Genomic DNA, 549,391 nt, shown 5'->3' with positions numbered 1-549,391 from the left:
ATGATGCTGGCCTTTGAGCCTTCAAAAAGTGTGATACGATGAAGGTTTGTTGTTTAAGCCAGGCTGTTGGGTGGTATTTGTTGTAGCAGCTCTGGCAAACTAAGACACTGCCCCCAGGTTAGGTGCCTCCCCCTGGGCCTGTCGGCTGGGGTGGGGGATTCCTGTGGTTCTAAATCCAGATGTCCTGCTCCCGAATAAGCTTCTTCAGGCAGAGCTGGCCCCCTCCAAAGGCCGTGCTGGCTGGGGCAGGGCCAGGGGCCGAGTTGCCTGACAGGCGCAGGAAGCCGTCTCCCCCTAAAGGGGACAAGCTCCGTGGGGGACTTTGGAAGCCCCATGCCTGTGTGGTGTTGGGCAAACTCCTGATTTGAAGGGCTTGGGACATCCTTGAAGGCGGTAGATGCCAGTCACTTTAGAGATGGGGAAACAGAGGCACAGAGAGGTTAAGTAATTTGCAAAGGGCGACTCAGCTTGGAGGAGGCAAAGCAAGGATTTGAACCCAACCAGTCTGGCACCGAAGGCACCACTCAGTTGTCTACTGTCTCCTGGTGTGTGGGGAGGCCAGTGCATACTGGAGAATGTTCTTCCCTCACTTAGGGAGAACTAAGTGATTCCTGCCTGGGGGAGGTTGGAAAGGGGGCATCTTGGCACAGAGGGCATTTGTGCATGTTTTTCTTTTCTAACGGCAAACTAAACCAGGGTCAGATTTGTGTCAGAGCATCTGTATCCAAAGGGAGGTGGGAAGCCTCTTCCAGAACCTTCCCTGTCCCCCTCAGGTGCTGCTTGGCCCCTCCCACTGGCCAGAGGGAAGGGAGTGCCCCTTGGCCTGGGACCACCTCAGCTTGTCCTCTGGGGTGGAGGAGGACCCCCTGGCACGAGGCTCCCCACTCCTGAACAAAAGCAGTATTCTGTTAGCCTGGGACATTGGGGTGGTTGGGGGGCTGCTGGGTGGGCAGCCAGGGGGGTCTCCTGCCATGTGCAGGTCCCGTGGGGACAGTGGTTCCTGCCATCCTTCACACCGGCAGATCCCCACGAGTCATGTGTTCTCGGGGTGCCCCCTGCAAGCAGTGGGGACGGCAGCTACAAACAAGGGCCTCCCCTGCCTGGCACCTGCCCCCCACTGCGCACTGATCCCCCCAAACCTCTCTGCCACCAAGAAGAAAAGGGCCCATGGGGCCATGACATGTCCTCCTGGATGGTGACCTGGACTCCAGCCCGCGGCTCCCCACTCCCTAGTGACCCTGCCTGCTCCACTTACCAGGTCAAACCAAACACACGCAGTGGACAATCCCAACCCAGAACTTAGCAGACTGAGGGAAGATGTGACAGAGTAGCCAGGCTGGAATCTCAGCAACCTGGCTGGAAGCTGGGGGCAGCTTCCCGGGGGTCAACGTGGGCTGGGGGTTGCCAGGAGATTGGTGGCATCTGCCCGGGGTGGTGCCCCTGGAGGCCACAATGAAGCATCTCCATTTCTGGGGCCACCTTTCCCTACCTTGGCATTTTGGTCCATCCTCATTACATGCAAACTCCATATCCATGGATTCTCCTACTCACTAGCAGTGATTTGTAACCCCTGAATCAGTACTGGCAGTTGTTTGCAGACATGCACGGAGTGGTGAAAAATCTGTGTCAAGTGCACTTTTCATGGCAGATTTAGTACCAGGTTTTTTTTTAGTTTTTTTTGTGCTTTTTGCTGGTGACTTCAGTATACAAAATGGCCCCAAGTGTAGTGCTGAAGTGCTGTCTAGTGTTCTAAGCTTGAGAAGGCTCTGATTGGGTAAGCTTCCTTCAGGAATAAGTTATAGAGCTGTTGGCCATGAGTTCAATGTCAACGAATCAACAATATATATATTATGTGTGGCATAATTTTATTCTTGGCCTGGTGGCTTAGTCTCTTTCTCTCCCTCCCTCGCCATTTTGGCACATCCGGTTCTTCTAGACCTCTGAATTACAAGCCTCACCGGCGACTAGTGATGATGCAGTCTTGTCTCTTTAACCCTATTGGCCTTCTCCTTAGTCCTCCACCTGCCCAACATCCACTGCTACAAGTACACTCAGGAACAGCATCTCTATGGTCACAGTCACTCATCCGTCCTCCCTGTGTGATTGGCTACCCTCCCCTGGAGGCCACGCCCTAACTCCGCCTCTCCTCAAACTGTATATAATCCAGGGCTCGTCAAGCCTCGTGGTCTTTAGCTACTGGCAGCCCTGGCATAAGTGTCTACCAACAATAAAGCTACCTCGCTTCATGCCTTAATTGACTCGGCCTCCAGTCCTTTAGACCCGCAGCGAGGTCTCCTGCGCGCGCCCCTTGGACCCAGACCCCCGGCTCGAGCCCCTTTTCTGCGTGTGGCAGTGTCGTCTAGCAAGCAGTGAGAAGCTGAGGAGTAGAGGGTCCCCGATAGTTTAGCGGTTGGGCCAAACCGCATTATGCAAGCCATCTTTAAACAGAATACAAAAAATCACGGTTATGCATTGCTCCACTGATGAAAATGTGACCAGAGGCTCACAGCAACCTAACCCTGTGTTTCCCCCAGGAGCAGTATTTCCACCTTCACTAATTCAGTGTTTGCAGGACTTTGTAGGACCCTACATGAATAATGAAAATCACCTACACTTTGGTCTTTTCAGCAGGAGTTGGAAAGGAGGGAGTTGGTTATATGGTGGGCTCTGGCTGGCATCAGGCATCTGTCTCTCTCCACGCCCTGGCACTGAAACCCTGTACAGGCATCATGCCAGTAAAGCCACTTCAAGATCTCTGTCTGTCAAACCCATTGGTCAGTCCCTAGTTCTTACTCAACTCTGCCTCCTGCCACGTCCTGAGGCTTCCTTGGCCTCTCTCCTTCCTGACTCACTGGCCATCCTTGGCTCTGCTGCTGACATGCCTCTGGTTTTCCTCTGACTTCTCTGGACTCCTGCTCAGTGCTCTTTTCTGCCACCTCTTCTGGCTCCTTCAAAACTGACACCCCAGCTTACATCTTTCCTCAGGTTGGGACCCCATGTGTGAGTCTTGTCTTGGATATTATATTATTCTGCCCCTAGAGACGTGAGGTGTAGTGGACATAGGGGACCACACAGAAATAAAAAGGATCATAAGAATATGCTGTTAACAGTGAATTAGATAACCTAGATGAAATGCACAAATTCCTAAAGGCACAAAAACTACCCACATTAAGTCAAGAAGAAATAGAAAGTCCCAATAGAGCAATTATAAGTAATTCAATCCATCATCAAAATCTCCCAACAAAGAAAAGCCCAGGACCAGATGGTTTCACTGGTGAATTTTTCCAGACATTCCAAGAATTAACACCAATCCTGCTCAAACTCTTCCAAAAATTTTAAGAAGGAGGAACACTTCCTATGCTGGTTTGAAGTTATTGTGTACCACAGAAAAGCCATGTTCTTTAACCCTGATTCAGTATTTCCTGGTGGGATCCTTTGATTAAGTTGTTTCCAGAGAGATGTGACCCACCCAGATATAGATTGGACCTTTTGATTAAATGGTTCCCATAGAGATGTATCTCTACCCATTCCAGGTGGGGTTGCTTGCTGGAGCCCTTTAAAAGGGAATCATTTTGGAATAAACTTTAGAGCTCACATAGCCAGAGACTTTAGAGATGCAGAAGGAAAATGCCCCAGGGAAGCCTCATGAAATGAGAAGCCAGAAGAGAAAGATAGCAGATGGCACCATGTATCCATCCAGGTGACAGAGGTGTCCAGAAACCAAAGACCCCAGCAGATGCCAACCACGTGCCTTCCCAACTGTCAGAGGTATTCCAGACGGCATCAGTCTTTCTTGAGTGAAGTTAACCTCTTACTGGTGCCTTAATTTGGACTCTTCGTGGCCTTAGAACTATAAATTTGCAACTTAATAAATTCCCTTTTTAAAACCATTCTGTTTCTGGTATATTGCATTTGTCAGCTTAACAAATTTAAACACATCCTAATTCATTCTGTGAGGCTAGCAGTGTTCTAAAAACAAAGCCAGTTAAAGATACCACAAGAAACTAAAATTATAAACCAATATCCCCTATGAATATAGATGCAAGAACAAAATAATATCAAACTGAATCCAACAGCACATTAAAGGAATTATACACTGCAATCAAGTGGGATTTATCCCAGGAACGCAAGGGTGGTTCAATCAGTTAATGTCATAAGCCACATTAATAGAATGAAGTGGGAAAAAAGCCCACATGATCATCTTAATTGACACAATGAATGCACTTGACAAAACCCAGCACCCTTTCTTGATGAAAACACTGAGAAAACTAGGAATAGAAAAGCCCACAGCTAATACAGCATCATAGTCGGTGGTGAAAGACTGAAAATTTGCCAAGATCAAGAACAAGACAAAGATGCCTGCCGTCACCGCTGTTCTTCAAGATTGGACTGGAAATTCTTACCAGAGCAAGTAGGCAAGAAAAAGAAATAAAAGGCATCCAAATTGGAAAGGGAGAAGCAGAACTAGCCCTATTTGCAGATGAAATGATCCTATAGACAGAAAATCCTGAAAAATCCACAAGCTGCTAGAGCTAAGAAGTGAATTCAGCGAAGTGACAGGGGACGAGATCTGGTGTTTCTATATTTTAGTTATGAACAATCTGAAGAGGAAATCAAGAAAAAAATTCCACTTCATTAACCATTAGGAAAATTCAAATCAAAACCACAGTGAGATACTATTTCACACCCACTAAGTCGGCAACTATTTCAGTTTGCTAGTGTGCTGGAAGGCAATATACAAGAAATGGAATGGGTTCTATAAAGGGGATATATATTAAATTACAAGTTTACAGTTCTAAGGCCCTAAAAATGCCCAAACTAAGGCATCCAGAAAAAGATAACTTGACTCCAAGGAAAGGCTGATGTCTGTCACATGGGAAGGCATCTGAGGTCCTCGCTCCTGGTTTGTTGCTTCCAGCTTCTGATTCCAGTGGCTTTCACTCCAAATGCCTGTGGGCCCTCACTTAGCTTCTCCAGGGCAAAACTCTGGGTTTTGTCTATTAGCTTAGCATCTCCCGGGGCTGGAGATTGCTTCTCTTCACTCGTCTGTGTCCTGGCTTCAGACAGCTTCTCTAAGCATCTCTGTTGGCATTCCAGTCATCTCCAAATGTCTGCATCCATGCTTTCTCCAAAATGTTTCCTCTTTTAAAGGAATCCAGTAAATGAATTAAGACCCAATGGGTAGGGTCACATCTCCATCTAATCAAAGGTTACGCCCACAATTAGGATGTCACATCTCCATGGAAACAACCTAATCAAGGTGTTCCACCCTGCAATACTGGATTAGGATTAAAAGAACATGGCTTTTCTGGGGTATGTGACAATTTCAAACCAGCACAGCTCAAAAACAGAAAAATAATAAATGTTGGAGAGGATGTGTAGAAATGGGAACACTGTGCATTGTTGGTGAGACTACAGAACAGTGCAGCTGCTGAAGAAGATTGTTTGATGGCTCCTCAGAAAGTTAAGTATAGTGTTAGCATGTGACCCAGCAATCCCACTTCTAGGTACATGCCCAAATGTGTTGAAAGCAGGGACTCGAACAGATCATTTGCACACCAGTGTTCACAGCAGCATTATTCACAAATGCCAAAAGGTGGAGACAACTCAGGTGTCCTTCAACAGATAATGGACACCTGTGGTATAAATGCAATGGAATATTAATCAGCCATAGAAAGGAATGAAGTTCTGATAATGTGACAAAGTGGATCATGAAATAAACCAGACACAAAAGAGCAAATATTGTGTGCGTTCACTTTTGTAAAATAATTAGAATATGCAAATGCATAGAAATTAGAATATAGATTGCCAGGGGCTGGACGGGGGAGGGGAATAGGGAATTAATGCTTAATTGGTGCAGAATTTCTGTTTGGTGGTGATGGTAGCACATTATTGTGAATGTAACTAACACCATTCTATTGTATATTTGAAAGTGGTTAAAATGGGAAATTTTAGGTTGTACATAGGTTCCCAAAATAAATTTTTCAAAAAACATCATAGAGCTGTACAAAGGGTGAACCCTAATGTAGAGTATAGACTGTGCGGGTAATTGTATAACTATGTTAATATTGTTGTGATCCATTGGTTCTAACAAAGGTGCTCACTGATGCAGTGTTAATGCAAAGTGTGTTTGTTGGGTGGGTGCTCTATGAGCACTCTAAACTTTTTGCATGATTTTTGACTCTTTCACCCAAAAACTCTGTGAATAAAATTGACATACCAGCAGCTTTACCATATCATCATATATCTGTCCCATGGCTCTGAGAATCCACAGACACTTTTCCAAGCCTCCTTTTCCTGAGTCTCATCTGGAGAAGCCCAGAATTGGGCCAAAAAAATGAAGTACAAGTTGCGTAATTCCAGGCAACTGGGACCTTAAAAAGCAGCTAAAGCAGTGGCAATGGTGCTGGCTCAGAGCCCCTCTCAACACATCTTCTGTAAAGTTCCTTGTTCTGGAATTGCTTATATATGGTCATATGAGAAAACACCATTAGGTTCCAAGAACATTTTTTGGCACTGCCATCCTCCCAAGTTGAGTCAGAGTGGAACCATTTGAAGTTCATTGTCCATATCCTCAGGCTATGGAGATTTCTCCCCTGCTGCAGTCTGCAGACAATGGAAACCTGTTCCCCAGCAAGAAGTGGACAAGTAGAGCCTGGGGATTTGGCACGGCTGATCAGGCCTGGCTCCAAGCATCCTCGGTCCTGTTAACAATTTAAAGTAACAGACAGCTTTTCCTTAACTGGGCGACCCCAAACTTGCTGTTCTGCAGCTGCAGAGATACCACTGGGGTCCTTGCTGCCAAAAAAGGGCCACTATGCATGACTTTGAGAGTTGTCACCACCAACCATCATCATCATCTCCCTTGAAACTGAAATTCTCCTGCCACAGAGCTAGAAACAGAGAAATCCATTTCTTGTCATTTTGTAAACATTGTTTAGAGTATTTGTTAAAGTTGTTATTAAAATACATGTTTAGCACAGAAAATATTAAAATGTATAAAAAATTAACATCTCAGTTGATAACCAATATTAATAATCCTTTTTGTATTTTATCAATGCACTTATGTATCAGTTATAATTAGTTTATGCAGCAAATATTAGAGACCTAAAAAATAGTCACTTAAACCGGGTATGAAACTTACTTTTTTCTCACACAGAAGAAATCCAGAAGTGGAAAGTTCAGGGCTGGTATTTTGGCTTGGCAAAATAATCAGAGACCTTCTAGCCCATGGCTTTGACATCCCTGAGATTGGCACTTGCCTCCATGATCCAGTATGACTACCAGAGTTCCAGCCATCACACCTACATTCCAGGCTGCAAAAGAGGATGGGAAATGTAGTCTTTTAGGTGAATAGCAGTGGAGGCTGCCTAAAATTTGTAGTTCTCTTACTACAAGATAGGAAAGAATCAATATTGTATAGGCAACTAATGGTCTCTGTGACAATTTATATATTTTTCATTTAAAAGTTTAGTTCTTTGAAGAGTTTCAAAAATTTATTATTTGGTTCAAAATTTTTAATTTTCCTTCAAAATTAAGACTTTTGTGCATCAAAGGGACATCAGGGAAGTAAAAGGACAACCCACAATAAAAAACAAAAATTAAAAACAACAACAAAAAAGGCAACCTTTAGAATGGGAGAAAATATTTGCAAATTAAGATACCTGATAAGAGTCTAATATTCAAGGTATATAAAGAACTTTTACAATTCAACAATAAAAAAGCCAAGTAATCCAATTAAAAGTGGGCAAATGCTATATTTTGACTAATGCATTTCCTAATATAACTTTTGTGGACAGCTTAATTGAACACCGTAAGTACATGGAACCTTGAGTAGGGCACGAGATTTTTGTAGGTTTTTCCAGAGTGATGCCTTGATAAATCCCAGAAGGATTTGAACAGTGAATAAAAAAGTATTTGCAAAGTCCCCTTGGGGGAATAATGAGAAAGGGGAAAAATTCAACTTACCCAAGTGGAGAATTCTTGATATTCTCACAAGCAGTGGGGACAACCAAAGCAATAGGCTGAGCCCCCAGTCTTGGGGTTTGTTCATATGAAACTTAACCCCACAAAGGATAGGTCAAGTCTACTTAAAATTAAGCCTAAGAGTCACCCCCAAGAGAACCTCTTTTGTTGCTCAGATGTGGCCTCTCTCTCCAGCCAACACAACAAGCAATCTCACCACCCTTTCCCTGTCTACATGGGACATGACTCCCAGGGGTGTGGACCTTCCTGGCAACGTGGGACAGAAATCCTAGAATGACCTGGGACTCAGCACCAAGGAATTGAGAAAACCTTCTCAACCGAAAGGGGGAAGAGAGAAATGAGACAAAATAAAGTCTCAATGGCTGAGAGATTCCTGTAAGGTTTAGGAGGCGAAAGAGAGAAGAGGCAGACCCAAAAACCTGAGAGTGAGCAAGTTTATTCCTGCGCTCCCGGGCAGAGCTCACAGAACTCCAGGTAGGGAGTTGTGAGCTCGCCGCTGGGTCCTGGTGTGGGCAGTTTTTAAGCAAGGGTGTTAGGTTAGGGTCGTGGTTACCTTCCCTCGTTCCCCAACCTAACAATTCCAAACAGAGTTGAGAGGTTATCCTGGAGGTTATTCTTATGCATTAAATAGATACCACCCTTTTAGTTAAGGTGTAATGGAGAGGCTGGAGGGAACTGCCTGAAAGTGTAGAGCTATGTTCCAGTAGCCATGTATCTTGAAGATGATTGTATAATGAAATAGCTTTCACAATGTGACTGTGTGATTGTGAAAACCTTGTGTCTGATGCTCCTTTTATCTACCTTATAGAGAGATGAATAAAATATATGGATTAAAAATAAATAAATAATAGGAGGAACAAATGTTAAAATAAATTTAGTAGATTGAAATGCTAGTGATCAATGAAAGGGAGGGATAAGGGGTACAGTATGTATTAAGTTTTTTTTTCTGAATTGATTCAAATGTTCTAAGAAATGATCATGATGATGAATATACAACTATGTGATAACAAAAAGAATGTTCATATTGTATGTTGATTGGTTTTATTAATAAAAATTTTTTAAAAGTGGGCGAATGCTTAATGGGCACAGAGTTTCTGTTTGTGGTGATGAAAAAGTTTGATAATGGATGGTGGTGATTTGGGCACAACATTATCAATATAATTAATGCCATTGAATTGTACACATAAAAAATGCTTAAGTGGAAATTTTATGATATATATATGTTACCACTATAAAGAAAATTTTAAATCAAATTGAGCAAAAGGACTTGAAGACATTTCTCCAAAGAAGATATACCAGTGACCAATAAGCTTGTGAAAATATGTCTAACATCATCAGTCATTAGAGAAATGCAAATCGAAACCACAATGTGATGCCACTTTAAGCCCACTACAATGGCTATAATTAAAGATAACAAAAAAGAAAATAACAAGTGTTGGTGAGGAGATGGGAAAATGGGAACCCTAGTGTGTTGCTGGTGGAATGTAAAATGGTGTGGCTGCTGTAGAAAACAGTTCGGCAGTTTTCTCAAAAAGTTAAACATAGAATTGCCATATGATTCTGCAATCCCACCCCTATAGGTCTATACCCAACGGAATTGAAAGCAGGGACTCAAAAGGATGCATTATTCATAGCAGCATTATTCACAATAGCCCTAAAGTGGAAGCAATCCAATCCATTGTTGCTTGTCCATCAACAATGATAGATAAACAAAATGTGGTATATCCACACACCGGAATATTATTCAACCATCAAAAGGCTTGAAGTTCTGAGACATGCAACAACATGGCTAAACCTTGAAAACATCATACTACATGAATTAAGCCAGCCAGATCCAAAAGGACACATATTGTATGAATCCACTTATGGAAAATATCCGTAACAGCTAAATCCATTGAAACAGAAAGAAGATTGGTTGTTGTCAGGGGCTGCAGGGAAAGTAGGATGGGGACGTGCTGGTTTAAAATCGTTATGTACCCCAGAAAAGCCATGTTTTCTTTCCTAATCCAGTCTTGTGGGGGGAGACCTATTGTTTAGTGTGGAAACCTTGATTGGATTGTTTCCATGGAGATGTAACATACCCAATTGTGGGTGTGTCCTATTGATTAGATGGAGATGTGACTCTTCCCATTTAAGGTGGGTCTTGATTAGTTTACTGGAGTCCTTTAAAAGGGGAAACATTTTGGAGAAAGCTCAGAGCCGACAGAGACACAGGCATTTGAAGATACTTAGCGTGCCAACAGAGAGACCGGATGCCTAGATACAGATACTTGGAGAAGCAGAGCCTAGCAGATGTCGTCTTGTGCCTTCCCATGAGATGCTAAGCAAGCCAGAACCCAGAGTTGTGTCCCAAGGGGCTAAGTGAAGATCCCACAGAAAGCAGGAAAACACTGGCATCAGAAGCTGGAAGCTGTTTGAAACCAGAAGCCAAAGGACCAGCAGATGCCAGCCACATGCCTTCCCAGATCAGCCTTTCTTGAGTCGAGGTATCTTTTTCTGGATACCTTAGTTTGGACATTTTTATGTTCTTAGAACTGTAAACTTGTAACTTAATAAATTCTGTTTATAAAAGCTGACCCATTTCTAGTATATTGAATTTCCAGCAGCATTAACAAACTAAAATGGGGGACACTGATTGATGTTACAGGGTTTAATTTGAGGGTGACAGAAGTGTGTTGGAACCTACATAAAGGTGGTCATTGCACAACTTTGTGAAGGTACTAAAAGCCAATGGTTAATTTTATGTTGTGTGAATTCCACCTTGATAAATTTAAAAATAACAAATATAAAAAATTAAAATTTCCATAAGATAGACAGTGGAAAGTGACCCGTCCACTCACCCTTCCTGTACCCTCTTGTTTGCACACACACCCCAGTGGCCACTGCATGACTCTGGGGCATACTCTGAGTTCCTTGTGCTCTACGAGCAAATGAGAACATCACCATGCCTCCCACCTCCTTCACCCAGAGTAGCATGCAAATAGTTCTGTACCTTTTTTCTTATTCTTCTTTTCATTTAATTCTATATCTTGGAGACACATTTCTGTCAGTACTTACTGAGCGTTCTCATTCTTTGATTCTGCTGCATACTTTTCCACTGTATAGTGTTTCAGTTTGCTAAAGCTGATGAATTGCAATATGCCAGAAGACGGTTGGCTTTTACAATGGGGACTTATTAACTTACAAGTTTGCAGTTCTGAGGTCATGAAAAATGTCTCACATGAAGGCATCCACAGGACGATACTTTCTGTGAAAACAGGCTGCTGGTGAGCTTGTGTTCCTCTGTCACGTAGTCAGGCACGTGGTATTGTCTGCTGGTCCTTCTCTCCTGGGTTTCATTGCTTCAGCTTCTGTCTTCTCAGTCTGTGGCATCCTTTCTCAGTTTCTGTGAGCTTCTCTGAATTTCATCTCTCAGCTTCTGTGTGTGTTTTATCCACTTATAACGAACTCCAGTAAGAGGATTAAGACCCACCTTCAATTGGCTGGGTTACATCTCAATTGACATAACCTAACCAAAAGACGGCCCCACAATAGGTCTACACCCACAGCAATGGATTAAAGAACGTGACCTCTTCTGGGTACATACAGCTTTAAACCCTCACAATATGGGTTCTTTTAAAAGTAGGCCCCTGTGTTTAGGATGGTCATATTAGCTGTCACCCAGGTAAGAGCACTTTCTAGATTGAAAGGGGGTGTGTTCTAGTTTGCTGGCTGCCAGAATGCAATATACCAGAAATGGAATGACTTTTTAAAAGGAGAATTTAATAAGTTGCTAGTTTACAATTTGTAGGCTGTGGAAATGTCCCAAACAAAGCAAGTCTATAGAAATGTCTATTCTAAGGCATCCAGGGAAAGATACCTTGATTCAAGAAGGTCGAATTCAGGGTTTCTCTCTCAGCTGGAAAGGCACATGGTGAACATGGCGTCTTCTGCTAGCTTCCTCTCCAGCTCCCCAGGAGGTGTTTTCCTTCCTCATCTCCAAAAATCACCGGCTGGTATATGCTCTGCTTCATGGTTCTGCAGCGTTCTCTGCTCTCTCAAAAATCTCGTGGTCTTCTCTCTTGTTGTTCTCTAGCTTTTTTCCAACATGCTTCTTCTTTTAAAGGATTCCAGTAGAACCAGTCAAGACCCATCTGAAATGGCTCACCCATCCCCACCCACAATTGATTGAGTCACATCTCCATGGAGATAATATAATTAAAGTTTCCAACATACAGTACTGAATAGGGATTAGAAGAAACCATTGCTCCCACACAATGGGATTCAGATTCAAGTATGGCTTTTCTAGGGTACATAAACCTTTTCAAACTGGCAACGGGTACAAAATGGGACCTCAGGCTACACCACCCATGTTGAGTGTAGGAGAAGCTTCCAGGCTTCTGCTGCCACTACGGTGCTGTAATAATGTCCATGCGTAAAGATGGGTCCATTTGTGTAGGTTTCAGACGTGTCATTGCTGGGTCAAAAAGTGTCTATCGTTGTACTTTTGATAGAAACTGGACCAACAATCTCCCATCTTCAGCTACCTAGGAATGTCTTCCCCACTCAGCTGATAACAGACCGAATTACTAGATGAATTTTTGTACTCTGGCAGGTGAGAAGTGGTATCTGAGTTCAGTTTTAATTTGCATTTTATTATGAAAGCAGCCGAATAGGTTTTAGAATTCTATTTGTGTTCCTTCCTCGGTGAACTACCTTTTCCAGTCCTTTGCCCAAATTTCTAACTGGGTTTTCAGAAACCTTATCATGGGGCTTCTTTTGCATTAGAGCAATTACGTCCATGATTTGAGATGCAAATATTTTCCACAGGTGCCTGAGTGTCTCAGGCTTTGCTTATGGTGTTTGCATGCAGAAAATTTTTAATTGTTTATCTTTTCTTTCATGGCTTTGGAGAGAGTCTGGGCTATTAATGGAAAGAGAGAGGAGAGAAGTTGCAGAAGAGTGAGGAGAGACCCTCCTTCAGGGCCTGGGCCTCTCGGGTGGGGGTCCCCGGAGACCCGCCTCTCCTTCCCTCTCTGGCTGCTCCTGACTTGGGCCCTCTGCTTCTGACCACCTGCACCGAATTTCCTCTCCCAGTAAGCCCTCCACTCGCTCAGGTTCGGGCCACTCCAGTTCAGTGTGGCCACAGCTTAACTCGTAAAGACACCTTCAGAGCCTGCTTTGTTGGCTAGAAGTGGGTGCTCGGGTGGCGCAGTGGTTGAATGCCCGCCCTCCGTGTGGGAGACCCGGGTTCGATTCCCGGACCATGCGCCAAAAAAAAAAAATTTCTATCAACTAGAAGTAAAAACCTAAAATTGTGGAATTGTAACCCATACCAAACTCTGAAGTCTGTTTTATACCTAATTGTGGTGCTGTGCTTTGAAATTTATAGCTCTCTTGTATATATGTTATTTTTCACAAAAAAAGGAAAAGAAAAAAGTCGATTGTGATGTTAAATGCACAGTTATATGATGATATTCTGAAAAAATAAGTGCCCTATGATGTGACAAAAAATAAATAAAGACATTTTTTTCCCTAAAAAAAAAAGTCTGCTTTGCAGATGGGTTCACACCCATAGGAAAATGGATTAGGATTTGAACGCATATTTATGGGGGGGCCATGATTCAACCCCCAACACCTGTGAAAGGTCCATGTGGGTAAACTGAGGCTTACTCCACGGACTTGCACAAAGTGTCAGCATTAGAGCAGTGTCCTGACCCCACTGCTCTGTCTAGGCCAGGAGGATTTGGGGGTAGGGGACCTCTGGCCTGGCCCTTGGGGCCCCTGGGGAGAATGCCTGTCTACTCCTTTGCCCTCCTCGAAGTGACACGGAGCTGTCGGAGTTCCCCAGGGCATGGATTTGCATCGCTCACACCTGGTTTCACTCAGGGCTCGACACCCAGCCCAGATGCTCACGAACACCAGGTGCTTGCTTTCCTTTCCTCCATCTCAGATGCCAAAGCTCAAAACTGTTGCTGAAGTGTCCAGATGTTTCCATCCAGAGCCAAGGATCTGCTGACCTTCATAAAACCCACCCGAGTGTGGCCATCTCAGCCCTGCCTGCCAGCACCCACATGGAACTCGGCAAGTATGCTGGTTTGAAACTGTTGTGTACCCCAAAAAAGATATGTTCTTTAATTCTGAGTCAATGTCGTTGGGTGGGATATTTTGTTTAAGTTGTTTCCATGGAGATGTGACCCACCAATTGTGGGTGGGATCTTTTTTTTTTTAATCATTGGAAATGTTATATCTTTATACAGTTGTCTTCAAGAATCAAGGCTACAGGAACACAGCCCAACAGTTTCAGGTACTTCCCTCCAGCCACTCCAATACACCATAAACTAAAAAGGGATATCTATATAAAGTGTAAGAATAACCTCCAGGATAACCTCTCAACTCTGTTTGAAATCTCTCAGCCACTAAGACTTTATTTTGTCCCATTTCTCTCATCCCCCTTTTGGTCAAGAAGGCTTTCTAAATCCCTTGATGCTGGGTCCTGGCTCATTCCCAGAGTTCTGTCCCATGTTGCCAGGGAGATTTACACCCCTGAGAGTCATGTCCCATGTAGAAAGGAGGGCAGTGAGTTCTTCTACTGAGTTGGCTTAGAGAAAGAGGCCACATCTGAGCCAAAAAAAAGAGGTTCTCTGGGGGTGATTCTTAGGCCTAATTTTAAGTAGGCTTAGCCTATCCTTTGCAGAAATAATTTTGATAGGGGCAAACCCCAAGATCAAGGGCTCAGCCTATTGATTCGGTTGTCCCCACTGCTTATGAGAATATCAGAAAATCTCCAAATGGGGAAGTTGAATATTTTCTCCTTTCTCCCCTGTCCCCCAAGGAGACTTTGCAAATACTTCTTTATTCACTGCCCAGATTACTCCAGGATACATCAGGGCATCACACACAACCATCACAAAGTAAGAAAATCTCATGCCCTGTTCAAGATTGCATCTACTTTTGGCATTCATCTAAACTGACCACACAAGTTCGCTTAGGTAATGCACTACCCAAAATATAAATTTGCACCAAATAAACATCTCTTCCTTTGGTCTCGCACAAAAGCATCCTTTCCCGTGTATTCTGATTTACCTTAGTCCTATCCAGATCAGCTTCATTCATATCTCTACTTGAAGTGTGAGCCTGTTTTCAACTTTGTAAACAGTTCCTGTGCAGAGTACTGCTGACTTCCATAGCTTCAGAGTGCTAATTCTGAGTCTCAGGTGCCATATAAATACCCTAAATTTCTGTGAATGACAGATTAAATACAAACAGCTCAGTGTCTCAGAATGTAGAAAGAACAATCACTTCTCCTGAGTATATGTGACTGCTGGAAGCACTTCCAGTCTAGGACCCTTTGCAGGAGGCTCCAGCCTGATACCCACGATCTCGACTTCAGTTCACTGAGTTTACACGTTATAGTTAGTCCATATGAGTGAGGTATGAACTATTTGTCTTTTCCTTCCTGCCATTTCATTCAACATACTGTCCTTAGGGTTCCTTCACCTAGTTTATGCCTCACAACTTCACTGTCTTGCAGCTGCTCAGTAGTCCATTGTATGTACACACCACAGTTCCCCTTCCATTCCTCAGTCCTTGTACCCTTAGGCCACCTCCACCCATGTGAATCAGGAACACTGCTGCCATTAACACCAGCGTGCCAATGTCCGTTCATATCCCCACACTCATTTCCTCCAAGTATATACTGAGCAACAGGGTTGCAGGATCCTATAGCAAACCCACCCCAGCCTCCTGTGGAACCGCCATGCTGCTGCACTTCCCATTACCCTCCCGTCAGTGAATAGGAACATCTCTTTCTCTGCATTTTCTCTAGCACTTGCTTCTCTCTGTTCTTTTTTTTTTTTTTGGGGGGGGGGGGTGCATAGTCCAGAAATCAAAACCAGGTCTCCCGCATGGAAGGCAAGCATTCTACCACTACACCACCTGTGCACCCTCTCTGTTCATTTTTAAACAGTTTTATTCACACATCATATAATCTAACCTAAGTATATAGACATGCCTTTGCTACCATAATCTATTTGAATAGCAATGGTGACAGTGGGCATCCTTGTCTTGTTCCTGATCTTAGGGGGAAAGCTTTCAGTCTTTCCCCATTGAGAGGATGAAAAAATATATATATTTTTCATATATTCTTTTTAGCATGTTGAGGAAGTTCCCTTCTATTCCTATCCTTTGAAGTGTTTTCAACAAGAAAGGATGTTGAATTTTGTCAAATGCTTTTTCTGCATCAATTGAGATGATCCTGTGGTTTTTCTGCTTTGATTTGTTGATATGTGTATTGCATTAATTGATTTTCTTATGTTGAACCATCCTTGCATACCTGGAATAAATCCCACTTGGTCATAGTGTATAATTCTTTTAATGCGCTGCTGGATTCGATTTGCAAGTGTTTTGAAGAGGATTTCTGAATCTATGTTCATTAGAGAGATTGGTCTGTCATTTTCTTTTCTTGTAGTGTCTTTATCTGACTTTGGTATTGGGGTGATGTTTACTTTCTAGAAAGAGTCAGGCAGCCGTCCCTCTTCAATCTTCTTGAAGAGTTTGAGCAGGATTTGTGCCAATTCTTTTTTGAATCCCTGGTAGAATTCACATGTGAAACCACCTGGTCCTGGGCTTTTTTTTTTTTTTTTTTTTTTTTTCCAGATCTTCTTGGTGATTGATTCAATCTCTTTACTTGTGATTGGTTTGTTGAGGTCATCTATTTCTTCTCCAGTCGATGTTGGTTGTTCATGCCTTTCTAGGAAGTTATCCATTTCATCTTCATTATCTAGTTTATTAGCATATGGTTGCTCATAGTATCCTCTCATTGCTTCCTTTATTTCTGCAGGGTCAGTGGTTATTGTCAGGTTTTAGATGGTAGCCAACAGAGAAATCAGAGAAACTGAGTCCAAGTTTAAAAAGTTTATTGTCCTAGGGCGAGGTTCCCGGGTCTGGGTGCTCAGGGTGCAGGCCGGGGAAGTCGCATCCCCCTAGGAGTGGCGGGGTTAGATATAGGCTAGCTAGTGGGAGTGCTGACGATGCCTACGGGGCCTCCTGCGGTAGGTTAGGAGTTTCGCATGCTTTAGGGCCGGTGGCATAGCTACAGGCCGTATGCAGTGGGCATAGCTACAGGCTGTGTGCAGTGGGGGTCCTTTGTTTGTCAGGGTAGGTCCTGATTGGCTGAGTTTGAACAGCTGTATGCCCGGATGTTCACTGGTTTTAGTTCAGGTGGGGGAATTCCAGCCAGAGGCTACCAGGCCAGGCCTTACATTCCAGCCTTTTTGATACAATAGGGCATCGAAGTCTTTCTGGCTACTTCCTGCGGAGTGGGGGTGTTGTTGGGTAGGGGGTTTTAGCTGGCCGGTGCTTCGACTGGAAGGGGGGCATAGGGGTGTAACAGCATCTGATTGACTGTCACCTGAGAGAGTTCCTTGAGACGCTCTTGTAGGAACCTTAAAACAAAAGGAGCAAGCATTAACAGTAGGCAGATAACTAAAAATGGGGTGAGTATTGGAGTTAGCCACGTCAGAATAGGGGAGTTCCACCAGGAGGATGACTGGACAACAGCCTGCTTTCCTTTAAGGTCTTTTTGCAGTTTCGTCAGGATGTTGAGGTTCTCCTCTACTAAACCACTTTTGTTGATGTAGTAACAGCATTGTTCCTGCAGAAATAAACAAGTGCTGCCTTTTTCGGCTGTTAAAAGGTCAAGTGCTCTTCGGTTTTGTAGGGTTACCTGCGCCAAGGAGGTGATTTGCCTTTGAAGGGGGGCGAGGGACACCTTTGAGGCACCGATGGCTGCATTCAGTTTGTCCTCAAGGTCTGCCATGGCCGTCAAGCTATGCTAATACGCCCTCTTCTACGCCTGTGGCAGCAGCTGCAGAAGCAAGAGACAATCCTACAAGTATAGGTAGAAAAATTGCCCGCCTGCTACGAGGATTAGGGAGAAGAGACAACAGTTCTGCTTCCCCATAGAGGTTTAGCTGGGGAACTAGAGTTGCTGGGATGCAGGGTAGGGGAGAGGAGGAGTTTATGGTTTTTGTAAGGGTCCCGTTGCACCAGAAGAAGTGTGTTTCCGCATGGAATGTCTTTTCCACCGTGATAGTTGTGTTACATGTGAAGTTTGATTGTGCTGCAATATAACAAATGCTGAAGCTAGAAGAGTGGCTTTTGAGCAGAGGGACTTGAAAGGAGTGAAATTGCTGGTCGTGCCCATTCTGTGTGCTGGTATTGAGGGCCTCTGGTAATGGGGCAGCTACCCAGAGAGGCTTTTCAAGGGAGGCGCAAATGAAGCAGGTAGAGGCATTAAAAATGTGAGTGGTATTGAGAGTGCTTGTAATTAAGCACAGAAAATTTTTCCAGGTGAAGGGGTTTCGGGGTTTTGCAGATTGCAAGATTTGCTGGACCTGGGTTTCGCCTTGCTGGATTTTATTTTTGATTTCCAGCAGAGTGTCTACTGGCTCGGCAGTTATAGGGCAATAGCTTCGGACTATGAGCCATTTTCCCTGTGGGCAATGATCTTTATAGACCACTGCTGCTTCGCCCTTTTCCCATCTGGGATTCCATGGGTCTGCTATTCTTAATTCCAGGGATCGGTTGGGGTGGCGGGTTAGTGAGCAATCCGGGTTTGGCAGCAGTACCGGCCCCCCATACTGGCTACCCCGGTAGCATCTGCTACCTGTCCAGGGTTAGGTTATTTTGCAGGAATAGTAAGGACACCCTCCATATGTTTCCGGCCTCCTGCAGCAGTAGCCATGTTGCTGCTTATAAAGGAAGCATACCGCAAGTGCGTTTTTTTGTTCCCCGATCGAGGCGGCTTTTACCCTGATTAATGATAATAGAAATAGGCTTTTGACACCCTTCTACTGGACAAGTAGCTTGGGCAATAATTTGAGAGTGTTCTGCGGATCCTGCGACCCAAATTTCTTTTATGGTGAACTTCCAGGCATACACCTGCATGTCGGGTCGGTGGGGCTTAGGGATGGTGAAGAGGAGAAGAGTGAGGAGAAGAATTGTGTGGGAGCCCATGATGGCGTGTGAGGCGAATTTGGGTGGGGGATAGCGCAGTGGCCTTCCACTGTTCTGATGAGGTCGGTGGACAAAGCTTAAGACGAGACAGATGGATCCACGCGCTATGTCCCAAGAGTTTTGCTGCCGTAGGGGTGGTTAGTACGACTATATATGGGCCTGACCACCTAGGTTGTAAAGATTGCGGCTTTAATTCTTGGAGTAGGGCGCTGTCACCTGGCCGTAAAGTTTTGCTGGGCAGATGTGTAGAATTACCTGTTATAACCGGTAGGGCTTGGTCCGCATGCTCTCGGAGCAATTCCCTTAGTAGGGAGAGATAAGGTAGGTACGTTGGTAGGGGAGGTGGATTAGTAGGGAGGTTGGGGAGAAGAAACGGCCTACCGTACAGGAGTTCAAATGGGCTGAGGCCTGCGGGCTCCCGTGGGGCGGCACAAATGCGAGTTAGCGCCAAGGGAAGTTTGGGCCAGGAAAGTTTTATCTCAACCGCTAGTTTGGTTAGGTGGGTTTTGGTGATCCCGTGTGCCCACTCTACCTTTCCCGACGATTGTGGGTGGTAGGGGATGTGGAGTTTCCACACGATTCCCAGCAACCACGTTACGTGCTGAACGATGCAAGAGATGAAAGCTGGCCCGTTGTTGGAATGGATGGTGTTGGGTAGACCAAACCATGGAATAATTTCCTGGAGTAGAAGGGAAGCAGCTGTTTCCACAGTCTCCTTGGTGGTGGGGAAGACTTCGATCCAACCTGAGAAGGTATCCACAAAGGTTAAGAGATAGCGGAATTTTTTTTTTTACATGGGTAGGCACCGGGAATTGAACCCAGGTCCTCTGGCATGGCAAGCAAGTATTCTTGCCTGCTGAGCCACTGTGGCCCGCCCGGTAGTGGAATTTTTTGTGAGTGGACATGTGGGTGAAGTCTAGCTGCCAGTCTTGTCCAGGGAGGTGGCCCCGTAACTGGTGAGTGGGTAGCCCTGGTCGGAGGGCACCTTGGGATGTAGTTTTAGAGCAGGTAAGACAGGTTTTGTGTGCCCTCCTAATAGCCTGTAGTAGAAGGGGGGAGGAAAAGAGTGGATAGAGAAAGCGGTGAAGTGCCTTTGGCCTGATCCTCCATTACTGGTGGATTTCAGTAATGGAGGTAGTAGTTGAAGCTGAGGGATAGCAATCTTTCCCTGGAGGAGGATCCACCCTTCCTGTGTTATAGTGCCTCTCCTTTTTAATAGGTTTTCTTTTTCAGATTCAGTGTAGTGCAGTTGTGTTTTTGTTTGTAGGAAGAGTATAGTAGAAGTTTGGGAGGGTGAGGTAGTAAGAGACTTGGCTATTGCATCAGCTTTAGCATTACCCCTTGATACTGGGGAGGTTTGTGCCTGATGTCCTCAGGAATGAATAATTGCCGCTGCTGCTGGGAGTTGCAGCGCTGCGAGCAAATCTCAGATTTGGCTAGCATTTATTATGGGAGATCCTCGTGGTGAGAAAGCCTCGTTCTTTCCATATAGGTGAGTGACAGTGTGCAATAAGGAAGGCATATTTTGAGTCTGTGTAAATGTTTACCTTTTTCCCTTTTGAGAGGGTAAGGGCATGGGTGAGTGCAGTCAGTTCTGCTTTCTGTGAGGTATATCCTATGGGGAGTTTTTTGGCCTCTATTATTGCAGAGTCCGTAACAATAGCGTAGGCAGCTATTCGTTGTCCCTTGGCTATGATGTTGGCACTGCTGTCTATATACAAGGTAAGGTCCGGATGGGGCAGAGGCTGATGTGAAATATGTGTGTATGATTTGGCTAGGCTGTCTAACACTTCTACGCAGGAGTGGATAGGAGGGGATGCCATAGGCAGGTCCGGGAAGAGGGTAGCTGGATTAAGTCGTGGTGAGGTTAAAAGGCTGATGGCTGGGTGTTCTATGAAGAGGAGGTGAAATGTTTGGATGCGTGAGGGTCCTAGGTATTCTAAGGATTTGTGTGTAAGCAGATCAGCTAGGTGATGAGGCGAGAGGACAGAGATTGGTTGGCCAAGGGTGAGTTTAAGTGCTTCTTTTGTAAGGTCTGCAGCTGCCGCAAGTGTGCATAGACATGGGTGTCATCCCCTAACCGTGGCATCTAGTTGTTTGGACAAGTAGGCTGGGGCTTTGGTCCTAGGGGCTGTGCTAAGACCCCAATAGCTATTCCCTGTTTTTTGGTTGTAAAGAAGTGAAAGGGGCGTTGGGGGTTTGGTAGAGACAATGGTGGAGCCGCCATTAATGCCACAACCAGAGAGCCGAATGCTTTCCGGACAACGGTTGGTTGAGAGGGCGGCCCGGTCGGCGTCTCCCTTGCTGCAGCATAAAGGGGCTTGGCTAGGAGCACAAAGCTGGGGACCCATTGACGGGAGAATCCCACAAATCTGAGGAGGGATCGGATTTCATTAGTTGCAGTGGGTGGTTGCAGAGCCATAATGGCTTCGCGACGGTTGACAGTGATTTGCTTGGTGGTAGGAGTTATTGTTAGTCCTAGGTAAGAGACTGAGGCTTGGCTTATTTGGGCTTTGGCAGGAGAAACCCGATACCCTTTATGCCTAAAAAGTTTAGGAGGGTAGCCGTTTGTTGCTGAGAGTGGGATAGGGAGGGGCTGCAAAGGAGGAGGTCATCCACATATTGCAAGAGAGCACTCGGTTGAAGTTTGCAGCTGAGTAAATCAGATTTTTTATGTTATTTTCACATTTCTTTGAACATCCTGAATTAGTTGTTTAACTCCTGTGTCTCATTTGAAGTGTTGGTTTTTTCCTTTGGCTGGGCTATATCGTTGATTTTCCTAGTATGACTCATTATTTTTTGCTGGTGCCTAGGCATTTGATTTCCTTAATTAGTTTATTCTGGGGGCTGTTTTTACTTTTTACCTAGGGTTTTCTTGCTGAATGGCTTTGTTCTGTATCTGTTCTTTGGCATTCAGTTCAACTTATTCTAGACTTGTAGCACAAATTCTGTTTAATGGATCAGAAATTTTTACTTTTTGTTTTTCTGTTTCTTGCCCTGTTTATGTGGAGCCTTTTGTTTTTCTTTTCTTTTCTTTTCTTTTTTTTTTTTTTTTTTTTTGAGGAGAAGGGTCTCCTCAGATATTATAGAACACAGTCAGATTTTTCTCAGGCCAGACAGGCCCATGTCTCAGGAAGAAAGAGTCAGCAGCATCAGTTTTCTCTGAGGGTGAGACCCAACAGGTTATCAGACTTTGCGATGAAGCCTGTAGACTCTGTGCTTCTCCTATCCTACCCAGCATGTGGCACGCGTCTGCCCATGGCTTCTAGTTGGAACCTTTGGCATAGGTGGTTTGCATGGAGATGTGTCTCCACCCATTCAAGGTAGGTCACTTGCTGGGGTCCTTTAAGAGAGAACCATTTTGGGACAGGCTTCAGAGCTGACACAGGCAGAGATGTTTAGAAATGAAGAAAGAAAATACCCCTGGGGAAGCTGTTGGAAATGTGAAGCCAAAGACCTCAGCAGATGCCAGCCATGTGCCTTCCCAGGTGACAGAGGTGTGCTGTACCCATCGGTCTTTCTTGAGTCAAAGTATCTTTACCTGGATGCCTTAGTTTGGACATTTTTATGGCCCTAGAACTGTAAACTTGTACCTTAATAAACTCCTTTTATAAAAGCCAACCCATTTCTGGTATATTGCATTCTGGCAGCCTTAACAAACCAAAACAGCAAATTAATCTAAGCTCATGGGGAAGAGTGGAGCTCTTTTTGAAATTTTGAAATTTTGAAAAAATTTTGAAAAAAAGAAAGGCAAGAGGTTGTGGCCAGCCAGGTAGCAAGACAAACCACCGAGCTGTGGCACTTTTACAAAGTGTGTACCAGTGATGGAATAGAGAAGGAGATACATGTGTGAATCAGAATAGAGTCCAGAAATCCAGAGGTATGCGTGGGAACTTAGTATGTGCCACAGAAGGCATTTCTCACCCATAAGGAGAGGATTAGCACTCAACATGGGGGGCTGGGAGCTTTGCTACTGTGTGGGGGAAGAAAGTAAGTTCAAATCTTACACTCTGAGGCTGTCATAAAACCTGACGCCAGCAATGGGAAGGGGTGGGCTGATGCATTTAACCACATAAAAATTAAAAACTTCTGTATGACAAAAGACACCAAAAACAAATTAAAAGATTAAAAGCAGACTGGGGGAAATCAAACAGGAGGAAAAAGAAAAACTAGGGGTACAAAAAAGGACCAGAAGAAAAAGGAAAACAGAAAAACTGGGGGAAACACTGACTTAAAGAAAAAGAAAAATTGACTGGAACAAAACAGTTCTCATAAATAGCAGGCAATATACAATATCCACTACATAATAACTTATAGGCAAAAAAACTCCTAAAACCGGATAAAAGAAAGACAAAAAAAAAGAATCAAAAGATGGATAAATAGGTAATTCTCAGAAATTTTCTGAGGCAATTCTCAGGAAAAAAAAAACAGATTACTAGTAAAAATGAAAAGCTTAACATCTCTAAAAATGAAAAAAAAAAAGTGTAAAACAAAGCAACCACAACGTATCTTTTTTACTTATCAGATTAGAAGAAATAAAATATATTGATAACATCCCTTTTTTGCAAAGATATGTAGATGTGAACTCTCTTGTGTTATCGGTAAAGGAATAAATGAGTAGAATCCTTCTGGAGAGTGATGTGATATTTATTAAAATGTTAAACATGTAAATCTTTTGACATGACATTCATGTTTCTGGAAATGTACCCATGGAAATATTGATGGTGTTTCAGGAAGAGCTAGGTACAAGAATGTATAATGGGAATGAGCCAGCAATTTCCATTATTTTCAAATGTAGGCAACTACACGAAAGAATGAACTACAAATAAGATATGATGTCCATAAGATATTGTTGTTAGAAACAAAAGATTCTTAGTAGTATGGCTCTAATGTCTATTTTGTTTGTTTGTTTGTTAAATCTCTAAATATGTATACATACATATCCAGGGAGCGAGATGGCCCTTCTGGGAGCTGGGGCTATGGAGCCTCAGCCCATCCTTCTCTTCCACAAGGTTCCACCTGGACAGGCCAGAAGTGGCTTCAACATTTGTGTCTCTCAAAATCCCGTAAGATGCTTTACTTCAGGTACCAGAGAACATGAGCACAATGGCTTGTACCACAGGGATGTTTATAACACGAAGAAGGATTCTTGGGAGATGGTTCAGTTGTTCCAAGATGTGATCAGGGGCACAGACTTTTTCTGTCTTCCCCTGTCACCTTCAATAGGTTGGTGTCACTCAGCTTTGCCACCTCATGGTTGCAAAATGGCTGCCATAGCTCTAGGGATCAGGTTTTCACATAGCATTGTCCAAGGCAGGAAGGGAAGGAGGAAGGAAAAGCTTCCTTTCCAAAATCCACCAAGTACCTCACCTTCCATCCCGTTGGCCCATCCCTTAGACCAATTATTGACAAAGGGAAAGGGGTGGTCTGATTGGCTTAGAGCCGTCAGGATTTGTTCTCTGGGGTGGACCTGTCACAGGAGCTCCCTTAGCGGCAAAGGGAGGGGGGGCTTGCTATGGGGTGCCAGAGAGCAGCCAGTGCTTGCCGCGAGCTCCTGATTCTTGGCAGTGACAGCACTGAGCACCAGGCCTGAGGTAATGCTCCACATTTCTCATGGGGACAGTGAAGCAGAGCTCTAAATGTGGAATGAACAACTCAAATATGTGGTGAAGAGCTGATTAATGGATTATAACATTTCCCCGTGGTTCCTTCCGCCGCCTTGGAAATTGTGCTTCCTATTGCAAAACGCCCTGGTGAAAAATGACATTTCCCACGTGAGGTCTCTGAAATTCACAACGGAAACAAGCAGGTCCTTTCAAAGAAAGTTGCTGTAGACGTCTCCAGAGAGAGACCCAGTGGCAATTCACTTGCAGCTGATGCTTTGGAGGAGAATAGCGGCAGCCTCCTAGATAAGCGGTTGAGGGGACGGGAGAGAGAACAGGCTGCCCGCCAGGGGCCTGAGTGCTGATCCTGATGTGGTCACTGAGGCCGTGCTCATCTGTCCCCCACGAAGAACAGCTGGGTGGCAGGTGTGCACCCGGCCACACCCAGAGCAGAATTCAGCACACACTCCAGGCACTGCAGGGAGTGGGGAGGGGAGCAGGTGACATCAGGTGTCCCGATTCCATTTCTGGGCTGTCTCCCCCTGGGCTGGCCTTGCGGACCTCTTGCTTCCACTGCGCCTGTTGGAGCCCCGGGTAATGCCCTGGGGTAAGTCTTTGCTCATTTTAAACAATGTTATCGTGATAACATGTTGATGATGTAATATTTCTCATAACAACCATCTATAAGTGTATAATTCACTTATAGAATTATAATGACAGTCATTACGGTCATCCTTGTGGCACCATCACCAAAACTTTTTCATCCCCCCACATAGAAACTCTGCATCTGTTAAGCAGGAACTCTCCTTCCTCCTCCACCTCCCCAACCCCTGCTCACTTCTAATCCATCTTCTATCTCTGTAAATTTGTTTATTCTAGATATTTCATATAAGTGAGATCATATGGTATTTGTCCTTTGGCGTCTGGTTTATTTCACTCTATACAATGTCTCCAAAGTTCAGCCATCTTGGCACATGTGTTGGAACTTCATTCATTAACAGCTGAATAATATTCCATTATGTGGACAGATTGCATTTTGTTTATCCATTTTTCTGTGCAAGGAGACGTGGGCTGCTTCCTCCTTTGGGCTCTGAGAATAATGATGCAAGCATCTGTCTGAGTCCCTGTTTTCAAATCTTTGGGGTTTCTATCTAGTTGTGGGATTGCCGGGTCATATGATAACTCTGACTAACTTTATGAAGAGCTGCCAAACTGATTTCCACAGCAGCTGCACCATTTTACACCCCCACCAGGAATGTACAAAGGTGATAATTTCTCCACGTCATCCTCAATACTTGCGATTTTCTGCTCTTTAAAGAATTACTGTTATAGTCACCCTAGCAGGTATGAAGTCGCTGCCCATTTTGGTTTTTATTTGCATTTCCTTAATGACTAATGTTATTCAGCAGTTTTTCATGGGCTTTTGGCCATTTGTGCATCTTTGGAGAAATGTCTATTCAAATTTTCACTCATTTTTAAATTGTTGAGTTGTTCTTCATATATACTTTATATCAGACCCTTATCAGATGTGTGACTTGTGGACATTTTCTCCCATCCTATGATCCTGTGGGTTGACTTTTTGCGTTCTTTTTTTTACAGTTTTTAGTTGTGTCTTTATTTACTTTAGTTCATTAAAAGCATACTTGTCTTCAAGAGCCTATAAATAAAGCGACAATCCATTAATATGGGTTAGAAATCGCTCCTCTCAGCATGGTATCTTTTCTTTTTTAAAGCAGTATTATAAGAATCTTATTGATCACACAGCAGTTACAAGAATGTCAGATATAATGATATACACAATCTGAACAAGACAGGCTGATTGAGAATTTACATCGTGTGGTACAAAATATACAGAGTCGGAGTTAGTAGTGTAGACAGACGCAATGTGGACCATTAGCAGTGTAAACAGACCTGCTGCACAGACATCTGAGCTGACGGATCTGGGATTGTTCTGGGACACACCCGCAAAAACACTTCCTGGTAAAACTCCATGCAAATATAAGGGGGCCTCAAGTCACCTATGCTAGGTACAAGATGGAAGATGTTTAATTCTTGACATTAGTATTTGTAAAGAGCTATGGTCTCCTTCTCTGCATTTTCTTCACAACTGACACGCATTTAAGAGTGGGAGAATTCTGATGGTGATTTCCCCTAATAGTGCTCTTACAAAATGTGAGAAAAATCTAACAGCCTATTTTAGTTGCGCATTTAACAGATAACATGAATCATCTATAACTTTAAGCCAAAAGGTGAAGGGTGTACATCTTCATTTTAATGCTTGACTTTTAGTTTCTACCACTGTCCAAATGAAAGCAATACAATTCTTGCTTATTTACCAAAGCGGGTACTAGTTTTAAGTTCTCAGAGGAAATCCAAAATAAAAAATGCTGCTCCCTTTTTCGCGCAGCCTTTTTAGAAGACAGGCCAAAATTCTGAGTCAAGATGTCTATAAAGCTATGTTGTTTTTCTCCAAGTAACTATCCAGAGAACGAACCAAAGACGCAGCAGCTTAATGTTTCCTAACACTGGAGGAGACCTGACGCGGGATATGCCTTTGTGGGAACCAGAGACGTAGATGGGGTGGTCTGTATGCACCCCCACGCACCTGCTTTGCCCCAGCCATTGTTGGGGGGGGATGCTGACAAGCTGTGCTGAAAGGTCTTCCCAGGAGGTCTCCCCAGCTGCATGGACAGCCCTCCATAGAAAGGCCGCAGGCTCGGCACCTAACGAGATGACAGCACCTCTCAGGGCCTTTGAGTTACTGCTCGAATTGCAAGTTCCTGTTGGGGTAAAAAAAAAAAAAGTGCATTAAAATAACTCAAAGGTCTCTTTTAATGGCAACTTAAAATGTAAAGTATTTTCGTTCTAAACTTGTAAAATTTGAAAACGACATGCTCTACGTTAAATAATAAGAGTTTTCCAGAACTGAATGTGCTTGTTTGGAGCTCAGTTTTTCTGCTTGGAATACAAAAACAGCTTCCTACGACCCCTGGGTGGAAACAAGGCTGTTTTGGTGAACTGTGGTTAAATGACTGATCAACCTCAGTTGGTAACATACACCCCACCCCCTTTTATTGCCTTGGTGTAAGGGTTTAAAAAATTCTAGAATAGATGCTTCTGCCAGGCTTACACCAACAATTTCATCCCAAATGTCTATGCTGACAGGCATAGACCATATACAGGAAGCCATCTCCATCCTTCTCCCTCTCGTAGACTTTGGAGATGGGCGTGCAGACGCCCACCATGCTGTGTCCATTCACTTGGTTGGCATTCGGCAGCAGGTGCCATCTAATTATTTTGATTAGTTCACTCATGTTTCCGTGATCTAGTACGAGGCACTTGGTCTTATCTAGGACAGGAAGCTGCTTCTCACCTTTGCGTCTTTCTTTTATCACTGGAATTTTGGTAGTGTGCTGGTTTGAAAAGGTTTATGTACCCTAGAAAAGCCATGTTTTAATCCTAATCAGCCTTGTGGGAGCAACGGATATTCTAATCCCTATTCAGTACTGTATGTTTGAAACTTTAATTAGATCATCCCCCTGGAGATGTGAATCAATCAAGAGTCATTGTTAAACTGGATTAGGTGGAGATTATCTCCACCCATTCCAGGTGGGTCTTGATTAGTTTACTGGAATCCTATAAAAGAGAAAACATTTTGGAGAATGGGGGAGATTCTGAGAGAGCAGAACAACATAACCATGAGAATTACAGAGTCCACCAGCCAGCGACCTTTGGAGATGAAGAAGGAAAATGCCTCCTGGGGAGCTTCATGAAGCTGGAAGCCAGGAGAGAAAGGTAGCAGATGACACCGTGTTCACCACGTGTCCTTCCAGCTGAAAGAGAAGCCCTGACTGTTCACCATGTGCCTTCTCGCTTGAGAGATAAACCCTGAACCTCATCAGCTTTCTTGAACCAAGGTATCTTTCCCTGAATGCCTTAGATTGGACATTTCTATAGACTTGTTTTACTTGGGACATTTTCTCGGTCTTAGAACTATAAACTAGCAATTGATTAAATTCCCCTTTTAAAAAGCCATTCTGCTTCTGGCATATTGCATTCCGGCAGCTAGCAAATTTAGAACAGATTTGATGCTGCTCTTGGATAAGTCAGATATCTTCCACTCTTTGTTCGAAGGTGTGGCGCTGCTTGAGGCTCTTCTCAGTTGGCATGGTGGGGCAGGGGGTGGCGTCACAGCAATTTTGAGGGGCCCGCCAGCAACAGAGTTTCTGGTTTTGGTGACAGCCACTTCCTTTGTGTCTTCTCAGCCCTACAGCCGGGTCAGGTGACAGTGCTGTGTCACAGAGTGGCGGGGCTAACAGGTAGCCAAGGCTGCTGCCATGTTGGGTGTGGTAGAGCCCGAGCGTGTACTCTTTTTGCATTCTTGATAATGTCCTTTGATGCACAAAAACTTTTAATTTTTATGAAGTCCAATGCATCTAGTTTTTTACTGCTTTTTGAAACTTTTCATGTTATATCTAAGAAACCATTGACTTCTGGGAAGATGGCAGAATAGGATAGGCTGAGTTCACTACTGCTCTGTGGAACAATGGGAGAAGGGACAGAAAAATGACTGGGACTGTAGTCCCATCGTGCAAATGAGCAGAGAAGGTCTCCTACATTATATAGCTTCTCCTGAATAAGTGGAGAAATTGAGATGGAGAGAATGGGCTAGGTGAGCTCAGGCATGACCCCACTGAAGGCAAAGGGCAGCCTGTAGGGAAGTGTGGGTCTGAAGGAGCAGACCATCCTCCACCCCAGTCTACCCTCACAGCTAGCTTGGGAGACCTTCCCACACAGCTCCACAGCCAGGAGTTCCCATGAGGAACCCAGAAGCAGACCCAGCTGCCCATTGTGACCAGCTGCCCACCATGCACTGGAACCAGCTACTCCTGTGGGCTGGGACCAGCCACCAAGCATTTCTGGGCTGGCTGTGGGCAGGAGCAGCTGAAATACCCAGCCCCACAGCCCAAGGTCATCCCACGTGGGAACCTGGGGGCCCAAGACCCACTGGGCCCATAGGTGGAGTCCTGCTGAGGTGGGCACTGCTCAACCTCCAGCCCAGGGTTGGCGGCCCTGGCAAACATCACATTGGGTCTCTATTCTGTTCAGATGGCCTCAAGTTGGGGAAAGGCAGGCCTGCAAGGAAGAGGTGGCTCAAGAATGTCCATCTGTTGGGAAGCCTCAAGTAGAATTGCATCCCCTCCCTGAGATCCGATGAGCCTTAGTTTGGTAGGGAATTACTGGCAAACCAAGTGCAACAGGGAACCTCCAACACAAACCTAAGCAAATACAAAACCTTAGAGGAGTGAAGGAAACCAACTTGCAAAGCAACCTTATAAATATAATCAAATTCCCCAAACATAAAAGGAAATTACAAAGCATTCAAGCAGACATGGCCTAGCCAAATGACCAAATTAAAACACCAGAGGGGACTCAGAATTTGGATGTTGTTCATAATGACATAAAGGATATTAAGAAGACACCAGAATTTGGATCCATAGCAGTTGGGGTTGGAGGCTGTCTGGGTCCCTAGACACAAAATTCCTGCCTCGCTTTCTGGGCCAGGGTTGAAATTGGGATGGGATGAGGCAGTTGTCTATAAACTCTAGTGTAAATAGAGCACCACCCCTTCCTCATCTTTTCTTCTCCCTGTCTCCCTGTTTATTTTGTTCTACATCGGTTGTATTTTTAAATTTTGGGCTTCCCCTTTTGGGTATGGCCGCTCAAAGGTGGAGTACCAGAGCCTGACTGAGGGAGGAAGAAAAGCAGAAAGGTGACATTTCTCTCATTCACCTCCTTTGTTTTTAATAATATTGGCTAGCTGTACAGACAGCCTACATGTTGTAAATAAAGCGGAATGGGCTCTTTAAAAAAAAAAAAAAAGACACCAGACGACCATAAAGAAGAATTTGAAAGAATTAATAGAAAAATAGTAGGCCTCACTGAGATCAGAGATACTGTAGACCAAATTAAAAATGTGCTAGAGTACACAATAGCAGATTTGAACATGCAAAAGAAAAAATAAGTGAACTAGAAGAAAGGACAATTGAACTTGAGTGCACAAAAGAGCAAATGGCAAGAAAGATGGAAGAGCTGGAACAGGATTTCAGGGAAATGATTGACCACATGAAAAGCACAAATACAAGAATCATCAGTGTCCCACATGGAAAAGAGAAGAGTAAAGGTCTAGGAGAGTTAGTTGAAGAGATGATGGTGGGAAACTTCCCAATTCTTATAAAAGACATAAATATGCAAATCAAAGAATCCCAAAGAACTCCAAGACACATACTTACCAAATTGTCAAATGTTGAAGAGAAGCAGAAATTCCTGAAAACAGAAAGAGAAAAGTGAATCATTACATACAAGGGAAACTACAGAAGATTGAGTTTGGACTACTCAATAGGCACATGGAGGCGAGAAGGCAGTGATATAATATATTTAAGATCCTGAACAAGAAAGACTTCCAGCCAAGAATTCTTTATACAGCCACGTTGTACTTTAAACTTAAGGGGGGAGATTAAATCTTCTCAGACAAACAAAGGCTAAGAGAATTTGTCAACAAGAGATCTACCCTACAACAAATACTAAAAAGTTCAGTTGGTTTAAAAAAAAAAAAAAAAGACAGAAGAGGGAGGTCTGGAGAAGGGTGCAGAACTGAAGAGTATCAGTAAAGGTAACTTAAAGGATAAAAAGAGAAAGAGGAAAGAGAATATGTAGATCTGACAAATAAAAATTGAAGGAGAAGATGGTAGACTCAAGAACTGCTCTTACATTAATAAATATAAATGTTAATGGACTAAACTCACCATTAAAAGATATAGATTGGCAGAATGGATTGAAAAACATGATCCATCTATATGCAGCTTACAAGAGATTCATCTTAGACCCAAGGACACAAATAGATTGAAAGTAAAAGGATGGGAAAAGATCTTCTATGCAAACTGTAACTAAAAGGAAACAAGTGTAGTTATACTAATATCAGACAAAATAGACCTTAAATGTAAAGATGTCATTATAGACAGGGAAGGACACTACATATTAATAAAAGAGACAATTCATCAAGAAGAAATAGCAATCATAAATGTTTATGCTCCCAATCAAGGAGCTCCAAAGTACATGAGACAAACATCAGCAAAACTGTAGGGAGCAATAGATGATTAAACACTAATAGTGGGAGACTTCAATGCACCACTGTCCTCTATAGATAGAACAACCAGACAGAGAATCAACAGGAAATAGAGAACTTAAACAATTTGATAAATGAATTAGACTTAACAGAAATATATAGATCATTATACCCCAAAACACCAGTATATATATTCTTCTCTAGTGCTCATGGAAATGTTCCAAGATAGATCATATGCTGGGACACAAAACAGGTCTCTATGAATTTAATAACATTGAAATTATTCAAAGCACTTTTTCTGACCACAACGGAATGAAACTGGAAATTAATAACCACCAAAGAAACAGAACTTTCACAAATACATGGAGATTAAACAACAGTCTGAAATAATCCGTGGGTCAAAGAAGAAATTGCTGGAGAAACAAACTGAAGAACAACTGCAACAACAAAAAACAATAGAAAAATTAACAAAACTAAAAGTTGGTTGTTTGAGAAAATCCAGCTATAACAGTCTCTGTGACAATGTGGGACATGACTCCCAGGGATGAACCTAGCCCTGGCATTGTGAAATTGACAATGGTTTCTGGACGAAAAGGGGGAAAAGAAATGCAACAAAATAAGGTATCAGTGGCTAAGCAAGTTCTAATGGAATCAAGGGGTTATTCTGCAGGCTACTCTTATGCAAGCTTAAGCTAGATATTGCTGATTGCCACAGTTTGCCAAACCCCAACCAACATCATTCCTGAACACCCAAGGCTCTATCTGAGATTCTGGAAAAACTTCATGCACCAAGTTTACTTTGTAGAAACCTAAAACCTTAAAATGGTTCCTAGGCCAGATAAGTCCTGAAGCCCAGAGGGGCCAGCCTCTCCAGAACATCTGCTATTCCATCCTCCTATCCTATGTTGTTGACACCCCTTTTCAACATGAAAAAGTTAGAATGGTCACAACCCAAATATCACTAAAGACTGGATGCAGGAGCAAAGGAGGATGAGTTATAACAGACAAGTTAGAATTTAACAAATCAGTGTGATTGCTGAATCATTATATTGATATTTCTTTTTATTCTCCAGTGTCTTGGAGCAGCTAGAAGGAGAAACCTGAAATTTTAGAAGTATAACACATTCCAAACTTTGAAATCTCTTCTATAGCTATTTGTTAAAATAGTACTCTAAAATCTATTGCTTTTTTTGTATATATGTCATATCGCATGATAAAAATATTTTCAAAAAAGAAAGCATTGTCTAGCCCATGGCTATAATTTATACCTGTATTTTCTTCTAGAATTTTATGGTTTTAGTTCTTAATTTTAGTTTTTTGATCCAGTTTGAGTTAATTTTTTTAGTTCTTTGCTCTAGTTTGAGTAAATGGTGTGAGGTAGGGGTCTAACTTTATTCTTTTGAATGTGGATATGTAGGTGTTTGTTTTAGTTTGTAAGCTGCCAGAATGCAATATACTAGAAACAGAAAGACTTTTAAATGGGAATTTATTAAGTTGCAAATTTCCAGTTATTAGGCTATAAAAATGTCCAAACTAAGACATCCAGGGGAACATACCTTGATTCAAGAAAGGTAAATGGGTCTGGGACACTTCTGTCAGCTGGAAAGGCACATGATTGGCATCTGCTGGGGTCTCTGGCTTCTGGACCCATCTCTCAGCTGGGAGGTCACATGGCAATATCTGCTAGCTTTCCTTCCTCATTTCATAAGTTTTATTCAGTGGTTTCCCTAGGGGTGTTTTCCTTATGAATCTCCAAAGGTCTCTGGCTGTGTGGGCTCCATTGGCTCTTTCCAAAATGGTTCCCTCTTCAAGGGCTCCAGTAAGCAACCCCACCTTGAATAGGTGGAGACACGTCTCTATGGAAACAATCACAATTCAATGGGTCACATCTCCATGGAAACAATAAAAAAGATCCCACCCAGCAATACCGAACGAAGATTAAAGAATTTGGCTTTTTTTTTTTTTTTTTTTTTTTTTTTAAGTACACAACAGTTTCAAACCGTCAGTGTCCCAACACCATTTGTTGTTTTATCCTCATTGAGTGGTCTTGGGACAGTTGTGGAATATCAATTGACCACAAATGCCATAAATGTAAGGTTTTTTTCCCAGGACTCTCAATTCAATATCCTCAATCTGTATGTCTATCATTATGCTGATAACTCACTGTTTGTTTACTATAGTTTGCAGTAAGTTTTGAAATTGGGAAATGTGAGTGCTCTAATTTTGTTCTTCTCTTTTCGGTCGTGTTTTGGTATTCTGGATCCCTTGGATTTTAGTATGAACTTTAGGATCAGCTTGTCAATTTCTGTAAAGAAACCAATGGGAATTTTGAAAGAGATTGCTTGAATCTGTAGATCAATTTGGGGAGAATCCAATCTTAACAATTTTAAGTCTTCCAATCCATGAATGTGGGATGTCTTTACATTTATTTAGGTCTTTTTAAATCTCCTTCAATGATATATTTTTTAATTGTTTTTTTAAACTTTTTTAATTGTAATAATATAACATATATACAAAGCAAAGAAATAAAAAGGCAATAGTTTTCAAAGTACTCTTCAAAAAGTGGTTACAGGATAGAACCCAGAGTTTGCCATGGACTACCATACGAGCCTCTCATATTTTTCCTTCTAGCTACTCCAGAATATAGGAGGCTAGAGGGCTTAAATACTTTTTTTTCCATTGACTTTTTTTATTTATTAATTTAAAAAATTAAGAACAAACAAAAACATTAACATATAATTCCATTCTACATATATTAAATACTTTTTTATCATCACAATCAACTTTTTTTCCTTCTTTTTTTTGTGAACAATAGCATATATATTAAAATGCTATAAATTTCCAAGCACAGCACCACAATCAGTTGTAGAACACATTTCAGGCTTTGACATGGGTTACATTTCACAATTTTAGGTTTTTACTTCTAGCTGCTCTAAAATACTGGAGACTAAAAGAGATACTAATTTAATTATTCAACATTCATATTCATTTGTTAAGTCCTATTTTCCACTTATCATTCCACCATCACCTTTGATCTTTCCATACCTCTCATTGGGGTTGTTTGGGCTATAGGGAGATGGAACTATCTGATGTTCTGGAGAGGCTGGGCCCTCTAGGTTTCAGGACTTATCTGGTCCAGGGACCCATTTGGAGGTTGTAGGTTTCTGGAAAGTTACTCTAGCACCTGGAACCCTTGTGTGATAATATATATTGCCCTAGGTGTTCTTCAGGATTGGCTGGAATGGTCCTGGTTGGGGGTTGGCAGGTTATGATAGGTAGCACGGTCTACCTGAAGCTTGTGTACGAGCAACCTCCAGAGTAGTCTCTCGACTCTATTTGAACTCTCTCTGCCACTGATACTTTATTAATTACACTTCTTTTCCCCCATTTGTTCAGGATGGAATTGTTGATCCCACAGTGCCAGGTCTGGATTCCTCCTTGGGAGTCATCTCCCACGTCACCAGGAAGACTTTCACCCCTGGATGTCATGTCCCACATAGGGGGGAGGGCAATGATTTCACTTGCAGAGTTAGGCTTAGAGAGACTGAGGCCACATCTGGGCAACAACAGAGGTCCTCCAGAAGTAACTCTTAGGCATGCCTGTAGGTAGTCTAAGCTTCTCTGCTACCTACATAAGCTACACAAGAGTAAGCCTCATGATCGAGGGCATGGCCTATTGATTTGTGTATCCCTCAAGTTTGACACATTATCAGGGGATTCCCTGATGGTAAGGTTTAATAGTTCCATAGTCTTTCTCCCCTTCCTCAGGAGACTTTACCAATACTTTTTGATTATCTGCTTAATATACTGTAGGATGTTTCCAGGCATTGCAATAATCTATACAGGATTAAAGGACCTCTTTCTTATTCTGTGCTCCCTGTGTTTCAGTTGTTCAAATGAGCTATACAGATCGATTGAATTAGATTATGCACTACAGAAAATTTCAGTTCCAGAACAAATAAACCTTTTTTCCTTTGGTCTCATAGAGTATGTGTAGTTCTAAAATATAGACACTGTCTTCCTTACCCCTATATTCTGAATTACTTTAACCCCAACCTGTTCAGCTTTGTTCTTATCTCTAAATATCAGGTTATATATATATAAAACAGCCTCTCAAAATCCAGAAATAACAATCACCACTCCTGACTTAATGTGTCTGCTCTAAAAGCTTACAATCTAGGCCCCTGTTTTCTTATAAGCATTTTCTAAAGGTGACCATACCCTTGTTGGTTTTTGTTTCTGGCTTATTTTGTTTCACCAAATGTCCCGATGTTCATTCACATCATTGCATGCCTCACGACATTGTTCCTTTTTGTAGCAGCACAGCCTTCATTCGTAAGTATACACCATCGTTCGCCAGTCTATTTCTCCATTGTCAGCGCATCTTTCAGCCACCTGCATTCATCAGGCATCGTGTAGAAGGCCTAAAGTCCACAGTCCATCAACATTCTCAATTTTAGATAATTTCATTGTTCAAATAGGAAATCTAAACCTCCTCTTAACTCTTGTCCCTCCCCTCATTATTTACCTCTGCCATTTCTGTGGTAGCTGAGGGTCCTTTTGAACACAGCTTATAGCATGCAATAGCAGTTTTCCCTCCTGTACCCTGGACTTAAGCACTCTTTATACAAGAATCATATCTTTGAAGTAATTCTTACAAGAACTATTCATATTTCTAGTGTGAGTCAGTGGAACACGTAGGTTTATACAACCCCTTTCACTCTTATTCATCTTCAATATGGTAATATTACTTCTAGACCCACTAGAGAATCACCTTCACTCTTATCTATTCCCTTACATTGGAGTTCAAACTCATTAACTAACGGTTCACCTACCTCTAGCTTCTCTGTATCTCTAAGTCCCCTATATTCTGTATTATAAGTCTCTGATTATACCTTTATGCTGGTCATAAAAGTGGAATCATACAGTATCTGTCTTTTTGCCTCCGGCTAGTTTTGCTCAGCATTATGTTCTTAAGGCTCATCCATCTTGTCATGTGCTTCAGGACATCATTTTCTCTTACTGCTGCATAATATTCCATCATATGTATATACCACATTCTGTTGATCCACTCATCTGTTGATGGGCATATCTGTTGGTTTGTTTCCATCTTTTGGCGATTGTGAATAATGCTGTTATGAACATTGGTGTGCAAATGTCTGTTTGTGTCACTGCTTTCATCTCTTCTGGGTACATAACAAGTAGTGCTATTGCTGGGTCATAGGGCAACTCGATATTTAGTTTCCTAAGGAACTGCCAAACAGTCTTCCATAGTGGCTGAACCATTATACATTCCCACCAGTAGTTCATAAGCATCCCAGTCTCTCTACATCCTTTCCAACAATTATCGTTTCCTGTTTGTTTAATAGTACCGTTCTCATAGGTGTGAGGTGGTATCTCATTGTAGTCTTGATCTGCATCTCCCTAATAGCCAGTGAAAATGAGCATCTCCTTGTGTGCTTTTGAGCCATCTTGTATTTGCTCTTTAGAAAAATGGCTATTCATATCTTTAGCCCATTTTATAATTGGATTGTTCGTTCTTTTGTTGTGGAGTTGTATGATTTCTTTGTATATACCGGAAATCAAACCTTTGTCTGATATGTGATGTTCTAGTTTGCTAGCTGTTGGAATGTAATATTCCGGAAACAGAATGGCTTTTAAAAACGGGAAAAGTTGCTAGTTCTAAGGCCAGGAAAATGTCCCAATCACAACAAGTCATAGAAATGTCCAATCAAAGGCATCCAGGGAAGGATACCTTGGTTCAGGAAGGCCGATGAAGTTCAGGGTTTCTCTCTCATCTGGAAAGGCACATGGCGAACACAGTCAGGGCACATGGTGAACATGGCGTCATCTGCTAGCTTCTTCTCCTGGCTTCCTGTTTCATGAAGCTCCCCGGGAAGAATTTTCCTTCTTCATCTCCAAAGGTCGCTGGCTGGGGGACTCTGCTTCTCATAGCTATGTTGTTCTGCTCTCTCTGAATCTCCCATTCTCCAAAGTGTTTCTTCTTTTACAGGACTCCAGAAACTTCTCAAGACCCACCCAAATGGGTGGAGACATGTCGTCACCTAATCCAGTTTAATAACCACTCTTGACTAAATCACATCATCCAGGGAGATGATCTGATTACAGTTTCAAACATACAGTATTGAATAGGGATTATTCTACCTTTATGAAATGGAATTTTGATTAAAACATGGGGCTTTTCTAGGGGACACACATCATTTCAAACCAGCACATGTGATTTCCAAATATTTTCTCCCATTAAGTTGATTTCCTCTTCACCTTTTTGACAGTCTTTTGAGGTGCAGAAGCACTTCAATGATATTTTGTATTTACTCTACAACTCTTGTACTTTTCTGGTTAAATTTATTCCTTAACATTTTATTCTTTTTTGTTGCTATTGAAAATGGAACTATTTTCTTAATTTCATTTTAGGATTGGTCATCGCTATTATATGAATACGCAATTGATTTTTGCATATTGATCTTATATCCTGTATCCTTGTTGAACTTGCTTATTAGTTCTAATGCTTTTTTTTTTGTGATCCCTTAGAGTTTTCTATATACAAGAGGTAAATTGATACATTATTACCTCATTTTTGCAATCTGGTTGCCTTTTCTTTCTTTTTTATTATTTCTCCCACTCTCTGGCTATAGCCTCCAGTACAATGTTGAATAGGAGTGGTAAGAGAAGCGTCCTTTTCTTCTTCATGCCTTTAGAGGGAAAATTTTCCATTTTTATCAGATTGTACAAGTTTCCTTCCATTTCTAGTTTGTTAATTGTTGCTATCATGAAAGGGTGTTAGATTTGGCAATGATTTTTCGGGTGTCTATTGAGATAATCATGTGATTTTTTATTTTAATCTATTAATATCATGTATTACATTGATTTTCGTATGACAAACCAAACTTGTATTCCTGGATAAATCCCTCTTGGTTATGGTGTATAATCCTTGTTCTGTGTTGCTGGATTCGTTTATGGGTTGAGGATTTTCACATCTTTATTTATAATGAATATCGGTCTGTAGTTTTCCTTTCTTGTGATGTCTTTGTCTGATGCTGGTATCAGGGTAATATTATCCTCATAGAATGAATAGGGAAGTGTATGTTTCTCTTGTATGTTTTTCAAGCATTTGTGAAAGATTAGTGTTCCTTTGTCCTTAAACATTTGGTATAATTCACCAATAAAGCCATATGGACTTAGGTTTCCTTTCTGAGTAGTTTTTAATTATTATTATACTTCAATCTCTTTGCCTTTTATAGGTCTACTAATATTTTCTACTACTTTTTGAGGCAGTTTTGGTACTTTGTATGTTTCAACAAGTTTTTCCATTACAACTAGATTGTCTAATGTGTTGGCGTACAATTGTTCATTGGGAGTCTTTCATACTTCTTTTTATTTCCATAATGTCAGTTGCAATGTTCTCTTTTTCACTTCTGATTTTGGTAATTTTAGTCTCCTTTCTCTTTTTCTTGGTCAGTATAGCAAATGGTTTGTCGATTTTGTTGATCTTTTTAAAGAACCTACTGTTGGTTTCATTGAATTTCTCTATTGTTTTTAATATTCTCTATTTCACTTATTTACATTTAGATCTTTATTCTTTCCTTTCTCTACTTGCTTTAGGTTTCATTAGCTCTTATGTTTCCAGTGTCTTAAGGTAGAATGTGAGGTTATTGGTTCGAGTTTTTTTTTTTAATTAATTAATTTTTTATTTATGATACATAACCACATACAAGCACAAACATTATTATCATATGCTCATTTCGTTCATGTTATATAATCAATAACTCACAATGTCATCATCATGATCATTTCTTAGAACATCTGCATCAATTCAGAAAAAGCAATAAAAAGAAAACAGAAAAAAATGCATGCATACCATACCCCTTACCCCTCCCCTTCACCAGCATTTCAATCTACTAAATTTATTTTAACATTTGTTCCCCCTATTATTTATTTATTTTTAATCCATATGTTTTACTTGTCCATCGATAAGGTAGACAAAAGGAGCATCAGACACAAGGCTCTCACAACCACACAGTCACACTGCGACAGCCATCAGTCATCTTCAAGAAACATGGCCACTGGAGCACAGCTCCACATTTTCAAGCAGTTCCTCCAGCCTCTCCAGTACACCTTAACTAAACAGGTGATATCTATTTAATGTGTAAGAATAACCTTCAAGATAATCTCTTGACTCTGGAATCTCTCAGCCACTGACACTTTATTTTGTCTCATTTCTCTCTCCCCCCTTTTGTTTGAGAGGATTTTCTCAATCCCTTGATGCTGAGTCTCAGCTTATTCTAGGATTTCTGCCACATGTTGCCAGGAAGGTCCACACCCCTGGGAGTCATGTCCCATGTAGACAGGGGGAGGGTGGTGAGTTGCTTGTTGTGTTGGCTGAGAGAGAGAGGCCACATCTGAGCAACAGAAGAGGTTCTCTTGGGGGTGACTCTTAGGCCTCATTTTAAGTAGACTTGACCTATCCTTTGTGGGGTTAAGTTTCATAAGAGCAACCCCCCAAATTGGAGGCTCAGCCTATTACTTTGGCTGTCCCCACTGCCTGTGAGAATAGCAAGAATTCTCCACTTGGGCGGGCCACGGTGGCTCAGCAGGTAAGAGTGCTTGCCTGCCATGCCCGAGGACCCGGGTTTGATTCCCGGTGCCTGCCCATGTTAAAAAAAAAAAAGAATTCTCCACTTGGGGAAGTTGAATTTTCCCCCTTTCTCATCATTCCCCCTAGGGGACTCTGCAAATACTTCCCTATTCACTGCTCAGATTGCTCTGGGATTTATCTGGGCATCACTGAGTTCTTTTTTTTTTTTTTTTTTTTTTTTTAAAGGAAAGACAGAGAGAAGGAAGGAAGGATAGAAGGAAGGAAGGAAGGAAGAAAGGGAAACATTTTTAAACATTTTCTTGTTTTATTGTATTCTGTTTCTCCGTTTTTGTTACATGGGCTGGGGCCGGGAATCGAACCGAGGTCCTCCGGCATAGCAGGCAAGCACTTTGCCCGCTGAGCCACCGCGGCCCGCCCCACTGAGTTCTTTTTTAACTGGGATATTTATAAGTATAAATTTCCCTTAAGCAGTGCTTTAACTATATCCAATAACATTGTTGTCTTCTGTTTTCATTTTCATTCATCTCAAAGTGTTTTTGATTTCCTTGATAATTTCCTTTTGATCCTTTGGTTATTTAGGATTGTGTTGTTTAATTCCTACATGTTTCTGATTTTCCCAAATTTCCTCCTGTTATTAATTTCTAATTTCATTTGTTGTGTTTAGAGAACATACTTTGTATGATGTCAGGCCTTTTAAATTCGTTGAGCCTAGTTTCATGACCTTATATATCATCTAACCTGGAGAATGTCCTGTGTGCACTTCAGAAGAATGTGTATTCTACTCTTGTTGGGTGGAGTAGTCTATGGATGCCTGTTAGGTCTAGTTGAATTTATAGTGTTGTTCAAGTATTTTATTTCCTTGCTGATTTTTTGCTTAGTGTGCTGTCTATCGTTGAGGTATCCAACTATTATTGATGAATTGTTCATTTCTCCTTTCAATTCTGACGAGTTTTGCTTCATGTATCATGTGGGTCTGTTTTAAGATACGTATGTGTTTATAATTGTTACATCTTCAGGGATTGACTTTAATCATTATAAAATATCCTATTTGTCTCTAGTAACAATTTTTGTCTTAAAGTCTATTTTCTCTAATATTAATATAGGCACTCCATCTCTGTTTTGTTACTACTTGTATGACATATCCTTCTTCCATTCTTTTACTTTCACCTTATTTGTGTCTTTGTATCTAAAGCATGTCTAGACAGTATATGGTTGGATCACGCATTTTTATTCATTCTGCCCATTTCTGTCTTCTAATTGGAGTGCTTAATCCATTTACATTTAATGTAATCACTGTGAGAAGGCAGGATTTATGACTGCCATTTTACTGTTTGTTTTCTGTGTGTTTTAGGTCTTTTTTTTTAAGCAGATAGAAAATTTGTTGAATGCACATTTGAGAAGGCATGTGGCACTCTCACAAGAAAAGAAAGATGAAAGATGAGAGACAATGGGCAATTGGGGACCACTTGCTTTTATATAGATTAGCTTTACTTACTCCCCCTCCCCCTTCACTGTTTGGAGGTTTCTCTCCAAAACCTTCTGGCGGTACCTTGGTGGGTGGGTTGGTTGGTTCCACATTTCTCCATCAATGACTCACTTAGGAGGAAGTCGTTTGACTCCAGGTGGGTCAGCTACCACCAGGTGTTTCCTGTAAGTGGGTAGCTCCAGGCAGGTTGTCTGCCCAGGACACAGGCCCTCTTGATCTTGTCTAACCATCCTTGCTTGCTCAGGGGCTCCTTCACATTTTTTTTCTCTCCCTTCTCTCCCTGTTCTAGCTAGCCTCCAAGTCCCCCTCAGAGAATTCTTGCCCCTTAAGCTTAAAGGTTGCCGAGAGATGAGGGCCCTGATTGTTTCTGTGGCTGCTTCCTGCTTGTCAGAGGATGTAAGCCCTGCCTAATGGCGCATACAACTTTCTGGCTATTTTATTAAGTTGAGAGGGGAGGTGTCCACAGGAGCAGTTAGAAGAGCTGAAATTCTTTCCATTAGCCTTGGTTTGCTGTGAAAGGCTTCTGGTCTAGAAGAAATAACCTTCTTATTGATGAGAAGTTTAGAAATGCAAGGGCCAATTAAAAGCAATAGGAGGTTAGAAGTGAGTGGGCTTAGGAGAGGCATTTGCTAAATGAGACTGGGGAAGAGGAAGGAAATGACCGTCTTTCACTTTTAAAAGTGAAGTTTAGCTGGACAGGTCATTTTTGCTTAACTGGGACTAGCAGGGTGCGTGTGCTAAGTTAAGGGGCTTATGTCTTTTTTTTCTCTCTCTTCCTCCATTATTCTCCTCTTTTTGTTAAATAAATATTTTCTAGTGTCTCATTTAATTCCTTTTTTTTTATTATTGGGTTATTTTCTTGGTGGTGTCTTTGGAATTACGATTATTAGCTTAATTTAGGACAGTCTAGTCTGGATTAATACCAACTTAATTGTAATAGTATACAAAACTTTGCTCCCTTGTAGTTTCATTCCCTCCACCTTCATTTTCACTCTTATTATAATGAAAATTACATCTTTATATATTGTGTGCACACTGACACAGATTTATGAATATTACTTTATGAAATTTTCTTTTAAATCAGACAGAAAAAAAAGAGTTACAAGCAACAGTATATTTATACTGTTTTTCATATTTACCTATGTAGTTACCTTCACTAATGTTCTTTATTTCTTGATGTGGACTTGAGTTAATGTCTATTATTTTTTCGTTTTAGCCTGAAGAATTCCTTTTAGGATTACTGATAGGGAAGGTCTGCTAGTAATGAATTTTTGGTTCTGGGATGTCTTAATTTCTCCCTCATTTTTGAAGGATTGTTTTGTTGTATATAGAATTCTTGGCTGACAGTCATTTGCTTTCAACACTTTGACTCTGTCGTCCCACTGACTTCTGGCCTCCATGATTTCCGATGAGAAGTCAGATGTTAATCCTACTGAGGGTTCCTTACACGTGATGAGTCACTTTCTCTTTATTTTGGTTTGCTAAAGCTGCTGGAATGCAACATACCAGAAATGGATTGACTTTTTCAATGCGAATTTATTAGGTTACAAATTTATAGTGCTGAGGCCATGAAAATGTCCAAATTAAAGCATCAGAAGGAAGATACCTTCTCTGAGGGGAGGCTGCTGGCATCTAGGTGTCATTTGTCACATGGGAAGGCACAGGGCTATGTCTGCTGGCCCTTTACTCCAAAATGTCTCTGGGCTTCTGTGGGTGCTTGCTTGTTTCTCCCAGGGCATTTCTGTCTAAACTCTCTCCAGGGCTCTCTTAAAGGACTCCAGTAAAGGGTTAAGACCCATCTTGAATTGGATGGGTCACACCTCCATGGAAACAACCTAATCAAAAGCCCTCACCCACAACAGGTCTGTCTCCACAAGAATGGATTAAGAGAACATGGTCTTGGGACTTCCAGGAAGACAAAGGATTAGGATAGGCCAAGTTCACCCTCACTCCAAGGAACAGCTAGAGGAGGGATGGGAAGGCGACTGGGATGGCGATTCCATGGGGGCAAGTGACCTGGGAGGGTTTTCTACGCCACGTAGATGCAGAGAACCAGAGACTATCCGGCTGGTGCAAAGAGCCTAATGCGCCCCTTGCCAAACAGAGGCCCAGAGCCTTCAGGTGTGCAGGGACAGGGAGGCAGGACGAGGAAGTAAGCCAAGCCGCGTTTCCCCAACACCCCCCACTCAGATGCATTGCACCCCCCACCATGACCTGCGCCCCACACACCCGAGCGCCCCCTTCCCCCCCCCCACAAGCATCCCACCTGCCCCCGTACCCACAAAGGTATGACTCTTGTACAGCGAGTTAATAATTTCAGGGTACAGGGGGAAAAGTACTATTGTGTGCTATGGGCTGTGTTTAACAGGAAGATATCAACAGGACCACAGTAACACCAGGGGTAAATAATGGGGGGGAAGGACAAGAGTTGAGGGGAGGTTTTTGTTTGGTGAGGGTGTGCTTTTCAGTTGTTTTTCTCTTGGGAGCAATGAAAATTGTCTAAAATTTAGAGTGCTGATGATTATACCACTAAGTGACGCTAACGTGAGACATGGACTGTTGACTTTGGACATTACACACGATGCCCAATGGATGGAGGTGGCGAAGGATGCACTGACTGAGAAGGAGAATGGTGAGCCATGGTGTATCCATATGGTCAAATACTGTGCTGCCACAGGAAGTAATGAAGTCGTGAGGCATGTGACGTTGTGAATGAACCTGGGAGACATCCTGTGATGCAAAATAAGCCAGTAACAAGGGAGAAAATATTGTATGGTCTCAGTGAGAAAATACTTAAAAGAAAATTGGGGCCTAAATTGTAAACTCTTATAGCAGACGCATTTAGTCCAGAGGGGTAATTGTTATTTCCAGATTTTGAGAGGCTGTGTTATATACGTATAACCTGGCATTTCCCTGGAATTTTGGGTACCTGTGTGACATCTAAGACTCAGAGTAGGAGTCCCACAGGTCTGAAGGTCAGCATTGCCTCATACAATAACTGTTAAAGAAATTGAAAAAGATGTCAGGCTTCAATTAGAGATAAGAATGAAGCTGATCAGGTCAGGACTAAAGTAAATCAGAATACAGAGGTAAGTAGGATATTGTCTGTGTTTTGGAACTTCACCTACTCTATGAGACCAAAGGAAGAGAGGTTTATTTTGTTCAAATCCTAAATTTTCTGTAGCACATAAGCAAACTCAACCTGTCTGGATACATCATTTAAACAACCCAAACACATGGAGCCCAGAATGGGAAAGAGGGCTGGTAATTCTGTATAGTGTAATGTGATGCCCGGATACATCCCAGAGTATGCTGAGCAGATAATTAAAAAGTATTGGCAGGTGGTGTGACAGTGGCTCAGTGGTAGAATTCTCTCCTGCCATGCCGGAGACCGGGTTTGATTCCTGGTGCCTGGTCATGCAAAAAAATAAATAAATAAAATAAAATAAAATAAAAATAGTATTGGCGAAGTCTCTTGAGGGGTGGGAGAAAAAATACAGAACTATGAAACTGTACCACTGGGGAAACCCCTGATACTGTGTCAAACATTAGGGTTTCCCAAGTCAATAGGCCAAGGCCTTGATCTTGAGACTTGTTTTTTTTTTTAATTTTTTTTAAATACCAAAAACACCAAGCAAACACAAACATTCCTATTTTGATCATTCCGTTCTACATATATAATCGGTAATTCACAATATCATCACATAGTTGCATATTCATCATCATAATCATTTCTTGGAACATTTGCATCTATTCAGAAAAAGAAATAAAAAGAAAACAGAAAAAAATTCATACATACCATACCCCTTACCCCTCCCTTTCATTGATCACTAGCATTTCAAACTAAATTTATTTTAATATTTGTTCCCCCCATTATTTATTCTTATTCCATATGTTTTCCTCATCTGTTGATAAGGTAGATAAAAGAGCATCAGACACAAGGTTTTCACAATCACAGTCACATTGTGAAAGCTATATCATTATACAATCATCTTCAAGAAACATGGCTACTGGAACACAGCTCCACATTTTCAGGCAGTTCCCTCCAGCCTCTCCATTACATCTTGACTAACAAAGTGGTATCTATTTAATGCCTGAATAGATTAAAGAATAACCTCCAGGATAACCTCTCAACTCTGTTTGGAATCTCTCAGCTATTGACACTTTATTTTGTCTCATTTCGCTTCCACCTTTTGGTCAAGAAAGTTTTCTCAATCCCTTGATGCTGAGTCTCAACTCATTCTAGGGGTTTTCTCAATCCCTTGATGCTGAGTCTTGAGGCTTGATCTTATGAAGCTTATTTCTGTAGCAGAGAAGCTAAACCTACCTATAGGTATGGCTAAGAGCGACTTCCACATTTTGTTGTTCAGATGTGGCCTCTCTCTCACTCTAAGCCCAACTCTGCAAATAAAAGTCATTGCCCTCCTCCCACCATGGGACCTGACATCCAGAGGTCAGGAGATATAACTCCCAGCGATGAGCCTGGCTCTGGCACTATAGGATCAACAATGCCTTCCTGACCAAAAGGGGGAAGAGAATTGCAATAAATAAGTTATGAGTGGCTGAGAGAGTTTAAATAGAGTCAAGAGGCTACTCTGGAGGCTACTCTTATGCAAGCCTCAGCTAGATATTGCTATTTACCATGGTTTCCCAAACCCCGATCAAAACCGTTCCTGCCAACCTAAAGAATACCTAGGGCTCTATCTGAGATTCTACAAAGGTTCCATGCACTAAGATACTTTCCTGAAACCTACAACCTCCAGATGGGTTTCTAGGCCAGATACGTTCTAAAACCTAGAGTGGCAGTCTCTCCAGAACATCAACTAGTTCCAATCCTCCTATATTATCAACAGCCCCTACAACATGAAAAAGTTAGATAGGTGTAGCCCAAATACCCCTAAAGATTGAGAGAAAATCAGAAGAGAAGGTGGAGTCATAACAGAGAAGATAGAATTTAACAAAGAGTATGACTACTGGATCATTATGCTGATATTTCTTTTAGTCTCCAGTATTTTGGAGCAGCCAGAAGGAAATTCCTAAAATTATGGAATTGTAACCCACACCAGACTCTGAAATCTGCTCTATAACTAATTGTTGTGGTGTGCTTTGAAATTTATTGCTTTTTTGTATATATATTATTTTTTCATAATAAAAATAAAAATTAAGAACATGGTTTTTTCTGAGGTACATAACAGATTCAAATCAGCACACTCCTCCTGATTTCAAGACCCTCTCTTTTTCTCTGTCTTCAATATTTTGTGTGTCTAGATGTGGTCTCTTTGAGTTTTCCCCCTTGAAGATCATTGAGCTTCCTGGATGTGTCGATGAATGTTTTTCATCAAATTTGGGATATTTCGGCTATTATTTCTTCAAAAGAAATTTCTTTTCCCTTCCTTTTTAGGACTCTCATTACGCATATGTTTGTTCACTCTATAGTGTCTCTGAGACTCTGTTCATTTTTCTTTATTTTTTTCTTTTTGTTTTTTAGCCTGGATAATGTCAACGGACATATTTTCAAGTTCACTGATTCTTTGTTTTGCTGGTTAAAATATGCTGTTGAACCTCTCTAGTAAATCTTTCATTTCAGTTATTGTATTGTTCAGCTTCAGAATTTCTATTTGTTTTTCATAATTTCTATCTCTTTATTGATAGTCTCTATTTGATGAGCTATCATTCTCAGGCTTTCCTTTAATTTTTAGACATAGTTTTCTTTAGTTCTTTGAATATTTCCTTTAGTCATTTGAACATTAAATTGCTGATTTAAAGTCTTTATCTACTAAATCCAACATTGGTTTTCCATTGACTGCTTTTCCCCCCATCTATGGACTATGTTTTCCTTCTTATACGCATGTCTCAGAATTTTTTGTTGAAAACTTGGCATTTAAAATAATATAATGTGGCCACTCTGGAAATTGGATTGTCCCCACTCCACAGATTTCACTGTCGCTGTTTGGTGCTGCTGCTGTGTGTTTGTTCAGTGGATTTCCTGGACTAATTCCATACTGTCTGCATTCTTGTCACGTGGTACCACTGAAGTCTGCTCATTTAGGGTGATTGTCAGCTAACGATTGGACTGAGATTTCCTTACATGTCCTGAACCCTTTGCAGAAGGCTGGGATGTGAGTGTTGGAGCCTTAGCCTTCATTTCCTGCTTGTACAGAGCCTGCAGTCAGCCAGGGTGAGGGATGATGGTCTTTCCAGGTCTGAACAGCCTTGAACACGTACAGAGGATTCCCGATGCCCCAGGATGTATCTTACCTCAAAGGTCTATGGACACCTCATTTCTACTTTTTCTTTTTAATCTTTTGGTCACCCTCTTGTTGGCCCCACTCAGGCAGTTGCAATATTAACTTTTACCCCCAACAAACACACATATGCATCCATCTCTTCACTGCCAACTTCACAAACTTTTATCACTTTTTTTTTTCACTAAATCTATGCTCAGTGTTTGCATCAGTTTCTCAGTAAGGGCAACATTGGCGGTTTGGTTGGACGGTGCTGCATCGTGCAGGACATTTAACATTTCTGGTTCCTGCCCATTAAGGGCCAATTGGGGCCATACAAAACTGGGAACCAAAAACATACCTGTATAATTCTAAGCACGCTTTTGGGCTTAGGGGGCGGAATTGCTTTGGTTAAGAGCCTCTACTTGACACTATTCTAACTGTATAATTGTATCTACACTGTGTATCAGTTTCCTATGGCTGCTGTAACAAAATAGCACAAACTTAGTGGCTTATAACAACAGAAACTGATTCCCCCCACCCCCCTCCCATCCTGGAGGTTAGATGTCTGCACTCAAGGTGCCAGCAGGGTCAGGTTGCCTCTGAAGGCTCTGGGGGAGGGTCCTTCCTGGCCTCTGGTGGCCAGTACCCCTGGGTGCTGCTCGTAGCTGCATAACTCTTGTCTCTGCCTCCATCTTGCATTAAACACCTCTGCTTTGCCACTGTAATGACACCAGCCATATTGAGATTAGGGGCCCTCTAATCCAGTATGACCTCGTCTTGACGAATTCCATCTGCAAAGACCCTCTTTCCTATTAAGAGCACATTCATCAGTACCAGTAGTTAGAAGTTCAACATATCTTTTTGTTGTTGTTCAACCCGCAACACACAGACACAGGATGCACTGTGATTGCATCTTCTTCCTTGTTCACATTTCTGCTTCTCCTAGAGTTACTAATTGCCTCCTTTGTTTGCTTAGTTTCCAAATCACCTTTCACTGATTATTTGCTAAATTCTCCAAGTGGATATAAAATTTCTCTCAATAATGTCAAACATAGCAGATAATAGTTCTTTCTGCTCCTTCTTGGAGGCATTTCTCCCATAGCCTGCTGGTCTCCGGCTCCAGTCTAAACTGAGAGCATCACCCTGGGGCCTCCCTTTGCCATTACCCTGGGCGTTTTACTAAAATATTGTAAATTGGCAAATCTAAGTTATCCTCATTGCCTAGTGGAGTGGGGGGTGGGGGGACCGGGTGTGGTCATGATGGTTGAGAGAAGAAAGAAGCTGTGTCTGCCCTGCACGCCTGATGGCAGAGTAGATAAATTTGTGACATTGCTTCCGACATAAGTAGAATGAACTGTTCTTAAGGTGTGCTTTTATACTGATCATATGACTTGACCCTTATTTTAACTCTTATTCCCATTTCACATTGGAGGAAGTAAAGGGGGAGGTAAAGGGGGGAAATGGGTAAGTTGAAATGCTGTGGCTCAATGAGAGGGAGGGATAAACGGTATGGGACGTATGACCTCTGTTTTTTTTTTTTCTGGAGTGATGCAAATGTTCCAAAAATTATCATGGTGAGGAATCTACAACCATGGGATGATATCGTGTGCCTCTGATTATATAATATGGTTGCACTGTACGTGTGTGGATATTTCACAATAAAAATATATTTTTTTCAATAATAAAAATGATGAAACCTTAGGAGGAAAAAAAGAAAGTGTGTGGGTCTTTGATGACGTCTCTGAGTGTTGCATCTCCTCTGGGGACACCGGATGCCACGTGGATTCAGCTCTGGCAGCTGAGCCAAGACGGGGCAACTGAGCGATGGAAAGATGTGCCCCAGCTGCTTAGAAGAGGCTCCCAGAAGGCCGATTGGTTCACAGAATGTGCCCTTCCACTCTGACCAGGTACAGACCCACTCAGGCTCTAATCCTAACTTATCCAAATGCTCCCTTCACTGCAGTTGTTTGCCGGAAGTCTGGATTCTACAGGCGGATCCTAGAGATGAGTCCTGCTGCCCCTTTGTAGCCCCATCTAAGAGCAGGTCCTGCCACCCCATCTTATCTGTCAGGAAACGATGGCCTAGGGAGGTTAACCTGCTGGAGAGCTGGGACTCAAACCGGGACTCTGGTCCCGAGATCCCGGCTCGCTTCCCTGCACTCCAGCTGCTTCCAAAACTGAACCCCACGGCTCCCTCCCTACTCCGTCTTTTCTTCCCGTGTTCCTGAACCAGAATGGCCTGTTTCTGTCACTGTCACCCCAACGCACCCAGAGAATCCAGTCCAGATCCTCGCCTGAGCCTTGTACAGGGGTTTAGCGGACTCTGGATAACTCAATTCGCTTCTCCTAAACTTAGTGCAGTGAGGAGTGTGGTCGTGGGGGCCACATAGCAACCGGGCTGGGTGGGGGTGGGGGCGGGGAACAAGGCTGCTGGAGGGGGTGTCCAGACGGGGCACCAGTTATGTGGAACTTGGGAGGGGACAGAGAAAGGGCTTAAAGCGCTACTCATGGGTTCGGGGAAGGGGTCGTGAAGGGGTCGTGAAGGAGGCTGGGCTCCGGAGAGAGGAAACGGCCCTTGCAGGCACAGAAAATGCTGGACGGAGCCCAGGCCCCAAAATTTTAATATAATAAATCAATTTTTTTCACTATTGCAATAACAAAACTATGTGAAAAATACAGAAAGAAAAAAAATCCCCTATGCTAACCTACTAGTCGGCTGATATATCTACTGTGAATATTTTGGAGAACTATTACCCTATTTCTTAGGTAGAGGTTTTTGTCCACGTCTCCTGGAGGCTGAGCATTTTGTTTGTTTTGTTGCGGTTTATTAGAGATATAATTCACATGCCATACCATTCCCTCATTTAAAGTGTACAACTCAATGGACTTCAGCATATTCACAGAGCTGTAAAACCATCACCACATTTAGAATATTTTCATCACCCCCAAAAGAAATCCTGTGCCCTTTAGCAGCTCACCACCCCCACACCACACCCCATGTTTATTTGCAAGCATCTTCTCGTTTTGCTTGACAATCTTTTTTTTTTTTTTTTTTTTTTACTTAAAACTTTTTATTTTGGGATGCTTTTCAACATACAGGACAGTTACAAAAATAATACAAACTCCATACAGAGAATTCTAATATAACCCTAACTCCCCAGAAACCCAGATGCACCAATTTTAACATTTTACCGTGTTTGCCCTATCATTGTAGCTATCTATCCCTCGGTGTATCCATCCATCCATCCATCCATCCATCCATCCATCCATCCATCCATCCATCCTCCATCTTCCAGTCTTCTTAACCATCCTGTCTGGTGACTCTAGCAAAGGTTTTGGGGTGGGGGGTGGCTGCCAGGCGTGTTCTAGAATGATGACGATGGCCAGAACTGCAAAGGTTTGTCGGGGCCCACCCGGGGGCAGACGGCGGTGAGGTGGGCCGTGACCCTGCGAGTGGAGAGAAGTAGCGCCTTGGTTGCGGGACCAGCAGTCCCGCGGATGATTTGGCTGTGGGGAAGGATGGGGCAAGTGCCAGCAGCTTCCCCGGGTGGGTGAGGGTGGGCGGTGAGGACAATACTTGAGACCCACAAAGAGGAGGCCGCACAGGTTGGCCGGGGAGAGGGTTCCAAGATAAACCTGATTTGGGACTCGCTGGATTCGAGAGGCTGCGGGATTCGGTTCGCCAAGGTCTGCCCCTCAGGGGCACTTTCGGACTGGGCTTGGGAGTCAAGGGTGCAGAGGCGGCCTTGGGACTTGGGGAGCCACGAGCTCATCGGGGTGATCATAGAGGTGGGCGCGGCCCTTGGTCTCACGGGGGTGGACGGCGGAACTGAAGGGCCTGGAGTATGTCTTAAGGTGGGGATGGAGCTGGCTGGTGCAGCTGCGGCGAGTGGCCTGCAGGGCGGAGGAGCGCACCGGGGCGCGGCCGCGTGGAGACGCAGCAGCCCTGGGGCCCCCTCGCCGAGGGCAGCGGCGGCCTGAGGGGCAGCCCAGGTGGGCACGTGGGGTCCTCGGGGGCCCGCGAGTTCGGGTTCCCTCCTCAGTGCGCGGCTCCTCGGATGCCGGCGGAATCCGGTCCCGCCCGCAAGGTGCGCTCTGCCTGCCCGCTGGGCTCGCGGTGGGGCCCTCCCGAGGGGCTTCGGGTCCTCGACCCGCCCTCCGGCGGCGGAGGAGCTTCGGCGGGGCGCGCTCTTGGCCAAGGGGTCCCCGGGGGACGAGCGCGCGACCTCGGGCAGGGCGCGTCCCGCCCCCGCAATCGCCCGGGCTCCGCCCTGGCCGGATCTAGCACGACCGCCCGTGACACTGATGTCAAGAGGGACAGCTGTCAGAGCCGTCGCCGCAGGGAGACCTCGGGGCTCGACGGGCGCGCTCCGCCCCGCGCGGCCAGCACCCGGGTGAACACCCGGCGAGCGACCTCGGCTTAAGGGAAGGGGCGGCGCTGCGCGGGGACTGGAGACGTCCGGGCGCGCCGGCCCCGCGGCCCCGCCCCACGCGCGACGCCCCGCCCCCAGCCCCGGCCCCGTGCGCGTGGTGCTGGAGAGCCAGACGCAGCTGGTGGACGCGCGGTCGGCGCGCTCCGGCTCTGCCCGGCGGGGCCCCGGCCGCCGACACCCCGGGCCCGGGCGGCCATGAAACTGGACCCGCTGTACGTGGCTCTGGAGCTGACCATCGCCGCGCTGTCGGTGGCGGGCAATGTGCTGGTGTGCGCCGCGGTGGGCACGTCGAACGCGCTGCAGACACCCACCAACTACTTCCTGGTGTCCCTGGCGGCGGCCGACGTGGCCGTGGGGCTGTTCGCCATCCCCTTTGCCATCACCATCAGCCTGGGCTTTTGCACTGACTTCCACAGCTGCCTCTTTCTCGCCTGCTTCGTGCTCGTGCTCACGCAGAGCTCCATCTTCAGCCTCCTGGCCGTGGCCGTCGACAGGTACCTGGCCATCCGCGTCCCGCTCAGGTGAGGCTCGCGGCGCTCCGGCCCCGGGCCGTGTCGGAGCCCCCACTGTCCCCCCCCCCCCCCAGGGGCCACCCTCCTCCTCGCCTCGTTTCCTGCCCGGGAGGCGCCGGCCACCCGCAGAGACACGTGCGCCCCGGCCGCCCAGACCCTCGCGGGGGGGCCCCCAGGGTTGGACCCTCGCAGCCTCTGCGCCCCCGGAGCGTCCCGAGATGTGCGCGTCCTTCCTAGAGGGACGATTCTAGGGGTTCCGGGGAGCGCAGTGCCGGGGAAATCCCGCGGAAAGGGTCCCCCCACCCCCAGCGGCGGTGAAAGCACTGGCGCCCGGAGGTTTGGGGCTCACATCCTCACCCCTGCGGGAAAGCTGGCCCCCCACCCCCCCACGCCCCCACCCCCCCACCCCATTCTGCAGGGCTGCGGGCCGGGAGCGGGGCCTGGGATCCAGAGGGCGACTGGACACGACCCTGTGAAAGCTGGGGTCCGGGAGGGCGGGGAGGGCCGGCCCAGGACTGCTGTGGTCCCTGGGAGCGGGCTCGGCTGGGTCAGAATGGACACGCTGCAGCAGCAGATGGTACCGGGCTGCTGGCCAGAGGGGCACAGGTGGTGGGGCTCTGCCTGTTAACTTTTGGGTGAACTTTGGGGAAACTTGTCCCTGTGTGCTTAATGATGACTCCACATGCTCTTCCTCTTGGCCCTGAATCCATGGAGCCTTGGAGCTCCCTATCGCTGTATAGCCTTGTTTATCTCTTCAACCGGTGGTGATCCTGTCTGGGCCCAGGCTGGCTGCCTCCACTGCCCTATCCGAGCAAGCTGGGAAGTGCCCTCAAGATTTTACAAACTGAACAACTGACCCATCCCACGTGAGGAAGTGTAGATTCAGGGAATGAGGCCAGCCAGCCTGGGCTCAGAGCCTCTTGGTAGCTGACAAGTTCACGGTCTGAGCATGCAATTCAGGAAATTTAAGGATTCCTGAGAAAGTGTTTACTCTCTTTAGTGCAGGTATTTCTGAATTGAGTGAGCTTGGGATCTCTTTGGGTTTGGAGCTGAGGCAGGGAAACTGAGTCATAGGATTAGGAGGGAAGGAACTTATTTATTGAGTGTCAACTGTGTTCTGGGCCCTTATGTTAATCCTTTAACTCTTGTCATTGTGGAGGGTTGGAAGTGTTACTGCGTGTTGTAGACGACGCTCAGGGAAATACAACCTGGCTGAGGTTGGTACACCTGATTGAGTATCAGAGGCCGGACTCAAATTCAAACTGGCACCGCATTCCCACCGCGCTGGGCACGCTGTCTTGCGGGGCTGGGTGTGGCACCAGTGTCTGGAAAATGGGCAGCCAGGCTGCAGTTTATTTATGGAAGAAGATCCTGCCTGCAGGCAGCTGGTGGCTGTGGGAATGGACTGGGAGAGTGCTCTCAGAAGCCAGACATGTGGAGCTGGTCCCAGTGGGTCAGTCCCTGGGTCGCGGAGGCACGGGAGCCGCCTGGTGTGGGCCGACCCCGTGCTGCCACTGCCCTTGTCCTGGACCACAGGGTGCGCCATGCATCCCCACAAGCGAGACAAGTATGGGGATTTGGGGTTTCTGCCCCGCAAGCGAGACAAGTGTGGGAATTTGGGGTTTCTGCCCTGCAAGCGAGACAAATGTGGGGATTTGGGATTTCCCAGGCCCCTGGCAGCATGGCACGCTTCTCTCTTCTTGTGAGTCCCCAACCTGCCTCTTGGTTGTCACGTTCGTTGCCTCCTCGACGACCTTTGGGACTTTCTGCAGTGCAGCCGGGCAGTCCCCAGCCTCCAGCCCGAGGGGCCCACGTGGCGGAAGCCCCTTGACCTTGCCCCAAGCAGAGACACGGCGAGACCCCAGCCCCATCCCCCACTCCTGGGGGGTGGGTGGAAGAATCCGCGGAGCCGCCCTAGAGCAGGAAGTTTCACAGAAGCACAAATCTGTTAGTTCTTGTCTGGGCTCGGCTGGGCGGGGTCTGAGGGAGTGGGCGTGGGTGTGGGGAGGGGGGAGCCCCCAATTTCTGCTTTGCATTCGCTGAGGGCTGGAGAGAGAGGGCAGAGGTGTGGGGGGGGGGGTGGGAAACAGCCCCGAGGCTGCCCCTGTTCGCCCTCCTGGCCCAAGCACGAAGGCAGCCCCAAACCCCGTCCGTGGGCCGCTGTGGGCACCTGCCTGCCCCTCGCTTGTGGGCAGGAGAGCTGTCCCTGGGTTCTGTTGGCCTGGGCTTGGGGCGGGTCTTGCTTCCCGCCCTGCTTTCAGCAGTTCCACCTCTCTACCTGGGAGCTGGCTGAAAATGCAGATTACAGGGCCCCTTGGAGCCCCATGAGTCACATGTCTGGGGTGAGGCCAGGAGGAATTGCAGTAGCTGTAACTTTAACCTGGGGTTCTGGGCCTGCCAGAGTCTGAGAACAAAGTCGGGGGGCTCTGAGGCTCCCCATGTGGGCTGGTGCCAAAGGGGCCGGGAGCTCTGACTTATCTCAGAGCCCCTCCTCGGGGTCATGGAACTCCAGACATCTGGAAAGTCAGAAATCCCCGCCCCAGGAGGGCCCTAGGGGGCTGCTTGGCCTCGAAGCAGCGAGGTTCCAGGCCGCAGAGTCCTTGTCCGTGGCTCCGCCCACATCACCTGGAAGTCATTTTGCCCCCCATCCAGGGGCAGGACCTGCTGTCCCCAGCTGGGGGCGTGGCTCAAGGCCTCAGAGGCTGCTGCCCCCCCGTGACGCTGTGCAGGACAGGGGTCCGGAGGCGACACAGGCACCCAGGGTGACCTCTCTGGCCCATCTTGAGAAAGGGGAGTGTCTGCTCACCTGGGGAATGGCCACTTCCTTTCAGAGTAAGGGTGGTTGTCCCACAGGTGCAAACCCACTGCTTCTAGTTCATGTCCACGGATGGGTCCTGAAACCTGCTCAGGGCAGGTGACACCCTGTTCCCAGAAGTGCGGAGGGCGTGGGCAGAGTCGTAGGGGAGGGAGGCCCCGGGGCCCCCGCGGCATTTGGCACGCAGGTTCCTGGGCTGTCAGGGTGCCATCTGCAAATGCGTGTGTATGCGTGTACGTGTGCATGTATGTATGCCAGCATGCCTAGCACGAGCAGCTCTCAGCCCCTGGCTGCTCCTGGCTCTCCTTTCACCCTTAGGCCATTTCCACAGGAGCGCTTCTCCCCAAACTAGCCCTGTTCCCCAGCTGGGCTCGGGATGACTGTGTGACCCGCTCTGTCTGGGAGTCTTTACTCCCCTGCCCCGTGGACTCCATTTCCCCAGAGCTGGCCTTTGGTGATGGAGTACCCAAGCTGGGGCCTTGAGCATCTGCTAGTGCTGAGAGCCAGCCAGGTTCCAGGGAATGTTTGCTTCGCTGGATTCGCCGACAGTGTGGAGGGGGCGGGCTTGCCTGACCTGTCCCCAAGCCTTGGAACCCCCTCATTTTCTCCTCTGTGCCCCGGGAGTCCCGCCTGTGAGCGGGTATTGCAGGCTTCTTAGCAAGCCTCCGCCTCGGTGCTGCGTGGCCTCCTCTTAGCTGACTGCAGTGTAGAGGTGGCATTTGGCCGAGTCACTGCAGGAACGTGGGATTCTGCGGGTTGTTTTCTTTTTAACAATTGAGCTGAATTCCCACATCTGAAGATCCACCAGTGCACGCACGCACCAGTGTTTTGAAATCAGGCTTGGAAAATTTTCAGCTCTGAGTCCAGCCTCCCCTGGCCTTTCCAGGGACCCCCTCCTTGGGTTCTCCCGTCTCTCTTCTTCATCGACATTACTTTTCCCTTCTGGATCATTCCCATGGCAGCATTTGAATGGTGGGCCCCAAAGATAGGCCTGTTTTTGTGCCCTTATTTGGCCAAAGAGTGTTGATTCCCTAATATGGGTCTTGAGAGGAGGAGCTTGTCCCCGGCTTTTGGGGTTGGCCCTAAATGCAGTCACATGGCTCCTTATAAGCCGCACGGAGGAGAAAACCCGGAGAGGACAGAGGTCGACGAGAGTGATGCGGCCACAAGCCAAGGTCACTGGCCACCCGCAGCTGGGCAAGGCTGGGAGGGCTCCCCGCCCCCTGGAGCCACTGGAGGGAGCGCGGCCGGGCTGGCCCCTGGACTTTGGACATCTGGCTTCAGGGTCTCCAAGAGAGCACAGGGGTAGTGTTTGAAGCCACCCAGCGTGTGGTGCTCTGTGACAGCAGCTGCAGAGAACAGATACGTGCAAGCGTCCACAAGCTGCTTTACTGTCTCCCATCCTAAGTCAGCTCCCCCCCCCCACCCCCGAGGGCTTGTGGCCTCCTTGCTCCGTAAACTTCAGCAAGTCATCGAGTCTCACCGGCTCCCCAGGAGTGCAGTGGTCACTTCCTGGCCCCTCCTCGTCCACGTCCTTGCAGCAGCTCTTGATCAGGCCCTGCTGGGCCACTGTGGAGCCTCCCACCCCGTCCCTTCCTGCACCCCCATCACCATTCTCCAGCTGCTGCCAGAAGGTTTGCACGTTCCCTGGTCGAAAGCTCCCCACTGGCACCCGGGTAAAACCCCAGGGCCTGACCCGGCCCCAGGCCCAGCCTGCTCTAGCCTCTGCCCCTGCAGCGGCTTGCTCCAGGCCTGGCTCTGCCCCTCCCCTGGTCCTTGCACCCACGTCCCCCCAGCCAAAGAGGCTCCCCGCCACCACCGTACTTGTTTGTCACCAGCGGTGGTCGCCGCGCTCATTTCTTCCCTCGGTTGTGGTCTGTCCCCGCCCAAGACTCGGCACTGGGCCTGGCGGAAGGTTGGGACCCCACATTCTGATGAGTGCATGAGTGACTGGGCCCAAAGAGGGCACGTCAAGGTCAGGGAAAAAGCTGGGACAGTTGTGGGAGAGCTTTGTTGAAAAAAAAAAAAACACTGGGGAAGGAGAGGGTCTAAGATGGCAGATCCAGAGTAAGGGGTTGAGTCACTGGAGAAATGATGTCAGAAGAAAGGACGTGGCAGTCCATCTTAAGGGATAAAAGAGGGAAACGCTACCTGCTAGAAGGATCAATCATAGGTCTGAGGCAGGACAGGGCAAAGAGGTGCTCAGAGAAGCACAGGTGGCTGCCAAGAGGTGGTGTCCGGGGCAGGCTTGTGGGCGGCAGGCACTGGCCCAAAGGAAGGTGCCATACATGCCAGGGGCTCTCAGGACAGGGTCCTGGGCGGTCCTGTCACCTCCATAAGAGGTGCCGGGGCTGGGGGGCAGGGGGTGTTTGCTGGCGCCCTCTGCCGCGTGGCCCCCAGCCCCCTCGCTGGGCCTCGGCCTTACCTGGGTCTCTCCCTGAGTGTGTGTGGCCCCTGCTGGCCAGCCAGACCCTCCACTCTGTCTGCTCTCCAGCTCGAACGAGGGTAATCCCAGCTGGAGGCCACCTGAAGGCCTGTCCCCTCTCGGGGGGCACAGGTGGGCCCCGACTGGAGTGGAGCTGGGGACCCCCGGGGTTTAGATGGGGGAGGGTCACGGGCACAGCAGCGGCTCTGCTTAGGCTCCCCTGGGGCTTGTCTGGGGCGCTGCTCCAGAGGGCTTGGGGGCCTTGCGTCTCCCCCTGGGCCCAGCAGGGGCTGGGCGTGGAGAGGTGGGCCTGGCGCTGGGACGTTTAGAATTGCAGCAGCATCTGTGCACCTTCCAGGCCTCATCTCACTGCCTCCACAGATGGGGAAACTGAGGCTCGGAGGGGTGGGATTAGCCTGGGGTCCCGCCGGGCAGTTGGCAGGTACCTGTCTCCCCAAGGCTCCGTCACCATCCTGGCCGCTCGTGGGGAACGGCCTCCTGGTGGGTGGGGAAGGGGGACGCCAGCAAGCTGTGCCTGGAGCCCTTTACACATCTCATGGCATCAGGGAGGCCCTCTCTGGAAAGTGAGGCAGTTGGCCTGGCCGGGCCACGTGAGGTGTTGTGGGATTTCACCCCATCCCCAGGAGGGGACCAGGGCCCATCCTGTCCCCACGCTTCATTCTCATCGTTGACCTTCCAGACCTGGGCTTTGGATGGGGTACGTTCCCCGAGGCCATGCACGCGGCACCCTGGCTCTCCTGTGGTGGTCAGAGGCAGGCGACACTGGACACACAGCCAGGGACAGACGGACCTCGGGCATAGAACAGAGAATTAGAAGTTGAGATCAGGCTGCCCCGGGGGCTCCGAGGACAGCCCCCTAACTCACCCGGGCCGCGGAGGGAAGGGTGTGGTTTTGCTAGATCAGTGCTTGTGTTTTATATACTTTTTTTATTGCAGTGACAAGTAAACATGTCCCATTTCACCACGCCCAAGCATGCCATTCATAGGTGTCACTCCCATCCCCGCCACCATCCAGTGCCAGGACTTTTCTCTCCACTCCCCACCCCCGAACAGAAACCCTGACCCCATCAAGCCGTGACAGCTGCCCCCATCCCCACCCTGCAGCACCCCCCACCCTACTTTTGATCCCTGTGACTTGGCATGTTCTAGATTCTTCACAGAAGTGGAACCAGAACCAGGCCTGGCTCCTCTCACGCGCTGTGACGCCTGAGATCTCGTCCATGCCCTGCGCCTCATCCCCTCTCATGGCTGCATGAAGCTGGGGCCTTCTGGGTGCGGATGAGTGGGCGAGAGGACGGAGCCCATGCATGGTGCAGAGGGGCGGCTCCGCAGGTCGGGCACCACGCACCCTAGGAGCGACACAGGTTGGGGAGGGCCGAGGGCAGTTGGAGGGCAGGCAGCTCGTGGAGGGCCGGCCCAGGAGAGGGGGCTTTGTCCCGACAGCACTGCTGAGCCCATGAGGGACGGAATTTGAGTTCAGAGTCACCCAGCGGGCACAGAGGTGACAATTCAAGGGCACAGAGAGAGAGTGGCAGTCTCCCCTCCCTGGCCCTTCCCCACCCCCTCCATTGCGGCTGGAAGTCCTTCCCAGACCGCCCGCAGCCCCTCTGCTGTCACCCTTGAGCAGGGTCTGTGGCCGCCCCTCCCCCCCCAGCAGCGGCCCGCTCCCCCGCCAGCATTTGCTATCTCCAGATGTTTTTTCCTGCTGCTCTCCTCCAGCTTCCCTTTCTAATTCCGTCCACTGTAGACAGTGTCTGTTCACCGACACAGCGAGGACAAGTCTGTCCCTTCCCTCCTGCCTTGGCTCTCCTCCCTCCCCTTCCTGCTTTCCATGAGCTGTAGCTTGTTCCTATGTGCACCTAATCGAATCTTCACTTTTAAAGCCGTCCTTCCTGCTGGCCGTAGAGAAATGGAAACCGTTATGAAAGGGGCACCGGGGGAGGGAGTCACACCCCCTACCGTCTCCACCAGCTGGGTTCCAGTTTGCCTGTCGCAGGCATCGCCACTTCTTGTGGTTTCTTCTACCGAATTCCATGTTGTACCCGTCTTGTCGTACTGCCCCTTTGACAAAGGGAAGGTCTATAATGTTTGTGTTTTGCTCTGTGACTATAATAAAATGTCCTAAACTCTGTAGGGGGTTTCTGCAAACTGGGGCCCAGCATCTCGTGTTTTGCTCAGGTGCATCGGCTCCCCTGGGCCCCCAGCAGTGTGGCTGGCACGGGGCTGGCGGAGGAGGCGATGCACGTCTGCCACACAGCTCACGGCGCCACGCTCGGCTCACCCCAGAGGGGGTTGGATTCTACTTGGAGATGCTGTCGACCGTTCACAACGGGCCACATCTTAGTTTACTCGTTGTTTGTGTCATGAATTACCCATCTGGAAATGAAAAAGCTGAAAGAAGAAACACACCTTCCCATGTCCTTACGGTCATCTGGCATCTTAAACCTCCTCACTGCTGAGTGTCCTTCTAACATGACTTCTCTGTTAGTCCTGGTTCTCCAGAGAAACAACCCAAAGGAGGAATGTCCTAGTTTGCAACTGCCGGAGTGCGATATACCAGAAACGGAATGGTTTTTAGAAAGGGGAATTTATTAAGTTGCAAGTTTACAGTTCTAAGGCTGCGAAAATGTCCAAGTTAAAGCAAGTCTATAAAAATGTCCATTCTAAGGCATCCAGGGAAAGATACTTTGGTTCAAGAAGGCCGATGAAGCTCAGGGTTTCTCTCTCAACAAGAAAGGTACATGGTGAACATGGCGACATCTGCTAGCTTTCTCTCTAGGCTTCTTGTTTCGGGAAGCTCCTTCAGGGGCCTTTTCCTTCTTCATCTCCAAAGGTCTCTGGCCACATGGCTCTAAAGCATTTTTCAAAATGGTTCCCTCTTAAAGGGCTCCAGTAAGCAACCCCACCTTGAATGGTTGGAGATGCATCTCCATGGAAACCATCTAATCAAAAGTGACCATCCACAATTGGGTGGGTCACATCTCTGTGAAAGCAATCAAAAAGCTCCCACCCAGCAATATTGAATGAGGATTTTAAGAACTTGGCTTTTCTGGGGTACATAACACATTCAAACCAGCACAAGGAGAGAGAAATATATATATATATATATATATGTATATATATATATATATACATATCTAATATATATATGTAAATATCACTATTTATATATCTATAAATATTAAGATATGCATATGTATGTAAATATTAAGATATCGTTATAGGAATTGGCAAATGTGAATTCAGTAGGGTAGTTTATAAGCTGGAAACTCTGATGAAGGTGAAATTGGAAGTTAAATTCCCCAAGAGAGGCAGGTTGGTTGAAGTGGAGGCAGGAAATTCTTTCTGATTTCTGAAATCCTTAGTTCCGGTTTTAAGAACTCCAGCTGATTAGATGAGGACCTCCCCTCATTGCTGATTGTAGATGCAATCAGCTGTAGAGGTAATCAACTGACTGTGGATGCCCATCTCTCTATGAAATATCCTCACAGTAACCATCAAGCCAGTGGTTACTTGACTACATAACTGGACACTACAGCACAGTGAAGTTGACACATGAAACTGACCATCACACCGTCTCAGTGGGTTGCACAACTGTTTGGTTACGATTTCTTTTCATTGCGCTCTTGGGATTGTCCTGCCATTTCTTGCATTCCGTGTTTTCCTCTCAGTGGGATTCCATTTTTGCTTGTGTGTTTGTGTACACATATTTAAGTAAATTTTTCAGGGCAGGTACGTGGGAAGTAAACTTTCTGGGCATGATACATCAAAATGTTTGTATTTCCCACACTTGATTGGTAGTTTGACCAGATGTGGTTCAAAATCATTTTCCCTTGGAAGTTTGAAGACACTGTACTAACTCCCATGGTAGCTCAGGAAGTCTGATGTGTATATGTTTCTTATTTCTTTGTAATTTGGATTTCCTTTCGGAAAGCTTTAGGGGTTTTTAGGAAACTCAAGAGGTTGAGTCTAAATATTGGCTTTTTATTTTACTTTTTCATTGAGCGTGGCACTAGAATGCTAGCTTTTTTCCTTTGGAAGACTTATGGCTTCAGATTTTAAATTTTAAAAAATTATAAAATAGTAATTTCTCGTGATTATTTCCTTCCTCTCCATTTTTTCTGTTCTTTCCTTCTAGGATTCTTAATAGACGGATTCTTCCCTCCTAAGCTGATCTTTGGTGCTTGAATTTTCTCTGTCCCAGTACTTTCTTTTTATTCTCCTCTGGGCAAGTTCCCTGACTTTCCCCTGACTAGTTCCTCTATTCTTTTTTTCCATATGGGCATTCTTATTTACTTTAAATTTTTATTGAGGTAGCATAACACAAACGACAGAGTTGACGTTTGTAGTTTTAATTTAAGAAAACATTCCTTTAACCACTAATGCATTCACATGGCTGAGCGTGGTCTTGATGAGAAACCTGCGTCCTGGCGGGGAAACGCTCCCTGGGCCCCGGCTTTCCGTGTGGGGAGCTGCAGCTGGTGGCGGCACTGTGAGGGGAAAAGATGCAACTGAGTTGTATTTTTGAAGTGGTTAAAATGGGAAATTTTAGGTTGTGTCTAAGTTACCAGAATACAACTCAAGAAATGGAGAAGGTCAGACTTCCACCCCCAGTAGCTCTCCAAGCTTTTCCTGGGTGGGTGGTAAATGCCACAGCTCTGTGGGGGGTGGGGGGCGGTGGGGACTGGGGGGTGGTAAAGACAGTGCCCCCCCCCCCCCATGAGTCCTGTGATTTCGGTTTCTCCTCCTGACCCCGCCCTGGAACCTGCTGTCGGCGGGATGAGAGGTTTCACGGCCTGGTGACCCCTCTTTCCCATCTGCGACTCCTCTCTGGCTTCTGGTTTTTAGAGACTCATCAACGTCTCTGTTTGCCGATGCCCCCTCCACTTCCGTTCTGACGATGGCCATGCCTTTATTTCCTCTTATGTGTCTGTATCATCAGTCATTTACACTTGATGGCAGGAGGACTGGAAATTCCATGCAGCCTGGGGGGCCCAGGCAGGATTTTCATCTGGCCTTTGCTGGGCCTGTGCTTAGGTTTGCATTTTAAAACAGTTGCTCCGTAAGGAGCAGGGAGCATGGGTTGGAGGGAGAAGGTGATGTGTGTGTGGGGGGGGGGCCGGCGTGGCCAGGGCAGAGGCAGTGGAGGGGAGGCAGGGTCTAGAGACTGCTGAGCCTTGGACACAGATTTGGCACCAGGTAGCTTGATGTCTCAAGGTAGCCAAGGGGTCCGGTGGGGTTTGGAGCTAGGTCGAGCTGCAGAGCCAACCAAGAGACCAAAACGGGAAAGGGTCAATCCTGAGACCCAAACCTGGAGCCCCACTTGGTGAGCAGGGCCTTGAGATGTGGCTGGGGGCAGGGCCGGGTGCTCTAGAACTTTCCGGCATGAGGCCGGCTGTGTCCAACCAGCTCCACATGGACTGGTGAGCTTGGTGTGCGTGTGGCTGGGAGACAGGGGTGGGAGGGAGGTCAAGTTTACAGGACTTGGCAGCAGGTTGGATGAGCGGCCAGGATGACTCCCAGGTTTCTGGGCAGCTGGGTGTTACCATCCAAAGATGGGGGTGCTTCCAGAAAGCGTTGGCCCTGTTGAGTTCCGGGGGCCTGTGGGCCTGGTGCTCGGGGAGTTTGGGGCTGGTCGGTGCACCCACCAGGGCTCCTGCCCCAGCTCCTCCTGCCCCCCTTCCTGGGACCCCGCCCTCCCAGGCTCCCTTCGTGCCCCCGTGTCCGTGTGTCCAGACTTCACATCCCTCCCAGCCTCCCCCTCTGGCTTGCAGCCCGGCCCTCGCCGGCCCCAGCCTCCGCACACCTCCCACGGCAGCTCCGTGTGCCACACCCCAGTGTCCAAGGCTAGTGTCGACACCGCCCACTTGGCCACCCACTCCCGACTCCCTCACGTCTTCGGCTGCTCCGCCTTGGTCTGTTTTATGGGCGCATTCTCCTCTCCTGGGCTGGCTGCCCGCGCCACGTCCAGCCCCGAGGCCTCAGTCTCTTCCTGTACACTGATGCCCCCAGCCTGCGTCTGACTCGGCATTTGCACTGGACGTCCCCAGTATCTCCACAACAAGGCTCTTCGCTCCGTGTCCTGCCCTCCCCATACCTGCTCCTGTGCGGGGGACGCTTGGGCTTGGGCAGGGGGGACGCCATCCTTGCTGCTCAGGCCACACCCCGTGGGTCATTCTAAGCCCCCACCTGTCTCCCTCAGATCCCAGACCAGGTCCTGCCAGTTGTGCTTCTTAAACGTCCCCCGTCAATCGCTTCTCCTTGGCCCCAGCCCCTCTTCTGCCGCGTGCCAGGATGGATGCCAGTGTCCTCTCTGGGCATGTCTGGATATGCATTTTTAGGAAATAGCTGCAGGCTTCCTAAATGAAACCCGATGGTGCCTCCTTCCTTCCTGTTTCCTGGGGCCTTAGGGTAAGTCCCAAACCTTTCACTTGCCTGGTCAGGGGGCCCCTGTCCCCCTCCAACTCGTCCTGTCCTTCTCTCCCCTTTGTGTCCTCCAACTTGGTTTCTTGGGACACCCCCCTCACCTCCGGTTCCTGGAACTTAACTGAGCTCAGGCCTGTGCATATGCTCTGCCCTCCCCTCACTGGGAAACATTCCCCTCCATCTCTGAACCTCGCCATCTTTCACTGTGACCTTTAAATGACACCTCCTCCAGGAGGCACCCAGGATTCCTTTGCAGCTCTCTGCGTCCTCCTGGAATGTTTTCTTAATTATTCATTATTGAGTGTCTGCCTTCCCTTCTCCATTTCTAGAAGCAGGGCTCATCTCTTCTGCTCTCTCATCCCCAGAACCTCATCCAGCCACTGGCTGGGGATGGATGTATGAGTTGGTAGAGTGTGTATGTGTGAGTGTGTGTGTTTATGCGCATGTGAACAGAGGCGTGTGTGGGTGTCTGTGCACACGTGTCGGTGCCTGTTTTGTACCAGGGTGAATGAATGCATGGGCTTGTTGCCTAGACAGAGAGCGGGCAGCCCACATGTAGGGTGTCATCAGGATAAAGTAGAAGGGGGAGCCCCAAGGAAGCCGAGGAGTCACTGAAGGGGCAGGAGAAAAACAAGACTGGCTTCACCAAACCAACAGGGAAATTTCTGCAGGGAATGATGGATGGGCTGCTTATAGAGGGACTAAATTTGGAGCGGTAGAGAGGAATGAAATATCTCCCAAATTTGGCCTTTTGCCGAAGTCATTAGTAACTTTTTTTTAACAGCTGGGACTTTTCTAAAATTACAAAGCAAGTGCAGTATGCCTTATGTGAGCGTATTTATATATTTCGTTTGACTAATCTAATGCTGTCTGTGGTTTCAGAAAGAATGAGTCATTTTGAAGCGGTATGTTTTTCTCACAACTTGGTAAGATGCCACACTGCTGTATGAATGCCCACCCGCCCTTCGTATAGTCATGAGTTGTTAGTCTTTTGCTGCCTTTGCTTTTGTGCTCCCTTATATAGTGTGTGCGTGCACATGCAAAAAAGCAACATGGTACAGTATATAGCCAGGTGACCCCGTTATCCCAGTAACATGCAGTATAGCCCCACCCCACCCCCCCAGTTCCGGTCCAGTGAAGGGTAACGCTTGCATTTAGGTATGTCTTTTCATCCTTATTTCTCTTATACTCTGCAGCAGTCTCTCAGCTTTTTTTCCCCCGTTGTCTTCCAAGACCTGAGCAGTTTTGAGGATTCCAGGCTCCTTGTTGGCCAGAGCGCCCCTTGATTTGGGTTGGGTCGTGTCCTTGCGATTGGGTTCAGGTACCCTGCCTCCAGAAGTGGCTGTGCGTCCTCCTCAGTGCAACCCATCAGAGGGCGCATGGTGTCCCTCGTCCCCAAGCTGGTGGGGTCAGGTTCCCGCTTTGTTAAGGCTTTGCCTGCCGGGATGCTCTGCCGTGACCCTGTGCTCTCCCTGGGATCTCCCCTGAACCAGTGGCCACCTCGGAGACTGTCAAATGGTGCTTCCCTTTCTCTTTCATTCCTTCTGCATTCATCAGCTGGCATTCTTCTGTAAAGAGGAGCTTTACCGTCTCCCTTTTAGTATCAGTTTGGACCCCCCAGAATTTAATTTTCATTCAGGTGTGTTAAATCCACTCATGTTATGCATTGTGATACTTAAATTGTCTCAACTATGGCCCCTTAAAGTAGACTCCCGTGTCTTCTCCAGTGTTCCCATCAACTTGGGGGGTACTTTCGTACTTCCTGGCACAAGAGGAGTTCCAGGCTCCCAGTTTCCTTTCTGTGCTCCACCTTGGAAGTCAGGCATTTCTCCAAGGAGCCTTGGTTCCTCTTGGTGGAGGATAGTCTTTGGAGACCAAGATTTGGGGTTAGGTGTGCTCACATGTGTCATTTCTTCTAGGAGGGATTGCTGTGAACAGGGCTAAGACACATTTTTAAAACACAGTCATGAGTGGGACGAGCTCCTGCTCACACCAGACTGCCATCTTAGGATGAGAATGAGCGTGTTATGGAAGCAAATTGCCATTCAGCAACTCTCATTGTCATAAACGGTTCAGACAAGAATCATCAATAGATGCTAAGACCTGCGGGCGCAAGTTTGATGCGGAGCAAGATATTTACAAAGACCCAAAGTACCTGGCCCAGGACCCTTCTTAATTATGAAGGGACAAGGGGCTGCTTGACAGGGGAGAACCCAGCAAACGCCCCGTCAGCCAGGGACCGGGGTTAAGGCTATCAGAAGAGGGACAGACGGACCTCAGGTGCTGCCCCCATGTCCCCTTGCAGCTTCTTCTTGTGTGCGTGGAGGTTGATGCTTTGACATGCATTTTCCCAGATGAGGCAGCATTTTAACCCCAGCTCTGGGAGAGCCCTTCTTGGGGCAGAGGACAGTGTTTTTTCTCTCCCCAAGTCTGCTGGCAGGGGCCACATATCTCCTGGGGAGGTCATGGCTGGAGCCTGGCCACCTTGGGCTGCCTCTGGTCCCCCCTTATGTGAGACTCACCAAAACCCAGCCCCTCAGTGGCTAAGAGAGTTCAAATAGAGTCAAGAGGTTATTCTGGAGGTTGCTCTTATACAAACTTCAGCCAGATAATGCAAATTGCCACGTCAAGCCTCAACCAACAGATTCCCGAAAACCCAAAAGAATACCCTGGGCTCAAAGATTCGATAGGATTTTACTTGGGAAGTTTATTTTTTCAGAAACTTCAAGTCTCCAGACGGCTCCTGTGCCAGAGAAGCCCTGAAACCCAGAGGTCCTTACCAGGCTCTCCAGAAACAGCAGCTAGTTTCTCTAGCTCTACGCCATGAGGTTGACACCCCTTTTCAGCACAGAGAAGTTAGAAAGGTCACTGCCCAGATAACCCTGAAGAGTGAGAGAGTGAGCACATGCGAGGGAGGAGGTGGAATTGAGAAGTTAAGATTGAACAAATGATTGTCGACTGACTCATAGATATTCCTTTTTAGCTCCTAGTGTATTAGAATAGCCAGGAGGAAATAAACCTGAAATTGTTGCACTGTAACCCAGTGGCCTTGATCTTGGTAATGATTGTCTAACTATAGAGTTTTCATCCTGTGACTGTGTGGTTGTCAAAACCTTGTGACTGACAGGTGCGTGGAAAGATGAGTAATAAAGACATGCATAAGAAAATAGGTTGGGGATATGGGGAAAAAATAATTCTATGTAAACTATGGATAGTAGTTAATAGTACTTTAATCATCTTTCATAAATTGTAGCAAATGTAACTACAGTTAGAAAAAAGAGAATTACAAAAAAAAGTGCTGTCATCAATTGTAACATTTTCCTCACCAGTGCCAGTGTTGGTGGCAGGGTAGGGTATGGGAATCCTGTATTTTATGCATGATGGTTCTACAAACCCGCAACTTCTTTAGTAAAAAATTTTTAAGTTAAAACAAATTTAAAAAACCCAGCCCCCTGGGGGGGCCCTGGTCCTGGACCACAGCCACCTGCCGGGTGAGCGGGTGGGGCTGCTGCCAGCTCTTTGCTGCTACCCGCACGCCTCATCCACTGCCCCGGGAGACAGGGAAGGACTCCTGGCATCTCCCCAGCTGTCTGCAGCCCTGCTGGTGGGCTCCACGCAGGCCCAGTGGGGCCCCTGTGAGAGTTCAGATGTGCCTGAACCTGGTTGCATGGACACGAGGCCCTCTGTGGCAACACTTACTTTGGCTCCCTGGGAAATATGAAAAACTGGCAAGCTACTCATCCGCAAAATGTCCCGTCTTAGACAGACAGCCTCTTGCTATCTCTAGGCTGAAGCTCAAGCCGGATTCACACACCCCATTCCTTGCTTCGGGGAGAGCTGGCAAGTGGGAGTTGAACATGTGTATGCGATTCAAAAGGCAGCATTCTGTTCCCTTCTTGTAAATTCAGGATTCCATTCACCATGTGTGCACCAGGCATGGTGGAAGGTGCAGTCTGCTCAGCAGCCCAGCGTGCAGTGGGAGGGGACGGAGCACATCGTGATGGAGCAGGTGGGTGGCGGGGGTGCTGGGGGGGCCCAGGGGGACCCAGGGTGCCCTTTCCTCAGGACACACGGTTCTGCTCCCACGTGACTGCTCTGCTGCGACTTCGTTCACGGGTGAGCGGTGACGAGGGGAGTGAGGCTGGTGTAGTGCAGACCCGGTTTTGGTGGTGTATGATTTCTCCTAGGCAGAGGAAGCTGGATGAGTGGAAGTAGAATTAGAGTCCCCAGCAGGAAAGGAAAAGTCCCTGCTGGACTGCTATGCAGCAGGAGCCCTTCTGGCTGAACATGGAGGAAAATGCACACGGTACCCACATGGGACGCCCTCCGGAGACGCTGCACCCAGCCTTATGGGGCGGGCTCCTTTGCACCCCCATCCCTGCCCAACTCGGTAGCAGCCCCTTGGCTGAGAACCCCGCTTTCATCTGCACTGTCTTGGCTCTCATAAGCCTGGTGCTGATGCAGGTTTTGCCAGGATTTCCATTCTACTTTTTTGGTGTATTTTTTAATATCCACGGTAGCAGCCCATGGCCTCACTCAGCTGCCTGCCTGGGTGGTCCGAGTTCTTTGGGTGGTGTTCTATTTACAAAATGTTGTAGGTTTTGAAGCCTCTGTCCCTCATCTCATTTTTTATATAAGAAAACAGGGTTTTCTTTGTGTATAGTTTTAGAGAATGTGGGGTTTTCTAAGAATAAATATGTTGCTCTATAGCAGAAATGTCTGTATTTACAAAGGAATGAAATTCGGAGCTAGATGGTATATAACAGAAGGAAAGAAAATTCTTCAAAACAATAAATTTAAGACACAGTGACAGATGTCGGCGTGTATTTATAAAGTGCTTTTGTACCCATTTTATCTCTGGTAAGTCCCAGCAGCACAGCGTGGAGGTGGGTTCCCCAGCCACTGTTGTCCCCGTCTTTTGATGGGGAGCTCAGGCTTCTCCAGCTCAGTGTCATTGTCAGGGTACTTCTTTGGGAATCTGCTAACGAGCAGCACCTAAAGTGCTGGGAATTCTGGTTTCTAAGGCTGAGGAATGGCCTGGTTTGAGCTGAGGGCAGCAGAGCCAGCAGGAGGGAGGGGAGACCTTCCCCCCACCCCCCACCCCCCACCCCCCGCCGCCCGAAACTGGGTCAGCACTTGTTCGGCAGCACTTGGCGATTCTCCTTGTTATATAACCTCAGCGTCCACACTGTTCCCTTTTGATGATCCCCTTCATGTGACAGTTTTTCGATCGGTTTCCTTAGCTAATGAGCCCCTTATATGGATAATGGGCGGATTGGCGCACGGCTGCAGAGATGGCGGTGGGGCACAGCCGCCTCCCGGAGATGGGCTTTCCCAGAGCGTTCCCTTTGTGTGGGCCTGCAGTTGCTGGCGTTGTTCTTGCCTCATTGGAAAGAATAAAGCAGCCTGTGTTTTCTTTATTCATTTCTGGATGGCCTGCTGTTTGCCTCTCCTACACTTGGGGCAGAGCTCCTTTTCCTCAGTCTTGCTGCTGTGCACAGGGCCCTCCACCGTGGAGCACAGGGGCCAGCCCTGGGCCGTGGGTGTCCAAAGGCGTGGCCCCGGCCCATGCTGTGGACACGTGCGCATACGCAGAAGAGATGATGTTCGGACGGCCGTTGGTGCAGGGGGGCAAGGCCTGGTGCACGCCAGCCCAGGGTGGGGCCCAGAAGGGAGCCGTATCTGGGGCAAGGCTAGGGACATGAGTAGGAAGTGGGAGCTCAGAGGACAGGGTGGGGATTACCACAGACTTCTCGAGAGGTCAGATTCCAGCGTCCTGCTCAGTCCAGTGACATGTGCCTGCTTTGCACAGCATCCTGACGGTCACCAGCCTCTGCCTGACTCCTTCCAGGGCTCAGGGGCCTGTCTCGTGGAGACCACCGGTTCTGCCATTACAGAGCTCCCTCCAGCACCGAGTGCTTTGTCTTTGGAGCTTAAATCTTTTTCCCACAGTGGCCATGCCCTGGGTTCTCGTGTGTCCTCCCATAGGGCAGAGCGCAAGCACATTCGTGGCCCTTTATATTTTATTTTTTTTTTTTAGAGAGAGGGAGGAAGGGAAGGAAAGACAGAGAAGGAAGGAAGGATGGAAGGAAGGAAGGGAGGAAGAAAGGGAAACATCTTTAAACATTTTCTTATTTTTTATTATATTTTGTTTGTTTGTTTGTTTGTTTTTACATGGGCTGGGGCCGGGAATCGAACCGAGGTCCTCCGGCATGGCAGGCAAGCACTCTTGCCCGCTGAGCCACCGCGGCCCGCCCTCGTGGCCCTTTAAAGACAGCCTAGCCAGAGGGTAGCAGAGACCACTTCCTTTAAGCCTCCGAGTCCCACATGGCAGACCACGGAGGTGGGGCGAGCCCCCTGCAACCATCGAGCAGCTTTAGCAAGGGCGCCTGTGTTTGGGTGACCAGGCAGAGGGGGGATCTTTGAGGTGAGCCCCAAAGCACAGTAGATCCCTGAGCACTTGGGCAACAACAGCTCTGGGCTGAGTCAAGAGTCTGAGCTTTGGTTTGTCTTGTCTGCCGTTGAGCAGCATGGAGCAAGCCATTCAGTCTCACTTGAGCCTCTGTTTGCAAATGTGTAAGCTGGGGAGCAGTTCAGGTCTCACAGGGCGCGGTGTGACCGAGATGTGAAGGGCACTTTGCACCATGGCCCTGGAGAGATTGTGCTCAGGATGGAAACCCTGGGCACCGAGGTTCCCAACGGCAGGGGGAGGGGAGTCTGCAGGCACTTGGTTGTCACCCAGGAGCTGGTGCTGGTCCCATGGTCAAAGGCTGACAGCAGAGGAATCGATATGCTGGTCAGGGGGGAATTAGGAAGGAAAACCTGCTTTAGATGGAGAGATGGACTGTCTTAGGTTCCCAGCTGCTAAAACAAATACTATGTGAGTTGGCTTAAAGAACAAGAGTTTATTGGCTCACGGTTTTGAGGCCAGAAGAAGTCCAAAATGGAGATGTCAGCAAGGCAATACTCTTTCCCCAGAAGACTGTGGCATTCTGGGGCTGGCCGCTGGAGATCCTGGATCCTTGGCTTTTCTTCACACGGCAGTACACGTGGCGGTGTTTTTTACTTCTTCTTCTGGGTGCTCCCTGGGGCTTCTCTTGGGAGGGGGCACCCCGCCACAGTGTAGACAATAACAAGTCCAAACTGGGGTTTACAGTTCAGTCTACCACATCGATGCTGAACTCATCTTTTCCAGCTTTAAAGTTTCAAGGACCATTGGCATGTTAAGGAGGAAAATGGAAACACGGTTGTGTATTTCAGGTTTTGCCAAGTATTTCAGGCCCTTGGGAAATAATTCAGTTAATTTGCAACCTCACAATGCTCTATGCTCCCCTCTCCCACCCCAACGCTGTGTTCTCTAGAGGTGCCATCACCATCACCAAATCCTACGTCCTCAGCCTCTTTGAATGTTCCTACCATGCTCTGGCCATCACCAGGACCGCCTCTCCCTTGAGGACATTACTTCCCCTGCAGCATTATTCCAATGGCACCCTGGTCCTAAGTTTGGGACGTGGGCTGGTGCTCTTTCTCTTGGTTCTTCTCCACTCTCCCATCCAGAGAATTATCCCTCTCACTCCTCAAAAGACATTTGGACTTCTCATTGTCCAAACACCCCTCCCCACACCCCACCTGCTGCCACCACTGGCTTCCTGGTGGGACCCCCCCACCCTGTCATTTGTGGTGACTGCTGTGCCCCACAGCTGGCGCATTTCACACCCAGGTCTCAGTTCTGTTTCACTTCCTCAGCCTTCCTGGGCCTCCCATGCCCAGGGTCCCAGCCTGTTCCTTGTCATCCCCAAAAGCTGCACCACCCTCAAAACCACAAAGGCCATCCCCACGACATTTCTCTAGCAAGCTCTGTTTTCCACTCACTGAGACACTCCTCAAGCAAGTAGCTTCCTCCCCTCTCAGCAGATGACTTTCTTCATACTTTTCTGAGGTGGTAGCAGCTCTCAAAGAGAAAGCTGCCCCATCTGCTCTCCACCCAACCTAATCCTCGCTGCAGTTGTCCTGCTCTCCTTCCTTGGGGCACCGCTGAGGAAGTGTCCCTGCTTTGACAAAGCTCAGTTGCTCCCCAAGTGCCCTCGACCACATCCTCCAGGCTCTTCAGATCCTGAGTCCCTCTAACAGTCCCTCCTTTTTTCTTTCTCTGCTGAACATTTCCATCAGTGTGCTGCCATTCACTGTTCTCTTGATCTTAATCTCCTTGCAACCCAATTCTTCCCTTGATCCTTTTACAGAAAATTGGTAAAAATCAACAACTAAGGAACATCCTTGATTCATCTTCCTATATCGTATCCATCTTCAAGACCTGTTAGTTCTACCTCCAAAGTATATCTCTATTTGCGTTATCTTTGCCATCACCCTAGTCCAAGTCAATATTTTCTTTTGAATTAACTATGGAAAGTTTCCAAACTCTCTGCTTCTCTTACTGCTCCCATAAAATTCAGTCTCCACACAGAGGCTAAGTAAGCTTTATAAAACATAGGTCAGTGTCATTTCCTTATTTAAAAGCCTTCAGTGCCTTCACTTCGCACTTTGAATAAAATCCAGATTCCATCCCATGGTCCTAGGAGCTGGCTCCGGCCTCTTCTTAGATTCATTCATACTTCCTGTAGCTTCCTTAAAGAAGCAAAATTCCTTCCTGTCTGAAAGCTTTAGTCCAAGCTGCTTCCTGCCTGGAATGCTCTTTTGTTTGCTTGTGAATTTTGACTCCTCAACCTTTAGGTTTCTGCTGAAAACAGACCTTCCCTGATATCAAATATCACTGCATCCTATTTGTTGTGATATGGCTGAATTTATACCAGTTTGTAATTATATATTTGCTTGTTTACTTGTTTGTTTTCTGTCTCCTCCGTAAGTTTAAATGCCGTGAGGGCTGTGATGATGTTTCTATTGCCTAGCAAAAAGAAGAGGTCTTTGAATGAAGCAATAAACCGAAAGGGAAGAGAAACTGGTTTTCCTCATCCAAGACATTTGGCATAAAAGTCTTTTTTTCTTTTTACTGTTTTGATTGATAAATCTTCAGACACATAAATTCCATACATGGTGCACTATCAGTGGCTCACAGTATCATCACATAGTTGTATATTCATTGCCATGATCATTTTTTAGAACATTTGCATCACTCCAGAAGAATAAATAAAAAGCAAAAAGAAAAAGCTCATACATACCATACCCTTCACCCCTACCTCTTATTGACCACTAGTATTTCTGTCTACCAAGTATATTTTACCCTTTGTGGTAACCCTCCCATTATTTATTTATTTTTATGCATATTTTTTTTTTTACTCATCTGTCCATACCCTGGATCAAAGGAGCCTCAGACACAAGGTTTTCACAATCCCCCAGTCACACTGTAAAAAATTATATCTTTATACAGTTGTCTTCAAGAATCAAGGCTACTAGAACACAATTCAAAAGTTTCAGGTACTTCCCTCCAGCCTCTCCAATATACCATGAACTAAAAAGGATATCTACATGATGCATAAAAATAACCTCCAGATAACCTCTCAATTCTGTTTGAAATCTCTCAGCCACTGAAACTTTGTCTCATTTCTCTCTTCCTTTCGTCAAGAGGACTTTCTTGATGTGGGGTCCCAGCTCATCCCAGGATTTCTGTCCCACCTTGCGAGGGAGATTTACACCCATGGAGTCATGTCCCACATAGGGGGAAGGGCAGTGAGTTCCCCTGCCATGTCAGCTTAGAGAGAGAGAGGCCACATCTGAGCTACAAAAGAGGTTTTCTGGGGGTGACTCTTAGGCATAATTTTAAGTAGACTTAGCTTCTCTTTTGTAGGAACAAGTTTCATAGGGGCAAATCCCAAGATCGAGGGCTCCACCTATTGATTTGGTTGTCCCCATTGCTTGTGAGAATGTCAGAAATTCTCCAAATGGGGAAGTTGAATATTTCCTCCTTTCTCCCTAGTCCCCCAAGGGGACCCTGCAAATACTTCTTTATTCACTGCCCAAATTACTCCAGGATATATGGGGGCATCACACTAATGTGGACAAATCAACAAAATCTCACACCCTATTCAAGATTCCGTATACTTATGGTGTTCAATTAAATTGAGCACACAAGTTAAATTAGGAAATGCACTACCCAAAATACTAATTTTGCACCAAATAAACATCTCTCCCTTTGGTTTCATACAACAGTTAAAGTTTTAAAATATGGATGATATCATCCTTTACCCTGTATTCTGATTTACCTTAGTTCTTACCAGATCCGCTTCCTTCATATCTCTACTTGAAGTCTGATCACTTTTTCAACTTTTTAAACAGTTCCTGTATGGGGTACTGCTGACTTTCATAGTTTCAGAGCTCTGTCTGAGTCTCAGGTGTCACATAAGTACCCGAAGTTTCAGGGAATGACCAGGTTATAAACAAACAGCTCAGTATCTCAGAATTTAGAAATAACAAGTACAATTCCTGAATATATGTGACTGCTGTAAGAATTTAAGGACCCTGTACAATAGGCCCCAACCTGATGACCCATGCTTTCGACGTCAGTTCACCGAGTTTTATATTATAGTTGGTTCATACGATTGAGATACAGTCCTTAAGATTCGTACACCTAGCTCATGCCTCACAATTTCATTCCTTCTTGAGGCTGGTCAGTAGTCCATTGTATGTATACACCATAGTCCCCCTTACATTCCTTAGTCATTATACCCTTAGGCCACCTCCATCCGTTACACTGAACACTGCTACCATAAACACCAGTGTGAACATGTCCATTCCTGTCCCCACACTCAGTTCCTCCAGGTAATTACGGAGCAAAAGGGTTTCAGGATCATATGGCAACCCCACCCCTAGCCTCCTGAGGAACTACCACACTGCCCTCCAAGGGACTCCCCCTCTCAGTTTCCCTACCGATAATGAATAGGTACATCTCTTCCTTTGCATCTTCTCCGGTGCTTGTTCCTCTCTGTTCACTTTTAAACAGTTTTATTCACACCTCATACAGTCCAACCTAAATGTATAGACGTGCCTTTATAAGTCATTTTTCACATGTGCAGGATCCAACAGTTTTGATGTAGGTGGATACTGGTTGTTTTGCACTCTGGTGGGAAGCCACACAGCATAAGTTCTCCATGACGGGTGCTCTGTGTCTAATATTGCTTTAAGAAAAATAAGTGAAATAAGAGGCAGCATGAAGTGGTGCAAGGAGCACAGGCCTGAGCGTCTAGACCTTACGTCTGACCTTTATTTCTTGAATTGTCTTTGTTCAACTCAAAGCATTTGTATCTGAGTTTCCTCATTTGTGAAATGAGAGGCTAACTATAAAGGCTACAGGTATCAAATGACATGACTAATTATGCTTACACCATCAAGACATTTACTTATCTCTAATGACAATAATATGGTGCCATGGTGGTTTTAGGGTTAGCCTAGTGGCTCAGAGACGTCAGCAAGGTCTTGGGCTCTGTCCTTCCTTCTGCTTTGCCATCCTTGTGTTTTGTTTGTCTTCAAGCCTGTCTTTCATGGCCACCAGATGGCTGCTGCAACTCTGGGTCAGCGTCATGGCCCCCCAGGAGAGCATCAAAAGCAGGAAGGGGTTTATACTCCAGGGTTTGGTTTCGGCACCAAAAAAAAAAAAAGGCAGGAGGGGATGGGGTGCGGGGAATGCTTTCCTGAGGTGTCGCTCTCCAGCAGTAGACTTCATTTTATGTCTCATTGGCTAGAACTGCCTCATGGAGACCCCAGACCAATGTCTTTCAAAAGAGAAGGGAAGTTCATCCCCCAGGGCTAGGCTGTATTCGCCTGCCTGAATACAGGTGAGCTGGGGAACATCAGAGGAGGAGTAGGGGCTGGGCTGTCAAGTATGCTGTCTCCTAGATTTTAAAATCCTGGGATGCTGAGTGCTTGGCCTTTAGGAGGCTGCCTCATGACCCTGCAGGGACTAACTGCATTCTTCACATCTCTAGTGAGGCAATAACATTTTTCAAGGAAAGGATTTACATTCCTGAATGAGGAGGGGAGCAGAAAGAGTTTGGAAAGAGATAGATCATTGACCAAGACAAATTCAGTGAGCAACTGAGCCCAGCAGGTCTTCTGTAGTAAAGGGCCCGCTATTGTGGTGCCTGTTGCTGAGTTGCCCCGATGGGGAGCAGGAAAATTTAGGGATCCCTATACATTATGGGGCGAGAGCTCAGTTAACTTCCTCGGCATCAGGTGTTACCTAATGTGGACTCTTGCTTTAAAGCAAATCAATAAATAAGATTACAGATTATGAATTTATTAGTAATGGCTGTATTTTTATTAAGAACCTACTGTGTGCCAGGCAGGTCCATAGCTAGGTTGTAAGGTTATCCACACTAGTCCTTACGAGGTGTCACCATTCTAGTGGAGGGGAAACACATGTAGGCAGAGAGACGGGCTCTATGGTAGGAGTGTTTCTGGAGCCAGAGTACAGGAGTGGGCACCTTTGCCTGAGAGGTGGTCAGCACAGGTGACCCTCAAAAGAGACAGTGGGCCTTGCCTGATGTCGAGGACGGCCTGAGCAGAAGGGAGCCGTTGGTCATGAATGGCAGTCAGCGGCATGTGGGACTGAGGCGGGGAAGGCTGGGTGGGCCGGTGAGAAGTTCGGGCTTTATCCTACAAAGGACATTGCCATTTTCTACAAACAAGTCTGAGGTAACACCTATTCACATTACTTCCCAACTCCCCCTCCCACCCCTGCCCCGAGAGATTTTATTTCATTTACTTAACGTAATAAATTGAAAATATATTATGGACCTGTTATTAACACATCTGTATATTCTACAGCGAAGTGTCTAAAATGTGTATTATGGTGTGTAATGATTTTAAATAAGATTTAATGGTTCAAAAAATTACTGAAAAGGTATCTGCTTAATATTTGCTAAGTTATTTCCCAGTTTTTATCAACTGTTGCTAGCATTTCCCTACAGTTAGGGGTGTTGCCCAAATGTTCTTCTACTGCAGTTTACACAGGTATTCAGGACAGTTCTGCCCAGAGTCTGACGCAAACTTCTGGTGTTACTTGCTGGGACCAGAAGGCTCCTCGCCCAGAGTGACAGAGCTGGGCTGTTGAACTCAGAGACTCCAGTCCTCACTTCCTTTAGACCTTTGTTCACATGTCACCATCAAGGAAGCCTTCTCTGGTCAGCCGCCTCAGAGCTGCAGGCATTGCAGTCCTGATCTTCCTTACTCCACTTCTTTCATACCACACTTATCTCCCTCTAACATCCTGTATAATTTACTAACTCATGTTTGTTGTTTGCTGTTGCCTGTCTCCTCCCTCCCCCACTAGAACAGAAGTCCCTTAAAAGCAGAGACTTCTTTTATGTGCTTGGCTCACTGATGTAGATCAACCTTCTAGAACAGTGCCTTATGAATGCTCAGACTCAAAGGTCAGTAGCTAGGAAATTAGAAAGCAATCCTTTAAGACTTACCCCACCTGTTCTCATTTCATCATCATTTGCCACCAGATAGGTGTGTTACTAAGTCAAGAATGAAAATCACATTGAGTTTTATAGTAAAGCTGCTCATAACTTGCCAGCATGTCTTTAGTGTTGGGGGTGAAGGTCCATGGTGTCACTGGAGGTTAAAAAGCTTCCGAGGTTAAAAGTGAAACACCACAGCACAAAAACAGAGGTGGGTCTTGGACTTCGGTGGCAAGGTTTTGTTAACTGACCAAAACACATCATGTTCTTTTGAACAGGTATAAGAGTTTGGTCACTGGAACCCGGGCGAGAAGTGTCATTGCCGTTCTCTGGGTCCTTGCCTTTGGCATCGGATTGACTCCGTTCTTGGGGTGGAACAGCAGAGACAGTGCCAAGAACTGCACAGAGCCCCGGGAGGGAACCACCAATGGAAGCTTCTGCCTTGTGACGTGTCTCTTTGAGAATGTGGTCCCCATGAGCTACATGGTATATTTCAACTTCTTTGGGTGTGTCCTACCCCCGCTGCTCATAATGCTGGTGATCTACATCAAGATCTTCATGGTGGCCTGCAAGCAGCTGCAGCGCTCAGAGCTGATGGACCACTCAAGGACCACCCTTCAGCGGGAGATCCATGCAGCCAAATCCTTGGCCATGATCGTGGGAATCTTTGCTCTGTGCTGGTTACCAGTACATGCCATAAACTGTTTCACTCTTTTTCAGCCAGCTCAAGCTAAGGGAAAGCCCATATGGGCAATGAACGTGGCCATTCTTCTGTCACATGCCAACTCGGTGGTCAATCCCATTGTCTATGCCTACCGGAACCCAGACTTCCGCTATACTTTTCACAAAATCATCTCCAGGTATGTTCTCTGCCAGACAGATGTCCTCAAGAGTGGGAATGGGCAGGGAGGCGCGCAGCCTGCTCTTGACCTATGACCTAGGCTCTGGCCTTTTTGAGGAAAAGGTACAAACTCACAAAAGACAAAGGGGCACGACATGAGTGGCTGATTCTCATTGTTATGGACATATGGGCTGCTTTCTCTGCGTGCTTCCCTACCTAGCTAATATGTACATGTAATTCGCAGGCTCCAAGGGTTGACAAATTTATTTTTGTGGCATTTATGGTTCTACTTGGCTGCTCTTACTATGTGGATAATGCTGATAGTTTCAATGGATTCTGAAAGGCAGGGTTTTGTTTGTTAAGAATCTGCTTCTTATCATAGGAAATGACTGAAGCCATTTTACTGTGAAACATCGTGAACTATGATAATGAAAATATCTTTAACTTACAGGCAATGGAAAAATGAGTTGGATATACTAAACATGTATACTTGTTCCTAGGAAGGCTACCAGGAAAATTAAAAGTATAATTCTTCAATCAAGAAACTGCTGTTAATTTAGAGAAATGATATTCTCATAATTCTTAAAGTAGAATATTATCAGATAACAATTTTGAGTTCCCTTCTTTTCCTTATACTGGAAACTTACTCTAGATGAAGAAGCTGGAGAAATGGGATACTTCCTTCTGCTAGATTCTGTTTTTCCCTTCTACAGCTAGGTAGTTGTTTTTTTTTCCACCCCACGTTTGACCAAGTTGTTTAGAACCCAAAGTAAAAATTTTACTAAGTAAAATAATATAACTGTTTGCGTATATAAGGTGAAATAAAAAGAAAACTTTTCAAAAACAAGCTTAGGGTGTTGCATTGGCTCATCATACTGAGCTATATCTACCCTCTAGCCTTTACCCTGACAGCTGCCTAAGAAAATAAGTGTATACCCAGCCCAAGTTTCCAAGTATTAGAAAAGTCTTGGTAGGTTTTATTTGCCACACTTTGGTGTAACAAAAGGCTCTGCTGACCACAGAACACCATGACACCTGTAGCCCTGAACTTTGGGCATAGCATTCCTTCACTAGGGGTGCAGAGGTTGTGGGTTCCTAGACTACAAAGACATTTATTTTGTTTGCTTGTCCACTACTTCAGGTCCCTTAGTTAGTATCCCTGCAAGAACACTGAAGGCCTGTTAACCCCTCCAGAGAAAGGAATTTCCTGTCCTTCTAGGATCCCATTCTGGCTTTACCTAGTAAGAAATTCTTGTCTTATGCTGAATCTGTCTCCCATTTAGAACAAGGACCCTCCTTTGGGTCCAATTAGGTCCCATTTCTCTCCCTTGAAACAATCCTCCTGGTATCTTTTTGCCCTTTCTTCTTGAGACTGAAAATTGTTAGCTGTGTCTTTAGCTCCCCTCCAGGACATGAGTCCAAGATCCTCTCATCATCTGACCTGTTACAAAGCTCAGGGCAGAACTAGCACCTCCCTTCTTTGCGTTACTACCTAATAAAACTGCCTTACTTAAGTGTTGTTTCTGCACCAACACCACATGAAGCTTACTGACCATTTTCATATTTGTTCCGTTTAGCCACCTGTTTCTGCTCTGTATTTTACTGCTGCAGAGTAATCTTCTAACCGAAGGAAAAGAACTTATACTTCATTGGTTTACCTATCTACTTTTGCCTACTGTTCCAACTTTTAAAATTACTTGTATTTCAATCACTTAAGCATTTCACTAATTGTGGACATGACGCAGTATTAGGTTTTGAGTCTACAATCCCTGATTCCATCCAGGGAAATTCATTATACAAAGGGTTCAGAGGCTGTTTCAGACTGTCCATGAGACGTGTACAAAGCTTGTAACCATACACACATCCTGCGTCCCACCCTTCCTGCAGGAGCCCCTGGAAGAGCCACTTCACATCTCTTCCATGTGAACGTGGAACAGCTTAAAATGTGTTTCTGGATGGGACTTCTATTTTGACCAACAGGGATGCTTAATCTGTATCTTTATGTTTCTTGTTCCTCCTCAGTCAGTAATATTTCAGTCAGTTGCTTGTCAGAGACGCTCAGCTTCTGGCAGGTCCCCATAACCTGACTAAGATAAACTGCCAAGAGATGCTTGCACTGGAATAGAAAACAATACACACCCATTAGAAATAGGCAGAGCCAGGGTTGTCCAGACTCACTAAGACCTCTCACTACCAGCACATTTAGAGAAAGAACTGGAGCATAATGATTCTGGATTCTGGGCCTTTAACTCGCTGCCGAAAAACTGCAGATAAAGAAAATGAGACAGATGTGTTCTCTTTAGAATTCAGGGGGTACTAAAGACTTATTCTACTTGCTGCTTTGGGAGATGGTTTAGATCCAGTTGGCACAGGGTGTAAAACCCAAGGTGAAAACCAAGACAGGCCCCTCATTTTAGTCCTCATTATGTTTGTTTTTTTTTCCTTTAGAAAGCTGTTAATAGCAACGTCTAGTGTTTACTGAGGCACTGTGCTGCTAAGTGCATTTGAGAAATTATTTCATTTAAATCTGACAGCTCCCTTATAAGAATAAGTATTATCCCCACTTAACTGCGTGCTCAGAGTCCACTCCCTTAACCACTATATTGTACTTCCCGTGTACATGTATATGGGGGTGGGGGGCAAAACTTTGGGGACACAATAAGGATGACTGTTGAATCCTAGCATCATGGGACAAAGTTTAACATTTTGAAGGGGACTCCATTTTACAGAAGAAAAATTTATGGTATGTCAGCTATGAATATCACCTCTTGTACAATGGGTACCTGACTTGAGACCAAATTCCTGAGCAGTTTTCTAATTTTAAGATGCTAACAGTGTAAAGAAGGATGAAGAATGGAGTGGATGCCGTAATTTTCTTCTTTGGTAGGAGTTAAAAAATAGCTACCTATTCTCTGGAGGGCAGTGTTTTTCCGTTTTGGAATAAGGAGTTGTGTGAGCCTGCCCTGTTCCTGCTTAATGCTCTGGACTCCTAGGAAACTGGCAAAGGCATCAATATGTTCTCTTGTCCATGCAAAAGTCAAGTGTCACCAAAAGCCAGGCTCAGGTAGTGGGGAGACACCATCTCATGGCTAGTGTTGGCGATCTGCAGAGCTGCCAACATACACTTTAGTTCCTATTTCTATTGGGTTATCTATGTATGCAGTGCCCACATTCAGGGTTACCCTACTGTCCTCTCCAAAGCTTCATCCATGGCCTTTTAAATAAAAAAAGCAGAAAAATGATTCAGTTCTAAAAAGTGTCATTGCATCTTGGGAGGCAAACTCAGGACAATAAGCTCTTTGTTTCAGTATGTAGTAAATTCCCATTTTGTGTAACTGTTCAAGCCCACAGTAAGGACTGACAGCGTCTCCTAACATGATCACAGTGGAAAAGCCCCCCATCCTCACCAGTAGGTTTTCACTCTTCCGCAGCACTGAGAAGGCAAAAGCAGGACATGAACAATAATGGCAAGAGGCCAAGCATGTGTATGTTTTACCAGAACTTCCAAGTACCTAGAAAAGAAAGGACAAGGGATTAGGCTTTAAAAGATGTGCTGGAAAACCACTTCCTTCCCTTGAATTTATCTATTTGATGACTCAGAGTTGCTCTGCAAATTGGACTGGGAAGAACTGCAGTAATGTTTTTCACAAAAGGGGAAACTTATCTTCTCCATGTGAGGACTCTTCCCTCCTTATTTCCCATACTGTGGACCTGAGGACTTCATACAAGAGAACTGAAGAGTTTCAGGTCAAACCATCTACCCAAACCATCTTGATCCTATGCTTAATGATTCATACGGCCCATGCCTTGGGCTGTCAATGCTCATAAAAATGAACTGGAGGGAAGTTTCTTTGATCTTCATTTTATTTCAGTGCTTCTTAATTTTTGGTATTTCACAGCACATTTGTACATTTCCTAAAATTTCTATTCCACACCTCAAGAGTGTGAAATCAAGTAAAGATTGAGTGGAGGGTCAAAAGAACGTGGGACCAAACTCTTGAGAAGCATTTGAAAGTGGGGAGGAAACAAAGAACCTTGCAAAAGGGGTGACTCAGAGGCATTGGATGGAGGTCTCAAAAAAAGAGGCAAATCCAGATCTGCCTATTTATCCAGCAGGATGGAAGCAGGGCCACAGATACAGAGAGTGGGTAGGGTGGGTAATAGCCCAGACCAAACAAACAGATTTGGCGGCAATCAAAAGGGACAATAAGGAGAGTTAGAGGAAAATTATGACATGTCTATAGTGTTACAGTGTGATTAGACAAACTTCTTGGAGAAATCACTTGTTTAGTCTCTACCACTAAGATGCCAAAGACTTTGTTTCATGCCTAGAGTTAATTTTCAAACCAGAAGTGTAAGATTATTAGATTATTAGTAGTATCTAAGGGAAATAGAAACATCCTGTGGGTTATTTTACGATGAACTGCTTGTTAGGAATTTGCCACAGGGTCTTCAAATTAATTTCAGGCTCTAAGATGACAATCTAAATGAAAAAGCCCAGACTTGTTTCCTGAAATTACAATATCAGCATTCCTTTCTTTTCTCCACGACAAAGACTAAGCAACAGGTAAGGCTATAACCAAAGAAAAAAATAGCAGATTTTGCTTATGTTTGTAGGATGTTCAATGATTTATATGATAATGCCATGTCAGAACAATTACCAAGTCAGTAAAACTTCTTAGGGATTGCTTGGGCCAATTACTGGGTAAGAAGAGGACTACTGTATCCATTAAAGATTTAGCCTCATTACAACTTAAATATTGAGAAACACCAACATGTTGCATATTTCCTTTCTTGAGGTACCCACATGTTGTAAACCTATCACCTAATCCACTCAGTGTCCACTGGGGAATTTCCCTAGTGTTTGGAAAACGTAAACCAAAGGGAAAGCATTGAAGCAGAGTGTTTTCCACTTAATCCTAGAAGAAAACCCACCAACACTCAGCAGTGTCATGAATAATTCTTAGGTCCCCAACTACTACTAATGAATAAAACTTTAGAGTTCTTCTTCCTGAAGTTATCCCCTATGTCTCTTCTTTGTAGATATAAATTTAGGCAGATATAAACTTCTGGGATTATACACTGACTTGAATTGACTCTTTCTTATTTTAAGTCCCCAATCCATCAGAACGTTCCCTGGACTATGCTGAATAAATGCTGGGTGACTCTGGATTAGGGAGAAGACTATAGAGGGTTCCTTGCCTCATCCTTTCAAGGGTTGGCTAAGACTCAAAGTAAAACATTCAACCACCTGAGGTAGTAAATACTGCTGTACAGAGATGGTAAACTTTTAATTTACCTTTTCCATATCCAGTGATGGATAACCAATGAACCCAAAACTCAGGCAAAAATATTTAGAACTGGAAACTGACCTTAAGGATCATCTCCTTCAACGTCTTCACCCTTCAATGGAAAAATGACCTCCTTTTACAGGAACTGCTCCTAGTTCTCCTACTCATGGTTTGGAATGTTTATCCCCAGAGGGAAGAGAGCTTTAGAAAAGGAAACATGCAGGAAAGAAGATACTCAGACCCATGACTGGCCTTAAGTGACCCCCACTTAGAGAAAGTCTGCTCTCATTTCAGTTAGGTTCTAAGGCGGGTGACCCACCTAGACGCCCACCAGTCATGGTACGGGCCAGGCCTCCCAGGATCCTTCATAGTAGTAAATTGTATTATTGTCCCCTGTGTTTGGTGCCTCTCTCTGCAAAAGGATTATACATTCTTGCCCTGTTAAATATGGGCTGGCTATGTGACCTACTTTAGCAAGTAAAATGTAAACTGAACAGAAACACTAAAAATTGGTGTGTACTATGAACTCTTCTTTTTGCCACAAGATTCACAATGTTGCAGACAGGATTTGCTCTATCACTTGGGATCCCTGATTAGAAACAAAGCTGCAACTGATTTGTGATGGAGAGAGAGCATGAATGAGATAAAAAATTTTATTTTTGTAAGCCTATGAGATTTGGGGTTCATTATTACCACTGTAACCTAACTCTATTGACTGATGCATTCTACTTCCTAAGTGAACCAAAAAGTTTATAAAAAGCAACTCACGTGACAGCAACATAATGGTGATGAAGAATAAAGTACACATTACATCTGGAGGACGTTAAAAATTTTAGAAGACTGATTTATATATAAGGATAATTAGTTGGGTATCAAGACAGTGTCTAACTCAACTTTTCATAAGCCAGATTCTCATAACTATACAATGAAACCAGTAAGGTCAATATAAAGGTAGATAAGATTTCTATAGCCTCATTTAATTCGGAGTCCGAGCTGACTACCACAATTCTAGGAAGCTAAGACTTTGATGACTAATAAAACAATGTAATATAATACAGGATGTGAATGATAAAAACTAAAGTCATTGACCCCTGGGAGGAACAAAAAGTCAACAATAATAAAAATATTTCAAGCAAAATCTTTAAGATGTTAACTAATAATAAGATCACAGAACTAGAGGACAGGACAGTTAGAGTCTGCTTGTTCAGGTCAAATGTTATGCTGATACTGGAACTAAGACAAAAAATCTGAAACTAAAAGACATGGGAAAAACTGTCTTTTTTAGAAAAAGCTAGGGTATTTTAGCTATATAAAACCTAAAAATAAAAATTCCAGGAAAGAAAAATAGAAACACCTCCTCAGGCACAAACAGTATCACTGAGTGGTTCTTTTGATCCATGAGTTTACCATCAGGAAATTATTCTGCTAGGCAGCCTTTTTCGAATAAGTCAATACCACTCCAGAGTTTTCAGTATGGCATTCAAAACTAATTAGCCATTTTCCTTAACAAAGAAACTTATGATGATTTTGCTCAGGTCGATGAAGTTTTTAACAATGTGGAATGGCAAGTTAATTCACTAGGCAAAGGCACTTATTCACCCATGAAAGCTTGGCTCAAATCACTCACCCACAAGAATTAATTGATGTGGTCTCTCATTAAGGGTTAATTAACATGGCTTCAGCTCTTCAAAGTTCATCATAAATAAATCAGGATTCAAACATTTTGAAAATATTCCCTCTTCCTGATCTCCAGCAAAGCCTGTATTACATACAAGAGCTGACAGCTTCTTTTTCACTCTGTCCAGGCCACAAAAAATTTTGGAGACCCCTGCTATTATTTTCATTTCATGCATAAGCTTCTCCTTCCCTTAATCTTACCTGCACTCATATAGGTAAACTGGGAGCAAAGGTGTAGAGATTGGTTCACTGTATATGTAGTTTGTATTCAAATCTCATAAGACAGCCAGGCAGTATGATAAAGCAGCTACAAATCCAAGCTGCCAGATGTGACTACTACTTTAGTTTCCTGAAAAATTGATATTTTGCTGGGTTTTTGGCAAGAATCAATAACAATACACAGAAGGATTTTAGAGTCTGAAAAGAGGCAGTTATTTCACAAACCTACCTACTGAAAGCTCCCAGAGGGCAAAACTAAGGAGCAAGCAGATTGCCTGCTTTGAGCACAGCGTGACCCTTAGTAAATACTTCTCGACAATGTGAAACATCATCTCCATTAAGTGAACCTGAGCTTGTGGAAGGACCTCAAAGTGCATTCTGGCTTTTGTTTGTGAGCAAGTGATAACAAACAAGGTGAAGATGTCAGTAATTTATAGGGGAAAAGTGCTTCCATCATCAAACAGGAAAGCATGAACGGACTATACTCCATTATACCTGAGAAAAGAGACTCTCCACAGATATCTTATTTTGGGTAAAATTAATGGGTCATATTTATCTTATTTTTGGTTATTAAAGGGATGATTTTACTAAGTTGGATCAAATGTTTTCCAACTGTCCAGGAAATACTTAAAGCTGGTCACCTGCTTCTACAGAGATTCAGGAAAACACAAACTGTCCTGAGGAGTTTCTGTTGTGATCATCCCCCCTCTCCACTTCTACCTGGTAGAGGCACCTCCCACTGGGAGAGGAGATTAAGGTGATAGACTGCCGGTCAGCGAGGTCCAAGGCCTGGATGGCTGAGGAGCCAAAGACAAACTTTAGCCTGGGAAACAGAAAGGCTTCAGGTTAGATGGCCTGACTCAGTCACCTCACTGACTTAACCCACACAATTGCCATCCTCAGCATTTTAAGAAAATTTCTTTTTAATTTGAAAAATCAAACCAGTAATACAGCAAAAATCCCTGTACTCATCTCCCAGAATTAATATGAACATTTTCTTAAAATAAAAGTATTACAGATAAAGCCCCCTTACACTTCCTACTTCCCATTCTTTTTCCTAACCTCTCTTCACACTGAGGCAACTACTATCATGCATTTGTTGGTTTTCTTCCTGTTAATGTTTTTATATTTTATTATACAGGGTATATATGTGTATGTATATATATATTTGTATATATACAGTATTATAAGTTTTAAAACATAGAAGGTGTGTTGTAGGCTTCTTTTTATAACTTTTCCCACGCAACATATTTTTAAAAATGATGCATGTTGATATATAAATTTATTTTTAACTGCTGAATAAAATTCCATTTTATGTATGTACTGTATTTTATTTTTTAAGTACCTCATTGGTGGGCATTCTGATTGTTTCCATTTTACACTATTATAAATACTCAGTCATCCCTGTACATGTCTCTTGGTGCACATGTGTGAAAATTCTTCTTGGTAATATAACTAAAAGTATAATTGCTGGCTCTTAGGATATGTGCATTTCTCAACTTATTAAGGTGTTGCCAAATGGCCTTCCCACTACCACTGTACACTCCTGCCGGCACTGTATGAGAGCTTTAGTTTCCCCACATCATCACCAACACCAGTATTGTCAGACTTTTAAATGTTTCACCATCTGATGGGTATTAAATTAGTACTTTTTTGGATTAGTAATAAGATTATCCAGCTGTTAAAGGATAGATCAGAAAAAAATTGATATGTATGAACATTTTTATGACATTATGTTAGGTAATAAAGGTTGGGGACAAAATTATATATTCAGAAATTCTCAGTCAAATTTAAAAATTGTGTTAAAACAAATCTACAATTACCTGAAAATAAAAAGTTAAAAAAAAAAGTCAACAACCCAAAACATTAACAATGATTATCACCAGGTAGTATGATTATTGATACTGTTTATATTTTTCATGTTCCCAAAACATTTATTTTTACAATGTGTGATGGACTGCATTGTGTGCCCCAGTTTGGGCATTTCCTTGGTCTTGGTCTGCCCTGTGGTTTGTGTGGACCCAGTGTAAACTAAATCTCTTTAAGACTTTACTTCAATTAAGGTGTAGCCCAACTGAATCGGATTAAAGTAATCTGGATTACTGGAGTCCTTTATGAACAGAGTGAAAGTCAGACAAGGGAGAAGCCACGGGGAGCAGCCAGGAGCTGGACTTCAATAGAACCCAGAGAAGAAAGGAGAAGTTGCTATGGACAGAAAAGCCAAGGAACTCCAGAAACTGCCAACCAGTTAGAAGATACCAATCTGACCAGGGAGAAAGCAAGCCTTCTAGCCTCTGAAATCGTGACCAATGAATTCCTGTTGTTAAACCAACCCATTATATGGTATTTGTTGTAGTAGCTAGGAGACTAAAACACAATGAGTATGATTTACTTTTTTTTTCGTTTACCTTTATAAACGAGAAAATAAAATGCTGAGTTGAATTAGAACTGAGAAGTCAATGCTAATTTAAAGAACCCACATGATTTGACACAGAATAAGAAGAGAAAGTACTAAAGCTTCATAATTAAAAATTCAACTTCATTTTCCAACAAGGTAGTCTCATATATAATATACTACTGGGGAAAAGGAAAGAGCTTTATTTACTTTTTTTTTTTTTTTACATGGAACATGAAAATTTAAACTATGAAAAAAAGGAGTAAAAAATTTGGAAAAACAAAAATAAATAAAATTTGGTGATAACTTTATCATTCAGATATAATCACAGTTAAAATATGGCTCTAAGAAGAATTACTTCAACCTGTGCTAACCACTTTCTAACATACTGTGAATGTCTTGAATGCATTAAAAAAGTTTTTATATCATTGTTAATGGCTACACATTTTACTGTAAAACTAAATCACATTGTATTTTCCCCAAACTCTACTTCTGGATAAATTATTTCCAGGTTTTGTTTTGTTTTGCTACTATAAACAATATTGGGATGAACATGCTCACTGCAAACTCTTTTGGATGTCCATGATTCCTTCCTTGGGATACATTCTTCTAAGTGGGATTTCTGGGACAAAGAATACGCGTGCCTTCTGCTAAGCTACCTTCTACTTTACACTCCCACCAACTTAACCCTTTCCCATATTCTTGCCAATGTCTGGAATTATCTTTTGTTTGTTGCCAGTTTTATAGATGAAAAGTTATCTTATTTTAACTTATATATTTTTTGACCACCGGTAAGATTTATCCTTTTATTCAAAGTTTTTGAAAATGTATATCTTTTTATTATTTGTGCATTTTGTTCTTAAAGTAGCATTCCATTTTTTTCTAATAATATATAATCCTTGTAAAAAAAACTTAAATAGGGAAAAGGTTAGCACTCTTTCCTCAATTCCACCTCTCTTATTCCCTCCCCCTAAGATAAAAACTAATATTGGTTGACGTATATCCTTCTGGACTTTAAGTATAAGCATGTATATGCAATTAAATGTTTCTTATTCCTGGGGAGCTTTCAGTTTTTGTTGCTATTGAGAATGTAATTATATTTTTTGAACTTTGTACCATAAAGGAAAATAATTTTTAACTTCTGTATTTCTTTTCTTTTTTATAACTTGTCAGTACTGTATTCTTTTGGGTTTTTAATATTATATTTATATCATCTGCAAATAATAGCTCTGCTTCCTTGCAGATAGGTATACTTCTGAATTCTTTTTCATGTGCTAGTGTATTAGCTAAATTCTAGAACAATGTTAAACAAGAGTGGCAAATAGGACAAGATGAGAATCCTTATACTGTTAAATATAGTGTTGGCTATTCGAGACAGATTTTAACAATCATGTCAAGAAAGTATTGTTTCTAGTTTAGCAAGAATATTTTTAAAAAGAGTTGATGTTGAAAAGATTTGGCTCTTAAAACCCATGAATGGGAAACAAAAATAAAAAAGAAAAAAGAAAACACATGAATAGTTAAAAAGGAAACTCAAACACAACAGAATATATACTTACAATAATAGATGCTCATCAGGAACTGCAAAAGTGGAATGGAAAAAAGTTAGCCATGTTAAACCAATGACCATAGACATACAAATCTGAAAGGAACCATAACCAAAAAGATTTCTGTGTAAGATGGTGAACTGAACCTATGCATCTGCATTTCACTCCTTCCCCAAACCCCAATAAAACAATAATAAAAGAATTTTAATTTTTATTTGGGAGCATGGGTCAGGAATTGAACCTGAGTCTCCTGCATGGCAGGCAAGCATTCTATGACTGAACCACCTGTGTACCCAAGAAAAGGATTTTTTAAATGCATAAGCTCCCAAGGATGAGAAGGAATGGATAGCAAACAACAGTGAAGATAGTTGAAAGCTGAAAGAAGAGTGGAAAATAATTTACCAGGCTTGAGAAAATGGAATTAAGCTGGCAGTGGGGAGAGCCGAAAACCAACCTGACTTACACTCCAGAATCCTCTGCCGCACAGCTCTCCCCTCTCCCCTGCCCCTCATAAATCCTCAGAAAATGGTAGCACCAGATAGCTCTGGAAGAGAGAAAGAGGGGCTCAGGAGGAGTTAAATTAAGGAAGTCTCTTTGAACGTATGTTTAAGAAGCCATCAGATTCCAGATTTCAGTTCCCCTCCCTAGCCCTAGGTGACTGCCCCTTCCTCACCGGCAGAAGACTAGGTTTATTTCTGGGGATTAAAACACCAGACACCCCACAGCTGAGGCCAGTATCACAGAGAAAGCTGGATCTCCCCTCCAACATGGCTCCCTAACAGACAATCAGGCCTTCACCCTCTATGCAGGGAAGACTCTTCCCTGGGGAATCTGACCAGTCCGAGAGGAGTGGCATTGGACTGGCTTTCCCAACTAAATAGTCCAGAGAGATCCACTATGGTGAAGTTTACACTCTACAAGGTCCATTCACCCATTCAGAACTACCCATAAATATTTTAGTTTTCCAGTCTTAAATATGATCAGATAACCAATGATTACCAGAAATTAAAGGAAAAAAAAAGAGGGCAAAACAAAGCTAATTAGAGGAAAAACCACAGCAAAAAAAATTTCAAGCAGTGATTATTATCATCATCGGAATCAATGCCACCATGAAACAGGCACAAGATACAATATAAAAGGAATCCCTGGGGGAAAAAGAACTGTACACACACACACACACACACACACACACAAAGAACTGTACATTTTTATAAGGTAACAGAAACAAAAAGTTCAATAGAAAACTTGGAAGTTGAAGGAATTCCCCAGAAAGTAGAGAAAATAAAATGAGGTAATACAGGAGAGATGGTAGGTAAATCAGAGGGATAACATAGGACATCCAGTAACTGAATATCCCAAATGCCAGAAAGAACAAAGAAAACAGGACATAATTTAAGAAGATTTTTCCAGAATTGTAGGACTAAAATTTCTAGTTTGATAGGTCCCACTGAGTGCCCACACACTGGAGTGAAAAACCAAAACAAAAAAATCTCACACTAATGAACATTATCATGAAGATTCAGAACACTCAGTACAAAGAGATGATTCAAACTTCAAAGAAAACATTGGTCACATAAAAATCAGGAATCAAAATGACTTCAGATTTCTCAAAAGCAATACTGGGACCTAGAAGGCAGGAGAATAAAGCTTTCAGATGTCTCAAGAAATAGTTTCAACATATAGAAATAGTTCCAACATGTAACTCCATACCTAAGAGCCTATCAATTAGTGTGAGGGTAGAAAAAAGACTTTTTCAGACATGCAAGGTCTCAAAAAGTAAATCTCATGCACTCTGCCTTAGGAAGCTACTGGAGTGTGCGCTCCCAAAATAAAGGAGTAAACCAAGAAGAAAAATTCAGGATACAGTAAACATATAGCCCAGCATAGGTAAAGGCAATTTTATCTCAGGAGAAAGCTAGGAGATCAGCCAGTCTACATTTGAGCAAGTCAGAAGGTCTAGGAGAGCAGGAAAATGAAACTGATAAAACATCTGATTCACCTGAACACCTTGAGTGGCTATTTAAAGCACTAGTCAAGAGTTTGAGATTGGGCCACGGTGGCTCAGCAGGCAAGAATGCTTGCCTGCCATGCCAGAGGACCTGGGTTCAATTCCCGGTGCCTGCCTATGTTAAAAAAAAAAAAAGAGATTGAGTTAGGGCTAAATACGTAGAAAACAAAGCAAGACAATTATGACTCCAGGGAAAACAAAATTATGCAGGAGGGGAAAAGTAATCATAGATTCCTTCCTATATGGCTCAGCTGTGACTAGTTTGTACATTGTCACATAACTCGCAACTTAGAAATTTTAATTTCATTTTTTTAGATCATTGAAGGATGAGGGTTAGGGAAGGTGCATGTCTGTCTATCTAGAACAAAAATTCTGAAATAGCAAAAACCCTTCTACTGAAAGTAAACGTGACTTTGGAGGGTGCAAGGGTGGTTCAGTGGGAGAGTTCTGGCCTGCCATGTGGGAGACCCGGGTTTGATTCCCCGCCCATGCACTCCCCCCCCTTAAAAAAACAAACAAAAAACCCAAACTAACAAAAACTCAACAAATGGTGCTGCAATAACGGGATACTCACATGGAAAAAGAATGACATGTGACCCCCGGCCATACCACATACAAAAAAGAAAAAATAAAGTGAATCAGGGGCAGAGGGTCCCTGCGCCCGAACCATCAAGACTGTCAGCGTCAGGTCTGATCCTTCAGGACCCAGAGCGGGCTCTGCAAAGCCTGTGCAAACCATTAGCCTTCCACCCCCAGGCCACAGAGCCTGAACCTGCAGAACCACCACGCTGACAACAGGTTTTCTCCTCATCCTCAGGCCACAGAGCCTGAACCTGCAGAACCACCACGCTGACAACAGGTTTTCTCCTCATCCTCAGGCCACAGAGCCTGAACCTGCAGAACCACCACGCTGACAACAGGTTTTCTCTTCATCCTCAGGCCACAGAGCCTGAACCTGCAGAACCACCACGCTGACTACAGGTTTTCTCCTCATCCTCAGGCCACAGAGCCTGAACCTGCAGAACCACCACGCTGACAACAGGTTTTCTCCTCATCCTCAGGCCACAGAGCCTGAACCTGCAGAACCACCACGCTGACAACAGGTTTTCTCCTCATCCTCAGGCCACAGAGCCTGAACCTGCAGAACCACCACGCTGACAACAGGTTTTCTCCTCATCCTCAGGCCACAGAGCCTGAACCTGCAGAACCACCACGCTGACTACAGGTTTTCTCTTCATCCTCAGGCCACAGAGCCTGAACCTGCAGAACCACCACGCTGACTACAGGTTTTCTCCTCACCCTCTCTGGAACCACAGCGCGACTACAGGACCCGACTAGCCTCATCCTGCAAGCACGGATCCTTGTCTGCGTTAGTTTTGACTGATCAGAGAAGACAAAAGTTGGCTCACTCTTCTCCCTCCCTGGAAAACGGAACGCAGCTAGTTACTGGCCCTCTCAAACAGCAGTACTAGATGAAAAGCCGCCGAGTGGCCGCTGGCGGGCTCCACCCACTGGGACCCGGGGCGTGGCCATCCTTCCTCCGCTCAGTCCCGAGCCCCCACCCCGCAGGCCGCCAACCCCTCCGGCGGCAAGCACAGCCCCAGAGCATTCTCTGCTGGTCAGAGGGGAAAAGGTCCTTTCACGAGGCCCACATCTAGCCCCAGGGTTAGCACCCCTTAAGGACTTATTTCCTGAACAAAGGGTATGAGGATTCATTTTAAAGTTTAAACCAGAATTCGTTGGGGAAGGCCCTTCGCACGGAGTCTCCAGCGACCGCACTAGTCCGTAAATGTGAAAACACTGAATTTTACTCGCCCCCATTTTTTTTCCTTTTTTCGTCTTTTTTTTTTTGTTTGTTTTTTAGCAAACGGGGCTGGGGACAGTCCGCGGGTAGGCGGGCGAGGGGCGCAACCGCGGAGCCCCGAGCCCAGCGCCCCGCAGGCCCGACCCCTGCCCTCGCCCCCCGCGGCCGTGCCCGTACTTCGCGCGCTCTCCCGCACCGCCGCGGCCATCTCGCTCAGGAGCTCCTCCGCGACACCCGACAGCACGGCCATGGCACCACAGACAGCCTTTCCGCGCTCCTCAGGCGTCCAGCGGCCGCCACGGCCCGGACGTCCGCCGCGGGGTGGGGCGAAGCGGGGGCGCCACATACGTCATCGCGCACGCGACCTATCTGGCGTGCTCTGGGCGCTGGGGGCGCTGGGGGCGCGGCGTCGGGGAGTCGAGCCGGGCCTGCAGTGCGCAGAGGACGCGGCGGGAGTATGTACCGCGCGCTGAGCCGGCGTCTGGGTTCGGGCCTCCTGCGGGCGGCGGGGCTGCGGTGCCGGGGCTGCTCGGCGCTCCTGTCTCCGGCACCCGCAGGGGGCCCGCGGCCCGGGGTAGAGGCGCTGCCACCCGGAGTCGCGCCTCTGGGACCGGGCTCGGGCCTGCTACCGCTGCTGGCAGGTAAGGGGCACGGGCCGGGCGGGGAGCGTCGCGGGGCGGGCGGGGAGCGTCGCGGGCCGGGCCTGTGACCTCCGGGCACTCCCCGCAGCGCTCGCCTGGTTCTCGAGGCCCACTGCGGACGAGGAGCGGGAGGAGGAGCAGTCGGGAGCGGGCGGGGCCGCGGACCAGGCCGCGGCGGACGAGACGGAGGCCGAGATCGTCCAGTTGCTGAAGCGAGCCAAGGTGAGGCGGCGCCGGGCCCTACCGGGCCAGCGCAGTAGCCGTGCGGAGCCGAGGCCTGCCGGCCTTGAGTTTTTCCAACTTAGCGTAGAGTAGAAGGAGGCTGCAAGAGTAAAAGTGCCCAGAACTGCCATCAGAGGGGGTGTGAATCCATCCGGCCTTGTCAGACGCCAATGCCTGCAAGGAAACGGCTGCAGTCTCAGGTGCGCCTGGACATAACACCACAGGCTTCGTTCTCTTATCCAGACGGTAAATCGGGAATGTTTTGTGATATCTCTCAGTTAAGTGATAAAGAATGTTGCAATGCGTAGCTTCCTGAAAATACAGTTTAGGGCAATTTGTTTCTCTTCTTTCTAAACTCTTCCTTTTCTCCACATCCTTTTCTGTTTTTTTTTTTTTTTTTTTCCTCCGTAGAGTATCTCTTCTCTTCCTTTGGGCCAAATACTTCTTCATGCCAAAAACATCCAGATTGACATTTCCTGACTGCAGTGTGCTATTTGCATGACATCTCCACTTTGAGTGAGGCAAAAGTACTTGTCAGACTTTACATGCTTGAAACGAAATTCTTGATCTTAAATGCGACCCAACCCATTCCTTCACTGTCTTCTCTTTACTACCATCTACCCTGTTTCACAGCCTAGAAACCTTAAAGTCATTCTTAAAGCTTGTGGTCCTTCACCACTGTCCCTTACAGTCCAGCAACAAATCCTGTTGCCACCATTTCCAAAGTAACTTCTTAAACTTTGCCCCCTTTTCTTATATCTCTTGACCCACAGCAAGCTTTCACTATCACAGCCTCCCATCCAGTGGTCTTAACTGCCTGCTTGCCCCCTATAATCTGTTCTCCATACAGCAGCCAGAGTGATTTTTTTTAATGTATATCAATCATAACACCTTCTTGTACAAAAATTTTTGACTTCCCACTGTATTTATGGTAAAATATAAAGTCTGCATTATCTAACCCAGCCTTCCTTGCCTATCCATTTGGCAGTAATCCTCTGGATCACTGTCCTTCCTCCACACCCATCTCACTTGTTCTGAAGAACTAACCTCTTGAGCCTGTAGAGTGTTCACTCATTCCCCATCATGTTAGGGACCTTCCCTCCACTCCCTTATTTGTCTGACTCATGTTTATCTGTCTTACCTTGGTTTAAAAGTCACTTCTGTTTAGAGGAGACTCCTTATCACTGCATTCCATAGCTTTTCTTCATAGCTCTTGTTGTAATTATGCTTCCTGATCCTTCAGGCCCACGTCCAGCCTGCAGGAATGGAAAAAAGGAGGAGAGAGGCAAGTAGATAAGATTTCAAAATTGCCCACCTTCTGCCTGCATCTGTTGGCCAATGCTTTGTCATAGTGTCACACTCAGCTGTAAAGGAGGCAGACCTCATGTCACCATTGTAGACATAGTCCGTAGTGCGTAGTAGAAATTCAGGCAGTACTTGTGAATGAGTAGCTGCTGACTCTGCACTGAGATGTTACAGTGAACGTCTGCTTCTGTCTGGTAGCACTTGCATCCATTTTCTTTGTTTCACTTTCTGTCATTTTTTTTTTTTATCTTTTCTTTCCAGTTGAGTATCATGAAAGATGAACCTGAAGAGGCCGAGCGGATTTTGCATGACGCTCTTCGTCTTGCCTATCAGAGCAATAACAAGGCCGCCATCACCTACACTTGTGATTTGGTAACTCTTGTAACCCATCAGAGCCACTGGGGTTTGATAGCGCTCCTGTTTTTTATTCTTTGCCTTCACGATGTCATAATGCTCTGTTTGTTTTTTTTTTTAACTTTTTTAAAATGTATAGTGAAACATATATGCAAAGCAAAGAAATAAAAAAAGCAGTAGTATTCAAAGCACTCTTCAACAAGTGGTTACAGGACAGTACCTAGAGTTTGTCATGGGCTACCATACGATTCTCTCATCTAATGCTCTTTTAAAAAAAAAAAGCTAAGTTTTCTTTTGATTTCGATTTTGATTACCTTTTGGTGTCACTTTTAAGAAGTCTCTATAGCAGAACAAAAGGTAGCAAGATATCATTAAATTAGCATTTGTTTCTTTGGTGATGAGTGGACCTAGACAAACCTGTTATTTTCTTTTCAGATGGCCAACTTAGCATTTATACAAGGTCAGCTTGAAAATGTAAGTAAAATCACTATAATAATTTTGAATTTATGAAGGGCAAGTCTCAAAGGAACTGTGTCAGTAAGGGTGCAGGCTAACGTGCTGTAAGAAAGAGATACCAAAATATAGTGACTCAAACAAGGTATAATTTTCTTTCATGCGTCAGTCTGGAAGTAGGCTGATGGCAAAAGGCAGGTAGGTTCCTCTGCTCCATGAAGTAGTCCAGAAGCTCAGGGTCCTTTCCTTCATTTGCTTGGGTGGCTTATCTCCAGCCTTTAGGAAGGAAGAAAGAGAAAATGGAAGGCAAGCAGCTCATTTATAAAATATGATTGAAAAAGTACTTGCATCCCTCTACCTGCATTCATTGGCCAAAACATCATCATGCCACTACATTTACCTATGAGGGAGGCTTGGCAAAAAAAAAAGGGAATTATTTAACTGAAAACATGGAGAGAAGAATGAATATTAGGGGACAGTTTGCGGTCTCTGCCACAGTGGATTTGGATGAGAAGCTAGTTTCTGAAGTTAGTTTCTATCCCAGAGTAGTTTAAGGGGTAGAGAGGTTGTGGTAATCTGGTATTTTAGTCTTTGGTCCCATTACAGGGGTATTTCTCTTTTTGTGTGTATTTGTATGAGTGCATATGTGTGTGTGTTTTGTAAGGAATGATGCATCAGATTGATATTTAGAATCTAGAGTCATATAAATAGTGGGGTCCCAGTAAAAGGAAAACCTTTTCCTTGTGCTTTTAGGCGGAAAAACTATTTAAAGCAACAATGAGTTACCTGCTTGGAGGGGGCATGAAGCAGGTAAGGATAGTGCCTAGAATTGGCCCCTAACTGAAGCAATTTTCAAAATATTCTTGTTTTCTGATCTCTTTCCCCCACCATGTGCTTTGGCCAAGAAAGTAGATTCCCTCTTCCCTCAGGACCTATATAAAAATGACAATTTTTCACTAATAAAAATTTGTTGAACTGAGACTCATATGTAGATCAGTTACCTTGAAAGAGTAAAGATTATGGTTTTGAGGCCAAAATTTTACTTGTCATGAATTTCCTTCATTTCTCTTTCTCTCAACAGGAAGACAATGCAATTATTGAAATCTCCCTGAAGCTGGCCAGTATCTATGCTGCTCAGAATAGGTAAGTGTAGGTAGAATCTAGGCGCTCCAGGGAGTAGGGCTGTGGACAGAATAACTTTTGCTCTAGGATGTTACAGAATCTTCAGTTACCAAAAAAAATTGGATGTCAAACTCAAAGTATTTCTTCTCTCATCTTTGAGATCTGGCGGTGTTTCTGGTTTTGTCCCTGTGATTTTCATTATCCTGCTGAGTGAGGCTGCACTGCAGAAAAACTGATCACTTTTCTGCTCTTGCTTGAACTGATAAAGGAGGTTAGGATAACTTCCGCTTAGCTCTTCTTAGAAGAGCAGGGAGCAATGTAACATCCTCCAGGAATAATATACTTTGAAGAAACCATTATGCTTATATAAGTGTTAGCAAACCAAGAAATTGGATACGGGAGGCTTGGCAAAAAAAAAAAAAAAAAGGGAATTATTTAACTGAAAACATGAAAACAGTTAAAGGGCGATACAGTTAGCCCAGAAGTGTCTCAGTGGCTAATTCAGTAAAGAGTGTTTTTAAAGCAGATAGAGAAGATTAAAGGTAGCTAGGTTTTTAGGATAGGAAACTATCAGAAGGGATGCCTTTGAGTAAGTTGGTTAGGAAATAGGCACTAATTTTAAAATAGCAAATGAGTCTAAGTTCTAATAAAGAAGGAAAAAGTCCTGTTCACCAGCTATTTTAGTTCAGAGCAGGACCTGCTTAATCTTCCTGCATTTCAGTTGGATACTTGGTAGGCTAGAGCTTCTGGGTGCCTTTGACTTCAAGACCCAATCTGCAGCTGGGCTCAGTCTCCCTTGGAGGAATAATCTGCAGTACTAGATGCTGATTGGGTTTGAATTTCTAGATACCCAAAACTTAACACTGGAGAATAAGACAAATTTGCAGTTAGTTTTATGGGGGTGATAGCTTGTGTAGTAGCTACTAATAATTGGCTTCTAAGTTATTCTGTGCTGTACTCAAAAGTGTGTCTTCATTTTGTTTTATTTAGAGAAGAAGCATGAGGCCAGGAAAGACATGGCCAGATCCTGAGGCTTAGAAAGGCTGATTTTAGTTGGAGGGGAGTTGTTTATAAATAGGCTTCTTGCTCTGCCTTGGACCTTCTTGTGGGTAGCCTCCCCTGGCTCCAGGTGCTGACTGGATAGGGTCCTTCCCGCTGAGGTTCAGGTCTGGGCAACCTCTGCTCTCCTTCTAACAGCAGAGTAGAACAGTGGGGTCAGCAGTTCCTGCCTGGCAAGGCACTAGAGAAGAGAAGGTGAGCTTTGTCGTGCTGCTTTTTATTAAGAACCAAGAGCAAAACTGGAAGAGCAGGAACCACGACTGAACTTCTGGGTGGAAAAATACTTTTCTGTCATGTTCCTCAGCCTCTCTTTATAGAGATGTCACCCAGCAGATGGCTGTTCCTCTGTCCAGATCCAGGCTGCCTGCTTGGGTTTCCTCTCCAGTTAAATGAAGGCCCAAGGCTACGCAGTTGGGCCAGATGCCTTGTAGGGTTGTAAGTAGGAGCGCCATTTCTGTAAAACAAACTTTCATCAAAGACCTACAGCTTGTAAGAAGTATAAAGTTAATAAACCTCTCTGGAAGTTGCTTGAAGTCATAGTTCATGTAGGTAGTATTACTTTGAATAGGGATCTGCTTTCACAGATGAAGAAACTGACTCACTTCTTCTGATTATGACCGTTATTAAAGTTATGGCAGTATTCCTCGCTTTTTATGTCTTAAGTTACATCAAATGGGTGACTTAAAAAAAAAACTTTTGAGAGATGGTAGATGGATACCCCTGAGGGACTTTTAAAAATTCCCTCTTCCCTTCTTACACTTTCTATACTGACATGCTCAAACCCAAGCTGGCAGAATGAGGTTGAGGAAGGGGTTTGTGAAAAGGTGAACAGCCGATTACTGATCTTTGCTTTACAGACCGGAATTTGCTCTCGCTGGCTATGAATTCTGCATTTCAACTCTAGAGGAAAAAATAGAAAGAGAAAAGGAATTAGCAGAAGACATTCTATCAGGTATGGAAACCTGACTCTTTGGACATTGCCTTTTCTGTACCAAGAACCTCACTGCTGCACTGAGAATGGGAAAGGGATCACCTGGGGGAGGAAAGGTTATCCGGAGGGTCCCAGCAGAGGGTTCAGGATAAGTTTTGTATAAACAACTTGACCATTGTTTTGTGTTTTTTAAAGACCCTTCACTGACATGCATATAATTTATCTTTTAACTTTTTTTTGTATGTTGTATGGTGGGGGTCACATTTCATTCCTCTTCCGTGTGGCTATCCTGTTTTTGCAGCACCATTTGTTGAATTTTTTTTGTGGGGGGTGTGCATGGGCCAGGAATCAAACCCTGGTCCTTGGCGTGGCTGGCAAGAATTCTACCACTGAACTACCCTTGCACCCCGTATCTGTTAACTTTTATTTAAATGTAACCTCTGGAAAATTGGGCAGCAGAAAAGGAAGAGTATTCTGTTATCTTAGTTCGGCTACCATTGAAAAAGCTAATTAATTGCCTTTTGGTTCCAGACATACACCAAGTTAAGAAAGAAGCTTATCCTTTGCAATTCACCTGCGTCATTAAGGGAGAGCCTAAAGAATTCTCCTGGGAACAGAATGGAATGGGCAGGAAGCTCTCCCTCATTTGGGTTTCTCAGTTTGGTGTGAAGTATTAGGCATTTTTGAATTTGATAGTCACTTACCTCTTTGTTTCACATTCTGGATATTAGACCCTTATCGGATATATGACTTGTAACTGTTTTATCCCATTCTGTCGTGTATCTTTTCATGTTCTTGTTAGCATCAATAGATGCATAAAATTTTTTTATTTTAATGAAACCCAATTTACCTGCATTTTCTTTGTTTGCTTGGGCTTTTGGTGTCAACTCTAAAAAACAGTTGCCTAATTCAAGGTCATGGAGATTTAGATCTGTTTCTAAGAGATTTTATAGTTCTAGCTTCTTACATTTAGGCCTCTGGTCCATTTTAAGTTAATTTTTATATGTGATGTGAGGCATATGGGTCCAACTTGATTCTTTCTGCATGTGGAAATCCAGTTTTCCTAGCATTATTTATTAAAGATATTGTTCTTCCCCCATCGAGAGTTCTTGGCACTTGATGAAATCAGTTGACTATAGGTGTGTGGGTTCATTTTCTTCCATTGATCTCTATTTCCACCCTTATGGAGTACCACACCATCATAATTTCTTGTCCAGACTCCTGTAGTACTCTACTCACAGGTGTTCTGGCTTCCCTTTGCTCCCACTTACCATCTGGTATCCACACAGCAGACAGAGTGATCTTTTAAGAATGTAGTCAGCTTGCATCACCTTTGGATCGGCTCAGAGGCCCTTGTGAGCCTGTGAGGCCTACATGATCTGGTGCTCCCTGCCTCTTTGCCATCTCACTGCTGCTCTCTGTTCATTCCACTCTCACCATCCTGGCCATCCTCTTGCTGTTCCCTCTCCCTGGTCTTTGTCTCGTGTCGTTCCCTGGCTAGGTCCCTTTTCTTCCTTCAGGTGTCTGCTCAGATACCTCTTCCTGAGTGAGGCCTACTCTTACTGAGGTAGTCTTCCCCTCCCACCCCAGTGTCTCCCTAGCAAGTCTTCACTCTTCTTTAGTGCACTTGAAAGTAGGGGGTGTGTGTTATTGCCTGTGTGTGTTGCCACTGAAAGTATTGTTTTGTTCACATGTTTATAGTATTTTGTCTTCCCTGTAAAGAAGGATAGAGACTTCATCTGTTTTGTTCATGATAAATCTTTAATATCTAGAACAGTACCTGGCACATGGTGGAGTATCAGTAATATTTGTTGAGTGAAAGATCAAAAGACCCAACAAAGACCAGTGGACAAATACAGTTTCAGTGCAATGTGGAAGTGCTTTGCAGAGACTGACAAAAGGTATAAAAAGTCTAGCCATCAGCATGTCACTTCTGAACTATCCATACCCTTGCTGTCTTTTATCTTTCCTTTGTAGTGTTGGCCATAGACATTTTCTTAATATATCTTTTCTGTCTCCCAAAGTAATATAAGGGCTCTGAAGAAAATTTGAAAAGTTTTAAGAAGAAAATGAAAATCATCCATAATCATATTACTTAAAAAGAGCTGCTGTTTATTTTTTGGTGTTTTTCTTTCTTCTTTTTTTTTGTTCACCTATATTATATACATTTTATGAAACAAGCTAGGCAAGTTAGGGATCATACTGTATATACTACTGTGTAATCTGATTTTCTAAAACAAATTAGTAATATAAACATTTTTATATTTTACTGGTTGGTAAAAAGCTGTTAAATTATTTTTAACTTCTTTTTTCCGAGAAGAAAGAGATTCCCACTCAGTTTTCCATGAAACAAATCCATTATCAAATACCTTTGCTTTTTATTGTCAAGACTAACTATTCAGTGAGTATGTTGCTTCATATTATCACATAAAAACTTGGTCTAGGGTAGTTTCCCATGTTGTAGTTTTATATGTAATTACTGTGGAAATGCCCATAAAAAATTAAGGGAAAATAGCAAGTTATAATGAAAACATAACTTGGAAGAAGCTAAGTTTCTACAATACATATTTAAATATAGGAATAGAACAAGGATTGAATTATATATACCAAAACATAAATGTCAAATAGTATTACTAGACTTCATTTAAAAATAGCATTTCCTTGCCACAGCCCTTCCTTCACCCCCAGTCCCGCTTCTTGTATCTGTCATTTTCAACTTAGCCAGTTTCTTCTGGAATTTACCTTCACATTTCCAAATAATACATAAAATTCCTCTTTCTTGATCATTTTTAGAGTCTATTCATGTACTGTTAGGGAAAAGTGAAAATTTAGCACATTTTTTTCTTGGGTCTACGTTATTATGAATATATAAATATTGTCAGCTGCTGAGTTAAGTAACATGATTATGTAATTACTTTTTATATAAAGCTTTCTGTTTTCTCTGGAATTAGTAGTTAAGTAGTGTTTATTTTTATGTATGTGTGTATTTCACAGACCTTTCTCTCATCCCTTATACCTGCTTTGTTCACTTGCCCAGAGTTCCTGGGGTTCTAGGGTGCAGACTGGCCTGCTTCTCATTGGTCGATCAGCATTCAGTCTTCATCTTCCTCCAAGTGTTTTGCCAGTTACCACTTTTCTCTCTGCTTTTCATCCTCCAAAGTTTTTGACACCCCACCCCACCCCCAATGCTGCTTTACTTCTCTTACCCTTTTAAGTTCATTCCTTACTCAGCTTTAATTTCAGAGCTGGTCTGGGAGGGAGTGTGTCAACCTGGGACAGTAAACCTGCATTGGAGTCCAGTCTTCTGTCACTGGGTATCAGGAGAGTGTCCAGGTCTGTTTCTTTAGAATAGAGTCTTAGCACTGAAATTTCCCAGGTAAAGGTAGCACATTTTATGGTTACTGATAATTATTGCCAAATTGACCTTGGAGGGAATGTGTCAATTTACATTTTTGTGGCTTTGTTATTTATTTACTTTGTGACTTTGGTCAAATTGATTAATGCAATCGGGGTTGAGAGTAGTACCCTGTCTCAAAGGATTGTTAAACAGGATTAAATAAGTTCAAATATATAAAGCACTTGTACAGAGTAGTTGCTCAGAAAGCAGTAGCTCTTAATATTTCTTATTATTAAGATGATAAGGCAATGCCCCTCTTCTCCCCAAAGCTCACGAGTGACTTTTGTCACTTTGACGATATGGTGTTGATGTTTTCACTAGCATTTTTTTGATGAGCAGTGAGGTTGGCCATTTATTGGTACTTGTTTGGAAAGGATATTAACCCTTTATTGCTGTTGGTTTTTTCTTTGCCCTTGTTCGTGAGTGTTTTGTTTTTGTCTTTAAGGAAAAAGGCCATTCACACAAAAGAATGTGAAACTAACATTTTTATACTTTAAAGACTTATGAGTACAGCAGCCAGTAGCCAAGCTTTAACATCACCTTTTAAACCCTGTGTGTGTGTGTGTGTGTGTGTGCCTGGCCTTAAGAAGGATCCCATTCTCCTCTCTGCCCCAGGACCCCACTCTCCTGAAACTTGTCTTTATCATTCATTGATTTTCTTTAGTTTTATTTTCTTATCCCTTAAAAACATACTATTTAGTTTTTGCATTAAAAATTTTTAGGCGATGTGCTGTCGCCTCTCTAACGTCACCAGGCGGCCGCCGGAGCCTGTATTTCCCAGAGCTGCAATGAGTAAGCGGGACCAAGTGTCTTAAGTACCGCCCGCCGAGCCGACGTTTCTGGCTCGCTTCAAGGAAAGGGTCGGCTATAGGGAAGGGCCCACCGTTGAGAACAAGAGAGTCCAGCCTCAACTCTCAGATGAAGATGGTGATCACAGCGACAGAGAAGATGAACAGCCTCAAGTGGTGGTTTTAAAAAAGGAAGACTATCAGCTGAAGAAGTCATGAAAATTAAAGCAGAGATAAAGGCTACCAAAGCAGATGAAGAACCAGCTCAAGCTGATGGAAGAATCATGTATCGAAAACCAGTCAAACGTCCCTCAGATGAAAAATATTCAGGTTTAACAGCAAGCTCAAAAAAGAAGATGACAAATGAAGATCAAATAATTAAAAAGGACTTAGTTAAAAAGAACTCACAAAAGCAAATCAAAAACAGTAGCCTCCTTTCTTTTGATAATGAAGATGAAAATGAATAAGCCTACACATTTTGGGCTTAGTCTCCCATGATGGTATATGGTGTATTTTTTTAATAACTTTTTTCCCTTATTTTAAAGATAATACAAGTTTATTATAGAAGATTTAGAAAAGACAGAAAAAGTTTAATAAGATAAAAACTATGTCCAACAGTCAGTGCCCCTCTGACTTCAAATGCCAACCATGTAAAAGTTAACTACCATAAACATTTTGTTATTTCTCGTGTGGGTGAACCTATGTAAAGTATATATTTTTTAAACAAACAAAAAAAAAATTTTTATAGAAGAACCACACAGTGTGGTATATAGTTTACGGCATTTTTATGACTTACATGGGCATGAGTTTAATCTTTTTGCATTAGATCTGAATTCATTTATGTTTATTTCTTTTGCTTTTATTAATTTTTAATAATTATTGAGTAGCTATTCTGTGCCAGACATTGTTCTAGGATTTGTACAGAGGCAAGTAAGTCAAAAGTACATGCTTAGATGAAGCTTAATGCATAGATTTTTTTTTACCTTGAAACCAGATATTCACCCGTTTTTCCTTCTAATTTTCTTTTCTTTAAATTTCAAAATAGTTTTAACATTTAACTTTGTACTACATTTGGAATTCATTTTGGTGTGAAGTCTCTAACTCCTTTTTTTTTTTTTAACATTTTTTATTGTAAAATATATACGCAAAAAGTGATAAATTTCAGAGTACGTTTTAACAAGTAGTTTAAGAATAAATTTCTAAATATGGTATGGGTTACAGTTGAACCATTTCAGGTTTTCCTTCTAGAGGTTCTAATACACTGGAGACAAAAAAAAAATCCATGTAGTGATTCAGCAGTCATACTCGTTTGTTAAATTCTGTCTTCTCTGTTATAACTCCTCCTTCTGCCTCGATCCTTCTCTCAATCTTTGGAGCTATTTGGACTATGCCCATTCTAACTTTTTCATGTTGGAAAGGCTGTTGATAATATGGGTTGGGGGATGAAACTAGTTGATGCTCTTGGAGAGACTGGTAACTCTGGGTTTAAGGGCTTATCTGGCCTAATAGCCATCTGGAGGTTATGGGTTTCTGAAAAATAAACTTAGTGAATGAAACTTCGAAAGAGTCTCAGATAGAGCCCTGGCTATTCTTTAGGCTTTATAGGAATACTGTTGGTTGAAACTTGGCACAGTATGGCAATTAGGAATATCTAGATGAAGCTTGCATAAGAGTAACCTTCAGAATAGCCTCTCATTTCTATTTGAAATCTCATAGCCAATGATACCTGTTCTAGTTTGCTAGCTGCCGAAATGCAACACACCAGAGATGGATTGGCTTTTAATAAAAGGGGATTTATTTTGTTGGTTCTTCAGAGGAAAGGCAGCTAACTTTCCACTGAGGTTCTTTCTTACGTGGAAGGCACAGGATGGTCTCTTCTGGTCTTCTCTCCAGGCCCCTGGGTTCTGACAACTTTTCCCGGGGTGACTTCTTTCTGCATCTCCAAAGGCCTGGGCTGAGCTGCGAGTGCTGAGATGAGGAATGCGGAGCTACATTGCGTTCTCTCATTTAAGCACCAGCCAATTAAGTCATATGTCACTCATTGCAGCAGACACACCTCCTAGCCGACTGCAGATGTAATTGGCAACAGATGAGGTTCATGTACCATTGGCTTATGTCCGCAGCAACAAGAATAGGTATGCTCACCTGGCCAAGTTGACAACTGAATCTAACTAACACAATACCTTATTTTATTACATTTCTTTTCCCCTTTTGGTCAGGAAGGCATTGTCGATCCCACAGTGCCAGGGCCAGGCACATCCCTGGGAGTCATGTGCATGTTGCCAGGGAGACTTACATCCTGGATGTCGTGTTCCATGTAGTAATGATTTTACTTGCAGAGTTGAGCTTAGAGACAGACAAACCACATCTGAGCAGCAGAAGAGGTTCTCTGATAGTAACTCTTAGGCATTATTTTAGGTAGGCTTAGTTCTCTATTACAGATACACACTTCATAAGAGCAAGGCTCAAGATGAAGGGTGTAGCTTATTAACTGGGGAGTCCCTAATGTTTGAGAGAGTTTCAGGAATTTCTGAAGTGGAAAAATTTAATAATTACATATTTTTCTCCAGTCCCTCAAGGGACTTTGCCCATACTTTTTTTTTTTTTTTGACGTGGGCAGCCACTGGGAATAGAACCTGGGTTTCTGCATGGCAGGTGAGAATTCTGTCACTGAGCCACCGTTGCACCGCCCTGCCAATACTTTTTAATTATCTGTCCAACATACTCTGGAATATATCTGGGTATTACATTAAGCTATGTAGAACTGCAGGACCTTGCTCCCAATTCTAGACTCCATTGTTTAGGTTGTTTAAACTGGCCAGACAGGTTAGGTTAGATTGTATGTTACAGAAACTAAGTTTTGGACAAAATAAACCTCTCTTCCTTTGGTCTCATACATTAGGTAAAGTCTAAAGCATGGACGCTGTCATCCTTTACCCTATTTTCTGATTTACCTTAGTCCCAACCAGATCAGCTTTGCCTTTACTTGTAGTTGAAATCTGATCTGTTTTTTGGCTTCATTAACAGTTCCTATCTGTGACCATGCTGACTTTCAGAGCTGTAGGACTCCAGCTCTCAGTCTTAGGTGTCACACAGGTGCCCGGAGTTCCAGGAAAATACCAGCTTACACACATATAGCACAGCATCTCAGAATTTAGAAATAGCATTTAAAGCTCAGGAATAAATGTGACAGCTATAAGAGCTTACAATCAGGCTCCAAGTTTCTTTTTAAGTATTTTCTGAAAGAGACCATACAATATTGATCCTTTTGTTTCTGGCTTATTTTGTGCAACATGATGTCCTCGTGGTTTATTCACCTTGTTGCTTTCCTCAGGACTTTGTCCCTTTGTGTAGCCACATGATATTCCATCATAGGTATACGCCACAGTTTGCCCTTCTCCTTCTCAGTTAATGTACCCTTCAGCCACCTCCATCCATTGGCTATCAAGATTAATGTCGCCATAAACATCAATGTGAAAATGTCTATTCGAGTCCCTGCTTTCATTTCTTTCGAGTATATTCCCAGTAATGGGATTACCTACTCATGTGGTAACCCTATATTTAGCTTCCTGTGGATCCACCTCATTATCTTCCGGAGGGGCTGCACCAGTCTGCTGCCCTACCACCACCCTACCATATATTCTCTAACACTTGAGTCTTTGTATTGGTTTATTTTGAATCTGCAGATTTTGAGATATAATTCATATGCCATATATTCTTTTTTAAAAATTTTTTTAAATTTATTAATTGAAAATTAACAACAAACTAACAAAAATATCAACATATCATTCCATTCTATATATACAATCAGCAATTCCCAATATCATCACATAGCTGCATAGTCATCATTTCTTAGAACATTTGCATCGATTTAGAAAAAGAAATAAAAAGACAACAGAAAAAGAAATAAAAGGACAACAGGAAAAAAAAAAAGATTATACATACCATACCCCTTACCCCTCGCTTTCATTGATTACTAGCATTTCAAACTAAATTTATTTTAACATTTTTCCCCCTATTATTTATTTTTATTCCATATGTTCTACTCGTCTGTTGATATGGTAGATAAAAGGAGCATCAGACACAAGGTTTTCACAATCACAGAGTCACACTGTGAAAGCTATATCATTGTTCAGTCGTCATCAAGAAACATGGCTACTGGAACACAGCTCTACATTTTCATGCAGTTCCCTCCAGCCTCTCCACTACATCTTGAACAACAGGGTGATATCTACTTAATGTGTAAGAATAACCTCCAGGATAACCTCTTGACTGATTGGAATCTCTCAGCCATTGACACTTTGTCTCATTTCACTCTTCCCCCCTTTGGTCGAGAAGGTTCTCTCAATCCCTTCATGTTAATTCTCAGCTCATTCTAGGGTTTTTCTCAGTCCCTTGATGCTGAGTCTCCGCTCACTCCAGGATCTTTGTCCCACATTGCCAGGCAGGTCCATACCCCTGGGAGTCATGTCCCACGCAGAGAGGGGAAGGGTGGTGAGACTGCTCGTCGTGTTGGCTTGAAAGAGGGCGACATCTGAGCAACAAAAGAGGCTTTCTTGGGGGTGACTCTTAGGCCTAGATTTTAAGTAGACTTGACCTATCCTTTGTGGGGTTAAGTTTCATATGAACAAATCTCAAAACTGGGGGCTCAGCCTGTAACTTTGGTTCTTCACACTGCTTGTGAGAATATCAAGAATTCAACTTGGGGAAGTTGAATTTCTCCCCGTTCTCACCATTCCCCGAAGGGGACTTTGCAAATACTTTTCCACTCACTGATCGAATCACTCTGGGATTCATCAGGACATCACTCTGGACAAACCAACAAAATCTCATGTCCTGCCTGAGATTCCAAATACTTATGGCATTGAATCAAACTATCTACATGAATTATATTAGGAAATGCACTAGTCAAAATATAAATTTTGTAACAAATAAACATTTTTTGCTTTAGTCCCACACATAAGGTGACATTTTAAAATATTAATTACCATCTGTTTTCAGCACCCTGCAATAATGACAATCCTTTGTTCTTCCTCATGCAGAAACATTTTAAAAATTTGTACATTGTACATTTTACTATTATTGTACACTCTAGGCATTCCTAGATTATACCATCTCAATCTTTAACATCTTTCTTTCTGATTTCATTTATGTCCCCAGCCCTCCTCCCTCTATCATTCTCACATGCAGCTTCATTCAGTATTTTAACATAATTATATTACAGTTAGGTAATATTGTGCTGTCCATTTCTGAGTTTTTGTATCCAGTTCTGTTGCACAGTCTGTATCCCTTCAGCTCTAATCACCCAATATCTCACCCTATTTCTGTCTCCTGATGGTTTCTGTTATCAACGAAATATTCCAAGTTTATTCACTAATGTCAGTTCATATCAGTGAGACCATACAGTATTTGTCCTTTAGTTTTTGGCTAGTCTCACTCAGCATAATGTTCTCAAGGTCCATCCATGTTGTTACATACTTCAAAAGTTTATTCTGTCTTAGAGCTGCATAATATTCCATCGTATGTATATACCACAGTTTGTTTAGCCACTCGTCTGTTGATGGATATTTTGGCTGTTTCCATCTCTTTGCAATTGTAAATAATGCTGCTATAAACATTAGTGTGCAAATGTCCGTTTGTGTCTTTGCCCTTATGTCCTCTGAGTAGACACCTAGCAATGGTATTGCTGGGTCATATGGCAATTCTATATTAAGCTTTTTGAGGAACCGCCAAACTGCCTTCCACAGTGGTTGCACCATTTGGCATTCCCACCAACAGTGTAATAAGTGTGCTTCTTTCTCCACATTGTCTCCAGCACTTGTCATTTTCTGTTTTGTTGATAATGGCCATTCTGGTGGGTGTGAGATGATATCTCATTGTGGATTTGATTTGCATTTCTCTAATGGCCAGGGACGTTGAGCATCTCTTCATGTGCCTTTTGGCCATTTGTATTTCCTCTTCTGAGAAGTGTCTGTTCAAGTCTTTTTCCCATTTTGTAATTGGATTGGCTGTCTTTTGTTGTTGAGTTGAAGAATCTCTTTATAAATTCTGGATACTAGACCTTTATCTGATATGTCGTTTCCAAATATTGTCTCCCATTGTGTAGGCTGTCTTTTTACTTTCTTGATGAAGTTCTTTGATGCACAAAAGTGTTTAATTTTGAGGAGCTCCCATTTCTTTCTTTCTTTCTTCAGTGTTCTTGCTTTAGGTGTAAGGTCTATAAAACTGCCTCTAATTATAAAATTTATAAGATATCTCCCTACATTTTCCTCTGTTTTATGGTCTTAGACCTGATGTTTAGATCTTTGATCCATTTTGAGTTAACTTTTGTATAGGGTGTGAGATATGGGTCCTCTTTCATTCTTTTGCATATGAATATCCAGTTCTCTAGGCACCATTTATTGAAGAGACTGTTCTTTTCCAGGTGAGTTGGCTTGACTGCCTTATCAAAAATCAAATATCCATAGATGAGAGGGTCTATATCTGAACACTCTGTTGGATTCCATTGGTCAATATATCTATCTGTATGCCAATACCATGCTGTTTTGACCACTGTGGCTTCATAATATGCCGTAAAGTCAGGCAGCGTGAGACCTCCAGCTTCGTTTTTTTTCCTCAAGATGTTTTTAGCAATTTGGGGCACTCTGCCCTTCCAGATAAATTTGCTTATTGTTTTTTCTATTTCTGAAAAGTAAGTTGTTGGGATTTTGATTGGTATTGAGTTAAATCTGTAAACCAATTTAGGGAGAATTGACATCTTAACTATATTTAGTCTTCCAGTCCATGAACATGGTATGCCCTTCCATTTGTTTAGGTCTTCTGTGATTTCTTTTACAGTTTCTTCTAGTTTTCTTTGTATAGGTCTTTTGTCTCTTTAGTTAAATTTATTCCTAAGTATTTTATTCTTTTACTTGCAGTTGTAAATGGAATTCATTTCTTGATTTCCCTCTCAGATTGTTCATTGTTCATTGTTCAAAAATCAGTATAGAAACACTACAGATTTTTGAATGTTGATCTTGTAACCTGCCACTTTGCTGTACTTGTTTATTAGCTCTAGTAGTTTTGCTGTGGATTTTTCAGGGTTTTCGACATATGGTATCATATCATCTGCAAACAGTGATAGTTTTACTTCTTCCTTTCCAGTTTTGATGGCTTGTATTTCTTTTTCTTGTCTTATTGCTCTGGCTAGAACTACCAACACAATGTTGGATAACAGTGGTGATAGTGGACATCCTTGTCTTGTTCCTGATCTTAGGGGGAAAGTTTTCAGTTTTTCCCCATTGAGGATGATATTAGCTGTGGGTTTCTCATATATTCCCTTTATCATTTTAAGGAAGTTCCCTTGTATTCCTATCCTTGGAAGTGTTTTCAACAGGAAAGGATGTTGAATTTTGTCAAATACCTTCTCTGCATCAATTGAGATGATCATGTGATTTTTCTGCTTTGATTTGTTGATATGGTGTATTACATTAATTGATTTTCTTATGTTGAACCATCCTTGTATACCTGGGATGAATCCTACTTGGTCATGATGTATAATTCTTTTAATGTGTTGCTGGATTCGATTTGCTAGAATTTTGTTGAGGATTTTTGCATCTATATTCATTAGAGAGATTGATCTGTAGTTTTCTTTTTTTGTAATATCTTTACCTGGTTTTGGTATGAGGATGATGTTGGCTTCATAGAATGAATTAGGTAGCTTTCCCTCCACTTCGATTTTTTTGAAGAGTTTGAGTAGGATTGGTACTAATTCTTTCTGGAATGGTTGGTAGAATTCGCATGTGAAGCCGTCTTTTCTTTTTCTTGGACTTTTCTTTTTAGGAAGCTTTTGAATGACTGATTCAATTTCTTTACTTGTGATTGGTTTGTTGAGGTCATCTATTTCTTCTTGAGTCAAAGTTGGTTGTTCATGCCTTTCTAAGAAGTTGTCCATTTCATCTACATTGTTGTATTTATTAGCATAAAGTTGTTCATAGTATCTGTTATTACCTCCTTTATTTCTGTGGGGTCAGTGGTTATGTCCCCTCTTCCATTTCTGATCTTATTTATTTGCATCCTTTCTCTTCTTTTTGTCAATCTTGCTAAGGGTCCATCAGTCTTATTGATTTTCTCAATTGTTTTCATGTTCTCAATTTCATTTATTTCTGCTCTAATCTTTTGTTATTTCTTTCTTTTTGCTTGCTTTGGGGTTAGTTTGCTGTTCGTTCTCCAGTTCTTCCAAGTGTACAGTTAATTCCTGTATTTTTGCCCTTTCTTCTTTTTGATATAGGCATTTAGGGCAATAAATTTCCCTCTTAGCACTGCCTTTGCTGCATCCCATAAGTTTTGATATGTTATGTTTTCATTTTCATTTGCCTCGAGATATTTACTGATTTCTCTTGTAATTTCTTCCTTGACCCACTGGTTGCTTAAGTGTGTGTTGTTGAGCCTCCACATATTTGTGAATTTTCTGGTGCTCTGCCTATTATTGATTTCCAACTTCATTCCTTTATGATCTGAGGAAGTGTTGTGTATGATTTCAGTCTTTTTGAATATGTTGAGACTTGCTTTGTGACCCAGCATATGGTCTATCCTTGAGAATGATCCATGAGCATTTGAGAAAAAGGTGTATCCTGCTGTTGTGGGGTGTAACGTCCTATAAATGTCTGTTAAGTCTAGCTCATTTATTGTAATATTCAAATTCTCAGTTTCTTTATTGATCCTCTGTCTAGATATTCTGTACATTGATGAGAGTGGTGAATTGAAGTCTCCAACTATTATGGTAGATGTGTCTATTTCCCTTTTCAGTGTTTGCAGTATTTGCCTCATGTAATTTGGGGCATTCTGGTTCGGTGCATAAATATTTATGATTGTTATGTCTTCATGTTGAGTTGTTCCTTTTATTAGTACATAGTATCCTTCTTTGTCTCTTTTAACTTTTTTTTTTGCATTCGAAGTCTAATTTATTGGATATTAGTATAGCTACTCCTGCTCTTTTCTGTTTGTTATTTGTATGAAGTATCTTTTCCCAACCTTTCACTTTCAACCTGTGTTTATCTTTGGGTCTAAGATGTGTTTTCTATAGACAGCATATAGAAGGAGCCTGTTTTTTAATCCATTCTGCCAGTCTCTGTCTTTTGATTGGGAAGTTCAGTCCATTGACGTTTAGTGTTATTACTATACAGGTAGTACTTTCTTCTACCATTTTGCCTTTTGTATTTTATATGTCATATCTAATTTTCCTTCTTTCTACACTCTTCTCCACACCTCTCTCTTCTGTCTTTTTGTATCTGTCTCTAGTGCTCCCTTTAGTATTCTTGCAGAGCTGGTCTCTTGGTCACAAATTCTCTTAGTGACCTTTTGTCTGAAAATGTTTTAATTTCTCCCTCATTTTTGAAGAACAATTTTGCTGGATATAGAATTCTTGGTTGGCAGTTTTTCTCTTTTAGTAATTTAAATATATCATCCCACTGTCTTCTAGCCTCCATGGTTTCTGCTGAGAAATCTACACATAGTCTTATTGGGTTTCCCTTGTATGTGATGTATTGCTTTTCTCTTGCTGCTTTCAAGATCCTCTCTTTCTCTTTGACCTCTGACATTCTGACTAGTAAGTGTCTTGGAGAATGCCTACTTGGATCTATTCTCTTTGGGGTGCGCTGTACTTCTTGGATCTGTAATTTTAGGTCTTTTGTAAGAGTTGGGAAATTTTCAGTGATAATTTCTTCCATTAGTTTTTCTCCTCCTTTTCCCTTCTCTTCTCCTTCCGGGATACCCACAACACGTATATTTGTGCACTTCATATTATCATTCAGTTTCCTGAGTCCCTGCTCATATTTTTCCATTTTTTTCCCCAATAGTTTCTTTTTGTTGTCGGATTTCAGATGTTCCATCCTCCAGTTCAGAAATCCTATGTTCTGTCTCTTGAATTCAAATCTACCATTGTAGGTTTCCATTGTTTTTTTCATCTCTTCTACTGTATCTTTCATTCCCATAAGTTCTGTGATTTGTTTTTTCAGACTTTCAGTTTCTTCTTTTTGTTCATTCCTTGCCTTCTTCATATCCTCCCTCAATTCATTGATTTGGTTTTTGATGAGATTTTCCATGTCTGTTCGTATATTCTGAATTAATTGTTTCAGCTCTTGTATCTCATTTGAACTATTGGTTTGTTCCTCTGACTGGGCCATATCTTCAATTTTCCTGGTGTGATTTGTTATTTTTTGCTGGCATCTAAACATTTGATTACCTTAATTAGTTTATTCTGGAGATTGCTTTCACTTCTCTTACCTAGGGTTTTCTTGCTAGATGAGTTTGTTGTCTATCTGTTCTTTGACCTTCAGTTCAGCTTTTTCCGGACCTCTAGCTTAGGTTTTGTTTAACAGAGGATAATTTTTCAGTTCTTGTTTTCTTGTTTCTTGCCTTGCTTGTATAGTGCCTTTTCCCTCCCCACCTTTAGGAGGGTCTCTGTAGGTATTATAGACTCCAGCCGGGTTTTCTGGACTAAACTGGCCTCCTATCAGGGGAAAGGAGTCACCTGCGTCAGTTTTCCCTGAGGGTGAGACCCAGCAGGTTAAAAAACTTTCCTGTGAAATCTCTGGGCTCTGTTTTGGTTATCCTACCCAGTATGTGGCGTGTCTGCCTGCGGGTCATACCAGCAAAAGATGTATGGCACCTTTAAGTTTGGAAGGCCTCTCCCTGCTGGGGGCGTAGTGGAGACAGAGGAGAGCTTGTAGGCTGGTTTTAATGGCTTCGAATTGCCAAGCCCTGGGGTCTGAATTCCTTGATGGAGGAATTCCACCTGAGTTGGGCTTCACCCCTCCCCTGGGGAAGGCACAGGCGGGAAACAGCCCTGAAAGCAGTCCTTTTCTGCCTATGCCTGGGGCAGTTGCAGCCTGAGAAGTCCTGCTGCTGAATCCAGAGGCTGCCAAGTCTCCGTAGAAACACAGTCACTAAAACCTCAGTTTCCTCCCCTTTCCTCTTTCTCTGTGAGCCCAACGAGTGACCTCCGCCTTGACCAGGTTTAGAGTCTCTTTCCTTTCCCTCTGGGAAGCCACCTGTGGGGGAGGAGTGCTGGACACCAGCCGCCGCGGCTTGGAGAACTCATGGTTCTGGGGAGGCTCGCAGCCGGTCTAGCTGGTCCAGACAGGGGTACGCTGTGTGTCCGGTCACTGACGTGGCTCTGGGAGCTGTTCTGTACTGTTTCTGGTTATTTAGTATTTGTTCTGGAGGACGAACTAAAACGCGCACATTGCTAAGCTGCCATCTTGGCCCCTCCTCTCATATGGCATATATTTTGTCCAAAATCATCAGTGTTTCACAGTATCCTCACTTAGTTGTATAATCGTTATCACTTCAATTTTAGACAATTTTCATTGCTCCAGAGAGAAAAATAACAGACATACCGACACCAAAGAGAAAATCCAAAATTCCCCTTAACCGTTGTCCTCCCGTTCCCTTCAGTTATTTACTGCTAGTGTTAAATACAGAGCATAGCCTACAATAGGTAGTTTTCCCCACACACAAGTGTCATACCTTTGAAGTAATTCATGCCAGAATTTATTTATATTTGTACTGCTAATTGGTGAAGTGCATGGCTCTAAACAGCCCCTTTCAGTCATAGCCACCATCAATATGGTGCTATTACTCATAAACCCACTAATGAACTCCTGTCGCCTCTATCTACTCCCATACTTTTGAATTCAGTCTTGGAAAGTAGTCTGTACATATTAGGTAACCATTCCCCCTTCTCTAGCTCCTGTCTATCTCTAGGTCCCCTATATTCTCCAGTTTAAAACTCTGAGTTTACATGCCCGAGGAGCTTCATATTAGTGAAATTATACTCTATCTATCCTTTTGTGTCTGGCTTATTTGCTCAGCATTATGTCCTCAAGTTTCATCCATGTCAGTACCACATTTCTTCTCACTGCTCCATAATATTCCATCTGAAGTATATACCACTTTTATTTATCCACTCTTGTTGATGGACACTTGCTTCCATCTTTTTTACAATTGCACATAATGCTACTATGAACATCAGTGTGCAAATGTCTGTTTGTGGTACTGCTTTCTGCTATTCTGGGTATATACTGATTAGCGGTATTGCTGGGTTGTAGGGCAACTTAATATTTAGTTTTCTGAGATACTGCCAAAATGTCTTCCACAGTGAATGTACCATTGTACATTACCACCAGCAGTGCATAAGTGTTCCAATTTCTCTGCATCCTCTGCAATATTTGTAGTTTCTTGCTTGTTTAATGGCAGTCATTCTTAGAGATGTGAGAGATGATATCGCATTAAGGTTTAAATTTACATTTCCCTTATAGCTGATGAAGATGAACATCTTTTATGTACTTTTTAGCCATTTGTACTTTCTCTTTGGAAGAATGTCTATTCATATCTTTTGCCAATTTTATAATTGGGTTGTTTGTTCTTCTCCTGTTGAGTTGTATGATTTCTTTGTATGTACTGGATAGTAAACCTTCAGATATATGGTTTCCAAATATTTTCAAAAAGGCTGCCTCTTCACCTTTTTGACAGTCATTTGAGATATTTGATTTTGAGGAATGCCCATTTATCTGTTTGATATTTTGTTGTTTGTGCTTTTGGTGTAAGGTCTAAAAGCTTCTCCTATTACTAGGTCTTGTAGATGTTTCCCTGTATTTTCTTCTAGAAGTTTTATGGTACTGGCTGTTCCACTTTGAGTTAATTTTTGATTAGGGTTTGAGGTAGGTGTCCTCTTCATTCCTTTGGCTGTGGCTATCCAGCTGTGGATATCCAGTTCTCCCATCCCCATTTATTGAAAAAACTGTTCTGTCCCAGTTAAGTGGATTTGGGGGCCTTCTTGAAGATCAGTTGGCTGTTGATTTGGTGGTCTATTTCTGTACTCTCAGTTCAATTTCATTGATCAGTATGTCGCTTTGTGCCAGTACTATGCTGTTTTGACCACTGTGGCTTTATAATAAGCTTTAAAAGCAGGAAGTGGCAATCTTCCCACTTTGTTCTTCTTTTTTTGGAATATTTTTGGCTATTCGTGGTCTCTTTCCCTTCCGAATAAATTTGATAACTAGCTTTTCCAAAGTCATGAAAGTAGGTTTTTGGAATTTTGATTAGTATTGTGTTGAATCTGTAGATCAATTTGGGTAGAATTGACATCTTAATGATATTTAACCTTCGTATCCATGAGCATGGAATATCTTTTCCTCTGTTTAGCTCTTTGATTCTTTCAGCAATGTTATATAGTTTTCTGTGAACAAGTCCTTTACATCCTGGTTAGGCTCATTTCTGTATACTTGATTCTTTTAGTTGCTGTGTTGAATGGAATTTTTTCCTTCATCGTCTCCTCAGTTAGGTCATTACTTGTGTATAGAAACATTACTTATTTATGCACATTAATCTTACATCCCACCACTGCTGAATTTGTTTATTAACTCACACAGCTTTCTCATAGATGTCTCAGGATTTTCAAGTACAGGATCATGTCACCTGCAAATAATGAAAGTTTTACTGCTTCCTTTCCTATTTGGATACTTTTTTTTTTGATTGATTGCTCTGACTAGAAATTCTGGCACAATGTTGAGGACTAGTGGTGACAGCGGGCATCCTTGTCTTCTTTCCGGTCTTAGGGGAAATGCCTACAATCTCTCACCATTAAGTATGATGCTGGCATTTAGGTTCTTCATTTTGCCCTTTATGATATTGAGGAAGTTTCCTTTGATTCTTACCGTTTGAAGTAGTCTTATCAGAAAAGGATGCTGAATTTTTTTGAATACTTTTTCAGCATTAATCAAGATGATCATGTGATAGAACAGATTTCATGGTTTGGTATGGATTACAGTCACAGAATTTTAGGTTTTTAGTTCTGGCTGGTCTAGGACAGTGGAGACTAAAAGATTCAGGACAATTTGCAAGTATTTTCTTGAGGCTTTTTGCATCTATATTCATTAAGGAGATTAGCCTGTAGTTTTCCTTTCTTGTAGCATTGTTATCCAGTTTGTTTTTTGATACTAGAGTGATGTTCACTTCATAACATTAGTTAGATAGTATTTCTCGTTCATCAATTTTTTGAAAAGTTTGAGTAAAATTGGTGTTAATTCTTTTTGGAACATTTGATAAAATTCCACTGTGAAGCCATGTAGCCCCAGGCTTTTGTCTGTTGGAAGATATTTGTTGACTGCTTGAATCTCTTTACTTGTGATTGGTTTGTTGAGATCTTCTGTTTCTTCTCAAGTCAGTGTAGGTTGTATGTTTTTAGGAATTTGTCCATTTCATCTAAGTTGTCTAGTTTGTTGGGATATAGTTGTTCATAATATACTCTTACGATTTTTAAAATATCTTCAATGTTTTAAAGTACATGGTAACCACCCCTCTCTCATTCTTAGTTTTATTTCATCCACTCTGTTTTTTTCTTTGTCAGCCTAGTCAGGAGTCTATCAATTTTATTGATTTTCTCAAAGAATCAACTTTTGGTTTTATTGATTCTTTCTATTATTATTATTATTATTATTATTATTATTATTATTACATGGGCAGGCACTGGGAATCGAACCCTGGTCTCCTGCATGGCAGGCAAGAACTCTGTCTGTTGAGACACCATGGCCTGCCCTATTATTATTTTTTATCTCTAGTTAATTTGTTTCTGCTTAGTCTTTTCTCTTTCTCTTCTATTTGCTTTGGGGTTAGTTTGCTGTTCTTTCTCTAATTCTTCCAGGTGAGCTAGTCCTTGATTTTTGCTCTTTCTTCTTTTTAAATATAGGCATTCAGGGCAATACATTTTCATCTCAGCACTGCCTGCCTTTGCCACATCTCATAAGTTCTAATTTGTTGTATTCTCATTTTCATATATCTTTAGATACTTACTGATTATTTTTGGAATTTCTTCTTTGATCCACTGATTGTTTAAGAGTGTGTTATTTATTTATTTGTTTCTTTATTTTTGTATGCTGTATGGTGGGGGTCACATTTCATTCTTTTTCCATGTGAGTATCCCATTATTGTAGCACTATTTGTTCATTTTGTTTTTCTTTTTTCTTTTGGGTTGAGGGAAGTACACGGCTGGGAATTGAACCTGGATCTCCCAGATTGCAGGTGAGAATTCTACCACTGAACTACCCTCGCATCTCAAGAATGTGTTATTTAATCTCCATGTATTTGTGAAAGTTGCGTTTATCGATTTTCAGTTTCATTGCATTGTGGTCAGAGAAAGTGCTTTGAATAATTTCAGTCTTTTAAAATCTGTCAAGACCTGTTTTGTGCCTCAGCACATGCTCTATCATGGAGAATGTGAGCACTTGAGAAGAATGTATAGCCTCGTATTTTGTGGTGTAACGGTCTATATGTCTGTTAGGTCTAGTTCATTTATCGCATTGTTTAGGTTCTCTGTTGATCTCTGTCTGGCTGTTCTGTCTATACAGGAGAGTGGTGTACTGAGGTCTCCCAATATTATTGTTGAGACACCTGTAGCTCCTTTCAGTTTTGCCTATGTTTTTGCCTTATACACTTTGGAGTTCCATGATTGGGAGCATAAACATTTATGACTGTTATTTCTTCTTGATGAATTGTCCCATTTATTGACCTTAGTGTACTTCCTTGTCTCTGATGACGTTTTTGTATTTAAAGTCTATCTGTCTGATATTAGTGTAGCTACTCCTGCTTTCTTTTGGTTACAGCTTGTATAGAATATCTTTTTCCATCCTTTCACGTTCAATCTATTTGTATCCTTAGGTTTAAGATGAGTCTGTTGTGAACAGCATAAGATAGATCATATTTTTAAATCCATTCAGCCAATCTGTATTGTTTAATTGGTGAGTTTAGTCCATTAACAAAGTTATTGCTGTAAAGGCAGATCTTGAAACTACCGTCTTATCCTTTGGTTCTTACTGGTCACATCTGTCTATGTTTTAACATCTTTCTCTTTTTATCCTTTGAATTACTCTTACTAATGCTCTTCAATTCTGTCCCCTCCTTCAGACCTCTCTCTCCTGTCTTTATTATTTTAGCTAACAGAACTCCATTTCATATTTTTTGCGGTGTTTGTCTCTTGTTAAGAAATTCTCTAAGCATTTGTTTGTGAAAATGTTAATCACTCCCTCACTTTTTTTAATTTTTAAAAATATGTTTATTGCGATATGTTCATGTACATACAGTCCATCCGAAGTGTGCAGTGGGTCACAATATCATCACATGGTTGTGTATTTATCACCTTGGTCATTTTTAGGACATTTGCATCACTCCAGAAAAAGAAAGAAAAGGGGCAAAGAAAAATTTCATATATCCCATAGTCCTTACCCCTCCTGAAATACCACTGGTATTTCAATCTACCCAATTTTTTTTTTTTACCTCTTGTCCCTCTCCACCCCTATTTTTTATTTATTTTTGTCCTTATTTTTTTTTACCTATCTGTCCATACCCTGGATAAAGGGAGCTTCAGACTCAAGGTTTTCAGATCTGAATATTCTTTTCCCTCTTTCTCTTTTTATCCTTTAAGTTACCCTTATTGTTATTTTTCAGTTTTGTGTCCTCCAGACCTCTTCTCCTGTCTTTTTTTTTTTTTTTTCAGTCAACAGTACTCCTTTAGTATTGTTGGTAGGACCAGTCTCTTGTTGACAAATTCTCTCAGCATTTTCTGTGAAAATTTTAATCACTCCCTTACTTTTGAAAGACAGTTTTGCTGGATAAAAATTTCTTGCCTGGAAATTTTTCTCTTTCTGTGTCTTAAATATACCATACCAATACCTTCTCATCTCATAGTGCGTCCTGTTGAGTAGTTCAAATTTAATCGTATGTGGCTTTCCTTTTATGTAGTGAATCCCTTTTCTCTTGCCGCTTTCAGGACTTTCTGCTCCTATTCAGCATTTGGCAGTTTGATTAGTATATATCTTGGAGTGGGTCTATTTGGATTTATTCTGTTTGGAGTTTGTTGCCTTCTTTGATTTGCATATTTATGTCTTTTATAAGGGTTAAGAAGTTTTCCCCAATTATGTCCTGAGATAATCTTCCTAGCACTTTACTTTACTCATCTCCTTCTGGGACACCAATGATTCTTATTTTTGTGCACTTTATATTGTCCGTCATCTCCCTGAGATCCAATTCAGAATTTTCCATCTTTTTCGCCCTTTGTTCCTTGCACGTTCAAATTCAGTTGTCCTATCCTTTAGTTCATTTATTCTTCTGCCTCTTAAAATCTTCTGTTGTGTATCTCTAGTTTACCTTTTATTTCATCTACAGTATCTTTCATTTCTGTAACATGCTATTTTTCTATTTTTTCACATTCTTCTTTAGGTCCTTCTACTCCTCTCTGTCTTTAGCCAACCCATTGAACTTATTTAGGAGATTTCCATGGATATCTTTGAATAGTTGTTTCCAATTCTGTGTCTCCTCTGATATTTTAATTTGGCCGTTTGTCTGGGCCTTATTTTCTTGCATCTTCATGTGCTTTGTGAATTTTCTGCTGCCTTCGAGGCATTTGATGATGAGGTTATTTTGGAAATTGATTTCCCTCGCTTGTCTAAGATTTTGTTGTTGCTTGAGTTTGTGTTGAAGGTCTTCTTTTGCACTTGGTTTGTCAGTAATTCCCCACAAAACCAAGGCCAGGACAGGAGGTGCAACTCTAACTGGAGAAGCATTGAAAGCCAGGGCGCAAGACAGTTGACTAGGCTGCACTTGGTGCTCCTGGCTACTGCCTCCCCTCAGGCCTGCCTCCCCAACCCTGGCCAGGACCAGGCAGTTGCAAAGCCAGTCAAGACCACAGGTCTTTGTGCACTGAGAGCTGCCAACCCTGGGGCTGAGATGTGGGTGCTTTGCACCTTGGTGGAGAATCTGCTTGTGGTCATCATGTGTTTGGTGGTCCCCAGGCTCTCATTTGGACTGACCTTGGGCCCTGGGACTGAGTATTTCGACTACCCTTGCCCTCAGCCTGTCCCGGAGTGCCTGGGGTACAATATGGCTTGCCTCTGTGTCCCCACCTCTCTGCCCATGCAAGGCTCAGCTCTCTGTACCCCCTCCTGAGGAGAGGTCCCCCAGTCTCAGCCAAAGCCAGGTGCCCACAGCAGCCTGCCTCAGGGGTAGGGAGTAGGTACTGTGCCCCTGCAGCAAGATCTCTGTGCATAGGTAAACCAAGTCTGCAGGATTTCGGGTTCCCCACAGGGCTAAGAGGAAAGGTTTCTCAAGCTGATGCAGTGTAAGGAGTGCGAGAGCGCCGAGCTGTTTCAACTTCGCCTCTGGCCTGTGCATTGCAGCCCGCCTCAAGTGTAGGTAAATGCACCCCTTCCTCTCAGTCATAATTTCTCTTCTTTCTCATCCAGGTCCTCCCTATACAATGTAGAAGTCCCTCTCAGGTCACTCATTCCCTGGAACCTCTGTCTTGGTTGTTTTTCTGTCACTTTTCTAGTTGCTCATGGAGGAGCGGTGAACTCAGCCTATCTACCATCTTCCTGGAAGCTAGATTCGGTAACTACTTTTTTTTTTTACATAAGCAAACAAACAATACTACATATATATATATATATTTATTGCAATATCTTCATGCAACATCCAGTCCATCCAAAATATACAATCAGTGTCTCACAGTATCATCACATAGTTGTGTATTCATCATCATGATCAGTTTTAGAACATTTGCATCACTCCAGAAAATGAAATAAAAAGACAAAAGAAAAAAACCATACATTCCTCCCTTTCATTGACTGCTATTGTTGCAATCTACCCAATTTTCTTTTTTACTTCTTACACTCCCCCCATTATTTATTTATTGTCCTTATTTTTTTACTCATCTGTCCATACTCTGCATAAAGGCAGCATCAGATACAAGGCTTTCACAATCAACCAGTCATATTGTAAATGCTATAAAGCTATACAATAGTCTTCAAGAATCGAGGCTACTGGCACACCAGCTCAACAGTTTTAGGTACTTCCCTCTAGCCACTACAATACACCATAAACTAAAAAGGGATATCTATATCTTGTAGAAGAATAACCTCCAGGATAAGCTGTTGACTCTGTTTGAAATCTCTCAGCCACTGAGACTTTATTTTTATCTCATTTTTCTCTTCTTCCTTTTGGTCAAGAAGGCTTCCTCAATCCTATAATGACAGGTCCCAGCTCATCACAAGATTTTTCTCCCACGTAGCCAGGGAGATTTACACCCATGGGAGTCATGTCCACATACAGGGGAGGGCAATGTGTTCACCTGGCAGTTGGCTTAGAGAAAGAGGCCACAACTGAGCAATAAAAGAGATTCTCTGGGGGTGACTTGAATAATTATAAGTAGGCTTAGCCTATTCTTTGCAGGAATAAGTTTCATAGGGGCAAACCCCAAGATCGAGGGCTCAACCTGTTGAATTGGTTGTCCCCACTGCTTGCAAGAATATCAGTAATTCCCCAGATGGGAAAGTTGAATATTACCTCCTTTCTCCCTGGTCCCCAAAGGGGACTTTGCAAATACATCTTTTTTTTTTTTTTTTTAACGTGGGCAGGCACCAGGAATCGAACCCGGGTCCTCTGGCATGGCAGGCAAGCCTTCTTGCCTGCTGAGCCACCGTGGCCTGCCCTGCAAATACATTTTTATTCTCTGCCCAAATTATCTGGACATCCCACAAACCTGTACAAACCAACAAGGTCTCACTCTGTATTCAGGATTCCATGTAATTATGGTGTTTGAATAAACTGACCATACAGGTTAAATTAGATATAATACACTACCAAAAAAATATAAATGTTATACCAAATAAACATCTCTTACTTTGTTCTCACACAGACGTTGACGTTTTAAAATAGTATCCTTTATCATGTATTTTTTATTTGCCTTAGTCCTGTCCAGATCAGCTTCATTCATATCTCTAGTCGAAGTCTGATCATTTTTCAGCTTTTTAAACAGTTACTGTATGGGGTAGTGCTGTCTTAGCTTCAGAGCTCTAACTCTGAGTCTTGGGTCCTACAAATACCCGAAGTTCCAGGGAATGACCAGGTTATACACAGATAACATCTCAGAATTTTGAAATAACAGTTACAATTCAGGAATAGATAGGACTGCTGTAAGAACTTACATTCTAGGACCTTTTACAGTAGGCCCTAACTTGATAACCCATGCTCTCAGCTTCAGGTCTTTGATTTTGTACATTAGATTTAGTCCATATGAGTGAGGCATGTGTTCTAATTTGCTGGCTACTGGAATGTAACACACCAGAGATGGATTGGCTTTTAATAAAAAGGGATGTATTTCATTAGTTCTTCAGAGGAAAGGCAGCTAACTTTCAACTGAGGTCCTTTCTTACGGAGGAAGACACAGGATGGTCTATGCTGGCCTTCTTTCCAGGCCTCTGGGTTCCAGCAACTTCCCCCGGGGTGATTTCTTTCTGCATCTCCAAAGGCCTGGGCTGAGCTGCATGGGCTGAGATGAGGTATGTTGAGCTGCTTGGGCTATGCTACATTGAGCTCTCTCATTTAAGCACCAGCCAATTAAGTCAAACATCATTCATTACAGCAGGCATGCCTCCTAGCCGACTGCAGATGTAATCAGAGACAGATGAGGTTCATGTACCATTGGCTCATGGCCACAGCAACAGAACTAGGTGCCTTCACCTGGCCAAGTTGACAACTGAATCTAACTACCACAGCATGATGATATTTGTCTTTTTTTTTTCTAACACTTCAGTCAATGTTCTTTCTGTCCTTGAGGTTCATTCACCTAGTTGCCTCACAACTTCATCCTTTTTGCAGCTGCTCAGTGATCTTACTGTATGTGTATACCACAGTTCCCCTGTCCATTCTTCAGTTGTCACACCCTTGTGCCACATCCATCCATTGCACATTGAGAATACTGCTGCCATAATAGCAGTGTGCAGATGTCCATTCATGTCCCCACTTTCAGTTCCTCTAAGTATATACCTTGTAATGGGATTGCAGGATAATATGCAACTCCATCTCTAGCTTCCTGTGGAACCACCACACTGGCCTCCAGAGGGGCTGCACCACTCTGAGTCCCTGCCAGCAGTGAATAGGTACATTTTCTCTTAGTACTTATTTCTCCCTGTTCATTTTTAAACAGTTCTATTCACATGTTATACAATCCAACCTAGGTAAAAAATCCATGGTTCCTGGTATAATCGCATAGCCATCCCTTTACCATCACAATCAATATGAGAACATTTCCGTTTTTAGGGCAAAGAATCCCAAACCCCTCACTCATATCCCCTGCTTGTTGACGTTTAGTTTTGGCGTACTGCCTTTGTTACATTCAGTGGAAGCATATTACAGTGTTACTGTTAATTATAGACCCTAGCTTGCCTTGATTGTATTTTTTTTCTGATAACCATCCAGTTTTTAACACCTTGCAATGTCGACACTCGTTTTCCCTCATGCAAAAACATCTTTATATTTGTACATTTAATCACTGTAATTGTCTAGTCTAGGCATTCCTAAGTTATCTCAGTCTTTATCCTCTCTTTCCTTTTGGTGTCATACATTCTCCCAGTCCTTCTCCCTCAACCATACTCACACTCATCTTTGTTCAGTATACTTATATTTTGTGCTACCATCAGATAGTATTGCGCTACCCATTTCTGAATCTTTACAATCAATCCTGTTGCACATTCCATACTCCTTGAACAAATACCTAATCTCTAACCTCTTTCTATCTCATAAGTTGTTCTTAGTATAACTCTCAAAGTTCACTCATTAAAGTTAATTCATATTCGAGAGACCATACAGTATTGTCCTTTTGGCTCATTTCACTCAGCATAATGTCTTCAAGGTTCATCCCCATTGTTACATGCTTTATGACTTTATTTTGTCTTACAGCTGCGACATAATGCATCACATGTATATATCACATCTTGATTAGCCACTTGTCCATTGATGGACATCTGGGCTCTTTCCTTCTTTTGGGAATCGTAAATAATGCTGCTATAAACATTGGTTTGCAAGTGTCTACTTGTGTCCTTGCTTTCTCTTCCTCTGAATACCTAGTTTAATGGGATTGCTGGATCACATGGCAGTTTATACTTACCTTCCTGAGGAACTGCCAAACTGTCTTCATAGCGGTTGCACCATTCTGCATTCTCACCAACAGTGAATAAAGTGTGCTTCTCCTTCCACATCCTCTCTAGCACTTGTCATTTTCTGTTTTTGTTTTTTTTTTTTGTAATGGCCATTCTAGTGGGTGTGAGATGATACCTTATTGTGGTTTTGATATGCATTTACCCAATAGCCAGTGAAGTTGAGCATCTTTTCATGTGCCTTTAGTCATTTGTATTTCCTCTTCTGAAAAATGTCTGTTATGTCTTTTGCCTATTTTTTGATTGGGTTGTTTGGCTTTTTGTTGTTGAGTTGTAGAATCTCTTTATGTATTCTGGATATTAAACCCTTACCTGATATATATGGCTTCCAAATATTGTCTCCCATTGCGTAAGCTGCCTTTTTACTTTATTGACAAATTTCTTTGATGCACAAAAATGTTTAATTTTGAGGAGATCACATTTATTTATGTCTTTTTTCATTGCTTGTGTTGTGGGTGTAAGAAAAACATTGCTATCACAAGGTTATAAGATATTTCCCTTTATTTTTTTTCTGAAAGTTTTATGGTCTTAGCTCTAATGTTTAGTCTTTGAACCATTTTGAGTTGATTTTTGTATAGGATCTGAGATATGTGTCCTCTTTCGTTCTTTTGTATATGGATATCCAGTTTTCCAAACACCATTTATTGACGAGTTGGCTCTGTCCCATTTGGGTTGCTTGACTGCCTTATCAAAGATGAATTGTCTCTAAATATGAGGGTCTATTTCTGAACACTCAGTTCAATTCCATTGGCCAGTATATCTATCTTTATGTGAGTTCCATGCTGTTTGGACCACTGTAGTTTTGTAATATGCTTTAAAGTCAGGTAGTGTGAGGCTTCCTGCTTCATTTTTCTTTTTCAAGATATTTTTAGCTATTTGGGACACCCTGCCCTTCCAAATAAATTTGGTTATTAGTTTTTCTATTTCTTAAGTTAAGTTATTGGGTTTTAATTGGTATTGCATTGAAGCTATAAGTCAGTTTGGGTAGGATTGACATCTTAACTACATTTAGTGTTCCAATCCATGAACATAGTATGCCCATCCATGACTTCTTTCAGCAATTTCTTACAGTTTTCTGTGTATAGGTCTTGTGTCCTTGGTTAAATTATTTCTAAATATTTGATTCTTTTGACTGCTGTTGTAAATGGAATTTTTATCTTGATTTACTCCTCAGATTGCTCATTACTAGTGTTGAGGAACACTACTGCTTTTTGGGTGCTGATCTTATACCCTACCACTTTGCTGTAATAAATGAGTACAGCTATAGTAGGTTTGCTATAGATTTCTCAGGACTTTTGACCTGTAGTATCATGTCATCTGCAAACAGTGACAGTTTTATTTCTATTTTTCCAGTTTAGATACCTTTTATTTCTTTTTCTGATCTAATTGCTCTGGCTAGAATTTCCAGCACAGTGTTGAATAACAAAGGTGACAGTGGGCATTCTTGTCTTGTTCCTGATCTTAGAGGGAAAACTCATCTTTCCCCATTGAATATGATTTGAGCTGTGGGTTTTTTTTTTGGAACCCTTTTAAAGCTTTATTAGGGTATAATTGGCATGCAATAAATTGCACCTTTTTAAATATGAACTTTTATACATTTTGACATGTATAAACCCATTGAAACCATAATGATAGTCCTGGAAATAAACATATTCACTTTTATTTACCTTGTGCCTTTTCCTCAGCCTTCCAGGCCAACGTTGATTAACCTTCATTTACAGTAGATTAGTGTGTCTTTTCCAGAATTTTATATTATTGGAATCATAAATTATTAACCTCTCCTTTTTTCTGGTTTTTCTCATGCTATATAATTACTTGGAGATTCATCAGTGATACTTTCAAGTAGTTCATTCTTTTTATTGCTGAGTAGTATTCTGTTCTGTGAATCTACCACTATTTAATTATCCATTTACCTGTTCGTGGATATTTGAGTTATTTATAGATTTTGGATTTGACAAAGTGGCTATGAATATTTGCGTACCATTCTTTACTAACATATGTCTCATATCTCTTGTGTCGATAGCTCAGAGTGCAGTTCCTGAGTCACAGGGTAGGTGATTAAAATTTTAAGAACCTGCCAAACTGTGATTCAAATTGATTGTTCCCTTTTGCGTTGTCACCAGCAGCATAACTGTAATGACACCTCACTGCGGTTTTTTTTCCCTAACATTTTTTTATTAATTTTTAAATTTCTTTTAAAATGCCAAACAACACCAAATGCAAACATTCTTAACTTTTGATCATTCCGTTCTACATATATAATCAGTAATTCACAATATCATCACATAGTTGCATATTCATCATCATGATCATTTCTTGGAACGATTACATCTATTCAGAAAAAGAAATAAAAAGAAAACATAAAAAAATTCATACATACCATACCCCCCACCCCTCCCCCTCACCGATCACCAGCATTTCAATCTAAATTTATTTTAACATTTGTTCCCCCTTTTATTCATCCTTATTCCATATGTTTTACTCGTCTGTTGATAGGACAGATAAAAGGAGCATCAGACACAAGGTTTTCACAATCACACAGTCACATGGTGAAAGCTATATCATTATACAGTCATCTTCAAGAAACATGGCTACTGGAACACATGAGCTGTAGGTTTTTAATATATTCCCTGTATCATGTTGAGTAAGTACCCTTCTGTTCCTATCTTTGAAGTGTTTTCATCAAGAAAGGAAGTTGAATTTTGTCATATGCCTTTTCTGCATCGATCAAGATGATTATGTGGTTTTTTTGCTTTCATTAATTGATGTGGTATATTAATTAATTGATTTTCTTATGTTGAGCCAGCCTTGCATAGCTGGAGTAAATCCCACTTGATCATGGTATATATATATATATTTTTTAATATGCTGCTGGATTCAATTTGCAAGAATTTTGTTGAGGATTTTGCCTCTGTATTCATTAAAGAGCTTGGTCTGTAACTTTCTTGTTATATCTTTATCTGGCTTTGGTTTTAGGGTGATGTTGGCTTCATAGAATGAGTTAGGTAGCTTTCCCTTCTCTAATCTTTTTGAAGAGTTTGAACAGGATTGGTACTAATTCTTTCTTGAATGCCTGGTAGAATTCATATGTGAAACCATCTGGTCCTGGATTTGGGGAGCTTCTTGATGACTGATCAATCTCTTGTGACTGATTTGTTGAAATCATCTTATTCTTCTCAAGTCAGTGTTGGTTGTTCATGCTTTTCTAGGAAGTTGCCCATTTCATCTCTGTTGTCTAGTTTATTAGCATATAGTTAGTTGATCATAGTATTGTTTCATTACCTCCTTTATTTCTGCAGGGTCAGTGGTTGTGTCCCTCCCATTTCTGATTTTATTTATTAACATCTTGTCTCTCTCTTTTTTTTTTTGGTCAGCCTAGCTAAGGGTCCATTGATTTTATTGACTTTTTCAAAATACCAGCTTCTGGTTTAGTTGATTTTCTCTATAGTTTTCATATTCTCGATTTCATTTATTTCTGCTCTAATCTTCGTTATTTCTCTCCTTTTGTTTGCTTTGTGGTTAGTTTGCTGTTCTTTTTCTAGTGAACAGTTAATTCTTTGATTTTTGCTCTTTCTTATTTTTTAATATAGGCATAAATTTAGGGCAATAAATTTCTCTCTCAGCACCACCTTTGCTGCATCCATAAATTTTGATCTGTTGTGTTTTCGTTTTCATTTACCTTGAGATATTTACTGATTTCTCTTGTAATTTTGTCCTTGACCTATTGGTTGTTTAAGAGGGTGTTGTTTAACCTCCATATATTTGTGAATTTTCTGGTACTCTGCCTGTTATTGATTTCCAATTTCATTTCATTATGATCTGAGAAAGTGTTTGTAAAATTTCAGTTTTATATTTTTGTGATTCAGAATATGATCTGTCCTTGAGCATATCCATCAGCACTTGAGAAAAATGTGTATCCTGCTGTTATTGGGTGTAATGTTCTGTAAATATCTGTTAAGCCTAGTTTATTTATTGTATTATTCAAAATCTCTTGTTTCCTTATTGATCTTCTGTCTGACTGTTCTGTCTGTTGATAAGGGTGGTGAATGGAAGTTTCCAACTATTATTGTCAAGGTGTCTTCTTTTCCCTTCAGTGTTGTCATTGTTTGCCTCATATATTTTGGGGCACTCTGGCTCGATGTTTAAATATTTATGATTTTTATGTATTCTTGATGAATTGTTCCTTTTATTAATACATAGTGTCCTTTTTTGTCTCTTAAGTGTTTTACATTATAAGTCTAATTTGTCAGATATTAGTATAGCTTTCCCATTCTTTTCTGGTTGTTTTTTGCATGAGATGTCTTTTTCTAACCTTTTATTCTGTTTTGTCCTTCAGTCTAAAGTGAGTCTCTTGTAGACAGCCTGTAGATGGTCCTAGTTTAAATCCGTTCTGCCATTCTGTATCTTTTGATTGGGGCATTGTCATGGTCAGGTTCATGTATCAACTTGGCCAAGTGGTGGTACCTGTTTGTCTGGTTGGGTAAGTGCTGGCCTGTCTTTTGCTATGAGAACATTTCATAGAATTAAATCATGATCATGTCGGCTCCATCCACAGCAGATTGCATTTGTAATCAGCCAAGGGGAGTGTCTTCTTTAATGAGTGATGCTTAATCTAATCACTGGAAACCTTTAAGGAGGATTCAGAAGAGACAGGCTCTCTTCCTGCTTTGGCCAGCAAGCCTCTCCTGTGGAGTTCGTCTATGCCCTCCATCAGAATTGTTGGCTTCACAGCCTGCCCTGTGGATTTTGGACTCTATGTTCCCACGGTTACATGAGACACTTTTATAAATTTTATATTTACAAATATTTCCTGTTGATTCGGTTTCTCTAGAGAACCCTAATACAGGAGTTTATTCAACTAACATTTAATTTTATTATTGTAAAGGTAATACTTACACCAATTTCCAGTTTGTCTTTTGGGTTTTATATGTTGTTCTAGTTTGCAAGCTGCTGGAATGCAATATACCAGAAATAGAATGGCTGTTAAAAAGGAATTTATTAAGTTGTAAGTTTATAGTTCTAAGGCTGTGAAAATGTCCAAATTAAAGCAAGGCTATAGAAATGTCCAATATATGGCATCCAGGGAAAGAAATCTTGGTTCAAGAAGGCCGATGACATTCAGGGTTTCTCTCTCAGCTGGAAAGGCACATGGTAAATATGGCAGTGTCTGCTAGGTTTTTCTCCAGGCATCTCTTTTCATGAAGCTCTCACAGGGACATTTTCCTTCTTCATCTCCAAAGGTCTCTCACTGCCTGGGCCTTGTGGCTCTAAAGCTTTTCCAAAATAGTTCCCTCTCAGAGGGCTGTAGTAAGCAACCCCACCTTGAATGGATGGAGACACACCTCCATGGAAACCGTCTGATCAAAATTTATCACCCACAATTGGGTGGGTCAGATCTCCATGGGAACAATCAAAAAGCTCCCACTGAACAATATTGAATGACGATTAGAGAACTTGGCTTTTCTGTCGTACACAGCAGATTGAGACCAGCACATATGTTGTATCTAATTTTTTTCTCTTTTTACCTTTATTGATAGTCTTCTACACTCTTCTCCAGACCTTTCTCTCCTGTCTTTTCCTATCTGCCTATAGTGGTCCCTTTAGTATTTCTTATAGAACTGGTCTCTTAGTCACAAACTCTCCCAATGACTGTTTGTCTGAAAACAGTTTTTCCTTCGTTTTTGAAGGACAGTTTCTGGATATAGAATACTTAGTTGGCAGTTTTCCTTTTTCAGAATCTTGAATGTATTATACCACTACCTTCTCACCTCCATGGTTTCTCCTGAGAAATCCAAACGTAGTCTTATTGAGCTACCCTTGTATGTGATGGATTGCTTTTCTTTTGCCGCTTTCAGAATTGTCTCTGTGTTTGACATTTAACAGTCTGATTAGTAATTGTCTTGCAGTAGGTCTATTTGGCTCTTTTCTGTTTGGGTTCGCTTTGCTTCTTTGATCTGTAATGTTATGTCTTTCATAAGAGATGGGAAATTTTCAGTGATTATTTCCTCCATCAGTCTTTGTTACTTTCCCTTGTCTTCTCCTTTCGGGACACCCATAACATGTATATTGTGCATTTCATGTTGTCATTTAATTCCTTGAGATCCTGCTCATATTTTCCCATTCTTTTCCCTATCTTTGTTTTGTGTTGGATTTCAGGTGTCCTGTCCTATAGTTCACTAATCCTTGCTTCTGCCTTTTCACATCTGCTGTTGTTGGTCTCTTTTTTTGGTCTTATGCTATGCCTTTCATTCTCATAAGTTCAGCCATTTGCTTTTTCAGTCTTTTGAGTTCTTTATGTTTGCCCAGTGTTGTCTTTATATCCCTCATCTCTTTTGCCATATTATCTCTCATCTCGTTGATTTGATTTTTGATGTGAGTTTGCTTATCTGTTTTAACATCCTGAGTGGTGTGTTTCAACTCCTGTATCTCATTTCAGATGCTGTTTTGTCCTTTTGATTGGGACATATATTTGATCTTCCTATTATAATTCATAATTTTTTTGCTGGTGTCTAGGCATTGGATTTCCTTAATTAGTTTATTCTGGAGGTTGTTTTTACTCTTTTATCTAGGATTTTTTTGCTGGATGATTTTGTTCTTTATTTGTTCTTTGGCATTTAGTTCAATGTATTCTAGATCTCTAGCCTAGCTTCTCTTTAACTGATTGGAATTTTTTAGCTCTTCTTTTTCTGATTCTTACCCTCCTTGTATGGAACTGTTTTTTGAGTAAGGTCTCTTCAAATATGATCAACCCCAGTCAGGTTTTCCCAGACCAGACAGGCCCATGTCTCAGGAAGAGAGTCACCAACATCAGTTTTCCCAGCAGGTTGACAGACTTTCCTGTGAAGCATCTAGACTCTGCTTTTCCTGTCCTGCCTAGCATGTGGCAGTTGTCTGCCCATGGCTTCCCACCAGCGTAAAGTCATGTGGTACCTTTAACTTCAGCAGACTCTCCCTGCCAGGGGTATCGTTGGTACAGAGGTTGAAGTAGAAGGTGGGTTTAGGTTGCTTCTGTTTTCCAGCCCCTGGGGTCTGAATTTCCTGAAGGAGGGCCACCACTTGAGCTGGGCCCTGTCCCCCTTTTCTTGGGAAAGATGCACCCTTTAGGGGATTGTCCCCATTCACCTGACTGGTTACTTTGTCTCTCAGACTTGCCTTAATTTTGCTCTTCAGTGGGGCAGTCCTGAAGCCTGAGAGTGCTGGCAGTTCAGTCTAATGAGCTGTTAAGAAGTAAAGGTAAAAAAGACTTTTCTAAGCCAGACCCCAGCTTCCTGGGTTTGCCAGTGAAGAGTTGGAGGCTCTTTGTGTCCCCGGAGTCTTTTCTTGGGACCCAGCCCTTTTCTGGTATTTTATACTGTCCAACACAAAATGCTTCTTTTATTTTTCCATCGGCCCTGCCCCCTCTCTTCCAGGGCCAAAATTCCCTATTTATTTAGTGCTTATGCCAGCTTTATCTGTGCTTGGGACCAATTTTCAGCCATCCGAATTTGTTAATTCCACAATTGCAGGTTGGTTCAGCTGACTTCCTTGCTCCTAGTAGGATCTATTTCTTTTTCCCTTGGGACTAGCCTGCAGTGTCCATGGAGGAGGGCTGGCCTCCATGACTTGGGGGACTTACCGTTCTGTGTGGGATCTCAGCTGTTCCACCCATTTCGGACTGGTATAGATGTGTGTCTGGTCACTGATGTCCTCCCAACAGTTGTTCTGTACAATTCTGGGCTCTTTACAAACTGCCTTGGAAGAGAACTTAAATTCTATACTTCACTACACCACCATCTTGCCTTAGTGTAATCCCAGTAGCTACTTTTTTTTTAGGGGGTGGTGCGTGGTCTGGGAATCAAACCCAGGTCTATCACTGAACCACCCAGTAACTAATTTTTAAAAGATGATGTTAGGGTACATGGGTGGTTCAGTGGTAGAATGCTTGCCTTCCATGTGGGAGACTGGGTTTGATTCCTGGACCATGTACCCCCCAAAAAGATAATGTATTCCTCATTACATACTAACTAGTTTATGTATGAGTTTCTTTTGGGATTTTCCATTCTGATTTATTCACCCTTGAGTTATATACATTGTTTTAATTCTGCAGGTTTAGAAGACATTTTAGAGTTTGGGGATATAGATCCTCACTTACGCTTCTTTGCAAATTTTCTTTCCATTTTGTTTTCACCTAATTTTCACCTGAATTTTAGGATACTTTATCAGATTTCCAAGGTGCTTCAAGTCTGGATGATTAGATTTGCATCATGTTTGTAAATTAGTTTGTAGAGATTGTCATCTAAATAAATAAGGATGTATTTGACTGCAAGTAGCAGAAAATTTCAAGTCAAATTAGGTTAAACAGTAAGAATACTTCACTGGTGTGAACTGGCAGTCCAGTGGTAGGAAGCAGGTGGTTGCATCAGTTGATTTGCAGCTCATTGCAATCACTAAGGATCAGGTTCTCTTCATCCCTCCTCACTTTCATTCTCCTCTTGCTTCCCTTGTGGTTGCAAAATGACTATAGTAATTCCCAGGAATCACATCAAGAGGAAAAGTAGACTTTTTTTCGATTTTTCCTAGGTGTTCTAGTTTGCTAGTTGCCGAAATGCGATACACCAGAAATGGAATGGCTTTCTAACAGGGAAGGCCATGAAAATGTCCCAGTTAAAGCAAGTATATAGAAATGTCCAATCTAAGGCATCTAGGGAAAGATACCTTGATTCAAGAAGGCCGATGAAGATCAGGGTTTCTCTCTCATCTGATCTGGAAAGGCATGTGACGAACACAGCTTTATCTGCTAGCTTCCTCTCCAGGCCTCTTGCTTCATGAAGCTCCCCAGCAGTGTTCGCCTTCATCTCCAAAGGTCACTGGCTAGTGGACTGTGTGGTTCTCTTGTCATTCTGTCGTGGTTCTGCGGCGCGCTCTCCTCGTTCTCAAAAAAGGCACTCTCTCCAAAATGTCTCTTCTTTTATAAGATCCCAGCAAACTAACCAAGACCCATGACCCACACGTCTCCATCTAATCAAGTTTAATACCTATAATTGATCGAATCACATCTCTGTGGAGATAACCCAGTCGGGTTTCCAATATAATACTGAATAGGGATTAGAAGAAATGGTTGCTTCCCCAGGACTGATTAGGATTAAAACATGGCTTTTGGGGGGAACATAAATCCTTTCAAACCCACACATTAGGATTAAGGTAGTTTTTCCTTAAAGTCCCCAAGTAGACGTATCTTTACTTCTTATTGTGTCACATGCATTCCTAAGCCTGTCCTTGGCAAGAGAAATGGGATTTCTGTAATTGGCTAAAACTGATCAGAATCTATTCCTAATTAAGGGTGAGGAGCACTCTGATGGAGTCAGGTGAGGAGAGTGGATTCTGTTAAATTTTCTGTTGGTTAGTGCTGATATATGGGAAAATGCTTTGTTTTGCACATTTATTTTATTATTGGCCACTTCACTGGAGTCTTTGCTTTTCAGTTGATAGTCACAGTATTTCTACATAGATGATTATAATTCTGTGACATCAGAATTATTTCCTTTCAGATAGCTCCATCCCTTCCCTTCCTTTTTGATTCACTGGCTGTAAAATTCAGAACAATATTAAATAATAGTATGGTAATAGATGACCGTCTTGTATTTGATTTGGCATCAAATTGTATGAATTTATTTATTCTGTATCTTATTCAAACCACACCTACCCCTAGTAGATTAATCGTACAATATGCTATTGGATAATATTTAATGCTGATTTTTTTTGGGGGGTGCATGGTCTGGGAATCGCACCTGGGTCTCCCACATGGAAGGCGAGCATTCTACCACTGAACCACCTGTGCACCCTTAATGCTGATATTTTATTTAGATATTTTGCATTTTGTTTTATGTCAGAGCCATAATTTTATTTTATTTCATGTGCTTATTAGCCAACCCAGGGTTGTGATAAAATTTCATGTGCTTATTAGCCAACCCAGGGTTGTGATAAAATAATGAGTTGGGGTGCTTTCTGTATTTTCTGTTCTGAGATAGAAATAAAGTTTCTGTTCCTTGAGAGTTATGGAATCTATGAAACTGTATGGACCACATCTGTTTTTCTCCTTTCTTGATTATTCATGCATTTAGGTTTCTTCTATCATCTTGATTTAATTTCAATACTAGAACAATGTCAAGCACACAGTAAGTGTTAATATATAGCTGTTGAATAAATGAGTGCATGGGTGAAAATTTTGGAAACCTGTATTTTCCTAGAAGAATCTTTCTTATGGGGTTAAATTTTTAAAGTACAGTATACAGATCTGAGATCATCTTCCCTTTCCAGTTACTTAGGGATTTATTCCCTCCCTTTATATGAGTAAGGGATTTTTTTCATTGGTTTGTTCCTGTTTTCCTTGAAATAAAGGTTTTGTTCATTTTCAGTGATGTATTTTTAGTGGCATAATATTTGGTTTAAGTGCTTTAAGTCTGGAATCCTGGCTCTGCCACTTAAAGGAAAATTACATCATTTCTTTATTCTCAGTTTGCTCATCTGTAAAATGAGCTTAGTGGTAGAACATACCTCATAGAATTCTTCTGAGAATTAGATCTTTGTCTGGGGCATGCCTGGTACATGCCTTCTTCACTTGGGCACTTTTTTTTTTTTTTAATTTTGTTGGTCTTTTCAACAGAACCAACTTTAGGTTTCATTAATTTTCTCTATTTTTTCTTCCATTTATTTCCATTCAAATATTTGTTTTCCTCTTTGTGCTTGCTTTGGGTTTTCTTTGGTCCCTTTTTTCTCATTTCTTAAGGTAGAAGGTTATTCACTGATTTAAGATCTTTCAATTCCTTGTGATTTTTTCTTTGGCCCTTTGTATTTTTATAGTATTGATTAATTTATATATATTTGTGAATTTCCCAAATTTCTTTCTGAAATATATTAAGCCTTGTTTATGGCTTATCGTGGAGGACATTGCATGTGGACTTGGACCGAGTGAGTGTTCTGCTGTTGTGTGGTGGAGTGCATGTCTGTTAGGTCTCGTGTGTGTCTTTGCTGATTTTGTCTAGTTCTCTTTTTGTTTTGTGATCATTTTTCTCTATACAGATTTCTTGCACTGTTTAAACAGTCCCAGATATATGTTGTCATTGTGAGCTGTCCCTTCATCAGAAAAGTCACTCTTTTCATGCGTTAAATTTTACAGTTTTACATTGTTTATTGTCTTTTTTTTTTTTTTATGGGCAGTCACCAGGAATTGAACCTGGGTCCTCCAGCATGGCAGGCAAGCATTCTTGCCTGCTGAGCCACCGTGGCCTGCCCTATTGTCTTTTTTTTTTTAACTCTTAAAAATTTTGGAGTCATTTTGCTTTCAGTTTATCTTTTATAGAATACTGTGGTTGAATTTTATTTTTTTATTTTTTTACATGGGCGGACACCAGGAATCGAACCTAGGTCTCCAGCATGGCAGGTAAGAACTCTGTCACTGGGCGGGCCACGGTGGCTCAGCAGGTAAGAGTGCTTGCCTGCCATCCTGCCATGCCCGAGGACCCATGTTTGATTCCTGGTGCCTGCCCATGTAAAAAAAAAAGAGAAAGAACTCTGTCACTGAGCCATGGTTGCCTGCCCTGTGGTTGAATTTTTTAACCTAACCTGAGTATCATTGTCTTTTTTTTTTTTTGCATGGTCAGGCACCAGGAAATGAATCATTGTCTTTTGATAGAGAATCTTAACCTATTTTAAATTGGTATACAAAGTGATGCATGGTTTATAAGTTTTGCAGTTTAATTGATGTTCTCATTTTCAGTCCTTCCTATAGGGACTCTCCCTTTAGCATTCCATAATAATATGGAAGGAAAGTGTACATACTGTTTTCAGTTCTGTTAGTGGTAACTTAAAATATCATAAAGACATATTTGACTCATTAGATAAAAAACTTTTATTTTGGGCTTCTTTTGTAAGATAAGATGAGTATAATTTAATGTTCTCCTGCCTTTCTTTTTTCCCCTGTTCCCGCTTGTTTTATCTCTATGATCTGAAATTTTTGATCTAGTGAAATTTATTGCTACTGAGTTGTGAAGCCCGCTCTTTGCCTTCTTTTGCAGGTAATCTGTTTTCTTCTGTCTGTATGCTTGTAGGAGTCAGGAATTACATCAACATAAAGTTTATGAATTTTGCCTGATCAATGGTGAACTTTCATTTTGTAGGTCCAGTTCTCTTGAGTTTCTGTATTGTATCTTTCCTTACTGTTTCTGCCCCACTTGCCCTGGTATTTTATTCAGGAATGTCATTTACCTGTATGTTGGCTCTTCTTTGTCCTTCATATTTATCCTTGTTGAATTTTTGGCTAAACTTTCTTCCACAATGGCCGCACCATTTTACATTCACACCGACAATTTAAAAAGGTTGCTAATTTTCCATGTCCTCACCAATACTTGCTATTTTGTTTTTAATAACCATTCTTATGGTTGTGGGGCAGTCTCTCGTGGTTTTGATTTACCTTACCCTAATAGATAATAAATATTGAGCATCTTATCCTGTGCTTATTGGCCATTCATGTATCTTTTCTGGAGAAATTCTATTCATATTTTTTACCCATTTGTAAACTGGGTTGTTTGTGTTTTTGTTGATGAGTTCTTTATATATCCTGAATATTAAATCCTTATCAGATATATGGCTTCCAAATGTTTTCTCCCATTGTGTTTGTCTTTTCACTTTCACTTTCTTGGTAATGTCCTTTAATTTTGATGAAGGACCACTTATTTTTTCCTTTTGTTGCTTATGTTTTTGGTGTATAGACTAAATCCATTGCCTAATGGAAGATCTGGGAGATATTTCTCTGTCTTTTCTTCTAGGGGTTTTGAAGTTTTTGCCCTTATTATTTAGGTCAGTGATCCATTTTGAGTTAGTTTTTGTAAATGATGTGAGGTAGGTCTGCTTTCATTCTTTTGCATGTGGAAATCCAGTTTTACATGGACCATTTGCTGAAGAGATTATTCTTTCTTCATTGAGTGGACTTGGTATACTTGTCAAAAATCAATTGGTTATAGATGTGTGGCTTTATTTCTCTACTTTTACATTCCATTGGTTTTTATGTCTGTCCTTGTGCCAGTGCCAGATTGTTTTGATTATCGTAGATTTCTAGTAAGCTTTGAAATTGGAAAATATGAATCCTCCAATTTTGATCTTTTCTCTCAAGATGTTTTTGACTATTTGGGGTTTTTATGTTTGGTTTGTTTGCTTTGTTTCTTTAAGATTTCAAGCATAAGAGAGTTTTAAACTTGTATGTCTTCCACTTAGCATTGTCAAATTTCTGGTCTTACCATATTTGCTAAATTTTTTTGTTGTTATTTTGAAGTTACTTTATGTTTTTAAATGTAAACCCCTGTACCTCTGCCCAGGTTCAAGTGCTACCCTGAACTTGGTCCTGGTCTTTCCCATTCCTGTGCCTGTTTGTTGTGCATGTCTGCGTCAGTGAATATGGAGTAGGGTTATTATGTCCTTAAGCTTTGTATGAATAGTATCATGCTGTACTTTTGTTTCTGCGGTTTTCCGTTTGAGCCCAGCGTTATGATTTTGAGGGACTTTTTCCCCTTGCACAGAGGTCCTCTTTGCTTGCCAAGTTGTGTGCCTAGTGGGATTCATCAGTCCACTGGGGCTGGAGGTAAGGTTGAGCCTCTTTTCCATTCCCACAAGGAATGATACAACTAGAACCTCACGTGCAGCTCTGGGAGAGTGTATCCTATCATGTGTATCACAGTTTTGTTGAGGGACATGAGTTGTTCCATGGGTTTCACTGTGGAAAATAATGCCTCATTGAATATTCTTGGGCCTTTCTGTTTGTGCTCACATCTAAGACATTCCCTTAGGTATGAACCTAGGAGTGGGATTGTTGAATGAATATATCTAACATATGTTAGATATTGCCTAATTGCTTATCGAAGTGGGTTTAACAGTTTACATTCTTGCCAGCAGTATACCAGAGTTCTCTTTTATTTTTAGATGATCTGTCGGATGGGTGTGAAATGGAATCTTATTCTGGCATCAATGTTTGTTTCCCTGATTACCAGTGAGATAGAACTTCTTTTCATGTGTTTATTGGCCATTCAGATTTCTTCCTCTGAAATTGTCTCATCAAATTGTTTGCTTTTATTTTTGAGGGGTTGCATTTCTTCTTAATGAGCGTTATGTATTTGGACATGTTACATTTGGTGGGTTACATGTCTCTTTTTCATTTGTCTTTTCACATAATGGTGTTTCATATATGGATATTAAAATTTGAATGTAATAGAATCTTTCAATAGTTTCCTTTATAGTTTGGGCTTTTTGTGTCTTATTTAATAAAATCCTTCACTATTCTATGGTTAGAAAGATATTCTCTTCCAAATATTTGACTTTTCACAAAATACATTACTCCTAAATTCTGGCTTTTGGTATTTCCTATTCTCAAACTTAGCTTTGCATTTATTTATTTATTTATTTATTTATTTTGTTTTGTTCTTTTTAAAATTTTTTTTTCATTTTTTTATTAATTAAAAAAAATTAACTAACACAACATTTAGAAATCATTCCATTCTACATATGCAATCAGTAATTCTTAATATCATCACATAGGTGTATGGTCATCATTTCTTAAGCTCAGATGCAGCTTCATTCAGTGTTTTAACATAATTACATTACAATTAGGTAGTATTGTGCTGACCTTTTTTTTTTTTTTTTTTTTTTTAGAAATCATACCATTCTACATATGCAATCAGTAATTCTTAACATCATCACATAGATGCATGATCATCGTTTCTTAGTACATTTGCATCGGTTTAGAAGAACTAGCTATATAACCGAAACAGATATAGAATGTTAATATAGAGAAAAAAAAATAAAAGTAATAATAGTAAGAACAAAACAAAACAAAACAGAACAAAAACCTATAGCTCGGTGTAGCTTCATTCAGTGTTTTAACATGATTACTTTACAATTAGGTATTATTGTGCTGTCCATTTTTGAGTTTTTGTATCTAGTCCTATTGCACAGTCTGTATCCCATCAGCTCCAATTACCCATTATCTTACCCTGTTTCTAACTCCTGCTGAACTCTGTTACCAATGACATATTCCAAGTTTATTCTCAAGTGTCGATTCACATCATTGGGACCATACAGTATTTGTCTTTTAGTTTTTGGCTAGACTCACTCAGCATAATGTTCTCTAGGTCCATCCATGTTATTACATGCTTCATAAGTTTATCCTGCCTTAAAGCTGCATAATATTCCATCGTATGTATATACCACAGTTTGTTTAGCCACTCGTCTGTTGATGGACATTTTGGCTGTTTCTATCTCTTTGCAATTGTAAATAACGCTGCTATAAACATTGGTGTGCAAATGTCCGTTTGAGTTTTTGCCCTTAATTCCTTTGAGTAGATTCCCAGCAATGGTATTGCTGGGTCATATGGCATTCTCTATTCAGCTTTTTGAGGAACCGCCAAACTGCCTTCCACAGTGGTTGCACCATTTGACATTCCCACCAACAGTGGATAAGTGTGCCTCTTTCTCCGCATCCTCTCCAGCACTTGTCATTTTCTGTTTTGTTGATAATGGCCATTCTGGTGGGTGTGAGATGATATCTCATTGTGGATTTGATTTGCATTTCTCTAATGGCCAGGGACATTGAGCATCTCTTCATGTGCCTTTTGGCCATTTGTATTTCCTCCTCTGAGAGGTGTCTATTCAAGTCTTTTTCCCACTTTGTAATTGGGTTGGCTGTCTTTTTGTTGTTGAGTTGAACAATCTCATTATAAATTCTGGATACTAGACCTTTATCTGATATGTCGTTTCCAAATATTGATTCCCATTGTGTAGGCTGTCTTTCTACTTTCTTGATGAAGTTCTTTGATGCACAAAAGTGTTTAATTTTGAGGAGTTCCCATTTATTTATTTCCTTCTTCAGTGCTCTTGCTTTAGGTTTAAGGTCCATAAAACCGCCTCCAATTTTAAGATTCATAAGATATCTCCCTACATTTTCCTCTAACTGTTTTATGGTCTTAGACCTAATGTTTAGATCTTTGATCCATTTTGAGTTAACTTTTGTGTAGGGTGTGAGATATGGGTCTTCTTTCATTCTTTTGCATATGGATATCCAGTTCTCTAGGCACCATTTATTGAAGAGACTGTTCTGTCCCAGGTGAGTTGGCTTGACTGCCTTATCAAAGATCAAATGTCCATAGATGAGAGGGTCTATATCTGAGCACTCTATTCGATTCCATTGGTCAATATATCTATCTTTATGCCAATACCATGCTGTTTTGACCACTGTGGCTTCATAATATGCCTTACAGTCCGGCAGCATGAGACCTACAGCTTCGTTTTTTTTCCTCAAGATGTTTTTAGCAATTCGGGGCACCCTGCCCTTCCAGATAAATTTGCTTATTGGTTTTTCTATTTCTGAAAAATAAGTTGTTGGGATTTTGATTGGTATTGCATTGAATCTGTAAATCAATTTAGGTAGGATTGACATCTTAACTATAGTCTTCCAATCCATGAACACGGTATGCCCTTCCATCTATTTAGGTCTTCTGTGATTTCTTTTAACAGTTTTTTGTAGTTTTCTTTATATATGTTTTTTGTCTCTTTAGTTAAATTTATTCCTAGGTATTTCATTCTTTTAGTTGCAATTGTAAATGGGATTCGTTTCTTGATTTCCCCCTCAGCTTGTTCATTACTAGTGTATAGAAATGCTACAGATTTTTGAATGTTGATCTTGTAACCTGCTACTTTGCTGTACTCATTTATTAGCTGTAGTAGTTTTGTTGTGGATTTTTCCGGGTTTTCGATGTATAGTATCATATCGTCTGCAAACAGTGATAGTTTTACTTCTTCCTTTCCAATTTTGATGCCTTGTATTTCTTTTTCTTGTCTAATTGCTCTGGCTAGAACCTCCAACACAATGTTGAATAATAGTGGTGATAGTGGACATCCTTGTCTTGTTCCTGATCTTAGGGGGAAAGTTTTCAATTATTCCCCATTGAGGATGATATTAGCTGTGGGTTTTTCATATATTCCCTCTATCATTTTAAGGAAGTTCCCTTGTATTCCTATCTTTTGAAGTGTTTTCAACAGGAAAGGATGTTGAATCTTGTCACATGCCTTCTCTGCATCAATTGAGATGATCATGTGATTTTTCTGCTTTGATTTGTTGATATGGTGTATTACATTAATTGATTTTCTTATGTTGAACCATCCTTGCATACCTGGGATGAATCCTACTTGGTCATGATGTATAATTCTTTTAATGTGTTGTTGGATACGATTTGCTAGAATTTTATTGAGGATTTTTGCATCTATATTCATTAGAGAGATTGGCCTGTAGTTTTCTTTTTTTGTAATATCTTTGCCTGGTTTTGGTATGAGGGTGATGTTGTCTTCATAGAATGAATTAGGTAGTTTTCCCTCCACTTCAATTTTTTTGAAGAGTTTGAGGAGAGTTGGTACTAATTCTTTCTGGAATGTTTGATAGAATTCACATGTGAAGCCGTCTGGTCCTGGACTTTTCTTTTTAGGAAGCTTTTGAATGACTAATTCAATTTCTTTACTTGTGATTGGTTTGTTGAGGTCATCTATTTCTTCTTGAGTCAAAGTTGGTTGTTCGTGTCTTTCCAGGAACCCGTCCATTTCCTCTAAATTGTTGTATTTATTAGCGTAAAGTTGTTCATAGTATCCTGTTATTACCTCCTTTATTTCTGTGAGGTCAGTATTTATGTCTCCTCTTCCATTTCTGATCTTATTTATTTGCATCCTCTCTCTTCTTCTTTTTGTCAATCTTGCTAAGTGCCCATCAATCTTACTGATTTTCTCATAGAACCAACTTCTGGCCTTATTGATTTTCTCTATTGTTTTCATGTTTTCAATTTCATTTATTTCTGCTCTAATCTTTGTTATTTGTTTCCTTTTGCTTGCTTTGGGATTAGTTTGCTGTTCTTTCGCTAGTTCTTCCAAGTGGACAGTTAACTCCTGAATTTTTGCCTTTTCTTCTTTTCTGATATAGGCATTTAGGGCAATAAATTTCCCTCTTAGCACTGCCTTTGTTGCGTCCCATAAGTTTTGGTATGTTGTGTTTTCATTTTCATTCATCTCGAGGTATTTGCTAATTTCTCTTGCAATTTCTTCTTTGACCCACTCGTTGTTTAAGAGTGTGTTGTTGAGCCTCCACGTATTTGTGAATTTTCTGGCCCTCCGCCTATTATTGATTTCCAACTTCATTCCTTTATGATCCGAGGAAGTGTTGTGTATGATTTCAATCTTTTTAAATTTGTTAAGACTTGCTTTGTGACCCAGCATACGGTCTATCTTTGAGAATGATCCATGAGCACTTGAGAAAAAGGTGTATCCTGCTGTTGTGGGATGTAATGTCCTATAAATGTCTGTTAAGTCTAGCTCATTTATAGTAATATTCAGATTCTCTATTTCTTTATTGATCCTCTGTCTAGATGTTCTGTCCATTGATGAGAGTGGTGAATTGAAGTCTCCAACTATTATGGTATATGAGTCTATTTCCCTTTTCAGTGTTTGCAGTGTATTCCTCATGTATTTTGGGGCATTCTGGTTCGGTGCGTAAATATTTATGATTGTTATGTCTTCTTGTTTAATTGTTCCTTTTATTAGTAGATAGTGTCCTTCTTTGTCTCTTTTAACTGTTTTACATTTGAAGTCTAACTTGTTGGATATTAGTATAGCCACTCCTGCTCTTTTCTGGTTCTTATTTGCATGAAATATCTTTTCCCAACCTTTCACTTTCAACCTATGTTTATCTTTGGGTCTAAGATGTGTTTCGTGTAGACAGCATATAGAAGGATCCTGTTTTTTAATCATCACAATCAACTTATGTTTCTTTTTTTTTTGTGAAAAATAACATATATACAAAAAACAGTAAATTTTAAAGCACATTGCAAAAATTAGTTGTAGAACAGATTTCAGAGTTTTGTGTAGGTTACAGTTCCACAATTTCAGGTTTTTACTTAGCTGCTTTAAGATACTGGAGACTAAAAGAAATAATATAATGTTTTAGCAATTATACTCATTTGTTAAACTCTTCATTTTCTGTATAACTCCATCACCTTTGATATTTCTCCCACTGTTTAGGAGTATTTGGGCTATTCCCATTCTAGCTTTTCATGTTGGAAGAGGCTATCGATAATATGAGATAGGGGGGATGGAACTAGCTGATGTTCTGGAGAGGCTAGGCCCTTTAGGTTTCAGGACTTTTCTGGTCCAGAGACCCACCTGTAGGTTTAGGTTTCTGGAAAGTTACCTTAGTGCAAGGAACCTTTGTAGAATCTTTTATAACATCTTTGGTGTTCTTTAGGATTGCAGGAATGTTTTTTTTTGGTTGGGGTTTGGTATGTTATGGTAGGTAGCAATGTCTAACTGAAGTGTACTTAAAAGTGCCCTCTCAGCCACTGATTCTTTATTTGCTAGACTTCTTTTCTGCCTTTTGATCAGGATGGCATTGTTGATCCCACGATGCCAGGGCCAGGCTCATCCCTGGGAGTCATCTCCTGTGCTGCCAGGGAGACTTTCATCCCTGGATGTCATGTTTCAGGTAGTGGGGAGGGCAGTAGATTCACTTGCAGAGTTGGTCTTAGAGGCCACATCTGAGCAATGAAAGAGTCCTCTGGAAGTAGCTCTTAGCCATGCCTACAGGCAGGCTAAACTTCTCCATTACCTACACAAGCCTCAAGATCAAGGGCTTGGCCTGTTGATTTGGGTGTCCCTAATATTTGACACAGTAATCAGAGTACGTGGATTTTTGTAACTGTACCAATGCCTTTCTCCAACCCTTCTTTTGTGCATTTAGTTTATTTCCAATATTGTATTGTTACAAATTATATATATTCTTAATACAAATGACTTATTTCTGGGACTTCTGTTTATACTTGGAGGTTTACAGATTCATCTCATTTTTATTTTTAAGTATGCCTTTTGTCATTATAGAATCATTTATCTCACAATACCACAAGTACTGCTTGATTTTATAAATCTTTGCTCAGCCTTTTAAGAGTGCTTATAGTTATTTTTTATGTAATATTTCAGTATTTTAGTGGAGAAATACAGTTTCTCCCTAGGAAGTATTTAGTTGCCAAGATCTTATGTTTTGCTTTTTTTATATTTTTATAAGGGTTAATAATTTAGATATAATTTTTAACTTATAAAAGTATGGGAGTCTGTTTAAAACTCTATACCTAATTCAATCAAAAATGATTTTCTGTCTCTTTATGTATAACTTAAGCAAAGGTAAATAAGTATAGATTTCTTTTTAAGGAAGAAAAGTTTCATTGATTTTTTTCATTTTCATCCTTTGATATTTTTCCAACGGCTATTCTCACCCACCACAACTATATTATTTAAATTATGTTTTCAATAATTGGTCATATTGTTTTGTAGTAACAGTTGAACTTTTGCATGCTATTTATAAACTCTGAAGCTTTGAAGCTATGGAAAGGTATTTATATATGAATGATAACTTTGTGTTAAATAAATGTAACTGAACATCTTCAGTCGGGTGTCTCACTCCATAAACCCATGTGAGGTTGCCCCCATCTCTAAGTCCTTTATGTGAACTTTTACTGCGGGCTGTTGTTTGCAGAATTTCCTTTTCATTTAGCTCCTTACCATTTCTACTTTATTTGTATTGTCTTTCAGAAGTGTACCATTCTTCAAAATGGGTTAACTGTTATTTAAATATGGCCTGTGATTTTCTGTTGCAGGATTCTGTGTGTTGTTTTGCTTTTCTTCCCATCATAAAACTTTTTTCCTGGCCTTGGACATGCTGCTGCTAACTCATTCTTTGCATTATTTCATCTGCTGATTATTATTAGTCTGAAACCAAGACAATATTCCGTGTAACAATGGACATGTATATGATTTTTACCTTACTTAAAATGTGGAAAAAGTGGCGCAGGCAGTGTGACTTGATGCTCCCTTGCCAGCCCTTGTGTTTGATGAGCATCCTCGGTGACATGGACTGGTCAGTGGGGCCTCCATCCTTGACATCTCTTGTGGGTTTTGATGAGTCTCTGCTTCACTTCCCCTGCTTACTTTCCGTATGCTAACATTGCTCTTATTTTCTTCCTAGAGGAAGAGAAAGCCAATACCCTTCTCCTCCTGGGCATGTGCTTGGACACTTATGCCCGCTACCTTCTCTTCTCCAAGAGGCCTTCACAGGCACAGAAGATGTATGAAAAAGCTTTACAAATTTCTGAAGAAATACAAGGAGAAAGACACCCACAGGTAAGGAAGGAAAACATACAAGAAGGGACTGTAAAAACAAAGTTTAAAATGTATGAGTGTGAACCACCACACTAATTGGGAACTGATTATCAGCAAGTGGTCTTGGTTGTGCCCTTCTTCTCCTCATGCCCCAGTGTACTCATTTTCTTACTACCTCCCCTTGCCTCCCCCACCTCTACACTTGTTTCAAAAAGGATTTGAGGGCTCATTGGGTTACTGAACCTGGTCAGAACATTTCCCAGGAGTCATGGGTTTACACAGAGAGCAGTAGCTTCTTTAAAAGGCAGGTCTAAGCAGGCTGCCGTGTGCTTCTGGAGCTTCAGAGGAGGCAGCACAGGGTTTCTGAGTGGGGTCTGCGGACCTTCATTTGAGCCTCAGGAGGAACAGCTTAATTCATGAAGGTCCTGCCCCTTACCTACCCTCACTGGCCCACAGTTAAAATGCAGGTAGGCAGGAGTTTGGGTTGGGGAGGAGGTGGCAGTGGGGAGACTGCATTAAAAAAATTAAAAACCATCGATGTGTTATAGAATATATGCACAATATGTAAAACTTTGTAACAGAACACTAAATATGTTGAATTGAAATAATCTGTCTTTCCTCTATGTTCTGGAGGGGTGCAGAATATATCACTTTGCTTGGTACCCTCCAACATAGGACACATTTTTTAACTGAACTGAACATGTCCTAAAGCTGAGGAAGATGGGCCGGGCAAGTATTTTGATTTGCTTAATCTGTCAGAATGCAGTGTACCAGAAATAGGTTGGCTTTTAAAATGGTAATTTATTAACATTATGAGTTTACAGTTCTAAAGCCATAAAAATGTCCAAACTACGGCATTCATGAAAACATAATGTGACTCAAGAAAGGCTGATGGATCTGGAACGCCTCTGTCAGCTGGAAGATAGGTGGTCCCAAATTGCTTCCCTGAGAGTGTTTTGTTTCTGCATGTCCGAACATCTTTGTGCCAGCTCCGAAGCAGCTTTTCTCCAAGCATCTGAGCTTCCTCAAAAATGTTTCCCATTGTAAAGGACTCTAGTAGATTAATCAAGGTCCACCTTAAATGGGTAGTTACATCTCCATCTAACCAGAAGGCCGCAACCACAATTAAGTGGGCCAGTCTCCATGGAAGCACCCTAAACAGTAGGTCTGGCCCCACAAGATTGGATCAGGATTAAAACATGGTTTTTCTGGGGTACTTAATTGTTTCACACTGGCACAGCGAGTAATAGGTTTTGGAAGAAAAGGGAACTTGAGCTATGAATTAACTCCAGAAAGGGACTTAGGACTAAATATAGAGCATCCCTTTAACGTAGTATCATTAAGGAATCAAATCGTAAAAAGACAAGCATGGAATTGAAATCAACAAATACTAGAATCACAGGCCATAGCTTTAAAGGAGTTAGAAGGTATGAAAGTCTGACCCTTTTAGTACTAAAATTAAAAAAAAAAAAGCCAAACTTAATGGGACTCTTCCGAAAATTAAGTAATATATTTCTTCTTCTTGATGAGTTCCAGAGCCACCAATAGGAATTATAACCAAGTGAGACTACAGAGGTAAATCAGGCTGCTTCTTGAGATGGCTAAACCTAAAGTGGGATCATATTTACCTTCCTTTTGCTGTTACTTCTCATTTAGTGTCTCTAATTTGTTAGTTGGATAAATAAATACTATTCACCCTCTTTCTTAATTTCTAGATTTACGCTATTTCCCAGATGGTTGAGCCACTCTGTCCACTGTTCAATGTGGACATAAACGCACACAGTTGCTTAGTGGCTGGTACCCTTACCTTTTGAGGAATGCTAGGAAAGATGAAGCCTGAAGTATAGCATCAGTTTATCAAACTCCAAATTCATGTTTAATCCATCTGGATGTGGACTTTAAAGAAAGAGCTCTTGGTATTTTTTTCACCTGTAGACCATCGTGCTGATGAGTGACCTGGCCACAGCCCTGGATGCCCAGGGCCACGTGGATGAGGCCTGTGCTCACGTGCAGAGGGCGTTGGACCTGGCAAGGCAGACACAGCATCCCGAGCTCCACATGGTACTCAGCAATTTAGCTACAATTTTGATGCACAGAGGTAGGTGACCAAATAACTTGACTGACTTGATGTAGGGAAGGATGTTGACTATATTTCTGAATCTATGAAATGGTGTTTAAGGAGGGTCAGGGGCGATGAGAAAACTCCCGAATGGAGACTGCTGAGTCAGGGCAGAGAAGGGAGGTAGGGGTGTGTTAGGTGGAGGTCGCCTGTGCTTGGTTCACGTAATTTCTAGTCCTGCACTAGTCTGAACAACACTGATCTAGAGAAAGACTTTGCAAGGACAGTACCTTATTTCTATTGCACTTGACAATTTCTAAACATTTTCAAATTTTAAATGCATTTTTCACATGTGCCTGTGAAGCAGGCAGGGTGGGGAATAGCAAGCTGACAGACCTTTCTCCTACTTCAGAGCCTCATCTGTATTTTTCAGAAACCAAGCATGGCAGGTCTCTAACACATGCACCCCCATTAGTGAAGGCCCCGTGGCCTACTGGGAAGGCCATGACTCATACTCCCCCAGCACTGGGTTGGAGCACTACACCTGGGCCAGGTTATAGCCTCTCGGAGCCAGCTTCATTTATGTGTAAATGGGGATGAAAGGAGGCAGTACCAGAGTGTCCCTTCATAAGCATGCAGTAAATTAGACTTGACTGTCATTAGAGTTTTCTGTTCAGAATTATTTTGATAGGATTTTCTTCTTCTTTTTCTCTGGGCCATTTTAGAACGATATGCACAAGCAAGAGAGATCTTCCTGGAAGCACTGAAGCAAGCAAAGCTGAAAGGAGATGAGGTTTCTATACAGCATATCAGGGAAGAGTTGGCTGAGCTGTCAAAAAAAAAAGTAGACCTTTGATTTAATTTTATGTGAGAAATGCATTTTTGTTTTAAAAGGAGTATTTCCAGTAACCCAGAGGAACAGCTATTATGCCACTGACTTAAAGTCCTCTGTCTATAACATTGACATTTCCTCACCTTGTCCTTGGTGAAGTACATGTTGTATAGATTTGGCTTTTCTTTTTTAAGGAGAACCACTTTCACCCTCTGACCCCAACTGACGTTCACCTCTAATGACAGACGTGAGCGGTGCTTTCAGTTGTTAACGTCTGGCTGAATGCAGTCCATGCTGGTCTACATGTGGCTAGATTCAGCTGGGCCGGCAGCCTTCCTCTGGGCGCAGGGCTATCTGTGGGGACATGGTCCCGCTTGGCATTTCTACCGTACAATTTTGATCCATTGATTTGCTGCCCTCTCTTCTCTTTATCTCAATATCTGGCAGACCAGAGCTACCTGTCTCATGGCAAAGGGGGATTATGGTGAGTTGTTTTTCTTGTAATCTACTTTTTTCACTTATGAAGCCAGATTGGGATTTTACTATGCATAAAGGAAGAAAAGTGTTATCTTTATTTGCCTCCATCATAAAGTTTTAAAGTACAAATTAGGCCTTGAAAATATAGCACCATATGATTATTGTTTAAAATGAACTGTATGTTTTTGTATGTATCTAGTTTTAACAGTTATAAAAAAAAGGAAGAAAAGGAATGATTTAATCTCACTTTTCATTGCTATCTGAGCAATTCACCTTCCCTTGCAATTTAAGTCACACAGTACGGGATCACCTGGGAGTTCTTAGAGACACACGTGTCCAGGCTGCACCCAAATCGTCCAACTTGGGGCAGCCCCTGCAGGAATAATATTTAGAAGCTCTCCAGTAATGTTGTATGCCACCAGTGTAGTGGAGGGGCCACTGACTGGATTCTAGGCCAGGCTTTTTGGTTTGGGGTCTTAAAATCCTTGTCTGTAAAGTGGAGAGTGATTTGAGAGTCTCTCTTAACCATGGGAGGAAGTATTTGATCTTATGACTTTAAATGAATAGATTGCTATTCAAATTAGCTTTATCACACTGCCTCAAAATAGATATTCTTACCTCAGCAGTCTTGCAAATAGCCATTTACCTAGGAAAAAGATAGATTCCAGGATCACTAAGGAGCTGTTGGGGTTGAGTGGACTGAGATACTGATATTTTTTGTATATAGTGGAAGAATTCTTTCATAATAAACTAGAGACTGTACAATAATATCGTATGTATTCAGTAATCTTTGAGTTTCTCATGAAAATTATTAAAAATTTAGTAAAAAATAAAATACTAGAAACTCTTAAGGTCCAAATCCTAGAGATTAGACTAAAAGTAGTATTTTGAAGATATAAGTTTCTTCCCACTTTCTAAACCCATAGCTATTCTTTACCTATTGCGCTAATCCCTTTAATCAAGTCTAACTCAGGTTCTTTTAATAGCAATCAGATTGAGTTTGAGTACAACCCAGTCTTCATGTATTGATGACTTGAAAAATTAATGTCAATCACTTCTTACCTGTAGTGAGAATGAACTTTGCGTTTTCATAATGGTGGCTGCTTTGTTGGGATTGCTTCACATTAGATTTTTCACTTCAGGTTTGAAAATTAAAAGGGTTTTTTGTTCCTTGTCAGTGATTGAGCTCATGATCCTGGTCCTGGAAAAACTGTTAACGATTTTTAGGAAGACAGCCTCTTACTGTGGGTGTTCATTATAGTTCATTTGCACTGTTGTAAAACAAGGCAGGCAGCAAAACAAAAGGAGAACTGAGCCCCTTTACAAATCCAGAAATGACTTGTTAAGGTTTACATTTTTGAACTGTTTTATGTCACAGGTGTTTTCCACTGCATAAATATTTTAAAAATAGAATCACTCAACATACCAAATGAAAACAGCATAGAATTTCTGATCATAAACTGAAATATGTGCTGAGACAATGCTTCTGCAAACCTTCTGGGTGCTAAAATAATGAGTAACAATGCAGGTTCAGAACACTGACACCTCAGTGCGCAAAGAATATCATGCCTTGGCTTACAGCTAACTTCATCATTCCCAAGTGCTGTGCTGTGCTTGCTGCTTACATCAGGATAAGGCTGGCCTCTACCCTGCCGAGATGGTTTACTCCATAGGTAAGCCTTATGAGAATTCTGTCCTTCGGTTATTTTGAACTAAGAAATGATAATGGATTTCATCTCTTGTTCTGAAGTCTCTTCTCAGGTAACAGCAGATGAACTAATACACAGTAACAGATTGTGATAAATGAAGGAGGAAGGGTTGGAGATAGCAGCTCTCCCTGAGGCCAAGTAGAACTGGAAAAGTAACAAGTTGGGCTCTGATCTGACAAGTTCTCAAAAACTATTTTAACTGGGAATAGTTTAGGATCCTCAAGGTTATAGAAAAGTACATTGTAATCTCTTCTGCGACATTGCCAGTGCCTGAAAAAAATACATAAGCTGAAACTGTCAAGAACTAGAACCTTTAGTCATTGGTTTTCATCAGTGTTGACATAAGCATGTGCGTTTATTTATTTATAATGAAGTGACACCAGCGTGCCAAGCAGCAGGAGCTTTGGCTCTTAGCACCTAACCTGAAGCTTATTCTGAGGATCTCAAAGGACAAGAGAAGCTTAATGACAAGAGTAAAGGCTTTAACTTCAGACAAGCTTATGTCCTATCTTTGCTAGTTAATTATATAGGTGAAGTACTGAATCCATCTCCTCAACCATAAAGTATGAGGATCCCAAGAATGCATGTGAAACATTCATTACAAAGGAGGCAGTCAATGGTTAATCATAGAGCAGATTTCTTTAGAGGCTTGTTTAGGTCGACTTAAATCTCTGTAAAGTGCTACTTTTTACCATCCTGAGAGACTTCTTATTTCTTCCTTTTTAAATTCTCATTGGCAGTCTCTCAAAACCATTAGTATTTATATGCTAGGGACGGATAATTTGCTATATTTTAGATTGCATGGAAAAATGTCCAAAAATTAAGCAAGCAAATCTTAATGACAGAGCAAACCAACCCTGTAGTGGCATAATTAGTTTAAAATTTGGTCTACATTTCCTGTACTTTTGAGAAACAGCAAAACGAAAACGTTCATCGATAAGCTCTTGCTCACAGGGAATCAGAGTGATACATTCTGGTGCAGAAATGGGAAGAGGGCCCCCTTGGTCATCCTGAGTTGTTCAGGATGTATCACAGAACATTGTCTAAAAAGTAGTGGAATTCTTTATCAGTCTGTCTGTTGTACATTTCAAACTCGTTAGAGCTATGAGTTTTTTGCACCAGGAACCTTAAATAATCTGCTGTAGCTATGGACAGGGTAGTTGTCAAATTTATTCAAAACAAAGCTTTGTGGGCTGCATCAGATGCAGGAGAAAAGGAATACTTAGGGGCATGGTTAAATTACCAGTGTGCATAACAGTGAGGTATGCCTCAAATGAGCCTTTAGAACTTTAAAAACGGAACTATAACACCCATGCAGTAATATTTTTTCAGTGCTACTAATTAAAAAAAAAATTAAAGTCTGCACTGGAAATTTACAATATGGCAGTTATGCTTCTCCTAACTTTTGACCCTAATATATTCATGTACAGATTTTATGACAGGGTCTGTGTTAAAAACCCAAACATTTCACAAGATTTTAAACACCACTGGGAAATTGAATTTAGAGGAAACAAAATCAGAGAAAAGTACAATGCCCGTGACAGCCAACATTATGTAGCTAGGCTGTATGAGGTTGTTTAGAAGGCAAGGGTTAAAAAGATTTTTAAAAATTACCCCCCCAAGTGGATGCGCTGATTTGAACTTAAGTACACCAGATACTACAGCAAGGGGAAACACTGCAAAAAAAGGTAATCTATTTACAGAAGAATGATTTAAAGACATTATGGTTTTCTTTACAAACAGACGTAAGAACAGGAATTGTCCACTTTTTAAAAACTCTACATATTTATCTTCAGCATTTCAACCCTCCACTATTATTATAATTCACTGAATTGCCTGCTTCAAATGCAGTTTTTTTTTTCTTTCTCCATTTGACTCCCCAAATAAAATTCCATCATTTCTTCATCATCTGGGGCCCTGGCTCTCCTGGAAGGTCTCTGGGCACAAGTCATGGGAGTGTAAGTTTTTGATCTGCAATTAAAGATAAAACCAAGAACTGGAGATCCTTTCCCTTGGTACCCTGTCCCACCCCAAGGTTTATTCTCCATCCTATTCAGTCATCACTGGTCATTCTCTGTCCAGTTCACTCATCGCTGTCTGACAGCGTTTCGTACTGTGCGGAGAGCAGTGGGGCAGGTTCACGCTCCCAGATCCTGTTCTGTTGGTGAGTGGCTGCTTGGTTCACAGAGGAGGGCGCACATGCGATTGACGATGGTGGTGTACTGCTGAGCATCCGCATAGTCAGAGGGTTGTAGGGAAACTGAGTTGAGCCTAACAAAAGAAAAATTAGGTTTTCATTGTCATTAGCATAGTTGTTGAGTTTCCTCTTATCCAAGTTTTGCAGGGCAGAGTAGGACAGTATCATTCTACCCAAGAGGAAAGATGATGCTAAGCGAGTAGGCCCAGTACAGCACAAAAAGGCTGAGGTCTCACTGCCTGGGTGATGACCTGAGTAAGCTTGTAGGCGCTGGGGTGAGGGGTGCGAAGCCCAGAGGCTGAGCTCTGTCTGGTTACACCAAGAATTTAGCTTCTTGGATCTTTAAAGGGAATTTTCAGAGGACAAGCACCAGGAATTTCAGCAGGTCAAGGGGGCTACATATGGTTCTGCTGGATCTCACTAGGAAGACTGAGAAGTGAGATGTGTGAACCTATTAACTTCTAGATCCTTTAATTCTCCCCCAAAAGCCTATAACTTAGAAACTCACTGCTCCAGTAGCAGAAAATAAAAACAAGATGTTACCACTTGATCAAGTAATTAGTCTCATGAGTGGTCTAGTAATAACCCGTCCTTCTCTGTAGAGATTTCAGAACCACCCTGGGTCCAGGTTGGAGGTCTTCCAGTAATACACAAGCATCTTTACACATGGCATGAGAATTTTATAAACCAAAAGCCTTAAGTTATACTGCCATAATATTCATATAAAATTTATACGTTTTAAGGTGGAGGGCAAATGTCAGGTTTTTTTTCGCTGATGTATGTCTGTAACCCTTAAGAAAGGAATGGCTTAGATAATTCTCTGAAACCCTGAAATCCACTGAGTTTTATTTTTTTAATAAAAGAAACTCTGTTCTTTTATAAACTACCGTAATTATACATATTTTACAAATAGGCACAAATTACTGTTAAAGCATTAATATCCCAGAATACTGCTTTCATAGTGAGCCTACAAAGATCACTGAAGAACTCTTCCTATTTTTGACTTTGATTTCTCTTAAGAACCTTCTCTAAAATGTTCCTAGGAAAGGCTAAAGGTAAGGCTGCTTTGGTGGTGGCACTTAACACTAAGACAGAGTTCATGAAAGACCCGAAACTAGACCTGTTTGCTTTGCAAATAATTACACATGCTGCTGACAAAGTACAGAGGTGAGAGGGATGGCCGAAAGGTTGCATCCTTTACATTTCTGAGATTATATGCCTTCAATTTCTATTCTGGACAGTGAAATCTAGTAACAGTAATAAAAATGGAATATTTTGAAACTAAGATTCAGATCTGAGAAAAGTAATAGCCCAGGCACAGCTCCCAGTGCTGCAGACCTCACGCTCCCCACCTGTGGAGGACGGCCTGTCTTCCCAGGCCCACCCTGGCGTCTGCCGGTGGTAATCCCCTTCCGAATGTACAGAGGAGACGGAGGAGGGCCGTTCTGTTCCTAAATAGCTTTGCCCAGGGATAGGAGATTTAGATTTCCTGCTGTTTGACTTGCTCACCAGCTTTTGTTTGCAAACTCCTCCTAGAAGTGAAATTCAAGTTAAATTATTAATTATTGATAAACAGTAAGTTCTCAACTTAAAAACATATTAACACAATTTATCTATAAACCTACAACTTCTAATCACAAACAGAACAAAACACAAAACTACCAAATATAACCATGCTAAGTGAAGCAAGCAGAAAGGTAACATGAGGAATGCAGATCCTAGTACCCAATGAAATAAATTATTTAAAAGAAAGCTAGACTTTTCACTTTTAGCAACCAAAGAAAAAATGTTACATCCTCATGCTATAAACTTTAAAAATTTAACTAAGGAACTGAAATTTCTGGACTATCAAAACTTTCCCTGGCCTTAGGACACAGGAAAGAAAGGCAACCTGACCAAACCCGAAATCCTTACCACCTACCTTTTCCCTCCTCCCTGAAATTTAGAGGAAAGCAAACAGGAGTTAATATACCACCTGAAGAAATAAATATATCAAAGAAAGACAACCACAGAATAAAGGCCCTTCCTGCCACTAGGCCCTCAGCAGAGGCTTGGCAGACTTGGGTGGGTGTTTCTATTTCTCAAGGTTCTGTTTAGTTGGTGAACTTGGCAGAAGCTCATAGGAAGCAGGACACCAATGCCTGGACTATGGAACCAAACATTAAAAAGATGTCAGAAGAGATCAGAAACCATGTTACCTGCAAACTTTCTCTTGGGCCTCAGGAGAAAGTTCACCCTGACCAAATCTTTACAGGTACAGGAAAAAAGATGGCAACTTCTAGACCACAAACAGGAAAGAGAAGAAATGCAGATCTCCAATGAAAAAGAAAGAAAATATAACAGAAAAATCAGGGGTAGAGGTGCGCCATATACTAGGAAAGAACTCCAAAAGAATTAAAACCAGTTTACAAAAGAAGCTCAAAGAACAGATCCAAAAAGGAAGATGAAAAAGGATACAAGGCTTAGGAAACAAATTATATACCAAACTTCAGCAATAAAGAGCAAAGCAGAACCAGCAAGGATTGGAATAGACATAACTGGGAGCGAAATAACTAGCATGGTAAGAAAATGGGAGAAAAAGTCACAGTAAAGGAACTGGGAAAAGACCCAGTGACTGAAGTAATTAAAAGGTAACAGACATGAGGACAGAGACTATTATGAAAATTGGTGCTTCTAAAATAGCCCAAGTAAAGAAAAATAATCCAGAGGAGCATTCAGTAGATTTCCCTGAAGGTAGAAATAAACCTGTGAATGCAAAGGCCCTCCTGGGATTAGGAAAATGGCATTCCTTCCAGCAGATAAAGTGTCACCCATAAAAAAGGTGGGTGGGGGTGGACTTGGCCTCATTTCTTATACAACAACCTATTAATGCCAGGAAAAGAATGGAAGTGTCCACAGGTGTTCTGAGGTATGTATGAATTGGAATATAATAGCCTGCTCATCTGTCAACTCTTAAATAGAAAGGCAACACGGAGACATTCTCGAACATGAAAGAACTCGGGGAACTCCATGTCACACATACTTCAGGAAAAAGTGAATTATAAAATACACACACACACTTAAGATCAGTAAGAACTGGATGGTAAGGGCAGAAAGATTTTCCCATCTTTCTTAATCATAAAAGTGAGACCTTTAGCTTAATAACAGGAAAACAAACCTCAACTAAAACGAAATATTTGCCTGACCTTCAGGTAATTTAAGCACAAGAGATATTAATAAATGATTAAGGAAAAAATACAGAAAACATTAGAAGGTCAGATCTTCCTTCTTGACTTCTGTTTGTGGTATAATATCTGGGCAAGTTAAACATCGAGTCACTAAAACCTTAGAGGCAACTGAGCACGTAAGGACACACATGCAGTCTCTCAGTGAAGCATCAGAACCTGGGAACAGCAGCCAAAGGGCACTAAAGGGAAAGCTTTACCTGAAGTGGGTGAGGGGTCCCCTTCCTCTCTGCGTGTCTCCCCACTGGACACAACGGAGGTGCTGGCCCCAGGCAGCAGTCCCACGGGCTGGGCCAGGACAACACCATGCTCCTCAACTTTGTCGTCAAAGCTTCCCATGAGAGCCTTCCTGATAATGTCTTCTAGACCGAGATTACTGGCAGGGTCAGCATAAGAATGACCTCTAGAGCTAACTGAGCCTGAAAGAAACAGCCAAAAGCATCCCTGTTCACGTCAGCAGATTGAGAAACAGAAACGAACAGATGCGAGGCAGCCCCCATGCCCACTGAACCCATGTAGCAGCTGGGGGAGCAACTCAAGGACCTGGGGCTTCTCTCCTGCATCCAGTCACCCACTGGGGTGGAAGTTATCCATCAACAGTTTTCTTTCCAGTTCCCTAGTTCCTGTGCTGTTCTGGGATGGTTTTTATGTTTTGCCAGTTCTTTATTCAATAAGTAATTACTGGATCTTTATCCACTTTCTGTTACTACTGACTAGCTCCCTCTGACCAGATGCTATGCATGTGGAGGGCAGAGACAATACACTGTCTTCATTCCTACAGGAACGGCCCCCTCGCATGTGCTTAGCACTCAGGAAGGACTGGCTGGGTTGATGCTATCACACCAGTTTCTTACTGCAAAGGATGCACTTTGAATCTCACCTGAGGTAGTGACTGCTGGCAGATTAAAGATCTCAGTTCCAGGCTGAGCAGCTGCTGTATTTAAACAAATATCCAAGTTAATTGAGATATGGTAATTATATACACTAAATAAAGTCTCAAAAACAAACAAAAAAACAACCCCTATAGTAAAACTATCTTCTTATTTTCTATGCTGTGAGCCTTTATTTTCTATCCCTAAATGAAGATAAATGGGAAGATTAAAAAAAAAAAAGGAATTAAATGGAGTGAGGTAGAAAATCAAAACAGGAATAATATAGCCCAGAGGAGGAAAAAAGATTGCCTTATACTGCTGAGAAAAGAAATAAGAAACTGCTTGCCCTCAGAATAGGAATCCAGGCTTGGAGAAAAAGAAACCTAGAGCTCGAAGATGACCCTGCAAGGACAAGCAAATTTGAGGCGGCCTGAGGTGAGACCAGAGGGGTAACCTGGTGACTGGTCTGACCTTGACTGTGCGCTTTCCTTCCAGGGGTCACTGGGAGCACTGCTTATGTTCCCAGGACATTGCCTGGAGGAGACCCAGAGTTCTGCTTTTTGATCTTCTCTTTCCCGTTAATGCAATGTGAAAGCCATACTCAGTAACGCTAGAAGACAGCCTGGACGACTTGGAGACATAGATGGTGCTTTTATTGCTTCTTCAAACTTGATGTTGAACATTGGAAAGAGAAAGAGGACTATAAGAAGCAAATGGATGGTTACACAAGTGATATCCCAGAAAAGAACTGAAGTTTTTGGATGAGATGGCTGAAGGATGGATTCTTCTCTAGGCATGAGATCAGGGAGGCAGGAGAAAGATCTTTAGGAAGAACCATAAAACAATGGCTCCTTACCTATACAGGCCAGGTAACACTCATGGGATTAAGCTGAACCTGAAATAACACTGAGTAATAAGTTCAACCTTGTAGTCCAGAGTTTTTGGAAGAGGACCCATTCATTCATTTTTACAAATATTTCTTGGGCAGTTACTTGGTTGACTCATGAAAAAATTAATTTTCTATTGATCAAAAATTAATGCAATTTCATAGAGTTCAACACTTCATTAAAATGCACTCCCCCTTCCTTTACATGTGGAACTTACAAGTTCAGTGTGGTGCTTTTTTGGGTACTTGATAAAGATGCAAATTCCTAGAGGCCTAGGGTCCTACAATTCACATATTTAACAAGCACCCCAGGTGGTTTAAAGTTAGAGGACCCTTGGTTTTAGGACAAATGGCAAACTAACCACAGTTACCCACTGGTGAGGGGAAGGAACTGCTGTCCAAGCAGCAGACTTGACTGGAGGAGGTAATTACCCTCAGGCTGTGAAGGGCAGGGTAGGGACTGCCAACAAAGGGATCAGGAAAACCATTCATGGGGATGGAAAGAGGAGGAGCAGACTGTTTAAATTTTTTGAGAGGCAGTGGGAGTTTAGATATTTAAGAAACCGATAAGACAACCAGAGAGAAAAAGTTCAGGAGTGTTTATCATTAAAGTGAGTTTAAATGCTCCCAGTAGAGTATAGTATATGACTCTGTGAAAAGACTTTGAAAAGGGTGGAGAAGAAAACCAACATTCAAAGGCCAAGCAAAGCAAGACCGTCTTTAATAAGAAATGGCCAAAGAAATAGGGGGAAAAAACAGGAGAAAGTTACATATGAAAGCCAAGAAAAGAGTATTCCAGAAAAGGGAAGTGGTCCACTGTGTCAAAGGGTGCAAAGAGATGTAGTAAAATAGGCCTGACAGTGTTTGGTGTTGTAAAGACCAAGTCATTGATGTGCCTGGGGGAGCACTGACTCACGAGATGCTGTGTTCCCTAAAGCTAGCTTCCTTGAGTTCTGATGGCTTTGATTTCTCCAACCCTGTCCCCAGAGTCTAAATGTGCCCTGGGGCCCCATCCCACTGATTCTTTAATATTCACCTCCCCACACACACACACAATCACAAGGAGTCCTTGCAGTAAAAAGAATCGTAGAAACAAAAGCAATTTTTTAATACCTGCCCGAAGACACTAATAAAATATTATTAAAGTTAGGTACTTGTTTCATTATACATTTCAGAAGTTGAGACTAGCTATCATACCAAAAGCTTGCAACCCAGGACCCTGCTCAACTAATGATTGTGAATCAGTGGATGAGACAGCTGCTTGTCCAAAGACAAGGCTCACATCAGATAGAAAAAATCTGCATAATGGACTGCTTCAAATCACACTAGGCATTTCTTTGCACTGAATGGGCAAAACAAAGACTAAAGAGGTAGAACAATTCTTTACACCTGGCTGTGCCTTGACAAACTCATTTCAGCTTTCTTTTTGTGAATGTGAGACTGAGAGCACCATGTTTTTGTTGTTGATATCTGAGAATCTGATAATTAACCGGCAAAACAGCTACTTGGAGACTGGAGAGAAAAAAGGGATCTTTGATAGCAATTATGGCCAGTATTCTAAAAAAACTTGTCTTTTAGATGACTTGTTGCCACTTAAAGAAAATCTAGTAATTAAGTGCTTGGATAAATTCACAAAACAGTAGGTAACACTGAGTTCATCCTTTCATCTCTTGGGTTTTAAACATTTATTAATCACAAAGTATCGCAGATCCAACCACATTCCTCTGGCACAAACAGTGCATAGCCCACAATTTCATTTTCTTTGACAGGGTGGGGAGACCAGCACAGATACTGGTTTGCTCAGAGTCTGCACGGAATCCCACAAGGCATTCCACAAGGGTTCTGTCGCTAGGTCTACTTCATGTCCCGATGGGGACACCTGGGGGAAGGTGTGAGCGAGTGTGCTGAGTGACAGGGCTGGGAGGGCTTGGGCACATCGGATTCCCCAGAGCGTCCTGCTGCTGTCCCCAGGGCTCCGGCTGGCCGTGCTCTGGGCAGAGACTCTGGATCTGGAAGGCCAGTCCATTACTAGTTAGGTAACTTGAGCCAGTTATGAAACCTGAGTCTCAGTTTCCTCAGCTGCAAAATGGAGACGATGATCATATAATAACCTGTAGGCTGCGTCATCAAATAGTTTATATACGTATGTGCTTAGAACAGTGGCCAGGCACATGGTAATTGCTAGGTCAGCATTTGCTGCTACTGTTGGGTTCTTTTTTAGAAAGTGAATCTGTCACATCTGCGAGTGAGTGGTGAATGACTGAGGTGAGATCCATGAAGACACTGGTAGGGTCTTTAAAGGAGGTAGAATGAGCAGGCACAGGAAGCAGCAAGGGAGAGGTGTGGCTGAAGGGCAGCATGTCCAAAAGAGACCCTGGCGCCCACATTTGTCCCACACGCATTGTAACTTGGTGTGGTGTTGTGTGGGTGTCCAAAAAACTAATACCATCTTAATGATGATGAATTAACGAGAGGGAAATGGTTGTACAACACAAATCTATTTTGCATTACTCAGAACCAACTGAAAAGCTAAATTAAATGCTTTTGATGGAGAGCAACTCGGATAGTAGAGGGACTCGGTACCAAGACTTGAATAACCAATGAAAACTGGGGGGTGTTTGGAGACGAGTCTTGAAGGACAAGACTGTCATCTTCCAGTATCTGAAGAGATGTCACGAGGGTGAAATAGAAGGGTTTTAGATGGCCCAAATGGTTAAAACGAAGACCAGTGGGTAAAAAAAAAAAACCATCGAGAGCAAATGCAGCCCCATGTAAGAAAAACTCTGAATGCATTTATTCAAAGATAAAATGGACAACTTCATTAGGCAGCCAGTTCCTGCTCCCTAAGTCCTCAGTGCTGGCAGACGTTTGAGAGGGAACCAGAGGATCAGAGGCAGTTGGACAGTTGCCTCAGAAAAGCTTTCAAATGCCAGGGTCACAGGAAAGGCAACACTGGGAATAGCATTATTAATGTATATTTTACTGGGGGTGAAAGAAATCCCACTTACCCATATCAGAGTCACCTCCACCAGAGGAGTTCAACTTACGAAAAATCTCTTGCTTCTTTGATTTAACCATGGGGGAAGTGTTCTCAAGCTTGGTGAAGAAGGAAGGCAAGTAGCTCATACTCGCTGGTGAACGGGAATCATTCCTGTTAGGAAGACAGTTATGTCCATTACCCACGTGTCCATGTGGCCTTAGAGACATCTATAGAGGAGACATGTCTGCTGAGCACTTGCTAGCCTACAGGGGTCACAGCCCTCAGGTACAGCCTGTGGCCACAAGCCGGTTAGTGCACACTTAAGGGCACAGTCAAACATTTTAGTTCTCACAGATGAAATCATAAAATTAGGGTTGTAATGGGAACAATCTAGAACAGGAATTCTCAGCAAACAAGGAATGAGCAGCAAATAAGTGTGAATGGGAAATCTTGGAAACAGCTTATCATGATAGTCAATAGTGTTCTCTCTCCAAAAGTGAATTTTCCTCATTTCATAGCAATATCAAATATCAATTTGGTTGCCTATGACTACCTATACCTACATGCCTACACAGTAATGAATTTACTGTACACTGTAGGAAATGCAATAACCATTTGGAGTAAGATCTTGATTTAAAACTAGACTGTCCCTCCTACCACTGTTATCATGGGCAGGTCACATATCCTACCTCTGAGCCTCCAGGAAGGGTGCCCCACCGGGGGCAACAGTGTAGGTGGGACAGATGGAGGGCTGGGGGATGATGGCCAGCTTGGTATGAATGGAGAGTAAAGGGTGAGGATGAAGAGCAAGAGGAGGAGTTGCTGAGCAGCACGAGGCTGACTATGAAGGAACTCGAAGGCTTGGGTTGGGGTAAGCAGTAGGGAAACTGTTAAAACAGATGAGCCTGGGAGCAAAATCCTTCCCTCCCCACTTAACATGGGCAGCACTCAAATCAGAAGGTGGGCAGGAATTAAAACCAACAAGTCTAATGAATGCTTTTTCCCGGAACTAATCTAAAAATAATTTTTTTCCATTAAACTCTAGTAGCAGGGTGGTGCGATGGTGGCTCAACAGGCAGAATTCTCAGGAGGACCCAGGTTTGTTTCCTGGTGCCTGCCAATGCAAAAAAAAAAATCTAGTAACATTGGATCATTAGGAAAACAGTGACTAAATGATACCCCTGAGAGTCCTATCCTGATATGAAAGCAAGGAGAAAACAAAGGCATAAGTGTAAGGGGAGTTCTAAGGCACAGAACACCTACACACCCCGTCACCTGGAGTGGGTGGCTAGGAAGCACCCTTGCCTCCTCACCTCTGCTCCACGGCCTCGGCTCCTCTCTGGGACAGCAGCAGCACACTGTCCTGCTTCTCATGCACAACTGCAACCTGGGGCGGGGAGATGGGCTCGTAGGGCTCGGAAGAGATGTGGCTCCTCTCGGGGGATTTTCCAGGCCTAATATTTTAACACATAAAATATTAAATTGTGATTCTGGGCTTACCCTACACAGACACTGATTAACTCATTGCTTCAGTCAGGAGAAGGCCACAGAAATTGCAAATTTATGTCAGAAAAAAGTTGCCTCGGGTATTCATTATATGCCTGTTTATGAGAAAGGGGTGCAGGGGCTATCACGACCCTTGACCATGTTCACTCGCTCACTCACTAGCAGGGCCTCTGCCCTGAGGCACAGAAATGCCCTTCCACCCGGACTCTCTTTCTACCTGTGCCCATTCACCTGGGCGATCCCTCAAGGGTTTTCCTACTTATTTGTAGTCTTGACTTCTTGGATCTTTTCCCCAGTAAGTGAAAGACAGAGGGGAGGACTGAGTCAATACAGGCACCAGTTATTAAATAATTGCAGGGCTGAGCAGTTCCCTGACGTGAAATGTTTTTCTTCTGGATACGATGTTGGTAAGGATAATGTGAAATAAATACACTGTTCAGCAAAAGCAAACAAACAACACAACTGAGCTCTTACAGTAAAAGCCTGTAATGTATATACTTACAAACAAGCAAAATTAAAATTTCTTTTCACCATCAACTTTATCCAGTTCTTAGAGACAGCCATTTTTGAACATTACTCTTTTAGTTCTTTTGGTGGTTACCTCCAAAACTCTAAAGAATCTTATACTTTCTTGATTCATCAAACATGATCACCTCTTCCATGGAAGATGAACTGGCAACTTTCTCTATGTTGTTGTCTCTTTTACTTATTTTAATTTTAAATAGTATACTTAATACCTGATATGTTTTCTTTTAAAAAGTGAAGAAATCAGCACACATACCCTTCTTCTAACTCTCTTCTCTTTCCCTGATATCAAACATTTTTATAGATTTATAACATTTATGTGCTGTTCTAGAATTACAGAAAACTTTCCTCTGTTTTGCTAAACAAAGGAAGATCAATTAATGGCGTTTTACATCATCATGGATTGTATGAACATTTTAAACTCTAAATATGATGAAAGCCACTGAAAGTAACGTAATACTCCTCATTCAAACGCATACTGTAGTAGTGTAGAAATTACAAGTGAGAAGGCCAAATGGATTCTCTTTTCTTAAATGCCATCAACTGCTCAAAATTTGCTACATACTACTCATCTTCAGGAGTGAGATATGTTTGCTAGTTTTCTTTTCAAATAGTTAACATTTCTTTTTGCTGTTAGAATAAATGTGCTTTCATCTTATCCTTTAGAGAATCCAGCTTCCTGAAATGTTTGCTTCAAGAATAATTCAGTCTAGAGCTGGGTTCAGTAGAGATGAAAAATGAAACAAAACTGGTCATATGCTGATGATTACCAAAGTGGGGTGATGGGTACATGGAGGTATTTCATTTCTGTATGTGCTTAAAAATTTGCACTATAATGTTTTTGGGTCTTATTTTTTAAAGAAGATAATCCAGCTCCTTAGATATTTAATTCTACTCCTTTCTGACTCTGCTAGCATTGGGCCCCACCTCTGCCCACATTTCTTGCTCTCCTGCTGTGTGACTCGGACCACCATGATGCTGGTTCACCCATCTACTGTGTGTCTGTCAGGTATTTGTCAGAACTGCTCATTTACTGATTTCTTGGTCTTATTCTCAGCATTTAAAAAAAATTAATTATGTTTGTGCTGCTTTACTGCACTTCACCATGTGCTAGCATAGAGCATCAGGTAAGAAGACATGCTGTTTACCAGAGATCCCTGCCATGTAAAACTGGACACCTCTGTCGGCCTCACATTCCATGATTCAACATCATCTTCCTAAACATCTACTGCTGCGAACCCAACAGAGGCCACTGAAAGAGAGAAAGGACCCCTCAAGTGTCCATAAACTAGTACTGACTGACACATTCTTCATACCTCTCTTTGCAAACCCACAAACAATGAATTCAGCAAAAAGCAATCCAATTTGTAGGCAGAAACTAAGAACACCTAACAGGCTGCTGGGAGAGCCGACACAGGGGAGAGCCCCACCCTTACACCTCACAGAACATAAAGGCAAATCACATTGAGGAGTGAGAAATGAATCCCCTATCTTGTAGATATACTCAAATTGTTTTAAGGGTGGGAAATTTAAATATGGCTTGAAGTAAGGACCATACCTTCCCCTGGATTTGTCCACAAGGTTTTCTGGGGAGACCCTTGGACCTGGTCTCGGATGGTGCACAGACTGAGACTGGGATTCTGGGCTGTAGCGAGCAGAAGTTTTCGTCCTCACAGGTGTGGACACTAAAGCAGATGGCGAGTTTTGGAATGTAGAAGTGGGGGGCTGCTGGGGAGGCTGAGAGGAGACTTGATTTCTAGCAAAATCTTGTGTGATGATTTGCTATGAATGAGAAAAGAAGTGGTCAAACTTATTAAATACTTGCCAAAAAATACTGCATTAAAAAACCTCCACATTTTGGTGGTGGTTTTCTCTTTAAGTTGAAATGCACCTTTGGCACAATGAAAATGAAGAGTTAAGGAACCATGAAAGGTTCGTCAGACTTACACAGATGTGATCGGCAAGTGTGATGAGTCGATGGGTCCTGGGCACTTGGCCGATCCCCTCGGCCTGGGAGGAGGGAGGCAGCTGCTGCTGGGGGGAGGGCGGCTCCTGCTGGGGCCGGTAGTGATGTAAGGGCCCTTCATACTGCCGGGGAGCATCGCCTACAGATAACAGAGAGACCCTTGCTCTAGGGACGCCCCTCCTTTCCCTCGTTATCAAAATTAAACAGCACTTAGAAAAACATATAAGAGGGAGGTGGCACATAGCTCTAAACACAGAATTTATGTATCTTAATTTTGAAGGAAAACTATCTATTACCTGACAGAAGTTAAAGGACTAGAATACATTATGAATTCAGAAGTGGGCAAAGTAACAATTATTTTCTATATCATTAAAATATAAACAGAAAAGTACTCAAGGGTAGTTTATAAACAGCTTTCCATTAGTGTAGTTTATAAGTGTTTGTTAAATAAAATTACCTTAAAACAAAATAAACCAAAAAAGTTATTTCTTAACTTGGTGTGGACAGATCATTAGTAGCAAAATAATAAATGCAAATATGAGACATAGTGAGGGCTAACAGAGACGTACTTTCTGCTTGGCTTGTCTTAACGACCTCAGGCTGATAGGCCTGTAGCTTCTCCTGGGGTGGTGCCGGTGAGCTGGCAGGGCTTATCACCTCAATAGCGTCGCTAGGTGTTTCATACCGGTGAGAAGATACTTTAAGAAAAGAAAAGAGTCTCGTTTGAAAACTAATCCTATGAGAAGTTACAAAAGAACAAGTTCTTTGAAGCTATTTGCATCTTTTTTTTTTTTCTGCTTAAGAATGTCTGCGGCGCTCCAGAGTCACGATAAAATGAATGGTAGCAGAAGCGCGTAGGTCTTCCTCCGCAGTGCTCCTCATCCGGGCAGGGTTTAGGGTTTCTGAAACTTTGTGGGTTCTACATCTTTACAAAAGGTGAATAAAATAAGTGGGAATAATAGAGAGTAGATTTATGATATTCTTCTGGGAGGTAGAAAGGTGGAAAGATCTCAAAAGTTAACTGATTCCAAAATCATTCTGTGGGACAGTCGGCACTCAGAAAAACTTTGAGGCTACAGAGCTGCTTCGTTATGATGATTTTAAAAGTGTACAATTAACTAATACTGTATAATGACTTTTTCAAATAGCTGGAGCACTGCTGACAAAAATGACCTCAAATATTTTTTCATCACTGTCTTACGTTGTGAAAATAATGAGAAATGGTAGGAAATGTCTGAAGGAAACCTTTGGCAGAAAGGGTGAATGGCAATCAAGCCAGAAGAATGCCCATGTCAGAGAAGCAGCAGCCGCATGGCCATCAGGCACCCTTTCAGATGCCGTTCCCAAGGATGCTCCCGTCTGCACAGCAGGGGTGCAGGCAGCCCCGCAGGTGGCCTCAGTGTTGAGGAGGGGCGAGGAGGCAGATGTTACCTCCTGCTCAGGAACCCTCTCGCTTTAGAGAGCACTCTGCATCATCTGAGAGAGCTGTCAGAGGCCCATAGGGAACGGGCCTGGAATGGACACATGTGGAGAGGTCAGGAGCGAACTCGACTGCTGGGCTCCTCTCGTTCCCACCAAACAACCCTGCCCTCCTATCCGCTCCGGGTTATGGAAATTGCAGTTATCTGGGTTCCAGGATGTGCAGGGGGACAGAAAACCCGGAATGGGATGGGTCTTCTCACTGGTGAATGGAAGTAAAGCACTATTTATGACAATTTGCTGCTTCTACATCTCCTCTTTTGCACCCACCATCCTACATCTGCTCAGTGCACCCAGTACACAACAGAAAGCCTGGTCCCAAATCATGCTGACACTGCTCTTCAAGTTTTAAGCATAGCCATGTGCTTCTCCTTCAGGGAGAGAGGCACTGAAGGGTCAAACCAAAAGTTCAGATTTAAAGAGGGCCCTACTGGGTAAGTTTAAATAGTCAGCACCTATCTCGCGAGATATCCACCCAACAAAAGATGGCCAAACACAGATACATGGACGACCCAGAAAACAGCTGGAATTTCTAGTCTCAGACCGTTTGAAAGCCCAGAGCAAAGTTTTGTTTGAGATGCAAACTGAAAAGCATTGCTCTCATGGTTTGGGAGACCCTATGTTCCAGCATCCAGTAAGCCTAGGGCTGGGTCACCCTATGTGGCGATTTCCCTCTCAAGGCCTGCGGTTACTACAGAAGTTACGACTGCTTCTGCAGCGAGTGCGCAGTGCTCTGCACGTGTGATAATCTGTTTGGTGGATTCTCCTAATCGCTGGCTAAAAGGACTCCTCCTTCCACACAACAGACCTCCAGGCTGCCCTGCCCCTCTCCCCAGAAACCTCAGCAACAGGGTGGACACTGGCTCAAGCACATAGCAGTTAGGTGAGTGAATGTCTGGAGGCAGTAAGAACTGCACAATGCGTTCTGGTGTATAATTAGATACCTTCTAATTATTTCCAACTCTACTCGATTTCACTAAAAGAGATTTACAGAGAGGTGACTACAAATACTAAATGATGGTTTAAATACCTGCTTGCTCTTTCTGGAATTCTATATAGAATCAAGGCAATAGTATTTTTAAAAACGTTAAGATGATTAGCATTGTGATGCAGATTTGTGAATTCTTATAGATCTGCAGGGCAGACTTCTTAAAGGCTAGCCAGACTTCATCAAAACCCAACTTGCAAGAAGGGTATTGTGTAAATGTCAATTACTGCTAACAGTAGGCTCATTTTTAAATAATGTCTATCTTAAATAAAGGATAACAAGAGACTTCTTCATGAGCTCTGCCTATCTATCTGTCTATTTTCTGACTTTAATTCTGAAAAGGGTACAGTTCTCTTGTAGGTACTGTATCGATGGTTTTAGACTTAGGAAACTGATTATTTCAGTAATCACAAAAAATAAGAGAAACATTTTTGCACTGCTAACCCCCCAAATCTTTCCTATTACATATCTACCAAGCATTTGGATGTTTCCATACTATAGAGTTCTACTTTATCTAAAAAAAGTAATTCTTTACTCAGATATCACACAGCAAAACCCGGATTGAGATACATACAGCTACTGGAAGAGTCTGAGCTCTGCGAGCCACGCTCCCTCGCATCCTTGTCCGAGGCAATTTGCCGGGTGATGATCACGTCTATGAAGTTAGCTGCCGTAATGGTAGTCTTCCCTCGGGTCCTTAGCTCTTCCTCATATCTGGATTTTGGAGGAGGCCCTTTATCTTTCCCAGCCTCAGAATAAACTACTGAAGAGTGGGGCTGGGGCTTGCCACTTGGAAAGGCTGAGGAAGTGTACAGACACTGAACGGACCTCTTCTCCGCCTCCAGGCTTTTCTGCTCTAGCTGCTGCTGCTCACTAACTGTCGCTGACCTGCTTCTCAAATTGTCTTCTACCCTGGCAGCTTCGTGCTTACTCTCTTTTGATTTGGAAACATCCATCTGGGGGGCAGAAGCTGCAGCATCCACAAGAGCAGCCAAGGCATCGGCAGCAGTGTTGTAGCGGGAGGCGGGCAGGCCCTGGCTGATCGAGGGACCCCCAGCGGGGAGTGGCCTGTGGATGAAATCAAACCACAACTCTGTGAGGGGGAGACCAATACTGGCAGGTGTGGTGGGCAGATGCCAATGGATACAAAATCACTAGTATACTTAAACTTCTGCCACTAGAAATTTAAAAATGTATATGAGACACTAACATGATTCGTAGCTGCGCAGATGGATCCAAAGGTGTGATGACACTGGTTCCGTTAGTTCCCTGGAAAACGCTGGGCCTCTGCTGCAAGATGGTCTCCTGAGTCCTGACGGAAGGGGAAGGGGAGCGAACATAGCCATGACTACCAGGTCTGACGGGCTGTTCTGAGCCTGCAGGGGCCAAAAAAAAGAAAAGAAGAAAGGGATAAATATAAACTGTGCCGGTCTGAAACTGTCATGTACCCCAGAAAAGCCATGTTCTTAATTTTCATCCAGTATTGCTGGGTGGGAGCCTTTTTATTGTTTCCATTTGAAATGTGACCCACCCAATTGTGGGTGGTAACTTTTGATTAGGTGGTTTCTAATGGAGATGTGTCTCAACCCATTCAAGGTGGGTCACTTACTGGAGCCCTTTAAGAGGAAACCATTTTAGAAAAAGCTCAGTGCCTACGCAGTCCACACAGCCTGAGACCTTTGGAAACGCAGAAGGAAAATGCTCCTGGGAAAGCTTTGTGAAATGAGGGGAAGCTAGCAGAGAGTTGCCATGCACCTTCCCAGCTGACAGAGAAACCCCAAACTTCATCGACCCTCTGTTTGAAGTTAAGGTATCATTCTCTGGATGCCTTTTAAAGGATATTTTCAAGGCCTTAGAACCATAAATTTGCAACTTAATAAATTCCCTTTTTAAAAGCCATTCTGTTTCTGGTATACTGCATTCTGGCAACTTATAAACTAAAACACAAACCATAAGGGAGAAGCTGGGAATGAAAAGCATCAGCATTCATGGATCATTAATTTCCTAATATTAGTAACAGAAAAAAGGAAAATGAGACACCTGATATCCCTATCCCACTTTCGGGCCTTGCTAAGAAATATATTCAAGTTTTTCAATAAAGATGCAGTAAAACCACATATTATAATAACTTGCAACAAAAACATGAGCCATCGTTTATTTGTGACATTTTGATCCTGATTCCAGAGAAACAAAAACAGCATCAACAATTAATAATATGAATCAGAGAACTTCATCTTTCAGATTAATCGTCCATCTCTTGTGTTTGTGATTTCCAAATCAACTTTCTTAAGTGTCACGATGAAAATACAAAACTGCTATGCTAGGGTTTGAGGTTGCCTCCTTCAGCCGTATTTCTTCCCACTCCACTTCCTCTCCTGCCTTCACAGGTGATTGCTTCGCTCATGAAACCCCCTCTTAGATCGCGCAGGACGCCTTCTCCCACACAACCCGACTCTGCTAATTAAACTGCCTCGATGCATGAGACATTTTGTTCACTTAACCTTTCCCATACAAAGCCACCACCTGGACTTGGGCACAACTTCTGCACCCACAAGCGTGACTTCTTAAACTTCCTCTCTGCCACTGCCTTCTCCATCTCCTTCTGACACGTGCTCTCCCTCCAACTTGCTGACTTGCTCTTGGCCCTCATACACTAATGGATTTTGCCCCCACCTATAGTCTCGCACCACCTCCAGGGCCGGCCTTTTCAGCAGCTAATCTCCCTTCTGACCACTTGCCAGCCCGAGATTACTTTCCTAGGCTATGTTCCCACGGGAGGAACTGCTGGGTCAAAAAGCACCTGGAATTTGTATACCTCCAAAATGGCCATACCTATTCATACTGTCATGGACAACATGAGCCACTGTTTATCTAGATACTTCAACATGGAATACCATCAACCTTCTCAAATGTCTCATAGAGAAAAATTGTATTTCACTGTCTTATGCCCATTTTGCTCATTACTGGGATCACAGCCTTTTAAAAATCTAGTTCCCATCAAAATTATGTATCTTTTTGCTTCTTTTAATTAAATCAATTCCCATGATTTTATGATCAGCATGTAATCAACATAATGGTGCTCCTTCCCAATTCATTAAAGTATGTCCTCCAGTCAGATTCTTAATGATCTCTATTACAGATAATAGTGTTTAAGCTTTACAACTATTGGATTATTCTAGATAAAGCCTCAGGAATGATATTACGGGGTCACAGATTAATAGCTCTGGGGCTCCTTCTATATACTGCCAGCTACAGGCATCTGTCTCTGGACCATATGATATGATGACCCCTGGGGCCTGCACCTGGTCTGCAGTTCCTCCTTCTCCCACACCCTCTCTTCTGGGTTAATGCACTCCAGCCATTATCCCCTAAGTCAGTATCTCCAAGCTCTCTCTTCCCTCCTGAGTGCCACCTCTATACAGCTGATGTGACAAATGGTTTTACTTAACTGAAAGGCAGAGAATAGGATGCCACCAATAAGAACAATGTCACAAAGACATGACAGATTAACTACAGCCAAAATAAAAGTCATTATCTCTTTGTTTTCACTAATCCTGTACAACCTTAAGTGCAGACCAATCTTATTTCTCACTTTTTCCTCCTATCTAGTTAGTATGTCCTTCTGATTCCACCTTAGCAATATTTCGTCCATTTCCAGCATTGTCCCCAGCCCTCATGTGCATGACTGCCCTCCTGGAACTGCCCAGAATGCCTTCACACTCTCACCACCTCTGTACACCGCAGAATGGAGCTCTTCACTCGTCTCACGGTCTCCTAACCCTCACTCCATCTCGCCGATATGCCTACACCTCTAGGAGTTTCTGCTCAGGCCGTGCCCAGTATCTTCGGGCCCAATTCCTTGTGCCAAATAAAAATAAGCCTGTCATCAGGAAAACTTCATTTTCCCATTTAAAATTCCTCTTTCCAACAATCTCAACTTTTGGAACACTTTAATCTGTAGTCCATTTAAGGCATGGAATTATTTTTTGTCTTATAATTTTTGTTTGTGAAACAAAATTTTCACTCCACTCCAAGACTGTAAGGTCTCTGAGGTCCAAATCTATGCCAGGTTCACCTTTGTGACCCCACAGCATTAAGTGCAGTGCCATCTCACACAAGACTGCCCAGAAATGTTGACAAGGTGAAGGAACATGGTATTTCTTCCCTCACCTGGTCGAAGGTAGAGGTCGGAGGAAACTGCAGCAATTCGTTCCCGCTCCCGCTCCTTCTCCCGCTCTCGCTCTCGCTCCCGCTCCCGCTCCCTTTCAGCACTTGCAGCTGCAGCGAGATGTGTTGGGTGTCCTGGAAAATACACACAGTTGCAGCTTGGGGACAAAAGTATCCATCTATCAAGGATGTCAGCTGACTTCTAAAATGTTTCAAAAAGCTCCAAATTTGGGATATATGAAGCTTGTTTTTTATTAAGAGTCTTGATGGCAACTGGAGACTAATGCCAGCCTTTAGGCTATTTCTAAGGTGTACAGTGTCAGGGGCACACAGGAACTATTACTAAACATGAGGTGTAAACAGCATCAGATGTAAGTAGCCAATAGGGATAACACTGTCCAAATACTTAAAATTAAAATAAAAGGCTATGCTGTAAACACTTGAGCACAGTGGTCATATCACAAAGGTGTGTGACAGTAGTCTTACCTGGGGACATGGAAGCTGAGTTGTACGGCCGGGGGGGGAAAGTAATCTGGGTACCAGGAATATAAGTGATTCTGTCCATGGGAGGTGTGCTCGTCCCCCCTGGATGAGGCACTAAAATTGTTGGAGGCATATTAGTCAGGTCAATGATTCCTGTCCAGAAGACAAAGACAGTAAAATCATGTTAAAGGACCGTGTCTGTACAGAATGAGACAAGGCTTTTTGATTTTATCCCCTCTGTAACCCAATGATAAGTAAATGCACACTCAATAAAAAGTTTAAGATCATCATTATTTGGTAGAGAATATTAAATACCGTGCCCCATCCGAGTAACCTAAAACCATGGACAGATTACAGAGACAGCAAACTGGTAGAAACACATTTCGAATACCTAGTGCACTGCTTTGGCTTAACTATTTCAGGGGTTATGAAAACACCTGTCTCAGTATATCACTGCATTCGCCTTCAAGGCTAACGGATATGGAGAGAAGGAAAAGGCTTTATTTTCTATTCATTATTCATTCAACAGATATTTATTGAGTACCCAAGAAACACTGGGTACACAGGATACAACTCTGGAATCTGAACTGCAGAGACACGCACCTCTTGTTGCTGGGTATGGGAGACCCAGCTGCTGCTCTCTAGGGGAGAGTCCTCTGGCTACATCTGGGCGCAGGTTAACTTGCATCTGCTGTGAGGTAATATAATCATTAAGGATTGTCTGTCTCGTGTTCTCCATTGCGTAAAGCTGATACTGACTTGGGTAGCCTGGAGTTGGTGAAAGCTGTCTCTGAAACAGGTAAGCAGCCGCTGATTGAGAGAATGAGAGAAAGGCATTTAATTTAGCCCCAGGTAAAATTCATTTGCTAAACATAAACCACAGAAAGAGACGGGTAAAGAACATGGACCGACTTAATGTGCACATGCAACTTTTATTGGTGGTGCTATGGGGATTAAAGTAGGATTCATTTCCGATCTTGATATACCAGCATTATGAATTTATAAGTTCTAATGTCTGAGATGTAATGGAAAAGGAGGAGGAGAAACAGTTATTAACTTTTTTACCAGAGGAACAGTAGCTAAAAAAATTCCCAAGCAGTTTTACTTTCAAGGTTTCCCATGCATCCTTAATTATATATTTAACTATAAAGCTTCCAAGAGTAGTTCTGGAAGATAATAATATTGTAGTATTGATAACTTAATACAATCAGGTGGAAATAAATCTGAAAGAACTTTGTGACAAATAGTAACTTTACTTTCCTGGGAGTAAAAATGATTAGTCTACAAGCATTTAATTAATGCATGTATTTAGAGCAGAAATCGGCAAATTTCCTCTGTAAAGTCCCAGGTGGTAAATATCTAGGCTTTGCAGGCCAGATAGTCTCCACTGCAGCTCTCAAGTGTCCTGGGAAAGCAGCCACAGCAATACATAAACAAATGGGCAAGGCTGTGTGCTAATAAAACTTTATTTACAAAAACAAGGCAACAGCAGGATCAGGCCCAAGGGCTGAAGTTTACCAACCCTTGGTTTATAGCATGACACGAAGTGCTAGAAAGGGGAAGAAGATATGATATAAAGTGGACATTAATGTCTCAATTCTCAAAAGCATTTATAACTGAGCTCAGGTTAAAAAAATGAGAAGCAAATGAAACTGCAACAAAATAAAGGCTACAATAAATACTAAATAGAAATGATAAGCATTCAATTTCGTCTGAAAACACACCTCAAACAGCAACTGACAAGTTTTCTGGAGTGTCTTCTTCCCCTCTCATCTAGAACTCCTGGCCAGGCTTGTAAAAAACCCTGTCGGGTGGCTGGTAACCTCCAACTGAGTTCTGGAAGGTCATACCCTAAGAACTAGCTAGTATCATTTGGGGCCCTCTCAAAACTTATTTTTTACAAGTGAAAAATAGTATGTCAGCACCGACACAGCTTCCAGATAAAATACAATCTGCATCTACCTTGTACAATGAAATGCAAAAATCCATTAGACATCTTAGCTTTTTAATTTGGCAAACTGGGGATTAAAAATGCTTTCTAAGGACCAAGGTGAGATGCAAGTGCTCTGTGCCCCAATTTCAGCTTGAAGTATGTTTCAAGCCAGCAGTTTCGTTCAGAGAGGAGGTGTGAGCAGAAAGTGCATATTTGAGACTGAGGGTTAGGCCGGTGCTGGCACAGGACAAGGGGATAGGGCGCAGGAGGGCGTTCTTCCCAACCTGCTGACTGGTCTGCACTGTCCTCTCTCGGTGCCCAGGGGACGCTGCATCACCCTGCCTCGCACGCACTGCTCACTCCACTCCTAGCAGAAGCATGCTGCCTTTGTTTAAACAGTGAACTGTGTTTGTTTAAAACTGTTTTTCCAGTTTACTGGTTACTGTAATAAGTAACTTAATAAAATTATCTGTAAACCGATGAAAGAACGAAAAAAGAGTCGATTCTCTGAAAATAAGCTGACTTTGGAAAGACTCAATAGAGAAGTTCAGTCAGGTGTGGACTAGACAATTTCAAAAGACCAGAAAAAATCTGTAAGGCTCCTCTGTTGAGATTGCTTTAAAGTATCTTTAAATTCTAGTTTCACTTTAAAAACCTACCTGGAAATAGTTACTGCCTTCTGAGTACAGTGTATATAAAAAAGATAATGGTACAGTTTAATTCGCAGACCTATACTGCAGGAGAAGGCCTTGACCATCGGTCAGAATGCTGATAAATGAATGCCTGTTTACACTGTGAATTAAAACGTTTAGGGGATGCCTATATCATTTAAAAATAATTCTTCCCAATAACCAACTTGTTTAATTTGCCTAACCAGTTACCATGAGATGAGAGCTTTTCATATACTTATTATTTCTAGTTTTTTAGGGTTGCTGGTTTGTGAAAGTTCACTGAGCTGTAAACTAATGATATGTGCAATTTCCTGGATCCTGCCCTTCATGGGAAGTTTAGACAGCCAGGCAGGTATGCTTTCTCTGTGCCATAAATTCACTCAACACTGCACTTACCAGGATCCAGAGCCCTGTGGAATGGCATCGCTGGGTCCAGGTGTGTGGGGAGATGGCTCCGGTAAACCTCTCCTGCAGTGCTGCCCCTGGGATGGGGCTCGAAAGGGCTGTGGCCCACCACAGGGTCCACCCCAGGCACTGGGGACTTGGCAGGAATGCTTTCCCTCTGGGTGGGTGTCAGAGTTGATTTTCTCTCATGATTGGTAGACTTGCTGGAAGAAATTGTAACTGGAAGAAAACCACCACCACAAACTCTTAAGAAAAAAGGAAACTTGCTGAGTATGGTAATATTTATTCATTTCTCAACCATTCATATCATATAATCACATAATCTGGTCTTCTGTTTCCAATAAACATTTAGCATTCAGTCTTCCAAAAAACATGCAAAGCTGAAGAACTGGCAAAAGCTTTTGAGATTTTGGGTCACAGCACCAGCATTTTACCAATTTAACATGAAGAGTTAGAATGAAACTCGGCACTCTTCTTATAAGTCCCATTATAATTAGAAATGATGTAGGTTTCTGTGGACTTCAAATGTTCTAAGTATTTTGGTTCCACATGTAGCCTCGGTTTCCTTCCTTTGCCTGCACGGCCCAGCCTCCTTGCTACCCAGCCATCACCCAGCAACACTCGCTGGTCCCTTTGCTGTGTTGCCTCTGTCCACCTGGAATGTTGCTAAAGGGTGTGACTCAGGGTCGGTACATGGCCTAACCAGAGCCTAGCATATCCAAACATTTAATCTTATTCACATTTTTTAAGTTGGAGTAAAATACACATAACATAAAACTGACCATTCTTCTGTATAAGTCAGTGGTATTCAGTACATTTGTGAGGTAGGTAACCATTACCAACACCTGAGTGTTAACACTGATAATATCAACCTGGCCTCGACCACACAAACCTGCCTGGCAAGACCAAGACCTTCACGTGGGTCTATTATGGCTCCTCCCAAGCTCCAACCTGCTTGGCCATGGATGCCCTTCCCCTCCGCAGGGCAGTTCTTCCAACACCAGAGTGCAAAGGTTTTGTACTCACACCCTACTTGTAATCCTCTCCTCCTCTCCTATCCCCTGAAACTCAACTCTGCCCCTTTACACCCCAAGCAGTGTCCAGACTTTTGCACATGATAAGCCCTCAATAAATACGTACTGCATCAAAGTTTAAAATGATAAGTAGTCACAGCCATAAGGGGCCTCAGGTCATTTCAGGGGCGACGTGGTAAAATCAATGCCTCTTACCTTACCGATGGAGCTGCCGGCAGCCTGCGCCCCAGTGGAGCGTGGGGCTGTGGTTGTGATGATGACAAGTGACCACAAGGGAACGGCTCACACCAACTAAGTCCACACTGCCCTCTGGGCACTATTCTAAGCTGTTCAAACCGTTACCTCAGTGTGTCCTCACACCAGTCCAGTGAGGGAGGTCATAAATTGCATCACTATTTTATGAATGAGGACACTAAGACACAGAGAAGTTAGGTAACTTGTCCTGGTTCACGCAGTATATGGAAGAACCCTAATTCTAGCCTCAGCAGTCTACCTCCAGAGCCTGAGCTTCAAACCACCATACACACACGGCCTCTGAAGAACAACTGTCAAAACTGGCTTCCATTCTTCCCTTTCTAAGTATAAAGCTGAAAATTCAAAGAATCCGCTTATTCAAGGGCATGAAATATTACATATTTTACCTAAAACCATGCCTCCTCTTAGCGACAGCCCTAGCCCCAGTGCAAAGCACAGCCTGCAGCTCTAGTGGTAATTCAAAGCTACCAATGCAGGATTTACTATTTGTCAAAGGTAAAGATGTGCAATAAAAATGATCAGACAAGGCAACAGCAGTAACATACCATCCGAAGCTCTATTCATCATGGGCGAGCCTCTGGACATGGTGTTCTGATAACTCACGGGGGTCCGTCGGGCACTGGGGTCCTCATAAACCCCCGGGCTCAGCTGGGCTTTGGGAGCCTCGTGTAATGCTGACCTAAGGACGGAGGGGCCGGAGCTCACCACCGACGTGTGCCGAGGACGCACTGGCTCGCCCACCTTCACGTCCTCATACTTGCCCCGTTCCACCACTTTTATATTCTCAGGCACAATTTCCAGCGGAGGCATTCCACGGGGTAGCTTACTAGGCCCCGTGATTAGAGATTTGACATTGTGTTTGATGGCAGATTGACCTGAGTTGTTGTCAAACTTTATTGGTGTACCCTAAAGAGAAAGAAGCAAACATTTCAGGGTAATTCATGCCATCTGAACATTTCTCTCTCAGGCTGTTTGGCTCTTGGTGGTAGAGGCTGCTGCACCCCTCCTTACTGTCTGTGTGCACGTCTCTATCACGACCCACAACTCTGGGTTGTGTACTTTCCCATACACACATGCCCACTATGGATACGAGAAAAACCCATGACAAAGAGTACATGAATCTTACATTTACTTCCAAGATCCCTGACATCATAGGAACGATTTACAAATATCAAATCACATTTAAAAACTGTTACATAAATATCACAGTGTGGGGGGACTGAAAGGACCATGATGCAGTTACCTGGGAGATGGAACCCTCAATCATAGGCCTTGTGCTCGGGACCACTTCCGGAGTCTTCCGGCTTTCCTGAGTTAAAACATCTTGCCGTGGAATCTCATGAATGGAGCGGCCCATTTCTTTGATGGTGGTAACGCCATCGTACGGTTTTCCTTTGGTGATGGCACCTTCAAATGCTCGGGTTGGGGGACTTTCCCGTTTGATCTGTTTGGGATATTTAAGGCCATCCTCAAAGCTTTCAGTTGTTGCTCTTGGAGTGCCTTCAAAATTAATTCAAGAAATGTGTTTACTAAGATAATGCCTTGTAATTCTGCAGCTCCGAACCAACCTTCCATTGACGAGCAGATACTCATATAAGGACTTATTAGCCATTATAATCACACAAGGGTTCTTACAAAAGAAGCTATCTTTATACTACAACATTAGGCAACTATCACACTCAAATAAGTCATGGAGTGCAGATGCAAGTTCTATAAAAACTTTACTGCTTCATATTTCAAATGTGAAGAAATTTTGAAAAGCAGGTTAATTGCAAGTGAATGTCAAACTACTCTTACTCCAGTAAGGCAGTAATGCATAAAAAGGCAAAATATGTAAAAAGTTTACCCTGCATTATGGAACCAGACAGCACAGTCCTTTCTTTGAGGTCAGAATGCGGGCTTCCCCTGGGTAGCGCTCGGCATATCAATCCTTTCAAAACAAGGAAGAGAATCAAATATTAAACATAATGCATGTATCAAAATATATTTTTGATGTAAGCTCTAGGAAGAAAAGGATGTCATTTTAAATTTGTGAAATATCCAAAAGAATACTATAGAAAAAAAAGTTGGAAGTACCCAAGATGACATTATATACTTTTGTTAAAAAAAATTTTCATTGAGAAATATCCACACATATACAGTCCAATCATATACAATCAATGGCTCACAGTTGTGTATTCTTCACCAGGATCATTTTTAGGACATTTGCATCACTCCAGAAAACGAAAGAAAAAGAAAAAGAACTCATACATCCCATATCCCTTACTCCTTCTCACTGACCACCAGATTATATGCTTCTTTATAAAAAAATTTTTAAATAGAAAATGCCTGCAGAAGGCATCTATTATAAGTCAAAAAAGGAAGAAGACCCTTTTAAAGGTAAGCCTAAAATTTCAATGCTTTTTTATCAAAGGGAGAGAAGATAAAGAGATCAGAAACAACTGCTTAAATCTGAAATATACTAGTGAGATATGGAAAACAGGAACTATAGATAAGACACAAATTGGAAAAATACATTAAGCATGTAAATAAAAAAGAGAAGTTACAAACAATGTAAGAGGTTCCACATTATAAAGTTTATAAATCTGAATCAAGATTTGAAAACAACCACCTGCATTTCACCCTAATTTGACCTCCTAGGACATTATATAGGCCATCGAGATTAAGCAGTCCTTATCCTGCTTTTAGTATGTCACTGAGATTAATATTAAATAGTTGGGGCAGGTGAAGATTTAAGGAAGTGAGTCCTTAGCTAAGTGAAGCAGTGGCTACCACTTTCTTGGCTTCACCCCTGTCACTTCGGTGCCTATCACATGACCACAGCAGGCTGGACACCTTCGGGTTCTGTCTCTCGTAATGGGCAAGGAAGGGGTAAGTCCTTCATTAGCAAAGATGAAAAAGCCACAGGGAAATCTGCCAGAAAAGTGTGGAGCTGGGATTCAAATACATGTTTCTGCTCTTTCCATTATACTACTTCATCTGCTTCACAATAAAAAAGGTCGTAGTATTCATTGTTAAACGCACTTGACTCAAAACAGGCATAAGCTACAAAGTGTATGAACATTCAAATATGAACATTCCAATAGCCACCTATGATATGATCAATTTTGTTTCATTTTTACTCTCTCCACTGCTAGGTACCAATTGATTTGTATTTAGACATAAATATAATTTAAAATTTTTGCTGATATAAATTTCAGGTAGAAATTACATAAAAGGTAAATGCAACTTAATTCAACAATGCTATCTTACTATACAAAACTACAATACCTGAAATAAGGTTCTAGAAACAAGATTTTACCTTCCAAAGGTGCTGACACAGGAGACTCCCTCATGGACATCCCCTGCTTTATATTTCCTTCCACTGACTCGTAGCTTCTTTTTAAACTGATTTCATGAGCTGTTCTTGGACTCCTAGTCCCTTCTCGGGCATTCTTAATATCTGCAGAAGTAAACAAGGATTGCTCTGACACAGCCCAAGGCCTACTTTGCACAATAAATAGATTCTTAATTTCATAGTCTATTATACAAAAACCTGAACATAAAAACTTGTCTTAACCTACAAGTTAAGATAGCTGTGTACAGGATACTGACATTCAAATATACTCACTGAGTGTCTTCTGCGTACCAGGCCTAAGCTAGGCCTTGTAAACGAAGCTAAGAAATGTGAAGCCCCTTCCCTCATAGAGCTTATCCAATTGTGGGGGATGCAGGTAAATTAATAGGCAATCCCCACACCACGTACTCAGTACACGAAAGGAGAAGCACAAAGTGCTTAGGAAAATGCTGGAAGGGAAGCCTGACACTTAAAGGTTCAGATAAGGCTGCCTAAAAAGAAGTAATGTTTAACCTGAAGGATAAAGAAGAGCTGCTTAAGTCAAATGTAAAGGGAATAAAAAGTGGTACAGGCAGGGGGATCCCAAAGTAAATCAGAGGCTTGTACACTAAAAGAACCTAAGCTCAGGAAGTGATCAGTGTGCAGAGTGGAGGCAGGAGAACAGGGGGTGGGGAAATAAAGGCAGGGGCTGAGGGAGAGAGTGGGAAGGGAATAAGCCAGAGAAAGAAGCTGGAAGCAGATCATGCAGGAGCCACTGTGCCAAGGGAGAGGGCTTGCAGTTATGTGAAGGGCAAAGGAGAGGCAAGCAGGAAAGTGGTACGACTAGTTTTGACTATGGGCATGACTGAAGGTGGGCAAATTCGCTTAGGCAGCTCCTGAGCTACTGAGATGAAAGACGATGCGGACAGACAGAAAGACAGAGAAGTCGGTGGATTCAGAGACTTCAGGAAACAGAAACCACTTGGTGACTGGTTGGATGTGGGAAGATAGAGGAGTCAAAGATGACATCCAGATTTCTGGCTTAGGCAATAAACATTAATTTCCCCCAGAAACAAAATGTAAATAACTTGTGGGGTTGCCTAGAGAAAGGTTTGGATTTATATATTAATTTTGCATGTAAAATTCAAAATTTAACAGAAATGTTAAAATAAGAAGGGAGGAGAGCAATAAGAATATCACCAAGTATTCTGCATAGGCACTGCTGCAAATGGGATCTCAAACCAGTCTGTCCTTTGGCCAATATTTATACTACATCTGGGCATAATATTATTGGGAAAATACAGCGTAATAACACATCTAAAGAAAACGTGTACATGATAGCAATAATGAAGCAGTTTCATTTATGGAGACCTGAAATTCAAGACTCCAAGACTATGAGAATTTTATCTACTCCCTAATTTTTAATTCCTAAAATAGGAGGCCCTTTAAAATAAAAGCAACTTGGTTGCACTGAGTCTTTTTCTAGGCCACACTGGCTGAGCACAGTTGACCCTTATGATGGGCTCCAGTGCATTATCACTTTTCTTCAACTGTCACTTAATTTTTCACATGAGTTTCATGAAGTAAGTACTAGTACTGACCCCATTCTACAGAAAGGAAGGTAAGTAGCTGGGGGAGCCAGGGCCTGTGCTTTGAGTGTCTTGTTACAACGCTTACTTCAGCGTGCACGTGCAGTACTTACTATCATATGATAATATGTGTCCACTTTTGCCTTCATAGATGACGTGGCCTTTGGATGCAGCATCCTCTCTGCCTTTCTCAGGACTGGTCTCCTCGATGGGCACTCTGGAGATGGGCCCCTTGCCCAGAGCCTCTGCTGGTAGGCCCGCCTGGGACAGAGCCGGGGTGCCCTGCAGCCAATCAAACAGAAGAGTCACTCAAGTTTAAAGGAAACGCCGATGCTCAGAGAAGATAAACCCACCACACTGAGAGTCAGGTCAATGCAGATCTTCAAAGAATGCTGCCCAAGCATGTGAGGGAGATCAGACATTAAGTTCTTGTAAACAAAACGAAATCCTGTACTTTCATCCTTGAACCCTGCAACACAAAATTTCTTAAAATGACTAAAATGTATGTTAGTTTAACCAGCTTTATATCTCACCTTGAGGTCTGTTAAGGTCCTCGACTCTCAAAAAAGAAGTTTGTCTTTAAGCTTAAAATCATGCAAATATAATAAAGCTTTTACAAAATCTGTAATAAAAATAAGACTTGAAAATGACAAGTGCTGGAGAGGATGCGGAGAAAGAGGCACACTTATCCACTGTTGGTGGGAATGTCAAAGGGTGCAACCACTGTGGAAGGCAGTTTGGCGGTTCCTCAAAAAGCTGAATATAGAATTGCCATACGACCCAGCAATACCATTGCTAGGTATCTACTCAAAGGACTTAAGGGCAAAGACACAAACGGACATTTGCACACCAATGTTTATAGCAGCATTATTTACAATTGCAAAGAGATGGAAACAGCCAAAATCTCCATCAACAGAAGAGTGGCTAAACAAACTGTGGTATATACATACGATGGAATATTATGCAGCTTTAAGACAAGATAAACTTATGAACCATGTAATAACATGGATGGACCTAGAGAATATTATGCTGAGTGAATCCAGCCAAAAACTAAAGGACAAATACTGTATGGTCCCACTGATGTGAACGGACATTCGAGAATAAACTTGAAATATGTCATTGGTAACAGAGTTCAGCAGGAGTTAGAAACAGGGTAAGACAATGGGTAATTGAAGCTGAAGGGATACAGACTGTGCAACAGGGCTAGATACAAAAACTCAAAAATGGACAGCACAATAATACCTAATTGTAAAGTAATCATGTTAAAACACTGAATGAAGCTGCATCTGAGCTATAGGTTTTTGTTTTGTTTTGTTTTGTTTTGTTTTGATTTTACTATTATTACTTTTATTTTTTTCTCTATATTAACATTCTATATCTTTTTCGGTTATGTTGCTAGTTCTTCTAAACCAATGCAAATGTACTAAGAAATGATGGTCATGCATCTATGTGATGATGTTAAGAATTAATGATTGCATGTGTAGAACGGTATGATCTCTAAATGTTGGGTTAATTTCTTTTTTTCCGTTACTTAAAAAAAAAAAAAAAAGAGAAGGGATAATTGGAGATGAAGGGATACAGACTGTACAACGGGACTGGATATAAAAACTCAGAAATGGACAGCACAATACTACCCAATTGTAATGCAATTATGTTAAAACACTGAATGAAGCTGCATGTGAGGTATAGGTTTTTTGTTTTTGTTTTTTTTGTTTTTTTTCTTTCTATTATTGTTTTAATTCTTATTCTGTTGTCTTTTTATTTCTTTTTCTAAATCGATGCAAATGTACTAAGAAATGATGAATATGCAACTATGTGATGTTATTAAGAATTACTGATTGTACATGTAGATTGGAATGATTTCTAATTGTTTTGTTAATTCTTTTTTTAATTAATAAAAAAAAAATAAATAAATAAGACTTGTTCTCATATGGTGATGAGAGTGGAAAAACCCCTTTCGATTACAAACAATCTGGTGGTAGGCCTTTGGTCATCAATCAAAGGACAGGAAGGACAACTGGGATGTCTCCATTTCGTGGTACCAGCTCAGTCTGCGGGCTGTCCCCCTGGTTCCCCAGCATCAGACCTTTTCTGAGCTGCCAGTGCCCTGGCTCTTTTCACCCTACCTTTAAGCAGTGACCCCTTCAAGTCACTTGATACATACAATAGTTTGTAAAAGGGAGCTGCTCAGGCTGAATCCGGAGTAGGGGGGCTAAAACCCCAAAACACCAGTGAAGAGCGTCTGAGACCCCACGCTCACAGCAGGAGCTGTGAGGAGAGCAGTACATTCACTCACTCAGTGAGTGCAGGGCTAAATCCCAATCACCTGTTTCAAAAGTGCTCATGTCACACAGACGAGCTGGTGTGAAAGTAAGGAGGGACACCCAGCCTCGCTGGGATCCAGTTCACAGTGTCTTCCCACCCAAAGTTAAGAGTATATGCCTGAAAATGAAGAAACAACAATTCTGTGTATATTCAAGTGTTAGCTTGTTCTGAAAACTGATTTCAGGGGAAAGTAAACTTTGACCAAACAAGGAAGGAGAGATCCTGAAGAATAAGTGTATAGCTTTTTAGATCACTACATGCCATATACTCTATAAATCCATACATTAAGGAGGAAATCACCTGTGTCTTTTGTTAAAATGGAGATTCTGATTTAACAGCTCTGGAGCAGGAACTGAAATCTCTGCGTTATTCTAACACGCTCTGGTGCAGGGACCACATTCACTCAGCAAGGTCCTAGGTAGGGGTTCTCACAGGGGCATGCAGCAGAATTGCCTATAGGGCTTAAGAAAAGGCAGAGAGGGCTGGGCCCACTTCCAGGGATTCAGAGTCAGAAGACTGGGGGTAGGGGTGGGGAGCTGGGGGGTGCATGACAGAACGGGACAGAGAAGAATTCATATTTCTACCAATTCCCTAAAGGATGCTGATGCTCCTGGTTGGGGGACCAGCCTTTGAGAACCACTGTCCTAGGAAGTAGGAAAAGGAACAGAACAGGAGACCCGTGACAGCCACAAGTGTAGAAAGTATGGGGTTCTCTCTACAAGGCTAAGCAAAACAGAATTTTCCTTGTCCAGGTCTACTTACAGAAAGAGGCTAAAGCACTGTTTTAACATTTTCAAACTAAAATTAGTATCTAACTGAGGAAAAGAAAGACCTTTTATTAATTGAAATTGGTCATTTAATTAGCTCCAAATTGTAAGATGGTTGATTTTTGGTGCTTCTGTCAATGTCATCCACATATCTTGATTTCCCATTATATTCTAGAAAGGCAGCCTGCATATGAGATTACAGCTTATATATATGGTATATACAGTATCTATAATGAGATTACAGATCTTCCTCTTCAAGATGGGCAAAAGCAAGCACATAATTATAATGATTTTCTCCTCAACTTCTATTAAACTGAGCACAAGGTAAAAGCTTTGCCTGGTTGATGGCGAGGGCTGGATCAAGTGGAATATGTTTCTTCTGCCAATGTGCAATGAAGTGACCTTTTCAAATGAATCACAGTATAGATAACATAGCCTGCAGTCAAAACGACCACATTTGTGTCTTCCTGCAGTGGGTTTGTGGATCTGGGGCTCATCATCACTGCCACATGGAATATGAGCAACTAACCACAAACCGTGCTGCTGGACCAGCACAAGCTTCTGTGACTTTCACACAAGTTTCTCGGTGGCAGCAGTCAGTGTGGGAGAAAGGCCCATCACCAACCTGAGTGATGGAGCCCCGGAGGGACGGGATGCTTTCCAGTGACAGCTTGCTGGCGGGGGTGCCCCGGGTTATACTTCCTTCTTGAATGGCTCCTGTAGTACCTGAATAAAAACAAAATTCTTAGCAAATTACATACCCTTACCCCTGCCAAAAACAGGAACAAAACAAAGCAAAGCCATGGGAGAAGGCTAGGAAGAGAAGGAAACAGCAGCACATACAAAAAAAGTTATTGTTTTATGGAAACATATGCTGAAATAATACTGCAGTTACTTAAGAGGCCTGCTGAAATACAGACTTTCAAGTTTTTAAACCACATTTCAATGTGGAGAGAAAGCTTACATTTAGAATTTAAAAGCTATAACTTAAATTTAAAGGCTATAACTTAAAAAGACAACCGTGAAGCCTATCACTCCCTTTATTACTGAGTACCTCTGACCAGCAGCGCACCTTACCTCGGACCACACCTTCATGCTGGGCCCTCACCAATAAACCTTCAGGTTGCGAATTGTGGCTTCGGGGAGAAAATTCTTCTTGCTTAATGTAGGGCACGGCAGCTGTGGAATAAAGCCAGAAAAACACCCAGAGTTCAAGTAGAGCGCCACCAGCCGGGATGCTGCAAATACGGAAATGTCATGGCTGTGTCTGCTCACTGACCTGACTTGGACTCCTGCTGCCGGGGCAGTCCGAGGGAGATGGACCCCACGGAGGGCTTGGCGGTTTCTTGAGCATAGGAAGCCTGACTATGAGAAGTCAAGTAAGTGCCAGGTGTTCCCTAAAAATAATTTTTAAAGACTCAAAAAACTGTCTTTTCACAAGGTCAATTATCAATGAAGTTCATATTCTTACCTATTTACAAAAATTTATTTTCTATAACATCTTACAGCCCTTCAGCTCCAAATTAAAAACAGATATTAATAAATCAAGAAGAAAGCCCTTGTCATGGATTGCTTTAAAAATACTTTTTACAGGGAGTAAGAAATGTCTTCTGAAATTATCTATAAATTACATATATTTATTATTAACAAATTACATATATAAAGCACTTAGTATACTGAAAATATGTTATTATAATATTAACAACATTTATTTTTCTTAAAAGTGCTATGGAAGAGTGACATCAGTGAAAATGAAGTGAGGATATCTGAAAAGTCTCCTCTATAAAAAAAGCAATGAGAAAACTGGCAAAAACTTTAAGAACTGACCTTTTCAAAACTCTGTAAATGATCCAAAGACTTGAAGAAATCTGGAAACATTTATTCAAGAAAAGTGGCTGAATCTGGGTTAGAAAAGCTGAGTTGTGTGGCATTTTAACTTGCCCAATTCTCACCCCGAGCTCCACAGCAACCTTGAAAACCCACAGCCCACAGTCCCGGGGAAAACCACAGCCAGGCACAGCCACAGGAAGGCAGAGAACAGGATGGAGTTCCTTAAGGGCCTCCTTTCCAGATGACTGCCATGACCTGACTGCCCTGGGGGTTCCCTGGGAGACCGCATGGGCAAGGCTGCCTTTATCTGACCTAACTTAGAACCCACATAGCATAAAAACCCTTTGGTCAGGTCTGGAGGGGGGGTGGGGGCAGTGATAACATCCCTTAAAAAACTATCAGAAGCCACTGATTAACTTCTCTGCTGCCTAAAGCAGAAGATAACAAGGTAAACAATAGCTAATCAAAAAACTTAAAAGGAAAAGCTTGGGAATAAGGGGCTTTGGAAAACTCCAACATGTTCCTGGGAATTTGGAAGGCCACTTGCATGTCTGAGAATGACCTCAGAGAGCCCTAAGCTCTCACCTTTGGCCACCCCTGAGGCTCTGCATCAGGAGGAAGTAAAGGTCAGCGCAGTTTGCCATTTATCTGGTTCAGTGTTCAGGCAGCTCCAAAAAGTAGAGAGTCCCTCAGTAAAGACTTGGAACACACTGGTTCCAGGCCTTCATATAGGTCTGTCCAATCCTTCACTGACCTTTCAAGCTAACCAAGTGGAGACCACAGTGGCCACATACAATGAAGAACACAGACTTCACAGTATTAGTTCAGAAAGGTCACTAAACAAGTAAACAACAGCAACAAAACAAACAGCAGCAACAACACACTTGGCAAGAGGAAAGAATCTGATTTCCACAGTATATTACATAAAATGTCTGGTTTTCAACCAAAAGGTACAAGACAAGCAAAGAAACAAGACCCATACACAAGAAATAAAAGCAGTACACAGAAACATCCCTGATGAATCCTAGTCATTTGACTTGCTAAACAAAGACTTCTGACTCAGCTATTTTATTTTATTTATTTATTTTGCATAGGCAGGCACTGGGAATTGAACCCAGGTCTCTGGCATGGCAGGCGAGAATTCTGCCATTGAACCACCATCGCACCATCCCTGACTCAGCTATTTTAAAATGTGCTCAAAGAATTAAAGGAAACCTTGTGCAAGAACTAAAGAAAAGCATGATAACAAAGTACTGATAATGAATATCAGTGATGAAAAAGAAATGATAAAAAAAGATTCAACTCCAGAAATTCTGGAGTTGAAGCAATAATTGAAATTAAAAATTCACTGTATGTCACATGGAGTATAATGATTGCCACATTTTCTGATCCTGGTCTCTGGAAATTTTCATACTTGGACAGATTATTATTAGCAGTCAGATAAATCAGTGTAAGAAGGAGAAGAAAATTTTACTAAAGCAATACTCAACAGGAAATCTACCATGAGGAGAAGCACTCTCACCTGTGAAATGGAGCCTCCCATTATGAAAGCTGGCTTTTCTGAAGCTGCTGTGGTTTTGGATGACGGGATGAGTGGAGGCGGCGGCCTGGTTGGCCGAGTTGTTGGAAGCCGAACCCCTTCAGGGAGATTAGTTATCACTTGATGTGGAGCGGGCTGGAGGACTTTTACAAAAGAGGGGAAAAAAAGAAAAATATTTAGAACAGTCAATTTCCTAGTTTGTAACATTCTACCTATCTCGGGCATTTCTGAATTTTCTAATCAAAAATTGAATTATAAATGAAAAATTCTATTTCACATTTTCCTTTTGCTTAATCCTGTACACATATTCAAGTCACAAATGTTATTTGTGAGGGTGAAATGTTTAACTTCCTGTTAAACCAGAGCTTTCAAACTGAGGCCCATTTTCTATTACTACTGTTTGGCATATGAAAACTTCAACCTTCAACAATCTTTTTATCCCTCTTGTTACATCTCTTTGGACCTTACAATGGAAGTGAGAAAAATGGGTGCTTCTTAGTAACAGCTGATATTACTACTCTGTAGAATGTACAGACATGACTGACAACCAAGCATATCTCTTCTTTGCATCTTAGTGTAATCTGAGAAACATTTACTGATTCTGGCTCTCAAAGAACGCTTGAATTTCTGGGGGGAGGTGGGGAGGAGGTTTGGCAGGGATTGCAAAGCTTTTACAAAATACATGTACTCTCAGAAGTAAAGCCACCAAGGTCATAGCAAAAATGTGTGAACCCAAACTTCCCAGTTACCCAGTGACTCTCAACCAAATATAACCAATGATGGAATGCAGAGCCACTGGAAAGTCATTTGAGACAGCACAGCCACATCCTGAGAGAGCAGGAGGTTCATGAGATTAAACCAACCAGTTCCAATGTCCACAGGGAGGAGGCTGGCAGCAGCCGTGAAGAGGCAGCGTTACCTGGAGGCCTTCCAGGTACAGGGCACCTATCAGGCACGCAGCAGCCCTGTGCACCCTGCACTTCCTGCTCTTGATTACAGCTGCCCTCAGCATAATGCGCGAAGGTGACTGATTTTCCTATGACAGCTAAAGTTATCAAACTAATGGAAGAACCCAAATTAAAATAGTAAGCGCAAAAGGACCAAGCCCATACCAACCAGGGGCAGGTCTACAGGTTGAAAAAATTTCATGGAGAGAAAATCCACTCAGAGAGATTAAGAAACCCTACAAATCTAAATCCTGTACATATACATCATCACTAAGACCTAATAAAATTCCCCCAAATTAAATTATGATGCATCCCCTTCAAGGACAAAGAACTTTTTCCTCTAAATAGAAGAATCAAGTGTATTTTACATGCAATAAAATCACAACAGGCAAGCCTCAGATTATCAAGAGATTATATGAATCGAGTCTGGCCTACAGGTCTGCTCTATGAGGATTTCAACTCATATAATTAGCCTTCCTAAATCCTCTGTTTAATATTCACAGAAATAAATATAATTTAGAAATAGAAGAAACCCTTACAAGGATGCAGACCAAACTGATACAAAGAAACTACACAGGCTTATAAAACAATGAATATTAGTTCCATAATGCTAATGAAAATTATTCAATATTTAAATTAACACCACATAAAGTATAAAAATACTATAAGCATTAACTGCTTTCTCGCCTCCATGGTTTTTGCTGAGAAATCCACACACAGTCCATAGTCTTACTGAGATTCCCTTGAATGTGAGGGACTGCTTTTCTCTTGCTTTCAAAATTCTACATCTTTGACATGTGACAATCTGATTAGTAAGTGTCTTGGTCTATTTGGATCTTTTTCTGTTTGGGGTATGTGGCACTTCTTGGACTTATAATTTTACGTCTTTCATAACACATGGAAAGTTTTTAGTGATCATTTCTTCATTAGTCTTTCTGCTCCTTCTCCTTTTTCTTCTCCCTTTGCAACACCCATAACACATATATTTGTGCACTTCATGTTGTCATTCAACTCCCTGAGACCCTGCTCATATTTTTCCATTCTTTTCCCTATTTTTTCTTCTATGTGTCAGATTTCAGATATCCTGTCCTCTAATTCACTGATCCTTTATTCTGCCAATACATCCCAGGGTAAACTGGGCAGAGAATAAGAAGTATTTGCAAAGTCCCTTGGGGAACAGAGGAGAAAGGAGGAAATATTTAACTTCCCCATCTGGAGAATTCCTGATATTCTCACAAGCAGCGGGGACAACCAATTCAATAAGCTGAGCCATCGATCTTGAGGTTCAACCCTATGAAACTTGTTCCTGCAAAGGAGAAGCTAAGTCTACTTTTAATTATCCCTAAGAGTCACTCCCAGAGAACTTCTTTTGTTGCTCAGATGTGGCCTCTCTCTCTAAGCCAGCATGGCAGGTGAACTCACCTCCCCCACCCCGTACATGGGACATGACTCCCAGGGTTGTAAATCTCCCTGGCAATGTGGGACAGGGCTCCTAGGATGAGCAAGGACCTGGCATCAAGGGATTGAGAAAGTCTTCTTGACCAAAAGGTGGAAGAGAGAAATGAGACAAAATAAAGTTTCAGTGGCTGAGATTTCAAATAGAGTTGAGAGGTTATCCTGGAGGTTATTCTTATATTTTATATATAGATATCCCTTTTTAGTTTATGGTGTATTGGAGTGGCTAGAGAGAAGTATCTGAAACTACATAGCTGTGTTCCAACAGCCTTGATTCTTGAAGATAATTGTATAACTATATAGCTTTTACAATGTGACGATGTGATTGTGAAAATCTTGTATCTGATGCTCCTTTTATCCAGGGTATGGACAGACGAGTAAAAAAATAAGGATAAAAAATATATAATGGGGGCCACGGTGGCTCAGCAGGCAAGAACACTTGCCTGCCATGCCAGAGGACCCGGGTTCAATTCCCGGTGCCTGCCCATGTAAAAATAAATAAATAAAATACTATAAAAAAAGAAAGGCCGGTCTGGGGAGGCATGTGGTCTGAAGGTCCTTTGGTTTCTGGTTTCACACAGCTTCCCTGGGGATATTTTAAAAAAACATATATATATATGTGTGTGTGTGTGTATATATATATATATATATATAGTGGGAGGGGAAAGGGGTAAACAAAACTGGGTAGACTAAAATAACACTAATGGCCAATGAGAGGGAGAGGGTATAGGATACATGGATTTTTTCTTTTTTCTTTTTCTGGAGTGAGTGATTCATATGTTCTAAAAGGGATCATGGTGATAAATACACACAACTATGTGATGATACTGTGAGATACTATGGATAGACTGTATATGTTGTGAAAATTTCAGAATAAAAATATTAACATGAAGGAATATAAAATGAAATTATAAAGGGCACGACAGAAATGCAAGATTTACACTAAGACAAAAAAAAGCTCACAAATAGAATTTTTTTCCCCTTTTAAATAAATAATGTGTCATCATAGAAAATTTGGAAAATCAGAAAAGCAAAGAGAAAGTATAAAAGTAAAAAATACACAAAGAAAATTAAAAATGTAACCATGACCACTTGGAGATTTGTGGCATTTTAATGTCTGCCACAAAAAAATGTCCATTCATTTTTTTAAACTTTTTTATTGTGAAATATAACATATATACAAAGACAAGAAAGAAAATAATTTTCAAAATACACTTCAACAAGCAGGTACAAAACAGATTTAAGAGTTTGTTATGCGTTAACATCTATCCATTCATTTTATTGTTCCTTTCATTTTTTCTTTACCTAACCTTATCTATTTATTCTTCTAGGTAAACCTAAATTTAAAATAATTTAGAATCCGTTCTCCCAAAGCAATGTATCACTGGGACTTTCATTAGACTTGCATTAAATTTATGAATAAATATAGGAAATGTGATGTATTTGTCTGGAGAAGCTAGTTTCTTCATATAGATCTGGTACATTCCTTGTTAAAAATTATTCCTAAGTTTTTCACTAGCAAAACATGTTTTCCTTTTTTGTGGATGTGTATTTACAACATTACTGCAGATACACAGGAAATAGGGATTTCGGCATATTATTTTTTTCTGAGAAAACTAGTTGTAATAAATTTCAGTTGCTTCAAGTGTTCTAGGTAAGTACCCTTAGCACCTCTAAAAACACTTTGTCTCCTCCCTTCTGAATGCTACACTTCTCTTTCCTTTTCTATCAAGTGGTGGGGGGCATTCCGGTCGCTGCTCCCGGGGAAGACCTCTAGCATTCCACCGTTAAGTGTGAGGTTGTGACTGGTTGCTAGTAAGGATGCATTATCATAAGGTACGAACGTTCTTCTGCTGTTGTAAGACATTCCTTAAAATCAGAAGCAACTACAGTAATATCAGCTAATATTCAGAGACACACTATGAACCAGGTGTGGTGAAGACATGAGTGATCTCTTTTAGACCTCAGAACTCAGTGACATTCTTAACCCCATTTTGCAGACGAGGAAACTGAAGCCCAGAAAAATCACACCTGATTGGCCAACCGAGGTCACGCCATCAGGGATTCCAACCAGCCATGGGGCTCCCAGCGCGGAATGCTGGACCCCAGTGCAATATCCCGTCACCAAGGACTGGGTGCTGAATCTCAGAGGCCTCTGGGGTATCCATCAAGAGGACCATGCTCTTTTTCCATCTTCAACATATTAACATAATGAATTAGATACTGTGTCCTAATATTGAGCAAACAGGTTTCAGAAATAAACCAACTTCAAAAGAAAATAACTTCCTCCTTTCTAGAGAATTTACTGTCATGTTTTATTACAAATGCAATGCCTAATGGTAATACATCATTTCCACTAAGTTTATAATTATGTAGAAAAAATCCAACAGGTAGTTCAGTGGTAGAATGCTCGCCTGCCATGTGGGAGACCAGGGAAGCTCAATTCCAGGCCCACATGCCACACTATCCCCACCCCATGCCAAAAAAAAAAAAAGATTCATAGTATTGTTAGGAAAAAAAACAAGTAAAGATGGAAATTCAGATGGTTCTAAACACAGCTATTTAAATCACCATGTACCTAGAGCTGGGAAAACAAAGAAAGAAACATGCAACGAACTAGACTCAGTTACACAGAAGCCGGACCTCTTACTTCTGCTGGATGGACTTTGTTATTCCATATCAGAAGTTCAGGTCTAACTCTATCTTTCATAGGAGTAAAGTTTGAGTTCCTTCACTGTAGGGAAAAAGGCCTCAAAATCTACCAGTAAAACAGGGGTGAACTTGTGTAAATGTTACTGGAAAGAAAAAAATTCTTCTCAAGGATTTCTTCAAGTTTTTTTCCAGATGGAAAAGCTTTAAGCTATTTAACAAGGGGCAAATCTACTATAAATATTTGCACCGTTTACGTTAAGAGAAGGTGACAATAACCAAAGAGCTGGAAAACAGGTGCTGCCTCTCAACATGTCAAAGTGAGACCCTGATGAGAAAGCCAAAAGCACAGTCCTAATCCAAGTGGACTGAACTAGACACACACATTCACAATCTTACTATTCTGAATATCCTGTAAACCGCTCCATGACATTGCATTCAAAACATTCATATCACATATCCTACATGCAAAAAATTTAGCTGCAAAAATTTAAATGTTAAGTGAAAGACTACCCTTACACCGGACACTATGGGACAGCGATAAACTCAGAAATTACTAAGTTTAATAAATTACTGGATAAATATATCAGGTGAATTTAGTTAAAACAAAACCTAACCTTGGGATAAAATACAATCAACTGTCCCTCTTTGTAGAGAGTCATCTTGAACCAAACTGTAAAATTCTGGATGCCATATTAATCAAAACTGCAATTAGAGTTTGGTTAGGACCACTGCATTACTATTAAAAATCAGGTTCTCACTCAGATCTAAACCACATGGATTAATGTGATGACCAGACAGAAATACTGTTCACAGTTTAGAGTCTCAGAATTTGGGGTCCCACCCTAGTTTCGTCACCCCAGCTCCCAAATACAATCCATTTTATCAAGCATACCTAGAAGAGACCATGAGGTTCTAAAATAACTATATATGTTATCCATGTTAACTATTGTCCCTCCTCGTAATGATCTAGCTACTACTAATTTGGCATGAGTTCAACAAGTGATACCATTTGAATACTTTTTTTTTCAAAGTTTTACTTATTCCTCACAAAACTTACCCTAAATCATTCATGAAAGACCTAGGTCCACAGGCTTTTAAATTATTTTATAATTAATCATTTTTCACTGACAGAAAATTGGAACGCTCAAAAGATGAGCCTATCTGCTTACCCCTATAGGAAAGCCTGATAATGTTACCTCCATTATGTCCCTCATTTAATTCACTGCTTCCACATGTAATTACTAAGGAGCTGTTGTGCCACTTGCAGGGAGAGGGATTAAATATTCTCTAGTTGCAATATACTAAATGCCCAAAAGCTGTCAAGGTTCCTACATTCATTCAACAAATGTTCACTGAGCATCTATTACACACCAGCTCTGGGGGATATTATTCTTGTTCACTATTTAAAAAACTGAAAAGTTGATGTTCAAAACCCTAATGTAAGACAGTCTGCATGCTATGCAACTAAAAACCCACGGATGGTGTTTAGGGAGGGATTAAGTACCACAGTTTCTGTTTTATACTAAATGGCCCCTACAATGCGTGGTGTCCTAAAGCTAACAGCTCTTATCTATATAAGGTACTGCAAAGACTCTTCTGAATCATTATAAAAAATTAAGCCATAGCCACAGAGGAATTTAATATTCTTATAGTCTAAGCCTATCCCAGCAACAAACAGCCCGCAAGGTGACTGTCAACTAGAACACACATGCCATTTCCTAACTGCCTATAGCAGGCATTAAAATTTAGTCATCCCGGCCCTTCTTTTTTCTAAAGGAACAAAAAGTGTCTCATAGAGCATGCACCAACTTAAATCTGTCCCCTGAAATAATGATGGTGATGTAAGAATAACAGGTGCCTTTGCAGGCTCCATTATGCCTCGCCTGTGCTGAGCTGTATGCCATGTAACAATACCAAATGCTTGTTCTCTCAAGTTCACAACTGCTAAGGTATACATATATAAGCACTCCCATTTCACAGAAAAGGAAAACAAAGCTGGGCAAGATCTGATAAGTGTGAAGGCTGATCCAGAGTCTAACTGGCACTGTCCACTACACAAAGCTGTCTCTCCTCACGGGACACTACTGTAGGTGAGTTGCTTGGAGAATGGGGCAATGTGGACTTACTCTGAAAGCCCAGAGGAACAGAGCATAAAGCATCGTTTTTGTGAATTCTTATACCATAAAGACAGATAACAGAAAATTCACATGAACTAGAACTCTATTTAAATCGGTCCTGCCTTCCTTTCAGAGTCAATAATATGAGCATTCCTTAATAGGATCACTGTGGTCAAGGTAAGGAATTTATCTCCTGGGGACAACTCATAATGAGCCTCAGTCCCCTTCAGTCTGCCGACCTACCTTCCCACTCCCTGTGCGGACTCTTGGAGGGACCACAGGGACTCGTAGAGCTCCTCGAGTCCACGTCTGCCTGTTCCTGCCTCTGCCGCTGTTCTTCCAGGAGCGCCGACTCATGCATGGCCTTAATGTGTCGCTGGTAGAGTGCGTAGCCGCTCACCGGGGTGCCGAGGGGCATGCTACACGGGGTACAGGAGACCTGCAGGGAGGACAGAAGCCTGAATGCCCATGGCCAACGCGGTCGCAGTCATGCTCACCATCTGTTGCAGGTGCTGCTTATTTCTGTAATATTACCAGTTGAAGTGATTTCATCATTTTTTTTCCCCTGAAACAAGTAAGGTTTATCTGTAAATTTTTTAAAAAATGCTGCTAAGGAGTCTAGCATTTCCTCTGCCAGTCTTTCATAGGTGGTTTCATCTGGAGAGCCTGAGTCACCCAAACTTCCCATTTTCCTCAAACTTATCAAATTGACGCCCTCTTTTTTGACATTCAGGATCCAGCTGAGGCAGTGGAGGTTCAAACTGGCTTGGCTGGCCATGCAGGCCTGGTCCTGGCACGGTGCTCAATTTTACCATGTTTCAAATCAGAATTATCTTCAAGAATTATTCTTTAAATTTACAATTATTCAGAATTTAACATAGTATGACCCACAAAAGTTGTGATAAGAGGAATCCAAACCAAAATACAAACACTTTCGCCAGTTCTGCCTTACAAGGAGAAGCCCCTGTGCTGGCCCTGGGTCCCGCTCTCCCTGCCCTCTCACCGGGCAATCACATCCACTTCTGTGGAGTTTAATGTCATTTATCTGTTACTGGCTATATGCATTTTTATTTCCAAGGCTTTTTCTCCCAGTTCCACATTCATATGCAAAATTGCCTACCTAACATCCTCACTTGGATATCTCAAAGGACCTCAAAATTTACACTCAAAACTGAGCTTTTAATTGTCTGAGCTCAATGCTTTTTCATGTTAGAAAATGGAATCGCAGCAGCTTAAGCCGGAATCTGCTGGGCATCTTTGACTACTCAAAATCTCCTTTCCTCCTACAACTAATTTACTGACCTATTGATCTCCTGGACAGAAGAAATTACACATTGCTTAATCAGAAAGGCAACCCCTAGCCATCCATGAAACATGGCCCCCTCTCAGGTTCCTTCTTAATGAACCCTGTTTATTTCCTTCACATTACAGACAGCACTCACCACAACTGGCAATCATATCTGTATTTACTTTCTTATTTTCAGTTTTACCCATTTCATGAAGGAAAGAACCCAGACTGTTTTATCGATACTAAACAAATAGCTCCTTTACAGCCCTGGGTTGAATAAATACATAAACACAAAAAGTCACGAGAAGAGTTAAAAAGATCTAATGCCTTTAGAATCTATTATTTAAAAACTTCACAAAAATTGTCCCTAAACCCACACAAATCTTCTTCCCTCTGTGCTTTGGCTTACATGTAAAGATGCTTTTCCTGTTTTGCTATAACGCCAAATGAACTGCTGATCCAGCCAAGAGATTATTCCCTAGGTGGAGTCTTCTTTAAGCTTCTCAATAAGAGGAAAGCTCTCCCTCCTCAGAAACACCCAGAGCATTTTTTATTCTCCTTTCTAACAGAGCATCATATTTTAACTCATTTTAAATTTTATTATGATTTATGCTATGTCTTAGTGTCTAAATTAGTCTCTGAAGTCAGAGATTGTGATATATAAATATTTTCTCCATCTTAATCTGGGTAGACAAAATAAATGTCTGACTGAATGAATGAACCAGCGAATGAACAAACAGTTAATGATTTTTGTGAGCCATAATCACAACAACTTTTACCAATTCCCTAGTGTGCTGGTTTGAAAGGATGTATGTCCCCTAGAAAAGCCATGTTTTAATCTAAATCCCATTTCATGAAGGCAGAATAATCCCTATTCAGTACTGTATGTTTGAAACTGTAATCAGATCATCTCCCTGTAGATGAGATTTAGTCAAGAGTGGTTGTTAAATTGGATTAGGTGATGACATGTCTCTACCCATTTGGGTGGGTGTTGATAAGTTTCTGGAGTCCTATAAAGGAAGAAACATTTTGGAGAATGAAAGCGATTCAGAGAGAGCAGAGCAGAACAACACAGCCACAAGAAGCAGAGTCCACCAGCCAGAGACCTTTGGACATGAAGAAGGAAAATGCCTCCCAGGGAGCTTCATGAAACAGGAAGCCAGGAGAAGAAGCTAGCAAATGATGCCATGCTCACCATGTGCCCTTCCAGATGAGAGAGAAACCCTGACTGTGTTCACCATGTGCCTTCTCACTTGAGAGAGAAATCCTGAACTTCATCAGCCTTCTTGAACCAAGGTATTTTTCACCAGATGCCTTAGACTGGACATTTCTATAGACTTGTTTAATTGGGACATTTTCTCGGCCTTGGAACTGTAAACTAGCAACTTGTTAAATTCCCCTTTTAAAAGTCATTCTGTTCCTGGTATATTGCATTCTGGCAGCTAGTAAACTAGAACACCAGGTGACACAGGAAACACACTTTTATTATCTGAAATAAATCAAGCCCTAGGACATAAATCAGTAAAACAGTGATACCCAAGACTGGAACTTGTTATCAAAGGTGAGTCAAACTTGTAGAGATTATTAAAGCAAAATTTAAATAAAACCAGACTTGGAATTGTGTGCTGAAATTAGCCATAATTTCTTTAATATGAAAAATTTAAAAGGTAATTATATATTTATTCCGCTGTTTGATGCCTACTTATTGATATGGTTACTGACAAAAGGAGGAATTATAAATAATTATAGTTGGAGTACTATATTTCTTTTGTTTTGTTTCTTATTTGGAAATGATTGTTTCACTCGATCATCACAGAAAATCCATTTGAAAAAACAACACACTTTGTTTACGTAATGAGTTCTTCCACAAAGATTCAAGATCTTCTCACTCCTTACCTCCAGATGCCCTGGTATTCCCTCGCTAAACCCCCAAACAGAACATTGTAAGAAATAACAAGGAAGAATACAAGCAGAGCAATCAATGGAGAATGATTTTCTACCTTTTAAATGTGAACTAAAATCAACTACTGATTGGGTGGGCCATGGTGGCTCAGCAGGCAGAGTTCTTGCCTGCCATGCTGGAGTACCCAGGTTTGATTCCTGGTGCCTGCCCATGCAGATTAAAAAAAAAAAAAATCAACTACTGATTAAAGAAGGTAAGAAATATGTCACTGAAGGGCTCTGCTTTCCAACTGAGAACTTACCATGGGTGGTATAACAGCAGCTCGATGCTGAAGTTGCTGCAAGTCCAGTGGATTTGGTTTTATTGGAGACGAAACCAGTATAGACCCAGTGGGATTCAGCAATGAAGGCTTTGAGTCAACAGAAAACATTCTGCAATTGAAAATTAAAAAAAAAAAGATTAATAAACCCTCATTTAAGACGGTAAACATGCAACCACCACAATTCCTTCTAAGCTTAACATGACATACACATGCACACACCTTTTTATCACAGTAACCCTCACAAGGTATTTCAACAGTAAGAAAGCGGAATCTTTAATCCTAATTTTACAGATGAAGAAACAGAAACATTAACAACCTATATTGATTTATATGCTGAAATTTATCTGAATTTAGTCGTCTAGATCTAAACAAGAAAACAGTCTAAAGAAATGTCATTATAAAATGTTAGGTACCCACCCCTCAAAAAAATGTTAGGTCCCAATTAACCACGAACATACTAATAGGGTACAAACCTGTTGCAAGATGCTTTGCTAGGATGAAAGCATATTTCAATAGGCTGCCAAAAGCTATCATTTTAAAATGGAAATTTCGCCCAAAACTTCAGGCTTCATGTTTCCCATGAAAAACAGAAAGAAGTACAACAGAGAACCAACATTCCCACATATGAGCAATGCGGTGCACTATATATCGCAGCTGCCCCTTCAAACAGGGAGAGGGATGTCACTTCTCCACAGCTCCTGCCATCCTACCTTCTGGCCACTGTACCCATTTATAATACCTGCACGACTCTAGGAAGTTCAAGATGTGAACTTGAGGAAATTATGAACTAGAGTCATGTCTCATGGGTCCAATCTATTTCCCAATCTTGTCACAGTCACTGGGGGAAGGGGAACATTCCTAAACTTATAAATTGGTAAGAAAATCAGGAACTACAAAAGAAAATAATTTATATCTGAAGGACAATGATGATAATAAACATGTAGAAAACTGAAATTGTTATTTTGGTAGTGTTTCAAAGTGAACTGGACTTTAAAACGTCATTCAGGGACTTCCGGGAAAATGGCCAAAGAGAGTAGTTCAAGTTCACCTGCACGGAAAAACGACAAAAGGGAGGGGAGAGCGACTGAGAGCAATTCAAGAATGTACCTGACCTGGAAGAGCCTTCTGTGCCACATAGAGTGGCCCTGGTTGCAGAGTCTGAGAAACTGAGAGGCAGAAAGATGGAGCCTGGCACGGAGCCCACGGATGTACACAGATAGGAATCGGGACTAGGAAGTAAGCCAGGTTGCATTTCTTGGGCGCGCTACCCTCACCAGCACAGCCCCATGACCGGCAACTCACCCCACACTCCACGTACCCAAACCCTGTCACCCGCTCCCATTCCCTGTGCTCCAGACACCCCCACCCCACCAACCCCCAATGCCCGTCCCTACCCCACACCCCCACCCCAAGTGGAGCCCAAACCCCCTCTCCTGCACACCTCCTAAGCACTACCTCCCTCTCCCTGTTCTCTGCAGGTTGTTCCTAGAGCATAAAGGCGGCGGGCACTAACCTCCATACCCAGGCCACTCAGGCTACCCATGCCTCCCTGCCCAGAGTATCACACAGCCTGACCCCACCCCGCCCCACCCCCAGCTCTGTACATCAGTTTTGGGCACTCCTAGTCCCACACATGCACACAGGTTCCCAATCACTCTGGGAACCGCACTTTACAGCACTCCTAAAACCACGCATGTGCACGGCCATCAGTCACACATCCCATCTCTGAAAAAGTGCTGACTTGTGCAGCCAGGTCACATCTGCCCCCAACAAACGAACATATAAGATGGACCTCCTGCCACAGCTTTACACGTATGTACAAAGGGCCCTGCACCCTAGGCCAGTGCACACCACGGTTATGCCACCCAGACCTGTGTACTTGCACAGCCACATCCTCCCCAGCTACTGGGCGCCCATGTTCACAAGCACCAGCGTAACATCCCCAACCTGTGCCTACATCTGCCCTGAAACAAATCAGTGCCCACCCCGTGCCCTGCTCCCTGTTGCACATCCATCCTGCAAGCACAAGGCCTTAGACTACTGAAAGAAATCAACTCCCAAAGTAAATCAGTCAAGATATTTACACATCACAGAGACAGCAGAAGACCACTAAGCAGATCACAATGCAGAGAGATACAGATACAGCCCTGCCTAATGACCAAATTAAAACACCAGAGGAGACACAGACATTAGAACAACAAATCAAAGATGTTCGTACAACTCTACTTAATAAAATAAGTGGGATGGTAAACGACATACAGGAGATCAAGACAGAGGAAGAGCACAAAGAGGAATTTGAAAGAATAAATAGAAAAACAGTGGATATCACAGAGTTTAAAGATTCTGTTGCCCAAATAAAAAACATACCAGAGACATAGAACACCAGATATGAAGACAGAAGAAAGAATAAATGATATAGATGACGGGATAATTGACTGTGAAGACTCTAAACAGCAAATAGCAAAAAAGATGGAGAAATTTAAAATGGGTCTCAGAGAAATGACAGACAAAACAAAGAGCACAAATATAAGACTCACTGGTGTCCCAGAAGGAGAAGAGATGAGTAAAGGGCAAGGGGAAGAGTAGCTGAGGGGAAATAATGGGGTAAAACTTTCCAACCCTTAGAAAAGACATAAATATACAAGTCAAAAAAAGCCCAATGAACTCCAAGAAGAATAAATCCAAATAGGCTTTTCCCAAAGCACATATTAATCAATCTGTCAAATTTTGAAGAGAGCCACCACTGTCGAGGCGCCGCTGTTCCCACAGACGCTCGCGAGCCGCTGCCCGTACTCCAAGCCTCCTCTTCCTCTCGCACGGCCTGACACGCTCGCCTCGCTTGGCTCCCTGTCCCCGCCTCCTCCTTCTATCCCTCCATTCCCGACTTTTGCGCCCCACATTGTCTCCGCCTGATTTTCTCTCCAGTTGAGGAAAAAAAATCACCATCAGCCTCAGGGAGCCCCCGCACCCTCAGAAAAACAAAACCAGACATGCTCCTGGGATGCTGTTTCTGAGACTTCCAGAGAAGATGGCGGCTTAGTAAGACGCGTGGATCTGAGTTCCTCCTCCAGAACACCTGCTAGGGGAGTAGAAACGATACAGAACAGCTCCAAGAGCCACGACAGAGATGAAAAAGACAGCGTACCCCATCCTGGAAGGGCTGACTGGCCGGGAGAATCCGCTCCGGTGAGATTGCCGAGGGGCGCAGGCTTCCCCGGGGCCGGGGCGGCAAGTGGCCGGAGTCCCTCCCTTCCTCTTTCCTGGGCAAGCTGGGAGAACTGGGCAGGCGGTCCCCTCAAGCCGCCCCCCACAACGGGCGGCCCCCCGGACTAACTGGGAGATTTGGATCGGAGATCCCCAGGCCGCGGAGAACGGTGACCGGGGTCCCTTCCAAACACGTGACTTCCCGGTCCAGCTGGGAATGGTGTACTCTCACGGGCCGCGGCGACTGGTGCCCTCCCGCCACGCATGGCGCCCCTGGCCGACTAGGAGACTCGGACGGGCACTCTCCCGGGCTGCGGCGGCCGGCGACCCTCCCCGTGTTCGGATACCCGGGCCGGCTGGCATTCTTCCAAGCCGCTTCGGCTGTCGAACCTCCCCCACGGCGAGAGCTTTCCAAAGTTAAAGGACTCACAGCACCTTTTAATGGTGGGACCCGCAGACAAACGTGTGCCACGAGCGACACCTACTGGGCAGGATAAGAAAAACAGAACACAGAGATTACACAGAAAAATCTTTCAACCTGTTGGGTCCAACACCCAGGGAAATCTGACTAAATGCCCAGAACCAACAGAAGATAACGGATCACGCTCAGAAAATTGAAAATATGGCCCAGTCAAAGGAACAAATCAATAATTCAAATGAGATACAGGAGCTGAGACAACTAATGCTGAATATACGAACAGAAATGGAAAACCTCTTCAAAAACCAAATCAATAAATTGAGGGAGGACATGAAGAAGACATGGGCTAAACAAAAAGAAGAAATAGAAAAACTGAAAAAACAAATCACAGAACTTATGGAAGTGAAGGACAAAGTAGAAAAGATGGAAAAAACAATGGATACCTACAATGATTAAGAGACAGAAGATAGAATTAGTGATTTGGAGGATGGAACATCTGAATTCCAAAATGAAACAGAAACTATAGGGAAAAGAATGGAAAAATTTGAACAGGGGATCAGGGAACTCAAGGACAATATGAACCGCACAAATATACATGTTGTGGGTGTTCCAGAAGGAGAAGAGAAGGGAAAAGGAGGAGAAAAACTAATGGAAGAAATTATCAATGAAAATTTCCCAACTCTTATGAAAGACCTAAAATTACAGATCCAAGAAGTGCAGCGCACCCCAAAGAGAATAGACCCAAATAGGCGTTCTCCAAGACACTTACTATTTAGAATGTCAGAGGTCAAAGAGAAAGAGAGGATCTTGAAAGCAGCAAGAGAAAAACAATCCATCACATACAAGGGAAACCCAATAAGACTATGTGTAGATTTCTCAGTAGAAACCATGGAAGTTAGAAGACAGTGGGATGATATATTTAAATTACTAAAAGAGAAAAACTGCCAACCAAGACTCCTATATCCAGCAAAATTGTCCTTCAAAAATGAGGGAGAAATTAAAAGATTCGCAGACAAAAAGTCACCGAGAGAATTTGTGACCAAGAGACCAGCGCTGCAAGAAATACTAAAGGGAGCACTAGAGTCAGATATGAAAAGACAGAAGAGAGAGCTATGGAAAAGAGTGTAGAAAGAAGGAAAGTCAGATATGATATATATAATACAAAAGCCAAAATGGTAGAGGAAAATATTATCCAAACAGTAATAACACTAAATGTTAATGGACTGAATTCCCCAATCAAAAGACATAGACTGGCAGAATGGATTAAAAAACAGGATCCTTCTATATGCTGTCTACAGGAAACACATCTTAAACCCAAAGATAAACATAGGTTGAAAGTGAAAGGTTGGGAAAAGATATTTTATGCAAATAACCACCAGAAAAGAGCAGGAGTAGGTATACTAATATCCAACAAGTTAGACTTCAAATGTAAAACAGTTAAAACAGACAAAGAAGGACACTATCTACTAATAAAAGGAACAATTAAACAAGAAGACATAACAATCATAAATATTTATGCACTGAACCAGAATGCCCAAAAACACGTGAGGAATACACTGCAAACACTGAAAAGGGAAATAGACACATATACCATAATAGTTGGAGACTTCGATTCACCACTCTCATCAATGGACAGAACATCTAGACAGAGGATCAATAAAGAAATAGAGGATCTGAATATTACTATAAATGAGCTAGACTTAACAGACATTTATAGGACATTACATCCAACAACAGCAGGATACACCTTTTTCTCAAGTGCTCATGGATCATTCTCAAAGATAGACCGTATGCTGGGTCACAAAGCTAGTCTTAACAAATTTAAAAACATTGAAATCATACACAACACTTTCTCGGATCATAAAGGAATGAAGTTGGAAATCAATAATAGGCGGAGTACTAGAAAATTCACAAATACGTGGAGGCTCAACAACACACTCTTAAACAACAAGTGGGTCAAAGAAGAAATTGCAAGAGAAATTAGTAAATACCTCGAGCCGAATGAAAACGAAAACACAACTTATCAAAACCTATGGGACGCAGCAAAGGCAGTGCTAAGAGGGAAATTTATTGCCCTAAATGCCTATATCAGAAAAGAAGAAAAGGCAAAAATGCAGGAATTAACTGTCCACGTGGAAGAACTGGAGAAAGAACAGCAAACTAATCCCAAAGCAAGCAAAAGGAAACAAATAACAAAGATTAGAGCAGAAATAAATGAAATTGAAAACATGAAAACAACAGAGAAAATCAATAAGACCAGAGTTGGTTCTATGAGAAAATCAATAAGATTGATGGGCCCTTAGCAAAATTGACAAAAAGAAGAAGAGAGATGACGCAAATAAATAAGATCAGAAATGGAAGAGGAGGCATAACTACTGACCTCACAGAAATAAAGGAGCTAATAACAGGATACTATGAACAACTTTACGCTAATAAATACAACAATTTAGAGGAAATGGACGGGTTCCTGGAAAGACACGAACAACCAACTTTGACTCAAGAAGAAATAGATGACCTCAACAAATCAATCACAAGTAAAGAAATTGAATCAGTCATTCAAAAGCTTCCTAAAAAGAAAAGTCCAGGACCAGACGGCTTCACATCTGAATTCTATCAAACATTCCAGAAAGAATTAATACCAACTCTCCTCAAACTCTTCAAAAAAATCGAAGTGGAGGTAAAACTACCTAATTCATTCTATGAAGCCAACATCACCCTCATACCAAAACCAGGCAAAGATATTACAAAAAAAGAAAACTACAGACCAATCTCTCTAATGAATATAGATGCAAAAATCCTCAATAAAATCCTAGCAAATCGTATCCCACAACGCATTAAAAGAATTATACATCATGACCAAGTAGGATTCATCCCAGGTATGCAAGGATGGTTCAACATAAGAAAATCAATTAATGTAACATACCATATCAACAAATCAAAGCAGAAAAATCACATGATCATCTCAATTGATGCAGAGAAGGCATGTGACAAGATTCAACATCCTTTCCTGTTGAAAACACTTCAAAAGATAGGAATACAAGGGAACTTCCTTAAAATGATAGAGGGAATATATGAAAAACCCACAGCTAATATCATCCTCAATGGGGAAAAATTGAAAACTTTCCCCCTAAGATCAGGAACAAGACAAGGATGTCCAGTATCACCACTATTATTCAACATTGTGTTGGAGGTTCTAGCCAGAGCAATTAGACAAGAAAAAGAAATACAAGGCATCAAAATTGGAAAGGAAGAAGTAAAACTATCACTGTTTGCAGATGATATGATATTATATGTTGAAAACCCGGAAAAATCCACAACAAAACTACTAGAGCTAATAAATGAGTACAGCAAAGTAGCAGGTTACAAGATCAACATTCAAAAATCTGTAGCATTTCTATACACTAGTAATGAACAAGCTGAGAGGGAAATCAAGAAACGAATCCCATTTACAATTGCAACTAAAAGAATAAAATACCTAGGAATAAATTTAACTAAAGAGACAAAAAACGTATATAAAGAAAACTACAAAAAACTGCTAAAAGAAATCACAGAAGACCTAAATAGTTGGAAGGGCATACCGTGTTCATGGATTGGAAGACTAAATATAGTTAAGATGTCAATCCTACCTAAATTGATTTACAGATTCAATGCAATACCAATCAAAATCCCAACAACTTATTTTTCAGAAATAGAAAAACCAATAAGCAAATTTATCTGGAAGGGCAGGGTGCCCCGAATTGCTAAAAACATCTTGAGGGAAAAAAACGAAGCTGGAGGTCTCGCGCTGCCCGACTTTAAGGCATATTATGAAGCCACAGTGGTCAAAACAGTATGGTATTGGCATAAAGATAGATATATCGACCAATGGAATCGAACAGTGCTCAAATATAGACCCTCTCATCTATGGACATTTGATCTTTGATAAGGCAGTCAAGCCAACTCACCTGGGACAGAACAGTCTCTTCAATAAATGGTGCCTAGAGAACTGGATATCCATATGCAAAAGAATGAAAGAGGACCCGTATCTCACACCCTATACAAAAGTTAACTCAAAATGGATCAAAGATCTAAACATTAGGTCTAAGACCATAAAACAGTTAGAGGAAAATGTAGGGAGATATCTTATGAATCTTAAAATTGGAGGCGGGTTTATGGACCTTAAACCTAAAGCAAGAGCACTGAAGAAGGAAATAAATAAATGGGAGCTCCTCAAAATTAAACACTTTTGTGCATCAAAGAACTTCATCAAGAAAGTAGAAAGACAGCCTACACAATGGGAGACAATATTTGGAAATGACATATCAGATAAAGGTCTAGTATGCAGAATTTATAAAGAGATTGTCCAACTCAACAACAAAAAGACAGCCAACCCAATTACAAAATGGGAAAAAGACTTGAACAGACACCTCTCAGAGGAGGAAATACAAATGGCCAAAAGGCACATGAAGAGATGCTCAATGTCCCTGGCCATTAGAGAAATGCAAATCAAAACCACATTGAGATATCATCTCACACCCACCAGAATGGCCATTATCAACAAAACAGAAAATGACATTGCTGGAGAGGATGCGGAGAAAGGCACACTTATCCACTGTTGGTGGGAATGTCAAATGGTGCAACCACTGTGGAAGGCAGTTTGGCGGTTCCTCAAAAAGCTGAATAGAGAATGCCATACGACCCAGCAATACCATTGCTGGGAATCTACTCAAAGGAATTAAGGGCAAAGACACAAACGGACATTTGCACACCAATGTTTATAGCAGCGTTATTTACAATTGCAAAGAGATGGAAACAGCCAAAATGTCCATCAACAGACGAGTGGCTAAACAAACTGTGGTATATACATACGATGGAATATTGTGCAGCCTTAAGACAGAATAAACTTATGAAGCATGTAATAACATGGATGGACCTAGAGAACATTATGCTGAGTGAGTCTAGCCAAAAACTAAAGGACAAATACTGCATGGTCCCACTGATGTGAACGGACATTCGAGAATAAACTTGGAATATGTCATTGGTAACAGAGTCCAGTAGGAGTTAGAAACAGGGTAAGATAATGGGTAATTGGAGCTGAAGGGATACAGACTGTGCAACAGGACTAGAATCAAAAACTCAAAAATGGACAGCACAATAATACCTAATTGTAAAGTAATCATGTTAAAGCACTGAATGAAGCTGCATCTGAGCTATAGTTGTTTTTTTTTTTGTCTGTCTGTTTGTTTGTCTTTTTTTTTGTACTATTATTATTATTTTTATTTTTTTCTCTATATTAACATTCTATATCTTTTTCTGTTGTTTTGCTAGTTCTTCTAAATCGATGCAAATGTACTAAGAAATGATGATCATGCATTTATGTGATGATGTTAAGAATTACTGATTGCATATGTAGAATGGAATGATTTCTAAATGTTGGGTTAATTTCTTTTTTTTTAATTAATAATAAAAAAAAAGAAAACCTAAAAAAAAATTATGTATTTATATGTTATGAATTCCAAACCATTGATTTATCATTACATTTTATGCATTTGCCTTTTAGATCCTGTGGGAAGTAAAAAGTGGAGTTACAAACAAAAATATATTAGTATTAAAAAAAAATTTTTTTGAAGAGAAGCAGAAAATTGTGAAAGTGGCAAGAGAAAAACAATCTACTGCATATAAGGGAAATCACCTAAGACTAAGTCTAGATAACTCAGCTAGCACCCTGGAAGCAAGAAATTAAAGCTCCTGAAAGAGAAAGATTTCCAGCCAAGAATTCTGTACCCAGTCAAGCTGTCCTTCAAAACTGAGGAGAGATTAAAATTTTCACAGACAAACAAATCCTGAAAGAATCTGTCAACAAGAGACCGCGCCTACAAGAAATACTAAAAGGAGTTCTGCCGGCTAAAAACAAAAGACAAAAAAGGGAGGTCTGGAGGAGGGCACAGAATTGAAGAGGAATCCCCTGACACCGTATTAAACTTTAGGGGGACCCAAATCAATAGGTCATGCCCTTGATCATGAAGTGTGCTCTTGTGAAGCTCATATAGGTAGCAGAGAAGCTGTTTTTTCTTTTGTTGCTTGTACTTTGGGTGTAAAGTCTAGGAAGCTACCTATTACTAGATCTTGAAGATGCTTCCATACATTTCTTCTAGAAATTTTATGATGCTCCACTTTGAGTTAATTTTTATGTAAGGTATTAGATAGTGGTCCTCTTTCATTCTTTTGGCTATTCATATGCAGTTCTCCCATGCCCATTTATTGAAAAGACTATTTTGTCATAGTTCAGAGGATTTGGGGGTCTTGTCAAAAATCAGTTTGACAGGGATTACAATGATTCTTATATTTGTGCACTTTGTTTTGTCTGTCATTTCTCTGAGATCCACTTCAAATTTTTCCAGTTTTAATATTTACTCCAGTTAAAGGATAAGACCATTAGAATAAAATTTAGTTTATTGTGAGGTCGGGGGAAAAAAAGTGATCTACATGATTGAATTTTCTGGTAAACCAATGGTTAACTAGAACCCTGTATTTTATTTCAATTCTTAATGATGGAAATCCTAGTATGTATATAAAAATCTCTTTTATCACTGAAATGCTCAATACTATTATTCCAGCATCAAATCTCATTCGAGATATGTAAGTTATAAAATGTACTATCCATGAATTAAAGTATAGAGACATTAAGACACACTCTGAAAGCTGAACTCTGAATTTAGCTATCAGTTGAGTGGCTTGTCTCATTTTTCTAAAAAGGGAAAAAAAGGGGGGGGGGGACGGCAGGGTTTGATTGGGTTGCTGGTTAAATCATGCTTTAGTCATTCATTTCTAGAATTTACACTAATCCAACATTTTCCTATGATTCTAGATTACTACATTTCTTTCAAGGACTAGGAAATGCTGAGAATATTAAATTTACTAAAGTTTTCCTAATCCAGAAAAACTATTTCCCTTTTTACTATAATTCTTACAAAAATCATAAAGATGATGTGCTTGTTATGTTCATTTATCTTTAATAACTAAAAGTACTTGTAAAATAATCTGTATTATTCTACATTTTTAAATATTCATATATTTAAAATTACAAATATAAACAATCTAAAATATCAACTGATACAAAAAAACTGCTCATTGTCATGACCATTGTGTTGTGATCGTAACGCTTTTAAACCCTTTTCAGAACACTGGTCGAGCCCTGCACCACAGCATTCCCTGCCCCCTCGATTTCTCTCAGAGCCCCTGCCTCCACCTCTGCCATCATTATGGCACATGAGAGGCATCTCAGGATTGTTTCACAAATCCATTAGCTGAAAGATCCTTTTTTTTTGGCTACTGTATAAATACATGCAACAAGTCAGATACAGAAGTTATCTATAATCCGTTTTACTTTAAAAAATAGTCTACACCAGTTTAACTGAACACCATTAAGTACATGGAACCTTGAGTAGGGCATGAGATTTTGTAGGTTTGTCAAGCAAGGTTAGTGTGATGCCCTGATAAATCCCAGAGTGATCTGAACAACAAATAAAGAAGTATTTGCAAAGTCCCCATGGGGGAATGGGGAGAAAGGGGGAAAATTCAACTTCCCCATTTGGAGAATTCCTGATATTCTCGCAAGCAGTGGGGACAACCAAATCAATAGGCTAAGCCCTCAATCTTGGAGTTTGTTCCTATGAAACTTATTCCTGCAAAAGACCGGCTAAGCCTACTTAAAATTAGGCCTAAGGGTCACCCCCAGATAACTTCTTTGGCTGCTCAGATGTGGCCTCTCTCTCAGCCAGCATGGCAAGCAAACTCACTGCCCTTCCCCTCTCTAAGTGGGATACGACTCCCAGGGATGTAAACCTCCCTGGCAATGTGGGACAGAAATCCTAGAATAAGCTGGGACTCAGCATCAAGAGATTGAGAAAACCTTCTCAACCGAAAGGGGGAAGAGAGAAATGAGACAAAATAAAGCATCAGTGGCTGAGAAATTTCAAACAGAGTAGAGAGGTTATCTTGGAGGTTATTCTTGCGCATTACATAGATATCCCTTTTTTAGTTTAAGGTGTATTAGGCAGAGGTGGGAAGAGGGAAATGCCTGAAACTGTAGAGCTGTGTTCCAGTAGCCATATTTCTTGAAAATGACTGTAATGATATAGCTTTTGCAATGTGACTGTGTGATTGTGAAAACCTTGTGTGCAACGCTCCTTTTATCTACAGTATGGGCAGATGAGTAAAAAATAAGGAAAAAAATAAATAAGAGGGGGAACAAATGTTAACCTAAGTTGAGTAGACTGAAATACTAGTGATCAATGAAAGGGAGTCTGGTAAGGGGTATAGAAAAAAAATAGGGGGAACAAAGGTTAAAATATACTGGGTAGAGGGAAATACTAGCAGTCAAAGAGAGGGAGGGGTAAGGGCTATGGTATGTGAGTTTTTTCCTTTTATTTCTTTTTCTGGAGTGATGCAAATGTTCTAAGAAATGATCATGTGATGAATATACAACTATGTAATGATAATGTGAGCCATTGATAGTACACCAAGTATGGAATGTTTGTATGTTAAGAGTGTTTGTGTTTGCATGTGGTTTTGTTAATAAAAATATTAGGAAAAAAAAAGGTCACACAATTGTTCCTGGCTATTAAACAGCCGACAAGCACCATATCCCAGTATTAAAGCGATACAGGTACGTTACTTTTTGCCTGCCAATATTTAGATAGGAGTAATCTCTGGAGCCAGTACCACCTGAGACTCATGTAACTACAAACAAGTTAAGAGACAGATGACATTTATGGCATGAGTCCCACCTCTGCCTCTCAGGCTCTCCATCCACCTCTTCATCAGCACTGCACGTGGCACTGGAATCATGGTCTGACTGGGGCTCGGGCCTTTGGACATTCATTTGCTGAGTCACAACCACATCCTCATCTCTAGGCTCCATCTTGTCACTGGCTCTCTCCATGTCTCTTTCTTTGGTATCGTCTTCAACTTTCACTGTGCTGTTTTCTGGCACCCTCGCTTCAGCATCTGGAGAGTCTGTTTTGGGGGCTGCTGGGAGTCCAGGACCAGAGCTGACTTCGCCTCTGAGCTCGGGATGGTCTACCTGCATGGGCTCTGCTGTTTCAGCCCGGGAGCTGTCACTGGCTGGGGTCTCCGCACTGTCACTTTCAGCTGGTTTGGTACTTGGGACTGCTGAGGCAGGAGAGGTGCTGGGGGCAGTTTCAGTGGTGGACTTGAGCTCAGCCACCGATTCAGGGTTTCCTCGAGAAGTAGCATTTTCAGGGCAGTCTTCACTGGGCTTGACAGCTTCAACTGGTGAAGGAGAAGGAGCACTTTCTGTATCAGAACTATTTTCAGCACCTTAAAGATAATGATATAGCATAAAAATCTGATAATGAACTCATGTCAGGTGGTGTCAGAGGCCATGCTTGAAAGTGGCTGTTTAGGATGAATTATATTCCTTATAACCTCGGTCAAGGATCAGAGCCTTTGGGAAAGCTACAGTCCTCTACAGGATGTGAAAGTGAAAGATGAAATTGTCTTGACTTTCTGAAATTCAAAGCATAAAAGCTTTTCACATCTAAAAATAACTTATATGAAATCTGGAAAAAACAAAGGAAAATATCAATACCAACCTAAACACAAACCATCCCCATAAATTGTGATGCTTCCATTTGTAACAGCCTGTTTCTATGCATGCCTTTTTACCCAAGCAAAGCTGACACTCTAGAACAATGCTGCCCAACAGGAAGATAAGGCAAGTCATTTCTGTAATTTTAACATTTCTGGTAGTTATGTTTAAAAAGTAAAAACAAGCAGGTAAGATTAATGTTAACAATGTCAGTGATTTAATCTACTGTATCTAAAATATTTACTTTTTAACATGTAATCAATATTAAAAAAACTATTAATGAAATATTTTACATTTCTTGGTACCAAATCTTCAAAATTTGGCATATATTTTACATTTCAGCACATTTCAATTTGGATTAGCCCCATTTCACGTGCTCACAGCCATATATCTAGAGGGTACTGTGGCAAAGCCCTAGAATAATAATATAAAATTTTTAATCACCCAAACAGTAACAGTAACCATTAAACAACAATTCCCCCTTCCATCCTGCCTGAAGTCCTTTGTAACATATAATCTTCTTTCTGTTCCTATGAACTCGTTTCTTGATATTTCACATAAGTGGAACCATACAATATTTCTATCTGCTTTCTCTCACTTAGAATAATGTTTCAGGGTTTCATCCACGTTATCGCATATATTCAGCAGACGATTTCTTTCTTTTTTTTTTGTATGCTGTATGATGGAGGTCAAGTTACACTCTTTTTCCATGTGACTATCCAGTTGTTGCAGCACCATCTGTTGAATTTGGGGGGGGGGGGGGGAGAAGTGATGGGCATTGAACCTGGGTCACCTACAAGGCAGGCGAGACTTCTACCACTGAACTACCCTTGTACCCCAAGTTCATTTATTTTTTTAGGGCTGAAATTTCTGTACAATGTTGTAGCTGTAAGTAATTCCACTTAAATGTGCACTGAAAAAACTTTAAATTAAACTAAACTAAAACAAAACCTATTATTTCTAAAACTTCTGAAGTCTACAGACTTTCCTAAGCTTAAAATGCAAGATAAAACAGTTCTAATTACATCCAGAGTTTAAACTTTGGCAATTTAAAAAGTAAAACAAAACAGAAAGAAAACCTGATGGGGGGGAAATATTTGCAGTGGATGGCATATATAAAACAGGAACATGAATATTATATAAAGAGCTACTAAAAGCAATAAGAAAATCCCACATCACAAGCAGTCAATTTACAAAGAAAATTCATGGAAACTTTAATAGTAATGCAAAATGAAATAAATTGGGTAACACATTTTTTTTTTGTTCAGCAAAAAAGTAAAAAATAAATTCTAAGAAAATATTTGTTTTTCCAGGAAGTTGTTACTAACTTAAAAGACAAAAAAGGATTTCATTTCTTTCAGGTTTCCTGGAAACCTGCTGGGCTTCTAAAATCATTTCACATAAAAACATACATCACATACGTAATCTGAGTTGTTGTAGCACTGGATCACCTTAGGTGGTCGGTGGTATATAAACAAATATTTGTTGACTAAAGGAATAAATTCACTGTGTTTAATTTTAAAGTTTTATGTTACCAATACATCAATACACTATTTTCTTAATGAAGCAATTCCTAAACAGCCAAATGACCGAGGGAAAACTACCTATTTTGAATAGAAGTCACAGCTAAGATTTAAGATTGGCAGATACCTTCACTGTCCTCTGGATTTTCTTCCTCGTTGGAGGCTTCAATATCTTCATCCTCTTGAGCGGACACAGTGGATGCTACACTTTCACACTGAGATACATCTCGTTCTTCACGAGGTTTTCGTGAAGTCTAAAGAAGTAAAGATTAAATAATTGATGATTTAAGTAACTAAAAGGAAATAAACTAACCATTTCCTATCTGAACTGTAAAACACAGATAGCCACATGTATTGGCCAGCAAGGCTGTGTGTTTGACATTATTATGGCAAACCTACCAACTGTTAACAATATAGGCACAAATCTCTGGGTAACTAACTGCTAAGTGGCCTTTTGTGAAGCTCAATCATATTCATTAAACTTATTAAAAGTTTTATGACAACCATTTTTGGACTACTTGTTCCATGTAGAAATAGTCCCAAATCACAAATCTCCACTGTTTTCTCCCCAAACAAATAACATGCTTCCTAAAAAAAATAACATGTGAATTGAAACGTGAGACACAAAAAATATACTGAGATGCAATAATTGCTCATAATCACACCAGCTAAAGATCCTAAGTATACCTATTCCTTTCCATTCGCTCTTTTAAAATGTATTTATATATGTACGTGTTTATGTATACTCACAACAAAATCAGAATAGTTCTATGTACCTATAAATGCTATTTTTTAACCTAACACAGTCATGAATGAACTGGAAATCAATAACACCACAGAACGTGAACTTTCACAAATATATGGAGACTAAATAACATGCTCTTAAACAACCAGTGGGTCAAAGAAGAAACTGCTAGAGAAATCAGCAACTATCTGGAGACAAATGAAAATGAGAATACAACATATCAAAACTTATGAGATGTGGCAAAGACTGTGCTGAGAGGGAAATTTATTGCCCTAAATGCCTATATTAAAAGAGAAGAGTGGTTCAGCGGTAGAATGCCCGCCTTCCATACGGGGAGACCTGGGTTCAATTCCCAGACTGTGCACCTGAAAAAAAAACAAAAGGAGCGAGCAAATCGAGGTCTGTACTGCTCACCTGGAGGAACTTGAAAAAGAAGAGCAAACTAACACCTAAACAAATAGAAGAAAAATAACAAAGGTTAAAGCAGAGTTAAAGCAATGGGAGAATAAAAGAACAATAGAAAGAATCAATAAAATCAAAAGTTGGTTCTTTGAGAAAACCCATAATATAAATAGGCAACTAGCAAGTCTGACAAAGGAAAAAAGAGAGAGGATGCAAATAAAACAAAATCAGAAATGAGAATGGGGTCGTTACCACAGAGTCTGAAGAAACAAAAAAAAATCTTAAGAGGATACTATAAACAACTATATGCCAACAAAGTAGACAACTTAGATGAAATGAACAAATTCCTGGAGACACACAAGCAAGCTACACTGACTCAAGAAGAACCAGAAGATCTCAATAAACCAATCACAAGTAAAGAGATTTAAATAGCCATCAAAAATCTTCCTACAATTCTGGGTCAGGATGGTGGCTTAACAACGTGCGCATTTTAGTTCATCCTCCAGAACAACTACTAAATAACCAGAAACAGTACAGAACAGCTCCTGGGGCCACGTCAGTGACCAGACACACAGCGTACCCCAGACTGGACCAGCTGGACCGGCTGCAAGCACCCCCCAGAACCGGGAGTTCCCAAAGCTGCGGCAGCCAGTGTCCTTCCCCCACAGGCCGCTTCCCAGAGGGGAAACGAAAGGACTTTACCAGCAGCAGAGACTGCGCACAATCAAACGCCAATTGTGGAACTAATTAACAAATTCTGACTAGTAAAAATAGGCTCCCAGCTTAGATGAACCTGATCAAAGTGGAGGTTGCTCATTTTTGCCCCAACGCCAAGGGCTGCGGCAGGACAAACAGAAAAAGGGGGAAAAAAAGAGAAGGAAACAGAGGTTTTTGTGGCTGTGTATCTACAAAAGCTTGACTGCCTTTGGATACAACGGAAGGACTTTTCAGGCTGCAACTGCCCCAGGCATAGGCAGAAGTGAGCTCTTTTGGAGGGCTTTTCTGGAGCCTGTACCTTCCCCAGGGGAGGGGTGAAGCCCCACCCAGATGGAATCCCTCCATCAAGGAATTCAGACCCAGGGCTTGGTAATTTGAACACATTAAAACCAGCCTACAACCTCTTGTCTGTCTCCACCACGTCCCCAGCAGGGAGAGTCTGCCAAAGTTAAAGGTACCGCATCATCTTATGCTGGTGGGGCCGCAGTCAGACAAGTGCCACACGCAGGCCAGGATAAGAAAAACAGAGTCCAGAGACTTCACAGGAAAGTCTTTCAACCGGCTGCGTCTCACCCTCAGGGAAAACCAACGCAGGCGACTCTTTCCTCCTGAAAGGAGGCCAGTTTGGTCTGGGAAAATCTGGCTGGGGTCTATAAAATCTAAGTAGATCCTCCTAAGTGTGGGGGGTGGAAAGGTACCACACAAGCAGGGCAAGAAACAAGAAAACAAGAACTGAAAAATTCTCCTCTGTTAAACAAAGCTTAAGCTAAAGGTCCAGATAAAGCTGAACTGAATGTCAAAGATCAGATAGACAACAAATTCATACAGCAAGATGAATTTGTACTAGATAAAAGAAGAGAAAGCAATCTCCAGAATAAACTAATTAAGGTAATTAAATGCCTAGACACGAGGAAAAAATAACAAATCACACTAGGAAAATTGAAGATATGGCCCAGTCAAAGGAACAAACCAACAATTCAAATGACATACAGGAGCTGAAACAATTAATTCAGAATGTACAAACAGACATGGAAAACCTCATCAAAAACCAAATCAATGAATTGAGGGAGAATATAAAGAAGGCAAGTAAAGAACAAAAAGAAGAAACTGAAAGTCTGAAAAAACAAATCACAGAACTTATGGGAATGAAAGACACAGTAGAAGAGATGAAAAAAACAAAGGAAACCTACAATGGTAGATTTCGAGAGACAGAACACAGGATTTCTGAACTGGAGGATGGAACATCTGAAATCCGACAAGAAAAAGAAACTATAGGAAAAAAAATGGAAAAATATGAACAGGGACTCAGGGAATTGAAAGACAATATGAAGCGCACGAATATACGTGTTGTAGGTATCCCAGAAGGAGAAGAGAAGGGAAAAGGAGGAGGAAAAACTAATGGAGGAAATTATCACTGAAAATTTCCCAACTCTTATGAAAGACTTAAAATTACAGTTCCGAGAGGTGCAGCATACCCCAAAGAGAATAGATCCAAAGAGACATACTCCAAGACATTTAATAATCGGAATGTCAGAGGTCAAAGAGAAAGAGGGCATCTTGAAAGCAGCAAGAGAAAAGCAAACCATCACATACAAGGGAAGCCCAATAAGACTATGTGCAGATCTCTCAGCAGAAACCATGGAGGCGAGAAGACAGTGGGATAATACATTTAAATTATTAAAAGAGAAAAACTGCTAACCAAGAATTCTATATCCAGCAAAACTGTCCTTCAAAAATGAGGGAGAAATTAAAACATTTTCAGACAAAAAAATCACTGAGGGAATTTGTGACCAAGAGATCAGCTCTGCAAGAAATAATATAGGGAACACTAGAGACAGATACGAAGACAGAAGAGAGAGGTGTGGAGAAGAAAGTAGAAAGGAAGACTATGAGTAAAGGTAAAAAGAAGGAAAATTAGATATGACATATAAAATCCAGAAGGCAAAATAGTAGAAGAAAGTACTACCCATGCAGTAATAACACTGAATATTAATGGATTAAACTCTCCAATCAAAAGACATAGGCTGACAGAATGGATTAAAAAACAGAACCCATCTATATGGTGTCTCTACTCAAAGGACATGAGGCCAAAGACACAAGTGGACATTTACACACCAGTGTTTATAGCAGCATTATTAACGATTACCAAGAGATGGAAACAGCCAAAATGTCCATCAACAGACAGTTGACTAAACAAATTGTGACATTTACATAAGATGGAATATTATGCAGCTGTAAGACAGAATAAAGCCATGAAGTATGTAACAACATGAATGGACCTTAAGGACATTATGCTGAGTGTGATTAGCCAGAAACAAAAGGACAAATACTGTATGATCTCACTGATATTAACTGACATTAGTGAATAAACTTGGAATATTTCCTTGGTAACAGAGACCATCAGGAGATAGAAATAGGGTAAGACATTGGGTAATTGGAGTTGAAAGGATACAGATTGTGCAACAGGACTGAATATAAAAACTCAGAAATGGACAGCACAATATTACCTAAGTGTAATACAATTATGTTAAAACACTGAATGAAGCTGCATATGAGAATGATAGAGGGAGGAGGGCTGGGGCATAAATGAAATCACAAAGAAAGATAGACGATAAAGATTGAGAGGGTGTAATCTAGGAATGCCTAGAGTGTATAATGACAGTGACTAAATGTACAAATTTAAAAAATGTTTTTGCATGAGGAAGAACAAAAGAATGTCATTACTGCAGTGTGCTGAAAATAGATGGTACTTAATATTTCAAAATGTCAACTAATGTGTGAGACGAAAGCAAAAAATGTTTATTTGGTACAAATCTATCCTTTGACTAGTGCATCTCCTAATATAACTTATGCAGATAGTTGATTGAACACCTTAAGTACATGGAACTTTGTATAGGACATGAGATTTTGTTGGTTTCTCCAGGTGATGCCCTGATGAATCCCAGAGTGATTTGATCAGTGAGTGGAAAAGTAATTGCAAACTCCCCTTCGGGGAATGGTGAGAATGGGGGAAAACTCAACTTCCCTAAGTTGAATTCTTCTTTTTTTTTTTTTTACATTTTTTTATTAATTAAAAAAAATTAACTAACACAACATTTAGAAATCATTCCATTCTACATATGCAATCAGTAATTCTTAATATCATCACATAGATGTATGATCATCGTTTCTTAGTACATATGCATCGATTTAGAAAAAGAAATAGCAAGACAATAGAAAAAGAAATAAAATGATAATATAGAGAAAAATAAAAATAAAAAATAAAAAACTATATAAGAAAAAAAATAAAAAAAAAACTATAGCTCAGATGCAGCGTCATTCAGTGTTTTAACATAATTACATTACAATTAGGTAGTATTCTGCTGTCCATTTTTTTTTTTTTTTTAGAAATCATACCATTCTACATATGCAATCAGTAATTCTTAACATCATCACATAGATGCATGATCATCGTTTCTTAGTACATTTGCATCGGTTTAGAAGAACTAGCAATACAACCGAAAAAGATATAGAATGTTAATATAGAGAAAAAAAATAAAAGTAATAATAGTAAGAAAAAACAAAACAAAACAAGCCAAAACAAAAACCTATAGCTCGGATGCAGCTTCATTCAGTGTTTTAATATGATTACTTTACAATTAGGTATTATTGTGCTGTCCATTTTTGAGTTTTTGTATCTAGTCCTGTTGCACAGTCTGTATCCCTTCAGCTCCAATTACCCATTATCTTACCCTGTTTCTAACTCCTGCTGAACTCTGTTACCAATGACATATTCCAAGTTTATTCTCGAATGTCAATTCACATCATTGGGACCATACAGCATTTGTCTTTTAGTTTTTGGCTAGACTCACTCAGCATAATGTTCTCTAGGTCCATCCATGTTATTACATGCTTCATAAGTTTATTCTGTCTTAAAGTTGCATAATATTCCATCGTATGTATATACCACAGTTTGTTTAGCCACTCGTCTGTTGATGGACATTTTGGCTGTTTCCATCTCTTTGCAATTGTAAATAACGCTGCTATAAACATTGGTGTGCAAATATCCGTTTGAGTTTTTGCCCTTAATTCCTTTGAGTAGATTCCCAGCAATGGTATTGCTGGGTCATATGGCATTCTCTATTCAGCTTTTTGAGGAACCGCCAAACTGCCTTCCACAGTGGTGGCACCATTTGACATTCCCACCAACAGTGGATAAGTGTGCCTCTTTCACCGCAACCTCTCCAGCACTTGTCATTTTCTGTTTTGTTGATAATGGCCATTCTGGTGGGTGTGAGATGATATCTCATTGTGGTTTTGATTTGCATTTCTCTAATGGCCAGGGACATTGAGCATCTCTTCATGTGCCTTTTGGCCATTTGTATTTCCTCCTCTGAGAGGTGTCTATTCAAGTCTTTTTCCCATTTTGTAATTGGGTTGGCTGTCTTTTTGTTGTTGAGTTGAACAATCACTTTATAAATTCTGGATACTAGACCTTTATCTGATATGTCGTTTCCAAATATTGATTCCCATTGTGTAGGCTGTCTTTCTACTTTCTTGATGAAGTTCTTTGATGCACAAAAGTGTTTAATTTTGAGGAGTTCCCATTTATTTATTTCCTTCTTCAGTGCTCTTGCTTTAGGTTTAAGGTCCATAAAACTGCCTCCAATTGTAAGATTCATAACATATCTCCCTACATTTTCCTCTAACTGTTTTATGGTCTTAGACCTAATGTTTAGATCTTTGATCCATTTTGAGTTAACTTTTGTGTAGGGTGTGAGATATGGGTCTTCTTTCATTCTTTTGCATATGGATATCCAGTTCTCTAGGCACCATTTATTGAAGAGACTGTTCTGTCCCAGGTGAGTTGGCTTGACTGCCTTATCAAAGATCAAATTTCCATAGATGAGAGGGTCTATATCTGAGCACTCTATTCGATTCCATTGGTCGATATATCTATCTTTATGCCAATACTATGCTGTTTTGACCACTGTGGCTTCATAATATGCCTTAAAGTCCGGCAGCGTGAGACCTACAGCTTCGTTTTTTTTCCTCAAGATGTGTTTAGCAATTCGGGGCACCCTGCCCTTCCAGATAAATTTGCTTATTGGTTTTTCTATTTCTGAAAAATAAGTTGTTGGGATTTTGATTGGTATTGCATTGAATCTGTAAATCAATTTAGGTAGGATTGACATCTTAACTATATTTAGTCTTCCAATCCATGAACACGGTATGCCCTTCCAACTATTTAGGTCTTCTGTGATTTCTTTTAGCAGTTTTTTGTAGTTTTCTTTATATAGGTTTTTTGTCTCTTTAGTTAAATTTATTCCTAGGTATTTTATTCTTTTAGTTGCAATTGTAAATGGGATTCGTTTCTTGATTTCCCCCTCAGCTTGTTCATTACTAGTGTATAGAAATGCTACAGATTTTTGAATGTTGATCTTGTAACCTGCTACTTTGCTGTACTCATTTATTAGCTCTAGTAGTTTTGTTGTGGATTTTTCCGGGTTTTCGACGTATAGTATCGTCTCTTCTGCAAACAGTGATAGTTTTACTTCTTCCTTTCCAATTTTGATGCCTTGTATTTCTTTTTCTTGTCTAATTGCTCTGGCTAGAACCTCCAACACAATGTTGAATAATAGTGGTGATAGTGGACATCCTTGTCTTGTTCCTGATCTTAGGGGGAAAATTTTCAATTTTTCCCCATTAAGGATGATATTAGCTGTGGGTTTTTCATATATTCCCTCTATCATTTTAAGGAAGTTCCCTTGTATTCGTATCTTTTGAAGTGTTTTCAACAGGAAAGGATGTTGAATCTTGTCACATGCCTTCTCTGCATCAATTGAGATGATCATGTGATTTTTCTGCTTTGATTTGTTGATATGGTATGTTACATTAATTGATTTTTTTATGTTGAACCATCCTTGCATACCTGGGATGAATCCTACTTGGTCATGATGTATAATTCTTTTAATGCGTTGTGGGATATGATTTGCTAGGATTTTATTGAGGATTTTTGCATCTATATTCATTAGAGAGATTGGTCTGTAGTTTTCTTTTTTTGTAATATCTTTGCCTGGTTTTGGTATGAGGGTGATGTTGGCTTCATAGAATGAATTAGGTAGTTTTCCCACCACTTCAATTTTTTTGAAGAGTTTGAGGAGAGTTGGTACTAATTCTTTCTGGAATGTTTGATAGAATTCACATGTGAAGCCGTCTGGTCCTGCACGTTTCTTTTTAGGAAGCATTTGAATGACTGATTCAATTTCTTTACTTGTGATTGGTTTGTTGAGGTCATCTATTTCTTCTTGAGTCAAAGTTGGTTGTTCATGTCTTTCCAGGAACCCGTCCATTTCATCTAAATTGTTGTATTAATTAGCGTAAAGTTGTTCATAGTATCCTGTTATTACCTCCTTTATTTCTGTGAGGTCAATAGTTATGTCTCCTCTTCCATTTCTGATCTTATTTATTTGCATCCTCTCTCTTCTTCTTTTTGTCAATCTTGATAAGGGCCCATCAATCTTATTGATTTTCTCATAGAACCAACTTCTGGCCTTATTGATTTTCTCTATTGTTTTCATGTTTTTAATTTCATTTATTTCTGCTCTAATCTTTGTTATTTCTTTCCTTTTGCTTGCTTTGGGATTAGTTTGCTGTTCTTTCGCCAGTTCTTCCAAGTGGACAGTTAATTCCTGCATTTTTGCCTTTTCTTCTTTTCTGATATAGGCATTTAGGGCAATAAATTTCCCTCTTAGCACTGCCTTTGCTGCGTCCCATAAGTTTTGATATGTTGTGTTTTCATTTTCATTCGCCTCGAGGTATTTGCTAATTTCTGTAGCAATTTCTTCTTTGACCCACTCGTTGTTTAGGAGTGTGTTGTTGAGCCTCCACGTATTTGTGAATTTTCTGGCCCTCCACCTATTATTGATTTCCAACTTCATTCCTTTATGATCCGAGAAAGTGTTGTGTATGATTTCAATCTTTTTAAATTTGTTAAGACTTGTTTTGTGACCCAGCATATGGTCTATCTTTGAGAATGATCCAAGAGCACTTGAGAAAAAGGTGTATCCTGCTGTTGTGGGATGTAATGTCCTATAAATGTCTGTTAAGTCTAGCTCCTTTATAGTAATATTCAGATCCTCTATTTCTTTATTGATCCTCTGTCTAGATGTTCTGTCCATTGATGAGAGTGGTGAATCGAAGTCTCCAACTATTATGGTATATGTGTCTATTTCCCTTTTCAGTGTTTGCAGTGTATTCCTCATGTATTTTGGAGCATTCTGGTTCGGTGCGTAAATATTTATGACTGTTATGTCTTCTTGTTTAATTGTTCCTTTTATTAGTAGATAGTGTCCTTCTTTGTCTCTTTTAACTGCTTTACATTTGAAGTCTAATTTGTTGGATATTAGTATAGCCACTCCTGCTCTTTTCTGGTTGTTATTTGCATGAAATATCTTTTCCCAACCTTTCACTTTCAACCTATGTTTATCTTTGGGTTTAAGATGTGTTTCCTGTAGACAGCATATAGAAGGATCCTGTTTTTTAATCCATTCTGCCAATCTATGTCTTTTGATTGAGGAATTCAGTCCATTGACAGTTAGTGTTGTTACTGTTTGGATAATATTTTCCTCTAACATTTTGCCTTTTGTATTATATATATCATATCTGATTTTCCTTCTTTCTACACTCTTCTCCATACCTCTCTCTTCTGACTTTTTGTATCTGACTCTAGTGCTCCCTTTAGTATTTCTTGCACAGCAGGTCTCTTGGTCACAAATTCTCTCGGTGACTTTTTGTCTGAGAATGTTTTAATTTCTTCCTCATTTTTGAAGGATAATTTTGCTGGATATAGGAGTCTTGGTTGGCAGTTTTTCTCTTTTAGTAATTTAAATATATCATCCCACTGTCTTCTAGCTTCCATGGTTTCTGCTGAGAAATCTACACATAGTCTTATTGGGTTTCCCTTGTATGTGATGGATTGTTTTTCTCTTGCTGCTTTCAAAATCCTCTCTTTCTCTTTGACCTCTGACATTCTAACTAGTAAGTGTCTTGGAGAACGCCTATTTGGGTCTAATCTCTTTGGGGTGCACTGCACTTCTAGGATCTGTAATTTTAGGTCTTTCATAAGAGTTGGGAAATTTTCATTGATAATTTCTTCCATTAGTTTTTCTCCTCCTTTTCCCTTCTCTTCTCCTTCTGGGACACCCACAACATGTATATTTGTGCGGTTCATATTGTCCTTGAGTTCCCTGATACCCTGTTCAAAGTTTTCCATTCTTTTCCCGATAGTTTCTGTTTCTTGTTGGAATTCAGATGTTCCATCCTCCAAATCACTAATTCTATCTTCTGTCTCTTTAAATCTATCATTGTAAGTATCCATTGTTTTTTCCATGTTTTCTACTTTATCCTTCACTTCCATAAGTTCTGTGAGTTGTTTTTTCAGTTTTTCTATTTCTTCTTTATGTTCAGCCCATGTCCCCTCATGTCCTCCCTCAATTTATCGATTTCATTTTTGAAGAGGTTTTCCGTTTCTGTTCGTATATTCAGCATTAGTTGTCTCAGCTCTTGTATCTCATTTGAACTATTGGTTTGTTCCTTTGACTGGGCCATATTCTCAATCTTCTGAGCGTGGACCGTTATCTTCTGCTGCTGGCGTCTGGGCATTTAGTCCTATTTCCCTGGGTGTCGGACCCAACAAGGTTGTAAGATTTTTCTGTGAAATCTCTGGGTTCTGTTTTTCTTATCCTGCCCAGTAGGTGGCGCTCGTGGTACACGTTTTCTCACGTGTTTGGAATGGATCCCCCCGGTCACCGATCTCCGCGGGCGGGGATTTCCGATCCAATTCTCTCCGTTGGTTCAGGGGGCCACGTGTGGTGGGGGCGTCAGCCGCCGCGGCTTGAGGGGACCCTGTGGCTGGTCGCCGGCCGCACCGGGCCCGGAGAATTCGCCACCGGACCAGGAAGTCGCCCGCGGGGGAGGGGCATCGGTCACCGGCCGCCGCGGCCTGGAGAATTCCCCACTGGACCAGGAAGCCCCCCGCAGGGGTGTCCACCGCGGCTTGGATAGCCCTCTGATCCGAGACTCTTAACCGCGGACTCGAAGCCGAGACTCGAAGCCGCCCGCAAAAAAGGGGCGCCGGCCGCCTCGGCTTGGGAAACTTGCCTCTCTGAGACTCTCAGCCGGCCCGGGAAGGAGGGAGGGAGTAGCTCCGGCTGCCACAGCTGCCGCTGCTCGGGAAATCGCGCGCCGCTCGGGGATCTCACCGCAGCCGAGTCTCGCAGTCAGACTAGCCAGTCCAGACTTGGGTACGCTGTGTGTCCATTCCCTGCCGTAGCCCCGGGAGCTGTTCTGCACTGTTTCAGTTCACCTAGTAGCTGCTTTGGAGGAGCCGCACTGCAGCTGCTGTAAATCAAAGCGCTTCCAATATTGAAACATCGATCCCACATTGGCTGCCATCTTGAGACATCCCAAGTTGAATTCTTGATATTCTCACAAGCAGTGTGGACAACCAAAGCTATACGCTGAGCCCCCAGTCTTGGGGTTTGTTCATATGAAACTTAACCCCACAGGGGATAGGTCAAGCCTACTTAATATTAAGTCTAAGAGTCACCCCCAAGAGAACCTCTTTTGTTGCTCAGATGTGGCCTCTCTCTCCAGCCAACACAGCAAGCAGACTCACCACCCTCCCCCTGTCTACGTGGGACATGACTGCCAGGGGTGTGGATCTTCCTGGCAGCGTGGGACAGAAATCCCAGAATGAGCTGAGATTCAGCATCAAGGGATTGAGAAAAACTCTAGAATGAGCTGAGACCCAGCATCAAGGGATTGAGAAAACCTTCTCAACCAAAAGGGGGTAGGATGAAATGAGACAAAGTATCAATGGCTGAGAGATTCCAAATAGAGTCAAGAGGTTATCCTGGAGGTTATTCTTATACATTAAGTAGATATCACCTTGTTATCCATGATGTAATGGAGAGGCTGAAGGGAACTGCCTGAAAATGTACAGCTGTGTTCCAGTAGCCATGTTTCTCGATGATGATTGTATAATGATACAGCTTTCACAATGTGACTGTGTGATTGTGAAAACCTTGTGTCTGATACTCCTTTTATCTACCTTGTCAATAGATAAGAGGAACATAGGAATAAAAATAAATAATAGGGGGAACAAATGTTAAAATAGATTTAGTTTGAAATGCTAGTGATCAATGAAAGGGATTAGTAAGGGGTATGGCCTATAAAATTTTTTTTTTTCTGTTTGTTATATTTTTCTGTTGTCTTTTTATTTCTTTTTCAGAATTGATGCTAATGTTCTGGGAAATGATCATGATGATGAGTATGCAACTATGTGATGATATTGTGAATTGCTGAGTGTATGTGTTAGGAATGTTTGTGTTTCTTATAATATTTTTTATTTAATAAAAAATTTAAAAAAAAAAAAGGATCTCTGCCACTGAGCCACCATGGCCCATCTGGGAAAAAAAAAAATCTTCGTACAAAGAAAAACCCAGGGCCAGATGACTTCTCAAGGGAATTTTATCAAACATTCCAAAAAGAACTAACACCAATCCTGCTCATATTTCTCCAAAAAATTGAGGAAAAAGGAACGCTACACAAGAAAATCAGTTAATGTAATAAAGCATATTAACAAATCCAAAGGATGATCATCTTGATTGATGCAGAAAAAGCAATTGACAAAATTCAAAATCCTCTTCTGATAAAAACATCTCAAAAGGGCAGACAACGGTGGCTCAGAGGCAGAATTCTTGCCTGCCACGCCAGAAACTTGGGTTCAATTCCTAGAGCCTGCCCATGCCAAAACAACAACAACAAAAAACACCTCAAAAGGTAGGAATCAAAGGTAATTTCTTCAACATGATAAAAGGCATATATGAAAAACCCATAGCCAGCATCATATTCAATGGTGAGATGCTGAAATCTTTCTCCCTAAGATCAGGAATGAGACAAAGATGTCCTTTGTCACCAGTGTTACTCAACATTGTACTAGAAGTTCCAGTAAGAGCAATCAGGCAGGACAAAGAAATAAAAGGCATCCAAATCGGAAAAGAAGAACTTTCATTATTTGCAGACGACATGATACTATACTTGGAAAATTCTGAGAAACCTACAACAAAGTTACCTGAGCTAATAAACAAATTCAGCAAGGGGGCAGGTTATAAAATGTGTAAAAGTCAGGGCTGCACGGGTAGTTCAGTGGTTAGAATGCCCACGTTCCATGTGGGAGACCTGGGTTTGATTCCCGGACCATGCACCCCCCAAAATTCAGTAATGTTTCTATATATGAGCAATGACCTAACCGAGTAGTCAATTAAGAAAAATTTCCATTCAAAATAACAACTAAAAGAATCAAGTAAAGGACACGTACACAGAGAACTACATAACATTGCTACAAGAAATCAAAGAAAACCTAACTTAGTGGAAACATGTTCCACGCTCATGGATAAGAAGGTTAAATGTAGTTAAGGTGTCAATTCTACCCACACTGATCTACAGATTCAATGCACTATCAATCAAACCTCCAAAAACCTACTTTGAAGACTTGGAAAAGCTACTTAGCAAGTTCATCTGGAAGGGAAAGAGACTCTGAATAGCTAAAAACAACCTAAAAAAGAATGAAGTGGGAGGATTAACACTGCCCGATTTTAAAACTTATTATAAAGCCACAGTGGTCAATACAGCATGGTCTGTACGCATATATCACAAAGAGAGTATTGTCCAATGGAATCAAATTGAGAGTGCAGAAACAGACCACCAAATCTATAGTAAACCGATCTTTAACAAGGCCCCCAAATCCACTGAACTGGGACAAAACAATCTTTCAATAAATGGGCATGGGAGAACTAGATATGAATACCCCAAAAGAATGAAAGAGGACCCTCTAGGTAAGCCGAGGACCTCTTCTGTTGCTCAGATGTGTCCTCCTTCTCTCTAAGCCCAACTCTGCAAGTGAAACCACTGCCTCCCCACTATGTGGTACATGACATCCAGGGATAAAAGTCTCCCTGGCAGCATGGGAGTTGACTCCCAGGGGTGAGTCTGGCCTTGGCACAGTGGGATCAACAATTCCATCCTGACCAAAAGGGGGAAAGGAAGTGTAAAAATAAGGCATCAGTGACTGAGAGAGTTCAAATAGAGTCAAGAGGCTACTCTGGAGGACACTCTTAGGCAAGCTCCAATTAGACATTGCTACCTAACACAACTTGCCAAACCCCAACCAAAACCATTCCTGCCAATCCTAAAGAATGCCCAGAGCATTATATAAGATTCTACAAAGGTTCCATGCACTGGGGTAACTTTCTAGAAACCTACACCCTCCAGATGGGTCCGTGAACCAGATAAGTCCTGAAATGCAGAGGGGCTAGCCTCTCCAAGAACATCAACCACTTCCATCCCCCTATCCCAAATTATTGACAGCCCCTTCCAACAAAAAAAAGTTAGAATGGGCATAACCCAAATACCCCTAAAGAGTAGGAGAAAGATTATAGGTGATGGCAGGGTTATACACAGAAGGCCAGGTTTAACAAATGAGTATGAGTGCTGAATCATTATATTGCTACTCCTTTTGGTCTCCAGTATCTTAGAGGAGCTAGAAGAAAAACTGAAAAATTGTGGACCTGTAACCCACACCAAACTTTAATAATCTGTTCTATAATTATCTGTTAAAACATACTTGGAAATTTATTGCTTTTTTTGTATATGTTCTATTTCACACACAAAAAAAGATAAATATATATATATATATATTTTAAAGACCCCAAAAGGGCTTTTGTTTATGAGGGTTGTTTGCCTCTACTGACATTAACTGGGCTCAAAATTAAAACCAAAAACTTAAAACATTTCTTCACTCATTTAAAAATAATAATATATCCATTACATGGTAACATAAGGGACATTTTAAATTAAAAACCTAAGTATTTCCATAACTAAAAATTTAGTGAAAAAGTGGCATTGTTTTAAATTCTCTTTAATGCCTGGCTAAAGAGAAAAAGTAGGTTCTCAAATGTTTACATTTAATCTAATCTGTGGAGATACGTTGTTCTGGTTGAAGTATATGGAAAAAAATTTGGCCTTACACAAAAATGTAACTGGGAAAAGGGTAATTTTTCCCCAATTGCGAATATCCTTCTTTGATATTACACCAAAACTAGACAGGTGGGTGCTTCTGAAATGTGGGATCTAAAACTCTGTTGATAGACCTGTTGTGCTCTGTGACACTCACACCACTTCACCTACCTTGTACTTCAAATGACTCTTTTTTCCATACACAACAGCCACTGTGACACATGAAGGGGTGATTTGGAAAACATTGCATTATTCAGATTTTCTAAATGTTGATATATTTCATTATACAATATTAAAATATCACATCTGTTATTGGTTCTCATCAGAGAAGTCTGAGTATTGGGAAGATAGCAAGCTTGTGGTGAAGGACAGACATTTTCCAAAATTCTAATTTTTGTCTGAAAGCTCAAACTTTAAAACATGGCACAAAATACTATCAGTTATTTTGTTTTTGACAGACAAGTTCACTTCTTTTATTTTCAAGAAAATATCTACCAAATACCCAAGTAAGAAAAATCATAGCTTGCATACCATTTTTTTAACTAAAAATGACAGTGATGAAAAACGCGGTTGATTTAGCTTGTAACTCAAACAACTGCAAAAGTGCTTTTCTCTGAGAGAAGACTTTGGTTTGCTGTAGAAGAACGTTAGGCATACATCCCCATTTCATCACACACAGTATCAAAAGGACATGCATTTGAAGGTTGAGATTTAATAAAATTAGTAATTGTAGCGCTTCTTCAAGGACATTGAGTGACTCGGGCATTTTTTTATATGGCTTGGAGATGGAGAAGAAATATCACTAAGCAAAGCTTGGGGACCTGCCATATCCAAGAGAAGAAACCAGCAGTTTTACCCACCACTGCTTTGACACCATCGGTACAAAAGTCAAGATGGTGGGAAAAAGCAAATAGTGTCTTAATAGTTTTAAGAAAATAATTTTGGCCTCAAAAAGGACTTTGCAGATTTTAAGAACCACTACATAAGAACTTCCTTAAAGAATTTTCAATTTTCTTATACTCTCATTTTCAATATTTGTCCCAGGGAATTTTTTTCTCTGAAAAAATTGTTTTTTTAATCTATCAATTCAACTGATTCAACACAATCCAGAGAATGTCAACATAAAATGTTTAATTCAACTCCAAAATGCTTATTTCTAAATATAGTAATTCAAGCACAGTAAATCAAAAGTATTAGATTTCCATTACTACATATAGAAACATTAAATAGAGGAATGTTTTTACAGTGAATATAGAAATACTCAACCTGTGCCAAGAAATTGGCATAGCCTTTACAGGTAAATGCAGTAAATAAAAACAGCAGGTACTAAAGAAAGTTTCTCTCAAAACTAACCTTTGATGCTCAAAAAGCTGTAAATAAAAAACAGTAAGTAAAAGATTCACCAGTCCTGATATACTCACTTTCTGTTTATGCTGCTGCAGGAGGTTGTCAAGATTGTGACGCCTTTTATAGTTAAAGTAGAAATTTTTACACTGAGCTTCACTTTTAGTTCCCACCATTTTGGCAATTGCTGCCCAGTTACGACCGTGTTCCACTAGGCCTATATTAAAAAAACAGACCAAACTTTAATTGATTGGTCACCTGACGAAGCAAACAGCAGAAAGGATAAAATTAACTTAATCATTTTGTTCAGTTCTTATTGATACATCTCATTTACATTGTGGTACCTCCACTCCCACCCCCTCCCAATTTAAAGCATGCTCATAATGGACGGTCTCAATCTTCTCCTTGCTATGGCTCTCACTGTCAGGCACCTGGTAATAGCTGAAGCACTCACAAACTGAGTAAGGACTTCAGAATTCCTGGAGACAGTATAATGATACAATGGCAATAAGGCAAATGTATATAAATAATCAACTCAAAATAAATGCATATAAATAAACTATATAAATAATTAAATATATATAATTAACTCAAGACAACTCATCACGATAAAATGCTTTATAATCAATATTCGAAGTGATTTATAATCAATATGCCTTTAACCAGTTCAAAATCTAGCAATGTCCTCAAAAAAAAGTAACCAGTTAAAAAAAACCTGGGTTGTAATCAATGCCTCATAAAAACCTATGCAGTAAGACACTTCTCTAATAAAATTATACATATATGCATACACTCTCACACACACAAGCTCAAATATATATGCAAGGAATATGGATATATAAATGCACATATTCATATCTAAAAGAGCTGTATAGATAAATTTAATAGAGGTTTATACCAAAGCAGGAATTTCCAGTATAAATTTAACCACCTATAGGAAGACATCAGTTTTTCAAGGTTAACACAAGCACCTACTTTAATAATGGTAATTGAACAATCACTTCCAAATCCTGCTTATTAATAAGCAAATATGGTGACTAACAGTTATATGTAGGTCTATTGGCCTAAGAAAGGATCACTCGGTGATACAGGCTAACCTACTTACTTCACCATGACATTTAGATGTTTAGATGAGAATAAATGTGACTCTTCTGAAAAATTATTCAAATTTAACATTTGCTAATAATGATAAATAAAAGTCAAATTGAGATAATCCAAAGACTAGATGTTTTACACTAGATTTATGCTTGGCTTATATATGATACTAAAATGTATTATGTATTAGCTACCATTTAAATAAGAAATAAAAATGAAATCTGCCACTGAAAGGTCAAACTATTTATAAAAATTTCTCTTTAGACCTACAAGATAAATAAATATTAAGCCTCCAAATGAGAATAATCTCTATCAAAATTAACCACCAACTACCTATCCTATTTGAAATTTAGTTCCATTTCAAATTATACAACATTAATAAGCAACAACAGCAAAGCACAGGCCCATTAAGTTCCAGAGTAAAACCCAGGCCACGTGGCTAGGATGGAGGCAGAGGCAGGGGGTCAACCTTTGTCTGGTGACAAAGCTCATACCTGCTGCTCTAAATCACCTGCAATTTCTTAGTGGTTTACACTCAGATGACTTTATGAAGCACAAATTGAGAAATTACAATTCTGTTCACTGTAAATTTTAAATAAAAATATAGATTTTATATCAAACTCCTTCCAAAATAATTTTGATACATATAAACAAAACTATTCTGGAAAAATGGGTACCTAATTGCTGTCTAATAAAATGACATTCAAAATAATACTGTAGAAGACAATCTTAAAACCCTCAAAAATAGGAGGTACAAGAGTAGTTCAGTGGTAGAACTCTCACTTGCCATGCAGCAGACCTGGGTTCAATTCCCAGTCCATGTACTTTCCCTAACCCCCCTCAAAAAAAAAAAAAATTCAACAACAAATGGTGCTGCAATAACGGGATAGTCACATGGCAAAAGAATGAAATGTGACCCCCACCATACAGCATACAAAACAAAACAAAACAAAAAAAACACAAAAATGTGCCTGTAGTTTACGTCTACATTTATTTACCTTTTTTTGGAAGAACTATTTTTTTAATTGAAAAATAAAAAATAGTTCCATTTCACTCATTACTAATAACTCTAAAAAATAAAAACCACCAAAGAACCTAAACTAGTCTAATTACCTTTTTTAGCAACTTCCATTTCTTCTTCTGTCCATCGAGAGGTCTCCACAGGCTCTGTGGAAACTGAAATAAAAAGAGGGAACTCAATCAGGCAGAGAAAAATAAAGTTTAATCCTTCATCCAGCACCAACCACACAACTAAAACTAGTTATCTGATAGAGTCTCTTTTGAGCATTTGGTGAAGGCAGACTAGGTAAACAGGAACTATCAGCCTCTCCCACACCAAACCAGAGGGAAAAACATTTTCTGTTGTTATGATCTTTGTCAGTATTCTTTAAAGTTCCCTCCACGTTGCTGTGTTTAATACCTTGAGCTGTTCTTTAAAAAGTTCCTCTTCCCAAAGAACAAAGGAATGTCAATATTGCAAGGTGTTGAAAATAGATGGTCATTCATATTTTAAAATTTTAACTTATGTGTGAGGCTAAAACAAAAAATGTTCATTTGGTACAAAATTTATATTTTGAATAGTGCATCTCCTAATATAACTTATATGAACAGTTTAATTGAGCACCATAAGCACATGTGTGCTGGTTTGAAAGGATATATGCCCCCTAAGAAAAGCCATGTTTTAATATAAATCCCATTTCATAAAGGTAGAATAATCTCTATTCAATACCGTATATTTGAAACTGTAATAAGATCATCTCCCTGGTTGATGTGATTTAGCCAAGAATAGTTGTTAAACTGGATTAGGGGATGACATGTCTCCACCCATTTGAGTGGGTCTTGATTGGTTTATTGGAGTCCTATAAAAGAGGAAACATTTTGGAGAATGAGAGATTCAGAGAGAGCAGAGAATGCTGCAGCACCAAGAAGCAGAGAGTCCACCAACCAGCGACCTTTGGAGATGAAGAAGGAAAATGCCTCCCAGGGAGCTTCATGAAACCAGAAGCCAGGAGAGAAAACTAGCAGATGATGCTGTATTTGCCATGTGCCCTTCCAGCCGAGAGAGGAACCCTGACCGTGTTCACCATGTGCCTTTCCAGATGAGAGAGAAACCCTGAACTTCATCGGCCTTCTTGAACCAAGGTATCTTTACCTGGATGCCTTTGATTGGACATTTCTATAGACTTGTTTTAATTGGGACATTTTCTCGGCCTTAGAACTGTAAACTAGCAACTCATTAAATTCTTCCTTTTAAAAAGCCATTCCGTTTCTGGTATATTGCATTCCAGCAGCTAGCAAACTAGAACAACATGGAACCTTAAGTAGGGCATGAGATTTTGTAGGTTTGTCCAGAGTGACCCTGATAAATTCCAGGGTGATTTGAACAGTGAATAAAAAAGTATTAGCAAAGTCCCCTTGGGGGAATGGTGAAAAAGAGGGAAAATTCAACTTCCCCATATGGAGAAGGCCTAATATTCTTGCAAGCAGTGAGGACAACAAAATCAATAGGCCAAACTCTCAACCTTGGGGTTTGTTCATACAAAACATATACCCGCAAAGGACAGGCTAAGCCTACTTAATATTAGGCCTAAGAGTCATCCCCAGAGAACCTCCTTTGTTGCTCAGATGTGGCCTATTTCTCAGTCAACACGACAAGCAAACTCATGGCCCTCTCCTTCTCTATGTGGGATATGACTCCCAGGGGTGTAAACCTCCCAGGCAACGTGGGATAGAAATCGTAGAATGAGCTGGGATTCAGCATCAAGGGATTGAGAAAACCTTCTTGACTGAAAGGGGGAAGAGAGGAATGAGACAAAATAAAGTGTCAGTGGCTGAGCGGTTCAAATAGTGTCGAGAGGTTATCCTGGAGGTTATTCTCATGCATTATACAGATATCCCTTTTTAGTTTAAGGTGTATTAGAGAGGCTGAGAGAAATGCCTGAAACTATAGAGCTGTGTTCCAGTAGACATGTTTCTTGAAGATGACTGTATAATGATAAAGTTTTCGCAAAGTCATTGTGTGACTGTGAAAACTTTGTTCTGATGCTCCTTTTGTCTACGGTATGGACAAACGAGTAAAAAATATGGATTAAAAATAAATAATAGGGGGAACAATTGTTAAAATTAATTGGGTAGAGGTAAATACTAGCAGTCAATGAGAGGGAGGGGTAAGGGGTATGCTATGCATGAGTTTTTTCTTTTTATTTCTTTTTCTGGAGTGATGTAAATATTCTGTGAAATGATAATGGTGATGAATATACAACTATGTGATTATATCGTGAGCTACTAATTGCATACCAAGTACGGAATGTTCATGAGTTAAGAATGTTCATATAATATGTTGACTGAAAAAAAGTTCCTCCTCCCCTCCTTTTCTGCACTTGGTCAAAGGAAGACAGAACCCTGCTCCATTCTGCCTAGCACCATGCCGTCTCCTGCCCTCTAAACCCCATCTTCACCCACCTCCACAGGCCCCTCTGAACCCTTCAGTGCCTGGCATCTAGCAGGCATACAGGTGAGTCATGAATTTCCTCTTTTACTTTTAGGTAGAAAATGGAGAAAATCAGGCCTGAAATGAGCTCCTGCTTTATTTCACTTTCTTCCGGTCACTCAAATTATTAACAAAATCTCCAGACCAATGTTTGACTCCTCGCTCCCATTTACCACTCACCCAGTGATGCCTGTCCCTTCTCACCTCCCGAATCCACACCCACACTCAGAATGGTGTCCTTCTAGAGACCCTCTGCCTCCAGCCCTGGCCCTCTCTAATCTGACCTCCACGACTGTCACTAGAGTTGTCTTTCTGAAACAGAGATGCACTCATGGCACTCCTCTACCTTAAGGCCTTTGTCAGCTCAAGTGCAGAGCTCAAACAAGGCTCACTGTGATCTGCCCCCAGCCTCTCGTCCAGATAGTTTCCCCTCATCATTCTCGCCATACCCAGAACATGCATTTGTTTTCATTCTTCATGTTATGGTGAGGGCTGGTGCCACAGAACCACCGATGTGATACCCATCATGAGTGTAATTTGTGACCAGGTCAATAGTTTGTAAGAGAAACACCTTAAGTCCTAAACCCAGTACTCTCTCACCTAAGAATTTATTCCTATGAAAAACAATTGAACAGAAAATGCTGTGTGAATAAAGAGTATTTTCATTATAGTGATATCTATATTTGTTTAAAAGGGGAGGGAGGCAAGCTAATTATTCAGCAATAGGGTAATGGAATGGGTTAATAAATCACACTTCAGCCACACAATGCCATACTGTACAGCTGTTAAAAACAGAAAATGAAGATTACCTAGAAATTAGAAAATATTTATGATATATGCCAAGTTAAAACATAGGAAGACAAAGCGGTACATATACCAGAATTATAGCTAAGTAAAAAGAAAAACAAGTACATGTATCACGTAGCAAGATTGTGGCTGATGTTCTTTATCAAAAGACTCTGATTCTAAGTTACAATTCCTTTAAGACCATCACTATTAGAAGTCCCTCTCACCTGTGAGACAAAATCCCAAGTGGTCTGCCCCTTGATGTGTCCACTCACCGGGTTCTGGTGGCGGGGGCAGGGGAGGCGGGGGCTCCTCCGCAGTGGCCGCAGCAGCTGCACTGGCAGCGGCAGCCTCACTGGTCATGGACCTGGTAACACGGCCCTTGCGGCGGCCCTGGCTGTTGGCGGTCTTGCGGCCCCGGGGCACGGCCTGCTCTCTCTCCTCAGTTTCCTCTGCTGCTCCTTCTGTCTTGTCCTTTTCCTTACTATTTTCTCTGGAAACAAAAGCAAATGAAATATTCATGTGACTTAAAGTATACATACATCAAGGAAGGTTACAGCTTTGAAAAACATAAAATTCTTTAAACCAGAAATGGAATAAAATTACTCAATCTCTCAGTTTGAAAAAATTTATGAAAAATTCTGTCCTTTATCAATTTTAAAAACTTTGGCACAAATTAAGATACTTCCCAAAGGCCTGATTCTCATAAATAATGGATTCAAACCTTAAACATGTTTCCTACTAGTAGAACTCTCCATGAGGAAGTAACCTAGGGCAGCAGAGACTCCTGCCCTGGGGTGCCCTAAAAGCAGGGGTCTGAGGTTTGCCCCACAGAGGTTTTTCTCATCTACGAAAAGAAGAGGCTTAGCCAGACAGATGACTTTCACAACGGAAGCCTTTTCTGTAATAATAATCCACAAAACTGAAACTGGGCCCAAGATTCTAAACCAGCCCTGATCCTAATTACGCGCAAACCAGGCAGTGCGGCCCAGCCGTTAGAACGGCCCATGGGCTGCTAGGGTCTGGACGTAGCTCAGTGATTTACTAGCCGTGTGACCTTGGACAAGCTGCCACACCTCCATGGGCCTGTTTCCATTTCATAGGGTTGTTGCAAGGACTAAAGGAACTAATTTATGTAAAATGCTTAGAACAGTGCCCAGAATTTAGAAGCATCTTATGTTTGCCATTGTTAAGGCTGAACCTCTCTTAGGCTATGTAGTACTTACTCTAGCCCAGGCACATAAGAAACCTAGACAAATGGCAATTACTGTTAAAAGCTGTAGCACTCTTTTATACTAGAAGACCATTCTCTGTACTATTTATCTCCCTGGGTGTCATATACAAAACAAGATATATGTTTGCAAATGAACAGATAGGTAGCAATATTCAAAGTTTCAACTACTATTCCTTAAGGCAAATTTTTTTTTAACTTCATCTACTGTTAAATAAAGACCTGTTGCAGCTTACCAATTTAAAGATTTTTTCCCAAATCAAAAAAACACTTCAGGAAGAATTCTCTCCTGTTGGGTCCTAAGTTACTCCTAAAGATACCATGTATCTCTTTCCTGCCATTTCTTTATTCCTTTCCTAATACATTTTGACTCCTCAGCCTCCTGTCAAAGATGTTTTGTCAAAAGCTACCACCAACTTCCAAAATGCAAAATTAAATTATCTTTTCTCAATCCTCACCCCTTAATCTTTCTGCTGGGATGTTTTCTGTGGACAATTCTTTTTATGTCTATTTTATGTTAGCTTTTCACATGCTGCAGTTTCCTAGTAACTGTTTCTGCTCTGGTCTCTCTTGGGGACGGCCTGATTACTCTCGTCCTTTAACACAGGGACTTTCCAAGGCTCTCCCCCAGCCTTACAACTCTGTGAGGCTACCCCCTCGCACCAGTTCTGCTGGGATGACTTGCCAAACCCTGCTGTTAGACTCACCCCCATCTCCGAAAATCAAGCCTCGTGTTCCCAAATACTTATTGGAATAGCCAACTGGATTTCCCACCAGTACAAACCCAACTTATTCAAAACAGCCCCAGGGCCCAGGCCTCTGCTTTGTGTCATGCCTCACTCTCTAGTCATTTGTTACTAACAGTCCCAACATCACACAGATTCACAGATCGGACATCACCTGCAGCTCTCTCCCTTTTCCTTTACTCCTACACATGGCTAGGGCCAAGTTTTGGTAATTTCATCTCAGCAATTACTTCTTCCACTAATTCAATATCTCCTTTTCTACTGCTGCTGTACTTTGCAGTCCTTTTGTACCCCAATCCTGGTCTTAAGCAACAGCCTACTGATTGTCTTCCTGACTCTTATTCTCCCATCTGTCCATCTTAAACGCTGCTCTACGTCAATACTCTCGTACAGCAGTTTTAGCGGTAAACTGCTCCATTCATCCAATTTACAAACAGATCCATGCAGCATCCTGAAAGTAGGCTAACATTTTAGCTTCTCATGAAGCCCTACATATTCTAACTCCAAACCACCTTTCACTTCGCTTCTTAAGGAACCCTTGGTTGCAGGCTAATGGAAACACCGCCTGCCATTTCACAGCGCGGCACATCCATGCTGTTTCCTCTACTCCATCCACATTAAACACTGTTCCACATAAAGTCCTCCAGAATATTTGAGAAGTAGAAGTAACCTCTACCTTTTCCCAATCTTTCAACATACTTGATTGGTTCTGCTCACTTCTCACTTTCAGGTTGTCTTCTTTTTGGTTTAACAGTACTTTTATCTTACTCAGCTTCCCCTTACAAGATCATAAACTATCTGAGAAGCATACATATTTTAAGCAGTTTTGCATACTCTCAAAGACCTAGCTTACACTGGTAATAAATTAACTCTTGTCAAATAAATTAGAGATTTAAAAAAAAAAAGTAAAACCAAGATACGACAAGTCTAGATGAACAGAACAATTGACTACACAGGGCATAAACGTTAAATATGAACAAATAAAAACAACAACTTATTGCTTTATGGATCTCTTCCTAAAGTTAGAACAGCGTGACTCTTTCAAAAACCATGCGAAGCAACCTAGGCTGCTTTAGTTGCCACAAAACTAGGTCAACTTTAAGTATTTCCAAGAGGATTAAAAAAATAACACAATAAATATTAAAAGGGAACAAACTACAGCTACATGCAATAACTTGGATAGATCTCAAAAGCAGTATGTTGAGGAAAACAAACCAGGCACAAAAGCTAACATACTCGTTATGATTGCATCTATAAGAAATTCTAGAAATGGCCAAATAGATTGGTTGCCAGAGTCTTGGAGTGGGGGGAGGGACACTGGCTACAAAGGAGCATAAGGGAAATTTATGGGGTGATAGAAATGTTCTATATCAAGGTTGTGGCAAGAGTTATACACTGTACACACACTTCTCAAAGTGCATCAACATATATACTTAAAATGGTTAATTTAATTATATAAATTATATCTCAATGAAGGTCTGGGGGGGAGGGCAGAGCCCCCGCCCTCAGCAAAAGCTGTCTCTGAATGGTAGAATCACAGGCTGTCTTTATATTTTTCTTTTTCCCCTAATTTTCTATAATGAATGAGAATGACTTTTATAACCAGGAAGACACCATTACCAAATAAACCAGCAATTCTATTTCACATGTGAGTAAAATGAATAAAGCTAGATCATAAGGCTTTATATAAATGAAAACTCTTCATTGATCAGAATTTTTATACTATCTAATCCACATTTTCTGAAGTTCAAAAGAAGATCCTAAGAATCTTCCAAATCGAAGATTAAATTATGTTCAATATATCTTAGGGGTAAGTATATATTAATGTAGCCTATCCCATTTCCCAAGTGAGTTTATCAGACCAAAAGTTTACATTTATATTTACTGGAATATTTCCCTTAATCATATCAAATAACTACTAGCTGGTCAACACATATATTCTATTGATCCTTTTAAAATTCTTACAAAATTTAAAATTTAATACCGTCAACAGATCCAATCTCATTATTTAATAATCATTAGAATATTTAACATGTCCCTAATCATTCAACTCACTTAGAGTCCTCCTTCTCATCTTTTTCTTCTTCATCTTTCTTTTCCTCTTCTTTTTTTTCTGTTTTTTCTGCTTTATCCTCTTCTTTTTCTTCTACTTTCTCTTCTTGTGAGGGTCGGGCAATTTGCTGCTAGAATGAACCATTATTTGTAAAATTCAAAGGTAAAAGAAATAGGACCTAAAATTGTAATGATGAATTATGGTGAAACTATATAAAAAACATTAACAAGTGATTTAGTAATTTAGAAATCACTGGAAATGTAATTTATTGTTATGTATTGAAACTTACTCTAGTGCTTTTTAATGTCTATATTTATTGCTTAAAAGGACACAAAAACACACACACATACACATACACAAAATGCTCACAGTAATGGATCTACCAAAGATATGGTGATGTTAAGATTCCACTTAAAAATCTGAGGTTGGTCCCCTCTTTTTGCAACCCCCACATCTAATCTGCCACATAAGCATGTTTTTGTACCTTAAGCTTTGATAACAACGTACTTAATTTATCAAACCATGCCTCTAGTATCAAACAATGAATATCGTCTCAATTTTATCATTACAGATAATACAACAAGAAACATCTTTATGCTTTTTTTTACTCTTTTGGGGGAATATCCAACAGCAACGGTCATTATAAGACTGAAGCAATTTAGAAAAATACTAAGGCTATAACAAGGTGAAAAGGAGTCAAGGATTCACATATTTCTACTCTGTAATTACAGTGATTAAATATGTATACGGACAAAGACTGGGAGAGAATAATGAAGAAAAGGATTGTTTTGGTAGTCAGATTGAGATCCTTTTATTTTGGATGTCATCAATTGTTTAAGTTGTTAATCTTTAAAAGAAAACAAATAAAATTAAATTTACACATTTGGGTTGCATATCACTTCTGTTTAATTCAGAAGCCAGGACACTATGACCTAATTCAGACTTAGCTTCACTTTGGTATTAGAACATACAGCCCACTCCCCGTGCTCCTTCCTCCCCACCCTACCTTCTCCAAGTTCTCAGTGCTGCTCTGGTCTCACCTGAACTTGACCACCCTCACACCTTTGCCTGGAACACTCTCTCTAGCCATCTTGGCCTGGCAAACTCCTATATATCCTCTGAGATTCTCTTCCAGATGATACTTCTCCTGTAAGGCTGTTCTTGGTAAGTCCTGTGACCCCACCTGCTCCAACTCCGAGTGTCTGGTATCAGGGCATGTATGACTCACCTTGCTATAATCTCATCAAGGACAAGGACAAAATCTTCATCCTCTAATTATCCCAAGCTCCTAGGACGGTGGCTAGACTCTCTATGTGTTTGTGACAGCATGAACCAAATTTCTTATCCTGGTTCTTTGAAAAGATTTTGCCCTCCATCCCAATATTTCTTTCCCATCCAGGTTAATGGTCAGTTTTGATCTGTAATAACAGTACTTGTCTTCTTACCTTTTCCTTTCACCAGACAATATAGAAGTCCTCCTTTAAGTAAAATTTCCCTTAATCCTCTTAATTCTCAATAGTTTTTAGTCAGTCTTTTAACTATTCACCAAAACTAAAGCCTGGCTTTTTCCTTAAGAAATCAGAGGTCTACTGGCCTCCCCAGCAGGGACCCATCTACACTTACGCTGTCTCCTAAGGCATGGAAGAGGGGAGAAGAATCACTTCTTGCCCCACTGCCACTTCCAGCTGACTCCAGGAAAATGCAATTTTAAAAACATTTCCTATTCTGAATTCCTCAACATCTACCTCTCACCACTTTCTCCCTCTTTTGGAGAAATGCTTGCTCCCTGTCACACATAGAATATTTTCTCATGGCTCATATGCCCTGACTCATCAGATCTCAAATTCATGAAAAGGACTTTTCTAACAACCACGCCTCAATCAACATAACCTCCCATACTTAAAGTACTTGCAGGTCCCCAGTGAGATTCCTCATAGCTATGAAATCACAATCCGGACCTTGTCATCATGTGGCACTGCTTCACCCCAATATGAGAAAGCAGAAAGTCTTTCTAACTACAACACCTGTGCCCGCGTGGGTCCCACACTCTCCTGGTTGCTGAATCTGCGCTGTGTCCTCATCTTGACCGCCACTCCCTTCAGTCAATCAAATTTCCCCAGTCCATCAGGAAGAACTGGATCTGCCATTACTCTGACCTTGCTAAATCATCTCAGTACCTGAATTACTCACCCTCTTTAACCCTGGCTAACTGCCAATTTCCTAACCCTGGCTAACTGCCAATTTCCCTTTTTGCAGAGTTTTACTTATTAGAAGAAATTGAGAAATCAGGAAGATCTTCAGGTTTATACTTTCTAACCACAACTAGGTCTTCTTCACAACTGGGAATGCTTTATTCAGCTCCAAATGACTTCCTAGCTCATACAGTGGTCACAAGACCTGTTTCAAATGTAATAACCTCATCCCAGAACAAATGCAGCACCATCGGACATTCTGAGCTTCTAAAGCACATACCAATGATACACCTTGCCCTTTGCATACTATGGAAGCTGGGTAACCAAGAAAACGGTTTATAGCCCTAAGACATGATGGGGAGGTGGCAATACAGCAGAAGGTAAAGAAAGAGGCTTGTGGCTCCTTCACACTTAAACAATACATGTCATCTTACCTCCCTGAAATTCTGCTTCTGGTGCCAACCTGGGCTTTAAAGAAAGTAAGAAAACCCACATATTCCCTGCTCCTGGGGGTACAGCCACTCAGTTCCCCTTCCCTACTTCTAAAAACTGAAGAAGCGACTGTAGCACCTGCTTAAACCAACCCACAGGAGGAAGAGCACAGGGTCCCTTTTGAAAATCAGCTCCCAGTCCTGAGGGAAGTACGAGAATGACCCAAAGAAGGTGACAGAGTTGCTGTGGTTAGAGTCTGTAGAAGTGTACGCCACCGCCAAAGCAGAGCACCAGCTTTCGCCACTCCATCGCACCTTCTCATGCAGAGGTTGGAAGCCAATCCACACTGCCTAGGCAGTAGTGAGTGGAGAGGGCGCCAAGGAGGCCCTGAAACTGCTACAGCCTGGGGACCACAGCCTGGGAACCTTTGCATGAGGCACCAGTACTCTGGGGTGATGTAAGCTATTGTAACAGGTATCACTGCCATTAAAGAGAAAAAGGAATCACCTCCAGTTTAAACAGAGGTGGTAGCAATGACTTCTGCTGCAAGCAAATCTGGCAAGAGGAGTAGTCGGTCCAGGTGGTCCAAGTGGGGGTTACAGGTGAGCTCCCTGACCGCGTTAGGCAGGCTGGCAGCTGTAGAAGAGCTGGCCTAGGCTTTCAAAGGGAGAGCATTCTAAAAGGACCCTGAAAAGAGGACACAGTCCCAAGAGTTCCTTGCCCAGGTTTTCCCTTCTCACTTGATAGTCAAAAAACAAAAGTTTCGTTCTGCTAGGGAGGTTCTCATAGCATGAAACACTTCTGTCAAACAAGCTACTCCCTATAAATGCAAGGGCACATTATAAAGCAAAATTAAATTCAAATGAGAAAGTAAAAAGTAGTATATTTCATCATGATAAATGAAGAAGGGCTTGATTTTAGCAGGGTCCTTTTATAGAAAGATAAAAAAATAGTTTATGCTGAGATTTATTACTACTTTATCTAGTTAAATGCCAGGAAACGAAGTGACCAAATTTAAGAACAAGCAGCTACAGTTAACTAAAAATGTACAAGAAGCAAAAAAAAAAAGGTGAACTACTGCTCCATTCCACTTGGTGATATTTTCTTTAAAAAAGTACGTAAGGAAATACATAGAAAATATTTTATGCCTACTGTATTAAAATATATATCGATAATGAGTACCTTTAAGCCAGTTGAATTTCAGACTACTTCTCTGAAGAGTGAACCATGTCAATCATCAAGAAACACACCATGGTGATGGCAATAAAAACACAAAAATGACCGCTGCTGTCACTGACTAGGCACTCTGGGCACTAGAATGGGGACGCTACATGCATAACCAGTCCTCACACTAACCCTGCAAGATAAACACTGCTGCCCTAGGCTCACACATGGGCCCGCCAAGGCTCATCAAGCAAAGGGCCTCATCCGGTAACATGCACACTTTGGTGTCTACATCTTTTCCTATTACACCAAAGTTTTTAACTTGTCCAAAACCTTCTTTCCCAACCAGTGACTAAAAGTTTAGTCAAAACTTCCATATCAAAATGACTACATTTGCTTAAGTATAAATAAAAGAATACGCTTCCTAAATACCTCTGGAGAATAAAAACGCACTGGGATATTCAACAGGAAATTGCTGTCAGTGTGAAGGAAGGGCATGAATTCCTGTGAAAAGTAATCAAGTATTTGGAAATGAAGACAGGTTTCTAAACAATGATCTGCTTCCCTGCTGGTCACCAGCAGGTGCCACAGGAATTCCACCCACACAGTGATAGATGTATGAGACAGAAGTCTGTCCTAGAAAATGCCATACTTCCTAAGGGAAGGAATTTTTATTTTGAACAAAACATACACAGAGCCAAATGACTAACTGGCATGTCAGAGGGCTTTTGGCTTCCAATTGCCAACATTAATTCACTGCCTCAAACTAAAATGTTTAGAGAACTACAACTACTCTTTATGGGATGCTGACAAGTCGAACTGGAAAAATGGTTTAGGCAGTATCTAACTTCAGAGAAAAGACCTAGAATTTATTCCCGGTAATAATCTCTACATACAATTTTATGCAATCAAATAAAAACTGAAAAGATCAAACATAAACTTCAGCAGAACCCTACAAACTCACAAAGTAAATTTGACCTAGCAATGTTTCTATTCCAACAAACTGCATTGTTCCGCCTGAGAACAGTCACTACTTATCAAATTTCTAATTACTGTGGGATTACGTGAGATAATCCCCACTGGTTCAAGCTTGATCGGATAACAGAGCAGTAAAGTGATTTTTCAAATTAGTCACATCTCTTTTTCCACCTGGGTAAAATCAAGAGAGTTGACACAGAATATTTACTTATATAAAAAAAAGTCTGAACTTTGTTTTCATACAGCAAATTTCTTATCGACAATACAGCCCTCTTCCCATCACTGCAGACTTACGCGTCTACCAGCTCAGTGCACACCTCTGCTTGGATGTCTCACAGGCATCTGGAACGTAGCATGTCCTGCTCCTCCTTCAGTCAGGCCTATCACAGCAAACAGCAACTGCCCTTTTCTCACCTTTGACACTCAATCTATCTGAAAATCCTATTGGATTTACCTTTCAAAAATAAATACCCAGAAAATAACCAATCCTGTTGGTTTCTCTTCAAAAATATATCTAAAAACTCACCAGTTCTCACCGCCTCCCCACTATCTGCTAGTCCACTCCAGCTGAGACTGTTAAAATCACCTCCTGACATCAGCCTCCTTACCCCCTGGCCTCTCTCAGAGGCAGCCAGAGGGATCCTGCTGCACCTGGAATCCAGCAGGACTCCTCTGCTCCAAAGCCCCGGCGGCTCCCTGCACATATGGCATCAGCTCTCATAGTTCGGTTTTCTATAAGGGGGCCCTTAGCCAACACTACCTAGTCTCTGGAAAACTGCCCATCTGTTCTGATATGAATAAATGGAGTGAAGTGCATGAGGAATTAAGACAAATAAGAGCCTTTTGGTCTGAGATGGTGGTATTAAGTCCCTTATTTCAATCTCTTCTCTCCCAAATTTCTAGTGCAATAATCAGAGAAACATAAAACTGTAGAAAAATCTTGAAGGTAATTCCTTAAAATCTAATGTGGGCAGGATACCACTGCTGGAAGGGCTGACCAAATCCAAAATGAGCCCACTTGGGGGCCAGCCCCCTAAGGCCAGGTCAATGTGAGGGTGGACATGGAAAATTTCAGTTCTACAAAAGCATTCTGGGGTGGGGAAGTACTCAGAGCACTAGCACATAGAAAAGGAATGCAGAGAAGAAAACACTGACACAGCTGGAAATTAATAAGGACAAATATGCCATGTAGAGGAGTGGAACTATGTCCAAGACAACTTCAGGATAGAATACAAAGGCTTCCACCTAACAGAGACATTCCCAGCCAGACAGAGCATCCTGCTAGGGCTTTCTCCTCTCTCATCATAGGCAGCAGGCAGCTAATCCAGCAAAGGTAGGGCATAAACAAATATCAATTTATCCTTTTACTTTATCTGGGATTGAGGAACTCAAACTAACATATACAACTGATAAAAACGAAATTTTTTATAATGAAAAAGAAAGCTATTTTTTCAAAAGTTCATAGCTGAAACTTGTTTAAAACATAGATGTTTTCTAGAATAATCTAACAGGTAGAGAGGACCTTAATTCTATTTTCTCTAGAAGATGCAAAGCCTTGGCTCCTTTAGAAGCACAGAGCTTCCCATCTCATTACCCATATGCAATCTGCTCCTCTTCGCTCACTAAATGTTTACGGAGCTCTACAATTATCTCCTTGCTTCTGCAGCATTATCTCCATCAGTGTAAGTGTCCCTTCTCTTCCCTTTTGGTCTTCATCAGCCCGAGCACCCCATTTCTCTATTTCCCTTTATAAGCAAATCCTACAAATGAGAATCTACTTGTATCTTGACATTTCATCCTCTATAGCCTCTTCAACTCACTGGAGTCCTATTTCTCCACCTATCCCCAATTCATCCAGTGAGAATGCATGGCTCGACCTCCTCAGCCTGAGCAGCAATTCACACAGCTGGCCATTGTACCCTTTGTGAAACATCCCTCAAACTTTCTTGACCATGAACTACTGTTTCCAAAGGACACGTACTGACACTTTGTGAAGTAGTAGCTCTGTAAGAAACAAAGACCTGGAACTGACATAAAGGTTATGGCGAGGAATAATAAGCAGACAGGGGCCTGGGCGACCGGGAGGAGATGGGGGTAAGGCCCCGCCACACTGTGAGGTGGCCAGTAGGGAAACCAGCAGAGGTTTAAAAACGCCAGCGAACAGCCAGCAGCTGTCCCAGCTCACGCCGGCAGGTGCACAGTACAGAGCACTGGGTAGGTGCAGGTATTGCCACAGCAGCCTCACTGGCGAGAATGCAAGCATGAGCTACAACAGCTGCGGTTAAGTTAAACCATTTTTAAAGTACTGAATGGCAAGAGCAAATACAGATGGCATTATATTAAAAACTACCTTTTCTACTAAATTGAATGGCAAATTTTCGAAGAAGTAAGATTAATTCCACAGATCAGTATTTTCATATTTGTAAAGAATAAATATTGCTGCTGGAAAAAAAAAACTACCTTTTCAGGTAAAGTAAAGAGTTGAAACATCTAAGCTCCTGGAATGAAGGTGATCTGAAACAAGACCAGACAAGGTCTCGCAATGAAGCAGCCTCCACTGCAGGCACCACACACTCTTTTTCTTCCTTGGCCAACTAACCCGTCCCAGTCAAAAGGATTAGGAAGAAGAAATACTAGGTAACATATCAAGGGTGCCAAATTTAATGACATTTTATTATTATTAACACTGAAATGCACTTTAACAGGACTCAAAAGACAGAAAGTATTAAACTTTTCTTATTAATTTTATCACACATTTTAAAATAAATTCAAAATAGATGACGTACTAAAAATATATATATTAACTTTAAAATATACCTATTCATAACATCCTAGCTAATTTAAGAGAAACCGCAATCTCTAAAGTAAACATTATTCCATTGAAGTCTATTTTACCATTTTATTTTCTCATTTCCATCAGCCCTGAAACATCGTCCATACAGTAATAAAACACACCTGGTTTCTTCCTCGTCGTTTTCCATAATTTCGTCTTACTAGGGCTTTATAATTTTCATTTTTCTTGGTTAAGTAGTAATACAAAACACAGTCAGGAACACTCTATAAGAAAAAACTCATTTTTAAGGATCCAATAGACAATATTTGTCAAAAAATCAATAATGCTTTTCGGGAAAAGTTCTGGATATCTCTAAGGATGAACAGAAGAGAAACACAGATGGCTACATTTCAAGTCATATCTAGACTCTAAAAATATAGACATACCTATTATTTGAGTGGATGGCACATAAAAGTTATCAGGAACTATCACAAATACTCTAGCACTTTTTTTTTTTAACCAGTAACTAGTTTTCCTTTCTTACTGCATATATGTAAATATTCAAAATGTTTCTTTATATATTTTGCTAGAAAACACTAAAGCCAAGGTACTATGAAAAAAAAGCCAAGGGAAATCAAGACTCTTGACATTTTAAATAGAAATTTAATGAGGTTCAAAAAGCATGATCTATATTTTTAGGCAAATATAAGACCATGTCACTTTTCATTAACCAAAAAAATTAGTTTTGTTTTCTGGGCTTAGGATTTCTGTTGCAATTGTGAATATTACACTATCAATCACATGAGGATCTTTTCTCTACCTAGACCTTTGCAAAAATTGGTTCTGTTCTAATTTACTACTACTGTGTGTTAGGGCACAAAATTTTCAAAGCATCCATCAGAAATCTATAAACATTCTCAATGTAAAACATTTCTTACCTTCCTTTCCAAGTAGGAGGCAATTAGTCCAAAGTTTTTTGGATGCTGGATAAACCTGAGAAACAGAAAAAAAAAATTATATATATATATAAACAACTTAAAAGGAAAAAGGAAAAAACTTGGGAATAGAAACATTGTATACAGATTAATTCCCAGTGATTCCTAGTTGCCAATCCTAGGAATTGGACTGGCAGAATCATTGGAGACCTTTAAAGGGCGAGCAGGAACTGATGCCGTGGGTCAGTGGGAGAACTGCAAGGGCACGGAAATTTGTGGTTTTAACCCTCCTCCCCCACCACCAGTGATTCAGGCACCACCCAAGTTAGTGAACCACTCTTAATCTGATTCTGTAACCCCAGCTCTGCCTCCTACAAATTTATGGGAAGATCACAAGAAATTTCTATTCTCAACAACATCCATTCAAATGCCAAAACGGAACCAAATTTTTGTGGGAAAAGTTCAAATTAAAAGTAAATGTCAAATACTCTACTAACTTCCGTAAGCATCAGACGCAAATTTAAAATTTAAATTACTTGTCTTTGAAGATCTCCTTCTCATGGTCAGTCCAAACATTCATAAACTGCCTGTCTTTATAGACCTTCATGGGGTCCTCCATAAGCCCATTCATGTTAATGAATTTGACCCGTCTTTGTTCTGCATCAAACATCATAGGCGGGATCACAGACAGCTGCCGCATTTGTTTCTCGTTATTCTGCAAAAAAAGTAATGCAATTTACTTAAAATTTAAACCAGACACTTGGTGGGGGAGGTAGACAAGCTGTCTTAATACACACTAAAAAACAAAACAAAACAAAACAAAACTGCACACACTTGTTTAGTGACAACAAAAGTGCATTTAACAAATTGTAATTACTCATATATCTAATAAATTTCACTGCATGAATTACAGAGGCAGAGTAAACATATTTTTAAAAAATCAACTACAATTTGTGAAGAGTTTCCTACTTAAATGAGGCTGATACTTTAAGATAATGGAATTTTTGACCTAGAAGACACAAAGTCAAGTCAAGCTCACTGAGGCAGAAACCTTGTGGAGCTTTTAACTATGATATCACCTCATCTAAAAGATAATTTTAACAGCATTTTAGAGAACAATAAATAGAAAAACAAACAAACAGGCACCAAATGTTAAGGGATTTATTTTAAATTAATGTGTTAAATAATTTTTGCTAATTTTATATAGACTTTCCTTTGATAATTTAAGACGTAGACTTGAAGGTGGTTTCACCTAAAACTTTGTTATCATCTACGCAACTTATTTTTTCTCAATGTTTAACTTAGAAGGTTTATAAACACAAAACTTCCGTGAATAAACTTTTACCAAAACTACAAGCATTTACTCAAATATAATGCAAGGATTTTTCCTAAAAATTCTCCTCACAGAAGTGGATAATGTTAGTCTAGTCTTTACAAGGTCTAATTTTATGGGGTACTTGCAATCAGTTTGAATATCAAAGTACAGTTTGGGGCAGATACATTAGCTCAAAATCACCTCAACTGATAGTAGTTCTGGACGTTTACAGTTGTTCCCAATGGAATCAGTCTTTTCAAAAAGAAAAGAAATCTAACTCAGATTTAGCCATCATGGCAGAAATTATGGCTACAAATTCCAAAGTCTGAATATCATTCCAAGTAAGCAGTGAATTTTGAAAGCAATATAGAATAAGGAGCAATGTTTTAAAGATTTTGCTTCAAGATAAATGACAAATCCACTTACTCTGATGTGATGCAATATTATAATGTGTATTATGTATTCGTGGTTTGAGATAAAAATTTTCAGTAACAGCAACTCTCTCAAACAACCCAGAGAGAAGAGAGGCTAGTGTGCTCTAGAACATTGTGTGACATGACTCAAAAAGCAGTTTCAGGAAAAACTAAAACCCCAACTTGATGTAAGCAAGAACTGACATAATGCTTGAGTACAAATGACCTATAAAGTGTGATTTTAAATGTTTGTGTAAACGAATATTCTAATTGTCCTTAAAAGGTTCAATATTCCAATGGGTCAAAAAACATTTTGGAACTTCTCTTTGGGAAAGGAGAACACCAAAAATGAGAAAGGAAGGGAAAAACCAAGTGCAAAAGTCTGCTTTGGAACAACAGCAAGCCGAGATATGAGGTGGCTCAAGAAAAGCTAAGATGCAGTTTAATTCATTTCCCAGCTCCTCCAGGGCTTGTACAGTGGCTAAAGTTTTGAAATATGATAAATTCCAAGAACATAAGCTATACCCACGTTCAATCATAAATGTAAAACAGTATCACAATCAAATATCAATAGACTACAAAAATATCAATAGAGAGACAGAATCTGTAGAAACAGCTATTTTCTCAACCTGGAAAACTCACAGAAACGATTTACAAAAAAAAGTTCAAATTAGTGCAATACAACCAATGTACAGGTGCACACTGATGAGAAATCTTTATCTCCTTCACTAGCTCCCACATCTGGCTCCACTGTTTATTAGTTTACGACCGTGGGTAAATCCCTTAACCTCCATCTACATCTTAGTTTCTTCATTGGCAAACCGCAGACCACTACAGCATTCTACTTAATAGAGTTTGTGTATAGATTATCAAATAAGATAACGCATATAAAGTACTTACTACAGTTATTAATTTTAAGTAGCAACTACCCCTAAACTTTCTATATCATTCCCGTCCTCAAAAAAAGCAAACATAATTAATCTACCAAAACCAAAATCAACAATATCTACATAAAGAAAAAAAATTGGGCTAGGTTAAATGGTACTGAAGGGTGGAAAAGATCATGGCACTGCTTTTTTTGCTTTTAAGAGTCATAAGCACTATACATAAGTAGGGATTTTACTTATCTAAATTATTTCTAAATCAACATTTTAGATTAAATCTACCCTGCTCCACTTAATTTTGAAAAGGAAAAATTAAGCGTATACTGAAGTCTTCAAAAAAATTTATATATTTACCAACATTTATTTTGAAATTTATGGCAATTTGAGCATTATCTCTGGTCATTACTTTAGGAGGGCTGGGACATTCAAATAAGCTAGATTCTGAGAATTTAGAGATAAGGTTTAAACAAAAACCCATATTATAAAACCCCAACTAGCAAAACTCAAGAGATAGTGTGGCCTTTGGACCAACTCTAAGAGAGTTTGAACATGGCTAAGAAAACTCACTGCTAAGGACTGAAACTCATCCTTATTCAGTATTTATTAATATACCACTAAACACTAGGCTCTGGGAATTCTAAGATGGCCCCAGAGATAAAATAACTGCACTCATGAAGATGACACTCAAGCTGATACATAAATAATTCTTCAACAAAAAGGTAAATAGATAATAGAAATACCTTTCAAGTGAGACTAATCAGATACTGACTAGCTCAGTTTGGGGAAAGTGGGTAGGGGCACAAATACTGCTGTTGGGCTTGGGATGAGATCTTCAAATGTATACCTTGTCTCTAATAATTAATTCTGATTCATAACTCTATTAAATGTTGCTCATGATACAGGCAAGTAAATCCAAGTAGCAACAAAATAACCACACTCACTAGAAAAGTGTATCTTCTCCAAAAAAATTAGTGAAATGACATTCTAGTCCATAAACGCTGGTCTCCTGTATCAAGGTTTAACCCTCACAGCTCACTTCATCTGCCCATTTCACTTCTCATTACCACACCTGCTTCAGGCTACTTCACCTGTAATCACAGGACTTGACATCTAGGTGTCTTCAGTTCATTTCTCTCTCCCAGGCTCACCTGGCTACTAGAGAACACACTTAGGAGATCCCACCAGCAGGTGAGGCCACAACTGAACAAACTCCCATTTGCAAACCTCTTTTAGGAACGGTATCAACAGCTCAGACCTCTAACCTGGAAACCAGGATGTCAATTTTCATTTTCTTCTTTCTCATCCTACATTCAAGCCATCCATCTAGTCCTATCCCTTCTGTCTTCTATTAATCTCTCCCGTCAGAGTCCCCTCCTGTACACCCTGATTGCTGCCTTGACTCAGGTCCTTATTTTCATTAATAACAGCCTCAGGACCTCTCTCCTGGCCTCCAGCTACCAGAGCCATCTCTCTAAAATGCCGCTAGGATCAAGTGACTGCCTTGTTTGAGATCCTTCAATAGTTGGCCAGTCTTTAGAACAGTCTAAACTCTAGCTCCTGAAGTCCCTTCATTTACATATAGGTAAACTCTTAGCTCCTGGCGTATGAGGCTCAACGTCTGAATAATTAACGAGTTAACTGGAATTAAATCAATTAATTTTCTTACCTCCTGCTCAGAAAGCCCATCAATAATTTCAGATATCTCATGCTCACTCCTAGCAATGGTGGCTGAAAGACCAGCTCCCCTCTGCCCAACTCTAAATGTAAGGAAGAAATTACAAATGTATTTAAAAGCCTTTCATAAAGAACACACACCAATTAAATTAACTGTAGATTACTTTTCTGGATGGGACTTTTTTTAACCAACTGACAAGAAGAAATAATAAATTTTACTTCAAGTAATATACTTGAGTCCTATTAAATTTGTAATGGTTTAAATGCTGAGATCAAGATTTAAAGATTACATGTTCACATTCAAATGGAATAATTATTTGTGGGAAACTTCTGGAAAACCATAGTTATTGATGTTAAATCAGTTTCAAACAGCAGTATTTTGCCTACCTTCCAGAAAATAGGATAGCAGGTCTAAAAAACACATCAAAGATTTTTAAGGAGGAGAAGGGGTTAAAAACCCAAACATTGCCCATCACAAAATCTTACAGGACTCTTATTTTCTTATTAGTGGAGAAGAAAACTAAAGCTTTTAAAGATTCTGCAAAATATCTGTTTTCTAAAAGTAAAAATAAATCAGAAAGATATTCCAATATCAAGGAATTCATTAATAAGCGATCAAGTTAATACTGTTTGGCAGTGTCATAATGAAGGAGTAAGATATTCAGATTTGTTCTCGTTAACTGTCATTTCCAAAAAGATGGATATCTTCATAAACTGAAGAATTTCAAACATTCATCTAAACTTAGATACAGCATGATTAAATATTTTGAAAAAAATTAAATTCCCTAAGACATATTCTTTACTGGTTGATAATCAAGTTTTATATTCAAAGTAAAAGTTCTATGTGAACTTTCAGGAAATAATAAAGTGTGAGAGCAAAGTGAATTTGAGGAAAAATACAGCCATCAAACTACGTACCGTTGAAATCTTTCTTGTTGTTCTCTTTGTTTTCGAATTTCTGGAAACTGCTTTTCATAGTACTCCCTTGTTTTGCTTTCTTTAGCTTTCCTCCGAGGGTTATTTTCTATTCTGTCCACCTTTTTCTCCCATGCCTCCATGAGCTGATCATAACGTTGGCAGATTTTTTGCTCCTATTAAATACCCATAACAAATTAATAAACTAAACTCTTATGATTCTGACAAACCTAGTATTTTTAAATAAATGCTACTTCTTAAGGTTAAGTCAAAAGTACTTTTGGCCTAACCCTAATTGTGAATGAAAAGCTGTCCTTGATCTGAAAGAGGAGAGAGAAAGGGAACTCTGCTTCCTACATAGATGAACACACAGAGCATGTTTTTGGCTGGATGTTCAATAGCATAGAGACTAATAAGCGAACTGATGAGCTATTATTGGTAGCTGACCAGCTACTTTATTTTTCTGATGATAATGTATATCCTCTGTTGTCACCCACACTCACCCACCTACCCCAAAAAACTGGAAAATTAAAAATGGAAACACAAAAATAGCTCATAACCCCAATCGCCAAAAGCGTTTTTGGTTGTTATTCTTGTCTGTCAGAAAAACACTCTGATACACACTCCAGCCATTCCTCTGTCTTTGGAGGTTTTAGTTACTTTGTTTTGTTATCATAAATAATGCTATCTAATAAACATCTTTGACAGTGTAGAAAAGACAGAAATTGCTTATACTTTACTGATAAAAACAAATCCAATGAATTACATGAAATCAATAATTAATGCTTTTAAAGAAATGAGTCAAGTATCACCCCTTTCAAACACAGAAGAGGAAAGAGAAAACCCTTCTAGCACGGGCAGATAACCCGGCACACGTCTGACTAAAGAGGGGTGGGGAGAACTCACGCCAAACCGCTCAGGCGGGTCTCCTCAGGAAAGCCACACTGGAGACTGTTAGCTTTTTCCTTATGCACTTTTGTATTGCTGGGCTAGTTACAATAGATACTTAGGATTTATTTTTAAAACAGCTTTCAAAGGGGAAAAAGTATCGCTTTCAAAAGGCTCTTCCTCCCATGTTCCTTGGTCCCTTTCTCTGTCCTCTTCCTCATGCTTCCCTTCCACCCACCCCCCACAGGCCCACTTCCAACCTCTCCCGTTTCTACTGGCACCTCCTCAGTCCAGGCCAGCACCACCCGGCACCTAGATCAAAGGAACAGCCTCCTACATGCCTCCTGAGCATTTTTGATGCAGCAACCAAATGTGAATTCTTAAAATACAAACTGACCACTTCACTTTCCCAGCGTGGAAACTAAAGGTGCCCTCAGGATCTAGTCAGTAGACAACCAGGGCTCGCAGGCCTGGCTCTGGCCTCCCGTGGTCACCTGGTTTCCCCCTACTCCCAGCTGAGCCTAAGTTGCAGCCACTCTGAACCTGCCACCCTCCCGCTGCCTCCCAGATCTGCGTGGAGGAAGAAGGCCTGGCAGCCTTCGTGGTTTGCACCTGCATTAGGTGTCCCTCTAATTCGCTCTCCCAGTCACCTGCATCTCGGGTCCCACACGCTATCATAATACTCTGCCTGCTGACTTGTCTGCCCCCAGTCAAACCTTAGGCTCCCTAAGAGCTAAAACCATATAGCTATATGGTTCATTCTGCTGAGTGATATTTGGGACACAGTAAACAGCTAACAAATATTTATTAAACAAATCAACTTTATTACTCTGTGAAGTGCAAAGACAAAGTGTCTTTCCCTCCGTCTGCACCACCAAACAGCAAAATCAGCCATTACCATAATTACAATAAAATTACTGGACAGAGAAACATGCTTAAGTTAAATTCTTATTTGATAGCTGTATATTCTTGGCAGAAAAAAATTCAAGACCAGTAATTTAAGAAAGCATCTGAAGAACTTAAACTGGCAACCAAACACAAGTTGCTGACTCTTGAGCTTTACAATTCATTAAACTATCAGGTAATTAACTGCAAGGTACCAAATTCATTTTTGATGCAAATATAAAGAGCATCATTTATTTAGTAAACATTTAATGTAGCATTTAATGTACCAGTAGTTTGTCTACAAACTTAGTTAATGAACATATTATAAAAATAAAAATAAGAATCCTGGCATAATATTTGCTATCGCTTCACTTCCACGAAGATTATAATCAGAAAAACTTTTGTACTATAAGTCATATAACACAGTATAAAAATTGCTTGAATTTGAAAAAAGCAAACCCTATCTGAATCAGTTTCTAATAAGAAAGAACAGTTATGTCTAATCAGCATGAACATAACTTACCCACACTTGTTCAAGGGTTAAGAGACTAAATGTAGATCATCCTATTTACCTTTCACAGTTTTTGAAACTACTCACCATTTTCTTTATTTTGGCTAGATGAAAATGTTGTACATAGATGACCGATGAAATTAATTTTATAAAGATATTAAATATGAATTATACTATTAAAATGTTGCTGGAATTGGACTTTTATTCAATCACCTCTACAGTTCCTTTTTAAGTCAGTACTTTTTCTCAACTACAATCAAGACCCGCTCTTGTTAATAATGGGAAAGTGAATGCCTAAGCGAGCACGAATGGGAAAGTTGTACAAATTTCAGTTAACAAGGATAGGGCCTCACCCTTTGTTTTCTTGCATGATTTCTTCTTTTAAAAAATAAAATGAGTTTTTTCCTCATCACCTGGTTTCTAGAAGAGAAAAATACGGTTGCATGACATTAAGAAAAAGCACAATTTAATAATGCATTGACTATATATTTTTTCCAGAGACACGAGCAAGATGGCTCATCGATTTAGGATGTAGTCAAAGTTAACCCTAATTTTTTCACCCTGCAAAATAAGACTTTTGTAATAATCGAAACTGACTAAGATTCCTCCTGTTCTATAGCAAAAGAACTTTACCCAAATAGTTAATTTTGAGTTATTACATCCAATCACAAGGCAAATATAAAGTTATAATTACACATTTCTGGTTCTTAAGAATTCTAATGATATAAACACCTTTGTTCACTCTTGAAAGAGGAGAGGGGGAAGGAGAAAATGAAAAGCTATTAAAGCTACCTGCCTACCTCAGGGAAGATGTTAACCTCCCATACACCAACAAATTTAGAGAGAGGTGGCTCCTGCTTTAAATAGGGTTACTTAAACCACAGAAACGACTCAATCCACTCTATGTATGGAAGGCAACATGACAAGACAGGAACAGTTCTCTTAGATCTTAATATAACAGTTTTGCATTTTAGATTTCAAGCACTGTGACCTTCAAATACAATGACATACAGTCTCAAATAGATATTTTTATCCCACCTACGTTTGGAAAGGATTTCAAGCTGATTACTCAAATATAAATACAAATCCAAGGAAAGAGGAGTAATTGTTTAAGATTATTTGCCCATCTAGACTAACAGTGAACTGATCCCATCCCAAGAAGCATGGACAATCAGGATCTGGCTACATAAAAAAATTGCCAAGAGATGGAAAGAGTTATTAAACGGTACATTTGCTATTTCATACAAAGCAAATGACAGTAATGGAAGAACAGTTACTCAACAATTCATGCTGATGCATGCAACTGAGCAAATGATATTTCAAAAGGTGATGTAAATGGGAATATCACCATAGATTCAATTTGCTCTGGTTGTACTGATGTGCTACTCAAAGGCAAATAACAATCAGTAAATGCAATTTAAAATGTTTTCAAAGGATTTAAATGAAGAAGTCAGCCAGTCACTAACCCACAGTGTGCTGAACACTGCTGTAGGCAATGTAGATAACATGATAGAAACCAAAGACTGAGCTGCTCTCCAGCTTATGCTGGGGGAAAAAGATACAGCACAAACATATCTGAAGCTTTGCGTTAAAAAATAAATCATTAAAAGTAGCCAAGGAGACTGGCAACTTTTAATAGCAATAGTTATCTGTTGTTTTCCTTTTTTAAATGTTAAAACAGTTCAGTAGTTTCCAACACAAGGTAAATTTTATATGGGTTTTGCCTAACCTACTTCTATGGGTTGTCAAGACCATATTCATTTCCCAGAAAAATTAATTAAGTATATGACTTTTATTATGAACCACTTACTTAATAAAAGTTAAAATTATTCAAATTTCAATTTCTTTCATGCACACTACCATGCAAATTTTATTTGCCACCAGTTCTGCAAAGTAGTCAACAACCGCACATACTGTCAGTAAGAAATTTTAAAAAGAAAAAATATATATATTTATATAAATATCAATGTGCTCATTAATAACTGCACTAGTAAATAATTATGTTAATAAAACATATAAAGTAGAAATATCACATTTTGTCACAAACTAAAAGTAATTCACCTAAAATTCTCTTAAAGTATGATAGTTAAAAAAAAAAAAGATATCTATCTAGCCTCCTCTCTTACTTCAATCAGATCAAGAAATTAGATTTTCTTTTCATTATTTTCTCATTCCAAATCTGCATCCATAAAGGCCTGGTATTGGGTGAGCAAGGATAAGCAGGCTACGTTCCTTCGGGAGCAGCCTCCTCACCCACATGAGGCGCTTGAGCGCCTCCGAGGCACCAGGACCGCAAATGGCAGAAGGGTCTACAAATACCGTCATTAGCAAGAGTCATGGAAGGGATTTCCCTAGAATAGGATTTTGAATAATGATAAAATGATCCGTGGCACTTCTACTTTGCAATGGCAGGTGTGGCTTGGTGGGGGACGGTGTCATCACTAGTCTTAAATGAAAAAGCTTCATTATCTTACTTCATCATGCGCCTTGCAGGTACTCCACTGAAAAAAAGACAAAACAGGAGGCAAAAAATTCAAGCCTCAAGGTAAGCCATTTCAATGTTAAGTATCCACCTTTTTTTACTAGCAGATTATAAAACCAGCTAGTTTTATGCACTAATTTATTTCATTTTTTGGCCTCGGAAACACAAAGCTGTTACCCCAACCCCCAAAAAAGCCAGAGGAAGATAACATATAGTAAAACGACAGCAAATTACACAAATGTAAAACACACCTACACTATATCATAATATTATGTCAGTAGATAATGTAAAAATGATTTCTTTATATAATATATAAGGTCTTTGAAGAACTCCAAAGATGATATATACTTACGTCTTGATGTTCTCATGGTACACCTTGGTATCTGATGGCTGGTTATAGAGTGGCTAAAAATAAATAAAATATTTAAGTATAAAATGTTGTATTTATGCCTACAAAGAAACAATTTATATTTTAATATAAGTATGAACAATCTGCACAATGACATGCTTTATCAAAACTCCCAGACTTTGAGGTTCCCTGAGTACTTCGGCTGGTCTCCTAATAATGCCATTCCTTTAAGAAAGTGTATTAATACAATGTATCCAACAATAAATACATTTATTCAGAATTCTTAATTCCAAAGGAGAAGGAAAATTAAGCATTGTCATCATAACAGTATGATTCAAAGAGCCTTCTATTTCTGTTCTCATTCCCTCCTCCTATCGTGAAATGGCTGCTCAGACAAAAATATGCTCAGGTTGACGCTTCTGCAAAGGTAACCAAGTTTATACAGTGTTATTTTAAACTTTCTTGCAAATTTTCTGTCCAGCCATAGCCCTCTAATCCCAAAATAAATGGATTGAATAAATATTCCTTCTTATCCCAAGGAAAAGAAAATTGAAATTTATTACTTACCAGTTCAACTTTTGGGCCAAGACCTTCAAAAATTTTATGGGCTTCTTCTGCTTTTTTCTAAAGATAAAGACATTGTATTTATAATTAAAAATTACAATGCCTAAATGCAAAGTAACTACCTATTTAAAAATATTTATCTAAACTAAACTACAATTAAACTTATTTACCCTTATTTCCAAGTATTCTTTTATATGATAGCTTGAAATACTAATTTTATTTTCATATCCTTCCTTAACAAAATTCATTGAAAGCCTAACATCTGTATTGAAGGCAATACCTAAAGAACTAGTAAGCTTTAATATAAACAGATACTAATAATCCGGGGAAAAAGTGATATTGGGAAAGGGAACAGAAATCCACTGCTAAAAAATGAATTCCCCAAACATTCTAGATACGAACTCACAATATCTTTCATGAAAATTAAAGTAGACAGTCCTTATTGTGTTAGGCCAAACTGATCTCTCTTTGAGGAAACTTTTATAAGAAGCTTATTTTCTAGTTACAAGAAAATCTTTGAAATACCAAACAATAGAGGAAACAGCTAGTTTGAATTATTCAAAAATGTCCAACATTTAAATGTTGACTTATATAGTTTTTAATGCCATTTTCAAAGGTAAAATAATCTAGGCCAAAGTGCTATCTTGGCAGAAGTCTTCCTTTAATGGACAAATGATACAGAACAAAATGTAATATTATATGCCATGCTACAGACCTGGGTTCGATTCCCAGTGCCTGTCCATGCAAAAAAAAAAAGTAATGTTAAACATCTGTTTAAACTGGAATGATATGACTGGCATATGTGTCAGTGGCTTTCAAATCTCTCTTGTCCCAACACAACCCCGTTAGTAACAATGGCTCAATGCTGGCTGCAGGGACACCCACCTCAATGCCTGTGGGGCGTGGGAAACTCTCCAGAGCTTCAGATGTGACAGACCTCCCCACCCTTGAATGGGAATGGCCATCCATCAATATCCACCAAATGTAAAGAAAGAAGTTTCCTCAAGTAAACACTCTCTTTCATCTCATTTATCAATCACAATCAAATATTTATTTTGCATCCATTACCTTAAAATAACTATGTTAATTAGTGAAGGAGGCACAAAATAGGGTAGTACACTTTCTGAACTCTAAGAAACCTAAAAACGTTAGGAAAGAAATAAACATGGAAAAGTCAAATACAAATACATAAAAGCCATTAAATTTGCCTGGCAAATCCGACCGGTATACTTTATATGATCCCACTTATATAGATACAACTATTTATACATATATACGTACACACAGAGTCTATATATCTATTTACATAGATAGAAGGGTTGTTCAACCTTGGCACTATTAACATTTTGGGCCAAATATCTCTTTATTGTGGGGGGTTCTCTTGGGCATAGAATATTTAGCTGTATCTCTGGCCTCTACAGACTCAATGTCAGTAGCCACCCTCCCCTCCCTGCCTAGTTACAACCAGAAAAGACCAGTAGAAGATAACTGTTCTAAACGCAACTATTAATCTCAAGAGGCCAAAATGTAATTATCACAAAATTCAAATTTATTATCCTTAGGTATATTATTAAGTAACACAGAAATAACATTATCACAGAAAATAAATTTGGAAACATCTAGCACCTGTGACTAACGTTCTCTAGACTATCAACATTCTATCCCAACATTCACCAGTTCTAAAATTAGGTTTATAAGGCATTCCATACTAAAGGTAACGTGGAATTGCAGACCTGAAGGCAGGGGAGACGTCATGGGGTAAAGACACTGAAAACCTCATATGGAATACTGAAAGCCTGTCCTGGGAGGATATCACAAAGAAGAAACAAGTTGGGACAAGGGCCAGCAGGCAGGCATGTAAGCACAGACGAGAAGTTTGGGCTACTCAGTAGGAAGTGGGAAGTCATCAAGAGGTTTTATTTGAAGAACCAAGTGATGGGTCTCAATTACAGAGAAGGAAGACTGAAGGCAGAATACTGTGTGAGAAAGGAGGGCTTAAATAAAGGCAATGCAAAAGAGATGAGGATCAATTGGCCAAATCAACATGCAGGAGACAGAAGTAACAATTCTTACTGATTAAGCAAATGCGTAGAGAGGAGGAAAGAGTTTCTAGGATACTGGCCTAGGCAAGTAGAGTTTGTGGGCACTAAGTATATTTTCTACTATCAACTACTTTTTTCTGGTGTCACATTCTCTTGGAAATCATCCAGTCGAAACATAAACAAGGTATTTTTGAAAATTTCTCTGCTACACTCTACATGACCAATTTTCTGTATACATTATTATTTTGAAATCAAACCATATACAAATGAGCAGGGTAAATAAAGGCAGACCAAACAGTTAAAACAGTTCAGGAAAATTAGTCTGCTTTAGACACTAAATTTGTAGTCTGAATTAATCTGATACAAGTCCATTTTTCTCTCAGAAGGCCAACTTAAAAATTAACAGTCATTTTGGGGCAGTCTTTTTCCTCCCACTAACTTTCTAAATAAAGGAAACATGTCTTGTACATGATAACGGCCACTGTTTTTTAAGCCACACTAGGCTAAAATTCCCAAGTAGCCTAGCCTACTGCCAAACAAGGATTGAAAGAGGGAGATCTATTTCTGTCACCACCCATCCCCATCCATCACTGCCTGTGGGGCTGAAACAGATAAGGGCATTCATTAAAGTAAGCTCAAAGGCGCTCAAAAGCCTGGCAAAAGGCAGTCAGTTACAGCACAGAAGGCAGTGGAGAGTTGGCGGGAGAAAGCCTGTGCTCAGGGCCCAGCTGCACTCCACACCTGCTCTCCAGGACCCTCTGCTACAGCCCACACAGCACAAGCCCCCCACCCCAGCAGTGATGGCAGCAGAAACACAGAGAGGATGTGTAAAAGAGAAGATGGTCTCCACAGTCACTGTGTGTTAGAAAGGACCTGCACTGTAAGATCAGTCTAATATTAAGACAGATTTTAAATCTGCTAGGATTTTTTTCCCCATAGACCCAATAATAAATCAAGCATGTAAATGCTAAAATGGTCAGAAGAGGTCTGAAAGGCATTTTCATTTTTGGTTGATGGGTGTCAAGAAACATTTACTACATTAATAAAAACATCTATATATAAAATCTAAACACAACTTATCCACCAGAACTTGTTCCATAGTTCTCAGTCCTCATGGTCTAGTGAATAAGCCTGTAATTTATTAACAGTGGAATTATTTATTAAGTCTGTAAGACAAGGCTCCTTAAGAAATATAATCAATTAATAAATATCACTGAATTAAATCTGAAAATTAATTCATACTCTAACAAAAAGCCAACATTTTATAAGACTCTTGAGAGGGAAAGAGAGAGAGAGATAAACCTGTATTGTCAGCAATTCTAATGACCATTTAGTCAATCTCTGGAGTCACAAACTGACCATAAAGCCTACTAGCCCACCCAAGTGCTTCATTGTCTAGAGAGATCTTTTTTTTTTTTTTACATGGGCAGGCACTGGGAATCGAACCCGGGTCCTCTGGCATGGCAGGCAAGCATCCTTGCCTGCTGAGCCACCGTGGCCCACCCTAGAGAGTATTTTTAAAACTGAAGAGGCCTCACATAAAAACCCATACCCTGGCTTCCCTGAAACAGGGTGGACCCCGGGCCTGCTCCCTGCAGGACCACAGAGCTGCTGCCCCCAGCATGGCATGAGGCCCTTCAAGTCACGCAATTCCCTTACCGCCTCACCCCCACTGAAATTTATTTTCGAGTGGATCGTCTATTCATTAAGTTGGACTACTATTGTACCCAGCCAAAAAATATATATTAATGTACACATTTTTATTTGTCCATGACATGTATCATTGTCATAATTACTATGCATCTGATGACTCTCAATTATCTACCTACATACACATAAACATTTATGTCTGAGTCCAAGATCTTTCCTCTAAATATTCATGTAATCACTAATTCACAGATGTTATTCTCAGGGACACGGTCTTTAGCAGCTGAGATTTTATGAACTTTATAGACTGTCTGTATACAACTGACTCACATGAACGCATTGACTTCATCCAAATAACCTGAAATGCTAGTCTTTTCCCTCCTGATGGTCCCTAACCAGCCTGCGAGGTGGGTGCTGCGCCCTCTGCCTGGCGCTGTCTCGGGGGCACACCTCGCCATGCACCGCCTTCCTCAGGCTGCTCTGTGGGGTAGTTTGCTTTACACTGAGGTGAGATCAATCTCCTTTAACTGCTGGTTTCTGGGCTAATTCTGCCCCCAAATTAACTCTGACATTTCAAAATTATTCATAGAATTGAGGTCTGGCTTTCTTAAATCCATGGACACGTTCAATTAAGATTATGAAAAAAAAATTGTTTTAATGAACCTAAAGAGGCAAATTCTACCTAAAGGTCAACAGCCTCATACTTAATAAATAAGTTTCAAACCACAGTCTTTTTGAAAGCCCAGCTATCAATTCTGAAATTTATTTTATATCTAATGACCTATCTCTACTAAAATGCTACCGGTAGTAAGCATTAAATGCCTATTTTACAGTTAAAAATACAGAATGGCTGTTTTGTATTAGGTTCTACCCAAACTTGCTTATAGGTATTTATAGGACTGGAGAATCAACTGACAAAATTCTACTCTCATGAAACAACATTTATAAAATATAAGGAATATATCAAAAATAATTTTAGGTATAACTTCGAACTTTCAATTTAAAAGGAAAAACAGCAAGGTTCAGTAAACCAAACTTTAATATCATTAAAAATTGTAATAGAAAATCTAGTTTTAATACAATTAACATTTACGACAGAACAGACTCAGGACTACAGAAGGCACAATAAAATGGGCTAAGGCTTATACTGTCAGAGATGGCATGCGCTTACCCGATTCTCGTCGTAAATTATTTGGACAATGCTACGATGTTTCTGTTCGACGGGAGGAGGGGATACAGGCTTCTCGGGCTCAGGAGGTTTTGCTGCTTCTTCTTCAAGCTGTTGCTAAGAGACCCAGAAAGGAAGAGTCAGGCATCTGCTGCATGTCACCCTCACTAGCAATTAATCGCCAGAGGTAACCCATGCTGCTGAGCTGGGCTCTGTTAATCCTATATGGCAACCATTTAACCTACCAGAGTCTAGCAGACCTAAGGACTCTAAGAAAACCAATTAGATTTATTGTGACTAATAACTGACAGGACAAATCACCATAAGATGCATATATAACTAAGAGTAAATATTCTTTTATATTTTACTTCTGATAAATTTAAAGCAATATCCTAAGAAAAATTAAACATACAAAAGTACTCTATATATTTATCCACAATGACCTTTAATGGCATGGGGAGACACTTTGATGTATTATAAATGCATACTATGTGTTAACGTCTGGTGGGGAAAGTATGGTAGAAAAGAGTTTGAGGGTTAGCCCACTGCCCCCATCCCTACCCTGTGTCTTTACATTTCAAGTTCCCCTCTTCCAATCAAGAGGCACTGGCAATGCTACAGGAATATGTACTGCGGGTGTGCGAAACTATAAAGGGGAAAATATCTAAGTTTAACCCTTAGGGTCACTTTTCACAATTGTTCTGATCCTAGGACTCCTTTCTAGGTCTTTAATCTTAAGTAAGCCTCTAAACCACTCATATGTAAAGTGGGCACAACAACAGTAACTATCAAAGAGCTTTCTGAGAGGTCTAAATGAGACAGTATATATAAACACATTACAACTACAAATGTTCAGTAAATATTACCTATTATGATTACCAAAGACAGCTTTGCCTGCCTTGGTCACTGCTTTTCTCCAGTCCCTAAACCAGTACCTGAAATCTACAGTAAATGGTCTAAAGAAAAATCCACATGAATAAACACAAGATAAGTTCACTGCCTAAGATGATAAGGTAAGCATTAGGTAAACATGTCTAATGTAGCATAAGGCCTAAAGGAAAAAAATTATCTGTATTATTAAGAAAGTCTATTAGTCAAAGTTCCTAGTCACGTAAGTCAGACCACATGCAAAAGAGGGGAGGGGGCCCCGGTGGAAGGGAAGAGGGTTACTGCTTAGTGGGTGCACAGTTTCTATTTGAGGTGATGGATAAGCTATGGGATGGATATTGGTGACTGTAGCACAACATTATTAATGTAATCAATAATACTGAACTGTATGCTTGAAAGTGGTTTAAGTGAGAAATTTTCATTTGAATAAATGTTACTTTTTTATACCAAATAAATTTTTATACTAAAATAAAAACTTAAGAAAAAAAAACCTCCAAGAGAGAAGCTTCCCTTTTGAAACTGCACAAGGAGTACACTTGCAGTCTATATGCATAAGCACAAAAAAGACAGACAGGGTTGCCACATCATTTTTGGGAAAAGAGTTTTTCAATCATACCCTTTCTTTCCTACTTTATAAGGGCTTTTTTGCAATGTAGAGAAAGGAATAAACAATATTCAAGAAATGTGCCCTGGGCCTAAATCATTATAATAGAAAGACTAAAAATAAACCAAACCAAAACAAAACAAAACAAAAAACCCTACTGCTCTCACCTATTTATTCTATTACATTAACTTTACAAGAATTTTGCAAGCTTAAAAAACACATCAAGTTGGAATTTTGACTGAAATTGTATACAAAGCATCTGAATTAATACAAGATGAGCACCCAACTTGTTAATACTGAGCTTCTAGGAAGGCATGGAATATTCTTTATTTACTCAAGCTGTCTTTTAGATCTCTCAATAAAACTGGCAGTTCCTACATGTCTCATAGTGGTCAGACAACGTATTTTTAGTTATTAAAATGGATCGCATGTTATTGAGTACTTTCTATGTGTTACACACTCTGCAATTATAGTTGTATTCTCAACTTATACAACAATCACAGGATGTAATTAGTGTTAGTCACAGTATTAGTACCTTTTCACAAATGAAGAAACAAAAGGAAAACGAAAGAAAAAAACAACCCAGCATAACAAGATCCACAAAAACTTAACAGAAAAGTTACCCATTTTATTGTATAAGGTCATTCAATAAATAAAAAAGTGTTCAATATAAAACAAAAACAGCAAGGGAGTATTAAAAATGACCAGATTTTTAAGAATGTTTGTGTTTCTTTATTGTCATATTTTTTAATTTAAAATTAATTTTAAAAATTTAAAAAAAAGACCAGATTTGAAAAGGGACCAAATGGAATGCTGTGAAATAAAAATATAATTATTAAAATTTACTATGGATTGAACAGCAGATTAGATATAACTGAAAAGAGAGCTATAAACTAGAAGACAAAACTGAAGAAACTACCCACAATAAAATCTAAAGAAGCAAAAAGTGAAAAAGCAAATAAGAGACATGGAATGACTTTAGAATGATTCTTTAGTCACAGAACATACTTCTCCCTAGACACTTTTCGCCACTTTGAACATTCTAGATGTAATAATATAGAGAGATATTAAAGTAACATATTATGGAATGTGCTTCTGTCAAGCACAATTTTGGTCATTTTGGGGCCAAGTTTGATAGACTGTTTCACTGGGCAGTACCATTGCTCCTTTACCAGGTAAACCATTTTTTGACTATAGTGCCATTCTTGGTGATTACAGACTGTTTACGACTACTGTTCCTAGCAAGAGGAAGCTTTCATTATAAAGACTTAAGTCTTCCTATGACTATAAATGAATTTAAGACACATGAATGCAAATTTCAGTATAGCAGAGTTTTGGAATTCACAAGACTGGTTCAGAGAAATTCTTATCACCTTTCCTAAGGTAAATCTTTTCAGATATCTTTAAATATCAGATATTTTCTGCATTTATTAGCTGGGTCTATGATGCAAGTAATTCTCCTTATGTTTGGGAACAGTTCAGGGAGGTGGGAGCACTATCTCCCATTTTTGTAGCGATTTCCCAGAGTGTAGAATTCACCATTTTATCCTTAAATCCTCAGAGGGTGCGGGTGGAGTAGTACTTAATCAAAATAGTCTTCTATTCTTAATATGAATTTAGAAAATACTTAAACTACTTTAGAAACAATTGTATATAATTCAGAAAATTATATACAGTTGTTTTGTTTAGAAACCAGACCTATTTACTTGTATTTAAAGCAGTGTTTATTATTTGTACCAATTCTTTCTCCTCTATGTGAATAAATGCAAGACAGTGGCGGGGGGGGAAGAGACATGGAAGAAAAGGGTGATGGGATCTTACATCTAACAGGAATTTCAGAAGAAGATAACAGAGAAACTGTAGGAAAAGGATTATAAAAATATTAGCTTTACATAGAACTAAATACACGCGCACAATAAACTAGTGAAAACTCAATAAGATCAATGGTGTATATCAGTATCAATTTCCTGAATGAAGTTGATCTGGATAGGACTAAGGTATATTAGAATACAGGGTAAAGGATGAACGTCCATATTTTAAAACTTCAATTTCCGTGTGAGACTAAAGGGAGAGATGTTTATTTGGTACAAAATTTGTATTTTGGGTAGTGCATTTCCTAATCTGATTTGTATGGTGTGTTTAGTTGAACACCATAAGTACATGAAATCTGGAATAGGGTGTGAGATTCTGTTGGATTGTCCAGGCTAGTGTGATATCCCAATGTATTCCAGAATAATTTGGGCAGTGAATAAAGAGGCATTTGCAAAGTCCCCTTGAGGGACTGGGGAGAAAGGAAGAAATATTCAGTTTCCCAATTTGAAGAATTTCTGATATTCTCACAAGTAATGGGGACAACCAAATCTATAGGCCATGCCTTCAATCCTGGGGTTCACTCCCATGAAACTTATTCCTGCAAAGGAGAAGCTAAGTCTACTTAAAATTAGGCCTAAGAGTCACCCAAGACAACCTCTTTTGTTGCTCAGATATAGCCTCTCTCACAAAGTCAGCTTAGCAGATGAGCTTGCTACCCTCCCTCCTATGTGGGGCTTGACTCCCAGGGGTGTAAATCTCCCTCGCAGTGTGGGGCAGAAATCCCGGGATGAGCCAGGACCCGGCAACAAGGGACTGAGAAAGCCATCATGACAAAAAGGGAGAGGGAGAAATAACACAAGATTGAGTTTCAGTGGCTGAGAGTTTTCAGAGTCGACAGGTTATCTTGGAGGTTATTCTTATACATTATATAGATAGCCTTCCTCAGTTTATGATGTATTAGAATGGCTGGAGGGAAGTACTTGAAACTAAAGTTATGTTCCAGTACCCTCAATTCTTGAACATGATTATATAAAGACATAATTTTTACAACGTGACTGTGTGACTGTAAAAACCTTGTGTCTGATGCTTCTTTTATCCAGGGTATGGACAGATGAGTAAAAAAATAAATAATAGCAAGAAGGAAGACTTCGGGGAAGATGGCCCAGTAGAGAGGCTCAAAATCAGTCCTGTTCATGGAATAGTTAGAGAAGGGACAGGAGGGCGACTGAGGTGACAATTCAGGAGTGTGGCTGACCTGGGAGAGCCTTCTGCACCTCACAGGCACCCTGGGTGCACAGGCTGAGAAACCGAGAGGTAGAAAGCTGGACTCTGGCGCAGAGCCTGCAGGAGTGCAAAGACAGGAGCCAAGACTAGGAAGTAAGCCAGGCTGCATTACTTGGGTGCGCTACCCTCACCAGCACAGCCCCATGACCAGCGACTCACCCCACACCCCACGCACCCAAACCCCCTCATCCGCTCCCCTTCCCCATGCTCCAGGCACCCAGACCTGTGTACCTGCACAGCCACATCCCCCCCGGCTGCTCGGTGCCCATGTTCACAAGCACCAGGGTAACATCCCCAACCTGTGCCTACACCTGCCCTGAAACAAATCAGGGCACTGAGTGCCCACCCCGTGCCCTGCTCCCTGCTGCACATCTATCTCACAAGCACAAGGCCTTAGACTACTGAAAGAAATCAACTCCCAAAGTAAATCAGTCAAGATATTTACACATCACAGAGACAGCAGAAGACCACTAAGCAGATCACAATGCAGAGAGATACAGATATAGCCCTGCCTAATGACCAAATTAAAACACCAGAGGAGACACAGACATTAGAACAACAAATCAAAGATGTTCGTACAACTCTACTTAATAAAATAAGTGGGATGGTAAACGACATACAGGAAATCAAGACAGGAGAAGAGCATAAAGAGGAATTTGAAAGAATAAACAGAAAAACAATGGATATCACAGAGTTTAAAGATTCTGTTGCCCAAATAAAAAACATACCAGAGGCACACAACACCAGATATGAAGAGACAGAAGAAAGAATAAGTGATATAGAAGATGGGATAATTGACTTTGAAGACTCAAAATAGCAAATGGCAAAAAAGATGGAAAAATTTCAACTGGATCTCAGAGAAATGACAGACAAAACAAAGTGCACAAATATAAGACTCATTGGTGTCCCAGAAGGAGAAGAAAGAGTAAAGGGCTAGAAAGAGTAGTTGAGGATATAATGGGGGAAAACTTTCCAACCCTTATAAAGGACATAAATATACAAGTCAAAGAAGCCCAATGAACTCGAAACAGAATAAATCCAAATAGGCCTTCCCCAAAGCACATACTAATCAGTCTGTCAAATTTTGAAGAGAAGCAGAAAATTGTGAAAGTGGCAAGAGAAAAACAATCTACAACATACCACGGAAACCAAATAAGACTAAATTCGGACAATTCAACCGGCACCCTGGAGGCGAGAAGGCAGTGGTATGATATACTCAAGATCCTGAAAGAGAAAGACTTTCAGCCAAGAATTCTGTACCCAGCCAAACTGTCCTTCAAAACTGAAGAAGAGATTAAAGTTTTCACAGACAATCAAATCCTGAAAGAATCTGTCAGCAAGAGACCGGCCCTACAAGAAATACTAAAAGGAGTTCTGCTGGCTGAAAACAAAAGACAGAAGAGAGAGGGCTGGAAGAGGGCACAGAATTGAAGAGTACCACTAAGGGTAATTTAAAGGATACAAAGAAAAAGAAGGAAAAGAATATAGAGATCTGACAAATAAAAAAGATAACATGGTGGATTCAACAAACTTCTTTACAGTAATAACTCTGAATGCTAACAGATTAAATTTACCAATTAAAAGATACAGATTGGCAGAATGGATTAAGAAACATAATCCAGTTATATACTGCTTACAAGAGACTCATGTTAGACACAAGGATAAAAACAGACTAAAAGTGAAAGGATGGAAAAAGATTTTTCATGCAAATTGTTAACCAAAAGGAAGTAGGAGTAGCTATAATAATATCGGACAAAATAGACTCTAAATGTAAAGATATCATAACAGACAAAGAAGGACACCATATACTAATTAAAGGGTCAATTCACCAAGAAGATAAAACAATCATAAACATTTATGCTCCCAATTAAGGAGCTCCAAAGTACATGAGACAGACATTGGCAAAAATGAAGGGAACGAAAGATATTTCAACAATAATAGTAAGAGACTTCAATACACCACTGTCCTCTATAGAGCAACCAGACAGAAGATCAACAAGGAAACAGAGAAATTAAATAAACTTGATATATGAATTAGACCTAACAGACACATATAGGTCATTGTGCCCCAAAGCACAAGGATATACATTCTTCACTAGGGCTCATGGAACATTCTCCAGAATAGAACACATGCTGGGGCACAAAACAGGTCATTATAAATTTAAAAACACTGAAATTATTCAAAGCACTTTCTCTGATCACTATGGGCTGAAGCTGGATCTAAATAACCATCAAAAAACGAAAAAAATTCACAAATACATGGTGATTAAATTACACACTCTTAACCAGTGGGTCAAAGAAGAAATCACTATAGAACTCAGTAGCTATCTGGAGATGAATGAAAATGAGAATACAACTCATCAGAACTTATGGGATGCAGTAAAGGTTGTGCTGAGAGGGAAATTTATTGCCCTAAATGCCTGTATTAAAAAACAAGAAAGCAAAAATTGAGGACTTCACAGCACACCTAGAGGAACACAAGAAAGAACAGTAAACTAACCCCAAAGCAAACAGAAAGAGAAATAATGAAGATTAAAGCAGAGTTAAATGAATGGGAGAAGAAAAGAACAACAGAAAGAATCAATAAAACCAAAAGTTGGTTCTTAGAGAAAATCAATAAAATTGATGGGCCACTAGCAAGACTGACAAAGAAAAAAAGAGAGAGGATGCAAATAAACAAAATCATAAATGAGAAGGGGTGCATTACCACAGATCCTGAAGAAATAAAAGAAATCATAAGAGGATACTACAAACAACTAAACACTAACAAACTAGACAACTTAGATGAAATGGATATATTCCTGGAGACACACAAACTACACTGCCTCAGGAAGAAACAGAAGATCTCAACAAACCAATTACAAGTAAAGAGATTCAATCAGTTATCAAAAATCTTCCTACAAAGAAAAGCCCAGGGCCAGATGGCTTCACAGGGGAATTTTATCAAACATTCCAAAAAGAACTAACACCAATTCTGTTCAAATTTTCCCAAAAAACGGAGGAAAAAGGAACTCGACCTAAGTCATTTTATGAAGCTAATATCATTTTAATACCACAACCTGGTAAAGATGCTATAAGAAAGGAAAACTATAGGCCAATCTCCCTAATGAACATAGATGTAAAAATTCTCAATAAAATATTAGCAAATCGAAGCCAACAACACCTTAGAAGAATTATACACCATTACTAAGTGGGGTTTATACCAGGAATGTAAAGATGGTTCAACCCAAGAAAATCAATTAATGTAATACAGCACATTAACAAATCAAAAGGGAAAAAAATCACATGATCATCTCAATTGAAAAAGCATTTGACAAAATTCAGCATACTTTTCTGACAAAAACATTCTAAAAGATAGGAATCAAAGATAACTACCTCAATATGATAAAGAGAATATATGAAAAACTGATAGCCAGCATCATACTCAATGGAGAGAGACTGACAGCTTACCCAAGATCAGGTACAAGACAAGGATGCCACTGTCACCACTGTTATTCAACACTGCGCTGGAAGTTCTAGCTAGAACAATCAGGCAGGACAAAGAAATAAAAGGCACTCAAATTAGAAAGGAAGAAGAAAAACTCTCATTATTTGCAGATGATATGATACTATACTTGGGAGACCCAAAGCACAAACAACAAAGGAAAAAATAGATAAATGGAACGCCTCAAAATCAAATGCTTCTGCACGTCAAAAAGACAAAGAGAAAGTCAACTCATGGGGAGAAAATACTTGGAAATCATATATCAGACAGAGGTTTGATTTCCTGTATATACAAAGAAATCATACAACTCAACAACAAAAGAACAAACAAGCCAATTATAAAATGGACTAAAGATATGAACAGGCATTTTTCTGAAGAGAAATATGGATGGCTCAAATGCACATGAAGAGATGCTCATTTTCATTGGCTATAAGGGAAATGCATATCAAGACTACAATGAGATACCACCTCACAGCTATAAGAATGGCTGCTATTAAACAAACAAGAAACTATAAATGTTGGAGAGGAAGTGGAGAAACTGGGACACTTACGCACTGCTGATGGGAATGTATAATGGTGCAGTCACTATAGGAAACTAAGTATCGAGTTTCCCTATGACCCAGCAATAGCACTACTTGGTATATACCCAGAAGAGATGAAAGCAATGACACAGACATCTGCACACCAACGTGCATAGCAGCATTATTGGCAATCGCCAAAAGAGGGAAACAAAACAAATGTTCATCAACAGATGGGTGGATCAGCAAAATGTGGTACATACATATGATGGAGTATTATGTATCATTAAGACAAAATGACATCCTGAAGCACATGACAAGATGGATGAGCCCTGAGAACGTAACGCTGAGTGAAATTAGCCAGACACAAAAGGACAGATACTGTATGATTCCACTTTTATGACCAGCATATAGAGGTACAATCAGAGGTTTATAATACAGAATATAGGGGACTTAGAGATACACAGAAGCTAGAGACAGGTGAACGGTTAGCTAATGAAGCTGAACTCCAATGTAAGGGAATAGATGGGAGTGAAGGTGGTTCTCTAGTGGGTCTACAAGTAATATTATCATATTGAAGATGAACAAGATTAAAAGAGGTTGTATAGACCCACGTGTCCCACTGATTAACACTAGAAATAAGAATTAATTCTTGCAAGAATTACTTCAAAGATATAATTCTTATACAAAGAGTGTAAGATCAGGGTGCAGGGGAAAAACTGCTATTGCATGCTATGAGCTATGTTCAAAAGGAAACCATCAGCCCTACCACAGCAACAGCAGAGGTAAAAAAAACAGTGTGAGGGACAAGAGTTAAGAGGAGGTTTAGATTTCCTATTTGGCAAGGGTGTGTTTATTGGTTTTCTTTTTCTTGGGAACAATGAAATTATCTAAGAATGTTGATGACTTTGGGTCTTCTACATGATGCCTGATGAATACGAGTGGCTGGAGAAGTAGAATGGCAAACGATGGAGTATACTTATGAGCGAAGGTTGTACTGCTACAAAAATGAACAAAGTTGTGAGGCATGCAACAATGTGATTGAACATGTGGGACATTTAGTAAGACAAAATAAACCAGAAACAAAAGAGCAAGAATGGTATGGTCACCTTTAGAAAATGCTTATAAGACAACTTGGGCCTAGATTATAAGCTTTTAGAGCAGACGCATTAAGTCCAGAATGATGATTATTATTTCTGAATCTGAAAGTCTGTTATGTATATGTCCTGATATTTAGAGATAAGAATGAATCCCAACAGGCTGGGGTTAAAGTAATTCAGAACATAAGAGTAAGGAAGACAGTGCCTATATTTTAGAATCACACATAGTCTTTGAGACGAAAGAGTGGAAGAAAGGCTTATTTGGTTTGGAACTGAAATTTTCTATAGCACATAATCTAATTCAACCTATCTGTATAGCTCATATGAACAACTGAAACACAGGGAGAACAGAATAAGAAAGAGGTCCCTTAATCCTGTATAGATTGTTGAAATGCCTGAATATATTCTAGAGTATATTAAACAGATAATCAAAAAGTATTGGCAAAGTTCCCTGAGGGATCGGAGAAAAAATATGGAACTATTAATCCTTACCATCAGAAAATCCCCTGATACTATGCCAAACTTTAGGGACACCCAAATCAATAGGCCATGCCCTCAAATGAGGCTTACTCTTGTGAAGCTTATGTAGGTAGCAGAGATGCGTAGACGACCTATAGGCATGCCTAAGAGTTACTTCTGGAGGACCTCTGTTGTTGCTCAGATGTGGTCTCAGTCTCTCTAAGCACAAATATGCATGTGAAATCATTGTCCTCCCCCCTACTTGGGACATGACATCCAGGGGTGAAAGTGTTCCTGGCGAAATGGGAGAGGACTCCCAGGGATGAATCCAGACCTGGCTCTGTGGGATCAACAATTCCATCCAGACCAAAAGGGGTAAAGAATTGTAATTAATAAATATCAGTAGCACAAATGAAATAAAAAAGAAAGACAATAAAGACTGAGATGGTATAATCTAGGAATGCCTAGAGTGTATAATGATAGTGACTAAATGTACAAATTTAAAAAATGTTTTTGCATGAGGAAGAACAAAGGAATGTCACTATTGCAGGGTGTTGAAAATAGATACTAAATAATATTTTAAAATTGTAACTTATATTAAAAATAAAGCAAAAAATGTTTATTTGTTACAAAAATTAGAGCAAAAAATGTTTATTTGGTACAAAAATTATATTTTGACTAGTGCATTTCCTAATATAACTTACATGGACTGCTTAATTGAACACCATAAGTACATGGAACCTTGAGTAGGGTTCCACGAGATTTTGTTTGTTTGTCCAGAGTGATGCCCCGAAAAATCCCAGAGCGATTTGAACAGTGAATAAAAAAGTATTTGCAAAGTCCCCTTCAGGGAATGGTGAGAAAGGGGGAAAACTCCACTTCCCCAAGTTGAATTCTTGATATTCTCACAAGCAGTGGGGACAACCAAAGCAATAGGCTGAGCCCCCAATCTTGGGGTTTGTTCATATGAAACTTAACCCCAAAAAGGATAGGTCAAGCCTACTTAAAACTAGGCCTAAGAATCACCCCCAAGAGAACCTCTTTTGTTGCTCAAATGTGGCCTCTCTCTCCAGCCAACACAACAAGCAAACTCACCACCCTCCCCATCTACGTGGGACACGACTCCCAGGGGTATGGACCTTCCTGGCAACATGTGACAGAAATCTGAGAATGAACTCGGACTCAGCATCAAGGGATTGAGAAAAACCCTAAAATGAGCTGAGAGCCAGCATCAAGGGATTGAGAAAATCTTCTCAACCAAAAGAGGGAAGAGTGAAATGAGAAAAAATAAAGTGTCAATGGCTGAGAGATTTCAAACAGAGTTGAGAGGTTACCCCGGAGGTTATTCTTACGCATTAAATAGATATCTCCTTGTTAGTCAAGATGTAATGGAGAGGCTGGAGGGAACTCCCTGAAAACGTACAGCTGTGTTCCAGCAGCCATGTTTCTTGAAGATCATTGTATAACGATATAGCTTTTACAACGTGACTCATTGTGATTGTGAAAATCTTGTGTCTAACGCGCCTTTTATCTACCTTAGCAACAGACGAGTAAAACATATGGAATAAAAATAAATAATAGGGGGAACAAATGTTAAAATAAATTTAGATTGAAATGCTAGTGATCAATGAAAGGGAGGGGTAAGGGGTATGCTATGTGTGAATTTTTTTCTGTTATCTATTTCTTTTTCTGAATGAATGCAAATGTTCTAAGAAATAATCATGATGATGAATATGCAACTATTTGATGATATTGTGAATTACTGATTATATCTGTAGAACGAAATGATCATAAGTTAAGAATGTTTGTTGTTATATTTCTTTTTCAAAAATTAAAAAAAAAATAGAGCAGAGAAAGAGTTCAGATAGAGTCGAGAGGCTACTCTGGAGGTTGCTCTTATGCAAGCAACAGTTTGACCATGCTACCTATCCATAATCTGCCAACCCCCAACCAGGACCATTCCAGCCAATCCTAAAGAACACCTAGGGCGATACATAAGATTCTACAAAAGTTCCATGCACTAGGGTAACTTTCCAGAAACCTACAACCTCCAGATGGGTCCCTGGACCAGATAAGTCCTGAAACCTAGCCCAGCCTCTCCAGAACATCAGAAAGTTCCATCTCCCTACCCCATATTAGTGACAAACCCTTCTAATATGAAAAAGTTAGAATTGCCATTGCCCAAACATTCCTAAAGACAGGTATGGAAAAATCAAAGGTGATGGTGGAGTTATACATAGAAGACAGGATTAAACAAATGAATGTGAATGCTGAATCATTAAATTGATATCTCTTTTAGTCTCCAGTATCCTACAGCAGCTAGAAGTAGAAACCTAAAATTGTGAAATTCTAACCCATGTCAAAGTCTGAAATCTGTTCTACAACTAATTGTGGTGCTGTGCTTTGAAATTTATAGCTTTTTTGTTTATATGTTATTTTACACAAAAAAAGAAAAAAGTCAATTTTGATGATAAAAAAGTATTTACGCCCTCTAGCCTCCTATATTCTGGAGCAGCTACAAGTAAAAATATGAGAGGATTGTATGGTAGCCCATGACAAACTCTGGGATCTGTCCTGAAACTACCTGCTGAAGAACAGTGTTTTGAAAACTATTGCTTTTTTATTTCTTTGCTTTGTATATGTGTTATACTATACAATTAAAAAAGTAAAAAAAAAAAAATTGTGAGAAAAAAGGGTAATATAAGTTGGGTAGATGGAAATACAAGAGGTCAATGAAAAGGAGGGGTAAGGGATATGGAACATAATGAGTTTTTTCTCTTTTCTTTTTATTTCTTTTTCTGGAGTGATACTCATGTTCTAAAATGACCACAGTGATAAATAAATAATTATGTGATGAAATTGTGAGCCACAGATTATAACATGTATGGAATGTGTGTGTTAAGATTTCTCAATAAAATAAGTAAATAAAGAAACAAAACAAGGAGGAAAAAGATGTTTGGGCCATCATAGTGATCATACCAAAGTTTTCCAGCTCAGAGACTTTTGGACTTAGGATGAGATTAGTTTTTTTAAAATAAAGCAAGCTACACTTAAAAAAAATCAATTTCCTGGTTTTGTTATTGTAATATAGTTAAGCAAGAGGCTTCAGATATTTAGGCCTCTTTCAATTAACAGACCCAAATAAAATATGACAGTTTTAGCCATGCGTACTGAATACATCATTAACAAATTCTCACTTAAGCAGATTCCAGGTGATGTTCCTCAAGCAGAAGGGACTAATCCCAGATGGAAGGTCTGAGTTGGTGCGAAGGAATGATGAGCAATTCAGATGGCAAATGCAGGGGCAAACTTAAGGAGCTCTGACTATATGAAATTTATAATGGCCTCTGTGGCTTATTGAAAAAAAACAATGAAAATACATGACAAAAAATGACATAAAAGCTAAGAGGAAAGAAACAGAAATAAAAATGATCTATGCCCGTGTATTCAAGAGGACTGGGAAAATGCTAATTAATTGTAGGCTTTAAATTAATAGCATGTTAACACTTCTAGGGGAACCATTAAAAACAAAAGAAATAGTGAATAAAATCCAACCTACCAGGGCAGGGGAAAATGGAATAAGACAGTCAATCAAAAAGGACTGAATAAAATAAACAACAGTAAAAGCATCCGCATTCAAAAGATAAGCTCCACCATACCCCAATAAAGATGGCAAAGTGAGAGGCATCAGAGCTCTATCACCCCAGAGAAGCTTCCAACCACCAGAAGAACTGACAGAAACATCTTTCTCAAATCTCCAGAAAACAGTTTAAGGACTACAGTAAGAGGGTATGTGCTGAATCAAGAAATCGTTGGCTGAACAGTGTAGGATGCCCTGCACCCTAGCTGGTGCACTGGTCTGGTCCTGGGAGGAACAGAAAACGCCAGTGCCCAAACCAAGAGCATGTACCTCTGACCCACTCTCTCTGGTGCAGTCCTGACATCCTGAACAAGGACCCTCCTTGCAGGCTGGACATCCCAGAATCGACACTGGTTCGGCAGCTCACAGAGCTCTCCCAGAGCACTCTAGGAGAGCAGTCAAGTTGCAGCTTCCTGGGACAAGGACCGCAGGCAGCAGGACATAGAGTGCAGTGCCCAGGACCATACAAAAACTGTTTCCTAGGGCAGAGGGGACATACACATCCGTGTAAACAGGGGAATTCCTAGGGATACACGCACATGCCCAAGAAAAGACTCACATACAGAAAGAATCAGGGAGGCCCCTGTTCCAGGGCCTCGAGTTCCAGAAGGAGACAAGGGGTGCAGGGAATTTTTTTTAAAAAGGCTTAAAACTTAAGCCTTCTTGTTAATTTAACAAAAATATGAATATCCAAGACACTCAACAAACTCCAAACAAGATAAACACAAACAAACACATGTTATGGCATACTATGATCAAACTGTCGAATGCCAAAGACAGAGAATTCTGAAAGCCCCAAGAGAGAAGAAATGTGTAATGTACAAGGAGCCTCTATAAGATTAAATGCTGATTGCTCACAGGAAACCATGGAGGCAAGAAGACAATGGGACCACATATTTAAAGTTCTGAAAGCAAAAACTTGCTAAGAATTTTGTATCTGAGAAAACTGTCTTTCAAAAATGAAGGAGAAGAGATTAAGACATTCCTGAAAAACAAAAACTGAGTTTGTCACCACTAGAACAGCCCTACAAGAAATGCCAAGAGAGTTCTGCAGGTGGAAAGGACAAAAGACAATAGATTGAAGCAGCATAAAAAATTAAAGATGTGTGGTCAGGGTAATGACATGATTAAATATAAATGCAGTCCTATTATATTTTTTGGTTTGTGATTCCACATTTTACTTCCTACAGGATCTAAAAGCAAATGCATAAAATATAATGATAAATCAGTGATTTGAAACTCATAATGTATAAACATGTAATTTGTGACAAGAACTATAAAAGGTGGGGGACGGAGGGGTATACAAACCTAGTTTGTATATGCTATTGAAGCTAACTTAGTATCAGAGCAAACAAGATTGTTATATATTTAGCATGTTAAATTTAAACTCCATGGCAACTAGAAAGAAAAGACCAGAAAATATGTAAGCTGACAGAGACATAAATTACAGTACAGGGCAAGGGGCTGGGCGAATGGGGAGTTAATGCACAATAGATGTGGGGGTTTCTATTTAAGGAGAGAAGAAACTTAGTAATGGAAGGTGTTGAGGGTACTGCAACAATGTAAATGTGATTCACCCCATGAATGGTACACCTAGAAGTAACTGATGCAGATAAGTTTATGTTTTATATATGCTCCCACAATTTAAGGGGAAAAAAAAAAGAAAAAAAAATAAACTGCTAGTAAAGGGACAATGATAATTAAATATAATACATAATCCAGGACAGGATCTAACAAAGGAGGAGAAAAGGCTCAAAAGGATATTACTGGGTCATATGAAAAAATTGCAATTTAGACTATAAGCTATTTATATCAATGTTAAAGTTCTTGAACTTGATAACTGCACTGAAAATAGTTACATAAGTGAATATCCTTATTCTTAGGGAATGTATGCGGCACCACTGAGCATTTAAGGAGCATGATGTATACAACCTATAATCAAATGTTAAAAAATGGATTAAGTTTGATGGACAGAAAGCTAGACAGACAGAAGGACTGGCTGACATATGGACTGGTAGAATGATAGAGCATAGGTTAAAAAATGTTTAAATCGGTGGATCTGGGTATCTGGGATATGTGGGAGTTGCCTGTATTGGGTTTGTATTACTTTTGTAACTATCCTGTAAGTTTGAATGTATTTCAGAACGAAAGTTTCTTAAAAAAGAAAGGAAAAATAAAAAGCATAAAATAACTTTAAATAACTGAGCTATTATTATTCATCATAATCAATATAAAAGGACTAAATAATTCGGTTGAAAAACAAATTTTCAGACTGGATAAAAAACAAAACCTAGGGGGTGCGAGGGTACATCAGTGGTAGAATTCTTGCCTGCCATGCGAGAGACCTGGGTTTGATTCCCAGCCCATGCACTTCCCAAACAAACAAAGAAACAAACAAAAAATTCAACAAATGATGCTGTAGTAACAGGATACTCACATGGAGAAAGAAGGAAATGTGACCCCACCACACAGCATGCAAAAAAAAAAACCTAGCCATATACCTATATATTTTATAAACCTTAAACATACCTTAAACAGCTATTAACTTTGAGCATGAGGGTATAGAAAGGGAAAGAAAAAAAAAATCAATGTCAACCAAAAGAACGCTTATCTAATTTCATCAGTATCAGGCAAAATTGTCTTTATGGTAAAAAGCATTACTAGTGATAGAATGTCACTACCTAGGAAGAAAAGGTTCAAATGACTACTAAAATAACTATTTTAAATTTGTATATACTAAAAAAAAAAAAAAAAAAAAAACCCTCAAAAATCCATAAGATAAAACTGGACAACTACGGGGAAAAATGGACAAATTGAAAATCATAGGGTTAGGTTGCCAGTTCCAGAGAAAAATGAGAAGAGATTACAGGAGATTTTTTAAAGTATGGAATATACATTCTTCTTAAACATAGCTATTTATGAAAACTGACCACGTATAGTAGGCCAAAATTCAAGACTCAAAAATTTCAAAAGACTATATATGACCACGATAAGCTTAGAAATCAAACACTCAAAAGTAACTAAATAAAAAATCATATAACTACAAAGAAAAAAAATCAAATGCCTAGAAATCAAGGAATATTTCTATTTCATACACTAGTCAGAAAAGAAACTGTAATGGATAGCAGAAAGTATTATGATTTAAAGTTGTAGAATACAGCCAAAAGTACTGCATAGAGGGGGAAAAAAGAGGAGAAAAAGCTAAAATATTTAAGGGCTAAGCATCCAAGTTAAGTTATAAAAGAAAAATAGAAAAAAAAACACAGAAAGAAATTAAGAAGTAGAAATTGAAACTGAAGACAAAATACAATTATATGGCAAAAACTGAAGCTTAAAAAAAAAAAAAAAACTATCTCCAGAAGATACAGAACATTAAAAATAGTTGAGTCATTCATTCAGGGGTGAAAGTCTCCCTGACAACATGGGACATGTTGTCTCCCAGGGATGAGCCTGGCGCTGGCACTATGGGATGACAATGTCTTCCTGACCAAAACAGATGTAACAAAATAAGGTATCAGTGGCTAAGAAATTTCAGATAGTTGAGAGGCTATACTGGAGGCTACTCTTAAGCAAGCTCCAATTGCCACACTTTGCCAAACACCAACCAACATGATTCCTCTTAACCCTAAAGAACACCTAGAGCTCTGAGATTCTACCAAAGTTTGACACACCAAGTTTACTTTCGAAAAACATACAACATCCAGATGATTTCTAGGCCAGATAAATCCTGAAACTCAAGAGAGGCCAGCCTCTCCAGAACATCAGCTTGCTCCATCCTTCTATCCCATATTAATGACAGCCCTTTCCAACATGAAAAAGTTAGAATGGGCCCGACTTCCGGAGAAGATGGCAGCTTAGTAAGACGCGCAGGTCTTAGTTCCTCCTTCAGAACAGCTACTAGGGGAGTAGAAACGATACAGAACAGCTCCCAGAGCTACGACAGAGATCAAGAAGACAGCGTACCCCATTCTGGAACGGCTGAATGGCTGGGAGAACCCACTCCGGTGAGATCGCCGAGGGGGCGCGGGCTTCCCCGGGCCGGGGCGGTAGGTGGCCGGAGTTCCTCCCTCCCTCCTTCCCGGGCCGGCTGGGAGAATTGGACAGGCGGTCCCCTCAAGCCGCGGCGGCTGGCGCCCCCCAATGCGCGGCCCCCCGGACCAGCTGGGAGAATTGGATCGGAGATCCCCAGGCCGCGGGGAACGGTGACCGGGGTCCCTTCCAAACTCGTGGTTTCCCGGTCCGGCTGGGAACGGTGCACTCCCCCGGGCCGTGGTGGCTGGCGCCCTCCCGCCACGCTTGGCGCCCCAGGTCAGCTAGGAGATTTGGACGGGCGCTCTCCCAGGCTGCGGCGGCCGGTGACCCTCCCCGCGTTCAGATCCCCGGGCCGGCTGGGAGATTCGGACTGGCACTCTTACAAGCCACTTCGGCTGGCAAACCTCCCCCACAGCGAGAGTTTTCCAAAGTTAAAGGACCCACAGCACTTTTTCTGTTGGGACCCGCAGACAAACGAGTGCCACGAGCACCACCTACTGGGCAGGATAAGAAAAACAGAACCCAGAGATTTCACAGAAAAATATTTCAACCTGTTGGGTCCAACACCCAGTGAAATCTGACTAAATGCCCAGACGCCAACAGAAGATAACGGATTATGCTCAGAAAATTGGAAATATACCAACAGAAATGGAAAACCTCTTCAAAAACGAAATCGATAAATTGAGGGAGGACATGAAGAACACATGGGCTGAACAAAAAGAAGAAATAGAAAAACTGAAAAAACAAATCACAGAACTTATGGAAGTGAAGGACAAAGTAGAAAAGATGGAAAAAACAGTGGATACCTACAATGATAGATTTAAAGAGACAGAAGATAGAATTAGTGATTTGGAGGATGGAACATCTGAATTCCAAAAAGAAACAGAAACTATAGGGAAAAGAATGGAAAAATTTGAACAGGGTATCAGGGAACTCAAGGACAATATGAACCGCACAAATATACATGTTGTGGGTGTCCCAGAAGGAGAAGAGAAGGGAAAAGGAGGAGAAAAACTAATGGAAGAAATTATCAATGAAAATTTCCCAACTCTTACGAAAGACCTAAAATTACAGATCCAAGAAGTGCAGCGCACCCCAAAGAGAATAGACCCAAATAGGCGTTCTCCAAGACACTTACTAGTTAGAATACCAGAGGTCAAAGAGAAAGAGAGGATCTTGAAAGCAGCAAGAGAAAAACAATCCATCACATACAAGGGAAACCCAATAAGACTATGTGTAGATTTCTCAGCAGAAACCATGGAAGCTAGAAGACAGCGGGATGATATATTTAAATTACTAAAAGAGGAAAAACTGCCAACCAAGACTTCTATATCCAGCAAAATTGTCCTTCAAAAATGAGGGAGAAATAAAAATATTCTCAGACAAAAATTCACCGAGAGAATTTGTGACCAAGAGACCAGCGCTGCAAGAAATACTAAAGGGAGCACTAGAGTCAGATATGAAAAGACAGAAGAGAGAGGTATGGAGAAGAGTGTAGAAAGAAGGAAAGTCAGATATGACATATATAATACAAAAGGCAAAATGGTAGAGGAAAATATCCAAACAGTAATAACACTAAACGTTAATGGACTGAATTCCCCAATCAAAAGACATAGACTGGCAGAATGGGTTGAAAAACAGGATCCTTCTATATGCTGTCTACAGGAAACACATCTTAGACCCAAAGATAAACATAGGTTGAAAGTGAAAGGTTGGGAAAAGATATTTCATGCAAATAACAACCAGAAAAGAGCAGGAGTAGCTATACTAATATCCAACAAATTAGACTTCAAATGTAAAACAGTTAAAAGAGACACAGAAGGACACTACTTACTAATAAAAGGAACAATTAAACAAGAAGACATAACAATCATTAATATTTACGCACCGAACCAGAATGCCCCAAAATACGTGAGGAATACACTGCAAACACTGAAAAGGGAAATAGACACAAATACCATAATAGTTGGAGACTTCAATTCCCCACTCTCATCAATGGACAGAACATCTAGACAGAGGATCAATAAAGAAATAGAGAATCTGAATATTACTATAAATGAGCTAGACTTAACAGACATTTATACGACATTACATCCCACAACAGCAGGATACACCTTTTTCTCAAGTGCTCACGGATCATTCTCAAAGATAGACCGTATGCTGGGTCACAAAGCAAGTCATAACAAATTTAAAAAGATTGAAATCAAACACAACACTTTCTCGGATCATAAAGGAATGAAGTTGGAAATCAATAATAGGTGGAGTGCCAGAAAATTCACAAATACGTGGAGGCTCAACAACACACTCTTAAACAACGAGTGGGTCAAGGAAGAAATTGCAAGAGAAATTAGTAAATACCTCGAGGCGAATGAAAACGAAAACACAACTTATCAAAACCTATGGGACGCAGCAAAGGCAGTGCTAAGAAGGAAATTTATGGTCCCACTGATATGAACCGACATTCGAGAATAAACTTGGAATATGTCATTGGTAACCGAGTCCAGCAGGAGTTAGAAACAGGGTAAGATAATGGGTGATTGGAGCTGAAGGGATATAGACTGTGCAACAGGACTAGATACAAAAACTCAAAAATGGACAGCACAGTAATACCTAATTGTAAAGTAATCATGTTAAAACACTGAATGAAGCTGCATCTGAGCAATAGGTTTTTTTTGTCTGTCTGTTTGTTTGTTTGCCTTTTTTTCTTTTTCCTTTTCTTTTTTTTTTTACTATTATTATTATTTTTATTTTTTTCTCTATATTAACATTCTATATCTTTTTCTGTTGTTTTGCTAGTTCTTTTCCTAAATCGATGCAAATGTACTAAGAAATGATGATCATGCATCTATGTGATGATGTTAAGAATTACTGATTGCATATGTAGAATGGAATGATTTCTAAATGTTGTGTTAATTTCTTTTTTTTCTTTAATTAATAAAAAAAAAAAGTTAGAATGGGCATAGTCCAAATAACCCTAATGAGTGGAAAAAAGATCAAAGGAGATGGTGGAGTTATACAGAGAAGACAGGGTTTAACATATGAATATGAGTGCTGAATCACTAAACTGATATTTCTTTTAGTCATCAGTGTTTCAGCACAGCTAGAAGAAAAAAAAACTAAAATTGTCGAACAGTAACCCATACCAAACCCTGAAATCTGTTCTATAACTAACTGCTGTGGTGTGTTTTGAAATGCACTGTTTTTTGTTGTTGTTGTTTTTGTTTTTGCATGGGCAGGAACCAGAAATCAAACCCAGGTCTTTGGCATGGCAGGCAAGAATTCTGCCACTGAGCCACCATGACCTGTCCACTTTTTTGAATTGTTTTTTCCATAATAAAAAAAAAATACAAGTCAGACACAAAAATCAATTCCTAATAATACAAAGACTAATATGATAAGCAAAACTAGAAAGTTTTGGTTATTTGGTAGAGCGTTTCTATTTGGGGTATTGGGAAGGTTTGGATAATATATAGTGGTGATGGCAACACAAAACTGTAAATGTAAATAGCACCACTGAATTATACATATGAATATCATTAAAAGGTAAAACTTAAGGTGATATATATGTGTTACTAGAATAAAATCAAAAAACAAATTAAAATCATAGAACTGTTCAACACAAACAGTAAACTCTAATGTATAATAGTTAGGTAATATAATCATAATAATATTCTCTCATCAATGGTAACCAGTGGTAACAACCACATTAATACAAAATGTTAAATAATGGGGGCAGGTATATGGGAACTTTGTATTTTCTGCATGCTCTTTCTATAAACATACAAGTCCTCTAATTTAAAACAAAAACAAAAACAAAACAAAACTAAAAAAAAAGTAAACCAAAAGTTTCTTTTTTTTAACCTGGCATGAAAAGGTGAAAATTCTGCCACCAAGCCACCACTGCACCAGCTTAAACAGAAAGTTTTTAAAGAGACAATATCATCTACTGTTTTAGTAAGCCAGGGTACTCTTATTCAGATTTAAGAACTTTTTGCCTCATTTGGTGAGGCAAATAAGCCAGAAACAAAAGAACAACAATGGTATGGTCACCTTCAGAAAATGCTTACAAGAAAACAGGGGCCTACATTGTAAGCTTTTATAGCAGACACATTTAGTTCAGAGTGGTAATTATTATTTCTGGATTTCAAGAGGCTGTTTCATATATATATATATATATATATATATATACACACACACACACACACACATATATATATGTATATATATAAATATATATATACATATATATATGTGTGTGTGTATATATATATATATATAAACCTGATATTTAGAGATAAGAACAAAGTTGATCAGGTTGGGATTAAAGTAATTCAGAACACAGCGGTAAGGAAGACAATCTTTATCTTTTAGAACCATACATACTCTTTGAAACCAAAGGAAGAAAGATTTATTTGGTCTGGAACTGAAATTTCCTATAGCACATAATCTAACTCAACTCATCTATACAGCTCATTTGAACACTGAAACACAAGGAGCCCAAAATAAAAATGAGGGCCTTTAATTCTACACAGCTTAATGTAATGCCTGGATACACCCAGAACATATTAAGCAGATAATCAAAAAGTATTAGCAAGGTCTCTTGAGGGATGGGAGAAAAAATATGGAACTATTAAACTTTACCATCAGGGAATCCCCTGATACTGTGTCAAACTTTAGGGACACCCAAATCTATAGGCTTTGCCCATGATCTTGAGATTTACTCTTGTGAAGTTAATGTAGGTAGATAGCGGAGAAACTTAGCCTCCCTATAGGCATGCCTAAGAGTTACTTCTGGAGGACCTCTTTTGTTGCTCAGATGTGGCCTCAGTCTCTGTAAACCCAACTCTGTAAGTGAAATCATTGCCCTTTCCCCTAAGAGGGACATGACATCTAGGCGTGAAAGTCTCCCTGGCAACACTGGAGATGACTCCCAGCGATGAATCTGGCCCTCAAACCATAGGATCAACAATTCTATCCTGACAAAAAGGGGGTAAAGAAGTGTAACTAATAAAGTATCAGTGGCTGAGAGAGTTCAAATAGAGTCAAGAGGCTACTTTGGAGGTCACTCTTACACAAGCTTCAGTTAGACATTGCTACCTATCATAACCTGCCAAACCCCAACTAGGACAATTCCAGCCAATCCTAAAGAACACGTAGGGCAATAGGTAAGATTCCACAAGGGTTCCATGCACTAGTGTAACTATCCAGAAACCTACAACCTCCAGATGGTTCTGTGGTTTGGATAAGTCCTGAAACCTAGAGGGCCCAGCCCTGTAGGGCTGGTTCCAAATCCCTACCCCATATTAATGACAGCCCCTTCCAATGTGAAAAAGTTAGAATGACCATAACCCAAACACCCCTAAAGAAAGGAAAAGAAAGATCAAAGGTGATGGTGGAGTTATACAGAGAAAACAGGATTTAACAAATGAATATGATTGGTGAATCACTAAACTGATATCTCTTTTAGTCTCTAGTATCTTAGACCAGTTAGAAGCAAAAATCTAAAATCGTGGAATAGTAACCCATATCAAACTCTGAAATATGTTCTACAACTAATTGTGGTACTGTGCTTTGAAATTTATTGCTTTTTTTGTATGTATGTTATTTTTCACAAAAAAGAAAGAAAAAAGTCGATGGTGGTGCTGATACATGCAGCAACTTAGGCGAATCTTTTAAACATGCTAAGTCAAAGTAGCTAGGCACGAAAGGTCACATATTCTATTCTTTCATTTATATGAAATGCCAGAAGAGGCAAATCATAAAGACTGAGAGTAGATTAGTGATTGCTGCCAGGGATGGGGGTAGCGGTGGGGGTGAAGGTGCAGGAATGAGGAAAGGTTGACCATTGGGTACAGGGTTTCTTTTTGGAGGAATGATAACATTAGAATTAGTGGTGAGGGCTGCACACTTTTGTGAATACACTAAAAGTTAATGAATTATACATGTCAGAGGTTGATTATGATATATGAATTATAGCTCAGTAAACTACCCCCTTTAAAAACCACTATTCACAGTTTTGACAGCTGATCAAACGGTATCTAAGTTAGTGTTTAATACTTAGAATGTAAGAATTTTGCTATCTGAATTTGTAGATTTTTCCTTGTCTTAATTTTAAATTGGCTTATGAAACTTAGTACACAAACACAGGCTTTACAATGATTATATGGATACTTTATTTAAATATGCCTATAGTTAAGCTAACTAAGATACCCACTGTTGGTGGTTCTAAATGTATTGTTTGTTTTCTTAAATAAAAAAAATTTTTTTAAGAAAACAAAATGATGTGAAATCTGTCACAAATCAGAAAATATCTACACAAGTAACTGACAAAAGATGTAAAGAAGTTCTAAAAATAGGAAAATGACAACATAACGCAAGAATATGGATAAAAGACTTGAACATTCCATACAGGAAATTAAAATAACCAATAAACAAATGAAAATAAACTCAGTCTCATTCTCAATCTAGGAAATACAAATTAAAACACCACCGAGAGCTATTTTACACCCAAGTGAAAAAAAAAATTCTCAAATGAGGACAAAGATATGCACAAACAGGAACTCTTATAACTGCCAGTGGAAAGGAAAATGGTACTGCCATTTTAGCAAATTAGGTATCATCTAGGACACTTGAAGAGATGCATTTTCTCTGGCCAAGCAATGCCATTTCTGAGCATATGCCCTAAAAAACTCTTCACCAGGAACAAAGCACCATTATATGGAGTAGAAAAAAAAAAAAAGACTAGAAACAACGTAAAAAATAGATTTAAACTATTTTGCAATCAGACAATACAGCAGTAGAAATGAATGGATCAAACCATGAGACTTAATCTGGAATAGATAAAATGTGATCCCCTTTACATGAAGTTCAGAAACAAGGAAAATTCACATTATCTTGTCCAAAGAGAAATATGGTCTTAGGATATATTTAGAAGTATAAAATAGCACTTACTTGTTTCTTTTTCAATTTAAGAATTTGTTGTTCTACTTTTGCAATTTCTCGATCTACACGATCCATACTCTGTATTAACTCTTCCTTAGAAAGTTTTGAAGGCGAAGCATTTTGGTCATCACCACATGCTTGCCCAGATATTGGCGAGGATGGCGCTTCATGTTTGCCTCCAAATGCTGGATCCTTTGGAGAAGAAAATCAAGAGCAACAATTTATTCCTCACCAATAGTCAGTGTTACGGTAAAAACCTTATTGACTGAAAAAGTCAATTTTAAAACATAGTAGAGACGGACATATGTGCTATTTCTCCATATGGTAGTCCTTTAGTAGTGATTTTCATAAATACACTGACACGCACATTTTCTACTAAGGTTTGTATCACTTTTATAGTTTAGCCACCTTACTCATTATTTTGAAGATCCTAAAAGTTATACAGAATGATAACTTTTAGGTTAGGTGGCTGGTCAGCCTTTACTATAACAATACTAGAAGTGAAGCAAATTTCCAGGGAAACAATAATACAGCCATTACAAAGGAAAATACCAATTTCTCCACCATTTCTTTGCACTAGTCTTCCAAATGTCTAAACACATAGACTAGGAAATAGTTTTACTCCACGTAAAATGCTGTGTACCACCCAACTTAATACCTATGATACGGATAAGAGTTCCTATCAGAAAGCTCTCCGGCTTTCCAGGGCCAACCCGAGGCACAGAAGTTAAAGAAATGACCCAAGAAACTTTTTGTTTCCACTAACACTGGGCCTTAAGAAATAAGCAAGCCCAGGTTGAGCCAACCTAGGAGTGACTAAGAGAGTCCAGGCACATAGCACAAAACAATTTCTTTATGCCAAATACATCATCCAATTTTACCTCCAAATCGACAGAGACCTAGAGCAAAATGAAAGCATCTCCCCCCCCACCATCTACCACCTCCTGAACACAAACACAAACAGCCTAATAATTTCTAAACTGAGGGGAAGATATAAGCAATATTGCAAAACAGATCAATTTTAGATTTGCTAGTTTTCTTTAGGTTCTAAGAAGCCTGTAATGAGCATAATTCATGTACTGTAAACCCTAAAATGACTTTAAATAATGATTAAGTAACTCTGAAAAATTAGTAGTTCCAAACCAAGAATGCATGTAAGAGATACCTGGATAGTCTTTATGAAACACCTTGCTACAGAAAGTTCAGCTAAAACACATCATTATACTCCTCAAAACCTCATATTCTGCAATATTACGCACTAAAAATTAACAGGAAACACAATAATACCTAATTGTAAAGTAATCTTGTTAAAACACTGAATGAAGCTGCATCTGAGCTATAGGTTTTTGTTTTGTTTTGTTTTGACTTTACTATTATTACTTTTATTTTTGTCTCTATATTAACATTCTATATCTTTTTCGGATATGTTGCTAGTTTTTCTAAACCGATGCAAATGTACTAAGAAATGATGATCATGCATCTATGTGATGATGTTAAGAATTACTGATTGCATATGTAGAATGGTATGATTTCTAAATGTTGGGTTAATTTCTTTTTTTCCGTTAATTAAAAAAAAAAAAAAAGAGAAGGGGTAATTGGAGCTGAAGGGATACCGACTGTACAACGGGACTGGATATAAAAACTCAGAAATGGACAGCACAATACTACCCAATTGTAATGCAATTATTATTAAAAGAAAGCACCTTAGCAACATATGAAGACCTGAAGAAAACTTGAGAATTCTGTAGAAAGTGTCTTCTTCATTTAGTGTTAAAACACTGAATGAAGCTGCCTGTGAGGTATAGGTTTTTTGTTTTTTTTTTTTCTTTCTATTAATGTTTTAATTCTTATTGTGTTGTCTTTTTATTTCTTTTTCTAAATCGATGCAAATGTACTAAGAAATGATGAATATGCAACTATGTGATGTTATTAAGAATTAGTGATTGTACATGTAGAATGGAATGATTTCTAATTGTTTTGTTAATTCTTTTTTTAATTAATAAAATAAATAAATAAATAAATAAAAAATATTCTATTCAAAAAAAAATTAACAGGACTTCTGGGGAAAATGGGATTATGGGTAATACTTAAAACCTGTGCAATTCTGTAAGCAGAGCATTGAGAGAAATGATAACAATCTTAATTAAAGCAACAATACAGTTAAATTTCTACCCCACTTGCACTCAGCAGATGGTCAATCTTTGGTAGCCTTAAACCCTGTATTCACACATCCTTTTTTAAGATGTAGATCCTTGAGGTCATTTGCTCCAACAGAAAATAGTTTCATCAAAATAAAAATCAGATTCAAGGTATTAAGTCTCTTTCTCAATGTTTAAAACCAAAAAATACAGGGGAAGATGTTTTCAGTTTCACTCCACTATTTCACACCCAAAATGCCACAGTTGTGAAAAGCACAGCAGAGTTTTTGATTCACTAAACCAGGTACTACTTTCACTAAATGAAGAAGACACTTTCTACAGAATTCTCAAGTTTTCTTCAGGTCTTCATATGTTGCTAAGGTGCTTTCTTTTATTATGAGGAGCTTGCTTCTGAGAGCTTTGAAATATTAACATATAGAAAAAATCATTTATGAGCCACTAAGATTTCCATGTTACATTACCAGTATTCTTCTACCACATGCATATGAGCTACTTTGTATAACAGAAGTATGCATAACAGCAGAACGGACTCCATTCTAATTCAGGAGGTTCTGAAAATACCCCCAAGTGATTCCAATGCACACCTGAGGAACTCCGACTGCAAATCAGTATGTTCCAATGTCTTTCCTTCTTTGTTAAAAACTTAACAAAAATGAATTAGTTGAGTGCCTACTATATTACAGGCACTAGATACAGAGTAATGGACAAAACAGACATGATCCAAGCCTTTGTGGAGTTTACAATCTTGTTTTGGAACATCTGGATAACAATTCTGGAGACAAAGAGTTAGATTCCTAACTCATATCTTATATCAAAATAAAAGCTAAATAATAGCAAACATTTATATGGGGCTTATTAGCAAATTGCAAACAGCCTCAAATCAAAAAACAAACAGAAAAACAAAAAACCCACATGCAAACACTATTTAGTTAATCTTGGGCTCAGGAAGACCAAAAGCAAAAGAAATTATTTTTCTTTAAACAGATAAATAAAAAATAAATAATACAATCTTCTATTTATCCAAAATAGTAATAACATTATATAGCAAATGATAAAATGGAAAAAAAAACATTTGCAAAACATGAACTTCAACAACTCACTGCAAAATAAAAAATATACGACACCAACACAAATATAGGTAACATATGAAAAAAGACGATTCATAGTATCGAAGAGATGAATGACCAATAAACACATGAAAAAATATTAAACATAATTAACTCACAAATAAATGCAAGTTAAAAACAATCATTTCTCAAATCAACAGGTTTTTTTCATCAATAAATAAGTAGTGTCAGTGAGTATGAAAAGGAAGTGCTGTCGGGAATATAAATCAGCTCTACTCTTTAGCAGGGCAATCTAAAAATACCCACTGAACAAACACCTTTAAAAATATGCCAAAATCTGGTAATTAATTATACTAGTAAGTATTTACCTTAAGGAAGTAATTCAGAATGTATACAAAGGATCAGTCTAAAAAGCACACATCACAACTTTATGACAATGAATAAACAAGTAACAAAAAAGAGTGACAATTAAATTGTATCCATATATAGATGCCAAATAAAAATACAGCTGTATACTTATTGACACAAAAAGAAGCTCATGATACATTTGGCAAAAACACAACATATTAAGCAATATTAAAATACACACATGAATGCACACAAGAATAAACATCAAAATATTATCAATACATACAGAAATAGAGGTGATGGTAGCACATTATTGTGAAAATAATTAACAGTGCTGAATGGTGTTTGTGTTGAAAAGGGGAAGATAAAGCCATGCATGTCACCAGAAGGAAAGGTAGAGGTTAAAACATGGGGATGTATAAAAAAGTGAATCTTGTGGTGGACAATGTCCATGACTAACTGTATAAATAAAAAAAGAGTTTTTTCATGAACTACAGCAGATCTATGACACTATTATAAGGAGTAATAATAGAGAGGGATATGGGGAAAATGTACCTATTGCAAACCATGAGCTGTAGTTAATAATAGTATTTTTATATTCTTTCATCAACAGTAACAAATGAAGCACACCAACACTATGGGTCAATAATATGGGGGTTAAGGAGTATGAGAGGATTAGGGTCTTCTTTTTCATTTTTCTTTCTTTTCTGGAGTAATGAAAATGTTCTAAATTTGATCATGGGGCAGTATGCATAACGATGTGAAGGTACTGTGAACCAGTGATTATACAATTCAGATGGTTTCTATGCTGTATGGCTTATATCTCAATAAAATTGCATTTAAAAAAAGACAAAATTAAAAGAATCAGAAAAACACACAATCAATGATTTCTAAATGGTGAGCTTGATTATAGTTAACTATTTCCTTGTTTATCTACTTCTTTCCTAAATGATATGCCTGGTTTAAACAACTTTGAAAAAAAATAAAAAAGGAAAGTAAGAAACACATCAAGATGTTAATGTTAAAATCCCTATCTCTCCTCGTCCCCATCCCCCACCCTAGCCACCCAAAAAAGTCACTTTAAAAGGCCTATTTCTATCAGTGGCTGAGAGAGTTCAAAGAGTCAAGAGACCATTTATTCTTGAGGCTACTCTTACATAAGTTTCAGCTAGATATTGCTATTTACTATGGTTTGCCAAACCCCAATCAAAACTATCCCTGCCAACCCTATAGGAACACCTAGGGATCTGGGTGAAGTTCTAAAGGTTCCATGCACTATGATTACTTTCCAGAAATCTACAAACTCCAGATGGGCGTAGGAGCCAATCTGGAGTTTGTAGACACAGAATTTGTAAACCAGAGGGGCCAGCCTCTCCAAAACATCAACAAGTTCCACTCCCCTATCCCATATTATTGACCGCCCTTTCCAACATGAAAAAGTTGGAAGAGCATGGAAAAGTGAATAGGAAAACCACAAATACCTCTAAAGAGTGGGAGAAAGATTAAAGGAGAAGGTGAAATCATAATAGAGCAGACAGGATTAAGAAATGAGTATGACTGCTGAATCATTATATCAATATTTCTTCTAGTCTCTAATTTCTTGGAACAGCTAGAAGGAAAAATCTAAAATTGTGGAACTGTAATTCATACCAAACTGAAGTCTGTTCTATAACTAATTGTTGAGGTGCACTTTGAAATTTATTGCTTTTTTGTATACATGTTATATTTAACAGTAATTTTTTTTTTAATTAAGAAATAGAAAGAAAAAAGACTAGGAGAAAAAAAAAGCTAGGACTAGAGGCAGGAGTCCAAAGTTTTTAATCGTAACTCAGAAGGCACTAGGTAGGTCACGTCATATTTCCGAACATCAGTTTTCTCAAAAATAAAATGGAAATATGCTGTACTATGAATCAACATGTTACACTATAAAGAATAAATTTCCTGCTCAAAAAAATCTATGGCTATAATTACATTTGTGATAACTTATTCAGCCATGGAAGAAGAACTTTATTCATTATAAATTTTTTTTAATTTTTTTTAAGTGCAGCAAAGGAACTAAGAAAAATATTAACATGTGGAGTAAAAGGATTAACACGTCACTATTTAGTTTTCACACATTAGTTTATTCCTTCTAATACAGATACTTATTCAGTATTTGAATCTACTAACTACCAGGTACTTGCTATCCTACAGATTCAATCAGAAAAAGAGATAAACACAACGGGCAGGCCACAGTGGCTCAGAAGGCAGAGTTCTCGCCTCCATGTATGAGCACTAAGCCTGTGGCTTTTGGTTTCACTTAAGAAAATGTTCACTTTCCCACACACTAACCTCTACAGACTGGCTAACTGGACTTTCCTCTAGGCACTGTGCCTGAACAGGGCTAAGTAAACACTACAGACCTACAACTCCACCGATGAAAGTCCAAATATTTACCTTCTTAGCATCTGCAGAAGCCCTCAGGCCCTCGGGCAGAGAGTGCACTAAAGGCAGGACGGCAGCACTAACGCGCTGAAAGTGGGACTCCGAAACCTGCTCCAGGCGAGGCCGCTTCGAGTCTAGGGAGTCATGGTCCACCGGGGACGGGCCTGGGTGGAACTGTTCATATCCAGTTCTTCTTTCTTGAGGCCTAGTTCAGACAAAGAAAATAAACGCTTACATTGCGAAGTGATGCACGTGCTCCTGCTAAAAATCCCTGGTTGGATATTGAGATAAACGAAAAATCTTCCTTTCAAAGTGAATACCTGCCCTCTCCCCCCCAGCCCCAGAATATCTACCTCACTCTAGCCGTGGCTGTTAAACTTGTAATTCTAATAAACAAAGTTGCGTGGGTTGACAGTGAGAGATGGGATATAAAGCAATCTACAAGTGAAAAGGCCTAACAGAAGATTTCAATTTGCAGAAAATTTAAAATTGCTTAAAATTATCCATAAAATAATCATTTTAAATCAGTGCTATAACAGTTAAATTCAGGATAATCTGGACCACAAGAGCCATGATTTTTCATTCAAAAGCAAAGCAAGCAGGGAAAAAAAAAAAGCCTAAACCTCCCAGCTATTGCTATATGGAGGGCTAAGAGACTGGGCTGGGGTCAGAGGTGTATAGTACCATGAAGACTTAAAGACTTCTTGGGAAGTCTTGATTGGGAAATCCAGCATGGTTTCCAGCTCATCATCCTGACCGACAAAGCATGTATTCTCTCTAGGTTCCCCAAATAAGAGTTTTAAAGATCAACAGTCTGTCTTCTATTTCTTTTCATGATTTACTGCAGAGTACTGCTTATTGATGTGCATCAATCTGATTTTCCTTTTTCTACCAATGTATTTACAGAGGCTGCATTCTCCTTCATGGCTGAGCTCTAATGTCTCCCAAAGCAATATTTCACTGAAAAGATAACCACTGGGTTTCATTCTCAAAGCAGATGAAGGCAGGCCATGGTGACTCAACAGGCAGAGTTCTCGCCTGCCATGCTGGATGGAGACCCAGGTTCGATTCCCAGTGCCTGCCCATGCAAAAAAAGTAGATGACAAAATAAAGCCTGAAGTCTATAAAAACACAATACTTCAAAAATTTGAAACCTCATTCAGGGCAAAGAATCTCAATATATTCTTAAAGTCCACACGCAGGTTGAATCATTGAATCATTGAAAACAAAGAATAACCTAAGAAATAAAGAGAGCTCTCACATGCAGGTATAAAAATTTATATCAGAAGATTAAGAAGATTATAAGGGTGGTTTATGCTTTTTCACCCATTAGTCTTTTCCCATTCCCTCAACCCACACACTCAGGTCCCCATAGATTTATTCAAATAGTTCACCATCTTCTAAGGCCAGCCGTGACCACTAATAACCAGAAACAAAGTACATTTTTTAGATAGTTGGACCTATCTGCTAAATCTTATAGGCACATCTTCCTTCCTGAATTTTTCTCTCTTGGATTCTGAGGCTCTATCCTCCCCACTGTCACAGCCAACTTCTGGATCCTTTAAGTCCACAGACACTTTCCTCACACTGAACTACCATACAATGAGCCTGTGGCTCTCCCTTCCCTCTTCCCCTTTCACAACTGTTCTTCTCCTCCTTTTTAACAGGAGAAAGGCATACTTCTCAACCTTGCTAGATCTTAACGGTGGAACACTGTCCTGAGAGGTGTACACACCTCCAGGGCACAAAAAAAAAAAAAGAAACAAATTCCTGTGCAAGTCTACTGGCTTTTTTTTTTTTTTTTGCTCTGAACAAAATTTGCCTTGAACAAAAGTTGTTAACCAATACTTTTATCTTAGATTAGTATGTGATTTCTGGCATATAACTCAGAAGAAACCATTTTTGTGAACAAGATTTCTTGGCACTTTCACCCATACCAATATTATAATAAGTAGTAGTCTAAAAGCAACCCTGTCAATTTCATTAAGGGATGCATTTCTATGAAACTTTTTAAAATAAATTTATGATTTTGTTAAATGACGATTGTTTTGACCAATCATATCATAATAATCATGATCTTTCAATCCAGAAGAGGTTTTTTAAAAATAGGCTACCTTATGGACACATATTTTTATATATTTTTGTTGTGGGATAAAAGTATGATAGGTTGATTAATAAAAGACAAATAAAAACATATTACATCATTATAAAGGTTATGAAAAGAGAAGGAAGAATATGAGTTTCAGGAGAAAAAAAATAATGCAAAAGCTGTGACTACTGAAGAGTAACTTGTTCACGTGCAGTATTGTTTTCAACCAATCATGAGTATCAAATCACTGTAGAAATCATTCCATTCTACATATGCAATCAGTAATTCTTAACATCATCACATAGATGCATGATCATCATTTCTTAGTACATTTGCATCAATTTAGGAAAAGAACTAGCAAAACAACAGAAAAAGATATAGAATGTTAATATAGAGAAAAAATAAAAATAATAATAATAGTTAAAAAAAAGGAAAAAGAAAAAAAGACAAACAAACAGACAGACAAAAAAAAAACACAAAAAACATGTATCCTGAGGCAAAAGGAAATAAAGTTTATAAAAAGAAAAAAAAAATCACTGTGGAATTTAGATTCCTTTGGATACTTAAGTATTTTAGCAGCTTTATTTTAGAATGCCAGTATTTTCAATATGACCAATTATATCCTTTACGCCTGTGGTGGACTGGGTAGTACACTCTGGTTTGAACACGCTCCTGGTCTTGTCCGCACTCTGCTGGGTGTGGATCCACTGTAAATGTGATTTCTTGAAGATGTTCCATCAGTTAAGGTGTGGCCCAGTTGGGATGTAATCGGACAGGAGTCTTTTAAAAGCAGAATAAAATTCAGCAAGAAATAAAGCTACAAGAAAAAGCCGGAAGTCAGTGGAACCCGGAGGAGAAAGGGGACGACTTCACTCCATGACAGAAAAGCCAAGGGCGAAAAATCGCCAGCACCAAGTCCCAGAACACCAGCCTTCAGAGAGCCAATAGATCCCCACCTTGTAAGCCTACCTATTGTATGCCATTTGTTTTAGCAACTAGTAAATCAGGCAAATACCATTCTAAACATAACTTTGTCTACAGGGATGGATGGATGTACTGACAAAAATATCACTACACATAGAATTTTTGAAATAAAAAATATTTGGTTTCTTTTTCTAAGAGATAAAAGAAAATACTTATAAGAAAACAGGGGCCTAGATTGTAAGCTCTTATAGCAGGCACATTTAGTCCAGAGTAGTAATTGTTATTTCTGGATTTTGAGACACTGTTTTATATATGTATACCCTGATATTTAGAGATAAGTATGAAGCCGATCAGGTTAGGATTAAGGTAATTCAGAATACAGGGGTAAGAAAGACATTGTCTATATTTTAGAACCTCATCTACTCTGTCAGACCAAAGGAAGAAAAGTTTGCTTTGTCCAGAACCTAAAGTTTCTGCGGGACATAATCTAACTCAATCTGTTTGGCTAGATCATTTACACAATCCAAACAGAGGGAGCCCAGAATAAGAATGAGGACCTTTAATCCTGTATAGCTTAATGTAAGACCTGGATACATTTTAGAGTATATTAGGCAGATAATCAAAAACTATTGGCAAAGTCCCTTGAGGGATGGGAGAAAAAATATGGAACTATTAAACTTTACCAGCAGGGAAACCCCTGATACTGTATTAAACATTAGGGACACCCAAATCAATAGGCCAAGCCCTTGATCTTGAGGTTTGCTCTTGTGATGCTTATGTAGGTAGCAGAGAAGCTTAGCCTACCTATAGGTATGCCTAAGAGTCACCTCCAGAGGACCTCTTTTGTTGCTCAGATGTGGCCTCACTCTCTAAGTCCAGCTCTACAAGGGAAATCACTGCCCTCCCCACTACATGGGACACGACATCCAGGGGTTAAAGTCTCCCTGGCTCCATGGGAGATGACTCCCAGGCATGAATCCCGCCCTGGTACCATGGGATCAACAATTTCATTCTGACAGAAAGGGGGAAAAGAAGTCTAACAAATAAGGTATCAGTGGCTGAGAGAGTTCAAATAGAGTTGACAGGCTACTCTGGAGGCTACTCTTACGCAAGCTTCAGCTAGATATTGCTAATTACCACAGTCTGCCACAACCCAACCAAAACTTAAAGGGAAGGAATTGCTGTACTCTAGATAAATGTTTCTTTACCATAAGAAATTGGTCCCTATAAATTCTTGTTAAAGGGTAAGGGAAAAATTACAAAATGATGGTGGTGTTTTTTTACCCTAATATTTCCAGTTTAGAAGAATCAAATGATCCCACATATACCTTGCAAATGCCCATCTTTCAACTTTCTCCCAACCACACCTAGCCCCTAGATTTTTGGTAGTTGTATTACTTTTATGTTGGCAAGGTTCAACATTAACACTTCCTCCTGGTAGTCTCCTATGGACCTCATATGTGGCTTCCATTCTTTGTTTGGCTGGATTCCATCACCTGGGAACTCTGTATGAAGTTTTAGATGTTTCAGAATGCCTATCTGCTGCATTTATTCCTAAACTAGTTTGGCATAATATTCTTGAACCTCAATTCTCTGTTTCTCAGAACTCCTATGCTACTGCTCTATTCCTTTCTGTTGCTCAATTCTGCTCTGCAGAAATACGAGGTCAGACCACCTGTGAAGACCTGTATGTTGCCTGGATTCCTAATTCTTTACAAATCAATGAAATTTAATTACTAGCCAGGATCTGTCTTGATTTTGATCGTTCTATATAATATTTTCCAGAACAAGTTATGTCCTATCAATCCTTGGGGTTCTTCTCTCATTTTAAGGGGAAACTTTTTTTCTATCATGAATATATGTTTTTTTCCAGGTTCTACGTCTCAGGTACACATGTTATCCTATGTTGGACAATCTTCATTTGTTCTCCGTATTTATTAACTTCTTTCTAATTGCTTTAATCTTTCTCTTCTCCCTCCAATGATCTCAAGACTTTTTCCATGACAGAGGTTTGACTTTCAGCCACACCAATTTTATTTTCTGTTCTTCCTCATTTTACATATTGAATTTATAATAGGTGGGCATATGAGGCATTCAAATGTCCAATTGTTCATTTTCTCTCTTTGCTCTCTGATGATTTTGTTTTTGAAGATTTCATATCTTAAGTTCACAGCACTCATGAGGCGAGTTCTTGGCTTGTTTTTTTTACACACAGGGGCTTTGTTCATGTCACACTGTGTTATGTCCTTTAATTTTCTTTCCCAGGAATACATGTGCCTTGTTCATTCTGCTCTCCTCCTCCCACTCAGCCACAATGTGGATGGCCCTGCCCGGACCTTCTCTCCGCTGTGAACACTGAGCAGACTTTCCTTGACCATTCCCACTGCATCTGGCTTGTGTCTGTCTATCTTCTTCCTGAGCTACAGACGGAGGACTGGATGTGGCTTCTATACTCTACTGAACACTCTTAGGGCAATGGAATGGGAACCACCCCTGAGGGATTTGGCTGGTGCTCCTGCAGGTACCAAGGAACCAAGATGGTAAACCACTCCCCACTTCCTTCCTACCATGTTTAAATTGTCTCAAACTAGGGAGTACTCATGAGAAATTTCAGCACTTTCCCAACATTGCTCTTTGAGAATAGGTATAAGAGTCCAAGTCATGTAAGATTCTTCTCTTTCATTCCTTGAGTTCCACTTTTCCAGGTTTATGGCAGTAGCTATATACCTTTCCTTTTTATACAGGGTACATTATCAGCCTTTTTTTTTAAGCTATTTTGAATATTTTGCTAGATATTGGGGTGAAGCAATCCGAATCCCCTCCACAACCTTCTCCAGGAAATGTGCTCTATGATTTTTAAATGGAGACAAATAATTTCAAAAATTTTATTATCTTAAAACCTACGCAGTAAACATATTTTTAATATTGGAAACTACTTTCCTTATAAAACTGCTAAAACAAAGCTAGAAAGGTGATTTAATAAAGGTAATTATATTTCAAGATATTTTCGAATACAAGGGAGAATGGAGTAAAAGAAAACAGATGGTAAGGACATAGGCAAAAAGAGGGCGGCTGACAGGATGTCTAACTTGTGAAGGCCACATTACCTGATGGAAAGCCTACTCTCTGAGGAGGACAATGCCATCTGTGTCCCCATTTATACAGGCAAGAAAACTAAGGCTTAAAAAGTTTAAATTAGCACTTTACAACACTGGATGCAAATTAGAATCACCTGGGAAACTTTACCAATAAACTAAAGGCTAGGCCCAACCCAAGACTGATTTAATTGCTCCCATACTGGAAATTGGGTGCCAATTTTAAAGGCTTCCCAGGCAACTCTAACAGGCAGCCCGACCTGAGAACACCATGGCCATATCGCAGACCAGTATTCAGACCTAGGTCCAACTGGCATCCTACTACATAACATTAACACTCACATCTGAGAACAGGTTTTAAGAGTTTGATAACCATTATGGTAACTATTCCAAAAGAGCAATATGAAAAAGATCAAAATACACATTACAAATAATCACACACACCTTGGTTAGTAATATAATGTATAATTGTCTATACATGCACACACACACCTAAATACACACAGTTCCAGGTGCAGTCCTAGATGGAAATAGAGAAGGAACCCCATTACCTGTCAGAACCTGGGTGAAACTCTGAAAGCAAAGAAGGTCGTCTGCGCAACTGCTGCTGCTGCAAGAGCTGTGACGCCTGACTGACTTCAAGATGAGAAGAACGATAATCAGGGACTGCAAATTCCTGGTGTTGTATTGAAACAACCATAAACTAATCAGTAATCAAAAAGAGAACATCACAATATCAAACCAAATAAATACAAAGAGATAGTTATGTCACTAAGTAAAAACATCAAGGATGATTTCAATTACTCACTGATCTAACTCTTCCCTGTTACACTAAAGCAATCAACATCTTAACTGTATATCATTCAGGAGAATTAAAAATGCAATTTCAAATTTATTCTTCCATGAAGACAATGCCATTTGTATTCCCATTTACACAGGTGAGAAAAATAAGGCTTGAAGAGTTTAAAATCAATGATTTGCAACCCTGTCTGCAAATTAGAATCATGTGCGAAATTTTAGCACTATATTTCAACTGTATATAATTCAAAATAAATTAGTAGCAATAAACTAATGCTAACCACTAGTACAACCTAAGATGTATTTAACTGTTCTGAAATGAGACTTGGGCACCAACTTTGAAAGGCACCTCAAGTGATTCTAATAGGCTTACTCCCAATCTATATTATTATTACATCTATATTATTCACATAAGTACAATCTCAAAATCATGTGTTCAATATTAAATCCTAAAAGGCTTTGCAATCTTAAATTCAAAATGGGAAAGCTGGAAAGGTCACAGATGTCATCTAGTTCAAATCCATGTATACTTACAAATGAAGAAAGAAAAGTCCAGAGGATCAACCTATTACACTGTCTGCTGCTTAATAGCAATAGTTTGTCACACTTTTTTTTATTTTTTTCCTCAAAAACTTTTTCAGAGAAATCTATTATACTATTTCAAATATTAAACAGATAGTTAAACACAGAATTACCCACATGACAAAGCAATTTCATGCCTAGGTATACCCAAGAGAATTAAACACATATCTGTAATACTCAAAAGTAAATAAATAATCCAAGTGTGCGCTAATAGATGGATTAACAAAGCTCGGTGAATTCATAAAATGAAATGTCATTAAGCAGCAAAGTAAATATATAGAACGACACATATCAGAATCTCAAAAATATAATGTTTACTATAAAAAAGCAAGTTGTGCAAACATTTCTGTAGTAAAATTCATATAATTTTTTTAAAAAAACCTATGGCATATGTTGTTTAAACATATAACAAATATAAGGACATACAAAAAATTCAGGATGGAAGTTAATTCTTAGGGAGAAAGTAAGGAATGAGACACACAGGGGTTTCTAATTGTTTTATAGTTTCATTTCTGAAGCTGGGTGATAGAAATGTGTGTTTATTATATTATTTATATTTTATAATATATATTTCATAAGTCAATTCTATTCTTCCATTTATATCAGTATGAATCAATGCATAATTAACATAAAAAGTAATGCAGTGAGACAAGCTACAACATGAAGCTTGAAAACACTGCCCTCAATGAAAGAAGTCAGATACAAAATATATAATATTGCATGATTCCATTCATACTAAATGTCTAAGAGACATACATAAGTGGCTGCCAGGCAATGGGGGTATGGGAGGAAACTAATAGATAGGGAGTGTTTTGGTGGCGGCTATAGAAATGTTCTGGAATTAGATGGGTGATGACAATTGTACAACATAGTAAATATACTAAAAACCACTGAATTTTATACTTTAAAATGGTGAATTTGGGTCTTGTGAATTATATGGCAATTAAAAAGCCTTAAAAAATCATAAACAGATAAAACTGAGCTATCCATGCTGAAACATGAGGTAAATAAGGTTCAGAGGCCTTCCCTATAAGCAGTAGAACATAATTCATACATAATCTAAGAAGAAATCTCATATACAATTGAAAATATAACCAAGAAAAGCAAAACATATAAGAAAAGCCAAAACCATTTTTTAAAAACCAGCAACAAAACTCAAAAAATAAGGAATTTACATCCAAGGAAATAGGTAAAAGAGTAAGTAACAATGAAACAGAGATCAGAGAAATTAAAATTTTGACTACTAAAATAAAACAATAGTAGAACAATCAAATAAAAGAGCAATGAAAGTTAAGACAGAACTGAGGGATACTCTCAGTGTGTAGTAAAGCACAAAGATAAACAAACAACATAAAAAAAGTTAAAAATGGGAGTTAGAGTAAAAAGTTCCAACATTTAATATCCATAAGTAACAGGTAATACTTCAAGAAATAATAGAACAGCATTTCTCAGAAGGAAAGACATAGTCCTCAGATTTAAAAGGGCCTAAGGAAAAAGCAGAATACATCTTAAAAATAAATCCACACTGGACACTTCAGAATTTTAGAAAACCAAGAAAAAAGAGAAAAATTTAATAAAAGTTCTAAGAAATAAAAAATAGGTTTCCTACAAAGTTACAAAGATCATAATAAAATCAGCCTTCCCATCAGCAACACTGAATGGAAGGAAACAAGAGAAAAAAACATATCCCAAGTTCAAAGGAAAACCCTGACCCCAGAAATTCAATGACCAATCATCATTCAAGTTTTAGGACTACAAACTTTTCAGAATTCAAGAACTCAGAAAATTTACCAACCAGACTCTCCCTGAAAGAACATCTAGAAGATGAGCCAACAAGACAAATTAATCCAAGTCAATAAGAAGCAACAGTGCACTCAAGCTTCCAGCTACAAGTAGGCAACAGCATCCAGAACTACTTTTTCACAGTAAAGAGCTAGAAAATTGGACAAAATACAGGAACTACTATCACACATTGGACAATAAGTTGCACAAGACTTGATCTCTCTAAGAGAAATGAAACAAAGGAAGCGAGCCCTCCATATCCAGGCTTTCTGACCAGAAGTGATTTCCAGGCTACAGCTCTGGGAAGAATCCTAAATGACCTTGGCGATTGATGACGCAAAGGTACAACCTTGGGGAGGCCAGACAAGTAGGTTTCTGGAGAAGACGTCCAGTGAAGAGGGAGTTACATACAGAAAGATTTCTTAAACTTCTGAATTTGGGTCCTGAGATGGTTAGGTTCTGTTGCTAACTAGGCCAAGTGATCATGTTCAATTGTCTGGTCAGGGAAGCACTGGCCTGACTATGGCTATAAGGATATTTCTGGCTGGATGATAAACCGGAAGGCTGGTATATTAAATCATCAGTCAGTTCACTGCATCTGTGGCTGATTACAACTACAATCAACTAAAGTGTGTCTCCCACAAAAGATAATTCAATCAGTTAAAGGCTTTTAAGGAAGGAGGGAGACTATTTCACGGCTTCTTCAGCCACCAAGCTTCTCCTGTGGGAGTTCTTCCAGACCCTTCATGAGAGCTGCCAGCTTCACAGTCTGCCCTATGAATTTTGGACTCTTTTATTCCCATAGTTGCATGACACATTTTATAAATCTCATATTTACAGATATCTCCTGTTAGTTCTGTTTCTCTATAGAACCCTGACTAATACAGCTACCCTTAAGTCTTCAGCAGAATTACAGGCTACCGAAGCACAGGGAGAAAGGCTGGGCTAAGAAGAACTTCTGGGGGAAGAACAATTAGGGAAACTATTAAACAATCCCCAGAGCTCACACAGGACTGGAACTCATTCAAATTCCCCCCAACTAAAGAAAAGGGACCTCAGTGAATACAAGGGGCTTTCAGTAGGTAACAGGAATGACAAGTTTAGAAGCTGGGAACAAATTAGACCTAAAATAAAGTGTACTCTAGACTTGCCCTAACAAAGTTTTAAAAAAATAAGCCTCAAAAGTAACTTAACTGCCTACTAGAAAGACTGCAATACTCTTTAAAGGGATTCAACATCAACCAGCAATAAAAAATATAAAATTAACAATGTTCATATTCCAATTAAAAATTATTAAACATATGAACAAAAAAGCAATTACTAAGATGATGGAACATGGAATGAGTACAAAAGGACATTAAGATAACTATCAAAATTATTATTCACACGCTCAAGTATGTTCTGAGATTACATGATTATCTATGCATAAAATCCTGTAGAATCTATAAAAAAGCAACAAATAAGTAAGATTGTAGGATAAAAGATCAAAATGCAAAAGCAAATCGTATTTCTACATATTAGCAATGAACAATTTAATATTAAAATTCAAAAAACAATTCCATTTATAATAGCTTCAAAAATATGAAATACGGGCGGGCCACAATGGCTCAGTAGGCAGGAATGCTTGCCTACGATGTCAGAGGACCCAGGTTCGATTCCTGGTGCCTGCCCATGTTAAAAAAAAAAAAAGCATCCACATGACACTGGCAATAAAGGTAGTCATAGGTAATTCATGCTGCTAAAAATATATATATATGAAATACTGGGTGGGCTACAGTGGCTCAAGTAAGCAGCGTTCTCGGCTGCCATGCCAAAGCCCAAGTTCATTTCCCAGTGCCTACCTATGTGAAAAAAAATATATATCTAGGAATAAATGTGACAAAAGTTCTGCAAGGCCTGTACATTCAAAATGAAAAACATTACTGAGAAAAAGAAATGAACCTAAACAAATGGACAGATATACTATGTTCATGGATTGGAAGGCTCAAAATTGTTGAGATATCAGTTCTCACCAAATTAATATCTAGATTCAATGCAATCCCAATCAAAATCCCAGCAAGTTATTTTTAGAAACTGACAGGCTGATCCTAAAATTTATACAGAAATGCACAGCACCAGAATAGTAAAGGCAACTTTAAAGAATATATAACACTGAAGAAATCACACTACCTGATTTCAAGATTTATTATAAAGCTATAATAATCAAGAAGGTGTGAAGTGGTTTATTCAAAGATGAAATGATTGTCTATCCAGAAAACTACATAGATATGAGATAAAGAGACACAAATATATCAACAGAACTAAAAAGAGAGTTCAGAAAGAATCTCATATATTTCTGGTCAATTGATTTTCAATGAAAGTGCCAAGGCAATTCAGTGGAGAAAGGATAACCTTTTCAACAAATGGTTTCTGGAGCAAATGAATACCCATATGCAAAGCAATAAACAACAACCCTTTTCTTATATACAAAATGTAATTCAAAATAGATCACAGACCTAAATGTAAAACTCAAAATTATAAAGCTTATAGATGAAAACACAGGAGAAAATCATAGTGACTCTGCCTTTGGCAAAAACTTCTTAAATATCACATGATAAACATAAAATATTAAAGAAAAAATGAGCAAATTGGAATTGATCAAAATTTTAAAACTGATGTTCTTCAAATACACTGTTAAGAAAATAAATTAAAACTGTCACATGGGTGCACAGGTAGTTTAGTGGTTAGAATGCTCGCCTTTCATGTGGGAGACCCGGGTTCGATTTCCGGACCACGCACCCAAAAAAAAAAAAAAAAAAACTGTCACATAATCTAGATACAAATCCTTTGTCAAATATGTTTTACAAATATTTTTATTTGTAATCATCAAAAACTAGAAGAGGTTACTGGGCAAATAAATTACAGTATTTCTATACTAAGTAATAAAAAGGAATGAAATATTGAGACATGCCACAACATGAATAAATCTCAAAATTATTATGGGAAGCAAAGGAAGCCAGAGATAAAAGAGTTCAGATGAAACTCTACAAAACACTAATGTAATCCAGGTGACAGAAGGCAGGTTTCCTGTGGCCTGAGGTTGGTGGGAGCTGAGAGAGGACAATCAACCAGTTGGGGGTTAAGGGAACTTTCTGGGGTGACAGAACTTTATCCGGCTGTACAAATCTGTCAGAATTTGTCAAAATGTACACTTAAAATGGATGCACTTTATACATACACTAAATGTAAAATATGAATTTTTAAAAAGCAGTAATAACCTAGGAAATAAGTAATCAGATGAACAGCACCAGGGGAGAGGGCACAAGCAACCAAAGTTCAATACTGAATCATGTTTACAATTATTTTTTCTAAGCAAAAAAGGGCATCCACGAAACATGCAATTACCACCATACTTAATGGTAAAAATGACTGATTTCCCCAAGATTGGAAACAAGGCAAGGATGCCCAAACCTACTCTGCAAGGATGACCACACTTTGAAGGAGTCCTCAGTAGTACCCAGTACGACTCAGCTCTATTTCACAGGTAAATGTGCTGTTTTATTCTCTGAAATGATCATTTCATCCCTTCCTTACTCTTTTTCTCCAAACCTCCTATACTCCTATCCCTGGTCTCTGAGCTGAAATTTCACCTCATGTTTTATTTTTTCACAAGGTGACTCATTCACACAAACTCTCTCCTCTTCCTATCATCAACTCTCTTAAGAAGAGAAGTCAAGTTATCGTTCATCAGTACCTTACCTTAATACTCATCCAGAACCTAGAGCACAAACACAGGTCATTAACCTAGAAACTACAGGCAACTGATACCTTTCTATCTATCAACAACTCTTACCATCGAAAGCAGGGACATGTTCAACCCTGAAAATCTGGCATAAGGCATAAAAAGGAGACAGAGATAATTAATTTTCCAACCTCTGACTCTCCCTAATAAGGATGGTTCTTTGCCATTAAAAACAAAAAAACAAAAACCCTACATTTTGTTTCTGACCAACATATTAAATAAGAAAAGTAAAGGAAAACATGTGATCCATCTGCAATTTGCACTGTATTTCTTCCTTACCTGCTGGTGCCGGGTACCGGGAAAGGTGTACTGGACAGAGTGGGGAGGGAAACGACTTTGCTCTGAGCTGAATGCTCCTTGGTTGGGAGGATAACCTGAACTTGACATTATCAGTAAAGAAGTCCTCACTGGGCTGTGAGATCAAGTCCAATCAACAATCATGTTTCTAGGAAACCACCTAAACAGGATGGGAAAAAATAGAATTGATAAGAACTAAAGCACCAGGTGTACTTCTAATAAATTATAGCTGTAGTTACATAAATGAAAGTCACCATCACCAGTAAAAGCTTTCTCTCATGTACTTACATTATTGAGGTCTGAAAAATGTCAATAGGCCTTTTCCCTTACATTCTAAAAAAGTTCTTACTCCATCAAAAATAATGTAGGGAGACTTCCGGAGAAGATGGCGGCTTAGTAAGACGCGCGGGTCTTACTTCCTCCTCCAGAACAGCTACCACGGAAGTAGAAATGGTGCAAAACAGCTCCCGGAGCCACGAATGATACCAAGAAGACAGCGTATCCCATTCTGGAACAGCTGACTGGCTGGGAGAACGCGCTGCAGTGAGATCAACGAGGGGCGCGTGCTTCCCCGGGCAGGGGCGGAGGGCGGCCAGAGTCTCTCCCTCCCTCCTTCCTGGGCTGGCTGGGAGAATTGGACAGGTGATCCCCTCAAGCAGCGGCGGCGGGCGCCGCCCCCGCCACGCGCGGCCCCCCGGACCAGCTGGGAGAATTGGATTGAAGATCCCCCAAACCCCGGAGACCGGTGATCGCGGTCCTTTCCAAACACGTGGCTTCCCGGTCTGGCTGGGAACGGTGGATAGGCAATCCCCCAAGCTGCGGCGGCCGGCACCACCTCGTCACGCTTGTTGCCCCGGGCTGGCTGGGAAATTTGGACAGGCACTCCCCAAAGCCGCGGAGGCCAGTGCCCCCCCAACACGCTTGGCGCCTCGGGCCGGCTGGAAATTTGGACAGGCGCTCCCCGAAGCCACGGAGGCCGGTGACCCTCCCCACGCGCGGATTCCCGGGCCGGCTGGGAGATTCGGATTGGAACTCCCCCAAGTCGCTACGGTTGGTGACCCTCCCCTACAGTGAGAGTTTTCCAAAGTTAAAGGAGCCACAGCATCTTTTACTGGTGGGACCCGCAGACAGACGAGAGCCACCTACAGGGCAGGATAAGAAAAACAGAGCCCAGAGATTTCACAGAAAAATCTTTCAACCTGCTGGGTCCCACACCCAGGGAAATCTGATTAAATGCGCAGACGCCAACAGAAGATAACAGATCACGCACGGAAAATTGAAGATATGGCCCAGTCAAAGGAACAAACCAATAGTTCAAATGAGATACAGGAGCTGACACAACTAATGCTGAATATACGAACAGAAATGGAAAACTTCTTCAAAAACGAAATCGATAAATTGAGGGAGGACATGAAGAACACATGGGCTGAACAAAAAGAAGAAATAGAAAAACTGAAAAAACAAATCACAGAACTTATGGGAGTGAAGGATAAAGTAGAAAAGATGGAAAAAACAATGGATACCTACAATGGTAGATTTAAAGAGACAGAAGCTAGAATTAGTGAACTGGAGGATGGAACATCTGAATTCCAACAAGAAACAGAAACTATAGGGAAAAGAATGGAAAAATTTGAACAGGGGATCAGGGAAGTGAAGGACAATATGAAGCGCACAAATATACGTGTTGTAGGTGTCCCAGAAGGAGAAGAGAAGGGAAAAGGAGGAGAAAAACTAATGGAAGAAATTATCACGGAAAATTTCCCAACTCTTATGAAAGACCTAAAATTACAGATCCAAAGAGTGCAGCACACCCAAAAGAGAATAGACCCAAATAGGCATTCTCCAAGACACTTAGTAGTTAGAATGTCAGAGGTAAAAGAGAAAGAGAAGATCTTGAAAGCAGCAAGAGAAAAACAATCCATCACATACAAGGGAAACCCAATAAGACTATGTGTAGATTTGCCAGCAGAAACCATGGAAGCTAGAAGACAGTGGGATGATATATTTAAATTACTAAAAGAGAAAAACTGCCAACCAAGACTTCTATATCCAGCAAAATTGTCCTTCAAAAATGAGGGAGAAATTAAAACATTTTCAGACAAAAAGTCAATGAGAGAATTTGTGACCAAGAGACCAGCTCTGCAAGAAATACTAAAGGGAGCACTAGAGTCAGATATGAAAAGACAGAAGAGAGAGGTATGGAGAAGAGTGTAGAAAGAAGGAAAATCAGATATGATATATATAATACAAAAGGCAAAATGGCAGAGGAAAATATTAACCAAACAGTAATAACACTAAATTTTAATGGACTGAATTCCCCAATCAAAAGGCACAGACTGGCAGAATGGATTAAAAAACAGGATCCTTCTATATGCTGTCTACAGGAAACACATCTTAGACCCAAACATAAACGTAGGTTGAAAGTGAAAGGTTGGGAAAAGATATTTCATGCAAATAACAACCAGAAAAGAGCAGGAGTGGCTATACTAATATCCAACAAATTAGACTTCAAATGGAAAACAGTTAAAAGAGACAAAGAAGGACATTATCTACTAATAAAAGGAACAATTAAACAAGAAGACATATCATAAATATTTATGCACGGAACCAGAATGCCCCAAAATATGTGAGAAATACACTACAAACTCTGAAAAGGTAAATAGACACATATACCATAAAAGTTGGAGACTTCAATTCACCACTCTCATCAAGGGACAGAACATCTAGACAGAGGATCAATAAAGAAATAGAGAATTTGAATATTACTATAAATGAGCTAGACTTAACAGACATTTATACGACATTACATCCCACAACAGCAGGATACACCTTTTTCTCAAGTGCTCATGGATCATTCTCAAAGATAGACCATATGCTAGGTCACAAAGCAAGTCATAACAAATTTAAAAAGATTGAAATCATACACAACACTTTCTCGGATCATAAAGGAATGAAGTTGGAAATCAATAATAGGCAGAGTGCCAGAAAATTCACAAATACGTGGAGGCTCAACAACACACTCTTAAACAATGAGTGGGTCAAGGAAGAAATTGCAAGAGAAATTAGTAAATATCTCGAGGCGAATGAAAATGAAAACACAACATATCAAAACCTATGGACGCAGCAAAGGCAGTGCTAAGAGGGAAATTTATTGCCCTAAATGCCTATATCAGAAAAGAAGAAAAGGCAAAAATTCAGGAATTAACTGTCCACTTGGAAGAACTGGAGAAAGAACAGCAAAATAACCCCAAAGCAAGCAAAAGGAAAGAAATAACAAAGATTAGAGCAGAAATAAATGAAATTGAAAACATGAAAACAATAGAGAAAATCAATAAGACCAGAAGTTGGTTCTATCAGAAAATCAATAACATTGATGAGCCCTTAGCAAGATTGACAAAAAGAAGAAGAGAGAGGATGCAAATAAATAAGATCAGAAATGGAAGAGGAGGCATAACTACTGACCTCACAGAAATAAAGGAGCTAATATCAGGATACTATGAACAACTTTACGCTAATAAATACAACAATTTAGATGAAATGGACGAGTTCCTGGAAAGACATGAACAACCAACTTTGACTCAAGAAGAAATAGATGACCTCAACAAACCAATCACAAGTAAAGAAACTGAATTAGTCATTCAAAAACTTCCTAAAAAGAAGAGTCCAGGACCAGACGGCTTCACATGTGAATTCTATCAAACATTCCAGAAAGAATTAGTACCAACTCTCCTCAAACTCTTCAAAAAAATCGAAGTGGAAGGAAAGCTACCTAATTCATTCTACGAAGCCAACATCATCCTCGTACCCAAACCAGGCAAAGATATTACAAAAAAAGAAAACTACAGACCAATCTCTCTAATGAATATAGATGCAAAAATCCTCAACAAAATTCTAGAAAATCGAATCCAACAACACATTAAAAGAATTATACATCATGACCAAGTAGGATTCATCCCAGGTATGCAAGGATGGTTCAACATAAGAAAATCAATTAATGTAATACACCATATCAACATGATCATCTCACTTGATGCAGAGAAGGCATTTGACAAGATTCAACATGCTTTCCTGTTGAAAACACTTCAAAAGATAGGAATACAAGGGAACCTCCTTAAAATGATAGAGGGAATATATGAAAAACCCACAGCTAATATCATCCTCAATAGGGAAAAATTGAGAACTTTCCCCCTAAGATCAGGAACAAGACAAGGATGTCCACTATCACCACTATTATTCAACATTGTGTTGGAGGTTCTAGCCAGAGCAATTAGACAAGAAAAAGAAATACAAGGCATCAAAATTGGAAAGGAAGAAGTAAAACTATCACTGTTTGCAGACGATATGATATTATACGTCGAAAACCCGGAAAAATAAACAACAAAACTACTAGAGCTAATAAATGAGTACAGCAAAGTAGCAGGTTACAAGATCAACATTCAAAAATCTGTAGCATTTCTATACACTAGCAATGAACAAGCTGAGAGGGAAATCAAGAAACGAATCCCATTTACAATTGCAACTAAAAGAATAAAATACCTAGGAATAAATTTAACTAAAGAGACAAAATACCTATACAAAGAAAACTACAAAAAACTGTTAAAAGAAATCACAGAAGACCTAAATAGATGGAAGGGCATACCGTGTTCATGGATTGGAATACTAAATATAGTTAAGATGTCAATCCTACCTAAATTGATTTACAGATTCAATGCAATACCAATCAAAATCCCAACAACTTATTTTTCAGAAATAGAAAAATCAATAAGCAAATTTGTCTGGAAGGGCAAGGTGCCCTGAATTGCTAAAAACATCTTGAGGAAAAAAAACGAAGCTGGAGGTCTCACGCTGCCCGAATTTAAGGCATATTATGAAGCCACAGTGGTCAAAACAGCATGGTATTGGCATAAAGATAGATATATCGACCAATGGAATCGAATAGAGTGCTCAAATATAGACCCTCTCATCTATGGACATTTGATCTTTGATAAGACAGTCAAGCCAACTCACCTGGGACAGAACAGTCTCTTCAATAAATGGTGCCTAGAGAACTGGATATCCATATGCAAAAGAATGAAAGAAGACCCGTATCTCACACCCTATACAAAAGTTAACTCAAAATGGATCAAAGATCTAAACATTAGGTCTAAGACCATAAAACAGTTAGAGGAAAATGTAGGGAGATATCTTATGAAACTTACAATTGGAGGCAGTTTTATGGACCTTAAACCTAAAGCAAGAGCACTGAAGAAAGAAAGAAAGAAATAGGAGCTCCTCAAAATTAAACACTTTTGTGCATCAAAGAACTTCATCAAGAAAGTAGAAAGACAGCCTACACAATGGGAGACAATATTTGGAAATGACATATCAGATAAAGGTCTAGTATCCAGAATTTATAAAGAGATTGTTCAACTCAGTAACAAAAAGACAGCCAACCCAATTACAAAATGGGAAAAAGACTTGAACAGACACCTACCAGAAGAGGAAATACAAATGGCCAAAGGCACATGAAGAGATGCTCAATGTCCCTGGCCATTAGAGAAATGCAAATCAAAACCACAATGAGATATCATCTCACACCCACCAGAATGGCCATTATCAACAAAAAAGAAAATGACAAGTGCTGGAGAGGTTGCGGAGAAAGAGGCACACTTATCCACTGTTGGTGGGAATGTCAAATGGTGCAACCACTGTGGAAGGCAGTTTGGCGGTTCCTCAAAAAGCTGAATATAGAATTGCCATACAACCCAGCAATACCATTGCTGGGTATCTACTCAAAGGACTTAAGGGCAAAGACACAAACGGACATTTGCACACCAATGTTTATAGCAGATTATTTACAATTGCAAAGAGATGGAAGCAGCCAAAATGTCCATCAACAGAAGAGTGGCTAAACAAACTGTGGTATATACATACGATGGAATATTATCAGGTTTAAGACAGAATAAACTTATGAAGCATGTAATAACATGGATGGACCTAGAGAACATTATGCTGAGTGAGTCTAGCCAAAAACTAAAGGAAAAATACTGTATGGTCCCACTGATGTGAACCGACATTCGAGAATAAACTTGGAATATGTCATTGGTAACAGAGACCAGCAGGAGTTAGAAACAGGGTAAGATAATGGGTAATTGGAGCTGAAGGGATACAGACTGTGCAACAGGACTAGATGCAAAAACTCAAAAATGGACAGCACAATAATACCTAATTGTAATGTATTTATGTTAAAACACTGAATGAAGCTGCATCTGAGCTATAGTTTTTTTTGTTTGTTTGTTTGTGTCTTTTGTTTTTTTTTCTTTTCTTTTCTTTTTTTATTTTATTTTTTTCTCTATATTAACATTCTATATCTTTTTCTGTTGTTTTGCTAGTTCTTTTCCTAAATCGATGCAATAGTACTAAGAAATGATGATCATGCATCTATGTGATGATGTTAAGAATTACTGATTGTATATGTAGAATGGAATGATTTCTAAATGTTGTGTTAACTTCTTTTTTTCTTTAATTAATAAAAAAATGTAGGTGGCTCTATGTATATAAAATCTAAGCAGACGACCTGCCACAGAAAAGCTGTTCAGTAACTCCTGTCTTCCTTTCATATATGTCTGAGAAACAATTATGAATATTGTAAAAATTTAAAACACACGGCTCCAAAATTGGGGTTGCGAAACAGTCAAATTTTTAAGAGGATTAATGAGTATAAGGTAAGCATTTAGGCAGAAAAACACTGTCTTTATGAAATAGAGTCTAAGAAAGCATTGGGAAAGGAAAAGCTCTCAAGAAGTCTCCCTCCAAAAAAAAGTCTCCCTTTCTACAGGCCCCTTTCCCAGAATTTTGTTGGAAAGAAGGAAAAGGCAACTAATGCCAGTAAAAGGATTCTGAACCTTACATATTTCTGAGTATTATTTCTTTGAACTGCTTCACTTTACACTGACATTAGTGTTCTAGTTTGCTAGCTGCCGGAATGCAACACATCAGAGATGGATAGGCTTTTAATAAAAGGGGATTTATTTTGTTAGTTTTTCAGAGGAAAGGCAGCTAACTTTCCACTGAGGTTCTTTCTTACATGGGAAGGCACAGGATGGTCTCTGCTGGCCTTCTCTCCAGGCCCCTGGGTTCCAACAACTCTCCCTGGGGTGACTTCTTTCTGCATCTCCAAAGGCCTGGGCTGAGCTGCGAGTGCTGAGATGAGGTATGCTGAGCTGCTTGGGTTGTGCTATGTTGTGCTCTCTCATTTAAGCACAATTAAGTCAATTAAGCCAATTAAGTCAAACGTCATTCATTGCAGCAGGCACGCCTCCTAGCCGACTGCAGATGTAAATCGGCAACAAATGAGGTTCACGTACCACTGGTTCAAGTCCACAGCAACAAAATTAGGTGCCTTCACCTGGCCAAGTTGACAACTGAATCTAACTACCACAATTAGTTATCCAACCAAACACTAAACCTGAAGAACAAAGGCTCCCATGTGTTCAAACACGGGAAAGGACAGATTGGTTACAAGCTCCTACTGAACAGTAGGTTTGTGACTAAGAAGAAAGCTTCCCTCTCACAAAAAGCAACAGGGAGTAGTGTGTTAAGTATTTTGCATTTATTTCATAGGCTGCTTAAAGAATCAGAGAGATCTTTGCAGACTCGAGGTCCTCCCATTCCTAAATCTTGTCATCAGAATTATAGTTTCAAACTGAGAGGGGAACAACTATGTCACGGACCAGGACAGATAAATTTCCACTTGATAGAGTAATTAATAATTAATAACTGACTCCCAGACTCAAAACAAAAGGTCAGTTCTCCCTGGAAATGTCCCATGAGAGTCCCAAATAATACTGGGTTATGTTTACACATTTCGCATTCTCTCCTTTGATTCACAGAGAGTCTGGGCTCCATCAGTTGGTATGTTAACACTTCTAATAAACTCACAATGTTATATTATCAAATATAAACACAAGTATCTCGTATATACAACATGAACAAAAAGACTGTTAACTTTGACTTACACAATGAAAAAACCTGAGACTAAAATGAGGGAAAGAACTATTATATAAACTCCATGCAGCCACTCAAAAGAGCCTCTCCAGGCATGTGTCTATAACAAGAGCAGAGTCAGTGAGAAATAAAGGAACTGCTAAAACCGCTCTTCAAAAATAACTAAGCAATAAATGGAAAAAAAAAATCTGGGGATTCAGGGAGACGTGCAAAGATAAATCCTAAAGAAAAGGATATAAAACAAGAGGCCAAAGACAATTTCAAGCAGGACTCCTTAAAATCTGAAGCCGGAGCATCACTGCTCCTTCTTCCCGTGGCCTCAGGCTCTCAAACTGGGTCCCCTTGGACCACCTCAGGGGGTCTGCAAGGCCAAAACTGTTTTCAAAATAGTATCAACACATTAATCACCCTTTCACTCTCATTTGCTCATGAGTACAGTGGAACTGTCCAGAGTCTTCATGAAGCATGATGAAGTCATCCATCTGACAGTGAACAGAATGTGCATTTTCTAAAATGTTCTGAGGTTAGGAAGTTAGGATATAAATAAACTGCATCTTCTATGTTTGTTCACAATACTTCTGTGCTCTTACTAGCTAGCTTCAGTCACATCTGCTATATTGTTTATAACATCATTTTCATACAATAAATCAGTTTTTGAAATCCTGACATTTTCCTTCTGTCTACACAGAAACACAAGAAATAAATATATTGTTGTCTTGTTTTACAATGGTATTTTAAATTTTTTTCAAAAATTTTTCTAAAATTTTAAATTATGTAAAACATTTTAGAATTTAATAATGTATTCCAAAGTAAGTTAAAATTTACTTATAATATACTTTTCTTGTATCTATTCATGAAATGAAAGAACTGATTGCAAATTATCAGGAAAAAAGTAAATAAATAAAAATATGATGTAAACTATCTCTCCCTCAGATTCATATATGTTAATAACCTACTTTATTGGGTCTTATATAAGAGAATGCTTCCAAATAGTTAGGTTACAATACCATTTTGAGACCAAATTTAGACCTTAAAGAAAAAAGGAGCTATTTATCTATACACAGAGGTGACGTGCCCTTTCAAAGTCAAACCTTGCTTATTGAAACTTTTGAAGTGGAAACAAAAAAAACCATGGAAGCATCTTACAGGGTTAAGTCACTCTATCACACTGGACAGAAAGGTCACATGACACTGGGACAGACATGGATGCACTCGCTAATTTTTGCTTTTACTTCTTGGGATTGGTACTGACTAATCATTGAAGAAAAATGTTTATGTGATTGCTAAGCAACAAGCACAGGTGAGACATTCAAAGCACTGACTGCCTCTCTTGACCCTCATGGCTGACCCTGGAATACCTGTTCGACCAGCTGAACTGATGGGCTGGCGCCCTGGCACCAAGGGAGGCAGAGGCAGCTATTAATTGTCATATACATGCAGGAAAAAAACAAAAACAAAAAACACTTTCATTTAAGAATGTCCTTGGATAAAGCAGTAAAATTATTAATCGTTTTCAATTTCAACCCTTGAGTATGTCCTCTTAATAGCCTGTGTGATGAAAAGAGAAGTACACAAAAGGCCCTGTGCTAATACTACCTAACTGTAATACAGTTATGTTAAAACACTGAATGAAGCTGAATGTGATAATGATAGAGGGAGGAGGGCTGGGAGCATAAATGAAATCACAAAGAAAGATATTCAATAAAGACTGAGATGGTAAAATCTAGGAATGCCTCGAGTGTATAATGATAGTGATTAAAGGTACAAATTTAAAAATGTTTTTGCATGAGGAAGAACAAAGGAATGTCATTACTGCAGGGTGCTGAAAATAGATAGCAATTAATATTTTAAATTTTTCACTTATGTGTGAGACTAAAGCAAAAAATGTTTATTTGGTATAAAATTTATATTTTGACTAGTGCATTTCCTAATATAACTTACACAGACAGCTTAACTGAACACTGTAAGTTACAGAGAACCTTGAGTAAGGCATGAGATTTTGTTGGTTTGTCCAGAGTGATGCCCTGATAAATCCCAGAGCAATTTGAACAGTGAATAAAAAAGTATTTGCAGGGCGGGCCACAGTTGCTCAGCAGGTAAGAGTGCTTGCCTGCCATGCCCGAGGACCCGGGTTCGATTCCTGGTGCCTGCCCATGTTAAAAAAAAAAAAAAAAAAAAAAAGTATTTGCAAAGTCCCCTTCAGGGAATGGTGAGAACGGGGGAAAATTCAACCTACCCAAGTTGAATTCGTGATATTCTCACAAGCAGTGGGGAACACCAAAGTAATAGGCTGAGCCCCCAATCTTGGGGTTTGTTCATATGAAACTTAACCCCACAAAGGATACGTCAAGCCTACTTAAAATTAAGCCTAAGAGTCACCCCATAGAGAACCTCTTTTGTTGCTCAGATGTGGCCTCTCTCTCCAGCCAACACAACAAGCAAACTCACTGCTCTCCCCATCTACGTGGGACATGACTCCCAGGGGTGTGGACCTTCCTGGTAATGAGGGACAGAAATCCTAGAATGAGCTGAGACTCAGCTCCAAGGGATTGAGAAAACCTTCTTGAATCAAAAGCGGGAAGAGTGAAATGAGAAAAAGTAAAGTGTCAATGGCTGAGAGATTCCAAACAGAGTCGAGACGTTATCCTGGAGGTTATTCTTACGCATTAAATAGATATCATCTTGTTATTCAAGATGTAAGGGAGAGGCTGGAGGGAACTGCCTGAAAATGTAGAGCTGTGTTCCAGTAGCCATGTTTCTTGAAGATGATTGTATAACGACATAACTTTCACAATGTGACTCGGTGTGATTGTGAAAACCTTGTGTCTGATGCTCCTTGTATCTACCTTATCAACAGACGAGTAAAACACATGGAATAAAAATAAATAATGGGGGAACAAATGTTATAATATATTTAGATTGAAATGCTAGTGATCAATGAAAGGGAGGGGTAAGGGGTATGATATGTATGAATTTTTTCCTATTATCTATTTCTTTTTCTGAATCAATGCAAATGTTCTAAGAAATGATCATGATGATGAATATGCAACTATGTGATGATATTGTGAATTACTGATTATATATGTAGAACGGAATGATCATAAGTTAAGAATGTTTGTGTTAGTTTATTTTTTTTTAATTTTAATATTTATTTTAAAATTAAAAAAAAAAGGTCCTGTGCTGAATGCAGAAGCATGATGGCTGTCTCCAGGAAAAACACAAGAGTGACTGAGCTGCCACCTGAACTAGCCAAGTTTTCCACAGAATAGCATTTTTACGTGAAAGAATGGCAAATTATAGTTACTGACACTTGGTCTGTAGCAGGCATTTTCATGAAAATAAACAGTAAACCTGTCACTTCAAGGAAAACAACTGCTATTAACAGTCGTGCAAATGAGAATTTGGGGAAAACATCTGCCACCATGAGCTTGACATCTTTCCCATATTTAAAGATTTTTCTGGTAAGATTGGTGGTGATGTTACCAATTTTGAATTATCGGTATTACAAAATGAAATATGTCAACATGTGAAATAAGTACATAACTCAATGAACGAATATTTTCCAAGGGACCAATATAGAATATTACAAAATTATGTATGAATGAAAGATGTTAATGTGTAAGATAAACGAACAGATTTTAATGAAATAAAGTATGAAAACTTCAATGGTATGGTTTCAGATTCTACACTGCAACTAACCTTTAAAAAATTGCCACCTGTTTGGCTTTGGTATAGTACCAAAAAACAACATCCACAATTATCTAAAAAGGCAATTAAAATGTCCTTCCTTTTCCAACCATGTATCTGTGTGAAGCTACATTTCTGTCATAAAACTTCAATCAAAAAGACATACTGTAAAAGACAATGCTTTTATTAACACAAACACTAAAGAGATTTGCGAAAATGTAAAAGAACTCCACTCTTCTCAATTTTTTTTGTTAATAGTAATTTATTTAAAAATGTTATTTACATTAAGATATGATGGCTTACATTTCTTGAAGATGATTGTAGAATAATAAAGCTTTCGCGATGTGACTATGTAATTGTGAAAACCTTGTGTCTGGTGCTCCTTTTATCTGTGGTACGGAAAGATGAGTAAAATACAGGGATTATAAAATAAATATATAATAGGTGGAACAAATGTTAAAAGAAATTTAGTAGACTGAAATACTAGTGAGCAATGAAAGGGAGCAATAAGGGGTATGGTAAGTATGAATTCTTTTTCTTTTTATTTCTTTTTCTGAATTAATGCAAATGTTCTAAGAAATGATCATGATGATGAATATACAACTATGTGACGATATTGTAAGTTATTGATTATATACCAAGACTGGAATGATCATATGGTAAAAATGATCACATTTGTATGTTTTGTTTAAAACAAATTAAATAAACTTTAAAAAAAAGATATGATGGCTTTATTATTTTCAAATGAATACCATCTTTTAAGAGTATAAAGGAATCTTGAGACCAAATGGTTTGATGACCACTTGCTGAGAGAATTAGGTCATCAGTAGCCTCACTGATGACCCTATACAGGCCAGTCTCATCTGGACCCACGCACGTAAGACATTCTAGAGGAGCTGCCCCTAGGAAAGGTGTAGCTGGGACACCAAGTTTTACCTGAGGGAACTGCCCTATGGGAGCTAGGATGAACTACTTGGATCCCTCTCCAGGAATGTGGAATTGAGAACAATCTGCTATGTGGATCTGGGCTACAAGGGGGCCAGAGGAGGTGGCAGGGTGAGCCACAGTGCATGCCAGAGAAGTTCTGGGGAGCAGAGAGTGCTAGTCTGCAGGAACAGGGCAGAAATGCAGGAAGCAGAGCCAGGAGACTTGCAGCCCCCAGACACACAACAAAAGCAGCCTGGGCTCCTCACCTCCTCCACGTGAAGTGGCTGCGCTTCTTTTCTTGTCCTTGGATACCTGTTAAACTGCCTGCAGTCTTACAATAAGTCATCCTTTACATAAGATAGCCAGAATAAGTTTCCATTTCTCAGAAGGCAAGTCCCAAAATATCATGACCCAAACCTCGGGAACCGCCTAAATGTCCATCAACTGACAAACAGATAAATAAGATGTATACCCATACCATACTTGTTCAGTCATAAAAAGGAACGAAGTACTGATTCATGCTACAACATGGATGAACCTTGAAAATATTACCCTAAGTGAAATAAGCCAGATACAAAATAACAAATAGTATATGATTTCATTCAAATGAAATATCCGCAATAGGCAAATTCAGAGAGACAAAGTAAATTAATGGTTAGTTAGGGCTGGGGAGAGGGATGAGGAAATAGGAGGTTAACTAAAGGTATGGGATTTCTTTCTGAAATGATGAAAATGTTCTAAATTTGACTGTTAGACTTAGGATGTTAAATTCAAACCCTATGGTAACTGCAAAGAAAGTATCAGATAATATGCAAGCTCACGGAGCCAGAAATTAAATATAGGTTTCCCCAAGGCAGGAGGCAAGAGAATGGGGAGTTAATGCATAATGGTATTTCTGTTTGGGAAGAAGGGAAAACTTTAAAAATGGATGTGGTGAGGGTACCACACGTAACAATGTAAATGTGATTAATCCCACTGAACAGTATGCCAGGAATAGTTGAGATGGACAGAAAGTTTATGTTAATATATATAGTATATACATACATATATAATATATGTATTATACACACACATATATTCTCATAATTATAAAAGAGAAAGAGAGAACAACTAAAGAGACAACATTTAAATGTAATACATGATTCTGGAATGGATCTAACAATGGAGGAGAGAAGGCTCAAAAGGACATTATTGGGACATATGAAATAATCGGAATGTACACTGTAAGCTTTACATCAATGTTAAAATTCTTGAACTACATATCTACTTAAGATGGTGACAGAAGTGAGTATCCTTGGTCTCAGGAAATGTACATGGCAGTGTTAAGTGTTCAAGTATGATGCATGCAATCTGCACTCACTCAAGTTTTTGGAAAATTGATTGATTCATTGACTGATACGGCAAATGTGGCAATACATTAAAACTGGTGGGTCTAGGTATCTGGGGGGAAGGGGTTTGATGGAGCTCGCTGTGTGGGACTGGTATTTTTTGTTACTATCCTGCACATTTGAAAGTATTTCAAAATAATAAGTTAAAATGTGTGTGTATGTATGCAGATACACATACATAAAGCAAACCACAAACTAGAAAAAATAGAATGGCAAAGTTTTGAAAAAATAAAACCAAATAGAAAAACAGGCATGACAAGAACATGGGATTTTACAAAGGAAATAAAAGAAATGAAGTGAGCCAATGTCATCAATAATCACAGAAGGACAGATATTTTTTTAAATACCATTTTTCCCAAGCAAACTGGTAAAAGATAAAGAAATGATACAGCCTAGTGTTAGCAGGAAGATAGGGATTAGTTCCGGGCCAAGATGGCAGCTTAGCAACGTGCGCATTTTAGTTTGTCCTCCAGAACAACTACTAAATAACCAGACACAGTACAGAACAGCTCCTGGGGCCACATCAGTGACCGGACACACAGCGTATCCCAATCTGGACCAGCTGGACTGGCTGCGAGCCCCCCCCCAACCGTGAGTTCCCCAAGTGGCAGTGGTCAGCGCCCCTCCCCCACAGGCTGCTTCCCAGAGGGGAAAGGAAAGAGATTTACCAGCAGCAGGGGCTGAGCCCAACAAAACACCAATTGTGGAATTAATTAACAAATTCTGACTACTAAAAATAGGTCCCCAGCTCAGGCGAACCTAGTCAAAGTAGAGGTTGCTCATTTTTGCCCCATCGCCAAGGAGGCAGGGCTGATGGAAAAAGGAAAAAAAAAAAAAAAAAAAAAAAGAAGGAAACAGAGGTTTTTGTGGCTGTGTTTCTACAAAGGTTTGAATACCTTTGGATACAGCGGCAGGGCTCCCCAGACTGCTACTGCCCCAGGCACAGGCAGAAACGAACTTGTTTGAGGACTTGTCTGGAGTCTGTGCCTTCCCCAGGGGAGGGGTGAAGCCCAACTCAGGTGGAATCCCTCTCTCAAGGAATTCAGACGCCAGGGCTTGGTAATTAGAAGCCATTAAAACCAGCCTACAACCTCTCCTCTGTCTCCACTACGACCCCAGCCAAAGTTAAAGGTACCACATCATCTTACGCTGGTGGGACTTGCAGGCAGACAAGCACCACATACCGGGCAGGATAAGAAAAACAGAGCCCAGAGACTTCACAGGAAAGTCTTTCAACCTGCTGAGTCTCACCCTCAGGGAAAACCAACACAGTTGACTCTTTCCTCTGATGGGAGGCCAGTTTGGTCTGGGAAAATCTGGCTAGGGTCTATAATACCTATGTAGAACCTCCTCAGGGTGGGGGGGAAAAGGCACCACACAAGCAGGACAAGAAACAAGAAAACAAGAACTGAAAAATTCTCCTCTGTTAAACAAAACTTAAGCTAGAGGTCCAGATAAAGCTGAATTGAATGTCAAAGATCAGATAGACACCAAATTCATACAGCAAGAAAACCCTAGGTAAGAGAAGTGCAAGCAATCTCCAGAATAAACTAATTAAGGTAGTTAAATGCCTAGACGCCAGCAAAAAAATAACAAATCACACTAGGAAAATTGAAGATATGGCCCAGTCAAAGAAACAAAGCAACAATTCAAATGACATACAGGAGCTGAAACATTTAATTCAGAATATACGAACAGACATGGAAAACCTCATCAAAAACCAAATCAATGAATTGAGGGAGGATATAAAAAAGGCAAGGAATGAACAAGAAGAAATCGAAAGTCTGAAAAAACAAATCACAGAACTTATGGGAATGAAAGGCACAGTAGAAGAAATGAAAAAAACAATGGAAACCTACGATGGTAGATTTTGAGAGACAGAACATAGGATTTCTGAACTGGAGGATGGAACATCTGAAATCCAGCAAGAAAAAATATATAGGGGAAAATATGAGCAGGGACTCAGGGAACTGAAAGACAATATGAAGCACATGAATATACATGTTGTGGGTGTCCCAGAAGGAGAAGAGAAGGGAAAAGGAGGAGAAAAACTAATGAGGAAATTATCACTGAAAATTTCCCAACTTTTATGAAAGACTTAAAATTACAGATCCAAGAAGTACAACGTACCCCAAAGAGAATAGATCCAAATAAACGTACTCCAAGACATTTACTAATCAGAATGTCAGAGGTAAAAGAGAAAGAGAGAACCTTGAAAGCAGCAAGAGAAAAGCAAACCATCACGTACAAGGGAAGCCCAATAAGACTATGCGTAGATCTCTCAGCAGAAACAATGGAGGTGAGAAGACAGTGGGGTGATATATTTAAATTATTAGAAGAGAAAAACTGCCAACCAAAAATTCTATACCCAGCAAAATTGTCCTTCAAAAATGAGGGAGAAATTAAAACATTTTCAGACAAAAAAATCACTGACAGAATTTGCGACCTAGAGACCAGCTCTGCAAGAAATACTAAAGGGAGCACTAGAGACAGAAAAGACAGAAGAGACAGGAGTGGAGAAGAGTGTAGAAAGGAAGACTATGAGTAAAGGTAAAAAGAAGGAAAATTAGATATGACATATAAAATCCAGAAGGCAAAATAGTAGAAGAAAGTACTACCCATGCAGTAATAACACTAATTGTTAATGGATTAAACTCCCCAATCAAAAGACAGACTGGCAGAATGGATTAAAAAACAAGACCCATCTATATGCTGTCTGTACTCACAGGACATGAGAGCAAGGACACAAATGGACATTTGCACACCAGTGTTTATAGCAGCATTAGTTACAATGACCAAGAGATGGAAACAGCCAAAATGTCCATCAACAGATGGGTGGCTAAACAAACTGTGGCATATACATACAATGGAATATTATGCAGCTGTAAGACAGAATAAAGTTATGAAGTATGTAACAATATGGATGGACCTTAAGGACATTATGCCGAGTGTGATTAGCCAAAAACAAAAGGACAAATACTGTATGGTCTCACTGATATGAACTGACATTAGTGAATAAACTTGGAATATTTTGTTCGTAATAGAGACCATCAGGACATTGAAATAGGGTAAGATATTGGACAACTGGAGCTGAAGGGATACAGATTGTGCAACAGGACTGAATATAAAAACTCAGAAATGGACAGCAAAACACTACCTAACTGTAATACAATTATGTTAAAACACTGAATGAAGCTGAATGTGAGAATGACAGAGGGAGAAGGGCTGGGGGCATAAATGAAATCACAAAGAAAGATAGACAATAAAGATTGAGATGGTATAATCTAGGAATGTCAAGAGTATATAATGATAATGACTAAATGTACAAATCTAAAAATGTTTTTGCATGAAGAAGAACAAAGGAATGTCATTACTGCCGGGTGCTGAAAATAGATGGTAATTAATATTTTAAAATTTCAACTATGTGTGAGACTAAAGCAAAAAATGTTTATTTGGTACAAAATTTATATTTTGACTAGTGCATCTCCTAATATAACTTATGTAGATAGTTGGTTGAACAACATAAGTTCATGGAACCTTGGGTAGGACATTAGATTCTATTGGTTTGTCCAGAATGATGCTCCGATGAATCCCAGAGTAATTTGGTCAGTGAGTGGAGAAGTATTTGCAAAGTCCCCTTCGGGGAATGGTGAGAAAGGGGGAAAACTCAACCTCCCCAAGTTGAATTACTGATATTCTCACAAGCAGTGCGGACAACCAAAGCTATAGGCTGAGCCCCCAGTCTTGGGGTTTGTTCACATGAAACTTAACCCCACCAAGGATAGGTCAAGCCTACTTAAAATTAGGCCTAAGAGTCACCCCCAAGAGAACCTCTTTTGTTGCTCAGATGTGGCCTCTCTCTCCAGCCAACACAGCAAGCAGACTCACCACCCTTCCCCTGTCTACATGGGACATGACTCCCAGGGGTGTGGACCTTCCTGGCAACGTGGGACAGAAACCCTAGAATGAGCTGAGACCCAGCATCAAGGGATTGAGAAAACCTTCTCAACCAAAAGGAGGAAGAATGAAATGAGACAAAACAAAGTGTCAATGACTGAGAGACTCTAGAGTCAAGAGGTTATCCTGGAGGTTTATCTATTTATTCTTACGCATTAAATAGATATCACCTTGTTAGTCGAGATGTAATGGAGAGGCTGGACGGAACTGCCTGAAAATGTAGATCTGTGTTCCAGTAGCCATGTTTCTTGATGATGCTTGTATAATGATATAGCTTTCACAATGTGACTGTGTGATTGTAAAAACCTTGCGTCTGATGCTCCTTTTTATCTATCTTTTCAACAGACGAGTAGAACATATTGAATAAAAATAAATAATAGGGGGAACAAATGTTAAAATAAATTCAGTTTGAAATGCTAGTGATCAATGAAAGGGAGGGGTAAGGGGTATGGTATGCAAAATTTTTTTTTCTTTTTCTGTTTTTGTTTTATTTTTCTGTTGTCTTTTTATTTCTTTTTCTGAATTGATGCAAATGTTCTAAGAAATGATCATGATGATGAATATGCAATTATGTGATGATATTGTGAATTACTGATTATATATGTAGAACGGAATGAGCATATATTACAGATGTTTGTGTTTGTTTCTTGTAACTTCTTTTTAATTAATAAAAAAATTATTAAAAAAAGGAAGATAGGGATTAGGGAGTTATGGCTTAAAATGGATGGAATTCCTATTTGGAACAAACATAAATGTTCTGGAAAAGGATGGTGTTTGTCATAGCACAACATTGTAAACATGTATATACAATGAAATATATATCAAAAAATATATAATCAAATGAGGACAAAAGGGGAAATGTTAGGTTGTATATATAACAAGAACAAAATTTTTATTAAAAATCCATGGAATTGCCCTACACAAACACTGAACACTAAATTAAACTATGCACTATAGTTAAGAGTACAATTTTAAGTCACAATTGTAACAAATATACCCTAGTGCAAGGTCATACATAATGGGTAAAAGAAATGCATAAAGTCAGCGATGGTCTGGAGCACAGGGCACTCAGCTGCTGCCGATGTGCATGTAAGGTGGCAGAAACTGCTTTCTGAAGAAGAATGGCAATATACATCATAAGACTTGAAAACACATACATCTTCTACCATAGCAATTTCATTTCTAAGAACTCATCTGATCACTCAATTACAGAGCTACCCAAAGGTCAATGTCTGAGAATATTCCTCAACAACTTCCTAAATATCCAATGACCTTAAGGAAATTATGTTTCAAAAAAGTTTAGTTGTTGGCACACAGCGATGTGAATGTACCTGTGGGACATCTGATGAGGCAAAATAAACCAGAAATTAAAGAACAATTATTGCATGGACTCCTTTAGAAAATACTTACAAGAAAACAGGGGCCTAGATTGTAAGCTCTTGTAACAGACACATTTAGTCTGGAGTGGTAATTATTATTTCAGGATTCTGAGAGGATGTTTTATATATCTATAATCTGGTATTTAGAGATAAGAATGAAGCTGATCAGGCTGGAATAAAGGTAATTCAGAAAACAGGGATAAGAAAGACATTACATTTCAGAATCGTACCTACTCTTTGAGACCAAAGGAAGTTTGTCTGGAACCTAAATTTTCTGTAGCACATAATCTAACTTAACCTGTCTGGATAGCTCATTTGAACTACTGAAACACAGGGAGCCCAAAATAAAAATGAGGGCTTTAATCCTGCATAGCTTAATGTAATGCCTGGATACATCCTAGAATATATTAAGCAGATAATCAAAAAGTATTGGCAAGGTCCCTTTAGGGATGGGAGAAAAAAAATATGGAACTATTAAACTTTATCATCAGGGAATCCCCTGACACTGTGTCAAACATTAAGGACATCCATATCCATAGGCCATGCCCATGATCTTGAGGCTCACTCTTGTGAAGCTTATGTAGGTAGTGGAGAAGCTTAGCCAACGTATAGGTATGCCTAAGAGTTACTTCTAGAGGACCTTTTTTGTGGCTCAGACGTGGCCTCACTCTCCCTATGCCCAACTCTGTGAGTGAAATCATTGCCCTCCCCACTATGTGGGATATGACATCCAGGGGTGAAAGTCTCCCTGGCAACATTGGAGATGACTCCCAGGGATGAGTCCAGCCCTGGCACCATGGAATAAACAACTCCATCCTGACCAAAAGGGGGAAAAACTCTCTCAGTGGCTGAGAGTTCAAATACAGTCAAAAGGCTACTCTGGAGGATACCCTTATACAAGCTCCAGTTAGACACTGCTACCTATCATAACCTGCCAAACCCCAACCAAAACCATTCCAGCCAATCCTCAAGAACATGGAGGGCAATATATAAGATTCTACAAAAGTTCCATGCACCAGGGTAACTTTCTGAAACCTACAACATCCAGATGGGTCCCTAGACCAGATAAGTCCTGAAACCCAGAAGACCCAGCCACTCCAGTACCCCATACTATCAGCAGCCCCTTCCAACATGAAAAAGTCAGAATGGTCATAACCCAAATAACCCTAAACAGTGATACAGAAAGATCAAAGGTGATGGTGGAGTTAGTTATACAGAGAAGTTTGGGTTTAACAAACGAATACAATTGCTGAATCATTAAATTGATATTTCTTTTATTCTCTAGCATCTTACAGCAGCTAGAAGTAAAAACCTAAAACCGTGGAATTGTAACCCATAACAAACTCTGAAATCTATTCTACAACTTAATTGTTGTGCTGTGCTTTGAAATCTATTGCTTTTTGGTATATATGTTATTTTTCACAAAAAAAGTTGATTGTGATGATAAAAAAAAATATTTATTCCTTCTAGCCTCCTATATGCTGGAGCAGCTAGAAGGAAAAATCTGAGAGGATGGTATGGTAGCCCAAGACAAACTCTGGGATCTGTCTTATAACTACTTGCTGAAGAATGCTTTGAAAACTATTGCTTTTTTCTTTCTTTGTTCTGTATATATACTATATTATACAATTTTTTAAAATAAATAAATGAATATATTTTAAAAAAGAGTTTAGCAGTTGGGAAATTCTATTTATAGTATGCCACAAAAAAAGTTTGTATAAATGAGAACATTTTGTTTTTTGAAAAGGTATAATTTCTGTCTCTGGGCATATTCCATTAGCATTCAATTTTTCAGGTGTCTGTCATATCTTCACAGTAGGATTTTAAGACCAAAGGCAGAAAGATCACCTATTCAACAAAATATTTACGGAGCAGGACTGCTATGTACCAACACGATTCTAAGCCTTGCATAGAACAGTGATCAAGGTATGTCATCTTATGTGGGGTAACATAAACAGTAACAAATATACATGAAATACTATGATAAAGTGTTGTGCCGGTTTGAAATGATGTATGTACCCTAGAAAAGTCACGTTTTAATCCTAATCCCATTTCGCAAAGGCAGCTGTTTCTTCTAATACCCATTTAGTACTGTATGTTTGAAACTGCAACTAGATCATCTCCCTGGAGATGTGACTCAATCAAGAGTGGTTGTTAAACTGGATAAGGGGAGATGCATCTCCACCCATTTAAGGTGGGTCTTGATTAGTTTACTAGAATCCTATAAAAGAGAACGACAAGAGAGAAAGCCAGGAGATTTCTGAGAGCAGAGAATGATACAGCCACGAGAAGCAGAGAGTCCACTAGCCAGTGACCTTTGGAGATGAAGAAGGAAAATGCCTCCCGGGGAGCTTCATGAAAACAGGAAGCCAGGAGAGAAAGCTAGCAGATGACGCCATGTTCGCCATGTGCCCTTCCAAATGAGAGAGGAACCCTGACCGTGTTCATCATGTGCCTTTCCAGATGAGATAGAAACTCTGACTGTGTTTGCCATGTGGCCTTCCACTTGAGAGAGAAACTGTGAACTTCATTGGCCTTCTTGAACCAAGGTATTTTTCCCTGGATACCTTTTGATTAGACATTTCTATAGACTTGTTTTAATTGGACATTTTCTCGGTCTTAGAACTGTAAACTAGCAACTTATTAAATTTCCCTTTTTAACAGCCATTCTAATTCTGGTATATTGCATTCCAGCAGCTAGCAAACTAGAACAGGTGTTATAAATAAAATAAGGTAATAAATGAAATGCTATAAATAAAGCAAGTTTGACAGGATAGGAGAACAGAGGTAAAGGAGTCATTTTTGACAGGGCAACCTCAGCTAGGATAATGGTCTGTCCTGGTTTCCTGGAAGTCCCCATTTTATACCTATTGTCTCAGCGCAATTATTAATTGTGCCCTTTTTCACTCTCAAAGTGTCCCAGTTTGGGTAATAAATTATATTTTAAGCCCAGAAAGAGCTAAGACGAGCATTCCAGGAAGTGGAACTACAGAGGCACTAAGGCAAAAGTAAACCTAGTCCATTCAAGGAACTGAAAGGAGGCAGAAGGCAAGTGAGGGAGAGTGTGGCAGGAGACAAGGCCCTACCACATGGGGAGATTACATAGGTTCTTGTTTGGAAACCCAGAAACACACCCCCCACACCCACACACCCACATACATATTCTAAATATCAACCCCTTTTCTGCTATTATACAAAAATTTTCTTCCAGAACTCCTAACCTGTTTCATCTTTTTAAAGACCTTCTCAATGACCAAATTAAACTTCTTCAAGTCTTGCTTTTTTACATTTAGTTCCTAAATGTCCTAAATTTTCTTTCTAAAAAAACGGTAAGGTAGCAGTCTACCTGTATTTTCTTTCCCAATTGATAATTATCCCAACAATGTTTATTGAATATTTTTCTCTTTCACAAGAGCACATTGATCTGTTAAGCCATTCTTATTACAACCCAGTCATTTCACCTGCACATACTTGCTATATACAAAAGGTTACTTACTGCAACAATGCAATAGGAAAATTGAAAACAACCTAAGTTTTCGTCAATACAATGGATAAATTGAGATATATGATGAAATACTATATAGCAGTTACTACGAGTAAACTAGAGCTACAGTTCCAAAACAGATAACCCTCATAAAAAAAGTGATTATTAAATTATAACCCAGAAAGCAATACTACAAACTATTTATATATGCACACAGAATAAAAGCATTAAAAACATAAAAGATACAAGCCTAATTTAGGATGACAGTTACATCTAAGGAAGAACAATCTAGAGAAGGGGTACACCCTGTAATACTTTCTTTCCTAATACAAAAACTGAAGCAAGTATGGTAAAATAAGTTCTCTTAAACACAGTTGATAGGTAATGGACATTTATTATATCACTCTCTGCACATTTCTATGGGCCTGAAATAGTTTATAGAGAAAAAGAAAAGCATCTTTATTACAAGCTTATTTCAAAAGATCCACAATTCTAGACTTACAAATTTGATTTGTCTTTTCCTGTGCCAATGACACATATTTTCAATTACTACAGGATTACAATGTCTTTATATCTGGTAAGGCAAGTTTCCCCCAATTGTCCTTTGTTTTGTTGGTGCTACTTTCAAAGTCTTCAGAGCTATTGCAGCACATTGCCTTTTCCACATGAAAATCAGAGGTAGCTTATCAAATCCCAGAAAAAACTGCTAGATGAGAATATATACTGAATCTACAGACTAAAGAGAGAACAGATACGTGTACATACAGCGTAGTACCGTTCTAAAACGACTATATATATTTATGTCTTAGGATGAGAAATAAATATATGTGTGTATGCGTGCATGTATATATAATTAAGATGGGAATATTTTAAGCCTATATTATGGGGAGTGCTATATTGATATATATATATAAAAGAAATACATAGAGTATGTGTGTACACATATAACTCTGATCTTAATTATATATAAAATACATATAATTCCCACGATGAAGATTATATATCTTTGTATTTGCATATGTGTGTACACACACACATTTTAGGAGGAATTATTTACATATATATGTAGGTATAACTGTAGATTTATATATAGCCTCCCCCATTTCACTTTCCCTCTGTAAAGTTTTAATTTTCTTTGGTCATATCATTTTCAGGGATTTCTGAAGGGAGTAAAAGTAGACAAATATTCAGTATGTCAACTGGATCCAATTTCCTCATTTCAATCAATACATCCTTTAAACAGCTATGTTTAGAAAATAAAATGCTCATGAGAACTATCATTATTCTAATTTAAAAGCAAAACAGAAAAAAGTAACAGAACTCTGAAAAATGTATGTGTACTACGCATTATTCTAATTTAAAAGCAAAACAGAAAAAAGTAACAGAACTCTGAAAAATGTATGTGTACTACGTCATATATGAATATTTTAAATAAGTACATCCTCATAACTGTGCATTTCATTTTTCCTGTGGTAGGAGAAGCTGGCCAGGGCATGAGTTAGAAAAGAACAACTAGCTGTCCCTTCAGACAGCCTGCTTCCTGACTGTTCCCTCCTGAGGCCAAGGCACAGAAGTCAGAACACCTTAGAACTGGGAGGTTTTGGGATTATCCAGCACCATTTTTTTTATACATGGAGACTCTGAAGCATAAAGAATTTAATCACTCCTCTGATATCACAAAATTGTCAGTGGAAAAAACTGGGTGAAACCAGTGCTCTCTCCGATGCTCTCCTCTTGATAAGGGAGACTTCCAAGGGAATTGCACAATAAAGCCACTAGGGACATTTCCCCCCCAGCTATACACTCCTGGTAGAAATGGAAGACCCACCACATGATTTCACTTCATCTTGTTTTTTCTTTTTTGCAGGGGGAAAGAGTTACTATATTTATGACAAGAGTTAAAAATAGTACCACAGACTTCCGGAGAAGATGGCGGCTTAGTAAGACGCGCGGGTCTTAGTTCCTCCTCCAGAAAAGCAACTAAAGAAACAGAAACAATACGAAACAGCTCCCGGAGTCACGACAGAGACCAAAAAGACAGCGTATCCCATTCTGGAACAGCTGAACGGGCAGGGAGAATCTGCTGCGGTGAGCTACCCGAGGGGCGCGCGTTTTCCCGGCCGGGTCGGCTGGCGACTGGGGTCCCCTCCACGCACGTGGCTCCCCGGTCTGACTGGGAACGTTGGATAGCGGGGCCCTCCCGTCACGCTTGGCGTTTCGGGCCAGCTGGGCAATTAGGACCGGCACTCCCCCAAGCCGCGGCGGCCAGCGACCCCCACCTCCACGCGCGGTTTCCCGGGCCGACTGCCGTGCAGACAGACGAGCGCCACGAGCGCCACCTACTGGGCAGGAAAAGAAAAACAGACCCCAGAGATTTCACAGAAAAACCTTTCAACCAGCTGGGTCCCACACCCAGGGAAATCTGATCAAATGCCCAGACACCAGCAGAAAATAATGGATGACGCTCAGAAAATTGAAGATATGGCCCAGTCAAAGGAACAAACCAATAGTTCAAATGAGATACAGGAGCTGAGGCAACTAATGCTGAATATACGAACAGAAATGGAAAAACTCTTCAAAAACCAAATCAATAAATTGAGGGAGGACATGAAGAAGACATGGGCTGAACAAAAAGAAGAAATAGAAAATCTGAAAAAACAAATCACAGAACTTATGGGAGTGAAGGACAAAGAAGAAAAACTGGAAAAAACAATGGATACCTACAATGGTAGATCTAAAGAGACAGAAGCTACAATTAGTGAACTGGAGGATGGAACATCTGAATTCCAAAAAGAAACAGAAACTATAGGGAAAAGAATGGAAAAACTTGAGCAGGGGATCAGGGAACTGAATGACAATATGAAGCGCACAAATATACGTGTTGTGGGTGTCCCAGAAGGAGAAGAGAAGGGAAAAGGAGGAGAAAAACTAATGGAAGAAATTATCACTGAAAATTTCCCAACTCTTATGAAAGACCTAAATTTGCAGATCCAAGAAGTGCAGCGCACCCCAAAGAGAATAGACCCAAATAGGCGTTCTCCAAGACACTTACTAGTTAGAATGTCAGAGGTCAAAGAGAAAGAGAGGATCTTGAAAGCAGCAAGAGAAAAACAATCCGTCACATACAAGGGAAACCCAATAAGACTATGTGTAGATTTCTCAGCAGAAACCATGGAAGCTAGAAGACAGTGGGATGATATATTTAAATTACTAAAAGAGAAAAACTGCCAACCAAGACTCCTATATCCAGCAAAATTGTCCTTCAAAAATGAAGGAGAAATTAAAACATTTATAGACAAAAAGTCACTGAGAGAATTTGTGACCAAGAGACCAGCTCTGCAAGAAATACTAAAGGGAGCACTAGAGTCAGATACGAAAAGACAGAAGAGAGAGGTATGGAGTAAAGTGTAGAAAGAAGGAAAATCAGATATGATATATATAATGCAAAAGCCAAAATGGTAGAGGAAAATATTATCCAAACAGTAATAACACTAAAAGTTAATGGACTGAATTTCCCAATCAAAAGACATAGAATGGCAGAATGGATTACGACCCAGCAATACCACTGCTAGGTACCTACTCAAAGGACTTAAGGGCAAAGACACAGACGGACATTTGCACACCAGTGTTTATAGCAGCATTATCTACAATTGCAAAGAGATGGAAACAGCCAAAATGCCCATCAACAGACGAGTGGCTAAACAAACTGTGGCGTATACGTACGATGGAATATTATGCAGCTTTAAGACAGACTAAACTTATGAAGCATGTAATAACATGGATGGACCTAGAGAACATTATGCTGAGTGAGTCTAGCCAAAAACTAAAGGACAAATACTGTAAGGTCCCACTGATGTGAACTGACATTTGAGAATCAGCTTGGAATATATCATTGGTAACAGAGACCAGCAGGAGTTAGAAACAGGGTAAGATAATGGGTAATTGGAGCTGAAGGGATACAGACTGTGCAACAGGACTAGATACAAAAACTCAAAAATGGACAGCACAATAATACCTAAGTGTAATGTAACTATGTTGGAACACTGAATGAAGCTGCACCTGAAATATGGTTTTTTGTTTGTTTGTGTGTTTGTATCTTTTGTTTTTGTTTTTTTTCTTTTTCCTTTATATATATATATATATATTATTAGTATTATTATTTTAATTCTCTTCTCTATATTAACATTCTATATTTTTTTCTGCTGTTTTGCTAGTTCTTTTCCTAAATCGATGCAAATGTACTAAGAAATGATGATCATACATCTATGTGATGATACTAAGAATTACTGAGTGCATTTGTAGAATGGAATGATTTCTAAATGTTGTGTTAATTTCTTTTCTTTTTTTTGATTAATAAAAAAATTTAAAAAAAAAAAAAAAATAGTACCACAGAATAAATACATCACTGTCTCCCAAAGCTAGCTAGTTGCCCTCTCATAGGCAACCAAAGTTACTAGATTTTAGTCTACCCTTTAGAAATATCCTACATACACACAAATATACTTTCCCCTACAGAAATGGTAGCATAATAGATATACACTGTCCTACATCGCAAGTTTAACACTTAATATATCTTGGCAATCACTATATGACCATTTGTGAACATTGTGTAAAGGTTGTCCAAAGCATTCTGATCTGCACCCCTAAGAAATGCTTAAGCAATCTATTTCTGAGCTCTCATAAATGCCCAAAGTAAATAAAGCTATAAATGGAATGGAGAGGCAAAAGGGAAGATATTAGCTCAGGGTCATCTGAATTTTGTCTAACAGTGGCCTACATGATTAGAAGTCCTTGTGGTATGGATTATTTTTTTCTCCAGCAGTGTTAAGTTCCAAGCTCAACGCTTATACTTAGGGTCACTCAAATATGTATCAAGTGTTTTATCCATTTTTCCCTTTTGTCAGTAATTCTTCCTGATGTCCTAGTTTTGTGGTGGAATTTTAGTGAGATTTAACATGAGTATCTCCAAAATAAAATAAGTCAGATTTATTTACAAGTACTATCAGCCCAACTAACACAGGAGACAGAAAAACATTAGCAAAAGCCAGGAGATTAGATGCCACTGGTTGTAAGTTTATGGGTTAAAGTGGGTCCCACGCCAGGTTCAGAGGCCACCGCCACCACCCTGCTCCAGCACACCCAGCAGCACTTTCCTCACACATCTTACCTGGCAGGCAATTGAACAAAGATTACCAAGGGGAAAGAGGCTGATCCTGTAAGAATGGGGAACCTAGAATCTGTCTCTTTTCAGTCTCCTCGGCCCATACCTGTCCCCCACCCTCTTTCCAGTCCTATTTCACCAAGACAACCTCCCAGAAGACTTCACAGTTTGAACACAATTGAAATAAAAAGATGTGGTCTGAAGTTAAGGCTGAAGGGAAAGGGAAACCTTAAGCAACAGTTCCCAATTTTAAGCTCAGTTCTCAGCACCAAGAACTCATTAGGGTTAGTTACATGCTTATGAAATATAAAAATTCTGTGAAATGTTTAATAAATATGATCAAGACTTTATGAGCAGTCAACTCATATCCTAAGCATAAATCCATATAAGCATGTTTCAGGATATGGAATAATACACCAAAACAGATATAATTGTGACAAGAGCACATTTTATCTTAATTCTGCAGATAAATTCAGACCCCATCTCCTATATTTTGTGAATAGGGAATAAGACATAGCAAAATGAAACTGGCCTATTTAAATTTATTTTGATTTCCCCTATAAAAGTAATAAATACACACATGCAAATTTACCCAACAAGAAATACCATACAACAACAAAATTTCAAATGCAATCCTCCAAAAATATAAATAACTCCAATCCTCCTCTCACTAGGAACTCCTGGCTTTAGGCCTATAATCTCTGCATAAACAAAATTTATTTGGATGGTTTTTCAGGGAGGCCTAAGCTCTCTTGGAAAAAAAGCTAAAAAATCCCTCACTGTGGAAGGACTGCAGACGCCTCTTCAAAACAGCAAGAATGATCCACAGAGGTTCACAGTAGAGGTGAAGCCCACATTCCACCAAAGCAGGAAAAGGAGCCTCCAAAATAAGTAATTCACTTCTTTTAAATGATCAAATAACAAAACCTTATGATATAAAAATAGGGGAATGTCCTCCATGACATGGCAGATGCTAAAATGTTAGGGCTAAACTGAGACAAATAAGTCAAACTAATTCACACAAAGTAGCCCAGACTCAGTTCCACTCCAAAAGCACACTAGACAAGGAGAGGCTGAGAAGGATTATGCCTGGGGTACCCCAGCCCCACACAACTGTCTAGACCTTTCCAGCCTACCTCAGAGTCCAGCCTCCAGGAGAGTGCAGAGCCTCCTACTTTCTAAGCAGCACATTCTACTTAGAAAACAGATGATTGTGCGCTAAAGAAAAAGGTCCTTTAAGTTAAACTATCTTACTCCTAATAAAATATGACGTTGAAAGAAAAACACTAATAAGGACATAATTATTTAACTAATCTAGGGGGACAGGTATTTGATAATTCTTAAATGAAAGAATAAATCATGCTGCTTTCTTTACCCTTATTTAAAGTGAGAAAGGAAAAATTACCCAAGACAGCAGTACTAAATAACAACCCAACTGAGAACTTTGTGGTATAGTTTCACTATATTGAACTAATTATCTGAATTGAGCAATACCCACACATTCAACTGTAAGAACAAGCCAAAACCAAAATGGATCACTATTTGCTAATTTTCTCTTCCAATAACACAAAAGAAAGCACTGTACAGAGATCAGAGAAGTTTTCACCTTAGATGGTTGATCTGAATTAACAGATATGACAATACCTAAGAGAATAAATAAACAGAGTTCCCATTTATTGAACGCTTGTATGTACTAGGCAGTGTACCAAGAGCTTTAGCATGCATGTAAAGAGGCAAAGCAACTTCTCCAAACCAATTTTTTAACTCAAAGACAGGTATCTTAAAGACCATGCTCTGCTGCCGCCACTCTGACCCACCAACCAAGGCCATGATAGTTTTTTTTTTTTTTTTTTTTTTTTTTTAAAGGAAAGACAGAGAGAAGGAAGGAAGGATAGAAGGAAGGAAGGAAGGAAGAAAGGGAAACATTTTTAAACATTTTCTTGTTTTATTGTATTCTGTTTCTCCGTTTTTGTTACATGGGCTGGGGCCGGGAATCGAACCGAGGTCCTCCGGCATAGCAGGCAAGCACTTTGCCCGCTGAGCCACCGCGGCCCGCCCCCCATGATAGTTTTTTAGAATAAAATACAGACTAATGAACAGATTCTACTTCTGTAGAATATACCAAATTAAAGTAGGAAAAGAGCACCCTTAAAGAAGGTTTACTGAGTTCTCTATGGGAAAAAACACAAAAAGCAAGCAAATCCACCAGATACCTCTGAGGGCAGGGCCCACCTGTTTTGCTCACCTTGGCCTCCTTAGCATCTAACAGTGTTTAACTCTCAATAACACCCACGCCAACACACGTCCTATTTGCTCTTCCTTCAAAACTCTTCCTGAATCCTCCCTCGCCTCTCCACCTCGACTACCATCCTCACTTCTTGACTGGCTACTGCTACAGACTCCCCATTGGAATTCCAATTTCAATTATTTCTCCGCTCAAACAGCAGAATGTTCTTCCGAAAACATAAGCTAAAACATGTCACTCTTCTGCTTCCCCCTCCCCAAGGGATTCCTATGTACTTCAAATAAAATCCAAACAGCTTAATATGCCCTCCAGGCTCCACTGGGTCTGGCCTACGTCCTGTCTCACTGCTCAACAGGCCCAGCTTTCATTTTCCACCGCATCACCTCACCTTTCCTTACCTTTTTGTCCTTCCCTCTAGGCCTGGAAGGCTCGTTCTGGTCTCTTGTGTGGCTGGCTCCTCCTCAGTCCAAACTCTACCTCCTCAGAAAAACCTTTCCTGACCACTCTACTCAAGGAAGATTCCCACCAGTGATTCTCAATCCTTCCTTTACAGAGTTACCATAATCTGAAGTTAGTCGGCTTTCTGTGATTATATTGTTTTCCACCCCTAGAATATATACACTCCTTGTTTGTCTAATTCCTACCACCAAAGTTCATAAAAGTATTATCCACAACTGCCAAAAGATGCAAGAATACGTGTCCATCAACAGATAAATGATAATCAAAATGTGATGACACACATGCACACACACACAATGGACTACTACTCAGACACAAAAAGGAATGACATTCTGATACATGTGATAACATGGATGAACCCTGAAGACATCATGTGGAGTGAAATAAGTCAAACATAAAAGGGCAAATATTATATGATCTCACAAATTAAATAATTAGAATAAGCAAATTTATAGTCAGAAACCAGAATACACGTCATCAGGGACCTGGGCGAGGAAAGAAAATTAAGAAGTAATTCTTAAATGGAACAAAGTTTCTGCTTGGAGTGATAAAAATTTTTGGTAACAGATGTGGTGATGGTAGCACAACCTTGTGAATGTTAACACCACTGAATTATATATTTGAATGTGGTTAAAATTTTAGGTTGTATATGTTACTAGAATAAAATAAAATTAAAAAAAAGACTGTACCAAACAAAAACTATGAACCCCAATGTAAACTATGGACTATAATTAATAGTAAAATATTATACATGAATGTAAAGTATTCATAGAGAAAACTGTAAGAGAGGTGGTAATATGTGAACTATGTATTTTCTGCATGATTTTTTGTAAACTTACAACTTCTCTAATAAGAAAAAAAATCAATGTATATCTCCCTCATTTCCTATACCAGAAATAAGTTCCAGATGCACCAAATATTTAGAAATTAAAAGGGGAAAAGGAAAGAAAATAAAAGAAAAAAAACCCATATAAGTATTAAATTAACATTTGAGATACTGTGTTTGTTTTTAAAGAAGAAAAATACATATACATATTTGCTTGTATACCATATGTTATTTCTCAACAGATATCAAGAATCTGGGTATTGCTGGTTGTCAGAGGAAGGGGAACTGGGTGGCTAGGGCATAGCAGTGAGACGAAAACTGTGTACCTTTTCAATTTTTAAAACAAAAACAAACAGTAGCATACTGTACATGACATTCCTCACTTTGCTTTCTTAGTTTAATAGATGGGTGAATATTTTTAAATTTTAAAGTGAGGAAGGTCTTTAAGTAGAACATGGAACTCAAAGCTATATATAAACAAATAATGAAGACAGCTAACATTTTCTGGGTATTTATTGTTATGTGCCTGACACTATGCCAAATGTATTATTTGCATGATCTGCAGATAAGGAAATTAAAGCATAGAGAGGTTAAGTAAAGTGCCCAAAGTTACAGCCAGCACAGTGCTGGACTGGAAATATCTATCTATCTACATAACACTACAAAAGAACAACTAGTCAACTGGTGTGTGTGTGTACACACGCACGTGTAAAGGATCATGTGTACTTATGAAAAAAGTGAATATCCTAATAAAGAGCTCCGACAAATCAATCTGGAAAAGACCAACAATCCCATTAAAACATAACCAAAAAACAAAAGCAGGCAATTGATAAAAGAAATACAAATCCCCCTGTCATACTGTAAAAAGTTCACCCTCAATAGTGATTAATAAAGGGCCAATTAGAATCACATATTTACTTCCTTAATTGTCAAAATATGTTTTAATTTATGATAGTCACTGTCAAGTTATGGGAAAAAGACATACTTTGTAAGTGACTTTATCAAGTGGTATACCCATCTTTGGAAAGGAAAATTTGTCAATATCTATCCAAATCTACATTATTCATATCTTTAGACTCAGCAACTCCATTCCTTAGAATCTAGCTTACAAAGCTGCTGGCATAAGTTATGAAATAAATACACACACACACTCACAATTCATTACAGCTTTGTTTTTCTAGTAAATATACTAGTAGTAATAAATTGATTAGACAAACTATGGTGTTTTCACGTAGTGGAATGCTATGCAGCTGTAAATGAGAGAGGCAGTTCTAAATGTATGAACATGGAATTGTGGTATAGAAATGAATTATAATCTTATTTCTGTAAATGAGATTTACCATTTCTGTAAATGAACAAGGCAGAAAATTACAGGCACACAGAAAAATCTGGAAGGCTACGTAACAAATACTTAGTAGATTATATCTAGGAAGTGGTACAGAAGAAAATTTCAATTTCTAAATGTATTTGTACATTGTATTTCAATAAAATAATGGATTATTTTTATAATAAAGGAAAAGCAAGCAAAAATCTTAAAGTAAAATCCTTCTTTGCTAATTAAAATGGTTTTTGTGAATATAAAGTAACTGCTTCTTCCACTCAGCCCCTCTTCTCTCTCTCCTTCTCCCATAAACCACACCACACAGACACAGACACAGACACAGACACAGAGAGACACACACACACACACACACACACACACACACTGTTAAGAGACTATATACGCTCTCTGCATTGTATATTTACACTGTGTGTATTTTAGGCTATAACTCCTAGAAAGCACAAATTTGACTTTATTCCAAATATTTCTAAGTAGATAAAAGTAATTATAATTAAAAAATGAATTAAAAGAACGTTTTCAAAACAGATGTTGAACACCTTTAAACAAGAGTTCAAAGACATGATGGTTACCACTTAAAAAACATTTTCAAAATTTATAAATCTATACTACTTTGCCAAGGGAAATGAACTACCTAAAACAGGTTACTCTTTTTTTTTTTAATATTTCTATTGCTAAAACAACATGCAATATATGTTATACTATACAATTAAAAAGTTAAAAAAAACAACATACAAATACAAACATTCTTAACATACAAATATTTCATACATGGTGTACAATCACATAGTTGTGTATTCATCACCATGACAAGTTTTTAGAACATTTGCATCATTCCAGAAAAAGAAATAAAAAGAAAAAAGAAAAAACTCATACATACCATACCCTTTACCCCACCCTCTCATATACCACTAGTATTTCCATCTACCCAATTTATTTTAACCTTTGTTACCCTATTATTTGTTTATTTATTTTTTATCCATTTTTTAAAATATTTTTATTATAAACAACAAACAGACTTACCAACATTCCTGATATGCAAATATTCTTGACATACAAACATTTTTGAGATGGTTACTATCAATGGCTCACAATATCATCACATAGTTGTGTATTTATCATCATGATCATTTTTTGGAACATTTGCACCTCTCCAGCAAAAAAAAGAGAAAAGAAAAAACTCACACATGCCATACCTGTTACCACTCCCTTTCATTGACCACTAGTGTTTCAATCCACTTTATTTATTTTAACCTTTGTTCACTCTATTATTTGTTTATTTTTATCCATTTTTTTTACTCATCTGTCCATACCATAGACAAAAGGAGCATCAGAAGGATGTGAAAACAAGGTTTTCACAATCACATAGTCACACTGCAAAAGCTCTATCATTATACAATCATAAAACAGATTACTCTTGATGGCAAAAGCATCAAGAAAAAGAAATCTGCCAGCTAAGCAAAACTAACGTGTGGGGTGATCTGTACCACAAAGGTGACCCTCATAAAAAGGATAAGAGTCAAATTTTCCTAGAAAACTCTACCTTACTAAATTCTGCATTGTTATCAGTTTATTCATATACAATAAAGAAAAAACAGCAAAACAGGCCAAGTTTTATTCCTCGAGTACACACTGAGGAAAAAATAAAACAATTTAGGAAACTTGACTTCTCTCTTCCTTTAACCCAGTAAGCTAGCCAGTGCAATTCTTTCACAGGGAAACCCAAATTATATTATAATTCTATCAATCAATCATTCTGTATTTCTAACTTACAATTTTTTCCAACCACTGAAACTACTCTAAAATTCCCTGCATCTAAATTAACATATTGTTCTAAAATTATCTGGAAATATAAATGGTCTCTGAGATGAACCACTCCAATGTTTTACTTCTCCCATATCCCAGTGAAATGACAGAAACATTTTCTTTCAAAGAAATTCTTTGATGATTCACTAACTGCAGGCATTTTATCACACTGTCGTAGGTGAATTTTCTACCTATTATTTAACTTCAAAAAACTGTTCAGCATCAAGTAGCAGCATGTGTACCAGTCATCAGCAACAACCATTAGAACCTTTTTTCTCTGAGCACCAAATATTTCTAGCTGGGGGCTCTTTTTTATGCAATCAACAAATATTTACTATACACTTGCTGAGTGCAAAGGGTTATTCTTGGAGGGAGAAACGGGAAAGAAGTAAAAAATAAACTCAGATACAGACATGCTCACAAAGGTCTTATGGTCCCATGGGGACCAAAAGGACATGTACATAAATAACAATCATGTTACAATAAAGGTACAGATAAAAGCATTAAAAATATTCCAGAGTGAAAATATACATTTTCAAAGAAGAGGGAGTAAAGGGAGGCTTCCTCCTGCATTTGAAATGTGATCAATCCTTAAAAAATAGGCAGAATGTGGCAGATGTGGTAGAGGTTGGAAGCATAAAATAGGAACTGAAGTTCCCCCACTTATATTAAAAAAAAAAAAAAAAAAAATTCCAGAAGTTTGAGAGTAGGTGAAGTGAGGAATATTTTATAAAATAGCTTAACTTAATTATTTGTTCTGGGCCTCAGAGGATCTAAACACTGGCAAAATAAAACTTCCATCACTGTTATGACTAATTTACCATGAAAAAGCAAAATATCCAAATAACATTAGAAAACATTTTTAAGACACCATTCATCAAGGCAGATTAAAAATCAAGCTAATTGGGTGGGCCACGGTGGCTCAGCAGGTAAGAATGCTTGCCTGCCCAGTCTGAGGACCCGGGTTCGATTCCCGGTGCCTGCCCATGTAAAAAAAAAAAAAAAAAAATCAAGCTAACTAAATAATTTCTAGTGACCACCAGAACACTGAGGGTGTGAATCAACACTACCTTTCCCAAACTATATTTTCATTGTAGATATTTAAAGTTAAGAAATATCTTAAATTTAATACCTGAAATCCCATGTCCCCTCCCTACAGCAGCAGGGTGAACCATCCCTGGACAAGGTGGTGTGATGGAAGAGCACTACCTGGAGGCCTGATGGAAGAGACTATCTGGAGGCGTGATGGAAGAGCACTATCTGGAGGCGTGATGGAAGAGCACTATCTGGAGGCGTGATGGAAGAGCACTATCTGGAGGCGTGATGGAAGAGCATCTGGAGGCCTGATGGAAGAGACTATCCAGAGGCCTGATGGAAGAGCACCTGGAGGTAAGGAGCCAACAGTGGATTCTGCTCCTGCCCAACTGCAACAACAAAGGAGGGCAGCTTCACCTCTGTGAGCTTTAGTCTACTCACCAGTAGAACAAGTAGGACAAGGTCATCTACATGACTCTACAGCCTATAATTCTATAAGTTCATTAGTATTTTATTTTATCCACTGAGATTTGTTTTGGAGATCACTGCTAAGTAAAAATAGCAGCATGTATGGAAGAAGCAAGCTCCTGAGAACTCCACAGGGACATTCACAGAGTTTTGCATGGTCTCAGATTTTGAAATTGAAAGAGTAAAAAAAAAAAAAGTAGGATGCATGTGAAGACAATCCAAATAATATTTTGACCACACAAGTTCCTGGGGTAGAAAGAATGGTAGAAGAACAGCAAAAATGCTAAAGAAAAACACCAGCACAAGAATACCAAAATAGAAAACAGATGCTCTACATACAGTTATTGCTACATTGCAGAATCTTTTCAGTACTCCTAAGAAGTACTGATGGAAGAAGAGACAAAGTGTTTTCTTAACCGTCTATCTAAACTTACTTTTTGCATCCTCAAATTTGAAAAGGCAAAATATCAAGCACAGACTGAGTTATCTGTGCACATAATTGATCTGTGTGACTATAGCTTATACTTTTATAGCATAATATATGCTGAACATAAAAAGCACCTAACACCAGTTGAATAAGTCAATGAACTAAAACACACAAATCTCTAATCTACAAAGAAATTCATGCATATAAATTCTGATCAACCTCTACTACTTGGCTTCGTACCATTATTTTAGTAAAACCTAAGATCTGAGGAAAAGAACAGACATGCAAGACCTCTATCATTCTCAGGCATCAGTAAAAAATTTGAAATTAGAACTTGGTTTACAAAATACAATTAAAACTGAATTAACGAAGACAAATGAAAAATCCAATAATAAAAAGCCTGCCATTTACCTATACCAATCCCTAGCCTATCCAAAGAACTTTGCTACAAAAAATATCAATGGCAAGAAAATCTGGCCATCACAATTTTAAAGCAAATGCTTGAAAACAATTGACTGATGGATATTTGTCCGGCCTTGGGATGAACATTTTATTCAATTAAATTCAAAGATATATAAATTAATTTCCAGCATTTCCTATTTCCTTTTTATTTTTTTAATTAAAACGGACAGGCCAAAATCATCTAAATTTTACTCTACGGTTAAATTTAACAAGACATTCAGTAAAATCCTCTAGCACTCTAGAAGCCCTAGAATCACAGCTACACAGATACGTCACAGCAGATTACAGGTACATTTCTGATAAACTGTAACATGATTACTTTTCTAATTAGAATCCAAAGTTTTTTCATTCAACTAAGATTTGTACTGTCAATATTTTACACTGAAAAAAAAAAACTGTAGGTGGTGGTTTAAACATAAAGATAAAATCAGAGAAGGGCTGATCCTGAGATAAAACAGGTACATAAATACCAAGAGTAAATACCAAGAGTACAAAGTGGAGCGGTGCCATGTGAGATGTGCAGATAAAGCATCAGAATGCAGAGGGGCCTTACAGAAATATTACCCTTTCAAATTGCTTACAGCCGTTTCCACTCCCTTTAAGCTCACAACCAACCCTAGGAGACCAGATGTTTTCCTAATACTACATACAGATGAGGAAACTGAAGCACAGAAAGGTGATCATCTTCCATGTCGCCTATTAACAGGAAGAATCAAGACTTCCTGGGAGTTCAATTTAAGGAGTTCAATTTTTGTGAAAAAAAAAGAGTATTTTGGCCTGCAAGGAACTGCCTCCTAATGTATGCACCTATCTTTCTATATCTGTTGATTAACCTTTACTTTCATTAACAGGTGTGCTTAAAATAAGGCAAAGCAACTGTGTACTACAAATACTAAAATAAACTTCCACTGAATTTTAACAGAATGAAAAAATAAAATACGGTATTTCCCTCTCTTCTGGTTATTTCTTCTGCAATTTTTATTATGTCCAAATAATATTCTAAAATTGGCCTGCTCGTACATGATGGCTCATCAAAAATATATATATCCTTATGAAGAGGTGCATAAACATATTTATAATGCCATCAACTTCAGTGATCCACAGACCAATCGCGGTGTGCCCCAACATCAGCAGCTGTTCATTCAGGATGTGTGGAACAAATGAATGAATATCTTTCTGTAGGCATTTTAAAATCCCAGGCCTGCTGCCCTCTGCAAGCTACCAAGTTCCGCCTCCTTTCTCTGTCTCACCAGGGTACACACGAGAAATTTAAAATTTCAATATAATTAGGATAAAGTCATTAAGGAAGCAAATCTGGCACAGGTGTATATATTAATCCCAAAGATGAGGTTTACCCATACCAACAGTTTACAAGGCTAGCTCTTGTTGAAGTGGGACTGGAGAATACAACACTGAAGGAAAACTGACACTTTTCATAAATATCACTTATTCTCACACCTTTTATACTTTAGCACACTGGCCACACCTAATCCAGTTAATTCAAAAACTTCAGTCTCCTCTCTATTAGGACTGATTTGTTTATTATAGTTTCTCAAATCCCTTCCTCCCCCCCCCAAAAAAAAGGGGGTGCACTCACCTACTTCACATGGCAAAAACACCAATAATAAACAGCGCAAAGTACGGGGCTGGGATCTCTGCCACCTCCACCACCACCCGGCTGTGCCATTAGCCCCTTAAGTGGCTTGAAGGGTAAACTAGTTTGCTCTCCACGCACTTATCGGTCGCTGTCACCCTCCCTGGCGCCTTCCCCACTCCCCCAGACCGCCGCCGACTCCGCCTCGGAAGAGCCCAGGCCCGCCACCCGGCCCGGCCCCACCGGCTCTCCGGCCTCCGCACGTCCCCTCCCCGCCGGACGCCCCTCTCCCGGCGCGGCCGCAGCCCATTCTTCCTCCAAACTCCACACGCCTCTCTCGCCCGGCCCCGGTTCCCCGCCGCGCCCGACTAGCCCCCGGAGGGGCCGAGGGGAAGGGTCCGAGCGGCTCCGGCGGCCCCCGCTGCCCCCCCCCCCCACCGCCATGGCCAGGCCGAGAAGTCGTCCCCGCGGTCGGCGCCCCGGGAGCCTTCGGCGGTCCCCGGGCGCGCAGGGGCCGGGAGGCCGGGGTGGCGGCGGCACCGGGGCCTACTCACCCGGAGCTGACGGGGCGTGGGAGCCGGCGCGCTCCCCGGCCTGAGGAGCAGGACGCCGCCCAGGCGCACGTCCCCAGCCCCGAGCTCGCTCGACGCGGCCGGGCCCGGAGCTCACTGGAGCAGCCGCCACCGCGGGCGCTGCTGCCGCTGCTTCGCCACCTTGGCCGCCATCTTGACTCAACCCCTCTCCCTCCCCCCAGCCGGGCGGCCGAGGCTGAGGCGGCTGCGGCTCCTCCTCCTTCCGGAGGGCCGGGAGACCAACTCCCTCCGCTGGCCGAGCGCGGCTGCTCCCTCCCGCGAGCTTCCTGGGTCGCGCCGCGCCAGGTTCCCTCCTCACCTCTCCCCTCGGCCCGCTGACGGTGGCGGCCTGCTCGGGAGGACACCGGCCGGCGCGGCTGCCATCGCGCACCCGGCGGAAGCGCCCGCCGTGAGCCCACCCGCTCCTGGGCGTGCGGACCTTCCCCCGGGCGTGGGAAAGGGAAAGGCGCCAGGCCTCGGGCCCCGCGACCCCGGGCCGGGGCCCTACGTGCCTGGGAGCCGGAGGGCTGCTCGCCTATCTACCCACGACGTTTTCCTGGGCGCTGGCTGAAACTGACACCTCATAGAAATGCCTGGCGAGGCCGATTCGTCCACCCTGTCGCGCTGCAGTGTAGACTGGCTTGTGAGGGGAGGCTGTGGTCCTCGCGACCGCGACCTGCCCTCTCGGCCTAATGAATGGACGGTTCCTCGTAACCGCACAGCTTCCCTTTAAAACAGCCACCCCTCCACATCCCAAAGTTAGGAAAAGTTGATGTTAAGAAACCCCGCTGTGGAAAACTGGCTAACCATAGCATTACGAGAACGTTCCGGATCTTAAGAAATGAGTTATGAAATGATAACTTAAAGACAGGAGGCAAGTCTTCCTACAAGATGTGGGCGTTTCTTTCAAAGCGCTGGCCTTCAACACGTCGTACTCGTAAGGGAGGACAGGGGCAGAAAACTAGACGGCCTGAAGTTCGGTTTAACTCCTGAAACCGAGAAGGCACAAGATTAGGAAATACTGCGAAAAGTGGAGAGAACTTGATAAGAAGTGTTGAAAGCCATAAGGGAAATCCGATGTTTAAAGAGACTCCAAGCCCCCGGAGCCGGTTTGTGGGGGAGGATTGAGCCGCGGAACGCAGTTTCCACGGGTGCCGTTTTCCCACCCGAGCCCGGGTCGCAAACAGCCTTTCCTACTGCGCAGGCGCACGCCCTCTCCGGAGCATGGAAGCGGTTCTTCCCCTGTGTGCGGCGGCGGCGGCGGCGATCCTGGCATGGGTCTTTCTCCGGGGTTGGAAGTTCTCGGAACGAATGAAGAAGAGTCGGCAGCCGGCAGGCCTCCTGGGAGCCGGGAGCCGGGCCCTCCTGGTCATCGCGCACCCGGACGATGAAGCCATGTTCTTTGCTCCCACCGTGCTAGGCTTGGCCCGCCTGAGGCACCAGGTGTCCCTGCTCTGCTTCTCCTCAGGTAGGGGGCTGTAGGCGGGGCGCTGGGAGCCGGGGTGTGACGGGGATTTAGGTGCTTACATCTCAGTCACCTTCTTCCCGGAGGGCTTCCCGGTCGTAAGCCGTCAAGTGAGACCACCGAAGGTCCCTTCGCAGGACCCCTCACGTAGAATCGGTGGTCTCAGACTGGGGGCAAGAGTAGGGCACTTGGGGGACCATCCGTGGCTTGCTCACTCATCCGCTGATAGGGTTGAGGAGCAGAAGAAAACTGCTCGGCATTGACTCCATTCAGAACTGCATTTCCCTTGGGAGCTGCGACTGTTCTCGTTATTCTGCGGAACCTTCTTATTTGCAGAAGGACCAAGAATAACGATCTCACTGTAGTACACCAAAGAGAATCTCTGCTGTATTGTGCCTGCTGCGCCCTTTAAGTTTTACTTCTGATGATAGCAAAGGATCTTCCTAACTGCTTTTAAAATCCATTTTTTGCAAGAAAGATGCATGTGTAAAATTGAAAAGGTGAATTCATAGACCGTTAGACTAGAAAGTAATTTTCCTGCCCAGCTCCACCCAGTTGCACCCAGTGAAGTTTTTCAGAGAAGGCAATCTTCCCTTGCAATACAGAAAAGAGCAAATGAGTAAACAAAATTTGTCCACGATACTGTGTTATTGGTGATGGTTATTACACAAATCTATAAATGAAGTAACTGAACTGTGCGCATACAATGGGTGAAGTATGTAAAATTATACCTCAGTAAAGCTGCTTTAAAAATGACCTGTAACCTCTTTTCCCATTTGTTTGTGTATGGTTCCAGCTTTGGTTCTATACAGATTTTTTCAGAGAAACCACATTTTATGCACTTTTATATTCTTTTTGTTAATATTTTTCACTTATTTAGCAAGTATTTATTAAGCATTTATGAGCTCGACCTTATTCTACATCTGATGGACACAATAAGAACATGCTAGACAAAGACCCGTTTCTTATAAAACTTACAGTTTAAGGACCTAGTCATGTTAATAAGAACTAAATATATAGCCTTTCTAATGGTTACATAGAAGTAAATTTTAACTTAGGTTGTTGTATGTATATTTGGGTGGTTTTTTTTTTTTCTAGTTTGCCTCTTACAACTAACAGTGAGTATCTTTATGTACTTAAATTATTTCCTTGGAATTGATTTTTTTTTTAATTGAAATTAACAGAGTCAAAGGGTATAGCTGTTTTAAGGCTTTGCTTTCCCCAAAACATTCCAATTTAGATTCTCTCTTACAAGTAATGGTGTGCCTGTTTTAATATAGAACTCTCTCTAGCAGTGACTAATGTTTTTTAAATACTTACTAATTTTTAAGTCATACTAGGTTATGATTTTTTCCCTCAAAATTTTTTGTTACAGGTAAGATTAAACCATTCTCCATGTGTTGATTGAGAATTTGGGGCTAAGCACTTCTCATGCTCTATTAAGGATATTTTCTCCTCATTTTCAGTAAGCCCATAAAAATATAGGACCAGAAGTCAAAATCTTTTCAAATATAGAACATGTGCTTGGCATATATTAAGCACTTGATATTTTTATTGTTGTCTTCCATTATTTCCTCTGACCCAAACTTGCCACTTTAAATTATTCCCTCTTGTACTTAAAAAAAAAAGTTTAATAACTTTTAAAATTCCCAATTCATTCAGAAACATATGGATTAACCACTCTAACTTGAAGAAAGGGAGGTAATAATTTGTTATGCAGTATAATGAAACCTGTAATGGTGTGATGGAAAAATTAAGTGCTGTGGATATAAGATGGAGAAAAACATTAATTCTCTTCAGAGTGATTAGGGAAGTTTTCTCCAAAGAGGTTTATTTTGAGACTCTTGGGCTTTAAAAATAGAAGTAGAAATGTAGGAAGTGGAGCCAGTCATTCTAGAAAGTGATGAAAGCAGCAATAAGTTGTGGACTTTATTATAAATCATTCTAACTAGATCTCTAGTTTTAAGGAGAAACAGGGAAAAACGACAGTTATTTAGTGGCACATTTAATCCTCTGAGCTAACCCTATGAGGTAGGTACTCTTATTTTGCAAATGTGTAAATGAATCACAAAGAGATTAGATAATTTGACCAGTGATCTGCCAGAAGGTAGAGGAGCCCAGACCCTGTGGCTCTTCCCTGATGTAAACAGTTGCACCTCTCTGCCTTGTACTTGGCCTTGTATGCGGTTGAGGAAATAGCCACATGGATTCCCAGCTTATATATGTTCAAAGAACATACGTTTCTCAAGCTGCTACCAAAAAAGAAGAAGAAGAATGCCTTGGCCTGATAAGTTTGGGGACCTTAGCCTGATTTGCTACCTGCCATTTAGAGATTTGCTATCCTTATTAGTACATCAACACCTTTGAGATATCTTGCTATTAGAAAAACCTATTTAACTTCAATTAATCAAGTATCTCTCCATTTATGAGATCACTGAAACGCCCATGGGCAAGAGATAATAGACATTAGAGTGTCATTTAATACAATTGGTAGAGAAGTGACATAAGTTCTGTGTTGTAGAAAGATTCTGGTAGCCATGTGGAAAATGTTCTGGAAGGAACCATTGGAGTCAGGAAAACCAATTTTCCTGACTACACTCGGCTACACTTCCATTTGTGTCATATATCAGATTTCCATCTATTTCTGCTTACATTTTATTCCTTTAATCAATTTGATATACCTGCACTAATATCATGCTGTCTTAACTAATTACTATAGTGGTAATTTATACCACTGTTATCTCCTTGGTCAGCGCTCATTTGTTATTCTTCGGAGTATTAGCTGTTTTCAATCTTTCTTTTCTTCCAAATATATTAAGGTATTAGCTTGGTCACATTGAAGGAAAAACTTTACTGGCATTTTCATTGGAATTTCATAATTCTTTATAAGTATGGAAAGATTGACTTATTTATAATTTAAAGTCTTTCCATCAGATTTTATGGTATGTCTCCACTTATATTGGCTGTTTTGAATATCTGCTAATACAATTGTATAATAAAGGTGTTACACATGTCTTGAGATGATAATTATGCAAATTTTCCCTTGAAATCTTTTTGTTTGTTTCTAGTGGTTCCTTTTGTACATCCTCTTGTTAATTTCTCATACTTTGTTGCCTTCTCTTATTTCTTTAAATATACTAAATACACTTATATCTGTCTCTAATAATTTCTGTATTTTTATTTTAGTAACTCATTCTGGGTGACTTATTCCCATGAATATGCTGTGATTTTTTTTTAACATCAACACCTGTTTCTTTGGAACCATATTTGTAGAAATATTTTGATTATCCATATTTGTAGAAATATTTTGATGATCCACTTTTGCTTCCACCAGGCAGCTAAGGGCCCTGTCTACCTCAGATGACTTGAAACTAAAATTTTAAATTGAGATTTTTTTCAGGCCACAGAGGTAGTTTGAAATCAAGGTCCCAGTCCAAGCATATTAGTGGTCTAATACTGTGTAACAAATTGTCTCAAAACTGTGGCTTACAGCAAAAGTAGTAGTTTATTATTTCTTCAGGTTTTGTGGGTCAGGAATTCAGATAGAACCCAGTGGGGAGGATTTGTCTCTTCAGGATATTAGTGCCTCAGCTGGAGGACCTGAATGCCCATTCACTTACACATCTGCTCATTGATGCTGGCTATTAACAGGGGCTTAGCTGGAGATGTTGGCCAGAACATCCATGCACGGTCTCTCCCTGTGGCCTGGGCTTCTTCAGCATATAGGGGCTGGGTTCCAAGGGGAAACATTAGATAGAGTGCCTGCCAAGGGAAACCATACTGCCTTCTATGGCCTCTCCTGGGAAATCACGCGGTATCACTTCCCCTGCATTCTCTTTGTCCAGGCAGATACAAGTCCCATCTCAGTTCAAGGAGAGCAGAAATAGGCTCCCCACTCCCCCCACCTCTTGTTAGGGAGCAGCAAGATTCTTGCTTGCAGAACTGGAAATACTGCTGTAGCTATTTTTGGAAAATACAGTCTGCCACACCAAATAAAGGCAGGTGTGTGGCTAATAATTTTTAGGAGGTGACATTTTTCTTAGGTTCCCTTTTGCTAGAACCAAATCCAAGAAAGGGTTGTAGCCTACCCACTCCCATCTCTGTCTAAAGTTGTTTTTTTGTAGTTCACTCACTGAAGGTATTGCCTTTCGAAGGTCCTGTCTTTATATGAAGTTTTCCTTATCTGTGCCCAAGCTTCATCTCCTGCTCCACTTGGCTTTAGGCTTCCAGGGACAGGCAGATGTTTTCAAGCTGTCTTCAGCCCCTGCATTCATGCTGACCTTTGGTTTCAGGCCTCCAAAGATAGCTGCACTCTTCCACTAATTCAGCCAATATTTTAAAACGTGACAGTCATTATCTCACCTACTTAGGTGTTCTATGCTAAGAGGGTTTCTCCAGACATCTGATTTACCATATTTCCTAAAATGGAATTTGCCAAGTTATTTTTAATAATGCCTTTTAATCATAAATAATTCTTTAAAGTTTTCCTTACTGAGATATATTTAGATTCAGCCTCCCAAAGTGCTAGTCTCATCTGTCTAACTATCTTCTCTGACCCAAAACATTTGAAATTTCTAAAGAAATATGATCTTAAGTATTGACTACATTCTATTAAGATTGGGGTACATTAATAATATTTAAAAATGTAAATTTTATTTCTTTAAAGAAGTTGTAGAGACTTCCTAACATGACTCAAAGGTTACATTTTTCTGGTTCTATTTTGTTATTTTATATATATAAATGCTTAGGTACTTTTCTCTAAGGTTTAGGTACATATGGTTCCCATGTAATCACACCAAACACAAAGGCATCCAAAGACTAACTGAAAACAAATGAAGATACTATTGGTTTAACTGGCACATAATGATGGTATGTAAAAATTTTGTACATATCTGAATGTATGTTTACTTTTTTTCATAATTAAGCTTTGAATTATTATGCCAGGTTACTTTATACATACCTCCTGTTTTGAATTTAACTTAGTGTCTATGTCTTGCTGAGTATGTCCTTAATTAAAGTGTTTTGCATTTTTGAGTTTTTCTTTACTTAGTGAGTTAGAAGATGTAAGTATAAAACTAGAGAAATCAATTAAACAATGAGAAGCCATAAAAGAAATGCTAATGAAACATTAGGGAAGAGATCATTTCCCAAACCAGAGAGAAATTCCATGGTAAGAAAGATTACCTGAGAACAATGAAAAGGAAAGATGCAAATATTAAAAAGAGAAATGCAGTAGGACTAATCTGATCAAATGGGAATAACAAAATGGGAGGCATTTTGAAGAGCTTAGCATTGTAAATACTTGTTATAATTGTACTCACTGCAATGGATTGAACATTGTTCCCAAGCAGTGCATGCTTCTCATTCTGTACAATAGACCTGTGATATTCAGAAAAAGACAATTTCCCATATGTTTGGTCTTATTAATGACCATCTGCAAGTCACAGATCAGAGAAAATCATGGAAAGTTGTACAGTCACTTTTCATTATTTGTAGTAGTTATGCTCCATAAAGTCAAAGCAAACACTGAATTTGCGAATACTGAACCAGTGCTCCTAGGGGAAACAGAGGGCTAGATGCCTTGGAGACTCTGATCACATTTTCATCACTGGTCACTGTATAACCTTGTTTTATGTGTTTCTGTTTAAAGACATTTTATTTAATATATATTGTTGATTCATTACAATTGACTGACAGCCGACTGCTCTATCAGTCATGCCTGAAAAAAATTTTATTTAACACATTTTCTCTAAAAGGCATATCACAGTCCTCTTGCACTTAGGAGCACTAGACAACATTTCAGCGCTATGCTTGGGGGCGATTTGAAACAGCAAAATTGCCAACAAAAAGCACAAAAATGCAAAAAACAAGATGCTAAATATACCACAAAATAGACATTTGTTTACAATATGAGAGCTGAAACAAGAAGGCAGAGTGTCACCTAGTTTGACCTTGGCAGGAATGTGCAGATTGGTTTACTGACATTTTTCATCACTCTATGCTTATCTGCAAATGACCACAAAAATACTGCAGATATTGAATTTGGGATTACAAATAAATTTTAGTGAGTAAGCGAATTTGCAATTGAAGATTTCACCAATAATGAGGATCCACTGTATTTCCATCAGTATAAGTCAATACTATATATGTTTTCCAAAATGATATAGTACAGTCCATTTGTGAATAATGGAAAAGCACAATATTCACAAGTAGGCCTGACTATATTGGTTAATAATAGCATATGGCAGTGTTTCTTGGTCATGGCTGCACAGATACATGCTCCATATTTTTAATTTAATTTTAGCAACCTTTTGAAAAATTGTTTTATCAATTTTAAAGGTATAATTTCGGTTTTAGAGTGGTAGCTCAAAACTGAAAGATTTTTATTCAATAAAAATCTCATCTTATTATTAAATCGTTTTCCAAACTGGGCTCTATAGACACGTTCTAATGGAAGGGCGCCCAGCTGTCTTGGTTTCAGCATCCTTTGAAGAACTCAGGCTTCTGGGCTCCAGTTAAACTGCCTCCCTATCTCTCCATCCTGGGTCTACTAGTCACTTCTTGCTGTTGCTAATTTCTAGATCACTTCATTGCCCCCCATTTGGTCCTGAGATCCTCCATTAGCCATGTAAAATATTCTTTGCATTAAATTCTTGCTGTTGAAAATTTCTAACATGATTTCTGTACCCTGGGTAGACACCAGCTGATACAGAACTTAAATTCCTTCCTTTTTAGTTGAGGAAACTGAAACCCAGAAACTTAATGAATTTCTCCAAGTTCATGTCATCAGTAGAAGGTGGGTTCTGGGACCATGTTGCTTGGCTCCCAGTCTGCTTCCCATTCTATAAAAGGAAGACATCCCCAGGTAGAGATCTAGGTACTAAAGGAATGGAGCAGGCAAGGGTCTTTTTTGCTGTCTATGGTTTTGTTCCTTCTGATTTTTAACCGTGTAAATTTAATATGTGGAATAAATAAATAAAATTTTTAATTTTAAAGTAAAGTAAAATTTCTCTCCTTATACATTATGGTGTTTAAATTTGGGCCCTTCTTAAGTGTCTTTAACTTCTATTAACAGTCATTATGATTTCTAATTATAACTTAAAAGTTACTTTCAAAAGTCTTCACTAAGCATACAATTATCTTTGCTTATAGACACACACTCACATAGTGCAGTTCTATATAAAGATATCTACATTAATTTCATTTATTTTCTGTTTTCTGGAATAATGATCTCTAAATTTTTCATCACATTGTTCTATGGCATGTACTCCCATTATATGTATACCTATTTATAATTATATTAATACAAAATAAAATATGTTCATTATAAAATGTTAACCGAGATTGACATTTATAAAGGAATATACAGGGCAGTGGTGGCTCAGTGGCAGAATTCTCGGCTGCCATGCCAGAGACCCAGGTTCAGTCCCTGGAGCCTGCCCTTGTCAAAAAAATTAATTTATTAATTAAAATAAAATTTTTTTTAAAAGGAACTACAAGTCTTGATGTTTTTCCTCTGCACCAACAGATTGTCTTGTGCATCCCAGGGTGCACCCACCCTACTCAGAAACTATTCTGAATTTTAGAATGTATCGGTTAAGAGCTGCTAAAGGATCTCAAACAAGTGTTCTGTTGAAAAGCCAACATGGTAACCAAATTTAGTGAAAAAAATTTAAATATTCTTAGGCTTCGACTCCCTAACCTCTTTTAAGTTGTTCCTTAACCCAAATACAAAGCAAAAAAACCAGCCCCATAAGTCTATTAGCCTCAGTTCTAAGGTCTCTCACCATCGTGATGAGACTGATATGCACAACCTCTGGCCTTAGGAACTGTATCTCTAGTGTACATTAGACTCTTCACAAAGATCAAATAACCTTTGAGACGGAGGGTGGAAATATGTGTATGGATTTGAGGCGAACCTAAAACATGAAGTCCATACAAAATTGACTACAGTTTCTATAAGATCTTGAAAAAAAAAAAAAACTCTGTGATGAGGACATACAAAATTTAAGCTGTTATCTGGATATCTGGAGGCGTTTCAGGATCAGTCATTTTGTTGGATACAATGTAATGATTGTCTCCTATCTGGGTTCTAACAGCGCAAAGCTAGCACTAGAGTAACCCCAGCCAAAGTTGAAAGGTTCACCTGAGAGTTTTTCAGAGGTACCCCAAGCAGTAGGTAGAGCCTCTGTTGATTCCTTTGTGGGGCTTACAATGTGCTGGACACCCAGGAGGCCACAAAGTTAAATGAGAGGGTGACTTTTAAGGTCAATGACATTTCAAAACTAATAATCTGACCGTGGAGAAAAGCTCATACTTAACAGCAGAATACTGGGAATGACTGCTTGCCTGGGGCAGGAGGGGCGGGGGATAGAAGGCTTCCCAGAGGAGCTGGCATGCCATGCGTTCTATGAAGATAAATTGTAATTCTAGCAAGAAGGAAGATGAAGAAGTAAAGATAAAGAGATCAGGGAATAAAAAAATAAAAATAAAAACTTGAATACCTTATGTGTTTGGCATCAAACTGACTGCTTTGATATGTGTTATCTCATGAAATCCTCAGGAAAGCATTATGAGACTGGCTTTTATCCCCGTGTTACAGTTGAAGAAACTGTGGCTCAGGAAAGTTAAATAACATGCACAAATCACATTTACAATTATTTGTTGGGGAGTTGAATTAGGGGGTGCATTAGCTAGACATTTGCCCATGAGAAGTGAAATTTAATGGTACCAAAATTTCACTATATATTATTTATGAGAATACAAAGGAGTTTTTTATCAGAACTAAAAATTCTAAAAAGTGTAGCATATGTGTTGAGAAAATACCCTAGGGGCATACTGCAGTAGCTGGCTGCTAAATTCTTCAAAGAAGAATGTTTTCTTGATTGGTGCCTTCATATTTTCCTGGAATACTCCCCAAAGGTAGCAGACTCTTCTATCAGTGTTAAGCAAATACTCGAGGAAAAATTTTTAAAGGGGCCCAAACTAACAGTGTGCCTAGGTACCCCACTGTTCTGACTGGCTACACAAGGGTCAATCCTAAATCTGTTTAACTCCTAAACTGTATACCGTGCTGCCTGTAGTCTGTGGCTAAAATGCGGATAGGTAAGTTAGATATAGATTATAGATAGGTAGGTAGGCAGGTAAGTAGGTAGATAGATGATGGATGGCTGGATGATGGACTCATGGATATATAGGAACGGAGGCTTGGATGCATGGATGGATGACAGATGAACATATGGAGATGAATTGTGACTGGTGTTGCTAAAGATTGTGATGCTGGTTGTCTTCTCTCAGCAGTATTTGATAGTAGCCTCAGTGTTGTATTTTCTTCAACTTTTTATCAAAACCACAAATCTTTCAGCTAACTTACAGCCTTTAGTGAACAATATAAGATAAGAGTGAATAGCTAGGTCTCTACTGTTAAAGAAACCCATCACTGTACATTTGTTATTCTCAGGAAATTACTACAATCAAGGAGAAATTCGTAAGAAAGAACTTTTGCAGAGCTGTGATGTTTTGGGAATTCCACCCTCCAGCATTACAATTATTGACAACAGGTAATCTGTCTTTTACAATGTAGAAATTCATTGTCAATAAATAGGCAGTGGTACACTCAAAAGATACCAAAAATAATGTGGGTGGATAAGAACATCTTATTTGAGAATTACTTAAAATAGTTTCACATTTGTCTTAAATGACAGCATAATGAAAATCATTCTTTTCAAAAAAAATTTTATTAAAAAAGATCACAAATACAATAAAGTGTAGAGAAGAGTATTGTGAACCCCTAAAAACCTATTACCTAAGCCCATCAATTATCAAGACTTTGCTTTATTCCATTTATCCCCACTTAACTTCTTTTGTGTGTATATGAAGTATTTTAAAGAAAACTTCAGTCATCAGGTTATTTCATCCCTGTATATTTAGGAGTGGATCTCTTAAGAAGAGGAATATTTATTCAAATAGCCACCATGCCATTATCATCATATCAAACAGAATTAACAGTAATTCCTTAGCATCATCCAACATCCAGTCCATACCAAAATTTCTCCAGTTAACTCAAAAATGTCTTTTTACAGTTGGTTTGTTTAATCAGGATCTAAACAAAGTACACACATTGTAGTTGGTTGCTGATATTTTGAATTTAATTCTCTCTTCTCTCCCCCACTAAGCTATTAATTTGTTGAAGAAACTGAATTATTTGTCCAATAGAACATCCTACTTTCTGGATTTGTCTGTCTGCCTCCTCATAGTGTCATCTAAGTTGTTCTTCTATCCTCCATATTTCTTATAACCTGGAAATTAGCTCTTCAAACTTGATTATATTTAGCTAACTTCAGGGGCAGGAATACTTCATGGGCTGTGCTATGTACCTGATATTGCATCATATCCAGAGGCACATACTGATTGTCTCACTTAACAGTGATTGTGAAATAGATCAGTGAGTTCAGATGGCAGTGGCTTGCTCCCTTCATTTTAAAAACCTCCAACATGTAATGTTTTCAGGATTATTGCCTGAATCATGAATTAACTAGAAATTGTCAAATTGTTTCTAATACTCTTATGCATTCTGTAGGTATTAGTTGTAATTCTTCTGTAAAGTAGAACTTTCCCTTATCAACAAGGGCTGTTTAGTTACCCCAACATATAATTGAACCAAAAAGAGAGGATAAGTGCTTAATTCTTTCCTTTTAATTGCATTTTCAGAAATAAGGAGTTGGTGCCCTAGTTACTGCCAGTGGCTATCCATACACTGTTTCTTGGATGATAGAGTGCTTTTAATATCATTAGAGACCTATGTGTGTTTATATATTCAGTGTTTCAGTCTCAGTCATTGTGTTTTTTGATGCCCCCATGATCTCATCTTTGGCTATCAGAAGTAAGGCTCTTTGTGTTAACTCATATGTCCTTTTTATGTGACCTCTAGTCTTTGATGGTTTCCCTGCTCTCAATAACAACCTTATTTTCCAGTATCGTCCAGTATGCTTTCCTGCCCCTGTTCTAGAATCAGCTCTTCCTCCAAGGAGGGGAATGGTGTCTGGAGACCATAACTAGGGCACTAACCATGTTCTCACTACTGTGTTATCATTTCTCATTGCTACTTGGACAGAGCTAAGATATATATGTATGTTTCCTTTTTAAAGAAAAAATATATGGTTAAAATTCAAGGTTAATGTTTGTTTGTTTTTAACATCTTTGATTTTTTTATTTTCTCTCTTCTACACTGAAAATGTTTGCTTTATAACAACAGTATCATAATTCTGTATTGGCTTTTAAAAATATTTTTAAGGATGTCATAAACCATGGATGAAAAAGGGCTTTTATTATGTATACTCAGAGTAGCAGATATTGAAAACCAAGACTAAATACAATATGCCTCTGATCATAATGCTTGCGTTCTCTTTAAAATGATTCAGAAAAGAAAAAAAATACATATAAATAGAGATTAAGGTAAAATGGCAAAATATTTACAATTTGCACATCAGTGAAAGGTAATGAGTGTTCAATATACTATTCTTTTAACTTTTATGTTTGTTTGAAAAAAATTATAATAAAAAGTTTTTAAGTACTTTATAGATGCCTTTTTTCCTACTGTTTTCTACCATGTATAAATAGAGTTTACAGTATTGTTACTGATCTGCCTCTTCAATTAAAAAAAAATAAAAATCAGAGATCTGTAATAACAGCAACTAGGGTGTGTCTGCCCTCTGAGTTCCATTAACTTTTAAGGGTTAAAAATATGTTTGTTTCCAACAGCATAGCTATTGGGGTTTATTATAAATTAGTTTGTACTTGCTTCCTTTTGTTGAGGTTTTCCTTTTCTGATATTGGGAAATATGCAAGAAGATGGTAGTACAACTTAAAACATGATAAAGAGACAAATTATTTTTTTAATTTATTTAGTAATTTAAAAAATTTAACAACAAACAAACAAAAACATTAACATATGATCATTCCATTCTGCATATACGATCAATAATTCACAATATCATCACATAGTTGCTTATTCATCAACATTTGCATCAATTCAGAAAAAGAAATAAAAAGACAATAGAAAAAGAAATAAAACAAAAACTGAAAAAAAAAAGATTATACATACCATACCCCTTACCCCTCGCTTTCATTGATCACTAGCATTTCAAACTAAATTTATTTTAACATTTGTTCCCCTTATTATTTATTTTTATTCCATATGTTCTACTTGTCTGTTGACAAAGTAGATAAAAGGAGCATCAGACACAAGGTTTTCACAATCACACAGTCACATTGTGACAGCTATACCATTATTCAGTCATCATCAAGAAACATGGCTATTGGAACACAGCTGTACATTTTCAGGCAGTTCCGTCCAGCCTCTCCATTACATCTTGAATAACAAGGTGATATCTACTTAATGCATAAGAATAACCTCCAGGATAACCTCTGAACTCTGTTTGGAATCTCTCAGCCATTGACACTTTGAGACAAATTATTTTTAATTTGAATAAAGAAAAAATCTGCAGTCATCCTAGATACACATCAAAGGCCAACATAGTAATTTTGCTGATCTTTTCATTCATTCCTCAAAAACAAAATTTGCTCTGTTATTTTTACATTTCAGGAGCACTAAGAAGTAGTTTCTTTACAATAATCCGTATCTAATTATGTCTCAATTTTCAGACACTGTCCAAGAGCTAACCCCATTTTGGACAGTGTAAATATCTACAATGTAAATATCTACCAATTTCTAAGATGAACTGGTCACGTAAACAGTTGACCTTATATTCTGGGACATGCAGACAAAATCCACAAGAAAGACAGCTCACTTGTCTAGTTATTGGCTTCTGTGATCTAGATTCTAAATACACATCTAAGGACCAGGAAAGAGCTGCCAAGATAGAGGTTGCCAAGTCTATATACAAAAGAAGGCACCCCTGTCCTCACACACTACTTGCTGTTTATTCTTATCTGATACATTATTCCAACAGATTTGGTCTCAGTTGATTGTTGCTTTTCTGGGATTTTGTTTGTTTTTACCCGTAGAAGATTAAAAACAGTGTATTATTGAACTAGAGAAGGGAGTTACTGGCGCAGCAGGCACAGATGAGCCTAATAAATTACAAATTAGTGCTGAATCTGCTGGAATCCATTGAGGCTGCTTCTGTGGTAAAGTTTGTCCTCTCACATATGAAGTCATCCAGAAGCAAAATGCCTCTGAGGTGGCTCAACACTATCAAAGACCTTAGTATTTTCCATCTTTCTAGATGCCCATTTTCATCCTGGCAACATTCCTGCCGAGAGAGGAATCTTTCCTTTGGACATCTCTTTATAGTACAGAGAAAAAAACAGAAGTATCCAGCAGACTTGCTCTCTGGTCTCCTGCCCTGCGTGGCACATCACTGCCTACCCAATTTCTGTAGCCACTAGACCCTGGGGAGACCCGTCAGTAGTATTTCAGCCCTTATTGTGGGAAATGACACCTGTCAGCAAAGAAGAATGCTGGAAATGGCTATAGGCAGGAAATCAATAGGAAAGAAGGAGTCCAATAATTATTTAAGGAATCATCCTATGCACTCAATAATCTCAAAATGCATGCCTGTATTAAAACCTAGTATGAAAACTGACATGATGCATGAGTTTTTCAAGAAAGGAGAAAATAATTATTAGGATATTTCATTTAGTTAAGCAGGAATATGTACAATATATTCCTCAAAGGTCTTCATGTAAAATGTTGTGCAATTTAAATGCTTCTAACCCAGTGAATTTTTTTAAATGTGTATATTTGGTCTCATTGTGTTGCAAAGCTTGTATGCTTTATACCCCACATATCACTGTAGGCTTGGATTTTTTGTTCATTTATTTTGGTAAGGGCCTAGGGCATTGGTCTAGGCTGGAGTTCCAAGAATAGGCTAGAGGACTATTTAGGAGATGTATTACATGTATTAATTCCATAGCGGGGAACAGAAAATAGGTTACGCAGAGGTAAGCAAAGGAAAACAGTCCAGATGACTTCTGTGGCTTGCACCTGGAAAAGTGTATAGTGCCTCTAGAACATACACAGCAGAGTCTGGTGATGGGAAGAAGGTATTAATGGCTCTAGGCTAATTAATAATTAAGACCACTTTGGTGAGAAAAATACAATGGATGATAGGCTTGGATTGGCTCCACACATTACCCGTGAGCTGGGTCATGCTCCCAGACTTTTCTTTTTCATTTCATTTATTTGGTTAGCTGAGAATGGAGATTTGTAAATGGTTTTGGTCATTTCTACATGTACAGTGGCAATGTTCTACATGTACAAGAACAGTCTAAAAATGTTCCCCTGTAACTTTTGATCAGTTTGATGAGTATGATCCATCCTTTAGTATAAAAGGTCAGCAAGAAGTTACCCAGAGATACTTGCCTGTATTTTTAAGGTTGATGGGTTTGCCAGAACTGTTGTCAAACATGCAGCCTTCTTGTCAATTATACATATTTATCAGTGCTTTAAATTATTTCAGATATAAAATTTGTTTCTATCCTTTTCGGTATTTAAATCATAAATTATTCTGTTTAGTTCTGATGAGAAACATAAACTGTGAACAGTGAAGAGAGAATCATTTTAGCACTCAGTCATGCTGGTAGTAGAATCGATTGAAGAAATTAAGACAGTAGACCAATTAGTCTTTTGTATTTGTCCTGATGGACGGAGAATGCCTCAATTTAGAACAGCTTTGTCTGAGATGGAGATGAGGGAATGAATTCAAATGTTGTTTAAGAGGTTGAAATGTCAGGGTTTAGTGACTGTTTAAAGATGTGGAAGGGGGACTTCCGGAGAAGATGGCGGCTTAGTAAGATGCGCAGGTCTTAGTTCCTCCTCCAGAAAAGCAACTAAAGAAACAGAAACAATACGAAACAGCTCCTGGAGTCATGACAGAGACCAAAAAGACAGCGTACCCCATTCTGGAACGGCTGAACGGGCAGGGAGCATCCGCTGCGCTGCGGTGATATACCTGAGGGGCGCGCGTTTTCCCGGCCGGGGCGGCTGGCGACTGGGATCCCCTCCATGCACGTGGCTCCCCGGTCTGACTGGGAATGTTGGATAGCGGGACCCTCCCGTCACGCTTGGCGTCTCGGGCCAGCTGGGCAATTTGGACCGGCACTCCCCCAAGCCGCAGCAGCCAGCGACCCCCGCCTCCACGTGCGGTTTCCTGGGCCGACTGCGAGATTCGGATTGGCGAGTTAAAGGAGACACAGCATCTTTTACTGGTGGGCCCCGCAGACAGACGAGCGCCACGAGCGCCACCTACTGGGCAGGGAAAGAAAAACAGAGCCCAGAGATTTCACAGGAAAACCTTTCAACCAGCTGGGTCCCACACCCAGGGAAATCTGATCAAATGCCCAGACACCAGCAGAAAATAATGGATGACGCTCAGAAAATTGAAGATATGGCCCAGTCAAAGGAACAAACCAATAGTTCAAATGAGATACAGGAGCTGAGACAACTAATGCTGAATATACGAACAGAAATGGAAAAACTCTTCAAAAACCAAATCAATAAATTGAGGGAGGACATGAAGAAGACATGGGCTGAACAAAAAGAAGAAATAGAAAATCTGAAAAAACAAATCACAGAACTTATGGGAGTGAAGGACAAAGAAGAAAAACTGGAAAAAACAATGGATACCTACAATGGTAGATCTAAAGAGACAGAAGCTACAATTAGTGAACTGGAGGATGGAACATCTGAATTCCAAAAAGAAACAGAAACTATAGGGAAAAGAATGGAAAAACTTGAGCAGGGGATCAGGGAACTGAATGACAATATGAAGCGCACAAATGTACGTGTTGTGGGTGTCCCAGAAGGAGAAGAGAAGGGAAAAGGAGGAGAAAAACTAATGGAAGAAATTATCACGGAAAATTTCCCAACTCTTATGAAAGACCTAAATTTACAGATCCAAGAAGTGCAGCGCACCCCAAAGAGAATAGACCCAAATAGGCGTTCTCCAAGACATTTACTAGTTAGAATGTCAGAGGTCAAAGAGAAAGAGAGAATCTTGAAAGCAGCAAGAGAAAAACAATCTGTCACATACAAGGGAAACCCAGTAAGACTATGTGTAGATTTCTCAGCAGAAACCATGGAAGCTAGAAGACAGTGGGATGATATATTTAAATTACTAAAAGAGGAAAACTGCCAACCAAGACTCCTATATCCAGCAAAATTGTCCTTCAAAAATGAAGGAGAAATTAAAACATTTATAGACAAAAAGTCACTGAGAGAATTTGTGACCAAGAGACCAGCTCTGCAAGAAATACTAAAGGGAGCACTAGAGTCAGATACGAAAAGACAGAAGAGAGAGGTATGGAGTAAAGTGTAGAAAGAAGGAAAATCAGATATGATATATATAATGCAAAAGCCAAAATGGTAGAGGAAAATATTATCCAAACAGTAATAACACTAAAAGTTAATGGACTGAATTTCCCAATCAAAAGACATAGAATGGCAGAATGGATTACGACCCAGCAATACCACTGCTAGGTACCTACTCAAAGGACTTAAGGGCAAAGACACAGACGGACATTTGCACACCAGTGTTTATAGCAGCATTATCTACAATTGCAAAGAGATGGAAACAGCCAAAATGTCCATCAACAGACGAGTGGCTAAACAAACTGTGGCGTATACCTACGATGGAATATTATGCAGCTTTAAGACAGACTAAACTTATGAAGCATGTAATAACATGGATGGACCTAGAGAACATTATGCTGAGTGAGTCTAGCCAAAAACTAAAGGACAAATACTGTATGGTCCCACTGATGTGAACCGACATTCGAGAATCAGCTTGGAATATATCATTGGTAACAGAGACCAGCAGGAGTTAGAAACAGGGTAAGATAATGGGTAATTGGAGCTGAAGGGATACAGACTGTGCAACAGGACTAGATACAAAAACTCAAAAATGGACAGCACAATAATACCTAAGTGTAATGTAACTAGGTTGGAACACTGAATGAAGCTGCACCTGAAATATGGTTTTTTGTTTGTTTGTTTGTGTGTTTGTATCTTTTGTTTTTGTTTTTTTCTTTTTCCTTTTTATATATATATATATTTTTATTAGTATTGTTATTTTAATTCTCTTCTCTATATTAACATTCTATATCTTTTTCTGCTGTTTTGCTAGTTCTTTTCCTAAATCGATGCAAATGTACTAAGAAATGATGATCATACATCTATGTGATGAAACTAAGAATTACTGAGTGCATGTGTAGAATGGAATGATTTCTAAATGTTGTGTTAATTTCTTTTCTTTTTTTTGATTAATAAAAAAAATTTAAAAAAAAAAAGATGTGGAAGATGAAGGAGCAGGAGAAATTGAGGATAATGGAAATTGCAGCCATAAATGTCTAAATGGATAAAGATTAGCTGGTATAATGTACAAAGGAGAAGAATTGGGTTGGTTATGTTATCTTAGTTTGCCAGGGCTTCTATGGTGAATACCGCACACTGGTTGGCCTTAAAAAACAGGAATTCATTGGCCCACAGTTTTGGAGGTCAGAAATGCAAAATCAAGGTAGTTGGCAGGGCTTGCTTTCTAGTGGAGTTGATAACATTCTGGCGAACCTCCATCTTATGGCAATTAACGGGGATTGAATTACTTCTCCTACGAAAGGCATGTTCACGTCACAACCCCTAGTTCTGTGGGTGTTAACCCATTTGCACATTTGAAGGTGTTACTGGTTAAGGTGTGCCCGAACTGAATGAGGGTGGACCTTAATCCAATATGGCTGAAGTCCTTATAAGCAAAGGGAATTGGACATGGAAGGAGGAAGCTACAGAGAACAGCCAGAAGCTGGAAGTAAGCATGACCCAGAAGAGAAAGAAGACACCACCATGTGCATTATATGTGACAGAAAACCCAAGGACCAGGGACCACTGGCAGCCAGCCCCAGAATGTCATTTTTCAGAGAGAAAGCATCACCTTGCTGACACCTTGATTTTGGACCTCTCCTAGCCTGAAAATTGTGTTAAATAATAAATTCCCATTGGTAAGCCAGCCCATTGTACGGTGTTTGTTTAGCAACTGAAAAACAACTCTCCCTCCTTATACCTGCTTCTCTGATTTCTGCTGACTTCTGGTTTCTACCATTTTCTGGCTTCTCCTATTTTCCATGTCCAATTTTCTTTGCTTATAAGGACTTTAACCCTGTGGATTAAGTCCCACCCTGATTCTGTTTGGTCTCATCCTAATGGGGTCCTCAAAGATTCTATTCACAAATGAGTCCAAACCTTAACTAATAATGTCTACAAAGGTCCTATGTACAGATAGGTTAACACCCACAGGACCTGGGGTTTGGACTTCAACATGTCTTTACGAGGGACATGGTTCACTCCCCTACACAGGGCAGTAGCAAATTAGGAATTCTTAGCATGTAGGAGGAGTAAATCCATTACAGTAGATGAAATTGCCCATGAATCAGCTGGAGATAGAGAGTAGGGGACCAGGGGTGTTCCAGAGCAAGAGAAAGCACAGATGATAATGAGGAGATGATCATGTAAACTGAGGGGTGGGGGTGGGGGTGGGAATGCTTCAGAAAGCTGTAAGGAAAACAAAAATTGCCTGCCCAGAGAAGAGCAACCAGTATTAAACGAAATTAGCACAGATGGTATAAACAATTTTGTATCCAACTGTTTTTGCACTTGAGAGTAGTTTTAGCATTTTCCCATGTCATTAAAAGTTTCATCATAAGGATGTACTGTAATTTACTCAACATTCTTCTACTATGGAATATTTATATCTAATCTTCTATTATAAAAAGCTTTATTAATAAATCTTTGAAATTCTGAGCAAGTTCTGGGTCAAAGAACAGAACTTTTTGCGTTTAGGTTCTAAACAGTTCTTGCTAAGGTTATTTGGATTTGTTTAATTTTTTGTAAGGGTTGAGAATAAGATTATTTTGTGATACATTTTTTCTAAGAATTTGCTACTAGCTGTAGATTTGTTGATATTTATGTGTAGTTCTTATATATTTCCCTCCTTAAGAACGTCTTTAGAAAGCCTAACAGTATTTCAGTTGATTCTCTTAAGTTTTATAGGTTAACAGCTCTATCATCTGCAAATAATAAAAATAGTCTTTCATTTTTCGACACATGCCTCTTATTTCTGTGTTACTTCTGATTGCTTTGGCTAGAATTCGCTGAACTCTATTAAGAAGAGCAGGCAACCTTATCTGTGTCAGTGATTTGATTGAGAACACATCCAGTGTTTCACCATTAACTATGACTTGGCTACTAGTTAAGAAAAATATTCTTTATGGTTAGACTTTGTTCTTGGGAATTGATGTATATTGTGTCTGATTGTAGGGGAGGGGAGCTTCTGTCCTCCCCTGCCCCGACCCCCAGTCCTACACAGAGATAAGGAAAAATAGTTTAGATTTATTCTCTCAGAGTAAGCTGTTGGAACTGTGATGGGGCAACTTCTCTGTGGCAGTGGATTTCATAATGTTTTCGAGAGCTCAGATCCAGAGCCAGTGCGCTGAGATTGAAACCCCAGCTCTGTCAGGTATTAGCTGTGTAACCTATGCCACTTACTTAATATCTCTCTTCCTAACATTCCTCACCTGTAAACCTGGAAAGTACATGGTTTTGTGTCAATTTGTGGAAGAAATCATCTGCTTGCTTTTTTCAGAGATGATATAGTGCCCTTTTACAATGCAGGTGTGTGTTATGATTTTTCTCACCAGTGCTGCTGGCCTTTTGCTCAGGCACCCTATTTGCCTGGCTCCTGCCTGCACAGCGTCTGCTCTGGCCTGGCCTTGTAAAAAAAGGTTTTTTTCAGGGCCATATCTGTGCTGTGAGGCCCAGAGTCAAGCTACTGATCTCAATTTGATTATCAAGATCTTTACTCCCTTGTCATCTGTCTTAATTAATTACATGTGTGTGTGTGTGTGTGTGTGTGTGTGTGTATCCATCCTGTGGTGATCATGCAGCTTCATCAGCAGTCCCTACTTGTGAAATGCTACAGGGCAGAGATGGTAAATTTGCTAAATATAAATGCAAGAAACCAGGTTGAAGATTCAAGGAAAACGTGCAGTCCTCAGCCTTTCAGCTTCTCATTTCATAACCCAGAAAAAACAGAGTTTTGGCATCTTACTTTGGGTTATTTGGATGACTCAGAAAATAATGAAGGGGAGGAAGGGAGAGCGGGAGGTTTTATAGAGGGCATTCACTCATAGTAATCATGGTAAATGTGTATTAAACCATGACTGTTGATGCTCAGAACTGTACTAAGTATATTATCTCCCTTAACTCAAATTAAACCAATTATTTCCCCCCACATTATAGATAAGGAAAGTGAGGTATGCCTCAGTTGGAGCAATTTGCGCAAGGGCATGCAGCTAATAAAGGGTAGAGGTGGGGTTTGAAGTGAGGTGATCTGGCTCATGCTTCCATCACTCTACTTTTTACCTGCTTCGTCCTGAATGTATTTTCCCAGAGGCCATCTCGTTTCGTTCTTAGACCAGCTCTGTAGGGCTGGTATATTATCCATTTGATTTGGGGTTTTTTCCCCTACATGAAGAAATTAAAGTCCAGAAGGATTAAGAGAATTGTCTGAGATCTCACATGTAATAAATGGCATTGTTAGGATTGAAAAACAGAAAGGAAGACAGAATTGCTTCCTCACTTTCTGCAGGAAAGTGGGTTAACAGCTTGCTACCATGTTTGCAAGACCAATGTGGTTTAGGAGTAAATGTAGTTGACAGGCGTGTTAGTTTGCAAGCTGCTGGAATGAGATATACCAGAAATGGAATGACTATTAAAAAGGAAATGCAATAAGTTCCAAATTTGCAGTTCTAAGCCTATGAAAATGTCCAAATTAAAGCACCAACAAGAGGTTATCTTCATTCAAGAAAGGCTGATGGATCTGGAACACCTCTGTCAGCTGGGAAGTCACGTGGCTGGCATCTGCTGGTCCCTTGCTCCTGGGCTCCGTTGCTTTAAGCCACCATTTCTATGGGGGTTCCTTACTTTGCTTCTCTGTGGCTAACTTTCATCTCTTGGCTCCCCTTGGCTCTCTCCAGGTTCTGGCTTGCTTAATATTTCATGGTGACATCTGCTGGGCTCCAAGCATCTCCAGCATCTCTGTCTCTGTTCTGTGAAGCAACTGTTCTCCAAGCATCTACATCTGCTTCCTGTTGGCTCTGAGACGTCTGTTGTTTCTGATTCCAGAATGTTTCTTCTTTTAAAGGATTCCAGTAAACTAATCAAGACCCACTTGGAATATGTGGAGTCACATCTCCATGTAATCAAAAATTCACACCCACAACTGTGTTCATCATGGCACCGTAGAGATAATCTAATCAAAGTTCTAACCTGCAGTATTGAATCAAGATTAAAAGAAAGAGCTGCTCCCACAGGAGTGGATCAGGATTAAGACATGGCTTTTTTTGAATACATAATACTTTCAAACCAGCACAGCAGGGTATGGGATCAACCCTGTCTTCCCAGTGTTCTGGATTTCAGGGACAAGTTTAGCCAGAGACACTCATCCAAGTAGATCCCTTATCTAACCCCTGAAAAAAGAGGGGAGAAAAAATCACTTCTGCAGAAAGGAAGGTATAATCTCAGTTATTAAGCAACTAAATGATTACTTTTGATAACATTACAAAGTTCCTTAACATCTGTCCTTTATGCTAATTTAATGAGTCATCTGATACTAAAATGCATGTTCCCCAGTTGTTAACAGATTCTCATTAAATGCCTGGAATCGACAAGGTACCGTGCCCGATATTAAAGGAACAGGTTTAGGCAATGAATAACAGGTATTAGTGGGGCAGCGGTTGCGGCTTTATTTGTGGAAAGCTATTTCACTGCCTGCTGCATGTCAAGCCTGGAAGGAGGATCAGCAACCCTCACCAGGATGCTTGGGAGTGCGGTATGTGATTGCAAAATGAAACCCACAGATTTAGTGTTCATTTGCTGCTTTTGTGCTTCTGAACATAGTAGGAAGAGTCCATACTGTTATTTCAATTGCTTTAAAACAAAACAAAACAAAAAGCACAAGAACGCATTTCTAAATGCGTTGATGATTTCTAAAAATATACGTACCAGACTTGGACAGTAGTTGCTACCCCTGAATAATTGGGGCTGGGAAATGGGAACACTTTCACTTTTTAATTCCACCCAATTCTGTACAGTACATTGTTTTTTATTTTGTTTTTGTTTTAAAGCAAATCTGTTACTTTTAAAATTATATTTATAATTTTTAACAAGAGCATCCCATATTGCTAATGAAACACTCCTTCTCTACTTATCTAGTAATCATACTAAATGAATACTAGATTAGAAATAATTCTGTGCACATTTTGATAAGATTTTATAAATTCAAAACAGAATAGAACTCCTTGAAAAATAAATTAACTGTGTTTTTAAGGCATTTTATAAATGCTGTGGTCTTCTTTTCCACCTCATTCTGGAGGGTAAGTGGGAAGAGGTTCGGATCCACTGCTCCTAGCTCCTAAGTGCTCTAAGGGAAAAAAGTGTGTGTGTGTGTATGTGGGGGAAGGAGGGATTGGTAAAAAGAGGCCTGATTATGATGGAATAAAAGAAAGCATCTTCCCTGCCGTTAGAACCCATGTCCATTAAAGTGCCCAGTAATTACTGCTTGCCAAGCCTTGCAACATCTCAAGGCTGCTCCTAGTTTGACACCTGCCCTCCAGTTTAACCTCATTTTCCTACACACCCACAGACACATACTCCTCATTCCTATAGCACAAATAAGCAGGACTGCCCAGTACCCCAATCTGTGGCCCTTCTCTGCATCTCCAGTCTCATGTTTAAACAACACCTCAAACAAATCATGCCTTCTTATAGGTTCGCGCCTTTTGTATGTGCTATTTCCAGCCCCTTTTAGGCCTTCTCTACTTCCCGATGTTGGTCCTTTACCTTGTCCCTCTAACAAACACTTAATTGCATCATTCTAACTCAGTTCAAGATACCTTAGCCTCTGTAGTGCCATCCTTGACTTGCCCAGGTTTTCTTGGGCACTTTCTTTACATTTCTTTTGTCCCACTGTATTCTAGTATACGTACTAATTGTTGACTCTAAGCCATAAATTCTTTTGTATCTTTTATTCCTATATACATGTTCATTGAATAAATGAATTGAGGTAGTTTACAGGTTTAACCTCAGTATTATTGTATAACTTTATGAATTTATGTATATCACTTTATGCATTCATGCATATTACTGTGTGCATTTGTGTGCATCACTATAAACTGCTACTCTCATAAAGGTATATATAATCGCAGGCTTTCTCGAAGGAAGAAAAGCAGAATGTCTGCAGGTCTGTAAATCACTTCCAGGCTTACTCAAGCCTGTCGGAAGATATCGATGTGCAAAGAGGGAGACCTCCAGGCCTGTTTCTTGTCTTGTCCAGGAGCTGCCCTTATCTAGGGCAAAGGAGTTCAGCTAAGGGCCAGATAGTAACTTCTACCCTGCAAGTTCTGTCTCTGTACTTTTCTAGTGTTTACCACCTGTTCCCTTAGTAACTCCTGTCTTGCTCACTAACCTATATAATCTAGAAACAAAGGATATTCAGGGCTCAGACTTTGGACAAAGAGTCCTCTGGGTGAGCTGGCAATAAAGTTTTGGCCACTTCTCTGAGGCTCAGGTGCTTTCTTGGATAAACGGAGTTTCTACTACTTCAGGGTAACTCCAGTTACACCATAAACTTTCTTTCTGTGGCCAGCGTGGAAATGTGTGCTCTGAGAACTCTAAAACAGTCTGGATCCCCAGCTTGCAAAGTTATTTTTAATCTTCTGGAAAGTTCTAAGTGAGTACTTTGGTTTGGAAGGATTTTTCCACATTTATTTATCTGGCCATTGTATAGATTTGGCTATATAGTCCTTAAATTTCAGCACGATAAATGTCTCCTTTCTTCCAGGGCTTGTCTTAACATCAGTTTGGCATTCAAAGGTCCAAGATTTCTACAGACTAATTTTAGCTGAACAAAGAAATAGAATCCAGTACTACTAGGAAACACAGATGAGCCTGGCTTGCTAACAGTTCTTGGAAGTCTCTGTGTTTTCTAATAAATCCATGCAAATCATCCAGTGAGAGAGAAGGCACAAAGCAGAATCTGGAGCTATTGGGATCACGCTGGTAATTAAATCTGCTCTCCTCCTGAGACCCAGGAAGGGCCTTCCCCCTACAGAAACAGAGAAAAGACCATCTGTTTGCTGCCAAAATGGATATGTCCAAGCGTCCTCACACTGTAGAAGATTAAAATAAAGCCTCCTGCAGTCCTTTTCTCCAAGTACACAAAGTGACTGGGCTGAGGTTCAAGGGCTCCGTTCCAGTCCTGTTGGCAAGAGTAAGGCAGGACTCCAGTCGTCCCAAAGGGTTCAAAGGATACGAGTGTTTCCTAGAAGAGCAACCAGGAAGGAGACTAAAAGGGACCTTGCAGATTTAGCTATTATGTGCAGACTGAAAGCTGCTTAAATACTACTTCAAAGCCAGATTATTATGAAACTGTGCTGAGACTGGGCCTTTGGTGCAGAAGTGAGAGCAGGGAGAGGTGGTTATAACAAAGCTCATGTGTGGGGCTGATACTACCCGTTGGAAGATGTTGCACATACCACAAAATTAGGACTCAAAATGTGATATTCATTGCAACTCAAAATGTGATATTCATTGCAACACTACTTAGGAAAAAGTTGGTAGCGATCTGAATATCTAGCAGTAGGTGATCAATTATGTAGTCGTGGCCCAGAATATTATACCAACGTTCAGAGCTTTCTATGTATATTAAATAAGATGTTCATAATATGATTATTGGGTTTAGAAAAGCAATGTCTATTCTTTCTACTTTTCTGTTTTTTCATAGTTTTAACAATGAGAGTACATTAATTGTAAAACAAGTTTTATTAGATTTATTTAAATGTTTTATTCCCAAGTATTCAGCCTTTGTATTTGTTTTTAAATGTGAACAGACATTGAGCAAAGAAACAATATGGTCTTATGTGTGTGCATATGTATTTTTCACTTTTTTTTTTGTTTTGTTTTTGCATGAGCAGGCACCAGGAATCGAACCCAGGTTTCTGGCATGGCAGGAGAGAACTCTGCCACTGAGCCACCATGGCCTGCCCACAAATATTTATTTTTTAATAATACATACTCATAAAAAGCAGAAGACAAGAAAAATCATCCAAGTCCTTCCACTTAGAAATAACAATTGTCAGAACCTACAAGCGTTGTTCTAGCCTTCTTTTATGCATATCTGCAGAGAGAATGATAAGTGAATTCATAATTATAATTTTAGAAGAATAGAAATAATTCCATGAGCACTATGATTTTAATAAAACAAATCAAATTGAGTGTTACTTGAATTACAACAAAATAAAAGGAATGGAAAATAAACTGAAGGACCCTAACTTCAGATAAATTCCAGATAAATGTTTCTTTGTTAAGGTGTATTAATTGTTAAAAATATATGTCCAAAGATTAGAAGAAAAGATAGTGAAATGCTTTATGTTTGCAGTTAGGGAGGTGTTGGTGTTTTAAACCTGGATTTCAAAATATCTTCTTCTACTGACTGCTAGAATAAGTGAGCATACTTTGATTTCTTCCCAGAAACACCTCCTCCCCAAATATCCATTATATTATTACTTTTACTTTATCAAGTTTCATGAAACTTACATTCTTTTTAAAAACCATGATTCTCACAATTGTTTACTCTTGTTGCTGTGTTTAATTAGCCATGTTACAATTAGTCCGTTTTACTGTGATTTGCCCATTCCTCAATTGACTGTTTTGATTCATCCTTAATTTGACAGGAATTCTTTGACCAATATTTTTTTGAAGAGCATTCATGGATGCTATGTTTTTGTTTAAACATATCAATCTGTTGACTTTATAGTTAAAGGACTTCTTGGGTAGCTACAAAATTATCAGATTGTGCTTCCTCTCCCTCTATGTACATTGTTTCACTGTCTTCTGGTAATAAGTATTCTTGTGGAAACATCTGGAATCAACCTTACCTCTCCCCATTGTACAACATTTTTTCTACCTGGATCCCTGTTTTAGTTTCTTGTGTGCTAATGTAAATACCATAATTGGTTGGCTCATCAGAAGAAATGTATTGGCTTACAATTTCAAATGCTAGAAGGCTTGCTTCCTCCCAGGATCAGTATCTTCTGGCTGGTTGGAAATCTTTGGGGTTCCTTGGCTTTTCCATCACAAGGCAGTGCACATGACAGCATCTTTTTTCTCTTCCAGATTCTGTTGCCTTCCAGATTCTTGCTTCTCCTAAGGCTTCTTCCTTCTGTGTCCAACTTCCTTAGCTTATAAGGATTTTAGCTATATTTGGATTAGAGCCTACCATCATTCACTTTGGGCACACCTTTAATAACATCTTCAAAGGTCCTATTTACACATGGGTTCACATCCACAAGACCTGTACCTCCCTTTTATAGGAGGCATGATTCAATCTGAGCAATACCCTAGTGATTTTTCTTTATCCTTGAGATCCCATAACTTTACTAGATTAATTTTTTGTTTTAATTTTTCCTAGGACTTGATAATCCTTTCAGTCTGTACTTTCCAGCCTTTCTGTTACATTTGCTTTGTCCTTTTCTTCAGAAACACTAATTATATGCATATTGGATTTTATTTGCTTTCCATAACTATCATCTCCTCCGTTGCATTTGTATCAGTGTTCTTTCTTAAGAAATTTTGAGATTTCTTAAAACCTTTCTATTGTGTCTCTGATTTTATTTTTTTAGCTGTATATTTATTTTTTCCTTATTATCTGCCGAGCTACTTTAACTTCCATTTCTGTTATGCAAAAACCTCTTCTTAGAAACTTTAAATCTCTTCTTTAAGCCCCTCTCCACTTTTTTTTTTAGGCATCAGGCTGAAAGTAATTTTGAGACTCTGGAAGCAATTTGAAATTATAGAGGTCTTTTATCTGCCTTTGCTTATGTACTTTTCCTCTTCCTTCTTTCCTTCCTTTCTTTCTTCCTTCCTTCTTTCAATTTCTTTTATTTTTGTAGTTGTCATGTGTAAGGATGTCTCCTGTTTAATCTTTTTTTATTGTATCTTATGTTTGAGTGAGGCCAACTGCCTACTGAAGAGTAGTTTTGGAAGGACAGAAGAGGATACAGGTGTCAGGCTGGGGTAATGTAAAGCTTCAACTGAATCTTATTGTCTTGAACCAGACTCATCAGATCTTTTTCCTTTATTGAGTAGGCACCTCCACCATGTTTTTGGTGCATTTTCCTATTTACCTCTTGGTACTTTTCTAGGGCAAGGAGGCTTAATGTAGGCACTAGAAACAGCATTTCTCCTTTGAACTACATTTCCATTTGTCTCTTTCAATATTGTGGTGCTAAATATTGTGGTGCTAATCAAAGATCACTGGTTGTCTCTAAGGATGGTAAAGCTTGATTTTGAGGCACTACCACATGCTGTTGAAAGTCCAAGGTGCAACAGGTTCTGGTTGGCTACATGTGCTTCCTCCTTCTTTCACAGTATTAGGCAAGGGATGTTTCATGTTTTGTGGTTTTGAGCTGTGGTAGTTTTCTTGCATAATCAAAGCTGATGCTATTTAATTTGTATTTTTTGCAGTAGAGTTTGAATGAAGAGAATGGAAAAATGTCACTAGCACTTTGACTTGAAGTCTAGTTTTTCATTTTAGACAGATTACTATTGGTAGTTGGATGTGAAGGAAACAAAGCCAGAAAAATGAAAATGAGGAAAGTACAGTATGATGGAGAGAGTCTGGTCCAAGAGTCACAAAACCTGGGTTCAGGGTGTGGCTCTTCCTGTGTGTCCTTCAGCAAGTAATTTCCCTTCTCAGAGCTTCTGTTTTATTATATGTCAAATGACGAAAGGAGATAGTACTTTTCCCAACCCTTCTAATGCTTGGGATTCCAAGTCTTCCTCAGGATCAGCACAAGACATATTTAACTGTGGTTGTTCTTCCATAAATAGAGATCCATGTACTGTGCTCAACAATACATCTCTTATTTTTAAGAGCTTTCCATTTTACCAAGCACTTTTACAGTTAATGACCTATCCATACTAGAATATGTTCATTGTGACCAGCTGAAGCCCCCTCTTCAGAAAGGCAAATAGGGATATAAAGAAAAGTCAGAAATAGGCCTTCTTTTGTTAACCAAAATCAGTTTGGGCAACTCACCCTTGCCTCTACAAAAATTGTACTTGGGGACTATAAACTTGGGATATGAGGCAATTAATTTTCTAAAATCCAAGCCTTGTAGATGAATAATATTAATGTCTAGAAAAGGGGTAATTGATTCAGTCTTTCAAATTATCTCCCCATAACAACAGGTTCTAAGAAATAATTTTTAGGTGTTTGTGGGATGTTCCAGGGAACCCTTGGGATAAGAAAAATTGCGGCTCCCTGTGTATTGTACTTTCAGATGATGTGGTGCTACATCTGCTGGTTTGGTAAAACAGTCATGGTTAAATCTTCCTACTTCCTCAAGGGTAAGTCCCAACCTGAGTGGCTAGTTCCTGTCATGAAGGGAGCCATAGACTTTTTTTCATTTTTGCTTTTTAAAAAAAATTAAAATGCTGTCAAATGGTTTTCAACAATGATGCCAAGGCAATTCAATGGGGTAAAAGTAGTCTCTTCCACAAATGGTACTGCCACAACTAGAAATCCACGTGCAAAAGAATGAAGTTGGACCCCTTCTTCACATTATCTTACAATGCACAGTGGCTGAAATGTAAGAGCTAAAACTATAAAACTCTTAGAAGAAAAGACAGGAGTAAATGATCTTGGGTTAGGCAATGATTTAGGATATAACACTAAAAGTACAAACAATCCTATTATGTTAGTTAGCTAGCTGCTGGAATGCAATATACCAGAACTGGAACAGCTTTTATAAACGGGAATTTAATAAGTTACAAGTTTACAAGGAAATGAAAGTGTCCAAACTAAGGCATCCAGGGGAATATACCTTAATTCAAGGAAGGCCGATGCATCTGCAACACATCTGTCAGCTGGGAAGGTACCCTGGTCCATAGCTCCTGGGATCCATTGCTTTCAGCCTCTGTTCCCTTGGGGGTTCCTCACTTTGCTTCTCCAGGACTGGTTTTCATCTCTTGGCTTCCCTCGGCACTCTCCAGGTTGTAACTTGCTTAACATGTCATGGCAACATCTGGGTTCCAAGCATCTCCAAACATCTGTGTCTCTGTTCTCCACATGTCTGCGTCTGTGTCAACTCTGCTGTGAAGTTTCTGTCAGCTCTGAGGCTTCTGTCATTTCTGTAGGCTCTGTCATTTCTGACTCTCTCCAAAACGTCTCCTCTTTTAAAGGATTCCAGTGAATTAATCAATACCCACCTGGAATGGGTGGGGTCACATCTCCATGGAGATAATCTAATCAAAAGATCCCAACGCACAGTATTGAATGAGGATTAAAAGAAACGGTTACTCCCATAAGATTGGATAAGGATTAAAACATGACTTTTCTGGGGTACATTACGTTTTCAAACCAGCATACATATACTTTAGGAAGAGTAGGGTTCCTTAATATCCTGTTGAGAATCATTCCAACCTTAAGCAGCTTCTTCTCTGTGCATACTATTAGGAATGATAACTGTGACAATTTCTAACTTAAAGTCTTATAGGTATATAGCTACCCCAGCTCTCTTTTGGTTACAGTTTGCATGGTATATTGTTTTCCAGCCTTTCACTTTCAGCCAACTTGTATCCTTGAATATAAGGTGCATGCTTGTCGAAAACCCGGAAAAATCCACAACAAAACTACTAGAGCTAATAAATGAGTACAGCAAAGTAGCAGGTTACAAGATCAACACTCAAAAATCTGTAGCATTTCTATACACTAGTAATGAACAAGCTGAGGGGGAAATCAAGAAACGAATCCCATTTACAATTGCAACTAAAAGAATAAAATACCTAGGAATAAATTTAACTAAAGAAACAAAAAACCCATATAAAGAAAACTACAAAAAACTGCTAAAAGAAATCACAGAAGACCTAAATAGATGGAAGGGCATACCGTGTTCATGGAATGGAAGACTAAATATAGTTAAGATGTCAATCCTACCTAAATTGATTTACAGATTCAATGCAATACCAATCAAAATCCCAACAACTTATTTTTCAGAAATAGAAAAACCAATAAGCAAATTTATCTGGAAGGGCAGGTGCCCCGAATTGCTAAAAACATCTTGAGGGAAAAAAACGAAGCTGGAGGTCTCACGCTGCCAGACTTTAAGGCATATTATGAAGCCACAGTGGTCAAAACAGCATGGTATTGGCATAAAGATAGATATATCGACCAATGGAATCGAATAGAGTGCTCAGATATAGACCCTCTCATCTATGGACATTTGATCTTTGATAAGGCAGTCAAGCCAACTCACCTGGGACAGAACAGTCTCTTCAATAAATGGTGCCTAGAGAACTGGATATCCATATGCAAAAGAATGAAAGAAGACCTGTATCTCACACCCTATACAAAAGTTAACTCAAAATGGATCAAAGATCTAAACATTAGGTCTAAGACCATAAAACAGTTAGAGGAAAATGTAGGGAGATATCTTATGAAACTTACAATTGGAGGCATTTTTTTTTTTATTATTATTAATTAACGGAAAAAAAGAAATTAACCCAACATTTAGAAATCATACCATTCTACACATGCAATCAGTAATTCCTAACATCATCACATAGATGGATGATCATCGTTTCTTAGTACATTTGTATCGGTTTAGAAGAACTAGCAACACACCAGAAAAAGATATAGAATGTTAATATATAGAAAAAAATAAAAGTAATAATAGTAAAAACAAAACAAAACAAAAACCTATAGCTCGGATGCAGCTTCATTCAGTGTTTTAACATGATTACTTTACAATTAGGTATTATTGTGCTGTCCATTTTTGAGTTTTTGTATCTAGTCCTGTTGCACAGTCTGTATCCCATCAGCTCCAATTACCCATTATCTTACCCTGTTTCTAACTCCTGCTGGACTCTGTTACCAATGACATATTCCAAGTTTATTCTCGAATGTCGATTCACATCATTGGGACCATACAGTATTTGTCTTTTAGATTTTGGCTAAACTCACTCAGCATAATGTTCTCTAGGTCTGGAGGCGGTTTTATGGACCTTAAACCTAAAGCAAGAGCACTGAGAAGGAAATAAATAAATGGGAGCTCCTCAAAATTAAACACTTTTGTGCATCAAAGAACTTCATCAAGAAAGTAGAAAGACAGCCTACACAATGGGAGACAATATTTGGAAATGACATATCAGATAAAGGTCTAGTATCCAGAATTTATAAAGAGATTGTTCAACTCAACAACAAAAAGACAGCCAACCCAATTACAAAATGGGAAAAAGACTTGAACAGACACCTACCAGAAGAGGAAATACAAATGGCCAAAAGGCACATGAAGAGATGCTCAATGTCCCTGGCCATTAGAGAAATGCAAATCAAAACCACAATGAGATATCATCTCACACCCACCAGAATGGCCATTATCAACAAAACAGAAAATGACAAGTGCTGGAGAGGATGCGGAGAAAGAGGCACACTTATCCACTGTTGGTGGGAATGTCAGATGGTGCAACCACTGTGGAAGGCAGTTTGGCAGTTCCTCAAAAAGCTGAATATAGAATTGCCATACGACCCAGCAATACCATTGCTAGGTATCTACTCAAAGGACCTAAGGGCAAAAACACAAACGGACATTTGCACACCAATGTTTATAGCAGCGTTATTTACAATTGCAAAGAGATGGAAACAGCCAAAATGTCCATCAACAGAAGAATGGCTAAAAAACTGTGGTATATAGATACGATGGAATATTATGCAGCTTTAAGACAGGATAAACTTATGAAGCATGTAATAACATGGATGGACCTAAAGAACATTATGCTGATTGAGTCCAGCCAAAAATTAAAGGACAAATACTGTATGGTCCCACTGATGTGAACGGACATTTGAGAATAAACTTGGAATATGTCATTGGTAACAGAGTCCAGCAGGAGTTAGAAACAGGGTAAGATAATGGGTAATTGGAGCTGAAGGGATACAGGCTGTGCAACAGGACTAGATACAAAAACTCAAAAATGGACAGCACAATAATACCTAATTGTAAAGTAATCATGTTAAAACACTGAATGAAGCTGCATCTGAGCTATAGGTTTTTTGGGGGTTTTTTTGTTTGTTTGTTTGTCTGTTTGTTTGTTTTTACTATTATTATTACTTTTATTTCTTTTCTCTACACTAACATTCTATATCTTTTTCTGGTGTGTTGCTAGTTCTTCTAAACCGATGCAAATGTACTAAGAAACGATGATCATGCATCTATGTGATGATGTTAAGAATTACTGATTGCATATGTGGAATGGTATGATTTCTAAATGTTGGGTTAATTTTTTTTTTCTTTTCCGTTAATAAAAAATAATAATAATAAAGTAACTATAAAGATAAAAAAAAAAAAAAGATGCATGCTTGTTTTTATCCATTCTCCAAATCTCTAACTTGACTGGCGAGTTTAATCCATTTACATTTAAAGGGACTACTGATAATGTAGGACTTTCTTCTGTCGTTTTGCTGTTTGGGTTTGTAAGTCTTACACCTTTTTTGTCCCTCAATTCTTCCATTAATGCCTACTTTCATACTTATTTGATTTTTTAACTGTTAACATTTTGTGTCCCTTCTCACTTCTTTCTGTATGTAATTTTCAAGTGTTTTCTTTATGGTAACAATGGGGCTTAAATTTAACATCCTAAATCTATAACAGTCACATTTCATTCGATACCAACTTAATTTTAATAGCATACGCATTCACTGTTCCTATATCCCTCTGTCCCCTTACCTTTTTGTTGTACTTGTATAAACTTTATGTTTATATAATAAATGTCCAAAATCATAGCTTTAGCATTACTTTTCATGCGTTTGCGTTTTAGGACATGTAGGAAGTAAAAAGTGGGGTTACCTAACAAAAACTACAATACAGTGGTATTGGCATTTATAATTACCCATCAGGTTACCTTCATTGGAGGGCTTTATTTTATTTTTTGATGTACTGCCTGGTGTCTTTTCCTTTCAGTCTGAAAAACTTCCTTTTGCATTGCTTATAGGGCTAGTCTAGTGTTGACGAAATCCCTCAGTATTTATTTATCTGGAAGTTTCTTGATCTCTTCCTCATTTTTTTTCTAGTTTCACAGTTGTTATACTTGAAGATGCTAGCAAAAGCATGAATTTAATATAGTCCTATAATAGTCCTAAAATAGTGAAACTGTGGCTTACAAAAAAGTATTCAGAATCATTTGCTCATAAGTCTTCAGAATTTGTTTCTGGAAATCTGTCTGTAAACCATAGGAATTGCTGAGCTTCACGAGAAAGCCTTTCTGGAACAACCAATGAGAAGTTAAGCAGTTATCATAAAAGGAATCAATGTGCATTCAGCATGGTAACTTGGACTTTAAATAATCCCCTCTCTTAGTCTTTAGCTCAGGAAGAACATGATTCTAAGCACTGAGGTATGAATGTTCAGACTTATTTGCTGTTAAAATTGTTCTTTCTAGCAAAGAACAGTAACTCTCTTGGCATAGATGCTATTGGTTCCTGTTTCGGTTTGCTAAAGCTGCCAAAATACAATATACCAGAAACAGACTAGCTTTTACCAATGGGTATTTATTAGCTTATGTGCCGATTTGAAAGGATGTATGTACCCTAGAAAAACCATGTTTTAATCCTAATCCCATTTTGTAAAGGCAGCCATTTCTTCTAATCCCTATTCAATACTATATGTTTGAAACTTTAATTAGATCGTCTCCCTGGAGATGTGACTCAATCAGGAGTGCTTGTTAAACTGGATTAGGTGTCTCCACCCATTCCAGGTGGGTCCTGTAAAAGAGGAAGAGTTCTGTAGAAAGGAGGAGATTCAGAGAGAGCAGAGAAGAACGACAGAGGCACGAGAAAGCCACAGCAGAGAATGCCACAGAACCACAAAGCAGAGACTCCACCAGCTAGCGATTTTTGGAGATAAAGAAGGAAAACACCTCCTGGGGAGCTGGAGAGAAAGCTAGCAGACGGCACTGTGTTAACTATGTGCCCTTCCAGCCAACAGAGAAAACCTGACCTTGTTCACCATGTGCCTTACCACTTGAGCGAGAAACCCTAAACTTCATTGGTTTTCTGGAATCAAGGTATCTCTCCCTGGATGCCTTAGATTGGACATTTCTGTAGACTTGCTTTAATTGTGACTTTTCCACAGCCTATAAGTTGTTAACTGGCAACTTATTAAATTCTCCTTTTTAAAAGCTGTTCCATTTCTGGTATATTGCATTCTGGCAGGTAGCAAACTAGAACAGCTTATAAATTTACAGTTCTAAGACCATGAAAATGTCCAAATTAAGACATCAACAGGAAGATACCTTCTCTGAAGAAAGCTGTTGCCATCCAGAGTCCCTATTATATAAGATCTGATCCTTGTATGACCAGTGTCTGCTGATCCTTGGCTCTTAGGTCTCGTTGCTTTCAGCTTCTGGTGCCACTGGCTTCTTGGGTACTTCCCTCTCTCAGCTCACTCTGGGTTTTTCTCTCTGTGCTCTCTCATAGAGGACTCCAGTAAAGGATTAAGACCCACCTTGAAATGGGTGGGTCAAATCTCAATTGATACAACTTAACCGTCCAGCCCATAATAGGTCTGCACCCACAAGAATGTATTAAAAGAACATGGCCTTTTTCTGGGATACGTAACAGCTCCAAACTACCACAGTCCCTAATGTCTTGTGATTTTAGGAAATTCTGAAAATAGTTTGGATTTCATTTATTTTACCACAGTGTCTGCTAGTTTCATATAAAATACATGTCTTAAATATAGTCTTAAATCATACTTAGAATCCTGCATTATTTAAATCAAAGTCTATTTTAACAAAATGTATATGATTAGAAGCAGCTGATGAAACTAAACATAGAGGTATGACAAATTGTGTTACTTAGAGAATTCAAAAGCACCCTCTCCTCATTCTTTACCACCAGATTCCAATTGGGGTTAGGCCAGAAATTAACATTTCTAAATATTTTCGAGAAATCCCTGAATTGTAAAATAGGCTTTTATGAAAAAGAATATCTGCCTCTCTTTCTGCATCAGAAATAGTGCTCATCCAAAGTTGCTGATAGCACAAAGGCACACCCAAGTCCATACACTTTATCAGATGTCAGAGGAAGGGGGAGGTAGAATATTAGGTCAACCCTAATCAGAGCTTCTGCTGGCTTTTTTACTATATTCTATTCACCAATGTGAGTAAAATAGGTTTTTGTGAGAGAATAGTGTTTGGTGGCCAGGAAAGCTTTTGGGCATTTCTTCTTAAAAGGAATGCACAGCGGAAAAGGGAGTAGGGGAGGGAATGTAGGAAAGCTACTCTTTCCAGGTCAGAAAGAGTTGATGAAGTCCATATATGCATTCAAGAAGCCCATAGGATTTTCTAGCTCAGATAGTGTCAAATGTGCTCACCCAGAATTGACACTGTGGACCACAACAGTGTTTTCCTGTACATCACCAAAAACTCTGGATAAGGATTTACAAGATCTGATGGCCTGTAGACAAAATGAATGGAAACAGTTGCAGAGGCAAGAGCATCTTCTAAACTTCTTCCTTTGATTGATGTATGGCAAGAGACTATCAGTGACTAAGTTCCCATCATTATGGCATATCTCTGCCCGCCTGTCCCACCGTTCATCCTCACAGGATCAGATGTATGGCCAAAGATCCAAGTGAGAGTTGAGAGAATACAAAGAAGTTCATCAAGCATGTGAGGATGGGTTACAGCCTGCCTCCATCTTTAAGTAGCTTCTGGAGAAGGAGAGGAATGTGAGTCTCAGAAAAGATACTTCCTTTTAACAAACAGAGACACTTTATGGTAAGCTGATCAGAGCAATGATGCCTCCGTAATCATGAGACAAAAGATTGATCCTAGAGCCCCAGATGCCACAAAAGTGCCTCTACAGTGCTAACTTGGCCAAATATGGAGTCCTGATATAGTCTCCATTTGTCATTGAAGCCAAAACCTAAGAAATCAAAGGCAACCATCTGATGAAATTTCAGGGTCAGACCTTCCCAAATCTTGTACCATTCATAGCTGAACATTTGAAAGCTGTGTAAAAGCACAGCTACCTCTGGACTTCCAAGTATACCCATTCAGTCTTGTAGAAGATGTGCCATCCCTTGAAGGTGAAAAATGTTCCTGAAAGACCTCCATGAGTGTAAAGTAGAGGAAGGCTGTGAGGGCAAGATGTGCAGATATGCAGTAAACGGGCACAGCCAGTAGCCCCACCTGGACCCAGCATTCCCTTATGCTGATTTAAGTAAGACCTGAGCTATAACATTCCATGTTTGGGAGAACCATTTGTGTATGCACTTCCTGAGAGCAGAGGGCCTTGTTTTTAACCTCCTCTATTTTTTGAGAGACAGTCTCACCAGATGTAAAATTTTTGATTGACATTTAATTTTCTTTCAGCTCTTTAAACAGTTCATCCCACTGACTTCTCGCTTTCATGGTTTTGTGACTGGCAGGTCAGGATTTGGGGGATGATTTTGACTGCTGAATCGTATAGAAGATGTTTCTTTTTGCTTTCTGGTATACTGGAATGAACAGAGGGAAGTTCCTGAGGTCTTTGAATTGTAATTCAGCTGCTTTGATCTGATAATGATTGTATCGCCCTTATCTTCTGCCTCTGTGATTGTAAAACCTTCTGACTAACCTTTATTTGTACCTAGTTATCCAGTTTTTCAACTTTAGAGTCTTATAATCACAAAAGTAGCCCCTAGTGTTTATTAATGAAGGGTATTAGTCAGCCCAGAACTAACCCACCCCAAATCTAAAGTTATCTTGATAACCAAGATTGTATCTAACCAAAGTGGGCCTGCCTGACACGCACAGTAGCTTAGACTTTAACCTGCAGGTCACCTATGCCTCTCCGCCGTTTTCCTACACACATTCTGTGCCTAAGCATGTGATCAGCCTATACATGCTCAATAATCAGATCACCTCTAATTACGTCATCTGGTGCTGCTGTGCTCATTATCCTAAACCCTGCCCATCTTTTTTCTCTAATAAAACTATTAGAATTACTGGAGTTCGGGGAGACAGATTTTGGGCTACTAGGCCTTCTGCTTATCTATTGCATGCCTAGTAATAAACTCTTTCTTTCTTTGAAACTTGATGTCTCAGTAATTGGTCATTGAGTGTGTCAGTCAAAAGAACCCATGGCCTTTGGTAACAGTTTCTGATGAGAAATTGACACCTAATCTTTTAGGTACTCCCTTGTACATGACACCTTGCCTTTCTCTTGTAGCTTCTGGAATTCTCTGCTTATCCTTCACATTCGACAGTTTGATTACAATGTGTATGGACATGGTTTTCTTCACTTTTAGCCTGTTTGGGGTTTGTTGGGCTTCTTAAATGTACAAAATCATTTCTTTCATTAAATTTGTAAAGATTTCTGCAATTGCATCTTTGAATATTCCTTCTGCCCCTTTCTCTCTTTCTTCTCTTTCTGGTACCCCCATAATATTTATATTGGTATGCTTGATTGTGTCCCACAGGTCTCTTAGGCTCTGTTTGCTTTAAAACATTTTTTTTCTTTCTACTTGTTCTGGTTTGCTAGCTGCCGGAATGCAATATACCAGAAACAGAATGGCTTTTAAAAAGGAGAATTTAGTAAGTTACAAGTTTACAGTTCTAAGGCTGAGAAAATGTCCCAATTAAAACAAGTCTATAGAAGTGTCCAATTTAAGGCACCCAGGGAAGGATACCTTGGTTCAAGAAGGCCAATGACGTTCAGTGTTTCTCTCTGAGCTGAAAGGGCACATGGTGAACATGGCAGCATCTGCTAGGCTTTTTGTGGCTCTACAAAAAGGGACTCTCCAAAATGTTTCCTCTTTTAAAGGATTCCAGTAAACAACTCCACCCTCAGTAGGTGGAGACACACCTCCATGGAAATCATCTAATCAAAAGTTAACCACCCACAATTGGGTGGGTCACATCTCCATGGGAACAATCAAAATGCTCCCACCCAGCAGTATTGAATGAGGATTAAAGGGCATGGCTTCTCTGGGGTCCACCACAGATTCAAACCTGCACACTGCTCCTTAACCAGAATGATTTTAACAGTCTTGTCTTCGAGTGAACTGATTCTTTCTTCTTCTAACTCCAGTCTGCTGTTGAAACCATCTAGGGAATTTTTCATTTCAGTTATTGTGGTCTTCAACTCCAGTATTTCTTATATTGTTTGGTTCCTTTTTAAAAAATTTTCTGTCTCTTTATTAAGAGTCTCATATCATTGTTTCTGGACCTTTAATCGATTTCTTTGGATGGATATCATGTCCTGTTTCTTTGTTTTGTAATCTTTATTGTAACACACTGCATTTTAATATTTTAAAGTATTAAATCTGGGGTTTAGTCCCTAAACTGTCTATTCCTTAAATTAGTTCTCAGCTAATGATATGACAGAGATTTTCTAGAGTGTTAGGAGCTATTAAAACAAACAGAAAAACGCCTTTCACAGTCCTTGCAACTTGGCTGTACCTTCAGCTTATAGCCTTCCCACCAAGAAGATCAGCCCAAAGCATTTGTGAAGTGCAAAGTCCTCTCTGTTCATGTCTTATCCTGGGCTTGTGCTTGCTTCTGGCCTCTAGGAGTTCTCCCCCTCCTCCTCTGGAATGCTGTATTGTATGGCTTTTTTTCTTTGTCCCAGGCAGCTTTGACTTAATTGCTTCTTAACACTGCTTTAGCTGTCATAAACTGCTTCAGTCTGCCAGGCAAAATCTGGGAGGGTGAGCTTGAGAGGAGTTTCCTGGTCCAGTTTTTTAGAGTGCCACTCAGTAAGCTGATACAGACATAAAGACACCCCAAATTATGCACAGGGGTTACTCTGGTCCTTCCAGAACAGGGCCAGGACTCAACAATGGCACCACATCTGGCTTTACACTGCCTGGGGCAGGGAGTGGGAGTGGGTCCAGCAAGGGTGCCAAGAGCTTCTCTACCATTGTTTGGTTAAACAGCATAATGGATTTATTTTTAATATAGTACTTCTCACCAAAGGATGTTAGTTGGTTAACTAATATTAAGACTTTTTTTTTACATTACAATCTTTTCTTCATTTTAATATTCAATATAAAGCTTTGTTTACATTAAATCTTTTTCTCCATTGCAATATTAGATACATTGAATACATTTTTCTAAATTTTTTTCTCCAAAGAAATAGAGGTTTTAATTTTTGACTACTTTTCATATCTAAGTACACTATTAACTTGAGAGGTGAGAGAACACAGATCTAATTAAAACATGGAGAAAAGACTCCTCAACAATTCAGGAGGCAGTGCTTATAAGGTATGCTGGTTTGAAAGGATATATGCCCCCTAAGAAAAGCCATGTTTTGATATAAATCCCATTTCATAAAGGTAGAATAATCTCTATTCAATACTGTATGTTTGAAACTGTAATGAGATCATCTCCCTGGTTGATGTGATTTAGTCAAGAATGGTTGTTAAACTGGATTAGGGGATGACATGTCTCCACCAATTTGAGTGGGTCTTGATTAGTTTCTGAAGTCCTATAAAAGAGGAAACATTTTGGAGAATGAGAGATTCAGAGAGAGCAGAATGACATAGCCATGAGAAGCAGAGTCCGCCAGCCAGCGACCTTTGGAGATGAAGAAGGAAAATGCCTCCCAGGGAGCTTCACGAAACAGGAAGCCAGGAGAAGACGCTAGCAGATGATGCTGTATCCGCCATGTGCCCTTCCAACTGAGAGAGAAACCCTGACCGTGTTCACCATGTGCCTTTCCAAATGAGAGAGAAACCCTGAACTTCATCGGCCTTCTTGAACCAAGGTATCTTTCCCTGGATGCCTTAGATTGGACATTTCTGTAGACTTGTTTTAACTGGGACATTTTCTCAGACTTAGAACTGTAATCTAGCAACTCATTAAATTCCCCTTTTAAAAGCCATTCCGTTTCTGGTATATTGCATTCTGGCAGCTAGCAAACTAAAACATAAGGGGACAGAGACAATTTCTAGGATTCTGAGCAAGAGCTTCCTTCTTACTATTTTGTGAGCTTTGAGACATCTGCAACTATGGAACGTCATTTATGCAAATTTCAGTCATATTATGTATTTAACCTTTATAGTCAGCAAATAGAAATTATAGTCTGCTTTTCTCAGTGCTTTCTTTGATGTGAAGAGAACATTTTCCCCCATTTAACATATATCAGTTTGCTCCTGTTTATCGGGAAATATCTAGGAATGTTAAATTACCTCATTTACGAGCTGTTTCTTGGTAACTTTCAGACACCAAAGCTCGGTTTTAACCTGAATAGCACAAAGAATTTCAGCACGAGGTTTGATTTAGGAGGCCCTTGGAGGTTATACCTTCCATTTCTCTTTCGTGCCTCTACCCCCAAAGAAGCACAAATGCCTGTAATGCTGAGAACCACACATTTCAAGACAGCAATTGCATCTCCTGCTTCAGCGACAGGCAGCACCAAAAGCAGTGGAATGAGGAGTGTCAACAGTTGTATTGAAATTGAGGTCATGATGCTGGAATCTTGACAGCTAAAGCTTCCAAAGAAACTGGGTATATATATGTAAATTTACCTGACTTAAAATACTTCATTCCTGGAATTCCAAGTGCTGAAGCTAGGAAGTTCCACATAACACTGCCTTACCAGAAGCATCCATTTCAGGAATGGCAAAGTTCTCCTATCAATTTAAAGCTGCATTTTTTTTTTTTGGCTTTTATAAAGGGAATTTTATTAAGTTGCAAGTTTACAGTTCTAAAACTGTGAAAATATCCAAATTAAAGCAAGGCCATAGAAATGCCCAATCTAAGACATCCAGGGAGAGATACCTTGGTTCAAGAAGGCCGATGAGGGGCCAGGTGCGGACGGGCGAGGCGGCGCGGGGACGTTCCCAGGTCTTCACCTGGCTCTCCCCCGTGGGTGGCGCCTGAGAAAAGCAGCAGAATGGCTGCAAACAAGAACAAGAGCCAGAGCTCCCTGGCCCTGCACAAGGTGATCATGATCGGCAGTGGAGGGTTGGCAAATCTGCCCTGATGCTTCAGTTCATGTACGACGAGTTTGTAGAATATTATGAACCTACCAAGGCCGACAGCTATAGAAAGAAAGTGGTTCTTGACGGGGAAGAGGTACAGATAGACATTCTGGACACTGCGGGACAGGAGGACTATGCAGCCATTCGCGACAACTACTTTCGAAGTGGGGAAGGTTTCCTCTTAGTGTTTTCAATCACAGAGCACGAATCCTTTACCGCAACTGCTGAATTTGAACAGATTCTCCGTGTTAAGGCTGAAGAAGATAAAATCCCGTTGCTTGTCGTTGGAAACAAGTCCGACTTGGAGGAGCGGAGGCAGGTGCCCATCGAGGAGGCCAGAAGTAAAGCCGAGGAGTGGGGCGTGCAGTACGTGGAGACGTCGGCCAAGACACGTGCCAACGTGGACAAGGTGTTTTTTGACCTAATGAGAGAAATCAGATCCAAGAAGATGTGAGAAAACAAAGACAAGAATGGCAAGAAAAGCAGCAAGAACAAGAAAAGTTTTAAGGAGAGATGCTGCTTGCTGTGAACACCAAGACTGCAGCAGTAGCATACATAAGTCAGTTGCCGCTGAGGATGCGGGGCTGGATTTGTAAAGAGAAGACTGTGCTTGACTCCTTTGGCTGTGCCCCCTGCTCTCCCCATCCTCACCCACGCCTGTGTCTTTAAATGAGAAAAAAATATCTATGAATCAGTGGCTGGCAGAAGAAATGAGCCCTGTCCAGGCAATGGTTGCTTTGTCAGGAGATTTTGGAGTTTTGTTTTTCCTTCCTCCTTCCCTCCCTCTCTTCCGAAAGCATAACCATATATGTAATGCTACAGGTGGAAAATAGCTGAGTGTTAGTTACAAAGAGAAAGTTCTGGCATCGCATCTTCTTTTTGCCTAATCTTTATAACATCACCATGTTTTGTTTTTAAATAAAACTGCCTTATTTTATTAGGTTTTGGGAAGGCTCTTCACCCCCACCTTACTAATCAGAAAAATCCTTTAAACTCTACTGATACAGAAAAATTCAGAGATATAAAAAATAAGTTTCTCAGTGATTTCTTGTAGACCTGAAGTCCAGCTAAAAACATGAGTTTGAGTGGGGCCAAATAGGTCAATACCAAGCTCATAAATCCTTGTCATACAAGAAAAGCGAAAGTTATAAGTTGTTTTCTTCATGTTTCAATATTGACCATTTGTAGTCTGTGTTGGCTGTTTTTCTCCTGTAGCATGTTGACTTTGTGTAAGAATTTATTTTTTGGTAGACTAAATGAAGACACAACAGTAGTATACTTTATAAATGATACACTTTTCTAATCCAGGTATAGTTTTTGTTTTTAACTCCCTTGGCTAAGTCCTCTCCTGATAACCCATGGTGTTCTGTTGGATGTACCTGCTCCACTTGTAATTAACATGTTCTGTCATCTCACAGACTTCTCTCTGCCTGTCAAGTCCATGTGATTCTCTTCTTTTGTTTCTTTAAGTGTAACAAATTCTTCTGAAGAATGTGAGGAGTTAAAATTGCATTCTCAAATAATGAAGCCAGAGCCTGTGCCAGACATTCTGCTACCTCTCATAGAGCTGCTCAGTGATTCTGAAGTGAAATTGAGAAGTGGGGAAAGCAAAGGTAGGCCGTGGCCCCATTGCCTCTGAGAATTGGCTGCTCTTCTTAATATAGTTTTCTTTTGAGACAGCCATAGTGTGAATTAGAAAAAGATTTCTATTGATGAGATATTGCTAGTCCCTCTTGTTGTATCAATGTTCTAAATTTAAAAATCAGAAAAATTTTAATCAGGGAGTAGCATAATAAAAGCCCAGTATGTAGTACTTTTTCCCCTCATTTTTCAGAGATGACATTTCACATAAAGGTGCCAAAAGGGAATTGAGGTGGGGAGAGTGGGAACCTTTCGAATTTATGGTTATTTACAGACATTGTAGAAATTATGAACAGACTGGAAAATAATCTTGTATCACCTTCCAAAGAATCATGGGCTGTTTTGAATAAAAAAAGCAGACAAATTAAAAAAAAAAAAAAAAAGAAGGCCGATGATATTCAGGGTTTCTCTTTCAACTGAGAAGGCACATGGTGAAGATGGCAGTGTCTGCTTTCTCTCCAGGCTTCTTGTTTCATGAAGGTCCCCCTGGGACATTTTCCTTCTTCATCTCCAAAGGTCTCTGACTGTGTGGGCTCTGTGATTCTTGTGGCTCTGTCCCTTTCTCCAAAATGATTCCTCTTTTAAAGGATTCCAATAAACTAATCAAGACTCACATGTAATAGGTAGAGTCACACCTCCCTCTAATCCAAAATTAATACACACAATTGGGTGTAAAGCTACATTTTCTTGATTCAGCACTCACCCAGTTATTGCAACCTTTTAACTATTTTCTCAAGTTTTGAAGAAGGTATCTCAAAAGGTTTTGCTAATTGTTTGAAGACTCTGTCAGGGAATAGCACCCTGGAGGATCTTATATGTATGTCTTCTTGGTCGAGTAGGGGCTCAATTACTTCTTAAAAGACTGCAGAAGCAACTAGCAGTTCTTGACTTTTGGGTCTCAGATCTAACTCCCTTGGCCCCTCACCACCACCTCAACTTTCTCTTGCCTAATAGGTGAGAATGAAGTTCCTTCATTTTTCATAAAAGTGCCTCCCCATTTACTCTTTTTTTTGCCATTCCTTTCCCCTTCTTGCCCTCCAATGCATATCTTCTTCACTTCAATAATCACTGTTTTTCAGAGAAAAAGCTTGCATTTCTCAGGTAAGCACAGAAATACATCAGTCCTGGATGAACCTAAGAACCATCAACTAGTTCCTCATGATTCCTATTAAATCACCCCAACTCCAGGCTTTTGTTGGCAAAGAAGAGTCCATAGAGCATAGTACAGTAAGGTGCGTTAGGTGATGCTATGAGCATTTTTAATCTCTCAGCCTCCAGGTGGGGCTGGAATGGCATTGTTTGAGAGCGTAAATCAGGGCAGAGAATATCAGATATGCCAGGGCCAGAGGCACTCACAGAGCCTAAACTACTAGGAGTCAAGAAGGGCTGAAGCTATGAAACTCAGCATTACCCCATACAGCAATGGTGAAGAAAGCTGAAAAAGTGATCAGACTTTGACTAGAGATATGAATGAAGCTGATCTGGATAGGACTGGGTAGATCAGAATATAAGGTAAAGGATAATATGGTCTGTATTTAAAAACTTCAACTTCTGTGTGAGACCAAAGGGAGAGATATTTGTTTGGTGCAAAATTTATATTCTGGATAGTGCATTACTTAATTTAACTTGTATAATCAGTTTATTTGAACACCATAGTACGTGGAACCTTGAATAGGGCACGAGATCTTGTTGGTTTGTATAGGTTAGTGTGATACCCTGATATATCCCAGAGTAGTTTGGGCAGTGAATAAAGAAGTATTTGCAAAGTCCCTTTGGGGGACAGGGGAGAAAGGAGTAAATATTAAACTTCCCCATCTGGGGAATTCCTGATATTTTCCCACACAGTGAGGACAACCAATTCTATAGGCTGAGCCCTTGATCTTGCGTTTCACCCCTGTAAAACTTATTCCTGCAAACGAAAAGTTAAGCCTACTTATTATTATGCCTAAGAGTCACCCCCAGATAACTTCTTTTATGGCTGAGATGTGGCCTCTCTCTCTAAGTTAACTCAGCAAGTGAACTCACTGCCCTCCCTGCTACGTGGGACATGACTCCCAGGGGTGTAAATCTCCCTGGCAAAATGGGACAGAACTCCTGGGATGAGCCAGGACCTGGCATCATAAGATTGAGAAAGCCTTCTTGACCAAAGAGGGGAAGAGAGAAATGTAACAAAACAAAATTTCAGCAGCTGAGAGATTTCGAACAGAGTCGAGAGGTTATCCTGGATATTCTTCTTATGCCTTATATAGATATTCCTGTATAGTTTATGGTGTATTGGAGTGGCTAGAGGGAAGTACCTGAAACTGTTGAGCTGTGTTCCAGTATTTGATTCTTGAAGATGACTGTATAAATATATAGCTTTTACAATGTTAGTGTGTGTGAAAATTTTGTGTCTGATGCTCCTTTTATCCAGGGTATGGACAGATGAGTAAAAAAATAATGACAAAAAATAAATAAATAATAGGGGGAAAAAGGGTAAAAATTGGATATATTGAAATACTAGTGATCAGTGAGAGGGAGGGGTAAGATGTATGGGATGTATGAGTTTTTTCTTTTTTCTTTTTATTTCTTTTTCTGGATTGATACAAATAATCTAAAAATGATCATGATGGTGGAATATACAACTATGTGATGATATTGTGAGCCATTGCTTGTATACCCTGTATGGATTGTGCATATGTGTGAAGATTTCTCAATTAAAATATATTTAAAAAAGAAAAAAAAGGAAGAAAAGCTGAAAGGTCAGAGCCTGTAGGTCCAATCTAGGGATTTAAGATCAGATGAGAATGTGCTGCTGTATGGAGGGAAACCCTGATGTCTGAGCATTGTCAAGGCAAAGTTTGCTCCTGCAGGTCCCCGAGCTAATCTAAGAGATAGAATAAGCCAAGAATTAAGGAGGAAAAAAAAATGACTTATTGCCTCTCCCAAATATTCACCCAAGATTATTTTTGTAATCCTGCTTTTTATTAATCCCTACTCTAGTTTTCATCATCCTGCCCAGGTTCTTATTTGATTTCCTGGGCTGATCTCTGTGATCCCACAATTAGGTTCAAATTAATAGAGCACCTGAGAAGAATTTGGGTGGTACTTTTTTCACTAGGAGATTTCAATGATCTACCTACAAACATGTATATTTATTTATTTTTAATTTTATTTTTTAATATATATTTTTAATTTTTTAAATTATGCCAGTCATGACCCACAAAATCTTAAGTAGACATAACCTCTCCCTTAGATTCATTTCGAGTGTAAACTATTTTTATCAAATTTTTTGTAATTGAGGTATGTTATGATGGTTGCCCAATTTAACAATGCATCTTTTTCCTCTATAGCTCTTAAAGAAATCATAGAATATACACAGGATTCCTTTATGTTGTTATTGTTGTTGTTTGTTTGTTTTGCATGGGCAGGCACCGGGATTCAAACCCGGGTCTCTGGCATGGCAGGTGAGAATTCTACCACTGAGCCACCATCGTACCACCCAGAATTCCTTTTTTAAAAATAAAAAATATGTTAGAATGAATCTGATCATAGGGCATTTTAGAGAGTTTCATTATGTCTCCTGAAGCGAGACTGGAAAATAGAATTGGGAATTATTCTTCAGTCCCTGTCTTTCTCTTGGCTGAGTGGATGGGAAGACAGGACCCTGTCCTGGGTGATCTGGCTCCAACCTACCCTCCTTCCACTACATAGCATAGCAGTGCCCTGATCCTTAGTCTTTCCTCCACAAAATAAAGGTGTTGCATTAGATCATCGTTAAGGCCTCTCTTACAGCTAACATTTTGTGAATCAATAGATGCTCTCCAGAAAGGTGGGGACCCCAGATAGGTTGTCAGATAAATCTAGGATGCCCAGTTAAATTTGAATGTCAATAGCTTTTCAATGTAAGTATGCCCCCTAAATATTGCACGCGGCCTACTTATTCTGAAAAAGTATGCATTGTTTATCCAAAATTCAAATTTAACCAGAGTCCAATATTGTTTGCTAAACCTGACAGCCCTAACCCCAAAAACCATTCCCTTTCACTTCATTTTATGAAGGCCAGTTTCCCTACTTCCCTGCTATGAGCCTGCTTATCTTTTACTATTTTCTATCCTTAGACTGAAACAGGTGGTGAATTTCAAATTGCACCATTACCTTCCTTGTATAATACATTTCCAGGTGGTGACCACTGATCTGTTTCCTAGAACTAGCTGTGGGAACACTGCCAGAACCACACCTAGACACCTGTTCTTTACAGCCCAGTGACTCACATTTCTTACTAAGTTTGACTTACCCATATAATTTGTTATGCCCGCAGCATGGAGTGGAAATTTGGGGGGGGGGGGGGGGGGGAGGTTATGTCCGTGCCATTTTTATTAAATAATCCACAATAGTTTTTGCAAAAAAGAATATATTCAAGATAATCACAGCCACTTAAAAATATGCATATATTTAAAAAGTTCAGAAGATAATTGGGTTTTGTAAACATACAATAGGTTCTTTCTATAAAGTGGCTTAAGTTCTTAGTTCTTTTTAATGTATTTTTTGCACATATATTCTTCATAGAAGAAACATAAAATGCAGTTAAACAAAAGATATACTGATCACTAGTGAACCCACAATGCAGAAATAGCCTGTGTTGTCATATAGGACTTTGTCCCTCCATAATTCTTTGTGTTTGGGTGAGGGTGTGAAGTTTCTAAGTCCTAAACTATGGTAAAGACAACCCAGAAAGGGCCTGCTTGGTTTTTGCTGAGGCTCACAGCAAGCCGGGCTCCCACAGCCTGGCTGCCTCTTGCCGACCTAATGAGCAGAAATTTTCATTTGCTTCTATTTATTCTTTTTAAACTTTATTTAATTATTTTATTTTTAGGGCAGTTGTAATATTACAGAAAAATCATGCAGAAAGTACAGAATCCCTATATATGCCCACAACACGCACACAGTTTTCCCAATTACTAACATTTTGCGTTTAGTGTGGTAAATTTATTACAATGGATGAGCCAATATTATTATATTACTAACTAAAGTTAAATTAGTATTCACTTTGTGTCATACAGTTCTGTGGGTGTTTTTTTCAGTTTGGTAACATATACAACAGAAAATTTCCCATTTTAATGACTTTCAAGTTTACAATTCAGTGATATTCTTTACATTCACAGTGTGCTACAATCACCACCATCCATTATAAACTCTTCCATCACTCCAAATCTCTCTTTGATCTTGTTTCATTGTTTGTTTTCTTTCCACATCTGTTTGTTCAGGACTCTCCATCTTTAAAAACAACAAAACCGTCCACTTAACCCTCTCCCATGACTCCCCTGCCTCCCTCTCTTCCTCTGTGATCAAGAATTATCTATTCTCACTGTCTTGCTCATCTCCTTCTCACTCCCCAGCACGGTAAAATCTGGCTCATCATACTCCCCCATCTGCCATTGAAACTCTTCTTTGTCAGGGTCACTGGTATCTCCCTACATGTTAAATCAGTGAGATTGCTTTCAGTCCCTCTACAGCTTTGATCAATGCTGACACCTCCCTCCCTCTTGAAACCACTTTTAGCCTCTGTAACCATGCTCTGCTCTACCTGTCCTCTTGCTTCCTTCCCTCCCTGGCCATTGTCAACCACTCTGCTTCCTTTGGCTGGTCCTTTAATGCTTGAGGGTTTATCTCAAGTCCTTCCATCATTTTTCATTTTCTGTACCCTCCCTATGTATCAAATCACATATGAGTCTCCGTATTTGATGCACATTCTACACTTGAGGAGCTATTACAAAACACCAGTACACCTTTCAGCCAGGTTCACGTGGAGGCCTGGAAGAAGTGAGAATCCTGGGAACTCATGGGGAAGCTTAGGTTGCAGTTTGTTTGTTTATTTATTAGTCTTTGGAATGTATTCGTTTATTATTTTCATCTTCATTTAACTCATTATTTGAGGATATACTGTATCTCAGATACTAAGTCCTAGGAATACAAAATGAAAGGTCACATTCTTGCCCTCAAGATGATTACATCTGGTTGAGAAGAACAAATCAGTCAGTGACAAGGATACCACAACAAGTGCTGTTCCAAATGCCAGCACTCGAAGTGGAATCAGGAGTCAGGAAAGGCCATGTACAGATTACCTGGGATTGGGGATTGAATCACATACCCCACTGTGAAGCTTAATTTCATGTGTCAGCTTGGCTATGTTATGGTGTCCATTAATTTATCAAGCAAGCACTGGCCTGATTGTTACTGTAAGGGTGTTTCAGAGATTTTAATCATTTGTCATTTGATAACATCTATGGCTGATTATATCTACAATCAACAAAACCATTACCAATGAGAGATGTCTCCTATTCCTTCAGTTGAAAGCCCAAAGGGAGAACTGATGATTTCAGAAGTCAAAAAAGAAGAATTTCTATCTCTACTCCTGACAGCCAGTTCTCCTGAGGAATTTATCTTCACCTTCATCATAGTTTCTGACTTGCAGCTTCTCCTAAGGGAGTCAGTGGCAGCTGCATCAAGTTTCCAGCTGTCCAGAATTCAAACTTGCTAATCCTCTTAGTTGTGAGGGGATATATATACATTTTATACATAATTATTGTATTATACTTCCTATAATAAATCTCAGCTCTTTTGCTCTGGAGAACCCTAATACACCCACAAATGACCTGTTCAAGTTCTAACACTGGTCCTTTGTATTTGAACCCATTTGTAAATAAGATCTTTGACGATCTTTTCAGGTAAGGTATGGCCCAACTGAATGAGGGTGATACTTATTAAATATAGCTGTGCTGTTTTGAAACTGTTTCATACCCCAGAAAAGCCATGTTTCTTCTAACCCATTCTTGTGGGGGCAGACCTGTTGTTGGGCGGGACCTTTTGATTAGGTCATTTCCATGGAGATATGACCCACCCAATTGTGGGTGGGACCTTTTGATTAGATGGAGATGTGACCCCTCCCATTCGCTGTGGGTCTTAATCCTTTACCTGGAGCTCTGTATGAAGAAAATAAAAGGCAGAAGACGTAGAGAGAGCTCAAAGCTGACACAGAGAACAGAGAGATGAAAACAAAACATGGATATCTGGAGATGCAGAAGGAGTTAAGGGCCATTTGAATCCAGAAGCCAGGAGAAAAGGATGACATTGGTGTGTACCTTTCCACATGACAGAGAAACTTTGGATGCAATCAATCATCTTTCTTCAAAGTCAAGATATAGGTCTCTGGGTGCCTGAATTTGGATATTATCACAGCCTTAGAACTGTAAGGTTTGTAACCTAATAAATCCCCTTTGTAAAAGCCAATCTTTTTTGCTATATTGCATTCTGGTAGTATGAGCAAACCAAAACAATGGCCAAAGTCCTTATAAGCAGAGGAAATTGGACACGTGCAGGAACCAGAGGAAGAGACAAAGAGAGATCACCATGTGACAGAGGTTTGCTAGAAACCCACCTCAAGGATACTTCAGACTTCAAAGAAAGCATAGACTGCTGACACCTTGATTTTGGACTTCTGGCTCCAAAATGGTGAGAAAGTACATTCCTGTTGTGTAAGTCAACCAATTTGTGGTATTTGTCATAGCAGCCCTGGCAAACAAAGACACCTGTGATCTGAGTCTTGAAGGACAAGTAGGGATTAGTTAAGTACATTCCAGACAAAATGTTCTGCCAGATACCTGGAGTAGAACATACCTGAGGAAATGTGATAAAGGAAGAAGTGAGGGAGCAAGACAGTTACCAGACCACAAAGGTCATGTGTTAGATTAATGTTCAGGTACTTAAAACATTTTCATAAAATTATAAGGAGGTTTGAAGTATGTTAAACTGGACTAAGATTGATCTAACGTGAATTTTAGAAAGATCTCTGTGTTAACATTGTAAAGAGTAGCTTAGGGGAGGGATTCAGACCTGGGGCAGTGAAACCAGTTAGTTTAATCAGGTGAGAGGTGAAAAAAGTCAGAAATAATGCAATGGTAGATGAGATAGAGGGAAGGAGATGGTTCCTGGTACCATTACACAGGTAGCCATTATAGGACTTGGTGACCCTTTGGCTGTCATAGATAAGGGAGAGAAGAGACCAGGGAGACTCCCAGATGTCTGACTTTAGTGACTGAGGGACTGGTGTACATCACTTGTGCTAAATGGCTCATCTTTACATCATCCCTGACTGGACACCAAAAATGTCACTCTGCCTAAAGAAAGTACTATGTGATTTCTTAACACATAGTAGGGTAGGTGTGTTAAAGCCATGACCAGGTCTTCTGGCTGAAGGTAGTGTCTCTTGATTTTCCCAGCTAGTGAAGATACTCAGAATCTCATTAGCAAAGAGATTGGCCTCCACCAATCTCCTCCGCAGAGTTCTTGGTATTCACAGGGCCTAACTCAAAGGTCAAGTCTTCAGAGCTTCTAGGCTATTCTTCATTAGGAAAGGTGTTTATCTGAAGTGTTCTGAAGCAACCTGTCACAAATGGAGAATGCAAATCCTGGCCACTTGGAAACCAGGGTTATTGCCAGGAAGGCAATGTCCAATATCAAGTCTGGAAGTCAGTACAACTCCAGTAATAGGAGATCAAGAGTGAGGCCAGATGCTAAGAGGCTGGAGCACCGTGACAGAAATAGATCAGGACAAGCAGTTCAGAAGTGAGGCCAAGAAAAAAAGGAAGGCTAGAGTTCTCTTATGAATCTCAGCTGGAAAACACTGCTGCAGAACAGTGATTTATTTTAAACTCACAAGCTTGTAAAACATTTCAGATGCTAATTCTATCAGTGTTTGGAGCATCTCTGTAAGGCAAAGCACTGGGCTTGTTGGCATCCAAGGATTGTGTATTTAGATGGATATATATAAAGAGATCTTTTGCCTGGGAGAGCAAGATCTTTGAGCAAATTTATGTATTTTTCAGACTTTCATATTTTCATTTATATTTGTTTTATTTCACTTCATTTCCCAAGAAAGGATCTTCTACAAATCTTAGTAATTCATTCCTGTTAGACTTAAATTCAGTCCCCATGGAACCTCTGTCCCCTCAAGATTGTCTTATTGCAGGCATGTCTCCCAGAGGTCCAGGGACCTCAACACCCCAGGCCAGTAAGCCAGTCATCAGATTATATTAGGCCTGGGTGGGGTGAATGTAGGCCTGAACTTGACAAGGGCCAGTTTCCAAAAGGTCAGATCTCATGGGTAAGCCATTGCAGCAAGAATGTCTAATTAAAGAGGATGATCAATGTCAGGCAGGTTGGCCCTGTTGTGATTCTGAGTTATCTAACTAGAACTAGACCACAGCCAGCACCTAGAAGAAGAGTTAAATTAGTAGGCTGTAACATGTCGTTTAGATCTTACCACACCTTCTTAAGTGGGCTCTCTCTACTTTCAGTGGAGGAACAGATGGTCAAGGCAAGGCAGAAGACCAATCACAAAGACTTGGAAAGCACCACAGGAGCCATGGAGGGAAAAACTGGAGATTGATGCTCACACAGATGATTCAGATTCACTGTAAGCCCCTTAGATACTGAGTCTAAAATATGCCATCCCAGTGGTAACTGTAGGCCCTATTTGTTCCTGGGGATGGGTCTCACCAATTAGTACCTGCCTGGTCCATATTGACTCCAGACAGAGGAAAGGCTAAGGATCCTATGAGATGGGGAAGGAGAACATTAATACAAATTGATTTACCTTCATTGCCTAGAGAATTTGTACCAGTTTTCAACCCACAAGACTAGAGCAACGTTTCTTAATCTCAGGTGCAGTCTGCATCGATTTTTTTCCTCCCTTCTGATTTATTCTTGGGGTTCATCCCTATAAAACTTATTCCTGTAAAGGAAAAGCTAAGCCTACTTTTAGTTATGCCTAAGAGTCACCCCCAGAGAATCCCTTTTGTTACTCAGATGTAGATTCTCTCTAAGCCAACTTGGCAGGTGAACTCACTGCTCTCCCCTCTGTGTGGGACATACCTCCCAGAGGTGTAAATCTCCCTGGCAACATTGGACTTGACTCCTAGGGATCAGCCAGGACCCGACTTATCATGGGATTGAGAAAGCCTTATTGACCAAAGTGGAGAAGAGAGAAGTGAGACAAAGTCTCAGTGACTGAGAGATTTCAAACAGTCTAGTAGCTATCCTGGAGGTTATAAGAATAACCTAAAATATAATATAAATGCATATATAATGCATATTCTTATGTATTATATCAATATCCCTTTTTATATTGTTGTATTGGAGTGGCTAGAAGGAAATGCCAGAAACTGTTAAATTGTATTCCAGTAGCCTTGATTCTTGAAGATGATTGTATAACTATATAAATTTTATAAAAAACATAAAATAAAAATAAATTAATTAATAGTAAAAACTATGTGCATTTTACAATGTGACCATGTGGTTGTGAAAACCTTCTGTCTGGTGCTCCTTTTATCCAGGGTATAGACAGATAAGTAAAAAAATAAGGACAAAAAAATTAATAAATAATAAGGGGAATAAAGGGTAAAAAAAAATTGGATTCTTTGAAATACTAGTGGTCAATGAGAGGGAAGGGTATGGGATATAAGAGTTTTTTCATTTCTTTTTCTGGAGTGATGCAAATGTTCTGAAAATGATCATGGTGATGAATACACAACTGTGTGATTATATTGTGAGCCATTGACTATATACTTTGGCTGGACTGTATGTATGTGAAGATGTCCCAAAAAAATAGTTTTAAAAATAAGACTTGCTGCCATGATATGAGAAATATTAGTCTAGATTAAGCCATTGAATAGTATGAGGATTTTGTAAAAAAAAATTGTTTAAATCACTCCTTATGCAAGTGCTCTTTTGAACTATTAAGGACTTAATGATTTATTATTAATAATACTGTTGAATTAGAGAAAGAAGCTGCTTCAGTTCAATCAGAATCCACTGATCAAGCTTGGAAGCCTTGCCTCGTAGTTCATTGCCTGTCTGTCAGTTGCTTCAGGACTGTCCTACCAATCCATCAGAGCTTCATTCTTGACACTTGCGCTAGGGATTCTCAGCAGTTCAGTTATTACCCACTCATTGCTCTTGGCCAGCTGTTAAACTTAATGCTCCCTCTCATCTCCCCTCCTCCTAGTGTCTAGACTTCTTCAGAGGGAGGGGACGGCATCCTGCATTAGCATCGTCAACTTGGATGGCCACCAGGATATTGCTTAAGAAAGCTGCTTTTATAAACTGTCAAGCAATGTACTCGTGTGTTCAATTACCAGCACCTGCCTAGCCTTGGCACATTGATGGTGTCTGATGAATGTTTACATATTCCCCAGAGCAAGTCAGACAGACCACCTCCAGCTAATCCTTCTCTATCTCCTTTCTTGTCCCTTCTTGCTAGCCCTTTCTTTGTAGATCTTCTTCAAAGCTGTCCTCAGCCCTCTTCTGGCTTTAGTCCTTGTCCTAGGCAGTCTCACTAAGCACCTGGCCTCAGTTCTCACCTATCTGATGCCTGCCTCCCAGACAGTCCCTTGGAGGGAGAAATTACTCTGTTCATCTCATACAGCCTCCTTCCCTTACTTCTAGTGGGCCCTTTGGTCACAGTGAAGCTATGTTTGCATTACCGCCCATAGGTATCTCCATTTTTTATTCCCCCCACTCTAAATCAGGCCCTTGCAATATGCTATTTGGACTCTTGCAGAGACTCCTCAGAAATCTTTAATCCCCATTGTTTTTATCCCCCTTGTGTCTAGCAATAATCTAGTCAAGTTCACAGCCTGAACTCCTTCATATTTTGCAGTCTAATCACACAGGACCGCTTACTGTTCACTGACCACTTCTTGATGATGCTCCTACTTCATTACTCATTCCATTCCTCAGCACTCAAATATCGGCTCCACAGCTAACATGGTATTGGGCACTGACCACAGACCAAGGTCTGTGCTAAGTGTCATACAGATATTATCTCATTTAATCCTCACCTCAGCCTGATGAAATGGAAAGAGCTAGCCCAGTTAAAACCTCTGCTTGATTGCTGCTTAATATGTACCTCTTGTGGCCCCAAATTGCCCTGTACTATTAGCTGTATCCCCTTTTGTTGTGTCCCTCTGTTATTTCATCCCTCTCATGTAGTTTAGTCTTTACCAACTCTTCAAACATTCTCAAGATTGTAAAAAAATCTTTCCCTAGACTGCCATGCTCTTAATTTCTATCTCTCACTTTCTTGTCATTCTTAAACTTCTTGAAAGCACTACAGATGATCCTTTCTCATTACCCACTGACCCCTGTTCTTGTTATTTAGCTTCTGTCCACCCTACTTCCTTGGATTGCTTTTGGAGGTCACAAGTGATTTTTTAAGGGGTAAAATCCATGAGCCCTGTCCCAGTGCTCATCTCCTTCAACCTCTTGGCAGTGTTGATGCTACTAGCTACATATCCTCCTGACTTCCATTTCTACTGCACTGCCCTTGTGTTCAAATCTGTTAGCCTTTGTTATCCTTACTCAAGAGTTTTCCAAACTAAGGTTCTTATACCCATAGCCACGACTCCTTGTTGAGAAATGTTGCAATGTGTTTTAATTTTGATGACCTTAAAACAAAGCAAAACCAAAGAGCTCTATGTGGATGAGCACTTTATAATTGAGTACCACCAATTTCAGTGCCCATTCTGGAACTGGCCACCAAATAAAGTGAGAGCACTTGACTTTTAAAGGGATGCAGTCTTTCTCAAATGGGAGTGTTTTGGTGTCCTCATTGCTAAAGCAAATAGCACGCAATGAGTTGGCTTAAACAATGGGAATTTATTGGTTCATATTGTGAAGTTAGGAGAAATCTAAATCAAAGTGTTATCAAACCAGTGATGGTGTTCTGGGGCAGCTGCTAGTGATCCTTCATCCTGGGCTCCTGTTACCTGGCAGTGCACATTGCAGCCTCTCCTTCCAGGTTCCATTGGTGTGCTGGTTTAAAAGGATGTATGTACCCTAGAAAAGCCATGTTTTAATCCTAATACCATTTTGTAAAGGCAGCTGTTTCTTCTAATTCCTATTCAGTGTTGTATGTTTGAAACTGTAATTAGATCATCTTCCTGGAGATGTGATTTAATCAAGAGTGCTTGTTAAACTGGATTAGGTGGAGGTGTGTCTCCACCCATTTGGGTGGGTCTTGATTAGTTTACTAGAATCCTGTAAAAGGGGAAACATTTTGAAGAAAGAGAGATTTGAGAGAACAGAGAATGGCATAGCCATGAGAAGCAGAAAGTCTACCAACCAGCATCCTTTAGAGATGAAGAAGGAAAATGCCTCCCGGGTTGCTTCATGAAACAGGAAGCCAGGAGAAGAAGCTAGCAGATGACACCATGTTCGCCATGTGCCCTTCCAGATGAGAGAGGAACCCTGACCGTGTTCACCATATGCCTTTCCAGATGAGAGAGAAACTCTGACTGTGTTCGCCATGTGCCCTTCCACTTGAAAGAGAAACCCTGAACTTCATCAACTTTCTTGAACCAAGGTATCTTTCCCTGGATGCCTTAGATTGGACATTTCTATAGACTTGCTTTAACTGGGACATTTTCTCGGCCTATAAACTGTGAACTTGAAACTCATTAAATTCTCCTTTTTAAAAGCCATTCCGTTTCTGGTATATTGCATTCCGGCAGCTAGCAAACTAGAACAATTGGCTTTCAGCTTCTGGCTTCTCCCTTGGTGGCTTTTTCTCTTTGTGTCTGAATTTCATTCTTCTTGTAAAAGGATTCCGGTAATAAGACTAAGACCCATCCTGATTGAATTGGGTCAAATCTTACCTGAAGTAACCTCATTGAAAGGTCCTATTTACAATGGGTTCACACACATAGGAATGGATTAAGTTTAAGAGCATGTTTTTCTGTTTTTTTTGTTTTTGTTTTTTTTTTTTTTTGTATCCAAAATGTTTATTGTGATGGTGCCCCACTCATCTTGCTTCAGTGTGCTCTTACTGCTGCTTCCTTCTGAAGGAGCATCCTTCTGTAAGCCTTGCTTTTCCTCCAGTAGGCTGGCAGAGAACAGTGGAACAGCCAACACACAAAACTACTGTCTGTGCATGGCTAAAGACCATGGTGATTTTATAGCACCCTGGACATTTCATATCCATGAAGTAGGAATTGGGGCTCTGCACCAGGCGCTTCTTCTTGTGTTTCCTCTTCTCCTCCTCTGGAGAGGGATGAAGGAGGTCTTTTGCGAGAGGCATGTTCTCGTGGGGACGTCGTCACCGCCGGAAAGGCTGTTTTTCTGTTTTTACATAGCTTCAAGTCACCACATGGTATTTTGCCTTGGATTTCATTATTAGAACATTGGCCTCATCCTTGCATCCCTCATGCAACTCAATGAAGTCTAAATAGCAAAGTACCATTTCCACTGAGAGCTTTCTCAGAGCTCCCCAGTCCACAGTTCCGGTGCCCTCTCTCAGATTCCAGTGGGAGCCAGCATGCAGAATGCCTGGTATTCATTGTGAGCCAGGCCATGTGGCCCAGCGGGATCTGGGGCTCTGCTCTCTGGCTTTCTGTCTTACCTCATTTCTTGGCTTATGAAAGGGTGTCAGGTGCTTGTCAAAATCAGGGATAAACCCCTTCTCTGAGGTAACACCAATTGTGGTTCTTTAAAAACAAACAATGAGGCAGAAATTTCAGGCACCAGATTTAGAGACCAGTGAAAGGTTATACCCCTTTCTTCTTGTGCTGGTTTGAAGTGTTGTATATCCCAAAAAAAGCCATGTCCTGATTCAATATTGTAGGATGGAAACTTTGACTGGATTGTTTCCATGGAGTTGTGACTCCACCCATTCAAAGTAGGTCTTGATTACTTTACTAGAGTCCTTTAAAAGGGAAAATGTTTTGGAGAAACCCCAGATGCAGATGCTTGGAGAAGAATTGCTTCAGAGCCGACAAAGATACAGGTATTTGAAGATGCTTGGAGTACCAGTAGAGAGAGCAGATGCCTAGATGGGGATGTTTGGAACCCAGCAGACATCACCACATGCCTTAACGTGAGATGCTAAGTAAGCCAGAACCCAGAGTTGTGCCCCAGAGGTGTTAAGTCAAGGCCCATGGACGCTTAGAGAGGAAACCCCTGGCATCAGAAATTGGAAAGTAACAGAACCAGGAACAAAAGCCAGCAGACACCAGCCACTTGCCTTCCCATGTGACAGATATCAGCCTTTCTTGAGTCAAGTTATCTTTATCTGGATGCCTTAGTTTGAACATTTTTATGGCCTTAGAACTGTAGACTTGTAGCTTAATAAATTCCCTTTAAAAAAGCCAACCCATTTCTGGTATATTGCATTCCAACAGCATTAGCAAACCAAAACACTTGTATACTCAAAATAATATTATACACTGCTCAAATATTGCCCACACCTGTTTAGCTTTCTGCTTAGGACATTTTTTTCTGTTTTCCAGTAGTTAATTAAACAGAAAATTGGCAATTTGGGGATTTTTTGCAAGAACTTTGCAAGTATGAAGTAATGTGAAGTTCATCTTTCTGAAAAAGCTGGGCCCAGATTGTAGTGTAACTGATTCCATATAATTCCTAGCAGTCATGATTTGCTAATCTCTTTCATTTCCTATGAGAAGGGAAAAATCTCTTTTATGGTTAAAATTGGGAGCTTTAAGTTTTGTGTAGATAAGAGTCTCCTGGGACATTTGGTCTTATGTCTGGGCTCCTAAGCTGCTTGAAGATTAGCACCTTATCGGAAGAGAGACTTAATAAAAATTGATCAATTGGCTTTTGTGTATCTCTTTTCTCAGCCAGGTCCTATTCCTCAGATCTTTTCCTTTCTCTTTCTACTCACCACCCCACCACACACCCTATCCCCCATTTTCTTTTCTTCTCTGTGCTTGTCTTAAACGAGTCACTGATGATTCAGAGTTGCCCAGCCTTGCTTTAGTATGTCATGTCTCAAACCTCTCCTCAGCTTATCTAACTCCTGTGCAGTCTAGTGACTGGTTACTCATGCAATCTGGCAGCCACATCCTTGGGAGGTGGGCTCAGTGTTAGCAGTCTGAGGCCCCCTGGAACCTCACAAGCCCTGAGTAATCTTCCATGCTTGCTTGTTCTCTGCTTAGCACTCATCTTAGCACTGAACTCTGCTGCCCTTTGCCCGCTTTGGATGACAAAGGAGGTCCTCAAGTTTAGAAATGTGCTGGGATGGGGGTGGGGGGGGGAGGGCCGGCAGAACCTTCCAACTCTGGCAGTGCAAGCCGCAAGACCAAATAAGGGTGTGTGAGCCACCCCTGACTATTCAAGTTCAGAGTGCAGTGTGTAGAAGTGGGACTCGGTTTTCAGACAAGATAAGCTATTACCCAACCCTGGCTGCCACCCAGTGGCAGGGACTGTGTATTCTGCCTTGGCAGGCAGAGCTAGATCTGGGGGAGGGACAGACAACCTGTGCTCATTGGGGAGGGGGAGTCCCCTCGCTGGAGCCAAGTGATTGAAGGCCCCAACAACCCTCCCACCGCTTCCACTCCCCAACTCCCCAAATATTTTCACAAAGCATTTCCATGATTCTGCAAACACGGTTTAAGACTGTTGGCCAGGGTGAGTCATTAGAATGTGTAGGAAAGGTCAGAGTTGGGGGATATGCAGCCAGTACAAAAACAAATGTTATTTTTATGAACTCTCACAGGCTGTGGGGCCCAGCTTGTTTACTGAACTCTAAGGTCTAGGGCGGGCCTAGGATTTGTGGCATTTTTCCAGCAGTATTAACTGTGTGTTAGTGAAATACACCCCAAGGAAGGGGTTGTCAGGCTGGCACTTACTGTACCAAAACACTGGCAAGAGTTGGCTTCCTCTGTTGTGTTCGCTAGCTTCCCAGAGACTAGTGTGTACTCCTCAGAGGTCTTCAGGCCAAACTCAGGCCCCTCACCTCCATGAGGAGCTGTGTGGGCTTCAACAACTGTTGGATAGTGTGACCTAAAACTCAGTTCTGTGGCTCTGAAAGTCAGCAGTGCTACATACAACTGTTAAAGAAACCAAAAAGAGATCAGGCTTCAATTAGAGATAAGAATGAAGCCTATCTTGTTGGGACTAAGGTAAATCAGAATACAGGCTAGAGGATGACAGTGTCTGTATTTTAGAATTTCACCTACTATATGAGACCAAAGAAGAGAGAGAGATTTTGTTCAAAACCTAAAGTTTCCGTAGCACATAATCTAACTCAGCCTGTCTGGATAGCTCATTTAAACAACCCAAATACATGGAGTCCAGAATGGGAATGAGGGCTTGTAATTCTGTATAGCTTAATGTAATACCTGGATACATCCTAGAGTATGTTGGGCAGATAATTAAAAAGTATTGGCAAAGTCCCTTGAAGGAAAGACAGGAGAAAACATATGGAACTATTAAGCTTTCCCACCTGGGAAACTCCTGATACTGTCTCAAATATTAGGGACTCCCAAGTCAATAGGCCAAATCCTTGATCTTGAGGGTTTGTTCTTATGAAAACTTACTTCTGTAGCAGAGAAGTTAAGCCTACCTATAGTTATACCTAAGAGTTTCTTCCAGAGAAACTCTTGTTCTCAGATGAGGCCTCTCTTTCTCTTTAAGCCTAACTGCGAGGAAAATCATTACCCTCCCCCCTATGTGGGATATGACATCCAGGGGTGAAAGTCTCTGGCAATGTGGAATATGACTTCCAGGGATGAACCTGGCCCTGGCACCGTGGGATCCACAATGCCTTACTGACCAAAAGGGGAAATAGAAATGTAACAAAATAAGGTATCACTGATTAAGAGAGTTCATGTAGAGTCGAGAGGCTTTTCTAGAGGCTACTCTTATGCAAGCTTCAGCTAGGTATTACTAATTGCCATGGTTTGCCAAACCCCAACAACATCATTCCTGTTAACCCTAAAGAATACCTAGGGCTTTATCTGAGATTCTACAGAAGTTTCACAAACTGAGATTACTTTCCAGAAACCTAAAACTTCCAGATGGGTTCCTAGGCCAGTTATGTCCTGGCTTCTCCAAGAACATCAACCAGCTTTATTCCCCTCTCCCATATTATCGGCATCCCTTTCTAACATGAAGAAGTTAGAATGAGCATAACCCAAATACCTCTAAAGATTGAAAGAAGAATCAAAGGAGAAGTGAAGTTATAACAGAAAAGATAGGATTTCACATATGAGTATGTCTACTGAATCATTTTCTTATTTCTGTAGTCACCAGTGTCTTGGAGCATCTAGAAAGAAACACCTAAAATTATGGAACTGTAAACCAAACCAAATTCTAAAATCTTTTCTGTAACTACTTGTTACAGTGTACTTCGAAATGTATTGCTTTTGTATATATATATATCTCACAATAAAAAATGTTAAAAAGAAAACAAAAACACTGGGTAATACTTGTGACCCTATCCAGCTTGGATACCCTCACCTCCTCCCCCAACCCCTCTCTCCTTTCTCTTAGCAGCACAGATCTCACTGTCTAGGCCTTCAGCTTCCTGAGCAAAGGGACCATAGCTTTGTTGTATTTGTGCCCAGTGCATGTGTGCTTAGTCCTGTCAGCTCTATCAGAAGTTATTTCATTCTCTCCAGTCCCCGCCCCAGTGTGTTAGACACCCCTGCTGACCCCCAGGCCTGTGTAGGCTCCCACCAACCTCAACTACTCCACACTAACAGCTGCTCCCCAGTTTCTCTACTGTTCCTCAGAGTCTCAAGCACACAAGAGTGCACAGCACCTGAAGAATTGCAGAGTCACCACCCTATGGAATAAATCCTGGACCAACAGGAAACACGAGCCAAGAGAAAACACTTCCCAATTTCTCCTTCTGAACAGGTGGACAGGTCTCAGATGATTTTCATTCAGACTACTCTGGCAGTCCTGTGGGACCAAGGGGTGAAGCATCCTTGTACTACACACTCTTCCTTCCCTGTTTCCTCCCTGCACTCACTCCCATACCCTACAATCACACTCCCCATGAAGGACGCACACACACACTTTCATCCTGGGTGCCGCTTTCGGGAATCCCAGCCTATCAGGAAACTTGAGTACATTCAGAGCCCCTCATTTAGAAGATCTCTTAGATTTATTTTGTTTTCAAGATCTAATTCCTCGTGCGGCATGCAATTCATTCCTATGAATGAAACTTAAGAGCTGTATGTTGAATAAAATGTCGGAAACGAAAAGACAAATATTATCATACCTCACTCATATGGACTAACTGTAATATAAAAAGTCATTGAACTGAAGTCGAGAGCATAGATTATCAGGTTGAGGCCTATTATAAAGGGTCCTGGATTGTAAACTCTTGCAGCAGTAACATATTCAGGAGTTGTAACTATTACTTCTAAATTCTGAGATACTGAACTATTTGTATATAACCTGGTTGTTCCCAGAAACTTCGGGTATTTATGTGACACCTAAGGCTCAAAGTTAGAGCACTGAAGCTATGAAAGTCAGCAGTACCCCATGCAGAAACTGTTTAAAAAGTTGAAAAAGGGATCAGGTTTCAACTAGAGATATGAATGAAGTTGATCTGGACAGGACTGGGGTAGATCAGAAAACAGTGTAAAGGATGATATCATCCATATTTTAAAACTTCAACTTCTGTGTGAGAACAAAGGAAGAGATGTTTATTTGGTACGAAATTTCTATCTTGGGTAGCACATTACCTAATTTAACTTGTGTGGTCAGTTTAGTTAAACATAATAAGTACATAAAATCTTGAATAGGGTATGAGATCTTGTTGGTTTGTTCAGGTTAGTGTGATGTCCCGATATATCCCAGAGTAATTTGGGCAGTGAATAAAGAAGTATTTGCAAAGTTCCTTGGGGGTCTGGGAAGAAAGGAGGAACTATTCAGCTTCCCCAGTGGGGAATTCCTGATATTCTTGCAAGCAGTGGAGACAACAAATTCAATAGGCTGAACCCTCGATCTTGAGATTCGCTCCTATGAAATTTATTCCTGCAAGTAGAAGCTAAGCCTACTTATAATTATGCCTAAGTGTCACCCCCCAGAGAATGTCTTTTGTTGCTCAGATGTGGCCTCTCTCTCTAAGCCAACACGGCAGGTGAACTCACTGCCCTCCCTAAGTGAGACATGACTCCCAGGGGTGTAAATCTCCCTGGCAACGTGGGACAGAAATCCTGAAATAAGCTGGAACCCAGCATCATGGGATTGAGAAAGCTTTCTTGACCAAAAAGGGGAAGGGAAAAATGAGACAAAATAAAGTGTCAGTGGCTGAGAGATTCCAAACACAGTTGAAAGGTTGTCCTGGAGGTTATTCTTATGCATTCATTATATAGATATCCCTTTTTAGTGTATTGGAATGGCTGGAGGGAAGTACCTGAAACTGCTGAGCTGTGTTCCAGTAGCCTTGTATAATGATACAACATTTACGATGTGACTGTGTGATTGTGAAAACCTTGTGTCTGATGCTCCTTTTATACAGGGTATGGGCAGATGAGTGAAAAAATATTAAATAAATAAACAATAGATGTGCTGGTTTGAAAGGAAGTATGCCCCCTAAGAAAAGCCATGTTTTAATATAAATACCATTTCATAAAGGTAGAATAATCTCTATTCAATGCTGTATGTTTGAAACTGTAATGAGATCATCTCCCTGGATGATGTGTTTAGTCAAGAATGGTTGTTAAACTGAATTAGGGGACAACATGTCTCCACCCATTTGGGTGGATCTTAATTGGTTTATTGAAGCCCTGTAAATGAGGAAATATTTTGAAGAACGAGAGATTCAGAGAGAGCAGAGAATGCTGCAGCACCACGAAACAGAGTCCACCAGCCAGTGACCTTTGGAGATGAAGAAGGAAAACGCCTCCCAGGGGGCTTCATGAAACCGGAAGCCAGGAGAGAAAGCTAGCAGATGATGCCGTATTCGCCATGTGCCCTCCCAGCCGAGAGAGAAGCCCTGACTGTGTTTGCCATGTGCCTTCTCACTTGAGAGAGAAACCCTGAACTTCATCAGCCTTCTTGAACCAAGGTATCTTTTCCTGGATGCCTTTGATTGAACATTTCTATAGACTTGTTTTGATTGGGACATTTTCTCGGCCCTAGAACTGTAAACTAGCAACTCATTAAATTCCCCATTTTAAAAGCTATTCTGTTTCTGGTATATGGCATTCCGGCAGCTAGCAAACTAGAACAATAGACAAGGGGTCAAATAAATTGGGTAGATGAAATAATAGGGGTCAATGAGAGTAAGGGGTAAGGTTTATGGGATGTGGGAATTTTTTTCTTTTTTGTTTTTATTTCTTTTTCTGCATATGTTCTAAAAATGATCATGATGATGAATACATAACTAAATGATGATATTGTGATGTATGGACTGTGTGTGAAGATTTGTCAAAAATATTTTTAAAAATTCCAATTGCTTCTTTTAATATATTTCTGTTTCTCATCTAAGTCTCATTGTTTTTGACCGAGAAACAAGAAGCAAAATTAAAGTTGAGTAACTCTTGTTTTCAGATTTGGTTTTTTTTTTGCCCGGTCACGTATTAACATCCCTTGCCAAAGATGTATCTGGGTTTCTTTTGTGTTACTTAGTACATGCTCCAAAAAACGCTGAATTCTCTTTAGTGTTTTTTCATAAGCTACAATTCAGGAAGTCAGAGAAACTGCTCCATGGTAGCAGAGCCCTAGAGCTGGGAAAAGATCAAATCTACCTCTTTTCTTTCCAAGTCCACCTCTTTCTGTGTAATTACAGTGAAAGTGGTGAGGGGCCTGAGCTGAGTCTGGCTTCGCTAGTTACTTCCTCAGGGTAAATTTGAAGAAGTACTGGGTCAAAGGGCATGAGTAATCACATATTGCCAAATTGCCTTCTTACTGAGATGTAGCATTTAAGCTCACTTGGCAGGATGCAACACTGCCCCCTTTCCTGGGCTCTTTACCACACAGGTACCTTGCTTTAATTTTGTTTTTGTTATCTTCTAAGAAAGAGTATATGTGGGCAGTTTGCATTTCTTTCTTTGTCCGTTTCCTATTTCAGTCTTCATTAGGCCTTTTTTTATGTTTTAAATAGTCCTCAGACTTCTTTTGTCTACTGTCAAAGAAAAGCAGTGGGCAGTCCTTAAAGTGGCAGCACAGATTTTATTCAATCTCCTATGCAGGGCAAAGAGAATGGATCTTAACTTCCACACACAGGGGTAGCTGGATTTTTTTTTTAATTTATTTATTTATTAATTTTAAAAGATTTAACAACAAATGAACAAGAATATTAACATATGATCATTCTGTTCTACATATATAATCAGTAATTCACAGTTTCATCACATAGTTGCATGTTCATCATTTCTTAGAACATTTGCATCAATTCAGAGAAAGAAATAAAACGAAAACAGAGAAAAAAAGATTATATATGCCATAACCCTTACCCCTCGCTTTCATTGATCACTAGCATTTCAAACTAAATTTATTTTAACATTTGTTCCCCCTATTATTTATTTTTATTCCATATGTTCTACTCGTCTGTTGACAAGGTAGATTAAAGGAGCATCACACACAGGATTTTCACAATCACACAGTCACATTATGAAAGCTATATCATTATTCAATCATCATCAAGAAACATGGGTAACTGGATTTTTTAAAGGGCAGAAGAGGGAAGGGAAATGGGGAATTGAAAAATTAGAAGGTCTGAAAGAAAAAGAGGAACTGGGCATTAGTTCACAGAGGTCAGGGACTCTGACAGTGGACTTATGGAGGGGTTCAGGTGATTGTGTAGTTTTTCTGAGACTATCCTGTGGTTTAAGCAGTATTGCCTCATCTTAGGTAAGCGCTCAGTCTGAGATCAGGGGTCCACCCAGGCTTAGCATTAGAAAAGGCCACCCTTAAAGTTTGACCAAGGCTCTTGTGCAAAGCTTGGAAACCAACACGGCCAAACAGGGTTTCTTGCAAGGATTCACAGAACAGCTTTGGGAGTTCTGCCTTTTATTCTCAGGAAACATCACCTGATCAACTTGAAATGGAGAACAGTGATATGAGAAGACAGCTGGCTTCAGAATTAGAAGGGCTGGGTGCAAGTTCTGCCCTTGTCAGATACTTCAAAGTTTTAGTTTTATCACTGGTGAACCAGGAGGGTTGTATGAGATGAACTCTACTGACTGGAATTCTGTAGACTTCATTTAAATCTGAACTGATTCACAAGTTTGACTGCCTTCATATTCTACTGTTCAGTTCAGTTTGGGGGATGTCATGGTCAGCTTCATGTGTCAACTTGGCCAAGTGGTGGTACCTGTTTGTCTGATTGGGCAAGTGCTGGCCTGTCTGTTGCTATGAGGACATTTCATAGAATTAAATCATGATCATGTTGGCTGCATCCACAGCTGATTCCATTTGTAATCAGCCAAGGGGAGTGTCTTCTGTAATGAGTGATGCTTAATCTAATCACTGGAAGCCTTTTAAGGAGAATTCAGAAGAGACAGGCTCTCTTCCTGCTTCAGCCAGCAACCCTCTCCTGTGGAGTTCGTCCAGACCCTCCGTCAGAATCGTCAGCTTCACAGCCTGCCCTGTGGATTGTGGACTGTATGTTCCCACAATTATGTGAGACACTATAAATTTTGCATTTACGAATATCTCCTGTTGATTCTGTTTCTTTAGAGAACCCTAATTAATACAGCGGAATAACCTCGTATACAGAACAGTGAGAAGAAAAGAGAGGGGAAGAGAACACTTGCTTATTGAAAGTACTGTATATTATGTGACTCCCATGTGCCTCAGTTTCCACCTTTAAAACTTTTCCAAAAGATCCTTTTTCCCTGAAAGTCATCTCAGCCATGCTATAATGAACTCTAAAAGGACTTGTTACCAATGACCCAAATACTCTTGAAGGCCACACTCCCTAAATGGATAATTCTTTCACAGTTGTTGCCCTGACGCTTCAAGAAGAGAACATGAATACAGTGGAGTGATGTCACATGCACAACCAATCAATACACATTCTATTAGAAAAGCCTGAGAGAGGAAAGGAGTGAGATGGTCAGATGCAGGTGATTCTGTCGCCAACTCTACTGAACAAGCATATGCAGAGGGAGTTGAGGTGGGTCACAGGAATCTGCTGCTCCTTTCATCTTAATTCTTGTCAGTCTATCATAATGGAAGCATCAAGTGATGGCAGCTCAACACTTTCTAGTGTGATCCCTGGTTATCCTTGTCTTGAACCGCAGCATCTACCTCTCCCTTGCCCTGCTTAATCCTTCAGCGTCATCATCTCTGCTTTACTTGACCAAACCTTGACCAAAAACTTAATTTCAGTCCACTGATCCCAAGGGTTCCAGCCAGAAAAAATTATAGTTTTAGATCTGTGCAAATTTACCCCAATTCATCAGCAGCTGAGAGCTTTCCATGCTCTGTTATGAAAACTGCAATAAAAGCAGTAAAGGACCTTTTAATATTAAAGGAAATTTCTAGGAACTCTAAGCTCTAAAACTTTATTACCATTCTCTGTAGGCCTGCAAACATCAAGTTTTGGGGAAAGTAACAAGCAGTAAGGGAATTGCTTTAGAATACATGCCTGTGGCTGAAGCAAATTGATCACATGGTTCATGCTTCTTCTAGATAGGAAAGGGCACCCCAAGCATTCTTTAAATGCAAACCTTGACTACTCTTTGAGGCTTGAATTCTTCCGTTTTCATTGTGGCTTAAATCTGGTTACTGAGGGGTTCATGGTCAGGTTTATGTGTCAACTTGGCCAGGTGGTGGTGCCCAGTTGTCTGGTCGCGCAAGCGCTGGCCTGTCTGTTGCTGTGAGGACGTTTCCCGGACTTAAATCCTGACTGCATTGGCTGCATCCACAGCTGATTGCATTTGTAATCAGCTAAGGGGAGTGTATTCTGCAGTGAGTGATGCTTAATCTAATCACTCGAAGGCTTTTAAGGAGGATTCAGAAGAGACAGTCTCTCTTCCTGCTTCAGCCAGCTAACCTTTCCTGTGAAGTTCGTCCAGACCCTTCATTGGAGTTGCCAGCTTGCGGCCTGCCCTACAGACCTTGGACCTTACATTCCCCTGGTTGCCCAGTCAGCCTTTCCTGGGAGTTCATTGAGAACCTTCATTGCCGGCTTGTAGCCTGCCCTACAGACCTTGGACTCTGCATTCCCACAGTAACGTGAGACACTTTTATAAATTTTTATCTACGGATATCTCCTGCTGATTCTGTTTCTCTTGAGAACCCTAGCTAAAACAGGGGGTAACCAAGTTGTTAATAAAATGAAATTGGAGTCTTTCCTATGTATGTATTCTACAATTAGAGATTCCCTTATTCCCAGTCATTCCCCTGTATAACTTCATGTGTAATGCAATAATTCCCTTCTAACCAGGTCTTTCCGTCTGTAAAAAGAATTACCCAGAATTTTCAAGGGGCTTAGAAGGATAAGAAAATAAGTGGAAAAGCACCTTAGATTTTTAGAAATAATGGTGCTTTCTTTTCGAGCCTATAAAATACACAAATCTCTCTCATATGCATGCATGCTCCTTTTTTTTTGGAGGGAAGGGGGTGTCAGTGATCCTTTGCTGAAATATTTTCCTCTGCAGTTTTTACCTAGCTGGCATTCCACTGCACCACTGATGATGTCATCTGTAATACCAGGAGGGTGGCAGCCATAAACACTGCAGCCCCTAGACTAGGCAGCCCCCAGAATCTCTCTAATGGTTCCAGAGAGTTCCCTGGCTAAGGATCAGTGCCGCATCTGTCAGGCAGTGTTGACAATCTCATCAAAAGTGTGACTCCACTGTGCTGAATGTGTTCTACTTCTTTCTGTCTCTCAATGGTTCCTTGAGAGCTTTGATGATCAGGGTGGAAGTAGAAGGCAACCCTCCTTCAGGGCTGTCTGCTCTGAATGCTCAGTTAAACAGCAATCCTTATATCCTTCTAGTCATCAGTTACCTTGGCGATGGCATCAGCCACCTCTTTTGTAGACAGACCCAGGGGGCCAAGCAGAAGAGGAACCAGTTTCCCCACTGGTGCACCTCAGATCCACAGCTTTGATGGCATTGGGGTTTGGGCATGGTGGAGATGGCTGGTGTCAGATGAGCCCAGATGCAGGACTGTCCCAGGAACCTCTTCTGAGCTGAAAGCTGAAAGCTCGATCTCTCTCTCTCTCTCCCCCCCACACACACACCCTCTCCACACACACCTTTTAAAAACACTCTGTTAATGTTGCGCTCCCTGTGAGTTAACATACTCTCCGTCTGTTCTTCATATGAGGGTTTTTAAGAGCGAGCCACGCTTGTTTTCTTCATTTCAGTTTTGACCCAGAAATGGCATTTCTGTGATTGTATCCCAAGGAAATAATGAGGGAGGCAGATGAAGAATAACAAGAGATGCGGATAAGGAATGTGTTTAGTTTTGGCACTGGACAGTGATGATGGTAGCACTGCACTGTGAATGTGATTCACACCACTAAACCATACCCTGGACAGGGGTTAAAATGGAAAGTATCATGTTGTAGACATGTTACCACAATAAAAATTTTTAAAAATAGATAGAAGTTTTTAAAAAAAGAATGCATACAAAGAAAAATGGAGTAAAGATCCTTTACTAACAGTCTCTTTTTTCATATATGTATTTTTTTAATTTAAAAAAAATATGACATGAAAGAAATGCAAGCATTCTTAACATATGATCATTCTGTTCTACATATATAACCAGTAATTCACAATATCATCACATAGTTGCATATTCATCATGATCATTTCTTAGAACATTTGCATCAATTCAGAGAAAGAAGTAAAAAGACAACAGAAAAAAATTCTTACATACCATACCCCTTACCCCTCCCTTTCATTGATCACTAGCATTTCAATCTAAGTTTATTTTAACATTTGTTCCCCCTATTACTTATTTTTATTCCAAATGTTTTACTCATCTGTTGATAAGGTAGATAAAAGGAGCATCAGACACAAGGTTTTCACAATCACACAGTCACATTGTGAAAGCTATATCATTATACAGTCATCTTCAAGAAACATGGCTACTGGAACACAGCTCTACATTTTCAGGCAGTTCCCTCCAGCCTCTCCATTATATCTTGACTAACAAGATGATATCTAATGTGTAAGAATAACCTCCAGGATAACCTCTTGACTCAGTTTGAAATCTCTCAGCCATTGATACTTTGTTTTGTCTCATTTCACTCTTCCCCCTTTTGGTCAAGAAGGTTTTCTCAATCCCTTGATGCTGAGTCTCAGCTCATTCTAGGATTTCTGTCCCACGTTGCCAGGAAGGTCCACACCACTGGGAGTCATATCCCACATAGACAGGGGGAGAGTGGTGAGTTAGCTTGTTGTGTTGGCTGGAGAGATAGAGGCCACATCTGAGCAACAAAAGAGGTTCTCTTGGGGGTGACTCTTAGGCCTAATTTTAAGTAGGCTTGACCTATCCTTTTTGGGGTTAAGGTTCATATGAACAAACCCCCAGATTGGGGGCTCAGCGTATAGTTTTGGTTGTCCACACTCCTTGTGAGAATATCAAGAATTCAACTTGGGGAAGTTGAATTTTCCCCCTTTCTCACCATTCCCTGAAGGAAACTTTGCAAATACTCTTGTATTCACTAACAGTCTCTTAAAGAAGGGTCTAGACAAAAGCCTTTCTCATAATGCTTCTGCTTAGATTCTGCCAGCATGCCTATCTAAGGCAGCCTTACTCAGTGATCAGAAAAGAAAGGAACTATGCAAAAGTTATTTCTTGGACCCAAGTTGTGGGTTGACTAGGGTTGAACTTTGGGCAAAACAACATAAGTAATTGGTCTGCAAGAAGCCACTTTTTATAAATTTTTTTTTTTAATTTCCTAACATTAAATTGTATATTTTCCTACTTTGAGGGGAGGTGGTTCCATTGGAATACCTTGCTCCCATGCCCAATTCATATGTTTTTTACCTCTAGTCTCCTAATCTGTTTTATAAAGATGCTGTCTTTCAAAATTCAACTCCAAGAGGCAGGTATAGCTGCCTTTGGTTCAGCCAAATAAAGGCTATTTCTGTAAACCAGCTAGGCAGGTTAAGCATTGTGCCTTGCACTTTGGCAGAAGCTCAATTATTCATTGTTAGGATTTATTTGAATGAGTTGATCTTTGACTTGAACTGTACCAAGGACCCCTTGAGAAATAGAAGACTGAGATACAGGTCTCTTCTCATAGTTTGATTTTTAAGTATTTTTGTGTGTGTGTTTTTAACAACTTAGAGATTGTTTCCTTCTCCTCAGGGACATAAATCTTGATGCTGTCCATGTTCTCTTTGGCTGAGTTCTGCTGTACAGAAGCTGCTTGCTTGGCCGCCAGAATCTCTTGAAGGCCCCCTGGTGCTGTTTGTTTCGGGCATCTAAGGCTTTATTGTGGCTCTTGGCTGGGCTTGGATTTGGCTAATTTCTTTAGAACCAGAGGGAGTGGTTTCTACTCTTCCTTCCTTTTCTTGGGGATCTCCACCACTACCAGCTTGCCACCAGCCATTGGCCTTGAAATGGTAGAGTTATTTGAATGTCATGCTGATGTCCTCCCCAAACCCTGCCAGGTCCTGGGCTGTTGGACATTGAGGTTGGCATCAGGGTTTTGCTCACAGAGACCTCAGAACTGCTAGAATTTTTGGGCATCGGTAGCCAGGCAATGCCCAAGGCATTGAGGACTTTTCCTAAGATTTCTTTAGAAAAGGTGTTCTCTTTGGTCTCCTTGTCCATCTGGCAGCCCCAGTCCTCCAGCCTCTCCATCTGGGCCTGAAATAGCTTCAAGAACCATTAACCATCTTGATGACAAGCCCCTGGCTGTGCTGGCTCTCCCAGAAAACTGGACGAGGTCTCGAGCATAGGGGTTGGTTAGGGGCAGCAGAACACCACTAGGGCAGAGTCACTGTTGTCTTTAAATGGAATTTGTGTTTGAGCTGGGCAATCTTGGGGGCCTGCCCAGGCCAGCATCAATGTTGATGGAGCTGTGGTGGAGGCTAAAGTCAGGCGGGCTCCTTTCTGACAACTTAGAGCTTGAATTATTGGCATCCTTGGTATCCAAGTCAGTGGCACATCAGGAGGACATGCTGTAGGAGGACCGAGTGCTTCTCTAAATGTACTCTCCCTGAACCCTGCTGGACTGGAATTTGGTAGCAGACTGGGCTGCCCTTGGAGCACTGGCTGAATGCAGTCAACTTGTATTCCTGCCAGTGACAGTTTCCTTTTGGGGATGGCTTTTGGGTGGGACTCAGAGTTGGTCAGAGTCCCTTGGTCACTCTTCAGAGCTACATGTTTTGGGGGTGGCTCAAGGACCTTGGGGGCTGGGATGATTTCACTTCTTTGTCACACTGGGCAGTCAGTACTACTGTCCAGGCTGTCCCATGAATTTCTCATCACCTCCCTTTTGTGGTTCTGGCTGTCCAGGCAGGTGCCCAGGGTGGACTCGGTACCGCTTTGGACTGTGACTAAGATGAATGGCTTTTATGTGCCTGGAAGGACCAGTGGTGAGGTCATCTTATACGCCACTTGGTGAGATGTACCTTCCTCCCTCACATGGCCCAGCCTGAGACCCTGGTTTTGTATACCCAAGAGGCAAGACTCATAGTTTGATTTTAGCGTTGGGAAACAAATAGGACAGCAGAACATAATATAATACTGTATCTGATTAGGTGCTAAGTGGTGTGGTCCAGGACTTCAGTAAGGCCTTAAAGGATGTATTAGATTTGGCCTGGTAGAAAGAAGAACAGGGAAGAATCCCACATTTTCCAGGGCCAGAGGCAGGCATTCCACATGAAGGAATTGACATTGGAGCTCTTTTTTGTGTATGTCAATATCTTCATCTCTCTGAGAATGCTGGTCATGTTAGAGTTCTGTCCCAGACAGGCTTAGAGCAGGTCAGTTCAAGAGTTGTTGGAGAGAGCACCTGTATGGCCCCTCTTTAGGAACACCAATCAGCAGCTAATACATGACACTCATCTAAAATCCATCTTGATAGAGCGGGCCACAGTGGCTCAGCGGGCAGGAATGCTTGCCTGCGATGCCAGAGGACATCATTTCCCGGTGCCTGCCCATGTAAAATAAAAAATAAAAAATAAAATCCATCTTGATAATCCTAATAATGAACAATCCCTCCCCTCTCTTGGCTACCAGAGGTGGGTAGTGAAGAAAATATTACAAAATAATAAGAAGAAAACAGTATTTAATGAGTGCCTACCATATGCCAGGCACTATTCAGAATTCGAGGTACAATGTAAACTATAAACTGCAGTTAATACCATAAACATAAAAATATTGTTTCATCACTTGTAACTATGATACCACACTAATGCAAAGTGCTAATCAGAGAAAAGTTGTGTGGGGAGGGGTAGAGTAGTAGGGCTATATGGGAACTTTTTCTGCACACCTACAATTTCTCTAACATAATTATATATTTAAAAAGTAGCTGCGAAATCCCTTTGGGGAACTTGGGAGAAAGGAGGAAATATTCAACTTCCCCATTTGGAGAATTTCTGATATTCTCACAAGCAGTAGGGACAACCAAATCAATAGGCCAAGTCTTTGATCTTGGGGTTTGCCCTTGTGAAACTTATTCCTACAAAGGATAAGTGAATCTAACTACTAGAATTGGGTTCACAGTTTGTGTACTGTGTTATATAGTTCTATGTTTGTTTGTTTTAGTTTGTATTCTAGTGACATATAACCAACCTAAAATTTCCCTCTTTAACCATATTCAAATATACAATTCAGTGGTACTGATTCCATTCCCAAGGTTGTGCTACATCCCCACCATCCATTACCAAAAATTTCCCTCACCCCAAATAGAAACACTATACCCAGGCATTAGTTTCCCATTCCCTGCCTTCATCCTGGCCCCTGGTCACCTATGTTCTAGTTTCTTACTCTAGGAATTTAAACAGCCAGTACTTTGACATTTGCATATTTCTTTACAATTTTTAAATGCTTTTGCATGTATTATCTCACTTGATCTCTCAAAAAGAGAAATGAAGTGGATCAAAATTGGGGACAGATTGTAGAAAATCTCAAATGCCCGACCCAGAAGTTGTACTTGATCACACAGGCATGCTGCCTTATCAGGTGTATCTTTACAGTCCAGAGTCCCCCAAATAATTGGCTTTTTTTTACCCAAGTCAGCAAGTAGAGCCAGGGCAAGAAAGGCATGGAATAATATTTCCTGTGAGCCTCCCTCTAAGTGCTCTTCCAAGGACAGATCCCAGCTCTGGGAAGAACAAGAAGCTTCCCACTCTCCTGGGATTTACTTTCAGGGTGTGTGCTGGTTTGAATCTGGTGGACCTCAGAAAAGCCATGTCCTTTAATCCTCATTCAGTATTGTTGACTAGAAGCATTTGATTGTTCCCATGGAGATATGACCCACCCACTTGGTGGTGGTAACTTTTGATCAGATAGCTTCCATGGAATTGTGACTCAATCCATTAATCCTTTAAAAGAGGAAACATTTTGTAGAGAATCCCCTTTTTGTAAAACCACAAGAAAGCCAGCAGACACTGCCATATTCACCATGTGCCCTTTCAGCTGAGAGAGAAACACTGAACATCATCAGCCTTCTTGAACCAAGGTATCTTTCCCTGGATGCCTTAGATTGGACATTTTTATAGACTTGCTTTAACTGGGACATTTTCTTGGCCTTAGAACTGTAAACTAGCAACTTATTAAATTCTGCTTTTTAAAAGCCGTTCCATTTCTGGTATATTGCATTGCGACAACTAGCAAACTAGAACAGGGTGTCAGAACCGAGTATTAGCAGGCATCGGCAAACTCTATCTTCCCCTTGGGCTCAGACTGCTTATCCCTCTTGTATGCTAGAGGTCCATGTGAACATAATGGTATATTCAGTCTCCGAAAGTAACAGCCTGATACGCTTATGGGCGCCTCCCAGCAAGGAGTATACCGTGACCATTGACCCTCCCTAGTGTTCCCTTTCATCCCTCCAGCTCTAGTTCTCCTTTGGCAGTCTGAGCTCAGTTGGCCATGTCATACCTGCCATATTCAGCTCCGTTTCCAAGGAACAAGGCTGGACTTTGTACTGGTCTCTCCTTGCCCCCTTTCTCCCTATCTCTTGCCCCACTGGCTGAGCTGTCTGTCCTGCCCACTGCCCTACTCGAGTATTGTGGGAATCACATGGAATATCTGACTGGATAGCAGGACAACACTTTGAAGAGCATAAAACTGCCATCTAAATGTGGATAAAAAATAGATTATGAGAGGATAAAGGGTAAAATAAATTGGGTAGATGGAAACACTAGTGGTCAATGAGAGGGAGGGGTAAAGTATATGGTATGTTTGAGTTTTTTCTCTTTTTCTTTTTATTTCTTTTTCTGGAGTGATGCAAATGTTCTAAAAAGTGATCATGCCGGTGAATACACAACCATGTGTTGATATTATGAGCTTTGATTGTACACCATGTATAGAATGTATGTGTGTGAAGATTTCTCAATAAAAATTTAAAAACTTCCCTCTACCAAAAGCTGCCTAGGGCTTTGGTAGAGATAACTAGTGAAGGGAAGGAGAGAATTCTAATATTCAGTGCTGAGGCTCATGTCATTTCCTGCTCAGAAACCTCCAGTGACTCCTTTACCTAAAGTCTTAAGACAATCACTTAATGGCCTTCGTCCATAAGCAAGTTAAAGCCACCTGCATTGTGAGGAGCAGGGAGAGCTCAGGTGTCTTCTTAGAGGCATGTAAGACCTTCAAAACAGGGTCAAACTGAGGCACAAAAAATCCTGGCACAAAAAAATGGACCAGGAGGATCAGGTGGGAGAAGGGTACAGGTCTATGGAGACCCAGGGAAGGTATCCATGGATCTGGTGGTGAACTGCGCTCCTGAGACCAGTGGTCATATGCAGCCTCATTCCCGTCGGCTCCCTGTGCTAAAACATCTTCGTTTTGCAGTCAGAAAACCTCAGTTCAAATCCAGCTCTAACAACCTTGCAAGTAGTCCCCAGAACTCCGTGAGGTTAAGTGAAGGGACACACTTTTGTGCTTTTTGGTAAAGTACTGTTGCCATTATTCTTATGAGGAGGTATACCATTCAGCCTTGTGTTCAAGTTTGTTGTTGACATGTCTGTCCCCCCAGTTTGTGGACACAGCCTTTTCTCACCATCCCTTCCCCTCAGCCATTAGAACCGCTCAAAGCTCCAAAAGCAGATTGCATGGAACTGTACCTTGATGTCTAATTGTTTCCTACTTGTAAATCTTATCTCTTTAACTGAAATCTAAGTGCCTTCAGAATAAGGGATGCTCCCCCCCATCCCCCAAACCATGCAATTTCTTTCACAAAACCAAGGTACAGCTTCCTCTTTCTCCGCCGGCGGCACTCCCGCCACCATCTAGCCCTCCTCTTCCCTCTTCTCCGCCGGCGCTCCCTCCGCCATCTAGCCCTCCTCTTCCCCCTTCTCTGCCAGCGCTCCCGCCGCCATCTAGCCCTCCTCTTCCCCCTTCTCTGCCGGCGCTCCAACCGCCATCTTGCCCTTCTCTTTCCCCTTCTGCTCCGGCGGCGCTCCATCCGCCATCTTATCCTTCCCTTTCTCCTCCTACTCCAGCGGCACTCCAACCACCACCGTGCCCTCTTCCGCCTTCACTGGCTCCTCCGCCACCATCCTCGACAGCCTTGCCATCGTCACCTTTCCTCCTCCAGAACAGCTACTAGGGGAGTAGAAACGATACAGAACAGCTCCCGGAGCCACGACAGAGATAAAAAAGACAGCGTACCCCATTCTGGAACGGCTGACTGGCTGGGAGAACCCACTCCAGGGAGATCGCCGAGGGGTGCGAGCTTCCCCAGGTGGGGCGGCAAGCGGCCAGAGTCTCTCCCCTCCCCCTTCCCGGGCCAGCTGGCAGAATTGGTCAGGTGGTCCCCTCAAGCCGCGGCGGCTGGCGCCCCCACCATGCGCAGCCCCCGGACCAACTGAGAGAATTGGATCGGAAATCCCCAGGCCGCGGAGAACGGTGACCGGGGGGGTCCCTTCCAAACACGTGACTCCCTGGCCCGGCTGGGAACGGTGCACTCTCCCGGGCCGTGGCGGCTGGTGCTCTCCCACCACGCTTGGCGCCCCGGGCCGACTAGGAAATTCGGACGGGTGCTCTCCCGGGCTGCGGTGGCCGACGACCCTCCCCGCGTTCGGACCCCCAGGCCGGCTAGCACACTTCCAAGCCGCTTCAGCTGGCGAACCTCCCCCACGGCGAGAGTTTTCCAAAGTTAAAGGACCCACAGCACCTTTTACTGGTGGGACCCGCAGACAAACGTGTGCCACGAGCGCCACCTACTCGGGAGGATGAGAAAAACAGAACCCAGAGATTTCACAGAAAAATCTTTCAACCTGTTGGGTCCAACACCCAGGGAAATCTGACTAAATGCCCAGACACCAGCAGAAGATAACGGATCACGCTCAGAAAATTGAAAATAGGGCCCAGTCAAAGGAACAAACCAGTAGTTCAAATGAGATACAGGAGCTGAAACAACTAATGCTGAATATACGAACAGAAATGGAAAACCTCTTCAAAAACGAAATCGATAAATTGAGGGAGGACATGAAGAAGACATGGGCTGAACAAAAAGAAGAAATAGAAAAACTGAAAAAACAAATCACAGAACTTATGGAAGTGAAGGATAAAGTAGAAAAGATGGAAAAACAATGGATACCTACAATGATAGATTTAAAGAGGCAGAAGATAGAATTAGTGATTTGGAGAATGGAACATCTGAATTCCAAAAAGAAACAGAAACTATAGGGAAAAGAATGGAAAAATTTGAACAGGGTATCAGGGAACTCAAGGACAATATGAACCACACAAATATACGTGTTGTGGGTGTCCCAGAAGGAGAAGAGAAGGGAAAAGGAGGAGAAAAACTAATGGAAGAAATTATCACTGAAAATTTCCCAACTCTTATGAAAGACCTAAATTACAGATCCAAGAAGTGCAGTGTATCCCAAAGAGAATAGACCCAAATAGGCGTTCCCCAAGACACTTACTAGTTAGAATGTCACAGGTCAAAGAGAAAGAGAGGATCTTGAAAGCAGCAAGAGAAAAACAATCCATCACATACAAGGGAAACCCAATAAGACTATGTGTAGATTTCTCAGCAGAAACCATGGAAGCTAGAAGACAGTGGGATGATATATTTAAATTACTAAAAGAGAAAAACTGCCAACCAAGACTCCTATATCCAGCAAAATTCTCCTTCAAAAATGAGGGAGAAATTAAAACATTCTCAGACAAAAAGTCACTGAGAGAATTTGTGACCAAGAGACCAGCTCTGCAAGAAATACTAAAGGGAGCACTATAGACAGATACGAAAAGACAGAAGAGAGAGGTGTGGAGAAGAGTGTAGAAAGAAGGAAAGTCAGATATGATATATATAATACAAAAGGCAAAATGGTAGAGGAAAATATTATCCAAACAGTAATAACACTAAAAGTTAATGGACTGAATTCCCCAATCAAAAGACATAGACTGGCAGAATGGATTAAAAAACAGGATCCTTCTATATGCTGTCTACAGGAAACACATCTTAGACCCAAAGATAAACATAGGTTGAAAGTGAAAGGTTGGGAAAAGATATTTCATGCAAATAACAACCAGAAAAGAGCAGGAGTGGCTATTCTAATATCCAACAAATTAGACTTCAAGTGTAAAACAGTTAAAAGAGACAAAGAAGGACACTTTATACTAATAAAAGGAACAATTAAACAAGAAGACATAACAATCATAAATATTTACGCACCGAACCAGAATGCCCCAAAATACGTGAGGAATACACTGCAAACACTTAATACGGAAATAGACACATATACCATAATAGTTGGAGGCTTCAATTCCCCACTCTCATCAATGGACAGAACATCTAGACAGAGGATCAATAAAGAAATAGAGAATCTGAATATTATAATAAATGAGCTAGACTTAACAGACATTTATAGGACATTACATCCCACAACAGCAGGATACACCTTTTTCTCAAGTGCTCATGGATCATTCTCAAAAATAGACCGTATGCTGGGTCACAAAGCAAGTCTTAACAAATTTAAAAAGACTGAAATCATACACAACACTTTCTCGGATCATAAAGGAATGAAGTTGGAAATCAATAATAGGTGGAGTGCCAGAAAATTCACAAATACGTGGAGGCTCAACAACACACTCTTAAACAACGAGTGGGTCAAAGAAGAAATTGCAAGAGAAATTAGTAAATACCTCGAGGCGAATGAAAATGAAAACACAACATATTAAAACTTATGGGACGCAGCAAAGGCAGTGCTAAGAGGGAAATTTATTGCCCTAAATGCCTTTATTAGAAAAGAAGAAAAGGCAAAAATGCAAGAATTAACTGTCCACTTGGAAGAACTGGAGAAAGAACAGCAAACTGATCCCAAAGCAAGCAAAAGGGAAGAAATAACAAAGATTAGAGCAGAAATAAATGAAATTGAAAAACATGAAAACAATAGAGAAAATCAATAAGACCAGAAGTTGGTTCTATGAGAAAATCAATAAAATTGGTGGGCCCTTAGCAAGATTGACAAAAAGAAGAAGAGAGAGGATGCAAATAAATAAGATCAGAAATGGAAGAGGAGACATAACTACTGACCTCACAGAAATAAAGGAGGTAATAACAGGATACTATGAACAACTTTACGCTAATAAATACAACAATTTAGATGAAATAGACGGGTTCCTGGAAAGACATGAACAACCAACTTTGACTCAAGAAGAAATAGATGACCTCAACAAACCAATCACAAGTAAGGAAATTGAATTAGTCATTCAAAAACTTCCTAAAAAGAAGAGTCCAGGACCAGATGGCTTCACATGTGAATTCTATCAAACATTCCAGAAAGAATTAGTACCAACTCTCCTCAAACTCTTCAAAAAAATCGAAGTGGAGGGAAAACTACCTAATTCATTCTATGAAGCCAACATCACCCTCATACCCAAACCAGGCAAAGATATTACAAAAAAAGAAAACTACAGACCAATCTCTCTAATGAATATAGATGCAAAAATCCTCAATAAAATTCTAGCAAATCGTATCCCACAATACATTAAAAGAATTATACATCATGACCAAGTAGGATTCATCCCAGGTATGCAAGGATGGTTCAACATAAGAAAATCAATTAATGTAATACACCATATCAACATGATCATCTCACTTGATGCAGAGAAGGCATTTGACAAGATTCAACATGCTTTCCTGTTGAAAACACTTCAAAAGATAGGAATACAAGGGAACCTCCTTAAAATGATAGAGGGAATATATGAAAAACCCACAGCTAATATCATCCTCAATAGGGAAAAATTGAGAACTTTCCCCCTAAGATCAGGAACAAGACAAGGATGTCCACTATCACCACTATTATTCAACATTGTGTTGGAGGTTCTAGCCAGAGCAATTAGACAAGAAAAAGAAATACAAGGCATCAAAATTGGAAAGGTAGAAGTAAAACTATCACTGTTTGCAGACGATACGATACTATACGTCGAAAACTAGGAAAAATCCACAACAAAACTACTAGAGCTAATAAATGAGTACAGCAAAGTAGCAGATTACAAGATCAACATTCAAAAATCTGTAGCATTTCTATACACTAGTAATGAACAAGCTGAGGGGGAAATCAAGAAACGAATCCCATTTACAATTGCAACTAAAAGAATAAAATACCTAGGAATAAATTTAACTAAAGAGACAAAAAACCTATATAAAGAAAACTACAAAAAACTGCTAAAAGAAATCACAGAAGACCTAAATAGATGGAAGGGCATACCGTGTTCATGGATTGGAAGACTAAATATAGTTAAGATGTCAATCCTACCTATATTGATTTACAGATTCAATGCAATACCAATCAAAATCCCAACAACTTATTTTTCAGAAATAGAAAAACCAATATGCAAATTTATCTGGAAGGGCAGGGTGCCCCGAATTGCTAAAAACATCTTGAGGAAAAAAAACGAAGCTGGAGGTCTCGCGCTGCCGGACTTTAAGGCATATTATGAAGCCACAGTGGTCAAAACAGCATGGTATTGGCATAAAGATAGATATATCGACCAATGGAATCGAATAGAGTGCTCAGATATAGACCCTCTCATCTATGGACATTTGATCTTTGATAAGGCAGTCAAGCCAACTCACCTGGGACAGAACAGTCTCTTCAATAAATGGTGCCTAGAGAACTGGATATCCATATGCAAAAGAATGAAAGAAGACCCGTATCTCACACCCTATACAAAAGTTAACTCAAAATGGATCAAAGATCTAAACATTAGGTCTAAGACCATAAAACAGTTAGAGGAAAATGTAGGGAGATATCTTATGAAACTTACAATTGGAGGCCGTTTTATGGACCTTAAACCTAAAGCAAGAGCTCTGAAGAAGGAAATAAATAAATGGGAGCTCCTCAAAATTAAACACTTTTGTGCATCAAAGAACTTCATCAAGAAAGTAGAAAGACAGCCTACACAATGGCAGACAATATTTGGAAATGACATATCAGATAAAGGTCTAGTATCCAGAATTTATAAAGAGATTGTTCAACTCAACAACAAAAAGACAGCCAACCCAATTACAAAATGGGAAAAAGACTTGAACAGACACCTACCAGAAGAGGAAATACAAATGGCCAAAAGCTACATGAAGAGATGCTCAATGTCCCTGGCCATTAGAGAAATGCAAATCAAAACCACAATGAGATATCATCTCACACCCACCAGAATGGCCATTATCAACAAAACAGAAAATGACAAGTCCTGGAGAGGATGCGGAGAAAGAGGCACACTTATCCACTGTTGGTGGGAATGTCAAATGGTGCAACCACTGTGGAAGGCAGTTTGGCGGTTCCTCAAAAAGCTGAATATAGAATTGCCATACGACCCAGCAATACCATTGCTGGGTATCTACTCAAAGGACTTAAGGGCAAAGACACAAACGGACATTTGCACACCAATGTTTATAGCAGCGTTATTTACAATTGCAAAGAGATGGAAGCAGCCAAAATGTCCATCAACAGAAGAGTGGCTAAACAAACTGTGGTATATACATACGATGGAATATTATGCAGCTTTAAGACAGGATAAACTTATGAAGCATGTAATAACATGGATGGACCTAGAGAACATTATGCTGAGTGAGTCTACCCAAAAACTAAAGGACAAATACTGTATGGTCCCACTGATGTGAACGGACATTCGAGAATAAACTTGGAATATGTCATTGGTAACAGAGTCCAGCAGGAGTTAGAAACAGGGTAAGATAATGGGTAATTGGAGCTGAAGGGATACAGACTGTGCAACAGGACTAGATACAAAAACTCAAAAATGGACAGCACAATAATACCCAATTGTAAAGTAATCATGTTAAAACACTGAATGAAGCTGCATCTGAGCTAATGTTTTTTTTTTTACTATTATTATTACTTTTATTTTTTTTCTCTATATTAACATTCTATGTCTTTTTCTCGTGTGTTGCTAGTTCTTCTAAACCGATGCAAATGTACTAAGAAACGATGATCATGCATCTATGTGATGATGTTAAGAATTACTGATTGCATATGTAGAATGGTATGATTTCTAAATGTTGGGTTAATTTCTTTTTTTCCGTTAATTAATAAAAAAAAAAAAAAAAACTGGGGGCCCCATCCTGCTCAAGGTGGCAGAGTGAGAGGCTTCAGGATTCTTCTCGCCTCACCAGCTTTGCCCAATCAGCAAGAACTGGCAGAAACACCTTTCTCAAAGCTCCAGAAAACAGTGAAAGAATGACAGTAAACAGGGCAAGTTCTGGGAGCCCCTCAGGTCACTACAAGAGAAATGACCCCAGCAACCTTGCACGAGTGTGCTCTGCTCCCTCTGGCATTGGGAGTCAGGGGCTGTAAGGGGTGGGAGAAGTGTAGCGCGAAAACCAGGAACAAGGCCGCAGGTCTCCAGGAAAGTTCCGCGAAGTTAGAGCAGGCTGAGACTAAGGATCGGCAGTTTCGGGAAGCAGGTTTTATTAGCTGGTGCGCAGGAGGGCCCAGCTGAGTCACCTCAAAAGTCTGAGCCCCGAACAAAAGGCAACCTTATCTTTTATAGACTCTTTGACATGTTAAAGACAAGGTACACAATTGGCTGATTTAAGTTGAGAATGGCCCAGAGCTGAACCATTGAGGGGCCCCCACCCCAAGAATGTCTTCTTTTGCCTATGTGCATTTTCACCAGTTCCTGAAGGCTAGGGGAGGGGGTTTCTATACCAGGAAATGAACCTTATCTCACTTGCCTGCAAGGAGAGGGGGTTTGGGGGTTTTCCACAGAGAGCACAGCTGAACTAGAAAGAGGGGGAGGCCTGCCTGCTACAGAAGTGCCAGCCAGGCCCTCTGTGCGAAAAAAAAAAAAAAAAAAAAAAACTCAAGGTACACCCTCACCAGAGGGGAAAGTTTTGCACTTGATTCAAAAAGGTGTTCAGATTCTGCTTCTCCCTTACAGGTATTTCCCAGATGACCCAAGTGTGCAGTGGGACACAGGGCACGTGGCCAGCATCCTCCTCCAGCACATAGAAGCTAATAGAATCAACCTGGTAAGGGAACAGCCCCCCGCCCCCTCCAGATGGAGAGCCCAGGGTCCCAGTCATGCTGGTTGGTTTCTTCAACCTTGGCAATGGCTGCCCTCCCACTCCCACAGTCCTTTTCCAAGGGCCACTCTGTAAAGAGGCACAAATCTCCAGTGCTCTCTCTTAAACCTACTAAGGAACAATGCACTTCTTCATTACCTTCTTTTGGGACTTTGTAGCTCAATTATCAGTGTTCAGGCAGATAATTTTCAAACTGTCCTGTTCAATCATCCCCCTCACTCCTACCTCTGTCCTTCCACCTAAAAACTCAGGTTATCAGGAGACTGCACTATGACACTCATTTGTACAGGACTTCACTTTTTCCAAGCATTTTCACATTTAGAGCATCATTTTAACTTCAGAGGTAAATGTCAGTGTGCTTCTCATTTTTACACTGAAGAAAGTAAGGTTTCCAGAGGCCAAGCAGCTTTCCCTGGATAGGCAAGTAGTGAATCTAGGATTTTACTCCTTAATTTCAACAGTTTCAGGTAATTCCTTTCAGCCACTCCGTTACATCATAAACTAAAAAGGGATATCCATATACCATATAAGAATAACCTCCAAGATAACCTCCTGACTCCGATAACTGAAATCTCTCAAACACTGAGACTTTATTTTGTCTCATTTCTCTCTTCCCACTTTTGGTCAAAAAGACTTTTTCAAACCCATGATGCTGGGTCCAGCTCATCCCATAGTTCTGTCCCATATTGTCAGGGAGATTTACACCCCACATAGTGGGGTAGGGCAGTGAGTTCACCTGCCATGTTGGTTTAGAGAGAGAGGCCACATCTGAGAAAAAAAAAAGAGGTTCTAAGACGTAATTTTAAGTAGGCTTTGCCTGTCCTTTGCAGGAATAAGTTTTATATGCGCGAATCCCAAGATCAAGGGCTTTCCTATTGATTTGTTTGTCCGCTCTACTTGCAGGAATATCAGAAATTCTCCAAATTAAGAAGTTGAATATTTCCCCCTTTCTCCGCAGCCCCGCAAGGGGACCTTGCAGATACCTCTTTATTCACTGCCCAGATTACTCTGGGATATATTAGGGCATCACACTAACCTAGACAAACCAACAGGATTTCACACCCTTTTCAAGATTCCATGTACTTATGGTGTTCGACTAAACTGACCGTACAAGTAAAATGCACTACCCAAAGCATAAATTTTGCACCAAGTAGACATCTCTCCCTTTAGTCTCATACAAAAGTTGAAGTTTTAAAATATGAACCATATCATCCTTTACCCTGTATTCTGATCTACCTTAGTCCTAGCCACATCAGCTTCATTCATATCTCCACTCAAAATCTTGGACCCTTCTTAAGAGTACATTTTCACCAGTGTATTTATCAGGCCCTTTTTCTAAGGGCAGAAAATACCTGGAGCCTGCCAAGCACAAAGGGGTGCCTAACTGGCTTGCTCAGTGAATCACAGAAGGGTGGAAATACAGGTGGGCCGAAGGGATCCATCTTGCTCTGTGTGTCAGCTTCATTCTTTCTCTTGGCTGGGAAAAAATGGTCACCAGCAGCCTGCAGGCTCACATCTCCCAGCTTTACTTTCCCAGAGGGTCTGACCCTGGAAGTGGGAAAGTTAGATGTGTGACCTTAGAAGTTAGCACCCAGCCCTGCTTCCTGTATTTGCCTTGTTCTCTTATTAGAAGAGCCACTCCTCGGAGCCACCCTTAAGTCTTATCTTAGTCTCCCATCTTCTAAACAGATACCACATAATGGGTTGGCTTAAACAATGGGAATTGACTGACTCCTGGTTTTGAGACCAGGAGAAGTCCAAAATTGAGCCATCAGCAAGGCAAAGCTTTCTCCCCAAAACTGTGCCATTTTCGGGGCTGGCTGGCTGATTGGGGTGACCTTTGGGGTACTTTGACTCTTCTGTCCCTTGATGATGCACATGGCAATGTCTTCTCCTTTCCTCTGGGTTCTGTTGATTTCCTCCTTCTTCCTCTTGACTTTCTCTCTCTGACTTTCACTCTGCTCAGAAAGGCCTTCACTCATCCCAATTAGAACACAACCAGATGCAGTGAGGCCACACTTTAGCTGAAGTCACATCTTGAAGAGATCTTATGTACAGTGGGGCCACACCCACCAGAATGGGGCCAAGACCACAAATATGTCCAGACTGGGGTGCTCAGTTCATCTACCCTAGGTCTGTGAAATGGGCAGCAGTGCCCCAGGATATCCCCTCTTGTCTTGGTATTAGCTCCCCCAGCCCCAGGCCCCCCTCTCTCCTCTCCTGCAAGGTCTTCTTTGATCTGGCTCTTACTTGAGTGCTGTGCGTAGGTGACCAATTCCGCCCCTTGCTGAGGGGTTGGGTTTCCTTTTCAGGGCCTGTAACAGCTACTCTCAGCTCTGAACTTCCTGGGAGAAGCTGCAGGGTGCAGCCAGCTCTGTGGCCATCCTTGCTCTCAGAAGAGTTACTCAAGTTTGTGTCCCAGGAAAGTAATTTGCGGTCCAGGCACACCTCAAAATCCCCTTCTCTCAAGAGCCTTCCCTGATCCCTCCAGCCCGCTCTGGGATTCCTGCAGCATTCACTGGCTACACTGACCTGTGGCCTGTGGCATGTTTTGTTGCTTACTTAATGCCTAGTGTGTCTTTTGAACTAGACTGTAAGGCCCCATCAAGGCAAGGACTGCATCATATTGCTCTTCATATCTCCAAGAACAAGAGACAGCCCCCAAACAGTGCTTATCACAAAACTGCTCCAACGATGAATGGGCCCCTAGTTTAGTTTCCTTGGCTGCTCAAGCAAATAGCATGCAACAGTTAGGCTTAAACAATGGGAATTTGTTTGCTCATGGGTTTGAGGCCAGGAAACAGGACAAATCCAGGTATTGTCAAGGTGATGCTTTTCTTCCCAAAGACTAGTGCTCTGGGGCAGCTGCTGATGATTCTATGTCCTGGGCTCCTCTGTCCAATGGCAGTGCACATGGCAGCCTCCCTTTTTGGGTTCTGTTGAATTTCAGCTTCTTGCTTCCCATGGCTTTCTCTCTATCTGTCTGAATTTCATTTTGCTTTTAAAGGACTACAGGAATTGGATTAAGACCCATCCTGATTGAGGTGGGCCATGCCTTTAACTGAAGTAACCTCATCAAAAAGTCCTACTTAACAATGGATTCACACCCACAGGAATGGATTCGGTTTAGAAACATGTTTTTCTGGGGCACACAGTTTTATCCTACCACTCCCTCCTTCCCTTCCAGAAGCTCTTCCCTGCCATGCTGAGGAGCTCACATGAGGGAAAGAACCTTTATTGTTAGGCTAAACTTGACTTAATTTCTGTAAAAAAGGAAATGGTTTTAAAACAGTGCTTTATCAACAGAATACCTGTGAATACTCTCACACTCCCACAGTGCAGTTGAGAATGACTCCGGTGGCCTGTGCTCTCACACCCTTGTGGCCAGAACTGGCTATCACTGACCAAAGTAAAGTATTAGGAGACTAAAATTTTTATATGGGTTTAGGCTGAGCTACCCATGATGTGAAGAATCAAGGACAAGGGGCTGAAGCCAGGCAGACGAGAAGTTGCTGTGTGCAGTTCCTGGTATGGCACTGAGTGCAGAATTCTTGGGAGGGTCCAAAATATCAACTGTGCAGGCAGATAAGGTGGAGCATTGGCTCAGAAGCACTGATGGACATGAGGCACTCAGAGCTCAGTCCTGAGAAGGCAGGTCCTCGCCCCAGCTCTGCCAGGGTGATCCCAAACCCCACTCCATCCAAAGCACATGTGACTCGGCAGCCATGGGGATGGCGTGATGGAGGTTACAGGGCTCCCTCTGGTCCTAGCTCTCTCCTCTGCTGGCTGAGCTGTCTGTCCCACTCACTGCGCAGCAGTGATTCCACTTGGTACGGCCGACAAGAGGGGGCTTTGAAGAGTAGAAATATGCTCTCCTGTGAATGCAACCCAGGGTCTGGGCCTGTCTTCTTTGGATAGTCAGGTTGACTGAGCACCTGCTGTGTGATGTTCACTGTGAGAATTCCATGGGGAGCCAGCCACCCACACCCCCTGCAAGTTCTCACCAGCAGCTTTACTGTCATTTTCGCCCAGGTTATTCTTTGTTAGGGGGGATTGTGCAGTGCATTGTAGGCTGTTTGACATCATCACTGGCCTCCACCCATGAGATACCAGCAGCAGCCGCTTCCCCCTCAGTCACAGTAAAAATGTCTCCACACATTGCCACATGTCCCCTGGAGCCAAACCCCCCCTCCCCTTTCCCTCATCCTAGAACCACTGCCTTCGAGAAAATAGCCCAGCCCTGCTGTTACCTGTTTTATTTTTGGAAGTCTGGGTCTGATTCCACTTGAACATAGATTTCTGAAGGTTAAAAAAAATTATTTTAAAGTATATGAAGTTCTGGAAAGAACTCCAGGCACAATCATTATCCTGGACAAATCTGCACTAGTCTAAGCAGCTGGATACAACTCAGCTCAGTCCTCATAGTCACAGAAAGAAAGAGGAAGACTGTTGGATGTAGGATGAGGAAGAAACAAAAAGACTTTGGAAAGTGTTGAGTTAAACTCCAGCTAGCCCTAAATCCACTTACTAAGGGAATGCCTTACAATGGTCCTTTAGGATGATAATCTAGCCAGGATCTCCACCCTCCCCTGCCTTGCCCCATGCTGTTATCTGATGGCAACAGACTTTGAGTTGAAACTCTAGTATTTATTGCTATACAGTTTGTAGACACTTTCACATGATTTTATTTTGTCTTTACCTTAACGCAGTGAGAAAGTAGGGCAGGTATTACTTTCCTGATCTCACGATGAGGAAACTAAGATGTTGCAAGTTGAAATAACTTCCAGCATAAAGTTCTGGGACCTATCCAAGGTGCTGCAGTTAACTAATGTTGGGTCTCAGAGGAGACCCAAGTCTCCTCCTACTCTTTTACTATTCTGTGGCATACAAAAGTGGGCTCAGAACAGGGTATTTGAGTTATTTGATTAACTTTTTATAAGCCTTTAATTCTTATTATGGAGAATTTCATATATATATATATGAAAGTAGAAATAAATAGTATAATGAAGCTCTCTTTCTACCATTCAGCTTCAGTAATTATACTATTAACTCAGAGTTAATATTATTTCGCTTAGACACCTATCCACCTTCCCCCCACCTCCTGCATTATTTTAAAGCAAATCTGGCATCATAATTCATGTTTTAGTATGCATTTCTAAAAGATGTGGACTGCTTCCTTTTCATATAACCAACATGATAACACCTAAAAAAACTTAATATTCCTGAATATCATCAGCGTTTTACATTTCCAACTTCTTCATGTCCTAAGTGTGTTTTTATTTTTTCAGTTTGTTTGAATCAACATCTGTTGACAGGTCTTTAAAATGTCTTTTTTTTTTTTTTAACAGCCCCAAACTTTAATGCATAGCAAAAGTACATGCTCGAAGGGGGTGAGTGCAGGAGTTCTCCAAAGAAGGAGAAAGCTAAAATGTCTCTTAATCTATGTCCCCCTCAGACCCCCCACCTCCATATATTTTCCTTGCACTTAATTTGTTGAAGAAACCACGTTGTTTATTTTGTAGAGATTCCCACAGTCTGGATTTTGCTGATTGCATTCCTGTGGGGCAATTAACATAGTCCTGTCTGTCTGATTTCCTGTAAACTGTTAGTTGGATCTAGCTTTGAGGCTTGATCAGATTTTTTTTTTTTAATCACAGGTGGTATCCTGTGCCATCAGAAAGTATGTAATGATATTAACTGTCTTTTTCTGATGTTAACAGCCATTGACACTCAGCCCCTAAATCCATTCATTCATCAGGATGTTGTCTCCTCAACTACTCTTCAATCACCCAGTGACACGGCGTGTACTGGAAAGGTAGATTAAATACCTAATTTTTTCGAAACAGTGAGTTAGTTCCCAACATCCTCTATGGTGATCAATTTAATAGGGTTTCAATGTTGTGTTGTTAGTTGTATTGGTTTGCTAATGCTGCCAGAATGTAATATTCCAGAAATGAAAAGGCTCTTAAAAGAAGGGAATTTATTACATTACAAGTTAACAGTTCTAAGGTCATAAAAATATCCAAACTAAGGCATCCAGAGAAAGATATCTTGGCTCAAGGAGGGTGAACTAAGAAGGCACGTGGCTGCATCTGCTGATCATTTGGCTTCTAATTTCAAAATAACTTCCCAGGGACATTTTCTTTCTGCAACTCCAAAGGTCTCTGTTTCTATCAGCATTTTCTGTCAGCACTCCAAGCATCTCCAAATGTCTGCATCTCTGTGGGCTCTGAAGCAACTGTGTTTTCTCCAAAATGTTTCCCCTTTTAAAGGACTCCAGTAAACTAATCAAGACCCACCTTGAATGGGTGGTGTCGCATCTCCATCTAATCAAAATGCCACACCACAATTGAGTGGGTCACTATTCATGGAAACAATCTAATCAAAGGTTTCAACCCTACAATTTTTTTTTTTGCATAGGCACGCACTGGAAATCAAACTTGTGTCTCCAGCATGGCAGACAAGAACTCTGCCTGCTGAGCCACTGTGGCCCCACCCTACAGTATTGAATCAGGGTTGAAGTACATGGCTTTTCTGGGGTACATAACCCTGTCAGACTAGTACATTGATGTTTAATAGGATTTAGACATATTTGAGATATTTCAGTGTACTTCCTTTAGTATTCTTATTGATGCTCAAATTGTCCCATATTTGGCCAGAGGGCATCTCTCCAGGCTGGCTCCTGTCTTCCAGACACAACACTGGTGGCTTCTAAGTGCTTCCTTGCTGTCATGAAGGGTAACAAGCTACTCCAGGCTCATCTTGTATGTTTCCTGCTCCAATCGAGAATTAGCCATTTCCCAAGGGGCTCTGGTTCCTTTTAGCAAGAAATGCTATTTTAAGACCACCATGTGGGGAACTAGGGGTGCTTGTTACCATTAGGCTGGTCATAGTTTCTAGGCCTTTCCAGTGGAGAAAGCTGCAAAATTTTTAAAAACTGTTTACTAGTAAGAAGAAATGCTTTTATTTCATCCTATGTTGAAATTTTACTTTCTAAAATAGTTTACTTCTGTTTATCCATAAGTTCAATATCATCATTTAATGATGGTAGGTTTGCCGAACCTTGGGGCCAGTGTTCTGAATACCATTGATCCCTTTCTTGGAAGCGCAGCTTATTTGAGGAGATATGGGGAAAAGGAAATCTCAGCCATCTTGTGGGCAGAATCTGAAAGCTGTGTTTCTAAATCATTTCACATAGTCTCTAGTTAGGAGCTTGCTTGGTTTTTGCTGTTTCCCTGGTTCTTTTAGGAGAATAAAAGCCCTCTGTGTTTGGTTGTGAGATTGGTAATGTGCTAGGAAGCATGAGAGATTTTGAAAGGAAGAGCCTTTCTCATGTGAATTGGACCTATTGGATGTCTGGTTAGCTAGAGGGATGGAGAGTGGACCAAAGTGTGTATTGTCCTTCTCTCTTAGAAATCCTAATGATCACAGGGGAGCAGCTGAAGCATGCAGACTATTCACCTGCCACGTTTTTTACTTCTTTTGTCTTCAGGGAGACCCATTTGCTGTGAGACTCTGGGCAAGGTCTCAGTTTCCCAATTCGTCACCTTGGGTTAGAAACATCTGTCCTGCCCTAGCCAATCCATCTCTGGTGTGTTGTATTTTGGCAGCTAGCAAACTAGAACAGACCCTTAATTTAATCACACCTGCATTGTGCCTTTTGCCACAGATGCCAGCATTCACAGGTTCTGGGGATTAGGCCATTAAGTTACAAGTTAACAATTCTAAGGCCATAAAAATCTCCAAACTAAGGCATCCAGAGAAAGACACCTTGACTCAAGAAAGGCCAATGTCTGTCATATGGGAAGGCACATGGCTGGCATCTGCTGGTCCTTGTTCTCTCCAACTTCTGATGCCAGTGGTTTCCTTTCTCAGCATCTGTAGGTCTTCACTTAATTCCTTTGGGACAGAACTCTGGGTTCTGGCTTGCTTAGCATCTCATGGGAAGGCACATGGCAACATCTGGTGGATTCTGCATCTCCAAATATCCGAGTCTGGGCATCTGCTCCCTCTTATCGGCACTCCAAGCATCTCCAAATATCTGCATCACTGTGGGCTCTCTCCAAAATATTTCTTCTTTTAAAGGATTCCAGTAAACTAATCAAGACCCATCTCAAATGGGTCTTGGATGGAGTCACATCTCCATTTAATCAAAAGGCCACACCCACAGTTGGGTACATCTCCAAGGGCATAATCTAATCAAAAGGTTACACCCACAACTGGATATGTCACATCTCCATGGAAATAATCCAATCAGAGTTTCTACCCTAAACAATAGGTCTGGCCCCCAAGATTGGATCAGAATTAAAAGAAACATGGCTGCCCCCACAAGATTGGATCAGAAAAAAGGACATGGCTTTTCTGGGGTACATAACAGCTTCAAACTGTACATTCTACCCTCTGGACCCCAAAAGACATGTTCTTTCCATATACAAAATACTCATTCCATCACAATATCACACAAGCCTTAAACTATTTCAGTAACAATACAAATGCAATTCAAAGTCAAAAACAGTGCAAAATCTCATCAAAGTCACTTATAGGCATGATCTGTCCTAAGGCAAAACTCTCCTCTGGCTGTGGTCCTGTGAAGCTCAGAACAAGTTATCTGCTTCCAATATACCAAGGAGAAACAGCCAAAGGATATATGTTCCCATTGCCATAGGAAGAAATCGGAAGGAAAACATGGGTCACTGGACCCAAACAGTTCTGAAAACCTGCAGGGCAAATTCTATTGGATTTCAGAGTCTGAGAGTCATTTATTGCCAGGGCTCTAGAAAGCGGCAGTCCCACCCTTTCCAAGGGCCTATGTAGAGGCCCTGCTCTCTCCAAACACTGGGGTGAGGGTTGCAACATTGGGGCACATTGAGATGAATACCTTTTTCTCACCTCCACTTCTCAAAGCATCAGGGCAGCACCTGGGCTCTCTACTATCTCTGGGGCACATGCTCAACCCCCTCAGAACAATGGGGTGATCAACAGGTTCCCCCAATCCCTGGCTAATGATCCACCCTCTGAAAGGCCTGGGGCACCAAAACTCTTACTGAGCAAGGAAACAGAAGGCCCACCCTGTTTCTAGGGCAAACTCACTTTCTCCATGTATAGATATGTCTGCTCTCCTGGCCCAAGATTTCCTGGCTCCAGACCTTAGCTTCCATTGTTCTGCCTCTGGAGTCATTTTTCCTTCAATTTATCCCTGTTCTGTCCCTTTTAGTTCAAACTGGCAGTGGTTCCATTTATACAGATCCCTTAACACTCTTGTTGGTTTTCCCTATAGTATACAGGGATCTCAACCATCAGACAATAAGGCTTTCCACAGATCCTTTTTTGGATAACTCCATCTTCCATGGCTTGTCTTGACATGGCTGACTGATTCCATATTTAGTTAAATCCTCACATACCACACTAACTACTGGGGTCTCCCTTTCTGGAAGCCAAGAAATTTTCAGACCGTCAATTTCTGGTTTTTTGTTTTTTGTTTTTTGTTTTTTCCTGCACAAGAATTCAGTTTTCAACTTAGCTCTTTCCTTTTGCATTTCACTATAAGCTGCAAAAAAGCAGCCAGGTTGTATTTTCCACATTTATTTTGGAAATTTCCTCATCTAAGTATCCTGGTTTGTCCCCTTCCTTCCAGTTTGCAACAACACATGCATTAATTCTGTCAAAGGCCTAATCAGAAGTCTCTTTAGAGTCCATGTTTCTACCAACAGTCTCTTCAAAACATTCTTCGCCTTTTCTATCAAACTCCTAACAGCTGTTCCAGAATCTTCCCCTTATCCATTTAAAAAACCATTCCAAGAGAGGAGGGGCCAAGATGGTGGCATAGCGATGTGCGTATTTTAGTTCGTCCTCCAGAACAACTACTAAATAACCAGAAACAGTACAGAACAGCTCCAGGAGCCACGTCAGTGACCAGACACACAGCATACCCCAGTCTGGACCAGCTGGACTGGCTGCAAGCCTCCCCAAAACTGTGAGTTCCCCAAGTTGCGGCGGCCAGCACCCGGTGCCCCTCCCCCAGAGGCGGCTTCCCAGAGGGAAAGGAAAGAGACTCTAAACCTAGTCAAGGCAGAGGTCGTTCATTGGGCGCACGGAAAAAGAGGAAAGGGGAGGAAACGGAGGCTTTAGTGGCTGTGTCTGTACGGAGACTTGGCAGCCTCTGGATTCAGCAGTGGGACTTCTCAGGCTGCAACTGCCCAAGGCATAGGCAGAAACAGGCTGCTTTCAGGGCTGTCTCCCACCTGTGCCTTCCCCAGGGGAGGAGTGGAGCCCAACTCAGGTGGAATCCCTCCCTCAAGGAATTCAAACCCCAGGGCTTGGCAATTTGAAGCCATTAAAACCAGCCTACAACCTCTCCTCTGTCTCCACCACGCCCCCAGCAGGGAGAGTCTTCCAAAGTTAAAAGTGCTGCAACATCTTTTGCTGGTGCGACCCGCAGGAAGACGCGCCACATACTGGACAGGATAAGAAAAACAGAGCCCAGAGACTTCACAGGAAAGTCTTTCAAGCTGCTGGGTCTCACCCTCAGGGAAAACTGATGCAGGTGACTCCTTCCCCCTGATAGGAAGCCAGTTTAGTCGGGGGGAAAACCCGGCTGGAGTCTATAATACCTATGTAGAGGAGGGTGGGGAGGGAAAAGGCACCATACAAGCAGGGCAAGAAACAAGAAAACAAGAACTGAAAAATTATCCTCTGTTAAATAAAACCTACGCTAGAGGTCCGGAAAAAGCTGAACTGAAGGTCAAAGAACAGATAGACAACAAATTCATCTAGCAAGAAAACCCTAAATAAGAGAAGTGAAAGCAATCTCCAGAATAAACTAATTAAGGTAATTAAATGTCTAGATGCCAGCAAAAAATAACAAATCACACCAGGAAAGTTGAAGATATGGCCCAGTCAAAGGAACAAACCAATAGTTCAAATGAGATACAGGAGCTGAAACAACTAATTCAGAATGTACGAACAGAAAAGGAAAACCTCATCAAAGACCAAATCAATGAGTTGAGGGAGGATATGAAGAAGGGAAGGAACGAAGAAAAAGAAGAAATGGAAAGTCTGAAAAAACAAATCACGGAACTTATGGGGATGAAAGGTACAGTAGAAGAGATGAAAAAAACAATGGAAACCTACAATGGTAGATTTCAAGAGACAGAGGTTAGGATTAGTGAACTGGAGGACAGAACATCTGAAATGCAACAAGATAGAGAAACTGTAGGGAAAAAAATGGAAAAATATGAGCAGGGACTCAGGGAATTGAACGATAATATGAAGCGCACAAATATACGTGTTGTGGTGTCCTGGAAGGAGACGAGAAGGGAAAAGGAGGAGAAAAACTAATGGAAGAAATTATCACTGAAAATTTCCCAACTCTTATGAAAGACCTAAAATTACAGATCCAAGAAGTGCAGCATACCCCAAAGAGAATAGATCCAAAGAGACGTTCTCCAAGACACTTACTAGTCAGAATGTCAGAGGTCAAAGAGAAAGAGAGGATCTTGAAAGCAGCAAGAGAAAAGCAATCCATCACGTACAAGGGAAACCCAATAAGACCATGTGAAGATTTCTCAGCAGAAACCATGGAGGCAAGAAGACAGTGGGATGATATATTTAAATTACTAAAAGAGAAAAACTGCCAACCAAGAATTCTATACACAGCAAAATTGTCCTTCAAAAATGAGGGAGAAATTAAAACATTTTCAAACAAAAAATCACTGAGAGAATTTGTGACCAAAAGACCAGCTCTGCAAGAAATACTAAAGGGAGCACTATAGACAGATACGAAAAGACAGAAGAGAGAGGTGTGGAGAAGAGTGTAGAAAGAAGGAAAATTAGATATGACATATAAAATCCAAAAGGCAAAATGGTAGAGGAAAGTACTACCCAAACAGTAATAACACTGAATGTTAATGGAATGAACTCCCCAATCAAAAGATATAGACTCGCAGAATGGATTGAAAAACAGGATCCTTCTATATGCTGTCTACAGGAAACACATCTTAGACCCAAAGATAAACATAGGTTGAAAGTGAAAGGTTGGGAAAAGATATTTCATGCAAATAACCACCAGAAAAGAGCAGGAGTAGCTATACTAATATCCAACAAATTAGACTTCAAATGTAAAACAGTAAAAGAGACAAAGAACGATACTATCTACTATAAAAGGAACAATTAAACAAGAAGACATAACAATCATAAATATTTACGCACCGAACCAGAATGCCCCAAAATACGTGAGGAATACACTGCAAACACTTAATACGGAAATAGACACATATACCATAATAGTTGGAGACTTCAATTCCCCACTCTCATCAATGGACAGAACATCTAGACAGAGGATCAATAAAGAAATAGAGAATCTGAATATTATAATAAATGAGCTAGACTTAACAGACATTTATAGGACATTACATCCCACAACAGCAGGATACACCTTTTTCTCAAGTGCTCATGGATCATTCTCAAAAATAGACCGTATGCTGGGTCACAAAGCAAGTCTTAACAAATTAAAAAAGATTGAAATCATACACAACACTTTCTCGGATCATAAAGGAATGAAGTTGGAAATCAATAATAGGCGGAGTGCCAGAAAATTCACAAATATGTGGAGGCTCAACAACACACTCTTAAACAACGAGTGGGTCAAAGAAGAAATTGCAAGGGAAATTAGTAAATACCTCGAGGCGAATGAAAATGAAAACACAACATATTAAAACTTATGGGACGCAGCAAAGGCAGTGCTAAGAGGGAAATTTATTGCCCTAAATGCCTATATCAGAAAAGAAGAAAAGGCAAAAATACAGGAGTTAACTGTCCACTTGGAAGAACTGGAGAAAGAACAGCAAACTAATCCCAAAGCAAGCAAAAGGGAAGAAATAACAAAGATTAGAGCAGAAATAAATGAAATTGAAAAACATGAAAACAATAGAGAAAATCAATAAGACCAGAAGTTGGTTCTATGAGAAAATCAACAAGATTGATGGGCCCTTAGCAAGATTGACAAAAAGAAGAAGAGAGAGGATGCAAATAAATAAGATCAGAAATGGAAGAGGAGACATAACTACTGACCTCACAGAAATAAAGGAGGTAATAACAGAATACGATGAACAACTTTACGCTAATAAATACAACAATTTAGATGAAATAGACGGGTTCCTGGAAAGACATGAACAACCAACTTTGACTCAAGAAGAAATAGATGACCTCAACAAACCAATCACAAGTAAAGAAATTGAATGAATTAGTCATTCAAAAACTTCCTAAAAAGAAGAGTCCAGGACCAGATGGCTTCACATGTGAATTCTATCGAACATTCCAGAAAGAATTAGTACCAACTCTCCTCAAACTCTTCAAAAAAATCGAAGTGGAGGGAAAACTACCTAATTCATTCTATGAAGCCAACATCACCCTCATACCCAAACCAGGCAAAGATATTACAAAAAAAGAAACTACAGACCAATCTCTCTAATGAATATAAATGCAAAAATCCTCAATAAAATTCTAGCAAATCGTATCCAACAACACATTAAAAGAATTATACATCATGACCAAGTAGGATTCATCCCAGGTATGCAAGGATGGTTCAACATAAAAAAATCAATTAATGTAATACACCATATCAACAAATCAAAGCAGAAAAATCACGTGATCATCTCAATTGATGCAGAGAAGGCATTTGACAAGATTCAACATCCTTTCCTGTTGAAAACACTTCAAAAGATAGGAATACAAGGGAACTTCCTTAAATTGATAGAGGGAATATATGAAAAACCCACAGCTAATATCATCCTCAATGAGAAAAAATTGAGAACTTTCCCCCTAAGATCAGGAACAAGACAAGGATGTCCATTATCACCACTGTTATTCAACATCATGTTGGAGGTTCTAGCCAGAGAAATTAGACAAGAAAAAGAAATACAAGGCATCAAAATTGGAAAGGAAGAAGTAAAACTATCACTGTTTGCAGACAATATGATACTATACGTCGAAAACCCGGAAAAATCCACAACAAAACTACTAGAGCTAATAAATGAGTACAGCAAAGTAGCAGGCTACAAGATCAACATTCAAAAATCTGTAGCTTTTCTATACACTAATAATGAACAAGCTGAAGGGGAAATCAAGAAACGAATCCCATTTACAATTGCAACTAAAAGAATAAAATACCTAGGAATAAATTTAACTAAAGAGACGAAAAAAACCTATGTAAAGAAAACTACAAAAAACTGTTAAAAGAAATCACAGAAGACCTAAATGGATGGAAGGGCATACCGTGTTCATGGATTGGAATACTAAATATAGTTAAGATGTCAATCCTACCTAAATTGATTTACAGATTCAATGCAATACCAATCAAAATCCCAACAACTTATTTTTCAGAAATAGAAAAACCAATAAGCAAATTTATCTGGAAGGGCAGGGTGCCCCGAATTGCTAAAAACATCTTGAGGAAAAAAAACGAAGCTGGAGGTGTCGCGCTGCCTGACTTTAAGGCATATTATGAAGCCACAGTGGTCAAAACAGCATGGTATTGGCATAAAGATAGATATATCGACCAATGGAATCGAATAGAGTGCTCAGATATAGACCCTCTCATCTATGGACATTTGATCTTTGATAAGGCAGTCAAGCCAACTCACCTGGGACAGAACAGTCTCTTCAATAAATGGTGCCTAGAGAACTGGATATCCATATGCAAAAGAATGAAAGAAGACCCGTATCTCACACCCTATACAAAAGTTAACTCAAAATGGATCAAAGATCTAAACATTAGGTCTAAGACCATAAAACAGTTAGAGGAATATGTAGGGAGATATCTTATGAAACTTACAATTGGAGGCGGTTCTATGTACCTTAAACCTAAAGCAAGAGCACTGAAGAAGGAAATAAATAAATGGGAGCTCCTCAAAATTAAACACTTTTGTGCATCAAAGAACTTCATCAAGAAAGTAGAAAGACAGCCTACACAATGGGAGACAATATTTGGAAATGACATATCAGATAAAGGTCTAGTATGCAGAATTTGTAAAGAGATTGTCCAACTCAACAACAAAAAGACAGCCAACCCAATTACAAAATGGGAAAAAGACTTGAACAGACACCTATCAGAAGAGGAAATACAAATGGCCAAAAGGCACATGAAGAGATGCTCAATGTCCCTGGCCATTAGGGAAATGCAAATCAAAACCACAATGAGATATCATCTCACACCCACCAGAATGGCCATTATCAACAATCAGAAAATGACAAGTGCTGGAGAGGATGCAGAGAAAGAGCCACACTTATCCACTGTTGGTGGGAATGTCAAATGGTGCAACCACTGTGGAAGGCAGTTTGGCGGTTCCTCAAAAAGCTGAATATAGAATTGCCATATGACCCAGCAATACCATTGCTGGGTATCTACTCAAAGGACTTAAGGGCAAAGACACAAACGGACATTTGCACACCAATGTTTATAGCAGCGTTATTTACAATTGCAAAGAGATGGAAACAGCCAAAATGTCCATCAACAGACGAGTGGCTAAACAAACTGTGGTATATACATACGATGGAATATTATGCAGCTTTAAGACAGAATAAACTTATGAAGCATGTAATAACATGGATGGACCTAGAGAACATTATGCTGAGTGAGTCTACCCAAAAACTAAAGGACAAATACTGTATGGTCCCACCGATGTGAACCGACATTCGAGAATAAACTTGAAATATGTCATTGGTGACAGAGTCCAGCAGGAGTTAGAAACAGGATAAGATAATGGGTAATTGGAGCTGAACGGATACAGACTGTGCAACAGGACTAGATACAAAAACTCAAAAATGGACAGCACAATAATACCTAATTGTAAAGTAATCATGTTAAAACACTGAATGAAGCTGTATCTGAGCTATAGGTTTTTTTTTGTCTGTCTTTTTTTTTTTTGTACTATTATTTTTTTTTATTTTTTCTCTATATTAACATTCTATATCTTTTTCTGTTTTTTTGCTAGTTCTTTTCCTAAATTGATGCAAATGTACTAAAAAATGATGATCATGCATCTATGTGATGATGTTAAGAATTACTGATTGCATATGTAGAATGGAATGATTTCTATGTGGGGTTAATTTCTTTTTTTTTCTTTAATTAATAAAAAAAAAAAAAGAATACCTAGGACATTATATAAGATTCCACAAAGATTCCATGCCGTAGGATAACTTTCTAGAAACCTACAACCTCCAGATAGGTCCTTGGACCAAATTAGTCCTGAAACCTTGAGGGGCCACCCTCTCTAGAACATCAGATATTTCTATCCCCCTACCCTATTATTGATATCCCCTTCCAACATGAAAAAGTTAGAATGGGCATAGCCCTAGTACCCCTAAAGAGTGGGAGAAATATCAAAGTTGATGGTGGAGTTAGACAAAGAAGTTAGGGTTTAAGATATGAGTATGAGTGCTGAATCATTACACTGATATTTCTTTTAGTCTCCAGTCCTTAGAGCAGCTAGAAGCAAAAACCTATAATTGTGGAGGTGTAACTCATACCAAACTCTGGAATCTGTTCTACAACTAATTGTTGCGATGTACTTTGAAATTTATTGGGTTTTTTTGTAGATTTGATATTTTCCACAAAAAAAAAGAAAAGAAAAGAAGGAGGAGTATAACAGAAAAGAGAGAATTTAACAAATGATTATGATTCCTGAATCATTATATTGACATTTCTTTTGGTTTCCAGTGTCGTGGAGCAGCTAGAAAAAAAAAAAAAAGAAAATTTGTGGAACTGTAACCCTTATCAAACTTTAAAATCTGCTTTATAACTACTTGTTAAAGTGTACTTGGAAATTTATTGCTATTTTGTATATGTTTTATTTCACAATAAACTCTATGAGAGAAAAAATTTTAAAAAAAAGAAGAAGAAGAAAGTGCAAAAATACAGGAATTAACTGTCCACTTGGAAGAAGTGGAGAAAGAACAGCAAACTAACCCCAAAGCAAGCAAAAGGAAAGAAATAACAAAGATTAGAGCAGAAATAAATGAAATTGAAAACATGAAAACAATATAGAAAATCAATAAGACCAGAAGTTGGTTCTATGAGAAAATCAATAAGATTGATGGGCCCTTAGCAAGATTGACAAAAAGAAGAAGAGAGAGGATGCAAATAAATAAGATCAGAAATGGAAGAGGAGACATAACCACTGACCCCACAGAAATAAAGGAGGTAATATCAAGATACTATGAACAACTTTATGCCAATAAATACAACAACGTAGATGAAATGGACAACTTCCTAGAAAGGCATGAACAACCAACTTTGACTCAAGATGAAATAGATGACCTCAACAAACCAATCACAAGTAAAGAAATTGAATCAGTTATTAAACAGCTTCCCAAAAAGAAAAGTCCAGGACCAGACGGCTTCACATGTGAATTCTATCAAACATTCCAGAAAGAATTAGTACCAACTCTCCTCAAACTCTTCAAAAAAATCGAAGTGGAGGGAAAACTACCTAATTCATTCTATGAAGCCAACATCACCCTCATACCCAAACCAGGCAAAGATATTACAAAAAAAGAAAACTACAGACCAATCTCTCTAATGAATATAGATGCAAAAATCCTCAATAAAATCTAGCAAATCATATCCAACAACACATTAAAAGAATTATACATCATGACCAAGTAGGATTCATCCCAGGTATGCAAGGATGGTTCAACATAAGAAAATCAATTAATGTAATACACCATATCAACAAATCAAAGCAGAAAAATCACGTGATCATCTCAATTGATGCAGAGAAGGCATTTGACAAGATTCAACATCCTTTCCTGTTGAAAACACTTCAAAAGATAGGAATACAAGGGAACTTCCTTAAAATGATAGAGGGAATATATGAAAAACCCACAGCTAATATCACCCTCAATGGGTAAAAATTGAAAATTTTCCCCCTAAGATCAGGAACAAGCCAAGGATGTCCATTATCACCACTATTGTTCAACATCGTGTTGGAGGTTCTAGCCAGAGAAATTAGACAAGAAAAAGAAATACAAGGCATCAAAATTGGAAAGGAAGAAGTAAAACTATCACTGTTTGCAGATGATATGATACCATATGTCAAAAACCCTGAAAAAACACATTTTAGTTCGTCCTCCAGAACAACTACTAAATAACCAGAAGCAGTATAGGACAGCTCCTGGGGCCACGTCAGTGACCAGACACACAGCGTACCCCAGACTGGACTAGCTGGACCGGCTGCAAGCACCCCCCAAAACCGTGAGTTCCCAAAGCTGCGACGGCCAGCGCCCCTCCCCCACAGGCCACTTCCCAGAGGGCAAGGAAAGGACTTTACCAGCAGCAGGGACTGGGCACAATTAAACACCAATTGTGGAACTAATTAACAAATTCTGACTACTAAAAATAGGCCCCCAGCTTAGGTGAACCTGATCAAAGTGGAGATTGCTCATTTTTGCCCCGGTGCCAAGGGGGCAGGACTGACAGAAAAAGGGGGGAAAAAAAAAGAAGGAAACAGAGGTTTTTGTGGCTGTGCATCTACAAAGGCTTGACTGCCTCTGGATGTGGCAGCAGGACTTTTCGGGCTGCAACTGCCCCAGGCATAGGTAGAAGTGAGCTCTTTTGGGGGCTTGTGTGGAGCCTGTGCCTTCCCCAGGAGAGGGGTGATGCCCAACTCAGGTGGAATCCCTCCATCAAGGAATTCAGACCCCAGGGCTTGGTAATTTGAAGCCATTAAACCAGCCTACAACCACTCCTCTGTCTCCACCACGCCCCCAGCAGGGAGAGTCTGCCAAAGTTAAAGGTACCGCATCATCTTATGCTGGTGGGACCTGCAGTCAGACAAGCGCCACACACAGGGCAGGATAAGAAAAACAGAGTCCAGAGACTTCACCGGAAAGTCTTTCAACCTGCTGGGTCACACCCTCAGGGAAAACATATGCAGGTGACTCTTTCCTCTTGATAGGAGGCCAGTTTGGTCTGGGAAAATCTGGCTGGGGTATATAATATCTAAGTAGACCCTCCTAAGTGTGTGCGGGGGGTAAGGCACCACACAAGCAGGGCAAGAAACAAGAAAACAAGAACTGAAAAATTCTCCTCAGTTAAGCAAAACTTAAGCTAAAGGTCCAGATAAAGCTGAACGGAATGTCAAAGAACAGATAGACAATAAATTCATCCAGCAAGAAAACCCTAGATAAAAGAAGTGAAAGCAATCTCCAGAATAAACTAATTAAGGTAATTAAATGCCTAGATGCCAGCAAAAAATAACAAATCACACTAGGAAAATTGAAGATATGGCCCAGTCAAAGGAACAAACCAACAATTCAAATGACCTACAGGAACTTAAACAATCAATTCAGAATGTACAAACAGACATGGAAAACCTCATCAAAAACCAAATCAATGAATTGAGGGAGGATATAAAGAAGGCAAGGAAAGAACAAAAAGAAGAAACTGAAAGTCTGAAAAAACAAATCACAGAACTTATGGGAATGAAAGACACAGTAGAAGAGATGAAAAAAACAATGGAAACCTACAATGGTAGATTTTGAGAGACAGAACATAGGATTTCAAAACTGGAGGACAGAACATCTGAAATCCAACAAGAAACAGAAACTATAGGGAAAAAAATGGAAAACCCTGAAAAATCCACAGCAAAACTACTAGAGCTAATAAACAAGTACAGCAAAGTGGCAGGTTACAAGATCAACATTCAAAAATCTGTGGTGTTTCTAAACACTAGTAATGAACAATCTGAGAGGGAATTCAAGAAACGAATTCCATTTACAATTGCAAGTAAAAGAATAAAATACTTAGGAACAAATTTAACTAAAGAGACAAAAGACCTATCCATAGAAAACTACAAAAAACTGTTAAAAGAAATCACAGAACACCTAAATAGATGGAAGGGCATACCGCGTTCGTGGACTGGAAGACTAAATATAGTTAAGATGTCAATTCTACCTAAATTAATTTACAGATTCAACGCAATACCAATCAAAATCCCAACAACTTACTTTTCAGAAATAGAAAAACCAATAAGCAAATTTATCTGGAAGGGCAGGGTGCCCCGAATTGCTAAAAACATCTTGAGGAAAAAAAACAAAGCTGGAGGTCTAGCGATGCCTGACTTTAAGGCATATTATGAAGCCACAGTGCTCAAAACAGCATGGTACTGGCATAAAGATAGATATATCGACCAATGGAATCGAATAGAGTGCTCAGATATAGACCCTCTCATCTATGGACATTTGATCTTTGATAAGGCAGTCAAGCCAACTCACCTGGGACAGAACAGTCTCTTCAATAAATGGTGCCTAGAGAACTGGATATCCATATGCAAAAGAATGAAAGAGGGCCCATATCTCACACCCTATACAAAAGTTAACTCAAAATGGATCAAAGATCTAAACATTAGGTCTAAGACCATAAAACAATTAGGGGAAAATGTAGGGAAATATCTTATAAATCTTATCATTGGAGGTGGTTTTATAGACCTTACACCTAAAGCAAGAGCACTGAAGAAAGAAAGAAAGAAATGGGAACTCTCAAAATTAAACACTTTTGTGCATCAAAGAACTTCATCAAGAAAGTAAAAAGACAGCCTACACAATGGGAGACAATATTTGGAAATGACATATCAGATAAAGGTCTAGTATCCAGAATTTATAAAGAGATTGTTCAACTCAACAACAAAAAGACAGCCAATCCAATTACAAAATAGGAAAAAGACTTGAACAGACACCTATCAGAAGAGGAAATACAAATGGCCAAAAGGCACATGAAGAGATGTTCAACATCCCTGCCCATTACAGAAATGCAAATCAAAACCACAGACACCTATCAGAAGAGGAAATACAAATGGCCAAAAGGCACATGAAGAGATGTTCAACATCCCTGCCCATTACAGAAATGCAAATCAAAACCACAATGAGGTATCATCTCACATCCACCAGAATGGCCATTATCAACAAAACAGAAAATGACAAGTGCTGGAGAGGATGTGGAGAAAGAGCCACACTTATCCACTGTTGGTGGGAATGTCAAATGGTGCAACCACTGTGGAGGGCAGTTTGGCGGTTCCTCAAAAAGCTGAATATAGAATTGCCATATGACCCAGCAATACCATTGCTAGGTATCTACTCAGAGGACTTAAGGGCAAAGACACAAATGGACATTTGCACACCAATGTTTATAGCAGCATAATCTACAATTGCAAGGAGATGGAAACAGCCAAAATGTCGATCAGCAAACGAGTGGCTAAACAAACTGTGGTATATACATACAATGGAATACTATGCAGCTTTAAGACAGAATAAACTTATGAAGTATGTAACAACATGGATGTACCTTGAGAACATTATGCTGAGTGAGACTAACCAAAAACTAAAGGACAAATACTGTATGGTCTCATTGATATGAACTGACATTAGTGAACAAACTTGGAATACTTTGTTCGTAACAGAGACCATCAGGAGATAGAAATAGGGTAAGATATTGGGTAATTGGAGCTGAAGGGATACAGACTGTGCAACAGGACTGGATACAGAAACTCAGAAATGGACAGCACAATACTACCTAACTGTAATATAATTATGTTAAAACACTGAATGAAGCTGCATGTGAGAATGATAGAGGGAGGAGGGCTGGGGACATAAATGAAATCAGAAAGAAAGATAGGTGTTAAAGATGAGATGGTATAATCTAGGAATGCCTAGAGTGTATAATAATAGTGAAATGTACAAGGTACAATTTTAAAAATGATTTTTCATGAGGAAGAACAAAGGAATGTCATTACTGCCGGGTGCTGAAAATAGATGGTAATTAATATTTTAAAATGTCACCTTCTGTGTGAGACTAAAGCAAAAAATGTTTATTTGGTACAAAATTTGTATTTTGGCTAGTACATTTCCCAATATGACTTATATAGATAGTTTGATTGAACGCCATAAGTACTTGGAATCTCAGGTAGGACATGAGATTTTGCTGGTTTGTCCAGAGTGATGCCCTGATGAATCCCAGAGTGATTCGATCAGTGAGTGGAAAAGTATCTGCAAAGCCCCCTTCGGGGAGTGGTGAGAACGGGGAGAAATTCAACTTCCCCAAGTTGAATTCTTGATAGTCTCACAAGCAGGGTGGACAACCAAAGCTATAGGCAAGGCCCCCAGTCTTGGGGTTTGTTCATATGAAACTTAACCCTGCAAAGGATAGGTCAAGTCTACTTAAAATTTTGGCCTAAGAGTCACCCCCAAGAGAGCCTCTTTTGTTGCTCAGATGTGGCCCCTGTCTCCAGTCAACGAACAGTCTCACCACCCTACTCCTCTCTACGTGGGACATGACTCCCAGGGGTGTGGACCTTCCTGGCAACGTGGGACAGAGATCTTGGAATGAACGGAGACTCAGCATCAAGGGATTGAGAAAAACCCTAGAATGAGCTGAGACTTAGCATCAAGGGATTGAGAAAACCTTCTCAACCAAAAGGGGGAAGAGGGAAATGAGACAAAGTGTCAGTGGCTGAGAGATTCCAAACAGAGTCGAGAGGTTATCCTGGAGGTTATTCTTATGCCTCAAGTAGATATCATCTTGTTATTCAAGATGTAATGGAGAGGCTGGAGGGAACTGCCTGAAAATGTAGAGCTGTGTTCCAGTAGCCATGTTTCTTTAGGATGATTGAATAATGATACAGCTGTCACAATGTGACTGTGTGATTGTGAAAACCTTGTGTCTGATGCTCATTTTATCTACTTTGTCAACAAAGGAGTAGAACATATGGAATAAAAATAAATAATAGGGGGAACAAATGCTAAAATAAATTTAGTTTAAATGCTAGTGATCAATGAAAGCAAGGGGTTAGGGGTATGGTATGTATAATCTTTTTTTTTTCTTTCCTGTGTTCGTTTTATTTCTTTTTCTATTGTCTTTTTATTTCTTTTTCTGAATTAATGCAAATGTTCTAAGAAATGATGAATATACAACTAAGTGATGATATTGTGAATTACTGATTATGTATGTTGTTTTGTTTATTTTTTTAGTTAATAAATAAATTTTTAAAAAAACATTCCACTATGTTTGGAATTTGTAAACCACAGTACCCCACTTCTCTGGTACCACAAACTCCTCCTTCTGAGCCCTCATACCCACCAAGGAATCAGAGGCTGAGAATCCTTCCAAGGATGATTTGCACTGTGGACCTGATCTTTGCACAGAAGGGTTGAAATTCTGAAGACAGTTCAGGAACCAGCAAGCAATGTGGTTGGGGGAGATAGAAACATGTACTGCTACCGTCTACTAATAATGAGCCTCAGCTCTTATTGCCTGGCACAAGCAGAGCCTTCCTGCACAGAAAACTGTGTCCCAGGGAAGTGTGTCAATCACTGCAGGAGATAAAATGGAAGTGAAGAGGTGCTGGAGAGCTTCTTGGTTTTAACTAAAGGGACCAGTCCACTGGCACAAACATCCTTCTCCCTGTTATCAGGAAACCACCTTGAGATTCCCATGAAGTTACTGTTCACGATGTTCCCAGTCTCACAGTGGCCAGACGCAAAGACGTCCACCCAGGCTACCCTAGTGTTTGATGGTTAGGCATTGTGTTCTATGGTTATTTCCATTGCCCGCCTGTGACCTATCAGAACAGTTCCCTTACTAGACTAAAGGTGAGGGCCTGGCCCAGTGCGACAGAGCCCGGGACACCAGAGCCCAGCCCGGTGTTCCTTCGAAGTCTTCTTCCTTTCTGTAGCTCTGGGGTCCCTGCCTGTGCTGGACAGGTGTGTGGAGCAGGCAGCTTGTGAACGCAAAAATTACAACAAACACAGTTGGCAAGATGCTTTCTTTACTATTTTGGAGGAAATCTTAAAATATGGTTCCCTTCCGATATCCTCTGGGCATGAAACATAGTTCTGTGGCCAAAAGTGAGAATGCAATTCAATTCAATTCTGACACTAACTACTCGGAGTTAGGCTGACTCTACTGGCACCACTGGCTACTAGCTCCAAATTTAGGGGGTTCCCACCACCCTTAAGGTTCAATAAATGACTCACAGAACTCACTGAAAGTGCTGTTACTTACAGTGATGCTATAGTGCAGTGATAATGATATTATAGTACAAGGGGATAAATGAGAAGATGCTAAGAAAAGAGACAGATAGAGCGAGAGTCTGGGAGGATCGCAAATGAAGCTTCTGTGTCCTCTCCACGTGGAGTCAGAAGGCCGCCCTCGTGGCGCTCATGGAAGGTCACTGCATCTCCCAGAGTCCCACGTCTCTGTGGAGCTTCATTTCGGAAGTGTGATTGGTGGGTTCAGTGCCCACGGGGTTAAACTCAATCTCCAGCCCCCTGCCCTCCCTGGAGGGGAGTTGGGCTCATGGCCCCTACCCCCCGAGGGGGGAGCTGAGACAAAGATCCTCTTTTTGGAAGCCAAAGTCCTTACAATGCAGAGCCTAGCACATAGTAAGCACTCAGTAATGTCAGCCGACATAGCTACAGCACTTCTCAATGAAGATACACCTGTCCACCTGTCCAAGATGCTAGGTCTGTTGTCTTCCAGGGCCCTGAAAGTGAGGGGGTCATGCAAGCAACAGCGTTGACAGAAAAAGGCGAAGGGTAGAAACAGGAAAAGTATTATTTTTATCCGTTCCTGCTGGAACCCCACTGATGAGCATATAACAGTAAACAAAGCGGGAGAGAGATATAATAATACTAATCGTTAGAGAAATTTACTGAGTTCTGGCATTCTATTGTTAAAATTCTTGCATTGCCTGACACTTCGCTTACCTTTGTCTTGTGGTAGAAAATGTGGTAAAAAAAAAAAAGTGGTGGTAAAAAAATATGTACTGTGTGTGTGGTGTGGTGTGGTGCATGTGTGTGATGTCTGTGTGTGTATGACATGTATGTGTGTGGTGTATCTGTGTGTGTATGGTGTGGTGTGTGTATGTGTAGTGTATATGTGTGCTGTGGTATGTGTAGTGATGTATATGTGTGTGGTATATGTGTATGTGATGTGTAGAATATGGGTCTGTGTATGTGTGGTATGTGGTGTGTGTGTGTGTATGTGTGTGTGGTATGTATGCAGTGCAGCACATAGTGACATGACAGCCCTCCTTACCAGAGCATTTGATTACCCCAAATACCTCATTCCCTCACAGATAAGAATGTCAAGAGACCCTGCTAGGGAAATAAAATAAAAACAATCTTCTCCCAACCCAGAAAACCTCTCCAGAAAGGTAGAAGAGAAAAAAATGTTTTTTAGCGAATAAGCATGAAACCAGAAGAGGGTACGCCACAGGCAGTGTGCTAAAGAGATTGCAAGGACAGAAAGTGAGTTTAGCCTTGTTATACAACGGAGCAGGTCCCTCTCCATACATGCTGCCAAGAGGGCTGTGTGGCTGGATGGGGGTGAGGGGTGGGGTGGGAGGGGGCAGGGGGTTTTGCAATTTGGAGGAGCAGAACAGCTGAAGTTCTGCTCATCCCCTTTTAGGAAACTGGGGCCTAAGGGCACCAGCTTCCCTGATGATTACATTTCAAGGAATTGTCTCAGTCCTTGAAACATTCTTGAGAAGTGACATTTGCAGGGGCTTATTTAACCTTTAAAAAGATTTTCCTACATTTCAGAGACAGAGAAAACTTAAAAGTATTATAAAGTAAATGTTGAAATAAAAGGAGAAGAAAGGAAGTTTCTTTCTCTTTTTGCACCAGAGAAAATTCATTCTTTTCTTTTTATTTCCATTACAACACCCAGCTCCCTTACTAAGCCACATTGTCACCTTCTTTCCTTGGGGACAACATACCTCTTCCAATGACTCTTGAGCTTTTCCTGAGTTCTTGTTTTCTTTCTTATATTTCCTTTATCAAGCTATCCTTTTGTTGTTAATATTATTCAAACTATCCTTTGTTTTTTTTTTAATCTATCTATGCAGAAATGAAATGTTAGACCCTAGATGCAGCTTGTTGTTAATAAGCAGATCTGTGGAAATGGACACAGAGGCAATCTATGAACAAAGATGCTTTTCTCAGAATATACATATGAAATCTCATTTGTTCTTCACAGCCCCCTTATTTTACAGCTATTTATCTTTGTTTTACCGATGAAAAGATGGGCCCTCTGGGACACTGTGCAGACATTGTCCCTCAAAGCTTCCCACATGCTCGGTATGGCATGCTGTGGAGAGCCCACATCAACCAGGCAGCATCTACATGCAGCAAGTTCACACAGCAGCCACCAGGAAAGCAGGGTGTCCCGATGGCCACACAGACACATTCCGATATTCCGAACCCCAGTTTCTCCCAGGACTGAGTTCTGTCCTGCTCCACTGGCCAGGAGCAAGAATCCCCTGTAACACCCACGGAGACTCAACGGAGCCAGTTGTCACACACCACCGACCCTGATCTGTTCAGATGCAGCCCAGACCTACTCAGCTGGAAAGCTGCAGAGTCCTGCTGGCCCCCTTCCTTCCTGAGCGAATGGGAACAGTCACTTTGAACTTGAGGGTATTTCCCCTTCAACAGCAAGTCAGACAGTCATAAGTGAAAACCATGTGCTTCTCTCCAGGTGGTGACTTTCGATGCTGGGGGAGTGAGTGGCCACATCAACCACGTGGCTCTCTACGTGGCCGCGAGGTAGGATCCTCTGGGTGATGGAGGTGGGAGAGGGATTGTCAATGGGTTTAGGGTTTCCAGTTTCTGAAGCACTTTCCCACTTGTCATCTGATGCCCATGAAACTTTCTGGTGAATTATTCTCTAACTGTTGTTGGCCAGGTTGCTCTCTACATCTCACCTTGTGCCTCCCGTGGGAAATTTCCCTCAATCTTAGTTGTAAGAATACTCTGTCAAAACAGCTGAGCTTTGACCACAGAAAGCTTGTAGGGCCAAATTTACAACCCCGTGTAGGACTTGTACAAGACTTAAAAGAACGAGTTCTGTGAATCAGTGTCTCTCCAAGCTTTATCTTCTTTTTCTACCCCGATACCCACTTATTTTGTTACCTGATATTGTACATTTTATGTGCTATCTCAAATTTTTTGAGGGAAGGAGGATATACATACATAATGTGAAATCCCATTTGTTCTTCATAGACCCCATATTGTACAGATATTTAAGTGCATTTTCTAGGTAAAAAGATTGGACCTCAGGGACACTGTGTGCCTCCAGGATCATACAAACTCAGACCATGTGTCCTATTTTCTGGGCAAGTACTCCTCCTAGGCTTAGGGTCAGTTGGGTGGTGAGTCTGTCCTAACCATGGAGGAAGGAAAGGGGCAGCTTGGCGGTGAAGGATTACCGCCTTCATCTAAACACACCCCACATGCTCAGACTAGAACAGTGAAACATGTGAACTTGGAAACCACCTTATCTGTCATTAAGTCCAACTGCTTTAGTTTACCATGGCAGTGAGGTGATTTGCCCAGCATCACCTGGTAAAACAACAGCAGAAGCAGGACTGGAATCCAGCATTCCTGGATATCTGTTCATTGTTCTGTCCACCACATGTGAAGACAGGTCCAGTAAGGGGATTCCCCAGCCTTGTCCCTAAATTCTAAATTATATGCCACTTACTAGAAGATGCTAAAACAATCACCCACAGACACTTTTTACACATCTCCTCCCTTTTCCTTGCCTGCAGAATGAGGGAGGCATTGTTGCCCTGCCCTCCTCCAAAGACCATCGACTTCTTGCCCAGTCAGAGGGCCACCCCTGTGGAAGAGACATGCCGCTGATTGTGTGAGGCTCCTTCAGATTCAGGAAAGACATACAACCCAGTCACAGTCAGAGATGCTGTTTTTTGTGAAGATATGAGGGAAAACTTTGGTAGCCCAGGAATGGTTTTTCTAGCCAGGGGTTACTCTGAGAGCCTTGACTCCCAGGACTGCAGAAGAGAGCAGGGCCCATCGAGAGAGACCTGGAGCAGTGGCCCTGCCTCATTCCCATTGCACACGGGGCCTCATCATTTTGACCCAATATTTACACTGCACCAGTGAGAAGATCAGATCTGCTCAGGTACCCACAAACCAAGAACCCCTGAGCAGGCAGGTTGTGGAGGCACCTGAGGTTAGCTGGACATAAGTCCCATTCTATCATTACTGAAGTGGGGCAAGCAGGGGAGGAGAACCCAAGGGAATAGCGTCCTGCACACAGAACCTCCTAGAGCCATTTTCCTGGACTGGGGTCCTGCAGGATCCTCTCCACACACTAGCCTGGGTCGCTGTGCTTGAGATAATACCACGTATTAATATGCCTGAGATCCACTCAATTTTTTGTCCATGTTTCTTCAAAAATGGCCTTAGAGCCTCCTCTTCCCCCCACACTTACACTCCCTGGGAGTTCTTATCAGTCCCCTGGGAACATCTCACCCTACCAAGAATTCTCCCTGTACCAGCACCTGATGTTGTCTTCCAAAAAGGCCCCTGGGCTTCCATCCTAGCTGTTGGCAGTTCCCCATTTTCATCAGTTTTTGTCAGCCAGCTCCTAATCCATGATCACGGAAATGCTATGCCCATTACACGTGCTCTCCCCATCCCCTGATCACAGCTGTGTTGAGGCTAGCTGGGGCCCATCTGGAAGCCGTATCCAGAGGTTGGATTCTTTGTTCTCACCTCACACCCTCCATCTGCTCATCCCTGAACCAGCCAGACCCTCATCCTCTAAAACCTTCTCTCACTGGGCTTGTCCCTGCTCCCCCTTCCTGCCCGTAAGTATGGCCACTTATAGCCAACTTGGTCAATTTGTCCTTCCTGGATCTGAAACCAGAGTGGCTGGTGGCTATGCCAAGCAGTGGAAGCCCCTCTGTGGTGCTAAGTTGCAAACAGACTCGCCTCAGGCCAGGGGGAAAGTGGGCTTCAGAATCCAGGTTTCCTGGAGCCTTTGCCTAACATGCACAAACAAAGTATAAGAGGATTTATCCAGAATTGCACAGCTCCCTGAAGACAAAGCAGAAACCAGAATTCAAATCTCCTGTCTCCTCTCCTAGGGCTCTGAATGGTACCTCATTGTCACTTTCTGTGTGTAAGTAACAGTGGGACTGGAGTAAATTATTTCACCTCCTCATGCCTTCCTTTTGTCATCTGTAAGATGAAGATATTCACACCTAACCTGTTGGACGGCTTTGAGGAAATAAGATGATGATTTGAAGCATCTAACAGCAATGTCCAATTCTTCCTCTTCCCCTCTCTTCCCTTCTAGCTGCCCTTGTTCTGGACCTTTCTCTTGGACCCTTGTTGTACTAGATGGTTAAGTGGGCTCCAGGCAGAAGCTCCCCAGAGAGTGCCTCTGCCAGGAGCACACAGACCCACAGCCATGGGCACACTTGCTGGTCACATAGGTTCCATGGGTGCTGCTGGAGGCCCTTCCTGGAAGGGGCAGCCCAAAACCTGGGAGCCCTTCGTGATGGCAGACCCTGAGTGGCTCTTGGACGCCAGTGCTTCTCTCCACTGTCCCCCTGCTTCTAGTGGCCCAGCTAGTTATAGCCAAGCCTGTCCTTCCTTCCCTCTGTACCTGGCTTCCACCCCACTGATCTGTTGACACTGTCTTCTCTACCGTTTCCAGTGGCCTCTTGGCTGACAGACTGATTAAGCTTCTTCCAGACTCTTCTGTGGCACTCGATCCTGCCTATCACTCACTGGAATGTGCCCTCTTCCCTCCCTCTCTGGCTACCATCCATCTTGTCCTGTTTCTCCTCTGGCAGAAAGACCCTTCCCTGCTCCCATACCCAGGGCTCCTTCCCCAACCCCAGGCCCCCCTCAGGCCCTGTTCCTCCATGGCTTTCAGTGCCACTGATTTCCAGTTGTATGTCTCCAGGGCCACTTCACTCCTTAACTTAGATCCTGCATTCCCAACTCGCTCCTTGGAAATCCTGACACCTCAAACTCAGAAAATCCCCCGGGCTCTATTCAGAGAGTAGAGCAAGTCACCTTTCTCCTCAGAATCCCAGAAATCTGTTTCCTGTGTTGTCTGCTTCTCAGGGCTCTGCCAGGGAGGCAGGTCCATTCATTTATCAGTTCTCTCACATCTTCTTTTTCCCTGCTCCAAGAATCCCTTTTTATATGAGGGGGTGTGGTTGGGGCCGCATGGCTGGTCCTGGGATTATCTTTAACATTCTCTCCCCGCCAGCTTTCAAAATAGCAGAGCTGAAAGAGATTTGGGGATCACTGCTTTGTCCTGGAGAGGGGAGGGAAGGGTTAAAGAGGGAAAAAAAAATGTCAATATCAGGGGGAAAAAATATCAATTAATATTTTTAAAATAGTCTCCCACCATACTCACATTTCAATTTCAAAAGCAGAAAACTTCAAAGAGTCCAGTGTAGCTGCCTGCATCAATAAGGGGCATAGCATGGGCCAGGGCGCTTCAGAAGCCTCTGCCAGGCCAGCTGGTCTGGCTGGCCTTGGGTGAGGAGCCCACCTGCTTAGCTGTGGACAGAGGGATGAAATCCAGAAATCTCTATGGTGATTTATGCAGAAGAAACCACCTAGAAACCTCCTTGGAAGGATCCCTGGGCTCAGAGGCCTTGCTTGGAAAGGCCCCTTTTGTCAACGACAAAGGGATGAATTGATGCTTAACCACACTTGTTCTTCTTCCCCTCCTCCAGGACCCTGTGCTCAGAAGGGAAGTTACCTGAAGGTAAGGCCTGTCCCTTTTGCAACAGGCTGCTAGCTGCTGTCCCTCTAAGAAGTATGTTAGGGGGAATGAGCAAAGACACCGCACACTGCCCTAGGCCAAGCAAAGGGAGGAGGAGGAGGAGGGGAAGGAGGGTAGGCTACAGCGCTGGTCAGGCTCCGAGTCTGCCCTGTCCTGCTGGAGTGTCAAAAAAATCTTTAGGAGACATCCATGTACATATGTATATTTGAACATCAAGGGCTAAAAACCCACTTCAGTGAATACTATTAAGCAAAGGATGTATAACATCCATCACACATCTGTTTCAAAAATAGCATGTTTCCAAAATCATATATTTCTTTACAGATAAACATTATAGTATTAATAACTATAGAGAATTGGACATAATATTGGATTGAGTTCCAAAAGATAAATTTCATGAAGCATCCTGGAACCATATCTTAAGGCATTCATTTTAATCTTGGGGCTTTAAGAACATCATCTTTACTCCATTTTCATCTTCTTCCTAATTGGCTTTTCTCTTTTCTGGGCAGACTTTTTTCCAATTGTTCCCACCAACATCGCATCTCTTCTAGCCATTTCTTCACTGGACACATGGAACTCCACTGTTCCATCGTCAGTATCTTCTGCTTTGTTCTTAGCATTCATAAGAAGCATTAATTTCTCAATCTCAGGATCGGCTCCTCTGACGACATTCTCCCATAGAGAAGGTCTTCACTAGCATAAAACCTGCACTCTTTGTTATGAAACTCTCTTTCTCTTGAAGCCCTGGCAAGGCCAAGTACCAGTGTCTTCACTAATGATTTTCTTTGCTTCCTCTTCTAGTTGTTTCTTGGTTTCTGAGTCCAATCACCTTTGCACAAACTTCACAGGCAGCAGATTCTGGGACCACTTGGCCTTGTGCTTGACCGCCATGTTGCCACCCACCCAGCATGGCTTCCCCCTATCTCTTCTTAACACACTAAAGGTATTTGACCCTACTTGGCCATTTACTGCAGGACACTGTAAAATGAGACTAATATATGTACCTTGCAGGACTGAAAAGCATAAGGAGCAGGTGCCCTCTCTGACCTAACCAGGACTGTGAAGTTTTGGGAACATTTCTTTCCTTCATCAGACCTTTGAAATAGACAGACTCCACACTCCAACCCCATTTTATATATGAGAAAACTGAGGCTTGGAGAGGTCAGGAACTTGCCCACATCTGTCAGTTCTTTAGTGACAGAGTCAGGTCTTTGGCCTCCTCATCTAATGAGAGGATCTTGTTTGCCTCCCCTTTCCTTTGGCCTTGAGGTAGCCAGATCCTAATCTCTAGCCACAAACCTTTTCTTGCTAAGGGACACAGGTATAGAGGGTAGCCAGCCAGGACTTCTATGGCCCTTTTGCTCTTCCTGTCTGCCAGACCAATGGGCCAAGAGTAGCTTCGTTTTCCTGGGGTCATCTGGCAACTGCACAGCCACTGTCCTGAGCCACAAGGGAGGTGTCTTAGTTTGTCAGGCTGGTATGACAGATACCACACCATGGGTGACTTAAACGACAAGGATTTATGTCTCACGGTTTGGGAGGCAAGAAGTCCAACAGGAGAGTGTCAGCAGGGCTCCCTTCTCTTGGAGTCTGGAGTTCTGCCCGTCCTCCCTTACGTGGCCATTTCTCTCTTCCCTGTGTCTGTTCCCTGATTTCTACTGACCTGTGGCTTTTAATGACTGACTGTGTCCAAATTTCTTCTCTTGATAAGGGCTTCAGTGCTGTGAATTCAGTCCGGCCTCATCTCAGTAGATCCTTGAGGATCCTATTCGTTCATGAGTCCATGCCTTAATAGATTCAAGAGTCCTTTTTACAAACGGGCTCCCACCCACAGGATCAGGGGTTAGAACGTGGACATGTTTTTATGGGGGGCATGATCCGATCCCAGTGCGGGAGTAGATGGCTCAGGGGAGAATCTGCCTGGAAGCGACGAGACTCCTCTCTTCTCTCCGGTCCCCAGGGTGCTCTGTGCTGACACTCCAGTCTGTGAACCTGGTCCGCAAGTATATCTCCCTCCTGGACCTGCCCGTGTCTCTGCTGCACACCCAGGATGTCCTCTTCGTGCTCACCAGCCAGGAAGCAACACAGGCCAAGGTGAGGTTGGTGAGTTCCTGGACCCCCGACTCTAGCTCTGTGCCCCAGGCCCCCCAACTCAAAATCCCCTCCACAGAGGTCCTCACCAAAGACCTTCCTTGGGGGTTCAGCACATGTGCCTGAGTTTTAGACCTATGCCAGCGAGATCCTGGGGTTCTTTTATTTTAAATAAATAAAATTTATTTTGCCTTTTTCCTGATTATAAAAATAATGCATGCTTTAGAGAGTAAATAATAATATATGCTCATTGTAGAAAATCTGGAAATACATGAAAGCATCAAAAAGAAAATTAAAAATTACCTGCAACCTCGTAACTCAGAGGTAATCAAGATGTGGGATTATTTCCTTCTACTATAAGTTTATGTATAAATTTCTTTTTTAATGGGATCAAAAGCAGCATCTTCTATTTAAAATCTGCTTCAACCAATATATTATGGGCATTTCCTCTTATGTCATTAAGTATTCTACAGAGAATTGTAATGGCTGCTTACTATATTATTCTATGGTACAGAGATACCATCAAACATTCAACAAATCCCTTCTTATTGGGCATTTCAATTTGCAAGTTGTTCACTTCTACATGGCTTGAGTCTCAGGGGAATACAGAGGCTGGGGAGCCTCTGAAAGGAGCAGCTGGAGCCCCCAGAGGCCTCTTCGCCTGCCAAGGCAGAGCCAGCCCAGGGATGCGGCCCTCCAGGAGCCCCTTAGCTGTCAGTGGGGCCAGTGAATCCAAGTAGCTCAGGGTGGGGTGGGGGGAGGGCAGTCCCCAAGGGACTTCACGTCCACGGTGGAGAGAAGGGTAGCAAGGAGTAAAAATGGAGAGAATTGTTTTGGTAGAAACTTGAGATACTGATATTTTTTACATTTTTGCTTAGCTTTATTTTCTAAATTTTCTTCAAAAAAGAGGCGCTCAGCATCATGCTGAGAATGCAACAGTGAGCAAAAGCAGTGTCCTAGCCTGCCAGTTTTTTTAATACCCTTTAGTTTCTTTTATACTTCATTCCTTTCTGTTCTTATCTTTATTATTTCTGACCTTCTACTTTACTTGTTACTTTGTTTTTTAATTTGAACTTGAAAGCTTAGCTTTTTTATTTACATTTTCAATCTTTTTTAAAAAAATACACATAACCACTATTAATTCCCCTCAAAATATTCATTTAGCTGCACCCCCAAGTTTTTTTACTTTTTTAAAATGCAAATTTAGTGAGATACATTATATATTCACATACCGTTTAATCATTCAAATTGTACAATCAGTGGTTCACAGTAGTATCATATAGCAGTGTGTTTGTCATGACAATCAGTTCTTTAACATTTTCATTGCTCCAAAAAAAAAAAAAGAATGAAAGTAAAATGAGAATACCCAAAATATCCCACTCCCCCCCCATTATTTATTTATTTGTCTTTTTCCTTTTTTTCCTTACTCATTTGTCCATACTCTGGATAAAGGAAAGTGTCAGTCACAAGGTTTTCACAGTCACCCAGTCACACCTTCAAAGCTCTATAATTATTCAGTTGTCTTCAAGAATCAAGGCTCTTGGATTGTAGTTCAACAGTTTCAGATACTTACCTCTAGCCACTCCAATACACCATAAACTAAAAAGGGATATCTATATAATGCATAAGAATAACCTCCAGGATAACCTCTTGACTGTTTGAAATCTCTCAACCACTGAAACTTTATTTTGTTTCATTTCTCTTCCCCCTATTGGTCAAGAAGGCTTTCTCACTCCCATGATGCCAGGGCTTGGCTTATCCCTGGGAGTCAGGTCCTACATTGCCAGGGCAATTTACACCCCTGAGAGTCATGTCCCACGTGGGGGGGGGGGGAGGGCAGTGAGTTCACCTGCCAAGATGGCTTAGAGAGAGAGAGAGGCCACATCTGAGCAAAAAAAAGAGGTTCTCTGGAGGTGACCCTTAGCCATAATCATAAGCAGGCTTAGCTTCTCCTTTGCAGAAATAAGTTTCATAAGGGCAAGCCCCAAGATTGAGGGCCTAGCCCATCAGATTAACCCCCAAGTTTTGATAGGTTGTTTTTCCATTGTCATTCTGTTATAATTAATTTAGTTTTCATTATGAGTTCCTCTTTAGTCCATAAGGTTTTTAGGGGTGTATTTTAGGGTTTACAATCAGTATGTGTGTGTATATAGTCTTTTATTGTTGATTTCTAAATTAACTGATTTGTGGTCAGTAAATGTTGTTTGCATAATACTGATTTTTAAAAGTGTATTGACATTTCCCTAGTTACCCAGCTTATGATCAATTTTTATGAGTGTTAATATGTGTGCCTAAAAAGATTGCTTTCTCTGTTGGTTGCATTCAGGACCCTAGATATAATTTTTAGACCAAGCTTATCCTGTTGACATTTGTTCACTTGTCTTTTGTCAGTTTTTGCTTTATATGTTTTTAGGTCACACAACATCCTGTAATGTCTCCCTTTATCAATATTTTTTGCCTAACATTCTATTTTGTTTAATATTAATATTGCTGTACTGTCTTTGGTTTAGTATTTCTTTGGTTCAGCATGATTTATCTATTTCTTTTAAATCTCTTTATTTTCAGCCTTTGCTGAAAATGATTTATCTTTGGTTCAGCATGATTTATCTATTTCTTTTAAATCTCTTTATTTTCAGCCTTTGCTTATGATTATTAATGGTATTTTCTGTAAGCAGCAGTTAGTTAGATATATATTTTTTAATCCTGCTATACCAGATATATTTAATCCATTTTTATTTGTAACTACTGATATAACCACTCACACTCAAACACACCTTTCCTGCCTTTTGTTGGATTGCTTCGGTGTTCCCTAACCCTTCTCCCCTTTTCTCCTGCTGTAGAAAAGGCAGCTATAGATGGTATTTCCATGATTACCCTAAAAGTTTAATGTCTTCCATAAAGGGTTATTCAGTCTGTTTCCTCCCCACCATAAGAACTTAGGCATATTTTAACTTTGGTCAAACCCCCTCCCTCATTCTCTTGTAGTTTCAAGTATTATTACTGGCATATATTTATACCCCAATACATTTCCTCTGGGTTCACTTTTCTTCTTCCTGATACACATTCTTTAGTACTTCTTTACATGAGGATCTATAGAGAACCAATTCTCCTAGCCTCTGAATGTTTGAATATCCAGTCTTTTGAATGAGTTTGGCTGGAAATAAAAATTTAATTTATAGTTATTTTCTGTCTTGGGCAGCATCTATTGCTGATGTGGAACTTACTATCAGTGTAATCTTGTTCTCTTTTATGTGTTAATTTTTAAGATTCTCTCTGAATTTCTGGGCTATGCAGTCTCACTGCAGCATGACCAGGGCAGATCTGTTTGTGTGGATTCTGCTCAGTACTCTCAGACCGAGGACCTGTGTCTTTCAGCCATTCTGGAAAATCCTTATCTATTCTCTCTTCAAATATCACTTCAGTGAAATTCCCTCCCTTCACTTGTGAGATGCCTTTTAAATCTATATTGGGGCCTCTTAATCTATGCTTAATTATACTTTCAAAAACTTCTCTATTTCATATTTTGTTTTCATTTCTAATTTTTAATCTTTTGCTCTTTTTGTTTCTCTTCTCCTTTTTATTTCATAATGTATTATTCTTTCTTAAGGTTTTGTAATTCCTTTATTTAGCTCTTTGAATATTCTAAACATAATTCTTTTTGGTCTTTGACAAACTACTCTGTAAAATTATTTTCATCTAAAATATTTTCTTGGTCTGCTGATTTTGTTGTCTTTCTTTTCATTAAATTACTTCACAACACTTTTGGGAATTTTGATTTGCAAGCTAGGATCAAAGTATTTTGTTGTTGAATTTGAGGACTTTCCCCTCTCTTCCTCCATTCTCCCAGTCCCTCCTCTTCTTTATAATGGCAGTGGGAGTCCATCACACAGCCAGCAGTTACTAGGTTTGTGTGGTGTCTCCAACCCTTCAGTGGCTGTAAGCTCCAGCCAGTGACAGCAGGTGGCACCATTCCCCCCCAGCTCCTCCAAGCAGAAGTCGGGGTCCCCTTTCCAGCCAGCCCAGGGCATCCCTGGAGCCCCATCAGAAGCAGGGTTCTTCAGGGATTAAGCCCGCAGACCCTCAGCTTCAGCCCCCTTGCACCAGTTTGGTTCCTGGCATGTTTGACTGATTTTTGAGCCCATTTGTGTCTTTGTTGTCTTCTCTGTACATTTTTCCCTGTCATTGCTCTGTGTTTGGAACAGGAAGTGTGAATTTCCTGCCTCATCTTGATCAGATCAGAACACCTGAATTCTTTTGATGACAAGAAAATTAAAATAACGTGTTTTTTTTTTGCTAGCGAAGTGGAAAGGATCAACTGATAAAACCCATTGTTGGAGAGTTAAAGGAAATAGGGATAGAAATTTGTAAAACCTTCCCAGGAAGCAATAAATAGTAGTGTCAAAAGTATTTTAAGAAATTGTACTTAGCCTAAGATATTCTTAATACACTAAGTGGAAAAATAAAAGTTAGAGCGCAATATATGTTGATAGTGTGAGATACATTTATACACACACATATAGATATATACACATGAAAAGGTCAAAGAACACCCAAAATATATTAACAGTGATTGCCTCTGGGTGGTGAGATTTCAAGTGCGTTTAATTGGTTTTTTTAATTTAAAAAACTTTCTAATAAAATAGTCATGTATTGCATAATTCAAATAAATTTATACCTACCCTGATCCAATAGTTTTTATTTCTACAATTTCATCCTAAGGAAACAAAGTTATGTCCAGAAATTTATGTGGAAGGACATTCATTAGTATAATTTATGATAACCAAAAAAGAAATTAATATGTGGCAGGTGAACAATATAATACCTTATAACCAGCAAAATCATAGTTTTGAAGGATATTTAGTGAAGATGCCCCAAATACCATGTTGGGGTAGGGAAGGAGGTAGAAATATACAACTGTATATACAGTTTTGCTATTTCTTGGTATTCCCTTGGAAATTTTGAAATATAGAATACAATATAGTAATAGAAAAATGCAGTTTGTAAAAAATCAAGTTGACAATTTCTGCAGTATCCATTTTATTGAGTGATTGCTAAAATTCATTTAAAGATTAGGGGATCTAAAGAAATATGCCACTTAGAGCAGGCTAATTTGGGAAACTCTTGTAACCTGTAACTATTACAAGTAGACAAATGAAGTGTGATTTGAACTATAAAATTCAATCTGTTTTTCCACTATTTTTCTAAAGTAAACATTTTATTTTTATATGGTCTTCAAAAGTTTAACACTATCTTTTTATTGCGATATATTCACATACCCTGTAATAACCCAAAGTGTATAATCAGTGGTTCACAGTATCAGCATATGGTTGTGCATTCATCACCACAACCAATTTTTGAACATTTTCATCATCCCAAAAAAATAAAAATAAGAATAAGAAATAAAAGTAAAAAATAACACCCCAAACATCCCATAACCCTTATCCCCCTCCTACTATTAATTTATTTTTTCTCCTTATTTTACCCATCTGTCCATGAGTAAAGGGGACATCAGACCCAAGGTTTTCACAATCACATCGTCACACTATAAAAGCTATAGAGTTGTACAGTCATCTTCAAGAATCAAGACTACTGAATTACAGTTCAAGTTTCAGGTATTTCCTTCTAGCTGTTCTAATACACTAGAAACTAAGAAGGAATATCTATATAATATGCATAAGAATAATCTTCAGAATGACTTCTCCACTCTATTTGTAATCACTCAGCCACTGAAACTTTATTTTGTTTCATTTCTCTTCCCCCTTCTGGGCAAGAAGACTTTCTCAATCCCACAAATACTGGAGTCCTGTCCAGGTCTATACCTAATGACAGGGTTGCTGGATCATATGGCAACCCTATTACGGTAAACCTTTACCGTTTAGTCTGATTTAATTTAGTTCTGACCAGATCTTGCTTTATTCATGTATCTCTAATTGAAGTCTGATTTCTTTTTCAGCTTTTTAATCAGTTGCTGTAAGGAATAATGCTGACTTTCATAGCTGCCAGGGAGATTTACACCTTTGGGAGTCATGACCCACGTAGAGGGGAGGGCAGTGAGTTCATCTCCCATGTTGGCTTGGAGAGATAGGCCACATTTGAGCAACAGAAGAGGTTCTCTGGGGGTGACTCTTAACACATATTTATAAGTAGGCTTGGTTTCTCCTTTGCAGGAGCAAATTTCATAAAGGCAAGCCCCAAGATCAAGGGCTCAGCCTATTAAATTGGTAGACCCCAATACTTGCAAGAATATCTGGAACTTCCCAGGTGGGGAAATTTAATATTTCCACATTTTTCCCCAGTCCCTTAAGGGGACTTTGCAAATACTTTTTTTTTAATTCCCTGCCCAAATTACTCTGAGGTATATCGGGGTTTCATACTAACCTGTACAAAGTCACAAGATCTCACACCCTATTAAAGGCTCCATGAAATTATGGCATCCAAATAAACTGGCCATACAAATTGAATTAGATAGTGTGCTATAGAAAATATAAATTTTGTACCAAATAAACATCTCTTTCTTTGGTCTCACACAAAAGTTGAAGTTTTAAAACACAGTCAATATCATCCTTTACCATTTAGTCTGATTTACCTTAGTTCTACCAGATCTGCTTCATTATGTATCTCTAATTGAAGTCTGATTTCTTTTTCTGCTTTTTAATCAGTTGCTGTAAGGAATAATGCTGACTTTCTTACCTGCAGAACTCTAGCTCTGAGTCTCAGGTGTCACACTGATACCTTAAGTTCCAGGGAGTGACCAGATTATACACAATGAGCTCAGCATCTCAGAATTTAGAAATAACTGTTACAACTCAGGAATAGATGTGACTGCTATAGGAGCTTGCAATCTAGAAGCCTGTACAATAAGTCTTCCCTGATAACCTATTTTATTGAATTCAGTTCTCAGAGTTTGTACATTATAGTTCATATTACTTAGGTGTTATAATGTTTGTCTTTTCGTTTCTGGCTTATTTCACTCAATATACTGTCCTCAAAGACCATTCGCCTAGCTGCATGCCTAACAACTTCATTCCTTCTTGCAGCTGTTCAATATTCCATTGTCTGTGTACACCACAGTTTGTACCCTTAGGCCATCTCCATCCTTTTCAAGCTATGAATATGGTGGGCATGCACACCAGTGTGCAAATATCCATTTATGTCCCTGTTTTCAGTTCTTCCAACTCTATACCTAATGACAGGGTTGCTGGATCATACGGCAACCCTATACTTACAAATGGGCTGCCCCATTCTACTTCTTTCTCAACAGTGCAAAGGTCCATCCCTCTGTCCACATTTTCTCCAGCACTTATATCTTTCTGCTTACTTTTTTTTTTTCTGTATGCTGTATGGCAGGGATCACATTTCATTCTTTTTCCATGTGAGTATCCCCTTATTGCAGCACATTTGCTGAATTTTTGTTTGTCTGGTTTTTCGTTTGTTTGCTTATTTGTTTTTTTGGAAGTGCATGGGCCCGGAATCGAACTTCGTGGCAGGCGAGAATGCTACCACTGAACTACCCTTGCACCCCCTTCTGCTTACTTTTTAAACAGTTTTATTCACACACCATACAACCCATCCTAAGTAAATAATTAGTAGTTCCTGGTATAATCACATAGTTATGCTTTCACCACCGAGTCTATATGAGGACATAACGGGAAGAGAAAAAAAATGAATAAGAAATACAAATAAATAAAATAAGGAGGAGAAACAACACCACCACCAAGAATCCCTTACCCTTCTCTTATCTCTCCCTCTTATTGATATTTAGCTTTGATGTATTGCTTTTGTTACCTTTACGGGAAATATACTACAATGTCACTGTTGGCTATAGACCCTAGTTTGCATTGATTGTACTTATTCCTGTATACCATCCCATTTTCAACATCTTGCAATGTTGACAATCATTTGTTGTCCCTCATGCAAAAAATTCTTATATTTGTACATTTAATTCCCATCACTGTCCACTCTAGGTACTGCTAAGTTATTCTGTACCAGTGTTTATCCTCTATCTTTCCTTCTGGTGTCATACGTACAGTTCTTCCAAGCCCATCTCCCTTAATCATACTCACATTCAGCTTCATTCAGTGTGCTTACATTATTGTGCTACCATCACATAGTATTGTGCTATACATTTCAGAATTTTTACAGTCAGTTCTGTTGAACATTCTGTACTCCTTCAGCACCAAATGCCCAATCTCTACTCCTATCCTGTCTCCTGATAATCTGTGTTCTTAACTTCAACTCTCAAAATTCGCTCATTAATGTTAGTTCATAGTAGTGAGTCCATACAGTATTTGTCCTTTTGCTAATTTCACTCAACATAATGTCTTCAAGTTTCATCCACATTGTTACATGTGTCATGACTTTATTCTGTCTTATGAATAGGTAATATTCTATCACATGTATATACCACAGTTTGTTTAGCCACTTGTCCTTTTGGCTATTGTGACTAATGCCACTACAAACATCAGTGTGCAGATGTCCACTTTTGTCCTTGCCTTCAGTTCCTCTGAATATACACCTAGCAATGGTATTGCTGGATCATATGGCAATTCTATACTTAGCTTCCCGAGGAACTGCCAAACTTCCTTCCATAGCAGTTACACCATTCTACTTTCCCAATGTAGTGAATAAGTGTGCCTCTTTCTCCACATCCTCCCCAGCACTTGTCCTTTTCTGTTTGTTTTTTTATAATGGCCATTTAGTGGGTATGAGATATCTCATTTTGGTTTTGATTTGCATTTTCCCAATAGCCAGTTAATACTATTTTGTGAGTTTGCACATCCATTTTTGTTTGTTTGTGCTGATGAATTTCATTTAAAAACTTAGGTTGTATTTCTAGTTGAATATTTCCAGTATGATATTTTGCTTGAATATATTCTATAATAAGTGTGCCCCAATTCCATTTATCATTTAAATCCTTATGATCACAGGTATGTTTACATCTCTAAAGTCACATATTTTCTACAAGGAATATAAAATGAGTTCTTTACCTTTTGAAATGAGTTCAAACCTTTATATAAAAGGTTTGCAATATTAGTGTAGAGGCAGTTTTAATTGTGGTGTTGAGAAAAATCCATGTCAGCCAGCATTTGAATTTTGAACTTCACCAACGGCTGCCAACTCCCAAAAACCCACCAGTGAAAATCCGCCTAACCCCTACCCCCAGCTTTCTACTCTCAAGCCATAAAATCCCTATCCTCTGCCACCTCCACACAGCCATTTCTCTCTCTCTCTCTCTCTCTCTTGAAATGCTGCCCAGGTGGCTCTGTTTCTCCCTGAAATAAAGCCTTTGCCTGACAAAAATAATTTTATATATTATTTAATATATGCCAGAGCCTTTATATATGTTATAGTTATATGCTGTGATCTATTCTGTTTAAATGAAGCTGAACTACACTAGGTCTGGGTAATAGGATAACATACATTTCTCCCACTACGTGGGTATAAGAACCCACCCCCATGGGTACCCTTCCCTTTTCCTTCTCTTCTAATAGTGATTGTACCTTCCCCGCTTACTAATTCCGAGGAGTTTGGGAATATCCATCTTGTTTGCCAGGGTTGCTATAACAAAATAGCACAGACTGGTCGGCTTACACAACCGGAATTTACTAACTCAGTTTGGAAAGCTAGAGGTCAAAGCTGAGGTGTCAGCAAGTCCCTGCTTTCTCCAGAGCCTGTAGCCTTGTGGGGGTCCCCGGCAAGTTGGTGCAGCTCTACTCGGTCCCATGGATGCCTGTGACCATGTGTCTCTTCCTCCAGCTTCTGCGGACTCTGTCAGAATCCCCTGCTTCTAAGGCCACCAGTCATCCTGGATTAAGTCCCCTGATTCAGTGTGGCCTTGGCATTGTCACGATGCTCTTTACAAACGAGTTCACATCCGCAGGACCGGGTTGGGATTTGATGCCTCACAGCATCCCTGCCTTGTTACAACCAGGAGGTGGTGGAACAAAGGCTCCGAGAAAGCGTATGGGCTCTGGAGCCGGTCTGCTGGCTCGGCATGGAGTCTCGGCTCTGCCACTTGCTGCTATTTGAAAAACTCCTCTGAAACCCCTCATCTATTTTCTTCCTAAATGCAGTAATAATAGTACTTGGCACAAAGGGTTCTTAATTGAGACAAGTCGTATATACTGTTCTGCTGGTGTCCTGGCAGCCCCTGATCAACACTGTCACCATTACTGTCCTCTGCTACCATCCCAGAGGGGAGATGGGAGGCGGTAAAGGGGTAGGAGCAATTGGAGATCAGTCCAGAGGGGCTCAAGGGTTATAGGAAGAGCAGATATCCCTATAGCATAAGGGCTCCTGGAGGGAAGAGGAAAAGGAAAGGAAACCAGGTCTGAAAGTCACAGAGGCAGCTCCAGTGTGAACGGCCCCTAACTGGTCTTCTTTGATTCTTCTAGAGAGCCATGTCCTGCCACCACAGCCAGCTCCACTGGTTCCGCCGCCTCTATGTTCTCTTTTCCCGATACATGAGGATCAACTCACTGCACTTCCTCTGAAGCTTGAAATGTTCAGATCCGAAGAACAAAGCTGTGGAAGGACCAGGAAACCTCGGGGCCCAGCCTGTAGTTGGCTCTCTCTCCCTGAGCTGAAGGAGACCCTGTGCCTCAGCCCTGGTATTCAGCCTGAGAAGGGAGGCCCAGGAGGCAGCAGGCATCCAAACCTCAGCTTCCTCCTGGGTGAGCAGAACCACCTGAGGACAACCAAAAAGAAACCCCAAAAGAGAAAAAGGACAAGGAGAATAGCTTCCTCCTAGCTTCTCAGGTTCTTAAAAAAACAAATTACTTGATGACAACATGTGTTCATGTGTCAGAGCCTGGCACATGATGAGCACTTAATTAATAGCAGCTATCATCATAAATGAATTTAAAGGTGCTCTGAAAACTGAAAACACTTTACTGATGTGATGCAGTATTTTGACATCATTTCCAAAGACTGTGCTCACACACACACAGAACTGTCTATATTGAATTAGATCAGCTATAACTCCTTCTGATTGATCTCTGGGCCTGTCAGGATCGGAATCTAGGGGGAATGTTCTATTTAACATCCAAGTGCCAAATGTTTCACACACAGATGATCATGGGCCCTGCTGCAAAGAGCTCATAAGTCCAGTATTTTAGCACTCAGCCTTCTAGAAGTAGCACATTGTAAAAGGTCAGGCACCCCCTCCCCCTTTTTTTTGAAACATTTAAGAACCTGCTGCCTTAAAATTGTCCCCCAAAGGACAGCTCCCAGGAGGCTGGTCGGGAAGCTGTGGCCCAGGCACCAGGGCTCAGTGGGGAACAGCTCAGGCCCTGCATGCAGGCAGGTGACCCTGGGCCCTTTCTCTGCCTGGTTCCCTTGTCTGCAAAATAGGGGCTCATAAGGTGCTCAGCAGAGTGCTCTAGGAACCTTAGCTGCTAAAGAGAAAGGAGGCGTTAAACAGAGAGACCAGCCTACGTAAATGTCCTGGGGCAGAAAAGATCTGAATATATGCGCTGCCCAGAGGCCTCCCAGCAGCCTCTGCTCTGCAGATCATGAAGTCCTGAAACATTTTCTCCATAGCAACAGGTCAGAACCTGCTGGTTCAGTCTCCACTCGAATCTGTTCCCCTTAGCTCCTTGTCGTCTTACTGTGAATGTCTCCTAGGGGCCAGGTGAGCCTGACAGAGCTATTAGGTCATGAAGCTGGAATCAAAAATGTAAATCTACTGAACATTTGTCCAAGAGCTTTCGTATGGAAGTCAGACCAGAGAGGACCCATCAACCCTGGCTAGTGTGGTAGGACTGGCTGACCTCTCCCTGCTGCCAGGAAGACGTGCATGCAGAGCTGGCCTTTCTGGAAAGCAATTCCCAGTCTATGTAGGAACTTGGAAAGTACTCATACTCTATGACCTAAGCCCATTTTAGAAAGACAAAAAATTATCTACACAGAGATCATCATAGTTTTATTTCTAATAGCCAAACTAGAAAAACAAAATGATGCATTTGTAGTTAGTGATAAGGAAAAGTGGCCACTATATACTGTTAAATTTTAAAAAGCAGCTTAGAAATAGTACAATCCCATTTTTGTCAGATACATATACATACAAATTTAAATATGTCTAGACATACAAATATAAGTATATAGATAAATGTATCCAAGGATATATACCCAAAAGCTAAATACAAACTTATAAGGTCATTTTTTGCAGTGAACATTTATAATATTAAAGAATTATTTTTAATTTTAATTTATGAATAACTTTGATATGAGCAAAAACTTTTGCTAGAATGTGAAGTTTAGAAAAATGTATATACCCAGTATGATCTCAATTATGTAAAGGTAACCATTCACTCAGCAAAGGCTAGTCATTTTTATGTTGCCAATTGACTTATAAATGGTACAGCCTCTCTAGAGGGCAATTTGGCAATTTCTAGTAAAATGACATACCCTTTGATCCACAATTTTCATTTCCAGTCACTTATCATATAGATTACTCCACAGGCCAATAGATGCAAGTAAAGGAGAGACACTGACTGTCTGTTTAAAAAGTACTGAAGCAGCCCAAGGGCCCAACAATTAAGAACTGGCTAAATAAATTGTGGGGACACGAGTAAAATAGAATTCCATGAAACTATCAACAAGAATAAGGCAATACACTGATAGGAAAGAGCTGCAAGGTATCTCCTTAAGTGAAAAAAGTCAGATGCAGAACCATGTTGTAGACCGCGGCCACCTGGGAGATGAAAATCTACATGCAGAAGTGGGCAGACTTCTAGGCTCTCTGGTGATAGTGGTTGTCTCTGAAGAAGGAAATCAGGTGGGAGGAGGCAACCTGGATACCTTTTGAACTTTGTACTCTGTGCATATATTTATGCAAAAAATAGTTTAACTATTAGTGAGTAGGAAGATGGGTAGAATTATCAGTGGGGGTGGGATCTGGGGCTTACTTGCTGCTGCTTTACTTGTGTTTTACTGTGCCTGGCAACTTTTTTTTTAATAAACATGAGTTTGTGTTACTTTGATAATTAGAAAAAAATTAAGTATTATTCTAGGTAGGAATTAAAAGTAAACTAACACTTCTGAGTGAACACCTGGCACTTCATCCTGGCAGGTCTTGCTTGATAGCCGGCTCCCAGCCATCCCTCTCTCCATCCAGCACCTTCTGTAGTCACCACAGTCAAGCAGGGGCTGCAGAGGCTGGGCAGGCCTGAGGCCAGGCACTGCACAGCTCCGGGAAGAGGCCCAGACAGGAGCGATTGAGGTTCTCTGGCGCCAAATGCCAAGAACCCCGCGGGGTGGGGGGTGCAGATCTCCAGAGTCCAGCTGAGAAGTGCTGGGCTCTCCGGTGCGGAGCTTATTAAATGCTTGGGCTGTGCACACCGACTAGTCCTTGAATTCTTCCCCGTGGCTGAGTCAAGAACCTGCACAGCGCCAGCCCTGGGCTGAGGCCTTGATTCCTCTGGGAACTCCTGGGGCTGCCTGGCCTCAGAGATGCTTGCAGTGCTAGCCAGCTTTGAGCTTTAAAAAACAAGCTGATGATATATTTGTGATGAACATAGAAATATGTTGATGAAACCCCCAAATCCCAAGTGAGGAACAGGAGATAAAAATATTCCGAAGGTCTCCTCTCAGGGCAGGGGAGACTAAGGAAGGGAAAGCAATTAGAAAAATACAGGGTTCACTCTGGATTGTTAGAAAATGAAAATAGCCACCAACAGAACTGAAAAATGTAGTACACAAATTAACTAAGGAAAAAATGGGAAATGAACAGAAATTTAAAAGCCTGCAAACTAAGGGAAAAAGGGCAAAGAAACAATAAAATTTAATAAAGATAATAAAAGTAAACGGAAAGAATAAAATCAGAGGCCAGCTACTTCAAAAAATGTGAATGAGCTGAATGTCCCTACCTAAATAGAGACGACTGAATTGAGTTAGAAAACAAAATCTCGCTATAACTAAGGGACAAAGAAAGGCTAAAAATAAAATAAAAGGATGAGTGAGCCAGGCAGTGGCATGCAAAGAGAAAGCAAGCGTGCCATATACAGCCAAGCCAGCAGAGCCTGACCTCAAAAACCATTAAACTGGACAAAGATATTTTACAACGATAACAGGTTCTCTCCATGAGGTATGCAAACATCACAAGCAGCCAGAAACATGAAATGAAAGCCCTAGAAACAAAAGATTTTTATAAAACAAAAAAGACCAATCATAATGGAAGGTTTTAATATTCTTTCAGAATTTTGACAAATCAAGGTAGCAAAATTATAAACAAGGCATTTGAATAATAAAATGGACTTGAATAAAATCCACACTTATTTCTTATGCAACAGAGCGTTTATAAGAATACATTATTTATCAGCCACTGAGAAATTCTTAAGTTCTCCGAAGAAGAGATTTTGCATATTTGCACAATTGATCATAATCAAATAATGTTCAAATGAATAATAAAATCTATCTATCTGGAAATTAAGAAACCTTCTGTGGTGTGTGAAGCTGTTATGTACCCCAGAAAAGGCCATGTTCTTTTAATCCATTCCTGAGGGAGCAGCCCTGTTGTGGGTGGGACCTCTGGTTGTTTCCATGGCGATGTGACCCACCCCATTCAGGGTGAGTCTTGATCCTCCTGCTGGAATCCTTTATAGAAGAATAAAAAGACATACAGAGGCATAAAGAAATGAAATTCAGAGAAGCTCATGGAAAAAGGACCCAGAGAAACTGAGGCAGAGACACACCCCAGGGCTGACAGAGGAAGCCGCAGAAGCTAGAAGGAACCCGGGAGTGAAGGACAAACAGCCACTGCCAAGTGCCTTCTCATGTGACAGAGACGCCGAGGTGCCAGCAGCCTGTCTTCAGAGTCCAGGTATTGAGTTGGACATTTTCACAGCCTAAGAACTGTGAATTGTAAATTAGTAAATTCCCATTATAAAAGCCAACCCATTTCTGGCATATTGGATTCGGACAGCTTTAGCAAACTAAAACACACCCCTCCTAAATAACCTCTTGGTCAGGGAGGAAATCAAAATTGATATCACAAATTGTCTAGAAAGTAATCAAAATGATAGTTTATGTGGGTACAGTATTCAAGTAATTTGTAATCTTAAATACTTTTATTTTTAGAAAAGATTGAAAATAAATGAACTACGTGATTCCATTTAAGGAAATCAACAGTATAAACCTATAAAAGTAGGAAGAGGGATTTAATGCAGATGAAAGAGGAAATAAATGAAGCAAACCAAACCAAACAAAAATTAGTGGAAAGGGTAAAATAAGCCAACACCTGGCAAGTCTAAAACTGGAAACAAAAGTATAGTTATTGGGAACAGAATGGACATATGGCCACAGATATAGAAAAGATTGAAAAATTGTAAGAGATTATATACAACTCAATGGAAACAAAACAGAAAATCAAGAGGAAGCAGGTGATTTCCTAGCAAAATTTGGACTACAGCAAAGCCCTATCTTAATATAGTAAATAGGGTCCAACATTTTCAATCCTTTAATGCAAGGTTAAGGAAAGACAGTAAACTTTTCATCTTCCAATAACGACACTGAACACATGCATCCAAGATGCTGCCCCATGTGCATTTCCCAAAGCAGGAAGCTGCTTGGCTCTCCGGGCAGAACCTAGGAGGTTGCAAGGGCAACCTGTGCAGTCAGCGGGCCACGACCTCAGGATCAACTGCGAGGCCGGGGGTGCATAAAGTTAGGCTGGGGGTGGGGGGGGCGGCGGAGGGGAGGGCTACAAGCCAGGGATTACAGAGGGGGTGTACCCCAGGACTGATGGCCGTTGACATGGTAGTTGTTTCTTTGCTGTGGAAAACTTCAGACTATTTCCTTTGTTGAGTCCTTGAAAAAAATGCTTTTCACTAAACTGAGTGATGCCCAGTGGGTCAGGAGATGGTCACCTCCAAATCCCCTTCCACTCCCACACCCAGCAAGGCCTTAGCCCACCCACATTTGTGACAGGAAGCTGGTGCCCATTGACAATCAGATTCTATCTGATGGCAGGGCACCTTATTAATGGGGTTTTACTTGACTTACAATTTACTAAAAAGCAAAAAATCTAAACAGACCCAATAATCACAGAAGAAATTAGAAAGGTCATTAAAATAGATTTACCCATTTTCAAAGGTCCTGTCTGTGCAGCTACCTAGAGACAATTCCAATGTTATTTAACCCAGAAAATGGAAAAAGCACTCCAATTTGTAGACATAATAAGACATACACTGGTACCAAAAAAACCCCACAGACAATTTATTTGTGAATATATGTGCAAAAATATAAAACAAAACATTAGCAAACTGAATCCAATGGTATATCAAAAGGATTACTACTCCATTTCCAGCTAGTTTTATTCTACAAATGCAAGAATAGTTTCACTTCAGGAAATCTATCAACATAATTATATCAACAGATTAAGAAAGAACAACCATATTCTTTTATTTATAGATGCTGAAAGATAACAAAAATTCAGCCACTATTTCTAATAACAACTCTTTAAGAAAAACAGGCGAGAAGAAAATTTCCTAAATGTAATAAAGACTGCTTACCACCAAGGTTGTTCTGGAATGTCAAGCTGATGGAGTAAGACAATAAAATAATTGGTACAAATATTGGAAGAGACAGTTATGTTTACATAGCTAGGAACCCAAAAGATGTAATAGAATCTAACTATAATAAATAAGAGACCTGGGTAAGTAGCTGGATAACAGAGAACTTTACAAAAATCAATAGCCTTGTTTCTATATTGTCAAGTAAGTGACAAATGGAAAAAAAAATTGACATCTAACAATAAAACAGCTAGGAAATAGTTTAACATATAAGGTATGAGATCTATTTAAATTTTACAATCACTATTAATCACTATTTTTTGCAGAAACTGACAAGCTGTTCCTGAAATTCAAATGGAAATGCAAGAGATCCGAATAGCAAAAACAATTCTGAAAAAGAACAAAGTTGGAAGACTCATACTTCCCAATTTAAAAAATTACCACAAAGCTACAATAATCAAGGCTATATGGTACTGGCATAGAGAGACACATAAATCAAAGGAAGAGAACTGAAAGTCTGAAAATCCATACCTATATGGTCAATTGATTTTTGACAAGGGTGCCAAGATAATTCCCTGGGGGAAAGAACAGTATTTCAAACAAATGGTATTGGGACAAGATATACACATGTAAATGAATGAAGTTGAATCCCTGCCTCATACCATACCAAAGTTCATTCCAAATGAATCAAAGACCTAAATATAAGAGCTAAAACTATAAAGCTCTTAGAAGAAAACACAGGTGTATATTTTCATGACCTTGGGTTAAGTGTAAAATATCTTAAATATAACATTTAAAGTATAAACAACCAAAGAAAAATACATTAAGTTTGATGTGAACAAAATAAAATTTTTTGTGTGTCAGAGGACATTACCAAGAAGTAAAAAGACAACTCACAGAATGGGAAAAATATTTGCAAATCATACATTTGATAAGGGTCTAGTATGCAGAATATAACAAGAACTCTTCCAATAACTCTCCACAATAAAAAGTTAAAGAACCCAATTTAAAAATAGGCAAAGGATCCAAATAGGCATTTCTCCAAAATGTTAATAAGTATGTGAAAAGATGCTCAACATCATTAGTTATTAGGAAAAAGCAAATCAAAACCACTGAGAGAAGCCACACGTCTCCTCCCTGCCACCACTCCATCGCCGCAGGCAGTGCTGCAGCTGCACGTCGGGCAGGAAGGTGCCACTCCTGGGACGGTGACATCAGAATTCAGAGAAGCAAAGAGTTTTTTAAAAGATAACAAAAAAGAGAAGGAAAATGCTGAAACGAATCAACATAAGAGTAACCATAATGGATGCTCAGCTTGAATTCACTGTTCAGCCTTACTCACACACCGATCACTTTTTGACCAACTGGTGAAGATTTGGTTTGCTGAGGTCTGTTTTGTTTATAGCTGCAATATGTGGGCAGCAAAGGTTATTCTGGTTGGCTCAAACTCAACAGAAAGGCGACACAGCAAGATGTTAAAAAAACAGAATACTTTACAGTTCAAGTTTAACATTGAATTCTTTCCTGAAGATGTTTCTGAGGAATTAATTCAAGAAATAACTTCTTATAAGTCACTGAAGCCATCTTAAATGATGAGAGAGAGATTTTCCACCAGAAACGCAGCTTCCTATGATGTCCAAGCCATGTATGGAGATTAAAATCTTCATAAACCAGGCTACCTGGCTAATGACCGCCTCCTACCCTAGCATGTTTTGGAACAACACAAACTGACAAAAGGCCAATGGGAAGAAAGGATACAGAGCTGGCAGGAAGAACACAGAGGACGCTAGGGGAAGACTGATGGAATGTCTGCAGATTGCACAAGATCTAGAAACCTATTCTGAAATAAAAAGAGAAGGGAACTGAATTGTGGTCAGGCATTGATTCATTGGGTCTGAATATTTATGAACTGCTGATAAGATAACACCTGAAATTGGTTGCCCCTGGAGTGAAATCAGAAATATTTCATTTAAGGTCAAAAACTTTGTTATGAAATCAATAAACAAAAAAAGGCACCTGTTAGTAGGGGATGCAAGGGTAGCTCAGTGGTAGAATTCTCGCCTGCCATGCAGGAGACCTTGGTTTGATTCCTGGCCCATGCACTTCCCAAACAAATATTCAACAAATTGGTGCTGCAATAAGGGGCTACTCACATGGAAAAAAGAATGAAATGTGTCCCTGCCATTCAGCATACAAAAAAAACAAGGCACCTGATTTTATTTTTTATGTTCCTCGTCTGAGGATCCATAAGCAGATTTTACTTTGTGTATGGGAAACTGTGAACCGTGCATGTGAAGAAAGAAGCCTGATGCTGTTGAAAACAAAGGATGGAAACTCAGGCTGGGGAGGAGAACTGCCAGAAGCCTTTGGAAAGACTGCAATTAGAGTGAAAAAAGAAAAGAGAAATAGCGGAAAAGGAAAGAATAAAAGATGAAAAGGAAGAACCAGTGTAATATCTAAGGCAAACTGAAGAACAATGAAAGCCCAGAAAGGATGTGTAATTAAAATATTAGTGACTTACATGCAGAAAACTACTCAAGGAAAGGATATAAGGGAGAGAAAGCACAGGAAAGAATATAGAGCATCCTTACCAAGACATAATTCCAAGTCTGTCATCCTAAGGCAAAGGACATCCAATTTACATATATATTTAAATTTCTAGTAATAAAGCTTTCACAGACTATACAAAGAAAGCCACAAGGTAGTACCACTTCACACCTGATGGGATGGCTGGTACAAAAAAATCAGATAAACATATTAGTGAGGGTGTTGAGAAATTGGAATCCTCCTACATTGTAGGTAAGAATGTAAAATGGTGCAGGCATTTTGAAAAACAAATAGTTTTGACAGTTCCTCAAAAGATTAAACACAGTTAACATATGACCAAACAATTCCATACTAGGTACATATCCAAGAGAAAAGAAAACATCTCCATGCAAAGTCTTGTACACAAATGTTCATAGCAATATTATGTATAATATTCTGTATAATAGCCAAAAGTGGAAATCACCCAAATGTCTATCAATTGATAATGAATAAACAAATCGTGGTATAAACATACAATGGAATATTATTCAGCCTAAAAAGCAAAGTCCCGATACATGCTACAACCTGGATGAACCATGAAAATGTGCAAAGTAAAAGAAGTTAGTCACAAAGGATCCCGTTTTGTATGGCTCCATTTAAATGAAATGTCCAGAATAGGCAAATCCAGAGAGGTGGAAAGCAGATTAGTGGTTGCCAGGGGCTGGGAGAGGGGAATGGGGAATGACTGCTGATGAGTGTGGGATTTTTAAGAAGTGATAGAAACGTTCTAGAATCAAATAGTGGGAAGGTTGGGCAACCTTGTGAATATACAAAAAAATCACTGAATTTGTACACATTAAAAGGGTAGATTTCATGATATTAGCGAATATCTCAAATTTTAAAATAGAGTGAAAAAACAATCACATTAAAATGGGTTAGTTCCTATAGAGGATGCAAATGTGATAAACCTAAGCTCACTCTCGGTACCTGGGGGTACAAAAGACATGCTAGCCTATAAACACACAGAAGATACTGAAGTGTACATATATTACTGGTATTTTGACACAGTTTTAGTACTTACAACTTTTCTTTAAGTATATAGCTTTTAAAAGTTAAAAAAAATTAATGAAGAACATAAAATGGTACATCAGTAAATGGAGCGCAACATCATGTCCTTTGATGGAGAGATTTAACAAAATATTATCTTTACAAAGTTGATATATAACTTTAATACTAATGTATATTGTATACGTAAATCACAATCTATACATTTATATATTTCTACATATATATTTATTTATATCAACTCCAAATCTTGCAAATCTAATTCCACTAAACAATCTCAATGGAGAATCTTTTGGAACCTGGGCAAAATTACAGATCTATTAGAAAAGAAAATGTCCAAGAGTAGTCAAAATATGAAAAAGAATAGTGATGTCAGGACTGCCTTTCTGTATTAAAACTTAGAAAGCCATTGCAATCAAAATAGTAAGATGTAGGCATAAGAGTTTTTGACATAACAGACATTGAACAGATATAATCCCGGAACAGACCCAAGTTATATGAGAACTTACTATATGATAAAGGTGGTATGTAGAGATAGGTTTTGTATGCTGTGTGGTGGGGGTCATCTTTCATTCTTTTCCATGTGAGTATCCCATTATCACAGTACAAATGTGGTGAATTTTTTTGGGGGGAGTACATGGGCCAGGAATCGAACCCAGGTCTCCCACGTGGCAGGCAAGAAATCTAACACTAAACTACCCATGTACCCCAAAGGTGGTATATTTTTCATTTAAAAATTGTTTTTTAATTTTGAAATACTTTCAAATGCATTTGCATTTGCCTTTCAGATTCTGTAGGAAGTAAAAAGTGGAGTTACAAGCCAAAAATGCAATATATATTTGCATTTATATTTAACCTTGCTTTGTCCTGACCAGAGAGCTTTACTTCTTCAAGTAGTTTCAATCTGTTTATTGTACTTTCCTTTCAACCTGCAGAATTTTCTTCAGCATCTCTTGCAGGGCTGGTCTAGTGGTGACAAACTCCTTCAGCTTTTGTTTATCTGGTAATGTCTTAATCTCTTTTTCATTATTCAAAGTTTTGCCAGATGTAGAATTCTTGCTTGGAAAATTTTTGATTTAGCACTTTAAATGTCATCCCACTACTTTTCTCCCTCCATGGTTTCCTATGAGAAACTGGCACTTAATATTATATGGGGCTCCCTTGAATGTGACGTGTCGCTTCTCTTGTGGACTTCAGAATCCTCTGTCTTTGACACTCGGCAGTGTGATCTGATCACGTGCTATGGCCTAAGCATATCTGGGCTTATCCTGCTTGAAGTTCGCTGAGCATTGTGGTTGTGTGTATTCACGTCTTTCATTAGGTTTCGGAAGTGTTCTGCCATTATTTCTTTGAATATTCTCTCTGCCCCTTTCTCTCTTTTCTTCTTCTGGAAGTCCCACAAAGCATTCAACTGGATTTCTTCTGCCAGCTCCAATCTTATGTTGCACGCCTCTAGGGAATTTAAAATTTGTTACTGTGGCCTTCAGCTCCATTTGGTTCCTTTTCACAATTTCTGTCTCTCTACTGATATTCTCTTTGTGTTCATCTATCATTTCCCTGATTTCCTTTACTTCTTTGTCCATGTTTTTCTTTAGCTATCTGAGCATATATAGGACCATCTTTAAAGTTCTTTACCTGGTATGTCTCAGATCTGGTCCTCCTCATTCATGGCTTCTAATGTTTTAATCTCATTTGCCTGGATCATCACTTCCTGTTTGTGTGTTTTGTGACCTTTTGTTGAAATACAGTCATTTCTATAATTTAATGATGCTGCAGGAATTTAAACTCCGAGGGGTTTGATCCTGAAGCTTGAATCCAACCAGTATTATGACAGAGCTTTCCTTGAACGCCAGGAGCTTAAAAAAGGAAGGGGAAAAAGAAAACACCTTTCCCAGCCTTTGCGGACTGACCTGTGCTAGTGCTCTTTTAGGGCTTATCCATACAATGAGTTTAGAGAATAGCTCCAAGCCAAAGCACAGGGGACACCCTGATCCTTTCTTTGCATGTATGTTGTTTTGATCATGCACATGTGGTCTGGGAGTTCCCGTGTTTAACCACTGGCAATGCTCCCTCTTTCCTAGGAAAGTTTCCTCAAGGCCCTGGACACTGCACTGTAGGCCCTATAGCCAGCAATCCTTGCTTCAGGCCACCACTTGACTGCTCAGCCTCAGTATTTGTGAGCTGCCTCCACGTTCAGGGCAAGATCTAAGATGGGAGTGCTAAGGCTACCACCAGACAACTGGGGGCAAGCACACATGCTCCCACTATGTGCATGAAGGTTACTCTGCTTCCTCTAGAGTGGAATCAGGGACCCCCATTCCAGGCTCATTCTCCACCAAGCTGGAGAGGGGTGGGGCAGGGATGAGCCAGGTTGCCACATGATCCTACCATTTTTAAGTAGCCTTTTTCTTTTCTTTTTTTTGAGTGATTGATGGTTTGTATTTTTTTTAATTGACAAGCCAAAACAACATACAAACACAAACATCCTTAACATACAAACATTCCATACATGAATCGATGGCTCACAATATCACATAGTTGTATATTCATCACCATGATCATTTTTTAGAACATTTGCACCACTCTAGAAAAAGAAATAAAAAGAAAAAATTCATACATACCATACCCCTTACCCCTCCCTCCCACTGACCACTAGTATTTCCATCTACTCAATATATTTTAACCTTTGTTCCCTCTATTTTTATCTATATCCCTTACCACTCTCTTTCATTGATCACTAGTATTTCGATTTACTCAATTTAACATTTGTTCCCCCTATTATTTATTTTTAATCCATATTTTTTACTCATCTGTCCATACCGTAGATAAAAGGAGCATCAGACACAAGGTTTTCACAATCACACAGTGAAAGCTATATCATTATATATTGATCTTCAAGAAACATGGCTACTGGAACACAGCTCTACAGTTCCAGGCACTTCCCTCTAGCCTCTCTAATACACCTTAATTAAAAAGAGAGTATCTACATAATGCGTAAGAATAGTTTCTAGGATAACCTCTCAACTCTGTTTGAAATCTCTCAGCCACTGACACTTTATTTTGTCTCATCTCTCTTTTCCCCCTTTTGGTCAAAAAAGTTTTCTCAATCCCTTGATACTGAGTTGCAGGAGTAGCCTTTTTCTTGATTCCACACTCTCCCTGTCACTGCAGTCCTTTAACTCCTTTTCTGGAATTTTCCAAAAGATGTTTCTGCCAGTCCTTGCTGGTTGCCCAAAGCTTCTGTGGGGGGAGTGTCTCACTCCGCCATCTTGGGCAGGAGGGTCCCTGAAGGTGGTCCTGTAACTTAGTGGAGAAAGCACTGAACACATGGGGTGAGGATAGTTGGCCATTCATTTGTAAGTAAAGACATACTCTGTACCTCACACCACATACATAAATAAATTTCAGTTGAATTAAAAGTTTAACTATAGGGTGGGCCGCGGTGGCTCAGCGGGCAAAGTGCTTGCCTGCTATGCCGGAGGACCTCGGTTCGATTCCCGGCCCCAGCCCATGTAACAAAAACGGAAAAACAAAATACAATAAAAAGCAAGAAAATGTTTGGAAATGTTTCCCTTTCTTCCTTCCTTCCTTCCTTCTATCCTTCCTTCCTTCTCTCTGTCTTTCCTTTAAAAAAAAAAAAAAAAAAAAAAGTTTAACTATAAAACTCAAAGCAATTAAAATATTTTCAAGAAATTTAGGAGACTAAACGCATACGTACACTGGAGTGGGCAGACCTTACCAAGCAAGACTGGAAATCGATAAGACGTGAAGGAAATAAAAGACATTTTACAACAAAAGTTTTTAAAATGTTGTAACATGGATTACAGATATGTTAATATCCCTAATATACAGAGTTCTGTTGATAAGAAAACTGCCCCAAAGAAAAAGGAATAAGGATGGAAAACTGAAAGAAGAGAAAAAAACAGATGGCCAAAAACCACAGAAAACTGTTCAGCTTCAGGAGGGTACACAAATGAAAGCAAAACAGAAAGTTCAGTTTTCATGTGTGGATAAAACCTCAAAGGACAGCAGCAGCTCTGATCAGGGTACAGGAAATACACACTCAGAGATGGCAGGTCAGTGAATTCCTGCACTGAAACTCAAGCTCAGGCTTCACCGGCCACCAGGAGAAGAGGCCGGGTAAGCTGGCAAGTGGGCCAGTTTATCTCAACCTACCCACTAACGCCTGGACAGACTAGGGCAGGAGAGGTTCCCAGGGCCTCAGGGGTGAGGAGACTGCAGAGGACAGCAACAGGAATTTCACACACAGAAACACACACAGGCAGTAAATGCGGGAAACTAAATCACACTACTGATTAGAAGAAAATGCCATTTTCACTTATCTAATTTGCAACAATTTCTACAAATAATAATGCCCAATGTTCTGTAGGTATAAAGCAAAAATGGTTCAAACTTTTAGGAAGGCAATTTGGTAATGCACCCAAAATCTTTAGGATGTGCATGTGTCTTGTCCCTTCAATTTCACATCCATGAATCTAGCCTTAGACCCAGGGAATGGCCTGAAACATACACACAGAGGTTTGATAGCTGTAGTCTGTCTAACATGACAGGTCTCAGGTGACCAGAATACTCACCTGTGCTGCAAGGGTAGTACCAATCAGAAGGAAACCCAGAGACTATGGGCAAGGGCCATTAGCTCCCAATCAGAGCGTTTCAAGGACATAAATATACACATACACACATATACACACATACACACATATAATAAACATTATAGGAAGCATTTTATATATATAAACGTTATCTAAAAACATTATAAAACCCACACAAAAAATAAATGTTTCAAAGGATAAAAGATACAGGATTCCTGGGTTCGATTGCCAGACCATGCACTGCCCCCACCCCCCAAAAAAACAAAGGATAAAAGATACATATGAATTCCATTATTTTCTTCCCACATCACAATGGACCATCTTGGGATGTCCTGAAGAACGCACACCTACTCCTGAGACCACTGGTCTCTCAGTGGGGAAAGCACCCAGAGCTGGTGGAACGAGGTGTGAAGTCAGTGCATGGAAAGTGAACTAGTCAAACCTCAATGGAGAGAGACAGAACGGGAGGGATGAGCCACTGGAACTCCAGGATGCTTATGTTCTTGGGATCACGGCGGTGGGGGGGGGGGGGGGGACCCAAACCATGGGTGTACTTTAATGAAGGTCTTGGTGGGGACCTGCATGCACTCCTCCCTCTCCCCCCACTGTAACAATGAAAGCCCAGGTGCAAATGAGGGCCACAGGCTTGTCACGGTCGAGGGGTAGGCACCTGCCCTCGTGCCTCAAGCTTTAATGAAATGAAGACCGACTTCAAGAAAGGGCTTGAAAGATTTCTACTACTTTGATTTGCAGTAAAGATAGATAGGTGAATCTAATGTTGAGAACTTCTCCACATCTACAGAACTATTTCCTTTCTTCATGAGTTCAGAAAATACAAAATTCAGTTGTAGCACATACCACCTCAAATTCCCCGGCAGTGCATGTACGGGGACACTGTGTGAAAGCAGCTTCCGAGCCGAGAGAGCAGGAGGCTCCAGGGTCCAGAAGGGCAAGGCGCCCTTTGCAGAGGGACTCCAGACCAGGCTGCTGTCTACAAAGGGCCACTTCCCGGCCACCAGGCTACTACTGATGGCGTCCAACATCCCAAGTCATTCCGTCACAGCCAGAGCTCCTGCAGCTGGCATCAAACCCTTGCTTCCTCTAAGCCCCAAACAAATGGGAAAGTACCAAGATGATGGCTAAGGAGGTTCTAGCTAGGTCGGTCAACCACACAGGGCCCAGTGACAGCTCCTGACCTCTGTTAGTGGCATCACCTGCCGAGGGAGAACGTCAACTTTCTCAGGCATTACCTGAGAAAGTGCTGGGAAATTTAACAAGGCGGCCTGATAAAAACCAAGCGCAATAGCATTCCTCCTTATCAGCAAAACAATCACAAAGAAAGACAACAACACAGATCCCATGCACAAGAATGACAAAAACAAAAATACAAAACACCGAGGAATAAACTGAAGATGGAATATGACATTTATACTGCTTCTGTATGGAAAATACCACGTGACTGACCTGCATAAAATAAATTAATTGGTGAGTCACCACATTCCTGGATGATAAACCTGATGACTATAAAGGAGTTTCTTGACCCCAAGTTAATGTATAAATCGAATGCAATCCAATCAAAATCCAAACATGATTTTATATGGCACATTCTATGGCATTCTATGGTACATTATAAAGCTTTAGGGATTTAAAACACTGTAGTATTTGTGGAAGTATAGAAAAACAGAGTGAAAGAACAAATGAAGAGTCTAGAAAAAAAACCCATTTAGTAAGCATGGCATTTTAAATCAGGGAGGAATGGATGGATTCATTGATAAAAACCTTGAGCCAAATGGTTATCCATTTCCATTTTGAGTAGGAGCTAAACCCATTATCTCATACTACTTACGAAAGTAAAAAACACTCACTGAAAAAGAAAGAAAAAAATCAAGATGAATTAAAGAGCTATACGTAAACACACACACACACACACACACACACACACACACACACACACACGAACCCCTATGAAAATGATAGGAGAAAAATAAAGGTAAACATGTTTATAAGCTTGGATAAGAAAGGAATTTTTAAACAAGACAGAAATCACAAAAGGCAGAAAACACAAGTCACGAAACCAAAAAGAAAAAAATCTGACCCCATCAAAATTTAAAACTGTAAGTTGGAATGATTAAAAGATTGGAGAGAGTATTCACAAAAAATATAACAAAGGATTACTATCTTAACATTAAGAACTCCTACAGAAAGAGACAAAATAAAGTGTCAGTGTCTGAGAGATTTGACACAGAGTAGAGAGGTTAACCTGCGAGGTTATTCTTACGCATTAAAGAGATATCCCTTTTTAAAAAGTTTATGGTGGACTTCCGGGCCAAGATGGCGGCTTAGCAATGTGCACGTTTCAGTTCATCCTCCAGAACAACTAGTAAATAAGCAGAAACAATACACAACAATACACAACAGCTCCTGGGGCCACGTCAGTGACTGTGGACACACAGCGAACCCCAGTCTGGACCAGCTGGATCGGCTGCGAGCCCCCCCCGGAACCGTGAGTTCCCCAAGCTGCGGTGGCTGGCGCCCCTCCCCCACGGCTGCTTCCCAGAGGGGAAAGGAAAGGGACTTTGCCAGCAGCAGGGCAGCCAAATGCCAATTGTGGAATTAATTAACAAATTCCGACTACTAAAAACAGGCCCTCAGCTCAGGTGAACCTGGTCAAAGCTGAGGTGGCTCATTTTTGCCCCGGGGGCAGGGCTGATGGAAAAAGGAAAAAAAGTGAAGAAAACAGAGTTTTTGTGGCTGTGTTTCTACAAAGCCTTGACTGCCTTTGGATACAGTAGCAGGGCTCCTCAGGCTGCAACTGCCCCAGGCATAGGCAGAAGCGAGCTCGTTTGGGGGCTTGTCTGGAAGCTGTGCCTTCCCCAGGGGAGGGGTGAAGGCCCACCCAGGTGGAATCCCTCCATCAAGGAATTCAGACACCAGGGCTTGGTAATATGAAGCCATTAAAACCAGCCTACAACCTCTTCTAGGTCTCCACCACGCCCCCAGCCAAAGTTAAAGGTACCGCATCATCTTATGCTGGTGGGACCTGCAAGCAGACAAGCACCACGTACTGGGCAGGATAATAAAAACAGAGCCCAGAGACTTCACAGGAAGGTCTGTCAACCTGCTGGGTCTCACCCTCAGGGAAAACTGACACAGGTGAATCTTTCCTTCTCACAGGAGGCCAGTTTGGTCTGGGAAAATCTGGCTGGGGTCTATAATACCTACGTAGATCCTCCTAAGGGTGGGGGGAAAAAGGCACCATACAAGCAGGGCAAGAAACAAGAACTGAAAAATTCTCCTCTGTTAAACAAAACCTAAGCTAGAGGTCCAGAAAAAGCTGAACTGAATGTCAAAGAACAGAGAGACAACAAATTCATCCAGCAAGAAAACCCTAGGTAAGATAAATGAAAGCAATCTCCAGAATAAACTAATTAAGGTAATTAAATGCCTAGATGCCAGCAAAAAGTAACAAATCACACTAGGAAAATCGAAGATATGGCCCAGTCAAAGGAACAAACCAACAATTCAAATGAGATACAGGAGCTGAAACAATTAATTCAGAATATATGAACAGACATGGAAAACCTCATCAAAAACCAAATCAATGAATTGAGGGAGGATATAAAGAAGGCAAGGAATGAACAAAAAGAAGAAATCGAAAGTCTGAAAAAACAAATCACAGAACTTATGGGAATGAAAGGCATGGTAGAAGAGATGAAAACAACAATGGAAACCTACAATGGTAGATTTCGAGAGACAGAATATAGGATTTCTGAACTGGAGGACGGAACATCTGAAATCCAGCAAGAAAAAGAAAATATAGGGAAAAATGGAAAAATATGAACAGGGACTCAGGGAATTGAAGGACAATATGAAGCGCACAAATATACGTGTTTTGGCTATCCCAGAAGGAGAACAGAAGGGAAAAGGAGAAAAACTAATGGAGGAAATTATCACTGAAAATTTCCCAACTCTTATGAAGGACTTAAAATTTCAGGTCCAAGAAGTGCAGCGTACCCCAAAGAGAATAGATCCAAATACATGTACTCCAAGACATTTACTAATCAGAATGTCAGAGGTCAAAGAGAAAGAGAGAATCTTGAAAGCAGCAAGAGAAAAGCAATCCATCACATACAAGGGAAGCCCAATAAGACTATGCGTAGCTCTCTCAGCAGAAACCATGGAGGCAAGAAGACAGTGGGATGATATATTTAAATTACTAAAAGAGAAAAACTGCCAACCAAGAATTCTATATCCAGCAAAACTGTCCTTCAAAAATGAGGGAGAAATTAAAACATTTTCAGACAAAAAATCACTGAGAGAATTTGTGACCAAGAGACCAGCTCTGCAAGAAATACTAAAGGGAACACTAGAGACAGATATGAAGGCAGAAGAGAGAGGTGTGGAGAAGAGTGTAGAAAGGAAGACCATGAGTCAAGGTAAAAAGAAGGAAAATTAGAAGGACATATAAAATCCAAAAGGCAAAAAGCCCAGGCAGTAAGAACACTAATGTTGATGGATTAAGCTTCCCAATCGGGGGACATGGACTGGCAGAATGGATTAGGGAACGGGACCCATCTATATGCTGTCTCTACTCAAAGGACACGAGGGCAAGGACACAAACGGACATTTAAACACCAATGTTTATAGCAGCATTATTTACAATTACCAAGAGATGGAAACAGCCAAAATATCCATCAACAGACGGGTTGCTAAACAAACAGTGGTATATACATACAATAGAATATTATGCAGCTGTAAGACAGAATACAGTTATGAAGTATGTAACAACATGGATGGACCTTAAGGACATTATGCTGAGTGAGATTAGCCAAAAACAAAAGGGCAAATACTGTATGGTCTCACTGATATGAACTGACATTAGTGAATAAACTTGGAGAATTTTGTTGGTAGCAGAGACCATCAAAAGATAGAAATAGGGTACTGGGTAATTGGAGCTGAAGGGATACAGATTGTGCAACAGGACTGAATGTAGAAACTCAGAAATGGACAGCACAATGCTACCTAACTGTAATACAATTATGTTAAAACACTGAATGAAGCTGAATGTGAGAATGATAGAGGGAGGAGAACTGGGGACACAAATGAAATCAGAAAGAAAGATGACAAAGATTGAGATGGTATAATCTAGGATTGCCTAGAATGTATAATGTCAGTGACTAAATGGACAAATTTAAAAAATGTTTTTGCATGAGGAAGAACAAAGGAATGTCATTACTGCAGGGTGCTGAAAATAAATGGTAATCAATATTTTAAAATTTCAACTTATGTGTGAGACTAAAGCAAAAAATGTTTATTTGGTACAAAATTTATATTTTGACTAGTGCATTTCCTAATATAACTTATGTAGACAGCTTGGTTGAACAACATAAGTACATGGAACCTTGGGTAAGACATAAGATTTTGTTGGTTTGTCCAGAGTGATACCCCAATGAATCCCAGAGTGATTTGATCAGTGAGTGGAAAAGTATTTGCAAGTCCCCTTCCGGGAATGGTGAGAATGGGGAAAAATTCAACCTCCCCAAGTTGAATTCTTGATATTCTCACAAGCAGTGTGGACAACCAAAGCTATAGGCTGAGCCCCCAGTCTTGGGGTTTGTTCATATGAAACGTAACCCCACAAAGGATAGGTCAAGCCTACTTAAAATTAGGCCTAAGAGTCACCCCAAGAGAACCTCTTTTGTTGCTCAGATGTGGCCTCTCTCTCCAGCCAACACAACAAGCAAACTTACCACCCTCCCCCTGTCTACGTGGGACATGACTCCCAGGGGTGTGGACTTTCCTGGCAACGTGGGACATAAATCCGAGAATGAACTCAGACTCAGCACTAAGGGATTGAGAAAATCCTCTGGACCAAAAGGGGGAAGAGTGAAATGAGACAAAGTATCAATGGCTGAGAGATTCCAAAGAGAGTCGAGAGGTTATCCTGGAGGTTATTCTTATGCATTAAGTAGATATCACCTTGAGGAAATATCTAAGAGGAAACGGAGAGGCTGAAGGGAACTGCCTGAAAATGTAGAGCTGTGTTCCAGTAGCCATGTTTCTTGATGATGATTATATAATGGTGTAGCTTTCACAGTGTGACTGTGATTGTGAAAACCTTGTGTCTGCTGCTCCTTTTATCTACCTTGTCAACAGACGAGTAGAACATATGGAATAAAAATAAATAATAGGGGGAACAAATGTTAAAATAAATTTAGTTTGAAATACTAGTGATCAATGAAAGGGAGGAGTAAGAGGTATGGTGTGTATGGTTTTTTTTTTCTGTTTTCGTTTTATTTTTCTGTTGTCTTTGTTTCTTTTTCTGAATTGACGCAAATGTTCTAAGAAATGATCAGGGTGATGAATCTGCAGCTATGTGATGATATTGTGAATTACTGATTATATATGTAGAATGGAATGATTACATATTGGGAATGTTTGTGTTTCTTTCCGTAATTTTTTTTTAATTAATAAAAAAAATAATAAGTTTATGGTGTACTGGAGCGGCTGGAGGGAAGTACCTGAAACTGTTGTGTTCCAGTAGCCCTGATTCTTGAAGATGATTGTATAACTATATAGCTTTTACAATGCGACTGTGTGATTGTGAAAACCTTGTGACTGATGCCCCTTTTATCCAGGGTATGGACCGATGAATAAAAAAATAAGGATAAAAAATAAATAGATAATAGAGCGATAAAGGGTAAAGAAATTGGGTAGATTGCAATACTAGAGATCAATGAGAGGGAGGGGTAGGGGTATGGGATGCAAGAGTTTTTTTTTTAATTTCTTTTTCTGGAGTGATGCACATGTTCTAAAAATGATCATGGTGATGAATACACAACTATGTGATGATACTGTGAACCATGGATTTACACCATGTCTGGACTTTATGTGTGTGGACTTCTCAATAAAAAAATTTTTTTAAAAAAGAACTCCTACAAATTAATTTTTAAAAAACAGCATACAAAACATTTACTAATATTTTTAGAATGACAAAAAAACCAAATAGTTCAAAGGAAAAATGGACAAAGGACATGCTCAAACAACTCACAAGACAGGAAATAAAAGTGGCCAAAATCTGTAAAAACATGCTCCATCTTGCAAGTATTCAGAAAAATTGAAATTTAAGAAATGAAAATTTTTTGCCCAACAGATTGGTCACCATGAAAAAGACTGATACCATCAGGGGTTGGTGGGGTGCAGGCACTCTCCAGTAAACGAAGTTGATGGGTGTTCTGGGCTGGTGAACTTTCTGGAGACAACTTAGCCATATTTGCAATGTTTAAAATAAGAATGTCCTTCAACCCAGCAATTTTACTTCTATACTCTCCAATAATACACATGGGTAAAAAGAGGCATGTGAAAGGATGCTCATTGCCAAAATATTATTTATAGTAGGAAAAAACTGGAAACCACCATAATTTCTATGAAAAAAAGAATGGTGAAATAAACTATACCCTTACTGTGCAATTCTATGCAATAGTTAATAATGAGGATATATGTACTGACATGAAAAGATCAAGATGTTATCAAATGAAATGTGTAAGATGCAGCACAGAAGGTATACTTAGATGCCATTTATATTTTTAAAAGATGCATAAAACCATGTATGTCTTTTTTTATTGTATAATACAGCATACATACTAAGCAAAGGAAGAAAAAAGCAATAATTTTCAAAGCACTCTTCAATAAGCAGTTACAGGACAGAGAAGATCGTGTATATCTACATAATACTACACATGGAAAAGGTACAGGGGGCTTTTGCTGTATCTATTTCTCTCTTACCTGTGCAATTTAAAAATTTTTTTTAAACTTTCAGGATACCTTAATGTTGGAGGCTGTGGCGGTGACAGCACAGAACACTGGTCAGACAAACGGAGAAGTTCACCATCTTGCCTCTCCTTGTTCTTCACTTTTTCCTTGTCTGGCGTCTATCACCCATCATTCCACGACTGCGCTTCCTAAAGCAAAGAGCAAATATTTATTAAACATGGGCCATGATGTTTATACTCACTATTTGGTAATGGAGGGGATGTTTTAGGAGTGTTAGTCCCGTAGAAAAGGGCTGGGAGACACACCAGGCCTTACTCACCCTGTTCAAAGCTATCCAGGGCCCCCCCAGCACCTGGGGAGCAAAGGCTGACCCCCAGCTGATAGGCGAGACTGTCCCGTATGACGTCAGCACCCCTCTCTGGACTCTTCTTAAACTTCTTCCCATCACAAGCCTCCAGTTCTACTGGGCTGTTTACAGTCACTTCTCCCTTCTGGCTTTCCAAATCCTGCTTCCATTACAACTAAAACTCAATATGAGGATGTTGGAATACAGACTGAAAGCTTTATAGCCACGTTAACGTTCTTGAACTTGATAATTGTCTAGTGGGTACATAAGTGAAAATCCAAGTCTTAGGAAATGCACACAGCAGTATTAAGTGTTCAAGGACCATGACGTATACAACCCACACTCAAGCATTTAGAAAGCGGATGGACAGAGAGCAGACCAGGAGACACGGACGGGTGAAAGGGTGATGCATGGATGGATGGAATGATACAGCAAATGCGGCAAAATGTTAAAACTGGGGGGTCTGAGGTTGGGAGGAAGAGGGGAAGGTGGTGTTCTATATATGGGTTTTGTTTTATTTCCAACTGTCCTGTAAGTTTGAAATTATTGCAATGTAAAAAGTTTAAGGGAAAAAACAACCACCCTAAACTCAAATCACACCCTTCCCCAAGTCTTCCTTGCCCACCCCCACCCCGACCGCAGAGGGCTCAGCGATGGTCACCACGCACCCAGCAGCCGTCACTCGCGATGCCACACCTCTAACAACTGTCCACCTGTCTCCTCTGACAACTGTCCACCTGTCTCAGCCCTCTTCGGGGCGCTCCTAAGCATCTGCTATCGACTGACCGGCCCCAGAGGCAGACTCGATGTACAAAGAAAACGATGAACCATAGGAACTGTTTAAATGTTAAAAATATTTATTTTTTTTCTAAAAGATCACACAAAAGTTGGGAAGGAAAGGAGGCCTACATCAAAATTGGGCTGCGGAGGGACAGAGCTGCCTGACAAGACTGGGAGCGGGGAGGGGGGTGGGGGGCGCAGCGCTCACTCCTTGGACATGCCTTTGATGCCCTTGTGCTCCCGCATGGCCTTCTCCCAGTCGCTGCCGTTGAACTCCTCGGTGACCACACTCCGCACGGTGCCCTCGTCCAGGCAGTGGGGGGCGATTCCTGGAGGGGGGCCCCGAGAGCCAGGGCCCGGGTAAGAGTATGGCCGGCACCCTCCCCGCCTCGCACAGCCCATGCCTCATCCCTCACAGCTTCTCGGACTTTTTAGGCCAGTCCAGAGCCTCCAGCCTAAACCCTCCATCTGCGAGGGCGACCGGACGCCTCGGTGGCTATGGCCAGGCCTCCCTCAACCCCAAGCTGAGCCACGAGATGGAAGCGGGCCCGACCTGGGCGGTCCCGAGCAACAGCCTCAGGAGGTCACGGGCCCTTTCCTGTGTTTAGAGATTGAACTTTCTAAGACCCGAGTATCTCCCCATTTGTACAGGATTTTAAACTTTGCAAAGCCCCTCTTGTTGCACAGGCAGGAAGGCTCCTGGGTGCCAGATAAGAGAGGAACCAACAGGGGCTACTACAGAAGCAGGGTGGGGATGGGGATGGGGCAGGGGCTGCCGCAGCTGCTCCCTCCTGCAGCCCCTCCCCAGGTCGCCTCCCACACTGACTTCCGCTCCACCCACACGGCCACTGGGGTCACTCTGCACACCCACCCCAGGTGGTGTGGTGGCTCCATTTTCTCCAGCCCCAAGCTGAAAGAGGATTCACAGGCTCTCCTGCGTGTGTCCTGACCAAACCCCCTTTTCTAAAAATGGCATTCTTGCTGCCCCTCACTTGCCTCCTTTGTTCCCCCAGCCTGCAGGCCCATTCTCCCTACCTGCCCAACACTCTGTCATCCTCAGCTCCCTGAAGTGGAAAAGCAGAAGGAGCAAGGAGGGTCAGGCCCTGGCTGGTTACTGAAGCAGCCCTCCCACCATCCACAGCACTCTGCACAAGGAGCCTCCTCCTTCCAGAACACACAGGGGAAATGCCCTGCAAAGCCCCAGGCAGCCTGTGCACCTCAGCACCCACCCTTCCAGGGTCTTCACCCTCAGCCTCCTCTCGAGGCCCTCCCTGGGTGCCACGGCCACCCCTGGACCTACCGTAGCCGCCGGGGTTGGAGCGGGGAGTGTAGAAGCTCTGGACGCCGCACCGCTTACAGAAGGTGTGCTGCGCTTTGTGCGTATTGAACGTGTAAGTGGTTATGTTCTCCGCTCCCTGGGGAAACAAGCAGGTTTTCTCTTTCCAAAGCGATTTCTTTATAAGTCATTAAAAAAAACCACTCATCTTTTCAGGGCACTAAAACCAGGGAACCGCCCTCCATTTATTTGTAGGGCTCTCGGGTTTTATCTCCTATGAAAGACTAGAAGCTTCTCAGACCCAGGACCCATCTGCGCTGCCAGAGACATGTCCATTTTGAGTGTAACAGCTCACGGCTTCTCCATTCCAGGTGCACAGAGGACAGCACAGCCGTGGGCGTCCCCTGAGCCATGGCACCACACCCTGCCACCAGGTGTGGCAATGCCCAAGTCCCCCCAGTGCCCCAAATGTCACTGCCCACAGCCTCAAGAAAACGTGGACCCGAATTCTTCTACAAAGGACAAAGTAGGGGGGAAATATTTGCTACACATCACGGACAACAGGCTAATTTTCCTTAACAGGTGATGCATAAGAGGAAAACAGGCAAAGAACAAGCATGAGAGTTCAGAGAAAAGGAAAAAATCCATCATTCTTTAACTTAGGAAGAGATGTTTGTGCTCAGAAAGCACAGTGAGATGCCCTCCACTGTCAGGTGGGCAAAAACCAAAAAGTTGGCTAACCAACACAGAGCAGCCTGTGGAGAAATGAGCAGCCAGGTGTCATTCGTGGGAATAAAGGTCAGTAAGATGAGCCCCTAGCTACCAAACTCTCACATAGAGAGATGCCTTCCCGCAGCAGTTCCGCCTGAAGACACATGTCCTGCAGAGGCAAGTCCCCGTGCGTCCAAGGACATGCGCACGGACTCAGTGCTGCTCGAAAGGCTCAAGACCAGGAAACAAAAACGCCCAGCAGTAAGCAACGGCTTAAAGCCACATGGGACACTGCTGCTTTTGAAAAGAACGAGGCAGCTCTGCAAATACTAAGAAGGAACAATCTCCGAAGTTACAAAGTTATGTGAAAAAAGCCAGGTGCAAAATGTGTGTATAGCACCCCTCGAGTTCTGTGATGACAGGTAAGGCTTGAATATGTACGCTTATCTCTGAAGAGTTAGCCAAGACCAGCTTTGTCTCAAGGCAGGGAAGTGGGGCGGCTGACCGTGTGGGGTGGAGATTTCTTACTACTTCCATACCTTTTGATTCTCCTTCCCCAGCCAAGCCACTAGAGAGGAAAAGGCCCTCCCAGCGCAGAGGGAAAGAGTTCCCTTAGGGCCTTTCTCACCCCACAGAGATGCAGCAAAGGCAACTGCCAAGGGCCCAACCCACTCAGTTACCTGTCTGGACCCACCACACCATTCTGTGATCCACCCATCAGAAAGACAGACAGACAGACAGACACACACACCCAGGCTGTCACCACCCAACTCTACCACGTGCTCGGTCTCTTTAATCACAACTTCCGCCTTCCTGCCCAATCAGAACTCAGCACCACCAGCTGCCACGCTGCCAAATCCACAGCTCACCTCTGTGGCCCCCTTGACCGCTCCACGGTACTTCTTCCACCCAGAACATCTGCCTGAGGCCACGCCTGCTTCCTCCTCCCTCCCCGCTGGGCCATCTTCTCAGGCCTCTCTCCCCCACCCCCAGGTGCTGACCTTGACCAACCCCGAAACTGAGCAAGATGAAGAAGCCAGTGACAAAACTGAGCAAGATGAAGAAGCCAGCGACGAAACTGAGCAAGATGAAGAAGCCAGTGATGCCCAGGTCAGGCCTGCAGCCGCAGCTGCCCAGCACGGGACTGCCCACCTCGCACCTCTTTGTGCATGCTCAAAGTGCCTTCACCCACCTCCAAACTGTCCTCTCGAGTCCAGCACCCCCTGCACTGTCCTCCCAAGACCAGCATCTCCGTTCCACTAGGTCATCAGGCCCAACAATTCACATGCAACTGAGCCCTCACTTTTCCCTCCTTCTCACCAATCCTTTCCATGTGTGGTCCGCCCTCCCTGCCTCTACAGTAGTGGTTTTCAGAGGGTGGGCTGGGGCGACAGCAGCCTCACCACCACTGGGGAACTTGTGGAAAGGTACACTCTGGGGCCTCAATTCTGGCCCTTCCGAAAGAGGGGCATAGCCCCAGGCCATCTGCATTTTCAGGGGCCCTCCAGGGGGCTGCCAGCAGCTGGAAGTTCTGAGAACCTCGGATCTAAACCATATTTCCGAATACCTACTGTCTTTCCACCTCCAAGACAACCCTCTGAACCCGAGTCCCGTCATCTCGGGCCTCCATACCCACCTCCTGCCAATCTTTTAAAATGCTGCAACAGGCCTCGCCACTACCCTGCTAATCCCCACACAGAGGTAAATGCGGTCTCTTTTCTGGTCTCCCCATCCCACCCACAGTGGCCCTGTCCAGTTCCTCCCACCTGCTGGGCCGCTCTCAGGCCCATACCCCTTCCTAGTCCGACCTATCACCCACCACACAGCGCTAAACTTTAGATTCGCTGGAGAGACCCCCCAGCCAATCTAAAGCAGCCACCCAGCCATGCCCCACCATAGCTCCCCCTATAATTCTCTATAGAGCACTTACATTATTGGATTTTTTTTCTAATTTATTTACCTGTCTCCACAACTCCCTACCCCCCACAAATAACAGACGCATCAAGAGAACACGTGCCCTGTGCAGGTGTTAACCACTGTCTGCCAGCAGCAAGGACAGGGCACACACCAATTGTCCCATAAATACTTGTTGAGTGAATACATTTTGTACTTAATTTAAAATCAAACACAAAATGGTAAGTTTTGTATTGTTTATATGTTATCACAATAAAAACATTTTTGTAAAAAAAATTAACACAAGGGGACAGAAACAACAAAGAAATAATGGCTACAAACTTTCCAAATTTAACGAAAGACATAAACATACACATCTGAGACATTCAACACACTCCAAACAGGATAAACCAAACAGACCCAAACTGTGCCATGTTAGAATCTCAATGCTAAAGGCCAGAAATAAAAAGAGAATTCTGAAAGCTGCAAGAGAGAAGCAACACAGCACATAAAAGGAAACCTCAATAAAATTAAATGCTGATTTCTCACTGGAAACCATGGAGGCAAGAAGGCAGTGGGAAGACATTTGAAGTGCTGAAAGCAAAAACCTGCCACCCAAGAATTCTACCAAACATTCCAAGAAGAATTAACATCAATCCTGCTCAAACTTTCCCAAAAAACTAAAAAGAAAGGAACACTGCATTACTACCTCATTCTATGAGGCCAACTTATTCTATAATACCAAAGCCAAATAAAGATATCAAAAGAAAAGAAAATTACAAACCAATATCCCTTATGAATATAGCTGCAAAAATATCAACAAAATATGAGCAAACCAAGTCCAACAGTATATTAAAAGAATTACACACCATGACCAAATGGGTTTTACCCCAGGTATGTAAAAGTGGTTCAGCATTTTTAAAACTCAATTAATGAATAAAGGGGGAAAAAAACACATGATCATCTCAATTGATGCAGAAAAGGCAGTATGACAAAATCCAGCATACTTTCTTGATAACAACACTTAGAAAACTAGGAGTAGAAGGAAACTTCCTCAACAAGACAAAGGGCATATATGAAAAACCCACAGCTAACATCATCCTCACTGGGGAAAGACTGAAAGCTTCCCCTCTAAAATCAGAAACATGACAAGGATGTCCACTGTCACCACTGTTACTCAACATTGTACTGGAAGTTCTAGCCAGGGCAATCAGGCAAGAAAAAGAAATAAAAGGCATCCAAATTAGAAAGGAAGTAAAACTTTCACTATCTGCAGATGACATGATCCTATATAGAGAGAAATTCCCTAAAAATCTACAACAAAGCTAATAAATGAATTTGGCAAAGTGACACAGTATAAGATCCACACTCAAAATCAGTAGCATTTCTATATACTAGTAATGAACAGTAAGAGGAAAAATTAAGAAAAAAATCCGTTTACAACTATAACTATAAGAATCAAATATCTAGGAATAAATTTAACCAAGGACATAGAAGACCTATACACAGAAAACATAGAAAGCTATAAAACACAGCTAAAAGAAACCAAAGATGACCTAAATAAATGGAAAGACAGTCTATGTTCATGAACTGGAAGACTAAACATGGTCAAGATGTCAATTCTATTCCAAAGGATTTACAGAGTCAATAAAATCTCAATCAAAATCCCTATAGCCTTCTTCGCAGAAATGGAAAAACTGATTTATCAAATTTATTTGGAGGGTAAGGGGAGCCAAACAGCCAAAACCATCAAACCATCCTGAAGAAGAATGAAGTTGGAAGATTCACATTTTCTGATTTTAAAACTTATTACAAAGCTACAGTGGTGAAAACAGCATGGTATTGGAAAAAAGGACGGAAATACAGACCAATGGAATTGAATTCAAAGTCCAAAATAGACCTTCACAATTATGGCCAGTTGATTTTTGACAAGGGTGCCAAGTCCACTCAATGGGTAAAGAACAATCTCTTCAACGAATGATGCTGGAAAACTGGGTATCCATATCTACAAGAATAAAGGGAGGCCCCTATATCTCACACACATCAAAGACCTAAATATAAGAACAAGACTATAAAAGTTCTTCAAGAGAACACTGGGAAACACCTTCTTAGACCTGAAAAGCAACAAAAGAAAAAAATTAGATTAAAAACTTTCATGCATCAAAGACACCCCACAGAAAATTAGAGAAAATATTTGGAACCCACATATCTGGTAAGGGTTTAATTTCCAGAATCTATAAAGAAATCCTGTAACTTAACAAAAAAGACAACCCAATCAAAAAATGATCAAAAGGCTTGAATAGACCTTTCTCCAAAGAAGAATGGCCAAAAGCACATGAAAAGATGCTCAACATCATTAGCCATCAGGGAAATGTAAATGAAGACCACAATGAGACACCACCTCACAACCACTACAAAGGCTACAATTTAAAGAAATGAAAACTGGAAAGCGTGGGAGAAGCTGTGGAGAAACAGAACACCTGCTCATTGTCGGTAGTAATGGAAAACGGTACAGCCACTATAGAAAACAGTTTGGTGTTTCCTCCAAAAGTTAAGCAAGAATTACCATAATACCTGGCAATCCCTTTCTAGGTATATACTCAAAAGAACTGAAAGCAGGGACTCGAACAGATATTTGCACACCCATGTTCACAACGGCATTACTCACAATTGCTAAAAGATGGAAGCAACCCAAGTGTCCATCAACAGATGAATGGACAAGCAAAATGCCATATATACATATAATGGAATATTACTCAGCCACGAAAAGGAGTGAGGCTCTAATCCATAAAATATGGATGAACCCTGAAGACAACATGTGGAGTGAAATAAGCCAGACGCTACAGGACAGAAATTGTATGATCTCACTGATATGAAATAACTAGAATAAGCAAATACATAGAATCAAATTCTAGGATACGGGTTACCAGAGGCTGGGAGGCTGGGAAGGGCTAGGGAAGCAGAGGTCAAAGTTTAATTGGTACAGAATTTGTTGGGGGTGATGGAAAAGGCGTGGTGATGGACGATGGTGACGGCGCCACACCACTGAATCAAATACTTGAATGCAGTTAAAGGGGGACATTTTATGTTGCATGTCACTAAAATAAAAATTTTTAAAAAAATGTCACCCAAGAATTCTGTATCAAGGCAAAACTGTGTTTCAAAAAAGAAAGAGGAATTAAGACATTCCCAGATAAACAAAAGCTGAGGGGCTTCACCACTGGACCAGCCCTACAAAAAATGCTAAAGAGAGCTCAGCAGCTAGAATGGAAAGGACACTAATCACGCAGCAAAGCCGCACGAAGAACTGAGGACCTCTGGTAAAGATAACAGTTAAGCATTATTATATTTTTGATCTGTAACCCCATTTTTCACTTTCTACAGGATCTAAAAGGCAATTACCTACCTAAAATGTAATGATAAATCAACAGTTTGGGACTCATTATATATACAAATGTGTAATTTGTGACAAAAGCTACCAAAAGGTGGGGGACAAAGTGGGCAGGGGAACAGAGTGTGTACACTACTGAAGTTGTGTTGGTATCAAAGCAAAGGAGGTGTTAAATTAAAGCCCCATGGTAACCAAAGAAAATATCAGAGAATGTGCAAGCTCCCAGAGAGAGAAAGTACGCGTTGCAAGAGGCGGGACAGGGGCAATGGGGAGTTAAGGGAAAATGAGGACGGTGAAGGGAAAGTTCTGGTAATGGGTGGCTGGAGGGGGCACCGCAACACTGAATGTGATGAGTCCACCGAATGGTGTACCTGGGAGGGGTTAGGATGGGAACAGTTATGCCTTATATATATCTCCACAATTTGAAAAAAAGGAAAGAATGAAAACTATACAGATAATGACAATTAAATGCAATATATGATACTGTGTGGAATTTAAGAATGGAGGAGAAAGGGCTCAAAAGGACATCACTGGGATGCACAGGTGGTTCAGTAGTATAATGCTCGCCTGCCATGCAGGAAACCAGGGTTCAATTCCCGGCCCAAGCACACCACCTCCCCCTGCCAAAAAAAGGGCGTTATTGTGACCAAATAAAAAACTGGACTATAAACTGTAAGCTTTTTGTCAATGTTAAAGTTCTTGAACTTGACAACTGCATTTAAGATGGTTAAGTGAGTAAATATCCTTGTTTGTAGGAAATATACATAGAAGTATTATGGGTTTAAGAAGTATGATGCACGCATCCTGGTCTCAAATGTTCAGAAAATAGATCAGTTAATAGAGATATATATATAGATGAAAGACAGACAGACTGACATGCCAAAGGTGGCAAAATGTTAATGTATCTTGGTGGGGGGTATGGTGGCATTCTTGGCATGGGGTTTGCATTATTTTTGCAACAGTACGACAAGTGAAATTATTTCAAAATTAAATGTTTTTTAAAAAAGAACCACTACCAGAAAAACGCATGCACAAACCAGCAGAAAAATGCTCCTTTAGATTGAGGATAATGCTCGATGGTACCAGGAAAATGTGCCAGTAAGCACATTTTGTGCTTACTGGCACATTTTCCCCCAGGAGGAAAAAAAAAAGCAGTAAGATTCAGTCTAGAGACAGAAGAGCCCAGGACCACAGCGGGTGCTGTGGGCAGGAAAGGTCTGCCCCAGTGCTCAGGTGCAAAGCTGAACAGGCCACAACCAGGAGACACGGAGGACAGCGCCCCGACTCTCTTTCGGGGTCCTGGGCAAGACAAGGGACAGGTGGATGGTCCCCGTCCGGGCAATCAGTGGGCAGGTGCCAGGAGGGAGGGGCGGACTGAGAAAGGGAGAGGAACTGGCCCCAAGCATTTGGGATTAAATCTCACTAACTCAGAAAGAACAGGAGGTAGGCCGGCATTCGCAGAGCCAGTCTTCCCTTCCCTCCGTTCACCCAGGGCCCGCTCAGCGCCAAGGCCTGAGGCAGACAGGAAAAGGGGGGTACTTGCCTGGAGGGCATTCAGAGTCTCGTAAAGGAAATAGATACGGAAAGGTATCACTACACCTGGCTCAGGAAAGGGGGGCAGGGGGGCGTCAGACCCCCCACTACCCATATCAATAACCACAGGCCACAGAGTTTTTAAAAGATATATATTCTTTGAGCTGGAGGTTTTATTTTTAAGAAAATGGATTCTAAGGAAATTTCTAAATTGTCAAAAATAATTATGTGGGAGGTTCATCACAATGCTATTTACAATCAAAGAAAAACTGGATCAGTCTAGAAGTCCAAACACAAGAAATTGTTTATGGTGCATTCATGACAAAGCAGGCTGCAAATTCGGGAATGGCGGGGTAAGGAAGCAAGGAAACTGGGTGTGGGGCAGGAAAGTTGACGGCACAGAGAGGTCTTTTCAATGTATGTAAACTTTTGTACCTTGTGTCAAGTACAAAAACTCCCCAGAATAATAATATTAAAGTTAAAAATTTTAAAAGCTATGTAAGTTTTTTCCATTGGGAAATGATAAAAGTAGGTTATAAAATAGAAAGAATAGTAAAATCCTACTTTGATAAAAATATATACAGTATCTTGACATGTGTGGATCTGTATACAAAATAACCTAGCAAGACACACATCAAAATGTTAACAGGGCTGTGTGTGTGTGTGTGTGTGTGTGTGTGTGTGTGTGTGTGCACGCACAAGCGTGGGTTAGTGGTAGAATCCTCACCTGCCATGCAAGAGACCCGGATTCAATTCCCAGCCCATGCACTTTCCAAAAAAACAAACAAGCAAACAAAAGAAAAAAGAAACAAAAATGGCGCTGTAATAATGGGATACTCACATGGAAAAAGAGTGAAATGTGACCCTGCCATACAGCATACCCCCCAAAAAAACATTAACAGAGGTGTTAACCTATTTGATGAGATTTAGGTGATTCCATTTATTCTTTAGCGATTGATTTATTCATTACTCAAGTGATTTTGTTTTTTTGTTTATGATTTGAAAATGTTTCCACAATAACATCAAATGGGTAAACCATAAAATAGACGGGAAAAATAACATAACCTTTTAAAATAAACGAACATGAAACCCCGTTTAAGATGGGGTGCCGGCTGGGAACCCTCCCCAATGGTTCTGTACCTCCTAAGCCTGCCCTTAAGCACTAACCTTCAAGAGCTTAAAGCGAGAAGCTGGGACAATGAAATGTCTATTCTGCTTCTTCTTGCAGATGCTGCAGCTATAGAAAGACAGAGAAAAATCCCAGATTGTGAACAGCCATCTGCACTTCGTGCATGCCCCAGGGGACCAGAGCTGACCCCGAGGGGAAGTCCCCTTCAGCAGATGGACTGGTCACCTGGCCCTTCTGCTCTGCATGCCCCCAGGCCAGCAGCCCCCCAGCAGGCCTGCAGTGGAGCCAGGCAGCCCCAGGGAAAGCAGAGGCCCATGAGCACGTGCCCACGGCCCACCCCCCGGCTCATCACCGAGAAGGGGAGCAAAGCGCTGTGCATTGGAGACGCCTGGGAAACAAACTTCAGACACTATCACACTCTCACACCCCCTAGAGAGCCTCACTAAAAATGGACAAAGGATGCTCAAGCTTCCCTTTCCTCATCTCCACGTCACAGAAACCCAGCTCCAAGTAGAACAGGTCCTCAGAATTACCTTCTTTGAAATTAAATCTCAGTCCCTTCCTCTCAGTCCGTAGTTTAAAAAAAAAACCTAGTTTCATATAGATTCTTCAAGCAAATTATTTCAGGGGTTTCTTCCCTGATCTGGAGTCTACGGATGGTAGCCTGGACATTCGCATTTGAGTTCTCTATGGCATCAGCTTATTTACTGTTTATATAGCATGCAGGTGCCACATGGGGGAGAAAGGACCAGATACTGTTGAATGATTAATTCAATGCCAACAGCTGGTCCAGAAGTCAGGGGGTGTGGTCCCTGTTCGGTCCCGAGGCTGGGCAGGCACTGAGAAGCAGGCCCTCCGCGGGTCCATGTGGATGAACAGAGTGGGTGCCTGAAGTACCTGCTGCGCCCAGGGCTGCACGATTCCCTTCCTGTACCTCCAGCTCTGCCAGGGAACATTCCACCTAAGACTTCTCCTTCACGCCCAGACTGACCCACCTCCCCCAGCCACCACCCATCAGCAGTATCCAACTGAGGGCACTCTGTTCCGTGTCAGATGGGGCTACAGGAGCAAGCTGTGGCATCCCCCCATTTAACACACACACGGCAGGGTCAGTTATTCTGGACCCCGACTCTATCTTTTTAAAGAAAATGTATTACGGGGTGAACGGGTGTTTCAGCGGTAGAATGCTCGCCTTCTATGCGGGAGACCCACTTTCGATGCCCGGACCATGCACCCAGAAAAAAAGAAAAAGAAAGAAAGAAAAACATATTACTGAGAATTTCACACACACATGAAAGGAGAAAGAAAAGGACAATGAGCCCTCAGGTCCCACCTGGCTCCAACAATTATCACCTGTGACTGGTGTTGTTTCTTGTCTACCCCAACTCCCCAGACCATTTTGATGTAATTCCTTTTAACTTTCGAGTCCTCTGCATTCATCCTAGGGAGAGAATACTTACTTGCAGTCAAAAATATGCAAGTCTGCGGACGCCCATACTTCAAAACGGATGGCTCCGCAGTGGCAGCCTCCTGTGTGTTTGACCAGGCCCTGGTATTCGCTAAATGAAACAAAAACCAGAAAGATAAGCATTTCTGAGCAGTCAGGCCGAGGCTCCGTCAGGCCGAGGTCTGACTTATTGTATAGCCCTCACACCACTCTCTCCCTTTGTGCTTGGAAGAAAGAAGACAGGACAAAAGTCTTTCCTGCACTAGTGACAGCCAGATGCGCTTCTGCTTTTAAGGACACGCTGGGGATTTTATAAAAGGAAGGATTTGGTGCGTTCTTTGCCCTGGAGCATCCCTTTTTCTCAAATTTGGTTAAATTTCAAAATCAGACATTCCCCAAATTTGGAAGATATCTGGGGGGAGGATCCTAATGCCTTTTCATTGATATGTCAAACACAAATAATTTTCTATGAGCTGGGCAGTGGACAGAGAACGAGTTAAGCCAGGTATAGCAGACAGGGTTTCAGCCTTCTCCAACTGTAAGCGGCCTTCAAATTGCCCCAGTAATATTTAACTACGATTGCGATAAAGGTGGGAGAGGCTGCTATGGGAAAAAAAAAAAAAGACGGGGTGACCTGACCTGGTCTGGTGGTTCACAAAAGCCTTCTGAGAAAGTAACAAAGGCTCTTACAATACCTTCCCCTCCAGTACTTTTCACAGACCTGACTTTCTACACAGCTGTGCATTTACGCTGTGCCCACAATTCTGACCCTCCTTCAACTTAGTATAAACAAGCCAGACTCCAAACTGAGCACTAAGATTGGATAAATATCATCAAATGGTGTTTCAAGAGGGATAAACACTCTTATCAGAAAGGAATGAGAAAACATCTCACTGTATCTTCTCAAGCAATACCTACCCAAAAAATAGCTCACTGTAGTTTGCTTTGCATTCATTTGATTAGGACTGAATGCTTTTTCATGTTTTCTTTATAAGCTGAATCAATTCATTTTACGTACTTTAAGTGAAAACTCCCCACCTATACAAATAATGCTTTTTTTTTTTGGTGGGAAAAATTTAAATGTGACAAATTATCTAACAAATGAGATAATATCAAAAGTGAAAGTCTCCCAAAACTCTAACACTGAGAAGGACCCACATTTGCTTTCTACTCTTTCAGACGTTTTTCTGCATGTTAACATTTCAACAACAAAAAAATGATAACTGTGGTGTACAAACTTTTTTTGCATATAAGTTAACTTAGTGGGTTTGGTTATTTTTCTTTTACTAAAAGTACAAACCCATGCCAATCCGTTAGGTGAAAAACATCTCACCTTTTACGGCAACATTTTTTTTTTCCGCCTTTTTCTGCCCACCTTTCTATTTTAGAGTAAAAAAAATCTACATTACATTTGAGATTTCCATTTCTGAGGCTCTCTATATCCATATACCCAGCAGGAGCTGGCACAGGTGCTCAAGAAACGTTTACGGGGCAAAAAGCATAAAAAACATCCAGTCCAAGATGATAATGCAAAAAAAGTTAAGCACGAGGAAAACCACATATTCCATCTCGGAACACACGCGTCCTAAGAGAATTTCTTCTGGAAACAAACAAAAAGGAACATTTTTGGGCAAGAGGGGGAGTGATTCTCAGGCAGTTACGCAAGGGTTCTCGCTTTTTTATGCGTGTGCCCCCCTCGGTCTTCTGACTGTGCTTTTGAATTCACAAAATAATCGACACCGGAGATGAACCATGCAGCGCTGCCAGGACGTGCCCGCGCGGCACATCGGTTCCACGGAGCGGGGACGCACACACGGGCACATCTGGAGGCGGCGAGGCCGTCCCTGCCCGAGCACAGCCAACGGCTCGTCTCCACTGCGATGGAGATTCCCCGAGACCCTCCCCGGGCTGGGGGCGCGGGAAGGAGGGCGCCCACAAAGGCCCCCCACCCGCGGTTTCCCTCGGGAGCGCCGCCCCCGCCCCCGTCCCGCGCAGGCAGCGGCCCCGGCCACCGTGGGGCTCCTCTGCCCGGTACCACAAAGCTCTCCGGGCCTTTCTCAACCCTACCCGCACCCCAAAACCGGGCTAGCAGAAAAAGAGATGCGGGAACCAGGGAAGCCGCGGGGGGGGAACCCTCTTTTCTGTGGGAAGCCCCCTCCCATCGCCCCTCAGTCGTCGTCCCTTGGCGCGCCAGGCCATTGTGCGGGCCGCGGGAAAAGCTCTCCGTCCCCCGGACGGCCGCGCGGGCTCCCGGGCAGCGGCCCCCCACCCCTTCAGGGGGCACCCCGATTCCGGCGCCCGGCCGCGCAGCCGGCGGGATGAGGCGCGCCCCCGGCCCCGCGCCCCCGCGCTCACAAGGTGTCCAGCAGCAGCTTGGCGGCACCCTCGAAGTTGAGCCTCTGGCGTTTCTGAAACGCCTCCCAGCGCTCGCGCTGCTCGCCCAGGTCCAGCGCGGCCGCCGGGGACGTCGGGGTCGCGGGGGTCGGCGGCGGCGGCGGCGGCGGGAACGGCGCGGGCTCCCGCTCCGGCGGCGGCGGTTCCCCGGCGCCCGCCTCCTGGGCCCGCGGCGGCGGGAGCTTAGGCCGCCGCTTGGCCGACGGCTGCCGCCCCGCCGCCCGGCTCCCGCCCCCGGCCTGGCCCGCGGCCCGTCGTGCGCGGCGGGCGCCGGATCCCGAGGCGGCGCCCGCCGGGGCCCGAGGCCGTTTCTGACCGCGCGTCTGGGCTGCGCCGCTGCTCCTCGCCCGCCGCATGGCTCCCGCAACCAAAACGCGCAGGCCTCGCTGCGCGCGCGGCCCCGCTGCCGCCTCGGGCCCGCGCCGCGCGCCCCCGCCGCCACCCCGGCCCAGGGGGCGCTGCGCGCGGCCGCACCTGCCGCTGGACGCGGTCCCAACGGCGCCGCCCGCCGCCCCGGACCCGCGCGCCCCGCCGACCTGGCGCGCCCTCCGCAGCCCCTTCCCGGCCCTCCCGACCTGGGGAGACCTGAATTCACAGCTTCCTCCGAGCAGGCAGCCTGGGAGTACTTCACCTCCAAGGCGGAGAGCGTACCTGGCCTGCAGGTGACACCGCGCGCCAGGGACGAGCCGGAGCTTGTGAATGGCCAGGCACCTGCTACCTGCTGGATCCGCGGCCGCAGTCACAACTCTGAAGCCGGCTCGCCGCAGCCACGTTGCAAGACAGCGTCTTGAAGGTATCCGTGACCACCGGTAGTTTTCGTTGTGATTAAATGAATGAATGAACCACCACCACCCGCCACTTCGCACCGAATTTCCTTATTCTGGTTTTGCATTTTATTTTATTCCTTTTACTCATTTTCTACCTCTTAAATTTCAACTTTCTTCTTTAATCCCACAGTTTGACTTATTTCATAGTTGGTTGAGTCGTTTCTTGAATTAAATACACCGATTCATTTATTTCCAATCATTGTTTGAAATACTCAAAATCTATTAATGACTATAAGTTGCCCTCTGAGTATACCTTTAGCCATATCCATTAGGGTTGTGTGTAAGTGTTCTCCTTAAATTTTTCTACATAATCTGTACTTTCAGTTTTTGCCTTTCTCCTTATTAAATGACGTATAATTTCCATACAGCAAAATGCATCTATCTCAAATGTACAGCTTATGGTCAAAGGTAGAGCATTTCCAGCACTCTAGAAAGCTTCTCACACCTTTTTCCCATCAATACCCCTCAAACGCGGTGAGCAACTATATTCAGAATCTGTCACCATAGGTTATTCTTTAACATCATATTGAAACAGCACGTACTCTCTGTCTGGCATCCTTCACTCCACATAAGGTTTTTGAGAGTTATCCACGTGGTTACATATATCAGTATTTTTTATTGCTGTGTAATTTTTGATTGAATACACCACAGTTTATATCACAGTTTATCTTTCTGTTGATGGACATTTTGGTTGTTTCCCAACTCAAACATGAATAAAGTTGTTATGTGCATTTGTACACAACTCTTTTTTGTGGACATTTCTCTCTGGGGTGTACATAGGAGTGGAACGGCTGGGTCATGGGTTAGGTGTATGTTTAGTTTTATGAGAACTGCCAATGAGCGTTTCAAAGTGGCTGTACCATTTGATGCCCCCAACAACATATGAGAGTTCCAGCTGTGCCACATCCTCAGAGCACCTGGTATTGTCACTCTTTTAAATGGGTGTAGGGATATCTGCCTGACTTATTATTTTGCATTTCCTTGATGTGTAGTGATGCCAGGCACCTTTTCATGTGCTTATCAGCTATCTGGAGAAAATCTAACTTTGAAAGTCAGTCCATTTTATAAATTGGGTGGATTGATTTGTAAAAGTTCTTTAAATAGCTAGATACTAATTCTTTGTCTGTATATGGGTTGGGGGGATGAGTATATTCTCCCACTCATGGCATTCCTTTTCACTTCCTTAATGATGTCTATTTTTTCTTTCATTAGTGATGTCTAAGGATGATGGGAAATTCTACTTATGGTTTTTTTTTGGTTTTGTTTTTGTTTTTGTTTTTTTACATGGGCAGGCACCGGGAAACGAACCCAGGTCCTCTGGCATGGCAGGCAAGCATTCTTGCCTGCTGAGCCACCATGGCCCGCCCTTTATGGTTTTTTTATGGTTAGTATTTTTTGCGTCATGTTTTAAAAAATCTTTGCCTACCGCAAAGGTCGTAAAGATTTTTCTCCTATCTTTTCATCTAGAAGCTTTACAGTTTCAGCTTTCATGCTTAGGTCTGTGGTCCATATCGAATTAACTTTTGCATGTGGTGCAAAGGAGAGGCCATTTTTTTCCATATGGATATCCAGTTGCTCAACCTCCAATTATTCAAAAGATTTTCCTTTCTCCCAGGGCTCCTTTGTCACCTTTGTCAAAAATCAAGCACCCCGTATACATGTGACTCTGGGTCTCAAGGCTCTATTCTGTTCCATTGATCTACATGCCTATCCCTACACCCATACCACTCTGTCCCCATTACTTAGGTTATTTACTTGATCTGGGAATCAGACAGAGGAAGTCCTACCACGTGATAATTTCTCTTCAGGATTGTTTTGGCCCTTCCAAGTCCTGTGTGTTTCCATATAAAGTATAGAATCAGCTGTTAATTCCTTAAAAAAAAAAAAAGCCTGCTGTAATACTCTATGCTATCAACCATGCTCCTATAAAATTCCCTACTTCCTCCAATTTATGAATCCCAACTTCTTTCCTTTAATTTTCATTCTTTCATTGCTACTCTTCTGAGAGTTAGACCAACTCATGTTTTTCATATTATTCAAATTACTCTTGGATTTCCCAGGTCAACTCGATTGCTAGAGTCAGAGCACTCCAGGCACACATGTTTTTAGTTGCCTTCTTGGAGTTTTGGTTTGCAATAATTTTACTCAATTTTTCCCCACCTGCCAACTTAATGTTATTGTGGTATTACATCTTTATAATAATATCCCAGTTCATGCTTTCCATTTGAAAACTGAGCTGAATCTAGCACTAAAGCATACAATGAATTTTTACATCTATGCATACCTCCGTAAACACTTCTCAGATCAAGAAATAAGATATTTCCAACATCTCAGAAGTCTCCTTTGTGTCCCTTCCCGAGGAGAAGCACTAACTCTTAATTCTCACACCATAGAATAGTTTTGGCTGATCTAGAACTTCAAAGAACGTATTCATACAGTAGAGGAGATACTCTTACATGTGCCTCGTTTTCCTTCATGTTATGTCTGAGATTCATCCCTGTTGTTGCATCTATCTGTGGTTTGTTCCTTTTCACAGCTGTGTAGTATTCCATTGCATGAATATACCAGGTATTTTATTTCCACTGTGGAAGGAATTTCAGGCTGTCTCCAGTTCTTGTCTATTATAAATGAAGCTGCTATGAATATTCTTGAAAGAAAAAAAAGGCTGGTAGGATTTAGGGGTTGGAGTTGCATTGAATCTATAGATCAATATGGGGAGAATTGACTTTTTAGCAATATGGAGTCTCCCAATCCATAAATATGGTGTATCTCTCCATTTATGAAGTCAATTAATTTCTCTCATAAATGTTTTCTAATGAATTTAATACATATTTATTTAAATTTATTTCTATGTATTTGATATTTTTGCTATTGTAAATGGTATCCTAAAAATGTGTTTTCTAATGGCTTGTTGCTTCAATAAATGATTTTTTGTATATTGACCAAAGTCCACTTTGGACTATATTCATTCATTCAAGTTCTAGTAATTTTGATTTCCTCTTTGATCTGAGTGTTAGACTATTTCTTAATTTCCAAACAAAGATTTTTTAAAATGATCTTCCTGTGGTTGATTTCTAAACTTGTTGGACTATAATTAGAATTTCTATATTATAAAATCCCTTTTATTTCTGGAATTTATTATTGTCTTCTTTATGTCCAGGTACATAATTGGTTTCTATGAGCATAAATAAAGCATATATACTCTCTGTAGTTTAGAAAATTCTGTGTTAAATCAAGCTTACAAATTGCATTATTCAAACCCTCTATAGTTTTGCTCTGTTTTTGCCTAATTTAAAGTTCTAAAATGAGTATTATTAATGTAATTGCCTATGTTTGTGCATTAACATCTGTAACTCTTGTGTTGTCTTCACGGTTTATGTAGAATTATGAATTTTAATTACAATTGTGGATAATGTATATTATTTTACATTATACATCTGTGTGTAATATCTATTTTTCTTAAATAATATTTTTTTGTACTTTTAAATGAATCTGGCCTTGATTTCAACTTATCTGATGCCTTTGCTTTCAACGATTTATTACTTTTTATTTTTTAATTTTTTTTTATTTTTTTATTTTTTGCATGGGCAGGCACTGGGACTCGAACCCGTGTCTCCAGCACAGCAGGCAAGAACTCTACCTGCTGAGCCACTGTGGCCCGCCCTGGTTTATTACTTTTAAATGCATTTATTATAAATAATAAAAAGATGGATTTTTTTTTATGCTGTATGGCAAGGGTCACATTTCATTCTTTTTCCATGTTAATATCCCATTATTGCAGCACCATTTGTTGAATTTGTTTGTTTCAAACCCAGATTTCCCACATGGCCGGCAAGAATTCTACTATTGAACTACCCTTGCACCCCCAAAAAGGTGGATTTTTAAGCACTCGATTCACTTATCTTTTTTTTGTAATAGAATTAAGCTCTTTTGTCATTATTATTAAACTGGAATCTGTCTGCTGTATTGTGCCCATTATTTTATGTTCATTTTATATTTTACTTTGCTTTTAATTCCTTTCTTACATGTATTGGCTTGGAAAAGTTTTTCTTCCCTTTTTGCTCTCCTGTTGATTTGGAAGTTCTAATGCGTGTCTCCATTATGCTGGTGTTTTCCCTCCCATACCTAGCAGTAATAACGAAACCTGTATCCCTCTAGTGATTTTTCAAAGTTGATCAAGACATTTTACTCATCTACACCCCCCCTCTTGGCCTGGATGAGCATTTTAAAAATTGTGATTTTACTCTCCACCCACCCCCCCAACTCGAGAAGATTATTAAGCCTCCTTTTAATTATGTGTCCTATTTGAAGGCTCCCTACTTAACATCTACACTATATAATTCTCTTCTCACCAGTCTCCTAACCGTACTGTCAGCTCTAAGCCTTGCTGTTAAGGTTCTAGGCTCTCGCATGCTCAACGCTGAGAACTGGACCTGGCACTCAAAATGTCTGTCAAATGAATAAATTATCCATTCAGTTGTAACTATATTTATTACAGGATTCATTGTTCATGACAAATATTATACTCTTCATCTGTCCAGAACTGAGATCTCTTTTCTAATACAATTATCAATCGATTAGAGAACTTGGAGTGTTTCCCCCGGCGAGGGCACTTGGGTGACAAACTGGGCACTTGAGTGTCTACAATTGTCCTGCCTTTTGCCATGCTGGGTGAATGACATTTGGCTGGGAACAGGGGGTTGGCTCTCAGCCACAGTTTCTTCAGTGTGTAGATATTGCTCCACTGTCTTCTAGTTTTCAGTGGCACAAATAGAAGTCTGATGCTGGTTTTATTTCCTTTGAAGAAGCCTCTTCCTTTGGTCCAAAAACTTGTACACCTCTCTTTTTACCCCAACACTCAGAAATTTTGTCAGGGTATATGTTTATTACTCCTGCCTGAGTGTTAATAAGATAAACAGCTGCCAAGCTCGATAAAGAAGAAACGAGCAAACAAAATATACATTCGAAATGAGGAAGAATATAACCACAGAAACTGAAGGAACTAAAAGATTTATAAGAGGATCTTAATTTTAAAACATCTGCGACACCTCTGGCTATGGCACCCTTAGGTAGCACCCATGAGTGTGTATGTTGGTGGGGTGGGGGGTGGGGGTGTGTGAAGACATTTGCTGAGTCATAACTTCTACACTGAAGACAGGTTTCCTGAACAAAAGTCGCACACGCAGACAATGGAAACTACCCACTCCTGTAGTCAACTGAGCATTAGCTCCTTTCACTCCCCAAAATGAAACTAAATTGTTCCTCGACTTTGAAGCACAAATACTTGAGAGCTTAAAAAAAAGAGAGAGTGATGAACTGCTTATCATTTGGACACTGTGGATGACGAACATGGCAAAAGGCTGACATCACGGAAGCTCACCTACAAAAGTCAAACAAAGGGAGGCATTTTTGGTGGTGGCTTAGGTCCCCAACGCCCATGTGATGGGGTCTCTGATGGCTCAGAGATGGAGAAATGGATCCAGTATGTGATGTGCCTGCAGAAGGGGGCAGGTGAAGTATACTCAGGGTGGGGGTGGGGGGCTGACAAATCTGTACAGGATTTTAAGGGAATCTGAAAACAGTACAGTGAGTTAGTGTTGCTCTCTAAAGCAGAGCTCTGGAAATTCCCTTTACTTTGCCCAGCCTTACTAGAAACACAGAAGCATCAGAGAGTAAATAATAATTTGTCTGTGCTTGAGATGCACAGGTCCCTGTGCCACCTTGAAGACACAATTCTAAGGGAAGTCAGGATGTCCCCTGAGCCCTGAGGGTCCTGTCGTGCAGGTGGGGCCAGAGCAGTGACGAGGGGTTCATGAAGTTAAGGGGAGCCGTTTTGTACCCCCCAGCTGGAGCCGACCCGCAGACACCCCAAATAGAGAAGTTAGCATTTAGATCCTTCTTTTCCCTTCCTACAGAAGGGTCGGCCCACCCTGCTCTTGCAACCACAGGAGACAGTACCCACATTTCTCAGCTCATGTGGCAGGCCTGACTTCTTACCCTGAGGATGAGGCGTGTGCCTCACTACCTATCTCCCTTCCACCAACATATCTGGGGGAAATACTATTTTCTGACATTTGCAGTGCCCCGCCAACCTTTGACCCGATGGGAAAGAGAAGAATCTTCCAGGCATACCCAACCTGGCGGGTGTGGGCCTGGGTGAGCTGACCCAGGCTTTTGAGTGCCCTAGAGAGAGCCCGTGCTCCCTGCATGGCCTTAGGCAGTGGTCCTGAGCACCTACTGACCACAGCACCCTGCCGGGAAGCACTGCACACTTAGTTCCATTTAATCCTTCCAATGCCATAGGTGCTAAAATCATCCACATTTTTTGTATATTTGGTGCAAAATTTGTATTTCGACTAGTGCATTTCCCTAACATAACTTATGTGGACAGCTTAATCAAACACTATAGTACTTGGAACCTTGCATAGGGCATGAGATTTTGTAGGTTTGTCCAGAGCGATGCCTGGATAAATCCCAGAGTGATTTGAACAGTGAATGGGAAAGTATTTGCAAAGTTCTCTTGGGGGAATGGTGAGAAAGGGGGAAAATACAACTTGCCCAAGTGGAGAATTCCTGATATTCTCACAAGCATGGGGACAACCAAAGCAACAGGATGAGTCCCCAATCTTGGGGTTTGCTCATATGAAACTTAACCCCACAAAGGATAGGCTAAGCCTACTTAAAATTAGGCCTAAGAGTCACCCCCAAAAGAACCTCTTTGGTTGCTCAGATGTGGCCTCTCTCTCTCAGCCAACAGGACAAGCAAACTCACTGCCCTTCCCCTTTCTGCGTGGGACATGACTCCCAGGGGTGTGGACCCTCCTGGCAACATGGGACAGAAATCCTAGAATGAGCTGAGACTCAGCACCAAGGGATTGAGAAAATCTTCTCGACGGAAAGGGGAAAGAGAGAAATGAAACAAAATAAAGTGTCAATGGCTGAGAGATTCCAAACAGAGTCGACAGGTTATCCTGGAGGTTATTCATATGCATTAAATAGATATCACCTTTTTAGTTAAGGCGTAACAGAGAGGCTGGAGGGAACTGCCTGAAAATGTAGAGCTGTGCTCTTGTAGCCATGTTTCTTGAAGATGATTATATAATGATAACACTTTCACAATGTGACTGTGTGGTTGTGAAAACCTTGTGTCTGATGCTCCTTTTATCAACCTTATGGACAGATGAGTAAAACATATGGATTAAAAATAAATAAATAATAGAGGGAACAAATGTTAAAATAAATTAAGTAGATTGAAAAAACTATTTTCAGGTTATCTGTAACATTAAAACTATTTTCATGACAAAAAAAAAATCATCCACAATTTTTATGATGAAAAAAAATCGAGACAGAGTTTAAGCAACTGGGTCCAGGGTGCACGGCTGGCAGGTGGCCAAACCCATGACAAAGGCGTGGCCCTCGGTGGCCCTGGACATCTCCCAGCATCCGTGTCCTCGCTGGGGGGCCTCCCTCTGCTGCAAAAGCCTCCCAACTGGTCTCTGTGTTTCCACTTCTCCTCTCCACTCAGTGTATTCCCACAAGCTTGCAGGACAGTTACAGAAATAATGCAAGCCCCTTGCAGCGAACTCCTACACACCCCAGACACCGAGATCTACCAATTTTAACATTTTGCCACATTTGCCATGCCATTCTGTCCATCTGCCTGTCCATCTGTCTAACTATTCATGAATCCATTGTCTGAGCACTTGAGTATAGGTGGTGTACATCTTGCTCCTCGTACACATAATACTGCCACATGCATTTCCTAAGGACAAGGGTATTCACCTATGCAACACCTTACAGATAATTACCTGGTTCAAAAAAATTTAACCTTACAGACTATATTTCTATTTTTCCTATGCACCAGTAATGTCTTTTTGAGAACTTCGGGATCATGAAATGCATTTAATTATCATTGTCTCTTTAATTGTTTGCTCTTCTTTTTTTATATTTTTACTGAAAAATCTTCACACACATACAGTCCATTCAAAGTATACAATCAGTGGCTCACAATATCATCACATAGTTGTGTATTCATCACCATGATCATTTTTAGAACATTTGCATCACTCCAGAAAAAGAAAGAAAAAGAAAACAGAAAAAATTCATTCATCCCTTACCCCTTACCCCTCCCTCTCATTGAACACTAGTATTGCAATCTACCCAATTTATTTTACCCCTTATCTCCCCGTTATTTATTTATTTTTTTATCCTTTTTTTTTTTTTTACTCATCTGTCCATACCCTGGATAAAAGGGGCATCAGGCACAAGGTTTTCACAATCACACAGTCACATTGTAAAAGTTATATTGTTATACAGTCATATTCACAAGTCAAAGCTACTGGAATACAGCTCAACAGTTTCAGGTACTTCCCTCCAGCCATTCCAATACACTATAAATGACAAAGGGAACCCCAGGATAACCTCTTAACTCTGTTTGAAACCTCTCAGCCATTGAAACTTTATTTTGTCTCATTTCCTCCTTTTGTCAAGAGGCTTTCTCAATCCCTTGATGCCAGGTCCTGGCTCATCCCAGGAGTTCTGTTGCCAGGTAGATTTACACCCCTGCAAGTCATGTCCCACATAGGGAAGAGGGCAGTGAGTTTACCTGCTAAGTTGGCTTAGAGAGGCCACAACTGTCACTTTCTTTTCTTTAATTGCTAGAATATATACACAATATAAACTTTCCCATCTCAGACACTCCCAGGCACACCATTCAGTGGAATTAACCACATTCTCAGTATTGCAGTACCCTCACCGCCTTCCAAGCCAGAATTTCCCATCCCCCCAAACAGAAAACCTACACCCAGTGTGCATTAACTCCCCATTCATTCCTCCTGCTCCCCACTCCTGGCAACCTGTCTCTATGAGCTCCTATATTCTTTGATGTTTTATTTGTAAATGATATGTTACATTTAATATCCTAAGTCTATAACAATCTTGGTTGCTTTGGTACCAACTTAACTTTGGTAGTATACAAAACTATGTTCCTGTACCCCTCCATCCCCCACTTTTATATAGTTTTTGTCACAAATTACATGTTTATACATTCTGAGTCCAAAACCACTGACTTATTACATTTTACGCATTTTCCTTTTAGAGCCCATGGGAAATAAAAAGTGGAGTTACAAGGAAAAGTACAACTGCATTTATATTTACCCATGTCATTATCTTTACTGGAGATCTTTATTTCTTCATATGGGTTTAGTCAATTGTCTAGTGTACTTTCCTTTCAACCTTCAGCATTTCTTGTAGAGCTGGTCTTGTGGTGACAAACTCCCTCAGCTTTTGTTTTATATATCTGGCAATGTCAAAATCTCTCCCTCATTTTTTTAATTTTTACATGGGCAGGCACTGGGAATCGAACCCAGGTCCTTGAGCATGGCAGGCAAGCATTCTTACTTGCTGAGCCACCGTGGCCCGCCCTCCCTCATTTTTGAAAGACAGTTATGCCAGATGCAGAATTCTTGGTTGGCAATTTTTTGCTTTCAGCACTTTAAGTATATCTTCCCACTACCTTCTTGCCTATATTGGTACTTGATCTTATGGAGCTCCCTTGCAGGTGAAATGTTGCTTCTCTCTTGTGGCTTTCAGAATTCTCTCTTTATCTTTGGCATTTGACAATTTGTAACATGGCCTGGGGTGAATCTATTTGGTTCATATGGTTTGGTGTTTGTTGAGCATCTTGGAAGTATATATTCATGTCTTTTGTAAATTTGGGGAGTTTTTGGCTATTTGTATATTTTCTCTGCCCCTTTCTCACTTTCTTGTGCACTTGATAGTGTCCCACAGATTCCTCGGGCTCTGTTCACTTTTCTTCATTTCTTTTTTGTTTCTGCTTCTCAGACTGGATGATTTCAACTGTCTTACCTTTGAGTTCTCTGATTCATTCTTCTGCCAGGTTCAATCTGCTATTCCCTTCCAGGGAATTTTAAATATCTGTTACTTTGATCTTTGGTATGGTTTGGTTCCTTTTCATAATTTCCATCTCTCTATTGGTATTCTCTTTGTGTTCATCTATCATTTTCCTGGTTTCCTTTAGTTCTTTGTCCATGTTTTACTGTAGCTCTTTGAGCATTCTTAGGGCCATTAAAAAAAAAAGTTTTGTCTGGTATGTCCCAGGTCTGGTCCTCCTCATTGATGGTTTCTAATGTTTTAACTCCTTTGCTTGGGCCATCACTTCCTGTTTCTTTGTATGTTTTGTAATCTTTTGTTGATATCTTGGTTTATTCATTTGTTTATGCTGCCAGAAAGCAATATACCAGAAGTGGAATGGCTTTTAAAAAGGGAATTTAATAAATTACACATTACAATTCTATGGCCCAGAAAATGTCCAAATTAAAGCACCAACAAGAGGTTACCTTCACTCAAGAAAGGCTGATGCCATCTGGAATACCTCTGTCAGCTGGGCAGGCACATGGCTGGCTTCTGCTGGTCCCTTGCAGTTGTTTTCAGCCCATTTCCTGTGGTTTCCTCTCTAAGCATTTGTAGGCCTTCACTTAGCTCCTCCAGGATACAACTCTGGCTTCTGGTTTGCTTAGCATCTCATGTGAAGGCACGTGGCAACATCTGCTGGGCTCTACCGTGTCTAGACATCTGGTCTCTCTATCGGCACTCCAAGCATCTCCCAACATCCATGTCTCTGTCAGCTCTGAAGCAACTGTTCTCCATGTGTCTGCATCTGCATTTCCAAACGTATGTGTCTGCATCTGCATTTCTAAACGTATGTGTCTGCGTCTGCACCTGAGGTTTATTCAAAATGTTTCCCCTGTTAAAGGACTCCAGTAAACTTATCAAAACCCACCTGGAATGGGCAAAGTCACATCTCCCTCTAACCAAAAGACCACACCCACAACTGGGCATGACAACATATTCATACAGATAATTTAATCAAAAGTTTCTGCCCTACAATATTGAATCAGAATTAAAAGAAACAGCTGCCCCTACAAGACTGGATCAGGCTGAAAACATGACTTTTCCAGGTTACATAATCGTTTCAAACCGGCCCACTTGGCACCGTGATATTTTAATGATGCATTGTTGTTGGGATTTATACGCGTGAGACTTCTATTCCTTAAGCTCGTTATCAGCTATTTTATGAGAGAGCTTTCCTTGATTGCCAGAAGCTAACTAAAGAGGAAAAAAAAGGAAAGAAAGCACCTTTCCTGTATTTACATTTTGAACAGAGCTTATCCATATAATGAGTTCAGAAGATAGCTCACAGAAGGCCTTCCTGATCCTTTCTGTACACGAGTCTTGCCTTGGGTGTGTATGTGTAGCCCTAGGAATTTCCTTGTTTATATTATTCCAAAAGTTCCCTCTTCTCTAGGAAATAGTTTCCACCTGGTCCCAAGGCACTGCCCTGTGCGTCCTCCAGCCAGCAACCCCCTGCCCCAGGGGGCAGAACTTGCCTGCTCTCCCACGGGCTTCCATACAAGAGTTCCATGAACCACCTTCTACACAGGGCAAGTTCTGGGATGCTGAGTCCCTGAGGCCACCAGCAGACAGAATGGTTCAGACACACATACTCCAGCACATACATGAGGGCTGCTCTGCTCCCTCTAGAACCAGGACTAGGGATCCACCTGGGAGACTGGGCCGTGTCCCCACTGAATCAGTGGGGGAGGTGGGGCATTCCAAGGCGCCACAAAGTCCTACCACCTTTAGGTGGCCTCCTTCTCCATACAGCCTTCCCTCTGGTACTGCAGTCCTTGAACTGTTTTCTGAGCTTTGAGAAGGGTGTTTCTGTCCGTTCTTGCTGGTTATTCAGAGCTTCTGTGGGGGTTAGAGACTTGAAGCATCCTACCCCGCCATCTTGATCCCTCTCACCAAGAGTGACTTTTTAAAACTCTTTATTGCTATACTAAATAATGTACACTACATGTATGTATAGTTCAAAGAATAATAAAAAGAATTTCCAACCATTGTAATAAATGGAGCTTTATCTATTCTTCTGAGGTTCTCTGACATCCCTCCCCTGCCTACCAAGGGGGAACCACCATCCTAATTTTTGTGCTCACCTTTTACATGTTATATATTATTTAGTTGTGCCAGTTTTTGAACTCTGTAAAAATGAAGTTATACCGTATGCATTTTTCTGATACTTTTTCGCCCAAACTTATACTGTTTTGATTCGTCCATGCCAATGTGCACAGCTGTAGTTGATTTATGTTTTATAGTATTTCATTGTATGACCATTTCCCTCTTGGTGGATATATATGGCAGTTACAGTCTTTGCTGTTATGAACAATGTTGACAGAAACATTTTGTTCCTACCTCCTGGTCCACAAGTGCAAGAGCTTCTCTAGGATATGAAGTGTTTAGAATCTTTTCAGACGGTTGAACTATGAGCATGTGTCAAGATTTCACTGCAGGCTTACTATAAGATCAAAGGCCTCTCTCTGGAAGACCAAGTCAAATTTCGCCCTTTGTAGGAAAAGGTAAAGGGGTGGGTGGGGAATGACTAAGCTTATCATTGTCAGACTGCAGACAAAGGGACCATCTAGTTAAAGATCCTTACCCTCTTGGCTGATAACTAACCATCAACTTGGTGGGTAGGTACCTAGTTTCTCAGAAGTGATCTTAAATTGATGACGCTGTACTATAAAATTGCTTGAATATTTTTTTTAGGAAAGCTTGTTGCCTTCCCAGAAAGGTTGAGACTTCCACTGCCCTGCAAGGTCCAGCCCCACATCAGGTTTTAGATAAATGTTCTTTTAGAGTAAGTGGAGCGGGCTTGCTGGATCTAGGATATACACGCGTTCGATTTTCTTTTCCAGAGCGGTTGGACCAATTTATATTCTCAGCCGAGGATGCTTCACATCTTCACCAAAGCTTGGTGTTGGCTGACTTCTAAATTTATGGCAAATTGGAATGAAATTTTATCTCATCATGGTTTTGTGTTTTTTATTTTTTTAGAGTTTGTCTGTTTCTAGATAGACTCTGCATGTCTTGTCCATCAGTCCCTCTGTGCGTGTACACCTGTATGGCTCTACACAAGGTGAAAGTGGGACTCCTCACGATTAACAATCTGTAGGGTCAGTCCAAACCGTCATGTGAAGCCCTCCCACATCCTAGGGAGGGAGCCCAGGGGACTGGGGTGAAGGCTTTGGGGTGGGGTGACCCCATCACTCCTGACCTGTATCCAGTCTGGGGAGCCCCCTCTTTCTCATCCCCACTGGAGGATGGGTGAGCGACCCATGGACCTCACATCCCCACCTCTTCCCAGTGGCCAGAGTGATGAAGGCAATGGGGATTACTGCTTAATGGGTGCAGAGTTTCTGTTTGGGTGATAACGAAGTTTTAGTAATGGATGGTGGTGATGGTAGCGCAACTACGAAAATGATCAGTGCCCCTGAATTGTACCCTTAAGAATGGTTAAAATGGGACTCTCTCTCTCTCTCTCTATTCTATATATATATATATATATGTTACTGCATCAAAAAATAAAATTCAGTTCCTCAATCTCACTAGCCACATTTCAAGTACTTGGTAGCCACATGTGCCTAGAGGCTACTAGATTGACCAGGGCAGATATAGTTCATTTCTATCATTGCAGAATGTTCTATCAGTCAGCCCATTCTAGACACCAGCCCTTGTGTGTATCCATGTTGCAGATATCTACTCCAAGTTTATGGCTGGTCTTTTTGTTATCTTTGTTGGGTATGTTCACAAACAGAAGTTCCTAATTTTAATGTAGTTGAATTTACAACAGATTTTACCAAGCCTCTTTACCTCGAGGGCATAAAGATGTTTCCTTCTAAGAACTATTAAAGCTTTGCTTTTCACATTTAAGGCCTGAAATCCACGCAGAATTTATTTTGGGGGTTGATGTAGAATAGGGATTTATTTTCTTTTTTTTTTTTCCTGATACCACAGCCCCTCCTACCCCATTCTTTGTATATTAGATTTTTATGTAGGCATGGCTCTTTCCCTGGACTCTCTCCTGTATTCCATTAATCCTCAGCCACCTACACTGCCTTAACTATTATAACTTTACATTGTAAAAAAGGCTCAATACCCTGGTTTTCAGAAGTATCATAGCTATTCTTGTTGACCGCACTTTCATATACATTTTAACTCCACTAGTCAAGTTCCCACAAACATCCTGCTGCAGCTTTTACTGGAGAAGCATATCTGCAGATCAGCTGGGAAAGATACAACAGTGAGCAAAATAGACAAGGGGGCTTCCCATCACAGTTGGAATAAACTCCCCATCGCCTCTAAACCCAATCCATACAGGATCTACATTTCCCCCCGCCCCCGCCTCCTCTCCCTCTGTGCTCTGGTCACGCTGCTGGCCATTCCCTGATCTCACTGGGTAGGCTCCTCTGTGGGTTTTGGTGGAAACTCCACCCTCCTCCCTCACGTATTCGCAGGACAGGCTCCATCACTTTGAGTGGGTCTTTGCTCCAACAGCATCTTGTCAGATAGGACCCCATGCTATCTAAAATAGCAGCAGCACTAATCCTTGCTTTATTTTCTCCATAGCGCTCTTCATTACCTCACACGTTATATATGTATTATTTTTTTGTCTGCCTCCCCTACTAGATAATAAGGTCCATGAACCAGAAACTTTGTCTGTCTTCTTTACTATTATATCCTCAGTGCTTGATCTGTGTCTGGAACAGAGTAAGCACTTAATAAATGAAAGAAGCAAGACCAGAAAAATGATCAGAGACTTTGGAAAAACCCAGTAAGGGCTCCAAGTTAGTAGCAGGTAGCCACAGCTGTTTAAAGTCTTATAAATATTTGGTCTGTGCTTATCAATCCTAAAAACACTATCCAAACTGGCCACAAGCCCTGCTGATTTCCCAGGGAGAATAGTGTTTAAGCACCTGGTGATTTTGGAATCCAAGTTCCAAATATGCCATTTATCATATTTCTTTATGAGAGTTTGGGCAGACTGATTTTAATTCATCCCAATTTATCCATATTTTATTTTATGAATTGCATTTTTGGTATCATACCTAAGAAGTCTTTACTTCACCCAAGATCACAAAATTTTATCCTGTGTTTTCTTTTAGAAGCTTTAAAGTTTTGCATTTTACATTTAGGTCTATGATCATTTTGAGTTGAATTTTGTACATAGTGGGAGGTAAAGGTCTAAATATATTTTATTATTTTACATATAGATATCCAATTGACCTAGCACCTTTCATTTAAGGTTATCCCTTCCTTTTTGAATTGCCTTGGTGCCTTCGGTGAAAATCAGGAGATAAATGGGGAGGTTTACTTCTGGACTCTCCATCCTGTTACATTGATCTGTGTGCCCATCTTCATGCCAGCACCACACCGTCTGGATTTCTGTACCTTTGTAGTAAGTTTGAAACCTGGTAAAGCCTCCAACTTTGTTTATCTTAAAAAAAAAAAAGTATTGGCTATTTTAAGTCCTCTTCCATATCCATATACATCTTAGAATCATCTTGTCCGTTTCTATTTAAAAAAAAAAAATGTCTGCTGGGACTTGGGCACCAATTGCATTTAAACTACGGAACAATTGGGGGGAAACTGCCATCTTAACAACACTGAGTATTTGAGCCCATAAACATAATATGTCTCTGCAGTTGGGCAACTGAATAGATTTTTTTTCTTATCCTTATTTCAGGTGGAGCTTACCTGGCCATGGTTGCTCCTGCTTTCAGCCCTCCAAAGATGCCTAATAATGAATTGTTTCATTCTGTTATCAAAAACAAAAACTGAAACAAAAAACCCACACACCTCAAACAGGTCAGAGTTTCTTTTTCCTTTGGAAACAACTTTGTGTTCCTTAGGGCCCTTGACTGCAGGGAGTCTCTGGGGCCATGGAGCTTGGATGATGGGGATTCCTGGAGCCTCCTCTCAGCTTCCACTCCTCTGCCCCACATTCACTCATTCCTTCCACCTTCAATAGCCATTTGCTCACTTTTCCTTTTGTGCTGGACTGCACCCCAGGGTGGGAGCAAGGCAGGGCCTTGGGAGAAGCCAGACGGGAGCGGTGGCTGCTGAGGCCAGAGCCACAGTGTCTCCAAACTGTGGGCACCAAAAGGACTGCTGGCCCCGGGCACTGTCCTCTGGGGTCTGAGAGGGACACATTGTGTACCGGAGCCTCCTCCAGGCACGGGGTGGGGGAGGGGCCCACAGTGCCCCAGTGCCACAGATCCCTCTACTGAACCCAGGGGTCCACTCATGCTGAAGACCCCTCCTGTGGATGAAAGGGAAGGAGGCGGCTCCCCAGCAGAACATATTTACTGAGTTAGGCATTGCCCCGGGCAGGCATGAATAACAAAGCAATAATCTACAGAGAGTAGGAAAACCAGCATCTCAAATAACTTCAGGTATTGATAAGTGTATGCTATGAAAGTGAAAACGGAATACTGCAGTGCAGTAAGAAGCAGGTGGTCGTGGGCGTCTGAAGGAGGGGACTTGAGATGAAACCTTTTTGGATTGTTACTTGCTGGTGTATGGAAATGCCACTGATTTGGGGGGTACTGATCTTGCATCTTGCCACTTTGCTGAATTCACATATTAGTTCTAGCAGCTTTCTTGTAGATTCTTAAGGATTTTCTAGATATAAGATCATATCCTCTGTGAAGAGGGAACTTTGTACTTTTTCCTTTCCAATTTGGATGGCTGTTATTTCTTTTTCTTGCCTGATTGCTCTGGCTAGCATTGCCAGAGCAGTGGTGAAAGTGGGAGTCCTTGTCTGGTTCTTGATCTTAGAGGGCAAGCCTTCAGCCTGTCACCACTGAGTGTGATGCTAGTGGTGGTTTTTTTCCTATTTTCTCCTTATCATACTGGGGAATCCAGTTGAAACCTGACTGATGAGAAAGAGGCAGCCACATGAGGGTCCAAGAGAGAGCAATCCAAGCATAAAAAAAGCACAAGCCCTTGGCCCGGTAGGAGCCTGGTGTGTCTAAAAACAGAAGCCAGCCCAACACGGCAGGACAACGGTGACTGAGGCGAGGTGCAGGGAGGCTGAGAGGCAGGCTGGCATGGACCCTACTGGGCCTGCAGCCATGGTAAGGGATCTGGATTTTATTATAGGGGAGTGACAGGTGCAAAGTGACTTAAGTTTAGTTCCTGGATTCTCCAGCAATTGAAGATGCCCACTCTAAATGGAATTGAGCTTGTCTTGGGGCTGGGATCCCTGAGGCAGAAGAGGCACCAGAAAAGCCATCTTCTAGGTGGTTAGGGAACTCAGTGATGGTGAGATGGGAGAAGCTTCGCCATAACAGTTAGCGTGACCTGGAGCAGTGGCTACCTGTGTGGATATCAGCCTGGACTAGAGCTCTGTCTTCAGATTAGGAGGTTTAGATCTTTCTTAGAATCCTGGTGAATCCATCTCAAGGGCCTACTCTGGGAAAGCCTCCTCGATCCCTACCGGCTTGGCTCGAGTACATCCACCATTGTTTCTTGTACGGTATTGGAGTTATTTACGTGTTCTCCGTTTAACTACATTGTTCGCTATGTTGGGGTAGGCACCATGTTTTTCGAATCTGAGCTGGGAGATGGGGAAACAGTTGCACTGCACAGATCATTGGTTAAGTGAGATCTTTGGGTAGGGTTCAAAGGAGGGTAAACTTGAACACTTAAGACATTTGAATGGTTTGTGGAGACAACTCCCTGCTGTCCCATCCTTAAAAAAGACTGCTTTTGGGACATAGTATTGATGGTGGATTGACCAGAGGGCAAATGACCCCCATCTATTGGTCCAAATATTTTTACTCTTTTTCCAAGTCACACCTTGGGCAACTTGGATTGGGCTGTCCCATAACAACCAGGCACAGATCTACATGAGGGCCACCACAGGGACAGCTGCAATGAAATCTTGATTCTCTCCAATGGAGGCATGCAACTGAGAGCCCTATCCAATCATCACAGAGCACTCTTTGTAAGACTCTGTAAGAGACATTTCTCACAGAAAAAGTTGTTTCTCTTGAACAAACAGTTTGTCTGTATCTTAAGAACAGTGTGATATATGTCTAATCATGTTTTCCTTTTTGTTTTGGCCACTGTTTTTGTTTCCTGTGCACCTGAAGCAAATGGCATGAAATGGTTCACCTTAAACAATGGGAATTTATCAGCTTACAGTTTTGTTTTTTTTTTCTTCTGGATTCATCAGTTTCCAATGATGGTAGCTTTTATTTAAAAAACAAAAAAAACCCAGTTTTATTCACACATCATATAATCCAACCTAAGTAAAAAAAATCAGTGGTTCCTGGTATAATCCTACAGCCATGTTTTTACCATGACAACTTCCATGAAGACATTTCCTTTTTTTTCTGCAAAGAATCCCACACTCCTCCCCCATATCCCCCGCTTATTATTATTTTTAAAATATCTTTGTTGATAAAACAACATACAAACGTACAGACATTCTTAACATACATTCTATACATAGTGCTCTAGTTTGCTAGCTGCCAGAATGCAATATACCAGAAACAGAATGGCTTTTAAAAGGGGGAATTTAATAAGTTGCTAGTTTAAAGTTCTAAGAACGAGAAAATGTCCCAATTAAAACAAATCTATAGAACTGTCCAATCAAAGGCATCCAGGAAAAGATACCTTGGTTCAAGAAGACTGATGAAGTGCAGGGTCTCTCTCTCAAGTGAGAAGACACATGGTGAACACAGTCAGGGCTTCTCTCTCATCTGGAAGGGCACATGGCGAACACAGCATCATCTGCTAGCTTACTCTCCTGGCTTCCTGTTTCATGAAGCTTCCCAGGAGGTGTTTTCCTTCTTCATCTCCAAAGGTTGCTGGCTCGTGGACTCCCTGCATCTCATGGCTACATCATTCTACTATCTCTGAATCTCTTTCTCCAAAATGTTTCCTCTTTTATAGGATTCCAGTAAACCAATCAAGACCCACTCAAATGGGTGGAGACATGTCATCCCCTAATCCAGTTTAACAACCATTCTTAACTAAATCACATCAACCAGGGAGATGATCTCATTACAGTTTCAAATTACAATATTGAATACGGATTATTCTACTTTTAAGAAATGGGATTTATATTAAAACATGGCTTTTCTTAGGGGGCATACTTCCTTTCAAACCAGCACATTCCACCCTCTGGCCCCTAAAAAAGACATGTTTTTCCCATATACAAAATACATTAATTTCATAACAATATCAGAAATCCTTAAACCTATCAGTAGCAATACAATGAAGTACAAAATTAGAGACAGTATAAAATCTCATCAAGTCAGTTACAGGCATGGTCTGTCCTAAGGCAAAATTCTCTCCATTTGCTCTGGACCTTTGAAAACTCATAACAAGCTATTTGCTGCCAACATATAAAGGAGGAACAGTTATAGGATACATATAACATTTCCATAGGGAGGAAGGAACACAGGGGTCATAGGACCCATACAGTTTCAAAAACCTGCAGGGCAAAGTCCATTAGATTTCAAAGTCTGAGAGTCATTTATCCTCAGGGCTTTAGAAAGTGGCAGTCCCACCCTATCCAAATGCCTACGCCTGCCTCTCTCTGAATGCAACCTTGGGGGATATTGAGGAGACCACCTTTCTCTCAGCTCCACCCTCTCCAAGCATTGGGGCCGCACCCGGGCTCTCTGCCATCTCCGGGGCACATACTCAACCCCTCCATGTGGTGGCAGCCAGGCTCTCCCCAAATCCCAAGGAATGTGCTTCACCTTCTCCAAGGCCTGAGGTGGCATGACTCTTCCACTGCAACGAGGTGGAAGGCCCATTCTCTACCTTTGGGGCAAACTCACCTTCTCCACGTGCTTGGGTGGGTTCACTCTCCTGGCTCAAGGCTTCTTGACTTCAGACCTCAGTCTCCATGGTTTTGCCTCTGAAGTTATTTTTCCTCCAATGTGTCCCTTCTCTGAACCCCTCAGTCCAGACTGGCAGCAGCTCTGTTTATACAGGTCCCACTGCACTCTCGTTGGCTTTCTATGCAGTAGCCTTGGTTCATGCCCATCAGACATAAGGAGTTTCCACAAATCCTTCCTGGATAACTCCATGTCTGATCCTGACTTTCTCTGAAATGACTGGCTGGCTCCACATTTGGTTCAGTCCACACACAGGGCTCTATACTCTGGAGTCTCCCTTTTTGTAGGCCCAGAATTTTCCAGGACCTCAATTTCTGGTTTCTTTTTACTCAAAAGTTCAGTTTTCAGCTTCAGCTTACAGTTTTGAGGCTAAAAGAAAGTCCAAATCAAGGTGTCATTAAGGCGATGTTTTCTCCCCAAAGACTGGGGCTATGGTGCTGGCTGCTGGTGATCACTGATCCTTGGGTTCTACTGATGTTCAGCTTCTGACTGCTCCCTCTGTGGCTCTCTCTCATGTCTGATTTCATTCTGTTTATGGGACTCCAGTAATAGGATTAAGACCCAGCTGACCGAGGTGGACCACTTCTTAACTGAAGTAGCCTCATCCAAAGGTCCTACTGACAATGACTTCATACTGACAGGAATGGATTAAATTTAAGAACATGTATTTCTGGGGTCCATACAGCACCAAACCAGTACAGCCACTTAGGTCAAGTTTATAGCCTATTTCTAAGAGCCATAAAGGACCATTGGAGGCAATCAGAGTAGTGACTGAGAGTTTGGGCTTTGGAGTAAGGCAAACCAGGATTCAGATCTCACTTCTGCCACTTCCTAGCCACGTGACTTGTTGGGAAGCTATTTTCCCCCCAAACAGCCATACAATGGGCAGAATCTTATTTATTTTGGGAAATTATGTGGTTGGGAAGATTAATTTAAGCATTCGATCTGGCCCTAAGCACTCACTTTCAACTCAGGATAGCAGGCATACTATCTTCTAGGTCTGACAAAATTAGAAGACATGGGAAAGACATATCCGGCTCAATGCGTTCATCATTTAAGTACAGCACCCTTAATAATCACAGACTCATTACTCCTAACACCTTCTGACCCTTGCTCTCAAAATATAACTGTTTGGATTTTCCAGTATCTTATATGGAGTTCACCCATTTTGTTCTATGTATCAATAGTTCATTCCTTTTTATTGCTGAGTAGTATCCTATCATGTGGCTTTACTACAATTTGTTTATGCATTTGTCTGCAGATGGACAGTTGCATTGTTTCCAGTTGGGGGGTTGTGCTGGTTTGAAACTGTTGTGTACCCAAGAAAAGCCATGTTCTTTAACCCTGATTTAATATTGCTGCATGGGATCTTTTTTATTGTTTCCATGGAGATGTGACCCACCCGATTGTGGGTGGTACCTTTTGATTAGATGGTTTCTAATGGAGCTGTGTCTCCACCAATCCAAGGTGGGGCTGCTTACTGCAATCCTTTAAAAGAGGAAATATTTTGGAAAAAGCTTGAGAGCAACAGAGCCATGAGAACCCCAAGAGCCCACGTAGGTCTATGCCTCTGGGGGAGCTCAAGAAACAAGAAGCCTGGAAAGAAAGCTAGTAGACATCACCATGTTTGACATGTGCCTTTCCAGTTGGGAGAGAAACCCTGAACTTCCTTGGGTGAAAGTAACCTCTTATTGGTGCCTTAATTCGGACATTTTTCTAGACTTGATTTAATTGGGACATTTTCACAGCCTTAGAAATGTAAACTTGCACTGTAATAAATTACCGCTTTTAAAAGCCATTCTGTTTCTGTTACATCATATTCTGGCAGCTAGCAATCTAGAACATTTGTCATCACTTGGTATGGTCAGGCATTTTAATTTTAGCCATTCAAGTGGGTATGTGGTGGCATCTCATTATGTTTTAAAAATGCACTTCCTCAGTAACTAATGATGTTGAGCATCATCTCATTTGCCTATTTGTGGCCCATATATCTTCTTTAGTGAAACATCTGTACAAATCTTTTACCCTTTTTTCATTGGATTTTGACTTTACGTAGGTCTAGATGCAAGTTCTCTGTCAGATATGTATTTTGCAAATATTTTCTCTCAATCCTACCTTTCATTTTAAGTGTCTTTTGAAAAGCAAACACTTAAAATGAAATCTAATTTTAATCAATATTTTCCTTTACAGTTTGTGCTTTTTGCATCCTACTTATATTTTTTGGTGTTTTTACCTTTTTATTGTATAACATATATACAAAGCAAAGAAAGAAAAAAGCAATAGTTTTTAAAGCACTCTTCAACAAGTAGTTACAGGGCAGACCCCAGAGTTTGTCATACCATACCATTCTCTCAGATTTTTCCTTCTAACTGCTCCAGAATATAGGAGGCTAGAAGGAATAAATATTTTTGTATCATCACAATCAACTTTTTTTTTCATTTTTGTGAAAAATAGCATATATACAAAAAAGCAATAAATTTCAAAGCACAGCACAACAGTTAGTTGTAGGACAGATTTCAGAGTTTGGTATGGGTTACAATTCCACAATTTTAGGTTTTTACTTCTAGTTGTCCCCAGATACTGGAGACTGAAAGAAATATCAATTTAATGATTCAGCAATCATATTCGTTTGTTAAACCCTACCTTCTCTGTATAACTCCACCATCATCTTTGACCTTTCTATCCCACTCTTTAGGGGTATTTGGGCTATGGCCATTTTAACTTTTTCATATTAGAATGGGCTATTAATAACATGGGGTAGGGAGACGGAGCTAGCTGATATCCTGGAGAGGCTGGGACCTCTGGGTTTCAGGACTTATCTGGTCCCGGGACCCATTTAGAGGTTGTAGGTTTCTGGAAAGTTACCCTAGTGCATGGAACCTTTGTAGAATCTGATATATTGCCCTAGGTGTTCTTTAGGCTTGGCTGGAATGGTTTTGGTTGGGGTTTGGCAAGTTATGATAGGTAGCAATGTCTAACTGAGGCATGAGTAAGAGTGACCTCCAGAGTAGCCTCTCAACTGAATTTGAACTCTCAGCCACAGATACTTTATTAGCTACACTTCTTTTCCCCCTTTTGGTCAGGATGGAATTGTTGATCCCATGGTGCCAGGGCTGGACTTATCAATGGGAGTCATCTTTCATGCCACCAGGGAGACTTTAACCCCTGGATGTCATGTCCTATGTAGGGGAGAGGATAATGATTTTACTTATATTTTAAAAATAAGCTTCTGGACTTATTTCCATTTTGTTTCCGCTTTAATCACAAACACTTATATTATATGTATAACCATTTGTGCTGCTTTGAAGTGATGTATGTACCCTAGAAAAGTCATGTTTTAACCTAATCCCATTTTGTAAAGGCAGCCATTTCTTCTAATCCCTATTCAGCATTGTATGTTTGAAACTGTAATTAGATCATCTCCCTGGAGATGTGATGTAATCTAGAGTGGTTGTTAAACTAGATTAGGTGATGACATGTCTCCACCCATTTGGGTGGGTCTTGATTAGTTTCTGAAGGAAACATTTTGGAGAATGAAGAGAGATTCAGAGAGAGCAGAGCAGAACAACATAGCCACAAGAAGCAGAGTCCACCAGCCAGCGACCTTTGGAGATGAAGAAGGAAAATGCCTCCCGGGGAGCTTTATGAAACAGGAAGCCAAGAGAAGAAGCTAGCACATGATGCTGTGTTCGCCATGTGCCCTTCCACGTGAGAGAGAAACCCTGAACTTCATCGGCTTTCTTGAACAAAGGTCTCTTTCCCTGGATGCCTTCGACTGGACATTTCTATAGACTTGTTTTAATTGGAACATTTTCTCGGCCTTACAACTATAAACCAGCAACTTATTAAATTCCCCTTTTTAAAAGCCATTCTGTTTCTGGTATATTGCATTCCAGCAGCTAGCCAACTAGAACACCATTTAATTGCATTCACCATAAGGATGTTTGGTAGACAATATTAATTACATTTTCTTTATATTTTTCCTATATAGAAATTTCTCTCTGCTCTCAATACTAGGAAATTATGCTTTTCTTCTCAATTCAATCTCAATGATTTTGTTTCTATCGCCTGTACTTCTGAATTATGCAATTGATTATGCCTCTCTCTTTACACTGACTGGGAGAAGATCCACCAAATCTCTGATCCCCCTTCTAGCAAAAGAACAGATTTCGAATCCAGCATTTTACGTACTAATCTCATTCCTAACTTCATCTTCTCTTTTCTCCTTTCCTTTGTTATATATTCGTCTTCTACATATCTTTATTTTACTTGGTTATATTGTACACTTTTAAGTCAAGTTGGATCTTTTGTGGAACAAGGATGAATACAAGTAAATATGCTCTGTTTTTATTTTATTGGTTCTGTCCTCCTGCATTTCCCGAGGATGCCAGTCTTTGTTGAACACTTTGATGAGTGTTCTACTTAGAGAGATTCATCATCTCCTGCTTGGACCATTGCCCCAATCTCTGAGCTGCTCCATCTCTAACTTATCCCCTTCTATTCACCTACTATGATGTCACTGACTTATCATTCATTCTAAATTAGACATCTGTGGTATCATTCCCACACACAGGAAGACACCTACAGTCCTCAGCATGGCAGGGCAGGCCCTTCACCTCTTATTCATTAATTCTATAAATATTTACTAAGTGCTAATCCATACCAGGCACTATGCTAGGTAGCTGAGAGTGGGAATGTGTGGTAAACCAATGAAATGGCTACATGGAGTTTATATTCTAGGGGAGGGAGACAAATAAACAGCCAAACAAGCAATAACATTATGAACTGGATAATCTCCAAATTGTTATGAAAGAAAAACCTGGGCACTGTGACTGAGTCATGGGAGTGGAAGCAGATGCCAGGGAAGGCCTCTCCCGGGAGGTGATGTTTATGCTGCCAAAAGCATGAGACACAAGAGGCCATGAGAAGAGTTGCAGGCAGAGGAAACATCAAGTGCACAGGTCCTGATATGGGAAAAACTTGGTGTTTCTGAAGACCTATGGATAACCAATGAGGCTAGAGGGAGTGAGCTTGCTGGAGAGTTAAGTTCTTCCTGCTTCTCCCAAACCACAGCTCGAATTCCAGCCATGCACACCTCCATGCTATTTCCTCAACATTCCATGCCCTCTTATCTTGACACCTGCTTCCTCCTGTCTGCACGACCCTCCTCAGCCTTCGGTACTGGCTTACTACGTCATGCCTCCTTTGCAACCTGCCAGGTCCCCTCCAGCCGTCCCCTGGCAGCTAAACTGTTCTCTTTCCTCCTTTGGATCTCCACGAAAGTCTATATATACTTGTTTTTCTTTTTTGCATGGGCAGGCACCAGGAATTGAATCCAGGTCTCTGGCATGGCAGGTGAGAATTCTACCACTGAGCCACCATTGCACCACCCTATGTGTACTTGTCTTTTTTTTCATCCTCTGGGACCATTTCCCCCCAGGAAATTCTCTTTATTCTTTTTTTTTTTTTCCCACAATCAAACAGTCACACTGCGAAAGCTGTATCATTACACAATCATCCTCAAGAAACATGGCTACTAGCACACAGCTCTACATTTTCAGGTAGTTTCCTCCAGCCTCTCCATTAAACCTTAACTAAAAAGGTGATATCTATATAATGCATAAGAATAACCTCCAGGATAACCTCTCAACTCTGGAATTGCTTAGCCATTGACACTTTATTTTGTCTCATTTCTCTCTTCCCCCTTTTGGTGGAGAAGTTTTTCTCAATCCCTTGATGCTGAGTCCCAGCTCATTCTAGGATTTCTGTCCCACGTTGCCAGAAAGGTCCAAACCTCTGGGAGTCATGTTCCACATGGAGAGGGGTAGGGCAGTGAGTTTGCTTGTCACGTTGACTAAGACAGAAGGGCCACAGCTGAGCAACAAAAAAGGTTCTCTGGGGGTGACTCTTAGGCCTAATTTTAAGTAGGCTTAGTCTATCCTTTGCGGGGTTAAGTTTCATGTGAAAAACCCCAACATTGAGGGCTCAGCCTATTGCTTTGGTTGTCCCCACTGCTTGTGAGAATATCAGGAATTCTCCACTTGAAGAAGCTGAATTTCCCCCATTTCTCACCATTCCCCCAAGGGGACTTTGCAAATACTTTTTTATTCACTGTTCAGATCAGTCTGGGATTTATCCAGGCATCACTCTGGACAAACCTACAAAATCTCATGCCCTACTCAAGGTTCCATGTACTTATGGTGTTCAATTAAGCTGTCCACATAAGTTATATTAGGAAATGCACTAGTCAAAATATAAATTTTGCGTGTACTTGTTTTTTAAAAGCAGTTTTATTGTGATATATTCACACAACATAAAACCCTCCAAAGTATGCAATCACTGGCTCGCAGCCTCATCATATAGCTGTGCATACAACCCCATGATCCATTTTTAGAACATTTTCATTTACACATACTTTTTAATTAAGCTAATAGTTGCAGTTCTAAGTGCTTTACTGGTGGTGACTCAGCTTTGGGAGGCAGCTTCATGTAATACTCAACAACTCCATGAGCTAAGTAAGTACTCTTTCTACCTGTCCCGCATAGATGAAGAATGTGAGGCCCAGGGATTAAGCAATGAGCCCAGCGTGACCCAGTGAGAAAATGGCAGAGCCAGGAGTTAAATTCAGGTGGCCTGGTCTGTATGTTAGCCACAAGCCATTTTGCCTGTCAGGACTCATAGCAGTAGCTGACATTTATCAAGCCCTCACGACATGCCAGGAGCTCTTCTAAGTTCCTGTTGTGAATGACTGACACATTGGATCCTCCAGCAACTCTTAAGGTGTGGAAGCTATGACTCTCTCTCTCTTGGGTGGCCCAGGTCCTGTCCCTGTCAGCAACCCCACTGCCTCCCCCACCCACATGTCATTCAAGAAATGTCTGCTGAATGAATGCATGACTTCATCTCTTTCTCTTGACTCAGGGTTCAGACTTCAGGCATAAATACAATGCCAGGGAACAGGTGATCGGAAGCATTTAAGATAATGGATAATAAATCTGTTACAGTAAATACACACCAGTGAGAACAGATTAACCTAAAGGCTGACTTAATATATATATGAATTGCATTTCAAATGTGAAATAAGCAAATTATTTTATGTGTCAGAGGTCAACAGATCTACTAACCAACCATGTTGGCAGCAAAAGAGGGCAGAGAGTATTTTCCAGAACAGCTCTCATGATAAGTCTAATCCATGTTTAAATGTGATTCCACCAACAAAAATAACATATCAACTTATACAAAAGCTCATCTTTTTTATAGTTATTATGTTCTTCCACTTGACAGCAAATACTAGGCACAATTATATAAAAGTTTAACGTGTCATTTAAATCTCAGAATAAGCTCATGGCCTTAAAAAGAACATTGGGAAGTAAGGGTAATCAGAAAAAGAAACGAGGAATCCCTCCTTCAAGTCTAAAGGAATGGTACAAAATCAACTTCTTTATCCAAGTATGTAATAGCTATTATTGCTGAGTCAATTCTGGATGCCTAATATAATTTTCTCACAGGCTGGAAAATTGACACAGCAACCTTCTATTTCTTGGTCCATTGCCTAGGCTTGGGAATACCCTAGGAAAACATGGAGAAAATGAAAATAGCAGTGGTTCCAAGGCCTGCTCTGTGAAAATCAAAAGGCACTGTGCAGTATGTATGCATGTAAAGATTTGTTAATAAATATATATATATATATATTTATATATATATATAAAAAGACTGGGAAAAAAGGCAAAGAGAAAGGGACGGAAATAACATTTTTCAGCATCGTATTAGTTTCCTGGGGCTGCTGCGAAAAATCACCACAAACTTGGTGGCTTAAAGCAATAGAAATGTATTCTCTCAAATTTCTGGAGCCAGTAGCCAAAAATCAAGATGGGTTGTGCTCCTTTCAAAGGCTCTAAGGAAAAAGCTTGCCTTGCCTCTTCCAGCTGCTGGTGACTGCTGGCATTCCGTGGCTTGTGGCTACATCACTACAATCTCAGTCTCCATTTTCTCACGCCCTTCATTCTGTGTGAGTCAAATCTCCCCCTACCTTTCCCTCATAAGGACACAGCCATTGCATTTGGGGCCCATCCTAAATCCAGGATGGCCTCATCTCAAGATCTTTAATTATTTGTATCTATAAAGACCCTATTTTCAAATAAAGTCACATTCACAGGTACCAGTTGTTTAGAACTTAGACACATCATTTTTGGGAAAAAATTCAACCCACTACAAATACCTACTAAAGTACCCGGTGACTAAAGACTCATCATAATTGGAGAAGTAGGAAGACACTTAATCCAGTTTTATTCTTTATGGAGAAGGAAACCAAGGACTAAAACTGTCATGGTCTGGCATGAAACAAAGCTCAGAATCTGGAAGAGTGGGTCTGATTCTGCTCTTCTTCACTGCACCACACTGCCTTAGGTTCCTAAAAGAGACTACTGATAAATTATATGTAACTGCTTCAGTCTTTTAAAGTTTTGGTCTTCAGTTCAAGGACTTTGTATTGTTATTTTTGTATTATTTAAAAAATATTAAAACCACAGAGTGGTTAAGGAATGTGGGCTATTTGTGGCTCTCAGAAAAAGGTTTAATGTTCTAGACTTGATGAACATTCAGCATTTTATCAACCAGAAATATTCTTTGTAGAAATCCATGTCCTTGGTAGAAATTAAACATTGTTCTTCAAAAATATTTCTCCATTAAGAAACCTGTCCACTAACTGTTTATGATTACTTTGTTCATGTAATGGTGATTCAAGATTGTTAGGAACTCTGACATTTACATAAGGGATTGTACACTAGCAAAATAACTATCACACACAAAAAATATCTATCACAAGAGCTGATTTGACTATTGATCACTTTCTGATTGTAGGAGCTAACCCAACATTCATTCTCATCACCAGTTTACTGAGGATGAAACCTACCAAATTGTCAAATCTGCCCCAAAAGTGTCTCCTTCCCTATAATCAAATCCTATCTAGAATCAAATAGGCTCAAATTTATGAAGTAAACTTGAAGGGGACTTTGTAAATCTTATATTATAAAAGAGAACTCACCATCAGATTGCCAAAAATTAGGTGGTCTGACAGTACTAAGTGCTGCTAAGGACACTGAACTGTGGAGACTCTCCCATGTTGCTGGTGGGAGTTGGTAAAATCTCTTTGGAGAGTCATTTGGCAAAGTCTAGTAAAACTGAAGATACACACCACAATCCTATTCCTAGTTTATGTCCTAGTGATGGTCTCACAACTGTATACTGTCAAGAGTGGAGCTGAACTGAGTAAACACTGAGCAGAGATGCCAGGTGTCGAAGGTAACAGATTAAGACAACAAGACAAAAGTAAAGCAACAGTCAAGGCTTCAGTCACTTGCTGCAGTGGTGTAAGCAAGAGACTAACCCAGAGAAAAATCATCAGCTCCCTCTGTGTCACTTTCCCCCATGGAATGGCATCAAAAGCTGAGGATCAAACAGATCAGCACAGACAAGGGCTCAACCAGGAAGCCCCAAATAAAAGACTCCTACAGTTTTATGGAACAAGGTGGGGGATGCAGGGACGGGGGGACAGGAGTAGAAAAATACTGAGTACTGAGTGATAAGGCGGTCTCAACAGAGGGGCCTGAGGAAGGCCTTGGGTTGGGAAGGCAGCTTTGGGTAAAGGCATGACCACTGAGGGAGCCTGAGTCCTTGGCGGCAGTTTTCTTGAGAGACTGCAGTGCACTGGTGTGCCAGTTTGAAATTGTTGTGTACCCCAGAAAAGCCATGTTCTTTAATCCTCATTTAATATTGCTGGGTGGGATCTTTTTTATTGTTTCCATGGAGATGTGACCCACCCAATTGTGGGTGGTAATTTTTTACTAGATCGTTTCGTGGAGATGTGTCTGCACCCATTCAAGGTGGAATCACTTACTGGAGCCCTTTACAAAGGAACCTTTTTGGAAAAAGCTCAGAGCCAACAGTGCCAACAGAGCCCACAAAACCAGAGATCTTTAGAGAAGTAGAAGCAAAACGCCCCCAGGAATATGAAATGAGGATAGAAAGCTAGCAGATGTCACCATGTGCCTTTCCAACTGAGAGAGGTGTTCTGGACCGCATCAGCCTTTCTTGATGAAGGTAACCTCTTGCTGGTACCTTAATTTGGACATTTTCATGGCCTTAGAACTGTAAACTTGCAACTTAATAAATTTCTTTTTTAAAAGCTGTTCCATTACTGGCAGACTACATTCTGGCAGCTTAACAAACTAAAACAACTGTTCATGCACCAAATCGGTGTGGAGATAGCAGCTTTCCCTGTGAGATCTGTCAGGTAAAGCCTTTGCAACTGCCTCTGGTCAGGCCTGATAAATCACATAATGGATTGTGGCCAGGAGCCAGAACTACATATAAGAGGATACATAAGGATGGTTTTCGAAATAATGGAAAAACTAGAAACAGCACAATGTTAAATCATGTCTTCACATAGAATTCTATATAGTAGTTAAAGGAATTGAACTAGATCTTTATCAAATAGCTGTCTCAAAAACTACTAAATGCAAAAAACAAGTTGCAAAATGATATGAAGAATTCTGTTCTTGTAAAGCCTAAAAATATGTAGTTTTTTGAAACACAAATGTCTAGCAATAGATTGATAAACAAATTCTGCATAGTGTTACCTCTAGGAAGGGAGAGAAAGGATTGGGATTGGAAAGGGATTACTCAAAATACAAACACACACACCAACCAAAAAAAAAACCAAAGCAAACTCACAGAAGTCTGGCTGACAATTTTTGCCAAAGGTGCTTAAGTAATGCAATGGAGAAAAGGCAATGTTTTCAACAAATGGTGCTACAGCAATTAGACATCCAAAGGCAATAAAAATGAGCCTCAATTTAAACCTCATACTTTATATAAATATTAAGTTAAAAAGGATCATAACTGTAAAAGTAAAATGTAAAATTATAAAACTTTTACAAGATAACATAGGAGAAAGTCTTCAGGACATAAAGCTACATGAAGAGTTCATAGGCATGACACCAAAACTACAATCCATAAAAGAAAAGAGTTAATAAATTATATGTTTCAGTGTGCTAAAGCTACTGGAATGCAATATACCAAAAATGGACTGGCTTTTACAAAGAGAATTTATTAAATAGCAAGTTACAATTCTAAGGCTGTGAAAATGTCCAAATTAAGGTACCAACAAGAGGATATCTTCTGGGGAGGAAAGGCAGCTGGCATCTGGGATTCTTCTGTCACAAGGAAAGGCACATAGTGATGCCTGCTGTCCTTTTTCCTGGCCTCTGGTTTCAAATGGCTCTCTCAGCTCATATGGGTCCTTTTTGCTTCTTCCAGGGGCATTTTCTTTCTTAGCTTCTCTGGGCTCTCTCTCATAAAGGGCTCCAGGAAAAGATTAAGACCCTTCTTGAATGGGCAGGGTCACATCTCCATGGAAACAATCTAATCAAAATGTCCTACCCAACAACAGGTCTGCCTCCACAAGGTTGGATTAAAGGAAGATGGGCTTTTTTGAGGTACAAAATAGATTAAAACCAGAAAACTGTACTTCACCCAAATTTAAAACTTTTGCTTTGCGAAAGATCCTGTGAAGGGGATGAGAAGACAAGCTAGAGAGCAAGATAAAATATTGGCAAACCACATATCTGACAAAGATGCTGTATCTGGAATACGTAAAGAACTCTTAAAAACTCAGTAAAAAAAATAAACAATCCAATTAGAAAATGGGCAAAAGACACAGAAAGACATTTCACAAAAGAGGATATACACAAGGCTATATAAGCACATGAAACATGTTCAACATCACTAACCATTAGGGAATTTCAAGTTTAAATTCATGACAAGATATCATTACATACCTATTAGAACAGCTAAAATTAAAAATTGTGAAAACACCAAAGGAGGACCCATACACAGTGTTCTAGTTTGTAAACTGCCGATATACGCTATACCAGAAATGGAATGGCTTTTAAAAAGGGCAATTTATGAAGTTGCAAGTTTATAGTTCTAAAGCTGTGAAATGTCCAAGTTAAGGGTTCCGGGGAAAGATACCTTGGTTCAAGAAAGCCGATGATGTTCAGGGTTTGTCTCTCAGCAGGAAAGGACATCTGCTAGCTTCTCTCCAGGAATCTTCAACATCTTCCCTGGGGCTCTGTTCATTCTGTTGGCTCTGTCGGTTCTGGTAGCTCTCGTGGCTCTTTCCAAAATGATTCCCTCTTTCCAGTAAACACCCCACCTTCAATGGGTGGAGACACATCTCTATAGAAACCATCTAATCAAAAGTTATCACCCACAATTGGGTGGGTCACATCTCCATGGAAACAATAAAAAAGCACCCACCCAGCAATAATGAATGAGGATGAAAGAATTTGCCTTTTCTGGGGTACAGAACAAATTCAAACCGGCACACATGGGTTCTCATACATGTAGCTGGGAATGTAAAATAGCATAGCCACTCTGGAAAAGCCTTTGTTTCTTAAAAGCCTAGACATACAGTTACCACATAACTTAGCAATTATAATACTGGGTATTTATCATCAAGAAATAAAAATGCATGTTCATACAAACATGCAATACATGAATGTTCATAGCAGCTTTATTTGTAGTAGACAAAAAATTGGGAAAAAAGCAAAACCAAATGTCCACCTGTAGGTGAAGGAAAAAACAAACAGCGGTAGACCCATACCATGGAACAATAATAATAAAAAGGAATAAACATTGGTACATGGAACAACTTGGATTATTCTCAATGCCAAGAGAAAAAAGCTAATACATAACATTCTTTTTTTTTTAATTAACAGAAAAAAAGAAATTAACCCAACATTTAGAAATCATACCATTCTACATATGCAATCAGTAATTCTTAACATCATCACATAGATGCATGATCATCGTTTCTTAGTACATTTGCATCGGTTTAGAAGAACTAGCAACACAACCGAAAAAGATATAGAATGTTAATATAGAGAAAAAAATAAAAGTAATAATAGTAAAAACAAAACAAAACAAAACAAAAACCTATAGCTCGGATGCAGCTTCATTCAGTGTTTTAACATGATTACTTTACAATTAGGTATTATTGTGCTGTCCATTTTTGAGTTTTTGTATCTAGTCCTGTTGCACAGTCTGTATCCCATCAGCTCCAATTACCCATTATCTTACCCTGTTTGTAACTCCTGCTGAACTCTGTTACCAATGACATATTCCAAGTTTATTCTCAAATGTCGATTCACATCATTGGGACCATACAGTATTTGTCTTTTAGTTTTTGGCTAGACTCACTCAGCATAATGTTCTCTAGGTCCATCCATGTTATTACATGCTTCATAAGTTTATTCTGTCTTAAAGCTGCATAATATTCCATCGTATGTATATACCACAGTTTGTTTAGCCACTCGTCTGTTGATGGACATTTTGGCTGTTTCCATCTCTTTGCAATTGTAAATAACGCTGCTATAAACACTGGTGTGCAAATGTCCGTTTGAATTTTTGCCCTTAATTCCTTTGAGTAGATTCCCAGCAATGGTATTGCTGGGTCGTATGGCAATTCTATATTCAGCTTTTTGAGGAACCGCCAAACTGCCTTCCACAGTGGTTGCACCATTTGACATTCCCACCAACAGTGGATAAGTGTGCCTCTTTCACCGCATCCTCTCCAGCACTTGTCATTTTCTGTTTTGTTGATAATGGCCATTCAGGTGGGTGTGAGATGATATCTCATTGTGGTTTTGATTTGCATTTCTCTAATGGCCAGGGACATTGAGCATCTCTTCATGTGCCTTTTGGCCATTTGTATTTCCTCCTCTGAGAGGTGTCTATTCAAGTCTTTTTCCCATTTTGTAATTGGGTTGGCTGTCTTTTTGTTGTTGAGTTGAACAATCTCTTTATAAATTCTGGATACTAGACCTTTATCTGATATGTCGTTTCCAAATATCGTTTCCCATTGTGTAGGCTGTCTTTCTACTTTCTTGAGGAAGCTCTTTGATGCACAAAAGTGTTTAATTTTGAGGAGTTCCCATTTATTTATTTCCTCATGACATTCTTAAAAATGACAAAATTATAGATATGTAGAACAGATTAGTGGTTGCTGGGGACTAGAGGGAAGGAGATGTGTGGAGCTATAAAGATGTAGCTTTGTGATGATGGAACAGCTTAAAATCTTCATTAGGGTGCTAATTACACAAATCTACCCATTTGATAAAAATTTCATAGAATTCCATGCCTGCGCAAATGCGCACATACATGAGCGTATGTAAAACTGGGGAAATCTGAATAAGGTCTGTGGGTTATATTGATATCCATTTCGTTTTGATATCCTACAGTAGTTATGTAAAATGCTACCACTGAAAGAAACTGGGTGAAGGGTACAAGGAGTCCTGTCTACTATTTTTGCAACTTCCTGTGAAACTACAATTATTTCAAAATGAAAAAAATAAAACTAAAATAAATTGGCAGATGTGCTGGTTTGAAAGGAAGTGTGCCCCCTAAGAAAAGCCATGTTTTAATATAAATCCCATTTCATAAAGGTAGAATAATCTCTATTCAATACTGTATGTTTGAAGCTGTAATGAGATCATCTCCCTGGATGTTGTGATTTAGTCAAGAATGGTTGTTAAACTGGATTAGGGGATGACATGTCTCCACCCATTTGGGTGGGCCTTGATTGGTTTATTGGAGTCCTATAAAAGAGGAAATATTTTGGAGAATGACAGGCATAGAGAGAGCAGAGAATGTTGCAGCACCACGAAGTAGAGAGTCCACCAGTCAGTGACCTTTGGAGATGAAGGAAAATGCCTCCCGGGGAGCTTCATGAAATAGGAAGCCGGGAGAGAAAGCTAGCAGATGATGCTGTATTCGCCATGTGCCCTTCCAGCCGAGAGAGAAGCCCTGACTGTGTTCACCATGTGCCTTCTCACTTGAGAGAGAAACCCTGAACTTCATTGGCCTTCTTGAACCAAGGTATCTTTCCCTGCATGCCTTTGATTGGACATTTCTATAGACTTGTTTTAATTGGGACATTTTCTCAGCCTTAGAACTTAAACTAGAAACTTATTAAATTCCCCCTTTTAAAAGCCATTCCGTTTCTGGTATATTGCATTCCAGCAGCTAGCAAACTAGAACAGCAGAACATTAAGATTTAATAAAGTCGGGCAGTTGCTATGTAATGTTTGTTACGTTATTTCCAAATTTCAGTTATTATGTTGTATTTCATAATAAAACATTAAAAATTTCTAAATGGACACATTTCTGCAACCTTGACGTCCAACATGAACACAGTACAGAATTTAGTCTGTGTTCACAGTGGCATTCAACATCAAGGTATCTAAGTTGCTTGTAATAAACAAGGAGTTAGGCATGTAATGATGTCAAAATAAAAAACAAAATGTGAAAAAAAGTAAAAAACAAACAAACAAACAAAAAAAAAACACCAAACCAGACTAATTCTCTTTAAAGATTAGCTGATAATGTCCAGACAATTGAGCATTTATAGTTTTCTTACAGACTTTCATTGCAAAACATCTGGCGAAGTAAAATCACTTAGAATCTCAGAATCAATTCCTCTTTGTTTCTTTCAAAAGATCTGCCTAGGCAAAAACCATTTGCCTATGGAGGGTAAACACAGTACTGGCTTTTTGCTTTGTGTTTTAGAGCCTAATGCTGTCACAAATTAGAATTTTTCCTCCCAGTTGAACAAAGAGGGAAACTGCACTTCATTCACTGAATAAACATTTATCAAGCACAGTGCCAGATCACCCAATGCCTGATCTCAGGGATTTTGTTGTTCCATCATTTGCTTACAAATTGCCCTTTACAATTTAGTACCAGAAATGTGTTCTTCATTTATAAAGAGACCATAAAAATTCATCTTGTTTATTGTACAAGAACAATAAGGACTTCTGACAGCATTTTCCCATATCGGGGTTAGCAAATGACCTACTTTGGGAAAACATAAAACCAGAAAGCAGTATGACCTAATTTAGTTCTAGCAACTGCTAGAACCCTCAGTCAGATCAGACCGGGCATGACATCTGCATTCCAGCTCATTCTCCCAGACAACAAGTATGACTCAGGAGGAGATGCCT

The 549,391-nt window shown here is 40.5% G+C and overlaps 7 protein-coding genes and 8 pseudogenes across 20 annotated transcripts; 6 read left to right on the top strand and 9 right to left on the bottom strand.

Moving 5' to 3' along the window:
* Positions 1 to 27,713: 27,713 nt before the first annotated feature.
* LOC143685842 (microtubule-associated protein 1 light chain 3 beta-like) lies at positions 27,714 to 28,756 on the bottom strand (annotated as a pseudogene).
* Positions 28,757 to 52,639: 23,883 nt separating this feature from the next.
* ADORA2B (adenosine A2b receptor) lies at positions 52,640 to 90,226 on the top strand. Its single transcript, XM_077163986.1, has 2 exons — positions 52,640 to 52,997; positions 78,366 to 90,226. Exons 1-2 carry the CDS (start codon positions 52,672 to 52,674, stop codon positions 79,021 to 79,023), a joined length of 984 nt encoding a protein of 327 aa, XP_077020101.1. The 5' UTR covers positions 52,640 to 52,671; the 3' UTR covers positions 79,024 to 90,226.
* Positions 76,911 to 94,231, bottom strand: LOC143687230 (zinc finger SWIM domain-containing protein 7-like). Of its 3 annotated transcripts, none has more exons than XM_077163987.1 (6): positions 94,047 to 94,230; positions 93,365 to 93,486; positions 90,070 to 90,152; positions 86,836 to 86,938; positions 82,336 to 82,440; positions 76,911 to 81,044 (listed from the first exon to the last, which is right to left on the bottom strand). In XM_077163987.1, exons 1-6 carry the CDS (start codon positions 94,213 to 94,215, stop codon positions 80,928 to 80,930), a joined length of 699 nt encoding a protein of 232 aa, XP_077020102.1. In that variant the 5' UTR covers positions 94,216 to 94,230; the 3' UTR covers positions 76,911 to 80,927. The 3 variants fall into 3 exon arrangements, 2 of the variants coding, with proteins under 2 accessions (XP_077020102.1, XP_077020103.1); XR_013177469.1 differs by lacking the exon at positions 76,911 to 81,044 and adding an exon at positions 84,301 to 84,420 and having other exon boundaries at positions 94,047 to 94,231; XM_077163988.1 differs by lacking the exon at positions 93,365 to 93,486 and having other exon boundaries at positions 90,070 to 90,091.
* Positions 94,232 to 94,255: 24 nt separating this feature from the next.
* On the top strand, positions 94,256 to 151,915 carry TTC19 (tetratricopeptide repeat domain 19). Of its 4 annotated transcripts, XM_077163982.1 has the most exons (10): positions 94,256 to 94,510; positions 94,599 to 94,732; positions 96,299 to 96,409; positions 96,827 to 96,865; positions 97,598 to 97,654; positions 97,926 to 97,987; positions 99,883 to 99,977; positions 147,240 to 147,394; positions 149,309 to 149,471; positions 150,158 to 151,915. In XM_077163982.1, exons 1-10 carry the CDS (start codon positions 94,327 to 94,329, stop codon positions 150,286 to 150,288), a joined length of 1,131 nt encoding a protein of 376 aa, XP_077020097.1. In that variant the 5' UTR covers positions 94,256 to 94,326; the 3' UTR covers positions 150,289 to 151,915. The 4 variants fall into 4 exon arrangements, with proteins under 4 accessions (XP_077020097.1, XP_077020100.1, XP_077020098.1 ...); XM_077163985.1 differs by lacking the exon at positions 94,599 to 94,732 and having other exon boundaries at positions 94,407 to 94,510; XM_077163983.1 differs by lacking the exons at positions 94,256 to 94,510; positions 94,599 to 94,732 and adding an exon at positions 94,739 to 94,932.
* On the top strand, positions 100,630 to 104,839 carry LOC143687232 (uncharacterized protein KIAA1143 pseudogene; annotated as a pseudogene).
* A 2,207-nt stretch (positions 151,916 to 154,122) lies between the features above and the next one.
* NCOR1 (nuclear receptor corepressor 1) lies at positions 154,123 to 348,399 on the bottom strand. Of its 9 annotated transcripts, none has more exons than XM_077163974.1 (47): positions 348,318 to 348,399; positions 308,779 to 308,956; positions 302,108 to 302,232; positions 295,461 to 295,653; positions 289,460 to 289,642; positions 264,692 to 264,805; positions 259,835 to 259,891; positions 259,271 to 259,323; positions 258,911 to 258,937; positions 256,790 to 256,856; positions 254,156 to 254,328; positions 253,230 to 253,320; positions 249,488 to 249,666; positions 248,955 to 249,009; positions 248,199 to 248,300; positions 240,480 to 240,607; positions 236,723 to 236,940; positions 233,285 to 233,347; positions 231,154 to 231,293; positions 214,937 to 215,063; positions 212,463 to 213,015; positions 200,052 to 200,181; positions 196,803 to 196,998; positions 189,371 to 189,531; positions 187,298 to 187,415; positions 187,096 to 187,197; positions 186,644 to 186,744; positions 183,040 to 183,208; positions 181,323 to 181,463; positions 179,868 to 179,951; positions 179,265 to 179,521; positions 178,567 to 178,927; positions 176,724 to 176,951; positions 174,327 to 174,533; positions 173,727 to 173,876; positions 173,244 to 173,375; positions 170,284 to 170,449; positions 169,648 to 170,141; positions 167,176 to 167,304; positions 166,588 to 166,745; positions 166,199 to 166,422; positions 163,923 to 164,063; positions 162,638 to 162,780; positions 158,752 to 158,805; positions 158,072 to 158,290; positions 156,000 to 156,179; positions 154,123 to 154,721 (listed from the first exon to the last, which is right to left on the bottom strand). In XM_077163974.1, the coding sequence occupies exons 2-47, from the start codon at positions 308,884 to 308,886 to the stop codon at positions 154,534 to 154,536; spliced, it is 7,389 nt and encodes a 2,462-aa protein (XP_077020089.1). In that variant the 5' UTR covers positions 308,887 to 308,956; positions 348,318 to 348,399; the 3' UTR covers positions 154,123 to 154,533. The 9 variants fall into 9 exon arrangements, with proteins under 9 accessions (XP_077020089.1, XP_077020088.1, XP_077020093.1 ...); XM_077163973.1 differs by lacking the exon at positions 348,318 to 348,399 and adding an exon at positions 347,981 to 348,207; XM_077163978.1 differs by lacking the exon at positions 348,318 to 348,399 and adding an exon at positions 347,981 to 348,207 and having other exon boundaries at positions 162,677 to 162,780.
* Positions 348,400 to 348,457: 58 nt separating this feature from the next.
* On the top strand, positions 348,458 to 475,936 carry PIGL (phosphatidylinositol glycan anchor biosynthesis class L). Its single transcript, XM_077163972.1, has 7 exons — positions 348,458 to 349,466; positions 358,924 to 359,023; positions 432,489 to 432,579; positions 459,164 to 459,231; positions 463,194 to 463,225; positions 465,207 to 465,340; positions 475,732 to 475,936. Exons 1-7 carry the CDS (start codon positions 349,223 to 349,225, stop codon positions 475,828 to 475,830), a joined length of 768 nt encoding a protein of 255 aa, XP_077020087.1. The 5' UTR covers positions 348,458 to 349,222; the 3' UTR covers positions 475,831 to 475,936.
* On the top strand, positions 381,900 to 392,016 carry LOC143687224 (ras-related protein Ral-B pseudogene; annotated as a pseudogene).
* On the bottom strand, positions 384,878 to 389,767 carry LOC143685600 (mesoderm-specific transcript homolog protein pseudogene; annotated as a pseudogene).
* LOC143685599 (small integral membrane protein 30-like) lies at positions 389,792 to 390,040 on the bottom strand. Its single transcript, XM_077162962.1, has one exon. The coding sequence runs from the start codon at positions 390,038 to 390,040 to the stop codon at positions 389,792 to 389,794; it is 249 nt and encodes an 82-aa protein (XP_077019077.1).
* Positions 405,991 to 406,344, bottom strand: LOC143687225 (small ribosomal subunit protein eS27 pseudogene; annotated as a pseudogene).
* LOC143685598 (disks large-associated protein 4 pseudogene) lies at positions 420,199 to 421,086 on the bottom strand (annotated as a pseudogene).
* On the bottom strand, positions 463,519 to 464,359 carry LOC143687223 (M-phase phosphoprotein 6 pseudogene; annotated as a pseudogene).
* A 5,107-nt stretch (positions 475,937 to 481,043) lies between the features above and the next one.
* Positions 481,044 to 483,939, top strand: LOC143687221 (radixin pseudogene; annotated as a pseudogene).
* A 15,071-nt stretch (positions 483,940 to 499,010) lies between these two features.
* CENPV (centromere protein V) lies at positions 499,011 to 513,081 on the bottom strand. The gene is made up of 5 exons (XM_077163971.1): positions 512,687 to 513,081; positions 510,345 to 510,443; positions 508,923 to 508,992; positions 500,252 to 500,366; positions 499,011 to 499,280 (listed from the first exon to the last, which is right to left on the bottom strand). The coding sequence occupies exons 1-5, from the start codon at positions 513,079 to 513,081 to the stop codon at positions 499,156 to 499,158; spliced, it is 804 nt and encodes a 267-aa protein (XP_077020086.1). The 3' UTR covers positions 499,011 to 499,155.
* Positions 513,082 to 549,391: the final 36,310 nt, after the last annotated feature.

This window comes from Tamandua tetradactyla, chromosome 6, assembly GCF_023851605.1.
Source record: "Tamandua tetradactyla isolate mTamTet1 chromosome 6, mTamTet1.pri, whole genome shotgun sequence".
NCBI classification, from domain to species: domain Eukaryota; kingdom Metazoa; phylum Chordata; class Mammalia; order Pilosa; family Myrmecophagidae; genus Tamandua; species Tamandua tetradactyla.
The sequence above is the reverse complement of the archived record's forward strand: the minus strand, read 5'-3'. Positions and strand labels throughout refer to the sequence as shown.

Coding starts and splice junctions, on each gene's coding strand:
- ADORA2B (XM_077163986.1), top strand. CDS start 52,672: ATGAAACTGGACCCGCTGTACGTGGCTCTGGAGCTGACCATCGCCGCG. Junction 52,998..78,365: donor GCCATCCGCGTCCCGCTCAG/GTGAGGCTCGCG, acceptor TCTTTTGAACAG/GTATAAGAGTTTGGTCACTG.
- NCOR1 (XM_077163974.1), bottom strand. CDS start 308,886: ATGTCAAGTTCAGGTTATCCTCCCAACCAAGGAGCATTCAGCTCAGAG. Junction 179,952..181,322: donor TGTGTCAGCACCTTTGGAAG/GTAAAATCTTGT, acceptor TTGTTTTGAAAG/GATTGATATGCCGAGCGCTA. Junction 158,806..162,637: donor TGGAGGTGACTCTGATATGG/GTAAGTGGGATT, acceptor GTTTAAATACAG/CAGCTGCTCAGCCTGGAACT.
- LOC143685599 (XM_077162962.1), bottom strand. CDS start 390,040: ATGACCTCAATTTCAATACAACTGTTGACACTCCTCATTCCACTGCTT.
- TTC19 (XM_077163982.1), top strand. CDS start 94,327: ATGTACCGCGCGCTGAGCCGGCGTCTGGGTTCGGGCCTCCTGCGGGCG. Junction 96,866..97,597: donor TACAAGGTCAGCTTGAAAAT/GTAAGTAAAATC, acceptor TTGTGCTTTTAG/GCGGAAAAACTATTTAAAGC. Junction 149,472..150,157: donor TACAATTTTGATGCACAGAG/GTAGGTGACCAA, acceptor GGGCCATTTTAG/AACGATATGCACAAGCAAGA.
- CENPV (XM_077163971.1), bottom strand. CDS start 513,081: ATGCGGCGGGCGAGGAGCAGCGGCGCAGCCCAGACGCGCGGTCAGAAA. Junction 508,993..510,344: donor TTGCATATTTTTGACTGCAA/GTAAGTATTCTC, acceptor GTCTTTCTATAG/CTGCAGCATCTGCAAGAAGA. Junction 500,367..508,922: donor CTCGCTTTAAGCTCTTGAAG/GTTAGTGCTTAA, acceptor TTGTTTCCCCAG/GGAGCGGAGAACATAACCAC.
- PIGL (XM_077163972.1), top strand. CDS start 349,223: ATGGAAGCGGTTCTTCCCCTGTGTGCGGCGGCGGCGGCGGCGATCCTG. Junction 349,467..358,923: donor CCTGCTCTGCTTCTCCTCAG/GTAGGGGGCTGT, acceptor TGTTATTCTCAG/GAAATTACTACAATCAAGGA. Junction 432,580..459,163: donor AAGCTAATAGAATCAACCTG/GTAAGGGAACAG, acceptor GCTTCTCTCCAG/GTGGTGACTTTCGATGCTGG.
- LOC143687230 (XM_077163987.1), bottom strand. CDS start 94,215: ATGTGGCGCCCCCGCTTCGCCCCACCCCGCGGCGGACGTCCGGGCCGT. Junction 93,487..94,046: donor GGTGCGGGAGAGCGCGCGAA/GTACGGGCACGG, acceptor TCCGTTTTCCAG/GGAGGGAGAAGAGTGAGCCA. Junction 81,045..82,335: donor GGAAGAGTGAAAACCTACTG/GTGAGGATGGGG, acceptor TTTCTATTCCAG/TGCAAGCATCTCTTGGCAGT.